Consider the following 576,716-nt stretch of genomic DNA (forward strand, 5'->3'; position numbering starts at 1 on the left):
ATCTCTAGGACTGCACCCATTTCTTCCACATTATCTAAATTGCTGGCATAGAGTTCCTCATAATATGTTCTTATAATTGTTTGTATTTCTTTGGTGTTGGTTGTGATCTCTCCTCTTTCATTCATGATTTTGTTGATTTGGGTCATTTCTCTTTTCTTTTTGATGAGTCTGGCCAGGGGTTTGTCAATCTTGTTAATTCTTTCAAAGAACCAGCTCCTAGTCTCGTTGAGTAGCTTCTACTGTTCTTTTGGTTTCTAGTTCATTGATTTCTGCTCTGATCCTTATTATTTCTCTTCTCCTGCTGGGTTTAGGCTTTTTTTGCTGTTCTTTCTCCAGCTCCTTTAGGTGTAGGGTTAAGTTGTGTATTTGAGACCTTTCTTGTTTCTTGAGAAAGGCTTGTATTACTCTATACTTTCATCTTAGGACTGTCTTTGCTCTATCCCAAAGATTTTGAACAGTTGTGTTTTCATTTTCATTGGTTTCCATGAATTTTTTTAATTCTTCTCTAATTTCCTGGTTGACCCATTCATTCTTTAGTAGGATGCTCTCTAACCTCCATGTATTTGAGTTCTTTCTGACTTTCCTCTTGTGATTGAGTTCTAGTTTCAAAGCACTGTGGTCTGAAAGTATGCAGGGAATAATCCCAATCCTTTGGTACTGGTTGAGACCTGATTTGTGACCTAGGATGTGATCAATTCTGGAGAATGTTCCATGGGCACTAGAGAAGAATGTGTATTGTGTTGCTTTGGGATGGAATGTTCTGAATATGTCTGTGAAGTCCATTTGGTCCAGTGTGTCATTTAAAGTCTTTATTTCCTTGTTGAGCTTTTGCTTAGATAATCTGTCCATTTCAGTTAGGGGGGTGTTAAAGTCCCCCACTATTATTGTATTGTTATCAATGTGTTTCTTTGTTTTTGTTATTAATTGCCTTATATAATTAGCTGCTCCCACGTTAGGGGCATAGATATTTACAATTGTTAGATCTTCTTGTTGGATAGACCCTTTAAGTAGGATATAGTATCCTTCCTCATCTCTTATTACAGTCTTTGTTTCAAAATCTAATTTGTCTGATATAAGGATTGCCACTCCAGCTTTCTTTTGGTGTCCATTAGCATGGGAAATGGTTTTCCACCACCTCACTTTCAATCTTGGGGTGTCTTTGGGTCTAAAATGAGTCTCTTGCAGACAGCATAGTGATGGGTCTTGTTTTTTAATCCAATCTGATAGCCTGTGTCTTTTGATTGGGGCATTGAGCCCCTTTACATTCAGGGTAACTATTGAAAGGTATGAATTTAGTGCCATTGTATTGACTGTAAGGTGACTGTTACTGTATATCGTCTGTGTTCATTTCTGATCTATGCTGCTTTTAGGCTCTCTTTTTGCTTAGAGGACCCCTTTCAATATTTCTTGTAGGGCTGGTTTCGTGTTTGCAAATTCCTTTCGTTTTTCTTTGTCCTTGAAGATTTTTATCTTTCCTTCTATTTTCAATGAGAGCTTAGCTGGATATAGTATTCTTGGCTGCATATTTTTCTCATTTAATGCACTGAAGACATCATGCCAGTCCTTTCTGGCCTGCCAGGTCTCTGTGGATAGGTCTGTTGCCAATCTAATGTTTCTACCATTGTAGGTTACATATCTCTTCTCCCGAGCTGCTTTCAGGATTTTCTCTTTGTCTCTGAGACTCGTAAGTTTTACTATTCGATGTTGGGGTGTTGACCTATTTTTATTGACTTTGAGAGGGGTTCTCAGTGCCTCCTGGATTTTGATGCCTGTTTCCTTCCCCACATTAGGGAAGTTCTCTGCTATAATTTGCTCCAATATATCTTCTGCCCCTCTCTCTCTTTCTTCTTCTTCTGGGATCCCAATTATTCTAATGTTGTTTCATCTTATCATATCGCTTATCTCTCGAATTCTGCCCTCGTGATCCTGTAGTTGTTTCTCTCTCTTTTTCTCAGCCTCTTTATTTTCCATCATTTGGTCTTCTATATTGCTGTTTCTTTCTTCTGCCTCATTTATCCTAGCAGTTAGTGCCCCCATTTTTGATTGCACCTCATCAATAGCCTTTTTGATTTCGACTTGGTTAGATTTTAGTTCTTTTATTTCTCCAGAAAGGGTTTCTCTAATAACTTCCACACTTTTTTCAAGCCCAGCTAGTATCTTTAAAGTCATGATTCTGAACTCTAGGTCCGACATTGTATTAATGTCCGTATTGAGTAGGTCCCTGGCTGACGGTACTATGTCTTGTTCTTTTTGCTGAGGTGATTTTTTTTGTCTTGTCATTTTGTCCAGAGGAGAACAGATGAATGAGAGAACAGAATGCTAACAGGTTAACAACGTCTCCAGCAAATATAGTCTATACACATCAGAAAAGACCTGAAACCAGGGGACAAGAAAGGGAAAGGAAAAAGAGAGGAAAAAAAAGAAAAAGAAAAAGATAAAAACAAACAAAAACAGAACAAAACAAAAAAAACCAGAATATGATCAAATATGATCAGGCTAGTGCATAGATCAGTGCCACACACTAGCTTTTGGGCATATTTTGGTCTTTTAGAAGAAAGTGCCTGCTAAAATTTTAAAGGAAGAAAGACTCATATATGTACAAAATAAGGGTTGATACAATGAAGGGATGGCAGATGACTGTAAAGATGAAAATTATGAAAGATTTTATAAAAGGAATTGATAAGATAATAAGTTGTTTTTAAAAAGAAAGAAGAAGATTTAAAAAGAAAAAGAAAAAAGAAAAGCGAGAGAATGTGATCAGGCAGGGGAATAGAACAAAGCCATACACTAGTGATTTAGGGTATATTTTGATCTGTTAGAAGAAATTGTATCTCAAAATTTTAAAGAGAGCACAACTTATATATATATGCCAAAAATAAGGGTAACTACTATGAAAGGATAAAAATATGATTCTAAAAATGAAAAATAAAAAATGTTTTTTCTAAAAAAGGGATTGATAAGATGTTGTTTGAAAAAGGGAAAAAGAAAAATTAAAAAAAATAGTTAAAAAAATTAACTTTGAAAAACTAATGAATTATGGTAAAAAAGCCATGAGTTCTATGTGCAGTATTCCCCTAGCGCTGGAGTTCTCCAGTTCTCCTTGATCGGTAAACTTGGTCTTGGCTTGGTGGCTGTTCGTGATCTAGGGGAGGGGCCTGTTGCCATGGTTCCCAAATATCTTTGCCAGAGGCGGAATTGCCCCGCCCTTGTGAGTCCGGGTTAAACAAGCTGCTCGGGTTTGCTTTCAGGAGTTTTGTTCCCTTCAAGCTCTCAGTTCAGCTTTGGAGGACCAGGGTGAAAATGGTGGCCTCCCAATCTCAGCCCGGAGGAGCTGAGAACTCAGCGCCCCGCTCCTCAGTGTGCCCCCAGAGAAAAGCAGTCACTCCCATCTCCCCGGTCTCCGGCCGCACTCCGTGCTCACCCGGCCTGTGACCGAGCATTTCTGTCTCTGGCACCTGACCCAGTGTGGAGTCTCCAAACCCAGCAGATCCCTGCGGTGCGCTTCCGCGCCACTCCTCCCGGGGGAGGAAGGGGAGTCTCCCCGGCTCTGCAGCTTGTTGGGTCCCTGCTGGAGGAGCAGTGGCCCGACTGGGCCGCGGATCACAGTTTATGGCAACCCTGAGCTGAGAGCCCACGCCTCGGCTCCGTCTCTGCAGCCGGCTTCCCCGCTCTGATACCTGGGAGCTCTGCTGCACTCAGGCACCCCCGGTGTTTCTGTGACCCCGAGGGTTCTGAGACCACACTGTCCCACGAGGGTTCCACCCCCCGCTTAGCCACTGGAGCGACGTCCCTCAGCGGAGCCGGCTTCTAAAAGTTCTGATTTTGTGCTCCGCGGCTCTATCACTTGCCAGAAGAGGACGACAGAGGCCCCCTCCCCCGCCGTCTATCCTCCTGAATATCGCCTCGGATTCACTTCTCCGCACGTCCTACCTTCCAGAAAGTGGTCGCTTTTCTGTTCAGAGTGTTGTTACTCTTCTTATCTTCGATCCCCTGTTGAGTTCGTAGGTGTTCAGAATGGTTTGATCCCTATTCAGCTGAATTCCTGAGACCAGGCAAAATCCAGGTCTCCTACTCCTCCTCCATTTTGCTCCGCCCCCCATGAACTCTCTTATACATATATATGTATATATCTGCTTGTTTCTTTTTTTAAGATTTTATTTATTTATTTGAAAGAAAGAGACACAGCGAGAGAGGGAACACAAGCAGGGGGAGTGGAAGAGGGAGAAGCAGGCTTCCTATGGAGCAGGGAGCCCGATGCGGGGCTTGATCCCAGGACCCTGGGATCATGACCTGAGCCGAAGGCAGATGCTTAACAACTGAGCCACCCAGGTTCCCCTCTACTTATTTTTCTAAAATATATATCCAGGAACAGAAGTACGGAGTCATAAGATATATATACCTACAACTGTACTTGATAATGCCAAATGGTTTTACAATGGTTATATTAATTTACACCCCCATGAAATATTGTATGATAGTGCTGATTGGACCACATCATTTTCAATACTGTTTATTGTCAAACTTTTTAATTTAAGCCAAACCATTAAGTGGTAATTATATCTCATAGTGGCATTAATTGTATTCCCCTATTACTAATAAAAATGAGCACCACATGTTCACTAGCCATTTGGATGCCTTCTTTTTTGAAATTTCCGTTTTTGAAGTTTCTACTTCCAATTTTATTTGTTTTTCGTTTTCTTACTAATTAGTAGGAGTAATATTTTTTCAAATTTTTATTTAAATTCTAATTAGTTAACATACAGGGTAATATTGATTTCAGGAGTAGAATTTAATGATTCATCACTTACATATAACACTCAATGCTCAATACAACAAGTGCCCTCCTTAATACCCATCACCCATTTAGCCCATCCCCCCCCATGACCTCCCCTCCACCAACCCTCAGGTTGTTCTCTATAGAGAAATATATAACTCATATGAATCGTTTGTTGGAAAGATGTGTTAGAAATATCTTCTCCTGTTCAGTGGCTTATCTCTTCAGTCAATTTGTAATATCTTTTGATGAATACAAGTCATAATTTTAATGTAGGCAATTTTAAAAAATATTTCCCCTTATAATTAATAAGGTTTGTGTCCTCTTAAATGAAATTTTTATGTACTCCATGATCATTAAGATATTCATCTGTATCATCCACTAGAAGATATTCTTGTTTTGTCTGTCATTAAAGATCTTATTCCACCTAAAGTAAAATTTTTGTTTAAGAATACAACTTTATTGGGGCACCTGGGTCGCTCAGTCATTAAGTGTCTGCCTTCGGCTCAGGTTATGATCCCAGAGTCCTGGGATTGAGCTTCACATCAGGCTCCCTGCTCAGCGGGAAGCCTGCTTCTCCCTCTCACACTTGCCCTGTTTGTGTTCCCTCTCTCACTGTGTCTCTCTCTGTCAAATAAATAAAATCTTTAAAAAAAAAAGAATACAGCTTTATTTTTTTCATATGGATACTTAATTGTTACAGCAACCTTTACTGAAAAGATTGTCCTTTACCTACTGTTTTGCAATGAGTCCATTGTCATATATCAAGTGACAATAAGTGTTTAAGGTTTTTACTCAATTCCATTCGTTGATTTGTCTTTTCTATACTAATGGCACACTGACTTAATTACTACAGCTCTTCAATAATTCTTAGGATCTCCTAGAGCAAGTTTGTCACCTTATTTTTTAAAGAGTGTTTTGGTTACTCATGGCTCTTTTCTTAACATATAAATATTAAAATCAACTTACCAAATTCCTCAGAAAATAGTTTTTGGGATTTTGATTTGAATTGCATTCAATGGATACATCTATTTGCAGATAACTGACCTTTTAAAATTACTTAAATCCTTGGGGGTGGAGCAAGATGGCAGAGGAGTAGGAGACCTGGATTTCGTCTGGTCTCAGGAATTCAGCTGGATAGGGATCAAACCATTCTGAACACCTACGAACTCAACAGGAGATCGAAGAAAAGAATAGCAACAACTCTCTGAACAGAAAAGCGACCACTTTCTGGAAGGTAGGACGTGCGGAGAAGTGAATCCGAGGTGATATTCGGGAGGATAGACGGCGGGGGAGGGGGCCTCCGTCCGCCGCTTCTGGCAAGTGATAGAGCCACGGAGCACAAAATCGGAACTTTTAGAAGTTGGCTTTGCTGAGGGACATCACTCCAGTGGCTAAGCGGGGGGGTGGAACCCTCGCTGGGACAGTGTAGTCTCAGGAGCCTGGGGGTCACAGAAAGACCAGGAGTCTCTGAGTGTGGCAGAGCTCCCAGGTATCAGAGCGGGGAAGCCGGCTGCAGAGACAGAGACGAGGCGTGGGCTCTCAGCTTGGGATTGCCATAAACTGTGATCGGTGACAGTTGGGCCACTGCTCCTCCAGCAGGGACCCAACAAGCTGCAGATCCGGGGAGACTCCCCTTCCTCCCCAGGCAGCAGCGGCATCAGAGCGCACTGAAGGGATCTGCTGGGTTTGGAGATCATTAATCTGATCCCCACACGGGGTCGGGTGCCAGAGATAGAAGTGCTCTGTCACAGGCCGGGTGAGCACGGAGTGTGGCCGGAGACCAGGGAGATGGGAATGACAGACTGCTTTTCTCTGGGGGCGCACTGAGGAGTGGGGCCCCAAGTTCTCGGCTCCTCCCAGGTGGAGATTGGGAGGCCACCATTTTCACTCTCGTCCTCCAATGCTGTACGGAAAGCTTGCAAGGAACAAAAGCTCCCGAGAGCAAACCCGAGCAGATTGCTTAGCCCAGACCGGGCAAGGGCAGGGCAATTCCGCCTCTGACAAAGACATTTGGGAACCCCGGCAACAGGCCCCTCCCCTAGAAGATCAGCACAAACAGCCAGCCAAAACCACGTTTACCAATCAATGAGAACAGGAGAACTCCAGCTCTAGGGGAATAGTGCACATAGAATTCATGGCTTTTTTACCATGATTCATTAGTCTTTCAAAGTTAATTTTTTTAACTGTTTTTTTTTTAATTTTTCTTTTTCCCCTTTTCAACCAACATCTTATCAATCCGTTTTTTTAAAAAAAAATTTTGTTTTTTATTTTTAGAGTCATATTCTATCCCTTCATAGTAGATACCCTTATTTTTGGCATATATATGTAAGTTGTTTTCTCTTTAAAATTTTGAGATACAGTTTCTTCTAACATATCAAAATATACCCTAAATCTCTAGTGTATGGCTTTGTTCTAGTCTCCTGCCTAATCACATTCTCTCCCCTTTTTTTACTTTCTTTCCTTTTTTTTAATCCTCTTCTTTCTTTTTTGAAACAACTTCTTATCAATTCCTTTCTTAAAATTTTTTATAATTTTCATCTTTACAATCATACTCCATCCCTTCATCATATCAACCCTTATTTTGTATACATACAAGTCTTTCTTTCTTTAAAATTTTACGAGGCACTTTCCTCTAAGAGACCAAAATACACCCAAAATCTAGTGTGTGGCACTGATCTATGCACCAGCCTGATCATATTTGATCATATTCTGTTTTTTTGGTTCTGTTTTTGTTTTTACCTTTTCCTTGGTTTTTTCTCTTTCTTTTTTTCCCTTTCTTTTCCCCTGGTTTCAGGTCTTTTCTGATTTGTTCTTAGTATATTTTCTAGGGATGTTGTTAACCTGTTAGCATTTTGTTCTCTCATTCATCTATTCTCCTCTGGACAAAATGACAAGATGAAAAAAATCACCTCAACAAAAAGAACAAGAGGTAGTACCGTCTGCAGGGACCTACTCAATACAGACATTAGTGTGATGTCAGACCTAGAGTTCAGATTCATGATTTTAAAGATACTAGCTGGGCTTGAAAAAAGCATGGAAGTTATTAGAGAAACTCTTTCTGGAAAAATAAAAGAACTAAAATCTAACCAAGTCGAAATCAAAAAGGCTATTAATGAGGTGCAATCAAAAATGGGGGCACTAACTGCTAGGATAAATGAGGCAGAAGAAAGAATCAGCGATATAGAGGGGCACCTGGGTGGCTCAGTTGGTTAAGTGACTGTCTTCGGCTCAGGTCATGATCCTGGAGTCCCGGGATCGAGTCCCACATCGGGCTCCCTGCTCAGCGGGGAGTCTGCTCCTCCCTCTGACCCTACCCCCTCTCATGTGCTCTCTCTCTCTCTCTCATTTCACTCTTTCAAATAAATAAACAAATAAACAAATAAAATCTTAAAAAATACTATTTATAAAGAATAAGTGATATAGAAGACCAAATGATGGAAAATAAAGAAGCTGAGAAAAAGAGAGAGAAACAACTACTGGATCGCAAGGGCAGAATTCGAGAGATAAGCGATATGATAAGATGAAACAACATTAGAATAATTGGGATCCCAGAGAAGAAAAAAGAGAGAGGGGGCAGAAGGTATATTGGAGCAAATTATAGCAGAGAACTTCCCTAACGTGGGGAAGGAAACAGGCATCAAAATCCAGGAGGCACTGAGAACCCCTCTCAAAGTCAATAAAAATAGGTCAACACCCCGACATCGAATAGTAAAACTTACGAGTCTCAGAGACAAAGAGAAAATCCTGAAAGCAGCTCGGGAGAAGAGATATGTAACCTACAATGGTAGAAACATTAGATTGGCAACAGACCTATCCACAGAGACCTGGCAGGCCAGAAAGGACTGGCATGATGTCTTCAGTGCATTAAATGAGAAAAATATGCAGCCAAGAATACTATATCCAGCTAAGCTCTCATTGAAAATAGAAGGAGAGATAAAAATCTTCAAGGACAAAGAAAGATGAAAGGAATTTACAAACACGAAACCAGCCCTACAAGAAATATTGAAAGGGGTCCTCTAAGCAAAAAGAGAGCCTAAAAGCAGCATAGATCAGAAATGAACACAGACAATATACAGTAACAGTCACCTTACAGTCAATACAATGGCACTAAATTCATACCTTTCAATAGTTACCCTGAATGTAAAGGGGCTCAATGCCCCAATCAAAAGACACAGGCTATCAGATTGGTTTAAAAAACAAGATCCATTGATAAGCTGTCTGCAAGAGACTCATTTTAGACCCAAAGACACCACCAGATTGAAAGTGAGGTGGTGGAAAACGATTTCCCATGCTAATGGACACCAAAAGAAAGCTGGGGTGGCAATCCTTATATCAGACAAATTAGATTTTGAAACAAAGACTGTAATAAGAGATGAGGAAGGACACTATATCCTACTTAAAGGGTCTATCCAACAAGAAGATCTAACAATTGTAAATATCTATGCCCCTAACGTGGGAGCAGCTAATTATATAAGGCAATTAATAACAAAACAAAGAAACACATTGATAACAATACAATAATAGTGGGGGACTTTAACACCACTCCCACTGAAATGGACAGATTATCTAAGCAAAAGCTCAACAAGGAAATAAAGACTTTAAATGACACACTGGACCAAATGGACTTCCCAGACATATTCAGAACATTCCATCCCAAAGCAACGGAAGACACATACTTCTCTAGTGCCCATGGAAGATTCTCCAGAATTGATCACATCCTAGGTCACAAATCAGGTCTCAACTGGACCAAAAGATTGGGATTATTCCCTGCATACTTTCAGACCACAATGCTTTGAAACTAGAAGTCAATCACAAGAGGAAAGTCAGAAAGAACTCAAATACATGGAGGTTAGAGAGCATCCTACTAAAGAATGAATGGGTCAACCAGGAAATTAGAGAAGAATTAAAAAAATTCATGGAAACCAATGAAAATGAAAACACAACTGTTCAAAATCTTTGGGATGCAGCAAAGGCAGTCCTAGGAGTAAAGTATATAGCAATACAAGCCTTTCTCAAGAAACAAGAAAGGTCTCAAATGCACAACCTAACCCTACACCTAAAGGAGCTAGAGAAAAAAATAACAATAAAGCCTAAACCCAGCAGGAGAGGAGAAATCATAAAGATCAGAGCAGAAATCAATGAACTAGAAACCAAAAGAACAGTAGAACAGATTAATGAAACTAGGAGCTGGTTCTTTGAAAGAATTAACAAGATTGATAAACCCCTGGCCAGACTTATCAAAAAGAAAAGAGAAAGGACCCAAATCAACAAAATCATGAATGAAAGAGGAGAGATCACAACCAACACCAAAGAAATACAAACACTTATAAGAACATATTATGAGCAACTCTATGCCAGCAAATTAGATAACCTGGAAGAAATAGAGGCATTCCTAGAGATGTATCAACTACCAAAAATGAACCAGGAAGAAATAGAAAACCCGACAGACCTATAACCACTAAGGAAATTGATGCAGTCATCAATAATCTCCAAACAAACAAAAGCCCAGGGCCAGATGGCTTCCCGGGGAAATCTACCAAACATTTAAAGAAGAATTAATACCTATTCTCCTGAAACTGTTCCAAAAAATAGAAATGGAAAGAGAACTTCCAAACTCATTTCATGAGGCGAGCATTACCTTGATCCCAAAACCAGACAGAGACCCCATCAAAAAGGAAAATTACAGACCAATATCCTTGATGAACATGGGTGCAAAAATTCTCACCAAAATACTAGCCAATAGGATCCAACAGTACATTAAAAGGATTATTCACCATGACCAAGTGGGAGTTATCCCTGGGCTGCAAGCTTCGTTCAACATCCACAAATCAATCAACGTGATACAATATATTAACAAAAGAAAGAACAAGAATCATAGGATCCTCTCAATAGATGCAGAAAAAGCATTTGACAAAGTACAGCATCCTTTCTTGATCAAAACTCTTCAGAGTATAGGGATAGAGGGTACATACCTCAATATCATAAAAGCCATCTATGAAAAACCTACAGCGAATATCATTCTCAATGGGGAAAAGCTGAGAGCTTTCCCCCTAAGTCAGGAACGTGGCAGGGATGTCCACTCTCACCACTGCTATTCAATATAGTATCAGAAGCCTAGCCACAGCAATCAGACAACAAAAAGAAATCAAAGGCATCCAAATTGGCAAAGAAGAAGTTAAACTCTCACTCTTTGCAGATGATATGATACTGTAGGTGGAAAACCCAAAAGACTCCACCCCAAAACTGCTAGAACTCATACAGGAATTCAGGAAAGTGGCAGGTTATAAAATCAATGCACAGAAATCAGTGGCATTCCTATACACCAACACCAAGACAGAAGAGAGACAAATCAAGCAGTCGATCCCATTTACGATTGCACCCAAAACCATAAGATACCTAGGAATAAATCTAACCAAAGAGGCAAAGAATCTGTACTCAGAAAACTATAAAATACTCGTGAAAGAAATTGAGGAAGACACAAAGAAATGGACAAACGTTCCATGCTCATGGATTGGAAGAACAAACTTTGTGAAGATGTCAATGCTACCTAGAGCAATCTACACATTCAATGCAATCCCCATCAAAATACCATCCACTTTTTTCAAAGAAATGGAACAAATAATCCTAAAATTTGTATAGAACAAGAAGAGACCCCAAATAGCCAGAGGAATGTTGAAAAAGAAAAGCAAAGCTGGCGGCATCACAATTCCCGGACTTCAAGCTCTATTACAAAGCTGTCGTCATCAAGACAGTATGGTACTGGCACAAAAACAGACACATAGATCAATGGAACAGAATAGAGAACCCAGAAATGGGCCCTCAACTCTATGGTCAACTCATCTTTGACAAAGCAGGAATGAATGTCCAATGGAAAAAAGACAGTCTCTTCAACAAATGGTGTTGGGAAAATTGGGCAGCCACATGCAGAAGAACGAAACTTGACCATTTCCTTGCTCCACACACAGAAATAGACTCAAAATGGTTTAAAGACTAAATGTGAGACAGGAGTCCATCAAAATCCTGAAGGAAAACAAGGCAGCAACCTCTTCAACCTCAGCTGCAGCAACTTCTTCCTAGAAACATCGCCAAAGGCAAGGGAAGCCAGGGCAAAAATGAACTATTGGGATTTCATCAAGATAAAAAGCTTTTGCACAGCCAAAGAAACAGTCCACCAAACCAAAAGACAACCTACAGAATGGGAGAAAATATTTGCAAATGACATATCAGATAAAGGGCTAGTATCCAAAATCTATAAAAAACTTATCAAACTCAACACCCAAAGAACAAATAATCCAATCAAGAAATGGGCAGACAACATGAACAGACATTTTTCCAAAGAAGACATCCGAATGGCCAACAGACACATGAAAAAGTGCTCAACATCGCTCGGCATCAGGGAAATCCAAATCAAAACCTCAATGAGATACCACCTCACACCCATCAGAATGGCTAAAATTAACAAGTCAGGAAACGACAGATGTTGGCGGGGATGCGGAGAAAGGGGAACCCTCCTACACTGTTGGTGGGAATGCAAGGTGGTGCAACCACTCTGGAAAACAGTATGGAGGTTCCTCAAACAGTTGAAAGTAGAGCTACCATACATTCCAGCAATTGCACTACTGGGTATTTACCACAAAGATACAAATGTAGGGATCTGAAGGGGTACGTGCACCCCAGTGTTTATAGCAGCAATGTCCACAATAGCCAAACTGTGGAAAGAGCCAAGATATCCATCGACAGATGAATGGATAAAGAAGAGGTGGTATATATATACAATGGAATATTATGCAGCCTTCAAAAGGAATGAGATCTTGCCATTTGCAACGACCTGGATGGAACTGGAGGGTGTTATGCTGAGTGAAATAAGTCAATCAGAGAAAGACATGTATCATATGACCTCACTGATATGAGGAATTCTTAATGTCAGGAAACAAACTGAGGGTTGCTGGAGTGGTGGGGGTTGGGAGGGATGGGGTGGCTGGGTGATAGACATTGGGGAGGTTATGTGCTAGGGTGAGTGCTGTGAATTGTGCAAGACTTTTGAATCACAGATCTGTACCTCCGAAACAAATAATGCAATATATGTTAAAAAAAATAGAAGAAGATAGCAGGAGGGGAAGAAAGAAGGGGAGTAAATCGGAGGGGGAGATGATCCATGAGAGACAATGGACTCTGAAAAACAAACTGAGGGTTCTAGAGGGGAGGGGGGTGGGGGGATGGGTTAGCCTGGTGATGGGTATAAAAGAGGGCACGTTCTGCGTGGAGCACTGGGTGTTATACGCAAACAATGAATCATGGAACACTACATCAAAAACTAATGATGTAATGTATGGTGATTAACATAACAATAAAAAATAAGCAAGAAAAATTAGAAAGAAAGAAAAGAAAAGAAAAAATGAATAGGGGCGCCTGGATGGCTCAGTCATCAAGCGTCTGCCTTCGGCTCAGGTCATTATCCTGGGACCGAGCCCCGCATCAGGCTCCCTGTTCAGTGGGAAGCCTGCTTCTCCCTCTCCCACTCCCCACTGCTTTTGTTCCCTCTCTCCTGTCTCGCTCTGTCAAATAAATAAATAAAATCTTAAAAAAAAAAAACTAAGAATATAAGCAATCAAATTTTTTAAATAGGCAAGGTATTTGAATAGACATATACAAATGGTAAATAAGCACATAAATAATGCTTAACATCATTAGTCATTAGTGAAATATAAATTAACATAACAATAAAATACTCCTACATACCTTTCGAATGGCTAAAAATAAAAGGCCTAACTATATCAAGAGTTGACAAAAATATGAAACAACATTGCTGGTGGAACGTAAAATGATACAACCACACTGGAAAATAGTTACACAGTTTCTTAAAAAGTTAAGCATTCACCTTCCGTATGATCTAGCCATTTTAGTCATAGGTATTTCCCCAAAGAAATTAAAGCATATATCCATAAAAAGACTTACATGCAAATGTTTATAGCAGCTTTAGTTGCTATAGCTAAAAGCTGGAGATGACCCAAATATCCATCACAGATGAGTGGATAAACAATTATGGCATGTCATAAGATGGAGTACTATTCAGCAATATACACAGGGAAATAGAGCTGAATCTCAAAATAATTATGCTAAGTAAAAGAGGCCAGACAAAAAAATAATAGTAGGTACTCTATGATTCCATTTATATATAATTCTAGAAAATTCTTATGGATCTAAAGTGACAGGAGTTGATCAGTAATTGCCTGGGGATGGGGACAACAAAGAAACACAAGAAAACTTTGGGGGAGTGATAGATATATTCATTATCTTGATTATGGTCATGGTTTCATTGCTGTATACAAAATTATTTTCATATAACTACACATAATTTATCAAATTATATGTTTTAAATATGTGAAGATTATTGTACATCAATTATACTCAAAACAATAAAAACAACCAGCTTATTTTTTTGACAAGTCTTTGGACTGATAAGTGAGCAGTGGTCTAGTTGATCTAGGATGGGCTTACATGAGACAACTCAGATCAGTTCCATGTGCTCCTTCATTCTCTAGCAGTCTAGGTCAAGCTTATTTTCATGTCAGTCAGAAGGGTCCAAGAGGAAGAGGAAAAGAATGCAATGACTCTTAAGGTCTAGGCTTGCAATCACTCTATTACATTGGTTAAGATAAATCAAAAGACCATCAAAGATTCAAGATGTGAAAAGTGGACTCTATGCCCTGATGGAGGAACATGAAAGTCCTATTTTCAAAGGGTGTGGATACAGGAAAGAGTGTAGAATCACAGCCGTTTTTGCAATTAATCTACCACACCTACTATGCAGCTGGCATTGCTAGAGATGAGGCATTACAAATATTACTTCTTTTGATCATCCTTAGAACTCAAATAGGTAGAATCCTAATTTTGAAGATGAAGAAAGTGAGTCCTAGAGAAGAAGTTAAGCAACATGACCAAAGTCCCACAGCTAATCAGCTGCAGAGGTGGGATCCAAGCTTTACTGACTCCAGAGCATCTGCCCTTAGAAGTTATGATTCATCACTTGTCTTTACTGCTACAATTTTCATTCCAAAAGCCATAACCCATCTGCCTAGGATGGCCCCCATCTCCATACCACTTCAGAAAAGGCACCAGAAACTGTTTCACAGATGGCAAAGATAAGATGGGAGTAGGGAGGGCTTTCTCTATCCTTAATTTCTATGAACGAAGCTTTACCCTGGGTTGATTTTAATTTTAGAATGAAACCTCTGAAGCAGTATAAATTTCAATCCCAATCAAGAAAAATTATGTTGTGTATGCAGAGATTGCATACTAAACCCCAAATGTGATTTCACAGGGCATGAGAAAGATTGTCCTATTTGAAAAATGTATTAAGACTATTTGATCTACTGAAGATCAATCATTAACATTACCTACCTGTTTGTACCTGTTTGTACCTGTTTATAAAGGCAATTTGTTAATAAATTGTGTTCCTAAAGTTTATACATAAGGCAAGGATTTAGAAATCAGATTGCATTATTTTCATGGAATAATAAAATAAATGCTTCCAGGACAGTCTATTAAAGGCCATTTAACACATAATGGCTGAAATATAATACAAAGAATGAAAGAATACTTCCCTGAAGTGCTTAAAAAATAAAATGTTTCTGAAAAAGAATGTCTGACAAGTTCCAACTCAGTATTCCATGAGTAGAGTTATCTTCCTATATGCCTTCTGAAAATGGAAGAGCAATATAAACATTTATTTCCCAACAGATATGAACTATGCCACTTGCTTTAGAAGACAAAATCAATTATAGTCACATTTGGGGTTTTTTGTTTTTTGTGTTTTTTAATTTAAATTCAATTAATTAACACATAATGTATTATTAGTTTCAGGGGTACAGGTCTGTGATTCACCAGTCTTATATAATACCCAGTGCTCATTACAACATATACCTTCCCCAATGTCCATCACCCAGTTACCTCATCCCTTCACCCCCCTCCCCTCCAACAACCCTCAGTTTGTTTCCTATGATTAAGAGTCTCACATTTGTTTTGGGTTTTGTTTTTTTTTTAAGATTTATTTATTTATTTTCGAGAGAGAGGGGCAGAGGGAGAGGGAGAAGCAGACTCTCTGATGAGCAGGGAGCCTGACACCGGGCTTGGTCCCAGGACACCAGGATCAAAACTTGAGCTGAAGGCAGCCACTTAACCAACTAAACCACCCAGGCGCCCCCATCTTTGTTTTTTTTTTTTTTAAGATTTTATTTATTTATTTGTCAGAGAGAGAGAGTACACAAGCAGGGGGAGCAGCAGGCAGAGGGAGAAGCAGACTCTCCGCTGAGCAAGGAGCCTGATGAGGGACTCGATCCCAGGTCCCTGAGATCATGACCTGAGCCGAAGGCAGATGCTTAACCAACTGAGCCACCCAGGTGTCCCTACCACATTTGTTTTCATCTTACTATATATATAATGGACATTCATGCAGTGTGTGCATTAACAAAAAAAAAAAAAACACAGGACTATTTTCAAATGCAAAATATAGTTCAGATACTAAAATTGAAAATAAGACTTATATCTGAATTTAAGTCCTCTGATCAAAATCCTCCAATGGCCACCCCATCTCACTCACAGTAGAAACCAAAGTCATTAAATACCATATAAGGCCCCACATGGTCTGCCCCAGTCTCCTTATTTCTATTGCTTTGTTATCTTTTTCTTCCCCCCTGCTCTCTGACTCTGTTCCAACTCTGACCACCTTACTTTTCCCCAAATAGGATAAGCACACTGCTGTCTCAGGGCCTTTGCCCTTGTTTCCTGTAACCAGAACACTCCTCCCCCAGATATCTATATGGCTCTCTCAACCACTTCACATCTTTGCCCAAATGTCATTTTTCAACCAGGTCTTCACTGACCATCACTTGTGATATAGCAACTATTATTCTTCCTTCTCCCCCTTCCTTACTCTCATCATCCTTCCTTACTTGATTTTACTCCATATATAGCTTTCCACTTTAAATATTATGCAGGGGTGCCTGGGTGGCTCAGTCAGTTAACTGTCTGACTCTTGATTTCAGCTCAGATCGTGATCTCAGTGTTGTGAGATCAAGCACCCTGTCAGGCCATTGTGGGCATGGAGTCTGCTTAAGATTCTCTTTCTTCCTCTCCCTCTGCCCCTCACCCCTCTAAAAATAAATAAATATATTATTCAATTCACTTATCTTTTTTGTTTAGCATTCTACTACCACCATCACTAACATGTCAACTCCATGACAGTGGTGATTTTATATCTTCTGGTCTTTTCTGTGGGACCCAACACTTCCATGTTCCAGAATGCTGCATAAACAACTTCTCTTATTTCATAATCTATTTATACACACATTTCTTTCATGTGTATATTTTTTATTTCACTGTCTCTTTTGAGTATTCTGCATAAAGGGAATAGGTCTTCTTTTTGGCAAAAGATTTATCTGGAAATAACTAATGAGTCATCAAAATTGCCAATAGAAAATTCATTTTTGGAATGGTTGGTGCAACAGCCTTTCAAATAATTCTTGGTCTTCAAATCATTGAAAAATTTGTGTTTTCTATATTCCTATAGAGTGGCATAAATTTGGTTGAAGCTGTTCTCTAATCAATACTCATTTGGATTGTACAATTGTGTAATGTTTTAGCACCCTGTAGAATTATATCTGCTGTCAATAAAGTATCCATTCATGAATAGCATGTACTGTATTATTTAAAAAACCTAAATTACATCGATTATGAAAAAGATCGAGTTCAATGATTTTTGCCATTTGATTTCATTGAATTAAAATTTTACTACTTCTTTAAATCTGTTTTTATCAATTAATCTAGATAAAAACCAACCCCCATCATTGTTATGACTATACACCATCGGTTCCAAGTACTATTTAGTATAGCAACTCTGTCATTTGTTGGTGTGATTTCTGTAATACAGCTCTCCTCATATGTTGCTATCTTCATACTCATTCACTCTGATTCCTAATTCACTGGATCCAGTTGGGCAAACACTGTGGCCTCCAATCAGTCTGCTAATGGTGCCAAATTTAAGAAATGGTTTTGCAAGCCTTATAAAATTAGAGATGACTTATGAATTCAAATTTTTTAACTTTGCTTAGGAGCTGAAGAAAATATATTGTATCTGTCTATATTCTCATACCAATACATTCACACTTTATGGGTTTGGTATTTAACCTCGGTCCTCTCCACACCTTTCAAGTGTGCAGAATACAACTATGAGATGAACACATTCTGAAGCATTCTCTTTTGCAGGGATCTGATGAATTCTGAAAACTGGAACACATGTGTCATTTAAAATTATTTCCAAATTAAATAAATGTGTATTGTAACTCACAGTCTGTCTTTGGTAATTATTTAGGGCACATTTTAAAAACATATTGAAATGGTACTTTAATAGCAATACAAAAGTTTATGGAAATAGAAATCACATTGAGTGAATGCCTACCATGTACTCAGCTTCAGATGTAATAAAAATAGAACAAGACACAGACCCTACCTAAAGACAATAATAAGCTATACATATATACAAAGAGTATCTAACAAGATAAAATATGGTAAATACCATTAAAATAACATCTTGTTGTTAACAAATTTTGAACAAATAACAGATATTATAAACTTTCCTTTGAGCATCACAACTTCCTTCCAAAAGATTCAACTTTTATCAACTATGTCCCCCCATTCAGTTTGTGAAAATTTGAAATATATGTTCAACTATATGAAAGTAATTTACTCATCCTTATAAATAGCTAAGAATAAAACATTTTCAGTTCATCATCTCAAGATATGGAACTCCTCCCTCCAGTTTTCTTGCAATTATTTTCACTGTTACTCTTTGGTAACTTCAAGAACTCATAGAATAACAGTAAATTACAGTAGCACTAAATATATATGGATATATATGACTTATATATAAGTTATATATATTATATTGTTGTTTCTCTTTATGAGAAAAGTTAATCCTTTCTTTTCTTTCTAAAATGAGTCTTAGTTATTAAATTAAAAAGCTGCATAGTAAGAGATTATGAATATGCTTGATAAATATTTCAGCATGACTTATGGTCATCATAATTTCAAAAAGGATTTCTTTAATCTCAACATTAAAACATAAAAGATTGAGGAAGAGCCTCAAGAATTTTTAACTCAGATAATAAAACAGACAAAAAATGAGAAATTTCAGAAAGAAGAAATCAATAAAAATATCTAGAATATAGTATATAACTATTTTTAACTGAATATTTTCTATTAAAATGGATAAAATTCACAATTCTTAGTGCAAAATTACAATGAAGTTAGAAATATATAAATAATATTCCTCTAAATGTTTGTCAGTTTTTAAATTATTTTAAAGTATCAGAATAATATATTTGAAATCTACCTTTCAAAAACCTCACATTTCTCTGGAGCTGCAGGTGTCTTCTAAACATTTGCTTATTGTTTGAAAGTTCTTTGTCTATGAGCATGAGACATTTAACTAGTTATAAATTAAACTTTATATTCTGAGAATCTGCACACATCAGTGATTTCACAAATAATCACTAATGTGATTTCAGACTGATTTCAAACATCACTGTGGCTGTTTATGCTGTGATGGATAGACTGGTGAATTTTGAGAAAAGTCAAAGTCTTGGTATTTGCTTGATCAACACCAGGATTCTATCATTTATTTTTGAATCTTGATGTATTTGATTCCCCTTTTAAATTTCATTAGCATCTTTTTTTCAAGTGTACAACATATTTATTCAACAATTCTATACATTACTCAGTGCTCACCATTATAAGTGTAGTTACCATCTGTCAGCATAAAACATTATTATGTTATTTACTATTTTCCTTACGTGATATTTTTCACCTCTTAGACTTATTTTTCACCTCCTTTATAACTGGAAGTTTGTATCTCTTTTTTTTTAACATTTTTTAAAAAGATTTATTTATTTATTTGAGAGAGAGAATGAGCAGGGAGAGGGAGAGAGAGAATCCTCAAGCAGACTCCCTGCTGAGCATGGAGTCCAATGTGAACCCTGAGATCATGACCTGAGCTGAAATCAAGAATCAGCCACTTAACCAACTGAGCCACCCAGGCACCCCAGTTTGTACCTTTTAATTCCCTTTATTTTGCCCATTCTCCCCTGTGGCAATTACCAGTCTGTTCTCTGTAGTCTGTTCAGGTTTTGGAGCGGGGGGTGGGGGGGCTTTTGTTCATTTGTTTTTATAAGTGAAATCATAGGGTATTGGTATTTGTCTTTCTCCACCTGACATATTTCACATAGCATAACGTGCAATGGACCCTCTAGGACAATCCATATTGTTGCAAATGGCAACATATCATTCTCTTTTATACCTGAGTAATATTTCATTGCATATATATACCACATCTTCTTTATCCATTCACCTATCAGTGGACACTTGGGTTCCTTCCAATCTTGACTATTGTAAATAATGTTTCAATAAACATAGGGGCACATATATCTTTTTTAATACTTTTTTTTAATTACAGTATAGTTAACATACAATGTTGTATCAGTTACATCATTAGCATTTCTTTTAGATATTCTCAAAACAGAAGTATTCTATCTACCCCTCAGTGTTACAAATTAAAGGTAAGATTTCATTTAAGCCAAAAAATAGAGATCATTTATATCTGTCTTCAAATAACCTGCAAAGTTACTATGGGGAAAATGGGTTAGTCTCAACCTGTGGTTGCATAGAGCTATGCTAGGACTAGAAGAAGGATCAGGCAGGCAGACTGCAGTCAAAATAAGCAAAGGCTTGAATTAGAACCAACTGGAAATGGAGTATTCTACCTTGTGAGGTAGGCGTTTCTGGTCACTTGATGTGCCTTACCATATCATGGGGATGTTGTAAAAGAATTTAAGCTCAAATTTTAGAAACAAGTTATTTGGCACCACTTTCTCCCTCTTAGGGCCTCTTCTATTTCATGAAACCCTGGTCTATGGCCAGCTCTATTGACCATTCACCCAAACTTGTATTTTACATTTGTTCAACATGAACTGCTATATTTACATACATGCCACCACAGTATAAAAAGCAGCCTCTTGGTGACACCTAATTTCCAACCAGTTTCCATGTGTAAATAATCCCCCTGAGGGTGATATCTTTGATGAATCAGAAACTGTTGGCAGCAGTTACAGAGGCCTATGTAGGGCAGCAATAAGATACAAGGCCAAAGGCAGGTGAATAAATATACAGATATACCATTATTCTGGTAACAAGTTCCAAACACTTTCCTTTTCCCTTATTTCTTTTAGTAGATTTATAAAGTGATCTTTAACAGTACGAACATTCTCTCCCCCAATAATATTCAAGGTGAAGTGTTACTGAGGTCACTGATGGCAAAAGAAAGACATTTTTGGGGGCGCCTGGGTGGCTCAGTCATTAAGCGTCTGCCTTCGGCTCAGGTCATGATCCCAGGGTCCTGGGATCGAGCCCCGCATCGGGCTCCCTGCTCCGCGGGAAGCCTGCTTCTCCCTCTCCCACTCCCCCTGCTTGTGTTCCCTCTCTCGCTGTGTCTCTCCCTGTCAAATAAATAAAATCTTTAAAAATAAAAAAAAGAAAGACATTTTTGTATAACTGAATGCCAAGATATTTTGACACAGCTGTTCCAATGTGCCATATTGAGTGATATGGGTCAGAATGTAAAAACATTCAAAATTTTAAAAAATTATTTTGATAATAATATATTATATTGAGAGAGATTCACTTCACCCTCCACCCTAACTTGCCCCTAATCCCCACTCCATCCCTGAGTATCCAGCACCTCACTTGGAGATGGAGTAAAACATGGCTCAGGGTCAGATGGAGAACAGAGATTGAAGCTCAAGGGCAGAATTCAGGGATACAGTGTGGGTTGTGCAGTGGGTGATGCGAGGAATAAGATAAGACAACAGAAGGGAGCGAAGACATCTAATGAACATGTTACTTTATAATCTGTAAACTCTTACTGTAAGTTTAAAGGCCCCCTTTTCAACGTATGTCTAAATCGATTGCTAACCCACCATCTTAGGGAAGCAGGGAAGCTTCCATAGGCAGAGCTTTTTGAGGATTCCTCTGTGAACCCTATGGTCCCTTCCAAAATGTGCACTACCAGGAGGGTGGCTGAGACATGATACAATGGGCCAGCGGGGAGTGGCAAAACTAGAAGAGAAGCAGTCATCCATTCTCCTCCCTGAAATAAATGGATCTCAACCACGGTGCTCTTGGTTAGATTTGCCACTTAAACTGTCAATGCTCATGAGTTCCAGGCTTTTGGGAATCCTAATACCATATTGTTACTTATTTCATTAAACAAAATCCCCTTTACTCCTTTCAGAAGAACTCCATTCTGTACAATATTAAAAGGAATGGAAACTAAATGGGATTTGAGAGTCTTGAGAATTTTGCAACATCTTTTGAGATATGCAGAGAGATTCCAAGTGGCTGGCTTGGGAATGCAGTTAGTGACAATACATGAATCTGTAAGACCACAAGTATTATTCTTTGTCTTATTCACTGCCTAATTAATATATGCTGGGGGGGGAGATGAATGAGCAGAAAACATAAAGGAATGTGAGAGCTAATACAGCTGATCCAGTTGTTGGGTTAGTCCAAGTCTGGAGCAGTTGAAGTCCAATGAACAGCATCCAAAGAAATCTGGTCAATGTGAACCTACTTCCTGCAGATCTCATCTCCCAAGGAGGTCTAATTTTGTGAGAGAGCTTAGATGAAGTGATGGAAAAGGACATGATACACAAATTTTAACTGACTTCCATGAGTTTCATAATTATAAAGCATTCATATATTGAAATCAAAGAGCTGATGAAATTTATGGAAATTCAGCTGACCTAACAGAATATTCATTATTCTTACAGATCCTAGTAATTATTAATAAAATGTGAATATATTTGTGTTACATATTCATAAAATTTATTGTCAGGATAATTAAATACCTTAATTTATTTAGAAACAGTATCTGAGTCCAAAAACCAAACTTTTGAATTGTTCAAAGTCATGGGTTCTAAAGGTAAAAATAAACAAAGTCAACAGTCTATCTCTAGTAATTGTGAATGGTACTGTGCCATTCTGCATGACATTGAAACAGCTAAAGCTATGACAAACTATGTTCTTCTGAATATGAAGGTATATTGGTAACCAGGTAAGTGTAATATACAACAATGCTCTAAGTTTATTTCAGGGGTCATATATTTAATATATAATAATAATGTATATACTAAAATATAAATCATAATATGTTATATGTATATATGTAATATAATAAACATTATGTTATATAATATATAATAAAATCACATTTAACACAAATTTACTGGAATATACTCTTCTACATAATTACAACTTAAAATCATTGATACGTGTTTTTCCATTTCTTTAGTCCTATGGAGTGTTTCATCTTCTCATTCTCAGACATTTTTGTTTCTTTGTAAATGTTTTTCTTTTTTTTAATTTTATTGAACTTTTGGGTTTTTTTTATTTTATTATGTTATGTTAATCACCATACATTACATCATTACTTTTTGATGTAGTGTTCCATGATTCATGTTTGCATATAACACCCAATGCTCCATTCAGTACGTGCCTTCTTTAATACCCATCACCAGCCTAACCCATTCTCCCACGCCCACCCCTCTAGAACCCTCAGTTTCTTTCTCAGGGTCCATAGTCTCTCATGGTTTGTCACCCCTCCGATTCCCCCCCTTCATTTTTCCCTTCCAGCTATCATTTTTTTAACATATAATTTATTATTTGTTACAGAGGTACAAGTCTGTTATTCTACATTCTTACACAATCCACAGCACTCACAATAGCACATACCCTCTCCAATGTCTATCACCCAGCCACCCAATCCCTCCCACCCCCCACCACTCCAGAAACCCTCAGTTTGTTTCCTGAGATTAAGAACCTCATATCAGTGAGGTTATATGATACATGTCTTTCTCTGATTGACTTATTTCGCTTAGCATTATACACTGCAGTTCCATCCATATTGTTGCATATGGCAAGATATCATTCCTTTTGATGGCTGCATAATATTCCATTGTGTGTGTGTGTCTGTGTGTGTCTGTGTATGTGTGTGTGTGTCTGTGTGTGTGTGTGAGTGTCTGTGTGTATATATGTATATATATATATATATATATATATATATATATATATATATATATATACCACTTCTTCTTTATCCATTCATCTGTTGATGGACATCTTGGATCTTTACACAGTTTGGATATTGTGGACATTGCTGCTATAAACATCGGGGGGCACGTACCCTTTCGGATCCCTACATTTGTATCTTTGGGGTAAATACCCAGTAGTGCAATTGCTGGGTCGTATGGTAGCTCTATTTTCAACTTTTTAAGGAACCTCCATACTGTTTTCCAGAATGGCTGCACCAGCTTGCCTTCCCACCAACAGTGTAGGAGGGTTCCCCTTTCTCCACATCCCCGCCAATATCTGTTGTTTCCTGACTTGTTAATTGTAGCCATTCTGACTGGTGTGAGGTGGTATCTCACTGAGGTTTTGATTTGGATTTCCCTGATGCTTAGGAATGTTGAGCACTTTTTCATGTGTCTGTTGGCCATTTGGATGTCTTCTTTGGAAAAATGTCTGTTAATGTCTTCTGCCCATTTCTTGATTGGATTATTTGTTCTTTGGGTGTTGAGATTGATAAGTTTTTTATAGATTTTGGTTACTAGCCCTTTATCTGATATGGCATTTGTAAATATCTTCTCCCATTATGTCGGCTTTCTTTTGGTTTTGTTGACTGTTTCTTTTCTGTGCAAAAGCTTTTTATCTTGATGAAATCCCAATAGTTCATTTTTGCCCTGGCTTCCCTTGCCTTTAACGATGTTTCCAGGAAGAAGTTGATGCAGCTGAGGTCGAAGAGAGTGCTGCCTATGTTCTCCTTTAGGATTTTGATGGACTCCTGTCTCACGTTTAGGTCTTTCAACCATTTGGAGTCTATTTTTTTTATTTTTTTTATTGTTATCTTAATCACCATACATTACATCATTAGTTTTTGATGTAGTGTTCCATGAATCATTGTTTGTGCATAACACCCAGTGCTCCACGCAGAACGTGCCCTCTTTAATACCCATCACCAGGCTAACCCATCCCCCCACCCCCCTCCCCTCTAGAACCCTCAGTTTGTTTTTCAGAGTCCATCGTCTCTCATGGTTCGTCTCCCCCTCTGATTTACTCCCCTTATTTCTTCCCCTCCTGCTATCTTCTTCTTCTTTTTTTTTTCTTAACATATATTGCATTATTTGTTTCAGAAGTACAGATCTGTGATTCAAAAGTCTTACACAATTCACAGCGCTTACCATAGCGCATACACTCCCCAGTATCTATCACCCAGCCACCCCATCCCTCCCACACCCCCACCACTCCAGCAACCCTCAGTTTGTTCCCTCACATTAAAAATTCCTCATATCAGTGAGGGCATATGATACATGTCTTTCTCTGATTGACTTATTTCACTCAGCATAACACCCTCCAGTTCCATCCAGGTCGTTGCAAATGGCAAGATCTCATTCCTTTTGATGGTTGCATAATATTCCATTCTGTATATATACCACATCGTCTTTATCCATTCATCTGTCGATGAACATCTTGGCTCTTTCCACAGTTTGGATATTGTGGACATTGCTGCTATAAACATGAGGGTGCACGTAACACTTCGGATCCCTACATTTGTATCTTTGTGGTAAATACCCAGTAGTGCAATTGCTGGATCGTATGGTAGCTCTATTTTCAACTGTTTGAGGAACCTCCATACTGTTTTCCAGAGTGGTTGCACCAGCTTGCATTCCCACGAACAGTGTAGGAGGGTTCCCCTTTCTCCACAACCCCGCCAACATCTGTCGTTTCCTGACTTGTTAATTTTAACCATTCTGGCTGGTGTGAGGTGGTATCTCATTGAGGTTTTGATTTGGATTTCACTGATGCTGAGCGATGTTGACCACTTTTTCATGTGTCTGTTGGCCATTTGGATGTCTTCTTTGGAAAAATGTCTGTTCATGTCTTCTGCCCATTTCTTGATTGGATTATTTGTTCTTTGAGTGTTGAGTTTGATAAGTTCTTTATAGATTTTGGATACTAGCCCTTTATCTCATATGTCATTTGCAAATATTTTCTCCCATTCTGTCGGTTGTCTTTTGGTTTTGTGGACTGTTTCTTTTGCTGTGCAAAAGCTTTTTATCTTGATGAAATCCCAATAGTTCATTTTTGCCCTTGCTTCCCTTGCCTTTCGCGATGTTTCTAGGAAGAAGTTGTTGCGGCTGAGGTCAAAGAGGTTGCTGCCTGTGTTCTCCTTTAGGATGTTGATGGACTCTTGTCTCACGTTTAGGTCTTTCAACCATTTGGAGTCTATTTTTGTGTGTGGTGTAAGGAAATGGTCCAGTTTCATTCTTCTGCATGTGGCTGTCCAATTTTCCCAACACTATTTGTTGAAGAGACTGTCTTTTTTCCAATGGACATTCTTTCCTGCTTTGTCAAAGATGAGTTGACCATAGAGTTGAGGGTCCATTTCTGGGCTCTCTATTCTGTTCCATTGATCTATGTGTCTGTTTTTGTGCCAGTGTCATACTGTCTTGACGATGACAGCTTTGTAATAGAGCTTGAAGTCCGGAAATGTGATGCCGCCAGCTTTGCTTTTCTTTTACAATATTCCTCTGGCTATTCAGGGTCTTTTCTGGATCCATACAAATTTTAGTATTATTTGTTCCATTTCTTTGAAAAAAAGCGGATGGTATTTTGATAAGGATTGCATTGAATGTGTAGATTGCTCTAGGTAGCATTGACTTCTTCACAATATTTTTCCTTCCAATCCATGAGCATGGAACGTTTTTCCCTTTCTTTGTGTCTTCCTCAATTTCTTTCATGAGTATTTTATAGTTTTCTGAGAACAGATTCTTTGCCTCTTTGGTTAGCTTTATTCCTTAATATCTTATGGTTTTGGGTGCAATTTAAATGGGATCATCTCCTTAATTTCTCTTTCTTGTCTTGTTGTTCATATATAGGAATGCCACTGATTTCTGTGCATTGGTTTTATATCCTGCCACTTTACTGAATTCCTGTATGAGTGCTAGCAGGTTTGGGGTGGAATCTTTTGGGTTTTCCACATAAAGTATCATATTATCTGCAGAGTGGGAGTTTGACTTCTTCTTTGCCAATTCGGATGCCTTTTATTTCTTTTTGTTGTCTGATTGCTGTAGCTAGGACTTCTAGTACTATGTTGAGTAGCACTGGTGATAGTGGACTTCTCTGCTGTGTTCCTGACCTTAGGGGGAAAGCTCTCAGTTTTTCCCCATTGAAAATGATATTCGCTGTGGGTTTTTCTTAGATGGCTTTTATGATATTGAGGTATGTACCCTCTATCCCTATACTCTGAAGAGTTTTGATCAAGAAAGGATGCTGTACTTTCTCAAATGCTTTTTCTGCATCTATTGAGAGGATCATATGGTTCTTGTTCTTTCTTTTATTAATGTATTGTATCACATTGATTGATTTGCAGATGTTGAATCAACCTTGCAGCCTAGGGATAAATCCCATTTGGTCGTGGTGAATAATCCTTTTAATGTATTGTTGGATCCTACTGGCTAGTATTTGGTGAGAATTTTGCACCCATGTTCATCAGGGATATTGTTCTGTAATTCTCCTTTTTGATGAGGTCTTTGTATGGTTTTGGGATCAAGGTAATGGTGGCCTCATAAAATGAGTTTGGAAGTTTTCCCTCCATTTCTATTTTTTGGAACAGTTTCAGAAGAATAGATATTAATTCTTTTTTAAATTTTGGTAGAATTCCCCTGGGAAGCCATCTGGCCCGGTGCTTTTGTTTGTTGGGAGATTTTTGATCACTGCTTCAATTTCCTTAGTGTTTACAGGTCTGTTCAGGTTTTCTATTTCTTCCTGGTTCAATTTTGGGAGTTGATACATCTCTAGGAATGCACCCATTTCTTCCAGATTATCTAATTTGCTGGCATAGAGTTGCTCATAATATGTTCTTATAATTGTTTGAATTTCTTTGGTGTTGGTTGTGATCTCTCCTCTTTCATTCATGATTTTATTTATTTGGGTCCTTTCTCTTTTCTTTTTGATAAGTCTGGCCAGGGGTTTATCAATCTTGTTAATTCTTTCAAAGAACCAGCTCCTAGTTTCGTTGATCTCTTCTACTGTTCTTTCGGTTTCTATTTCATTGATTTCTGCTCTGATCTTTATGATTTCTCCTCTCCTGCTGGGTTTAGGCTTTATTTGCTGTTCTCTCTCCAGCTCCTTTAGGAGTAGGGTTAGGTTGTGCATTTGAGACCTTTCTCGTTTCTTGAGAAAGGCTTGTATTGTTATATACTTTCCTCCTAGGACTGCCTTTGCTGTATCCCAAAGATTTTGAACAGTTGTGTTTTCATTTTCATTGGTTTCCACGAATTTTTTTAATTCTTCTTTAATTTCCTGGTGACCCGTTCATTCTTTAGTAGGATGCTCCTTAGCCTCCATGTATTTGAGTTCTTTCCAACTTTCTTCTTGTCATTGAGTTCTAGTTTCAAAGCACTGTGGTCTGAAAATATGCAGGGAATAATCCCAATCTTTTCGTACTGGTTGAGACCTGATTTGTGACCTAGGATGTGATCTATTTTGGAGAATGTTCCATGGGCATTACAGAAGAATGTGTATTTTGTTGCTTTGGGATGGAATGTTCTAAATATATCTGTGAAGTCCATTTGGTCCAGTGTGTCATTTAAAGTCTTTATTTCCTTGTTGATCTTTTGCTTAGATGATCTGTCCATTTCAGTCAGGGGGGTGTTAAAGTCCCCCACTATTACTGTATTGTTGTCGATGTATTTCTTTGTTTTGTTGTTAATTGGCTTATATAATTGGCTGCTCCCATGTTAGCGGCATTGATATTTACAAATGTTAGATCTTCTTGTTGGATAGACCCTTTAAGTAGGATATAGTGTCCTTCCTCATCTCTTATTACAGTCTTTGGTTTAAAATCTAATTTGTCTGATATAAGGAATGCTACCCCAGCCTTCTTTTGGTGTCCATTAGCATGGTAAATGGTTTTTCACTGCCTCACTTTCAATCTAGAGGTGGTTTTGGGTCTAAAATGAGTCTCTTGCAGACAGCATATCGATGGGTCTTGTTTTTTAATCAATCTGATACCCTGTGTTTTTTGATTGGGGCATTTAGCCCATTTACATTCAGGTTAACTATTGAAAGATATGAATTTAGTGCCATTGTATTGCCTGTAAGGTGGCTGTTACTGTATATTGTCTGTGTTCCTTTCTGGTCTATGCTGCTTTTAGGCTCTCTCTTTGCTTAGAGGACCCCTTTCAATATTTCTTGTAGGGCTGGTTTCGTGTTTGCAAATTCCTTTCGTTTTTGCTTATCCTGGAAGCTTTTTCTCTCTTCTTCTATTTTCAAAGAGAGCCTAGCTGGATATAGTATTCTTGGCTGCATATTTTTCTCATTTAGTGCTCTGAATTTATCATGCCGGTCCTTTCTGGCCTGCCAGGTCTCTGTGGATAGGTCTGTTGCTAATCTAATGTTTCTACCATTGTTGGTTGCAGACCTCTTGTCCCGAGCTGCTTTCAGGATTTTCTCTTTGTCTCTGAGACTCGTAAGTTTTACTATTCGATGTCGGGGTGTTGACCTATTTTTATTGATTTTGAGAGGGGTTCTCTGTGCCTCCTGGATTTTGATGCCTGTTTCCTTCCCCACATTAGGGAAGTTCTCTCTTATAATTTTCTCCAATATACCTTCTGCCCCCCTCTCTCTTTCTTTTTCTTCTGGGCATCCAATTATTCTAATATTGTTTCATCTTATGATATCACTTATCTCTCGAATTCTGCCCTCAGGATCCAGTAGTTGTTTATCTCTCTTTTTCTCAGCTTCTTTATTTTCCATCATTTGGTCTTCTATATCACTAATTCTCTCTTCTACCTCATTTATCCTAGGAGTTAGAGCCTGCATTTTTTATTGCACCCCATTATCCACTTTTTTGATTTCGACTTGGTTAGATTTTAAGTCTTTTATTTCTCCAGAAAGGGTGTCTCTAATAACTTCTATGATTTTTTCAAGCCCAGCTAGTATCATTGCAATCCTCATTCTGCACTCTAGTTCCGACATCTTACTAATGTCCATATTTATTAGGTCCCTGGCAGTCGATACTGCCTCTTGTTCTTTTTTTGAGGTGAGTTTTTCTGTCTTGTCACTTTGTCTAGAGGAGAAGAGATGAATGAGAGAACAAAATGCTAACAGGGTAACAACAACCCCAGAAAAATATACACGAAACAAATCAAAGAGCCTTGAAATTGGGGGAAAAGAAAGGAAAAAGAAAAAGAAAATAATATGATCAAATATGAACAGATTAGTGAATAGATCAGTGCCACACACTAGATTTTGGGTGTATTTTGGTCTGTTAGAAGAAACTCCTTCCCAAAATTTTAAAGAAAGATAAACTTATATATGTACAAAAGTAAGGGCAAATACGATGAAGGGATGGAGTATGACTGTAAAGATGAAAATTATAAAAGATTTTATAAAAAGAATATTTAAGATAAGAAGTTGGTTGAAAAAAGAAAGAAGAGAAATTTTTTAAAAAAAGGGAGAGAATATGATCAAGCAGGAGACTAGAACAAAGCCATACACTAGAGATTTAGGGTACATTTTGGTCTGTTAGAAGAAACTGTATTCCAAAATTTTAAAGACAGAACAACTTATATATAAACCAAAAATAAGGTTAACTACAATGAAGGGATAGAATATGCCTCTAAAAATGAAAAATAAAAAAGATTTTTTAAAAAAGGTATTGATAAGATGTTGGTTGAAAAAGGGAAAAAGAAAAATTAAAATAAATAGAAAAAGAAAAAAGAAAATTAAAAAAAATTAACTTTGAAAGACTAAAGAAATCAGGGGGAAAAACCCATGAATTGTATGTGCTGTATTCTCCTAGTGCTGGAGTTCTGCCATTCTCATTGATCCGTAAACTTGGTCTTGGCTGGAGGTTCTTGCTTATCTGGGGGAGGGGACTGTTGCCATGGTTCCCAAATGTCTTTGCCAGAGGCGGAATTGCCCCTCCCTTGCCGGTCTGGGTTAAGTAAGCTGCTCGGGTTTGCTCTCGGCAGCTTTTGTTCCCTGCAAGCTTTCCATACAGCTTTGGAGGAGGAGAGTGAAAATGGCAGCCTCCCAATCTCTGCCCAGAGGAGTCGAGAACTCGGGGCCCCACTCCTCAGTGCGCCCCCAGAGAAAAGCAGTCATTCCCACCTCCCTGGTCTCTGGCCGCACTGCGTGCTCACCTGGCCTATGACCGAGCCTTTCTATCTCTGGCACACGACCCCATTTGGAGTCTCCAAGCCCAGCGGATACCTGTGGTGCACTCCCGCACCACTCCTCCTAGGGGAGGATGGGGAGTCTTCCTGATCTGCCGCTTGTTGGGTCCCTGCTGGAAGAGCAGTGGCCCGACTGTGCTGCAGATCATGGTTTATGGCAACCCCAAGCTGAGAGCCCACTCCTCGGCTCCATCTTTGCAGCTGGCTTCCCCGATCCAATACCTAGGAGCTCTGCCGCACTCAGGCACCCCCGCTCTTTCTGTGACCCTGAGAGTCCTGAGACCACACTGTCCCAGCGAGGGTTCCACCCCCTGCTTAGCCACTGGAGCAATGCCCCTTTGCGGAGTGGACTTCTAAAAGTTTTGATTTTGTGCTCTGGGCTCTATCACTTGCTGGTAGCGGCTGATGGAGGCTCCCTCCCCCCGCCGTCTATCTTCATGAATATCGCCTGGGATTCATTTCTCTGCACGTCCTACCTTCCAGAAAGTGGTCACTTTTCTGTTCAGAGAGTTGCTGCTATTCTTTTCTTCAATCTCATGTTGAGTCTGTAAGTGTTCAGAATGGTTTGATACCTATCTACTGAATTCCTGGGACCAGACGAAATTTAGGTCTCCTACTCCTCTGCCCTCTTGCTCCTCTGTAAATGTTTTTCTTCAGTATGATGGACTTTCGTATTTGAGTCTTAATGTATTTGAAGTTACATTAGCATTTCTTTTACATATTCTCAGACGTTCTTAGGGTTAAGCATTATACAGTTCTTAAAACTTAAATCTTTGATGACATAAGTAAATATTGAAAATACCTAAAATTCTTTTAGTAAAAAATCTTCATAAACACACTTAATTCTTATAAACATGCCAAGATATTATATTAACTTCAAAATCTAAGATATTTGTTAAATTTTAACCTTCTTACCCTGATTCTTAAAGCAGTCACTATCTACTTCTCACCCTTTGATGTCAACACTTCCAAGTTATTAGATATGACTTTCATAAATTACTAAATATAAAAGCCATAGAGTTACAAACCAAAGACTATCATAGTTAAATCTTAGGTTTAGGGTTTTTGTTATTGTTGTTTGTCTTTTGTTTTAATTAAAATACATCCAACTCCAGGAATAGGAGCCTCAATGGGGAAGCAGAGTATGAAGCAGGGCAGCTAATGATGAAAGTGTCAGGTTGTGTGAGCTTGATCAACCCTTTGAGCTCCTTCTAGACACAACAACAAACAATTCTGGGGCAGTACAACTAAATTGACACCATTGACTGGTATGGTTAAAGTGTAGAATATTTCTCCTACCTTCATCAGAACTGGCTCAGAATCTGAGATTATATCAGACTATATCAGGTATCAGAAACTATAGCAGACAAGGACTGGGGAAAGTAAAATTTGATAGAAAGCAAACTAACAATGCCTAGAGAAAGATTTGGCAATAACCAATGCTAAAAACTTGCCTCTAAGAAATGAAGCACTGACCCACTCATCCATGAGATCCTTGCAAAATGTGATCACAACACTTCCCTGACTCCACCCTCCTTCCCTCCACTGCATTCCCTTTATCACCTTCTCTGCCCCAGAATTCTATAGAAAGGATTCAGGCTTTGGGCTAATATTGCCTTAGTACTTTTAATCCTAATGTTTTATAAGGATAGAGCATCCCACTGGTCTGCAATAAGATTTGTTTTCTGCATTAGTTCATTTCATGGGTGTGTTCATTTTATAAAATCATGAATCAAACCCCTTGAAATATGTAAAACTCTATGTGTAAAACTCTGTGTATTCATGGTGGTTATATATATAAGGGACTGTCAGATCCCAACCCCAATTATGTGTACTTACTGAAAACACGTTCACAAATGAGTAGAACTCAAGATCATAAGTTCTATTAATTTTAATGCTCCCAAGATGAGTCAGAATTTTTAAAGAAAATGGCTCATTTGCTTGGATCCTTAGCTCTGGAAGTTGTTTTAAATTAGTGAAATTGGTTGTCCTGAAATGTTTAAGTTGATGTAGAGTTTTTCTTTCCACTTCTGAGGATTCTTTTCAATGATTAAAGAGGTTTTATATTTTAATATTAAATAAAATTTTGCCCCAATAACTTTTAATATTTTAATAGAATATGCATGCTTTGCCTAACATTAGTCAGTTCCAAATGTATAAACTATTATAGATTGAATTTCATTATTGTTCTAATTTCTCTATGAGCTACTGTATTATTTCCCCACTGCTCAAATCTAAAATATTATGTGACAATAAATATTTCAGAGGATGAATTCCACAGCAATTTTAGTTAATAGAATTCACCATAACTAAGAAAATTATTATAATAAATATTATATAATAAATAAGTATTAAGATGTATTTCACCAAATCCCAGAATATTAAACATTTACAAATGCCCTTAAAAATTAAATAAAATATTCTTAAAGAATGCAAACTTGTAAAATTTGTCATCCAGAGAAATAGTGCAAGCAAAAATGTGAGTTGGTTTAGAGACACGTAGAGAAGGTTCATAATCACTAAAACTTAACTTTCTACTCACAGTTCAGATAAATGTGACTCTGAAAATATATATCTATTTTGATGTTAAGAAAATTGTAATATGGCTTGGCATGACATTTTGCTGGTCTTCTTTTACTCATATAACTATTCATTCAATAAGCAAATATACATATGTATATATAATAATATATATTCAGTAATAATTTCAGAATTATTCAGAATGATATATATTCAGTAATTATTCTGATATTGACATGTTGAAATATTTTGGATGTACTGAGTTAAATAAAATATATATTAAAGTTAATTTCATGTGTTTTTTTTTACCTTTTAATATGGATCCTAGAACATTTTAAATTATATATGTGGCTCTCGTTATATTTCTACTGGATAGTGCTGGTCTAAGGGAAACCAACAATAAACATATAGATAAAAAATAAATGCAAAACTTAATTTATGTAAAAAAAGCATTCTGAATCTGATAATCAGAAAGTCATGATAGAGAATATAGTAGGATAAATAATGACCACACAAAGATATCAAATCCTAATGCCTGGAACTTGTAAATGTTATCTTATTTGGAAAAAGGACATTTACAGACATGATGAAAGAATTCTGAGTTGAGGAGATTACTCTGGATTACCCAAGTGGGCCCTAACTGTCTCACAAGTTATCTTTATAGGAGAAAGGCAAAAGAGATAACACAGAAGATAAGAGGCAATGTGACTATGGAGGCAGAGTTTGGAGTGATGTGGCCACAAGCCAAGGAATGCCAACAGCAACCAACAATTGGAAGACAAAATGAGTCCCTAGAGCCTCCCAAAAAAGTAAAGCCCCATTGACACCTTGATTTTGGACTTCTGGCCTCTGGAACTATGTAAAAATACATTTCTGTTTTAAGCTGCCCAGTGTGTGGTAATTTATTTTAATAGCCACAGAAACTAATACAGAGATAATGGTGTGAAGAGGTTATTTGGAGTGGCATTTAAAGTAAATAGGGAGAGGAAGCTCCTTGAATGGAATGATCAGGTAAATTTTATCTGAGAAGCTTTCATTTAACATTTAAGTAAGATTTAAAGAAAAAGAAGGTACTATTTGAAGAGATTGGGGAGAGCATTCTGATCACAGGGAACAAGATATGGGCAGGCTCTAAGATGGAAAAAAGATTCATGCCTTCTAGGAACAGAAAAGAAGCCAAAATTTCTGAAATATATTGAGCAAAGGAGAGCATGACTAAAGAAGAAAATGGAGAGGTAAGCAGAGGGCATTCAGGACCACGTCTGCCCTGATGAGAAGTATGGATTTTATTTTAATTATAAAAAACTGTATTAAGTGGGGGAGTATCATGGTTAGATTTATGTTTAGAGAAAGAGTCCTGTCTTTGATTTGTAGAGAATGTACTGGAGGGTAGCTAGGATAAAGCAGGAGAATCAGTTAGGAGGCTGAAGTAGTAAGCCAAGGAATAGATGCCAATAATCCCGACCAAGCTTTTGGTAGTAGAGATGGTAAAAATCAGAACAATTTAAGATACATTTTGAAGACTGAATGTGGGGAAATTGTACAAATTGGGTATAGTGAGTGAAAGTACACAGAATAAAATATAACTCCTAGGTTTCTGACTTGAATAACTAAACTGATTATTGAAGATGGGTAAGACTAGAAGACAAGGAATTTCACAAAAATTTATGTGCTTAATTGCAGTGATATTAATTTTGAAGTGCATGTGAGATACCAACTATATACCAAGCGGAAATATATATAAGTTTATGTATGAGTTTTGAGGTCCAAGTTGAACCCTAGGTTCAAAATACAAATTTGGAAGTCATTAGTCAGTAGTGGTATATAAATCCATGGGCATGGGTAAGATGACCTAAAGAAAGAGCATAAAGAGATAAGAGAGAGAGGCTTAGGATTGAGCGCTGAGGAACTCCAAACTTTAAAAATTAGATAGAAGAGGAAATGCCAAGGAAGGAGACAGGGCAGAAAAGGCCATGGAGGAAGAACAAAGACAAAAGAGTGCAATATAACAGAAGCCAAGAGGGAAGACAGACTTCTTTGAGGAAAAGAAACATTTACTACAATAAATAGTGCTGAGAAGCTGAGTAGGAATAATGAGAGGAAAATGGCCACTGGATTTGACAAAAAGGGGGTCACTGGAGATTACATCAAGATCACTTTTCATAAAATGGTCAGAACAGAAGTCAGATTGATAAGAATTGAAAAGTGAAGAGACTGATTTTGGTGTATGATGTGAGGTAAAGATCAGATTTTACTGTTCTCGGTAGGGATAAACAATTAAGTTCAAAAACAGGTAAACCTGAGGAATACATTTTATAGTGATACATAGTTATGTGGAAAATTATTTGAAAAGTAAAGGAATTATAAAAATAAAATGTAGGCAGGTAGTTAACTCTCAAGGAGGAAACAAAAGGATAGAATTCAGGCCACTCAAGTATCCTCAAAGGAACTGATAATGTTCTGGTCACTAAGTTAATCATAGCTTTGTAAGAGTTTATTTCATAATTATGTTCATAATCTACATCATAGCCTTATATTTTTTATATGAAATATAAGCAAAGGATTCTGGGAAACTGATGGAGTAGGAAGCACTAAGAACCTGCTTTCCCACCTAGGCAACAATTGTGCTGACAGAATCTCTGATATAGCTGTTTTCGAACTCTAGAGTCTATTGGGCTTTCAACTTTCAGGGGAAGGCTTGGACAGTAAATTAGTTAATTTTAGTATATTTCAGCTCTTAGCTCAGCAGCAGCTACCCATTCTCCAGTCACCAGCTCTGTGGCAGGCAGCCCTGCACATGATCCTGGAGCAGCTTGCAAATAGCCTATGGGTGTGAGGTGGACAATAAGGACCCTGTCCTTCAGATAACAGGGATCTGTGTTCTGAACACTGTTATCTGCTTCTGATCACAGAAGTACATGCACAAATGCAGGCAGCCATTATTGAACCGCCTCCTCATGGTTGCAAGCTTTTTTCCCTCAGGCCAACATAACTTCCAAGGGTAAGATTTAAAGAGCCAGTGCCTTTTCTCCCCCTTCATTTTACCTTTTCTGGGAGTCAGACATTCAAGACCAGGACATTAAAAAAAAAACTGCATAGGGCCACCTGGGTGGCTCAGTCGTTAAGCGTCTGCCTTTGGCTCAGTTCATGATCCCAAGCTCCTGGGATCGAGCCCCACATCAGGCTCCCTGCTCCGCGGGGAAGCCTGCCTCTCCCTCTCCTACTCCCCCTGCTTGTGTTCCCTCTCGCAATGTGTCTCTCTCTGTCAAATAAATAAATAAAATCTTTAAAAAAAAAACTGCATATACCAGGTAAATTAGAAAATCATCATGCAAGTTCAAGGAAACTGGCAAGCTCAGAAAAGACCAGAGAAGACTAACTTTACACCTCAGGATGATCTTTGGCACAGAGACAGCCTCTAACAATTAAAACAAAATAAAACAAAACAAAAATAACAAACTCTGAGGAAGGGGAAGAATCTGGTTATCATCATTACCACACAATTAAATTCAAATGTCCAGTTTTCAACAACAACACCACAAGGCATACAAAGAAACAGGGAAGTGTGGACCTTCAAAGGAAAAAGCAAACCAATAAAAAGAAAACCAACTCTCTCTGAGAGATACTAGATTCTGAACAACTTTCTTAAAGATCATCAAAGTACTAAAAGCAGAATGTGAAGAAAGTCAATAAAATGATCTAGAAACAAAATGAAAATATTAATAAAGAGATAGAAAAACCTAGAAAGAAATCAAAAAGAAATTCTAGAGCTGAAAAATACAATTATTCAAATTAAAAATTTACTAAAATGATTCAAAGGCAGATATAAGCAAGCAGGAGAAAGAATCAATAAACTTGAATGTAGGACAATGGAAATTATCAAGCCTGAGAAACAGAAAGAAAAAAGATGGAATAAAAATGAAGAGAGCTTATGAGACTTAGGAGACACCATTCAGCAGACCAACATGCACACTGTAGGTATCCCAGAAGAAAAAGACAAGAGAAAGGGCAGAGAGATTAATGGCCCAAAACTTCTAAACACAAAGACCATCTTAAGAGCAGCAAGAAAGAAGAAACTTGCCATATATAACAGATCTTCAATAAGATTTTCAGAGACTTTTCATCAGAAATTTTGGAGGCCAGAATGCAATGGGTTGAAATATTCAAGGCACTATAAGAAAAAAATTGATAACCAAGAATCCTATATCTGGTAAAACTGGCCTTCAACAGTGAAGGAGAAATTAAGACATTCCCAGATAAACAAAAGCTGATGAAATGTGTTACCATTAAACCCGCCTTGCAAGAAATGCTAAAGGGAGTCCTGTAGGTTGAAAAAAAGAGTACTAGACAGTAACTCAAGACTTTATAAAGAAATAAAGATCTCAATAAAGGTAAATATATGGTCAATTATAAAAGCTAGTATTATTGTAACAACAGATTGTAACTCGTCTTTTGTTTTCTACATGATTAAAAAGACATTTAAAATATTATTCTAAAAACTATTATTGTAACTTTGGTTTATAACTCCACATTTGTTTGGGGTTTTTGCATAATTTAAAAACTAATGTATTTTTAAAAAACAATTATTGTTTATATTTTTGGACACATAATGTATAAAGGTGTAATTCTGTGACATCAATAACTAAAAGGGGTAGAGAAGGGGCTGTAAAGGAGCAAAACTCTTGTATACTATTGAAATTAAGTTGGCAGAAATTCATATTGTAGTGTTAAAATTTTAGGATTTTATATGTAATCCCCATGGTAACTACTAAGAAAACAGTTAAAGAATATACATGAAAGGGTATGACAAGAGAATTTAAATATTTCACTACAAAAAAACAACTAAACACAAAAGAAGACGTAATTCAGAAAATGAGGACAAAAGTACTACAAGGCATACAGAAAACAAATAGCAAAATAGCACAAGTCCCTCTGTATTAGTAGTTACTTTAAATATAAATGACTCTCTAATTAAAAGACAGAGATTGGTAGAATGAGGGGAAATGAACAAAAACTATGATCCAACTAGATGCTGTACAAGAGAATCACCATAGATCCAAAGATACAAATAGGTTGAAAGTGAAAAGATGGAAAAAGATATTCCATGCAAATAATAATCAAAAGAGAGCAGATTAGCTATACTAATATCAGACAAAATGGACTTCAAATCAAAAAATAGTTTATAAGGTACAAAGAAGGACATCACATATTAATAAAAGGTTCAATAAAGCAAGAAGATACAACTATAAACATTTGTGTACCTATTAACAGACTATCAAAATGAATGAAATAAAAAGTGACAGAATTGAAGGGAGAAATAGACAGTTCTACAACAAAGGTTGGAGACTTCAATATTCCACTCTCAAAAAGGGATAAAACAATGAGACAAGAAGGTAAATAAGGAAATTGAAGACTTGAACATAATAAACAAACTAGATCTGACATATACAGAGCACTCTACCCAATAAAACAGATTATACGTTCTTCTCAAGTGCATATGGGATATTTCCCAGCATCGACCATATGTTAGGCCAAAAATTAAGACTCAATAGGTTAAAAGACATAGAGATTATGCAAAGTATCTTCTCTGAGCACAACAGGATAGAGTTAGAAATCAATAACAGAAGAAAAATAGGAAAATTCATAAATTTATGGAAATTAACACACTCTTAATGAATCAAATGAATCAATGAAGCAATGAATCAAATGAACCAATGAGTCAAAGAGCTCGAAAAGGAAATTAGAAGATCCTTAGAAATGATGAAAACCAAACCACCATATACCAAAACAGAGAGGATGCAGCAAAAGCAATGCTAAGAGGGAAATTTATAGCTATAAATCTTACAGTAAAAAAATAAGAAAGGTCTCAAATCAACAGCCTAATTTTACAATATAAGAAACTAGGAAAAAAAAAAGAAGATAAATCCAAGCCAGCAGAAGGAAGTAAATAATAAAGATTGAATCAGAGATAAAATAGAGAACAGAAAAACCATGGTGAAAACAAGTTTGTTCTTTGAAAAGATCAACAAATTTAACAAGCCCTTAGCTAAACTGACTAAGAATAAAGAGAAAAGACTCAAATTGCTAAAAACAGATATGGAAGTGGGAACATTACTACTTATTCTACAGAAATAAAAAAGGATTTTAGGGGTGCCTGGGTGGCTCAGTCATTAAGCATCTGCCTTCAGCTCAGGTCATGATCCCAGGACCGTGGGATCGAGCCCCGCATGGGGCTCCCTGCTCAGCGGGAAGCCTGCTTCTCCCTCTCCCACTCCCCCTGCTTGTGTTCCCTCTCTTGTTGTGTCTCTCTCTGTCAAAAAAATAAATAAAATCTTTTTTAAAAAAAGGATTTTAAGAGAGTACTATGAAAAATTGTACACCAACAAATTGGATAATGTAGATGAAATGGACAAATTCTTAGAAACACAAAATGTACAAAAACTGAATCACAAAGAAATAGGAACCCAAATACATCTATAATTAGTAATGGGAATGAATCAGTAATAAAAAAAAAAAAAATCTCCCAGCAAAAAAAAGTCCTGGAGTTGATGGGTTCACTGGTGAATTCTATAAACATTTAAAGAACTAACACTAATTCTTCTCAAACTTTTCTAAAAAATTGAAGAGGAAAGAATACTTCCTTACTCATTCTATGAAATTAACATTGTCCTGATACCAAAGCCAGACACTACTAGAAAACCACAGATGAATATTCCTTATGAATATTGATGCAAAAATCCTCAACAGAATACTAGCAAATCTAAGTCAACAGCATATTAAAAGGATTATACACCATGACCAAGTGGGATCTATTCCTGGAAGTGTTCAACATATGAAAATTGATCAATGTAATATACCATATTAGCAGAATGAAGGAAAAAAAATATGATCACCTCAATTGATGCAGAAAAGGAATTTGACAAAATTCAACAGTTTCATGATTAAAAATACCCAGAAAGGGACTACCTCAATCTAATAAAAAGCCATATGTGAAAAACCTGCAGCAAACGTCATACTTGGTGTAAAAAAAAAAAAAAAAATGAAAGCTTTTCCTCTAAGATCAGGATCAAGGCAAAGATTCCCACTGAGGATTGCTGAAGATGCAAAGAAACATAAGGAACCTAAATTCCGGAAGTGATAAATCCATCCAGGAGAAAAGAGATCCATAGTTTCTTTACTCCCTGGCAAAATATCAAGAAGATAAATCTGCCAAAGATAGAATGAAGAAGAAACTAGCTAAACTGTGAAAAAACTTAACACCTGCTTGAAGGTTAATGTAATGAATCTGATCTTGAGGAGCCCTAAGCAAGTTTTCCCCAACTTGTCAATTCTTTCCCATAGGATTTAATTGAGCGTCAAAGGCTGGGCATAGGTCAGAATAGACAACAGAATCTTTACCAAATACAACTACAGCAGTGACCCACTGAAGCCTGAAGGTAAAATAGGAGAAGCAAGAGAAGTCATTCGCAATCTTTACCAAGTGAAGGTAGTGGATGCTGAAAGCTGAGGGCAGGGCAAAATACCAAAGGAAACCTCCAAAACATGCTAAGTGAATGAAACCAGACACACAAGATCACATATTACAACTGATCGTTGAATAACATGGGTTTGAACTGCGCAGATCCACTTATATGTGTATTTTTTCAATAAAAGAGAACTATAACTGTATTTTGTCTTCCTTATGAGTTTCTTAATAACATTTTCTTTTCTCTACAAATCAAAACCTCAATGAGATACCACCTCACACCAGTCAGAATGGCTAAAATTAACAAGTCAGGAAACGACAGATGTTGGCGAGGATGCGGAGAAAGGGGAACCCTCCTACACTGTTGGTGGGAATGCAAGCTGGTGCAGGCACTCTGGAAAACAGTATGGAGGGTCCTCAAAAAGTTGAAAAGAGAGCTACCCTATGACCCAGCAATTGCACTATTGGATATTTACCCCAAAGATACAAAAGTAGTGATCTGAAGGGGTACATGCACCCCGATGTTTATAGCAGCAATGTCCACAAATAGCCAAACTATGGAAAGAGCCTAGATGTCCATCAACAGATGAATGGATAAAGAAGATGTGGTAGACACACACACACACGATGGAATATTATGCAGCCATCAAAAAACGAAATCTTGCCATTTGCAACGACATGGATGGAACTACAGGGTATTATGCTAAGTGAAATAAGTCAATCAGAGAAAGACAAATATCATATGATCTCAGTGATATGAGGAATTTGAGAAACAAGACAGAGGATCATAGGGGAAGGGAGGGAAAAATTAAAACAAGATGAAACCAAAGAGGGAGACAAACCATAAGAGATTCTTAATCTCAGGAAACAAGCAGAAGGTTGCTGGAGGGGAGGGGGCTGGGAGGGATGGGGTGGCTGGGTGATGGACACTGGGGAGGGTATGTACTATGGTGAGTGCTGTGAATTGTGTAAGATTGATGAATCCCAGACCTGTACCCCTGAAACAATACATTATATGTTAAATAAATCCTTAAAAGAAAAAAAATAATATTTTTTTTCTCTAGTTTGCTTTAAGAATACAGTATATAATACATATAGCATACAAAATATGTGTTAACTTTTTATGTTATCAGTAAGGCTTCTGGTCAACAGTAGGCTATTAGCAGTTAAGTTTTGGGGAAGACAAAAGTAATACATGGATTTTTTCTGTGCAGGGAGTCAGCACCCCTAAACCCCATGTTGTTCAAGGATCAATTGTATAGGATTGCAATGATGTGAATTATCCAGAATCAGTAAATCCGAAGAAACAGAATATATATTGGTGGTTGCCAGAGGTCAGGCAGAGGTACTAATAGAAACTGCTTAATGGATAAGAGGTTTTATTTTGGGGCAATGGAAATATTTTAGAACTAGGTAGAAGTGGTGTTTGCATAATGTTGTGAATGTACTAAATGTCACTGAATTGTTCACTTTAAAATATTTAATTTAGGGGCGCCTGGGTGACTTTGTCGTTAAGCGTCTGCCTTCGGCTTGGTTCATGATCCCAGGGTGCTGAGATCGAGCCCCACATCAGGCTCCCTGCTCGGCAGGAGGCCTGCTTCTCCCTCTCCCACTCCCCCTGCTTGTGTTCCCTCTGTCACTGTGTCTCTCTCTGTCAAATAAATAAATAAAAATCTTTAAAAAAATAAAAACAGTTAATTTACAGATTGTGAATTTCATCTCAATAGATTTTTAAATAAATAAATAAATGCCTAAAAGCGTTTTTTTTTAAATCCCAAAGAAATCCCTCCAAGCTACTCTGGGGCCTTAACAGTGAGTACTTCAGCAGTCCTCCAGAGGGGACTGGGCAGCAAGGTGAAAGGGGTACAAAAAGCTGGGGGGCAGGACTAGAGAGCAAAGAGGGCTCCCAGTGACAAAGTTGGCAGCTGGGATCTCTAGAGTCTCATGAAACCCTGCTGAAGAACATGTCTTGAACCCACCATCAAAACATCTGAAGCCAGTGACGACTGATATAAATAAATATGGGACAAAGCCCTGATCCAGCTCCACTATAAATCAGATTGATTTAGTCCCTCATACTAACAGCCTGACAGAAGAGGCAACATCACTTTTATGGTGGTAAACATTATTTATAATGTCCTTTTACATACAACGCCTAGCATAAAATTAAAAAATCATAAGATATGTGAAGAAGCAGGAAATATGTGACCCATGACCAAGAAAGAGAAAAAAGTAATAGAAGCAAATCTGGAGAAAGCTTATATATTTGTATTTATCAGATAGAGATATTAAAATAATTATGATCAATACATTAAAGAAACCAGTATAAAAGTTGGGCAACATGTGTGAACAGATAAAGAATTTTGGCAGAGACAGAAACTATAGTCAAGAACCAAGTGGAAGAGCTGGTGGGGTGAGAAATAAATTGTACTGATGTAAGATCTTACATTGCTCATGCCCTTTAAATATAAAGGGTTTATCTTTAAATTATACTATCTATATAGCAACCCCTAAAAATATGCAGAGATATAGATAAAAAGTCAATAGAGGAAATAAATACTAAATATAGTGATTCACCCACAAGGAGCAGGAAAGGAGGCACAGAGAAATAAGGAACAGATAGGAAAAATAAAATCAAATACCAAGATGATAGATTAAAATCCAACCATATGAGTAATTACACTAACTTAAAGTGAACTAAGCACTCCATGTGAGAAGACTGTCAGACAGGCTTTTGCTGTTTGGAAGAAACATACTTTAAATATAAAAACCCAGGTAAGTTCAAAGTTAAGTTTATTATATATTCCCCATTATAAAAGTTTTGAATTCAAATAAAAACACACAAATATGTAAAAAAAAAACCTCAAAAATATTTCATTTAAAATCCATAGATAATAGCTTCATACACGGTAACTCAGAAAAAGCTAAGAACATCCTGAGTTCTGCCCATTCTGAGACATAAAACTGAGAAAATAAAGACCATATTCTCTCCCCAAAAATTCCCCTAAAGCCCTTGCCATGAAAACAGAATACGGAACTGAAAGACCCATTCTCACTGACACTCAGTAAAACATTTTGAATTTTCATGATTTTACATATAAATGTAATATATGTATATGTACATATTTACACACATTTATACATTCATACAAACACATGTGTGTATGTATAACCCCCTCCAAAAAATATTAAGTGATTAAACAGTATCAACCCAAGCTAATGTTGACTCACAGGAAGAGCTCAGGCTTGAGTGAGTAACAGATGACTTTTAAGACAAGACCCCAAGTTGGAAAAGACTCTTCCCACAAAAGCAGTGTTCAAGCTCTCCAATGGCCACACAGTAAAGGGGACATAACCATACAAGCATGCTGATCCTTCAGAGAGAGTGCAGTACCAAAAAAATAACAATACAAACTTGGTGCTCAGGGAAGGACAAAGAGCTTTAGTGATCCATAGGGCAGTCTGCAGAGCACACCTGAGAGAAGCAATGCTTTACATAGACATTAATTGATAAAATCTCAGGACATAATGGCCATACTTTGAATAAGTGCACAAACACACAACAGTATTCAGCTATAAGGGTCTGGAGGCAAGAAATGGGCACTGTAACATAGACCAGGCCAATCGGAAAAATGAAGATAAATAGAATACCTATACTGTAACACAGCATTCATTTAGCCATAGTTGTTAGAATTATCACCAGTTACCTTAGTAAAGAAGAAATCATCAACAATATCAGAACCCGCTTGTATACTCAATTGTATATATTTATCAGAGTGGGGATTCAAATACATTCAACAAAAACAGTTATCATTAAAGAGAAGTGTCTGAATTGCATGGGCCCTAATTACTTCTCCCTGGGTATGTGACATATTATATACTATAAATATTTGGCCATAGACATGGCAGGGGGGGAAAGAACTAAGTTATAAGAGCATAAACAACCATGTCCAAAAATATTTAAAGTCTTGTGACATAACTGATTTCATAACTGATAGATATAAAATGTGTAAAATATCAACAAAACGTGAAAACAAATTATATCATAATCCCTAAGATGTTAAAGTACTTACCTAAGCCATATTTTATCCCTTTATATGTCAGGATTATACCTCTCAACTCTGAATTACATAAATTAGTACCATCCCTTCATATCTCTATAGCAGTGCTTTCAAATGGTTAAGACTCACCCAGAGAATAGGGAACAAAAATGCCATTGTTGAAGGACTTTGGATTTAAAAGTCCACAGAGATGCATAAAGATGACACAGAGACCCATTTAATGGACAGTGTAAAATAGTAGGTGGTCCCTCACCCCTGAAATGCTTCACGGAACAGATCATTTTGAAAGAAGAGAAAAAGGCTTTCATATAAACTAATCGCAGGTATGAGAAAAAAGAAAATACCTTTAGAAAAGATGTGAGAAGATTAAAAAGCAAGAAACCAACCTTCCCAAGACAGAAGTCTGAATCAAAGTTGAGCTGCTTTTCCCCAAACTGAGTTGAATGTATTAATGTCTTGAATCTGAACACTGGCACTGGAAATTTCAGAATTCATCAATTTTTAGCACTTATGCTTAAGGCCAGAATGGAACAAGAACAGAAACAGAGCAGGTATGCTTCTTATATATTTTTCCACCAATTAAAAATGAACCCAAAGTGAAGAACTACTTTTCTGAACCCGGAATCACTTCCCATGATGGGACCATTGTCTTCCATTTACATTTCTCAAGACATTTACAGATTCACCTTAGTGAGCTGGGAAGAAGTGTACACACAATCCAAAAAGAACCTGTTCTAAATTTTGAAACTGCATTGATATTAAGGAAAGTTGGAGCCACTTAAGTTCATGCTAGTCCTTAATACATTTTTGAAATGTTATCAGAATAATCCTGCACTTAAAATCAGACAAAATGTACCCGGGAGGTTTTAACTTAAAAATCACTTTGTTTACTTTTTCATTTAAACATTATTTTTATTTTTAGTTGCTATTCTTTATGAAAGTTATGCCTGAGATATAGTTTAAGGAGTCAACCTTACAAGGTTTTATTTATGAAAAATAACAGTTCCCTGACCTGCTCTCTCCTGATTCTTCCCCTTCTAAAGGCAACCCTTGCTCCTCTTTCAGGTAATTAATTGTTTTAGAATTTGCCTCCATCTCTCTAAATAATATGTTCACATTATTTTTATTCTTCTATTTTTGACTTACCATTACAGAAGATGTGGATTTAGCACCTTTCCTTCTCCTGCTCCTACCACACAACACCCTTGTCCACTTCCTCACCATTAATACAGGTATACGGGGAAGATCAAAGATCATGGTTTTTGATATTATGATTATGTAAATATCATCCAAAGATGTGCTATGAAATGAACTATATTGCTTTTCTGCACATCTTCTTGTTTTCTCTGGAGCTAATAATTATGTTACTATTTAATCATTTACTTAATGTTCTATATATGTATCACTAATTCAAGCCCTAACTTGGTGTCAGTTTTATAAATCTCCTCTCAAGACGGACACATCAGGTTTCTATCAGTTTCCTCCCCCGATCTCTTGGAATCTTGTGACCTGCTCCAATCATACTGTGGTTCAGCTCTGTCTGATAATACCACACTCATTCTAGGATGTCCCCTCACCATTATCCTGGGGACTTTTTTTTCCCCCTCTCAGCTCTAGTGCATCTTCTGTTTCTGGTATCCTTTTTTTTCCTCTTTCTTGGTTCCCCACCCCCCCGCCCCGATTCCTTGAAGTACTATAGCTTCCTAAGAAAGGATAGAGTACAGTAGCTTCCAAAGAAACAGTGCATGAGGTAAACAATTTGGAATTTTGTATGCTTAAAACCACCTTTATTCTGCCACCATACCTGATCAATATTTTCTCTACTATAAAATTTCTAAATTGGAAACATTCTCTTTCATATTTTCAGAGGTGTTGCCTCAGTGCCTTCTAATTACCAGGGCTAGTTATTGTCCTAATTTGGGATCCTTTGTATTTGACTTGTTTTTTCTGGACATCCATAGGATCTTTCCTTTGCACAGTGGTCAAATGAATATGGTATTTTCACAGGAACAAATAGATCAGTAGAAGGGAACTGATAATTAAGAAATAGCATCCCACTATAAATAAGAATAAAACATATGGCAAAGTACTATTTTTAACTTAATAAGTAGCAATGGTTTATTTAGGGAAAAATATTTGGCACAAATAGCTATTCATATGGAAGGAAATAATGCATCTATATCACATTACTAAAAAGTAAATTCCAGATAAAGATTTAAATGTAAAATATAAAGAAATGAAAATCTTGGAAGAAAATTCAGGAGACTACACATGATATACAGGAGTAGGGGCACCTGGGTGGTTCATTCAGTTCAGTATCTGACTTTTGATTTCATCTCACATTCATGAGGTCAAGCCCCATGACAGGCTATGTGCTCAGTGTGGAGTCTGCTTGGGATTCTGTCTCCCTCTTCCTCTGCCCCTCCCCCCTGCTCGCTCTCTCATTCTCTCTCTCTCTCTCGAAATAAATAAATAAAATCTTAAAAAAAAAGAAATACAGGAGTACTCTGAGACCTTCTTAACAAAGGGAGGAAACCTAACTAATCGGAAAGTTAGACATATTTAACTGTATAAAAATTTTTAATATTTGGATGGCAAAAGATATTATAAAGAAGATAGACAAATGATAGGCCTAAAGTAAACACACAAAAGATTCTTTAAATAAAGTAAATAGACAAATGATCTTTTGTAAGATTTTATTTATTTATTTTAGAGAGAGAGAAAGAGAGAGAGCATGAGTAGGGGGAGGGGCAGAGGGAAAGGGAGAAAGAGAATCTCAAGCAGACTCTGTACTGGGTGCAGAGCCTGATGTGGGGCTCCATCTCACAACCCTGAGATCATGACCTGAGCCAAAACCAAAAGTTGGACACTTAACTGACTGAGCCACCCAGGCACCCCAATAGACAAATGATCTTATAAGCTGACAAGAGAAAAACAACCAAACAGAAAATGTACAAAAGAAATGAAAGAACAGTCAGATGCCAAGAATCCCTCTTCTACCCTGGCAAAACATACATAATTGATTGTTATCTTCTGGAGAGAGTAAAACTGGTAAATAAGGGAACACCAGGCATAGTTGAAAATGGGATGCTGTATCATAGTGAAAAGGAAACAATTCACTGAATGTATACCGACTATACATTAAGACCTCAAACCTTTCCCCCATTTAATTCCCAGAAAACTGGCCACTAGGACTTCACTTTCCAGGCAGGAGATTGAAAGGGCCTCCTCTGAAGAATTTGAGCAGGTCAAGAGGAAAAACCTAAGGATACTGCCATTATAATTTCCCACAACTGAATGGTCCAACTTGATCATCCTGCAGTGCAGCTTGCAGAAATCAGCTGTCAGGAAAAGGAAAATTAAAGTAACAATGTGCATGGAAGTAGGCTTTCCAGAGCGCAGGCAACTGGAGGCAAAAATCCTATTTAGAGACACCTGGTCCATGACTATGTCCTTGCTACAGATGAGAATGTGGCCTGTTAACGCTACTTGATTCAAGATGAAGGACAGCATAATGCTTATCAACATTCCCTTAAATGCAAGTACAAGTCTTCTGAAAAAGTGGTGTTAGCTTTGAGCAAAAGATACATATCATAGAGCAAAAATGTGCCCCAGTCTGCAAGGTCCCAACTAGGCACAGACTGTGAGTTAGGGGTCATGAACAAGCATTGCCAAGATGTCTGTGGCCATTCCACTTCCTACATTCTCTATTTATATCAGGAACCCATGAGGGTGTGTGTGTGTGTGTGTTCCTGCCAATCTGTAACTGGAATATTGCATATTGGGTCAAGAGTGGGACTAGGATCCATGTCACCACCGTCAGATTTCCCAAGCGGTGCCTGGAATCTGAAGGAGGGAATGTAAGCTGAGTGTGTTCTGGATGTAAACTGACTAGTCTAAAGCAGGAGACCACTGGCTCACTGAGGAAAAGTGTGACATCAGTGGATTTTTGAACAATGACTTCTATCAAGAACTACTCAGGCTTGTTGGATAAGAAATTTTTATTGGTCCGAGCAAGGCCCTTCTCTTGTTTATTAATTTATTCCTTTTTATGCCCACCCCCCATTCTCATAAGCAAACATTTCTGATATATTTAAAATGCACTTATATTCTTATAAAAATGTATATTGTTACTTTTTAAGTATGTATTTTAAATTCACATAAATCTCATTCTGTTTCTAATCTTCTTACTCAGGACTATATTTTTAAGATAATTCATGTAAGCTATGTGTATGACTGCCCCTTAGGTGCGCATAATAAGTGTCTACACTACTTTACCTATTTATTTTATATATTTTATTTGTATATTTAAATATATATTAATATGTAAACTCGTATATTCCTAAGGTAAAGAAGAGTGGATAGTCATTCAAAGGGCATAAGGAAATTGGAGTTCAACATTTATGGCCCAAAGAGACAAGGTAATGAGAACAGGGCTCAGAAAAATAATGGGGTAAATAAAAGTAAATATGCAATATGCTGTACTTTTCATCTCCATGACTTACTTATTTTATAACTGGAAGTCTGTAACTCTTAATCCCCCTCATCTATTTTGCCCATCCCCAGCCCACCTCCCATGGCAACCACCACTTTGTTCTCTGTATTTAAGAATTTGTTTTTTGTTTGTTTTGTTTTTTAGATTCCACATATAAGGTGAGCACTGAGTAATGCATAGAATTGTTGGCGCCTGGGTGGCTCAGTTGGTTAAGCAACTGCCTTTGGCTCGGGTCATGATCCTGGAGTCCCGGGATCGAGTCCCGCATCCGGCTCCCTGCTGAGCAGGGAGTCTGCTTCTCCCTCCGACCCTCCCCCCTCTCATGTGCTCTTTCTTTCTCATTCTCTCTCACAAATAAAATAAATAAAATCTTTAAAAAAAAAAGAATTGTTGAATCACTACATGATACACATGAAACTAATATAACATTGTATTTGTATTGTATAATAACATTGTATTGTATCATTATACTTCAATAACAAATAAAAATAAAAATAAAATTTTTAAAAGATAAATATAGATAAAAACCCCAAAGGATTGTATTGGTCGTAAATCCCCTCATTATTGCTATTAGCTACTAATAGTTTGGGAGTTTATCTAAGTGTCTCCTGTCTTTGAAATACTAAGGGCCCAGAAGTTTTTTCTTAGTTAATAAACATTGGTTTTTAGCTTTAGGTTTATACAAAATTTGTACAGAGTTCTCACTATAGCCTTTCTCCACAAATCTCCCTCTCCACACAGTTTCCCCTCTTGCTAACAATCTTGCATTAGTGTAGTACATTTCTATAATTGATGAGCCAGTATTGATATATTATTAACTAAAAGTCATAGTTTACCTCAGGGTTCATTCTTTGTTGTACACTCTATGGGTTTTGATAAATGTATAATGACATGTATCCTCCATTACAGTATCATACAGAACAGTTTCATGGCCCTAAAACACTCTATTCCGTGTATTCGTCCCTTTCTTACTCCCTCCTCCTGAACCACTGATCTTTTTACTGTCTCTATAGTTTTGCCTTTTGGCCCATAACTTTATTTCTTTAGTATTCCCCTTGAAAAGAAGTGGCCTTATTTTCCTTTTTAGGCAGTTTGTGCTCTGGTAATGCATGACGTAGGGGACAACTGAGACCTGCACACTAAATTCCTGAATGTTAGAGCCAAGAGACAGAAAGAAAGAAAATGAAACTATAAATTTGGGAGTAACACAGAAATTTAAAAACACAGTTTGGTAAGACAATATATATCATGAAAAATCAAAGCTAATGAATAAAGAAAAAACTGTAGCTAGAAATGATAGAAAAAGTTTACATTAACTATCTATTAATGAACTATAATTTTAAGTGATATTTAATAAATAGTAAATTGGACATAGCAACATAAATTCATTAATATTGGAAAAAAAGTAAATGTTCTATCACTAAAGCCCTATAGGCCTTTGTCACCATTCTTTAGCCCCTTAATCGTATGAAACAGTATAATATGTAGTCCTAGTGCCCAAGTTTAATTTCTAGAAGCTGAAATTAAAGGTGGGGATGGCACATCTGGATGAAAGCTAGCAAGAATACTTTTAAAACTTCCTGGTGATGTTGACAAGAAGCTAGCTTGAAAGGGCTCTCATTGGCCAAAATGTGAGGAGTGTGAACATGAATCAAAAAGAAACCGTTTATAACTATTGAATGAAATTATTTGAGTCTGTGAAAGGCCATAATATAGGATGGTGTTCAAAAAGAATAAATATTAGAAACTATGGTGGTGGGATAAATTTACCAGCCACCACTTATAAACTTGTAAACCCACATTGTGCGTCAAGAATTGGTATGTCTAGACATTTGCCTGAGTGGGTAAGTTATTTTGGAATGGTGTTGTAGGCTGTATAAGGACAGCTGGAACAGAGAAAAGAATTTCCATTTCTTTCTTCAGATGAGGCAGGACTCTACTATGTATGGACATCATTACTGGTACCTGTGCAACCCACTAAGGTTCTTGGGGCCAGGAAAAAATCATGCCAAGATACACTATACTGATCCTGCCCATTGTGGCCATCAACTTACCAATAACATTCTGGATTCTTGAGTAACTACATGGAGAACTAATAATGTACATGAGTGTGTATGAGAACGATCGTTTCCTGCCAATCCTTAATTCCCCTGAAATGCTGCATGATAGGATATCACTTTACACACAAAACAGTTTAGGAGGATAGACACCTAAATGTTAACAGTGATTTTTATCTAGACAGCTGGATTTAACATGAGTTTCACTCTCTTATTTATAAAAATGATATTAGAAAAAAAAGAGGTTTTATTTTGAAAATGTAAAAGATTAAACTTACCATAAGTTTCTTTGAATGCAACAATAATAGCATTTGTTGTTTAAGAGCTGCAGAATTCTGTCCTGACATTTCTAAACAGAAGTGCTAACCTACTGAAGTTATATAAACAAGTACCATTAGTGCAAAAGGGAGGACTCTGTATCCTAGCTACAACAATGTGTGAACTTGGGACAAGTTTTAGCTCTCTTGAACTTCAGTTTCTTCATATGTAAAATGGAGAAAACACTACCTACTTTATGACTGTTTTGAGAATTGAAGATACATTGATGACATGTCACAATAACATGTCTCATAAGCACAAATATTATAATAGTCCCATTCATAAAATATTTCACAGCAGTAAGAAAGGAGGAATATGAATATAGAGCTGCATTTGCTTGAATTTGCATAAGGAGACTCTAGAAGGACAAATATGCAAGAAATAAGTATAGTTTTTTGGCCTGGGGACAAGAAGGCAAATAGGATGGGCAGGAGATGGTAGAAGTGAGACTTTCCATCATACCTCTTTACATTGTTTTGATGGTTTTAAAATAAAAATTAAATCAGCTTCACAATAAGTTTAAAAATTTCTCCTCCAAACTCAATACACTAGGGCTAAACATTTTGCATGATACTTAGTCATCTCTCATGTTTCTGACAATAAATTACTCAAAGATTCATTCCACATCCCTGCCTTCAGGAACAGGAATCAGTGATCCTTTATGATTGCCAATTAGCACTGCAAAACAAAGTACACTTCAGCCTGTTTGCATCAGATTTCCAACTTCCCAGTAAAAGCCTGCTCTGTGTTCTTGTGCAACAACCACACCCATCAGAAAATTATAGATAGGCTGATTTTAGGTAACCACATAATTTGTTACTGTTTCAGATTCTTCCTTTTTTTTTTTTTAATTCTAAGGAAAATATATTCGGCCAACTGGATTTCTTTGGGAATACCAAATATCCTAACCCAGAGATCAGCCAAAATAAATAATAATTGACTATAGCATCTAATATTATTTTTAATCTCTGCTAATGCCAATGATTCTACTGCCTTGCTAAGAAAATCTAATGTTTAGAATAAAAAGTTTGGAGTAGGAAATGAGATTATAATGCTTTGATGCTTTACAGTAGGAAGGCTATTAATTTTTTTTCACAGATGATTTGTTTCTCCTGGGTGCACAGAGGATAGAATACAGGTGAGGGTGCTTTTAGTTTATATTCAGTCTTGGTGCTAAAACTTTCTCTCTGCTCAAGAAATCTAGAGAGATAATTACTACTTGTAATACATTCTTTATATTCAAAATTTGACATATTACAAGGTTTGCTAATGACAATGTTCATGCAAACCCCAAATCCTTCTGATATCTTTTCTCTCTTGGGGGAAAAGTTTCTTTAAAAAGATTTGAGAATCTGGTTGAACTGCATAACTCTGCTTATTTTTCAGCTCAGATAATTCAGGAAATGAAAATGTAAGCTATTCATGCCTAAAATGAAGATGTACTATAATTGGAGATCCAGAAAAAGCATTAACCTAGTTTAAAACACATGTCCTTTATTAGGGGAGGAGCAGGAATTTTAACAAAATGGTTTAAAGTTATGTTTTCAATATTTCTGGCTTCATTTTCAGAAATGCTGGTACCAAATTTTGATGATCTTATGCCAATGCAGAGAAGGAAACAGAGACTGAACAATCTCAGGAATTTTTCTATAGGACCTTTAATTCTAGGCATAGTGTCCTGCTTGGTAGTGGGACAAAATGCAGCCTGACTGAAGTGACAGGCCTAAGCTCTGAAGAATCAATCCAAAATTTAAGCCTTTCATTTCCAGTTGAACTTAATTAAAATGAAAGAGATATTTGGCATAGAAATTGTATTCACATCTGTAAGCACACCAGTCTTCCCCTATAGGAAAAGACAACCTCTTTCTTCCAGTGCACTTGTAAAATCTCCCTTAGGTTAGAAAAATAGAATCCCAATTGATGTTTCAGCTGGAATGTTGAACAAGAATTCATTAACCTTGAGTATGTGGTACCTTAAAGAAGATACTATCCAAATGTATTTTCTCATTTCCTAGCTTTCCACCTGGATGCAAATGGCTTCCAAATGTATACTTCTCACTCATATTTTTGCCTTTGGTGAGAGTCATTTGTACACTCATCTGAACCCCAAGCCCACTATCTTGTCCCACTTCAGAGCATTGTACAGTTTTTTCCATCTGCTTGGAACACTCTTTCCTAAATCAGCACATGTCAGCTTCCATATCATTCAGATTTCAATTCAAAGACAGGCCCCTCCATACCATCTTACCCTAAATTATCTTTAGATGGCACTTTCAGTGTCTGAAATTCTTATTTATGTATTTATTTATATGTTGATTTCTGTGTCTCTCCAGCTAGAATCTTAGTTCATCAAGGCTAGAACATCTGTCTTGTTTACCTCAATCTACCTGGTCCATTACAAACAAATAAATGATTGTAAAGCACTTAACAACAGAAATATAGTCCTCTATTCTCAGAAATACTATGGATATAGTAGGTAACCAAAATTTATTCATTCTCAATGAATCCTACCACTTTCCTCAAATATGATCAAACAAAACTAATCACTTATATCCAGTTTAAAACCAAAAGAAATACTTACTAAACACCAGTCCCTTAGGTCCAGATTCAAAGTGTTTAAGAAAGTGAAAGACTCAAATAATTTTTTCAAACTATGTGACCTTATTTTGCTAACTGAATACCATAAAATCTGAATTTATGTGCATAATAAATTGTGCAGGTAAGCCATAAGTCGTATTATCAAAGTTTGACTGCATACTTGAGTAAGGTTATGGGGAGGGAGATATTTTAACTCCCTTGGAGTACTAATATGTACATTCATAATGTAACTATTATTGGGGTACATGGCTGGTTCAGTTGGTAGAGCATGCGTCTCATGATCTCGGGGTCATGAGTTCGAGCTCCACATTGGATGTAGAGATTGCTTAAATAAATAAGCAAATCTTTAAAAAAAATAATAGTGTAACTATTATTACTCACTTTAAAATTAACTAATTTAAAATTTTTTAGAAAACATTAAAGTATCTTTAAGAAGTTTCTTATACTGGGGCTCCTGGTTGGCTCAGTTGGTTAAGTGTCCAACCCTTGGTTTCGGCTGAAGTCATGAGCTCAGGGTTGTAAGATCAAGCCCCAGGTTAGGCTCCATGCTCAGTGTGGAGTCTGCTTGAGATTCTCTCTCTCCCTCCACCCTTCCCCCTATGCTTGCACTCTCTCTTTCTCTCAAATAAATAAAATTTTAAAAAAAGAAGACTCTTGTACCAAAAATGTGTCTTCAAGATAAGAAACATGAGGGGGCACTGGGTGGCTCAGTCAGTTAAGAGAGCAACTCTTGGTTGCAGCTCAGGGCATGGTATCAGGGGTCGTGAGAGCCAGCCCTGCATCAGGTTCCGGCTCAGTGGGGAGTCTGCTTGAGATTCTCTCCCTCTCCCTCTGCCCCTCTCCCCAATTTCTCTCTCTCTCTTATATAAATTAATAAAATCTTTTTTAAAAAGATAAGAAACATGAGCTTGTTATATTATCAGGAAAAATGACAAAGAAGAAAATAACTAATAGAAACACTTATAGAACAACCTAATTAAAGAGGTTAAATTTACCTTTAGCTATTTAGTTATATTAGGTATGTAAGTCTACTAGGTGTTAAGTATAGCAGGTATAAAACAGATGTTTGGTAGGTAAAAAGCAGTTGAAAATCAACAGTCATATGTGGTTAAACTTAGACATACTGAAGATTTCCTAAATGCCAAACACTGTAATGGCAATTGGCGCATCCTATCATTTAAAGTTCCCAAGGAGTCTCTGAGCATTATCCCTATCTTACAATTAAAGAAACACAGGCTTAGAGAAACTAACTTCTCCAAGGTCAAAGAGTTAAGCAGTACTACAGCAAGAATTAAAACCTGAATCTTCCTATCTCCACAGCCCAATCTGTTTCTATTTCAACCTACACTCTATATAAACATGTGCTTTTTTATTAATTAACAACGTCTTTGCCTAAAAGTCCCCACTTTCATTGTTGGCTGGATCTCCATGGTTGGATGCTTAAAACTTGACATTATAATTAATCCTTTTTATGTTACCATTAACAAATAAAATAGGAAAAGGGAAGTGCCTCTTGAGATAGAACAGTAACCAAGCCATTTCTTAGACCAATATTTATGTTCCCATGAGGCCAAGGGCAAGCTCTGTTTTCATCTTGAAAAGTTTTTTTCTGCTATTAATTTGGAGGATGCACGGAAAGCAAGTGTACAGGCTAAGTTAAATTGTGAAAAGCAAGATACAATGAGAAATAATGTACTTGGATTCAGATGAATCATTCAAGCTTTGGGACTAATGTACAGCAAATTGAGCTCAATCCAGAGAAAATGTAGATAAAATGAGTTTAGGAGCAAATAATGGGATGTGGAAATACATTTTAAATGGAACAATGCTTCAGTTTAATAGTTAAGAAACTATTTTAAGAACCAAGGCAGAAAATTTCTCATAAAATTTACTAGTCTATACAACAGGCATAGCAGAACAAACTGATATGATAGATAAGGTGATGGTTATGTTGCTAGAGGCTTAGAAGTCAAATAAAAAAGTGATATTGACAATTTTTTGATATGGTGAAGGGGATTTCAAATGTCATTCAGTAGGGATTTTCCTACCTTCCCACAAACATTTTCAAACATTATCAGAAGATTAAGTGTTCTCTAAGGCATGAGTGAGTAAGACAAGCCAAGTCTGAATCTTGACTCTACCTTTATTAGCTTTATCATGGAGGGAAGACATCAACTTCTCTAAGCTTTCTGATCAACTAAAATATAGTTAATAGTAACTAGCTCACAGAGTATTTAGGAACAAATAAGATGGTGTATGTAAGAGGAGTTTGTGATCTGTAAAGCATTATAAAAATTAAAATTAAAAATGTTGCTACTAATAATAGAAACTAAAATAAAATGAAAGATGATATCCTACAGGAAGTGTTATGATCTTATAGAAAATTAAAATACCTGTGTTTATAAATGCATAAAGAAGTGAGAAAGATATTAGAACCATAACTAGTGACTTGCAAGGCTGTCCATGATATTAAGTGAAAAAAGCAAATTGCGTACAGCATGATTTTATTTCAATAACAAGCAATAAATGAGCTTATATGCTTGGATATATTTGTATGAAGAAGGAGAAAATCATGGAATGGGTCATTTTAGGCTGTCAGGGAAGTGAGGGAATTGTTCAACTCATATAATGCACATACACACACACATGCACACACATATAACTGTATCATTTGCTTTCTTAACCACAAGTTCATATTGTATTTGTATTGGAGAAACAAAGGGGATTTTTAAAAATAATGCTAGTAATATGAACCCTTGAAAGCAATATTAATAACACCAAAAGAAAACACCAAAGTGTGCAGCAGCATCCAAACTTATAGAATCATATATTTCATTAGCAGTTGTTCTAGCTAATTATTCAACATGTTTCAAGTCACCTTTGAACTGCCAATCCAAACCACAAAGTGGGGCAGCTTTGCTGTTCACTGAAATCATCCCTATAACTCAAAGTAAAGGGTACACCGTGGGATCTAAACCTAGCCTGAGGCTCCAGGGGCTTTGGGGCATCTGAAATACTGATGGAGTGGGTAAAAGGGGTGGGAAACAGAGTGCTTGTTAAGGACGTCAATGCATACCATGAAGTTCTTTAAATTTGGGAGTCTGTAGGCTACCTAAGAGCTCCATCTACCTAGATGACATAGAGGAGCCATTATATGTATTAATTTGCTTAGTTTCAAGCCATTTCAGGTATATTTTCTACCTACAGTTAGTAGGCGGAAAGTAGTGGCCATGTTTTCTATTTCTTTTTAATTCATTTAGAAAAGGCTCTGAAAGCATAGAAACTCTATAAAGGAATGTTGACTGGATATACAAAATAAGTACTTTATGTTTAAGGGCCCCAAGTCAGAGAAATCCTAATGAGAACAAGAAATGAATTTTAAAGAAATGCATGGCACTCTGCTTCTCTTTTACAATCCTTTGTTTTTTTATTTTTATGAAAGTCTGGTTCTGTGAAGAGAAATTATGATGTTTGCCAAAGCAGATGTTTATGTGACAAATCAGAGAAGGCGTTGGAGATGTTTAGGAGGGGAAGTGAAAATCTTTGTGAGCAAGGCAGTATTTATTATTCCTTGGTGACTTCTCCAAAGTGTTCATAAGTTTTCCCCAAGTGTTTGGAGCAATTCACTAGGCCTTACCCCTGCTCAGAGAAAGATACCTCCCACAGAAGGAACGTTTACTCAATTTCTTTAAGTAAAGACTAAAATGTTGTCATTTCATTAAAAATGCTTTCATTTCTTCCAGAAACACTTCTTTAAATGTAGGGACTTCTTTGTTCTCACCAAGGAATCCTAAGGTACTTTATTGGCAATTTGAGGATGGAATCTAGCTTGGGCCCTTGGTTTTTCCAGCTGACCCTGTCACATCTTCAAACAGCATTCCAAACTACAGAGGTACAGCTTTGAAAGAAGCCAAAGGCTTTGAAACTGATATTCTTCTATCTAAATTGGGAGATGAGCTGGTACAGAGAGGAGTGCTCTTCTAATCTATTTAAACAAATGATACAGAAGGGAATCAGTGTTAAGCAAATGAGGGCTTTTCCTTGTGAAGCGGAAGGCTCCAGCTGTGCAACAGGACAGGCTCCACATGAAAACCTCTGGCCCCTCCATAAAAGGACATGAACCTAGCAATGGTCCTTTGAACATGAAATGTTGTCTCTAGGCTGTGCAGAATAGATTGGACTCTGTTCTAACAATATTTACTGGGACTAGCAGGCCTCGGTTCCTTAGAATGAAGAAGACCCAGATTGGGAACACTTGAACAAACACATTTAAAGCCAGTCTTTCCTTCACCTTCAATGTACAAGAATAGCACCAGTAATTCACAGTATTGTATTCAGAAAACCTAAATGTTGCATGAAAGGAAAGTTTGAAGGGAAGAAATTCTCCTAAGGTGGGCAAAGAAAAGACAAGGAAAAAAGGTGGGGGAGGAGTTGCAGATTCACTGAATTGAACAGTTCTGAAACTAACTAGATTTCTCAGTGTAGCCAGTACTGGAAATGCTGGCTCCCCAGGTTCTTCTGCTCTTTGTTTCTGATGAGATATTAAGGAAGATTAGCATCTCCTCACAGACTTAGGGGCAGAGAAAAAAAGAAGTTCTAACAGAGAGAAAGTTGGAAGGAAACAAAAATTTCAATAAAAATTAAAATATGGACCGGTATTCTATTTAAACTGTGGTCATCCTTTTATTGGTTTGTTTTATAAAAATCTGCAAAGAAAATTAGATATAAAGAAGCTTCCTGAATCTCAAAGAATGAGCTTTTATAGAAAATCCAAGGAGCTTTAGAAACCTGAAGATTTGTCAAAAGATGATGAAATGCAACTAGATGAGTTTGGAGAGGTGACAAGTTCAAACATTGAAGCAGTAATGAGCTTGAGAGCACGCCAAGAGATGAAAGAGATTTTTTGGCACTTTGGGGGAAAAAAACTATTTTTCTTGATACATAATTTGTAGCAACTTTTTATATAGTTTACAAAAGAAAGACTTCTTCAGTTCTTAAAGTAAAGCTTGATATAAAGCCTAGTTGGCTGTCTCTTTGAAAAGCAACAATTATATTAAGAGAAATGGGTACAAATTCTTAGCCAGGAAATAACTTTAGAATGCCATTTCCAGAAAAAATCTAGAAAATTAGACTTTCATGGAGACATATATGGACAATTTAGACAAGCAATTTTTATTTTGCAAAAGTTAGTTTGAATGCAGCAAGATGTGAAGGTTCAAACAGTGTCACTGACACATTTTTCGGTGATGGATCAAACTTGGAAAAATTGAAGCTTGAATCCAGCTCAGTGTCTGGTTTGTCTCTTATATGAGAATGAGTTATTCAAAACTCCACTCCAGAGGTGGATAGAGTGGGAAAACTTAAGTTATAGTTACTTTTGCTGTCAAGTTAACAATGCTATTATCAGGGCAACTACAATTTTAAGTGGGCCTTTCAGACTAACAAACAGCAACTTCTAAGAATGAATGTTTTCTTCCCATCTATTGAGCAAAACTATGTGTCATTGTTGGATTAATTTCTTTTAAATACATTACAAAAAAAACTTAGACAAGTGCCCAAGCCATTTTTCCTTTTCTTCTTCTTCTTTTTTTAATATTTTACTTATTTAAAGAGAGACAGAGGGGAGGAGCAAGACAGTGGAGGAACAGGAGACCTGGATTTCGTCTGGTCCCAGGAACTCAGCTAGATAGGGATCAAACCATTCTAAACACCTACGAACTCAACAGGAGATCAAACAAAAGAATAGCAACAACTCTCTGAACAGAAAAGGGACCACTTTCTGGAAGGTAGGGCATGCGGAGAAGTGAATCTGAGGCGATATTCCAGAGGATAGACAGCGGGGGAGGGGGCCTCCGTCGGCTCCTTCTGGCAAGTGATAGAGCCGCGGAGCACAAAATCGGAACTTGCAGAAGTCGGCTCTGCTGAGGGACGTCGCTCTAGTGGCTAAGCAGGGAGTGGAACCCTCCCTGGGACAGTGTGGTCTCAGGACCCTCGGGATCACAGAAAGACCGGGGGTGCCTGAGTGCGGCAGAGCTCCCAGGTATTGGAGCGGGGAAGCCAGCTGCAAAGACAGAGCTGAGGCGTGGGCTCTCAGCTCGGGATTGCCATAAAACATGATCTGTGGCACAGTCGGGCCACTGCTCCTCCAGCAGGGACCCAACAAGCAGCGAATCAGGGAGACTCCCTTTCCTCCCCCGGGAGGAGTGGCATGGGAGCGCACCGCAGGGATCTGCTGCGTTTGGAGACTCCACACGGGGTCGGGTGCCAGAGATAGAAACACTCGGTCACAGGCTGGGTGAGAACGGAGTGCGGCTGGAGACCAGGGAGATGGGAGTGATTGACTGCTTTTCTCTGGGGGCACACTGAGGAGTGGGGCCCCGAGTTCTTGGCTCCTCTGGGGCAGAGATTGGGAGGCTGCCATCTTCACTCTTGTCCTCCAAAGCTGCACGGAAACCTTGCAGGGAACAAAAGCTTCCGAGAGTTTGAGCAGATTACTTAGTCCAGAACCAGGCAAGGGCAGGGCAATTCCGCCTTCAGCAAAGACATTTCCCTTCCCCTAGAAGATCAGCATGAACAGCCAGCCAAGACCAAATTTACCGATCAATGAGAACGGGAGAACTCCAGCACTAGGGGAATACCACACATAGAATTCATGGCTTTTTTACCATGATTCATTAGTCTTTCAAAGGTAATTTTTTAACTGTATTTTTTCTGAATTTTTCTTCTTCCCTTTTTCAACCAACATCTTATCAATCCCTTTTTAAAAAAATCTTTTTTATTTTTCATTTTTAGAGTCATATTCTATCCCTTCATAGTAGTTAACCTTATTTTTGGTATATATATATAAGTTGTTCTCTCTTTAAAATTTTGGGATACAGTTTCTTCTAACAGATCAAAATATACCCTAAATATCTAGTGTATGGCTTTGTTCTAGTATCCTGCCTGATCACATTCTCTCCCCTTTTTTTTTTAAATCCTCTTCTTTTTTCAACCAACTTCTAATCTTATCAATTCCTTTTATTAAATCTTTTATAATTTTCATCTTTACACTCATCTTCCATCCCTTCATCATATTAACCCTTATTTTTGTACATATATAAGTTTTTCTTTCTTTAAAATTTTGGGAGGCACTGTCTTCTAACAGACCAAAATACACCCAAAATCTAGTGTGTGGCACTGATCTATGCACCAGCCTGATCATATTTGATCATATTCGGGGTTTTGTTTTGTTTTGTTTTTGTTTGTTTTTATTTTTTTCTTTTTCTTTTTTCTTACTTTCCTTTTCTTGTCCCCAGTTCCAGGTCTCTTCTGATTTGTTTAGTGCATATTTGCTGGGGACGTTGTTACCCTGTTAGCATTTTGTTCTCTCATTCATCCGTTCTCCTCTGGACAAAATGACAAGACAAAAAAAAATCACCTCAACAAAAAGAACAAGAGGCACTACTGACTGCTAGGGACCTAATCAATACAGACATTAGTATGATGTCAGAACTAGAGTTCAGAATCATGATTTTAAAGATACTAGCTGGGCTTGAAAAAAGCATGGAAGTTATTAGAGAAACCCTTTCTGGAGAAATAAAAGAACTAAAATCTAACCAAGTCAAAATCAAAAAGGCTATTAATGAGGTGCAATCAAAAATGGAGGCTCTAACTGCTAGGATAAATGAGGCAGAAGAGAAAATTAGTGATATAGAAGACCAAATGATGGAAAATAAAAAAGCTGAGAAAAAGAGAGATAAACAACTACTGGATCACAAGGGCAGAATTCGAGAGATAAGTGATATCATAAGACAAAACAAATTTAGAATAATTGGTATCCCAGAAGAAGAAGAAAGAGAAAGAGGGAACGAAGGTATATTGGAGCAAATTATAGCAGAGAACTTCCCTAATGTGGGGAAGGAAACAGGCATCAAAATCCAAGAGGCATACAGAACCCCTCTCAAAATCAATAAAAATAGGTCAACACCCCGACATCTAATAGTAAAACTTATGAGTCTCAGAGACAAAGAGAAAATCCTGAAAGCAGCTCGGGACAAGAGGTCTGCAACCTACAATGGTAGAAATATTAGATTAGCAACAGACCTATCCACAGAGACCTGGTAGGCCAGAAAGGACTGGCATGATATATTCAGAATACTAAATGAGAAAAACATGAAGCCAAGAATACTATATCCAGCTAGGCTGTCATTGAAAATAGAAGGAGAGATAAAAACCTTCCAGGACAAACAAAAACTAAAGGAATTTGCAAACACAAAACCAGCCCTACAAGAAATATTGAAAGGGGTCCTCTAAGCAAAGAGAGAGCCTAAAAGTAACATAGACCAGAAAGGAACAGAGACAATATATAGTAACAGTCATCTTACAGGCAATACAATGGCACTAAATTCATATCTTTCAAGAGTTACCCTGAATGTAAATGGGCTAAATGCCCCAATCAAAAGACACAGGCTATCAGATTGGATTAAAAAACAAGACCCATCGATATGCTGTCTGCAAGACACTCATTTTAGACCCAAAGACACCTCCAGGTTGAAAGTGAGGGGGTGGAAAACCATTTACCATGCTAATGGACACCAAAAGAAAGCTGGGGTGGCAGTCCTTATATCAGACAAACTAGATTTTAAACCAAAGACTGTAATAAGAGATGAGGAAGGACACTATATCCTACTTAAAGGGTCTATCCAACAAGAAGATCTAACAATTTTAAATATCTATGCCTCTAACATGGGAGCAGCCAATTATATAAGCCAATTATTAACAAAAGCAAAGAAACACATTGACAACAATACAATAATAGTGGGGGACTTTAACACCGCCTTCAATGAAATGGACAGATCATCTAAGCAAAAGATCAACAAGGATATAAGGACTTCAAATGACACACTGGACCAAATGGAGTTCACAGATATATTCAGAACATTCCATCCCAAAGCAACAGAATAAACATATTCTTCTCTAGTGCCCATGGAACATTCTCTAGAATAGATCACATCCTAGGTCACAAAGCAGGTCTCGACCAGTACCAGAAGATAGGGATCATTCTGCATACTTTCAGACCACAATGCTTTGAAACTAGAACTCAGTCACAAGAGGAAAGTCGGAAAGAACTCAAATACATGGAGGCTAAAGAGCATCCTACTAAAGAATGAAGGGAGGGAAATCGGAGGGGGAGATGAACCATGAGAGACGATGGACTCTGAAAAACAAACTGAGGGTTCTAAAGGGGAGGGAGGTGGAGGGTGGGTGAGCCTGGTGATGGGCATTAAAGAGGGCATGTTCTGCATAGAGCACTGGGTGTTATATGCAAACAATGAATCATGGAACACTACATCAAAAACTAATGATGTATGGTGATTAACATAACATAATAAAATAAAGAATAATAAAATTTATTTTTATAACTAAAAAAAAAGAATGGGTCAACCAGGAAATTAAAGAAGAATTTAAAAAATTCATGGAAACCAAAAAAAATGAAAACACAACTGTTCAAAATCTTTGGGATGAAGCAAAGGCAGTCCTAAGAGGAAAGTATATAGCGATACAAGCCTTTCTCAGGAAACAAAAAAGGTCTCAAATACACAGTCTAAACCTACTCCTAAAGGAGCTGGAGAAAGAACAGCAAATAAAGCCTAAAGCCAGCAGCAGAAGAGAAATCATAAAGATCAGAGCAGAAAACAATGAAATAGAAACCAAAAGAACAGTAGAACAGATCAACGAAACTAGGAGCTGGTTCTTTGAAAGAATTAACAAGATTGATAAACCCCTGGCCAGACTTATCAAAAAGAAAAGAGAAATGACCCAAATCAATAAAATCATGAATGAAAGAGGAGAGACCACAACCAACACCAAAGAAATACAAACAATTATAAGAACATATTATTAGCAACTCTATGCCAGCAAATTAGATAATCTGGAAGAAATGGGTGCATTCCTAGAGATGTATCAACTACCAAAACTGAACCAGGAAGAAATAGAAAACCTGAACAGACTTATAACCACTAAGGAAATTGAAGCAGTCATCAAAAATCTCCCAAAAAACAAAAGCCCAGGGCGAGACGGCTTCCCAGGGGAATTCTACCAAACATTTAAAGAAGAATTAATACCTATTCTCCTGAAACTGTTCCAAAAAATAGAAATGGGAGGAAAACTTCCAAACTCGTTTTATGAGGCAACCATTACCTTGATCCCAAAACCAGAGAAAGACCCCATCAAAAAGGAGAATTACAGACCAATATCCTTGATGAACATGGGTGCAAAAATTCTCACCAAAATAATAGCCAATAGGATCCAACAGTACATTAAAAGGATTATTCACCATGACCAAGTGGGATTTATCCCTGGGCTGCAAGCTTGGTTCAACATCCGCAAATCAATCAACGTGATACAATATATTAACAAAAGAAAGAACGAGAATCATATGATCCTCTCAATAGATGCAGAAAAAGCATTTGACAAAGTACAACATCCTTTCTTGATCAAAACTCTTTGGAGTATAGGGATAGAGGGTACATACCTCAATATCATAAAAGCCATCTATGAAAAACTTACAGCGAATATCATTCTCAATGGGGAAAAGCTGAGAACTTCCCCCTAAGGTCAGGAACGCGGCAGGGATGTCCACTCTCACCACTGCTATTCAATATAGTATTAGAAGCCTAGCCACAGCAATCAGACAACAAAAAGTCATCCAAATCGGCAAAGAAGTCAAACTCTCACTCTTTGCAGATGATATGATACTTTAGGTGGAAAACCCAAAAGACTGCACCCCAAAACTGCTAGAACTCATACAGGAATTCAGTAAAGTGGCAGGATATAAAATCAATGCACAGAAATCAGTGGCATTCCTATACACCAACAACAAGACAGAAGAGAGACAAATTAAGGAGTCGATCCCATTTACAATTGCACCCAAAACCATAAGATACCCAGGAATAAATCTAACCAAAGAGGCAAAGAATCTGTACTCAGAAAACTATAAAATACTCATGAAAGAAATTGAGGAAGACACAAAGAAATGGAAAAACGTTCCATGCTCATGGATTGGAAGAACAAATATTGTGAAGATGTCAATGCTACCTAGAGCCATCTACATATTCAATGCAACCCCTATGAAAATACCATCCACTTTTTTCAAAGAAATGGAACAAATAATCCTAAAATTTGTATGGAATCAGAAAAGACTCCGAATAGCCAGAGGAATGATGAAAAAGAAAAGCAAAGCTGGCGGCATCACAATTCCGGACTTCCAGCTCTATTACAAAGCTGTCATCTCAAGCCAGTATGGTACTAGCACAAAAACAGACACATAGATCAATGGAACAGAATAGAGAACCCAGAAATGGGCCCTCAACTCTATGGTCAACTAATCTTCGACAAAGCAGGAAAGAATGTCCAATAGAAAAAAGACAGTCTCTTCAACAAATGGTGATGGGAAAATTGGACAGCCACATGCAGAAGAATGAAACTGGACCATTTCCTTACACCACACACAAAAATAGACTCCAAATGGTTGAAAGACCTCAATGTGAGACAGGAATCCATCAAAATCCTAAAGGAGAACACAGGTAGCAACCTCTTCGACCTCAGCCGCAGCAACTTCTTCCTAGAAACATTGCCAAAGGCAAGGGAAGCAAGGGCAAAAATGAACTATTGGGACTTCATCAAGATAAAAAGCTTTTGCACAGCAAAGGAAACAGTCAACAAAACCAAAAGGCAACCGACAGAATGGGAGAAAATATTTGCAAATGACATATGAGATAAAGGGCTAGTATCCAAAATCTAGAAAGAACTTAGTAAACTCAACACCCAAAGAACAAATGATCCAATCAAGAAATGGGCAGAAGACATGAACAGGCATTTCTGCAAAGAAGACATCCGAATGGCCAACAGACACATGAAAAAGTGCTCAACATCGCTCGGCATCAGGGAAATCCAAATCAAAACCTCAGTGAGAGGGGCGCCTGGGTGGCTCAGTCGGTTGGGCGACTGCCTTCGGCTCAGGTCATGATCCTGGAGTCCCAGGATCGAGTCCCGCATAGGGCTCCGTGCTCGGCGGGGAGTCTGCTTCTCCCTCTGACCCTCCCCCCCTCATGTGCTCTCTCTCCATCTCTCATTGTCGCTCTCTCAAATAAATAAATAAATAAATAATCTTAAAAAAAAAAAAAAAAAACCTCAGTGAGATACCACCTCACACCAGTCAGAATGGCTAAAATTAACAAGTCAGGAAACGACAGATGTTGGCGGGGATGCGGAGAAAGGGGAACCCTCCTACACTGTTGGTGAGAATGCAAGCTGGTGCAGCCACTCTGGAAAACAGAATGGAGGTTCCTCAAAAAGTTGAAAATAGAGCTACCATATGATCCAGCAATTGCACTACTGGGTATTTACCCCAAAGATACAAACGTAGGGATCTGAAGGGGTACGTGCACCCCAGATGTTTATAGCAGCAATGTCCACAATAGCCAAACTGTGGAAAGAGCCAAGATGTCCATCGACAGATGAATGGATAAAGAAGATGTGATATATACACACACACACACACACACACACACACACACACACACACACACACACACACACAATGGAATATTATGCAGCCATCAAAAGGAATGAAATCTTGCCATTTGCAATGATGGAATGGAATTGTAGGGTGTTATGCTGAGCGCAATAAGTCAGTCAGAGAAAGACATGTATCATATGACCTCACTGATATAAGGAATTCTTAATCTCAGGAAACAAACTGAGGGTTCTAGAGGGGAAGAGGGTGGGGGGATGGGTTAGCCGGGTGATGGGTATTAAAGAGGGCACATTCTGCATGGAGCACTGGGTGTTATATGCAAACAATGAATCATGGAACACTGTATCAAAAAGTAATGACGTAACGTATGGTGATTAATGTAACGTAATAAAATAAATTTAAAAAATAAAGAGAGGCAGAGGGAGAAGGAGAGAGAGAATCCCAAGCAGACTCCGCCTTCAGCGTGGAGCCCTACGCGGGGCTTGATCCCACGACACTGAGATCATAACCTGAGCTAAAACCAAGAGTCAGAAACTTAACCAACTGAGCCACCCTGGCGCCCCAACCAAGCCATTTTTTCTGAATGTACAGATAACTTGATTGTCTTTGTCTCACTAAATTTCTTTGCTGGGTTGGAACTGTGATTACCTTGTGTGAACCTAGGGAGCCTTTTTTAGTGAAGATACGCTTCTGTTGAAGTGGCTGTGAGAGGTTTACCATGGAATAAATTGACTTCAAAGAACTCTGGCAGATCATCTGTGACAGACTCGGGTTCTCTGTCCCCTGCCCCCTTTCCTTCCTTCTCAGCCTCCCTCTTGGTGGAGGGAGGGGTTTTTTTGACACGGTTACATCAAAGCTGTGCTATTAAAACCAGAGAGGCTGGTTTTATATAACAGATTTCATTCTAAGGAATCTGAAAAGTTTAAGCCAAATCCCATGGAGGTGGCACCAACTCTGATTACTCATCACCTTCTAGATTCGATCCAAGAACAGTGGGTTCCCCAGCTTTGACCAGTGGAGAGAGTAGAGGGGTAAAGGGGAGATACTAGGGGGAAAGGGGCCTACAGTTGACTCAGGCTAAAAGATTATAATGAGAACAGTAAACAAAAAAAATGTTTTGCATCATACTCTGGATTCTGAGAATGCTTGCAGTCAGCTACTAGTAAGGTTATATTTTTTCTGGTAATGGACTGTACATGCATGCTTCCTCAGACATTACAGAGTGTAATAGAGGATTACATGCACATTGTGAAATAAACTCCTAAGTGTTCAGGAAATAACATCTATTTTATACATGGCAGTATTCTTGCTTTATTGCAATGTGAACGTCTGAGGATTATTTAAATTAACAGTAACAGCAAGATGACTTCAGCCCCTTCTTACCTCTAAAGGAGACTGCCCCCCCAACTGTCCATTTATTAAGAATCAGCTTAAATGGATAAGACAAAATGTAGTAATCAAAGTTAGAAAGCCAAATGAAGTCAGCTATCAGACACTGATTTTCATTGTCCCTGTGTACTGTAGCAGACCTTGTGTAGAGATAGGGACTTTAATGAAGCATTTATGTGACTTGAGATTGCTTTTATGCAGACTGCATTATGACTGTATTGTGCATTATGCTGTGTTAGCTTCTCTTCCAGCATGATTCATAAAATCAGGAGAGAGTGGGCTCCTCCGAATTCTAATTATTGTAACTATTTCAATCATATGGAAAGAACAGGGGAAATAACATACCGTGATTCTCTTATTATTTGATCCTCAAACAAGCACAGGTATTCACTATATCCCACTAAGTGGTCAGGCATGTGAGGAACTTGAGCAATATCATCCTTTCACCCATCTGACCTGGCACATACCAAGATAAAAGCAACTTCCTGACCCACAGGATGTTATGGCTCAGCTGAACAGCTGTTCCTGTGGGCTGGAGTCATGGCATTTTACACTGTGCTCCTGCCAGATGTATGACATCCTAGATACCTTGTGGGGATCTTTTCCTTCAGGTTTTAGGTAAAATGCCACTTCCTCAAAAAGGCACTCCTGATCTGGGGAAGGCTTCCAAACACTCATCCCTCCCTCATTATTATTGTCTCGTACTGTACCCCATTTTTATCACACTTTTAACATAGTGTAATTAGATATTTATTTTTCCAGTTACATAGCAGCAAGCACAATAGATATCTGTTGAGAGAGAAAATGTCATCAGTGGTGGCTCCATGAGGCTCTCCTCGTGTTGCTCCTCAGGGCCTGCATGAGAGCTCCAAAGAGCCCCCTCCCTCTCACCTTCCCACCTCTGAGCCTGACCAGAAGAACTTCACATGAAGCTGTGCTAAAATCCTAAATGTCATCATTCTGTCTAGAACTTAGGAACTGGATAATTCAACAAGCAGCTCACTGGACAAAGTATATGAACATACAGCTCACACTAATACTAATAAATGAACATGAAAATGTATACAACATCAAGAAACATCAAATAAATGCTAATATAAGCATACTTGATCCTCTATTCACACACACACCCTACACACACATGAAATGTGTTTTTAAAAAAGTATTATGATGAGCACATTAGCTATACAAAACTAATGAATCTTTGAACACAACACCAAAAACTAATGATGTATTATATGTTGGCTAACTGAACATAATAAAAAAAAATAACAACTAATGTTAATGAATTCTACTTTAAGATGAAACTCATCTCTACTCTCTCTACTAACTACTCTACTAAACTCATCTCTACTCTCATCCACTGAAACCTGTCCTTACCGTTCTGGAAAAGACAACACAGAGGGAGAATAGTGATGATTTTAGTACCTTTGACCCAATCCTTCGAATTCATACTAAAGCAATAATTCAAAAGAAATGTAAAAGTTAATACACACTAAACGTTACTTCAGTATTTTGTATCATTACAAACATTTGGGAAACATCTAAATGTCCAATACTTGAAGAATGGTTATAGCATTAAAAAGGTGATAGAAAGCAGACACCAAAGATTCTGCAAACAAAACAAATACTAAGCGAAGGAATCTGTTTATTAACAAGCAGAATACAAAATAATATGTGTATCATACATTCATTCATTCATTCAAAGTTACTTATTAAACACATGTTATTTACCAGGCTCTGTTCTAAGACCTGAGAATATATCCACAAACAAAATAATCTCCCCTCGAGATTCTATTCTAATTGGTAGAGACAGACAACAAACCAGTAAAAAATAAAATTGATGATGGTTTTCCACCTATGACAATAGCTCATCACAGTCAACCTCCAAATATATGTCTATAAGCAAGCAAAGTAAAATAATTTTATTTCTTAAATAGAATCTTTTAAAATTTCAATGTTTATTCTCCAAATTAAGCATGTCTAGGTTACTAATGATGCTAAGTGTGTCTGTTGCAAGCAGGCACAAACTCAAGGAAATTTTATTTCTCAAAAAAAAAAAAAGATGACAAGGATAACATTAATTCTAGAAGCAAGCACACTTGACTTCATCTATGGGGTCTAATCTACTTCTGCCCTTTATATCCTGGTTGTAATTTTATCTGGTTTAAATAAAACTGCATATTTTTACACAGCTGAAATTCCCAGAAACTATTTATAAAGTAGCTCAATAATTTCACTTATTTGGCATGTTTATCTGCTTCGGGTCTCTCTCTCTCTCTCTCTCTCTCTTGCTGGAAGGTAAGCCGCGTAGTAGCCAAGGCCTAGAATGTGTCATTGGCCACTATATCCTCAGCACCTAGTACAGTACCTGGAAAAAACGATAGTGTCATTCTGGACTCCCTTCCTCTTACATCCTACAACTATCTGGGCTCTAACTAAAAAATATCCCCAGAATGTAGCCACTTCATACTGCGTCCTTGTTCGGAGACAATTCTCCAGGGGTTTTTTTCGTCTGTCTGTTTGTGTTTTTACATTTCTGCTTATCTTACAAAGGAAGGCACTGATAGCTCTTGTTCTAGACTATCTTTTCAAAGAGTTTTGGATAGCAAAAAGCCAGGGGACGTAGCAATTGTGTTTCCTCTGGAACAGAGACCACGTTTGTTTGCTGTCCAATATAAAAAAGAGAGTGGAAGTTAGGCAAGGTTGCTTGTAGTCCATTATTAAAGATTGGGGGTTCCTAAACTTAGGGTCCCTTGGCTGTGACACAAATCCACTGTACACACAGGGTCCACTAAAGCCACGGTGCATCACCCATGAGACCTGGGGGACAAACAGGATGAAACAAACACGAAGCGCGGGGTGATTGCTATGTCATGAGAAATAAAGTCCTTCGTCTCTGATCCATAAATCTCATATTTTCTGCCAGCACACAAGAAACTAGGTAACTTGATAGCTTGCAAGTAAAGGATAAAATCTCAGGCCCTCACAGTTCTTGACAGTCCTCCACTCCTATCCTGGCACAAATGACCATCCTCTCTCACTGCAGTAGCCTCCTAAGGGTCTCCTGCCTCCACCCTGGTTCCCCTACAGACTTTTCTGCACATGGCAGCCAGAATGATCCTTTGAAAACTAAGTCAGATAAAGCAATTCCTCTGTTTAAAACCGTCCTGTGGTTTCCTGTCTTGACAATGTCCCACAAAGCTCAAAGTCTCTAGCTCTCTCCTGTCCTCCTTTATCTTACTTTGTTCCACTCCACTCACTGTTCCATAGCTCTAGCCATGCTGGTGCCCTTGCTGTTCCTCTAGACGCACTTTCATCTCAAGCCCTTTATACTTACTGTCTCCTCTGCCTAAAATGCTCTCCTGCAGAGTTGGGACCCTTCCCTCAACTCTTTCAGGTCTCTGCTTAAACATTGTTTTCTCAGCTAGGCCTTCCCTGATCATCCTGTTCAAAATCGCAACCCCTCTCCCTACTCAGCCTCCTTTCTCTGCCTTATTTCTCTCTAAAGCACTTTTCAGCTTCTAATATATCACCTACAACTCATTTTTGTTTATGTCTCCTCATACTAGAATGTAAGCTCCATGAGGTCTTTGCTTTGTTCATTTCGGTATCCCTAATCTAAAATAATTTCTGGTACATAGTTGGTGCTTAATAAATTCTTATTAAATTACTGAGAATGGGCTTCTAATTAGGCCAAGCTCAATCTCTTATTATTAACTATATCACTTTGGACAAGTTGCATAGTTTCTCTGAGACACAGCTTCCTATCTGTAAAAAGAGAATCATCTTCATAAGATTGTTGAATTGATTAGACAAAGTACACATGAAAAGCACCTACTAGGTACTTCATTAATGACATTTCTACTTAATAAGATCTCAATGAAGTTTATATTAATTATATACATTTTAGAATCACCAAGGAAAGCTTGATATATCTTTTATATCATTAAGCACATCTTTTCATCTTTATATCCTCAGCACACAGCCCAGTTTCTAGAAAACACTAGTAATTCGATAAGGGTGAACTTGTTTGTTTGCTTTCTCTCATTATAAAAATAATATCACATTAAAAAAATTGGAAAAGATAGAAAAAAAATCACCCATATTCCTACATAGTAACATGATTGTCATTACTATTTTATTGTATTTTCTTCTAGAATTTTCTCTGATGACTATTTTTAGTTGAAATTATAATGTGCATTTTTTTGGTTCACCTATTTTTTTATACAAACATTTTCCCATGTTATCTTTCCAACCATTAGTTTTTCAGAGTTGCTATGTTGTCTTTCCAACCATTAGTTTTTCAGAGTTGCATCATTTGTCAGGTAGATGTATTATAGTTTACTTGAGCATTTTCTCGTTATTGGATATTTAAATAAATTCCTACTGTTCACTTCAATAAATTTTAAGGGATTATAAAGAAAAAGGATCTACTTCTCTCTCTCTCTCTCTTCTAAACTAAAGCACGTCTGACCCTTTTGGGGAAAAAGGGACTGAATTTCTCTACTCTGCATTTGCAAAAGAACACTTCTGAATAATTCATGGGTACATAAAGATGGAAAAGATATACATCATCTAGCTGATTATTAACATAATACAGCCAAATGAAACATTATCCTAAAAAGTCATTTAATTGCAGCTGTGGAAATGAGACTTTGAACATTTTAGAAAGAAGTCATATTTGAGATGTAAATAAATACATTTCAAAATTATTTTAAGGCATTGCCTAGTGCAAATTCTTTGCTGTAAATGGTGGTTATTGGGTTTTTTTCCATAAAAATGGAAAAATCAGCCCTTCCAATTTACCAAGTTAGTGAACAATCTGGAGAATAATGTAGTAAACTTCTAAAATATCTATAAATAAAAGGTAACATTAAAATCACCTAGATTTTTGTATATGCATGTTAGTAGTTTTTTTTACTGTTTAGTTAAGGTTACATGACTCAAATGATGATATGAAAACTATGCTAATTACTTCAGTCACTGATAATATGTGATTATATTATTCCTAAAAGAAAGGTATACTTCTTATGCCTTTCTCAAAAATGGAAACTATAAACAGAGATGAAAAAGATAATTATAAAGACATTTATTTCACACAGGGCCAAGCTAAGCGAAAGGAAAATGGAAGTATGCAGCACTTCTAGCACACTCCTTACAGGTTATTGAATGCACCTATGATTCAAAACCTCAGAAGACCTGAGTTCAAATGTTTTCCTTCCGTCCCCTTTCCCTCAGCCTGTTTCTGTCTATGCCAGCAGCACTCTAAGCTTAATTGTGTAGTTGCATGCTGAACTTCCTTTCTTGGTTTATTTCTTAGTTTATTATTGGTTTTGGTTAAAGTGTATCCTCCAGTTGCTTCCTAAGAAGATAAATTTTTACAGTACTTGTATATCTGAAAAATATCTTCATTCTACCATTTATCCTACTTGATTAATCTCTTAATAGATTAAGAGGCTGGGCACATACTCTTACAATTTTGAAGGCATTGCTACCGTACTTTTTAGCATTAATTTTTGGGGGCCTGAGGGAAGACATCTGGCTGTCAGATTTCTGAGATCAGAGTGGGGAGAAGGGGAGGTGCTGAGAGTTCCATTGTTCAGAAAATTGAACACATAATCCCTGTTGCAGTCCTTACCTTGGTACTTCACTCACTCTGCTTAATGTCACTGGTCAAGTCTCCTCCAGTTCAAATCCTCTAGAGAATGAGCCTGTTGCTCTTTAAAGGCAGGAGGCCAGGGGCCAACAACCTACATTTCCCTCTCTGTCCCTATACATATCACTCCCCTACCTTCTGCAGTACTTGGTGCTTCCCAGACCTGAGACTCCAGAGGTTGTCCAGGGGCCACTGGCATACCTCTAGTCTAATCACTCCAACCTCTTTATCTACTTACTGATTCTGAAAATATTTCATCTACTCCTATTTCCTCTTTGTGCTCTCTATCTTTGTGAAATAAAAACTGTGTTTTGTTCCTTTATTGCTTTTTTTCTAAAATGTGTGGGAAGGGAGAAAGCCTCTTTATTCTTCAACTGATGCACAATCCTTCTTTTTTGAGGCCTCCTTGACTCCAGACTCCTCTGGTCCACTGTTCCATTCCTCCCTCTAAGTTCTCAGAGTGCTGGGAACCGATCTCTAGTAGCTACTTTCTGGTCTTTGTTGACCTCTTCTTCTACAAATACCACACCTATACTCTATATGTACATTTGAGTACTTGAACACAACAACCTTGATTTGCCTGTATTTCATGTATCAGTAGGCATCTCATTGCAGGGACAAAGACTAACATTTCTTAGGCAGCCCCACAATGCCTGAAATAAGGGTTTCAGACTCTAGCATGCCTAAAGATCACTTAGAGAACTTGTTTAAAATGAAGATTCCCAGACTTCACCTCAGAGAAACTGAATATGACTTCAGCATGGTCCTGAGATCTGGATATCCAATAGGCACACCCACATAATTCTGAGGCAGGTAGTTTGGGATATATTGCCTATGACATAAATTTCCTAAGGACATGCCGGAGCACTTGTTCAGTAAATAAATAAACTGATTAGATTGGTTGACTTGTTGTTCTTCCCTATTTTATCCTTCTAAAGTTTAGAATTCTGATTTCCTTTAATATGTCAACATGAATCTGACATTCATGAATTTGTCTTTTCTTTAGACTTTTTAGTTTTTTCCCTTTAACAGCTTAGTATTACAAATTTCATAAGTTTATAGTTAGCCATATAAAGTATAGTTCTATGTTATTCTGTTGCCCTTGATTTATTTCTTACAAGACTCAGATATTCTAGTTGTAGAATTCCTGGATTTGGTAAATGTTTCAGTCAGCTCAGGCTGTCATAACAAAACACCATAGATTAGGTGACTTAAACAACAGAACTTTATTTTCCCACAGTTCTGGTGGCTGGAAGTTCAAGATCAGGGTGCCAGCATGGTTGATCATGATGAAAACCTTCTTCCAAGCTTACAGACTTTCTGGCTTGCTGCCTTCTCACTATGCACTCACATGACCTTTCCTCAATATGTGCAAGAAGAGAAAGGGAGAGAGAGATGGAGAGAGAACTCTTCCTCTTTCTGTAAGGCCACCAATCCTATCAGATTAGGACCCTATCCTGTGGCCTCATTTAACCTTAATTACCTCCTAAAAGCCCTACCTCAAAATATAGTCACATCAGAGGCTAGGGCTTCAACATAGGAATCTTGGGGGGTGGGGACACAATTCAGGCCATAGCAACAAACTAACACAATATTTAGGTACAACTACAGCTAAAGATAAACATGTGCATCCAGGACTTGGCACAATCCATTGAATGTTCCAGCTGCTCAGTAAGCATTTGTTTGATGAGTGAAATAACAAAACATCTAGAAAACAAAACTACAAAAATAGCTAAGAAGAATATCTGATATGCTCTGCTTTACACAGTCAATATATGAAAATGTGGAAATTCACATACTGATATATTTGACATACAAAAGAATTCCCTAAGACTTCCTTTGGGCATATGAATCATTTAAAAATTCCATTTATATATTTTTTTCTGAAAAAAATGTTACCAAGCAAATTGAGGTATATATAATATATATATAATAAATATAAATAATATATAATAAATAATAAACTTAGAAGTTAACAAAAGGAACAAGTAACCAGACTGACAATTTGGGTGGTTTATCTACAAAGGTTTCATGAAGACATTATTTTCAGTAGCGTGGAAAAGAAAGAAGTGGAGATTCGAGCACTGGAAGTTAAATACCTCCACTACACTTCACTGGCCAAACACAAGTCCCTCGGAATTCTCCCCTGCATAGGGAAAAGTGCACTGGTCAATGCATAGTGATGAATGCTGCCACAGTGACTACAGGTGCTTTTTCAGTGCAAAACCATCTGTATTCTCAAGGTATCCATTGAAACATTTTACTTTTACTGATTTGAGTGTTAGCAACAATTCCTGACCACTGCACAGAAAATGAAAGCAAGAGGTGGCTTAGAAGCCTACAGCTGCTGGTAGATGGGCAGCAATTTCTTTTCCACACCTCTCTTTGGCATCTGAGTGGATCTGAAGAGACAATTTTGGTCTTTGAGGCTTCAGAAGTGATTGAAAGTGACATAATTAGGGTCTCTTGCTTGGCCTGAAAAAGCCAGAACCTGAAAGATGCCCCCAGGGGAAGAGTAGCAGTTAAGCGCTATGTGCTCTACAGGCGAGAAATGCTGGCTCTTACAAATCTGCTGAAAGCCTCCCTCAACAGTTTCTCATCCTTGCCTCCTCAGAGAGCCGAGCAGTGAATTCAATGAACAGAGACAGAAATCTAATGCAGCTGTCTAGCATGCCACTTACAAGAAAGAGACACTCATCTTCCTTATGAAGGCATTCTTAGGGCTCACAAAGCAGGAGAACTTTCTCCTCTCTGAAGGAATGGTGAAGTAGGAAAATCAACATTCCCTTCATAGCAAGCCTCACCTCTTAGAGAAGTTAGAGAACTTCAGGGTGGGACCTGTAACTATCCATAGTGCCTTAGAGTCAAAACTGCATTGGGATGGCCTCACAACCAACCAACAAGTACCTCTAACTAACAAGTCTAAGAGTCATGGTTCCGTATGACACTCCTAGCTAACACTGAATAACATAATTTCCAAATGAAGAGCTTCACAGGATTGGAGGTGAGGGTGGGTTATAGGATAAAAGGAAAGAAAATTGACCCAAATGTGCCCATTTGGGACTATCAGAAAATCTGAAGCCATTTTATTTAGCTTGACTGGGGGAAAGGCCTTGACAGTAATCTAGACAGAAGAGATTATTCATAAACCAATCTCACCAGAGGATGATTGGACAGAACTTAACTATGCATGAATAATATTGAATCCTGTTTGCAGCTCAGGCCTGGTGAGTATCTCACTACAGTGCACCCTCTCTAACCAATCTCCACTCAAGCTAACTACCAGATTAACCAGCTATCTACAGCACCACTGTGAAATATCCCAGCTGATACTACAATACATGATAACCTTATAACTGGTAGGCTATTCTTTAGTACATCCATGTACTTTTTCAGTTCCTACCAACTTGAGTTGTGTATTTACCAAGAGTTAAGTGTATTTGTCCCCTTGCTAATATCAGTTGTATTCGTTTTAATTGTAACATTTAATTACATGTCACGTAAACTAATGAAATGTAAATGTAAGAAGAAAGAGTTGCTTCTTCTATAAAAAAAAACAGTCTAAATGCCTTGGAAAGATTCAAATAAAAGTGTATTATAGAAAAGATAAATGTAAAATACTAGAGAAAAAAATAAAATAAATCTAGAAGAATTTTGTCTCACTTCTTTGCAACTGAATTTACTTAGTTTTACAGTAACTGAAAATGGACATCCTTATAATTATGGTGTAATGTACGCAAGATAGATTCGGAACTCCAATTAGCTATGCCTTACTTAAAAAGAAGTAATTGGCCTTATATTAAAAGATTTTTAAATATTCATGTTAATAAGCTTTAAGTAAATACATAATTCTTAAGATAATAAGTAATATTTTTGTTTTTAATTTTTTTCAATTTTTTACTAGAAAAAATGTTCAAATAGATATAAAAAAGACAAATCTACACTGCTATAAACACCTGTACACCTTCACAAAGTTTCACCAATCTTAATATTTTGCCACATTTTTTATCTCCTTCAATACATATATACACACATATGTGTATGTTTTAGGAACCATTTGAAAGTAAGTTGCAGATATTGCAACACTTCACCCCTAAATACTCTAGCCAGAATCTCCTAAGAGTTCAGATATTTTCCTACATAACCACAATACCATTATCATACTCAGATAATTAAGAGTAATTCAATAACATCATCTAATATGCTGTCCTCATTTAAGTAATCTCGGAAGCCTCCAAAATGTCTTCTATATCACCTTTTCCCACATGCAGAATCCAAATCAAGTTTCAGACATGGCATTTGCTCATTTTGTCTCTTTAGCCTCTTTTAATTTAGAACAGTTTTTTTATTGTCTGTTTTTCATGACATTGATTTTTTTAAGAGTCCAGGCCATCATATTATGAAATTGTCTTATCTTCTCACTATTAGATTTAGTCATAACTTTTTTTCCTAAAAACACTAGATAAGTAATATGTACTTCTTATTGCATCATTATCAGTTTCCAATATTATTGTCATTGGTAGCAGTACTTCTACAGGTAAGAATAAATTTGATCACTTGCTGAAAGTATACTTTTCCTTCTTGTAATTATAACTTGATCTCTGAGAAGGTATTTCACAATGGCATGAATATTCCATTCCACAACCACCTTTGATCCAATAGTTAGAGCCTCTATTGATGATCATTGCCTAATTCAAGTATTATATAGATAGATGCAAAATAGGGATTTCCTAATTCTACAATGCCTTCTACTTTGATTAGCTGATATTTTTGTGTGTTCCTGCATGCAAAAAATAAAAAAAGTTTTCCCTCAAAATTATTTTTCTCTTGTAAGTACCTCACCAACTCAGAAATTTCTTTTATTCCATGTGTAATAAACCATCTTCATGGTGTAATTCAACATGTTCCTCTGCTTTTAGTATCTCTTATAGATTGGTTGTTAGATCTAGCAACTTTTAGATTTCACCTGGCAAAGATAGTTTAAGTGATGTCATGTACTTCCATTAGGAGGTTGATTTCTGATTGATTTTTTATATAGGATATCAGCAACTAATGATGGTTATTGCTGAAATCCATTAATTTATTAAGACTGCAAAATAGTGATACTGTAATTCTTCCTTCTTTATTTAATAGCTGGGATACTCATAAATACACAAATTCCCCTCATCAAATATTCAATTACTCAGGGATACAATTTGAATGGGAAAATAAGAATAAATATTTGATACTTTCTCTTAATTAGCTATTTTTTCAGAATAATGAGTTGATTACCTAGAATTCTCCAAAAGTGGCCAATAATTTCTTTTTATCATTATAAACTTATGAATGTAAACCCATTTGCTATGCTTCAATCACTGCAATTATTTTCCTGTTGTGTTCCATACTTTGTCCAAAAAGATCCTATTCAAGATAGCTCCCACATCCCCCATATCCCTCTGTCATAACACGAGTGGTCTTTGGCATTCATCTTACTTTTTGATATGATAAGATGTTTCAGGCTTATCTTGTAAATTCTCTGCCCAAGATTCTGGAATCTGCCACTTCTTCATCAAGTTCTGGTTTCTTTTAGTGGGAATTGAGATGTAGAGACCACAATAAGGACTCTAAAGGTATTCATTGCTATGGGTCCATTATTGTTTTTCAGGTTATTTTAGTGGAAAGGGCTAGAAAATGCTTTTTTTAAAAAAATAATGGAATAAAGCATGTGTTTATATTGATAATTCCAATTCAAATTCAGGACCACAAGACTTTTATTAATCTCATAAATTGTATTATCTGTATCTCCTTTCTCCTCTACAAAATATCCCAGCTCTCAACATCCTATTATTATATTATATTCCACAATACCCACTCCCCAGTCTCAGAAAAGTGCTTACATTACCACCAACAATTTTTACCAAAAAGATTATTTTGTCTTTTCTGTTTTTTCTTTTGCATATAATCCACTAGGGATATACAGTCAACTTTAATTCAATCACCCACAACATATACATATAACTGAAATAACTCTCCTTTTGTGGTTTTGCCACCAACTCTATACATTTAGACATTTGTTTTATTTTGCTTCTGATTTTTAGGATCATTTTTAATTCCATTTTGTTTATAATTATATAAAATATTTACATTGATACAAACTCAAATCTGTAAATCAGAGTATGATCAGAGAAGTCTAGTTTCTATTTCTGTCTCCTTCACATTGTTTACTCTTTCTCCCAAAGAAAAATCAATATTTTTATTTATCCTTCTATTAACTATATATATATAATATATATACACACAAACATACACAAATATATATGTATTCCTATACCCTCCCCTTAAAAAATGGTAACATACAATGCGCACTTTTCTGCACCTTATTTTTCTCATTTATACAACACATACTGGAGATCCTCTATAGAAGATATTACTCATGGGACGCCTGGGTGGTTCAGTCGGTTGGGTGTGTGGCTTCAGCTTGGGTCATGATCTCAGGGTCCTGGGATCGAGCCCTGCATCGGGCTCCCCGCTCAGTGGGAGCCTGCTTCTCCCTCTCCCTCTGTCCCTTCCCCAGCTGTGCTCTCTCTCTCTCTCTCTCTCACAAATAAATAAATAAAATCTTAAAAAAAAAAGATATTACTCATTATCTTTTATGGCTGCCTGATAATTCATTGTGCAGTGCTCACAAGTGCCCTACTGATGAATATTTGGAAATTTCTTTTGCTATCATGAATAATGCTGAAGGGAAGAGCTTTTTGCTTATGCTCTATGTATTTTTGCTACTATACTGCTTTTGCTACTGTATCTTCTAGAGCTCTAGAAGTTAGATTGCTGGATCAAGGTATAAATGTATATGTAATTTTTCTAGATGTTGACAAATTCCCCTTCAAATTATTTTATTATTTTCATTCCTATCAGCAATATAGAACAACATTAATTTCTCCATAGCTTCACCAATAGTGTAAGTTGTCAAACTTTTGAACTTTTGCCAATATGATAGATGAGAACTTTGTTTTAGGGCGTTTTAATTTGCATTTCTCTTGCTGTTAATGAGAAATGAGGTTAAGTTTCATTTTCATAGTTAAGGACCATTTGCAATAATTTTCATGAATTGACTATTCAAATTACTAACCCATTTTTCTATAGAGTTGCTGGTCCTTTTTCTTTCCCATTTCAGATGCTATTTACATATTAGTATTTGGTCTGTGATAAAAGTTGCAATTTTTAAAGATTTGTCCTTTGGGACGCCTGGCTGGCTCAGCCAGTTAAGCGTCTGCCTTCAGCTCAGGTCATGATTTCAGGGTCCTGGGATCGAGTCCTGCATCAGGCTCCTTGCTCAGAGGGGAGCCTGCTTCTCCCTCTGCCTGCCGCTCTCCCTGCTTGTGCTCTCCACTCTCTCTCTCTCTGACAAATAAATAAATAAAATCTTAAAAAAAAAAAGATTTGTCCTTTGTCTTTCTACATATGGTAAAAATATTTCCTTTTCTTGTTTTTGCAAAAGTCTTTCTTTTTATCAGATTAACAATCTTCTCCCTTTTGGATTTCATGAGGATTTCACTCATGTCTCCTACCGCTCATATGATTTATTTTATTTTAACATTTAAATCTCTAATCTATTTGAAATTTAACATTATGTTCAGTATTAGGAATATATTTGATTTCATATATTTCCCCATGGCTATCCAGTTTATCACAATACCACTTATTAAAAGTTCATCATTTCCCACTAATTTGGGATGTGCCTTTATAGTGTACATGACAACCTATAGTGTTGTGGGTTTTCTATTCTGTTCTATTATTCTGTCTATTCAGGCACCATGATCTCACTGTTTTAATTATGTTTTTTCTTCTTTTTTTGTTATTAACATATAATGTATTATTTGTTTCAGGGGTACAGGTCTGTGATTCATCAGCCTTACACAATATATAAGGTAGGTCTATTCTACCCCCATTGCTCTCCATTCCCAGTGACTTCCTACATATATTTGACTATTCATTTAAGTGAACTTTATATTTCACTTAGCATAATCTCCTCCAGTCCCATCCATGTTGATGTAAAAGTTGGGTATTCATCCATTCTGATGGCTGAGTAATATTCCATTGTATATATGGCCCACATCTTCTTTATCCATTCATCTGTTGAAGGGCATCTCAGCTCTTTCTACAGTTTGGCTATTGTGGACATTGCTGCTATGAACATTGGGGTGCATATGGTCCTTCTTTTCACTACCTCTGTGTCTTTGGGGTAAATACCCAGTAGTGCAATTGCTGGGTCATAGGGTAGCTCTATTTTTAAATTTTTGAGGAAACTCCAGACTGTTTTCCAAAGTGGCTGTACCAACTTGCATTCCCACCAACAGTGTAAGAGGGTTCCCCTTTCTCCACAGCCTCTCCAACATTTGTTGTTTCTTTCCCTGTCCATTTTTGCCATTCTAACTGGTGTAAGGTGGTATCCCAATGTGGTTTTGATTTTAATTTCCCTGATGGCTAATGACGATGAACATCTTTTCATGTTTCTCTTAGCCATTTGTATGTCTTCTTCAGAGAGGTGTAGAAAAATGCTAAGTGAAATAAGTCAAGCAGAGAAAGTCAATTATCATATGGTTTCACTTATTTGTGGAACATAAGGAATAGCAGGGAGGACATTAGGAGAAGGAAGGGAAAAATGAGGGGGTTGGAATTGGAGGGAGAGATGAACCATGAGAGACTATGGACTCTGAGAAACAAACAGGGTTTTAGAGGGGAGGTGGAAGGGGGGATTGGTTAACCTGGTGATGGGTATTAAGGAGGGCATGTACTGCATGGAGCACTGTGTGTTAATCGAAAACAATGGATCGTGGATCACCACATCAAAAACTAATGATGTATGGTACGGTGACTAACATAACATAATAAAATTAAAAAATAAATAAATAAATGAACTGTATAATCAACTTCTCTATCCCCAAGGGAAAAAACTTGATAGCAGTTTATTGGAATTCTGTTAAATTTATAAATTAACTTAGAAAAAACTGACATCTTTATGATGCTTCCTCTTTCTATTCAAGTATATGGTAAAGCTTTTTTACATGTTCAAGTTAATTTTTGTGTCTTTCAGGACTACTTTTATAGTTTTTTTCATTACATGTTTTAGATACTTCTTAATTTTATGCCTAGATATTTTATTTTGTTTATAATAATTGGTATCTTCTCTTCTATTACAACTTCTAAATGGTTTATCTCTCTACATAATAAGGCTATTGTTTTGAATATTAACTTTATAACCTACTTTACTAAATTCTCTTATTAACTTGTATTAGTTTTCCCAGTGATGTTTTAGGCTTTCCAGATTAAAATAATATCATTTGAAATAGAGATCATTTTTCTTTTTTCAAATTTGCATACTTTTAATTATTTTCTCTTGTCTGGGTAGAAAAGAAGAAAGATCTCAAATTAATAGTAATAGTTTCCACATTAGGAAACAAGAAAGAGAAGAGCAAATTAAATCCAAAGTAAGCACAAGAAAAGAAATAATAATTATATCAGAAATCAATGGAATTAAAAACAAGAAATCAATAGAGAAAATCAATGAAGCTAAAAGCTGGTTCTTTGAAAAAATCAATAAAATCAATAAACCTTTACAAAGACCAAGAAAGAAAGAGAGAATACAAATTACTAATGTCAGAAATGAAAAAGGAGACATAACTATAGATCCTATGGACATTAAAAGAATAAGAAAGGAATACTATGAACATGCTATGCACACAAATTTAATAACCCAAATGAAATGGACTAATTCTTTGAAAGACACAACTTGCCAAAACTCAAACAAGAAGAAATAGACAATCTGAATAGGCCTGTATCTATTAAAGATATTGAATTAATTATTAATAACCTCCTAAAACAAAAAACACTACCCAGATGGGCTCACTGGTGATATCTACCAAGCATTTAAGGAAGAAATTATACTAATTCTCTATAATTTTTTTCAGAGGATAAAAGCAGAGAGGAAATGGAGTAACAGGAATTCTCATTCATTGCTGGTGGGAATGCAAAATCGTACAGCCATTTTGGAAGATAATTTGGCAATTTCTCACAAAATTAAATATACTCTTACCATACTAGTGCTCACACCCTTTGGTATTTACCCAAAGGAGTTGAAAATTTATGTCCACACAAAAACCTGTACACAGATGTTTATAGCAGCTTTATTCATAATTGTCAAAACCTAGAAGCTACTAATATGTCCTTCAGTAAAAAATGGATAAATAAGCTGTGGAACATTCAGAAAATGGAATATTATTCAGTGTTAAAAAGAAATGCGCTATGAAGCCATGAGAAGATATGGAGAAACCATAAATGCATATTACTAAGTGAAAGAAGTCAATCTAAAAGGCTACACACTATAAAATTATATGACATTCCAGAACTATAGGGATAGTAGGAAGATCAGTGGTTGCCAGGAGTTGGGGATTAGGGGGAGAAATGAATAGGTGGAGCACAGATTTTTAGAACAGTGAAAATACTCTGTGTGATACTAGAATGAGGGATACATGTCATTATACATTTGTCCAAATACATGGAATGTACATCCCCAAGAGTGAAGCCTAAGGTAAACTATGGACTCTGGATGATTATGATGTAGCAATACAAGTTCATCAATTATAACAAATCTACCACTCTGGTGAGGGATGTTGATAATGAGAAAGGCTTAGCATATGTGGGGGCAGGAAGAATACGGGAAATCTCTGTATCTTCATCTCAATACTGTTGTGAACCTAAAACTGCTCTAAAAAAACAAAGTCTTAAAAAAAAGTCTTCAAAAATTTCTATGGAAATCCAAGGACCTTAAATAATGAAAAATATTTTAAAAAATCAAATTTGGAGGCTTTATACTATCTGATTTCAAGATTTATTATAAAGCTACAGTAATCAAGACAGTGTAATATAGCATAAAGATAGATATATAGATTAACGGCACAAAATTATCCAGAAACTGACCCATACATATCTGATCTACAGATTGTTGACAAAAGCACTAACATAATTCAATGGCGAAATTATAATTCTTTCAATACATGGAGTATAGAAAAAAAAAGGTGAGCCTCAACCCCCACTTCTCACCATATACAATATAAGCTCAAAATGAGCATATCATAATAAATGGGTCTACCAACAAGAAGATCTAAAAATTTATGCCCCTAACTTGGGAGTAGCCATCTAAATAAACCAATTAATGACAAAATTAAAGAAACACATCGATAAGGATACAATAATAGTAGGGGACTTTAACACCCCACTGACAGCAATGGACAGATCATCAGAGCAGAAGGTAAACAAGGAAACAAGGGCTTTAGATGACACACTGGACCATATGGACTTCACAGATATATTTAGAGCATTTCATCCTAAAGCAACCAAATGCACATTCTTCTTGAGTGCACATGGAACATTCTCCAGAATAGATCCCCATACTGGGTCACAAAGAAGGTCTCAACTGGTACAAAAAAGATTGAGATTATACCATACATATTTTCAGACCACAATGCCTTAAAACTTGAACTCAATCACAAGAGGAAATTTGGAAGGAGCACAAAAACATGGAGGTTAAAGAGCATCCTACTAAAGAATGAATGGGTCAACCAGGAAATTAAAGAAGAATTAAAAAGTACATGGAAACAAATGAAAATGTAAACAAGACAGTTCAAAACTTTGGGATGCAGCAAAGGTGGTCCTAAGAGGGAAGTATATAGCAATACAGGCCTTTCTCAAGAAACAAGAAATATCTCAAATACACAACCTAAACTTACACCTAAAGGAGTTATAAAAAAAAAAAGCAAATAAAGCCTAAATCCAGCAGGAGAAGAGAAATAATAAAGATTAGAGCAGAAATCAATGATAAAGAAATTTTAAAAAAGTAGAAACAGATCAAAAAAACTAGGAGCTAGTTCTTTGAAAGAACTAATAAGATTGATAAACCCCTAGCCAGACTTATCAATAAGAAAAGAGAAAGGATCCAAACAAACAAAATCATGAATGAAAGAGGAGAGATCACAACCAACACCAAAGAAATACAAACAATTATAAGAGAATAATATGAGTAATTATATGACAACAAATTAAGCAATCTGTAAGAAATGGATGCATTCCTAGAGACATATTAACTAGCTAATAGGATCCAACAGTACATTAAAAGGATTATTCACCACGACCAAGTGGGATTTGTTCCTGGGTTGCAAGGGTGGTTTAACATCCACAAATCAATAAATGTGATATAACACATTAATAAAAGAAAGGACAAGAACCATATGATACTCTCAGTAGATGCAGAAAAAGCATTTGACAAAGTAGATCATCCTTTCTTGATAAAAACTCTCTGCAGTGTAGGGATAGAAGGAATATACCTCAATATCATAAAAGCCATATATGTAACACCCCCAGAGAATATCATCCTCAATGGGGAAATACTGAGAGCTTTTCCCTAAGGTCAGAAACACGACAGGGGTGTCCACTCTCACCACTCTTGTTCAGCATAGTGCTGAAAGTCCTACTCAGCAACCAGACAACAAAAAATAAATAAATAAAAGGCATCCAAATTGGCAAAGAAGAAGTCAAACTCTCACTCTTTGCAGATGATATGATACTCTATGTGGAAAACCAGAAAGACTCTACACCAAAATGGATAGAATTCATACAGGAATTCAGCAAAGTGGCAGGATATAAAATCAATGCACAGAAGTCAGTTGCATTTCTATACACTAACAGTGAAGCAGCAGAAAGAGAAATCAAGGAACTGATCCCATATATAAACACACCAAAAGCCATAAGATACCTAGGAGTAAACTTACAAAGAGCCAAAGGATCTGTACTCTGAAAACTACAGAAGAGTTTTGAAAGAAATTGAGGAAGACACAAAGAAATGGGAAAACATTCCATACTCATGGGTTGGAAGAACAAATATTGTTAAAATGTCTATGCTATCCAAAACAATCTACACAATCAGTGGAATCCCTATCAAAATTCCATCAGCATTTTTCATAGAGCTGGAACAAACAATCCTAAAATTTGTAGGGAACCAGAAACAACCATTAATAGCCAAATTAATGTTGAAAAAGAAAACCAAAGCTGGAGGCATCACAGTTCCAGACTTCAAGCCATATTACGAAACTGTAATAATCAAGACAGTATGGTACTGGCACAAAAACAGACACATAGGTCAATGGAAAAGAGTAGAGAACCCAGAAATAGACCCTCAGCTCCATGGTCAACTAATCTTCAACAAAGCAGGAAAGAAGATCCAATGGAAAAAACACAGTCTCTTCAACACATGGTGTTAGAAAAATCGGACAGCCACATCCAGAAGAATGAAACTGGACCACTTTCTTACCACACACAAAAATAAACTCAAAATGGATGAAAGATCTAAATGTGAGACAGGAACCCATCAAAATCCTAGAGAAGAACACAAGCAGCAACCTCTTCAGCTGTGGCCATAGTAACTCCTTGCTAGACATGTCTTAGAGGCAAGGGAAACAAAGGCAAAAACGAACTATAACATAGTTATAGCTATGTTTGCATAATCAACAAAACTAAAAGACAACCTATGGAATGGGAGAAGATATTTGCAAATGACATTATTAGATAAAGGGCTAGTATCCAAAATCTACAAAGAACTTATCAAACTCAACACCCAAAAAAACAAAAAATCCAGTCAAGAAATTGGCAGAAAAGATGAATAGACATTTCTTCAAAGACATAGAAATGTCTAACAGACACATGTACGAATGCTCAACATCACTCAGCCTCAGGGAAATACAAATCAAAACCACAATGAACTATTACCTCATACCAGTCAGAATGGCTGTTTTGTTTCTTAAATTCCACATATGAGTGAAATCATATGGTATTTGTCTTTCTCTGAGTGACTTATTTCACTTAGCATAATACCCTCTAGTTCTATCCACATCATTGTTAATGGCAAGATTTCATTCCTTTTGATGGTTGAGTAATATTCCATCATATATATATGATAGAGGAGAAAATAATAATAAATGATAATAGACTTAAGGAACATAGGGACACCATCAAGCATAACATTCACATTATAGGAATCCCAGAAGGAGTAGAGAGAGAAAAGGGGGTAGAAAATTTATTTGAAGAAATAAAATCTGAGGGACACCTGGTGGTTCAGTCGGTTAAGTGGCTGCCTTCAGCTCAGGTCATGATCCCAGGGTCCTGTGATCGAGTACTGCATTGGGATCCTTGCTCAGTGGGAAGCCTGCTTCTCTGTCTGCTTGCTCTGCCTGCCGCTCCCCCTGCTTCTGCTCTCTCTCTCTCTCTCTCTGACAAATAAATAAATACAATCTTGAAAGAAAGAAAGAAAGAAAGAAAGAAAGAAAGAAAGAAAGAAAGAAAGAAAGAAAAGCTGAAAACTTCCTGAATCTGGAGAAGGAAATAGAAATCCAAATCCAACAGACACAGAGAGCCCCCAACAAAATCAACCCAAGGAGGTCTACACCAAGATATAGGTAATTAAAATGATAAAAAGTTGTGATAAAAGGAGAATTTTAAAAGCACCAAGAAAAAAGAAAATAGTTACATACAAAGGAAACCTCATAAGGTTGTCAGTGGGTTTTTCAGCAGAAACTTTGTAGGCCAAAAGAGAGGGGCATGATATATTCAAACTGCTACACAGAAAAAACACTGGGCAAAGAATGCTCTATCCAGCAAGGATACCATTCAGAATAGAAGGAGAGATAAACAGGTTCCAAGACAAACAAAAGCTAAAATAATTCAGAATACACATTCTTTTCAAGTGCATATGGAACATTCTCCAGAACAGACCACACATTAGGCCACAAAACAAGTTTCATCAAATTCAAAAAGATCAAAGGCATACCATATATCTTTTCCAACCACTACGCTATGAAACTAGAAATCAACCATAAGAAAAAATCTGGGAAGAATACAAATACAAGGAGGTTAAAAAACATGCTACTAAACAATAAATGGGTCAACCAAGAAATCAAAGAGGAAATCAAAAAATATGTGGAGACAAATGAAAATGAAAACAAAATGGTCCAAAATCTTCGGAATGAAGCAAAAGTGGTCCTAAGAGGGACGTTATTAGCATTACAGGCCTACTTCAAGAAGCAAGAAAAATCTCAAATAACCTAAAGGAGATAGAAAAAGAAGAACAAACAAAACCCAAAGCCAGTAGAAGGAAGGAAATAATAAAGATTAAAGCATAAATAAACAAAATAGAAACTAAAAAAATAATAAAACAAACACATCAATGAAACCAGGAGTGGTCTTTGCAAAGATCAACAAAATTGATCAACTTTTAGCCAGATCCATCGAGAGAGAGAGAGAGAGAGAGAAAAGACTCAAACAAAATCAGAAATGAACAAGGAGAAATAACGACCAGCACCACAGAAATACAAAGGACTATAAGAGAATATTATGAAAAACTATATGCCAACAAATTGGACAACCTAGAAGAAATGGATATATGTCCTAGAAACATATAACCTCCCAAAACTGAATCAGGAAGAAATAGAAAATTTGATCAGACCAATTACCAGCAAAGAAATTTAATCAGTAATCCAAAAGCTTCCAACAAACAAAAGTCTAGGACCAGGCAGTTTCACAGGTGACTTCTACCAAACATACAAAGAAGAACTAATACCTGTTTTTCTCAAACTGTTCCAAAAAATAGAAGAGGGAAAAAAGCTTCCAAATTAATTTTATGAGGCCAGCATTACCCTGATACCAAAACCAACCAGATAAAGACATTACCAAAAAAGAGAAATACAGGCTAATATCTCTGATGAATATAGATGCAAAAATCCTCAACAAAATATTAGCAAACCGAATCCAACAATACACTAAAGAAAATCATTCACCATGGAGTGCCTGGGTGGCTCAGTGGGTTAAGCGTCTAACTTGTGATTTCAGCCCAGGTCATGATCTCAGGGTCCTGAGATCAAGCCCTATGTCAGGCTCCTGAGATCAAGCCCTATGTCAGGCTCCATGCTCAGCAGGGAGTCTGCTTGAGATTCTCTCCTCTCCCTCTCCCCCCTCCCTCTCTCTCTCTCTCTCAAATAAATAAATAAGTCTTTAAAAATAAATCATTCACCATGATTGAGTGAGATTTATTCTTGGGATGGAAGAAGGGCTCAATATTCACAAATCATTCAGCATGACATATCACATCAATAAGAGAAAGGGTAAGAACCATATGATCATTTCAATAGATGCAGAAAAAGCATTTGACAAAGTACAACATTAATTCATGAGAAAAACCCTCCACAAATCTAGATTTAGAAGGCATCCAAACTGGTAAGGAAGAAGTAAAACTTTCACTATTTGCAGATGACATGATACTATATATAGAAAACCCTAAAGACTCCACCCAAAAACTACTAGAATTGATAAATGTATTCAGTAAGGTCACAGGATACAAAATTAATATACAGAAATCCATTGTATTTCTCTATAGTTATGAGTCTGTTTCTTGGTTTTCGTCTCTCTTTTTTTCCCCAATGGTCATTTGTGTTGTTTCTTAAATTTCATATATGAGTGAAATTGTATGGTATTTGTCTTTCTCTGACTGACTTATTTGCTTAGCATAATACTCTCTAGCTCCATCTACATTGTTAACTATAGAGAACAAACAGATGGTTACCAGAGGGGAGGGGGAGGGGAGGATGGGTGCAATAGGGGAAGGGGATTAAGACTGCATTTATCATGATGAGCACTGAGTAATATATAGAATTGTTAAATCACTATAATGTATATCTGAAATTTATGTAACACTGTATGTTAACTATGTTGGAATTAAAATTAAAAAAAAGATTTTGGAGGCAAAAAAAGTGAGACTGCTAGCCACAGACTAAGATAAAATACTCAAAATAAAAAATAAGATCCAATATATGACAAAACTTTCATATCAAGAATATACAAGGAACATTTACAACTGAATAATAAGACTAACAACCAATAAAAATAAAGATACCTATTATATTGATTCCAAAATGATCCCACGACCAGCTATTAGCTTAGCAGGACTTCTGACTTGATATTGCCTAAAGGGCAATATATCCAATTTCAGGAGTATTGTTGGATTTATTTCATTCAACCTTTCATACACAGTGTGAAACAAGTTAAGAAACAGAGAGCAGGGACTTCTGCAAGTTTACAGATCAGGTTGTAAGAACTGTTTTGAGTCTGCTCCACTAGTAATACCTGTCCACTTAATGTCTACATATATGACAGTAAAGCAAGAACAGGGAAAGAAATAAAAGTATACTACATGAATCCACTTCCAAAAAAGTTGTAGAAATGTAAACACCAAATATTATTTTAACCAGTTTTGATAGAACTATTTTGAGAGTGATAAATTGAAAAGCAGCTCTTCTGGAAGCTAGGATGTTAGAAATTAAGAATTAAGTCAGAAATTATATCTTGTAAAAGTATACTGATTCACAGAACTGTACCAAGCCAAATTATGATATTCATTATAGACTCTCACAATTAACACCAGTTTATTCAGACTCCTATATATAAGACCACAAATAAACTGATGCAAAGGTAATTCCACATAGCCTCATGTATTCTAAAAAATAAAACCACTGATGTTCCATCAGCTCCTTAATTTACAAATTCTGACCAATCCCTGCTAAGACCACCCAAATTTTATAACCCCCCTTCATTAGCCCATTTTGAAACTCACCTTTGTTTTGCATCACGTAGGGTCTCCTTTGTTGCAGCAAATAGTAAACTTAACTTGATTTCAGGTGTGATCCTAATGGTCTCTGGCAGATATCGAAAGCAGAATGGGAAGACAAAACACAGTGTGTGGTGCTAGATCGTCATCCCCCATTGCTGGAAATGAATAGACAATGAATAAAATTTATAAATCAAGCAGCAACAATAAAAACATGTTATTTAGACATAACGAGATAGGTATCTAAAATAATCAGCTAAGGAAATTGAAAGTGGTTGCCTCAGGGAATGAGTTAGAACATGGTTATTTTGTTTAAAATACTGAAGAACTATTTAAATCTTTAAGCCATATGCATATATTCCTTTGATAATAATGAAATTAAATTGAAAATAATAACTTAGACAAATATTTTAGGACAAAATGAGAAACAAAGCTATTTCTATTTCTTGCTTTCCTGAATTTATTTTCACTCAACAGATATTTCTTGATTGCACCACTATGTACCAGACACAATTCTGGGTACTGGGGATATAGTAGAGAAAAAAACAAAAAGTCCCTGCTCTGAAAAAGCTCAGACAGAAGAGGAAACTGGGTCCCACCTATCCCTCAAAAGGTGAAACAGTTCTAGATCACATAGCTGGCAAATGGCTAAGCCAGGATTTGAAATAAGGCAATCTGATTCTAGACCCTACTGATTCTAATTTTAATTATAGGCAGATTGAGACAGGGACAGGAAATTTCTAAAATGAATCTTGAGCATCTTATAGTGCCAGAAAGTAAGAAAGTACTCAAAAAAAAAAAAAAAAAAAAGAACTCCAATAAGGAGTATATGTCAAAAGGACATGGTAGCCAACTACAAGAGATCACAATGGCCAAGCTGTAACAATTTGAGCAACAAAAAATAAGGAAGTATTGGATTATAGCCCTTATAAACTAAATATCCATGAGTCCATACTTACATAGGTAAATGGTAAATACATTCATATGAACATGCATACATACATATATACATACATATGCGAGAATAGACAAATCTCTCATGGAGCATTCCATATAATTTATACAGCTACTCTACTCTCCAGGTGGGCGTGCATAATTCTCCCCTCCTTAAGTATGGGCTGTGCACAGTGACTTCTTTCCAAAGAGCACAGTATGGAAAGGGGGATAAAAAGAGTAAAGATAAGGGCGCCTGGGTGGCTTAGTCGGTTAAGCGACTGCCTTCGGCTCAGGTCATGATCCTGGAGTCCCGGGATTGAGTCCCACATCGGGCTTCCTGCTCGGCAGGGAGTCTGCTTCTCCCTCTGACCCTCCTCCCTCTCGTGCTCTCTATCTCTTATTCTCTCTCTCTCAAATAAATAAATAAAATCTTTAAAAAAAAAAAGAGTAAAGATACAATGAAGAAACTGGACAAACACTACTTCAGCCAGGTGTCAAGATCAACATCAACAGTGATGTCATATTGATAGTATCTTTCTTTGATAGAATGTGATGAGATGGTACTTTATTTTTGTTATCTTCCTACCAAAAACTCCAGGCTAATCATGAGAAAAACATCAAAATATCCCAACTGAACAGCATTCTACAAAATATATAAGCAGTACTCATTAAAACTCTCAAGGTCATTAAAAACAAGGAAAATCTAAGAAACTTTCACAGTTAAGAGGAGCTTAAGGAGACACCACAACTAAATGTAATGTAGTGTTCTAGATGAGATTCTAAAACTGAGAAAGGGCATTAGGTAAAAACTAAGAAAATCTGAATAAAGTCTGAGCTTTAGTTATTAATAATATATCAATATTAGTTAATTAACTGTAACACACATACTATACAAATGCAAGATGTTAATAATAGGGGAAACTGGGTGGAGGGTACATGGGAACTCTCTGTACTATCTTTGCCATTTTTCTGAAAATCTAAAACTGTTTCATAAAATAAGGTTTATTTTTAAAATATTTGAACAAGTGAAAAATATGTGGACAGTTTGGCAATTTGGCAATTAGGGTCTGTTTTGTTCTTCAAAAATAACAACATAGACCCTAGCTGGCTAAGTCTCCTTATCATGTGCTTTATGAAACAAACTTTAAAAGCCAAGGTTATGAATTCCAAGTTGAATATTCTAGAAAAGTGTATTAAAATAACATATACCTAAATATCAAAAGTAGTTCTCTCTAGGGTGAGATCACAGGTGACCTTTTTGTTGTTTTCTGTGTTTTACAAATTATCTGCAATGAGCATGTATTACACATATAATTTCAGAAAGGAACATAATAATACTAAAAGAAAAGAAAGGTGCTTTTAGTAAAATTTGCAATTAAATAACTGCAGAGGGCACCTAAGAGGAAGGAAAAAGAACATTATTCTACAAATACTAGATACCTCACTGGGCTGGGCACTTAACATATATTATTTCATTTAGGTGTGTAAAATAAAGATGTCCTTGAATTGAATCACATTTGGAGAGTAATTTATGTTTATGAAGCCATTATAACTTTACAAAAAAATGCAAAGGTATGCTTTTTAGAATTCCGGTCACGTGTTTTTTTGCTCCTACACTGAAAGCACGATTAGTTACCCACCACCTAACATGTCATCTACATTTTTTCTTGTCACATATTTTTAATTGATCCACTTCTGAAGAAAAGCCAATATACCATGTCATGCCTATATACGAATCTCTTAAATTAATTTTATGCTTCATTGTGAAATAATTGATTTGCAATTCACAGGACATTAATTAACTCATAAGCCTTTAATAGTAAGTAAATAATGAAGTTTAGAAAATGATGGCATGTAATTGAGTCTAAAGGGACTCTTTTCCACACTTTTTGTTTTGCTTTTTACATTATATCAAATAAAAATGGACAAAATTGTAATCACATTGATCACACATGTTAAGATCACAAATTTTATATATATATATATGTCAATATTTTTACATAGGGCCCATTTTCTGGGAAAGCCTATCTCAAAAATCAAAACTGTAATCAATAATTAACATATACTGTTCTTGCAAGCGATTGCTGAAAGCGGATGCTCAGTAAATTTGTAAATTTGTAGATTTATAGATTTTTACATTGTTTTCTCTAAAGATTTCCAACTAACATAGAAAAACCTGTTTTTCCCCCCAACACATTTTTCTGGAGGTGACTGCTAAATTCCAGAGAGTGACAACACCGTAATTATTGAAAGCTGGCTTAGCATTTTATCTTATAGTCTGATTTAATCCCTACAATAACTTGTGGTATAGGTACTATTATCCCTAATTTACAGAAATCTGCATGAAGTCACACAGCAGTAAGTAGAAGAGCTATGTTTCAAACCTGTGTTATGTCTGATTCCAAAGCCTAGATCCTTAACCACTCTGCTGTACTGTTTCTTAGCATTGGTGCCTCTATTTGAGACTGTTAGCTTCGGCTCCCCAACTTACTCAGCTCCCTCTGGGAAGTTGATCTTACCCTAGTTCTATGCCATCTTGCCCAAACCACCTTCATCCTTCACCTAGACTACTGCAGGAGCCTCCTCTGTATGGACCTATGGTTTTCCTCATCCTTTCTTTGCGTCTCTTTCCTCCATCCCCACCCAGCCTCAATCCATTCTCCACACTGTAACCACAATGATTTTTCTCAAAGCATGAGGCCTACAAGCCATTATATGTTTGCTGTGTGAATTTCCACCTTTACCTTGCACAATCCTGTCCCTCACTCTCAGTGCTCCTGCCACTCTAGTCTTCTTTACATATGAATATGTACCATAGTCCCTCCTGCAACAGGAACATTGTATATGCTGTTCCCTCTCCCTGGATCACTCTTTGCCTACTTAACTCACCTCTCACATAACAACTCACAATAATACCATCAGGAAGCCTTCCTTGACTCTATACCAGGACATAATCCCTCCTATTATACACTCCAGCAACATGAATCTCTGTTCCGTTACGTGCTATCATTACAATGTTATGTTTTTGTGATTACTTGATTAATGTCTGATCTAAGCCTCTATGCCTTACTATGCACCAGATTGTAAGCTCAGTGAAGACAAAGACTCTGTTTGCTTTTGCTCCCTATGTTATGATTTTGCACATAGTAAGCTTCCAACAAATGCCTATAGATGAATTACTATTCCCATTCTCTTCCACCAACATCATCTAGATAGGGACTGCTATCCTTCTCCAATATGAAGAATGTTCTCTGCTCCTCCACAAAGTCAAAGGCAAGAGTAAAACTAGAGCAAAGAGGGGAGAGAAATGTAAATGGTAGTGGCTGCAGAATAAACCTACTGTGATCCATGGACAAGAATTTCAACAGCTACTTTAAATTCTAGGTATTCATTTCAAATGTATATTTCCAGCCTTCAATTATCCCGTGAACTACAAATTTATATATATATATATTTTTTTTTTAACATCTCCACTGGAATTTCTAAGAGGCATTTCAAATTTCACGTGCCCCAAACTGAATTATTTTGATTTTTCCTCTAAATTCATTCCTCCCTAGTTTTCCCCACCTCAGTAAATGGCATCACCTTATATCTAATGCTCAGGCCAGAAACCTAAGAATCATGCCTGATTTTCCTCTTTCTCACACCTTACATCTAAATTCAAATTTGTCCCCAGTTCAAAACTCTCCAATGGCTCCTATCGTACTTGGAATAAAATCCAAAATCTTTATTTGACCTTAAGACTTCATAATGTTGCCCCTCCTCACCTCTTTGATCTCATTTTCTCCATTGTTTCCTTCCTCATAGTAGTTCAGCATCACTGGCTTCTTTGCCAATGCTCCTGGAAGATGCACATGACCACCTCAGAGTCTTTGTACTTGCTTCCCTGTGCCTAAGAGAGTCTTACCTCAGATATTTGCTCAGCTCACACTCCCTCACTGCCTTCAGGGCACTGTTCACATGTTTCCTTATGGAGAGGTCTTCCCTCATCACCATAGCTACATAACCCTCAGAGCTTAGGGCTCTGTATCTCTTTCCCTTTTTCAAATAGTACTTATCACTACTGTATTAAATCATACATTTATTTATGTATTTATTCATTTATGCCTCCACTGCTATATTTTAAACCTCTCAAGTGTTATCTATCTTATTAAGCATCTAGGAGCTTAATAATTATCCCGTGAATGAATGAACATTATTGTCAATCCCAACTCTTTTGAATTATTTAACAGTTTGAATTTTTCATATCAGTCAGACTTGGAATAGGAAATAAATGAACTATTTAATAACTAATGTTAAAAAGCAATAAAAAAGATAGCCATGCAAAATGTAATCTTTTAATGATTAGCTAAGAATGATTACAAATCTGTCCAGTTGTAAAAAATTAAATTAATTAAAGCTTTATTGTTGCAGTTTCTTAATTGGTTTAAGAAACTTTAGAATCAGATGAATTATTTCCTTTATTGTTTCCCCTTAGCCTTCCTCTGCGAAGTGTGTCATTAATAGCTACTCATAACAACATTATAGTAATAATACTGTGTGTCAATGCAAAGATCATATAGTTTATAAGAAAAAAGACAATAATGTTAAAAGCAATAAAATTGTTAAGTGATTCACCCTGTGATTATTACTCAGTAAGTAAAAGCATAAGAGATATGGACAGAAGCCCACTGTTAATTTTTTTCTTTATGTTATACTAACATTAGCACCAAAGAATTACAAATTTCTGATTCAAGCAAAAAAGAAAGATGATAGGCAAATTAACACTATATTTCCTATTTTAGATGATGGATACTTCACCCTAATATTTCCAGCATGCCAGAGGAAAGATAAGAGAGCTCAAAAGGACCCACATCTACTTACTTAAGCAGGTCAAAAAAGCTGGGAGTCAGCCTGGACACTACTCTTCCCCGTGCTTGGCGCCCACCTCCCCCACTATTCAGTGCATCGAGTCCTATTTACTAGTATGTCTCAAAGTCATCAGTTTAAGGCCTTAGGTGGCTACTGCCCTAATCCTCTTACTCAGATTATAAAATAATTTCCTGAATGGTCTCTCCACATTCTCCTGTTTTCCTTCAGATCCATTCTCCAGTTTATAGCAGGAGATATTGTATTATGCAAATCCAAGAATTTGTCCCTCTATTCCTTAAAAACATACAGTGTTTTTTTTGTTTTTTTTTTTTGTTTTTTTTTTTGTTTTTTTTTTAAACATACAGTGTTTTTAAGACTGTAAAAGGAGAAGGATTCTAGTCCTAAAGGTCACATGTATTCTGGCCTCTGCCTATTATGAACCACTTTCACCTTTGCTCTTTCCACTTGAGCTATACCATTCTCCTGTTAGATCCTTCAAAGTGCCAAATGCCTTTTTGCCTCAGAGCCCCCTCATAGTGGTATCATTTTGATTTCAGATCAAAGGTCACTCCCTCAGGGGTAATCTCCCAGTCTCTCTAAGACCAGGAGAGGTTCTCCAGCAATAAATCTTCATAGGTGCTCTCTGCACTTTTCCATCCCAACACATGTCATAATTACAATTTAATTTACTTATTTACTTTTTCTCTTCTACCTTATACCTTGTAAGCACCCTGAAAACAAGAACCACAGTAATGCTGTTTGCTATTATATCCCAACACCTAACATATAACCTAGTATACATTAGAAGTTCAGTAAATATTCATTGAATGATAATAGCATGAGATGAGAAGAAACAGTCAAATGTTGGCATTAGGAATCTGTGCTACATTTAAGAGCACTTTCCCAGCATCAGTGAACATTCTGAATGGGCTCCCCTAAAACCGCTGAAGAATCATCCCCTATGGAGACTCTTAAAAACAATATATATTTATATCTGTCCAGAGCTGCACTATCCAATATGGTAAACACTAGCCAAATGTGGCTATTGAGTTCTTGAAATGTGAGAAATGTCCTAAATTTTTATATTGACTACATGTTGAAATAATATTTTGAATATTTTGGGTTACATAAAATATATTGCTAAGCTTGATTTCACCTTTCTTTTTACCTTTTTTAATGTGACTACTAGGAAATTTAAAATATATGCATCTCACATTATATTTCTATTAGACCATGGTAGTATATAGTATTTCAGGATGATACTGCTTAAAGATAGGCATGACATAGTGAGACAAGCTCAAGATGTTGACATGGATCTGAATACTATAAAAAGTCCTGAAGACTCTTCTTGTGCTATCAATGTGTTTCTGTCTCCCAATATCATCCTGTCCCACTTGGCTGTGCCTATGGTATTTCACCACACACCCAAATATTTGTTCAACATATGGTCCCACTTGGTCAAACAATCTTTACAAACTGAATTTCAAAGCTCTTCCTTGTGCTTTTATTTAATCAGTATCTTAAAGTCTAACATTAAGCTTGCAGAGTTCAGCTTTCTCACTTCACTGAATTCCAAATCGTCAGTTTGTTGATAGAGGGCTCGGGACAAAGTGTCATTTCTACCCAAGGTAACTAGGAACCAAACATTGCAAGCAGCAGCTCTGTTTAGAATTGTAGATGCAGGGTTTTATGGATTCTCTACATACCTCAGAAATCTTCGCTCCTCAGAATTTTCTTTGTATTCCTATGGCAGTTTGCCCATGAACTTTTCACATGCTGTCTTCCTCTTAAGATTCTGAGGCAAGTAAATGTATGGTTTTATCTTGGTATCCCTAGCATCTAGCCTACCACAGTGCCTGACACAAAGTAAGCACTCAATAAATCTTTTCTAGAATGTGTTGAGTGGATATACTTTTCCTTACTTTGATTACTCCTTGACTCTAACCCGAGCACTGACTATAGATTCAATGTATAGGCTTGTACTTAATGAACCATTGCCCAGGGATTATTTTAGGACCATTTCATGAGTATGTGTTTCAAATGGTTAAATCAAAGATAGAGTATCGAACCTCCTTAAAATGCTTAGGGCTACACTTTAAGCATTTCACAGATTCAATATACACTAACTGACTAACAAATTGTAATAGTTAGATCAAATACTATTCCCACATACAGGTAAAGGACCAGACTATGATTGCTCTTAGCATACTCCATTTTCTGGTCAAAGGCTATGCTTAGGTATACAGTTAGTATTCACACAACTCTGTGAGTGTACCTCTAACATGTAAGCTACAGTTTAGGATAAGCTGCAACCACTGAAATATGGAGTCCAAATAATTCCATTTGAACATAAAATCTTTACAACATAAAGATGATTGAAAAACTATATAAAGAATGTATAAAATAATTTGTCTTAGGCGATTAGGTCTAGGTGAGTAGAGCCACAAATAATTTGTCTTAGGCGATTAGGTCTAGGTGAGTAGAGTAGTCATGGGTACATGATAGGCTAATATATACAACCTTTATGTTTGACCAGCAACCAAGACCTTGCTTCTTCACAAGGACATTGAGAGGCACAGCAGCATGCCTGCTGACTGCCAGGAATCAGCATGAGGGGACAGATAACCATGGTACCTGGCAGCCTGAGAGATTCGCTGTTTCAGCAAAAGCATCAGGCAGTCTAACCAGGTGAAAGACATGCAGCAAATATCCATAGTTCCAGAAATTTTTATTAATGGGAGGGAAGTCTAAGTGTAGTCTTGGGCTGAGTCCAACATCTGAATGAAATCTGAACACTAACCAGTAGGGTATAAGTAAATTGGAAATTCAGTTTTGGAGATTTCAATCAGATGATTCTCATCAAGAAGTCACATTCTCAAAACAGAAGAGATTTTGTTTTACAGCAGGTTTTTCTTCTACCCTGGTAGCCCACAGAGCAATACTATATCACAGGATGGTTTTTAATGGTTAAAGGTGTGTGTGTGTGTGTGTGTGTACGTACTCCTCCAAGTTTTGTAAACCTTAACAACCAACATTTATACATATAAATGGCTGACCTAGTCTACATCCAGGTCATTACTACTTTTATCCTTGGTCACCATAGACTGCCTTAGCAATGGTCTAGAGAAATGTGTATGGAGAAATTGCAATCCCAGGGCACCTGGGTGGCTCAGATGGTTGGGCATCTGCCTTCGGCTCAGGTCATGGTCCCAGGGTCCTGGGATCGAGTCCTGCATCGGGCTCCCTGTTCCTTGGGAGCCTGCTTCTCTCTCTCTCTCTCTCTCCCTCTCTCTCTCCCTCTGTCTCTCATGAATAAATAAATAAAATCTTTTAAAAAAAAGAAATTGCAATCCCATTTCAGTAGATAGATATTAGTAGATAGTTGATAATGGGTTCTAGGCATTGTGGCAGTCAACCTCTAGCTATTCCATTTTTCCATAAACAAAGGAATAATCTATTGATGTGGATTCAACTAGAGGCATTAACATTATCTTTGCCAACACATTCTCTTCTTGCTACAAACTGCAACTTGCCATTTTGCAAACAATCAATGTTGCAAAGAGATCTCATACAAACTCATAAAAGGCTATTTAACCCATTATGTAAATGAGATGATATGGAAGGAAAAAATGACAGGTAAATGGGAAAGGAAAGGAAAGGAAAAGGAAGGAAAATATGGGATTCCCCAGAGCAATGATAACACCTAGGAAAATTCCAAGGGGAATTATAAATTCATTTCAGCTATATTATGAATTAGGATATTGGATTATCTGAGAACCCAACTACATTTGTAATGATATTTCCACAGGGAATGTCTCTAAAATGATTTTCTGAAATTAAATCTGCTTTATATCACTTTTTGCCTAGAAAAAGATTTAAATGAGGAGTAGTAAAAGGTAGTTATGGTCAATAAAAAAAATAAAAGGAATTCATTTATTCTCTCCTACTTATTGAAGATTCAGGAAAGCATGTGGTAAGCTAACTGCTTTAACAGGATGTAGGGTGCCATGAAATACAAAGGAAGGGCATGGAGGTAGAAAGGTGGTCAAGGAAGGCATGGTGGGGGATGATTTGAGAGACTTGAAAGAATGTAAAGGGCAGGTAAGAGTATTCTTGGCAAAAAAAATAAAAAAACAAAAACACTTCTGAAGGCAAGAGAAATAATAGAATCAAGGAAGATTCCCAGGTTTCCAGAGAAATAGTGGTACCATTTACCAAGGGAGGGAACAAAGAGAGGTCCAGCATAAAAAGAAAAATGTAGAGTTTAGTTTTGGATGTGAATCCAAAGTACCTAACGAACATATAAGTGGTGGTACCTAAGAGTCAGGTAGATATCTGGAGCTCAGGCTCATGAGACTTCTGGGCTAGAGACATAGATTTTTTAAGCCATAGGAATAGTAATTGGGGGCTTTGGGGAGAACAAATACCCTTCCCCAAGAGTGTACTGATGTGAGAAGGGTAACCCCAAAGATTAGGTAACAAAAGAGGAATGGCCAGAATGGTTGGAAGAAAAATAAAAGATGCCATGGAAGCAAAATGAAAAGGAGGATTTCAAGAAGGAATGAGTGACCAACAAGGATGATCAACTAATATGAGGACTGATAAGTACCTGCTGGATTGAGTTACATGGGGGCCATTGGCAACTTTGGTAACAGCAGTACAATGGAATGGTGCAGGAGGACAGTAGCTGAATTGTGGTGGACTAAGAAGTTGAGTCAGGTAAGTAGATAATTCTCAAAAAGTGTGCCTGTCAAGAGGCAAATAAAAATATGGATGTACTGGGAGGGCAACATGGGCTTGAGGGAGGGAGGGCTTTTATTTCATTTTGCTTTGTATACATAGTCAAGTAAAGGAGCCAATAAGAGAAAGGAAGAATTTGAAGATATGAGAGAGACAAAATCAAGAAACTGAGAGACTTATAAAGGAGGAAAAGAATGGGACTCAGAGACCACGTGGAAGGAATTAGCCTTAAATTGGAAGAGATCTATATTCTTCATGGGAAGAACAAGAGAAAAGGAGAAAAATATAAAAATAGGATAGGTAAGATAATAATTTTATTGCCTGGAGTTGGAGGTGTTTATTCTAATGATTTCTATTGTCTCCATGCAGCAAGAAATGTGCTCATCAGCTAAGAAGAGGTGAGAGTAAAAAGGTAAAGAGGAAAAGCTTTCCACAGAGTGGGGAGTGGGAGAGAGAGCTGATTCAACACACATGGAAGGCTTGCAGAACTCTACCAAAAGCATAACAAGGTTCTGAGGCTTTTACCAGCAACTGGTTGAAGTGCTGGCTCATAGGCTGTGAACTCTACAATTTATGGACTGGGAAAAAAAGGAGAAATGAAGAGACCTCAGGCTTCTATGAGAAGAAAGAATAATTGTTGGGGGAAGAGACAGAAAGACCTAGAAAATTAGATTTTTAAGAGTTAATATTGCAAAAGTAGAGCAATTCAGGTAATAGCAAGAATCAGGGCGTGCTCACTGCTGTAGGTGGCTGAAGTTGAGTGGAGATAAGGATTATGAGAGTTGATAAGGACACAGAAATGAGATGCTACAGCTGTTAGATAAGTTGTTCACATGGGCATGGAAGTCACTCAGAACAATGGTAAAAATTGCAACAAAAAAATAATGAACAGATTGTCTTTAATTAATGAATAGAAAAGCTGTGATTAATGCCAAAATTGAAGTGCTCAAAAAAATAGAAATCAATTAAGAAAGATACAGGAGAGACACAAAAAACAACCTAAAAAATTTCCAGAGGCCAAAGCTTTTTGAGCAACGAAACAATAGGTTTGGATTATAGCACAAAAGTAAAATAAGCATCCATAAGTTTATATTGATATAAATAAGTGATTAAATAAATAGGGGAGAAGTGACAAATTTTCCATACAGAATAATTCTAAATAATAAATGTAGAAGAAATGAGGAAAATAGAAAATTGCCACAGGAATATTTGCTTTAGGCAAGATCCACAGATGAATGCTAAAAGTGGCCACCAAAACATTACAGAGGAACAGGATATTTACATAGCCTCAAACTATCCTCCCCAATATATTTATTAATTACTGTGATGATTTTAACATATGTCTAAACATTTTTCAGTATTTCTCCCTCTAGGAAGTGGAGTTTAATTCTCCTCCTCTTAAGTGTAGGCTAGACTTAGTGACTCATTTCTACCTGAGAGTCTGAAAAGGGGGAAAAAATAGTAACTTTACAGTGGAGAATCCTGGCAGACACTACCTTAACTGAGTGATCAAGGTTTATATCACCAGTCCTAAGACACACACAGTCCTAAGTTATATTGACGCCATGTGCCCCCTGACATGATGTGATGGGAAGGGTACTTTACTTCTGTGGTAGTCTTCCTCCAAATCCATAACCCCAGTCTAATCATGAGAAAACATCTCATGATGAGGGACAAATTGAGGGACATTCTACAAAACTTCCAATCAGTAATCTTCAAAAGTGTCAAAGTCACGGGAAACAAGGAAATGCTATGAAACAAGGAAAGACAGCTTGGAGGAGTCTAAAGGGACATGAAAACTAAGTGCAACGTGTACTGGACTGGATCTGGGAATAGAGGACATGTGTGCAAAAACTGGTGAAATCCAACCACTAAGGGCCACTAAAGCCTGTCATTTAGTTGACAAAGTTGGACTAATTTTCTTGTTTTGGTAAGAGGTTAACATTAAGGGAAGATGGCCGAAGAGTATATGGGAATTCTGTATACTTCTTTAGAACTCTTTAATAAATATGAATTCATTCCAAATAAAAAATGTAAGAGAAAAGCTTTAATGAAGAAGAATGGGTAGCTAGGAGACCACTATATTATCCAGTAAAAGATAGGGGATATAATGAGTGTGGAAGATGAATGGCATGAGGATCAATGGAGCAGGAGGTTTTACAGAAAGATGAAGAAGGAATGTTTTGAAATATTATTAACGGAGTGAGGAATATAGGCCAGCTTATCAGCTCTGCATTAGAGCCCAACATTTATTTGACTAGATGCCATTGCTATGTCTGGAGGTCAAATAAGAATTGAAAAGTGTTCACTGCATTTGGTAATTATCTGATCCAAGTATTATGTGGACCACTGGTCCTGATGAGAAAGGCCATCATCCTCGAAATCTATCAATATCAATCAGCTCACTTCCATTTTCCATGGCAAATATATTCTGTTTCCTGCTTCAAAGTTTGCAGCCCCCATGGGCAAACTTTTATAAGTGATCTGGGGAATGCCACAAGTCCTAAGTTGTTTTGCATAGTAGAGATGATTGGCATATTTGGAACCTAGTGAATGATCAAGTTCCCTGCTCATATTTCCAGCTTTCCTCACCTTTGACTCCTCCTACCAAGGGGGAAGCTTTTCTACAAAGTGCTCTAAACATTGGGTCAAAGTAGCAAAAAATTTAACTAAGGACAGGAATTTTAAAAAACCAAAACTACAGTTTGTTGAGTGCCTGTCAAGAGTTCAAGCTAGTAATTGATACTTTTACATAAATGATCTCAATTAGGAATAATTCAGAAAATGTGAATAAAAACATGTAAAATGAAACACTGGTGAATACTATTCACTATACTAATTGGAAAAATTAAAAATGTATACTACTCTAAATTTAAGATTTAGGAAAAACATAGGTCACAAGAATGGGAAGGAAAAGTTTTAAGGTACATACATGTGGACTCTTCCCCAGTAGCTTTAGGTATTTTTTAATCCAACCTATGGTTTATTTATCATGGTTAAGTGCCAACCCCAACCATGGCAAAGTCACAGCTGCAAACAGAGCTATGCAACAAAGGAGACTCGCCAAGGCACACAGAGTAAATGCCGTCCATCACAACCAGCAAAACAACTCAACTCTGCATTTAATATTCATCCCAAAGTTCCAGAAAGAAAAAAAAATAAGAACTCCCAACTTTTTAAAAGGGTTTCATTTGATTTATCAGTTTAACAAATACAACTAGAATTAAAATATTAATGATAGATAAATGAAAGATAGATGGTAGATTAAGTAGACAGATACAGACAGATGAAACAATAATAGATGTGTTCTAAGAACCAGATCTGAAACTTCAGTTAATAATGTCCATTAGGTTAAGAAATGAAAAAAGACCTTTTCTAAGACTAGCAATATTTGAGTGCTTAAATAAACAATAGAGAAACAACTGCAATAAAACATTATAGTTTTTTCAGTGCTTCAGTTCTGAGAAGCTTAAAGTGCTTTATATGTAATGTCAGTCCCACTCCCAGAGAATTAAGTTGGAATCGGCATCATGAATAAATAAACTGTTCTGCTCAAAAGCACATAGCAAAAATGACTGGGCCAAATCAAATCCTAGAAGTGTGTTTTATACACACAGAAGAGTTACAGTGGAAACCTGGAAAGACACACTGAGACTGTCCTAAAAGACATTCAAAAAATTTTTTCAGTAGTAAAAAATCACAAGTTATAAACAAGAGAAAATGAAGAATTTGAACAGATGGGGGACTTGTAGTCTTTATTTTAGACGGTTCCTAACTAATAACAGATACTTTGTAACTATCACATTCAGATTCCCCTAGTAATTTACTCTGAGTGAAATAAAAGCAGTATTCTCACACAACTCAGTTTATGCCAAATTTAATACATACACTGGGCCATATAATTCATTGGGATAGGGCACATATAGTATCTACATTTTAAATTATTTAATCAACATGAAGATTCAGAAAATTTACTGTTTTAACACTGTAACTACCAAGATTTTAAAAACCTTTTTACTGAAATATACATATAGAGAACACATATCTTTTTTATTTATTTTTTAACAGACTTTATTTTTAGAACAGTTTTATTTTCACAGAAATACTTAGTAAAAGGTACAAGGATTTCCCATATTCTCCCTGCCCCACACATGCATAGTCTCTCCTTGTTCTTAACATCCCCCACAAGAGTGGTACATTTGTTACAACTGGTGAACCTAAACTGACATGTTATTATCACCCAAAGCCCATAGTTTACATTAGGGTTCACTCTTCATAAGTGAATATTCCATGGACTTGGGCAAATGCACAAGAACATGTATCCATCATTATTGTATCCTATAGAGTATTTTCATTGCCCTAGAAATACTCTGTACTCCCCCCTTCCTCTCCCTAACCCATGCAACCAATGATCTTTTTATTATCTCCATAGTTTTACCTTTTCTAAAATGTCATATAGTTGGACTCATATAGTATGTAGCCTCCTCAGATTGGCTTCTTTCACTTAGTAATATGCATTTAAGCTTCCTCCATATCTTTCATGGCTTCCTAGCTCATTTCTTTTTAGCGCTGAATAATATTCCATTATCTGGATGTACCAAGTTTATCGCCCATTCAGCTACTGAAGGACATCTTGATTACTTCTAAGTTTTGACAATTATGAATAAAGTTGTTATAAACATCTGTGTGCAGGTTTTTACATGGATGTAAGTTTCCAACCCCTTTGGATAAAGAACAAGGAGTGTGAGCACTGGATTGTATGTCTTCCAAAGTAGCTGTACCATTTTGCATTTCCATCAGCAATGAATGGGAGTTTCTGTTGCTCCATATCATTTCCAGTATTTGGCATTGTTAGTGTTCTGGATTTTGACCATTCTGATAGGTGGTGTATAGTGTCTCATTGTTGTTTTCATTTGCATTTTCCTGAGGGCGCATCATGTGGAGCATGTTTTCATATGCTTATTTGCCATTTGTAGATCTTCTTTGATGATCTGGTGTCTGTCAAGATGATTTGGTGTCTGTCAAAGTCTTTGGCTCATTTGTTAATCAGGTTGTTTTCTTATTGTTGAGTTTTAAGAATTCTTTTTATATTTTGGATAATGGTCCTTTATCAGTTGTATCTTTTGCATATATTTTCTCCCAGTCTGCCATTTTCTCATTCCCTTGACAGTGTCTTTTGCAGTGCAGAATTTTAAAATTTTAATGGAGTTCAACTTATCAAATCTAAAAAGTACAAGGCCATCCACGTTTTCTTCTATGTTGTCTTCTAGGAGTTTTATAGTTTTGCATTTTATATTCAGGACTGTGATGCATTTTGAGTTAATTTTTGTGAAGGGTATATGGTCTTTATCTAGATTTATCTTTTTGCATGTGAATATCCAGTTGTTCCAGCACTACTTGTTAAAAAGACTATCTTTGCTCCATTGTATTGTGTTTGCTTCTTTGTCAAGATAAATTGACTACATTTATGTGGTCACATGTCTTAAGTATAAAGAGTGGAAATTTTCACACACTGAATAAACCCAAATAACCATGCTTTAAATGTTATAAGTACATCCAACTAAAGAAATACTCTTCAGTCTTCCATATACATGTTCAAATATTACCAAAAAGCACTTGCTGGCATTTTTAACCCTCAGAAATATGTAACCATTTTTATCTCCTGAATTTCTTCTTTCACTGATCAATTTTAAGAAGTCAGACCCAATGTAAGAAAATAAAATTATCTCATCACCTGCAAATTTGACACTGAACATATTCCTCACCCTACTTCTTTAGGTCACTCAATTCCAGGTTGAGACTTGCTAATATACAAATGAGGTGAGACAGTTTTATTCCAGGTTTCATGTCCTTTTTAAAGTCACCTCAGACACTAATGATGATTCCAACAATATGGACTCTGATTTCTGTTTATAAGGAGGAACTATAAAGGAATGATGATCCTGAGGCTTCTTCCACATTCCTTGGAGCTGCAAGAGAGATAGGGTTGGCCAAGCTTGGGACTAGGATAGAGTGGAATGAGGATTAGCTCAAGAGTACCTGCTAAACCTTTCAAAGTCTTCTTTTTTTATTATTATTATTATGTTCAGTTACCAGCATATAGTACATCATAAGTTTTTGTTGTAGTGTTCAATGATTCATTAGTTGCATATAAGTCTTCTTAAAGAGGTAGAGTCTTGAGATCTAGGGAAACTGGGAGGGATTCCAAACTATCTCAATGATGCCCCGGTGTCAGCAAATATGACCTCAAATCATGTACTTCCTCACACCCACAACCCTGAACAGTTGTTCATTCTAACCGAGACTAGATGAAGCAAAATGAGAATTGCTTATATAACTGAAAAATCCAAGGGTATATCTGACTTTACAGGCTTGGCTGGACTCAGGGGCTCAAAGCCATCCAAATCTAGCTCCTGTCCCACAGTGGTCTCAAGTGACTTCCTAGAAGTCTTAAAGATACATCTTTCCTCATTCATGTCCAGTAGAAAATAGTGAGAGTTCTTGCCCCAGCATTCCCACCTAACCAAGGATTCATTGTGTCTCATTGTTTCCTATCTGATCACATGACCTTCTCTGAACAACTCAGCAGTAACTCCAACAAGCAGTAAGAGTTGGAGAACCTGGAGAACCTGGTTAATTTGTAATGACTTCCACACAAAACAACCAGCCCCATGTCAGTATCATCCTCTTCTCGCTGAAGTGGGGAGTCTTTCTCAACACTGTCTAAAAAACATCTTTAAGTAAAAGGAAGAAAGGAAGTTTGAATTGTTTGCAATGTTTTCACTGGATAGATTAATTAATCTGTGAAGTAAAAGCTGGACATGATTAATACATAAAGCACAAAGTCCTAGGATTTCAAAAAGGGCACCCATGGAAATCAGAGCCATGCTCTTAAAAAAAAATTGGTTGCTTACTGAAAAGCTCTGATATGCTTTCATTGTGGGCATAAATAAAAATAAAAAGAGAACTCATATAGAGGGAAAGACTCAAGAAAAGTAATATAACACAGCACATTCAGTAACGTTGTTTATATTAAAATAAACCTGCTGGCTAATGCTGCCTGAGGTGGGTGTGGAGGCCTAATGAGCTGGGGCAGCCACCCAAAAAGACCCATCCTGAGAATTTAACAATTGATAGAGTAGCAAACACTCAGCCAGGGTTTTCTTTAAAGGGTAAATAGAAAACAGTGGGGCCGGGGGCTAATCATATAGTTGTATAAAAATGCTAGCTTTTTCTTAGCGCATATTCAGAAAGCACTATAACAGTGCACACTAAATGTACAGTGATATAAATTAATGGGTAATCACAATAATGTGCATGTAATCACACAGTGATAGCATGTAATAGCAATGGGTTAAATTTTCTTCACTATCTGTAAAGGTCTCTCCAAAATCCCTTAACTATTAGATCAGCAGTGGCATTATTCTTTATTACATGTATTAAATATTCAAATAGATGGATGCATGCATGAATGAAGTGAATTAACTAGTGATTGAACTTAAGTTTTCACACAGGGTTAATTTTCTTTTAGGGACTTGTGTGTGCAAGAGTTGGAGTGTTCATTCTTGCAAAACAGATTTTACTCTATAAGCTAATTTCAGATTGTGTTACCATGCCATTTTTTCAGTATGGCTATAATGCCTATATCAGAGCGATTCTAGTCTATACAGTGTCTTCAGACAAGTTAGAGGTATCCCTTAAGGAAAGATGCAGCTGCTTGGACATGTGACTTGGTGAAAAGGGCGAGGCCTTGTATAAAAACAAAAGGTACCCCATTCTCTGGAAGACTTGGGGAAGTGGCGAGGGACTGGGCTGGATTTCTAAACCCACTACCTCATCTTTGTTGAAAGCATAAGTGGTAAAACCTTAGCTGTCTAGTGCAGAATAATCATAAAGGAGTAAAAATCATAACTTCTTTGCTTTTCCATTTTGTGGAGTCATTTCCCTCAGGCCAGATTCTATTAATAAATGACATAATCAATAGTTGTAAAAAGTACCTAATAGAATGTATTTAAATGTTAAAAATTTCAAATTTCCCTCAAATTGTTTTTCAACCTCTTCTTTCTTACCAAATATGATTTTTCCTGAAGGCCAGGTGAAATAAAATCATTAAAAAAGTCATACACATACAATAGGTATTGTACATAGACATATATATACATATACATATATATATGGTCACAAAGACTTTCTAGTCTAATCTTATGGAAATTTTTCAAAGTAAAATGTTATTGCTAACAACTGGTTATTTGTTTTACTTCTTCTTTCGTATCCGTGAAGGTTATTTTTCTTTTTTTCCCCTATGACTTTCCAATGGCTATTGTGATCAACTAAAGTCCCCCATTCTAATTCTAAGATATGGGATATGCTCAGAGCAAGGAAAACGGGGAAACAGTGATGAGAATGGTAATGGAATCTATTTTATCCTGAAGTAATAAGAAAATGAATTCAATTTGCACAAAAGGATTCTGATTTGCAGCTAAAGAAGTAAAAAGGTCCTTCTGTTTACTTTTCATTAGGGAAGTATACATGCCACATTCTTTCCTGGCTGTCTTATAGCCATGAAATTAGTTTGCTCCCCCAGCTGTTAAGCTCTGCAAGCTGAGGCTAGTTCTGCATGTTTTTAAATTTTATTTTAATTCCAGTAGAGTTAGCATACAGTGTTATCTTAGTTTCAGGTGTACAATATAGTGATTCAACAATTCCATACATCACCCAGTGCTCCTTAATTCCCATCCCCTATTTCACCTATCCCCCCACCATCTCCCCCTTGAGAACATTTTGTTCTCAAGAGTTAAAAGTCTGTTTCTTGGCTTGTCTCTCTCTCTCTCTCTCTCTCTCTCTCTTCTCTTTGCTCATTTGTTTTGTTTCTTACATTCCACATTTGAGTGGAATCATATGTATTTGTCTTTGTCTGACTGACTTATTACACTTAGCATTATACTCTAGCTCCATTCATGTTGTTGCAAATGACAAGATATCATTCTTTTTTATGGCTGAGTAATATTCCATTGTATATGTAGCACATCTTCTTTATCCATTCATCTATGAATGGACACTTGGGCTGTTTCCATAAGTTGGCTATTGTAAATGATGCTGCAATAAACATAGGGGTGCATGCATCCCTTTGAACTAGTGTTTTTGTGTTTTTTGAATAAATACCCAGTAGTGTAATTACTGGATCATAGGGTAGTTCTATTTTTGACTTTTTGAGGAACCTCCATACCCTTGTTCACATGGTTGCACCAGTTTGCATTCCCACCAACAATGAAAGAATGTTCCTTTTTCTCCACATCCTTTCAACACTTGTTTCTTATTAGTTCTGCATGTTGAATTGGAAAGAAGTGGACTGTGAACTAGCAGATCCAGTTTTGAATCTGTTTTTTAACAACTGACCTTATTCTTGGCAAACAACTGAGTCTCCATTTCCTTAGCTATGAGATGGGGGAGGGCTAAATAAGTGGTTATACTAATGATAGCAGCTGCCATTTATTGAGAGCCTACTATGTACCTAGCACTGTGGTAAGCATTTGCAGTATCACCTCATCTAACTATTGAAGTCCAATAAATTGAGTGATTTTACAGGAAAGAAGCTAATGCTTGGATGGATTAAATAACTTATTGGGGTGCTAGAGCCATAGGTATCAGAGCCAGGATAGGATCAGAGGTCTCACTTAAAAGTCAGTCTGGCATATTTACAGACTAAATGAAAAAGCAATCTATGATGTGAATCTCAGGCAAGAGCTATCTGCAGGTTTTCTCTTTTCCACATACCTAAGTGAATTGACTCTAGAACCATACAATGAGCTTCCAAACATGTTAGTGAAAAAGAAACAAGACTGCTCTCTTAATGAGCATGCTAAAATCCACTGCCGTGTCATATCATCATGCATTTGCATGTCTAATAGTGCAGATACAGATTTCATTTTACACAATTCATATTCTTCTTAAGAATTGATATGATGCAAAAAAGATGCCACAGGCTGTGAAGCCAATTCCCAAAGATTTCACTCATATGTAGAATTTAAGAAACAAAAGAATTCTAAAAACATTTTGAAAATGGTACCATCATGAAACAACTCAGTAGTTTCTGAAGTGGCTACTCTACCTGGAAGATAGTCTTTAAATGGGTAGGTGCAGGCACGTTTGTTAAAATCTATCACATGACTTCAGAGACACACAAGTATAGAGTGAGTGTTTATTTATTCATTCATTAATTCACCAGAATGTGTGGAGTGCTTATTGTTCTGGGCACAAAGACACAATGCAATCAAGATGGAAATTGTCCCTGTCCTCATGAAACATAGATGAAGAGACAGAAAATGAACAAGCAAATAAATATAAAAATAACTACGGATTGGAATAAGTGTTATGAAGGAAACAGGATGTTCTCCTAGAGAAAAATAATTGGAGGAGGCAGTCCATCTTAGCCGGGGTAGTCAGGAAAGGCTTTTTGGAAATTTGAAGGATGAGAAGAAGTCAAACATGAAAAAAAGCAGGATGGCAAAGGCCCTGAGGCAGGAAAGTTTGGCAAGTCTAAAAACTATGTGTGGTTGATGCGTAAGAAACTATGGATAAAAATCCACAACTAACATCACACTTATTGATAAAACACTGAAAAACTTTCCCTGTATAATCAAGAGGAAGACAAGAATGTCAGTTCTCACCATTTTTATCCAACATATGTTCTTGTGCAAGAAAAAGAATAAAAGGCATCCAGATTGAAAAGAAATAAAAACATCTCTGAAGATGACATGATGTGTACGTGGAAAATCCTCAGGTCCACAAAAAACTATTAGAGCTAATAAATAGATACAGAAAAGTTGCAAGATACAAAATCAATATAAAAAAATCAATTGTATTTCTACACGTTTGCAATGAATAATTTGAAAATGAAATTAAGAAAACATTCATTGACAAAACATCAAAAGAAAATATTTAGGGGGGCGCCTGGGTGGCTCAGATGGTTAAGCGTCTGCCTTTGGCTCAGGTCATGATCCCAGGGTCCTGGGATCGAGTTCTGCATCGGGGTCCCTGCTAGGCGGGGAGCCTGCTTCTCTCTCTGCCTCTGCCTCTGCCTCTCTCTCTCTCTGACTCTCATGAATAAATAAATAAAACATTTAAAAAAAAAAAGAAAATATTGAGGAATAAATTTACCAAACAAGTCTAAAACTTTGTACAATAAAATCTACAAAACATCACCAACACAAAATAAAGAAGATGTAAAAAAATAAAAATTAAATTAAAAAAACCATGAGAGACGATGGACTCTGAAAAACAAACTGAGGGTTCTAGAGGGGAGGGGGGGAGGATGGGTTAGCCTGGTGATGGGTATTGGGGCGGGCACTTTCTGCATGGAGCACTGGGTGTTATGCACAAACAATGAATCATGGAACACTACATCAAAAACTAATGATGTAATGTATGGTGATTAACATAACAATAAAATATTTTTAAAAAAACAAAAAAAAGAAATTAAAGAAGATCTAAATAAATGAAAAGACATCCCAGTATGTGGTCTATTCTGGAGAAAGTTCCATGTGCGCTCAAGAAGAATGAATATTCTGTTGTTTTAGGGTGGAATGTTCTGTATATATCTATGAAGTCCATCTGGTCCAGTGTGTCATTCAAAGCTCTGGTTTCTTTGTTGATTTTCTGCTTAGATGATCTATTGCTGAGAGTGGAGTATCGAGGTCTCCTACAATTAACATATTATTATCAATATGACTCTTTATTTTGGTTAACAGTTGACTTATGTAGTTGGCTGCTCCCATGTTGGGGGCGTAGATATTTACAATTGTTAGATCTTCTTGTTGGATAGATCCTTTAAGAATGATATAGTGTCCTTCTGTGTCTCTAACTACAGTCTTTAGCTTAAAATCTAATTTGTGATATAAGAATTGCTACCCCAGCTTTCTTTTGAGGTCCGTTGGCATGGAAGATGGATCTCCATCCTTTCACTTTCAGTCTGGATGTACTTTAGGTTCAAAGTGAGTCTCTTGTAGACGGCATATGGATGGGTCCTATCTTTTTATCCAATCTGCAACCCTGTGCTGTTTTATGGGAGCATTTAGGCTGTTCACATTGAGAGTGATTATCGAAAGATATGAATTTATTGTCATCATGTGGCCTGTGAAGTCCTTGTTTCTATAGACTGTCTCGGTAAATTTGTGTTCTATATCACTCTTGGGGTCTTTCTCCTTTTATAGAACCCCCCTTAATATTTCTTGCAGGGCTGGCTTAATGGTCACATATTCTTTCAGTTTCTGCTGGTCTTGGAAGCTCTGTATCTCTCCATCCATTCTAAATGACAGTCTTTCCAGATAAAGTATTCTTGGCTGCATGTAATTCTCATTTAGTACCCTGAATATGTCTTACCAGCCCTCTCTGGCTTGCCAGGTCTCTGTGGATAGGTGTGACATTATTCTGATATTCCTCCCTCTGTACATAAGGAATCTCTTCCCCCTAACTGCCCTTAAGATGGTTTCCTTAGTTCTAAGATTTGCAAATTTTACTATTACATGCCTAGGCATTGGTGCCTTTTTTGCAGAAATTGACAAGTTGATCTTATAATTTATTTGGAAATGCAAAAAGAACAGAATAGCCAAAACAGTCTTGAAAAAGAAGAAAAAAGTAGGAAGATTCACACTTTCCCAATTTCGAAACTTACTACAAAACCACAATAATCCAGATAGTGTGGTATTGACATAAGGACAGACTTATAGATTAATGGAATAGATTTGAGAGTCCAACAATAAACCCACATCTGATTTGTAACAATAGTGCCAAGACCACTGAATAGGGTAAGAACAGTCTTTTCAACAAATGGTGCTGGGACAACTGGATTACCACATGCAAAAGAGTGAAGTTGGATCCCTTCCTCACGCTATATACAAATACTAACTCAAAATGGATCAAAGACCTAACTGTAAGAGCTTAAAAATTAAACTCTTAGAAGAAAACATAGGTTTAAATCTTTGTGATCTTGGATTGAGCAGTAGTTTCCTAGATATGACACAAAAGCACAAGCCACAAAAGAAAAAATAAATTGGTCTTCATCAAAATTATAAATATTTGTTATTCAAAGGACACTATCAAGAAAGGAAAAGATAATCCACACAATGGGAAAAAATCTGTGCAGATCATTTTTCTGATGAGAAACTTCTAACTAGAATATATAATCAACTCTTACAATGCATTAAGAAAAGACAATCCAATTTTTTAAATGGGCAAAAGTTCTGGATTGACATTTCTCCTAAGAAGATATAAAAATGAACAATAAGCAGATAAAATAGATGTTCAACATCACTAGCATCTGAGAAATGTGAATTAAACCCATAATAAGATACCATTTCCCACAAGGATGGCAATACTAAAAAAGACAAATAGCTATAAGTATTGGCAAGAATGTGGAGAAATTGGAGCCCTCATCCACAGGTGGTAGGAATATAAAATGGCACAGTTGCTTTGGAAAACAATTTGGCAGCTCCTCAAATTGCAGTAGTCCCCAACTTGTCCACAGTTTTCCTTTCCACAGTTTCACTTATCTGTGGTCAACCGCAGTCCAGAAGCAGATGATCCTCCCTCTGACATATCATCAGAAGGTCAACAGTAGCCTAATGCTTCATCACAGTACTTATGTCATCATTCACCTCACTTCATCTTACTACACAGGCATTTTATCATCTCACATCATCACAAGAAGAAAGGTGAGAATAGTGCAAGATATTCTGAGAGAGAGAGCAACCAGTTACATAACTTTTATTACAGTATGTTGTTATAACTGTTCTATTTTATTATTAGTTATTATTATTAATCTCTTACTGTGCCTAATTTATAAATTAAGCTTTATATATAAAAGGTTCTGTACTATCTGTAGTTTCAGGCATCCACTAGAAGTCTTGGAACATATCCACCATGGATAAGGGAGGATCACTGCAAACATAGAGTTACCATATGATCCAGCGACTCTACTTCTAGGTATATATCAAAGGAAAATAAATATATGTCCACTTAGAAACTTGTACGTGAATGTTCATTGCAGCACTATTCATAATAGCCAAAAAATGGAGACAACTCAAATATCCATCAACTGGTGAATGGATACATAACATGTGATACATTGACACAATGGAGTATTCTGTGACAAAAATATATAGTCCAGATACACACTACAACATGGATGAACCTTGAAAACATTATCTAAGTAAAAAAAGCCAATCACAAAAATCATACCTTGTTTGATTCCATTTAAGTAAAATATCCAGAATAGGCAAATCTATAGCGATAGAAAGTTGATTAGTGGTTGCCTAGGGCTAAGAGTGTCAGGGTAAATTAAGGATGACTGTTAAAGGGTACAGGGTTTCTGTTCAGAGTGATAAAAATGTTCTAAATATGATTGTGGTGAAGGATGCACAGTTTTCTGGCTATATACAAATCCATTGAATTTACACTTTAGATGGTTTAATTGTATGGCATGTAAATTACAGTTCTATATTCCTGTAACCGGAAAAAGTGCTGAGAGAAAAAAAGAGACTAGGGAGAGAGATGAAGTTGGAGATGTAGGCACATGTGAGAGCTTGGAGGGCTTTCTTGGCCATTTTATGGAACTAAGATTATATACCACGGGCAGAGGGAAGCCACAGAAGGATTTTAAGGAGAGGAATGATATATGATTGACAGTTTTAAAAGTTCATTCTGGCTGCTTGGAGGGAGGCAAAAGTGGAAGCAGGGAGAGCAGCAAAAGGCTGCAATAGCAGCCCAGGTACAACGTGATAATTATTTGAATTAGGAAATGTAACAAAGGAGCTGAAGAAGAAACAAATGGATCTGAGAGATGTTTTGGAGATAGAACATTTATATACATATATATATGTATATGTATGTATGTAAGTACATATACATATGTATGTGTATGTATAACATATATACTATATATAACATATAGTTATATACATATTTACTATAAATAATGTGTACTATACATTATATATAGTAGATATGTGTATATGATATATATCCTATCTATATATAGATAGAACATTTATATATATTATATATATACTATAAAACAGTGTATATATGTAAATTATACATAAAATAATTTAAATAAAACCAAAAAATTGAAAGTATTTGTTGAAAATACTGTTTCTGTTTAAAATTACAATGTTTTAGGGCGCCTGGGTGGCTCAGTTGGTTAAGCAACTGCCTTCGGCTCAGGTCATGATCCTGGAGTCCCGGGATCGAGTCCTGCATCGGGCTCCCTGATCAGCAGGGAGTCTGCTTCTCCCTCTGACCCAACCCCCTCTCATGCTCTCTCTCTCTCTCTCATTCTCTCTCTCAAATAAATAAATAAAATCTTTAAAAAAAAATTACAATGTTTTATATTTAACTAGGAATTTGTAATGGACTAGATAATTTTCTGGAGTCTCAATTCATTTAATTCTATTATTTTAATAAAGGTAATTTATATAAAGAATAACTATATAGTTTTATCCAGATTTTAAAATTTGAGATGGAATTAAAATCACACAAATATAAAAAGTATTTGTTAAACTATGAGTCCTAAATTTGACCCTAACTGTATATCATAGATGCTCATAGAATTTCAAGATTTGAAAGAATCTAAAGGTCACTTATTTAGTCTAGTGATCTTATCATGCAATGACTAACTTTTTTTCTACAACATTCTTGATAAGCAATCAGCCAGATTTGACATCCTATCAATGTTGAATATTTATTAACAAAGAGATAATGGAATTTTGACATCTCTGAAGATTCACTTTGGACATAAACATTTTTAGTGGATGCTTTAAAACATAAATATTTTGAAGCTATACCTATAGGACAATACTATAAAGAAATTACTATTTAGAGGTGCCTGGGTGGCTCAGTCGGTTAAGTATCTGCCTTCAGCTCAGGTCACGATCTTGGGACCCTGGGATCGAGTCCCATATGGGGCTCCACACTCAGTGGGGAGTCTGCTTCTCCTCCTCCCTCTGCCCCTTCTCCTTACTCATGCTCACTTGCTCACTCTCTCAAACAAATAAAATCTTTAAAAAAATTGTAGTTTTACTGATAACAGCATTAACTTGACAGCAAAAGTAACTACAACTTAAGCTCAGTACAGAGTGTGCTTGGGATTCTCTCCCTCTCCCTCTGCCCCTCCCCCATGCATGCGTGGTCTCTCTTTCTCTCAAATGAATAAATAATATCTTTTAAAAAAAGAAATTGCTATTTAAATAAGTTATAGTTACTTTTACAAATAATTTTGGTTTACAAATGTTTCTTAATTCATTTTTATCTTTACATGTAAAGAAAGTAAATTGTCTAAATGAAGTCAGAATCCATTTTTTCTCCATTAGATAAACTGACCATCCGTGAAAAGTTTATATATGGCTATTAGCAAAATTTTACTAGTGAATTTATACCGACATGAATGAACTGGGTATCTAGCAACTACAGCAACAGCAGATTTATCTGTCAATGTTGAGAAATGAAATATGCCATGCAAACGAATTTTACAAATAAACTCCTGTTGTAATCAATTCATGGAGACTTTTTATCTTAAACCATTTCTCACTGAAATCTCTCTAAATCTGCCTAAGGTGTTATAAATTTCACTATCATAGCAAATAGGTGAATATAATTTAAAACTTGCTGATGAATTAGGATCATAATTTTTTTTAATTTCATATAATGATGTTACTGAAGTGATAAAAGTTAGCTTGCCCACCCACTAAATGTTTCCATTGATAGCAGGGCTGATGGACTTTATTGACACATTAGCTACATACACAGCAGAGGTGGTCTCATTTCCTTTTAAAAAGGCTTAGGGAAAAAGCTTTTGTGCCCCAGTTATTTCAAAACTCTTCATCCTGATTTATTCCTTAGGTATACTCCCCTCAGGTTCATTGTAAAAATACTCTATCTATAAAAGGGCATCTCCCTTGTACTGGTGGGTTCTCCCTTGAATCACTCAGGGGTTTTAGTTGCAAGCAACAGAGACTAACTTTAGCTAATTAAAGAGAAGAAGCAGTTCATTAAAAAGATTTTGGGAAGCTCCCAGAATTGTTAGGAGGACTAGCGACTAGGACCAAGAGGAATAGACTTACAACTAAGATTCTAGGATAAAGGACTAAAACCACTCTGCAAAACTGACAGAATGAAAGATCACCAGTACCACTGCTGCCCTACCAATGTCATTCACATACTCAGATATTCCCATACTTTCCTGCCAGAGCAGGGCTTTTATATTTTGATATCACAGCATCAAGCACACAGTTAAGTATTCAATACATGCTTATTCCTTCAACAATTCTGTGGGGTGAACACCTACTATGCTTCTTCAATTGAACTAAAAACCCTTTAATATCTTTAAGTATATGAGGCAATTCTACATATTTTCTCAAAATATACTTCATGTTTAAGCACAAAGTACTGCATTGACACTAAAGAATTGGATTTAACAAGTAACCCAGCCTGAAATCAATGTACATCTGGTTTGCATGCCTTAGCTATAGCTTAAAATTAATTGCCTGAGGGAGTAGGGAAAAAACTACAATGTGGACTACTATAAGGCCCACTTTAATAAGATAATCATTGTAAGTACCCTATACCTGGTGTGCATGAGTAGTTGCAATCAGATTAGAAGAGGTTGGTGCATAGCTACACTTTATGCTTGGTTAATGCTAAACTCAGTTAACTGTTTCGGATAAAAATGAATCTACAAGTGTTGATAGAGACACATTCATTTCTTTTCACTTTGAACTTGAGCTATTTATTTTAGTGGTATTATTTTTACAAACAATGAAGGTTTACAATTTTTGTACATATAAATGACTCAGATCCTAGTCAGAAATCCTAAACAGACTCAGGTATGAGCCACCGGGAGGCCTAGAAAATGAATGCTTAAGTGAGAAACCTGGGAACAGGAGCTCAGATCAAATTAGCTGCTGTTACAGTGGGGGTAAAAAAGTCAAATCATTATCTTGTCTCCATTAATGCTCTTGTTCTTGGCCTAGGGGTTTCTGTCCAAATTTCTGATCTTGCTATACAATGTGCGGGAACACATTTTTCCTTTTGCCTTGGGTTCTAATATGGCTCAGCACAGCAATGCCTGGTGCGTCATACTCTCAGCCTCGAGTGAAACAAAACTATTAGGTTGAATAACATGAAATTAATGTTTTTGTAGATCCAAAATGGCCAATTATCAGTAATTTCATATGGTTCAATCTAACATTTACACTTCAGATCCATAGGACTTGATCACTGCTGGTATTTCAAAAAATTCTAATTATCATGCTTGACACTGGGTCATAGAAGTATACTTACAATAATGTGAAAAATGAAGGCCAGGAAAGTTATAGTGCCTGGTTAGGTTAAAATAAGACAAGAATTCAAGTCTTTGACAGCCTGTCCATGAGCTTTTCATGATACCAGGATGCTTTATGGTAGAATTCCTAATGCTTTGTTTGACCAACATTATGTTATTTAAATCTTTAATAACTTGTCAACATTTTTTGAAGAATAATTGACATAAAATATTGTATTAGCTTCAGGTACACAACATAGTGATTTGATATTTATATACATTATGAAATGATCATCACAAGTCCAGTGACCATCTGTCACCAAAGTTGTTACAATACCATTGACTATATTCCCTATGCTGTGTATTACATCCCCACATCTTATTTATACTACAGCTGGAAAATTTTACCTCTTAATCCCCTTCACCTATTTTGTCCATTCCCCCGATCCCATCCCCTGTGGCAACCATAAGTTTGTCCTCTGTATGTATAAGTCTGTTTCTATTTTGTTTGTTCATTTGTTTTGTTTTTTAGATTCCACTTATAAGTGAAGTAATAAGGTATTCGTCTTCCTGTCTGACTAATATCACTTAGCATAGTACCTTCTAGGTCCAACCATGTTGCCCTAAATGGCAAGATTTCATCCTTTTTTATGGCTGAGTAATGTTCCTGTGTGTGTGTGTGTGTGTGTGTGTGTGTGTGTGTGATATACACATATGTGTGTGTGTGATATACACATATGTGTGTGTGTGATATACACCACACCTTCTTTATCCATTCATCTGTTGATGGACATTTAAGTTGTTTCCATATCATGGCCATTGTAAATAATGCTGCAAAGAACATAGGGATGTATATATCTCTTTGGATTGGCATTTTCTTTGGATAAATACCTACAAGTAGAATCGCTGGGTCATATGTTACTTTTATTTTTAGTTTTTTTGAGGAAACTCCATACTGTTTTACATAGTGGTTGCACCAACTTATATTCCCACCTACAGTATGCAAGGGTTCCCTTTTCTTTACATCCTCACCAACACTTATTTCTTCTCTTTTTCAAAATAGCCATTCTGACAACTATGAAGTGATAGCTCATGGTGGTTTTAATTTGCATTTCCCTGATGGCTAAGGATTATGTTGAGCACCTTATCATATGCCTGTTGGCCATCTCTGTCTTCTTTGAAAAAATGCCTATACAAGTCATATGCCCATTTTTATTTTATTTATTTTTATTTATTAGAAAGATAGAGAAAGTGGGAGGGAGAAGGAGAGAGAATCTGAAGCAGATTCCACGCTGAGAGCAGAGCCCAATGCGGAGCTCAATCCCACAACTGCGAGATCATGACCTGAGCTGAAACTAAGAGTTGGATGCTTAACCAACTGAGCCACCCAGGCGCCCCACAAGTCATCTGCCATTTTTAAATCAGATTATTTTATACTGATTCTTATGAGTTCTTTATATATTTTGGATGTTAACCCCTATGAGCTATATCATTTTGAATAGCTTCTCCCATTCAATAGGTTGCCTTTTCATTTTGTTAATGGTTTCCTTTGATAAGCAAAGGCATTTTTAGTTTGATGTAGTCCCATTTGTTTATTTTTGCTTTTGTTGTTCCTGGATACAGATCCAAAAACATATCACTAAGACTCATGTCAAAGAGCTTATTGTCTATGTTTTCTTGTAGTTTTATGATTCCAGGCCTTATACTTAAGTCTTTAATCCATTTTGAGTTTATTTTTGTACATGGTAAAAGAAAATGGTCCAGTTTCATTCTTTCACATGTAGCTTCCCAGTTTGCCCAACACCACTGAAAACTCTTCATCTCCCCTTCAATTCTGAATGATAACCTTGCTGGGTAGACTATCCTTGATTGTAAGTTTTTTTCCTTTCAGCACTTTGAATATATTATGCCACTATCTTTTGACCTGCACAATTTCTGCTGAAAAATCAGCTGATAGTCTCATGGTGGTCCCCCCTACATGTAACTAACTGCTTTTCTCTTGCTGCTTTTGACATTTGCAATGTGTCTTGGTATGGATCTCTAGGGGTTCTTCTTGTGTGGGACTCTGTTCCTCCTGAACCTGGATGTCTGTTTCCAAGTTAGGGAAGTTTTTGGCAATTATCTCTTCAAATATTCTTCCTGTCCCTTTTTCTCTCTCTTTTCCTTCCAAGACCTCTACAATGTGAATATTAATATGACTGATGCTATCCCAGAGGTTCCCTAAGCTAGCCTCATGGTTAAAAAAGCTTTTTCTTTTTGTGGTTCAGTTTGGGTGATTTCCACTATGTGTTTTCTAGATCACTGATGTGTTCTTCTATATCATCGAATCTGCTATTTATTCCCTCTACTGTAGATTTCATTTCTGTTATTTTATTCTTCAGTTCTGATTAATACTTTCTTATATTTTCTCTCTTTGTTAAAGTTCTCACTGTGTTTATCCATTCTTCTCCTGAGTTTGGTAAGCATGTTTATAACCATTACTATTTTTTTAAGGTTTTATTTATTTATTTGACAGGGAGAGACACAGCGAGTGAAGGAACACAAGCAGCAGGGGTGGGAGAGGGAGAAGCAGACTTCCTGCCCAGCAGGGAGCCCGATGTGGGGCTCGATCCCAGGACACTGGGATCATGACCTGAGTCGAAGGCAGGTGCTTAATGACTGAGCCACCCAGGTGCCCCTATGACCATTACTTTTGATGTTATTAGGTAGAATCCTCTTTTTTCATTTAGTTCTTTTTCTGAGGTTTTGTCTTGTTCTTTCATATGGAACATATTCCTCTGTTTTATTTTGCTACTCTCTGTGTTTCTTTGTTTTAGGTACTTCTCCCTGTCTTTTATTTATTTTAGTTTGCCCAGTCTTGAAGGAGTGGCCTTATGTAGGAGGTGTCCTGTGGGGCCCAGAAGCACAATTACTACTGGCTACCAGAGCCAGGTGCTCCAGGGATGTTCCCTGTGTAGGCTATATTCACCCTTCTGTTGTGGCAGAGCTGTGACTATTGGGCGCATGCTGAAGAGTGGGGCTGGACCTCAGCTAGGGGTGCTGTGAGTCTTGGCCATGACTGCTATGGATGAACTGGTGGGCGGGGTTACTGTTCTGCCAGCTAAAAGGCCTGGCAAGACATAGGGTTGGGCAGGATCTCAATGGGGCACACCCCCTGACATAGAAGTCTAGAGGGAAGATTCCAAACTGGTGCTCAATGACACTGAGATCAGCAAGGCAGAATGAGCTGGCAAATGTAGTTGTCCCCATTTCTCAGTCCCCAGGGAGAGGCTCAGCTGCTTCCTGCCATCCTGCTGGCATGCCAAGATTAGTAAATGGGTTTCCGTTACCTGTGATCTTTGGGCTTTTTGATCTGATGTCTTTGCACTGGTTTCTAGACTGAGTGGATCTGTATACTGCATCTTTTCTTTTCCTATTTATTTTTTTTGATGTAGTGTTCCATGATTCATTGTTTCCGTATAACACCCAGTGTTCCATTCAATAGATAACCTCTTTAATACCCTTCACCAGGCTGACCCATCCCCCCACCCCCTCCCATCTAGAACCCTCAGTTTGTTTCTCAGAGTCCATAGTCTCTCATGGTTCGTCTCCCCCTCCGATTCCTCCCCCTTCATTTTTCCCTTGCTACTATCTTCATCTTTTTGTTTTGTTTTGTTTTTTTACATATAATATATTAGTTGTTTCAGAGGTACAGGTCTCTGGTTCATCAGTCTTACACAATTCAAAGCACTCACCATAGCACATACCCTCCCCAATGTCTATCACCCAGCCACCCCATGCCTCCCACCCACCTCCACTCCAGCAACCCTCAGTTTGTTTCCTGAGATTGAGAATTCCTCATATCAGTGAGATCATATGATACATGTCTTTCTCTGGTTGACTTATTTCGCTTAGCATAATACCCTCCAGTTCCAGCCACGTCATTGCAAATGGCAAGATTTCGTTCCTTTTGATGGCTGCATAATATTCCATTGTATATATATACCACTTCTTCTTTATCCACTCATCTGTTGATGGACATCTTGGTTCTTTCCATAGTTTGGCTATTGTGGACATTGCTGCTATAAACATTGGGGTGCACATACCCCTTTGGATCACTACATTTGTATCTTTGTGGTAAATACCCAGTAGTGCAATTGCTGTGTCATATGGTAGCTCTATTTTCAACTTTTTGAGGAACCTCCATACTGTTTTCCAGAGTGGCTGCACCAGCTTGCATTCCCACCAACAGTGTAGGAGGGTTCCCCTTTCTCCACATCCTCGCCAACATCGCCAAGCGATGTTGAGCACTTTTTCATGTGTCTGTTGGCCATTTGGATGTCTTCTTTGGAAAAATGTCTGTTCATGTCTTCTGCCCATTTCTTGATTGGATTAGTTGTTCTTTGGGTGTTGAGTTTGATAAGTTCTTTAAAGATTTTGGATACTAGCCCTTTATCTGATATGTCATTTCAAATATCTTCTCCCATTCTGTTGGTTGTCTTTTGGTTTTGTTGACTGTTTCCTTTGCTGTGCAAAAGCTTTTTTATCTTGATGAACTCCCAATAGTTCATTTTTTGCCCTTGCTTCCCTTGCCTTTAGCAATGTTTCTAGGAAGAAGTTGCTGCGGTTGAGGTCGAAGAAGTTCCTGCCTGTGTTCTCTAGGATTTTGATGGACCCCTGTCTCACGTTTAGGTCTTTCAACCATTTGGAGTCTATTTTTGTGTGTGGTGTAAGGAAATGGTCCAGTTTTATTCTTCTACAAGTGGCTGTCCAATTTTCCCAACACCATTTGTTGAAGAGACTGTCTTTTTTCCACTGGATGTTCTTTCTTGCTTTGTCAAAGATTAGTTGACCATAGAGTTGAGGGTCCATTTCTGGGTTCTCTATTCTGTTCCATTGATCTATGTGTCTGTGTTTCTGCCAGTGCCATACTGTCTTGATGATGACAGCTTTGTAATAGAGCTTGAAGTCCGGAATTGTGATGCCACCGGCTTTGCTATTCTTTTTCAACATTCCTCTAGCTATTCAGGGTGTTTTCTGGTTCCATACAAATTTTAGGATTATTTGTTCCATTTCTTTGAAAAAAGTGGATGGTATTTTGATAGGGATTGCACTGAATGTGTAGATGGCTCTAGGTAGCACTGACATCTTCACAATTGTTCTTCCAATCCATGAGCATGGAACGTTTTTCCATTTCTTTGTGTCTTCTTCAGTTTCTTTCATGAGTGTTTTAGAGTTTTCTGAGTACAGAGCCTTTGCCTCTTTGCTTAAATTTATTCCTAGATATCTTATGGTTTTGGGTGCAATTGTAAATGGGATTGACTCCTTGATTTGTCTCTCTTCTGTCTTTTGGTTGATGTATAGGAATGCCACTGATTTCTGTGCCTTGATTTTATATGCTGCTACTTGACTGAATTCCTGTATGAGTTCTAGCAGTTTTGGGGTGGAGTCTTTTGGGTTTTCCACATACAGTACCATATCATCCACAAAGAGTGAGAGTTTGACTTCCTCTTTGCCGATTTGGATGCCTTGGATTTCTTTTTGTTGTCTGATTGCTGTGGCTAGGACTTCTAATACTATGTTGAATAGCAGTGGTGAGAGTGGACATCCCTGCCGCCTTCCTGACCTTAGGGGAAAAGCTCTCAGCTTTTCCCCATTGAGAATGATATTCGCTGTAGGTTTTTCATAGATGGCTTTTATGATATTGAAGTATGTACCCTCTATCCCTATACTCTGAAGAGTTTTGATCAAGAAAGGATGCTGTACTTTGTCAAATGCTTTTTCTGCATCTATTGAGAGGATCCTATGATTCTTGTTCTTTCTTTTGTTCATGTATTGTATCACATTGATTGATTTGCGGATGTTGAACCAAGCTTGCAGCCCAAGGATAAATCCCACTTGGTCATGGTGAATAATCCTTTTAATGTACTGTTGGATCCTATTGGCTAGTATTTTGGTGAGAATTTTTGCATCCATGTTCATCAAGGATATTGATCTGTAATTCTCCTTTTTGATGGGGTCTTTGTCTGGTTTTGGGATCAAGGTAATGGTGGCCTCATAAAATGAGTTTGGAAGTTTTCCTTCCATTTTTATTTTTTGGAACAGTTTCAGGAGAATAGGTATTAATTCCTCTTTAAATGTCTGAGAGAATTCCCCTGGGAAGGCATCTGGCCCTGGGCTTTTGTTTGTTGGGAGATTTTTGATGACTGCTTCAATTTCCTTAGTGGTTATAGGTCTGTTCAGGATTTCTATTTCTTCCTGGTTCAATTTTGGTAGTTGATACATCTCTAGGAATGCACCTATTTCTTCCAGGTTATCTAATTTGCTGGCATGGAGTTGCTCATAATACGTTCTTATAAGTGTTTGTATTTCTTTGGTGTTGGTTGTGATCTCTCCTCTTTCATTCATGAAATTGTTGATTTGGGTCATTTCTCTTTTCTTTTAGATAAGTCTGGCCAGGGGTTTATCAATCTTGTTAATTCTTTCAAAGAACCAGCTCCTAGGTTCATTGATCTGTTCTACTGTTTTTTGGTTTCTATTTCATTGATTTCTGCTCTGATCTTTATGATTTCTCTTCTCCTGCTGGGTTTAGGCTTTATTTGCTGTTCTTTCTCCAGCTCCTTTAGGTGTAGGGTTAGGTTGTGTATTTGAGACCTTTCTTGTTTCTTGAGAAAGGCTTGTATTGCTATATACTTTCCTCTCAGGACTGCCTTTGCTGTATCCCAAAGATTTTGAACAGTGGTGTTTTAATTTTCATTGGTTTCCATGAATTTTTTTAATTCTTCTTTAATTTCCTGGTTGACCCATTCATTCTTTAGTAGGATGCTCTTTAGCCTCCATGTATTTGAGTTCTTTCCGACTTTCCTCTTGGGATTGAGTTCTAGTTTCAAAGCATTGTGGTCTGAAAATATGCAGGGAATAATCGCAATCTTTTGGTACCGGTTGAGAGCTGATTTGTGACCTCGGATGTGATCAGTTCTGGAGAATGTTCCATGGGCACTAGAGAAGAATGTGTATTCCGCTGCTTTGGGATGGAATGTTCTGAATATGTCTGCGAAGTCCATTTGGTCTAGTGTTTCATTTAAAGTCTTTATTTCCTTGTTGAGCTTTTGCTTAGATGATCTGTCCATTTCATTCAGGGGGTGTTAAAGTCCCCCAGTATTATTGTATTGTCAATGTGTTTCTTCGCTTTTGTTATTAATTGCCTTATATAAAAAGCTGCTCCCACGTTAGGGGCATAGATATTTACAATTGTTAGATCTTCTTGTTGGATAGACCCTTTAAGTAGGATATATTGTCCTTCCTCGTCTCTTATTACAATCTCTGTTTTAAAATCTAATTTGTCTGATATAAGGATTGCCACCCCAACTTTCTTTTGGTGTCCATTAGCATGGTAAATGGTTTTCCACCCCCTCACTTTCAATCTGGGGGTGTCTTTGGGCCTAAAATGAGTCTCTTGCAGACAGCATATCAATGGGTCTTGTTTTTTAATCCAATCTGATAGCCTGTGTCTTTTGATTGGTGCATTTAGCCCATTTACATTCAGGGTAACTATTGAAAGGTATGAATTTAGTGCTATTGTATTGCCTGTGAGGTGACTGTTACTGTATCTTGTCTGTGTTCCTTTCTGATCTATGCTGCTTTTAGGCTCTCTCTTTGCTTAGAGGACCTCTTTCAATATTTCTTGGAGGGCTGGTTTCATATTTGCAAACTCCTTTAGTTTTTGTTTGTCCTGGAAGTTTTTTATCTCTCCTTCTATTTTCAATGACAGCCTAGCTGGATATAGTATTCTTGGCTGCATATTTTTCTCATTTAGTGCTCTAAAGATATCATGCCAGTCCTTTCTGGCCTGCCAGGTCTCTGTGGATAGGTCTGTTGCCAATCTAATGTTTCTACCATTGTAGGTTACATATCTCTTCTCCCGAGCTGCTTTCAGGATTTTCTCTTTGTCTCTGAGACTCGTAAGTTTTACTATTAGATGTCAGGGTGTTGACCTATTTTTATTGATTTTGAGAGGGGTTCTCTGTGCCTCCTGGATTTTGATGCCTGTTTCCTTCCCCACATTAGGGAAGTTCTCTGCCATAATTTGCTCCAATATATCTTCTGCCCCCCTCTCTCTTTCTTCTTCTTCTGGGATCCCAATTATTCTAATGTTATTTCATCTTATCATATCACTTATCTCTCAAATTCTGCCCTCGTGATCCTGTAGTTGTTTCTCTCTCTTTTTCTCAGCTTCTTTATTTTCCATCATTTGGTCTTCTATATCGCTGATTCTCTCTTCTACCTCATTTATCCTAACAGTTAGTGCCCCTATTTTTGATTGCACCTCATTAATAGCCTTTTTGATTTTGACTTGGTTAGATTTTAGTTCTTCTATTTCTCCAGGAAGGGTGTCTCTAATAACTTCCATGCTTTTTTCAAGCCCAGCTGGTATCTTTAAGGTCATGATTCTGAACTCTAGGTCTGACATTGTACTAATGTCTGTATTGAGTAAGTCCCTGGCAGACGGTACTACCTCTTGTTCTTTTTGCTGAGGTGACTTTTTCGTCTTGTCATTTTGTCCAGAGGAGAATAGATGAATGAGAGAACAAAATGCTAACAGGTTAACAACGTCCCCAGCAAATATACTCTATACAAATCAGAAAAGATCTGAAACCAGCAGAAAAGAAAGGGAAAGAAAGAAAAAAGAAAGAGAAAAAAGAAAAAAAAAGAAAAAGATAAAAACAAACAAAAACAGAACAAAAGAAACAGAATATGATCAAATATGATTAGGCTAGTGCATAGATCAGTGCCCCACACTAGATTTTGGGCGTATTTTGGTCTGTTAGAAGAAAGTGCCTCCGAAAATTTTAAAGGAAGAAAGATATATGTGTATAAAATAAGGGTAGATACAATGAAGGGATGGAAGATGACTGTAAAGATGAAAATTATAAAAGTTTTTATAAAAGGAATTGATAAGATAAGAAGTTGTTTGAAAAAAGAAAGAAGAAGATTTAAAAAAAAGAAAGAAAAGAAAAAAATAGGGAAAAATGTGATCAGGCAGGAGAGTAGAGCAAAGCCATACACTAGTGATTTACGGTATATTTTGATCTGTTAGAAGAAACTGTATCTCAAAATTTTAAGAGAGAACAACTTATATATATATATATATATATATGTCAAAAATAAGGGTAACTACTATGAAGGGATAAAATATGACTCTAAAAATGAAAAATAAAAAATGTTTTTTTAAAAAAGGGATTGATAAGATGTTGGTTGAAAAAGGGAAAAAGAAAAATTAAAAAAAAAAACAGTTAAAAAATTAACTTTGAAAAACTAATGAATCATGGTAAAAAAAGCCATGAATTCTATGTGCAGTATTCCCCTAGCGCTGGAGTTCTCCCATTCTCCTTGATCGGTGAACTTGGTCTTGGCTGGCTGTTCGTGCTGATCTTCTGGGGGAGGGGACTGTTGCTGTGGTTCCCAAACGTCTTTGCTGGAGGTGGAATTGCCCCGCCTTGTCGGTCCGGGCTAAGCAAGCTGCTCAGGTTTGCTCTCAGGAGCTTTTGTTTCCTGCAAGCTCTGGTACAGCTTTGGAGGACCAGGGTGAAAATGGTGGCCTCCCAATCTCTGCCCAGAGGAGCTGAGAACTCGGGGCCCCGCTCCTCAGTGCGCCCCCAGAGAAAAGCAATCACTCCCGTCTCCCTGGTCTCCGGCCGCACAGCGTGCTCACCCGGCCTGTGACCGAGCGTTTCTATCTCTGGCACTCGACCCCGTGTGGAGTCTCCAAACCCAGCAGATCCGTGCAGTGTGCTTCTGCGCCGCTCCTCCCGGTGGAGGGAGGGGAGTCTCCCCGGCTCTGCTACTTGTTGGGTCCCTGCTGGAGGAGCAGTGGCCCAGCTGGGCCACGGATCACAGTTTATGGCAACCCCGAGCTGATAGCCCGCGCCTCAGCTCTGTCTTTGCAGCCAGCTTCCCCGCTCCGATACCTGGGAGCTCTGTCGCACTCAGGCACCCCCAGTCTTTCTGTGACCCCGAGGGTCCTGAGACCACACTGTCCCGCGAGGGTTCCACCCCCCACTTAGCCACTGGAGCGATGTCCCTCAGCGGAGCCGACTTCTAAAAGTTCCGATTTTGTGCTCGGCGGCTCTATCAATCACTTGCCAGAAGCCCTCGACGGAGGCCCCCTCCCCCGCCATCTATCCTCCCGAATATCGCCTCAGATTCACTTCTCCGCACGTCTTACCTTCTAGTAAGTGGTCGCTTCTCTGTTCAGAGAGTTGTTGCTAGTCTCTTCTTCAATCTCCTATTGAGTTCGTAGTTGTTCAGAATGGTTTGATCCCTATTCAGCTGAAATCCTGAGACCAGACGAAATCCAGGTCTCCTACTCCTCCGCCATCTTGCTCCCTCTTACCTAATTCCAGAATACTTTCATCACCCCGAAAAGAAACACTGTGCCCATTAGCAGTCATTCCTCATTTCCCCTTATCCCCAGCCTCTGGCAATCACTTATCTTTGTCTCTACAGATTTGTCTATCCTAGGTATTTCATATAAATGGAATCATACAATATGTGGCCTTTTGTGTCTGGTTTCTTTTACTTAACATAATGTTCTCAAAGTTCATTCATGTTGTACTGTATATCACGGTTATGTGGTTTGAGTATTATAAGTAATACTTTTTTGAGTATTATAAGTAATACTACTATGAACATTCATGTACAAGTTTTCATGTGGCTATGTGCTCTCATTTCTCTTGGGAATATACCCATGAGTGGAAAAACTAGGTCAAATGGTAACTCTACATTTAATCTCTAGAGGAACTGCCAAACTGTTTTTCAAAAGCTGCACCATTTTACATTCCCATCATCTGTGTATGAGGGTTGCAATTTCTCCACATCCTCACCAACATTTGTCTTTTTAAAATTATAGCCATTTCAGTGGGTGTGAAGTGGTATATCATCATGGGTTTGATTTTTCTCCAGTGGCTAAGGTTGTTGAACATCTTTTCATATGCATATTGGACATTTGTATATTTTATTTGAAGAAATGTTATTCGAGTCTTTTGCTCACTTTTAAATTGGGTTATGTATCTTTTTATTGTTGATTAGTAATAGTGCTTTAAACATGTTGAATACAAGTCTTTTATCAGATAAATAATTATGTCCTTTGAAGCAGAATATTTTTTCCACTTTGATGGTCTAATTATCTATTTTTTTCTTTTGTGGCTTGTATTTTTGGTGATGTATCTAACCAAACATTGCTTAGTCCAAGGTCATGGTGATTTATACATATGATTTCTTCTAAAAATTTTGTATTTTAGCCATTACATTTAAGTCTTTGATCCAATGTGAATTAATTTTTGAATATGGGGTGAAATAGGGATACAACTTTATTCTTTAGCATGTGGATATCTGGTGGTCACAGAACCATTTGTTCAAAAGATTATTCTTTCCCTATTGAATGATCTTTGTACCATCATAATATGATAAGTCTTAAATAATAAAACATCAAGTTATGATGTTATAATGGTAATAGTATATCCATTTGCTTCTGATAGCTAAAAGTCTTTAAGTTACCTTTTCATATTAAAATAATACTTGAAAAGAATTGCAGAAGCAGTTTCCATTTTAGAGTATCTTAATAATCAGTTTGATGCAGTTATAGTCCAGCTTGAGAAAAATTTTTGTCAGAGTTCTATTTATTTCAGAAGAATATGATAACAGATTTTTATAAATCAGAATGTTTTCTGTTACATGTAAGAGAAACCTCAATCACACTGGCTTAAATAAAAATATATGTCCTTATCTCATATAAAAGAAAGTCCAGAAATAGGGCAGCCCCCTGAGTTAGTTGATTCAGTAGCACACTGAGGAATGTAGATAGCCTCTAGGGAAGGCATATTCTCCAGTGCCCTCTTCAGATGTATCCAGGAAGGATGATGAAAAGGAAGGTAAGCAGACAGCCATGGGGGAAAAATGTACTGAGAAGCTACTCCCAGAAAGCAGAAACAGTGACCAATGAAAGGCTATTCCTCACCCCTAGGGTAAGAGACTCTTGTGAAGGCTGTAGGATTTCAGACTATAGTGACAAACTAATGACCATTATGTCTCCCATTATTCCCCTTTCAGGAATGGGAATACTTATTGCAGTACCCAACCATGTTCCATCTCTGTTTGTATTTAAGGAGAGTATAAAAGTTGCCTTTTTTAGGTTCACAAGTCCCCAAAGTAAGAGGAGTCACATCCATGCTTTATAGGGAAACTATCATACCTTGAATTTTGAGCCCTATACTATGATTGGATGGGACTATTGAGTTGTCTACCTTGGGTATAGAATGAGTATATTTTATATGCAAAAGGGAAGGAAATGAATATTTGTGACCAAAAGAGTAAAGTATGGTAAATTATTTTGTATTACTGTTCAAAATATTTGGTACTTCTTCATGACATCAGGCTTTGCCATATGATTTCCTTTGGCCGATAAAATATGAGAAGCTAGATATGCCACTTCCAAGTAGAAACTTTAAGAGCCATTGTGTGATTCTACTACATTCTTCATTTTCTTTCACCATGTGACTAGCAATGTTCCAGGTAGAGGTTGTTCCCTTAGCATGGGTTCCAGAATGAACACAACATCAAACTGAGCTATAGCTGACCAATGGGAGATGTGTTAAAAGACCAGAAAATAAACCTTTGTTGTTTCAAGCTTCAGAGATTTGAGGATTGTTTTGTTATGGCAGCATAGCCTCAGCTGATGAAAACAAAGACTATTTTACAATTATTTCAGAACTTTTAACTCCATTATATACCTCTAAGGAGGCCATAATATACAAAGGAAAACTGTTTTCTTAGACTTAATTCCAAATTCTAAAAAATTAGAAAAAATACTTCTCTTAAGACAAGACCTGGCACTTATCTGCCAATCTAAATCTACATAAATTTCTATCAACTTTCCTACTTAATTGTCTGTAAGGTTCTAACATCTGAATATATGATGCTATTGTCCCAATATTCAACTAGAAAACTTGCAGTTTCCAATATACTCAAACATTTAAAATTTGTATTATAATATACGACTTGTATACTATACTTATTCATATTTATATAAATTAAATTAAAATGATCCGTTACAGAAAAAGAGCCAAAATGCATCTATGCAGTTTCTTACATGGAAATGACTCTTAATATCATACATTGAATACTTTTTACACACCAAAGAATCTTCTAAATTAGAGCCATTCAGTTCTCAGCATGTTGCAGCTAAGTTCCAACTATTTGAAGTAAAAAGAGGAAACAACTTACCTATAACAATCTACATTTTGGTTGAAGATGTCAACACAAGGAAGTGGTTTGTTAGAGCAGTAATAGCATATTTATTAGTATATTTCAACCTGAAATAAAAATTAAAATGGGTAAATTTTGTATTTTATTAAGTTAACCTTATTTATGACAATACCTACATGTTCTTACATATTAAAAAGTTCACCTAAGATTATATGTTACAGTTTTAAAGAAAATCATAATTCCAACACTGGTTCTACTATTTATAAACAGGATTGCTTTCCAGCAAACTAAAGAACAATTTCCAAAACAAGAAAATAAACAGAAAACAAAGCTGATAAAGTCCCTTTGCAGACTTATATTTTTCTATTTAGTGTTTACATTTTAGCTTACAGCCATTAAAAGGAATATTACTGTGAAAAATACAAGGATTGGAAAAAGCCCAAACAAGCCAACCAAGGAGATAAACAAATGGGACAAAGAAGTGGGGAGAGAAAACTTAAAAAGTTTACAATTCAGTAAGTATTAAGTAACTTAATTCTAATCCTATTATCAGGAGAGTACCAGGTTCCCTAAGCAATATAACATAGAGATTAAATTTCTGTTCCACAGAAATGAGTCCTATTTTCAATAGAACTATTTTATTATCTAAATATAGCTATAATTAATTTTAATTTAGCTAAGTGCATTATCCATGATTATCCATCTGAAAGATTATCTTTAGCAACCTGTCAGACCAACAAAGAAAGTATAGGATTGGGAAGAGACCAAAGATAGCGGTGCAGGGCAGTATCAATGCTTGTGCATTTCCTATCATGCACCCCAGCAAATACAGCATGGCATCACTCGAACTTCTTTGAATCTGAATGATAGAATATCTTTTAAACAATCCTACTTTGTAATTTTAGATATACAAAATAAAGCTAGTGGATGACAGCAGTAGACAGAAAGAGATTATGATTTTATTTTGAGTAAATATATTTTGATATTCTGCATATTAAATGTAAATGGTACATCTTTTATTCTAGTTTCATCCCCATGCTCATATCCACATTTACAAATTTCATCCACTCTACAAGAGATGTTATATACTCCAAGAAAAACTAACTTATACCTCTTTTATGGTATTTTTCAGAAAAGCAGTAGAGGTAGCTTAGCATGGACTTACCCTTTACTATAGAGCAAGTTGTTTATCCTCTCTGCCCTACTCTGTTTATTTGTAAAATATAGATTAAATTAAAACTACTTCTTAGGGGTGCCTGGGTGGCTTAGTCGGTTAAGTGTCTGCCTTCAGCTCAGGTCATGATCCCAGGGTCCTGGGATCAAGCCCCACACTGGATTCCTTGCTCAGCAGACAGCCTGCTTCTCAACCTCTCTTTCTGCCTGCCACTACACCGCTTGCGCTCTCTCTAGGTCAAATAAATAAATAAAAATCTTAAAAAAAAAAAACTACCTCTTAGGATGGTTGTGAGGATTACAAGAAAGAATACACATAAAGTACTTAGAATAGGACCTGACACACATTAAGTTCTCAGTTAATTTTAGCTCTTTTGATTATAGAGAAAGCCGAGGATAAACAGCATTGTTGACGGTTATATTCCATATCTAACACAGTGCCTGGCAACTAGTAGTTCTCAACTATCTACTTTTGAATGAATAAAAAACTTGGCTTTGAGAAGTACTTCTCATTAGAGAAAAGGAAGAGCCAGCAAAGGCGTTTTAAAGATGGAGGTGAGCAATAAGTTTGTTTTGTTTTTTTTTTTAAGAAATTTTATTTATTTATTTGACAGAGAGAGAGAGAGCACAAGCAGATGGAGTAGCAGGGAGAGGGAGAGGCAGAAGCAAAAACCCAGGACCCTGGGATCATGACCTGAGCCAAAGGCAGTCGCTTAACCAACTAAGCCACCCAGGCACCCCAAGCAATAAGGTTTTAAAACTGAAGGACATTCAAACAATGTGGGGATTGGGGGGGAAAGGCACAGGTCCTATGGTCAGTGCCTTAAAGTAATTTGCTTTCCCTGGGGATTATACTAGGGATTTTATTAAGAAAATGTGTTATAGTAATAAAATATAACCAGACCCTAAATCTCTGGTTAAATTTGGCTAATTTTTATATTAAGGAAGAGTAGCAAATTTACACAAACATAAAGTGTTGTTTGATAATAAATATGGTTAGTATATACTTTAGATATACCTGAACACCATTTTAAAAATACTTTCACAAAATTTTGTAAAACTTCCTGGTCTTTTCAAAAAAGTTTGTCTTGACCAAATTATCAATAAAGAAACATTTATCCTGTATGTTTGCTTTGAACTTTTCTCTGTTTTTTTCAAAGGCTTTTCCATTGATTAAGGTGTATTTAAAGACTATCATTATGTAAAAAAAGACTTATTATGTAGACATGTGTACATATGCATTATGCATGCACTATAACCACATACGTAGAAGTCTGTGAACAGTAAAAAACATATTTTCTATTAACTTATCACAAATATACAAAGACATTAGCTATCAGAAGCCATGCAAGATGAGCATCTTAGAGTCCTTTCTATTGCCTTTCACTCTCTTACTATCTTTGTTGTGGCCTTTCCTACCCCTCTGAATTCCCTGAAGCTCCATTCTAGAAGAGTAGCTAAAGTAGAATGAGTAGCTCAGAATGAGTAGCTCATTTTAAATTCTACACATGCCTCCATCCTGGTAGTCATGGCAGGTCCTTTCCCTGTGTTAAAAGAAGGGAGGTGGAAGTCCTTTAGATTGGACTTTCTAGGAGACAAACCTTTCTCTTCATATTATCAACTATATACCCATTGCTTAATTTCAATGAATATGCTAAAAAACATATCTGACTCCTATGGGATGAGAAACGGTAATAAGGAGAAGAAAATCCCATTCTGCAGCACATAGTTTTGTTAGTGAAATAAAGCTAGTAAGAAGATACCTGAGTAGAATAGGAGCCCAGATGCTTTTGGTCAGTGGAGTTAGATGACATCCCTCTCCACACAAGTCAATTTGGATTAGGATTAGATGTTTGTGGATACTGGAGCAGAATAAATTACCTTATGCATGTATCCATTTGCATCCTGTGATTTGCACTGGGGCCAAAGCCTTCCAGGAAAAAAATATTTAAATTCTATCCACTATTGAGACTGAGATATACCTGACAGAGAATTGGGGGCCCTAATGAAAGTTAGATTTTAGGAGGGGACACACCATAAAGGAAGAACATACAATGACTTAGACCAGTAACAGCAGCCAAAATGGTAGCAGGATATTGGTTATAGATACGACAAATAACCAAACTGTCCCAACCCAATCATCCCAGTGGAATTTGTCTTTGCGGGAGGGGGGGGATATTTGTGTGAATTTTTAAAATTAGAGCACCTTGACACTCAGTCAACTTCATGTGGAGCCCTTCTGACCTCCAACACCTTTTCTTACCTTGAAAAAACATCTTTGCCTGGGTTAATAGAGAAAGAACTATACCAGAAAACTAACCATCAATAGTAATGGTGACAAGCAGTGTAAGTGGTACTCAGGACAAGAGAGTACAGGTGACTACTGAAATAGTTCTACTTGAAGTCTTGGCTTCACAGTTAGGGCTTGACTAGCTTTAGCATTTGAGTAAAAAATCATCATTGCTAACTACTGAATACTCGGGCCCAAGCAACTTTCCAGAAGACTCACCTACCTTCAATCCTAGCAACTGAAAGAAATTTACTACAAGCTTTCTGTCTGCTTCCCAAGAATGAAAACACAGAGTTCTAGATTTACTGGTGCTAATGCCCAATAGCTAAAGAACATCAGGAACATACCAGTAATTGAAGAAGTTGGGTTCATTGCTTTTATTGCAAAAAGGGAGAAAACACCATTGGAGAACCATGGGCATCTCAACAAGAAGATGTTAAAATTTATTTTAGAATTTGGGCTTATGTTAGCTGATGTGGGGGAAAGTTTAGGGAAGCAGGGATTTACTTGGGACTGGATCCTGTCAGGAAGCAGGGTTAATTCAGCAGTTGGGAATATTAAGAAATCTTATCTATACAACAGGAGGAATCAAGTAAAGCTTAGCTGTAAGTGGCAAAAAAAGAGCAGTAACTCATATTAGCCAGGATAAGGAAATGTTTGGTCATCTCCATGATTTGGACAATGTTCATGTTTTTGTCTGTGTTCAGACATGGTTGTGGAGTGGTCTTGTTTTTGTATTGATCCATCACAGTCACAGAGTAGCCTTGTCTGATGTTGGTATTCTGTGAAATTATTCATGCATAATGACCCACCAAAGCCTAGCTATGAGTGGGGGGCCAGCTCCCAGATGTCTCTTTCTTACTGGTGACAACATTAACTAAAGTAGTTACAGTCTAATTTCAACAGCTTCAAACATCACAGATATTTAGTGGCAATAGTGGCAACCAAGTGGAATCCTTCATAAAAATATTGGGTCTAAGGAACAGTGCAGCCAAGTAATCACTCCCAAACTGATTCCTAGATACCTAATATCCCCCTAAAGATCCTGGAAAATACATGATCATCTAATAACATATTGGATTTCCTGTGCCTTTGCAGGAAGCGTCTTAGAGAATCTAAGAGTTAATGTGAAACCTGGAATAATTAAATGGGTAGTGATACCTATGATATTTGGATTAAACATATGTACATTGAATCATTTAAAGAATATTAGAGAAACTTTTATATTAATTTCTTCATTATACTTTGAATAAAAAATATTTGTCTGTAATCTCTACAAAGTCACCACATATATGACAACACTACAGTGGACATCTGCTTTTGGCTACCCAACATCTATCCTCCCCCTTTCTTATAAGAGGACCCAGAGTTTCCTTTGGAAACAATCCTTCCACATTCCCAAGCTGAGTTTGGGGGGACTCCATTCCGAGTCAATCAATATATCTCATTTCCTTAGTTTCAGTGATTGGCTTAAAGACACAATCCAGTGTTAAGCCAATTAGGATGCACAATTATCTGACCACTGTGTTGGTAGAGATAGGCATATGATCCCAGTTGATGCAAATGAAGGTGAACTTAAGGACTTTGGCTCAAAATGCTCTACTTTGATATAAGGCTATACGATTGAGAAAGCTGCAACCATTTTGTGAGCCCAAGGAGAGCCAGCCTAGGGACTGAACTAATCTAGAAGAAAGAATGTAGAGAAAAAAATCTGGCAATGCATTTTGAGCTCTGGATACAGCTGGATCTACTCTGGGTAGCTAAGTTACATAAACCAATAATCAATTACTTATTGTTTGAGCCAGTTTCCATTTAGTGTTCAATCACTTTAAACAAAAAGAGTGCTGATAGAACAAATGTGCAACTTAGTAACTTCTGATTTGGGAAATGTACTCAAATAAAACAAAATTCCCATTATACAAAAGAGTAATACCAAAATAATAACATGATCACCAAATCAGTTCAAACACCTTCAAGATCCAAAACTTTGGATACCATAATGTGGTTTTTGGTGTGTGTGTGTTGTTTTTTTTTAACATTATTATCTGGTTCATAAGTAAAACCACCATCATGAAAGGGTACCAATGCAATTTTCCTCTCCAATACTAACAGTGACTAAATTTTTTTTTAAAGATTTTATTTATTTATTTGACGGAGAGAGAGAGAGCGTATGTACAAGCTGGGGGAATAGCAGAGGGAGAGGAAGAAGTAGGCTCTCTGCTGAGCAGGGAGCCCGATGCGGAGCTCAATCCCAGGACCCTGGGATCACAACCTGAGCTGAAGACAGACGCTTAACCGACTGAGCCACCCAGGCACCCCAAACAGTGACTAAATTCTTATAAAAGTAAACCATAATCTGTTTTATAAAACCGTAAAATAGGCCATTTTAAACTGTGAATGTTTAAGGTTTTTTGACAAAGTATGAAAAAGGTGAGTTTCCTGAGAGAATTTATAATAACAAATAAATTTTATCCTCTGTCCTTTGATTTTCAGATTAATTTGCTGCATAATTTTGACCCTTTGTGAGTTTTTGCACTAAGCTTTTCCTTTTTGCCTTCAATTGTAAATTTCTCTATAGTTTCATAGAACTGTGTCAGAAGAACATTTCTTTTAAAGATCACCACATAAACATTTCTATTCATAATATTTGAACAAAAAAAGCCATTAGTAGTCTATATAACAGGTCTTTAATACTCAACTAAACCACATTAACGTAAGGTTCTCATACACACAAAAAAATATTTTGCTTTTGTTACTACTGGTGGAAAGATATATTATAATTGTAACCTTCAAAAGAGTCTTTATACTAAAATTTTATTCAGGAATATAAAATTAAATTTCAAATAATCCAGGAAAATGTAATAAGAGTCTACATGCTAGCTTCTCTATGAATTTTACATTCTCTTTCATTAAAATGGACCATACAGGGGTGCCTAGGTGGCTCAGTTAAGTGTCCAACTCCTGATTTCAGCTCAGGTCATGATCTCAGGGTCATGAGATGGAGCCTGATACTAGGCTCTGCACTCAGCAGGGAGTCTGTTTGAGATTGTCTCTCTCCCTCTCCCTCTGTCCCTCCCCACCCTGCACACTCGCAAATGCACTGTTTCCCTCTCTCTTTCTCTCTCTCTCCACAAAATAAATCTTAAAATAAAATAAAATAAAATGAATCATACACTTCTCTTCCTGTCTAAGCATAATACTTCCATCTGTGTGCTAAGTCTCATTTACTTCTTCCTTTTCAGGAAGAATTTCTCCCTGAAATTATCTCTCTCCTCTGTGTCTTCAAAATCCAAGTCTCTCCCATTGGGAACAAATAATAAAAACTCTGTAAACTGCCTAACACTAGCTATTAAAGTTTCTTTACTCCATTTCACTATCAAATTTCTTGCTGTCACCACTTTTCTTGCTAATTAGTCCTCAGTCTAGTTGAATCTGGCTTCTATCTGAATGGCTCCAACAAAGTAATCTTGTAGAGGTCACTGTTGATCTCCATGTTATTTTTCAAGCCTTATCTTATTTGACATTAGAAGCACAGGCATTTCTTCTTAATCTCAGGAAACAAACTGAGGGTTCCTGGAGTGGTGGGGGGGTGGGAGGGATGGGTTGGCTGGGTGATAGACATTGGGGAGGGTATGTGCTATGGTGAGGGCTGTGAATTGTGTAAGATTGTTGAACCACAGACCTGTACCTCTGAAACAAATAATACATTATATGTTAAAAAAATAAAAAAAGATAGCAGGAGGGGAAGAATGAAGGGGGCAAAATTGGAGGGGGAGACGAACCATGAGAGACGATGGACTCTGAAAAACAAACTGAGGGTTCTAGAGGGGAGGGGGAGTGGGGGATAGGTTAGCCTGGTGATGGGTATTAAGGAGGGCACGTTCTGCATGGAGCACTGGGTGTTATACTCAAACAATGAATCATGGAACACTCCATCAAAAACTAATGATGTAATGTATGGTGATTAACATAATAATAATAATAAAAAAAGAAGTACAGACATTTGTTGACCTATCCCTTTCTTGAAAGACCTTTACACCATTGGCACAAGAGTCACCAGATGTATGTGGTCTTTCCCTACTTTTTTGACTTCTCGCTTTTGATCCTTTACCTATTTCTTACATGTCATTTCTGCCCAAGCTTTCTTTTCTTCTTACTCTAGAGTCTCTGGTTTCTCTACTCCACTATTTCAGGGTCTTTAATTACCATTTGTATTTTGATAACTCCTGATTCTATATGTCTAGCCCAAATCTCCATCTTGGGCTTTAGAACCATATACCCAACTTCCTATTTAATAGCTCAAATTGTATGTCCCACAGGTACCTCAAATTGAGTCCATCTGAATTTAATTCACCCAGTTATCTGAACAATAAACTGATAGGATGCTTAAATCCTCCCTTTTCCTTATCTTTCACATCCACTCGACCACCAAGTGGGGCTTTATAAGCCATGCCTTTGTCCTAACTGCAATAAGAAATCACTAAAGAGCATTTAAGCAGTGAAGGGAAAGACCATATTTGTACAGTAGAATGATTACTCTACCATATAATGGACAATGGAGTGGAGTTAATCAAAGATCAGAAATTATTTTGACCTGAACTGTGGTAGAAAACATGAGGGAAATGATATTTTAATGAATGTTAGGTGCCAAATACAAAAACAAACACAATGAGGAAGAGTGTTTTTTCTTTAAGCCAAGTGTTAAACTAGACATATTAAAAGTAACAAATATTTCTTCCTGCTACATCATCCCTTCAGAAAATCTGCTCCGTTAACAGCATTATTTTCCTTGTCCTCAGCTGATTGGATCACCTGTGGATATGTGACTTCAGAAAAACCTTACCACAGCGGTGCTGGGTGGTTCAGTTGGTTAAGCAGCCCAACTCTTTGTTTCAGCTCAGGTCATGATCTCATGGATTGTGGGATCAAGCCCTTCGGAGCAGCCGGCTCCTCTCTCATCAGGAAGTCTGCTTGAAAGATTCTCTCCCTCTGCCCCTCCTCCCCCCACCCTCACCCCAGCTGGCCCAGCTCCTGCTCTCTCTCTCTCTAAAAATAAACCTTAAAAAACAAACAAACAAACAAACAAAAACACCTTACCATAGACTGGGTTAAGCCAATTAAGACCTTCTCTACTAGGTACATGGAATGAGGATAGATAATCTCTACCAGGTTCTTACACTAATTTGTTTATTCTTTTTTTTTTTTGAAAGATTTTATTTATTTGACAGAGAGAGACACAGCGAGAGAGAGAGAACACAAGCAGGGGGAGTGGGAGAGGGAGAAGCAGGCCTCCCGCCGAGCGGGGAGCCTAACGTGGGGCTCGATCCCAGGACCCTGGGATCATGACCTGAGCCGAAGGCAGACGCTTAACAACTGAGCCACCCAGGCACCCCTAATTTGTTTATTCTGTTGAAACAACAGTGTTTACATTTGATGAGAAATTTTTGAGTACTATATACCTAAATAAAAATCTCAGAGAGAGTATATCAGGAAATGTGAAACAATCTAAAAAGTTACTACCTTTTAATCAAACAATTGACTTTTTAGAAATACTACAGAAATAATTTTAAAAAATTAGGACAAAGATTTGAAGAGCAACAATGATGTTCACTACTGGGTTATTTACAAAAGCAAACATTTTAAATAGCAAAAAGTTGGAATAACTATATGTGGAACACTAGAAGATTGCTTAAGGATATACATAAAACATTAACAATGTTTATTTCTGTGTAGTGAAATTTGTGATTTTCCTTTTGCATTTTTCAAGTTTTCTGAACTAAATATATATGCCTTTTCTAATCAGAAACAAATAAAAAATAACAATAGAAAAACTACTCACCACTTTAATTAACCAAATAATCAATCTCGACATCACAAAAATGGGACAAGCATATTATTTATCTCCAAAAGGGATGAATTATATAACTTATGTAGTAATTTTTGCCCTAAATGCTTAATTTAGTCATAAGAAAACAATTAGACAAACCCATATTGAGGGACATTCTACAAAACAACTGGTGTGAACTATCCAAAATGCTACTATCTTGAAAATACTCCAACTGTTCTAAATTAAAGGAGACTATAGTTACATTACAACTAAATTCACAGTAGGATCTTTGATTGATCCTGTGTAGAAAAAAACAATTATTAGAACTGGAGAAATCTGAATATAGACTATATCAAAATATATTATTGTTCGATACTAAACTTCTTGAATGTGATAATGATATTGAGGTATAGTATACATGTAGTGTTATGGTATAAAATGGTATGTAGGAGATTATCCTTGTTCTTAAGAGATACATGCTATCATGCTATGTATTTAGGAATAAAGTCTTATGATGCCTGCACTTTAACTTTAAATAATTCAGCTTAAATAGAAATGCCTGGGCATGCATACAGACACATGTGTGCACACATGTACAATTATTAATAACAGCATTTCTCAAGCTGTTTCTAAGGACCCTTTTTTTAGACATTTTTTCTTATTACCTCCTCTCCCCCCATAAAACTTTTTAATTATGATAAAAAATAATATAAAATTCGCCATCTTAAACATTTTTAAGTGTGCAGTTCAGTATTATTAAGTATATTCATACTGTTGTGTAATCAATCTCCAGAACTTTATCTTGCAAAACTGAAACTCTATACTCATTAAGCAACAACTTCCCAATTCTCCCTAGTCCACACATTCCCTGGCAACCATCATTCTACTTTCTGATTCTATGATTTTTGACTGCTGTATATACTTTATAGGTGGAATCATATAGTATTTGTGTGTGTGCGTGGTGTGTGTGTGTGTGTGTGTGTGTGTGTGTGTGTGTGTGTGATTTCCTTATTTCACTTAGCATAATATCCTTAAGATTCATCCATGTTGTGGCATGTGTCAGAATTTCCTTCTTTTTTAAGGATGAATAATAGTCCATTGATTGTATATATCACATTTTGTTTATCCATTCATCTATACATGAACACAGATTGCTTCCACTTTGAATTTTGAGAATAATGTTAAGAACATGTGTGTACAAATATCCATTCCATTGGTTGCTTTTTAACTCCGTTGATCATGTCCTTTGATGCACATAAGTTTTAAATTTTGATGTTGTCTAATTTATCTTTTTTTTTTAACTTTGTTGCCTGTGCTTTTCGTGTCACATCCAAGAAATCACTGTCAAATCCAGTGACAGGAAGCTCTTCCTCTATGTTTTCTCCCAAAACATAGTTTTATAATTTTAAGTTTTATGTTTAGGCCTTTGACCCACTTTGAGTTCTTTTTTTCTTTTATGTAGCATAATGTAAGGGTCCAACTTCATATTTTTTTTTTTTTTGCATGTGGGTATCCAGTTTTCTTTTTTTTTTAATTTTTTTATTGTTATGTTAATCACCATACATTACATCATTAGTTCTTGATGTACTGTTCCATGATTCATTGTTTGTGCATAACACCCAGTGCTCCACGCAAAATGTGCCCTCTTTAATACCCATCAGCAGGCTAACCCATCCTCCCACCCTCCTCCCCTCTAGAACTCTAGTTTGTTTTTCAGAGTCCATCATCTCTCATGGTTCGTCTCTCCCTCCGACTTACATCCCTTCATTCTTCCCCTCCTGCTATCTTCTTTTTCTTTTTTCTTAACATATGTTGCATTATTTCTTTCAGAAGTACATATCTGTGATTCAACAGTCTTGCACAATTCACAGTGCTCACCATAGCACATACCCTCCCCAATGTCTATCACCCAGCCACCCAATCCCTCCCACCCCCCACCACACCACCTACACTCAGTTTGTTTCCTGAGATTAAGAATTCCTCATATCAGTGAGGTCATATGATACATGTCTTTCTCTGATTGACTTATTTCACTCAGCATAACACCCTCCAGTTCCATCCACGTTGTTGCAAATGGCAAGATCTCATTCCATTTGATGGCTGCATAATATTCCATTGTGTATATATACCACCTCTTCTTTTATCCATTCATCTGTCTATGGACATCTTGGCTCTTTCCACAGTTTGGCTATGGTGGACATTGCTGCTATAAACAACTGGGGTGCACGTAACCCTTCGGATCCCTACATTTGTATATTTTGGGTAAATACCCAGTAGTGCAATTGTGGGATTGTATGATAGCTCTATTTTCAACTGTTTGAGGAACCTCCATACTGTTTTCCAGAGTGGTTGCACCAGCTTGCACTCCCACCAACAGTGTAGGAGGGTTCCCTTTCCTCCACATCCCCGCCAACATCTGTCGTTTCCTGACTTGTTAATTTTACCCATTCTGACTGCTGTGAGGTGGTAGCTCATTGAGGTTTGGATTTGGATTTCCCTGATGCCGAGCGATGTTGAGCACTTTTTCATGTGTCTCTTGGCCATTTGGATGTCTTCTTTGGAAAAATATCTGTTCATGTCTTCTGCCCATTTCTTGATTGGATTCTTTTTTCTTCGGGTGTTGAGTTTGATAAGTTCTCTATAGATTTTGGATACTAGCCCTTTATCTGATATGTCATTTGCAAATATTTTCTCCCATTCTGTCGGTTGTCTTTTGGTTTTGTGGACTGTTTCTTTGGCTGTGCAAAAGCTTTTTATCTTGATGAAATCCCAATAGTTCATTTTTGCCCTTGCTTCCCTTGCCTTTGGCGATGTTTCTAGGAAGAAGTTGCTGCGGTTGAGGTTGAAGAGGTTACTACCTGTGATCTCCATTAGGATTTTGATGGACTCCTGTCTCACATTTAGGTCTTTCAACCATTTGGAGTCTATTTTCGTGTGTGGTGTAAGGAAATGGTCCAGTTTCATTCTTCTGCATGTGGCTGTCCAATTTTCCCAACACCATTTGTTGAAGAGACTGTCTTTTTTCCATTGAACATTCTTTCCTGCTTTGTGAAAGATTAGTTGACCATAGAGTTGAGGGTCCATTTCTGGGCTCTCTCTTCTGTTCCATTGATCTATGTGTCTGTTTTTGTGCCAGTACCATACTGTCTTGATGATGACAGCTTTGTAATAGAGCTGGAAGTCCGGAATAGTGATGCCGCCAGCTTTGCTTTTCTTTTTCAACATTCCTCTGGCTATTCGGGGTCTCTTCTGGTTCCATGCAAATTTTAGGATTATTTGTTCCTTTTCTTTGAAAAAAGTGGATGGTATTTTGATGGGGATTGCATTGAATGTGTAGATTGCTTTAGGTAGCACTGACATCTTCACAATGTTTGTTCTTCCAATCCATGAGCATGGAACGTTTTTCCATTTCTTTGTGTCTTCTTCAATTTCTTTCATGAGTGTTTTATAGTTTTCTGAGTACAGAGCCTTTGCCTCTTTGCTTAAATTTATTCCTAGGTATCTTATGGTTTTGGGTGCAATTGTAAATGGGATTGACTCCTTGATTTGTCTCTCTTCTGTCTTTTGGTTGATGTATAGGAATGCCACTGATTTCTGTGCCTTGATTTTATATGCTGCTACTTGACTGAATTCCTGTATGAGTTCTAGCAGTTTTGGGGTGGAGTCTTTTGGGTTTTCCACATACAGTACCATATCATCCACAAAGAGTGAGAGTTTGACTTCCTCTTTGCCGATTTGGATGCCTTGGATTTCTTTTTGTTGTCTGATTGCTGTGGCTAGGACTTCTAATACTATGTTGAATAGCAGTGGTGAGAGTGGACATCCCTGCCGCCTTCCTGACCTTAGGGGAAAAGCTCTCAGCTTTTCCCCATTGAGAATGATATTCGCTGTAGGTTTTTCATAGATGGCTTTTATGATATTGAAGTATGTACCCTCTATCCCTATACTCTGAAGAGTTTTGATCAAGAAAGGATGCTGTAGTTTGTCAAATGCTTTTTCTGCATCTATTGAGAGGATCATATGATTCCTGTTCTTTCTTTTGTTCATGTATTGTATCACGTTGATTGATTTGTGGATGTTGAACCAAGCTTGCAGCCCAAGGATAAATCCCACTTGGTCATGGTGAATAATCCTTTTAATGTACTGTTGGATCCTATTGGCTAGTATTTTGGTGAGAATTTTTGCACCCATGTTCATCAAGGATATTGGTCTGTAATTCTCCTTTTTGATGGGGTCCTTGTCTGGTTTTGGGATCAAGGTAATACTGGCCTCATAAAATGAGTTTGGAAGTTTCCCTTCCATTTCTATTTTTTGGAACAGTTTCAGGAGAATAGGTATTAATTCTTCTTTAAATGTCTGAGAGAATTCCCCTGGGAAGCCATCTGGCCCTGGGCTTTGTTTCTTGGGAGATTTTTGATCACTGCTTCAATTTCCTTAGTGGTTACAGGTCTGTTCAGGTTTTCTGTTTCCTCCTGGTTCAGTTTTGGTAGTTGATACATCTGTAGGAATGCACCCATTTCTTCCAGGTTATCTAATTTGCTGGCATGGAGTTGCTCATAATATGTTCTTATAAGTGTTTGTATTTCTTTGGTGTTGGTTGTGATCTCTCTTCTTTCATTCATGATTTTGTTGATTTGGGTCATTTCTCTTTTCTTTTTGATAAGTCTGGCCAGGGGTTTATCAATCTTGTTAATTCTTTCAAAGAACAAGCTCCTAGGTTCGTTGATCTGTTCTACTGTTCTTTTGGTTTCTATTTCATTGATTTCTGCTCTGATCCTTATTATTTCTCTTCTCCTGCTGGGTTTAGGCTTTTTTTGCTGTTCTTTCTCCAGCTCCTTTAGGTGTAGGGTTAGGTTGTGTATTTGAGACCTTTCTTGTTTCTTGAGAAAGGCTTGTATTGCCATATACTTTCCTCTCAGGACTGCCTTTGCTGTATCCCGAAGATTTTGAACAGTTGTGTTTTCATTTTCATTGGTTTCCATGAATTTTTTTAATTCTTCTTTAATTTCCTGGTTGACCCATTCATTCTCTTGTAGGATGCTCTTCAGCCTCCATGTATTTGAGTTCTTTCCGACTTTCCTCTTGGGATTGAGTTCTAGTTTCAAAGCATTGTGGTATGAAAACATGGAGGGAATAATTCCAATCTTTCAGTACTGGTTAAGTCCTGATTTGTGTCATAGGATGTGATCAATTCTGGAATGTTCCATGGGCACTAGAGAAGAATGTGTATTCCGTTGCTTTGGGATGGAATGTTCTGAATATGTCTATGAAGTCCATTCGGTCCAGCGTGTCATTTAAAGTCTTTTTTCCTTGTTGAGCTTTTGCTTAGATGATCTGTCCATTTCAGTCAGGGGGGTGTTAAAGTCCCCCACTATTATTGTATCATTGTCAATGTGTTTCTTCGCTTTTGTTATTAATTGCCTTATATAATTGGCTGCTCCCATGTTTGGGGCATAGATATTTACAATTGTTAGATCTTCTTGTTGGATAGACCCTTTAAGTAGGATATAGTATCCTTCCTCATCTCTTATTACAGTCTTTGTTTCAAAATCTAATTTGTCTGATATAAGGATTGCCACCCCAGCTTTCTTTGGGTGTCCATTAGCATGGGAAATGGTTTTCCACCCCCTCACTTTCAATCTGGGGGTATCTTTGCATCTAAAATGAGTCTCTTGCAACAGCATATCGATGGGTCTTGTTTTTTAATCCTATCTGATAGCCTGTGTCTTTTGATTGGGGCATTGAGCCCATTTACATTCAGAGTAACTATTGAAATGTATGAATTTAGTGCCATTGTATTGCCTGTAAGGTAACTGTTACTGTATATTGTCTGTGTTCTTTTTTGATCTATGCTGCTTTTAGGCTCTCTGTTTGCTTAGAGGACCCCTTCAATATTTCTTGGAAGGCTGGTTTTGTGTTTGGAAATTCTTTTAGTTTTTGTTTGTCCTGGAAGCTTTTTATCTCTCCTTCAATTTTCAATGAGAGCCTAGCTGGATATAGTATTCCTGGCTGCATATTTTTCTCATTTAGTGCTCTAAAGATATCATTCCAGTCCTTTCTGTCCTGCCAGGTCTCTGTGGATAGGTCTGTTGCCAATCTAATATTTCTACCATTGTAGGTTACATATCTCTTCTCCCGAGCTGCTTTCAGGATTTTCTCTTTGTCTCTGAGACTTGTAAGTTTTACTATTAGATGTCGGGGTGTTGACCTCTTTTTATTGATTTTGAGAGGGGTTCTCTGTGCCTCCTGAATTTTGATGCCTATTTCCTTCCCCACATTAGGGAAGTTCTCTGCTATTATTTGCTCCAATATACCTTCTGCCCCTCTCTCTCTTTCTTCTTCTTCTGGGATCCCAATTATTCTAATGTTGTTTCATCTTATTGTATCGCTTATCTCTCGAATTCTGCCCTCGTGATCCTGCAGCTGTTTCTCTCTTTTTCTCAGTCTCTTTATTTTCCATCACTTGGTCTTCTATATCATTGATTCTCTCTTCTGCCTCATTTAGCCTAGCAGTTAGTGCCCCCATTTTTGATTGCACCTCATTAATAGCCTTTTTGATTTTGACTTGGTTAGATTTTACTTCTTTTATTTCTCCAGGAAGGGTGTCTCTAATAACTTCCATGCTTTTTTCAAGCCCAGCTAGTGTCTTTAAAGTCATGATTCTGAACTCTAGGTCTGACATTGTACTAATGTCCGTATTGAGTAGGTCCCTGGCAGACGGTACTATCTCTTGTTCTTTTTGCTGAGGTGATTTTTTCGTCTTGTCATTTTGTCCAGAGGAGAATAGATGAATGAGAGAACAAAATGCTAACAGGTTAACAACGTCCCCAGCAAATATACTCTATACAAATCAGAAAAGACCTGAAACCAGGGTAAAAAAAGGGAAAGAAAGAAAAAAGAAAGAGAAAAGAAAGAAAAAAAAACAAAAAGATAAAAACAAAAACAGAAGAATACAAAATAGAATATGATCAAATATGATCAGGCTCGTGCATAGATTGTGCCGCACACTAGATCTTGGGCGTATTTTGGTCTGTTGGAAAAAAGTGCCTCCTAAAATTTTAAAGGAAGAAAGACTTATATATGTACAAAATAAGGGTTGATACAATGAAGGGATGGAAGATGACTGTAAAGATGAAAATTATAAAAGTTTTTATAAAAGGAATTGATAAGAAGTTGTTTGAAAAAAGAAAGAAGATTTAAAAAAAAAGAAAAAAAAAGGGAGAGAATGTGATTAGGCAGCAGACTAGAACAAAGCCATACACTAGTGATTTAGGGTATATTTTGATCTGTTAGAAGAAACTGTATATCAAAATTTTAAAGAGAGAACAACATATATATATATATATATATATGCCAAAAATAAGGGTAACTACTATGAAGGGATAAAATATGACTCTAAAAATGAAAAATAAAAAATGTTTTCTTAGAAAAATGGATTGATAGATGTTGGTGAAAAAGAGAAAAAGAAAAATTAAAAAAACAGTTAAAAAATTAACTTTGAAAAACTAATGAATCATGGTAAATAAAGCTATGAATTCTATGTGCAGTATTCCCCTAGCGCTGGAGTTCTCCCGTTCTCCTTGATGGGTAAACTTGGTCTTGGCTTGCTGGCTGTTCGTGCTGATCTTCTGGGGAGGGGCCTGTTGCCGTGGTTCCCAAATGTCTTTGCTGGAGGCGGAATTGCCCCACCCTTGTCGGTCCTGGCTAAGCAAGGTGCTCGGGTTGCTCTCAGCTTTTGTTCCCTGCAAGCTCTGGTACAGCTTTGGAGGACCAGGGTGAAAATGGTGGCCTCCCAATCTCCACTCAGAGGAGCTGAGAACTCGGGGCCCCGCTCCTCAGTGTGCCCCCAGAGAAAAACAGTCACTCCCGTCTCCCCGGTCTCCGGCCGCACTCCGTGCTCACCTGGCCTGTGACCAAGCGTTTCTATCTCTGGCACCCGACCCAGTGTGGAGTCTCCAAACCCAGCAGATCCCTGCGGTGCATTCCCGCGCCGCTCCTCCCGGGGGAGGAAGGGGAGTCTCCCCGGATCTGCCGCTTGTTGGGTCCCTGCTGGAGGAGCAGTGGCCCGACTGGGCCGCGGATCACAGTTTATGGCCACCCCGAGCTGAGAGCCCGCGCCTCGGCTCCGTCTCTGCAGCCGGCTTCCCCGCTCCGATACCTGGGAGCTTTGCCGCACTCAGGCACCCCCGATCTTTCTGTGACCCCGAGGGTCCTGAGACCACACTGTCCCGCGAGGTTTCCACCTCCCGCTTAGCCACTGGAGCGACGTCCCTCAGCGGAGCTGACTTCTAAAAGTTCCGATTTTGTGCTCCGCGGCTCTAGCACTTGCCAGAAGCGGCCGACGGAGGCCCCCTCCCCCGCCGTCTATCCTCCCGAATATCGCCTCGGATTCACTTCTCCACACATCCTGCCTTCCAGTAAGTGGTTGCTTCTCTGTTCAGAGAGTTGTTGCTACTCTCTTCTTCGGTCTCCTGTTGAGTTCGTAGGTGTTCAGAATGGTTTGATCCCTATTCAGCTGAATTCCTGAGACCAGACGAAATCCAGGTCTCCTACTCCTCCGCCATTTTGCTCCGACCCCAGTATCCAGTTTTCTGTAGCCTTGTTACCATGTGTCAACACTAACTGGTTTTAGGTTAGGGATGGTTATGTAAGAAAAACTTGTTACTGAGATCTAACTTAACTTTTTCTGACAAAAGAAGAGCATTTGTATATTTAAAAACAAACTGGTATTAAATATCAGCTCACTTCATTTAATCTTTTCAAAGATGTATTTTACAAATATTTCATTTCTCTAAATCTAAGTGCTTGCTCCACAAAACTGTTTCAGTTAGAGAAGCGTTCATACCTAAATATTCACTTACTAGAATTATTTGTTTGTTTGTATTTCCCCTGAGAAAACTGTCCGGTAGTAGCTAGTTTTTGAAATTTCAATTTATATATGAATTTTGAAGTATTTGGTCATCTAAAGGTACAGGCAGGAAAGCATCACTTTAGAACCTCAGAGACCAGAGAGGGGGGAAAATATCTACCATCAGTAAAATCCTCAAAATCTTTCCCCATACCACATTTGCTTGAAAAAAGAAGACATCACTACTCTCAAATCAAAAGTCAAACGGATGACTCAGGTGTCACTAATTTTTCTCAATTCATTGAAACTGTAAAATAGTCACAGTTTCTAAATTATTCTATCAACTTGGCATTATTGCCATTCATAAAGTTAATCCATAATGTGGAAAAAAATAAAATAACCCTCTGAGTATTAAACAGTTCTAGATTATTGTGCAGCAAAGCAAATTCTGATCATCAAACCAGTAACTTTTTTCCTTCTCATTATGCTAAATAATTTGATTATGAACTGCAACCAAAATATAAACTACAACTATACATTATATAGTAGTAAATATACAGTAGTAAATACCGTATATTCTTAGTTCAAAAAAATACTATTGCTTGTCAAATTGATAATCATAGCACCTAACTTCAATGACTACATTGACATACAAAGATTCCACCACCCTCAAAAACTGTAGTCTATTCCATTTTAAGTATCATCCAATATCCTTTAATAACATTAATACACCACCAAATTACTTTCTTTGTGGAACAAAGACAAGCACTTTTAAAGCTTGTAAAGTGGCTAATTCTTAATGTTGTCAAATTAAGTTAAGCAATTTAACGCAATTACTAAATGTACTGACTTCAAAAATTGTAGCAATTAGAGAAAATGTTTCACTGTCTTTTATAACATACATAAATAACTTGGCTTAAGCAAAGTTGTTTGGAGCTTTTTTTGTTTGTTCATTTATTTATTTGGTGACAGGGCTGAATTTTGGTAGCCATTCTTTTTTTTTTTTTTAAGGTTTATTCATTTGAGAGAGAGAGAGAGAGTGCTCAGGCACATGCACCACAAGCGGGTAGAGGGGCAGAGGGAGAGGGAGAGAGAGAATCTCAAGCAGACTCTACGCTGGGCACAGGGCCCAATGCAGGGCTCAATCTCACAACCCTGAGATCATGACCTGAGCAAGAATCAGATGCCATAGTCAAATCCAAGATTTTAGTCATGGCTTGCATTCATCCAAATCAAACAACACCATTTGATATTATAAAATTGGATCCCTTCCCATCTCTGGTTTTGAGTTCATATTGTTAAAGTAGGGTACATTCTATTTTTGCTTTACAGCCACCACTGCCAGGGTAAGGGTAGATTTCACCATAGACAAAACAACTTCGATCTGAGACAGGCAGCCTTTGGAACTGCCAATTGCCTGGACAGGCCCTATCCCACATTTGCTAATCAAAGTCCATTTATAAGTCTCCTAAACTTGTGGAGTTAGGAACGTTAGGAAATGACCCAACAACCCAATTCTTGGATAACTGAGCATCGACAATTACTTTCTCTCAAGGAGACAGGGAGATTGAAATAAACGATACTGGTTCCTTCTAGCCTTAAATTGAATAAACAGATGATAGAAAACAAAAACACCTGATTAATGAGACTTACTGATACACTATGATTAATTATTTCAACTCCATAACTAGTTTTTCCATCAATAAATTGAGATGATTAATTCACCCATTTACCTTAATGTATTTCAATTGCTTTCTTCTTGTTTTCTCAACACCAAAGCCTATGGCTGTCTTTTAAGAATATATTCATCCTTCATCTCCACCCTTCCTCATTCACTCATTCATTCAAAGGGGGATTACTATTTGTTATACTAGGTACAAGGTTGAACTAGTATACCAGGCACTAGGGACTCAAGGGTGAACAAAACAGGCATGGTCCCTACTGTCCTGAAATCGACAGTCCAACAGAGATGGCCAGTATTATAAACACAAAATTTCAATTATTTCAGTAATGCTAAGTGCTAAGATGTTATAAGAACCTATAAATAGGGGGATCTGATCAAGTCAGGGAAATCAGAGAAGGTGTCCCTGAGAAGGGGACCCTTGATCTAAACTCTATGTTTACAGAAGTTGGCATTAACCAAAGAAAAAAAGGTAGCAAAAGTAATTTATTCAAGAGAACAGCACAAAAGCCCTACAGTGGAAGCACATATGTTGAACATGAAGAACTAAAAGAAAACTCAATGTGACTGAAATAAAGGGGGCTGCATATTGTATACTGAACTTAGAGAGGAAGACAGGTTCTATAGTCACAAAAGGGTTAGAAGCAAGAGACTGATATGACTGAATTTGTCTGTTATAAAGACGACTCTGACTGCAAAGTACAGATGGATTTGAAGGGAGGTCAACATGGTGTATTAGGGGGCTATCATAGTAGTTCAGAGAAGAGTAAATCACAGGTAAATCAGCGTACAGACTACAGCATACAGAAGGAAGGTAAGTAGATTTTAGAGGTATTTAGATAAAACAATTAGGTTCGGGTGATGGATTGGGTATGGGGAGTGTATCTATTGCTATATAAAAAATCACCCTAAAACTTAGCATTTTACAATAAATATCTCATAATTTCTGTGGATCAAGAATCAGGATACGACTTAGCTGGGTGCCTCTGACTCTGGCTTAGTCATAAGGCTGCAATCAAAGCATTGACCAGGGATGCATTTACCTCAAGGCTTGACCAGGGAAAGATTCACTTCGAAGCCTACTCATGTGACTGTTGACAGGTCTCAAGTTCTCATTGACTATTGGCCAGAGACATCAGTTCCCTGCAACATAGACCTTTTCAGGGGGTACTCACAATAGAGCAACTTGCTTCCTTCATGTAAGGACAGAGTTAGGAAAGAAGAACCACAGCAAGGGAATGAAAAGCCAAGCAAGAAGGAAATCAGTCTTTTTGTAACCTAATGTTAGAAATGACATCTCAGCATCATATTGTATTCATTAGAAGTGAGTCTCTAGGTCCAGGACACTTACAGAGGAGATTACACAAAGGGCAAATATACCAGAAGATGGGGAATCACTGGAGGTCATTTTGGAGGCTGCTATACCACAGGGAGTGAGGATGCAAGAGGCATTGTGGTATTAGTGAGATTGGGGATGATGAACACAGAAAAAACCCTTGCCCTCATCAAACTTACCTTCTGATAGCTAAAGACAGATGATAAACATATAAACAAACAAATTCAGATAATGATGAATATAGAAAGAAAATAAATAGGACAAAGTTGTGAGTTTCTCTTCAGCTTTGGTGTTAAAACTTGCTTTTCATACACCCAAGTAGATTGCTAAAAGCCGTAGGATGTCACCTAGATTCCTCCTGTACTCCCACTGACTTTTTGCTTCTCTTACAGCATTTATCTAAAACTGCTTTGTATTATGGTACAAGCCACCCTTTTTGTTGGGCCAAAAAATGTGACCTCCCCCACCTCCAAGATGCCTACATCTACCCTTTGGAACATGTGAATGTTTCCTTATTTGGAAAAAGGGTCTTGCAGGTGTTACTAGGTTAAGGATCTTGCAATAGAGTGATAACCCTGATTTATCCAAGTGGGCCCTAAATGCCATCACAATAGTCCTTATAAGAGACACTGAGAGAAGACACACACAGGAAGAGTCAGGGTGACCATGGAGACAGACATTGGAGAGATGCAGTCACGAGTCAAGGAATGCCAAAAGCCACAAGAAGCTGGAAGAGGCAAAGAGTAGATTTTCCTCCAAAGCTTCCCAAAGGAGTGTCACCCTGTTGACACCTTGATTTTGGACTTCTGGCCTCTAGAACTGTAAGAGAATAGATTTCTGTGGTGTTAAGCCACCTAGTTTCTGGTAACTTGTTACAACAGCCACGGGAAACTAATAGACCCTTCCAATGTTATTCCCTATCACCAGATTCGTGGGATTTACCACAAGTTCTAATTATTTATTCATTTGTTTATTGTGTCCCACCCCTATTAATGTGTAAGCTCCATGAAGACGGGGCCTTCCTTCTACACATAAATCTTGGCATAGTATCTAGAATATATTACATCCCTAGGAATTATCTGTTAAATGAATGAATGCATAAATGTCCCCCAGTAGATAACAAGTCTTGCAAGACAAGAGACCATGTCTATTGGCCATAATTCCCGAAGCCTCCAGCAAAGAGTCTTACCAAAACTGTTGTTGAACTAGGTTTGAGCTCTAGAAATCAGGGATTCTGGATTCTGGATATTGTACTGCAATTTACAGTTATATGACAACCTCACCTCTGCCTTTGTACACATCTGGTATTAGACTTAGTGTGTTCTAGTAAGTTTGTTCCTTATCAGCTTTTCTTTTCTTAACCCTGATAAGGAGCAGGTCCAGAAAGCATTCATTTTCTCATGCTGTACATGATCCACAGTGGTTGGCATATTGTAGGGAACACAAATATTTAAGACTTTTGGATGAATTCTAATATCAGGCTCAGTCATAACTAAAAAGTAACATCATCTCCTGAAGTAAATTCCTAATCACTTCTAGAAATGAAATATTCTCAACTGAAAGGAGACTTATCCTTAACCTCACATGGCTGTGAACCTGTGCACCACTTGGCCTGTACTAGGGGCTCCATAAGTGGTGGTACCTGGTTACTCATAATGCTTACCACTGACCTAACTCAGCCTTGAGGACAGCATTAGGCAAGAGCTCCAAATCAGCTCCATCACTTATTGGCCATGTGATCTTGGGCAAGCTATCTTACCTTTCTGAGCCGAAAAGTGATAATAACACCTACCTTATAAGAGTGGTTCTGACATAGAAACTCAATGAAGTAACTGAATAGTTAAACTTAGGAAAAGGGCCTGGCTCAATAATGTATGTAATTATTTTAAGCAAGAAATCTTGGCTTTTGAACATATGCAGTAATTTTGAGTAAATACTCTTACTTCCTTAAGCCTTCTGAAACAATGAACGGGACTAACTGACCCTATTCCTGCCTCAACGAAACCTAGTTTGGAAACCATGGAACCAAAGGCCATGTGAGGGTTCCATGTTTCCACGACTCTTCCCTTCAGCAGTTATCACAGTGTTTACAAAGAAGAGAGACGAAACCGACTTGACAGGTTCTCTAGAAGAGTCCAGCACCTGCGGTAGCTCTTTAAACCAGGCTCATCTTTAAACCAGGCTCATTTTAGGCTTTTTGGCAGACAGAGGTCACGACCTTAGAAAGCGCGGGTCACAGGTTGGGCGGTCCACCACATCCACGAGAGTCCCTGAGTTGCCTGGGCAACGCCTACGTCACCGCGTAGTCTCATTTATCCGTCGGTGAAGAGCACACAGAGCTCAACACGCAGGCGCCTCGTGGAAGCCAATGGGCGCGGTCCGAACGCAGGCGCCGCTGGGCCCCGCCCCTTTCCGATCGAATTCGGGGGCGGGGCGACAGCGGGAGCGCGCCCGTCTTTCCCCGGCGAGCGGGCGGTTGTCCGTGGCTCTGTGGCTGGGCGCCCCGTTACGTAGGTTACGCATACAATCACTTCGCCAGGGCCGCCCGGAGCCCGCCCCGATAGCTGTGTCGTCCCACACCCGGGCACCCCGGAGGCGGGGGCCGCGATGATGCGGGGCGGGGGCTCGACGTGGAGCTGACCGGGGGCTGAGAAGAGTCGGGGCGACGCGCGAAGCCCTTCCCTGCTTGTCGGGCTCTGGGGCTCCCGCCCTCCGAGTTCCAGCCGTCAGGGTCACGCCACTCGCTGGACGCCCTGAACTCCGTGTCCCCCAAGCCCCGGGCCCCCTGCGGGAATGTTCAAAAATGAGTACCAGGTAACCCGAAACGGCGCTCCATCCTGTCTACAGCTTTCTCCTCTAGGGTGATGTAGTTCGTGTTCAGGGTGAGGACAAAGCTCCCTCCCCACTCCCCCTTAACACGGTTTTTTTCTGGGTGAGAAAGAAGTTCTGGATGAGTAGTCGTGACCCCGGAAGAAAAAAGGAGTAAGCAGCTACGGTTTGGGCGTATGATTTGGCTTTTGTTCAATCTCCAGCTCAGTTCTTTTCAAGGTGTATGGATTGCCTGAGACTCTGATTAAAATGCAGATCTTAAACCCCCATCGGACCTCTGGATCAGAATCTTAGGGCAGGGCCCATAAATCTTGAGTTTTAACAAGTTCCTTGGGTACTCACTACTGATGCACAATGATGTCTTAGAAGCTGTTTAGAATAGAGTGAGTGAGTGAATGCATGAGTGGGTTAAACCAAGAAAGAAAATAAGCATTTGGCTACGTGCTATTTTCTTTTTCCCTAAAACTGGGGTCAGTGATTCTCTAACCTGGGGTAGGTTAGGATCTCTTGGGGTACTTGTGAAAATGCAGATCTCCTGACCCTCACCCCCCATCTAGTGAATGAGAACATCTGTAAAAATTAAACTTGCCCCAGTTGATTCTGATGTACATGGTCCAAAGATCACAGTGGAGAAACTGCTTCTGGGTCTTCCTCTGTCACCTTAAGTATCTTAGTGTCTTCAAAACATGGCTTGCTCTTCTCACCTCACTGGACCCCTGAATCCACTGGACCCACTGCTTTTTTGACCCTAGTCTCCTGACCTTCCCTCCTACTTCTACCTGAGGTTACATTCTCTGTTTACAATTGTGCTGGACCAGCCCTCCATTGATTACCTCTTTGTTGCTTCTACATTTTCACCAAATGCTACTTGCCTTCCTATTAGTGTCCTTCAAGTAGTCTGCTGTTCTCTTTCTTCTACTCCCATTTGATATCATTAAATGTGTTAGAACAATTTAAGAGAGTTTTCCTCTCAATTTAGGTAAAATATGTTGTTATAAAAAAGCATATGCCCACAATGGAAAACAGGAGAAAGCAGAAGGAAGAGGGGGTGGGTATTGCACCAGGTACAAGGATTTTTCTCTTTAAAAAAACAAACAAAACAAAACTGACTCAAATTTAAAATTTTTATTGATATGTGACCTAACCCCAGAAGCTATAGTAATTTATAGTAATTCTTAACCACACACAGCTTGCACATAATACTGCCTAAGGAAGAGGAAATTTAGTGTCATAAGTTAAAGTGATGGTTTTAAAACTCAGAAGCAAAAATACCTTTATATTATTGAGAAAACTTAAAAGCTGGAAATTCTTTACAAAAATCAGACAGATTTGCTCATGTGCTGCTTATAATTATAACAGACCATGAAAGAAAACCATATTTAGTCTTCATTTCAGATTCTCAATTTCTTGCAATTACCTCTTCCTCAGAGATAATCATCTTAATTCCTTTCTTTGATAATTAAAGCTTATGGGTATTCAGTAGTGTGTTTAGTACTTTTATATAAGCATGGCCTTGCATGTTCTCAGGTTTACAATAGGGAACACGGAGCATGTCTATACAAATGGTTCTCTATTTTTCTTATACAAATTTTATAGATTTCCATATCAATTTATATTAGATATATAAAAAGATGGGAATGCTCAGAATAAGAATCAAACCCCAATGCCCACTCATTCCCAAGCTTTTTTATTAACCATTACCAAAATATTCAGTTTGTCCTTTTTTTGAATAATCATTGCTGGCACTATTGAGCCCTTGCTACATACAAGGTATTGTGTTTGCTGGTTTATGTTTACTATCCTGTGTAATCCAACAACCCATTTTACAGATGGAGAATCAAGAGGTTATATAACTCTCAAGGTCAGATAGTTAATAAATGTTAAAGCTGGTATCAGAGCTTGGGTCAGTATGACTGGAAAGCTTATAGCCACAGATAACTTACCAGAATTTGTTAGCCTGGCTCTAAAGTTGAGTTTAAACCCTTTAGTCAGGGATGAATAGAATGTTTTGTAAGCATGGTTTATACATGGCAAGTAAATGAACCCCACATCGAGAGACTGTAGAGTTTGTATGGCACAATTTAATGTTTATCATTCTTTAAAAAAAAAAAATTTCCCTAAACCATTTATCCAGGATGACCCAAATCAGAGTGGTTGTGGCTTAAGTACAATCAAGGTATACTGTAGGATTTAATAACAGGAGTAATGTTTCCTCCCAGATCTATTTAACAGACAGTTGCCTGGAACAGTGGTTATAGGCTGTGTGGTGGATAGTATTTCCTGTTTAGCATTGTCTTTCACTTTAATTTAAACACGTTGTTTTTATTTTCCAGGGAGGTGCATTTGTTGAAATCTTTAGTGCTCAGGGCAAAAATCCTGGAGCAAAATGGAAGATCCTTGGCAGTCCATCCGTGATTTGGAAAGTAAGTGTTTGAAGTTAGGGCCACCTAAATCCTGGAAAGAAAGGAGAATGAAGGTCATAAGAAAAAGGGTTTGATAAGGTTTCAGAACTGTTTTTACTGTTCATTCAAAAACCCTTTCATGACCCTGTTGGCTGCAGCTCTCCCAGAAACCACTCCTCAGGCCTTTCAAGACTTTGGCACTCAGCTCATAACCCTTCTCTGTAGGCCGAGTCCTGCTTTTGTTTTAGGTGACTTCAGTGTTTGTGAGGAAACTCTCCAAACCCTGAGCTGCTCATTTCTTGATTTCTTCATCACTAATAACCCCTTCCACTCTGTCAGTCCCCGTTCCCACTGTCACACCCTGTACCTTATCACGGTAAACTGCAGGGCCCCTGAAATGACTGAGACACACCTTGAGACATCTCTCTCCGACCCCAAGCTTCGGTTCTTAAGGCTACTTGCTCACTTAGTCTCACTGTATTTGTTCTTCAACCTAATTGAGACCTTGAGGCCATTGGCCTTTCTACTTCCCCTGTGCTTAGTTTTATTTAGGCATATATTTTCTCTGTCTTCGCTTCCTCTCCTCTCCAGCCCAGAATCCAGAGTCTGTGACTTCAGTCACTTCCCAGGCAAAACCTTGAATGCCCTTGCTTTTTGTCCTTTCATCATGCTGGCCTTGCAGAGGCCAACTATGTCTGAATCCCCAGTCATCTCTCTTTTCTGAGCAGAGTTCTGGGCCCCTCAGTAACTTTGGAAAAAAAAAATCAATAGCCTCTCAGATTAATAATACTATAAATTCAACCTGAATAACCTGGAAAGTTCTCCTTGTATGTTCTCTTAGTCTCTCAAATGATTATTTCTCCATTATCTTCAAGTTTTCAACCCCCAACTCTCTACCCTTCCTCCCCAATCCACAAGTACAGGCCCTCTTTACCGACTCACTGGAAGACCTCATGCCCCATTTCACAGGGAAAATTGATGCCATCAGATAGAAACTACCTCAGCCTGCTGCCAACAGACCTAAAAACCTATATCCATCCCTATCCCTTTCTCTTTCACTCTTCTCCTATTCAACTGGGAGGAAAACGTCTTTCTGTGGATGTTGTGGGTAACTTTTTAAAGCTACTGTTAACTGAGTGCTTACTGTTTGCCAAGCCCAGCTTTAGCACATTACATATATTTATACAGTAGCCTTGTGTGATAGGTACTTTATGCCAATTTTCTGGATGCTAAAACTGAGGTCATGGAGAGAGTAAACAACTTGCTTAAAATTATACAGCTCTTCCTGTGAATGAGAGATCAATGATGTGGAGGGTATAGAGCAGGGAGCGTAATTAAGGCTTCCCCAAGGAAATGACATTGGATCTCTAAGAGCTAACTATGCACTGTGTGGGCCTGGTGGAGACAAGAGTGCTTCAGGCAAAGGGAAAAAGCACATACAAATTCCTTGTGCAGGAGAGAACTTAGAATTTTTAAGAAATTGCAAGAAGGCTACTAAGGTCAGAATACAGAGAAAAGAAAGAGTGCAAGGTAGGAGATTGAAGTTTGCAAAACCAGGCAGCAACTAGACTAGGTGGAGGTTTATGGACCATGTTGATGATTTGGGTAAGCTGTTGAAAGGTTTTAAGTATATGCCCAACTTGTGTATAGATAGAATGATATAGTCAGTCTATGTGTGTTCATTTCAAATACATGAGAGATGCTGTTGTGATGGATATAATACAGATTTATTTAAATGGTATTTAATGCTCAGCAGCCTTAGTTACAATGCATTTCTTAACATATACAGAGAGGGAGATTGGGAGGATCTGTGAAATATTATAATGGGTCTTTATACTCAGGTTGGGAATTTGCTTCAAAATGAAAAAATAACCATTTACATTACCACTTTGAGTCATGGAAATCGGACTGTCACGTTTAAGGAGGTTTTTTATTTTCAGGTTTGGTTTTGTTCTGTTCACGTTTCTCCGACCATAGTTTTTTGTTTTTTGTTTTTTTTAAGATTTTATTTATTTATTTGACAGGGAGAGAGAGAGCACAAGCAGGGGGAGCAGCAGAGGGAGAGGGAGAAGCAGGCTGCCCGCTCAGCAGGGAGCCCAATGCGGGGCTTGATCCCAGGACCCTGGGGTGTTGACCTGAGCTCAAGGCAGATGCTTAACTGACTTGAGCCACCCAGGCGTCCCTCTCCTACCATAGTTTTTTAAAAAGGTCACCTTAATTGTAACACTTTAATTAGTACTGATTTTCAGTAGATGACATATAGAACTTCAGGTTAGAGCACTAGTAAAATAAGGCAATGATTAATTTCGTATGAGCCATGGCCAGACACCCAGGAACTTGCGGACTGGATACAACATAGGTTAGGTAATTTTGTATATGGTAACATGGAGTGATGTTCAGCCTGTGCTGTTAGACAGGAATATGTTGATTAAAGGAAGGAAGGGTAACTAAATTCTGGAAACTCTAAATTAGTAACTTGGGAATCCCTGAAACTAGGGAATTTCTTATCATTTGGAGGAAGAGTTTCTTGATATGATAGAGGATTTATCAAGTGATATAGTGGGGCTTCTGTATCCAGTTCCCAGCAGTTTTCAGGGTGAGAGTATCATCAAGGCCTGACTTTTAAGTCATTTGAATCTGGGACTTTTCCCCCTATGGGTTTGCAGCTCCAATTTTATGATAGAAGCCAAATAAAATATGCTCCAATTACCACTGTTTTTATTTTTGTTCTATAGGAGTTTGATAAAGAAGTTAAAAGTTTTGTGTTTGTCCTGGAAGGCAGCAGCCAAACAAACAAAATTCAATTACCGAAGGAGAATAAGCAAATCCGTAAGTAAGATTTTTGATACTAAAGCTTAACATTTGATTTTTAAAGTTACACTTTTAAGTCTAGCACACAGGCATTAGTTTGGCTTTTACTGGCATCTGTTAACTTAAAGTGATAGGTCTGTTTTTAATTTAGAAATCAACCTTATGCCAGGCTTCATGTATATATAAATATTATATAAATATATATTAAGTTATATATATATGTATTTTGCTTCACTGTTGATTCGTAATCTAGAAGTATTTTTTTTTTTAGATTTTATTTATTTATTTATTTAGAGAGAGAATGAGAGCGCACAAGCAAGCAGGGGCAAAGGGAGAGGGAGAGAGAGAATCCCAAGCAGACTCTGCACTGAGAGTGCAGAGTCCCATGTGGGACTCGATCCCACAACCCTGGGACCATGACCCGAGTCGAAATCAAGAGTTGGACGCTTAACTGACTAAGCCACCCAGGCACGGCTAGAAGTATTTTTAAGAAGATTTAGAAAATTATTTGGTAGCCATTGATTATCATAGTAACAGTATTTATTAATTACTGTGTGCCCATGACTTCCCTAGCATTTCACATTTATTAACTCTTTTAATTCTGATAGTAGTTTTTTTACAATAAACACACTGAGATTGGTTTCTCATCAAGAAATCAGATAATTAAGGGTAAGCTTTGAAATAAACTCAGGACTTCCTAAATTATAGAAAAAATCTGTGAGAAAAAAGTTGTGTGAAATACCATAGAAGGCATTACTTAGTGACACATCAACTTGTATACCTTCAAGAATATTAATATCTAATATGTATAAATATAAATACAAATATGTGTTTCAACAAAAACCCAAAGAGTAGATTTTCATTTCTTTCTTACTTTGGAAATTAGGAACATCATTTTAAAGCAGAAGGAACCTTGAAAAATCACCTGAATTTACAATCAGAAACCCAGTTATTGGGAGAACTGAGGTTAAGATTCAAGGCTCTGCCACCAAATTAGGCTTTGAGTAAATTGATGGCAATTTAAGATATATAATTTTTCAAAATAATTCATCTGATTTTCATCAACTTTATCCTATGTATTAACTGTAGATTTCAGGTGATTTATTAAATGTAAGCAACCAGTTATTTTTTATGTTGATCATTTCCTTATTTCTTCCTTTATTAATTAAGAACATTTATTGAACACCTACTGTGTACCAGGTCCTATGAAAAAACCTGTTATTGGTAATTGATTTTCTCGTTTTAATTCGGTTTTCTCAACTTTCACAGGCTCTGCTTTATCTACCACTTCACACTACTGCATGCATATTTAGATTTCTAAGATGTAAAATGAGCCATAGAAATTATAGATGGAAGATGATTAATTTTAAAATAGTTTGCCAGTGTTTCTTTCTAAAATAAAACAGAACCTCAAAGAGAAGGAGTAATCTTTGTTGAAATCATTTTTATTAATTTACTACCACTTTAAAAGTCATGATTTCCTCATAGTTCCTTTTAAACAGTAGAGTTTTTTTTTTCATTTCCACAAAAATTTATATACTTATAAATGAGGTAAACTAAGATGAGCCAGAAAAATATGTCTGAAATTGTAGGTTATTCTTGTTGCAGGAGACATGGTCCATCTGTTTTTAAGGATATTGACTTTGTGAGATGGATACATCTGATTTGCGGGAATGTGCCTTTGTTCTAAACCAGTGTTCTCTGGTTGGCCTATCCTTCTGTGCAATGCCCTTAGCATCTATGCACATAATCATGTTACTGATAAAATCAAATCAGTTCTGGTAACCTCTCTCAGTTGGATCTGAGAAAGATTTCCCCTCTATCAAAGGCTAAGTGACTAAAGACAAGCACCCTTTTCCTACATTTATCTAAGATTTTTTTTTAGAAATAAAACAAGCTTAATGTGTTGTAATTGCTTTGTAAAAGGAAAAATGATAGTTTTAATTGGAAGAAACAGAAGAATCTTCTAATGTATTTCTTGTACAATGCCCTATAATTAAAAATTAATCTGGCTCTTCGGTAGCATGTGTGGTGCTGTAACAAATGAAACAGTTTATAGAGTCTGCCCTGTACTAACCTTTAAGATTAATTATTTGTAATTTTTGATAACAGAACTTTATAGCTGTTTTCACTTGTGTAAAACAACCTTCTGTGTGACGTTGTTGTTAAATTGAATGTCATGTCTTGAGTAGAGAATTGGTTTTCCGTTAACATTTCTAAATTTAGTTCAGTTACCATTAGGTATTCCTATTTTAAGAGTAAACATCCACTTTATTTATGCAAACCTGACATTAGGTACCCCATATGTATTTCCCACTATGTTAGGTAGTTAGGAAAAAAGCTAAATGATGAAAGTAAGTATGTTTAACTTTTCGTTTTAAATGGTGATATTTCTGAATTATATTTGAGCATCTCTAAATGTCAGAGTTTTGTTTGTTTTTTACATAACATCTTATCAAACAGAGGAAAGCGTGATATTGATGATCAGATCATGCACTTCTCCAGCGCAGGAATCTTGCACCATCCACTCTGTTCCCCTAACTTGGTATATCGTATGTAGTTGGTGTTTAATAAGTTTGTTACCTTTGCCACATTAAGAAACTATCACAATTTGGGTTATAATTTCTAGTTGTAACCAGTTCGCCCTCATAAGCAGATTAAGTAAATGATTAGCCAACTAAACAAATAAATCCATGCTGCTCTTCATCCTGGATCATGCTGTGGAGCTGCCCATATGAGATGCAGCAGTGTCACACACAAAAATCTGTCGTTTGGATGGTCTGCCCCAGGGCTTAATCTTTTTGAGGCTCTTATTTGAATCCATTGTTTTCTCTGCCAGGGGCATCTGAATCTTAAGGTGTGTCTCTTGGGATCAGCATCCCTGAAGCCTTGTGTTTATCTAAGTTTCAGCTGCTCTGGAGGATGAAGATGAGGTCATCTTTATGAGGCCCACCCCCCCAACCTACTCCCACTCCCACTCCCACTTTGGTATTCTTAAAATAAATGTCATTATGACCTGCTTTGTTTAAAACCCTTCAACGATCTTGACCTCACCACTCTATTGGTAGTGCTCTTGTCAAGGTCCCTAGTCATCTCTGTATTCCTGAATCCAGTGGCTCATTCGCAGCCCTCATCGTGCTTGACGTATCAGCAACATTTAACAAGTTGACACCATCCTCCTTGGATGCCCATCGTCCTTCCACCTCACTGGTCTTCCTTCTTAATTTCCTTTCATGGTTCTTTCTCTCCCCAGCCCAGCTTCATATTGCAATGCCTACAGACCTGACCCTTGATACTCTCTACCTGTATTTACTCCTTTGAATATCGGTGCTTGTCTCATAGATGTAAATACCATCTCTTCTTACTCCAGCTTAAATGTATTTCCAAATCAGACTTCTCTCTCAAACTCCAGACTTGTAATTTCAGTTGCTTAGATGACATTTCTATCTGGACAGCTTTACCCTACAAACCACTCCTGCTGCTACAGATAGCCATATCTCCGTTGTTAGCAACCTGTCTTTTCCAGTAGCTCTGACAAAAAACTTCAATCAGGCTGATTTTTTTTCTCTTCTTTCAGTCCATCAGGAAGATTTTGTTGGTTCTATCTTCAGGTTAGACTTCGAGTCTGACTACGACTTTTTGTCGCCGCCAGTGCCACCACATCTCATGCTTGGAATATCTCATGCATTCGTCTTCTCATTGGCCCACCTGTTTTTTTTTTTACTTGCTTCCCTACAGTTTGTTGTCAGTTTCACAGCTAGAGCAATACTTGCAAATGTAAGGCTCTCCACTACTGAAAATGTCTCATCTCTGAGTGAAAACCAAAGATCTGTGGGACCCTATGGTATCTAGTACCCTCTTAATTCTCTGACCTTATCTCCTGTTACTCTTGCTGTTGTTCACTCTCTTGCAGCCATACAGGTCTCCTTGCTGTTTTCAAACGTAGCCTGGTGCCCTTTCACCTTCACACCTGTGCACAAGCTGGTAACCCTCTGCCTAGAGCTGTTTTTTCCCAAATAGCTGCGTGGCTCACCATCTCTTCTGTGGGCCTCTACTACAATGTCTTCTCAATGACAGCCCACCCTGCCCTGTAATTTATAGACCTTACACACTCTTGATCCCTTTTACCTTTCTCTACTTTTTCCCATGTACTTATCTCCATTTTACGTGCTATTTGTTCCTTAGAGGGTTTTTTTATTGTTTTTCTCACAGTTTCCAGAGGTAAGCACCCCCAGCACAGAAATTTAGTCTATTTTGTTCACCTAGTATAGTGCCTGACACATAGTAGACATTCAGTAAATCTTTGTGGAATAAATTAATGAATATATGAGTGGATTCCCATTGATCTTAGGATGACCTATATCCTTCACATGGCCTTCCTAGCCCTGAATGATTGAGATCCTAGCTATTTGCCAGAATCACCTCCTGCTGCTTTTCCCTTTCTGTGTTGCTACCAGTCCTTTATGTCTTTAGATTCATGCACTCCACCATGGCTTTTTTCATCACATGGTGGAGTATTCCCTCTCCCTATGATATTTGTTCCTTCATCTCCCTCGCCCACTCAACCCCTGCTCTTTCTTCCCGGCTGAATTCCAGTGTTATTTCTGCCAGAAAACCCTCACTCATCTTCCCTCCAGTGACCAAGGATTATACACTTTCATTGCACCCTGACCTTCTCCTTCCTGAAACTAGAATATCGGTTCCAAGAGAGCACAGACAGTGTCTGTCTTACTCACTACAAAAACATCTGCATCGAGTCTGGCATGTAGTAGATGCTCAATAAGTCTTTTTTTGAATGATCTAATTTAATTCATACAAATAATCCTATGAGGCATATACCCAATTTGCCCAGCCCAGTTTTACACATGAAAGGAAAAGAGCCCAGAGAGATCTTCTGATTTGCCCGAGGAATATGGAATGATCCAGAATAGAGGCATACCTATTTCCTGTCTTCTGGGTTGAAGTGGGAGAGGTGCACTTCAATGTGCTGTTCGTGCCGGGACTGCGCTAGGAAGCAGGAAGTAGCTTCAGTCACTGCACTTCAGACTTGGCAGGGCACCTGTAAAGGATGACTGTGTTGTGCCCTCATCCCAAACTCGTGGACAATGAAACAATTGTGAGATGTACATGTGGTGTATGTTGGTGTACAACTGTCACTGGCTGTAATGAAGCAAGTATAAAACTACTCTTTAAAAACCTGATGGTATTTTACCAGTTAAATGCGCTTTAAAAGATTCAAAGGAAAAAAGGACTTGACCCCTTAAAAATAGAGGTAGTTTATCTCAGCAGAGAACAGATTATGAAACTGCAGAAACCTGCATATTTCAGTAAAAAGACTAAATTTTTATGAATTTTATATACTTGATGGGCATTTTTTGACTAATAGTAGTTCACATTCAGCATTACTTAGTGATTTTCAATATAATGTAGACAAGAGTCAGTTTAAATTTACTAGGCCACTGGAAAAAATATTACTATAGAGTTTATTTAGCATTTCTGACACACAGGATCAGTGTATGTCAAATGTTATTAAAGTACTTTTTTCTTTGTCAGATCATCACCATATGGTATTGTCATACTTCTTTTAATCTTAGAAGTGAAGCCTTTTGGAAACTAGGGCTTCTGTATGTGAGAAAGTTGAATTACAAATTACTTTCTTTTTTGAGGGCAAGTGTCTTTCATATCTAAAAATGTTCATAGGAAAACGCCCTGTATGTGTAGCGTAGCTCATTGTTTTCGAAGAAAATTGTGCTGATTCAGTGAGATTGGTGACACAACTTAGGGACCTTTGTAAAGACTGATTTCATTTATCCAGGTGCTGTCTCAGCTCTATATACAGAGGCCATTGTGCAATGGAAAAACGCCATAGGGTCAATCAATGGAAGATGCAGGGGAGAAATTAATGATGATTTACTGAAGTTGGCCTCATTTTGGTATCTCACTTTAGTTTTGTAGTCCAGAACTCAGGGTTGCCTCATTGGCTTTTCCCATAAATATGGTAAAATCCAGTTCCTAGAGAATTTTTTTCTTTTTTTTTTTAAAGATTTTTATTTATTGAGAGCGAGAGAGAATGGTAGAGAGAGCGCATGAGAGGGAGGAAGGTCAGAGGGAGAAGCAGACTCCCTGCTGAGCAGGGAGCCCGATGCAGGACCCGACCCCGGGACTCCAGGATCATGACCTGAGCTGAAGGCAGTCGCCCAACCAACTGAGCCACCCAGGCACCCCCTAGAGAATTTTCAAAGGTCAGAGCCTGTTATCCCCTATTTCCATTATATTACTACTCTATGGATGGCTCTCTGGACAGTTTGTAAGCTTAGCATTATAAGTAAAAGTTATCATTGTATGTTTGACTTAAAAGATATTAAGCAGACTTGTCCAAATATGTTTATTTTGTAGAAACTAAATTTTGGGTAAAATGTAGGAACTATTTAAGTTGTTCAGGAATGTTGCAAAACAGTTTACCAAAGGAATTATAAACCAGAACATACATGTAGATTACCCAAACATGTGTTGTTAAAACACACACACACACAACAAGCAAACAAACATACACATATTGTTACTTTGAAATACTTAAATTTGTTAAGTCTACTGAGTTGGAATAAATAGAAAATAATATGCATTTTAGACCAGTAACCTTCTTTTATCCTCTCCTGTTGCCCTGTACTGTAAGATTTGTAGGAGAGGTTCACAGATAAGTCAGAACATTTCCATTTCCTACAGAAGTCCCACATGAGGAAATAAGTTCCTAAAAGGCATGTTTTAGGAGGAAGTGATTCTAAAACATCCATTAGGAGCATCATAATTGAGAGATCCAGCAAAAGTTCAAAACCTAAGAGAAAAGGAATTAAGTGAATGGGTCTGAAGAGATAATATAAAATCAATTGATTTTCGAAACAGTTGTAGACTTCAGCTATCAAAAGTGCCGTAGGGGTTGGTTTTTCTTCAGATATTTTTAATTCAGATGAAGCTGGTGATGGGAAATGAAAGCAGTTTGCAGTTTGTGAGCACTGAATTAATTAAAAGTATGTTAAATTAACAAAAGGCATTATAAATGAAAATATATTCCTCCATCCATCTCACTGTGGACACATTTAAAATCATGAACTAGATATGGCTCATCAAACCTTCAGCTGTAGTTGTCATAATCAGAATTGTTTTTCTTGATCTATTGTTTTTTATTAAGTTGTTTAGTTCAGTTAAAACTGTCAGTGGATAAAAATAATTGCCACATGCTTTTATGGCTGCCTTGATGGGAATCTGTAGTTCAATTTTATAGGTTTCTATTGAATGCTGTCCTATGTGTACATTCTCTTGCAACCTAATAAAAATAGTAAGTAAAAAATTATTTTTTAAATTTTCATAAAAATTTCACCAAGCCCACAGATGGGACTTTAAAAGGCAACATTTGTTGTTAGAGTTTGATTTGATTTTCATCAACTTTTTTGCTTTTATAATGAAGTTGTAACTTATGGGCAGTGCTATTACAGTTGTACTATATTACTGAAACGCTAAAAGCTTCAGGTTGTTGATGGTATGTGATTGTGTTGGTTTATATGCATATATAAATGGTTTGAACATATGAATGTATATTTTCCCCCTCTCATTCTAGTTGGACTGATCCAGAGGTTTCTTGTACTTCAGATTTACATACCCCTGGGACAAGACTTCTCCACTGAATTGCTGTAAGATATACAGAACTTCTTTCAATGTTTTATGTGTTTTAGACATTTAATCGATTGAAACAGTATGGACAGTCATTAATTACAAGTGGCAGGTTTTGCATTAAAGAGCAGTGACTTATCAAGTTGACATGAAGTAATTAAACTAATTTAATTGTATTTCTCAAATATCATTATAGTCTGGCATTTCCCTAAGGGAAGAAGGCAAATTTCATCTGTTTAAGAAAATATCAAAGGATTGTGGATTTCACAATAAATAGGCTATAACATGCAGAAACAAATAATCCCAAAGTGTGAGATTTTCATTCAAATGAGGGGTAATTTTGTACTCTCTGCTATTGAAAACCATATTTGGATTAAAATTGATCGAAATACCTCATTTTAAAGTTATTTGCTTTAGTTTAGAAATATCGGTTGACGTATGAATGGCTTGGAATATATTTGTTTTAAATAGCCTTGCTATGAACAGATTGTTTAGCAAAAATGAGAATATACAACTTTAACTCAGTTGGGCTGTCTGTTATCTGAGATGATTGTGAGAAAATAACATTTGATTTATGCGTTCAGATAAAATGGAATATTGCCTAAGATTTCATTAATACGTTTGCACTTTTAATAAAACATTAGATTTAAGGTATGCTATTTTCTCATTTTTCTTTGTAATTAATAGCTGTCCAGGGCCTAATCTTAGTCTTTTATTTTCCAGCTGGAATAAATGACTTTTCTATTAATAAAGGTAATTTTGTACTAGTTACATTGGTAACTGAGAGGAAGGAAGAGCTTTCTTAATAAAGTGAGAAGAACATAAATTTGAGGTTATTCATTTGTCTTCGTTTTGTGCATTATTAGTGATTTGTGTGTATGCTGGAAAAATACAAATTTTAGATGATAATATACAATCTTGTTTTCTTGAGTGAGAAAGGACAGATGGAACAATATATACCTTCATTTTATTCAACTTTAAACCTCAGTAAACTTCCAAGATTTTCTGTTATCATCTGCCATGGTTACCATAATTCTTTAAACCAGTTCTTACAGTAACAGCACCAAAACACTATTTGATGCTTTTATGTATCTTTCCCTGGTTCTGCAGAAAAAGCATTTTCAAGACCCTGAAGGCATTCTGAAGGTACAGAGAATACCACATAAAGACTTATTTCCAATGTAGGAGAAAGTTGTTTCCTACCAAATGGAAGGAGGCAAACTGTATTTTATTTTTAAACTTATTAAGTTCCTTATATAGAAATCCAGTGCAGTGCCTTTTCTTCTGATCTCTACCACCTGTGCTGTGAGAGTCTTTAGAAGCTGCGGCAGGGGCACTGGTAGTTGGCCTTCTGATCAAAGCTGTGCCGGACGCTCGGCTTAACCTTGGAGCAGACTCTTGATGTTGAGCATTCTGTGCCTATGCAAAATTAAGCTTTATTTGTGCCCACAGATACTTGAGCTTATCACCCTAGCCTAGGTGAGATACTGTTTTAACTAAGTTAATAATAACTAAAGCTTTTAATTATTGAGAAATTGACAGGTATGTTAGGTTTAACTTCGTCTCAGCAAAAGAGCATCTGATGTAAGTAAGCCCGACTACACCTTCATTACCCTATTATTAATGAACATCTTGGCCAACTTAAGGATGGGAAAACATTTTCAGGAGTGATGGGATTATTTATTAGATTTTGAATTCATTCGACTATAGTCATAGATTCTCTTGTTGTCATAACCACGTGGACAAGCATTTTCAAATGGCTTTAGTTTTATAATTTTAGCAAAATAAATGTCTTATGGACAAAAGGTCAAAATTTTTAAATAACATGGGGGAAACATTCACTGTCCTGACTTTGTGAATTTAGCAGATTCTTTTTTATTTTTTTTTTAAGATCTTGTTTATTTATTTGACAGAGACACAGCGAGAGAGGGAACACAAGCAGGGGGAGTGGGAGAGGGAGAAGCAGGCTTCCCGCAGAGTGGGGAGCCCGATGCAGGGCTCCATCCAAAGACCCTGGGATCGTGACCTGAGCTGAAGGCAGATGCTTAACTGACTGAGCCACTCAGGCACCCAATTTAGCAGATTCTAAGGAAAAATATTGACTCTGAATTTGAATTTGTTGCTAATAGATAATCAGAATATTTTGCCATTTTAGGAAGTAATGACAGAGACCATATTTTTATAAGAAAGAACATAGAATAATGAGTATAGACTGTCTAACTACAGCTTTTTTTTTTTTTTTTTTTTTAATGAGAGGACTTTCTTTCAGCACCCTTAGTGTTTTACTGTGTTTCTAGCAGCATAGCTCCAGGCTGTTTTAAATAATACATTTCTCTAACAAGCTTGGAAAGTCATATAGCAGAAAGATATCTGGCTTCTTAAATTTTCCATTGTCAGAATGGGAGAGGCGTTTTGTTTCACAAAGATACATTTACAAGAGGTTTTCACAAGTGGAGTCTTGTCAGCTGGATTATCAATGTAAACATCATTTCTTCAATATCTTCCTGTGTCTCTCACTTCCACTAGATGGTGATACTGCTCACGGGGAGGTCATGTGTCTGTGGGTTAGTGGATGCCTTAGAACCAGCAGCCGCCCTGCCTGAGAAATCACTCAGTCAGTCAGTCAGTCCACAAATTACTGAATCCCCATTCTTGTCAGGCAGCATGTTAGGGGTGGAGGTCAATACACGTTGGACCTGTACACTTTTTCCTACCCCACTTCTTCCCTTCTGGTCCCAGACTGCCATCACAAGGCCCCTCATCTGCTGTGGAGCATCTCAGTGGATTTCCCAGATTCTTCTCCTGTCTTTTTTCAATTTAGTCTCCACGTTGCAGCGAGCATGACCTTTCTAAAAACCAAGTGGAGTTCCCATCGTACCAAGGATAAACTCTCTCCAGTTCTTGATAGTCCTGTGTGTTCTGGTCTGTCATCTCTCTCTTCTCATCATATCTCATCTCTGCCCTGAGCTCACCATTTGTCAGCTAGACCGGTACCTTTCTGGCCTTAGTAGCTTTCCCTTCCTCACACATCAGATGAAGAAGTCTTGTCTTAGGGTCCTATGACAAGTGGTTTGTATCCCCATTTCTTTGCCTTGCTAGCTCTTCCTAAGTCTTCTCATCAGTTTATGTGTTCCTTCAGAAAGGCCTTTTTGCATTTTGCCCCACTAAATGAGTTTCATCTTTTAAGATCTTTTCTAACACCCTGTTCTATTTCCTTCTTTATAACTATACCAGTTTATAATTCTATGTGCTTAGATTATCAGTCTTTGGGGGTAGACTTTGAGTTCCACCAGCACAGGGACCTGTGGGTTCTACTCAGTGTGATATGCCAGGACCTAACAATGCCTGGCACAAAAGCTCTGAAATGTGGGTTAGTGGGCAGTGGGGACTAATGGACTGAAATGAATGAACAGGACCCAGTCTCTGTCCTCACAAGAGTTTATTCTAAGGGTGAAAATATCAGTTAAAAGGCAATTTAAATGCATCTTGATAAATGTTATGATGATATAAGAGCAGGACCTGTAGGTAACATGGGAAGTATTAGGTAGAAGTATGAGCATAATCTTGGACCTGGACAGATCCATTGTCAAGTCCTGTTTTACCTCTGTGTGACTTTGGGCAAATTACTTAACTCTCCTCACCCGTGGGTTGAGAGTAATATCTACTTCACAGGTGTGTCATAAGAATTAAATGAGAAAATTAACATAAAGTAATAAAGGCTCACATTTATTAAGCACTTACTATATACTGGACATTGTCCCAAACACTTTGTTTTAGCGGAATTAACCCTCAGAACGAACCTATACAGTAGTCATAATTATTGCCTCTGTTTTACCATTAAGGAAACTTCAGTCCGGAAAGGTTAAGGAATTTGCCACAGGTTATAGACCTACTAACTCTTAGAGCTAGAATTCAGGGACGCCTGGATGGCTCGGTCGGTTAAGGGTCTGCCTTCGGCTCACGTCATGATCTCAGGGTCCCAGGATCGAGTCCCACATCGGGCTCCCTGCTCAGCGGGGAGCTGGCTTCTCCACTTGCCTGCCACTCCTCCTGCTTGTGCTTGTTTCTTCTCTCCCTCTCTCTCTCTCTCTCTCTCTGACAAATAAATAATAAAAAATAAAATCTTAAAAAAAATAGAGCTAGAATTCAGACTTACAGTTTAAATGTGGAACCTGTGCTCTGCACCACCATGCCAAGCTGTCATACTTGAAAATATTATTTTTCTTTTTTTTTTGAAAATATTATTTTTCTATATATACATACATATGTGGTAGGGATATTTTATTTGAATCCTGTATAAGACAAAAGTGCTAAGCCTTCTATGTCTTTTGTAGGGGCTTCCTGTAATAAATACGGTGCTATCATTAAAGCTCTGGGAAGGAAAGGTCTTTCATTCTGAGATGTTCCTCTTTCTTCAGAGCTTCATAACCCGACCAGCAGTTATCCAAACACATTACATTCTAGGTGTAGAAAAGGGAATGTTTACTGTACTAATGCATAATATATTAGCAGTAAAGTAACACAGTTCTCTCATTTCTCTTTTGGTGTCCACCCACAAAATAAAATCCCCTCTCTTACTTTTTAAAAAATAAACTCACTTTTACTTATTTCTTAGCATTGGTTGTAGTTTTCATTTCCAAAGTATTTTAGTGTACCTATGTACGTCTCACTATTTGACCTGCAGTTAAATGATTTAATACACAGCAGATTTTGGGAATTCTTTCCTTTTGTGATCTCTTCTGTACAAGGCCATGGGTACAAGGCAGTGGGAAGCCAGTGGCTCCCCTATGTAGGCTGTTAGGTGTTTCAAAGCCTGGGGGCAGACATCGGGTGCACGGGAGGAACACCATGAACCTGAGCTCTTGGAAAAGAACCAACTGCATCTTGAAATAGAAATCCATTTTGCTATATTTGATGCTGCCAATCACACTAAATGATTTTGGAATATTACATTTTTTGACAGGAATTGCATTCACTTTACTGAATATTGTTGAGCTGCATTAATTCCTTTCTCTATCCTGATTTTGTCATTATTTCAATGAATTCTGAGAGACATTTTGTACTGTTAATGCCTCTAGTGAATTGACATTATTTTTCTCATTTTCACTCATCTCAACCAGTGCTTTTTCAGGATATGGGATGAAAGCACTATGAAGCTGGTGTTGGGCATCATGTGCTATTTGTAGAGGTTGAGAATGCTTAGCCTGCAGGTCCTGGGAAATATTATTGCCAGAATTTTGAGACTTTAGCTGTTTGGAGTACTACTTCCATTTGGAATCTCATAAGGTAAATTCTTAAAAAAAAGAGGGAGACCCCTGAAAGGGTCCCTAGTCCTTTCAAATTTTAACTGATCCTTTGTAATGTCCTCATTCCAATATTCTGAATTTGAATTTATATCTGAGTAGAATTTAATGATTTTAACCTAGAATTCCATCTAAGATTTATGACGCACGCTCATTCCAGAATTTTTCTTTTATCCTTTTGCTGTATTCCCCTAGTTATATGCCTTAGGGCCAGGCACTTAACTTCTGTCTCAGTTTCCTCTTCGGTAAATGGTAATATGAGCTTGTTTTATTTTGTTTTAATTGTCAGAGTTAATCGATGTTGGGTTTTTTCCTAAGAAATTTTAGGAGGTTTAGGTCCATGTGGATCTTAAAGCTTAATCTTACATTTCTGTAAAATGGAAAATTGAAACATACCCACCCCACAAAACAAAGCTTTAGCCTCAAGGTAATTTAATAAAAGTCTTCCATGTATCACCTTTTCTGTATTGTTGCTAGTGAACTAGACAAAGAGGTCAGAAGAGAAGTTTAATAGAAGTTTCAGGTCCTTCTACCCTATTGAATTTTGCTCTTGTCTCTTCTTGAGTAATGTTGGGGACAGTAGACCTCTTTGAAACTTTATACCAAGTGAAGGGAATATGGCCTCACAGCTGCAGACCTGTCTTTTCACATGCCAGCTGTCATCTTCAGCCACTTTAAAGCCACCAGAGTTGAGAGAATACCTAAATTTGATATCTTTACATCAGAATGACATTGTCAAGAGCTTTTGAGATTGTGTCCATTTAACCAAGCACAACTCTTCCTGTGGAAAATTTATGTTATCTTTTTTGGTCATTTTGATGCCTTTCTTTGAAGAAAATAGTGGTTGCTATGTATCTCTTAAGTGATGTGTAAAAAAGATATTATCCAAGAGCCAAGTATTCTATTATCCAATAAAATATTTTATGTCACATCTCTATGTGTTTAGAACCTGGCAAAAATGGCCAGGTGTTGCTCTTTTTTAAACTAGTAGGAGTATCGAGTACTAAAGTAGTCATGACATTGCAAGTTTCATTAACATTTTGAATGTGTCTCATGGCTAATTCCAACTTCTATTTTTTCTTTTTAAAATCATCAGTATTTAAATCTCATTATTTTAATTATATCCAATTAAATATACTTGCATAATCAGTATATTTTGTTACATGCACTAGTAAGGAGAGCACTTTAAGATGCTTTGCATAGTGTCTTTCATAATATATTAAATTTGCATGCCTTAAAATAGGTTTTGTGTAGAAGATTTAGATAACACATGTGGTAGGTATATAAATCAGATGCCATATTCTTTATCTATTAAATAAATGTTTTTTGAGAAATCTTTTCTTTCTGGTTGTTTGGTTCATTTTACTTTTCTAAAGTATCTTGACAGTACTCTTTAGATAACCTAGGTACATTCTGAAAGCTAAAACACAATACTAGCAAAAGAAAAATTGCACATATGCAAATATTTGGAAGTGTTCTTACTCTGTAAAATCATAATTAAAGGTCATACATTTGTTAGAGTGCTGTGCAGTTAAATTATTGCCCTAAACACCATCAGGACATAAGTCAGAGTCCTGTGATGGGTCGGCTTGCAGCCTTGGATTTCCTGGCTTTGCCATGTCTTAGCTTGAAGACCCTGGGCGAGATGCTGAGCCCTCTGTGTGTCACAACCTCATTTGTACAATGGGGGTGATATTTATACCTATTTATTGAGTAATTACAAGGATTAAATTCATAATGCCAACGGTAACTGCATAGTCAGTTTATAATTTTTATATCTCTAAATAAGAGTGCTGGGATATTTAATTTTCAGATTGTTCTTCTAAAACATTTTTTAAAAGATTTTATTTATTTGAGAGAGGGAAAAAAAATGAGCAGGTGGGGGGCAGAGGGAGAGGGAGAAGTGTGTTCCACGTGTGCCTCGGTCCCAAGACCCTGGGATCATGACCTGAGCTGAAGGCAGACACTTAACCGACTGAGCCACCTAGGTACCCCTGTTCTTCTAAAACATTTTGTGACAAGTTGGGCATGTCTCTTTTCCCTGTGAAGTTTCATGGTACTAGTCCCTGAAGAGAGATGGGAAAGCTTTTTTTGACTACTGACTCATGCAGGTTCTCTGTCTGGAAGAAAGTGATCAGCATAAACATGAAAAGAATGTTGGTTATGGATGCTAGCGACTTATTTAAAAGACAACTGTAGGGCGCCTGGGTGGCTCAGTTGGTTAAGTGACTGCCTTCAGCTCAGGTCATGATTCTGGAGTCCCAGGATCAAGTCCCACATCGGGCTCCCTGCTCAGCGGGGAGTCTGCTTCTCCCTCTGACCCTCTTCCCTCTCGTGCTCTCTATCTCTCATTCTCTCTCTCTCAAATAAATAAATAAAATCTAAAAAAAAAAAAAAGACAACTGTAGGAACTCCTGGCTTCAGAGCTTTTGTTTGAAGGGACTCACAGGTGACCAGGCCAAGTGTAGAACTACAGATGGACAGGAAGGTTCATCTGTGAATAAACAGGCCTTGGGAAAAATAGATAAAGCATGTAGATTTCCAGTGCTTAAGGTATAAGATGTAGGTCTTTGCTGTTTACTGCTGCCCATGTTCTCCTTCACTACCAGGGATGATTAAAGATGACTCGTAGCAAATCACGTATCTTCCAAATGCCCTTACTTCTTTGATATGGCAGAGGTGGTTTCTTCAATGTCATTGATACATAGCTCACTTTTTATTGTCAGGAGAAGTGTTTCATCTGGTTTGGTTCTCTTTTCTTCTCACTGTATTTTTTTTTAAAGATTTATTTATTTGAGAGAGAGAGAGAGTACAAGCAGGGGGAAGGGCAGAGGGAGAGGAAAAGGGAGAGAATCTCAAGCAGACTCTGCACTGAGCTCCATGGAGCCCTATGCATGGCTCCATCTCACAACCTGAGATCACGACCCGAGCCGAAATCAAGAGTTGGACCCTTACCCGACTGAGCCACACAGGCGCCCCCTCTCACTGTCTTTTATTTTTATTCTGGCACTTAGTTATTTCAGTTACTCAGAATAAAATAATTTTAAACATCTACAAAGTACAATGCAATATGTACGTTATGGGACTTACATAGTCCCCATTATAAAATTTGTAATAATTTAGGAATGTTTATTAATGGAGCATTCTAGAACTTTTTAATATGGAAGAATTCCTTGTTAGCAATTAAAATATGTCATGAAAATTTATGACATCATTTGGCTTTGATTAAGTCATCCAGTAATAATTACAAGGAGCAGCCCCCAGTGGGGAAGGCTGGTATCTCTAGCATTCCTGATTTTTGTAATTTTTTTTCCCTTAAATTGTAGAGTTTCTTACTTAGATGGACAAGTACTTTAGAATCTTTATTTGGACTCACAGAAATAACTTCGGTGGAATGAAATATATGTAGTAAATCACAAACGTATCTTAGAACAGCACTTACACAGAAGTCTGTTTGGCATTTATCATGTAATGGCCCTATTATTTATGTATCGCTACAACAAACTGTGTACCCCAACTAGACCATGAGATCTTCAGGGGCTAATGCATTTGGGTCCCAATGGAGCTATCATTGAACTTTGAATTTCTAAGTCCCATGTGAAAAGACATTGCCCAGCTATTGCCAGTAGGCAGGCACAGACTTCATTGGACCTTGTTCACAGAGATCTAACATAGTACGTGGCACGTAGCACACATGTAGTAAAAGTTCATTTCCTTCTGTCAGCAATTTCTGATTCCTTGCATTGTTAAACTCCTTTAAGCTGGTCTCAGTTTGTGGTGTGGTGTATTTCTTTGGGGGGAAGAAGTGAAGGAAAATATGGGTGCTTTAAAATTGGTAAGATGGTGATACTTCTATTTAGAATTTCCATTCATTGAAATGAAGTTTGGGAGGTAACTGGAAAGAACATTTAAAAGTGTCTGATGGGCTGATTTTTATACAGTTGTCAGTCTCTTCTGTTACTTCAAACAGAACGGTCTGTTCTCCCTTTTTTTTCAGTTTTACATATATTTTGGGATGCCAGTGTTTATATGTTTTATATGAACAGAGGATGCTGTTTCTCCCTCAAAAGGCTGAAGTCCACTGAGATGGTTCGAGCTTCTTTTTAAAACTGAGTAGTAATACATAGCCAAATAAAGCTGACGTTGCAAATTTCAACTACATTTAAATATTCTGTTGCCGGGACCTCTTAACATTTGTTGTTATTTTTAAATGATCAATATTTGAACTTTAAGTTTTCGCTTTCGATCTTAGACATCCTGTATCCATGAAGCCATCAGATTTGCCACCACCCAAGCCCTACAGAGTTGGTGGTCACTGGGCACCCTTGGCCTTTCTGGATCCGACCTTAGACACCTCTCCCTCCATGACTCCTTCCACTCCTTCCCTTTGCCATAGACACTCTGGTTGCTGAACAACACCCCACATGCTCTTAACGTTTGCTGTCACCCAACCTGATCCTGTCTCCTTACCTTTTGAAACCCTAATCACTCTTTAAAGTCAAACCCAAATATGTATCCTCCATGCACCCTCCCCTACTCTTCCGGCTGCAGTTGGTCTCTCCATTCAGCGTTCCCGTACTGGTGTATGTGATTCCTTTGAGGGTAAGGACAACTTACTCATCACTGTGATCACCACAGCCCTTAGAAGAATTCTGTGTGCATGGCGGGTCTTCAGTAACCCTTGTTATATCATATTATATACTGAAATGTGTTGATATACTGTCAGGGTGGTTCCTGGATTAGGAAAAGGTAGGAAAAGAAATGAGAATTAGAGTAAGAAGCAGGTGAACAGTATCCGGCTTTCCTCTTCTCAACACTTAGTTCCTGGAAAACTACTGATCGAGACTTAATTTAACTTTTTATTTGCCCTGCTCAATATAAACTGCATTTCTCTTAGCTACACCTCTACAGGCAGGATAGTAACTATTTCAAAGAATGAGGAAAGGCAGAAGAACTTAGGTAAGGAGAAATACATTCTCTTGAGTTTTCTCAAAATGGCTCTGTGGGTAGGAGTCTATGCAAATACCTGTTCCCAAGGCTGGATTATTAAAGCTAAGGAGCATCACACTTGGCTTATCAATGAAAACTCTGATTATAAGCCCCTAACAAAACTCCCAGAGAACTTTAATTAAAACCAAGTAGTCTGCCCTTTCTTATTGGAACACATTAGTGATCTTACGTTTTGTATCTCTTTCATATTTAAAAAGCAATTATAATAAACTGAAACAATGACAGTCATACGAAATCCTCAGTATAGTTGGAGGTTGGTTACATTTGTTAGCAGTAAATAGAAACAGCTGTTCTGTTTCCTATACATAGGTACTACCATCCCCTTTCTTCTAAGGCTTAAGTGCCACTGATTTATAACTTGGAAAATAAATTATTTAAAACCATATGTGATTATTGCTCTACCATAAACATAGTGATTTACAATAAAATGTACAAATTCACTATATTTTAGAAATTGATGTGTTAGCATAAACTTTTAAAACATTTTAGAAGTTCAATTCTCTATTATTGTAGGGAATCTACAAATCTTACCCAACCCCTTTTTTTATAGAAAAAAACCTTGAGACTCAGAAAGGGGATGTGACCTTTTTCAAGACACTAATTTTCTTGGAGGAAAGCCAACACCAAATCCAGAACTCCTGACTCTCTAGCATCTTTGCTGCCTTTTAGTGCTTGCGTTGGAAAAAAGTAAAGATGTTGTATGATTTTATAATCATGGTTTCTGACACTCTGAAAGCGAAGTTATTTCTGCAAGTACTTTGGACTCTCCATTGTAGAAAGTTAATTCTGTTACTGTAATCCAGGTTTCTATTCCTCCCCAACCCCTGTCCTCTACAAACCACCAGAAATCAGTTTAATTCTGTGTTCCGTGTTCAAGATAAGGTTAAAAAAAAAAACAACTACTACTTTTAAGGATCATTTGGTTGTTAGGGACATTACTCCATTTAAATTATGTCAAGTAAAAGGAGAAGTATTAGAAGAATGTGGAGAGATCTTATGGAACCCACTGTACAAGTTGATATAGTTCTCTTTGGAGGCAAAAGTTGTCACTGATTTCTCTCTCTGGCAGCTCCTCTCTCATCTCTTGTCCTGTAAGTCTGCTCTGTTCTGTTTCATCCTGTAGACCAGTTTTCTCTGATTGCTTGTCATTATGCGCATGGGCAAATATGGCTGCCAGTAGCTCCCTCAATGCCCCCACAACTCCCATACCCATCACTGTCAGACCACGTTCAGTCGGTGTATCTTCCAGTGCAGAGATCTGAAGAATAATCAGGATTATAACCAGGCCAATCATTGGCTTTCAGCCAGCTGCTTCATCTTCGGTTTCAGCTTCAGAGGCTCTAAGCTGGAGCAGATTCCCTGAGAAGAGGGTGTGGTCAGGTCAGGCAAATGGGCTGGTAGACCCACTGCACTCTCCTTTGAGTCTGGGCATTTTTCAGTCATCTCAGAACCTCTTCCTTTCTCAGCCACCTACCAGTGACCTCTGTAGATACTCCTGAGCCCCTCCAGTGGGTGGTATTTAGGGGTAGGTGGTAGCCAGAATTTTTTGTTACAGTGAGAGCTACTTTGTTGGCACTCCTGTCCTATGTCATGTCCTTCATTTACCTGGAATCCTGAGGTTATGTCAATGGTGCTGTATAAACTACCTTAGTCAGGGTAGGCTCTGCTTTGTGCAGTCACTCAAAGACAAAGCAACAGTTTTTTAGTACTGCTTTAGCTAAATAATAGCACTGATTAGAATGGTTAGGTTTCTTGAGCATCTACAGAATGTTAGGCTCATTTCATACTGTATTTGCCAGGTTTGCTAAGGTGGCTTACAACAGTTTTATGTATTTCTGTCACACATTACCTGAGAGCTGCAGATGAGGGTCAACTATGTATCTGTTCTGTGTCTTCTCATTCTAGAACCCGTACTCAACAAACAGCCCCTATCTGGGACATGCTCCTCATGAGGCAGGGGCAGAAGAGCAAGAGTCTGAGCAGAACCACACAACTAAGTTTAAAGCTTCTTCTCAGATATGTGTGGCACATGTTATTTCTGCTTACATCCCATTGGCCAACTCAGGTCTTGCAGCCAAACATGAAGTCAGTAGGGTGGAGACGTATAAACATCTTACATGAGAGTGATAGTGAATAATTGTGAACAATGATAATATGCACAAACACATACACGTATTGTCTCATTCAAATATCACAGCACTCTTAAATGTGGATATGCTCACCATTGTACAGCATATTAATTTAACAATTATGTATCTAGCACCTACCATGTCCTAGACACTATGCTTTTCAGTTACTAGGGGTCAGCTGAGGGTCCTCCCTCTCCCATCTCTTGTATTTTAACAATATGAGTTTATTTTATTTAGAATGATGTGACTCTTAGATATACTCATACTTGTTGTGAAACAGTGGTTCTTAAACTTTTTGGTCTCAGGACCCCTTTACACACTTAAAAATTATTGAAAACCCCAAAGAGTTTTTGTTTATGTGAGTTATATTTGTCAGTATTTACCATATTAGAAATTAAAAGTAAATTTAAAAGATCATTATTTAGAAATAGTAACCCCATTACATGTTAGCATAAGTAACTCTGAATAACCAACATAAAATACCTATATTTTCTAAAACAAAAAAATAAATAAATAACAAAGAGTGACATTGTTTTACATTTTGGTAAATCTCTTTAATGTTTGGCTAACTAGAACAGGTGTATTCTCATATCTTCTTCTGTATTCAGTTTCTTTTGGTATAATACATCTTATTACAGAAATACTATAATACAAAATCCACTGTGTACTTGCAAGAGAATGAGTGAAAAGGACAAAGAACATCTTAGTATTGTTCTGAAAATAGTTTTGACATCACAGAGCCCCTGAAAATGTCTTGGAGACTTTCAAGGGTCCCCACACTGCCCTTTGAGAACCAAGAGTCCCTTAACCACACTTTGAGAACTGCTATTCTAAAAGCAAACACATGAATCCTCAGTGCATTTTCCTAAAGTGCCCCCTTTGTATTAATCTGTTTTATAAATCAGGTAACTTTATTAGTCAGGTAGGCTGTTATAACAGATAATCTAATCTCAGTAGCTTAACACTGTAAAGGTTGTTTTCTGTTCTTGCCACAATTCAGACCAGTGGTAGGGGCCCTGACCACCCACAGTCATTTAGAGACCTACACCCCTCCATCTTCCATCTAGGACCTTAGAGTCCTCTACTGGATCTTCTGTATCTGGACAGCAGGTACAGAAGAGAGAGACTAGAGAGTCTATCTCTCATGGGAGGATATTTGAGGTCACATTCCTCTGGCCAGAATTCAGATACCCCCCATAACAGCATTGGAGGCTGGGAAATAGAGTCTCGCTGTGGCCCAGAAGAAAAGGAAACAACAGGCTTTGGCCAAGATACACCATCCTTTACCAGCTGAGTTCTAATAAATAAGTTAAAACTATGATTTATAGTCTGCCCTTTTGCCCTTATGAAACTTAAGTCATACACAGTGCAAAACAGTTAATTCCTCATGCTCTGAGAAAAAATGTAGGGACCTATAGTCAAATAATTTTTAAATATTTTAAAATTTTATTTTGAAAAAATTTTGAACTTAAAGCATTTAGTTGCAAAAATAGTACAAAGAACTACCATATACCTTTTACCCAGATTCACCAGTTATTAATATTTTGCCACATTTGCTTTTACCTTCAGTATGTTTGTGTGTGTGTGTGTATGTGTGTGTGTACAAACACATTTTTCCCCGAACTGTTTGGGAGAGAACTGCAGACTTCATACTCCTTCGCTAAACACTTTAATGTGTGCCTACTAAGGACAAAGACATTGACTGACATAACCACAGTACAGTTTTCAAAATCAGGGTGTTCAGCATTGACACAATATTATTATCCATGGTATAGACCTACTGTCCTTTATAGCAGTTGTGTTTTTAGTCTAGCATTACACATTGCATTTAGTTTGCATTTGTCTTCAGTCTCCATTAATTTGGAACAGTTCCTCAGCCTTTCTGTGTCTTTCACATCAGTGACATTTTTGAAAAGTACAGCCTAGTTATTTTGTAGAATGCCTTTTCATTGAGTTTGTCTGATGTTTTCCTTATTAGATTCAGGTTATATATTTTTGGCTTTAGAAATACTATGAAAGAGCTACTGTATCCTTCTCAGTAAATTTTATCAAGAGGCATATGATGTCAGTTTGTTCCATCATAGGTGGTGTTCACTTTGATCACTTAGTTAAAGTGATGTGTGCCAGGTTTCTTCATGGTAGAGTTACTGCTTTTCTCTTTAAATGAGTAAGTCATTTTGGGGATATACCTTCATAGTTTGTAAATACCTTGGTCCTCATCAAGCTTTCCTTTACTAGTTTAGCATGATGATTCTTACCTGAACCAATTATTACTTATAGTGGTTGCAAAATAAAGTGCATTTTTAAAATAAATTTATTGTATTTTATTTTCTAAGATTTTATTTATTTATTTATTTGACGGCGGGGAGAGAGAGAGCGCGCAAGTAGGGGGAGCGGCAGGCAGGGGGAGAGGGAGAAGCAGGCTCCCCACTGAGCAAGAAGCCCGATGTGGGACTCAATCCCAGGTCCCCAGGATCATGACCTGAGCTGAAGGCAGACACTTAACTGACTGAGCCAACCAAGTGCCCCAATAAAGTGCATTTTTTAAAGTTATTTTCCAATTACACATACGAGAAACAAGTGTTGTAGACATTTGTTGGCTGTCTGCCTAGCATACTTTGCCACATTTTTCTCTTCCTAAAATTTTCTGAGTTTTGTTTGGGTATATCCTCCTTCCTAATGGCAGCCTATCTACTTCCAGTAAAACTGATGACAACATAGCCACTAGTGTGGGTTTTGATCGATAGGTCAGTTAGCACGTTCTATCCACTTAGCCACATTTATTCTTTGAGGAGTGGGACTCTGACCTACTCCAGCCCAATCAGAGTGAATTTTAGGGCTCTTGTTTCGGTTGCTGGACTAGTAGTACCATTCACATCTGGCACCTGTCCTGTGACCATGAGGATAAAGCTGACCCAGGTGGCAGAAGGGGAGAAACTGAAAGAATTGCATCACTGATGACCGTTTTGGGCTGTTAAATCAGTCAACCCTGAAGCCTACTCCTGTGTGAGCTAATAAATTTCATTTATTAAGTGAGCTAGCTTGAATTGGGTGTTCTGTTAACTTCTGACATAGAGTCCTAACTGATAGTCCTAGTAACAAATAAATAGTCACAGCTGTTTTACCTGATATTTAAAAAAATGGCAAAAAGGATGCATGCGTAAAACTTTTCCAACACCCAACAAAAAGAAATGGGCATAAAGGTTGGTTTGTTTCCTCCCCAGGTTGGTGACAGCACCCTGGAATAGGCTACTAAGGGGGGTTAAAATATCAAGATCAGCAAGATCTGTCCACAGTGTCAAAGGGTCCGTGAGTTCATTTGTAGTAGTGAAGTTGTTACAGTTGTGAAGAGGGGCTAGATTCATTTGACTCATTTCAGTTAACCAAGCCAGCTTGAGTGAATTAAAACACAGTAGGGGCATCAAACACAGGTATGTTGGAGTGTCACATGAAGCCCAAGGACAGCGATGCAGCTGGGTGTGGAAGCCAGCATTAGAAAGCCTTTAAGTACTCTCTCTCACTCCTCCATCTCAGCTATTCTGTGTTTCTTCTTCATTTCCAGTCCTACCAGGCAATTTCAAAATACCTAGAGAGAGAATATAATTGTGTTAGTTTGGTTCAGGCATTCACTCCTGTTCAGTTCAGTTGCACTCACTGGTATAAAAATGATTTCAGAAGACCTAACCCTGAGGGTACGGAGATTTCAAGGAGTGAGTCAGACTCCAGAGTTGGCCACTAGAGAAACGTTTATGAATGCCACAGCCAGCCGAGGGCATAATTGTAAGCAGGAAAAATTGATTCGTGATGCCTTTCTTCCCATCTCAAGACTCCTGCCCTTCATTATTAGCCTGTATTTCTCTCATTTGAATTCTTGCTAAGATGCTCACTAATAAGGTCTTAGGTGTGGGTCCTAATCATTTCCAGGATATGTTTTATTTTACGAAGTCAGTGTTTCACACCAGCAGCCTGGGAATTTGAACTGCAAATTCTCGGGCCCCACTCCTGAAGTACTGAGAGAGAAACCAACAGTCTGTGTTTGAACAAGTCCTCCAGGTGATGCTGATGCATTTGACCTTTGAAAACCACTGCCCTGGGGAATTCCTGGGACTTGTCTTCTTCCTGGCCTCTGTTCCTTATCGGCCAGGTTTTCCTCACCCATTGCCTCAAAAGAGCTAAGCTCCAGGCTCTAAAGAGGAAAAGACACCTGAGTGGTAGAAAGGTTGCTGTGTTCAGCTCTAGAGCCTCCGTCTCTTCAGTTTGGACCCAAGGGCCCACCGTGCATCTAGCATTTCTGGACATTCTTCTGCGCCTCTGCAGAAGCCTGGAAGTCCCTTCTCCACCTCCCTGCTCTTCCTACGACTCCCTCCCTTCTCCTCCTCTTGCTTCTTTTCTCCTTTTCCCTCCATCTTGTTTCTTCATTCTCTTCTCTCCTTCTTCATCCTTCCTCCTCTTTCTCTTCTTTTTCTTCTCTTTGCCTTCTCTTTAGTGTCCACCTTTTTTTTTTTATTCTTGCCCTGTGCCCTCTACTTCTTTTTTCTTTTTTGTGGTCTCTTATTTTTTTTTCCTCCTTCCTTCTCCTCATTTCTTGTAATTCTCTGCTTGTTCTTCCTCCTCTCACTTCTACTCCTAGGAGGGGTAAACTTGCTCAAGAAGAGAAGCTGAATGCCTGAGGGCCACAGAAAGTGGCAGATGCCATTGCTGTTGTACAGGTTGCTACCCCCAGACATCCTTAGAACGCAGGGCACCTTCAGGATTATCCAGGGTCTGAGCCTGTCCACTCCTGCACCTGTTCAGCAAGACCTCATCCTATGCTCTTCAGCTCTGGGTCCCCTCAGCTTCCCAGCCCCCTCCCAACCCTGACCCTAGGAGCAGCTCACACTGCCATGTGCTGGTACCTGTTTACCAGTGAACTCAGCAACCACACAGGTTACAGGAGGAGGTGGGACTAGGGAGGAGCCCGGATGTTTAACATTTGCTAGTTTCTGTCATGTTAACGTTCCCACTATGGCTGCTTTCAAGCTACTAACCTGACATCACCGAGTGAGGAGCTGGGAAGACATGCTCACAACAACTCGCACAAACCAGTCAAACCCACAAACACACAAGGAGGGCCTCACTAGCCCTGGCCTACAGGTAGTACTACTGCCTTCCCCCATTAAAGCAGATGTTTGATGTTTTGGAGTTAACCATTAATGAATGGATTACTGTAATTTGAAACGTCAGATGTTTGTTCACTCATTATTTAACAGATGCTCATTTTTTGGAACGGTCCTTGGAATAACTAAAAATGGCAGTATATAATAATTGCCACAACACCACCTTTTAGTTCAACTAAATAAAATTTAGCTGCAAATACTGCTCCCAAAATTGCAGCCTTTTCAATGATTTGTAAACCCTTTTACTTATGAGTCTGGGCTCGATCAAAATATCACTATAAATTGACAGCATTTTTGGGTTATATATATAATAAAGTCTCGGTTAATATTCAGTTAAAACATAGAATATCATTCTGTCACCCTGTCTTTTTTATTAGTATTCTATAGAATCTCTGGTGGGTTTTTATTATTTTTAAGTAGCTTCACATTATGTTTTATGATACATTTCTTCCTGCAACAGTTTTGCATACAGATGGAAATGTTGGGAATCTGGCTTAAGGCTGATCTTATTTTTTTATTCTGTTATGTGATTGATCTGGTCAGTGAACAAGAAATTCTTCGAGGCCATCCATCACTCCAGGCAGCAGCTGAGCTAAACCTTCTAACTCACTGCTTCCAGTCAGTCATGCAAGTTTCGGGTTATAAATATTGAATGTGCAAACAACTGTTTAAATTAGCTGTCCTATCTATTTTATGCAATCTCAGTAGAAAAGCAAGCTGATATATTGTTTAGTGGCAAGAAGTAGAAGACAGTGAATTCAGTATTATCCTTCCATACGTCATTGAATTCATCCTGTTGGCAAATATTTAAAATAGATCAAATTAATTCCTGTTCCCTTAAGTTAAATTAGAAATAAGGCAACTGAGCATGTAATTTATGTAGCTTTTTTAGTTTTTATATTCAAACAGTAGCAAGACTGTTAATCATTGTAAATGTAGCCATCTGTCATAAATATAGTAGCCAATTGTTAAGAGCATAGTTCTGTGAATTTTGTTACCTCTTTGCAATAACAAAAATAGCTTAATATTTGGAAAATATTTGGGCAGCAAGGAAAGTAGCAGCTGTCTTGTCCCACCATTCCTGGTAAGCATCTAGAATATTGAACATGTGCAGGTGTTTGTGCTTCTGCTACTTGGACTTGTAACAAGTGGGCATACTTTCACTAGTTTTGATATACAGAGTAGATAAAATTGCCAACCATTTGTAGTGACTTCTAGGACCCTTATGTATGTGATGAATTTAGGTAAACTTCCAAAATTGCTATCTGTGTTTTAAGTTCATCCTTCAAATTATATTATTCTGGGAACATCCTTTCAAATAGCCCACATTAATAGCATACATGAACTGCCTACAAATGAGAAAGTATCTCTCTCCCTCATAGGCATGCAGGGTGTTCAGCATGTGTCTCTTAGCAGTTGGGTTGCAACCTAACAGAAAAGCTGGGCAAGATTTTATGTTATTTCTGTGGCAAACACTGCTCATTACCCTCCCAGATCCATGGTTCTCTCCTTCCTTTAGCAGAATTTTGGTCAGGATGGCAGTGAACCCAGCTAAACAGATGCACATTCCTGTACTCCCCTATAGCTAGAGACAGCCATATGACCTAGTTCTGGCCAATGAAATGCAAGTGGAATTCACTTGGCAATACTCCCAGGAAAGCTTTTTAAAATGGACACACTCAGCTAACTTGTTCCTTTAGCCCTATGCCCTTTGGCACTTTGCTCTTGCCTTGTTTTCTGCTCCAAATGTGAATACAAGGCATGGAAGCACAGCAGCCTTCTTGAGAGTATGACTGCAAAACTGTATGTGAGGATGGCATGGGGGAAAATGGAGAAAAAAGCTGGGTTCCTGATGGCGTTTCTGAGCCACTAACCTGTCCCGAACTGCCAGTCCTTAGACTTGAGTGAGTAAATAAGCCTCATTTTTGTTTAAACCACTATTTTTCAGCAATACTTATAGTCTAACACATCCCTAACTGATACACTTCTCTTTCTGAGTTATCTAAGTCTTCGTGAAATGATGCATTGTGTTTTTTAAAACATCATCTACTTTGGAATTACAAAAGTCAACTTTGACATATGTCCATATGTGAACATAAGTTGAACCAAGATTGCTGTATTAATAAACTGCATGGCTGATAAATGTAAAAATGGTATTGTGTAATAATTTTAGTCGTAAAGACCACAATTTCAGGATAAAGCTCGGGATTTTCTTAATGTCATCTCTCAAATCTTACTTCCTTTTGTCTTTGATCAATTCCTGTCATCTTTTCTCACCCTTCAAATGCTCATAGTCAGGTAGAGGCTAATTTATAAACAGTAATAATGTAGTGTTACAGGTCCTAGAAATATTTGTCACAAATGTAAATCTGATTTCATTATTTCCCTGCTTAAAAGCTTTCTGTAGTCTTTGATGTGGTATTAAAGGCTTTTTCATTCTGGCTCCCATCTGTCTTGTCCAATCACATCTTCTTCCTTCCTCCCTCCCTTTTTCCCAACATATTCCCTCAGCCCTGTGCTGCTTAAAACCACTGGACTTCGGGTAGGATCCTGAAACTATACCATCCGTCCATTCTTTCATGTCCTCCCTTATCCAGTCTCTTCTCCATCTGTGAACACATCCCACTTATTCCAAAGAACTTGAGTTCAGATGTCTCTCTCTTTGAAGCGTTCCCTGACTCATCTAACTTCATCTTCCATGTTTTCTGTAACATTCTTTTTATGCTTCTATTATAGCACTTATTAGGTTGGTTTATATTTACTTATCAGTATGTCTTTCCCAGGAGACTAAGTTCCATGAAAAGATGAGCTAGCTATACTTTGTTTTGCAGCTTCAGTATCTAAGTCAGGATCTGGAATGGAGTAAATACTAAGAATTTTTTACGTTTTTAGAACAAGAAAATTTAAAAATTTTTTCTGCCCCCTCCTTGAGTGCTAAAATTATTTACGTGTTTATTAATGTATCCCTGTGAAGGAAATGCTGCCAGCAATAGAATATTCATCAGTTATACAACAAATAATCATCCATCTGAGTCATCCCTGCATCTGCTTTTTTTGAATCATGACTGACTTTCTTGTGTCTTTAATTTTTTGATTACATACCACACATTGCATGTAAAGAACAGTAAAGCCTTAAGTAAATAACATTCACCTCCACAAAGAACATACCCCTTCTTTTAGACTAGTGGAGGAAGCCGGGACAGAGTCAGTTCATGGTTGGGCTGGGGCAGGGCTCTGAAGCTTGAAGCTTCCCTGTGATTCACTTTGTTACTAATCCTTCGAGGGCAAGCTCAGATCCTTCCCTTCAACAGGGCTTGAGCTCTGACCACTGGCAAGATTTAGCAGATTCATAGACACATGGCTTTCCAAACTGTAAGAGATCTCTCTCTCCTTTATAGTCTAGATGCCAAGCCTTTGGGCCCCTAGGGAGTTCTCTTTGTTCTCAGTCCTGCCCCTGGCTTTCTGTGCCTTGGGAGATCTGTTTTTCCCCTGCTGCCTGACCCAAGCCTACTGAGGAAAGCTGCCTTACACTCTGTGAAGGCCGAGAATTCCTTGCAGAGTTCCCTCTCAGCTGTCCTGGTCACCCCTAGCCTCCAGAAGCTGAAATCCCAGAGCGCCTTAGATGAATTTCCCTCCACTTTCTAGTTCCACCCTGTACATTCAGTAAACTGCCCCCAGCCCTTGGTGGAGATCCATGGGAAAAGGTTGTCAGACAGGCATAGACTTGCTTTGTAGGGGGACCTATCAGCATACTGATCCATCACTCAGCCTACAGGCCCCTATGACAAGCAAGGCTGATTGCTCATCTCCATCTATAGCCGATTCTTTGTCTTCCTTCTGACATGCTCCAAATAAGAACAGCCACTGGCCATTGGCTTCTCCTTTCCTATGAAGGGTTCATGCACTTCTGGAATTTAGTTCAGGTAGGTCTCTTTGCATCCCCAGCTCTCTGATGGGTTTCTAAAAACTATGACTTCATAATTTATCAGGCTTGTTTTGGTTGTTGGGGTGAGAATAACAGTCTTTAGCCTCTTTCTAAGAGGCTCCTTCTCTCCCCTTCCATCCTTCCATTCGTCCATGCTTGTGTGTGTATACATACTACAAATATATATTAAATACTTTCCCTCGATGAGTAACACTGTCTCTTATATATCATTTCCCTTCCTCTACATCCTCAAATTATCAAAAGGTACATCCTTATTGCATTCATTACATGTAGAAGGAAATAATTTCAGCTTTCTTAAGGAAACAAAAGGTTCTTTTCACTGAAACTCACCTTTTTTTTTTTTTACCTATTTCAGTGTGTCTAGGATATTTTGCAAAGAACAGTTTACTAGTTCATATTGTCTTTTAGGCTTCATCAAATATAGAAATGAGAATAATCAATTAAATTTGATGAGTTCACAAATAATATAGTCACTATTAACCACAAGAAAAGACTCAAATGATGAAAACATGCAGTTATATTAATATATTGAAACTTTGATGGCAGTAAGAGCTAATGATAGCTCTGCAGTACTTATCGCCTGCCTAGAAAATAGAGTGGTGGCATAATAAACATGATGTTATCAGTATTTCATATCAGTTGAGTTTGTCTAAATTGGGTAAAGTGATATAAAATGACTGAATACGAACATGAAGTTTATATAAAAATTACATAAGAGCAAAATTTGAAAACTATGAGAGCAAAATTCATATATGATATACTTTGAGCATGTTATAGTCTCTCAGTAGAGTGGTATTGACCACAAAACACAGAGACATATAAGAGGACTTCACATCAAGTTAGCTTTTTTTGCATAACAAACCACTCCAAGATTCAGTGGCTTAGAAGTATTATCATGTATGATTTCTCATGCATCTAAGGGGTGGGTGGGAATTGGCTGATGTTGGCTGGGCTTGTCTGGGTAGCTGTGCTGGAGGTGACAGGGGGCAGTTGGCCTGTACATACCCCTCCTGTGCTGCAGTACAAGGACCCCATCGTTCTGCTGAAGGAGACAGATAGAGTTAGGGGAGCTGGCCAGGTGCCATATGACACAGATGGTCAAGCAAAACAAAGACGAGCACACACTGAGTCTGAAACAGGGAAAGGTATTCCCACACAAGGTGACAAGTCCAGCACAGACTGAGGACTTCCTTTAGTTCTTGATAAGGAAGTGTTCCAGGCCCAAGGCCCATTCTTAGACAACTGACAAGGGGTCAAAGGATTACACATGTGAGTCGGCCTTTTCCAACAGTATTTTCACAAAGAATGTCAGTTAATCCCGTTCTGTTAAGAGAACTTCCTTTGTATTTAGTTTAAGCAAAAAACAATTTGGAAAAAAGCCTTTAGTAATTGAGGGCAATGCAAGGGAAGTTAGAAAATCTTCATTCTATTGTTTGTTTTAATTGCAGGCTACTCTGCTTTCTTCCTGCATGTTAGTTTCACACCTCTCCTGAAATGCTCTACAGAGGCGAAATTAGGATTGACCCGTTTTTACCATCATCAGGCATAGTCTGTCATTTCGATACATTGACTGCTCCATTTTCATATCATGTCTGGAAAATAGAAACAGATGTTTTCAGGCTTGCCCCACTAACATGAGATTTCATCCATCTGTGTCTAGACATACTGCCATTGCCAACACTGTGTCTTGGATCTTTTATGGGGATTTGTATGGGTTGCTTTGGCATATATGTGACTGTAGGTTTAAAAAGGTATAGAATAGTACCATAAATATAGTCCAACTATGAAAGTAGCCTGTAGCTTGCCTATTGTGAAATGGGTCCAGCTCTCCAAATATTAACTCTGTGTCTGAATCTCTTGAATAGATGAGGTTATATAACACCTGTAAGTTTCACGTAAACACCAACAAGTTTCTGGCTAAAAGATCTGTGTAGCAAATCTTCATTTCCTTCTCTCCTATTCAGAACTTCTGTTAGAACTATGACACCTGCTTGCCCTGCATCCACCTGATCTATCTGTTGTCTTGGGGGAAAAAAAGGAGAAATAAGAAACTAGGTTGTCATAATGCATAAAATCAATATCTTGTTTCAGATGACTGAGAATCTTATATACAGCATTTCATAATTCTTAAAACCTTTCCATTTTTTTCCCCTCCCTTCTGTGCTGCATTTTTAGTATGGCTAATCAGTACATTTCCCACCCCCTCCAAACCCTGGTAGCTCTTAAAATACTACAAAATCGATTTTTTGATTCATCATATAACCACAGGAAAAGAACATAGGATTTTTCCATCACAAATCCTGGATGTCTTACAGCTTTGTCGTTAAACCAAGACCTTGGGCAAGTGATTTCATTTTTTTAGGAGCCCCAGTTTTTTTATATGTAAAAGGAGAAAACACCTACTTAATGTGAGGATTAAGTTTGATGATAAAAAGAAAGTGCTTTTCAAGCTGTACAAATGTTAGTTCTTGTTAAAAGAAGGTCACAAGCACTCTCCTTTTCGTATAAACTTTCAGTATCAGCCCCTTGGGTAAGGGAGAAAGATGAAGAAAAATAAAACCAATCCCAGTTAATAAGCCCAAGAACATTGATTTGCCATCCCTCACTACACCTGGAGACCACACCAAGTTGATCAGATTTGTGGCTAAGAGTAGGAATAATAGAATGTAAAATTCAGAAGTGCTCTCTATGTTAATTTGTCAGTAACTTGCATTGTTTTTTTTTTCCCCCCTCAAGGTGTCCAGGAGGCACTTCAGTATTTCTTATAATCAAAATTGTAGATTCATCAATGATAGTTCTTAAAGCATAAATTACTAGGTAGATTTTTTTTTAGAATTTGAATTTTGAGTGAGACTTTAATTAGTATTATGTAGTGCCTAGCACATCATAGTCGCTCAGTAAAATGTAATGAGTGAGTGAGTGAATGACTTCCCATTTAAAAATACTTCTGCCAGCTCTTCTCACATAACACCATTTTAGTTATGCTGGATATAAAGTCCATTGTTAAGAGACATTCATTTTTCCCATTTCTCCCCTTTGTTCAGAAATTGGAGATGCGACCCCCTGAGCTGGGACCAGGTAGCCCTTAGGAAGGGAATTCATGTTTATTCAGCACATGTGTGTGACAGATGTTCCTGTCAGCATCATGTCAACCACTCTGGAGTAAGAGGTATTTGAGTTCCCTTTTGTAGATGAGGAAACTGAGATTCTAAGAGTATCTTTCCCAAGGCTTCTCAGCAGGTTAAAAAGTGGGATCCCAATCAGTTATGTCAAGCTCTCATGGTCCATATACTTTTAATGGCATTGTTCTATCTCCTAGGCAATGGTTAAGATGGTGGCCAAGCACGTGGCATTTCAGTACACTATAAGTATTTGAAAATACCAAAAGTCCTAGCCTTGTTTAGTAGTTAACCTTTTCTATTTAGAATGTTCTCGGTTTTGGAATCCTGTCTTTACCACAAGTCACCTTTGTGTCCTTCCCCTCAAGCCACACTACTCGGCAGAGGGCCTGGGGAGTCCCTGACTCCTAGGAGACCAGAGAGTAACATCAGGAGCTTCCCTTTCCTCCCAGAGGCCACCCCTCATCGGAAGTGCTGCCTGGCTGGTTCTCTGCTTTTGAGAGATTAGAGGAAGACTTCTTCTTCAAAGGCCAAACCGCCAGTCGTCAGGGTTACTACCCCCTGTCTTTTCTTGTCGATCCTCTATAGTACATTGTACTATAGAGGCCGTGTACAGGGCCCTGCCTTCACTGTGATATCAGAGTCTTCATGCAATAAGTGTCGAGATGAAGTATGTAAATTATAACTTACTGTGCTGTGTTAATTATTTTAACACCGATTTAGACTTTCTGGGTCCTCTCTTCCCTTCTGTTTCCATTCAGCAGGCTTTAGCCCTTTGAATTGACTCTTTCTTTCTCTTATTTCTTTGATTCCAATATGCAACCTAGTTTTAGTAACATTTAATTTTTTAAGCCTCTTGGGATTAATAGGGGAATTCTTCCTTTTCATTCTCTAATTTAAACCCAGATTTCTCTGTTGTTCCCCATCACGTTCACATCAGCCAGTTTACCTGTCTCCATGGGTGATATCCTTTCATGGCTGAGTTTCTAGTCAGTGCCCTAAGTTCTACTTCAAAGCGGTGGTATTTCTCCATAAATTATTCACCTAAGCCCCATCCCAGCTGGTGCCCCTTGAACTCTGGTCCAGGAGCTCCCCAAATGGGCCTTCCTTTTTGGAGGGACACAGTACTCTGCTCTGCTCTCTGGAAACAGAACCTCTAATACGGTTCTTCACATTCCGCCCACCCTCCAGTTTGCCTCCCGTTCTGTCTCTATTTCTGTCAGTCTGACTCCCCCCACCATCTCTCACATCCCTCCTGGATTCTTCCTGAGTCCGGCTCTCTCGTAAACTGACAGGCCCTGATACTGAATATGTTTCCAGTTTCCTCCATCAGTGTTCCCAAATCTCCTAGCAGGCACCACAGCCCCTCCCTGCCCACCTTGGTAATGGTTTATTTCCAGATCTTATCATCAGGTCATCGTTTCTTCTCCTGAAAAAATTAGCACAAGCGTCAGTGTCGTTACCGTTATCACAGCTCTTTCTCTCTGACCCCAGCCTAATTAGACTGCTAAAAATCTTGACTGGCATTTTGAAGCTGAAACATTTCTTCTTCACCCTGTACCTCTACCTTAAGCTTTATCTACACCCCATCCTGGTCATCACAAGGAACTCATGCAAATGGAGAACAGTGAAGCAATAAGTAGCATATGGTACAAAAGGGCAAAGAAGGAAAATTCAGCTGTGGTAGTTCTCTGTTAAATTACAGAGTTGAAACTGGATTTTCTGGTGTTTCAAATAACAAGTACCATCAAAACCTAGAGCCCTGATAAGACCAGTGAAAACCTTTTCTGAGTTAGCTCTAGTGACTGGCCACAGTGCGGTCCTTTCCTGGGAACAATCCAGTGAGAAAAATCAGAAGGCCAAGGGTCCATATAAATATGCATCATTGCAGTTCCCCCAGGCTGGGTACTTTACAATCTGTTTGTCTTTCCCTCCCTCTTTCTAAGAAGTGTGAGTGGATATGGGACTCTTGTACAATCCAAATAGTCACTAACCATCTCCTGTCTTGTCCCCTCTGTTGATACTGCTGATGCTCCCACCCTAACCTAGGTCCCTGTCTCAAGCCTGGAGTGTAGCCTCCTTACTCAATCTCTCGTTCATGTTTTTTAAGACTGTTCGGCTGCCTATTATCTTATAGCATTTTCTCTGGTCCCCCAAACTACAGTGGATTCTAATATACCACCACATAAAGCCTAGATTCTACTGACCTTGTTCACCTCTGCCATAATCTGTCTTCACACTCACATCCGCCCTTGCCATACACACAGATCTTGCTTCTCTTCATCAGACATGCTCCTGTTCTGCTTTCTTCTCTGCCTCTGGCCATCATTAAGTCTCTCTCCTAGGCCTGGTTGCTAATAAACCTCCCCTCGTGTCCAAGTCCTCATCAGTGATGGTGATGATGTAACAAGCTCAGAGGCAGTGAGCAGTGGCTTAGAACTGGACTACCCACCTGCTGTGTGATTTTCTATGAATTAACCACTTTGTGGCTCAATTTTCTCTACTGCAAATGAGGATATTAAAAGTACTAAATGATCTCCAACTCTGTGTGGCTGTGACAACACACACTGATCTCTTGCTCAGGGTACATGGAGGCTACAAGTATGCTGCATTTCCACTCTACCGGTTTTTTCATTTCAGGATGTGGGTTGACATGCCATCATCAGGGTCAGCATTGTGATGGAGCCTCTGGGTGCCTCTTAGACTCCTGCAGGATGGGTCACATCTGCCCAGTTCCACTGGCAGAGGCTATCCCCTAGCTGACCTTAGAGTCATTGAGGTAGGGGGATGTATTCTCCCACAGGGAAAGGAGTAGGGGATATATGTCCATAATAATGCAGTCCACCATGCTGCTTCATAGACTTATTGCAGGGCCTAAATATGTTCATATGTGTGAGAGCTTAGAAGGGTGCCTGGCAAACAATAAGGACCTAGTAAATATCAGTTGTTATTTTTATCGTTAAGTCTTGTGCCAGATTTCTATGCTAAGCATCTTACATGTATCTTATCGTTTACTTCTCAAAATTGATATTAATCCTCCAATTTTGCAAATGAATAAACCGAAGTTGACAGAGGATAGGTACATTGTTTACAGTCACACTGTTTGCAAGGGACAGAATGGGCATTTAAACCAGGCCTGCCAGACTTCCTTTGCTCCTAACCTTCTACTATTCCTGTAAACATGTATTGGGAAGAGTCTTCCTAATTTTATGAGCCTGTTTCACTGCTGTTAACTGCAGTCTCCACCACCCCATACCCTGCTCTGACCTTGAAGGCCTTGCCCATGCAAAGACACACAGCTGCCAAAGTTTTCAGACTGATTCTAATGACCTTCAGATTTGAGTTCGTGTCATTGGTTCCCTTATTCAAACAATATCGAGGTTGATTCCGTGGAAGACTGGGTGTGGTTGGTACCTGGATTCTCTCAATCACATATTTGGAGAGCTGAGTTTATATACCACCCGACTTTGCTTTCTGTGGGATTGTACTTGTCTAATTCCTTGCTCGGTCTCCCAAGCCTTTTCCCCAAGGCAGAAGCCACACCCCACAGGGAGTCCATCTAGACATTTTTATTCAGAAAGTTACCTATTTGTCCCTCTTCTGGTATCTCGTGGGTGAGCAAAATATCAAATAAATCACACGGGCATTTACAATTCTGTGAGGTTAGACCTGTCTGTCCACCTTCAAGACTTAAGAGTTTGGATGGGGCACCTTTGTGGCTCAGTTGGTTAAGACGCTGCCTTCAGTTCAGGTCATGATCCCAGGGTCCTGGGATCAAGCCCTGCATCAGGCTCCATGCTCAGCAGGAGGCCTGCTTCTCCCTCTCCCACTCCCCCTACTTGTGTTCCCTCTCTCTCTGTCAAATAAATAAAATCTTAAAAAAAAAAATAAAAGACTCAGAGTTTGGAGCATTTCCTTAAAAGAACTCGTTGGTCATCATGTTCACTCTTCTGAGCCGAGGGCAGGGAAGCCCTTCCCCCTCATATTTGGTTCACTTATTGGAAGTATTTCCTCCATGAGGATATGAGCTTCACGAACGTTAGAGACCATGTTTCATGACCCTCCTGCTTTTCCCCACAATGCCTACAAGCTCGCGGGCATCATTGGAGGCTGCCTGAGAGAACACAGAGAGATGAATTAGGTACAGCCCCTCTTGGAGCAGCACACAGTGGAGGAGCATTCTCTTGGCTCTAAGATGGAGACAGTTAATGTCGTCATAACTGAATTGAAGTTCACATTTGAGAAGAGACAGTCTAGTGAAGTGGTAGGAGTGTGCTCTAGAGCCCAGACCGCCTTGTTTATATCTCAGCTCACTATTTACTATCTGGAAACTTCAGGCATCAATTTTTGCATCCGTAGGATGGGAATAATAATAGTACTTATTTTACAAAGTTACTGTGAGGATTAAATGTTAGCGCAAGTGCTGGACACATGATAAGAATTCAAGAAATCTTAGCTATTTTATGTAACAAAATAACACATACGAAAGTACATAGAATTGCCTAGAACAATGCTACTCAAAGTGACCATCCACAGTGAGATGAGGAACTTATGCCATGATGTAAATCAACACTCTTCTTCCTTCTTTGAAAAACTCTTGTTAGGGAAAAAGTGCGTGCTTTGAAAAACTCTTGTTAGGGAAAAAGTGCAAGCAGACTTGCATTCTGGATGTTTGTCTTCTTTGTGCGTAGTCCTGAAGGGTTCACAGACCATGCCTCTTGCCCCTGACCTACAACGTGCTAGGCAGTCGGTATAACTTTGTTTAATTATTTACTCTAGCCTGAAAAAACGATTTAAGAGGTCTTACTAAGGTAAACAAATACAGTGAATTTTGTAGATTTGAAGTTCCCTTACACTTATTCATAGTCTTTCTGTATCTTCAAAGTCACAAATAGGATACACAGCCATTTTTTTCGGTAAAAGTTGTGAACATTTTTCTAGTAGGAAGAGGATAAATGTAGCCTTGTGGGTCATTGTGGGAAGTCAAAATGGACTTTTTCAGATAGCAGGAAGACATAAAGGAGACACCCTCATTTTCTTTCATCAGCACTGTTAGCATTTGTTTACAGACTCAAATGTAAAAAGACAAAGCACAGTTTTTATAAGGGAGATTTATTTATATAAATAAGTTTAGAAACTAATGCCTGTTTACCAAAAAAAAAAACAAGTATGGTGGTGTTACCTAGATAGAAATTAATATTTTATGTCGACACTTTTTTTGCCTCATTTATACCAAAACCAAAGCAACCTAACATGAAAGTTATAATTGTATTAGTCTAGGTTCTCCAGAGAATCAAAACGTATATATTTATATTTAATATGTTACACATTGTATATATGTTATGTATATGGAAAAGATTTATTATAAGGAATTGGTTCATACAGTTATGGAGGCTGAGAAGTTCCATGATCTCCATTTGTCATGCTGGAGATCCAGGAGAGCCCATGGTATAGTTCCAGTCTGAGTCCAAAGACCTGAAAACCAGGACATGGAGTAAGCTCCAGTTCTGGTCTGAGTTCAAGTCCAAGTCCAAAGGCAGAAGAAAAGGAGTGTCCAGCTCAAAGTTAGTCACACAGAGAGAATGAATTCTTCCCTCTGCCTTTTCTTCAGCATAGGCCTCCAACAAATTGCATGAGACCACCCACATTGGGGAAGGCAATCTGCTTTATTCTATCTACCAATTTAAATGTTAGTCTCGTCCAGACACACCCTCACAGACACATCCAGAATAATGTTTAACCAGATATCTTGGCATCCTGTGTCCCTGTCAGGTTGACACATAAAATTAACCATTACTGTAATATTAGACACAGTGCCCCAAAAAGGTAGACTTTTTTGATTCCTATATACTTCCTTTTTTTTTAAGATTTTATTAATTTGAGAGAGAGAGATTGAGAGAACAAGTGGGAGGGGAGGTAGAAGAAGCAGACTCCCCGCAGAACAGGGAGCCCAATGCGGGACTCGACCCCAGGACCCTGGGATCATGACCTGAGCCAAAGGCAGACGCTTAACCGACTGAGCCACCCAGGCATCCCCTATATACTTTCTAATGAATTTATATCCTACTTAAAATATATTATTTAGCTTAGTTTTGGATTTTAATTCCTTATTTTTGAATAAAATTTGTTCTCTTTTTAATTTCGACAAGTAGCATATTTTTATGAGGGGTTCTTTACATCCATATCTGTTGCATTATAAGTGAACATTTAAAAAACATATGCCAGTGGTGGTTCTGGCAAATTTGCAGTTGCAGTTGCAGGAGAATCCTGTTTCTGAGCTAAAAAATAGTTTTGGGAGATTATAGAGGAAACCTTTTGAGTGATGGAGCAGAGGAAGACAGGCTGCTTTGTGCAACTGTATCTCCTCATATCCTCCCGAAAATGGCATCATAAGGATGTACGGTGAAGGTGGTAACCCTCTGTCATTCCAGAAAAGAAAGGGATATAGGTAGTGCAGCCTGAAGGTTCTCAGGGCATGGAGGAAAAACGTTTCAAAAACAGAAAAGTACTATTTGAAAATGCAAAAGAAAATGGCTATCCTAGGAAGGAATTGGATTATTTTTCATGGATAGCCTTCCTGTAACCCTAACAAATAGTACCATAGCTCCACCTACTGCATAAAGAGGCAAAGAGGCAAAACACTCCATCAAAAAGAACCTTCTTCCCCCACCCCGAGATTTTTTTTTTTTAATCTTTTGGTTCTTTATCCAAGCAAAGTCATTGAAACTGTTATTTTTTGCTTCCAATCATCCTTTTTCTCCTCTTCCTACTAATTTCACGTTTGAAAGATTTATGGGTATCATTTCAAAAGCTGACATTTCAAAGAAAACATAATAGGAAATTATAATTTGATGATTTGGTTGAGGTGTCTGGTAGTGCGTATACATAAAGTACAATTTAGATACATATCGCACTTGAATAAAATATGTGTGAGAAAGATTGGAGGAGAGGAAAGGCAGTATTGTTATCTGATGAGAAGAGCAGGGGTTTTAAAGACCTGAATTCTCCGGCACTAATTTGCTTGGTGCCTTGGGCAAGTTACTTAACTTTTCTTTGTGTGCTGCAGTTTCTCCGTTTAAAAAAAAAAAAAAAAAGAAGATAATGGCATATGCCTTTTCTCTGCCTCATAGAATTCTTATCAGAATGATAGAAGATCAGGTAATACCCCACTTCTCCAGCCATCATGCTTCCAGCCACAGCCCATCTGTAAGGATCTCAGAAGCAGGCAGAAAAAGGCCTGTGAGCCAGGAGAGCACTGCATGCTTTGAGAAAAGCCAAATTCCATTGACTTGGAATTGTGTGTGTTTGTGTGTGCGTTGTTTCTCCACTGTAGTTCTTTCCTCTCTATAGCTACCTAGGAAAACAGATTGTAAAAATGAAAAGGTAGGAAAGGATGGTGGAGGCAAGTGCACGTATCTCCTGAGAAATTCACCCAGGAAGGTACCTGGACAGGAGATCCCGGGAGCCCAGCAGCATTTTAAGGCCAGAATTGGGAGTAAACAGTTTACTGAATCTCAGTTAGTTACACTGTATTGGGTCTCTGTTTCAGAGATTACAGGCCTTAGCAAAAGTTGTCTGATTCATGTCTAGAATGTGCTTTTGCAAAGAAGTTTGTGCCGCATTTTAGGGAGAGTTCCATTAAAAGGAGAAAGGTGTTTTAAGGTATATGCATATTGATGTTGATAATCGTTATATATCAATATATCATTTTTTCGTCCATGGTGGTAGATATATTCAATATCGTGGTATTATTTTAGACATATTTTTATTTTCCTCAATCAAATGGAAAATTACTGCCCCAAGTTTCCTACCTTATGACTTCTGATCTAATTTAAATCCCTTTCCAAAGTATTTAAAATCCGGGAAAATGAGTTAGATTCTGGAAAACTGATTTTGCAGGGTAAGGGGGTGGATGTATCACAAAATAAAAGTGTAAATTAAATATTTTTCATTGTCTGAACACCTAGGTGGCTCGGTCAGTTAAGCGCCTGCCTTCGGCTCAGGTCATGATCCCAGGGTCCTGGAATCGAGTCCCACATCAGGCACCTTGCTCAGCGGGGAGACTGCTTCTCCCTCTGCCTGCTGCTCCCCCTGCTTGTGTGCTCTCTCTAAATAAATAAAATCTTAAAAATAAATAAATAAATGAATAAATAAAAATATTTTTAAAAAATAAATATTTTTCATTGTATTTACATTTTATAAAGGCTTTCAGTAGGACTGAAAGCTTAAAGTTCTGGATGGATATTTATGTCGGTATTTTCTTTTATACTTTAAATTACTAAGCATTATATTTTCATGCAGTAAGGGCCACAAATTATTCATGTATTTCATATTGAAATGCTTTTATATAACATCTTCGTTAAAATACATACTAAATTTATAAATGCAAACTTGAATGAATCCCAGAAATCTTTCTACATTTGTTGTCTGACAGAGGCAGGCAAAAAATGATACCCAGTATTCTTTCCCATCTGAGATGGGATAATCTGAGAATTCAAATAAGGTCAGCATAGATCAGGGCTTCTCAAACTATTTAAAGTACCAGGTGTTTTGTTGTTGTTGTTGTTTAATTTCCTGTTTGTCTAAGACCAATATATTGTTTGACTAAGTATACATAGTACCAGTACATAGTTAGGGCCATATGTTATTCATGTGCCTTTGACAGCTCCAAGCCTGGTCTATACCGTGTCCAACCAGATGAGTCCAGTGATCACATACTTGGATGTCATAACAATGTCAGAATACTATATAAGTTTCTGAATACTTACTCTCAATTTTGGTACTTGACTGGTCACGGGCTGGTAACAGTATGCTTGCAGGCAACCACCTTGGAATAGCACTGGATAGATCAGTAATTAACAGCACACATCTAGAACCAGACTGCCTGGGTTTGAATCCCAGCTTTGCTATTTGCTGGGCGTGAGACCCCGGGCATGTCCTTTAACCTCTCTGTGCCTTAGGTTCTTTATTGGTGAAATAGGGATAGCAATGCTAACCCATTTCATAGGATTGCAAGCAAGCATTATATGACTTCCCTTAAAACCTGATCACTTAGTTTCCTTTTACGTATTTAGCAGCACTGATGTTCCTAAGTCAACCAAGCTGAATTTTGAACCTAATTGAAATTTCTATATTTTTAAAAAATTTTTATTTAAATTCAATTTAATTAACATATAGTGTATTATTAGTTTCAGAGATAGATTTTGTTGATTCATCAGTTGCATGTAACACCCAGTGCTCATTAACATCAAGTGCTCACCCAGTTACCCTATCCCCCCCCACCTCCCTCCAGCAACCCTGTTTGTTTCCTATGATTAAGAGTCTCCTATGGTTTGCCTCCCTCTCTATTTTCATCTTATTTTATTTTTCCTTCCCTTCCCCTATGTTCATCTGTTTTGTTTCTTAAAGCCCACATATGAGTGAAATTGTACGGTATTTGTCTTTCTCTGACTGACTTATTTTGCTTAGCATATACCCTCTAGTTCTGTCTACCTCATTGCAAATGGCAAGATTTCATTCTTTTTGATGGCTGAGTAATATTCCATTGTGTGTGTGTGTGTGTGTGTGTGTGTGTGTGTGTGTGTGTGTGTGTGTGTGTGTGTGTACGTACACATCTTCTTTATCCATTCATCTATCAACGGACATTTGGGCCATTTCCATAATTTGGCTATTGTGGACATTGCTGCTATAAACTTTGGGGTACAGGTGCCCCTTTGAATCACTATGTTTGTATCCTTTGGATAAATACCTAGTACTGCAATTGCTGGCTCTATTTTTAACTTTTTGGGGAACCTCCATACTGTTTTCCAGAGTGGCTACACCAGCTTGCATTCCCACCAACAATGTAAGAGGGTTCACCTTTCTCCGCATCCTCACCAACATCTGTCATTTCCTGACTTGTTAATTTTAGCCATTCTGACTGGTGTGAGGTGGTATCTCATTGTGGTTTTGATTTTTATTTCCCTGATGCCAAGTGATGTGGAGCATTTTTTCATGTATCTGTTGGCCATTTGTATGTCTTCTTTGGAGAAATGTCTGTTCATGTCTTCTGCCTATTTCTTGCCTGGATATTTTGTTTTTTGGGTGTTGAGTTTGATAAGTTTTTTATAGATTTTGGATTTTTGATATCTGTTAAGACATTTGCAAATATCTTCTCCCATTCCATAGGTTGCCTTTTGGTTTTGTCAACTGTTTCCTTTGCTGTGTAAGAGCTTTTTATCTTGATGAAGTCCCAATAGTTTATTTTTGCTTTTGTTTCCCTTGCTTTGGAAACGTGTCTCGCAAGAAGTTGCTGTGGCCAAGGTCAAAGAAGTTGCTGCCTGTGTTCTTTTCTAGGATTTTGATGGATTCCTATCTCACATTTAGGGCTTTCACCCATTTTGTGTTTATATTTGTGTATGGTGTAAGAAAATGGTCCAGTTTCATTCTTCTGCCTGTGGCTATCCAATTTTCCCAACATCATTTGTTGAAGAGACTGTCTTTTTTCCATTGGATATTCTTTCCTGCTTTGTTGAAGGTTAGTTGACCAGAGAGTTGAGCGTCCATTTCTGGGCTCTCTATTCTGTTCCATTGATCTATGTGTCTGTTTTTGTGCCAGTACCATACTGTCTTGATGATTACAGCTTTGGAATAGAGCTTGAAGTCTGGATTGTGATGCTACCAGCTTTGGTTTTCTTTTTCAACATTCCTTTGGCTATTTGGGGCCTTTTCTAGTTCCGTACAAATGTTAGGATTATTTGTTCCATTTCTGTGAAAAAAGCAGATGGTATTTTGATAGGGATTGCATTGAATGTGTAGATTGCTTTGGGTAGCATAGACATTTTAACAATATTTGTTCTTTAATCCATGAGCATGGAATGTTTTTCTGTTTCTTTGTGTCTTCCTCAGTGTCTTTCATAAGTGTTCTATAGTGAAATTTCTGTATTTTGCCAATGTGTCTAGGATAATTGTGTCAAAACCTAATTTACTTTTAAGGTGTATATTTTAAGCAAACATAGATCATGAAAGTAATCTAAGTCAAGGATATTATTCTGGGGGAGTGTGATTTATTCATTTAATATGAATGAATGAATCAAATATTAAAGTATATTTAATATTCAGTGAATAATTATTGAACATGCCTTTTCATATTCAGCTTTTAGAGGACATCATGAGGTTCCTAGGAAGTAAGCAGTTTGTCAGTGAGCCTCTGTCAGAGGTCACAGTTAAAGAAGTCTGGCTGGAGATGGGTATATCTGTTTTCTTAGTCACAAAGATGTCGTTGTCACTTCCTTAGCTTGAACTGTTTTACTCAGCCTCCGCATTTAAGTTGGCATGCTTAGAATAGCAGATGCTAGTCCTTTTGAGTTATCTGTAATGAAATATCAGTAATGTTTCTGCATTAGTAATATGCTGCCGCCAATGGTGCATTCTCAGCTTTCATAAGTAACTGTTGATATTTCTTCTGGGAGAATTGATGAGTATTTGTTTCTTAGGGAAATGACTTAGCGTGTGGGATACAATCAGACTACACAGTATAGGCCAAAAGGTATAGAAAATATTATAAATGCCTTCCTTTGAAAAGGAAGGCATTCATTCGTGATTGTGTACCCAGAAAATGTATTTTTTAGTGTTTTTGCTCATTCACTCACTTAATATTTATTTGTGCCCACTATGTGCCAAGAGTGGTTCTAGGTGCTGAGAATATTTTCAGTGATCAGGGCAGATAAAATCCCTGTCCTCCTGAAGTTTGCATTCCAGTAGGGAGGCAGGAAAGAAAACCATGTTTAAAAGAATTAAATTAAAAAGTAGATGTTTATGGGGTAAATATGGAGTAGTAAGAAGGCACACAAAGGTCTGTTTTAGGAGAAGTGGTCAGAATAAGCATCTGTAAGGAAGAAAAATTTGAATAGAGACCCAAAGGAAAAGAGCAGGCAAGCCCTGTGGAGGGCTCAGAAGAGCATTCTGGCAGGTAGGAAGCTACCTGTGCAGTACCTAGGACCACTACTCATCAATAGTGGTAGGTGCTGTGCCTTTTCTCGAACTGTTTATAACCTGTAGTGGAAGAATACAGAAATGACTGCTCCCCAAAACCATCATTTCTACTTTAATTTACTGTGCCAGTCTTTCTGCCTTTTTGGAGTTGCTAATTTCTTCATCAACCACTACATCCTCCCAGGACCTCTCTGAGGGCTGATGAGGGCTGCAGTTCAGAGTTACCAAGGCATTGTCAGAGCACAAAATGCATTCCATTTGCTCCTGACTTTATTACATGCTATCCATCAGCTCACTGCAGGCACCTCTCAGGCATTTAATTCTACCGAGAGTTTTTCTCGATACAAATTACTTTCATTTACTGTAATTTTTTATACATTATCCACATGATTAGCTAGTTTTGAAACTCTTGACTAACACCTTTCTCAGAGGTCATAATTCTTTCCATTTCTGCTATATCTCATGCCTTGCCTTGTGCTTTGCTAATAATGAATCAATAAATTGCTCATTTCTTATCCTCACCCCACTGAAGCCATATATGGTAAGCATTAATTAAAATTTTTTTCTTGGCCCAAAAACCCTACTGCTACTTGAAAATTTTATGTAAACTATGGAAATTAATTTACTTCCAATGTTGAAAAGGGATCATCTTTTTGTGAAGTGAAAATTAAGTTCTGGTTAATTTTATTAAACGTAGTATGCAAGTTAAACAGTTTTTTTTTTTTGTTTTGAAGTTAATATTTATAGATTTATTATGGAACATAGATTTATATTAGAAAACTTTATCTTCCTTGAGTAGAGTGAGAAATGCCTAGAAAAATTCATTAGTGCATCTTGAAAACTTTGGTCATGAACTACTTACACTGTCCTCTCTCCATACTTCAGTGATACTGAATACCTCTTAAAGACAGGATATGAGTAATGCTGTATCTAGTGAAACTCTAGGAAGAATTTAAAATGTAATCATCATTAGCAAAAATTCTAAAAACAGCATGTTCTTACTCAGTACTTTGGCTTCCTTGCTATCTTAATTCTATATGCTTGCTTTCTTTACATAAGATGTGCTACTCTTAGTATTACTGATCTAGAGCCAATTATGGTCGAATGACCTGGATTCTGTGTGTCTTACATATCATCAGCTAGATTTTTTTAACTAGTCTCAATTTTAGTAACAGTAAATCTATAAAGGGATAAAATAAACATGATATGTTTCCATTTTTTATTGACTTGAGTGATGAAAGACTTAAAATGTTCACTGACCTTTCATCTGTAATTCTCCTTTACTTGCGCAGTTTATCGTTAATTTTATATTTAGTCTTGTTAAAATGTAGCATACTAATTTCATCTCCTGTTATCTAAGTTGGGAAAAATGGTTTTTTAGAAACACAGAATGTAAATATTTTAGGAATGATTCCTGTTTGAAAAGTTTACTACAGCTTCTGGCAGATGTCAAAATAACATTTGGAACCATGGGTATTGATGTTCTTGGCAAATTATTATTTTTTCTTCAGGCTTCCACTTGCAAAATAATAAAATAAATGTCTTACAAAAATGAGAAGTATTTTTTAAATGACAAATAATGATTTAGAAAAAGAAAAGGAAGAAAATTGAGAAGTAATGATGGCTAAATATTGTACCATTGTATTTTCCTTTTAGGAACAACTGAAAGTACAGAAATACAATAGTTAATAATTGAGTGCAGTAGTTCTCTAACTCTAGTATATGTAATAATCATCTACCAAGCTTTTAATTTGTGTGTGTGTTGGGGGGGTGTATGTGACAGTCTCAGATTCTCCAACATCAACTGGGTGCCCAGCAGTCAAATTCAGTTCTGACACAAGCTCACAGAGTTAATGTTAGACACTACAGGTTAAGAGCTCAATCCTACAAGACCTCCCACACTTTGGACACCCCTTGCAATAAAGTGCCCAGGCTACCCATAATCCCAACCAACAGCTATGAACTGGGGGTTTCTTTGACCCCCCAGGTCTCCGTGACCCTCAAGTTCAGTAATTGCTAAAATGACTCAGAACTCAGGACAGAAAGCATTTGACTTACTGCTACTGGTTTATCATAAAGGATACAACTCAGGAACAGCCAATGGAGGAGACGCAAAGATGAAGGTATGAGATAATAGGGAGCCAAGCTTCCTTGCCCTCTCAGAGTACACAACCTCTCAGCACTTTGATGTGTTCACCAAACCAGAAACTCTTAACCCCAAAAATTGTTTAAGGGTTATATGAAGGTTCCTAATTAAGTAGGCACACTTGATCAAATCATTGGCTACTGGTGGTTGAAAGTGCCAACCCATTATTTTTTTATTTTTATTTTTTAGATAACTAATTTTTTTCCATTTTTTAAATTTAAATTCAGTTAATTAACATATAATGTGTTATTGGTTTCAGAGGTAGAGGTCAGTGATTCATCAGTCTTATATAATACCCAGTGTTCATTACATCATGTGCCCTCCTTAATGCCCATCCCCCATCCCCCCACCTCCCTCCCCTCCAGCAACCCTCAGTTTGTTTCCTAATGATTAAGAGTCTCATGGTTTGTCTCCCTCTCTGGTTTCATCTTGTTTTATTTTTTCCTCTCTTCCCCTATGATCCTCTGTTCTTTTTCTTAAATTCCACATATCAGTGAGATCATATGATAATTGCCTTTCTCTGATTGACTTAACTTCACTTAGCATAATACCAATACCCTCTAGTTCTATTCACATCATTGCAAATGGCAAGATTTTTTTTTTTTTGACGGCTGAGTAGTATTTCAAGTTCCAACCCTTTAATCACATGATTGGTTTCTCTGGCAACCAGTCCTTAGTCTGAAGTATCTAGGGGCCCACCAAGAGCCACCTTATTAGGATAAACTCAGGTAAGGTTGAAAGTGTGTTATGAATTTAAAAAAAAAAAATGCTTCCGTCACTTTTATCTGGAAGTTCCGAGGGTTTTAGGAGCTCTGTGTCAGGAATCAAGGACAAGGACTAAATATATATTTCTTACTATAACCCAGATAGTCACTGGGATTGTTTCCAAATATTACAGTTTTCCTTCCAGACATATGGTAGAATTTCACTTTCCCACCCCTTTTATTAGGTTGGACATATGACTTGTTTTAGTCAGTAAGACGAACAGAAGTGACATGGTCCCTTTAGGAGGAAGCTTTGGAAATTAGTGTACCAGTCACCATATTCCCATCTCAGTGCCCTGGTGGTTAGGAAAGAATGTACCATCCTGGGTACCTGAGTTACTAGACTAATCAGAGCCTCTTGTTCCCTCCATGGGACTTGCAGTGTGAACAAAATATAATCTTCTGCTGTTATATTAAGCTTCTGAGATTTAGGGTTAATTATTATAGCCTAGCCCACTCTGACTAATACAAGGTTTAAAAATATAAATCACAGATTAAAGTGCTTAATTTTCCTAGTTTGCTAAGGCTTGTTATCAATAATGAGTGCTAAATTTTATTGAATGCTTTTTTTCCTCCATCTGTTGAATTGATCATATTTTTCACCTTAATCTGATAGTCATGGATTACATCACAGATATTCTCATATAGAAACATCTTTGCATTCTTGAGTTAACCCCTGTTGATCATCTTATATGGTATTTTGATACATTGCTAGATTCAGTTCTCTATTTTTTAAGAACTTTTAAATATATTTTCATTAATTAGATTGTAATTTTTTTCTTTCCATCCTTATATAAGGTTTTAGTAACAAATGTCAAATTTGATAAATTAAGTTGGGGAGCTTTTTCTCTTTTTTCTCATCTCAGTCTGGATTGAGTTTCTTAGTAGTTTGGTAGAATTTGTCTTTAGAACATCTGGACTTGGAGCTTTTTGGTGGATGGATTTGTGACCTTTAATACCAATTGTTTAATGGTTATAGGCATTTTTAGCCTTCCTATTTTTTCTCGAGTCTATTTTAATATTTATATTATTCTAGAAAAGTGTCACTTTGTTTTAAATTTAATATCAGAGGGTTATATTAAGTTTTGTATAGAGACATTATGTAGAGAAGTATATATGTAGTTTTTTATTCTCTACCATATCTATACAAAGTTAATATTATATTTTTATTTCTAATATTGTATAATTCTCTTAACCAACCTTTCCAGAAGTTTTCTATTAGTCTCTTCAAACAATGAGGTTTTTGCTTTAGTTGATACTCTGAAGTTTCTATTTTAGTTATTCTCTTAATTTTTACCTTCTTTCCACTTTGTCAGTATATTATTTTCCTAACTTCTTGAGGTTTAATGTTTAACTCAAGAAGCTTAATCTTACTTTTTTAATAAGTAATTTAAGGCTATACACTTAGATCCAAATCAAGTTTTTATATGTAGTACATGTTGTTTAACCTTGGCTAGTTTGGAAGTTATATATTCCATTTTTATTCTTTTGGGGGTTACCTTTACATTTATAAATTTGTAATCTTCATGTTTACCTTAACAAAGTTGAAAATCACTAGCTCATCCCCTTACAAAGCAAGCACCTTACATATCTTTAACTCCAGTTCACCCCACCCATCTCATTGCTTCTTCTTTTATCCATTTTGGGTAATTACCTCAGATCCCTAATTCTTTAGCTGTATCTAACACGTTGTTTTGCCTGTCCTTTTTTTATTAATGAAATAAACTTTTTAAAAGTTTTGGAATCCAGTTGGTTCTTTTTCAAATCTGTTTTTTATGGAATTCCAGTATTTTATGGTGGTTTTAAACATAATTTTATTTATTTTTTTAAAGATTTTTATTTATTTGACAGAGAGAGACACAGTGAGAGAGGGAACTCAAGCAGGGGGAGTGGGAGAGGGAGAAGCAGGCTTCCCGCTGAACAGGGAGCCCGATGTGGGGCTCGATCCCAGGACCCTGGGATCATGACCTGAGCTGAAGGCAGACACTTAACGACTGAGCCACCCAGGTGCCCCTTAAACATAATTTTATAGTAGTTTTCAGATTGCTCTATTATCTCAATTTCTAAAGAAGCTATTCTTTCCGTTTGTTACATATGCTGACTCTCCCTCATGGTGTATCACTTCCTCACATTAGTGAGTAACTGGGATATGTGTTTGTATTCACTGAAGGGTGTTTTACCTGTGGGGGTACCTATAGCACCGATTGCTAAAGGGTCCCTCTGGAAAAGCTTTGCATTTTCTTCTGGCTACCTCAAGGTTTTTGGCTTCTGGCTCTTTTACTGATACAGGACCAGTTTTTAAATGCCTTTTTTAGCTTGGAATTCCTTGCCATAAAGGTAGTTTAAAGTCTGACTAAATTCACATACATGGGGTTTTGATTTCTCACAATAGACTTTTCCTCAGCCCCGAGCCTGGCTAGAGACAAACTTTTTTGTTGCCTGGATCAGTGAGCAGAGTGTCTCACCTGTCTCACAGAGGGGGACAGTCCTTTCAGGGTCTGGCTTTATACAGGAGTCTCAGTTCTAGCTTGTCATCTTATGTAAATGCAAGGCCACACCTACTGTCCCCCCATAGGCCTTACAGTCCTGGGACCTCTGCCCATAATTTTATATGCACACACACACACACATATTGGGGTCTGATCCTTGTATTTATTTAGGCCAGATCTCCTGCCCCCTCCCCCACCGAACACACTTTGGCATCAATTCATAGCTGAGCAGCCCTGACTTTTATTTCCTTTTCATTTGACACCTCACCAACATATTCTTTCATCATGTAAACTTCACTTTTTTCAGACTGTGTGTAGCAGGCAAAGAATATTCATTAGCTCAATCCACCACCTTAATAGAATCCTTTACTTTCTAATAAAGGAAGAATAATGGTTACCCAAAATATGGAAATATAGTAATGGCTAATGGCTGATAAGCCAAATCAGGGATGAGAGTGAACTAATTGGGGAAAGCTGCCTAGACGTTCTTTCATTTAATATCTATTCAACAAGTACTATGTAAGATTCCAGACACTGCTCTAGACCCGGGAGGTACAAAGATAAGTAAGATACGGTGTCTTTCCTTCGGGAGTTCACAGTCTATAGAAAAGAAGGATATAGAACAAATGTAACCCAGTGAGAGAAATGCTAACAAAAGCATGTGTAATTTCTGTGGAACCTGTAAGTAAAATCCAGTTCTCTCTCATCTTTGCCTTTTAGCGTTGTAGATGCTTGATAGAGTAGATGATGTTTCTAAAAGTTGGTATAGAACAAGTGAGAACCCCTAAAATGTAGGGAAGACATTTTAGGATGAGAGCAGACCATTGTAAAGGCCATCCCACCAGTGGCACTTTGGTTTGGCTGGAGAATTAGGAGTAAGTAAAGAACTGGTGGCAGAAGAAGCCAGAGAAATAGGCATAGGTTTTCAGACTTGATTCTGTGTAGCAAGGGATTCATCATGTTTACCAGTCAGGAAGGTAGTGCTGGTGGTTGTCTTTCTACAGGTATGTTAAGATGCTGAGAAGAAAGCTAGAAAGCGTGAGCCAAGTTCGGAGGCTGTCGCAGTCAGGCCAGTGACGATGGATTTTGGGAAGCATGAGAAGAGGTGAAGAGGAAGGAGGAGTGGATTTCAGAAATGGAGACTCTAGGAGAAGATTTCAGAGTTAGTGGAAACAGAGAACAGAAGGGTGATAAGTAAACCAAAATTTATTGAGCAGTGACATATGCCAGGCATTTTACCAAATTCCCTTAGCTCGCACAACTCCCTAAGACAAGTGATAATTTATAGATGAGAAAACAAACTCTGAGAAGTTCATGAATAGCCCAGCATCACACCTGTGGGGCTGTAACCCGTGGCTGCCTGGCTCCCAAGCTTGATTCTTTCCACTCCTTTTATTGCCTCTCTGTAGGGAATTTTTTTTTATTATTCTAATCATTTTTTCCATGGAAGTCTGCCTCATATTGTAGTTTTATAAAGTGAAATGATGAGCAATTCAGGAGTCTCTAATTTGAAGCTTCAAATTACTTCTCAACTGTAAGCTAATTAAATCTTACAAGGCCGGCCCCTCTAAAGTTGAAAACAATTTGGCATCTCTTTCCATGTCATTAGGCTACAACTATCTTCACAGTGTGACGATTCTGCACCCTGCATTTTCTGTTGGTCGACATGTGGTTTGTGGGGCAGTGGGGCAAAGGGTAATAATTATTCCCATCCCCTCTGGTGAAATTTATCAGAAACTAATTCAGAAGCTGTGCTCTCATCACTAAGCTAGTTCACAGTTCAAAAAAACAGTGATCGCTCAGAGATGTCTGACAAATACGGTGTCACCATAAATTGAAGAAATAGGAAACCGGTAGCAACTACTGATGGTTTATTGCAAGAGAAGTTCTTTGGGGCTTTTCAGAAGGAAGGTTTTATATAAGTAAGTAGAAAAGATCTGATTATAATAAGCAAGATGGAATCCTATCACCAGCTTTTCCTGCCGAGTGGATTCTTCTTTTCCTACCAACCAAATACCCAAGATTCTTTTCTTCTTTTTCCCTTAAACACTAATCATGGGGACTAAAGGAACACTGAGAGGCAACCATGAAGTTCAGAAATAGCCCAAGTTCACCCCTCCTATCATGCCTTACACAGGGGTTAAATTGGATTTCTGGGCCAAAGGGGAGGACATTGTACATCCTAATGGTTTAGAGGACAGGCGCTAGAGCCAGACTGCTTAGAGTTGAATCCTGGTTCTGACACTCACTAGCCATGTGATCCTAGGCAAGTTGCTTACTGTCCCTGTGCCTCAGTCTCTTCATCAATAAGGTGGGAATTAAAAGACACATCCCATGGGGTTGTTTGAAGATGACAATACAACGTAAAGAACTTAGAACAGTGGCTGGCATAGCATAAGCCCTATGTAAGAGTTTATTATTACCACTATCATTCTTGACATTTATAAGCAATAACTTCTATTTCAATGTGTTATGGTGATTGTTATTAAGCTTAGATAATAAAATATTTGATTTCTTTTTTCCAGTAAGCAAATTTTTGAGTAAAATAAGAACAGACTGTCTCTTTTATGCTTCCCCATTATGGTGCTTTGCTCTAGTTTTGTTTTGTAAATCTTTCAAATAGAAAAGATTTAAAACTGAACCATAAGTTCCAGAACTGGTTATCTAAATTGAATATGGCTTTTTTGCTTTTAAAAAGTGTATTTTCTTTGTTCAATTGGAAACAATTTAGTGCACCCACATTCCTTCTGGTTTAAGCAATCTATAGAAAATTAAAATGACTACAAAGATGGGATTAACCAGATTTATGATTGGCAAAGCAAAGTTGCAAACAGCTTCCATGTAACAGGTGTAGCTATTTTAACGGTTGTTCCAGACTGGTCCATAAACCCACCCAGTTGCTGCACTATTCCACAGATGGCCACTTAAACAATTTAATGTCACTAAAATGGTTCTGGTAAAGAATTCTTTAAAACAAACTGCAATGATTTATCATTTTGAGCTGCCTGAAATACCATCATTACCCTAATGGCCCATGGTCAGAACATTTTTCTTCAAATTTTTTTTTCTCCCACTGGCTCTCCTTCTGTTCCAACCCTCTTTTTTCATCTGTGTATTTTTGTTTGTTTGTTTCAAGTTTGTATTTACATCCTAGTTAGTTAACATATAGTTAATATTAGTTTCAGGAGAATGTGGTGATTCATCACTTACATACGATACCCAGTGCTCATCACAAGTGCCCTCCTTAAGGCCCATCACCCATTTAACTCATCCCCCACCCAGCTCCCCTCCAGCAACCTTCAGTTTGTTCTCTTTAGTGAAGAGTCTCTTATGGTTTATTAATACCACTAATGAGCTTAACTTTCATTCACAGTGTCTAGCCCCCACTAGATTTCCTTGCTCTGCTCTGTTGGCCTTGATTCGAGAAGCATCCTGTCTTCAAATCTTATCCTTTGTGAGTGAGTTTTGGTAACTTTTAGGTAATCTTTTCTTCAAGTTCTGAGGGTGAGTAGGGCAGCTTGACAGACCAATCGACAGTACAGAGGCTCAGTGATGAGAGGCCTGTGGCACTGAACTTCAGGAGGGATGTAAACAGTGAGCAAGTCCTTATATAAGGTGCAGCATGCTGTCCAATGATCCACGCCCTCAGCTATGGCAATGCGAGTGTGGCTAAATACATCACAAAGGCACCACACTTCCTGGCTGATGTCCACAGCAGAGAGTACTAATCGATTGTGGCAACCTTGCCGTCCTTCTTAATGGAGCACTCCAGTCACTACCACTCATTTGACTTTGGCACTTAAAATGAAACCTGTTTGCCATCTAGGATAGGATTTTTGCAAGACAAAGTTTTCTTCAAATGGATTTTTCTTATATTGATTCTCCGTAAGAAAAGAAAGAAAAAAAAAACCCGAGGACAAAACATTAAATCTCAACTTTGTGAAGGCATTTCTTTGGGGGGGGATATACTATGGTTCAGAATATCAGACATCTCAAGCAAGCCTTTGGCAAGTGCTAGATTCAGTCACTTCATAGCTGAGTTTTTTTGACAAGTGCCTGAAGTGCTGAAACTCAGTGCTGGTGCTTAAGGTGAGATCAATATACTGTACATACCAGACTGAGTTGAATTCTGTTACAGAAGTTCAGAACCCAAATTTCATTCTTGTCATACTGAGAGCCATTCTCTTCTTGTGCAAAGGTGGATTAACAGGAGTGGCTCATTTCTCAGGAGCTTTGAGTATGCTCAAGCACTTGGATAAATGCTTTGCTATAACCTCAGAGTTCTGGAATATGAATAAAACTTAGTCAATTAACAGCTTACACATAAAGCACAGAAATGCCTTATTTAGACTATGCTAAGCATTTTCCATTCATTATCACATTTGATCCCCAAAGCAATTCTACATGGTAGAGCCTACTTTTATTCCTAGGTTAAAGATAAGGAAATTGAGAAGAGGGAGCCCTAAGTTGCCCAAATATTACAGCTAATAAGTAGGAGACCTATGATTTGTGTTCAGATAGTCTGACCGAAAAGTCTGTTCTCTTAACTTCCACACTGCCTTTCCTTTGCTTGAATTGCACGTTTTATAATTCTCTTTGTCTGAACGTTCATATCAGCCAGTCCTGCCTCTTACTCCAAAGAAGCAAGCCCTTTGGGACCTTATTGGGTAGTAACTTCTAGAGCTTGAGCCCTGGGGGGAAGATACCTGGTAAATCATAGCCTCATCCACCATCACCAGGATAATGAAGAATCCCAGTTAAGGTTAGGCTTAAAGAATATACCAAGAATGCATTAGAACCCAGGATTAGAGTGGATATTTCAGAGGTAGCCAAGAAGAGGTAGGGATTGATAAGAATTGAAAGCCTGAGGAGTGCTTTTCCAGTGAATCCAGCCATGTTTCTCAAAATATGGTCATTGGAACCCCTGCATTAGAAGTGGTCAGAAGTCCCAAGTCCAGAAATATCTCCCCCATATTGCTTTGTTTTAATTTTACAAAATAAGATTTTTCTTAACACTCATACATCTGGTGAGCTGTCAACTATGAGGCCATTAGATTGCTTTCAGTTGAGATTTGCATCCCGACAAAACAGCAACAGGGAAAAGCTTTTGCCTTCTGAAGCGTAGAAAGAAGATGGGAGCGTGAAGATCAGGGATGGGAGAATATTAGAATGCAAGGAAGTGGGGAAGGCAGAAGGTGGTGTAAAGACCTTGAGAACCTGAAGGGTCGGAAGGTGGCTGTAAGGGTCCTGACGGATCTGCCTGTGTTCCTCTTTGTTTGGGGCATTTTTTTTTTTTTTTTGGTCTCTCCCAATTCCACCCCAGAACAAAGAGTCGTGCCAACCCTGACGATCTCTCACCTATTTCCAGACCCTTTCCTCTTGGGCTCCATTAATTCTAGGAAGGAACCCCCCATGCCTTTCCCCATGAGGTCCCGGAGAGGAGGGGCTGGGGTCTCTGCAGGCAAAACTGCTCTTCAGTGACAGGCCCCTCTCCTCTCCTTGCACCCACCTCCCCCCACCTTATGCAGTTATCCAGCTGGCTGTGGCAGCAGGGTGAAGTGAAGAGAGAGGCAAAAAGGGGAAGCATGAAGCAGTTCGTCCTTGCCAAGGGGAGCTAGTGTGATACTGTCTCCACTGGTTTTCAAATCTGCCTCCTGTCATCCCACTTCCCTTTCTTGTCTTTATCACCCCAAATATCTGACAAGAAGCTGTAGAACTTCTACCAGGGAATAAACAATGCCCAGAATTTTGCCATCCCCAAAGTCTTGTCACATGGTCATTGTTGGTGACACACAGGATACCCCCAAGGCCAATGTGTCACTTACGAGCACAGTGTAGTTTCCTGGCCACAGTCAGGGCTGACCCCAGTGCTTGCCAGGAGGGCTGGTGTCATCTTTTAGAAGTTATTCTGTCTTCAGTGATTACTGTTGCTTATGAAAAGCATTTGCTTCAGCGGTTTCGCCTCTTTTAATTCTGATTGCAGGTCTTCATACATGCGCAGGGGAGTTTCTAGCTGAGAAAGACTAATTCAGGTATTTGGGTCCAATTTAAGTATCAGACAAAGGAGGGACAGCAGGGGGTGGGCATAGCAACAAATGACATGAAAGAGGCTAACCTCCTGTTTTCACAAGAACCTTGCAATTTAGGTATTAGCCCCATTTTACAGATGAAGCAACTAATGCTTTGACAACTTATTACTTGCTCAAGTTTCACAGATAGTAAGCAGTAGAACCAGGATTTAAAGCTAACTCGGCCTGCCCCCATGGCCTGTGCTCACTCCGGTTGCTCTTTTGGGATGCCACGGGGTGACAGTAATGGCCCCTGTGACAGGGACAGCTCTCCTCTGATGCTGCCGCTGCTCTTCCTCCTGCAGGAAGGATGGCGCTGTCATCAGCCCTGCTAGCAGCAACCAAGGTGTGGGCAACTTTCTTTCTCAACCACCATTAGCCTTCCGTTTTCCCTTGATCCTCCTCTGTTTCCTAGTGTACTTTTACTTTCACTGTTACCTCCTTCCAGAATTAGGGATTTCCTGGCTTCATTCTCCTGCCAACACTCACGGTTACTTTTAATCTGTTAACTGTTTAGATGTTGAAGTGCACCTTGTTGAATGAATCTTAAGTGCAGATTGCCCATTTAAATGTAGTTGCCTTGAAAAATAACGTGGTGTATAAGTGAAGCCAAAGGTTGCTTTTTATAGACGTTCTGCAAAAACAAATAGGCCCTTGTCATTCATAATGAAGGTTAAAATGCCCTGAAATTTAAGATCAGCTGATGCTCCTCTTTCAGAGGAGGTAAGAGAAGCACATGGATGTTTAAATATACAATCATGTGAAAGTGTTGTCACCACTGTAGACTTTGCTTTGCAGGTGCCATCTTATTACATCTGAACTACATTAGCTACAGCCAAGTGTTGCTACATTCGTAGCTACTCCTTGTTGCTTTGTTCCCTTTCTTCAGTTAAGAGAAAAAAGAAGAAAAGGTGTTGAAATGACTAATATTCTAGTACCAAGAGTGTCATAGACCAAAACACGTGGTTTTATGCTTTTGCTATAGAAACAGCAGTAAAAAAATAAAAAAATGAGCATAAGCCTTGCTTTTAAATGATTCAGTTATTTTCTTTTAGACCATTGGTGCCATAATAGACATTCTCCTTTTAAGTAAACAAGGAATAGAGCATCTATTATATGCAGATTTTTACTTGACATAGTTTTTTTTTTAAAGCTAAATCCAAACCTATTAGAAAAATAAAGATTAAGTGGGTTTTCCTAAATGCTGCCTCAGTTTAGAATTCTTGCAGATGTTTCTGGAAGTCCACTGTCTCTAGACACAGTTGTATGATTTTGCTGTATAATTTGGCCAACGTTAATTCAGTTAATATTTACTGAGCACCTACTATATGGCAGGCTAAACACATTGCCACCTCCCTCATATCCTGGAGGAGAAGGCAGAGAAAAGCAAGTACATAAAATACTTACATATTTTGTTAAGTATTCTGAAGGAAACAGGCAAAGGATTAACCAAGGAGGTATCTGCTCTTAGATAGGGCATAAGGATATTTAAATGTTAAGACCTGAGGGAGGATGAATAACTAGCCACGTGAAGAGCAAAAGGAAAAGGGTACCCAGAGAAAGAAAAAGCCTGCACCAATTCCTGTTACAAGAACATACCAAGCGTGAAGCTGGAGAGTAAGAAAGAGGGACAGTGGCGTAAATGAGGTGGGCATTTCCACCCCTCCGGATCCATGCACTCTCTCATGTGCTCTGTGTCCTGAGATGTGGATCCCTTCTGTTCCTCCACATCATGTCGTGTGAATCACCCAGATGCCCTTCATCTCCAGACTTTTCAGTCAGTGGGAAGTACCAGCAAGAGCTCAGAGAGAAGCAAGAGAGAATTCAGGGTATATCTTCCCTTTCCTTCTGCAGGACCCCTCCTATGAAGATCCAGTTTCTCTGGCTCCAGGAATGGTAATGGCTGCCCACTGTTGTTATCTTTCAGTGTCTAACCATCCCTTGTTTGTTCCTTCAACCCTGCCCATACCTCTGTAAAGAGTTGTTTAATGAGTCTCTCCATTTAACCCACGTAGACTGAATTTTGTTTCCTTTGAAATCCCGGACTATAGAGAATGAGACCTGGTGAGTGAGGCAGGATAAATTTAAGGCCTTGTGAGCTAGGAATTTAGATTTTGTTCTCAGAGCAGCACGAAGTTACTGAAATAAGACTGAAATAAGATCAGTACTGAAATATTGATCCCCATTCGAGATGCTCACTCTGGCTGCTCTCAAGGGTCTTGACTGGGGGATAGAGGAGAAGAATGGAATCAGGGAGACCAGCTGGAAGGCTGTGCAGGCAAGACACATGGTGCTTGGACCAGAGGGCAGTATAGGAGTTAGAGAAATGAGTGGATCCAACATAGAACTGATAGGCTTGCAGAGAGGAAATATGGGTCAGAACTCTTAGGTTTCTGGTTTGAGCCCCTGCTGGGTAGTGGTGAGGATGGGGAATTAGGGTCTTTCTTTCTTTCTTTTTTTCTTTTTCTTTCTTTCTTTCTTTCTTTCTTTCTTTCTTTCTTTCTTTCTTTCTTTCTTTCTTTCTTTCTTTCTTTCTTTCTTTTTCTTTCTTTCTTTCTTTTTTTCTTTCTTTCTCTTTCTTCTTTTTCTTTCTTTCTTCTTTCTTTTTCTTTCTTTCTTTCTTTCTTCTTTCTTTCTTTCTTTCCTTTTAGTTTTTATTTAAATTCCATTTAGTTAACATACAGTGTAATATTAATTTCAGGTGTACAGTACAGTGATTCAACAATTTCATATATCACCTGGTGCTCATCACAACAAGTGCACTCCTTAATCCCCATCACCTAGGTGACCTCCCCTCTGCTAACAACCAGTTTGTTCTCTAGTTAAGAGTCTGTTTCTTGGTTTGCCTCTTGATGGGTTTCATTTGCAATGTCTGTGAAATATCCAGGAAAAGTTTCAAGTAAGCAGTTTGGAGTTCAAGGAATGAGTGAGGGCTGGAGATGTAGATTGAATTGCCAACACAGAGATAACATTTAAAATCAGAGTAGGGAGTGGAAAGTCATCCCCATGGAAAAGAATGTTTAACAGAGAGAGAGAGAAAAGAACCCAGAAGCTCCCAGATATGTCTATAGGAGCTATTTGAATGCACATTTTAATTCTTCCCCAAATATTAAATAATATATAAATCTAGCTTTAGGGAAAGTAAAAATGGAAATAGTGAATGCTACAGAAATCAAATGTGAAAATGCTAGGTATTATCTTCTCCCCATAAAATAATCTTGATATCTAATTGGATATATTTTTTTAAATTTTTTATTGTTATGTTAATCACCATACATTACATCATTAGTTCTTGATGTAGTGTTCCATGATTCATTGTTTGTGCATAACACCCAGTGCTCCACGCAGAATGTGCCCTCTTTAAACCCATCAGCAGGCTAACCCATTCCCCCACCCTCCTCCCCTCTAGAACCCTCAGTTTGTTTTTCAGAGTCCATCGTCTTTCACGGTTCATCTCCCCTTCCGATTTACATCCCTTCATTCTTCCCCTCCTGCTATCTTCTTCTTTTTTCTTAACATATGTTGCATTATTTCTTTCAGAAGTACATATCTGTGATTCAACAGTCTTGCACAATTCACAGCGCTCACCATACCATATACCCTCCCCAATGTCTATCACCCAACCACCCCATCCCTCCCACCCCCCACCACTCCACCTACACTCAGTTTGTTTCCTCAGATTAAGAATTACTCATATCAGTGAGGTCATATGATACATGTCTTTCTCTGATTGACTTATTTCACTCAGCATAACACCCTCCAGTTCCACCCACGTCATTGCAAATGGCAAGATCTCCTTCCTTTTGATGGCTGCATAATATTCCATTGTGTATATATACCACTTCTTCTTTATCCATTCATCTGTCGATCGACATCTTGGCTATTGTGGACATTGCTGCTATAAACATTGGGATGCACGTACCCCTTCGGATCCCTACATTTGTATCTTTGGGGTAAATACCCAGTAGTGCAATTGCTGGATCATATGGTAGCTCTATTTTCAACTGTTTGAGGAACCTCCATACTGTTTTCCAAAGTGGTTGCACCAGCTTGCATTCCCACCAACAGTGTAGGAGGTTTCCCCTTTCTCCGCATCCCCGCCAACATCTGTCGTTTCCTGACTTCTTAATTTTAGCCATTCTGACTGGTGTGAGGTGGTATCTCATTGAGGTTTTGATTTGGATTTCCCTGATGCCGAGCGATGTTGAGCACTTTTTCATGTGTCTGTTGGCCATTCGGATGTCTTCTTTGGAAAAATGTCTGTTCGTGTCTTCTGCCCATTTCTTGATTGGATTATTTGTTCTTTGGGTGTTGAGTTTGATAAGTTCTTTATAGATTTTGGATACTAGCCCTTTATCTGATATGTCATTTGCAAATATTTTCTCCCATTCTGTCAGTTGTCTTTTGGTTTTGTGGACTGTTTCTTTTGCTGTGCAAAAGCTTTTTATCTTGATGAAATCCCAATAGTTCATTTTTGCCCTAGCTTCCCTTGCCTTTGGCGGTGTTTCTAGGAAGAAGTTGCTGCAGCTGAGGTCGAAGAGGTTGCTACCTGTGTTCTCCTGTAGGACTTTGATGGACTCCTGTCTCACGTTTAGGTCTTTCAACCATTTGGAGTCTATTTTTGTGTGTGGTGTAAGGAAATGGTCCGGTTTCATTCTTCTGCATGTGGCTGTCCAATTTTCCCAACACCATTTGTTAAAGAGACTGTCTTTTTTCCATTGGACATTCTTTCCTACTTTGTCGAAGATTAGTTGACCATAGAGTTGAGGGTCCATTTCTGGGCTCTCGATTCTGTTCCATTGATCTATGTGTCTGTTTTTGTGCCAGTACCATACTGTCTTGATGATGACAGGTTTGTAATAGAGCTGGAAGTCCGGAATTGTGATGCCGCCAGCTTTGCTTTTCTTTTTCAACATTCTGGCTATTCGGGATCTCTTCTGCTTCCATGCAAATTTTAGGATTCTTTGTTTCATTTCTTTGAGAAAAGTGGATGGTATTTTGATGGGGATTGCATTGAATGTGTAGATTGCTCTAGGTAGCATTGACATCTTCACAATGTTTGTTCTTCCAATCCATGAGCATGGAACGTTTTTCCATTTCTTGGTGTCTTCTTCAATTTCTTTCATGAGTATTTTATAGTTTTCTGAGTACAGATCTTTTGCCTCTTTGGTTAGATTTATTCCTAGGTATCTTATGGTTTTGGGTGCAATCGTAAATGGGATCGACTCCTTGATTTGTCTCTCTTCTGCCTTGTTGTTGGTGTATAGGAATGCCACTGATTTCTGTGCATTGATTTTATATCCTGCTACTTGACTGAATTCCTGTATGAGTTCTAGCAGTTTTGGGGTGGAGTCTTTTGGGTTTTCCACATACAGTACCATATCATCCACAAAGAGTGAGAGTTTGACTTCCTCTTTGCCAATTTGGATGCCTTTGATTTCTTTTTGTTGTCTGATTGCTGTGGCTAGAACTTCTAATACTACGTTGAATAGCAGTGGTGAGAGTGGACATCCCTGTCACGTTCCTGACATTAGGGGAAAAGTTCTCAGCTTTTCCCCATTGAGAATGATATTCGCTGTAGGTTTTTCATAGATGGCTTTTATGATATTGAGGTATGTATCCTCTATCCCTATACTCTGAAGAGTTTTGATCAAGAAAGGATGCTGTAGTTTGTCAAATGCTTTTTCTGCATCTATTGAGAGGATCATATGATTCTTGTTCTTTCTTTTGTTCATGTATTGTATCACGTTGATTGATTTGCGGATGTTGAACCAGCCTTGCAGCCCAAGGATAAATCCCACTTGGTCATGGTGAATAATCCTTTTAATTTACTGTTGGATCCTATTGGCTAGTATTTTGGTGAGAATTTTTGCACCCATGTTCATCAAGGATATTGGTCTGTAATTCTCCTTTTTGATGGGGTCTTTGTCTGGTTTTGGGATCAAGGTAATGGTGGCCTCATAAAATGAGTTTGGAAGTTTTCCTTCCATTTCTATTTTTTGGAACAGTTTCAGGAGAATAGGTATTAATTCTTCTTTAAATGTTTGGTGGAATTCCCCTGGGAAGCCATCTGGCCCTGGGCTTTTGTTTCTTGGGAGATTTTCGATGACTGCTTCAATTTCCTTAGTGGTTATAGGTCTGTTCAGGTTTTCTATTTCTTCCTGGTTCAATTTTGGTAGTTGATACATCTCTAGGAATGCACCCATTTCTTCCAGGTTATCTAATTTGCTGGCATGGAGTTGCTCATCATATGTTCTTATAATTGTTTGTATTTCTTTGATGTTGGTTGTGATCTCTCCTCTTTCATTCATGATTTTGTTGATTTAGCTCATTTCTCTTTTCTTTTTGATAAGTCTGGCCAGGGGTTTATCAATCTTGTTAATTCTTTCAAAGAACCAGCTCCTAGTTTCGTTGATCTGTTCTCTTTTGGTTTCTATTTCATTGATTTCTGCTCTGATCCTTATTATTTCTCTTCTCCTGCTGGGTTTAGGCTTTATTTGCTGTTCTTTCTCCAGCTCCTTTAGGTGTAGGGTTAGGTTGTGTATTTGAGACCTTTCTTGTTTCTTGAGAAAGGCTTGTATTGCTATATACTTTCCTCTCAGGACTGCCTTTGCTGCCTCCCAAAGATTTTGAACAGTGGTGTGTTCATTTTCATTGGTTTCCATGAATTTTTTTAATTCTTCTTTAATTTCCTGGTTGACCCATTCATTCCTTAGTAGGATGCTCTTCAGCCTCCATGTACTTGAGTTCTTTCTGACTTTCCTCTTGGGATTGAGTTCTAGTTTCAAAGCATTGTGGTCTGAAAATATGCCGGGAATAATCCCAATCTTTTGGTACCGGTTGAGACCTGATTTGTGCCCTAGGATGTGATCAATTCTGCTGAATGTTCCATGGGCACTAGAGAAGAATGTGTATTCCGTTGCTTTGGGATGGAATGTTCTGAATATGTCTATGAAGTCCATTGGTCCAGTGTGTCATTTAAACTCTTTATTTCCCTGTTGAGCTTTTGCTTAGATGATCTGTCCATTTCAGTCAGGGAGGTGTTAAAGTCCCCCAGTATTATTGTATTGTTGTCAATGTGTTTCTTTGATTTTGTTATTAATTGCCTTATATAATTGGCTGCTCCCATGTTAGGGGCATAGATATTTACAATTGTTAGATCTTCTTGTTGGATAGACCCTTTAAGTAGGATATAGTATCCTTCCTCATCTCTTATTACAGTCTTTGTTTTAAAATCTAATTCGTCTGATATAAGGATTGCCACCCCAGTTTTCTTTTGGTGTCCATTAGCATGGTAAATGGTTTTCCACCCCCTCACTTTCAATCTGGGGGTGTCTTTGGGTCTAAAATGAGTCTCTTGCAGACAGCTTATCAATGGGTCTTGTTTTTTGATCCAATCTGATAGCCTGTGTCTTTTGATTGGCGCATTTAGCCCATTTACATTCAGGGTAACTATTGAAAGGTATGAATTTAGTGCCATTGTATTGCCTGTAGGGTAACTGTTACTGTATATTGTCTCTGTTCCTTCTGATCTATGCTGCTTTTAGGCTCTCTCTTTGCTTAGAGGACCCCTTTCAATATTTCTTGGATGGCTGGTTTTGTGTTTGCAAATTCTTTTAGTTTTTGTTTGTCCTGGAAGCTTTTTATCTCTCCATCAATTTTCAGTGAGAGCCTAGCTGGATATAGTATTCTTGTCTGCATATTTTTCTCATTTAGTGCTCTGAAGATCTCATGCCAGTCCTTTCTGGCCTGCCAGGTCTCTGTGGATAGGTGTGTTTCCAATCTAATATTTCTACCATTGTAGGTTACATATCTCTTCTCCTGAGCTGCTTTCAGGATTTTCTCTTTGTCTCTGAGACTCGTAAGTTTTACTATTAGATGTCGGGGTGTTGACCTATTTTTATTGATTTTGAGAGGGGTTCTCTGTGCCTCCTGGATTTTGATGCCTGTTTCCTTCCTCACATTAGGGAAGTTCTCTGCTATTATTTGCTCCAATATACCTTCTGCCCCTCTCTCTCTTTCTTCTTCTTCTGGGATCCCAATTATTCTAATGTTGTTTCATCTTATCGTATCGCTTCTCTCTCAAATTCTGCCCTTGTGATCCTGTAGCTGTTTCTCTCTCTTTTTCTCAGCCTCTGTATTTTCCATGATTTGGTCTTCTATATCACTGATTCTCTCTTCTGCCTCATTTATCCTAGCAGTTAGTGCCCCCATTTTTGATTGCACCTCATTAATAGCCTTTTTGATTTACCTTGGTTAGATTTTACTTCTTTTATTTCTCCAGGAAGGGTGTCTCTAATAACTTCCACGCTTTTTTCAAGCCCAGCTAGTATCTTTAAAGTCATGATTCTGAACTCTAGGTCCGACATCGTACTAATGTCCATATTGAGTAGGTCCCTGGCAGACGGTACTACCTCTTGTTCTTTTTGGTGAGGTGATTTCTTTCATCTTGTCATTTTGTCCAGAGGAGAATAGATGAATGAGAGAACAAAATGCTAACAGGTTAACAACGTCCCCAGCAAATATACTCTATACAAATCAGAAAAGACCTGAAACCAGGGGAAAAGAAAGGGAAAGAAAGAGAAAAGAAAGGAAAAAAAAGCAACAAAAAAAAATAAAAACAAAAACAGAACAATACAAAAAAAACCCAGAATATGATCAAATATGATCAGGCTAGTGCATAGATTAGTGCCACACACTAGATTTTGGGCGTATTTTGGTCTGTTAGAAAAAAGTGCCTCCTAAAATTTTAAAGGAAGAAAGACTTATATATATACAAAATAAGGGTAGATACAATGAAGGGATGGAAGATGACTGTAAAGATGAAAATTATAAAAGATTTTATAAAAGGAATTGATAAGATAAGAAGTTGTTTGAAAAAAGAAAGAAGAAGATTTAAAAAAATAAAGAAAAGGGAGAGAATGTGATCAGGCAGGAGACTAGAACAAAGCCATACACTAGTGATTTAGGGTATATTGTGATGTGTTAGGAGAAACTGTATATCAAAATTTTAAAGAGAGAACAACTTATATATATATGCCAAAAATAAGGGTGACTACTATGAAGGGATAAAATATGACTCTAAAAATGAAAAATAAAAAATATTTTTTTAAAAAAGGGATTGATAAGATGTTGGTTGAAAAAGGGAAAAAGAAAAATTAAAAAAACGGTTAAAAATTAACTTTGAAAAACTAATGAATCATGGTAAAAAAAAAAGCCTTGAATTCTATGTGCAGTATTCCCTTAGCGCTGGAGTTCTCCCATTCTCCTTGATCAGTAAACTTGGTCTTGGCTTGCTGGCTGTTCGTGCTGATCTTCTGGGGGAGGGGCCTGTTGCTGTGGTTCCCAAATGTCTTTGCTGGAGGTGGAATTGCCCCACCCTTGTCGGTCCAGGCTAAGCAAGCTGCTCGGGTTTGCTCTCAGGAGCTTTTGTTCCCTGCAAGCTCTGGTACAGCTTTGGAGGACCAGGGTGAAAATGGTGGCCTCCCAATCTCCACTTGGAGGAGCTGAGAATTCGGGGCCCCGCTCCTCAGTGCGCCCCCAGAGAAAAGCAGTCACTCCCGTCTCCCTGGTCTCCGGCCGCACAGCGTGCTCACCCGGCCTGTGACCGAGCATTTCTATCTCTGGCACTCGACCCCATGTGGAGTCTCCAAACCCAGCAGATCCGTGCAGTGTGCTTCTGCGCCGCTCCTCCCGGTGGAGGGAGGGGAGTCTCCCCAGTTCTGCCGCTTGTTGGGTCCCTGCTGGAGGAGCAGTGGCCCAACTGGGCCACAGATCACAGTTTATGGCAACCCTGAGCTGAGAGCCCGCACCTCGGCTCCGTCTCTGCAACTGGCTTCCCCGCTCCAATACGTGGGAGCTCTGCTGCACTCAGGCACCCCCGGTCTTTCTGTGACCCCGAGGGTCCTGAGACCACACTCTCCCACGAGGGTTCCACCCCCCGCTTAGCCACTGGAGCGATGTCCCTCAGCGGAGCTGACTTCTAAAAGTTCCGATTTTGTGCTCTGGGGTCTATCACTTGCCAGAAGCAGCCAACGGAGGCCCCCTTCCCCGCCGTCTATCCTCCTGAATATCGCCTCGGATTCACTTCTCCGCACGTCCTACCTTCCAGTAAGTGGTCGCTTCTCTGTTCAGAGAGTTGTTGCTACTCTCTTTTTCGATCTCCTGTTGAGTTCGTACGTGTTCAGAATGGTTTAATCCCCATTTAGCTGAATTCCTGAGACCAGACGAAATCCAGGTCTCCTACTCCTCCGCCATCTTGCTCCGCCCCCCTATCTAATTGGATATATTTTTTAAAAGAGCAATATTTTTGTGCCTTCTGGGAATATTGCCTTACTTTCTGCTTTGAAAATTGACACAAATGTAGCTCATGTGACCACTTTCGTCTTGTGCTGGAAACTTGTGAAATGACTATAGAACTGAATGAGTTAATTTGCTGCTCGTTTCTAACCAACAGGATTCAGGTGATGAATTCTATGTGTTGTCTAACTTAATTGGGAAATGTGTTTACATTGATAAGCTTCCAGCCTAATTCAATTTAAGGAAAGCTTTCTAATTTCACCTTTCATTTCTTAAAATTTTTTAAGATAGAAAAATGTATAAAAATGGCACCAATGTGTCAATCCATAATAACCAAATCTGTTTGCTTTTTACTTCAAAACAATCATTAGGCCCTACAATAAGACATTTCTTGGTGGTTTTCTTTAGTTCTTCTACAAATGATCATCCTCTGACTCCAGGGACCTATAGATTTTAGTATATGGCCTTCCAGCTTGTATATTATAGTGCTGAACTGTCATCCATAGCATCCATTAGAATGTTATTGACAAAATGTCCACTCGCATTGAACTAAGCACTCGATAAACTACTATAAGTAAATTGTTGTGCTCTTACCTCGAAGGATGGTCTATTGATTCCCCACACAAGTATGGGCCTAGCAACACAACCCTAGCTACAGTTCCCTTGTGGTACCTCTAAAATGTTGCATAATGTCTTTTTTGAGATCCCCAGAAGTAAAGAATTCTTTTAAACATTTCTTTTTTATATATTGTTGTCTGTGCAGATTATTTTTTTTATTTCACATAGTAAACTGCTAATCATTGCTTTGTCCTTATGGGCTAAAACTCTTCTATTTATAAATTATATTACATAATAAAAGCAGTCCATGCCCATAATAAGAAACTTTGGAATCATTCTCCAAATGTAACTGCATCTAATAATTTTTTTGTGATACTTTCAGAGATTAACTGGGTATATGTGTGTGTGTGTGATATTATCTTTTTTTCCTCAAAAATAATCATACCATTTATGTTTTTTGGAAATTGGTTTGGTGGGGTGACAGTGGAGCTTTGTACTTCTATCTGTCTTGGGAATCTTTCCATGTTGCTACATATTAATTTGTCTCATTCTTCTTAATAGCTGCCATATGTATCATTGCATGCGTTTAGCATAACATATTTATCCAAAATTTCCGTGTTTGTTTTTCTCTCTGTGTTATAATGAGCTTCCATATAAGTGTATCTTTACATACTTGTAAAATCTCCATTTAAAGACATGTGAGATTTTATGGGGCGTCTGGGTGGCTCAGTTGGTTAAGCGACTGCCTTCGGCTCAGGTCATGATCCTGGAGTCCTGGGATCGAGTCCCACATCGGCTCCCTGCTCAGCGGAGGGTCTGCTTCTCCCTCGGACCCTCTTCCCTGTCCCCTCTCGTGCTCTCTGTCTCTCATTCTCTCTCTCAAATAAATAAATAAAATCTTTAAAAATAAAGACATGTGAGATTTTCATGTGAATAAGAGAATATATACGTTATCTAAGGGGTCACAATCTCCTACAGCTATAGTGATACATTCAGGAAAGCAGAGGTGAAGAGGGAGACAAAATCCGGAGGTGTTCAAGGACATTTGACAAATTTCCCCCCTTGTTGGATACTGTTAAATTTCCACTGCAGGTAACTTACAGCAAAATATTTAAACAACAACAACAACAAAAAAAAGTTTTTTCAAAACTGTAAATAATCAGAAATCCCCAATAATGAGAGTTTGTGTAGAATTTTATATTGATAATTGAGCATCTAACTGATTTGCAATTTGTGAAAGATGTACTTTAGTGCCAAATATCTTCTTTATACTGGTCTTCGAAAAGTGATCATTTATGATGATACCATTCAGTTCAACAGAATAGTCAATTATGGAACAATACCCTAACCTTATGTATAAACAAAAGGCTACAGTGCATTGGTGTTGTATATCCTAAAATACAAGTGAGTTCATTGACAATTTATGGCAAGGTATTTTTGGGGGGGTTAGGAGAATGGGTGGTATGAGTTCCATAATTTGACCTCTCACTTTAAGTTAGAGAACTCTAGTACCCAGGCTGTAGCTTTTCTAAGGAAGGTGAATGTTGCTTGAAAACAGATGATCTTGAAGAAAAGAGAAAACCCAATAAATTAGAGCTGACAAATCAATTAAAAGCATACACCTGGAGGAGTAATAGCCTATATTTATAAAGTACTTCACAGTTTCTGAAGTGTTTTCATGGTCATTTTCTCAGTACAGTGAATGGACAGATGTTATTATCCCCAATGAGGAAGGAATTGAGACTCCAAGAGGTTGACTCTACTCACTGGAACCCTTTGTCTTTAGTAATAAAGGTGTAAATATTTAGTGTAGTAGTTTCCTAGGGCTGCCATAACACATCACCACAAACTGGATGGATTAAAACAACATAAATGTATTGTCTCACAGTTCTGGAAGTTAAAAGTCCCAAATCAAGTTACCAGCAGTTATTTCCTTCCGAAAGCACTGAATGAGAATCTGTACTATGCCCTTCTCTGCTACCTTTTCTGAGAGTTGCCAGCAATCTTTGGCATTTCTTAGCTTATAGATGCATCATTCCAATTTCTGCCTTTGTTGTCACATGGCACCCTCTCTCTTAGTCCAAATTTCCCTCTTCTTATAAGGATGCCAATCATTGGATTACAGCTCACTCTAACGTAGCATGACTTTATTTTAATTTGATTATATCTGCAAAGACCCCATTTCCAAATAAGGTTGCGTTCACAGGTACCCGGGATTAAGGCGTGAACATATCCTTCTGGGAGACACAGTTTAACTCACAACAATGACTGTGGGGCATTGAATGAATGTTTTCCGGGAGCACAAGAGCATCACCAAGAAAGATGATGCTTACTCTTTTCTATACTTTTGCTAAATTTCCACTTCCCCAAAGCCCCATTACCAGTTAGTGATTGAAGTACTAACAGCTTTTTTTTGTGGAGATATAATTCACATACCATAAAATTCTCCCTTTAGAGTGTATTATTCAGCGGTTTTTAGTATATTTCACAAAGTTGTGCAACCATCAACACTGTGTAATTTTAGAATGCTTCATCACTCCCAAAGTACCTGTATTCATTAGCAGTTACTCCCTGCTACCCCTAGCCCTTTCTTTCCATCTCTAGGGATTTGCTTATTTTGAACATTTCATATAAATGGAATAGTCTTTTGCATTTAGCTTCTTTCACTTACCATAATGTTTCCAACATTTGTCTATGTTGTAGCATCTCTTTGGTCCTTTTTATGCCTGAATAATAATCCATTGTATGGATCTACTGTATTTTGTTCATTCACTTGTCAGTTGATGGACATTTGAGTTGTTTACTTTTTGGCTATTATTAATAATGCTAATGTGACCCTTCATGTACAAATTTTTGTGTGGACATATGTTTTCAATCCTCGTGGTTCTTTATGTGGCAGTGAAATTTCTGGGTCATATGGAACTCTACGTTTAACTTTTAAGGAACTGCCAAACTGTTTTCAAAGTGGCTGTACTACTTTATACCCCCACCAGCAATGTATGTGGGCTCCAATTTCTCCACATCCTCAGAAACACTTATTATTTGTCTTTTTTATTGTACCCATCCTATGGGTATGAAATGGTATCTCATGGTTTTAGTTTTCATTTCCCTATTGGCTAATAATGCTGAGCATATTTTCATCTACTTATTGGCCATTTATATATCTTCTTTGGAGAAATATCTATTCAAATTTTTTGCTAATTTTTAAATGGAATTATTTCTTTTTATTGTTGAATTGTACGGATTCTTTATACATTTTGGACACTAGACTCTTACTAGATATATGATTTGTAAAAATTTTCCCCCATTCTATCGCTCTTCTTACTTTCTTGATAGTGTCCTTTAAAGGACAAAAGTTTCTAATTTTTAAAAATGTAGTTTATTTTTTCTTTTGCTTGTGCTTTAAACATCATATCTAATAAACCATTAGTTGATTGAAGGGCATGAAGATTTTCACCTGTGTTTTCTTCTAAGAGATCTATGGGTTTAGCTTTTATATCTAAGTCTTTGATCCATTTTGAGTTAATAAAAAAAGAAAAACTCACCACAAACTAAGAAGGGAATTTCTTCAGTCTGATAAAGGACATCTATGAAAATATATAGTTTATCATACTTAATGGTGATAGACTGAATGCTTTCCCCCTAGGGATCAGAAACAAGGCAAAGCTGTCTTCTCTCACCATTTCTATTCATCACTGTATTGGAGATTCTAGTCAATGCAATAAGGCAAGAAAAAGAAATAAATAGTATAAGGCATCCATATTGAAAAGGAAAAAGCAAAACTGCTTATTTGCAAACAGCATAAATGTCTGTGGAAAAGAAATTGAGTACCGCAAGTTTGAAGAATATTAAAATCAATACACAAAAATCAGTTGCATCTCTATATACTAGATAGAGTAATCTGAAAATGGAATTAAGGAAATTGTTCCACTCACAGTATCATCAAAAAGAATGAAATGCTTAGGAATAACTTCAACAAAATTAGTGTAAGATTTGTATACTGAAAATTTTAAAATACTGCTGACAGAAATTAAAGGTATAAATAAATAGCCATTCTATTGGGAGATTAAATATTGTTATGTTGACAGTTCTCCCCAAATTTATCTAAGGTTCACCAGCAGGTGATTGTTTTTTTATTTTGGAGTGGTTTTTTTTGTGGGCTTTTTTGTAGAAATTGATGAACTGATCCTAAAATGTATATGGAAATTCAAAGGTGAATAGTAGAACAGTTTTGTGAAAGAACAAAGGTGGAGGACTTAAACTTACTGATTTCAAAATTTACTATAAGGCTAGTGATCAAGGCAGTATGGTACTGGCATGAAGAAGACAAATCAGTGAAGCAGCATACAGAAATAAAACCTTACATTTATGGTCAGTTGATTTGTTTACAAAATTGCTAAGGCACTTCAGTTGGGTAAAAGAATAATCTTTTCAGCAAATGATGCTGGGACATTTGGATATCCACATGCAAAAAAATTAATTTAGACCCTTACCTCACACCATATACAAAAATTAGCTCAAAATGGATTGTAGACCTAAATGTAAGAGTTAAAAGTATAAAACTTCTAGAAGAAAACAATAGGAAATCTTCACAATCCTGGGTTAGGCAAAGCATTTGTAGATATGACACCAGAACACAAATAATAAAAGAAAAAAATAATAAATTGGACTTCATAAAAATTTAAGAGTTTTGCATTCAAAAGGCACCATTAAGCAAATGAAGACAAGCCTCAGGCTGGTGAAAGTATTTTCAAATTGTATATATGGTAAAGTTCTTGTATCCAGAATATTAAAAGAACTCTCACTGTTTGTTAATAAAAGAAACATCTCACCCAATTTAAAACTTGGTGAAAGATTTGAATAGGCATTTCATAAAAGCAGATAGATAAATGGCTAAAAAGCACATGATAATACTCTCATTAAGGAAATGTAAATTAAAACTGTAATGACTGTTTCCATAATTTGGATATTATAGGTAATGCTGCTGTAAACATCAGGGTGCATGTATCCCTTTGAGTTAGTATTTTTGTATTCTTTGGGTAAATACCTGGTGGTGCAATTGCTGGATCGTAGGGTAGTTCTATTTTTAACTTTTTCTTAACTGTAGAGAACTGATGGTTACCAGGGGGAAGGTACATTGGGGGATGAGTTAATAGGTGATAAGGATTAAGGAGTACACTTGTTGTGATGAGCACCAAGTGTTCTATGGAAGTGTTGAATCACTGTATTGTACACCTGAAACTAATATTACATTATATGTAAACTAACTGGAATTTAACAACTTAAGAAAAAAATTTTAAAAAAATAAAACCAAAATAAGATACTACCTCATACCCACCACAATGGCTGTCTTCCTGGGTATATGCCTAAGAAACATGAAAATATGACGACACACAGAGCTCAACATGAATGTTCTTAGTACCATTATTTAGATTGGCCAAACCTGGAGACAAACTACAATTCCATCAACTCCATTGGTGAATGGATAAGCAAAATGTGGTATATCCATATATTACAATACTGTTCTGCAATTAAAAAGTAATGATACAGGCTACAATATGGATGAATGTCAAAAACATTGTGCTCAATGAAAAACGTCACATGCAAAAAATTTTATATTTTATACTCCATTTATATGAAAGATCTGGAGAAGGCAAATGTTTCCAGACCCAAACCAGATTCATGGTAGCCTGGGGATGGGGATAAGAGTGGGGATTGACTGCAGACAGGTATGTGGGATCTATTTGGATGATAGGAATGTTTGACAACCAAATTCTGGTGATGGTTGCATAACTCTTTAAATATACTAAAAATGTACACTAGGTGAATTTTATGGCACATAAATTGTATCTCAACAAAGCTGTTTTTAAAAAGGGGATCAACAGCTTTGTGCAGTGGCAGTATCGTAGTCAGTGAGGTTTATCCGAGGCGTGATTATTGCTAATTAAAAAGGGGATCAAATGACATTCAGAGAAAGATTCAAAGAGCACCAGTTATTGATGTAAAGCAATACATGTGAAATGTGCATTGTAATGAATGCTAATTATAAAAAGAGGTCTACCTTGTGTTTTAATAAGTATATGAAAGCATCTTAAGTTCAGAATTCTGAATTTTTCTATAAAGGGCAAAAGAGTCCTCAATGAATTTAAATTTCAGCCGAAGGGACCCAGGAAAAATTGATGGAATAAAATTCCCCATGGTGATCATGAAGCATATGAGTGAATGCATAAGGGAGGCCTTCTGCATGGCGCCATCTTCTGTATGACTTTAAATTTCAGTGCACAGCCATATTAACTATATACCCAAACATCCCTGCACACATTTAAATATACTATTTTGCAAACTCACTCTTTTCTTGTAATTTATACTTGGAGTTATTTGGTAGCATCACTGAAGGTGTGCATTCAAATTTGGTCATTTTTAGGTCATGATAAGAAAAATGAATACCATTATGGCTTTAAGAACAAATAATTCTAATAAATGATTCTAATCATCAGAAGCCTGACATCAGTTTTGCAAGTTCATTCTAACCTGAAGTGAACATTCCATGGTTGTAAATGATTGTACATGTGGAAGAAAAGTGAATAGGTAATCTAAATAGACAAGTTTATCTACACTATTGGATGGTTGCTACCATTTACTCAAGTACTCGCTGAGGTTGCTATTGTTAAAAAAAAAATTGTCAATCAAAGATGAAGATATAAAAGCAAATTGGAAATTGAATTGGCAAGTAATTTTACTTTCAAATGGTTTGCAAATGTAGATGTTAAGTTTGGAATGAATGTCGTTAATGACCATAGCTGAGAGAGTTTTACACCTGCTGATCACTAGAATATTATAATAAATGAGGTTGATTTTCGTGTTGACTACCCCATTTTTTCTCAACATGGTCTCATTACTTTTTCTATCACATTACTGACCCTTAGCTATGAATGCTCACTTACAGATATAAAAATATATTAACTCATATATGGTTTTTTTAATAAAGTATCTAAGTTTAAGAGAAGCAATGCCAGTGTTGCTTGTCTTTTTCTGCTTTGTTAGGTCACAGGAGGTTTTAGATGGTGAAAATCAAGCCTGTATTACAACTGAAGAGCTGTTTTACAAGCAGCCTTCCTTACAGCAACTAAATTGTCCCCAAAAAAGCACATGAGCACATGAGCATAATGAAGCTTTTAAGTAGGCACACATATGCATTTATATTCTCTATCTCTCATGAATGACTAATTTTAATTTTTTTTAAGTAGCAATTCAGCTTGTTTTCAGAACCATTTAAGCTTAACACATGATTTTGTTTTCCCTCCAAAACCAACTATTCTTGATTATGAGATAGGGAAGGTTTGCATATTTATTTTTGCAAAGACAGTAGAATAAATTCTCATCACCATATGAGTGGCTTAGTCTTAATACCTCTGTCCTAAACTGGGCACATGAGCATTTAGAAATTCTTCCAGAGATCAGAGCCATGATAGTTAGATTTAACTGAGAACTCTCTTGTGTAGACCAAAACCTGACCTCCACAAGGGCAAAGTCAGGCCATGTACCCATTGTGTGGTTCTTATCAGGCCTTACACCCCCCGGGGGCAGGGCACTACCTTTCTTAATAAATATTTTAGTAGAAAATTAAAGACTAAAAATACATAGCCACCCAAGATGATGGTTAGTACTTAGGTAGTTTTCTGTATGCCTGGCATTGTTCTAAGCATTTTTCTTATATTCACTTATGTATGCAGTCCTCACAACAATCCTATGAGTACTATTATTTTCTACATTTTATTAATAAAGAAACTGAGGTACAAAAGGTTAAGATGCCCAGTGTCACATAACTAAGAAATGGTGAAGCCAGAATTTGAACACAGAAAATATGGCTTTAAAATTATTGCTCTTAACCATTACAGCTTATTTCCACACTTGTTGATAATGATTAGTCTAAAATAACAATTTGGGGCACCTGGGTGGCTCAGTCAGTTAAGCGTCCCACTCTTGATTTCGGCTCAGGACATGATCTTGGGGTCATGAGATTGAGCCCTGTGTCAGGCTCTGCACTCAGTGTGGAGTCTGCTTGAGATTCTCTCTCTCCCTCTGCCTCTGCTCATTCTCTCTCTCTCTTTCTCTAAAATAAATAAAAATCTTTAAAATAGTAACAATCACAGGACACCTGAGTGGCTCAGTCGGTTAAGCGTCTGCCTTCGGCTCAGGTCATGATCCCAGGGTCCTGGGATTGAGTCCCACATCAGGCTCCCTGCTCCCTCTGATTCTCCCTCTGCGTGCCGCTCCCCCTGCTTGTGCTCTCACTCTCTCTCTCTCTCTCTCTCTCTCTGGCAAATAAATAAATAAAATCTTTAAAAATATATAAAATAGTAACAATCTCTAAAAAAAAAAAGCAGTACTCAAAAACTACAGTCAACTCAAGACAACAGTGATGACGAATTTGTAATAAATTGTCCTTCCCCCAAACTGCAGAAATCCATCTCTTGTGTTTGTGCATGTACATACTGGGAACCTCTACAAATTACCAAACATTTCAGGGCAGTTAGATTTCTTTGTGGAATTTAGAATGAGAGACTTCTTGAAACTCTAAAATGGGCTTTGGAACACCAAATTCTAGTAACGTTTTTAAACTCAATTAGAATGTTACTAGCAAGTGGTAAAGCTGAAGTATATAGGACCACATGTTATTCACCCATGAAAACAAAGGAAAAGATTTGCGTATTTGCATCAGATTATGGCCCATAAAGTGGGCTATAGTTACTGACCTAGAACACCAAAGGGGAATGAAAGAAATTCAGTAATAGAGGTTGAAAAATATGCTGTGGTAAGTCAAAAAAAAAGATGTAATTATTTTTAATTTGGAGATCTGAGATGTTTTCCAGGAGGAGGTGGCATTTCAACCCAAACTGTGATGAATGAATATAATTTCAGTTTGCAGAATGAGAGAAGGGACATTCCAAGGGAAATGCATAAGCAAAGGCATGGAAATACAAAAGGATGGAGTATGTTTAAGTAGCAAACATGCTGGTATTGTCATTGTGGCAGCCCACCCCAGTGTTCCATGTCACATCCTCTGGGTCCACCTCTAATACCAGCTGCGACTGCAGTGGGTGGTTTGGAGCAAGCTTGCTTGGATAGCATCCCATATCAAGTGCCATCCAGGACCTTCTTTGATGCTGTGGGAGCCTACTACTCTACCCACAGACAGGCATAGCTTGGAAATACTGGGGTGGTAAGGCCCCCTGAGGGAACCCTTAACCATTGGGGGTCAGAAGTTAGCGGATAGAGGCTCCCACCTCCTACTCCTCAAGTGGACAGTTCTGGGAGGCATTCTGTACATGTCTCCATGGATGTTCTGGTGGAGTGGAGCCCCTGTAGTCTACAGCAGTGTTGTTGACAGTGCATTCTTATCTTGGCTTTTCCTCTTTTGTTGTCTTACTCTCCCTCTTCTTCATTCCTGCATCATGGAATCTCTTGTCCAATAAAACACTTGTACCTGTGTCCGTTTCTCAGCCTCCGCTTTTGAAGATGTGCTTCCTAAAGAAGCTGCACAACACAACCAGGCATATGAGATTGTGCAAAGGCTTTGATTGTCAAACAGACTCACAAGAATCAGAGATCTTAGCCAGTACTAATGCACATGTGAAGCAGAAAGAGATCTGGAACAACAATTGCAGCTCTCCAGTTCTTTCTAAATGCACTTTGGCCCAGATTTAACAGATGACTTCTCTAAGCAATATTTGAGAGAACAACACCTGAGAATATTGCTCACCCAAAGGGAGCTCTTCAACTTTTAGCTTATGTGACATTTTCCGAGGAACCATGCCCCGTAAGTGCATGGATTCCAAGTTTGTTAACCATAAGCAATCTTAGAGAATTGGGTGCATCCTGCAAAAACAAAACAAAACAAAAAACCCATTTATTAAGGACTTTCCCTCTAATAAACACCACTGATGTATTTGTCAGAGGTCAGTCATGTTTATAAGGAGCTTTGGCTGGTTACCTTTCTCCTGGAATGAATGCCCTTTAGTAAAGGGGTTGAATGGATTCTAGGCCAGTTACTCACTTCTTCCTTCCTAGTAAGCATGAAACCCTTCAAACACACTAAGCCATACACTGCCATCCTTTGGAATTGTCAGATAGACTTGTAAATATTGTACCTTTATTCCTCTTGCTTTATCTTTTTAGATAGATTACTGGCTCTGCCACATACTAGCTCTGAGACCATGAACAAATGGCTTAATGTCTCTGAGCCTCTCACTACATTGGTAAGATGTGATTATTAATTTCTATTTCAAAAAAATTGTTGGGAGGAATAAATGAGATAGCATTGGTGAAATTGAGTGGAGGTTCTGGCATATGGTAGGGATTTAGATGTTGCTCTTCCATTTTTCATCCTTTTCTCTTTATTAAGTATAGCCTTGATACCTGCCCCATCGAGCTCTTCTTGATATCTCATGTTAACCTGGCCTTATTCTGCAATTTCACTCCTTGCTGATGTTCTCACCCGGTGTCTCTGCAACCCCCTGGTTTCAGTCTTGCACTCCTTATTATATGAAGTCTGACAAAAGCAGAGGGTACATTGAGGAATGTGGAGAAAAGTGATAATGGAGTAGTGACCAAGAGTCAGATTTTGGAGGTCCTTGAATAACAAGATAAGGAACCTTGGGCGTTATTCCTTAGGCTATAGAATGCCAAAGAAATTGGAGCCAAGGGAAGATATTCAGTCCCCATGGCTGGTCTACATGAAGAATGGACTGAGAGTCCATGTGTGGAGGCAGAGTTCAAGTGTGGAGGCAGAGAGACTAATGTATTCAAAGCAACAGATGACTAAGCATTGTGGCTATAGAAAACCAAAGAAGAAACAGACATGAAACTACTAGAAGGGTGACTGTGACAGGATCTGACAGCTAATTGGAATAGTGAAGCCCAAATGTTCAAAACGGGACAATCAGTGATTCACAGAGGTCCTCACTAATAACTGAGAGGATTATGAGGCCTATGGTGGAATAGTGAAGTGATCTTTTATAACTGAGAGGATTGTAAGTATATGAGGCCTATGGTGGGACAGTAAAGTGACCTTCAAGAACATAGAAATAAAGAAAGCAAGATTAGCCTATGAGCTTTTAATTGTAAGATAATAGTTCCTGGATCAGAGAGGGTTTTTTTGTTTGTTTTTTACAAATTTTTAAAGGAAGATTTTGCCAATTGAAACACATGAAGGCAAACATGGGCTCTGTCCATCCAAACACAGTGAAAGATAGGAGTCTTAGCTACCAGATATTAAATATTTTGTTCCCAGGAGCAAAGATTATTCTACTATGGATGTGTTTAGGCACTATCTGCCCAAAAGAAAGTCAGCATGTGGTTAAGAATGTAGGTACTAGAATCATTTAGATCTGAGTTTAAATCTGGATTCTGCTAGATGTGTAACTTTGGGAACTAAAGCTTCAGTTTCCTCATCTGTTAAGTAGAGATAATAATCGTAGGCATCTTGTAAGATTTATGGGAGCATTAAGTGAGGTAATGCATATAGAATACTTAATACAGTGTTGGCATATAGAAAATGTTCAATAAGTAATTAATATTTAATAATAATATTATTGCCTTTCCTTTGGGGAATGCATACATCAAGTACTGAAGCAGCTTTATTCACTTGTTCTGATTATATGACAAACAAAAAAACCTTCTGATGCTTGATAGATCTTTTTTCTTTAGATAAATTGCCACATTCTAGCAGAGTACACTCATCTTGCTAGCTTTGGATCATCCTTTCAGGAGGCTTTATATGGGTCATGGTTGTAAGACACATGTTTGTGACCTATTGGGTAATTGGATCCAGACTGGAATCCAGAATTGAGTGGGAAATGGTTTTAAAAGAGTGAGAAGGGGAGGAGAGAAAGGGTACATGATTTTCATCAGATAAACAAGTATTGTATTGAAAGTGTTTAGCTGTGGTTCTGTGAGGATGGACACCAAGGCACTCTTGTCACTGCTAGCACAGCATGTGGCATATAGTGGCCATTTGGCATAAACGAATTAAAGAACTTCAGCCTGTTATGGTAGTGACCATACAGTCATATCACTGAAATGGCAGTGGATTTTAAAGAGACAAGATTTAACACTCTGCTACTTACTAGCTGTACTTCCATAGACTAGTAGCTTCCTTAGTTTCTGGAGTCTAGTTTCCCCATCTACAAAATAGAGAATGAATATACTGCCTTCAATGAAGGATTTTTGTGAAACTTAATAAGATAATGTCTATGAAATGTGCTGAAAACAGCTACTTAAGACTGGTTATTTTTTCCTCCCACACTGAAGTATGATTTCTACATCTCAGCTACTTCCATAATTCTAGTACCTTGTGTTGTGCCACTAAGGCATTGAATGCTAGTTCAATGAATGAATGATATCAGGAAGAAAATTTGAAGATGAGACCTTGAAGTTGGAATAGATGTGTTGGTTATTATCGTGGAATAGGTTTAGTTTTAATTTAATTTCGCTCTCTGGGTAGATAAAGTTACCCAGAATGGTAGCAGAAGAAAATTCTGATCTAGGTGCCAGAACTGCCCAGAAATATGAAAGAATGCCCTAAAGATAAATAGATGATAGGTCAGTATGGAGTAGACTTGGGGAAAGTAGTTTTTAATTTTTTTAAGTTTTAAAATAATAAAATGCAAGTGCATGTAGACCATTCACCAGTCATATGCTGAATCATACAATGTCTTTTTAGAAAGGAAACTTTATAAAGTATGTTCTCTGACCACAATGGAATGAAATTAAAAATCAATAGCAATGCAATATATAGAAAAGACTGTACTGTTTGGAAATTAAATAGCACACATCTAAGTAGCCCAAGATTCAAAGAAGAAATCATATGGGAAATTGGAAAAATATTTCAAACTGAATGAAAATTATAATACAACATTCCAGAATTTGTGGGAGGCAGCTAACATAATGCTTAGAGGAAAGCTTATAAGTTTTAAATATTTGTATGAGAAAAAAGAAAAGTTTAAAATTAAGTATCTAACTTTCCATCCTAAGAAGCTGGGGGGTGGGGGGCGAAGAACAAATGAAACCCAAAGTAACTAGAAGGAAAGAAATAAAAACAGAACCAGTAATCAATAAAATTGAAAACAAAGAATAGAGAAAATTTACAAAGCCAAGAGTTGTTTCTTTAAAAAGATAAAACTTAATAAACCAAAGCAGATTGATTAATATAAAGAGAAAAATCACAAGTTACCAATGTCAGGAATGAGAGAAGGAATAGGACTACAGATCCTACCGATGTTAAATTGATAATAAAGGGAATAATATGAACAACTTTGTGGCAGTAAAGTCACAATTGTTTATCAAAACTAAAACAACAAAAATTAGAAATCTGAATAGCCTACTAATCTATTAAACTGAATGTATAACCAAAATCTTCCCACAAAGAAAACTTCAGACTTAGATTAATTCTATTAACATTTAAACTAGCACCATTTTAAACAAATTTTCAGACAAAAGAGGAGGAAACACTTCCCAAATCACTTTGTGGGATTAGCTTAACTCTGTTATCAAAACCTGACATAGATATTATGAGAAAATTACAAACCAATGTCCCTCATGAACATGGATGTAAAAATCTTCAACAAAATGCAAGCATAATTGAAATTTATACCAAGAGTACAAGGTTGATTTCACATTTGAAAATCAGTATAATTCAAAGTATGAACAGAATAAAGAAGAACAATAGAATCTGAATCAATGCAGAAAAAAGGCATTGAAAAAATTCCACACCCTTTCATACCTTAAAAAAAAAGAAAAAGAAAAAAAAACTTTAAAAAAACTAGAAATAGAAGAGAACATATTAAATCTGATAAAGGAAACCTATATCTAACATCACATTTAATAGAAACATAGTGAATATTTTTCCCCTGTGATCAGGAACAAGGCAGGGTTTTGTGTGCTTATCACTTCAATTTACTATATGCTGGAGGTGCTAGCCAGTGCAGTAATGCAAGAAAAAGAAATAAAAGGTATAAAGATTGCAAAAAGCAGAAGTAAAAGTCTTTATTCACTGAAGACACGATTTTATATATAAAATCTTCAAGAATCTACAAAACAACTACAAAAACTAATGTGTGAATTAACAAGGTCACAGAAAGAATTATATACAAAAATCAGTGGAATTTCTATATACTAGTAGCATTTGGCTGGTGAATTTTTAGAATTCGTTTTCAATCATGTCAAAAAACAAAATACTTAGGAATAAATTTAACAAAAGATGTGCAAGATTTCTAAAATGAAAACTAAAACATTGTGAAAGAAATTAAACAAGGTCTAAATAAATGCAGAAGATATATCATGTAAGTGGATAGGGTGACTCAGTATTTTGCTCCCCAAATTGATCTGTAGATTCAACACGATCCAAAAACTCCCAACAACATTTTTATAGAAAATGATAAGTGGATCCTAAAATCTATGGAAAATAAGGGCCAAACAAACCTGAACAAAATCAAGTTGAAGAGTTTGTCTAGTTTCAAGACCTACTACAAATCCACAATGACTGAGGCAGTTGACATTGGTGGAAGAATGGATAAATGGAACAGATGGATCAATGGAAAGCCCAGAAATAGATCCACACACTCATACATATATATTAAATTGATTTTCAACAAAGTATCATGGCATTTCAGTTTGGAAAGGAGAATCTCTAACAAATATGCTGGGACAACTGAATAAACATACAGAAAGTACCATACCTATTACCTCACACAATACACTGAAATTAATATTGGATGGACTAAAACTATGAAGATCTAGAAGAAAATGTTGGAAAGTACCTTCTTTGCAGCTTTCGGCTAGGCAGGGATTTTTTAGGACGTAGAAAGTACTAATATAAATGTTGATAAACTGGACTTCATGAAATTAAAAACTTCTGTTAATTAAAAGGTATCATTAAGCTAATTTAGACAAGGTATATATGAGTTTCTGTGCACTATTCTTGATACTTTTCTGTGAGAAATTATTTCCAAATAAAAGGTTAACAAAAGATATCATTGTGCTAATAGGGAAGAAAATAATCACAATGCATATGTCTGACAAAGGATGTATATCCAAAATATATAACGAACTCTCAGAATTATCAGAAAACAACCCAAAGAAACTGAACAAATGACTTAACAGCCATTTCACAAGACATGCCAGTAAACACATGCAAAAGTGGTCAATGTCATTATTCATAAGACAAATGGAAATAAAATCGCAATGATATCCATTCATACCAACTAGAATTGGCTAACATTAAAATCTGAGAGTACCAGGGAGCCTGGGTGACTCAGTCATTTAAGCATCAGACTCAGTTTCGGCTCAGGTCATGATCTCAGGGTCATGAGATCAAGCCCTGCATAGGGCTACAAACTCAGCACAGATTCTGCTTGGGATTCTCTCTCTTCCTCTCCCTCTGCCCCTTCCCCCCTCCCCACCCTTGCTCCTCTCTCTTTCTCTCTCTCTCTCTTTCTCCAAAACAAAAAACAAAACAAAACAAAAAAACTTAAAGCCTGATACTACCAAAAGTTGGTGAGAATATGGAACCATTGCAACCATTTTGGAGAATTATTTCTATAAAGTTATACCTATATATTCCCCAATTACCCAGTAATCCCATTCCTAGTTATCAAGAGAATGAAAATACTTGTCCACAAGAAGACTCTATGAGCATATTCAGACAGGTTTTATTTATAAGAAACCAATACTGGAAACAAATGCCCATCAACAACAGAGTGGATAGATAAATTGTAGAGCCATGCAAGACTCAGTTAAAGAAAGGAACTATTGGTGCATGCCACAATATGGATGAATCTCAAGAATGTCCTGTTAAGTGAAAGAAGCCAGTCACAAGAGTATATGCTACACCATTTCATTTATAAGAATTTCAGGAACAGGAGGTGGAGCAAGATGGCGGAGGAGTAGGAGACCTGGATTTCGTCCGCTCTCAAGAATTCAGCTGAATGGGGATCAAACCATTCTGAACACCTACGAACTCAACAGGAGATCAAAGAAGAGAATAGCAACAACTCTCTGAACAGAGAAGCCACCACTTACTGGAAGGTAGGACGTGCGGAGAAGTGAATCCGAGGCGATATTCGGGAGGATAGACGGCGGAGGAGGGGGCCTCCGTCAGCCGCTTCTGGCAAGTGATAGAGCCGCCGAGCACAAAATCGAAACTTTACAAGTCGGCTCCGCTGAGGGATGTCACTCCAGTGGCTAAGCGGGAGGTGGAACCCTCACGGAACAGTATGGTCTCAGGACCCTCGGGGTCACAGAAAGACGGGGGTGCCTGAGTGCGGCAGAGCTCCCAGGTATCAGAGTGGGGAAGATGGCTGCAGAGACGGAGCCGAGGCGCGGTCTCTCAGCTCGGGGTGGCCATAAACTGTGATCTGCGGCCCAGTCGGGCCACTGTTCCTCCAGCAGGGACCCAACAAGTAGCAGAGCCAGGGAGACTCCCCTTCCTCCCCCGGGAGGAGCAGCGTGGGAGGGCACCGCAGGGATCTGCTGGGTTTGGAGACTCCACACGGTGTCGGGTGCCAGAGACAGAAACGCTAGGTCACAGGCCAGGTAAGCATGGAGTGCGGCCAGAGACCGAGGAGATGGGAGTGATTGACTGCTTTTCTCTGGGGCCGCACTGAGGAGCGGGGCCCCGAGTTCTCGGCTCCTCCGGGCGGAGATTGGAAGGCCACCATTTTCACTCTCATCCTCCAAAGCTGTACCAAGAGATTGCAGGGAACAAAAGTTCCTGAGAGAAAACCCGAACAGCTTGCTTAGCCTGGACTCAAAAGGGCGGGGCAATCCTGCCTCCAGCAAAGACATTTGGGAACCACCGCAACAGGCCCCTCCCCCAGAAGATCAGCACGAACAGCCAGCCAAGACCAAGTTTACCGATCAAGGAGAATGGGAGAACTCCAGCACTAGCGGAATACTGACCATAGAATTCATAGTTTTTTACCATGATTCATAAGTTTTTCAATGTTAATTTTTTAAATTTTTGTGAATTTTTCTTTTTCCCTTTTTCAACCAACATCTTATCAATCCCTTTAAAAAAAACTTTTATTTATTTTTAGAGTCATATTCTATCCCTTCATAGAAGTTACCCTTATTTTTGCATATATATATAAGTTGTTCTCTCTTTAAAATTTTGATATGCAGTTTCTTCTAACAGATCAAAATATACCCTAAATCTCTAGAGTATGGCTTTGTTCTAGTCTCCTGCCTGATGACATTCTCTCCCTTTTTTTTTTTAATCTTCTTCTTTCTTTTTTCAAACAACTTCTTATCATCCTTTTATAAAATCTTTTATAACTTTCATCTTTACAGTCATCTTCCATCCCTTCATTGTATCAACCCTTATTTTGTACAAATATGTCTTTCTTTCTTTACAATTTTAGAAGGCACTATCCTCTAACAGACCAAAATGCACCCAAAATCTAGTGTGTGACACTGATCTATGCACCAGCCTGAACATATTTGATCATATTCTGTTTTTTTGTTTTGTTTTGTTCTGTTTTTGTTTGTTTTTATCTTTTTCTTTATTTTTTTCACTTTCTTTTTTCTTTCTTTCCCTTTCTTTTCCTCTGGTTTCAGGTCTTTTCTGATTTGTTTAGAGCATATTTTCTGGGGACGTTGTTAACCTGTTAGCATTTTGTTCTCTCATTCATCTATTCTCCTCTGGACAAAATGACAAGATGAAAGAAATCACCTCAGCAAAAAGAACAAGAGGTAGTACCGTCTGCCAGGGACCTACTCAATACGGACATTAGTACGATGTCAGAACTAGAGCTCAGAATCATGATTTTGAAGATACTAGCTGGACTTGAAAAAAGCGTGGAAGTTATTAGAGACACCCTTCCTGGAGAAATAAAAGAACTAAAATCTAACCAAATCGAAATCAAAAAGGCTATTAATGAGGTGCAATCAAAAATGGGGGCACTAACTGCTAGGCTAAATGAGGCAGAAGAGAGAATCAGCGATATAGAAGACCAAATGATGGAAAATAAAGAAGCTGAGAAAAAGAGAGATAAACAACTACTGGATCAGGAGGGCAGAATTCGAGAGATAAGTGATACAGTAAGACGAAACAACATTAGAATAATTAGGATCCCAGAAGAAAGAGAAAGAGAGAGAGGGGCAGAAGGTATATTGAAGCAAATTATAGCAGAGAACTTCCCTAATGTGGGGAAGGAAACAGGCATCAAAATTCAGGAGGCACAGAGAAGCCCTCTCAAAATCAATAAAAATAGGTCAACACCCCGACATCTAATAGTAAAACTTACGAGTCTCAGAGACAAAGAGAAAATCTTAAAAGCAGCTCGGGAGAAGATATATGTAACCTATAAAGGCAGAAACATTAGATTGGCAACAGACCTATTCACAGAGACCTGACAAGCCAGAAAGTACTGGCATGATATCTTCAGAGTACTAAACGAGAAAAATATGCAGCCAAGAATACTATATCCAGCTAGGCTCTCACTGAAAATTGAAGGAGAGATAAAAAGCTTCCAGGACAAACAAAAACTAAAGGAATTTGCAAACATGAAACCAGCCCTACAAGAAATATTGAAAGGGGTCCTCTAAGCAAAGAGAGAGCCTAAAGCACCATAGACCAGAAAGGCATACAAACAAAAACAGTAACAGTCACCTTACAGGCAATACAATGGCACTAAATTCATTTCTTTCAATAGTTACTCTGAATGTAAATGGGCTAAGTGCCCCAATCAAAAGACACAGGCTATCAGATTGGATTAAAAAACAAGACCCATCGATATGCTGTCTGCAAGAGACTCATTTTAGACCCAAAGACACCCCACATTGAAAGTGAGGGGGTGGAAAACCATTTACCATGCTAATGGACACCAAAAGAAAGCTGGGGTGGCAATCCTTATATCAGACAAATTAGATTTTAAACCAAACTGTAATAAGAGATGAGGAAGGACACTATATCCTACTTAAAGGATCTATCCACCAAGAAGATCTAACGATTGTAAATATCTATGCCCCTAACATGGGAGCAGCCAATTATATAGGGCAATTAATAACAAAAGCGAAGAAACACATTGACAACAATACAATAATACTGGGGGACTTTAACACCTCCCTGACTGAAATGGACAGATCATCTAACCAAAAGATCCGCAAGGAAATAAAGACTTTAAATGCAACACTGGACCAAATGGACTTCACAAATATATTCAGAACATTCCATCCCAAAGCAACGGAATACACATTCTTCTCTAGTGCCCATGGATCATTCTCCAGAATAGATCACATCCTAGGTCACAAATCAGCTCTCAACAGGTACCAAAAGATTGGGATTATTCCCTGCATATTTTCAGACCACAATGCTTTGAAACTAGAACTCAATCCCAAGAGGAAATTCGGAAAGAACTCAAATACATGGAGGCTAAAAAGCATCCTACTAAAGAATGAATGGGTCAACCAGGAAATTAAAGAAGAATTTAAAAAATTCATGGAAACCAATGAAAATGGAAACGCAACTGTTCAAAATCTTTGGGATACAGCAAAGGCAGTTCTAAGAGGAAAGTATAGAGCAATACAAGCCTTTCTGAAGAAACAAGAAAGGTCTCAAATACACAACCTAACCCTACACCTAAAGGAGCTAGAGAAAAGCAGCAAATAAAGCCTAAACCCAGTAGGAGAAGAGATATAATAAAGATCAGAGCAGAGATCAATGAAATAGAAACCAAAAGAACAGTAGAACAGATCAACGAACCTAGGAGCTGATTCTTTGAAAGAATTAACAAGATTGATAAACCCCTGGCCAGACTTATCAAAAAGAAAAGAGAAATGACCCAAATCCACAAAATCATGAATGAAAGAGGAGAGAGCACAACCAACACCAAAGAAATACAAACAATTATAAGAACATATGATGAGCAACTCTATGCCAGCGAATTAGATAACCCGGAAGAAATGGGTGCATTTCTAGAGATGTATCAACTACCAAAATGAATGAGGAAGAAAGAGAAAACCTGAACAGACCTATAACCACTAAGGAAATTGAAGCAGTCATCAAAAATCTCCCAACAAACAAAAGCCCGAGGCCAGATGGCTTCCCAGGGGAATTCCACCAAACATTTAAAGAAGAATTAATACCTATTCTCCTGAAACTGTTCCAAAAATAGAAATGGAAGGAAAACTTCCAAACTCATTTTATGAGGCCAGCATTACCTTGATCCCAAAACCGGACAAAGACCCCATCAAAAAGGAGCAGTACAGACCAATATCCTTGATGAACATGGATGCAAAAATTCTCACCAAAATACTAGCCAATAGGATCCAACAGTACATTAAAAGGATTATTCACCATGACCAAGTGGGATTTATCCCTGAGCTGCAAGCTTGGTTCAACATCCGCAAATCAATCAACGTGATACAATACATTACCAAAAGAAAGAACAAGAATCATATGATCCTCTCAATAGATGCAGAAAAAACATTTGACAAACTATAGCATCCTTTCTTGATCAAAACTCTTCAGCGTATAGGGACAGAGAGTACATATCTCAATATTATAAAAGCCATCTATTAAAAACCTACAGCAAATATCATTCTCAATGGGGAAAAGCTGAGAGCTTTCCCCCTAAGGCAGGAGCGTGGCAGGGATGTCCACTATCACCAGTGCTATTCAACATAGTATTAGAAGTCCTAGCCACAGCAATCAGACAACAAAAAGAAATCAAAGGCATCCAAATCGGCAAAGAGGAAGTCAAATTCTCAATCTTTGCAGATGATATGATACTTTATGTGGAAAACGCAAAAGATTCCCCCCCAAAACTGCTAGAACTCATACAGGAATTCAGTAAAGTGGCAGGATATAAAATCAATGCAGAGAAATCAGTGGCATTACTATACACCAACAACAAGACAGAAGAGAGACAAATTAAGGAGTCGATCCCATTTACAACTGCACCCAAAACCATAAGATACCTAGGAATAAATCTAACCAAAGAGGCAAAGAATCTGTACTCAGAAAACTATAAAATACTCATGAAAGAAATTGAGGAAGACACAAAGAAATGAAAAAACGTTCCATTCTCATGGATTGGAAGAATAAACATTGTGAAGATGTCAATGCTACCTAGAGCAATCTACACATTCAATGCAATCCCCATCAAAATACCATCCACTTTTCTCAAAGAAATGGAACAAATAATCCTAAAATTTGTATGGATCCAGAAGAGACCCCAAATAGCCAGAGGAATGTTGAAAAAGAAAAGTAAAGCTGGCGGCATCACAATTCCGGACTTCCAGCTCTATTACAAAGCTGTCATCATCAAGACAGTATGGTACTGGCACAAAAACAGACACATAGATCAATGGAACAAAATCGAGAGCCCAGAAATGGACCCTCAACTCTATGGTCAACTAATCTTCGACAAAGCAGGAAAGAATGTCCAATGGCAAAATGACAGTCTCTTCAACAAATGGTGTTCGGAAAATTGGACAGCCACATGCAGAAGAATGAAACCGGACCATTTCCTTACACCACACACAAAAATAGACTCCAAATGGTTGAAAGACCTAAACGTGAGACAGGAGTCCATCAAAATCCTAACGGAGAACACAGGCAGCAACCTCTTCAACCTCAGCTGCAGCAACTTCTTCCTAGAAACATCGCCAAAGGCAAGGGAAGCTAGGGCAAAAATGAACTATTGGGAGTTCATCAAGATAAAAAGCTTTTGCACAGCAAAAGAAACAGTCCACAAAACCAAAAGACAACCGACAGAATGGGAGAAAATATTTGCAAATGACATATCAGATAAAGGGCTAGTATCCCAAATCTATAAAGAACTTATCAAACTCAACACCCAAAGAACAAATAATCCAATCAAGAAATGGGCAGAAGACGTGAACAGACATTTTTCCAAAGAAGACATCCAAATGGCCAACAGACACATGAAAAAGTGCTCACCATCTCTCGGCATCAGGGAAATCCAAATCAAAACCTCAATGAGATACCACCTCACACCAGTCAGAATGGCTAAAATTAACAAGTCAGGAAACGACAGATGTTGGCGGGGATGTGGAGAAAGGGGAACCCTCCTACACTGTTGGTGGGAATGCAAGCTGGTGCAACCACTCTGGAAAACGGTATGGAAGTTCCTCAAACAGTTGAAAATAGAGCTACCATACGATCCAGCAATTGCACTACTGGGTATTTACCACAAAGATACAAATGTAATGATCCGAATGGGTACGTTCACCCCAATGTTTATAGCAGCAATGTCCACAATAGCTAAACTGTAGAAAGAGCCAAGATGTCCATCAACAGATGAATGGATTAAGAAGAAGTGGTATATATACACAATGGAATATTATGCAGCCATCAAAAGGAATGAGATTTTGCCATTTGCAAGGACGTGGATGGAAGTGGAGGGTGTTATGCTGAGTGAAATAAGTCAATCAGAGAAAGACTTGTATTATATGACCTCACTGATATGAGGAATTCTTAATCTCAGGAAACAAACTGAGGGTTGCTGGGGTGGTGGGGGGGTGTGAGGGTTGGGGTGGCTGGGTGACAGACATTGGGGAGGGTATGTGCTATGGTGAGCGCTGTGAATTGTGCAAGACTGTTGAATCACAGATTTGTACCTCTGAAACAAATAATGCAATATATGTTAAGAAAAAAAAAGAAGAAGAATATAGCGGGAGGGGAAGAATGAAGGGGATTGAATCAGAGGGGGAGATGAACCATGAGAGACGATGGACTCTGAAAAACACACTGAGGATTCTAGAGGGGAAGGGGTGGGAGGATGAGTTACCCTGGTGATGGGTATTAAAGAGGGCACGTTCTGCGTGGAGCACGGGTTTTATGCACAAACAATGAATCATGGAACACTACATGAAAAACTAATGATATAATGTATGGTGATTAACATAACAATCAAAAATTAAATAAATAAAACGAATTTCAGGAACAGACAAAACTTACCCATGATAATAGAAATCAGGAGTGAGGATTAGAAGGGGCCAGAAAAGAACTTTCTAGGGTGAGGGAAATGTTCTATATTTTGTTTGGAGTGGTGATTACATCAGTGTATACATTTATCAAAGAACATGAGATTGTACTCTAAAATCCACCTTTCAGTTATACATATTTTACCCGTAAAGAAATAAAGGAGGGGCGCCTGGGTGGCTCAGTCGTTAAGCATCTACCTTCGGCTCAGGTCATGATACTGGGGTCCTGGGTTCAAGCTCCGCATCAGGCTCCCTGCTCAGCGGGAAGCCTGCTTCTCCCTTTCCCACTCCTCCTGCTTGTGTTCCCTCTCTCACTGTGTCTCTTTCTGTCAAATAAATAAAATCTTTAAAAAAAAAGAAATAAACGAGACTATTTGTTTTTAAAAGATATCCATTCATATGCAAGGTAGAATGTTGACTCTCTAATAGATTCCTTTTGTGAACAATAAATTTATAAACCTTTGCTAAAAACCCTGCATGATTTGGCTCTTGCTTACCCTTTCTACTTCATGTCCCTTTTTTACCTACCAGGTCCTACGTAACCCTGCTGTCTTTACTGTCCAAAGTAGGTCATTTCTTGATATTTTCTAATTCAGTCTTTTCTTTGTCATCTTCATTGATTTAAGATAATTTGCATTTATTTTGTCTCTTTCTCCATTTTTACCTTGTTTTTTTCACCATCATGTTCCCCAGTGTATTCCCAGGATATTTCCTGGCTCAGTGAGTATTTGTTGAATATGTGAATGAATGAATGAATGAATGAATGAATGTTCCCGTCATTTTATACGTTGATAAAGTGGTAGTTTATTCAAACATTCCTCTGTTTGGAGTTACCAATTTGAATAAAAATGACACAGTATTATCTCTGTAAGCAAAACAAACCTTTAATAAAACAGTGTCTCAAATAAGTTTTTGGTTGATGCAACCAATCTTTTTGTAAAATGCAAGGAAAGTTTTTCATCCTTTTCCCTTTCCAAAATCCCTACATAGTCTTTCCTTTATTCCCTAATTAGAGTGTCTTACACAAGAGACCTAATAACATAACAATGCTTTCTTTGATCCTGTACCCTCTTGGTAAAATGTTTGAGCACACTAACCACATAGGTACATTCATTTATTTCAAAAACAGTAATATGTTGCTGTACTGCTATATAATGAAACATGCACAAAAAGTAACATTTTAAAAGGACAGGATGAAAGATAGTTCTAACATTTTCCTCTGTACAAAGCGATGATTATGTACCACCCCACCTCCACTTGTGCTCATCCCACTTTGAAGATACTGCCTTGGGGCAAAAATTATACTACATTTACTTATACATCTAAATATAAAACTATGGTGGACTTAATCATTTTGCATCTTAACCTTATCTCTGACTCTGGATTAAAAGGATTTATTGCTTTTTAAATGAAGTTATGGTGGGGCACTTGGGTGGCTCAGTCGTTAAGCGTCTGCCTTCAGCTCAGGTCATGATCCCACGGTCCTAGGATTGAGCCCCACATCGGGCTCCCTGCTCAGCGGGAAGCCTGCTTCTCCCCTCTCCCACTCCCCCTGCTTGTGTTTCCTCTCTCGCTGTCCCTCTCTCTCTCTCTCTCTGTCAGATAAATAAATAAATATCTTTTAAATACATACATACATACATACATACATACATTACGTTATGGCATTTTTTAGTGCAGGTAGAGTAGAATTTTTACGTCTGCGACATACTCTGAAATCATCTCATCTAATTTTACTGTACTTAATTTTAACATTGTTCAGTAATAGTTTTTCTACAGAATATGTATTTTAGAAGGAAGAAATAATGAGAATAGAAAAGTAGGAAGGGGAGATAAGAAAGAAGTATGGAAAAAGCTATGTTGACTTTTAAAATAGTTAATTACTCTATAAATATTGGTAACAGTTCATTTGAATGAAATGTTGTCACCTTGGGGGGTTACCAACTGTAGAAAATTAGCAGTTTGTACATCTAGATAAAGTGCTAAAAATGGGGGAAACATCACTATTCTCTGATAAAAAGACAGTCTTTAATAAGCATCAACTCTACCATATAGCAGCCTGAGACAGGTTTGGAGATTTTAAGCCTGCTGTGTTACCTGTGAGACCTAAAGGAAGCAGAACATAAAAATGAGCCTCTATCAATTTGAAGGAAACCTAATCTTTGTGATCATGGCTGTGGTCTAAATCTATTAAAGATGTTCAAATTCAGTGTCCTTGGTATCACTGTGACTTGACCTGAATAGTGAGCAATAAACTTGTGTATTATAATTCTGGTTTGACGATATGTGCTTAGGAAGTGAAACCGACAGTCAGTGTTTTGTGTCTGTCTCTAAGCAGACTAAGAGCCTATATAAAATGACAGGTGCATTTTTAGGGAAAGAAACCCATAATGTTTTCCTATTTAGTAGGTGACAGTATGTCCCAAGATAACACAAGCTTAAGGGGCTGGAACAAGCATGGTTATTAAAGGCTAGCAGTTTCTCAGTTCATACAAATTGAATTTTTTTGTAGGCTAGAAGACTGTAAAAATCTAGTGTAGAGTACTGAAATAAATTAGCATATTAAGTGAATTTATACATTCAGGCTTGTGAGCACTTTGAATTTAAGGAAGAAATTTTATTACTTCTTGAGAGGAAAAAGGCAATTTTTAAATTCTGTGTTTGATCTCCCTATTGCAAAGGGCCTATATGATAAATTATATCATTTTGATGATTATCCGAAGTAGCAGATATTATATTGATGGGAATCTTTCTCTCTTCTTTCTTTTTTCAGAATTACTGATTTAGGGAACATTAAAAGAAGATTATATTTATCAACGGTCCATAAGGAACTGTCCTCAACTCCTCTTCATGCAAAAATCCCACTCTTCATGATCAAGCGCAAAATTGTAAGTGTCACATGAATGTTGCTTAAAATATTAAATTCAATTCAGCAAATATTAATTATGGGCCTACTCTGTATATAAAGCACTTTGTTAAGTACCATGGTCATATAAAAATGAATAAAATTCATACTCTTCCTTTCTCTCCCATGAAAGAGCTTAAAATCTACTAGGTAGGAGAATATAATTATTTGAACATCTAGAATATCACTAAAACTGTGGTGGGAAGCACAGTAGAGAGACGAGGTCTACTGGTACTAGGAAAGGGAAAGAAATCCATCTGACTACAGGATGAGGAAAGGCTCTTGAAAAAGATTACATTTAGTTCGGCCTTTGAAGGACTGTAAGATTTCAACAGGTAGAGATAGGAAGCCAAGCATTCCAAGCAGAAGTAACAGCATGAACAGAAGCATGAAGGCTGGAAATTGGTACATATTTGGAGAAAAAAGAATGATTAATCATTGTTCCCAGATTTTTTTTCAATAGCCTTAAGGAAACATCAGTCCTACAATACAACAGTCAGGTATAGGTTGGGAGATTTTAGGCCTATTGTGTAACCTCTAAGACCTAAAGCAGCAATAAGGTATGAGTAGATAAGCAATAAGCTATAGGCCAAGAACTTTGGGCCTGATAGGACTGACTAATCTTTCTCAAATTTTAGTTACTTCAGTACTACTCTCATGACTTTACCATGTTTTTGTACTACTTGTTCTAATATGTACTTAATACTTTCCTTTAAATCAGCTCACCTCTTTGGGGGCTTAAATACATTTATTTTAAAAGAAGTCTTTAACCACTTCCTCAAATACACAGACACCAATGTAAGGAAGGATCATGAAAAGTCAGGTAAATATGACACCACCAAAGGAAACTAATAAAGCTTTAATAACTGATCCTAAGGAGATGGAGATCTGTGACCTGTGAGACAAAGAATTCAGAATAGTCTTCTTAAATAAGTTTAGTGACCTCTTTTCGGAGCAAGATGGCAGAGGAGTAGGAGACCTGCATTTCGTCTAGTCTCAGGAATTCAGCTGAATAGGGATCAAACCTTTCTCAACACCTACGAACTCAACAGGAGAGAGAAGAGAGTAGCAACAACTCTCTGAACAGAGAAGCCACCACTTACTGGAAGGTAGAACGTGCGGAGAAGTGAATCCGAGGCGATATTCAGGAGGATAGACGGCGGGGGAGGGGCCTCCGTCGGCCGCTTCTGGCAAGTGCTAGAGCCGCGGAGCACAAAATCAGAACTTTTAGAAGCCGGCTCCGCTGAGGGACGTCGCTCCAGTGGCTAAGTGGGGGGGTGAAACCCTCACGGGACAGTGTGGTCTCAGGACCCTCGGGGTCAAGAAAGACCGGGGGTCCCTGAGTGCAGCAGAGCACCCAGGTATCGGAGCGGGGAAGCCGGCTGCAGAGACGGAGCCGAGGGGCGGGCTCTCAGCTCGGGGTTGCCATAAACTGTGATCTGCGGCCCAGTCGGGCCACTGCTCCTCCAGCAGGGACCCAACAAGTGGCAGATCCGGGGAGACTCCCCTTCCTCCCCCGGGAGGAGCAGCGCGGGAGTGCACCGCAGGGATCGGCTGGGTTTGGAGACTCCACATGGGGTCGAGAGCCAGAGATAGAAACGCTCGGTCACAGCCCGGGTGAGCACGGAGTGCGGCCGGAGACCAGGGAGACGGGAGTGACTGCTTTTCTCTGGGGGCGCACTGAGGAGCAGGGCCCTGAGTTCTCAGCTCCTCCGGGCAGAGATTGGGAGGCCACCATTTTCACTCTCATCCTCGAAAGCTGTAAGGAGAGCTTGCAGGGAACAAAAGCTCCAGAGAGCAAACCCGAGCAGCTTGCTTAGCCCGGACCAACAAGGGTGGGGCAATTCTGCCTCCAGCAAAGACATTTGGGAACCACGGTAACAGGTCCCTCCCCCAGAAGATCAGCAGGAACAGCCAGCAAGCCAAGACCAAGTTTACCGATCAAGGAGAATGGGAGAACTCCAGCGCTAGGGGAATACTGCACATAGAATTCATGCCTTTTTTACCATGATTCATAAGTTTTTCAGTTAATTTTTTAACTGTTTTTTTTTATTTTTTCTTTTTCCCTTTTTCAACCAACATCTTATCAATTCCTTTTTAAAAAAAAAACATTTTTTATTTTTCTTTTTTAGAGTCATATTTTATCCCTTCATAGAAGTTACCCTTATTTTTGGCATATATATATGTTGTTCTCTCTTTAAAATTTTGATATACAATTTCTTCTAACAGATCAAAATATACCCTAAATCACTGGTGTATGGCTTTGTTCTAGTCTCCTGCCTGATCACATTCTCTCCCTTTTTTTCTTAAATCTTCTTTCTTTTTTCAAACAACTTCTTATCTTATCAATTCCTTTTATAAAATCTTTTATAATTTTCATCTTTACACTCATCTTCAATCCCTTCATTGTATCAACCCTTATTTTGTACATTTATAAGTCTTTCTTCCTTTAAAATTTTAGGAGGCACTTTCTTCTAACAGACCAAAATACACCCAAAATCCAGTGTGTGGCACTGATCTATGCACTAGCCTGAACATATTTGATCATATTCTGTTTTTTTTTTGTTTTGTTCTGTTTATGTTTGTTTTTATCTTTTTCTTTTTCTTTTTTTTTTTTCTCCTCTTTCTTTTCTCTTTCTTTCCCTTTCTTTTCCCCTGGTTTCAGGTCTTTTCTGATTTGTATAGAGTATATTTGCTGGGGACGTTGTTAACCTGTTAGCATTTTGTTCTCTCATTCATCTATTCTCCTCTGGACAAAATGACAAGACGAAAGAAATCACCTCAGCAAAAAGAACAAGAGGTGGTACCGTCTGCCAGGGACCTACTCAATACGGATATTACTACAATGTCGGACCTAGAGTTCAGAATCATGACTTTAAAGATACTACCTGGGCTTGAAAAAAGCGTGGAAGTTATTAGAGAGACCCTTTCTGGAGAAATAAAAGAAGTAAAATCTAAACAAGTCGAAATCAAAAAAGCTATTAATGAGGTGCAATCAAAAATGGGGGCACTAACTGCTAGGCTAAATGAGGCAGAAGAGAGAATCAGCGATATAGAAGACCAAATGATGGAAAATAAAGAGGCTGAGAAAAAGAGGGAGAAACAACTACAGGATCACGAGGGCAGAATTCGAGAGATAAGCGATACAATAAGACGAAACAACATTAGAATAATTGGGATCCCAGAAGAAAAAGAAAGAGAGAGGGGGGCAGAGGGTATATTGGAGCAAATTATAGCAGAGAAGTTCCCTAATGTGAGGAAGGAAACAGGCATCAAAATTCAGGAGGCACAGAGAAGCCCTCTCAAAATCAATAAAAATAGGTCAACAGCCCGACATCTAATAGTAAAACTTACGAGTCTCAGAGACAAAGAGAAAATCCTGAAAGCAGCTCGGGACAAGAGATATGTAACCTACAATGGTAGAAATATTAGATTGACAACAGACCTATCCACAGAGACCTGGCAGGCCAGAAAGACCTGGCATGATATCTTCAGAGCACTAAACGAGAAAAATATGCAGCCAAGAATACTATATCCAGCTAGGCTCTCATTGAAAATAGAAGGAGAGATAAAAAGCTTCCAGGACAAACAAAAACGAAAGGAATTTGCAAACATGAAACCAGCCCTACAAGAAATATCGAAAGGGGTCCTCTAAGCAAAGAGAGAGCCTAAAAGCAGCATAGATCAGAAAGGAACACAGACAATATACAGTCACAGTCACCTCACAGGCAATACAATGGCACTAAATTCATATCTTTCAATAGTTACTCTGAATGTAAATGGGCTAAATGCCCCAATCAAAAGACACAGGCTATCAGATTGGATTAAAAAACAAGACCCATCGATATGCTGTCTGCAAGAGACTCATTTTAGACCCAAAGACACCCCCAGATTGAAAGTGAGGGGGTGGAAAACCATTTACCATGCTAATAGACACCAAAAGAAAGCTGGGGTGGCAATCCTTATATCAGACAAATTAGATTTTAAAACAAAGACTGTAATAAGAGATGAGGAAGGACACTATATCCTACTTAAAGGGTTTATCCAACAAGAGGATCTAACAATTGTACATATCTATGCCCCTAACATGGGAGCAACCAAATTTATAAGGCAATTAATAACAAAATCAAAGAAACACATTGATAACAATACAATAATAGTGGAGGATTTTAACACCCCCCTGACTGAAATGGACAGATCATCTAAGCAAAAGATCAACAAGGAAATAAAGACTTTAAATGAAACACTGGACCAAATGGACTTCACAGACATACTCAGAACATTCCATCCCAAAGCAGCGGAATACACGTTCTTCTCTAGTGCCCACGGAACATTCTCCAGAATTGATCACATCCTAGGTCACAAATCAGCTCTCAACCAGTACCAAAAGATTGGGATTATTCCCTGCATATTTTCATACCACAATGCTTTGAAACTAGAACTCAATCCCAAGAGGAAAGTCGGAAAGAACTCAAATACATGGAGGCTAAAGAGAATCCTACTAAGGAATGAATGGGTCAATCCGGAAATTAAAGAAGAATTAAAAAAATTCATGGAAACCAATGAAAATGAAAACACCACTGTTCAAAATCTTTGGGAGGCAGCAAAGGCAGTCCTGAGAGGAAAGTATATAGCAATACAAGCCTTTTGCAAGAAACAAGTAAGGTCTCAAATAAATTTGTGTGGAACCAGAAGAGACCCCGAATAGCCTGAGGAATATTGAAAAAGAAAAGCAAAGCCGATGGCACCACAATTCCAGACTTCCAGCTCTATTACAAAGCTGTCATCATCAAGACAGTATGGTACTGGCACAAAAACAGACACATAGATCAATGGAACAGAATTGAGAGCCCAGAAATGGACCCTCAACTCTATGGTCAACTCATCTTTGACAAAGCAGGAAAGAATGTCCAATGGCAAAAAGACAGTCTCTTCAACAAATGGTGTTGGGAAAATTGGACAGCCACATGCAGAAGAATGAAACTGGACCATTTCCTTACACCACACACAAAAACAGACTCCAAATCGTTGAAAGACCTAAACGTGAGACAGGAGTCCATCAAAATCCTAACGGAGAACACAGGCAGCAACCTCTTCAACCTCAGCTGCAGCAACTTCTTCCTAGAAACATCGCCAAAGGCAAGGGAAGCCAGGGCAAAAATGAACTATTGGGATTTCATCAAGAGAAAAAGCTTTTGCACAGCAAAAGAAACAGTCCACAAAACCAAAAGACAACCAACAGAATGGGAGAAAATATTTGCAAATGACATATCAGATAAAGGGCTAGTATCCCAAATCTATAAAGAACTTATCAAACTCAACACCCAAAGAACAAACAATCCAATCAAGAAATGGGCAGAAGACATGAACAGACATTTTTCCAAAGAAGACATCCAAATGGCCAACAGACACATGAAAAAGTGCTTAACATCTCTCGGCATCAGGGAAATCCAAATCAAAACCTCAATGAGATACCACCTCACACCCGTCAGAATGGCTAAAATTAACAAGTCAGGAAACGACAGATGTTGGCGGGGATGCGGAGAAAGGGGAACCCTCCTACACTGTTGGTGGGAATGCAAGCTGGTGCAACCACTCTGGAAAACAGTATGGAGGTTCCTCAAACAGTTGAAAATAGAGCTACCAAACGATCCAGGAATTGCACTCCTGGGTATTTACCACAAAGATACAAATGTTGGGATCCGAAGGGGTACGTGCACCCCAATGTTTATAGCAGCAATGTCCACAATAGCCAAACTGTGGAAAGAGTCAAGATGTCCATCGACAGATGAATGGGTAAAGAAGAGATGGTATATATTCAGAATGGAATATTATGCAGCCATCAAAAGGAATGAGATTTTTGTCATTTGCAATGACGTGGATGGAACTGGAGGGTGTTATGCTGAGTGAAATAAGTCAATCAGAGAAAGGCATGTATCATATGACCTCATTGATATGAGGAATTCTTAATCTCAGGGAACAAACTACGCGTTGCTGGAGTGGTGGGGGGTGGGGGGGTGGCTGGGTGATAGACATTGGGGAGGGTATGTGCTATGGTGAGCACTGTGAATTGTGCAAGACTGTTGAATCACAGATTTGTACCTCTGAAACAAATAATGCAATATATGTTAAAAAAAAGGAAGAAAAAGATAGCAGGAGGGGAAGAATGAAGGGGAGTAAGTCGGAGGGGGAGACGAACCATGAGAGATGATGGACTCTGAAAAACAAACTGAGGGTTCTGGGGGTGGGATGGGTTAGCCTGGTGATCGGTTTAAAGAGGGCACATTCTGCGTGGAGCACTGGGTGTTATGCACAAGCAATGAATCATGGAACACTACATCAAAAGCTAATGATGTAATGTATGGTGATTAACATAACAATAAAAAAATTTAAAAAATAAAAGTTTAATGACCTACAAGAACTTACAGAGAGACAACTAAATAAACTTAGGAAAACAAGCCATGAACAGCACAAGATGTTTGACAAAGGAATGGAACCCATCAAAAATAAACAGAAAAATACATTAACTGAACTGAAGAATTTAGTGGAGAGCTTCAAAAGCAGATTGAACCATGCGAAAAAAAGAATCAGTGACCTAGAAGACAAGACAATTGAAATTATCCTGGCGGGAGTAAAAAAGGAAAAGGAATGGCAAAGAGTGAAGAAAGCCTATGGAAATTATGAGACACAAGGAAAATAAACAATATTCACATTATGAGAATTCCAGAAGAGAAAGAGAAAGGGACAGAAAGTATATTTAAAGCAATAATGGCTAAAAACTCCCCAAACCTGGGGAGAGAAATAGATATTCAGGTCCAAGAGGCCCAAGGTACACCAAATAGGACTACACAAACATATTATGATTAAATTGTCAGAAGTCAAAGAAAGAATTTTAAAAGCAACAAGAGAAAAGAGAGGTTAAAAGTTACAAGGGAACTCCCATAAAGCTATGGGCAGATTTCTCAATAGAAACTTTTCAGGCCAGAAGAGATTGTGATGACATATTCCAAATGTTGGAAAAAAATTAAAAACCAACAAAGAATACTATACCTGGCAAAGCTATCTTTCAGAAATAAAGGAGGGATAAGGACTTTCCCAAACAAACAAAAGCTGAGGGAATTCATTACCACTATATCTGCCTTATAAAAATGCTAGAGAGAGTTCTTTGAGTAGAAATAAAAGGACTCTAACAACATAAAAACATAAGAAGGCAGTGTAAAACTCACTACAATGGTAAATGTATAGTCAGAGTAGGAGTCTGTAGTAGTGGTACATAATTCATTTACGATAATATTAAATTGCATTCACCCTTCTATGTTTAAGTATTGATTTCCTTATTTATCTAGCATTTTTTGGAGTTCAAAAAATGTGGTTTTGAAGAGTTAAATCATATACGAGACCAATACGCCATTCTGTGTGTGGTTAATAAATAAAATCTCTCATTACCTTGCTTTTGTGAATTCAGTCACCTTTGTCAGTTAACTAATTGAAGTTCTAGATATTTTGTTAAAATCTGAACTGATCATTCTGTACCTGGATATCATCCACAGACACAGAGTAGTATGCCTTTCATCTAGTGGCATTTGTAGGAATACAGTATTTGAAAATAAAATATTATCTTTCTTTACAAGTAAACCTTGATGAGACAGAAAGTGAACTTGACTGAGCCATATTTCCTATTTAATAAATGAGTCAGATGAATATGTGCCAGTGACACCAGATATCTAATAACATAAGAAATGTACTACTTAAACTAAAAAATAAAAATAAAAAAAAGTGTAATAGGTCCTGTGGGGCAGTGTTCTGTAACTCATCTACCTCAACTTCCCACCTTCTAGTCAGATAACTCAATGGAGAATAGTTACATGTAGTTTTAAAAAAATCCTGGTGTAAAGAAAGCAAACCAGTCATTATTTTAGGTAACTTGAGCTCATGCTAAATTTTAAAGGCAAAACAGTCATAACATAGCTAGAACTTTTTTTCTGAGTGTGGTTGAGTCTAGAAAGAATTGCTCACATACATTTGAGACAGTCCTAAGAAAGAAGCAAAGGAAAGGTATTTTTTTCTGTAGTGTTCCCCATCCCAGTAAAATCACCAAGTCATACCTACTTGTAATATGTTCTAATCTATATTTTGTTAAATATAAACATGTAAATAATATGTAGGGGTTAAGAGCGTGGTATCTGAATTCTTACTAGTTATGTGACCCTGTGCCAGTTCCTGTGTTCATTTTCCTCATCCAAAAAATGCAGATAAGATGAGATATACTTCCTATTAAGGTTGTTATGAAGATTTGTGCAAGTAAATAAACATAAGACTTTTAGAACAATGCCTGGCACAGTCTAAGCCCCAGATAAGGATTATAGCTCCAACTTGCTATTTAGTTGCTACTTCTTCCAGAAAGCCCTCCGTGATTTCCCTTCTGTGGAATAGCTCTTTGGGGCATAGTTCACCATTGCCATTCACAATTTCATAATCCTTTTAACACTTCTTCACCCTGTGCTTGAATCATGTTTGCTTGTCTGTCTCCCCGCCTTTAGACTACAAGCATGTTTTATGTTAGTTTTATCCCTAGTCCCATTAAGAACATGGCACATGGAAAGTGCTCAATAAATATTTGTTGAACAAATAGGCAAGTCTTACTGTGCCTCCTGATGTGGGAAATAAAATAAATGAGTTTGTCATGGACCTTTCTAAATGCGCTTGATGATTCTAGAAATATTCTGTACTATTCAAGCAAATATTAAGAAATTCATTTCTAAAACTTGTACTCATTTCTCCTCAGTTTCCTCCCAGTCGAAGAGATGCTACAGCAGCAGAGGGTCTTTCATTTCCACTGTTAATATAGTCTATTCCCATTGAGCCCTTATCAAGTTAAAGCTGAGCCATGTTTTAGGGGAACCTTGAGAAGGTGAGAGAGAACACTCCATCCATTAAAAATGCCATCCCTGGGCCCTCCTTGGTGTTGGTGTGGTGTTGCTCTAGTTCTCTACTTTTTGCCACAACTTTCTTCACTTCTACTTTTTAGGAACTGTAGATATTTTGGTGATAAACCTTGAAACAATGTTTTTAAAACTCTTCAGCTAACATTTATAAATCAAAAGCTTTCAATATTGTCTGTTGTGCAGTGAGCAGTTAGCTGGAGCAGAGTGGCAATTGCACACTTTTAGGAGAGCTTTAAGCTCTGCTGTAGAGTTTAGTCCTTTTCACTCATAAGGAATGCAGGTGTACTCAGACCATTCCTGCTTCATTCATTTAAGTTATCTGCCTAGGCCCTCTAGGCATAGAGTTTGCAACCCCGATTTAGAGGATAATTGCCAAATGGTCCACTTTGCCTTGGTTCTTTAGCTAAAACTTTTACATAGCCAAGGCAACAAATAAATATTCTTAGAGCCACACCAATATGAATATTTATGTATAGGCAACTTACTATTCCAGTTACCATTAAATGTTCAACCTTTCAAATAAAAAATTTTATTTTTTGTTATCCTTAATTTTGAAGAATTCACTTTAATATTTAAATTACAACAATTTATACTTTTAACTTAGATTTTCAATGGCAAGAACAGTTTGAAAAATTAACAACCATCAGATTAAACAATGGAGGTAGCTACTTAGTCAAGACTCATTGACATCAATCTTCAATATAATTTTAATTAGTTGGTGATAGTATCAGATGAACATCAATGTCTTGCTACCAAAGTATATATTAATGTACAGTAAATTTAATTGTATTTGAATAGGAAGTTCACGTATGAAATACCATTGAGAATGAATCATTCATTGGAGGTATAATGAAGTGGTATGATAAATTACAATGCCAAAATCTTTTAGTAACCTTTACCATTCAAATACCCATTGTTTGTCATTTAAATGGATAAAATTACTCTTTAGGAGTTGTACTTTCTTGACCACGACTCTGATGGAATATGTTATAGCTTTTATTACAAACTGAAAGTGTGGTATAATGTTTTTAAAATTTCCCCTCAAAGATCATTTTCCCCATAAAGTCAGTGATTTAGAAATTTTTGATTTTTAACAGTAATTTCTTGAGCATCACTGAATGAGAAGGGAGTGGAGGAAGCAGGTTTATTTAGACCAAGACCATTTAGATATATATTTAAGATGCTAGAGAATGTCCTTTAATGAAACCATTCTAACCTAGAATCCACTATAATGCTTATGGTACTTATTTGAAGGTTTGTAAATGTTTTCATCTTCTCCATGAGAAGATGAAAGCCCCACATCGGGCTCCCTGTTCCGCGGGAAGCCTGCTTCTCCCTTTCCCACTCCCCATGCTTGTGTTCCCTCTCTCGCTGTGTCTCTCTCTGTCAAATAAATAAATAAAATCTTTAAAAAAATAATAATAAAAATAAATAAAAGGAGTTGCCAGTAGGGTTTAACTGGGAAGAATTTCCAGACTGGTTAAAGAATAGAATATTATAATTAAATAATAGAAAATAATTTCTTTTTTTAATTTTTAAAAAAATTTTTATTTGTTTATTTGACAGAGAGAGGCACAGTGAGAGAGGGAACACAAGCAGGGGGAGTGGGAGAGGAAGAAGCAGGCTTTCTCGCAGAGCAGGGAGCCCAATGCAGGGCTCGATCCCAGGACTCTGGGATCATGACCTGAGCTGAAGGCAGACGCTTAATGACTGAGCCACCCAGGCGCCCCTAGAAAATAATTTCTAATTCCAAATTTTAAAAGGCAAGTGTTTCAGAGAAAGGAAGTTAAATGTCAGGATGTGGCCATGTGAGTGGATTACTGAGCAAAGAGGAGAAGAAGGCTTTTGAAGGAAAGGAGGTTAAGGGACTCAGGGTATTGGACAGTGTGTTAGAAGGTTAAGGTGAATCTGGTCCCAGCGTTTTTCAGGAATGTGTAGATAGGCTGGCAAGGGTGTGTCTGCAGAAGTACCAGGAAGTGATGTGAAGATCAGTGAAGCTAAAAGACTGGAAGAGCCTGTCAATGCAATTCCTCCAGCTTCAAAGATAGGGTTCCCAATCAGAAGTGCAAGCCTGCTCCCAATGCCACCTAGCCCGTGGCCTCAAAATTGGAGGCTATAGAAGCACATATGAGCTCCCTTAGTGAGCTTCAACTCCAGAGTTGAAAGGGATGGAATATCTCAGAGGAAAGCCAGGTTTCAGTTAAAGTAAGGTATGTAGGACTCTTAGAAAAATACAGAGGAAGTAAGTACTTTTCAGTAGTAAGGATTTCAGAGGGCACAGTGAAAGGTGACTTGAGAATTAGCAAGAGAAAGATGGGCTGCTATTTCAGGAAGAGACTGCTTGCTTATGCGGGTAGGAATGGGAGGTGGGGGTCCGTTGCTAAATAGGTATCATGAGGATACGATATAAGGAACTTGCCTTTCTGTGGTTCAGCCACAAGCTACAGCACTGGCAGCCCCAGCCTCTCCTCAACTCCCCTCCCTCCGTGTAAGGACTTGTCATGATTTACTTTTCCTGAGGAAATTGTTTTTTTAATACAGTAGTAATAGGTAATTGCTTCTCCTGACCATGGGGATATAAAATTACTATTTTGATCTCCACGTACACCATTTAATAAACAATATGATGGTGATTGAGATGGAATAAAGTCATTGTAAGCAGATTTCCTCTTGAGATATTTAAGCTAACGTGAAAAATTATAAAAGGCACAAGAATAAACATCTTAAAACCCCATTCTTTGTTATCATTTTAGGAGCACAGAAACAGAATGAGGTTCTAAAATTGTGAGAAGAGATGTACTTTAGGATTGCTGGGTTATGAAATTGTGGTTTCTTGTTTGTAATTTCCTTTTAGAAAGGCAACACTGGCTAGAGCTATGCACTGTCAGTGACTCAGGCTCTTTCTATACTGGAAAAATGAATCCAATTATCTTCACATCTTTCCAGTAATGGCAAGGAAAATCAAAAAATGCTGGACAACCAAGAACTTGTTATTGCATGCATTTGAGTGGTGTGTGTGTGTGTGTGTGTGTGTGTGTGCATTCACACAGTGTACTTACCTTTCACCAGTATAATAAAGCCATAAGGGGTTACCTGGGTGGCTCAGTTGGTTAAGCATCTGCCTTCGGCTCAGGTCATGATCTAAGGGTCCTGGGATCAAGCCCCGTGTCAGGCTCCCTGCTCAGTGGGAAGTCTGTTTCTCCCTGTCCCTCTACCCCTCCCCCCCCGCCATGCACATGCACGCAAGTGCTCTCTCTCTCTCCCCCTCTCTCACTCTCAAATATCTTTTTAAAAACTTAAAATTAAAAATAAAGCCATATGGCCAAAACATTAGTCAGTAAAAACTAGAAATTCATGCTTTGAATCATTCTTTTACCCTTTGCCAGCCAGTTCCTTTTTTTTTTTTTTTAAAGATTTTATTTATTTATTCATGAGAGACAGAGGGAGAGAGAGGGAGAGAAGCAGAGGGAGAAGCAGACTCCCAAGGAGCAGGGAGCCCGATGCGGGACTCGATCCCAGGACCCTGGGGCCATGACCCGAGCTGAAGGCAGACGCTTAACCATCTGAGCCACCCAGGTGCCTGCCAGCCAGTTCCTTTATGCAGAATTTCATGCTGGAACTAAATAGTATAAACTCTCTTATTAATCCAAGCAACAAACTAAGCAAAACTGTCTTTTCTCTGTCAGATTGCTATCTTCCTGGTACATAATTCTTAAGCCCATAATTAGGAATATTTTAAATCAAGAGTTCTTCCCTGCTAGACCAGTTACATGTAGGAATAAAGTGATTAGAGATCAAGAAAAGCCAAAAAAGGGATTTGAAGAATGGTTGATCACCAAGAATAATGAAAATAATATTTTAGAAAGATCAACTGTAATTCAGGTAATTCACATGTTGAGAGTAGAGAGTTCATACTCTTTTCCGAAACTTCAGAAAGTATGTCACAGCATTTATATGAATAATGAGTTATTTGTTGAAGCTTGTGAAAAATGGAACCTTTATAAATACCAGCTAAACCAAAAAATAATTTCCATTTCCTCTAGCCAAGGGAAATCTGTGAAAGTTATTCCCATCTTTCTCAGGAACTACTCCCATCTGTACTTGTAAGAGATGAATTCACTGAAGTTATCATTTCCCACACATTTATGGGGCCAGTTGAGTGATTATAAAATGAAAGATTGAGGATTTTGCTTGAGGGGGAGCTTGGGAAGATGGCAGGAGGACTCTGAGCTCACCCCATCCCACATTTTTGGGGCTTTTTTCCCTAAAGATTCTATTTATTCATTTGAGACAGAAAGATACAGAGAGAGAGCGAGCACACAAGTAGGGGAAGAGGCAGAGGGAGAGGGAGAAGCAGACTCCCCACCAAGCCGAGAGCCCAACAAGGGGCTTGGTCCTAGGACCCGGAGATCACAACTTGAGCCGAAGGCAGACACCTAACCATCTGAGCCACCCAGGCGCCCCCCCAGCCCATGTTTTCAACTAGATATTATCCACATGCAAGTCAACAAACCAGAAAGCAATCTGAAGAATGGAAGAACAAACTCCACAACTAAATACAGAGACGAAGTTGCAGCTGAATGTTTAGGAAGGTCAGAAAGGCAGAGGGAGGCTGCCTGCAGGAGGGAGGAAACTACATGTGCAGAAGGCAAGGCAGAGAAATGGGCCCTCACCCTAGTGAGCTCACAGGAGGAAGACTAATCCCCATAACGTTTGGCTTTAAAAATCAGAAGGGCTGGCTCAGTTGGTATAGAGCATACAACTCTTGATCTCAGGGTTCTGAGTTCAAGCCCTACATCAGGTGTAGACTTTAAAAAAAAAAAAAAAAAAGAGGGATTAAGTTCCGTGAGTTTATAAAACCAGTGGTACTTGGAACCTAGAGCTTTAAAAGCCAACTGACCCAGCACTATGCAAGCTGGGAGGATGAGTGATAGCTGGGTTGCCGCCCTTAAAGAGACAGCAGTCTGCATGGAGAGCCAAAAAACAGCAGTTTGCACAACCACAGGGACAAACAGGAGATAGATCTCTTCATCCTGATTTCAGAGCATGCTAGCAGACTTCTCCAAGAGCAAGGGAGCTGGCAGGTGCCATTTTCCTCTCCCACCCCCCAGCATAAACACAGAGTCACCTTCAAGAGGTGGTGCTGCACAGATACTTGCTGCTTGACCCACTGGCAAGTGTGCTAGACCTTAGGAGAGTCCTTAGCACACTTGCCAGTCCTCTCCTAAGGACTAGCACACTCTGAGTCTGCTGGCTTCGGCCCTGAGCTCAGGAAAAATTTTGTTAAAGCCTCACATGTGCCCTGACCAGCTTCTGGGTGCATGGCTGCCATGGTGTGCTGCACACATCTGCTGGGCTGCACCCTGCTGGGCACCCCCAGACACCATAATGCACCCCACCCACCACCAGGTGCACAACTGCCACTGTGCACCATGCCTAGTCATCCCACCAGGCCTAGCCACTGCAATGCACCAACCACATGCCCCCAGCATCCTCATGTGCTGGGTCTAACGTCCAGTCATGTTTGCTCACCATGACCAGCCTCATGCAGCCCCCAGCCATCACAGAATTTTGGAGTGGCCCAGGGCAAATTTTGCTGATACTGTCACCTGGCTCCCAAGTTTTGTGGCAGGCACACCCCCTCAGAGCTGGCCTGCCTGGGTCCCACTAACACCACAGAGATCAAGCACAGCCCACAACAAGCAGAGTCAGTGCAGACAACTGCACTGAAAGGAAAAGTGACTCAGACATAACAGCAGGGTGTAAGCAACACACACGAGATGCTTTCCTGAAGTGCCAGGTTTTGGTGAACAGGGGACACTGCACTGCAGGGTACCCCAGGACTTCTTCATAAAGTCACTACTTTGAAGAGCAGAAAATATAAAAAACTTTCTTAATACATAGAAACAGACATAGAGAGGAGACCAAGAAATGTATCACAAATGAAAGAACAGAACAAGGCCAAAACCATCAGGGAAATCCAAATCAAAACCTCCATGAGATACCACCTCACACCCGTTAGAATGGCTAAAATTAACAAGTCAGGAAATGACAGATGTTGGTGAGGATGTGGAGAAAGGGGAACCCTCCTACACTGTTGGTGGGAATGCAAGCTGGTGCAACCACTCTGGAAAACAGTATGGAGGTTCCTCAAACAGTTGAAAATAGAGCTACCATATGATCCAGCAATTGCACTACTGGGTATTTACCACAAAGATACAAATGTAGGGATCCGAAGGGGTACATGCACCCCAATGTTTATAGCAGCAATGTCCACAATAGCCAAACTGTGGAAAGAGCCAAGATGTCCATGGACAGATGAATGGATAAAGAAGCTGTGGTATATATACACAATGGAATATTATGCAGCCATCAAAAGGAATGAGATCTTGCCATTTGCAATGACGTGGATGGAACTGGAGGATGTTATGCTGAGTGAAATGTCAATCAGAGAAAGACATGTATCATATGACCTCACTGATATGAGGAATTCTTAATCTCAGAAAACAAACTGAGGGTTGCTGGAGTGGTGGGGGGTGGGAGGGATTGGGTGGCTGGGTGATAGACATTGGGGAGGGTATGTGCTATGGTGAGCACTGTGAATTGTACAAGACTGATTAATCACGGATCTATACTTCTGAAACAAATAATGCAATATATGTTAAGAAAAAAAAAAGAAGAAGAATATAGCAGGAGGGGAAGAATGAAGGGGAGTAAGTCGGAGGGGGAGACAAACCATTAGAGACGATGGACTCTGAAAAACAAACTGAGGGTTCTAGGGGGGGTGGGGGGATGGGTTAGCCTGGTGATGGATATTAAAGAGGGCACATTCTGCGTGGAGCACTGGGTGTTATGAATCATGGAACACTACATCAAAAACTAATGATGTAATGTATGGTGATTAACATAACAATAAAAAATTATTAAAAAAAAAGAACAAGGCCAAAACCAGAGATCTAAGCAAAACAGATAAATAACATGCCAGATAGAGAATTTTAAACCATGATCATAAGAATACTCACTGGACTTGAGAAAAGAGTGGAAGACATGAAAAAGACCCTTAAGACAGAGATAAGGAATAATATAGCAGAGATAAAGGATTCAGTAAGTGAAATGACTTAATAGAATGAATGAATAGTAGGATGGAAGAAGCAGAGGAAGAAATGACTTAATAGAATAGAATGAATAGTAGGATGGAAGAAGCAGAGGAATGAATCAGTGATGACATAGAAGACAGAGTAATGGAAAGTAATCAAGCTGAACAAGAGAGAGAAAAAATAATTACACAAAACTAGAACAGACTTATGGAACTCAGTGACTCCATCAGATATAATAAGATTTGTATTATAGGATTCCCAGAAGAAGGAAAGAGAGAAAGGGGGGCAGAAAATTTATTTGAAGAAATAATATCTGAAAACTTTCCTAATCTGGGGAAGGAAACAGATATCCAGATCCAGGAACCACAGAGAATTCCCATCAAAATCAACAAAAGCAGCCCCACGCCATGACATATTATAATTAAACTTGCAAAATATAATGATAAAGAAAAGAATCTTAAAAGCAGCAAGACAAAAGAAGTCATTAACTTACCAGGGAAAACCCGCAAGGCCAGCAGGAAATTTTTCTATAGAAACTTCACAAGCCAGAAGGAAGTGTCATGATGTATTCAAAGTGCTGAGTGGGAAAAATCTGCAACCAAGAATACTCTATCCAGCAAGGCTATCATTCAGAATAGAAAGAGAGATAAAGAGTTTCCCAGACAAACAAAAACTAAAGGAGTTTGTGACCACTAAACCAGCCCTGTGAGAAATATTAAAGGGAACTCTGACTAGAAAGGAGATACCAAAAGTTGACAGTATAAAGGTAGGAAACACAAAAGCAGTAAAAATTAATTATTTCTATAAAAAAATCAGCCAAGGAACTCAAAAAAAGGATATAAAATATAACATATACCTAAAATGTGAGAAAAAAAGAATGGGTCCATACTTAAATGACCATCATTAATATAGACTGCTGTATGCAGAAAAGGTTATATACAAACCTAATGGTAACCATGTATCAAAAACCACTAATAAACATGCAAAGAATAAAGAGAAAGAAATCCAAATATATCACTGAAGAAAATCAGCAAAACACGAAAGAGAGAAAGTAAAGAAAGGATCAGAGAAAATCTCCAGGAACAACCACGAAACAAGTAATAAAATTATGTAAACACATATCAATCAATAATTACTTTGAATGTAAATGGACTAAATGCTCCAATCAAAAGACATACAGGGACAGAATGGATTAAAACACACACACACCTACAAGAGACTTATTTTAGACCTAAAGACACCTGCACATTGAAAGGGAGAATAGAGAAACATTTATCATTTAAATGGATATCAAAAGAAAGCTGGAGTAGTAATACTTCTAGCAGACAAACTAGACTTTAAAACAAAGACTGTAATAAGAGACAAAAAAGGGCACTATGTCATAAGAAGGACAGTCCAAGAAGATCTAACAATTATAAATATTTATGCACCTGACATGGGAGCACCCAAATATATAAAACAATTAAAAACAAACATAAAGGAACTAATTGATAATACAGTAATAGTAGGGGACTTTAACAACCTACTTACATCAATGGGAAGATCACCTAAACAGAAAATCAACAAGGAGACAATGGCTTTGAATGACACACTGGACCAGATGGACTTAACAGATCTATTCAGAACATTCCATCCAAAAACAGCAGAATACACATTCTTTTCAAGTGCACATGAAACATTTCCTGAAATAGATCACATATTAGGCCACAAAATAGACCTCAACAAATACAAGAAGATTGAAGTCAGATCATGCTCCTTTTCTAACCACAACACTATGAAGCTAGAAGTCAACCACAAGAAAAAATCTGGAAAGCCCACAAATACATGGAAGTTAAATAATATGCTACTAAACAATGAATGGGTCAACCAGGTAATAAAAGAGGAAATAAAAGAGTACCTGGAAACAAATGAAAATGAAAACAGAAGAGTCCAAAACCTTTGGGATGCAGCAAAATTGGTCCTAAGAGGGAAATATATAGCAACATAAGCCTACCTCAAGAAGCAGTAAAAATCTCAAATAAAACAACCTAACCTTACACCCAAAGGAGCTAGAAAAAGAGCAACAAACAAAACCTAAAGCCAGCAGAAGTAAGGAAATAATAAAGATAAGAGCAGAGATAAAGGATATAGAAATAAGAACAACAACAACAAAACAATAGAACAGATCAATGAAACCAGGAGCTGGTTCTTTGGAAAAAAATACCAATAAAATTGATAAGCCTCTAGCCAGACTTATAAAAAGAAAAGAGAAAGGACCCAAATAAATAAAATCACAAATGAGAGAGGAGAAATAACAACCAAAATCACGGAAATCCTACAGAATATTATCACAAACAATCACAAACAATCATAACAGAATATTATGAAAAACTATATGCCAACAAATTGGACAACCCAGAAGAAATGGATAAATTCCTAGAAACATATAAATTACCAAAACTAGAACAGGAATAAATAGAAAAGTTGAACAGACCAATAACCAGCAAAGAAATTGAATCAATAATCAAAAAACTCCCAACAAACAAAAGTCCAGGACCAGATGGCTTCACAGGTGAATTCTACCAAACATTTAAGAAGAGTTAATACCTATTCTTCTAAAACCATTCCAAAAAATCAAAAATAAAGGAAAACTTCCAAATTCATTGTATGATGCCAGCATTACTCTGATATCAAAGCTAGATAAAAACACAAGAAAAGAGAACTGCAGGCCATTATCTCTGATGAACATAGATTCAAAAAATCCTCAATAAAATACTAGCAAACTGAATCCAACAATATATTTAAAAAATCATTCACCACGATCAAGTGGGATTTATTCCTGGGTTGCAAGAGTAGTTTAATATTTGCAAGTCAATCAATGTGATATATCACATTAATAAAAGAAAGCATAAGACTTTAAAATAAAGACTGTAACAAGAGACAAAGAAGGGCACTATATCATAATAAAAGGGACAATCCAACAAGAAGATTTAACAATTATAAATATGATCATTTCAATAGATGCAGAAAAAGCATTTAGTAAAGTACAACATCCATTCATTATAAAAACCCTCAACAGAGGTTTAGAGGGAACATATCTCAACTTAATAAAGGCCAAATATGAAAAACCCATAGCCAATATCATCCTAAATGGGGAAAAGCTGAGAGCTTTTCCTCTCCGGTCAGGAACAAGGCAGGAACATCCACTCTCACTGCTTTTATTCAACGTAGTACTAGAATTCCTAGCCACAGGAATCAGACAACAAAAAGAAATAAAAAGCATCCAGATCAGCAAGGAAGAAGTAAAACTTTCACTATTTGCAGATGCCATGATACTGTATAGAGAAAACCCAAAAGACCTCACCAAAAAACTAATTCAATAAAGGTAAACGAATTCAGTAAAGTCACAGGATACAAATTCAACATACAGAAATCATTTCTACATACCAATAATGGAGCAGCAGAAAAAAAAATAAAGAATCAATCTCACTGTACAAAAAAACAATAAGATACCTAGGAATAAACCCAAGCAAAGAGGTGAAAGACCTGTACTCTGAAAACTACAAAATACTGATGAAAAAATTGAAGATGACACAAAGAAATGGAAAGACATTTCATGCCCATGGATTGAAAGAACAAATATTGTTAAAATGTCTATACTACCCCAGGCAATCTACACATTTAATGCAATCCCTATCAAAATACAAACAGCATTTTTCACACAACTAGAACAAAGAATATTAAAATTTATGTGGAACCACAAAAGATCCCAATAGCCAAAGCGTCTTGAAAAAGAAAAGAAAAGCTGGAGCCATCACAATTCAGGACTTCAAGTTATATTGCAAAGCTGTAGTAATTAAAATAGTATGGTACTGGCACAAAAATAGACAAATAGATCAAGAGAACAGAATAGAAAACCCAGAAATGAATCCACAATTATATGGTCAATTAATCTTTGACAAAGCAAGAAAGAATATTTAATGGGAAAAAGACTGTCTTCAACAAATGGTGTTGGGAAAACTGGACAGCAACTTATAAAAGAATAAAATTGGACCACTTTCTTACACCATACATGAAAATAAATTCAAAAATAGATTAAAGGCCTAAATATGAAGGCTGAAACCATCAAAATCCTAGAAGAGAACACAGGCAGTAACTTCTTTGACATCGGCCATAGCAGCTTCTTTCTAGGTATATCTCCTGAGGTAAGGGAAATAAAAGCAAAAATAAACTAGTGAGACTACATCAAAATAAAAACCTTCTTCACAACGAAGAAAACCATCAACAAAACTAAAAGCCAACCTACAGAATGAGAGAAGGTATTTGGAAATGACATACCAATAAAGACTTAGTACCCAAAATATATAAAGTAATTATACAACTCAACACCCCAAAAAACAAATAATCCAATTAAAGAATGGGCAAAAGACATGAATAGACATTTTTCCAAAGAAGACATACAGATGTCCAACAGACACATGAAAAAATGCTCAACATCACTTATTATCAGGGAAGTGCGAATCAAAACTACAGTGAGATATCACTTCACACCTGTCAGAATGGCTGAAATCAACAACACAAGAAACAATAGGTTTTGGTGAGGTTGTGGAGAAAAGGGAACCCTCTTACACTGTTGGTGGGAATGCAAACAGGTGCAGCCACTCTGGAAAATAGTATGGAGATTCCTCAAATTTTTAAAAAACTACCCTACAATCCAGCAATTGCAGTACTAGGTATTTACCCAAAGAATACAAAAATACTTCAAAATAATTCAAAGGGATACATACACCCCAATGTTTATAGCAGCATTGTCTACAATAGTCAAATTATGGAAACAGCCCAAGTTTCCATTGACTGATGAATGGATAAATAATAATGGATAAATATACAATGGAATATTACTGAGCCATAAAACAATAATGAAATCTTGCCATTTGCAACGACCTGGATGAAGCTAGAGAGTATAATGATAACCAAAATTAAGTTAGTCAGAGAAAGACAAATACCATATGATTTCACTCATCTGTGGAATTTAAGAAACAAAACAATCAAAGGTAAAAAAAAAAAAAGAGAGAGAGAGAGAGGGGCAAACCAAGAAACAAACTCCTAACTTTAGAGAACAAACTGATGGTTACTAAAGGGGAGGTGGTTGGGGGGATGGGTTAAATAGGCGATGGGGATCAAGGAGTGCACTTGTCCTGATGAGCACCGGGTGATGTATGGAAGTGTTGAATCACTATATTGTACATCTGAAACTAATATAATACTGTACATTAACTGGAATCAAAATTAAAACTTAAAAAAAGTAAAATGAAAGATTGAAAGTATGTGTATTGGCATGTATGTGTATGTATGTCTTCAGATATCACACACACACACGTAGATCATTATTTGTTGAGCACTTTCCATGATGCATGAGTCCAGGCAGGGGAATAACAGCAGCTTGACTGTGATGAATAAGAGGAGTGTGTAGTAGGTAATGCCTGGTTTCCCGGGACTCAGAGTTTTTGAAGGAAGAGGACACCAATTCCCAAGCCAGCTGATGGAGTCTGATGAGGTATACAGGTGCAGCCCACTGGAGGGTTCATCTAAGTAGGGAATAAAGGTCAGGGCCCTGAGAAGAAATGCCCAGCATGTTCCCACGCCTCCCTGGATTTGGAAAGTATTATTCCTTGTTTAAAACCGAGCTCATGGGGTGCCTGGGTGGCTCAGCTGGTTGAGTGTCTGCCTTCAGCTCGGGTCATGATCCAGGGTCCTGAGATCGAGCCCTGCATTGGGCTCCGTGCTTAGCGGGGATTCTCTTTCTCCCTCTCCCCCTGCCCCTCCTCCTCCCATCACTTGTTCTCTCTCTGTCTCAAATAAATAAATAAAATATTTTAAATAAATAAATAAATAACATAAAACCAAGCTCATGTCACCTCTAAGCCTTTCCTAGATATAGGAAAACTTGGATTCAAATACAATAACGCAGATAATTTTAAAAACAATCTTTAACTCTAGAAATATAAAGAAGTTGTATAACGAAAGGTAATCATAGAGCATCACTTGGTTCAGTTGTGTACAATATTCACATAGTCACAGTAAGGAAAACACAGAATATGGATTTTGAGGAAAAAGATAAAAGAACGAATGGGAGACAATTATCTAGGGAGGCTGAAGCGGAGAAAGGAGGGTAAGTGAACTACAAGTCTTATCTACCATTAGGAAGACAGTAGATGATGTATAAAATTGATAAATCAAAAGGTATTCTTTAAAAATACAGAGAGAAGAAAAGTTAAGAGTTGACAGTATGATTAGAGGAGTGGAGAAGTGACAAGAACTATATTTTGTATAAAATTTGGCATGTTTGGGCCTATATTTGCATATAATATCATGGCATTTTGAAAATTTTTTTAAAGAAGCCTTTCTTGAACTTCCCCATCCTCCCACGTTGAGCCCCGTCTGCACTAACAGTATAAAACAGACACTACATGTCTGCCTCCAACCTCCCTTCTCAGACTGGAAGAACTCTCTTATTCCTTGCTGTAATGTCAGAGTCATGCCCAGCGTTTAACACCTGAGAGAAGTGCTTAGCACCTATGGGGAAGAATGGATGAATACAGTTAACTTTTGGGACAAACCAGCTGAATAATTGCACATGAGACATAGTCAAGTCTTTTAGGAATAGGAACCACAGAACGATAGTGATGATGTCATTTCTCCACTCCTCTAATCATACTGTCAACTCTTTAACTTTTCTTCTCTCTGTATTTTTAAAGAATACCTTTTGATTTGTCAATTTTAGATAGTGATGCTAATATAATAATATTAATAATTATTATTGGATTGCTAGAAACCCCAATACCTCCATCCCCTGTAACCTGGATTTTACCAAGCCCTGATGTTTCATTCACCCTAGGGCATGCCTCCTGGATTTGTCCCTTACATCCCACCTCCTATACTAGCCCTCTACCAGACCCTCCTCACTTCATGCTTAAATGACTGACTGACTGGTCTTTCTGTGCCTCAGTCTATCTCTACTCTACCTCATCCTTCCTCCCACCCCCAAATATTCCTGCATTATGGTTAGTTCAGACTTCCCAGCACTCTACTCTTGTCATATTCTCCTTCAAGAATCAAAGTGATACCTTACCCTCTGGAGTCCAAGGTTCTCCTCCTAATCATTCAATGCCTCCAGAACCTGGCCTTACTGGCCCATCCCACAATTACCTCTCATACCTCTCCAGAGCTCGCCACCCTGCAGGGCAAGCCAGTCTCATTATTGGATCACACACAGTCCTCCTTCCCACCTTTTATTACACCGGACTTTTTTTCACCCCAAAGACCAGAGCATCCCCATGGCCTAAGAATATAATTTTCTGTTGAGATACCTACAAATAGTCTTCATGTATTTAATTAAGAACTTACTGCAATCTCTTTTACTTTTCTACAGTGGAAACCATCTCAGGTTTTCCTTCATAATAAAATCAACATTCCTAAATAGAATTTGCCTTTAAGAATAACATCCTTATTTCCTTTATCAATAAATACAACTTTCAATTTTGACAGATTAATAAAATGAACCTTATGTAAATTGTTCTTCTAATCAAATAATGCAAGAGCCTGATATTTTAAAAGAAGTACAGACAACCTTAAATACTACTTTTCTTTTAACTTTAAAAATTCTTTTCCCTGTTGTCCTGCAATCTTGAATGTGTCTTAATTTCTTACTAAATGATTATTTTCTCCATTTAGAGAATTCATTTGATGAAGTATTGAGGAGTCTAATTGTTTAATGGGCAGAAATTAGTCCCTGCAAGAGTACTTTAAAAACTGGCAAATTCTAGGCATAATTACAAATTCTTTGAAAGAATCTATTTCTGTACAATAGGTTAATTGGTTTTAAGTAGACAGCACTGGCCACAATTTAAACCCAGCTTCCAATTTCATCCATGTTTTTTTTTAACAAATATAAGTGGCTAATTATGATCAAATTAGTCCCCTTGAAGGAACAATTGGCTACTTATCCCTGATTTTCAAGATTTAAGTGGTCTAATGCACCTGCAATTAGCTTCCCACTAGCATACTGCCTACAGATCCAGAGTTATTCCCCAAAGTTGTCAGAATCTTGCCTCATGAGAACTCTACAGCCAGATGACCAATGTCTAGTTTAGATTATGATGACTTCTTTGGAAAAATCAAGGCAATTTTTAAGAAAACTGAAGCCAAAATAGAGATTTGCCTAAGGGAGGAGTTGGGGCTGGTTGATCCAGACAATTGCCTCAATTCTCTGGCCTACCCACATATAGATGATTTGTTCATCTCTGTGATTATAGAAGTACTTACTCTTCTTTTCTTTATTTTAGTGGTGCAATCTATGCATAGACTTGGTGGCATTTACGAGTGAAATATTCAAGGGAGCAGTTTTCCAGTCACTGGATGGAATTATTGTCTCAGCTAACTGTAAGCTGCGGAAGATCTTCACTTTAAAATGCAAGCCTAAAGACACTGCTGATAAAGATGGTATGTTCAAGTTGCTACTGTCAAGATTTTTAAATTCTGCAATGTGCTTAAAATTAGACATACCTTTGGATAGCATGAGTACATGGTAATGGTTTTTCTAAATTTATCTTATTTTATTGTGGAAAAACACTTAACATGAGATCTATCCTCAACAAATTTTTAGGTGTAGTATATGTTTTTAGTGACTGTAGGTGCAGTGCTGTAAGCAGATCTCTAGAGCTTATTCATTTTGATCAAAACCCATTGATTAGTAACTCCCCATTTCCCCTTCTCCTCAACCACTGGCAGCCACCATTCCATTCTGATTCCTTGAATCTAACTATTTTAGATACCTTATGTAAGTAAAAGCATATAGTATTTGTCTCTCTATAGTTGGCTTATTTCACTTAGCATAAGTCCTTGTGGTTCATTCATGTTGTAGCATATGTCATTGTTACTCTGAATCACATGTTTATTTTTACTGTAGCTGAATGTCAAAGATATCTTTTTTATTTTTGTGATTATTTTTCTTTTTTTTTATGATAGCACTTACCATGTGAATTAGTCAGGGTTTCTAGTTGCAAGCAATGGAATCCTCTCTGGGTAGTTGAAACAGAAAAAAGAATTTATATAAGGAAATTAGCCAGTTCATAGAATCTCAAGGATACCCAGAAAGTCAGGCTTAGAGGCTACAGGCAAGAACAAACACAACCCCACCACAAGACTGCTCCAAGGAAGACCCCCGGTAGCTACTGAAACTGGACAAAGACTCCCTAAGTCACAGCATAATGCTGGGCTCTAGGTTCCAGAATTTCTATTATTGCTGCCCCGGAAAACTAAATGTCTTCTTCCTCACCACCTTCACCAGAAGTAGACTTTTCATGTTTCTCTCTACTGAACAAAGGCAGACATGGCTGTGTCTGATTTGTAGAGCCTAGATCACATGCTGCAAGGGTGGCTAGCAAAGTGAATATCTGATTCCTGACGAAGGAGATGGGACTCATTGTGTAGCAATGTCACCAAATTAACAGCGGTGTTCAAGAGATGTCAATATTCATAGTGCCTGGGTGGCTCAGTGGGTTGAGCATCTGCCTTTGGCTCAGGTTGTGATCCTGGGGTCCTGGGATCGAGCCCCGAGTTGGGCTCCCTGCTCAGCGGGGAGCCTGCTTCTCCCTCTCTCTCTGCCCCTTCCTCCGCACTCTCTCTCTCTCTCTGTCTCATGAATAAATAAAATCTTTAAAAAAAAAAGATGTCAACATTTAAAAGGCTCTGCCATTGTCCAGTATATACTATCTCATTACTCTGTGTACGTTTCATGAAGTCATTTGAGAGAAATTACATTTATATATTAATTTTCTAATGATCATGTTAAAATAGAAAAATTAGTTATTCCTAGAAAGATAGGAAATATACACATTATTCATTATATGATTAATAAATACACTCTGCAGATAACTGAACCATCTAGAATTTATAAGATGGCACAAATTCTCCTGCTAAGATAGTCTTAAACAACTGAAAGTATTGAGAGAATACTGATGCTTCCTTTTGATTTTTATTTTTAACAAAATCAATTTTTCTAGAAGCCCAGGAAACAGAGCAACACGTAAGATGGCAAAGGTGATTTCTTAGAAGTTTGTATAAAGTAAACTTCAGACTTATGCTCTGTCTGGATGAGTGTCTGAGAAATCCTTGTGTGGTTCACTCTTTGGAATAGGACACTGTGCCTATAAATTTCATTTGATAATAAAACACAGCAGTGCATTAACAGCTCCCCAGAGAGATCACAAGCCAGGAAGTGCAGTCACTCATCTTATGTACCATTTAAAGGCTATACAAGAAAGTGAAAGCCTTCATTTAAAAAAAAATATCACCCAGCTAATAAGAAACCTCAAAATTTATAGAAGTATATGTGCATTCTGTATCAGATCATAGGGGGTGAATCATAACCTGATTAGTATTTTTAAATAAATGTAAGGAAAAAAGTGTATCAAAATATGGCATATTAAATGCAAGTTTTTATCTCTGATCCTTCCTCAAGCCCCACTAAAATTACAGGAATAAAAATGGTAATAAACCCACCAGGATGAAGAGGATGGGAGAGTAGAAAACAATAGGCAAAGTGTGTTCATAAATTTTGTAAGATTGAGGAGTGACAACTAACTTAGAAGACCAGAGAAAGCTGAAACTATTGGGTTTACAGAAAGGTTTGCCAATGAGATTCATAACATAGAACCTCAGAGGGACTCAAGAATTGGCAGCTCTAGGTACTGTCAAAGGCAGGAGAAGAGGTGTGGCTAAAAACAAGGAGATCAGTTAAAATTCTATACGGGTTGCTATAGGATCCCAGATCCCCCTTCCAACTACAAATAAGCAGACAACAGGATATTTATTTTCCGGAGGAACTGAACCAGAGAACTTCTCAGCTCAGATACATTGGGTACATGGTAGATAGACACCAAAACTAACAGCAAGAAAGAAATAGATAAAGGAATACATATATGTTTTTCTCAGTTAAGAAAACATACTGCATCTATAAAATAGGAATAATTTGTTCTTGGCTGTATTTCAATAAGCATTTTGTTAAAGTTTATTACATTATAAGTTTTTTATGTAATTCAGAAACATTTACAAATCATAGGTGTACAGCTTTAGGAATTAACACAAAGTGAAAACATTTCTGTAACCACCACCCAGATCAAGAAATAGAACATTACAAATATCTCAAAAACCCTACTTAAATCTCCTCCCAATTATGACCCTCTCTCTTCTTAGAGAGGTAACTCTCTCCTGACTTCTAACACTACAAATTAATTTTACCTATTTTTGACGTTTATTTAAATAAAATCATATGGTACATATTCTTTCATATATACATTCTTTAACAAAACACTGTGTTTGTGAGATTCTTCTATATTGTTTATTTAATTACTGTACAGTATGCCATGTGTGAATGCCCCACAGTTTGTCTATTTTAGGCAATTTTGAATATTACTGCTGGAATCATTCTACATTTCTCTTGGAGCATCTAGGTAGGCTTTCTTTGGATATTTATCAAGGAGCTGAATGAACACATTTTCAGCATTCTTAATTTCAGTTATTATATTTTTGATTCTAGAATTTCTGTTAGATTCTTTTTTATAGTTTCCATTCCTCAGCTGAAATTCTCTATCTCGTTATCTAATTTCTCAAATATATTAATCAAAGTTATTTTAAAAGCCTTGGCTCACAATTCCAATATCTGTCTCTCCTGTGGCTCTGTTTTTATTGTCTGTTTTTCTCTTGTCCTTGTATCCTGACCTGTCTAATAAGTTTTGAGTGAATAAGTTTCATATCACTGGACATTTCAACTCAGAAACTATACAGCTATTTTGAGACTCTGTATTGTATTGTCTTTCCCCAGAGACTTAGAATCAAAAGAAAAAAAAATGTTTAAAAGAAACCCAAAAGACTGAAAATAGGATCAAAATGTTAAGAATATTAGAAGTTAGTTCAAGAGGACCACCAGCAGAGTAATAGGATTCTAAGATGAGAGGCTAGAGAAAGCAGGAAGGATGATATATAGGAAGATTTCCCAAGGGGCGCCTGGGTGGCTCAGTCGTTAAGCATCTGCCTTCGGCTCAGGTCATGATCCCAGGGTCCTGTGATCGAGCACCACATTGGGCTCCCTGCTCAGCAAGAGGCCTGCTTCTCCCTCTCTCACTCCCCTTGCTTGTGTTCCTTCTCTTGCTGTGTCTCGCTCTGTCAAATAAATAAATAAAATCTTTAAAAAAAAAAAGGAATATTTCCCAAAATTAAAGGCCAGGTATTTTCACATTGATGTAGCTCATCAAAAACAGAAAATGAAAAAGAAAACGAAAAGAAAAAAAGAACCACCGTTGTATAATTTAAGAATAGAAGGGAGAAAGAGAAAAGATTACTTAAGCTTCCAGAATTTTTTTAAAATTCAAGTTGCATACAAAGGAGAAGGAATGAAAATAATGATGTCTGACTTCACACAACAACATTAGATCGTAGAAGACCTTCAAACTATGACTTCAAAAGTCTAAGGAAAAATGATTTTCAACTTAGAATTCTATACCCATCCAGTCAATTATTTTTGTCTTCCAAATATTTATTTAAATTTTAGTTAGTTAACATATAGTATAATATTGGTCTCATGAGTAGAATTTAGTGACTCACCCCTTACGTATAACACTCAGTGCTCATCATACAAGTGCATTCCTTAATACCCAATACCCATTTAATCCATCCCCCACCCACCTCTTTCCATCAACCCTCAGTTTGTTCTCTATCGTTAGGAGTCTCTTATGGTTTGCCTCCCCCTCTCTCCTCTTTCTTTTCTTTTTCCACATGTTCATCTGTTTTGTTTCCTAAGTTCCACAAATGAGTGAAATCATATGGTATTTGTCTTTCTCTGACTTATTTCACTTAGCATGATACACTCTAGCTTCATCCACATCACTGCAGATGGCAAAATTTCATTCCCTTTTATGGCTCTTGATGACTACAGTAATATAGTCATAGTTTGGTTATTGTTAATAATGTCGTTTTAAACATTGGGGTGAATGCACCCCTTCAAATCTGTATTTTTGTGTCCTTTGGGTAAATACCTAGTAGTGCAATTCCTGAATTGTAGGGTAGTTCTATTTTTAACCTTTTGAGGAACCTCCAGACTGTTTTCCAGAGCGGCTGCACCTGTTTGCATTCCCACCAACAGTGTTAAGAGGGTTCCCCTTTCTCCACATCCTCACCAACATCTGTTGTTTCCTGTGTTGTTAATTTTATCCATTCTGACAGGTGTGAGGTGGTATCTCATCATGGTTTCGATTTGTATTTCCCTGATAATGAGTGATGTTAAGCATTGTTTCATGTTTCCGTTAGCCATCTGGATGTCTTCTTTGGAAAAATGTTTATTCATGTCTTCTGCCCTTTCTTAATGGGATTATTTGGTTTTGGGGTGTTGAGTTTGATAAGTTCTTTACAGACTTTGGATACTAACGCTTTATCAGATATGTCATTTGCAAATATCTTCTCCCATTCTGTAGGCATGCCTTTTCGTTTGTTGATTGTTTCCTTCACTCTGCAGATGCTTTTTATCTTGATGAAGTCCCAATAGTTCATTTTTGCTTTTGTTTTCCTTGCCTCTGGCAACGTGTCTAGTAAGAAGTTGCTATGGCTAAGGTCACAGAGGTTGCTGCCAGTGTTCTTGTCTAGGATTTTGATGGATTCCTGTCTCACATTTAGGCCTTTCATCCATTTGGAGACTATTTTTGGGAATGGTGTAAGAAAGTGGTCCAGTTTCATTCTTCCGCATATTGCTGTCCAGTTTTCCCAACACCATTTGTTGAAGAGACTGTCTTTTTTCCATTGGATATTCTTTTCTGCTCTGTTGAAGAATAGTTGACCATATAGTTGTGGGTCCATTTCTGGGTTCTCTATTCTGTTCCGCTGATCTATGTGTCTGTTTTTGTGTCAGTGCCATAGTGTCTTGATGACTACAGTAATATAGCTTGAAGTCCAGAATTGTGATGCTCCTGCTTTGCTTTTCTTTTTTAGGATTGCTTGGGCTACTCAGGTCTCCTGTGGTTCCGTATTTTTCCAAAATAGGAAGTCAGAGATATTATCTAAAGCAAAAGTGCAGAAATGTCAATATAAGGCTATTATTTATAAACAGAGAAGTACCAGAAGATTTAGAAGCTATTGCTGAAAGGCTTGAGAATAGTTGCTTCTGCATTGCAGGACTAGGGGATGTGTGAGGTGGGGGGCAACAGTTAGGGAATGATGACTTTTTCTCATAATTATAGTACCATTTGTATTTTTGAACAATATACATATATTTTGTTTTATAATTAATTTTTTTAAGTGAATAGATAATCTATAAAATTCCGAGAACAAACATTGGCACGATTTCTTTTAGAAGGCCTGAAAAAAAGGCTTATGAATGTGGCATCTCAGATTGCCTAAAATGTTCTGAGTAGACTTGGGGAAGCATGGTGTGGTTCAGGTGCTGTGGAATTTAACCCCACATTCCTCATTTAGCTTCCAGGACTTAACGTTGCACAAGTGCTCACCCTGTCTCTATGCTTCAATTTCTGCATCAGTAAAATGAGTTAAAGTAAAATACTATTACATTCCCACTGAAAGCATGAAGTGTATAAAGCGAGTACATCTTGGAGAAGTTAAATTGATATTGTAGAGACTAAAAACACAGATTAATGGTCCCACAGTTTATTGCTGTGATCACGTACCAACTTTGTGCTTTGTGTGAGTTCTGAACATCTCTGAGCATTATTTCCTCATTAGTTATTATAAGGTTGTTTTGAAGATCCAATAAACTATAAATATATATGTGAAAAGACATAACCTATAATTCATTGTGTAGATGCTACCATTTATCTGCCTCCTATAATCAGGCACTGGGATGACACAGCCTATGCTTCGAGGAACTTGGGATCTCTCAGGGAAATTTACATGTACATATTGATTGTTATACCTGGAGGAAACTTCCCTAATGGGCTTAACAAGCACTGGGAGGAGAGTTGGAGCACTTAACTCTCACTTGATAGAGCCACTTGGAGAGGCACTTGGATGTCACAGACCTACCTAGTTACAAAAAACTTGACTAACATAAGGTTGCCAATTTTTAAATTCACCAAATCAGGGCATTAAAACCGACAAACACACAAGAAAAACTACAATTATTCTAATCATTTAATTAATTGGAAAGACATTTAAACACACACACACATTAGGAAGGTGTTAATTTCAGAATAAAGGCTGACATTTTCACCACAGACCAGTGAAAATGATTTCATGGGTCAGTATCTGTCCATGGAGCAGATACTCCATAGAGCAGTCTGTACTCACCTAAAGAAATAAATTTTCCAAACTATATCCTGAAGGAAAAATAACAATTTCTCAACTAATGAAATAATTTTTCAGGTAATGGAAGTAGACAACAAGAAAGGAAGGCATTTCAGGAAAAGGGAAGATTGTGTATGTATAAAGGCATGGCATCATGAATAGATCTGATGCATTCAAGGAACAGGGAGTTCAGTATGGTACATGGCAGAGGTGGGAGGTGTAATTTAATATAATAATATTTTATTACTAGGCTGCATACTTTGACATAAAGAGGTGGAGCAAGTTTCCTGTCCTCAGAGTTCTCTGTGTAATTTTAGACAGCAGAAAAGTAAACACTGCAAGAGTTCATTTTCAAGACAATTTGATAAAAGAGGACAAAGGGGACAACACAGTATGGGGCAAATTGAGTGTCCCCGGACAAGGAGGTTGGCAACAGAAGTGATAACAATGATGATGGTGCTAATAGAAGCAGTAGGTGTTCTAAACACTTTATATATATGAACTTAATTTAATGCTCATACAAACTTTATAAAGTGTTTGTTATTATCATTCCCATTTTACAGATAAGGAAACTTAGGCACAGAGAAGTCAAATAGTGTGTCCAGTGTCACACAATTGTTAAGTAGTAGAGGCAGGTTTTGAACCCTGGTAGTAGGACTCAAGTTTATACTCCTAATTACTACAGTGTTCTGCCTTTCTTGGGAGGATGGAAGGGAGGGGAAATTTAAAGAAAGAGAGAGACAGAAGACAACATCATGGAATAAGAATGCCAGGATTTGGTGACTGGCTGTGTTAAGGGTGTCTGTATTCAATAAGTAATGGATGTCCCTTCATCTTTCATACTGAAGGTAGAGGGAGGGGACATTTTCTTCTGCAAAGACAGTTCTGTTAGTCATAAGGTTGAGACTTTTATCATAGGAAACTCTTTTACCTGTTTCTTACATTTCGTTCTGAGATTCAATTTAAACATACTGTATTAAATGCTTGCTTAAGCTCAGTACCCCGTTGCCCTTAGTTTATTTAAGCCGCTACATTTCACTCTAGAACCTCTTAAACTCACCCAAGCTAGAAAATGTTGCCTAATTCCATTGCTGTTCTCTGTTCACACAGTGGGATATAACAGAAAGTGAATTATTGGGACCCTAGAACAAGAAATTAACCAGTTTTTCACTTGCCCAGAGGAATGGCTGATGCTGGACAAGTAGCAAAGCATGCTGATTCAATTGAATTTATGACATAATTTTATGGTTCCTGAGGAAACGTGGATGGGCATTTTTAGGCATTTGCATGACTGAATTATTGATTAACTTAAATCATTACTACATTTAAAAAAAATCATAACTTGGGGTGCCTGGGTGGCTCAGTCGTTAAGTGTCTGCCTTCGGCTCAGGTCATGATCCCAGGGTTCTGGGATCAAGCCCCGCATCGGGCTCCCTGCTCAGCAGGAAGCCTGCTTCTCCCTCTCCCACTCCCCCTGCTTGTGTTCCCTCTCTTGCTGTGTCTCTCTCTGTCAAATAAATAAATTAAATATTTTTTAAAAATCATAACTTAAATCATTCTGTATTTAAAAAAAATATATGTACAGATAGTTAGATACGAGAAAAACAAGAGAACCAAGAGAAGAGAGGAAAGAACACATGATTATCCACTAAGTAGGGACTTATGCTCTGCCAGTGATGATTTTACAGGTCTCCTGACACCCCAGTTCAGTGCTTTCTAAAATATCAGCACTTGGGCATATGTGTTCTGTGTTCAGAAATGCAAGAAGAGAATAATTAAAAGAATGATTTCAGACTGAGAGTCCCTTGAAGGCATAGGTTAAGTCTCCATATTTTTACCTCTAGCACATGACCTGGCACCGGTAATCTGTCATACACGTTTGATGAATTAATGAAGTAAGAGTGGGCTAATTGTTTGTTCAATTATTTATTCAGTCATTCTCTCTCTTCGTAAGCCTTTATTGAATGTCAAGCAATGTGAAGAAAATTATCCCTTCAAAGGCCACAGAAAAAAAACTAGAAATACTGATGATATATTGCCTTAATAGACTCATGGAGTGGGGAAGAGACTTAGAGACCATGTAATCCAATGTCCTAATTATACAGAGAGGAAACAAGATCCATGGAAATAAGGCATCTTGTGCTGAGGTCCCAGAAGGTGGAACTCTAGGCCAAGCCTCTGGCTGTTTCTTCCTCAACAGTATACATATTTACCTTCCTCAATAACTGGAATGCTTTAGTGTTTTTAATAATCAGCACTGTTGAGTGTTTTCCTGCCTCTCTATCTCCAGGTCAGATGATGCACATCATATTCAGATCTTTTCAGTTTAAGGCTGCATTTCTACTCCTTCCTGCAGCGGAGTTGAACTCAGATTGCCCTTGCCTAGTAAACCACCCCAGGGCAAGAAAAAAGGGCTAAGATTTCAGCATAGCAGAGGTGCCCAGCAAATAGTAGATCCCACAAAAGTGGGTTATGAGTATCTATATATCAAGACACAGACTTATTCTGATTAAAATATCAATTGTATTTTATAAGTAGGTATTGTAAATATTATTTTTATTAGAACTTCATATCCTAAAAATTCTAAGGATAATAATTCCACTTATAATGTCATCCCAAATAAATAAATACCTAGGAATAAACTTAATCAAGAAGATGAAAAACTTGTTCACTGAAAACTATACAACATTGCTAAAGGAAGTTAGAGAAGACCTAAGTGAATGGAAATAAATACATGTGATGTGTATGGATTGAAAGACTTGATGTTGTTAAGATGTTGGTATGACCCAAAGAGATCTAGAGATTCAGTGCAGTCTCTCAGTATTTCAATGGCCTTTTTTGCAGAAATGAAAAAGCTAATCCTCAAGTTCATATGGAATTACAAGGGGACCAAAAGAGCCAAAAACAATCTTGAAAAAGAAGAACAAATTTGGAGGATTCACACTTCCCAATTTCAAAACTTAATTCAAGAGTTGCAGTAATCAAAACAGTTTGGTATAGTTAGAATGGACATATACACCAATGGAATAGAATTGAGTCCAGAAATGAATCCATACATCTAATTTTGACAGGGGTGCCAAGAACATTCAATGAGGAGAGAGGAGACTCTTTAACAAATGGTTCTGGACAATTGGATATCCACACACAAAAGAATGAGTGTGGACCCCTACCTCATGCCATATATAAAAACTAACTCAAATGGATCAGTGACCTAAATATAAGAGCTAAATAAAACTCTTAGGAAAAAAGTAGAGCTTAATCTTCATGACCTTAGATTTGGCAATGGATTCCTAGATATGACCCCAAAGCACAACAGCAAAATTTTAAAAATAGATAAATTGGACATTAAGATTTCAAACTTCTCTGTATCAAAGAACACTATTAAGAAATTGAAAAGACAACCTACAGAATGGGAGAAAATATTTGCAAATCATATATCTGATAGGATAAATATTCTGATTCTACATATAGAGAGTATATATATGGAATATTCTGATATCTTCCAGTATCTGAAATATGTAAAGGACCCTTACAACTTGACAACAGAAAGACACACAACCCAATTAAAAAATGGTTGAAGGACTTAACTACTGTAGGTATTTGTCCAAAGAAGATATACAAATCGTTGGCAAACATATGAAAAATTGCTCAGTGGCATTAGTCATTAGGGAAATGCAAATCAAAACCAAAAGGAGATACCACTGCACTCACTAGGATGGCTATAATTTTTTTTAATAGAAAACAAGTGTTGGGGGCACCCGGGTGGCTCAGTCGTTAGGTGTCTGCCTTCGGCTCAGGTCATGATCTCAGGGTCCTGGGATCAAGCCTCACGTTGAGCTCCCTGCTCTGTGGGAAGCCTGCTTCTCCTCCCACTCCCCCTACTTGTGTTCCCTCTCTCGCTGTGTCTCTCTCTGTCAAATAAATAAATAAAATCTTAAAAAAAAGAAAAGAAAACAAGTGTTGGCAAGGGTGTGGAGAAATTGGAATCCTTGTACATTGTTAATGGGAATGCAAAATGGTTCACCCACTATGGAAGATAGTCTGGCAGTTCCTGAAATGTAAAACACAGAATTACCATATGAACCTGCAGTGCCACTCCTTGGTATATACCCAAAAGAATGGAAAACAGATACATGTACATGCATGTTCATTGCAGTGTTATTCACAATAACCAAAATGTGGAAACAGCCCAAATGTTCATCGGCAGATAAATGGATAAACAAAACATGGTATGTATTATACACACAGACAAAAAGTCACATATTGCATGATTCCAATTTATATGAAATGTCCATAAATCCATAAAGAAAGAATGCAGATTTGTGGTTGCCAGGGACTGGGAGTTGGAGGAAACGGACAGAAACTGGCTAACGGATAAAGGATTTTGCTTTGGAATGATGGAAATGTTTTGGAACTATATAGAGGTGGTGGTTGCACAACACCGTGAGTGTACTATGTGCCAATGAATTGTTCACTTTAAAATGCTTAATTTTTACTGATATATTAATGTGAATTTCTCCTCAATAAAATATTAAAAAAACCAAAGGCATGATTCATTTCAGGATAGCCAAGTGTTTGGTGTAGTTCAGGCTTATTTACCCCTTTAAATATCAAGACCTTTTATTATAAAAAACACATACTAAGACATGGTGGTTTTGTTTCCGTTATAATGAAATAATTGACATAGGTATTTGTCTATTAATGTCTAATTAGTGTCTAATAATAAACACTTACATAGTACTTTCTATGTACCAGGCACTGTTCTTAGGCCCTTACAAACATTAACTTATTTAATCATCACAATAACCCTATAAGGTATTATTTTTTTAATCCATGATTTACAGATAAGATGACCAAGGGCACAGAGAGGTAAATCATCATGCCAAAGTCACACAGCTAATAAGTGATGTTTTTTATTTATTTATTTTTATTATGTTCAATATATTATATTCAATATAAGTGATGTTTTAATGCATAAAGTGCTTTATGTGTGTATTAAAATTGGTGACTTAATTTTTTTTTAAGATTTATCTATTTGAGAGAGTGAGCATGTGCATGCAAGCAGGGGGAGGGGCAGAGGGAGAGAGAGAGAATGTCCTGCGAAGTCCCTGCTGACTACAGAGCCCAAAGCGGGACTTGATCTCATAACCCTCAGATCATGACCTGAGCCAAAATCGAGTTGGACACTTACTTACCCAACCGAGCCACCCAGGCACCCCAATGACTTAATTTTTAAAGCTAGTTAAGATCTTCATCAGAGATATCCAACACCTACAAGAATGGTTCACTTTATGGTGGCATTATAGCCAAAGAAAGCCAAACAGGGTTACAAAGTCACTCAAACATTCGAATATACTAACTCATACTGGGAGCAAAGACAGCAAAAAACCCACCATCTGGTTGTGTTTCAATGCTACATGAGCAAATCTGTCAGTTTTCTCATAGCCTTCTCCATGTATCATTTTGCCATTCTGAGCTGACCATTCCAGCCAACACTGCATTCTTTCACATTTGTTAGCAAAAGCACCTTAAATTCAACTGTGTCATTTTCCAGTGTTAATCAAGCAACCTTCATGTTTCCATACACATTCTCTTACAGAACATAGAACTTGTCTGGAAGAACAATACAGGTAGGCCTTGGTCCCTTAGTATCTGATTACCAGTTTGATTTGTTATTTGCCATCTGGAGAGAAAGATATGATATCCAAATAAAATGTGTGTGGAGTACTTCTCAGGAGATAACTGAGCAAAGAACAACCAAAGAAGAAAAGTGGAAGACTTAGCAGCTGCTTTTAATCTAGGTCAGCTGTTATTAAGGGGCCTTCAGCCATGACCATTTATTGAGCATCCCCTTTGAACCAGATGCTGTACTAAATATATCGTTGGGATTCTCTCCCACACTGGCAGCGCTTTGGCAGAATTGTCTTCTTTCACTTCCTAGAATGCACCAGAGTCGTCCTGCCTTCAGAGGCTTCAAATACTCTGTTCCCTCCACTTGAATGATCCCTCCCATCCATTTTACCAGGACAACTTCTGCTTATCTTTTATGAGTCAGCTTAAATGTCTCTTTACCAGGGGCGCCTGGGTGGCTCAGTTGGTTAAGAGACTGCCTTCGGCTCAGGTCATGATCCTGGAGTCCCGGGATCTGCTTCTCCCTCTGACCCTCCCTCCCTCTCATGCTCTCTCTCTCTCAAATGAATAAATAAAATCTTTTAAAAAATAAAAAATAAGTAAATGTCTCTTTGTCAGAAAAGACTTTCCCTGATACCCTTTACCTCTTTCATTACACCTTGAACTTCTCCTTCGGAGCGCTTAATAAAATTATAATTGAATAGTTATTTATAATATAATCTGTTTCATATTCTCTATTAGATGTAAGCTTCAAGAAGGCCAGGACAGAGTCACTCTAGCTCACCACGAGATTCCCTGGCACACAGTAGAGGCTCAATAAGTATTTGCTGAATGATAAAATGAGTAAATGAATGAATGAAGGTAGACTGTGCCCTCTATGTACTCACAGTTTAGCACTATTTATTTTTTATGTAGGATCCATGCTGTATTCAGAATTCTTTTTTTTTAAGATTTTATTTATTTATTTGAGAGAGAGTAAATGAGAGACAGAGAGAGCTGGAGCAGGGGTGGAGGGACAGAGGGAGAGGGAGAAGCAGACTCCCTGCTGAGCAGGGAGCTCAACACAGGGCTGTATCCCAGGACCCCAGGATCATGACCTGAGCTGAAGACAGACGCTTGACCGACTTAGCACCCAGGTGCTCTAGAAATTCTTATTTTTTGATTAAGCCATGAATGCTAAAAAATAAAATAAAGTGGCCCAGTAATTGGATATGGAGAAAGGAGTATTTATTGGTGAGGTGGGTGGTGGGGAGCTGAGTTAACTTCCACTTCGGTTTATCAAAACATCCACCTACCAGGTCATAAAGCTCTTTCATAGTTTGGTTTCACAAAAATGAGACTAAAGATCCTCTCTATATATTCCTCCACAAAGTTTGAGAGTGAGTAGTTGCTAAGTGGGCTTAATAATTCATCTTTATTTTAAAAATAATAAACTGATCTTTTTTTCTTTGATTCCTCCTTTTATTGCAGGTTTTATACTGCTCACAGTCTCCCTTGATGAATAATCCAATGAGTAGTGAGACAGTTGTGGGTGCAAAGGAAGGGTATATGTATAGAAAGGAAAAGCGGCACAGAAGGGATTTATCCTTTTACTGTGAAATCTGATCTGCATGTCAACCATGATCCTGTTTGATTGGAGTTTTGTCATAGTCTCTGCCTTGGATTTGGGGTTACCAGGGATTTTCGGCTATTTCTTTTTAGATGGAAACTCAGGTTTTGTTTTGTATACATTTCAAACTTTATATGGCACTGTACCCTGTACACTGTACCACACAATCCCTATAAGCTAAAGTTTCCATGACTTGTTTTTATGTGATTGAGAATATAGCATTTTCTTCCAGGGTCTTATAGCCTACAGAATTCTTTGCCTCTTTTATTATAAAATCTTAGTTTATCAATATTGGCATTGAAGTGGAAATTATCTTTTTCTACCTCAGAAGAGTTTGAAATGATATGTCAAGTATATATCTGGAGTTAGTTTACTTATTTTTCCAAATGTTTTCTATTTTGAGAGTTTATCTACTCAACTACTTTATGTTGATTTTCTAAATGTCGATGACAAATAAGAAATGAATGAACAAAGAACACCTGAAAACTAAGATTTGTAAATCTACTGCATTTTTAATGTCTGGAGCATTAGGACACTTAGAAACCATTACATTGCTAATGAGTATTTAAGTTTTTAGTTAAATGATTCATTTCCTTTTCAAGATTAGGACATTAGGATCCAATTAGGAAACTGCCATGACTTGGGTGCATATAAACCTAATATCATTTGCCTTTATAAATGTGGTTAGAGTTAGAGTTTGCCTTTATAAATGTGGTTACAGTAGGATGTTTTTTGAGGGATGATTGGTTGAATTTTTGTTACTACTCATATTCACATATACACACACACACATTTTTTCCACTAGATTCTAAAATTAGAAATTTTACCTGGGTGGCTCAGTCATTAGACGTCTGCCTTTGGCTCAGGTCATGATCCCAGGGTCCTGGGATCGAGCCCCGCATCGTGCTCCCTGCTCTGCAGGAGGCCTGCTTCTCCCTCTCCCACTCCCACTCCCCCTGCTTGTGTTCCCTCTCTCACTGTGTCTCTCTCTGCCAAATAAATAAATAAAATCTTTAAAAAAAATTTACTTATAAAAATTAAAAACACATTTTTATGTAGAAAAAAATAAAGCCTACACTTAAGCTAACCATCAAAAGTTATTGTGCACTTCGATATATTTCATTTTAGTGTTTTTGCCGTGCACACATTTTATTTATTGATTTTCTACAGTAGAGTTAGAGTTTTGTATATATTACTTTCACTTAACTTCCTATCATGAGTCTTTCCCACATCATTAAGCCATCTTCATAAATAGAATTTCTTGTAGCTCTTTACTGGTAATTCAAGGTGATTATTTTTCAAAAATTATAAACACCTATTTACATAGATCTTTCATCTGTTTCTGATTTTTTTTTCTTTTAGAAAAGACTCAGGGACACCTGGGTGGTGCAGTCAGTTAAGCAGCCAACTCTTGGTTTCAGCTCAGGTCATGATCTCTGGGTCATCAGATCAAGCCTCGAGTCCCATTTGGGGCTCCACACTCAGCAGAGTCTGCTTAAGACTATCCCTGTTCCTCCACCCCTCCCCACCCGGCAAGCATGTGCGCGCATGCTCTCTCTCTCTCCCATAAAAAAAGAGAGAGAGAAAAGATTCGTAAAGTGAAATTATGGAGTAAAACGGCATGTACATTTTTAAGGCTTTTGATACATATAGGAGAATTGCTTTTTGGAATGCTAATACCGATTTAATTCCTGCTTACTACATATGACAAGGCTTAATATGTTTGCCATAAGAGAGATCATACAAATAAATAAGAACATAATGTTCTAATACCAAAATGGGTTAAGAACATGAACACAAAATTTACTAAACTGGAAATTTGTATATCCGTGTAAATATATATGAATGATATCAAATTTCATTAGGAATACAAATTACAATAATAAAAATACTATTTTAATTATAATAAACTGTTCTTTCTTTGGAAGTATTCAAAGGTAAGATGTTAACATTAGGGGAAGCCGAGTAAAAGGTATTAAGAACTCTACTATTTTTATAACTTTTCTGTAGATCTAAAATTATTTCAAAATAAAAAGTTAAAAATTTACTCATATAGTGGCTCTAGGTGCTTATTCAACTATGTCTTTGTGTCATTGATCTCTCACAAATGAGCCACTGTACTCCCAGAAATCTGCATCAGAGCACACCTAACTAGCTCTTTTCTTGAGTCACCTGCTAGTATTGAAAAATAAGTATAAAATCTATCCAATGAATGCTCTCATTTATTGCACAAGTCTCTGAACCTGCTCTATATGTTATACACTTTATCTCATTTAATCTTTCCTACAGTCCTACAAAGTAAGCAGTAAAATTACAATGCTCATTTTACAGATGAGAAAGCTGAGGCCATAAGTTTGAGTAACTCTTTCAAAGTCATATTCTAAAATGCTTTACTTTAATCGGTTTCATTTATAAGATATGTCCATTTGGCAAAAATGACTTACATTTGGGGAATGAATGTTTGTCTTTATTTTCAGCTGGATATGGTGTTCCCTTTCCAACAGCTGAACCTACAGACATTATTCCACGAAGCTGCCAACTAACGACAGATGTTCCACAAGTCACACAGCTGCTAAACATGACTAAACTCCGCCAAACTGAAATGAAATTTGGAGGTCATCCTCTAGGTTCAGCAGATTCAGGTATGCACCAGGCACCTAAATTATAAGCATATTTATTTGAAAGACCAAAAAAAGGGTTAAAAAAAAACCCGCACCACAATGATGCTTTATAGCTTGAAGTTAAATATTAAGTCACTCTAACATCAACTCGTGTCTGTGATAAATCATTTTAAATTTCTCTTCAGCAGCTAAAATATTTTCTGGGTTTTTACATACCAAATCAAAACATCCTTGATTAGTCCTCTCCTTTTCCTGTACTCTTCCAGGCCCAGCCAGTTATACTTCTAAAACATCTCTCGAATCTGTCTGCTCCTCTATCCTGTTGTTGCTTTCATTGATCGGGTGCCCACCATCGCTCACCTTAGCCTCCCAGTTAATCTACCAGTTGCTGTCAGAATTATCTTTCTGATAATAGAAATAGAAATGTGATCATGTCTCTCTTCAGTTAAAGACCTTTAATGCCTTTCCCACTATCTTAGAAGACAAAATTAAAAAACCCTTGGGAATTCACACAAAACCAACCTTCCCTATCCCAACCTACTCGAGTTTCATCTCTCATTCCCCATGTGCGATTTTCTGACCATGCTGTGGGCTTTCACACGTTCGTATTTGGGGATTGCTGTTTCTTGGCCTAAAACAGCTTCCTTGCCTTTCTGCCTATAAACACTCCCAATTCACTTTTCTAGATCCAACTCAAATGCTACTACCTCTTCTGTGCAGTCTTTCCTAATTCTAACAAGCACTGTTCCCTTCTTTCCCTTTTTTTTCTTTCTTTTCTTTTTTTTACAATACTTTTTAATATGTCTGCATTTCCCAATAAAGTGTGACTTCTTCCAAAAAGAACACTGTACCTCATTCTTCTGTATCCCTAGCATCTAACACAGTGTTTACCACAGTGTTTGCAGGCCAGGGGCTGCAAATTCAAATTATTATGGAGGCCAGTCAGATAATATAAATGAATAAAGTGGGCTGGATGCCTGGATATTTGACACATAGAAACATTTTTTACTCAACAGTGAGCCTTATTGGGAGTGGAGGGGGTCATTAGGGGAAAGGAATCAGGGAGGGCTTCAAAGAATTGTTCTCTACTGTTAAAGCAGTAACATTAACAACTATGCAAATGATAGAATAAATGGTAGTTAGTACTCAGTCCCTGTGAGGGAGCAATAGGGAGTGATGAGGACTGTAGCAAACTAGAAGCTCATTCTCCATTTGGAAGGGATACTGCAATTCCATTCTAGCCAAGTGTTGCCTTGTAAGAATTCATGCACAGTCTCACCAGATCTTCCTTTTTTTTTTTTCAAGAGGAGCTAGGTAGTTCAATGTTTATGATAAATCTTCCAATTCTAAAATATTGTCTAAAGTCTAAAATTTTTTGAAAATATTCTATAAGCCTAACAAACCATGTCAGGGCTGCCAGTTTTGTACCTCTGTAGTAGATACTCATAACTCTTGACCAAATGAATGAATAGTATGTACAAATTAAGAAACCTAATATTATTTAGATGAGTGAGTCTCAACTTCCTGTTTGTTAGAATCACCTGGGACATTTTATAAATAATTTATGTAAAAAATTTTTTTTCCTAATGCCTATGCTTCATCTTGAGATGCTAATTTAATTGGCCTTGGATGGATATTTTTTAAATGCCTTCAGTGATTCTAATGTGCAGCAGGGTTGAGAACCACTGGGTCACTTATCCAAACAAAAGTCCTGTGGCTTAGATGACACTCAAAAACACAGAAGTAATCCCAAGGAAGGTAAAATGGTGGTCGTAATAAGGCACTTGTGGAGGAAGAAGTAGGTCTTGAAAGTATTCAGTAAATACTTGTGTATGTTTTTATTACAAATAAATATAAGATTTATGGAAGTGTAAGGTGGTGCAGAAGACCGAGCAAAGACAAGGAGACAGCAAAATGCATGGATGAGTTTCCTGAGGGATTAGTAAGAGGAATGGCCTAGTGGGCAGAATGGCTGGGTCAGAAGAATACAAGAAGAGTGCCTCCTGCTCCTGAAGTAGAGACACAACAAAGCCTTTCTTAGGAAGATAAATTTGACATCACGAGTCAAGATGAATTTTTAAATCAAGTGAGACCAGAGATTAAGAATTACAACTCAGATGTCTTTGCAGCCATCTGGGCATAAAATATCAGTGGCTCCTTGATAAGTGATGAGCCTGAAAGATGCTGCAGGGGAAACACAAGCAGGACTTGTTGATTCTCAGATAACAGATGGGGAAGAGAGTGGGGTCAAAGTTTGAGAGAGGTCAAAGGAGAAGCTGGGGAGAAGAGAGAGCTATGAGAAAATGAGTGAGTTATAGAAATGAACTGTTTTACTCTATTTATGCTGTATTTATTCTTGGTGTATTTTTTATGATATTTATTTATTTGAGAGAAAGAGAGCACACGTGAGTGAGCAGGGGGAGGGGCAGAGGGAGAGAATCTTAAGCAGACTCCCTACTGAGCTTGGAGTCTGAGGCAGGGCTCAATCTCAAGACCCTGAGATCACAACATGAGCCGAAACCAAGAGTCAGAAGCTTAACCCACGGAGCCACCTAGGCACCCTTCTTGGTGTATTTTTTTATGTTAATCCTCATCAGCATTACATGTCCTAAATTGTATATTCCTGGAGAATTGGGACCTATTTTGTAACTTCTTCAATATAAACCCTGGCAGGGGACTATGTGTAAGTAGACACTATAATTCTAAACTCTCGGTTATGAAATTTCTAAACTTCCAGAAAAGTAGAGAGAAGACATAAAAACCCCCATGTCCCCATCACCTATTTCCACAATTGCCAAATTTAGGCAGGACATTTTGGTTGCACAGGGCATAGGTAGCAAGAATTTGTATATTTATTATATACACTCTCCTTAGGGAGAGAGACTATATATAACCCGTGTTCATTAAAGAACCTTTAGAAAATATATAGAAGGATGAAAAAGATCTTATTCCCCAGACAGCCCCACCGTAAACACCTCAGGTCACAAATCAATCTCAATGGAAGATTCACCACAGAATGAAAGGAGCAAGGGTATTTTTGATAACCAAACACTCAATCTGTATCTAATAGTCTGTGAATGCTTTCAGTAACAGAAATGACTAAGCTGTAAAGCCTATCAGATAACTCAGAGCAATTGTGAATGCTCTTTTCTTCTTTTATCTCTCTAGCTTAATGTTTTAAGAATTAATTATGTTTTTAAATGAAAATGCAAGTCTATATCCAGATATTTTAAGTGTCTTTTTTTAATTTAAAGTTCAAGGACATGTATGATGCTTGAGATTAAAGAGGAATTTGAATAAATATTAATTGCATCATTAACTCAGTATTATAATGAAACAGAAACTGTTCATAGGCCATATTTGATCTCAACTTTTAGAAGAGGATATTAGTATGTATTTTGCAAATTCCATAAATGAGATCTCAATAATACATAATGATAGTCAACTTGAGTCACATATACAGAAAATTAATAATCGGGGGTGCCTGGGTGGTTCAGTCAGTTAAGCATCTGACTCTTGATTTCAGCTCAGGTCTTGATTTCAGGTTCATGAGTTCAAGCCCTGTGTTCGGCTCCACACTGGGCATGGAGCCCGCTATGTAAGAAAGAGAGAAAGGGAGGAAGGGAGGAAGGGAGGAAGAAGGGAGGGAGGGAAGGAAGGGAGGAAGGAAGGAAAGGAAGGAAGGAAGGAAGGCAGGAAGGAAGGAAGGGAGGAAGGAGAGGGAGGAAGGAGAGAGAAAGAAAGAAGGAAGGAAAGAAGGAACAAAGAAGGAAATTAATAATCATCACCTAATAGCATATTGCTTCTGCCCTGTGAATCCCAATTATATTTCTATTCCTTTATAACCATAAGGTTTTTCTTAAAGAAAAGCTCATTGGACATGCATGGCAGCTAAGATTACATGAACATACAGCAGTCCTCCCTTACCTGAGGTTTCAGTTACCTGCGGTCAAGTGTGGTTCAGAAGCAGATGATCCTCCTTCTGATGTAGCATCAGAAAGCCAACAGTAGCCTAACACTAGGTCACACACCGACATCATCCACCTCACGTCATCTTGTCACGTAGAAATTTTATCATCTCGCATCATCACAAGAACAGTGAGTATGGCCCAATAAGATAGTTTAGAGAACACATTCACATAACTTTTATTACAGTATATTGTTATAATTGTTCTATTTTATTATTAGTTGTTGTGATTCTCTTACTGTGCCTAATGTATAAATTAAACTTTATCAGAGGTATGTATGTATAGGAAAAAATGGAATATGTATGGTTTGGTACTGTCCAGTTTCAGGCATCCATTGGGGGTCTGGGAACATATCTCCCAGGGATGGGAGGGGGCTGCTGTACATTGAACTCTGTGGTTCTCCTTCTACAAATATGTTTCCATTGCTATTTTTGTCATTTGTGGGCTTTGAAACTTACTATAAATATATATAATAATAATAATTGAGATATTTTATTTGAAAGGTGTAGCTAATGAATAATGCCCAAGGGCAGACTTTCTAATCTTGGAAAAGCCAGGAGATATTTCTTCATGTCAACTATTTGTTTTTGTGTCTGTCTGAAAAATGGACTCCCCATGATGAGATTTTTGAACTGCATGAGAAAATGACTGTGCTCTTATAACTAACTGTACGGTATCCATGTACATTGTGGTGCTTTATTATAAATGCACACACTGAGATCCCAGTGAAGTTGCCACAGAAATAAATCGTGGCTTCCAATGGATGCTTTCTAGTATGTTCACTCGAGCAAAAAAAGGAGACCTTAAAACTTCCATTTTAGAGTGCATTTTGTTGAATGGCATGTAACTTGATCAAGAGCATTTAATGATATTAATAAGATAATTGTGTTTCCGAAAAGCCAGTGTTACCACACTTCTACACCGTTCACCTTGTCAGTTCCCAGTGCACGTTAGCTAATGACTGTTAGTCTGCAGATAACTGGGGGGTCTCTAATGATCTTATTTTCATTAATGGAACCCCAGTTTAATTGAACCAGAGATTCAGGTCTGGTCAATTGAAGTTGAGAATTCGGCTACTAATGGCAAGATGCAATGGTCCACTAAGCACAAATCAAAACTAGTGATTGGCCTAAAAATTAGGAGGCAGTTTTCCCAAGTGCACTCTTCCACAGCAGCAGTCTTATTGGCCTTCTACTCCTATCTAAATAAGAAAAGACTGGCATCCCTATTTCCTAGCACAACTGAAAATAGGTAAGTTAATGCATTTAGCAAAACCATGAAATAATCATCCAACTACAGTTGGCACTGGTGAGATCTTATTAGAATTTCTTTGGGTTTCACATTATGAAAGCAAAATTCAGATCAAGTAACAAAATGCACTGTAAAGGAGAACCTAAAAGAAAAAGGATTTAGATTATGACTTCAGGAAAAAACAAAACATTTTTCTCCCTTTTTTTTAGAGAGAGAGTGTGTGCAAGCCGGGTGGTGGGGGCGCAGAGGGAGAGAATCTTAAGCAGGCTCCTTGCTCAGCTCAGAGCCGGATGTGGGGCTCGATCTCACAACCCTGAGATCATGACCTGAGCCAAAATTAAAAGTTGGACACTTAACTGACAAGCTGCCAAGGCGCCTCAACAAAACACTTTTCTAAATTCACACTTTCAGCTAAGCCTTGTCTTAAGATTGTTGGTTTAAAGAGATGCCACAATTTCTGGGTCCAGTGTCTGAAATAAGTCAGAGTGAACTCAACTGTCTCTTACGTTTGAATTATATAACCTCTTTCCCCATCTTTAGTAAAACTAAGGCATACCATGTCACATTCCTTTATTTAAAATTTTTTTTTAATGTGAAAGGAATTTAGTGTGGATATTGATCAGTATCTGTGAAATTTGTTACAGCAAAGATGTCACAAATCATATATAGAATGAATTTCAATTTTTCTGTGATATTTCCACCAAATATTGAAGAAACTTTGATATATAAATATTAATATAATAGTAAATGTGAAAACCACATCTAATCTGTTGCGTAGTTGTGCTGCTTTTACAGGACTGACTCATTCCAACCTTTACATTTCTCCTTTAGATGTCTGTTACAGTATGGCTTATAATGACAAAACTGGAGACGAATTACTTGTGCATAGTAGGGAGTTGATTAAATACCCACAAATGGGGTCCCTGGGTGGCTCAGTCATTAAGCGTCTGCCTTCGGCTCAGGTCATGATCCTGGGCTCCTGGGATCGAGCCCCGCATTGGGCTCCCTGCTCAGCGGGGAGTCAGCTTCTCCCTCTGCCTCTGCCTGTCGCTCTACCTACTTGAGCTCTCTCTCTCTCTGTCAAATAAATAAATAAAATCTTTTAAAAAAAATACCCACAAATAAGATATTATGGATGCAGCTACAACAGACATGATCTGCTTGTCATGGTCTGGAAAGGTCTCAGAGCTGTATGTGTCCATCAGTGACACATGGAAAGCTAGGATGTTGTCTCTGTATGAGCCCACTGATGTAGTAAATAAACAAGATAGTTACCTAGGGACGCTGGTATAGGAGTACATTTTTTTATATTTATGTATTTTATTTGTATTTTATAATATATGTTTATTTTTTTATTTTTTATTTTTTTATTTTTTAAAATAATTTTATTGTTATGTTAATCACCATACATTACATCATTAGTTTTTGATGTAGTGTTCCATGATTCATTGTTTGTGCGTAACACCCAGTGCTCCACGCAGAATCTGCCCTCTTTAATACCCATCACCAGGCTAACCCATCCCCCCACCCCCTCCCCTCTAGAACCCTCAGTTTGTTTTTCTGAGTCTATCGTCTCTAATGGTATGTTTATATATTTATAATATACATTTGTATTTTTTGGTTTTATTTTATTATGTTATGTTAATCACCATACATGACATCATTAGTTTTTGATGTAGTGTTCCATGATTCATTGTTTGCATATAACACCCAGTGCCCCATTCAATACATGCCCTCTTTAATACCCACCACCAGGCTAACACACACCCCCACGCCCCTCACCTCTAGAACCCTCAGTTTGTTTCTCAGAGTCCATAGTCTCTCATGGTTCATCTCCCCCTCCGATTCCCCCCCTTCATTTTTCCCTTCCTACTATCTTCTTTTTTTTTTAACATATAATGCATTATTTCTTTCAGAGGTACAGGCCTGTGATTCAACAGTCTTACACAATTCACAGCACTCACCATAGCACATACCCTCCCCAGTGTCTGTCACCCAGCCACCCCATCCCTCCCATCCCCCACCACTCTAGCAACCCTCAGTTTGTTTCCTGAGATTAAGAATTCCTCATATCAATGAGATCATATAATACATGTCTTTCTCTGATTGACTTATTTCGCTTAGCATAATACCCTCTAGTTCCATCCACGTCGTTGCAAATGGCAAGATTTCTTTTTTTGATGGCTGCATAATATTCCATTGTGTATATATATATATATATATATATATATATATATATATATATATATATATACATACCACATCTTCTTTATCCATGCATCTATCGATGGACATCTTGGCTCTTTCTGTAGTTTGGCTATTATGGACATTGCTGCTATAAACACTGGGGTGCACGTACCGCTTCGGATCACTACATTTGTATCTTTGGGGTACATTTTTTTTAAGGAAACACACGAAAATTAATAACCTTTAGGAACATGGACTAGTAGAGGTAGGGGCAGGAAAATAAGACTTACTTCTCATATCTTCCTCTGTTAGAGAATTGTAACTTTCTAAATATGTTCATGATTTGTGATGTCAGTAGATATATATTATGTTAGAGCAACTATGAGAAATGTTTAGTTTCTTCTGTATACCTTTCTGTCTTTTGAAAAGCCCAGAGAATTGCTATAAAATTAAAATATATTTCTTTACTTAATGTCAGTATTCTCATTTAAAATATATAATGGGAAGGAAATCCAAAATTAATGACGAAAATCTTTTAAGTATATAGTTGCATATTAAACTTGTTTATTTATGATATAATAGGGGAATATCTATGACAATCTATACTGTATCAATTATGCTCACATACATTTTTACAAATAATTCACATAGTGATGAACACGAGGCTATAATCATCCAATAACCCCCAAGACACCCTCTCTGTAACATCACCCTGCTTTTATTTCCATCACAGCACTTATCCTTACCTGATATGTTCTTTTTACTTAATTGTTTGCTTATTGCTGTCTCCCCAAGGGGAATGTGAGCTTCAAAACTGCAGGGGTCCTATTTATTGTTGTATCCTTAGCACCTAGCTCAACACTTACCAGGAACTCAATAGATATTTGTTAATTAAGTGATCAAGTGAGTGAATGAAATGCTAGCCATATAATTTGAGCAGGTGAGTATATTAAGCAGCAAATAATCATCATCATCGCCATTAATGTTTAGTGACTTTTTGCTGTATCCTTTACACAGTGTCAAGTTTCTCCAGAGAAACAGAACACACACATATATACAACTTACATATAATATAGGCCTTGATAGATAATTTCCATCATTTGGTTTTAGAATATATAGAGAGAGAGAGAGGGAGAGAGAGAGAGAGAGACCTATCATAAGGAATTGGGTCATGCAGTTATGGAAACTGAGCAGTCCCAGGATCTGCAGTGGTCAAGCTGGAGACCCAGAAGAGCCAATGGTGCAGTTCCTGTCCAAATCCAGGAGAGCCAATAGTGAAAGCACCAGTCTGAGGATGGCTAAATACCAATGTCCTACCTTAAGGGGTCAGGCAGAGGGATCAAAGTCTCCCTTCCTCCACCTTTTTGTTCTATTCAGGTCCTCCTTGGATTGGGTGATGAGATCCACCTAACTTGGGGTGGAATTTACCAATTAAAATGTTCATTTCATCCAGAAATGTCCTCACAGTCATACTCAGAGCAATGTTTAATTTGGGAACCTTGTGAGCCCAGTCAAGTTGTTATATAAATTTAGCCATCACACATCATTTATCCCATTTAATCCTCTCATATGCCTTTTTGTGTAGAAACCATCATAATCACCATTTTGTAGATAAGGATACTGAGGCTCACAGAGAAAAAGTAATTAGTGAGTGGTAGACCTAGGATGTGACCAGGCAGTCTGGTTTCAGAGATGAATTCTTAACTGCTTTCTCCCATTGAGCAATTTCTCACTACTTGTTTTAAGGATTTTCTTCTGGGGAGCCTTCTTGTGTTATACGAAACTGTGCTATTTCCAAAACCAAATAATGGAAATTATCTACCAAAGTCTATTTAAGCTCCACTCTATTCAAAATCTTTTTGAATCTCTTTCTTGAGATAATAAAATTGTTTCCCTGAAAAGGTTTCTTTACTCATTAATACTAAAGACCAAGAACTAGGCTACTGAGACCTTTTTTTTTTTTAATTTTTTTTAACATATCATGTATTATTTGTTTCAGGGGTACAGGTTTGTGATTCATCAGTCTTACACAATTCACAGCACTCAACCATAGCACATACCCTCCCCAGTGTCCATCACCCAGCCACCCCATCCCTCCCACCCCACTCCACTCCAGCAACCCTCAGTTTGTTTCCCGAGATTAAGAGTCTCTTACGGTTTGTGTCCCTCTCTGGTTTTGTCTTGTTTCATTTTTCCCTCCTTTCCCCTATGATCCCCTATGCCTTGTTTGTCAAATTCCACATATCAGTGAGATCATATAATACTTGTCTTTCTCTGATTGACTTATTTCACTTAGCATAATACCCCCTAGTTCCATCCACATCGTTGCAAATGGCAAGATTTCATTTTTTGATGGCTGCATAATATTCCATCATACCACATCTTTATCCATTCATCTGTTGATGGACATCTAGGCTTTTTCCATAGTTAGCTATTGGGGAGACATTGCTTCTATAAACATTGGGGTGCACGTGCCCCTTGGGATCACTACATTTGTATCTTTGGGGTAAATACCCAGTAGTGCAATTGCTGGGTCATAGGATAGCTCTATTTTCAACTTTTTGAGGAACCTCCATACTGTTTTCCAGAGTAGCTGCACGAGCTTGCATTCCCACCAACAGTGTAGGAGGGTTCCCCTTTCTCCGCATCCCCGCCAACATCTGTGATTTCCTGACTTGTTAATTTTAGCCATTCTGACTGGTGTGAGGCGGTACCTCATCGAGGTTTTGATTTGTGTTTCCCTGCTGCAGAGTGATGTTGAGCACTTTTTCATGTGTCTGTTGGCCATTTGGATGTCTTCTTTGCAGAAATGTCTGTTCATGTCTTCTGCCCATTTCTTGATTGGATTAGTTGTTCTTTGGGTGTTGAGTTTGATAAGTTCTTTAAAGATTTTGGATACTAGCCCTATATCTGATATGTCATTCACAAATATTTTCTCCCATTCTGTCGGTTGCCTTTTGGTTTTGTGGACTGTTTCCTTTGCTGTGCAAAAGCTTTTTATCTTGATGAAGTCCCAATAGTTCATTTTTGCCCTTGCTTCCCTTGCCTTTGGCAATGTTTCTAGGAAGAAGTTGCTGCGGCTGAGGTTGAAGAGGTTGCTGCCTATGTTCTCCTCTAGGATTTTGATGGACTCTTGTCTCACATTTAGGTCTTTCGTCCATTTTGAGTCTGTTTTTGTGTGTGGTGTAAGGAAATGGCCCAGTTTCATTCTTCTCCATGTGGCTATCCAATTTTCCCAACACCATATGTTGAAGAGACTGTCTTTTTGGATTGGACATTCTTCCCTGCTTTGTCAAACATTAGTTGACCATAGAGTTGAAGGTCCATTTCTGGGCTCTCTCTTCTGTTTCATTGACCTATGTGTCTGTTTTTGTGCCAGTACCATACTGTCTTGATGATGACAGCTTTGTAATAGAGCTTGAAGTCCGGAATTGTGATGCCACTGGCTTTGCTTTTCTTTTTCAACATTCCTCTGGCTATTCAGGGTCTTTCTTGTTCCATACAAATTTTAGGATTATTTTTTCCATTTCTTCAAAAAAAGTTTACGGTATTTTGACACGGATTGCATTAAATGTGTAGATTGCTCTGGGTGGCATAGACATCTTCACAATATTTGTTCTTCCAATCCATGAGCATGGAACGTTTTTTCATTTCTTTCTGTCTTCCTCAATCTCTTTCATGAGTATTCTGTAGTTTTCTGAGTATAGATCCTTTGCCTCTTTGGCCAGATTTATTCCTAGGTATCTTATGGTTTGGTGTGCAATTGTAAATGGGATCGACTCCTTAAAATTTCTTTCTTCTGGCTTGTTGTTGGTGTATAGAAATGCAACTGATTTCTGTGCATTGATTTTATATCCTGCCACATTACTGAATTCCTGTATGAGTTCTAGCAGTTTTGGGGTGGAGTCTTTTGGGTTTTCTACATAAAGTATCATATCATCTGCAAAAAGTGAGAGTTTCACTTCTTTGCTGATTTGGTTGTCTTTTATTTCTTTTTGTTGTCTGAGTGCTTTGGTTAGGACTTCTAGTACTATGTTGAACAGCACTGGTGATAGTGGACATCCCTGCCGTGTTCCTGACCTCAGGGGGAAAGCTCTCAGTTTTTCCCAATTGAGTATGATACTCACTGTGGGTTTTTCAGAGATGGCTTTTATGATACATATTATGATATGTACCCTCTATCCCTACACTGTGAAGAGTTTTAATCAAGAAAGGATGCTGTACTTTGTCAAATGCTTTTTCTGCATCTATTGAGAGGATCGTATGGTTCTTGTTCTTTCTTTTATTAATGTGTTGTATCACATTGGTTGATTTGCAGAATTTGAACCAACCTTGCAGTCCAGAAATAAATCCCACTTGGTCATGGTGAATAATCCTTTTAATGTACTGTTGGATCCTACTGGCTAGTATTTTGATGAGAATTTTTGCATCCATGTTCATCAGGGATTTTGGACTGTAATTCTCCTTTTTGATGGGGTCTTGGTCTGGTTTTGGGATCAAGGTAATGCTGGCCTCATAAAATGAGTTTGGAAGTTTTCCTTCCATTTCTCTTTTTTGAAACAGCTTCAGAAGAATAGGTATTTATTCTTCTTTAAATGGGAAGCCATCTGGCCCTGGGCCCTTGTTTGTTGGGAGTTTTTTGATTACCACTTCAATTTCCTTACTCCTTATGGGTGTGTTCAGGTTTTCTATTTCTTCCTCGTTCAGTTTTGGTAGTTTATAGTCTCTAGGAATGGATCCATTTCTTCCAGATTAACTAATTTGCTAGCGTATAGTTGCTCATAATATGATCTTATAATTGTTTCTATTTCTTTGGTGTTTGTTATGATCTCACCTCTTTCATTCATGATTTTATTTATTTGGGTCCTTTCACTTTTCTTTTTGATAACTCTGGCCAGGGCTTTATCAATCTTATTAATTCTTTCAAAGAACCAGCTCCTAGTTTCGTTGATCTGTTCTACTGTTCTTTTGGTTTCTATTTCATTGATTTCTGCTCTGATCTTTATTATTTCTCTTCTCCTGCTGGGTTCAGGCTTTAGTTGCTGTTCTTTCTCCAGCTCCTTTAGGAGTAGGGTTAGTTTGTGTATTTGAGACCTTTCTTGTTTCTTGCGAAAGGCTTGTATTGCTATATACTTGCCTCTTAGGACCGCCTTTGCTTCATCCCAAAGATTTTGAATAGTTGTGTTTTCATTTTCATTTGTTTCCATGAATTTTTTAAATTCTTCTTTAATTTCCTAGTGACCCATTCATTTGTTAGTAGGATGCTTTTTAGCCACCATGTATTTGAGTTCTTTCCAACTTTCCTCTTGTGATTGAGTTCTAGTTTCAAAGCATTGTGGTCCAAAAATATGCAGGGAATGATCCAATCTTTTGGTACTGGTTGAGACCTGATTTGTGACTCAGGATGTGATGTATTCTGGAGAATGTTCCATGTGTAGTCAAGAAGAATATGTATTCTGTTGCTTTGGGATGGAATGTTCTGAATATATCTGTGAAGTCCATCTGGTCCAGTGTGTCATTTAAAGCCTTTATTTCCTTGTTGATCTTTTGCTTAGATGATCTGTACATTTGAATGAGAGGTGTGTTCAAATCCCCTACAATTATTGTATTGTCGTCAATGTGTTTCTTTCATTTTGTTTTTACCTGGCTTATATGATTGGTTGCTCCCATGTTAGGGGCATAGATATTTAAAATTGTTAGATCTTCTTGTTGGATAGACCCTTTAAGTATGATGTAGTGTCCTTTCTCATCTCTTATTATAGTCTTTGGTTTAAAATCTAATTTGTCTGATATAAGGATTGCCACCCCAGCTTTCTTTTGATGTCCATTAGCATGGTAAATAATTTTCCACCCCCTCACTTTAAATCTGGAGGTGTCTTTGCATCTAAAATGAGTCTCTTTCAGACAGCATATCAATGGGTCTTGTTTTTTTTTATCCAATCTGATCCCCTGTGTCTTTTGATTGGGGCATTTAGCCCATTTACATTCAGGTAACTATTGAAAGATATGAATTTAGTGCCACTGTATTGCCTGTAAGGTGACTGTTACTGTATATTGTCTGTGTTCCTTTTGGTCTATGTTGCTTTTAGGCTCTCTCTTTGCTTAGAGGACCCCTTTCAATATTTCTTGGAGAGCTGGTTTGGTTTTCACAAATTCTTTTAGTTTTTGTTTGTCCTGGAAGCTTTTTATCTCTCCTGCTATTTTCAATGACAGCCTAACTGGATATAGTATTCTTGGCTGCATATTTTTCTTGTTTAATGCTTTGAATATATCATGCCAGTCCTTTCTGGCCTGCCAGGTCTGTGGATAGGTCTGCTGCCAGTCTAATGTTTGTACCCTTGTAGGTTACGGGCCTCTTGTCCTGAGCTGCTTTCAGGATTTTCTCTTTGTCTCTGAGACTTGTAAGTTTTTCTATTAGATGTCAGGTTGTTGACCTATTTTTATTGATTTTGAGGGGGTTCTCTGTGCCTCCTGATTTTGATGCCTGTTTCCTTCCCCTAATTAGGGAAGTTCTCTGCTATAATTTGCTCCAATATACCTTCTGCCTCTCTCTCTCTTTCTTCTTCTTCTGGGATCCCAATTATTCTATCTTGTTTCACTTTATGGTATCACTTATCTCTCAAATTCTGCCCTCATAATCCAGTAGTTGTTTATCTCTCTTTTTCTCAGCTTCTTTATTCTCCGTCATTTGGTCTTCTATATTACTAATTCTCTCTTCTACTTCATTTATCCTAACAGTTAGAGCCTCCATTTTTTATTGGACCTCATTAATAGCCTTTTTGATTTCGACTTGGTTAGATTTTAGTTCTTTTATTTCTCCAGAAAGGGATTCTCTAGTATCTTCTATTCTTTTTTCAAGCCCAGCTAGTATCTTTATAATTGTCATTCTGAATTCTAGTTCTGACATCTTACTAATGTCTGTATTGATTAGGTCCCTGGCAGTCGGTACTGCCTCTTGTTCTTTTTTTTTTTTTGAGGTGAGTTTTTCTGTCTTGTCATTTTGTCCAGAGGAGAATAGATGAATGAGAGAACAAAATGCTAAAAAAAAAAATGCTAAAAGGGTAACGACCCCAGAAAAATATACACTAAACAAATCAGAAAAGACCTGAAACTGGGGGTGGGGGAAGAAAGGGAAAAAAAAAAAAATATGATCAGGCTAGTGAATATAACAGAGCCACACACTAGATTTTGGGTGTATTTTGGCCTGTTAGAAGAAATTGCCTCCCAAAATTTTAAAGAAAGAAAAGCTTATATATATACAAACATAAGGGTAAATATGATGAAGCAATGGAATATGACTATAAAGATGAAAATTAAAAGATTTTTAAAAAGGAATTGATAAGAAGTTGTTTGAAAAAAGAATGAAAAAAAATTTTTTTTAAATGAGAGAGAGAATGTGATCAGGCAGGAGACTAGAACAACATCATACACTAGATTTAGGGTATATTTTGGTCTGTTAGAAGAAACTGTATCCCAAAATTTTAAAGAAAGAAAAGCTTATATATATACCAAAAAAAAAAGGTTAAATACAATGAAGAGATATGACTGTAAAAATGAAAAATTTTAAAAGATTTTTAAAAAGGAATTGATAAAATGTTGGTTGAAAAAGGAAAGAAGAAAAATTCAACTAAAAAAATAGAAAAAGAGAAAAATAAGTAAATTTTGAAAATTAACTTTGAAAGACTAAAGAATCATGGGAAAAAAGCCATGAATTCTATGTGCTGTGTTCCCCTAGTGCTGGAGTTCTGCCATTCTCATTGATCAGTAAACTTGGTCTTGGCTGGATGTTCTTGAGGATCTTCTGGGGGAGTGGCCTGTTGTAGTGATTGTCAAGTGTGTTTGCTGGAGGTGGAACTGCCCTGCCCTTGCCAGGGGCCAGGCTAGCTAATCTGCTCGGGTTTGCTCTCGCTAGCTTTTGTTCCCTGCAAGGTTTCTGTACAGCTTTGGAGGTCAAGAGTGAAAATGGCTGGTCCCAGAGGAGCCGAGAGGTCGGAGCCCCACTCCTCAGCACGCCCCCAGAGAAAAGCATTCAATCACTCCTGTCTCCCTGGTCTCCCGCCGCAATCCATGCTCACTGGCCTGTGACCGAGCATTTCTATCTCTGGCACAAGACCCCGTTTGGAGTCTCCAAACTCAGCAGATCCCTGCGGTGCACTCACACACCACTCCTCCCAGGGGAGGAAGGGGAGTCTCCCTGGATCTGCCGCTTGTTGGGTCCCTGCTGGAGGAGCAGTGGCCCGACTGTGCTGTGGATCACGGTTTATGGCAACCCCAAGCTGAGAGCCCTCTCCTCAGCTCCGTCTCTGCAGCCAGCTTCCCCGCTCTGATAACCTGTGAGCTCTGCTGCACAGCGGCACCCCCAGTCTTTATGTGACCCCGAGGGTCCTGAGACCACACTGCCCCAGCGAGGGCTCCACCCCCACTTAGCCACTGGAGCGACGTCCCTCAGCAGAGCGGACTTCTAAAAGTTCTGATTTTCTGCTCCGCTGCTCTGTTACTTGCCAGTAGCTGGCTGAGGAGGCTCCTTCCCTCCGTGGTCTATCTTCCTGAATATCGCCTCAGATTCACTTTTCCACACGTTCTACCTTCCAGAAAGTGGTCACTTTTTTGTTCAGAGAGTTGTTGCTATTCTTTTCTTTGATCTCCTGTTGAGTTTGTAGGTGTTCTGAATGGTTTGATAACTATCTAGCTGAATTCCTGGGACCAGACGGAATTTAAGTCCCCTACTCCTCCGCCATCTTGCTCCTCCCCCCAGTTATTGATAGCTTTTTAATAAATTAAGAGTTTGTGAATAAAAGTAACATCTTGTGCTCTATTACTTTTTATCTTGTTGCCATATCCTAACTTTACTCACAGATGACATTGTCTAAGGTCATACTCAAGTTTAGAGGAGAAAGAGATATTCTAATTTTAGTTTGTAGTATGTTTTATTGCCTTTCAAAAATGTCTTAAACTTTTATTAATGAGATACAACTGCTCAGACCAGGTGCCCAGTCACTACTGAAAGGATGGATGCATGAAGAAATAAGTGATTATGAATGGACTCTGTAAAGTGTTAAATGCTATTCAAGATAGAAGATATTAATAGCATATTTACTAAGCTTTAGTCCCTACTAAGCACAGTATTTGGCGTGTTACATGCATTGTTTCATGCAATCTAACAAAAATACCATGACTTAAGTACTATTATTATCCTAATCTTATGAGAGGAAGTGAGGCTTAAAAGGTTAAGTACCTTGTCTAAAATAATATTGCTTTACTAGATCAGCCTTTTTTGCATTTTTGACATTCTTTATAATAGTGCACATATAATAAAATAAAAATTAATCCAATTCAAGATTGGATTCTGGTGGCAAGTCTAATTCTGATTTGACTGCCAGATTATAGATATAATGAGCATGAGCATGACCTTTCAATGATTAGATTTGAAAATTCAGCAGGTTTTTCTGGTTAAGCTTTGAAAACCCTGTAAACTCAAATGACTATAATAATTAGAACATTGTATCTTGAGACAAAAATGAATGTTTATTTTTCTAAAAGACAATTAGAGAGTAGACCCTCAGGTTTTATATTCTAACTACAAAGGCATGTACCCCTCATAAAATAGCAAAATAATTAATGGTAACATCTCTGACCTACACCAAGTTCATTTTCCGCAAACTCAAGAAAATGAAACGCCTAGAGCATGACTTTAATCTAATCTTGATTTCTAACTTTATATTGTGCATATTGATATCAGCCCTTAAAAGAGCTCCCTTTAGAATTCAAAAGGCATGCGTTTCTGCTTGTAGTTTTCTTTTATTAAGGTTTTTCTCATTATAGAAACTTTGTCCCTTTTATTTTTTATTTTAGAACCCAAAAGTCTAAATTACTTTTCCTTGTAGGTTTTAATTAGGATTGTCTCATAGTAGATAAATAGCATGATACATGTTTATAGAGATAATTGTGACAATTAATGACTATAAACAGAATTACTAAAATGAAACCGCCTTTAAGAATGTGTATGTGTTAATTGTACCAAGAAGTTTAAAGAAGTCTTTTAATTAAAGAGATACTTAATGGTTGAGTATTGGTATACTTTGGTTTGTGAAAAAAGTGTACTAGCATTTGTGAATTTTAAAAAATAGACTTAACTTTAAATACAGAGTGGTAGATTACTCTTTAAAGAAATCCTATAGTAGATCCTGTTATAAAATACAGAATCATATCTAATTTTCTGTGATTTAGAAGACTATATTATATGAGATTTATGTGTATCTTGAATGGTCACTGGACATCCACTGCTAAGTAAGAGATTCCTCTAAAAAATTCAAGGTATTTAGGAATTTTAATTTTTTAAATAGCTACGAACTAGTTAATCTGTACATTTTGTTGGAATTATAGCTAGAGCTATGTCAGTATGATTTTTTGAAATATTCTCTCCCCTAAAAAATCTTCCTTTTAATCTTAAATACTATTTAACAATTGTGGTGAACTTTATCCATTGTCTGCCATGTACTTTGCTGGGCTCCACAGATGGAGGTACATACACTACCAAATAAATGGTCTTTCTACTTAAAGGAGCTTAAATTAGTTGGGGGAAACTATAAAGAATATGAAAAAGCATTGAGGAAATTGCCCCATAAGATGTTTGAACAGAAAGATATGCAAAAAAATATGCCCATAGCCTAATGGTTCCCATGACTGGAAGTAAAAAAAAAAGTTCCTATTCTGTACTAAAATTCTGTACTAAAAATTCCCATGTAGGCCCAAGCCATATCCCATACCCTTCAGGACCTTCAGTGGCTCTTTCTTTCTGGGAAAATCCACATTTGAGAACAAAATCAATAGTCTAGGATTTGTTCTACTTGGTCACAAATGGTACAAATGATGACAGATTCTATATAAATTTTTCCAATTGGCCTGGGATTTGAGTGTCATTTCTTTCTGTTATTGATCCTGAGAGACTAACAGTGTTTGGTTAACTCCAAATGGATATTTATAATGACTAAAAAAAATACAAATGCACACACAGCCAAGTCTATGTGCTAACACTAGAACATTTCACATGTAACCTGAGTAGGTATCTGATTGGGGTGCCATAGCACTACTTATGTTGAAAGCCACACCACTCATGTAATTATCAATGTCTTGGTCATTGTTGACCCTTCTTTCTCATCCCCCATATCCTGGCAGTTGTCCGGTCCTGCCCAGTCTTCCTCAATTCACACATAAAACCTGCAGTTGGAATTTTCTTAAAATGAAAAATGAAATTCTAGCCATAGTTAGAAATATTTAGTCATTTAATCGAACATCCCATTTGACTCATTACATTTAATGATTCATTCATTTCGCTCAGCAAGGATCTATAATTCCATGTCAGGCACCAGGCTAGCAATTCAGGGGTGACAAACTAGGCTACTGAGTTTATATCTACTGAAGCACACATTATCAGCAAATCTCACAAACACACGTAAAAGTACAATTTTTAAAGAATGAAATCTTGCCATTTGCAATGAGGTGGATGGAACTAGAGGGTATTATGCTAAGGGAAATAAGTCAGTCAAAGACAAATACCATATGATTTCACTCATATGTGGAATTTAAGAGACAAAACAGATGAACATAGGGGAAGGGAAGGAAAAATAAGATAAAAACAGAGAGGGAGGCAGACCAGAAAAGACTCTTAACTCTAGGAAATAAACTGAGGGTTGCTGGAGGGGGTTTGGGAGGGGATGGGGTAACTGGGTGTTGGGCATTAAGGAGGGCACTTGATGTAATGAGCACTGGGTGTTATGTTATGTTATATATATTATATATACTGATGAATCACTAAATTCTATCCCTGAAACCAATAATACACTATGTTAACTAAACTGAATTTTTAAAAAAAATTTTAAGTGCAATTTGACAAGTTATGGGAAGGAAAGGTTATGGGAGTACCTACACTGGAAGAGCGTTCTAGGCATGGGGAAGAGCACACACAGATGCTCTGGTAGGCAGGAAGAACTGAGGAGGCCAGTCTGTGGAGAGAGCAGAAAATGAGGGGTGAAAGGTATGAACTGAAGTCAGAACATGTAGGTTTTTGCAGCCACTGTTAAGGTCTTTCTTCCTAATCCTAACTGCAGCAGGGAAGACATTGAAAAGTTTTAAGTGAGGAAAAGAAATGACTTGATCAGGTATATGCTTGCGTAAGACTGCTCTGGCTACAATTTGGAGAGGGCATGGGACAGGGAGCCAGTGTGGACATGGGAGATCCCTTGAGAGGCTCTATGATTATCCAGGAGAAGGATGACGGTCACTGGACTGCAGTGCTGACCGAGGAGGTAGAGAGAAGTAGACTTGGGTTGGCTGTGGAGAAGGTGGAGAGAGGAGTCAGGGATGACAACCAGATCCTAACTCTTCAAACTCTGTGGATTGTGGTGCCATTCGCTGGACTACATTCTCCATTTGAAGTGTCTTTAAGACATGGAAGAGGAACTGAGCAAGAAAGCCACTGGATGCAAGGCGTGGAACTCAGAAGAGAGGACTAGGCCAGAAATAGAAAGCAGGGAGACCTCTGGTATCTGAATCTGCTTTATAAGAGCCAGAATGACAGAAAATTCTCCACCACAGTGACCAGACATACTTAAAGAAAGATGTTCCTCATGTTGGACTAAAACCTTGAAGTCAGTTCTTCTCAGTTCTGATTCTGCCCTTTGGACAAATGGAAACTCTCTTCTACCTAACAGGGCTTCAAGAATTTGAAGAAAACTGGAATGGTGTATCTCTTCACCACTTTGCCAGCCAACCACCTTAGATTTTCTGTCCAGCAAACATTCTTTCAGGACATGTCAACAGTCTGGCCCTTGCCCATCTCTTCAGCTTCATCTACTGCAAACATAAAACCAGACCCAGAAAACACCCATTTACCCACACATATTCTACTCAGATCTAAACAAGTAGAACTTTCTAAGCATGGCGTGTTTTCACAAACTTTGGTGCCTTTTTTCATGCCATTGCAGAAGAGTGGTTTTTAACTCCACATGTAAAGTTACAGCTCTGCAGCAGAGGCTAAAGAAACCACCTACCTAACTATAAGAATTTTTTCTGGAGAATAGGTCAGACAGGAAGTAGCCAGTAGCTCATATATATCCATGACTGTAGGACAAATGTGGACTTACTTGGAGCCAACATCATAATATTCAGGTTGGTCCTGTCTTGCAAGTGGGCATAGCAGAAGGTTTTCTAGGTTGCAGGCAGTTTTTTGAGTTAAGGTCCATCACCCTCACCTGCAGTCAGAAAGAGCCCCACAGCCTCGTCCGATCAGGAGTTCCTTGGGCAGCCTTCCATGAGGTCATTCAGAGACCCAGACTCCTTTCACCTAGTGGTTCTTCTCCAGGCCTTAAAGCTCTCCCCTGGATCTTCTGCGTCTTGTCAAGATGAGGGAGGAGAGAGTATGGGGGAATTATGCAGGAGGTTTTAGGGGCCAAGAAGTAGTTTACACGTCTCACATTTCACTTCTCACGTCTCATTAACCAGAAGTCAGTCACATGACCCATATAACTACAGGGAAGGCTTAGAAATGTAATATCGCTGTGTGCCCAGAAGGGAAAGGCAGCAAGGTTTGGTCAGCACACCTGCCTTATCCTGGAGGTCCTATCAGTTTGTTCTCCTTCTCCCCCAAAATTTTCAATGATACCCTATCACCTACCAAATTTAGAATAGGCTCTTAGCAATTTAAGGCTCTTTTCAGTGTGACCCAAACCCATCCTTCTACCTAAACTGGTAATTTCATTGCTTCCCAAGCATACCCTACCAGTTCACTCTTCTTTGTCTTTATTCACTTTCTTCTCTCTAGGGCACCCTACATCTTTTATTCTTGAAATCTTATCAGTCATTCAAACTCCATTCAAGGGGTCACTTACTCTTTTTTTCCCATCATAATACGTGTACTCCCCATCCCCTATTTCACCCTTACCCCCCATCTACCTCCCCTCTGCTAACCATCAGTTTGTTCTCTAGAGTTAAGAGTCTGTTTCATGGTTGTCCCTCTCTCTCTTTTTTTTTCCCCTTTGCTCATTTGTCTTGCTTCTTAAATTCTACATATGAGTTAGATCATACAGTATTTGTCTTTCTCTGACTGACTTGTTTCGCTTCACATTATACTCTCTCGCTCCATCCATTTCTTTGCAAATGGCAAGACTTCATTCTTTTTATGGCTAAATAATATTCCATTGTATATATGTACCACATCTTCTTTATCTGTTCATCTATCACTGAACACTTGGGCTGCTTCCATAGTTTGGCTATTGTAAATAATACTGCAATAAACATAGAGGTACAAGAATGCCTTCAAATTAGTGTTTTTGTATTTGGGGGGTAAATACCCAATACTGTGATTACTGCATTGTAGGGTAATTCTATTTTCAATTTTTTGAGGAGCAAGAGGTCACTTTTCTTCATTTCCACTGAGTTGCTTTATGTTATGGTTACCTGTTTACTTGTACTCTCACCTCCCTTGAGGGCTAGTGATATATCTTAGTTATTTTGTATCACTGACAACTTCTAGGAAAAGCTCAAGAGTGCTCAATCAAATATTTGTTCAATTGAGTTAAACAGATTTATTTAAATTATTTCCTTAAAGAGAAAATAAGATGTATTTTTTAGTAGCTTTCTTTCTTTTCTTTTCTCTCTCTCTCTCTCTTTCTTTGAGGAAGAATATCTATGGCAGTGGTTCTCAAATGACAGTGAGCATAAGAACCATTTGGGGGAACTCGTTAAAATTATAGATTTCTGCTGCTCCTCCCCAAGATTCGAATTCTATAGATCTGGTAGATCTGATGTTGGGCTCCAGTATCTGCATTTTTTATAAGCGACCTGTAGTGGGGAAGGGGGATTCAGATCATATGACACCTGGATTGTACTTTCAGAAGCACTGCAACATGGTGTTTGTCATTATGCCCATTAATGGACTATTATTACCTTCTTTGAACAAAACAGATCAGTTCATTAACAGGGGAACAGGTAGTGTGCGGAACAGTAAAAATCAAGATGTTTGTCATATCGCTTTCGGATCCAGAGTTCTGGGACCACCTCCACTCTCTGGCAGAAGGAATAACATGAGGATATCCAGTGAGGTAGGAGCAAGGTCTGAAGAGTTTGTCTAAGCATGAGGGGCATGGGAAGAGAAGGGATCTTTCCCAGTGCATGGGTGGTGGCGGGGGAAAGAGGGAGGGAGACTACATGCCAAAAGCATAAGGCTTGAATAAATTTGAAACAGAAATTCTGGATTTTAAAAGACCTCAAAACTGTTTTATTTTTGTCATGTCAACACAATTACCATTTCTGAGTATTCTTTTGATTAAATATGTTCACAAAACTTAAAGGCAAATATATATGAACACATTTTGCAGTCTCCTTCAAAAAGGAGTTGGACCTTCACCAGATACCTTATGACGAACAGATTCTCAAATGTTATATTTTTATTTTTAATTTCCTCTGAATTTCTGACACACGCAGCGATTTTCAGTTCAACTCCTACCTACTAAAGATGGAGTATAAGCACATTTTAATTTATGTGTCTAGAAGACTTGTTTGTCTTCTATTTTGTCTCACATTATATTTCTCCTTCCATTTCTTTCTAATTTTCTGCTATAATTCCCCTCTCCACCAACTTTCTAAACTTCTCATTTCCTCGTTTCTTTTCTCACTTTTTATTTGTCCAAATATTATTAGTCTCTGTAAATTCTACAAGAAATAAATGCAATTCCCATATTGTAAAATGTGAAGATTAATTCCTGTCCCTTACAGACAGTAAGATCCGTTGGGTCCAGAAATAACCGATCACGCCAACAGTCTGTGGCTGAGGACTGTGTTAGCAGTGCAGAGATGTCAGCCTCGCTGATGCCGGAGTCTGAGGAGCAAGCAGATAAAGAAAATATTCGCCAAATAAAGCAGACTATACCTGTTCGTGGTAAGAATCATGCATAAGTGCCAATAGCTAGGGGAGAATAGAAATGCTCTTGTGAAGATAAATTTGAAGTTAAATTCTTGATTAGATCTTAACATCCAGAGAATTATCATTTAAAAATGAAAAAGGTGGTGGATATTGAAATCTGTTTCAAATTCTTATACATATATTCTCTTCTGGAACCTATCATTCTCTCTCTCTTTTTTAATACTTTATTTATTTATTTATTTATTTATTTAAAGTAGGTTACAAGGGGCTTGAACTCGTGACCCTGCGATCAAGACCTGAGCTAAGATCAAGAGTCGAATGCTTAACCGACCGAGCCACCCAGGCGCCCCACCTATCATTCTCTTTATATTCTCTTTATTCCATTATTTCGAATTGCCATAGTACCCTGTTTTTATTTTATGATGACTGGTGAGGAAATAACATAGCATTCTATAATAACTATATTTTGGGAACTCCATGTGCATTTTAAGTTTTCTTATTTTTATCTTTTAATCTCTTCCATTTGTAAAGTGCTTTTATTTTCTCCTGTTGATGCACAGAGAACCCTGTTGGTGAAGAGACTTTTGTCCCATTTTGTAGATTGAGGGTTCATGGCTAACAGAGAGGTAAAATGATTTGCAGTTTGTAATCATTGGAAAGAATTGAGACCAGTACCAAAGGCTCTTCACTCACTATAGTTTTTCCATTCTTGCATGTCTGACTTTTGTGAGAGTTTAAAGGAAGGCATTTGGGTTCATTTTATTTGATTTAGAGATTAATGATCACTATTACAGACTATATTTCTCATACAGTACAAAACTGAGAGAAGGACGTAAAGACCATAGATATTCAGTCCTGGCTCTACCACCATCTGTAAGACCTTGATCAAAATTCCTAAACCCTGTGGGCCTCAGTTTCCTCATCTGTAAAATGGGGATAAAATTGCTACTGGCCTAGTAGTAGTAATGAAGAGTGACTGCCTCAAAGGGTCATTGTGAGGATTCAATAAGAAAAACCAGTCAAGCACATCATATTGTGCCAAGAAATTAAGCGTTCAGTAAATATTAGATGCTACTATGAATGCTGTTAATTATTATGATGATGATTACACAATTAAATTACACTTAAGAGTTCTTTTTCAGGTTTGATCGCAGTTCTCCAGGGTTCTTTAGGAAACTACCTTCCAAGCTGTTAATGAATCATACTTATTGACTTCCTCTTGCAAAGGAAGCAATTATTTTTCTATATTAGCAATCCGTTTCATTTTTTATATTTTTAATATAGCATGTTGTATGTATAATTAACCAAATTACCTGTAACTCTCTATAAGGTTATATTACATGAATAAAATGTCTCAGTAATTTTGAAAGCCTGATACGATCCCAATAATGGACTATGAACAAGTGCCTATTTTCCAAGAAGGAATAAGTTGTGGTTTTGATACAGCTTTTTATGATGTCACAATGATATGAACATTCTCATTATAGCTACAATTATATTTACTGAGTTATTTCAAACCATATAGTACTTTCTGTTCTGGCTTTTTGTTCTTTGATATGAAAATGTACCAGCCAATCTGCAAGTTATGCATCCACATCCCCCTCAAGAACCATCAGCAGTTAAGAATAATAGCAGGAGAAGATTATGGTTAAAAAGCACCAGCAGAGAAAGGACAGAGGCACACAGCGGTACGGCACTAATTCAATACTATCTTTTATCTGTGTATTATGCAGAGCAATGGAATCTCTCTCTGCAGGTTGTAAATTTCAAAGGATTATGGACCAATTCATTTAAAATATAAATGTCTTTTCTACAGGGATTATGGAAATCAAATTTTCTGCAAAAAAATTGCTCTAGAGCTCTAACAGAGATTTGCTGGATTAAATAGACAGTACCACAGAAGTAAAGGACTTCCCTACTTCTACTGTCAAAGGCGGAATAAGCTTAAATTATTGTTTTTTAGAAAGAGCCCAAATTTGATAGAAGAAGTTCCTGCCTGCAGACTTTACTAAAATTGAACTTAACTCATAATTTTTCATGTTTCATTTATATCTCCTCTTTTTAAACTGGGCCCTTTTCGTATATGTGTGTGTGTGTGTGTGTGTGTTTACATTTGCTGTCTCTCCCTTTGGACTCCATGCCATCTAATAGAATGTAGGTTAAAATTTCAACTCTTTGCAACCAATAAAGCCTTAGATAAATATAGGTGGCTATTTTAGTTATCCCTTTGAATATTGGATTTGAGGCATTTAAGTATAGATTTGTCTGCACATGCATTCATATATCCTGAGTCAAGCCCAGAGTATATCATGTACACATCTGTTAGCATAATTTCTCAAAAATGAGGAGTTCTTAGGTAGGCTGAAATTCAGCTTGTTAGGATTCATGTTATTTTTATAAAATAGTAGATAGAAAGGTTAATTCTGTGTCCATTTTCTTAAGATGCTGAAGGAAAGTGCTTGGTTTAAAATTTTAAGTCAGTTGTGTAAGAATTGTAATTTAAAGAAAACACACTCCCATTTTATGTGCAACCAAAGGGAAAAATATAGGACCCTTTAAATATAATATGGGTTTTGGAATTCCTTTTATTGCATATTGTAAAACTTAAATCTAAAATGTCCCCATGCAAATATCAAGGAATTTAAAGATGAACCTCTACAAAAATGCAGCTGAGTTCATCTTTGAAAAATTCTAGTGGAAAAGAACTGCAGATAATCTGTATCGTCACCTCTACTGTGCTTTTCAATAATCATGTAGAAAAGCACACTGCATTAATAGCATTCTTCAAAATGAACTTTTATAAAAATCAAAAGAAATAACATTGTGGAAAATATTTATTCCAATAAAGGCAGTTCTTCAGGAAATAACAGGAATGAAGATAAAGCAAGAGTTGCCCTCAACAGTGGGTCCCAACAAAGCACAGAGATGAACCCCAGCTCTCCAGCACTGCAGTCTCCTGATCAAGCAGGTTGGCATCTTTAGTCCACTGTAATTGTTAATAATTGATGAAATATCAGTATGTTTAACCCAGTCATTTTGAGAAGTTGTGATGCTGTCATTTGCTAAAATCTGTCATTTTTTGATAAGTCTCCTCTTAACCCCAATTGCATGTCAGACTTTAATGGATGAAAAGACATTTTTATTTCCAAGTTTCAATGCACCAGTTATCCTGTTCAGAAGGAAAGTTTGAAACTTTGAAGTTTTCACAGGGCATTGTCACTGTCCCCAAAGATTACCTATTGTTGCAAGTCTCCAGTCCTCTTTATAATGGAGATGGTTGGAGTGTAGAGCATTGAGCCCATCAACATATCTTTCCTAGCAGGTGTGTGGTACTTTTACAAAGGCGAATTGTTTTTGAGCAAGGGAAAAAGGAAAATAAATGAAAATTGTTTGTAGTTTGTCAGTCTTATTTATGCAATGTTGAAACCTTCATTAAAATGTTAGGCGCAATTAGTGTCTCTAGCATAAATCTGACTGTGTAGAAAAACTAATTAGATGTTTAGGTGATCATTCTTGCATTTATCTTGTTTGCTGCAATATTGTGATTACACAGTAATTTACATATTTTCCTAAGAAAACACACCAAATTATTCATTACAATTGATATGGAAATACTTGAGGTAAAACTACGAATTCCAAAAAAGCATGTGGTGGTGAGATAATTAGAGTTCGTTTGGTGTAGAAACACTCCTTTTACTTTGACTTTTTGACAGTTAATAATATGTTTGGCAATAGGTCATGCAAGTTTTTGAATTGCATAATGAAGATTCCCAGTATCTTTTCCTCCAGTTTTCTTTACTATCAATGTACTTAATGCAGCCCATTGGTTTTTATGATCTTTTTCAACATTTATTTTTTAATAAAGCATCTACTGTGTTTACAAAATATCTGCTATGTGCTTAACACCATGCAAAAGGATTTGCTGTCCAAGAGGACAGCCCAGTGAATCTGTTTATTTCACCCGCTCACGGTACACTGACTCCAGACCCTCCACATCCCCTTATAAATGTGGTCCAATGAAGTAGATTCAGCCTGCTGTGGGCCACTTACTTACAGAAAATGTGCAAGTTACAGATTTTCTCTAGGAAATGTATATTTGTTACCCTTTTCACAAGCAAGTTATATTATATAATGATAGTCTTAAGAAATGAATACATTATGATGAATATGATTTTATTTGTGCCATTAATGTTATTTTTATTAAAGGTCTTTTTGTTTGTTGCTTTTGTACTGTATAGGCTTTAGAGTTTCAAGTCAGCAAATCTTAGATATCTCTGGATTACTTTTCTTGTGAGGATAGATATAGCAGGATTCAAGAGTCGGGGTAAAATTACCATGTCCACATTTTGGTTCTGCTGAACACAGATTTTTGTTAAGATTTTCACCATTGACATAATGCAGCAAAAAAAGTAAATTTTAAGGAAAATAGACTAAGTTGAGAAAAATGCAGCTTCTTCCTGCTGTCATTCTAAAGAAGAAAGCATGCTTTTAATGACATTCATTATAAATATTTGTCTGTGTCAGTTTGCCTGGATCATAGTTACAAAAATCTATCTCAATGTTACATAAAAGATTAAAATCTTTTCACTATGTTGTACAACTGAAACTAACATAACATTGTGTGTCAACTAAATTTCAAAAAAATTTTTAAGTTATTTTAAAGTTCAAAATTTTTTAAAGTTTTGATTAAAATGTATCCTAGTGGTAGTATACAGTATTTTTAAAACAAATAATGTTGTGCAGAATGTATCAAAATGTATCAAAACATTCTCTCCTATAATTAAAGATCTTTTTCACCAATCACATTAACAAGTGTTTCTGTGGATTTACTGTTACTGGAAAAGTCTACTCAGTTTAGTCTATGAATTGTCCTGTTTCAGTCAGTAGAATGGAAAGGAAAAGCCTGTTAACCTTTTCATGGTTTCCTCTCCTCCATGATTTGTAATCCAAACAATACCCAGTTATTTTATTTAAAGAAACATTAAATATTCTGTCCTGCAGTTAAAAGAAGATATTAGTAACTCAAACCCTTTTAAATTTGGAAGATTTCTTCCCTCCTGGAATGTCAAATTAATGAGGTTGTGCTATGAAGAACTTGCTGCAAGACAGGTGATAATTATTTCAGACTTATAAATTTCCTGGCCAGTGTTTCAAATCAGATGGAGAGGAAGTGCAAATGAGTTGCCTGTAACTATAGGCACTGATCTATGGGCTAAATGTTTAGCAGGTTACAAGATGGTGGATAAATTGCATTCCTTGGCTTCTGCATTATTTGATAAATCTCTGTTTCAACCCAAGAAATTTTAACATAACTACCTGCCTTAATATAACACTGATGGAACACTCCTCTAATTTTTGTCATCTTTCCCAAATGTCAGATGAGTGGATATTTCCTGAAAATGTTGATCGCATTTCCCATTTGGCATCCAGCAGACAGTCTCTCCTTCTGGATGATGATTCCTGCCACGCTTCACATCTGTGGCTGGAAGCCAGCAAGGAGAGTGAACATGGCCAACTGGCAGAGGAAACCCAGGTTGTTCCAAAGGACATTTTCACTTTTTCATCAAGACCACGATCAGCACCTCATGGAAAAACTCAGAACATGTCCCCAGAGGGGTGCCCATTTATTTTGGATCTAAAAGAGGATGCCAGTGTGACAAGGAGAGACACCGAATCAGAGGATGATTTTTACGGCAGTGACAGCAGCGAAGAGGTACACTGCTTGATGAGTGAAGTCGTTCTAAAGCACAGTTGTTCCATTAGCTCCGTTGAGCACTAAAACCGGCTGAAATGAAAGAGGGGGAATCAACTGCTATTTATAAAAAGGTGGCAGATTGCAGTGTCAGTCAACAGTTGCCTCGGGTTGTTATGGTAACTCTAAATTGCTGCCTTTTTTATTAACAGTCAGCCAGTTTCATTTTTAATTATGGAAACCAGTTTTGGGGTTGTTTTTGTTTTCTCATTTTAACTTTTGTCTCACAGAATGAGAGAAATAACATGCAGTTTAGTTATATGATGGAGAAACCAGTAAAACATTGAGAACACATTGTTCTAGCTCTCTGGGGAGATTGTGCTGCAGTGGCTAAGCATTCTGAATTGACGGTTTTCTGGCTTCCTCACTCCCCTACCATCCCTCCACCTTAGACCTATTAGGACTCATTATTTTCCATATGGTCCCAGAGTTTCAAGAGTTGTGCCAATTAAAGTTTAGATAATGAATCATGGATTAGTGCTGGGACTTGCCTTAACCAAGGTTTTCTGTTTGCAATTATTTAGAATACAAATATATCTTATAAATTAGTAAATTCACATAAAGTTTAAAAAAAAACTTGTCATAAACCAAACGGAAAGTAGTTCTGAAACATTTGTTTAAAACTTAATACATTATGATGACTCTTTTCCCTCATATGAAATGAATTTGTGAAATTCCTTCAGCTTTGTTCTCTAATGATAGGCATCCCTATTTTCTGTGAAAAATAATTATCTTAAAAGCAGATTACAGTCAAGTTATGGTTTCATAAAATGATACAAATCATTTCTATGTCAATAATATATAATAACTGTATATTAAATTATAGGTAATAAATATAAATATAGCAAATTATATATTAAGTTATATGTAATATAATTATTATATAATCATTAGAAAAACTTTTTGTATATGCTTGCAAAAAATTTTTTTTTAAGATTTTATTTATTTATTTGAGAGAGAGAGAGAGAATGAGAGATAGAGAGCATGAGAGGGAAGAGGGTCAGAGGGAGAAGCAGACTCCCTGCCGAGCAGGGAGTCCGATGTGGGACTCGATCCCGGGACTCCAGGATCATGACCTGAGCTGAAGGCAGTCGCCTAACCAACTGAGCCACCCAGGTGCCCGCAAAAAATTTTTTTTAATAATTATAACTGATCAAGGATTTCCCTTGGACAGTAGGATGTAGATTAGGTTCATTGCTCCTACCTTCAGAGCCAGTTGAGAATATGATGAAATTGTTCAGGCAGTAATTATGGTTTTTTGGAACTTTTAATGAGTTTCCATAGCAAGGTGCATGGGGAAATCCTTTTTTTTTAATAATATCTTTGCTTCTGAGCATGATGAAACTATTAGTAATACCAAACATAAATCTACCACAAATCACTTTATGCATAAATAGTACATTTCATACCAACATTTTAAATGTTGCTCTGGACATCTTTGTCCCTTTCACCCTGAATAACATTAAGATATAAAAACTAAAATAGACATTTGCCTTCAGCGTCTAGCACTGCCCCCATCCCAGCTGTCAATTCCTCTACAGTATTAATTGGCTAATCTGATAAATTAATTCATATCATTTCATTAATGGGATATATCGCCCATCCCCCATATGCACAGCACCAGCTTTCTTACCTAAACCAAAAGAATTCCTTTAATGGTGGAAATTTCAGGGCAGGTGGGAAATGTTAGTCCCTTCCCTGGAAAACTTTGAGAAAAGTTTTATGAGGGAAACTGCCCTTTAAACATCATGACATGAGGAACTTAGTGTTTTTGTCTATATGAGAGATAAGCCTTGACAAGAAGCAATAGAGCTTCATGGGAAAATGAGGAATACTAGTTCTGAATATTTTAGTTTGTTATCACTTGGTGTGCTTTCTTTTGCTACTAGCTACTCTACTTCTGACATCCTTCATCATTTATTATTCAAACATATACTAATTACCAACTACATGAAATTGAAAATAAACGTATCACGCATTACGCAAGCTCTGAGTGGCATAGCTATCTGGTCACCCGTGTGCCGTGATGGTCAAAATGACTAGTAGCATAGGGCTAGAGCCTATACTGGGACCATCTCATTGGTAACACCTATGCTGGCCCACCTTTAGTTGGAGCCTACTAAGAGTGGCAGCCAGAGAGAAGGGCAGAAGCCTTGCCATATTATGCAAGCTTAGGGGTTTATTGTTAGAGGCAGTAACAATATACAAACTATGAAATAGAAAACATGACCAACAAAAATGATGGGTTATGTTTCAAAAAGTTCGAGAATTTATGGTGATCAAATTCATTTGTTTGGGGCTTTTTTGGTAATTTCTTTTCCTTAGGATCACTTCTCCCATTTATTAAGTGTGTAAGTCAATGGGAAATCGGCTTACATATTTAAAATGCTTATTTACATATAGTCTTTGAAGAAAAATCAGTTTAGTTAATTTAGGCATCCTTACTATTAGTTGTGTTATTTTAGAATTTTATATCTTTAGAGTAGCATAATTATACTTAAGGAAACCAACGTCATGTCATAAATAATGGTGGACGAATGAGGATAATTACATTACTTACTGTGCTTGAAGTTTGTAATTTGTAGTTAAAATACTTTTTTTGATGGTCAACCATTGAGTATTTTTAAAGGGAAATTAGATATATTCAGTAGTCTGTAATCTAAGAAAAAATCAAATCATGTTATCATGATAGCTAGAGGAAAAGTACACAAACAGTAGCAAAAGCTAATTAAAATAAGTTTTCAGTGATACATTGATTTTGTAATTTAAGTTCCTAATCATTAATTCACATCTGAGATCTTCATTAGTGTGAGAGCCTCGAAAGTATGAGTTCTCTTTTTTTTTGCATATGCTCTTGTCTTAGTCTTTGCTTTACTATACGTTTTATTCCCTAGGCAGCCATGTATACTAATATTCCTGATACTCTATTAATTTTCAGTTTCTACTTCTTATTTGAAAGTACACTATGGAAATATATAACTATAAAATCAAGACTACCATGTAAAATGAATTATTCTAGGAAAGTTATTAAAACAGAGTGCCTTTTCCACTATTACAGCATCTGAAAGAAAAAAAAGCCTCCTTTTATTATCATCTCTATTTTGTATTTTATGCCGTTATTCCCAATGTGGCTTTGAGTATATGCCTGGTTTACAACTTGAAATAGTTAGCTTTATATTAATATTTTATTACTCCCCTAATTTAATTTTTCATCTAGAAATACTGTCATTTTTTTTCCAAAACTCTGGCTGTGTATCACATACTAAAGTAGATATTTGCAAGGCCAGGTCATTTGTCCTGTATTACAATCCAAATTGGAACATTAAACCAAAAAATTATCCATAGTTGGACATGAATTATGTGGACTGACTACTTAGAGCATTCAAATTAGCTAGGAAGCTTCCAGATCTTCTCCCCATCTAACTCCGTGGAGGGCTACAGAGGACAAATTTACCAACAATGGAGTAAAAAGACCCTTTTAGTCCTCCTCAGTTTTCCTCATATTGTTGCTTTGAAGGTTTGTTTTTTGTTTGTTTGTTTGTTTATTTGGCACTCAGCAGTTAAGCTGTTTCATTGCATTTTTTTTCCCTCATAGTTTATATTTCTGGGTTACTCTATAAACCACTCACCCCATATACTAGTGAATTTGAATTACTTTCTCACACACATGTACATACACACAATAGAAGAATATTTACTCCTCTTGAGGCTACTTATATTTCTCTGTAGCCTTTAAAAAATTTTAAATATCAATGTCTGTGTTGGGAAAAAAATGGAAGGACTCTTATTTTGAATATATTGCCTTGCATTTTTGTTCCTGTATATTATGAATTACAACATAACATACTCTAAACATACTCTAAATGACAAATTTAATATTTATTCTGTGTGAGAAGTTTTTTAAGGCTGTTCAAAGTTCTATGTCTTTATTACTATCTTGTGAAGCTCTGTTCCTCTCTGCAAAAGTCAGAGGCCCCTTGGTTCTTGTGACTTGGCTCTTCATTGTGATAGGCAGGTAAAGAAGATTTTTAAAACTCTTATCTGCTTAGAATATCATTCTACCACTTCTGCTAGTAGATAAACATCTTGTGGATAAATATTTGGTTGTGGATAGGAGTTTCCACAAGAAATTTTTACAGTGTTATCAGCTAAAAGAGCATGAAGTTTTAATTTAAAGAAAAATATGTTTCTCTCTTAAACAATTAAAAGAGTCTCCATCATTTTCCCCAATAGTTTGCACACACCATAGAGTCCTTCTAACTTCTTCTATTTGTCTGTGAAGCGTCACTGGCTACAGGTAAAGATATTTACAAAAGATAGGAGAAAAGATGGTGGAGGAATAGTGGAACTATTCCACCTGGTCCCCGGAATTGAGCTAGATATTTACCAGACCACTCTGAACACCCATGAAATCAGCCTGAGATGTAAGAAGAAAGATCTGGATCTCTACAAACAGAAAATCACAGGCGGTTGATTCCGAGGTATGAAACAGGGAGCCGTGATTCTGCAGGCACGTATCTGAAGATAAACAGAAGGGGAAGAGAGCTACCATAAGTGCTGGCGCCAGGAAGGTGAAATAACATAGGAGCGTAAAACCCTCCCACGTTGGGGACACAGGGCACAGACTCGCAGACCAGTAGCAGTGGGGAAAAGACTTTAGGGCAGCCCCCCCGGACTGAAACCTGGAGTGGCGGGGTCACATGTGTGAACTGGGGGTGGCTGGTGGTTATAAAAGCACAAAGGACAAAGACGTGCCCTGACCTGGAGGCGAGGACTGGGAGCCTTGCTGAGGGGTGCACAACCCAGGATGCTGCAGTTTATAGCAGCACAGACAGAAACAGAGATACTGTGGCCTGGAGAACTCACTGAAGAACAGACTGTGATCTCTCTGCTCTGAGGCAGAGGGTTGGAAACAATCTCTTCTGCTCTGACTCTCGGAAGAGACACGGAAAGCCTCCAGGGAAAGCCGCCAGAAAACAAAAGCCCCAAAAAACCGCTTTTCACTGAGCCCATCTCCCCCCACAGGGGACAGGGCAACTCTGCCCAAACAGGGTTGCCTGAGTAACAGAGCAGCAAGCCCCTCCCCCAGAAGACAGGCTGGGAGAACAAAAGGCCAACAACTCTAAGGTCCCTAGAAAACAGGTGCATCTTGCTTGGGTTGTGGTCAATAATTTGGACTCTGTACATTCCCTTAACCACCCCTCAACAGAATGACTAGGAGGAGGAACCCCCAAAACAGGAAAAACTCAGAGACTGTGATGTCTGCCACAGATTTACAAATGGATACAGATATAACAAAGATGTCAGAAATGGAATTCAGGGTAGCAATTGTTAAGACAATAGCTAGAATGGAGAAATCGATTAATGGCAACATAGAGCCTCTAAGGGCAGAAATGAAAGCTGTACTGGCAGAACTTAAAAATGCTATCAATGAGATCCAATCTAATCTAATCTAACAGCTAGGGTAAGTGAGGCAGAAGAATGAATTAGTGATCTAGAAGACCAATTGATAGAAAAGAAGGAAAAAGAGGAGGCCAGGGAAAAACAAATCAAAATCCATGAAAATAGAATCAGAGAAATAAGTGACACCATAAAACGTTCCAATGTCAGAGTTATTGGGATCCCTGAAGGGGTGGAGAGAGGGAGAGGACTAGAAGATATATTTGAGCAAATTGTAGCTGAGAACCTCTCTAATCTGGGGAATGAAACAAACATTTGTGTCCTAGAGGCAGAGAGGACCCCTCCCAAGATCAAGGAAAACAGGCCAATGCCCCAGCATGTAATAGTAAAACTTGCAAATCTTAGAACCAAGGAAACCATCTTAAGGGCAGTTAGAGGGAAGAGATTCCTTACGTACAGAGGGAGGAACATCAGAATAACATCAGACCTATCCACAGAGACCTGGCAAGCCAGAAAGGGCTGGCAAGACATATTCAGGGTACTAAACGAGAAGAACATGCAGCCAAGAATACTTTATCCAACAAGGCTGTCATTTAGAATGGATGGAGTGATGCATATCTTCCAAGAGCAGCAGAAACTGAAAGAATATGTGCCCACTAAGCCGGCCCTGCAAGAAATACTAAGGGGGGTTCTATAAAAGGAGAAAGACCCCAAGAGTGTTATAGAACAGAAATTTACAGAGACAATCTATAGAAACAAGGACTTCACAGGCAACACGATGAGAATAAATTCATATCTTTCAATAATCACTCTCAATGTGAACGGCCTAAATGCTCCCATAAAACAGCACAGGGTTGCAGATTGGATAAAAAGACAGGACCCATCCATATGCTTTCTACAAGAGACTCATTTTGAACCTAAAGATACATCCAAACTGAAAGTGAAGGGACGGAGATCCATCTTCCATGCCAACGGACCTCAAAAGAAAGCTGGGGTAGCAATTCTTATATCAGACAAATTAGATGTTCAGCTGAAGACTGTAGTTAGAGACACAGAAGGACACTATATCATTCTTAAAGGGTCCATCCAACAAGATCTAACAATTGTAAATATCTATGCCCCCATCATGGGAGCAGCCATCTACATAAGACAACTGTTAACCAAAATAAAGAGTCATATTGATAACAATATGTTAATTGTAGGAAACCTCAATACTCCACTCTCAGCAATAGACAGATCATCTAAGCAGAAAATCAACAAAGAAACAAGAGCTTTGAATGACACACTGGACCAGATGGACCTCATAGATATATACAGAACATTCCACCCTAAAACAACTGAATGCTCATTCTTCTTGAGCGCACATGGAACTTTCTCCAGAATAGACCAAATCCTGGGTCACAAATCAGATCTCAACTAATAGCAAAAGATTGAGATTATTCCCTGCATATTCACAGACCATAATGCTTTTAAAACTCAATCACAGGAAAATATTTGGAAGAAATTCAAACACTTGGAAGCTAAAGACCACGCTGCTCAGTAATGTTTGGGTCAACCAAGAAATCAAAGAAGAACTTAAACAATTCATGGAAACCAGTGAGAACAAAAACACATCAGTCCAAAACCTATGGGACACTGCAAAGGCAGTCCTAAGGGGGAAATACATAGCCATCCAAGCCTCACTCAAAAAAATAGAAAAATCCCGAATTCATCAACTAACTTGAAACCTTAAAGAACTAGAGAAAAAGCAACAAATGATGCCTAAGCCACACATTAGAAGAGAAATAATTAAGATTAGAGCAGAGATCAATGAATTAGAAACCAGAAACACAGTAGATCAGATCAACAAATCTAGAAGCTGGTTCTATGAAAGAATTAATAAGATCGATAAACCACTGGCCAGACTTATCCAAAAGAAAAGAGAAAGGACACAAATTAATAAAATTATGAATGAAAGGAGAGAGATCACAACTAACACCAAGGAAATAGAAACAATTATTAGAAATTATTAACAACTATATGCCAATAAATTAAGCAATCTGGAAGAAATAGATGCCTTCCTGGAAACCTATAAGCTGCCAATACTGAAACAGGAAGAAATTGACAACCTAACTAGTAACGAGACTAAAGCAGTGATCAAAAACCTCGCAAAAGACAGGAGTCCAGGGCCTGATGGATTCCCTGGGGAATTCTACCAAACATTCAAAGAAGAAATAATACCTATTTATTTCAAAAAATAGAAACAGAAGGAAAGCTTCCAGACTCATTCTGTGAGGCCAGCATTACCTTAATCCCCAAACCAGACAAAGACCCCATCAAAAAAGGAGAATTTCAGACCGATAACCCTGATGAATATGGATTCCAAAATTCTCAACAAAGTCCTAGCTAATAGGATCCAACAATACATTAAAAGGATCATCCACCATGACCAAGTGGGATTTATCCCTGAGATACAAGGGTGGTTCAACATTCGCAAATCAATCAACATGATAGAACACATTAATAAGAGAGAGAAGAACCATATGGTCCTCTTAACTGATGCAAAAAAAGCATTTGACAAAATACAGCATCCTTTCCTGATTAAAGCTCTTCAGAGTATAGGGATAGAGGGAACATTCCTCAAGTTCATAAAATCCATCTATGAAAAACCCACAGCGAACATCTCCTCAATGGGGAAAAGATGAGAGCCTTTCCCTTAAGATCAGGAACAAGTCAAGGATGCCCACTCTCGCCACAATTGTTCAACATTGTACTAGAAGTCCTGGCAACAGCAGTCAGACAACAAAAAGAAATAAAAGGTATTCAAATTGGCAAAGAAGAAGTCAAACACTCTCTCTTCACAGATGACATGATACTTTATATGGAAAATCCAAAAGACTCCACCCCCAAATTACTAGAACTCATACAGCAATTCAGTAATGTGGAGGATACAAAATCAATGGACAGAAATCAGTTGCTTTCCTATACACTAGCAATGCAACTGTAGAGAGAGAAATTAGAGAAACGATTCCATTTACAATAGCACCAAAAACCATAAGATACCTCGGAATAAACCTAACCAAAGAGATAAAGGATCTATACTCTAGGAACTACAGAACACTCGTGAAAGAAATTGAAGAAGACACAAAAAAGATGGAAAAACATTCCATGCTCATGGATCGGAAGAATAAACATTGTTAAAATGTCTATGCTGCCCAGAGCAATCTATACCTTCAACACCATCCCAATCAAAGTTCCAATGACATTTTTCAAAGTGCTGGAACAAACAACCCTAAAATTTGTATTGAATCAGAAGAGACCCCGAATAGCCAAGGAAATGTTAAAAAAGAAAAACAAAGCTGGGGGCATCACGTTATATTACAAAGCAGTGATCACCAAGACAGCATGGTACTGGCACAAAAACAGACATATAGACCAATGGAACAGAATAGAGAGCCTAGATATGGACCCTCAACTCTATGGTCAAATAATCTTCGACAAAGCAGGAAAAAAATATGCAATGGAGAAAAGAGAGTCTCTTCAATAAATGGTGCTGGGAAAATTGGACAACTATACACAGAAGAATGAAACTCGACCATTCTCTAACACCACACACAAAGATAAACTCAAAATGGATGAAAGACCTCGATATGAGACAGGAATCCATCAAAATCCTAGAGGAGAACATAGGCAGTAACCCCTTCAACATCGGCCACAGCAACTTCTTTCAAGATACATCTCCAGAGGCTAGTGAAACAAAAGCAAAAATGAACTTTTGGGACTTCATCAAGATAAAAAGCTTCTACACAGCAAAGGAAACAGTCAACAAAACAAAGAGGCAACCCACAGAATGGGAGAAGATATTTGCAAATCACACTACAGACAAAGTGCTGATTTCCAAGCTCTATAAAGAACTCAAACTCAACACGCAAGAAACAAATAATCAAGTCAATAAGTGGGCAGAAGACATGAACAGACACTTCTCAAAAGAAGACATACAAATGGCTAACAGACACATGAAAAAGTGTTCATCATCATTAGCCATCAGGAAAATTCAAATCAAAACCACATTGAGATACCACCTTATACCAGTTAGAATGGCAAAAATTGACAAGGCAAGAAACGAATGTTGGAGAGGTTGTGGAGAAAGGGGAACCCTCTTACACTGTTGGTGGGAATGCAAGTTGGTACAGCCACTTTGGAAAACAGTGTGGAGGTGCCTCAAAAAATTAAAAATAGAGCTACCCTATGACCAGCAATTGCACTCCTGGGTATTTACCCCAAAGACACAGATGTAGTGAAAAGAAGGGCCATATGCACCCCAATGTTCATAGCAGCAATGGCCAAACTGTGGGAAGAGCCGAGATGCCCTTCAACAGATGAATGGATAAAGAAGATGTGGTCCATATATACAATGAAATATTACTCAGCCATCAGAAAGGATGAATACCCAGCTTTTACATCAACATGGATGGGACTGGAGGAGATTATGCTAAGTGAAATAAGTCAAGCAGGGAAAGTCAATTATCATATGGTTTCACTTATTTGTGTAACATAAGGAATAGCATGGAGGACATTAGGAGAAGAAAGGGAAAAATGAAGGGGGGCGGGGAATCGGAGGGGGAGATGAACCATGAGAGACTCTGGACTCCGAGAAACAAACTGAGGGTTTTAGAGGGGAGGAGGGTGGGGGGATGGGTTAGCCCAGTGATGGGTATTAAGGAGGGCACATACTGCATGGAGCACTGGGTATTATACGAAAACAATGAGTCGTGAATCACTACATCAGAAACTAATGATGTATTATACAGTGATTAACATAACATAATAAAATAAAATTTTTAAAAAATATATATTTACAATAATAATTTGTCCAACCCCTTTTAATATTAAGCCTGCTGCATGTTAGTCCCTTGTTAGAAGCAGTTACATATTCCTTTCATTTTACTTCTTTATAAACTAGTAAAATGCATTATTAGATACCATTATCAATTATCTTTGCCACCCAGAGAGAACTGTATTACTTTAATAGTCTCCTATTAAATTCAAGAGGTAGAAATAGAAATACTTCTTGGGGATGGTTGTTAGGGAAGCCATTTAAGATACCTTTGAGTGGCCAATCTTGTTGTCCTCAAAGAAGAAATTATTTTTTTCATTCTGTTATGACCAATGTCTTTATCTACATTTATGCACATAATTGTGATTTTTAGTTGACAGTGGAAGTATATACCTCTATCATCTGTATTGTCTGCCAGTGCCCATGTCCAGCTAAAGGATGCTGTCAGTGCATGGATTTAGGCACTAAAACATTGGACAAAAGTAAAGACTCCTGCCAACTCAATCTCAATTACAGATTCAAAACTGCCATCAAAAGTGTGTTTAGAATATTGCAGACATGTTTTCGGGTTTTTTTTTATAGAACTTTTAAGACTGTTCTACAAGACTTCTTTTCACAGTGGACTGAATTAAAAAATCAATTGAAATATAAATAAATATGATCATCCACTTTTACAAAGGCTAAAACAGAGCTCTAGCCTGACTCGCTCAACATTAAAGTTGCAATACAAAGAGTCTGGGTCCCATCTGCTCCAAGTAGGTGGCCCTCAAGAGTCATTAAAATTATCTTTTTAGAATTATAGCTCAGCAAGAGCAATCCGTTTTGTGCATCCAGAAATTATAGTCCAAATGCCCATCTGCATGTCCTTTTAAGAAACATAGTTCAACAGAGGAAGTGCTGGTTCCTTGGGGAAATCATTCTCATCTTCAGCGTACATATGCTATGCTACAGTTAATCAGGCAAACTCTATTGATGTTCCCGGCACTGGGGCGTGATTGAATATTTAAAAAACAAATGCCTCTGAGCCCAGAAGACAAATGGTTCAGAGATTTGGGACTTTTAAAAAAATATATTAAGTTAAATCAAAAGCATTTTGTATTTGTTCTTCTGAGAAACAGATGAACAGACGATCGGAACATGAAAATGGCATGACAATTTCTTTACCCACTCTGACAAATTATATTCAATTTCTGTACAGGTTTTCAGTAGCTAAATAATAAACCAAAGGGGAAAACGTGGTTGTTTTTCAATCAGGTCATAGTAAGTCAAGTTTTAATGCATATAACAAATGCATATGTTATATAAGAAAAGATTAAGCTAAGAGCACGTCGATCCCAAAGGTGTTACATATGTGAAATCAATCAACATCATCTATACGTATGTCATCTATTTTAGTAAGTCAAAAGTGTTGCTAAAGAAAGGAATAGAGTTTTGCCAGTGTACCACCACTCCTATAAAATACAATACTAGGTTTTAGTCTCTATTTATTTCCTCTCAAAAAGAGAAGCCGATCCAACTGAAGTCAAAATATTGGTCTCGTGTATCTCTTGCCTTTCTCATTTATCCTAATTCCACTTTCAGAATCTGTGATAAACTAGAATTAGTTCTGGGGCAGCCAAAGTAAGCAAGCCTTTTATACTCTGTCCAGATTCTCCAGTTATTTATCTTTTCCATATATTTAAAGTAGCATAGCAAACATATTATCGTAGAAATGCGATACAACCAAGAGAATGCTCACCAGGAAACAGCTCAATCTGTCCTCCTCGGCCCATCTCCAAACCAGGGTAAATCTTAGGAAAAATGTGAGATGAATATCCATATACATCTCATGAATATTTCTGTGTGTATAATCACTGTTCATGCCAAGCAAAAAGAAATAATTTTACACCTAAGTAAACTAGAAGGAAGAAAAGGCTATACTCTGACCCACCCAGAGGTGCAAAAAATAGACTTCTTATAAAATAATGTGATTTTTAAGGTGTTTATAAAGTGATGTAGCCAACATCTGGCTTTATAGGCATCCCTCTAATAGTACATCTGAAACTTTTGAAATGATATTTGCTACCTTCTCCCTTATGAAATTGTTACTTTTGTAGGTATCTATCTCTCTGCTTTATGCCTTTTTTGCCTTTAAGACTTTGTGCCTCTCCAGGGCAATGCCCATGTTCTTCTTATCTGTGTACCTTCTGTAGTGCCTAGATAATGTCTTACACCTAGCAGGAGCTTAGTAAATATTTACTGAACTCATTTTTATTGCAAAAGCTCCCAATTTCTGCCTATGTCATATACAAAATGGAATCCCAGAGAGATCCAAAGATTCTGGCCCAAATATGCATAATTATACCTTTTCTGCTTAACCAATCTATTTTTAGGGCATATCTATTTTAAATACATAGCACATGTTTATTTTTTATTATGAAAATATGATGGAAATGAATGAATAGAGGGTCTTTTGGTCACAGAAAACCCACTGCCCATTGTATATAACCAGTATAGAAAATTAGAGTTTTTTTTGAAAGCTGGAGAAGAGATAACACTATCTAGCAACCAGACTGAATTAACAAGAAATCTATCCTATTTCCACCAGTACTTTCTCAGAACTGGGGTTTGGGGGATGTTTGCTATATTTCCTGTTTACTTTCTCTTGACAAGTCTACACTTTCATTCTCGTTTCGTCTCTGTGAAACAAAAATTGCAAGAGCCACCACTCCATTCCTTAGTAATTTAGGACAGTAGGCCTTTTTCAGGTCTCTGTTCTTCTTTCCAGTTTTCTGCCTGAAGACAGGGTTCTTCAACCATGTGAAAAGCCTACGGGTTCTCAGAATGGCGGTGAAGGATGAGCTCATTTAGTAAGTGGTGTATGGCAGAGAGAGTTGCCCAGTGCCTGCAGTTGAGGCCAATGCAGTACTGTTTCAAGGGCGGAAATATCCCAACCCTCTTATTTTTTCACTTGAGACATAAAGTAAGACACGGCTCAACATCCAATCACCATCTTTTCTTTATCTGGGGTTCTGAAAAATAGATTTCCCCATCATTTATAAAGAAATATATGTATGAGAAGATCAAGCCAGCATAGACAAAACAAGTTTAGGCCCAGGATGAATAACAAGGAGAAGATGCTTAGACACTCTGCAGTTCTCATCCGCTATTACAGATAGGCAAGCTGTTTCTTCGGAGACGTTCTAAGACCGGGGAGTTCTAAGACCTTTCTTGAGAATACAGTTACCCGCTAATCCCAGCTACTTTCCACAAGAAGGGAAAATTGTTTTATGATAGGATTAGGGATTGCAGACTCCATTTTAGAGATTTCCAGAGTCACTAAGTATAGCATACCCTGCCTTCTACAGAGCTCTCATATCAGCCCAGGCTCTCCATCACCACTACCATTGCCTCAACACAGCCATGCCAGCACCTCTAATCCTGATCGTTCAACAGTCTCCTAATTGGCCTCCCTCTCTATTATCTCCACAGACGCTGCAGACACCACACAAACTCACACCCATGCCTTCTATCATGTGCCATCACGGATTCCCCTGAATCACATCATGCAAGGACCCCCTCAAAGACCCTGAATGGCAGAGATTAAGTTCTGGGCTACCATTATATCCCCAGCATCTACAGTGCCTATGGCAATAGCCCTAGATATGATAAGGAAGAAAGGAAGAGAGGCAGAACTATGACAGACACACAGACAGATAGATCCCTTCTCATTAAAAGGCATGATAAACCCTCTTCTGGGGATGCCTGGGTGGCTCAGTACGTTAAGTGTCTGCCTTTGGCTCAGGTCAGGATCTTAGGGTCTTGGGATCAAGCCTGGAGTCACATCAGACTCCCTGCAGCAAGGAGTCTGCTGCTGCCTCTGCCCTGCCCCCCAGCTTGTGCTCTCTCTCACGTGCGCTCTCTCTCAAATAAATAAATAAAATCTTAAAAAAAAAAAAAAAAGAAAAATCCTCTTCTGACCTGTGCGCAACCTAGAGCAGGCTTTCTCACCTTTACACATGCTTCACTTCTACTGAAGGGGAAATCTCACCTCAGATAGTAATCTCTATGTTGGCCGTGATGATGACCAAACACTCAGGAAGAAACTCAACAGTTCAATCAGCCACTCAAATATTTTGTTTAAAAATACCAAATTTTGAGGGGATGCCTGAGTGACTCAGTTTGTTAGGTGTCCGACTCTTGATTTCAGCTCAGGTCATGACATTGAGGTCTTGAAATTGAGCCCCCTGTCAGGCTCCATGCTGAGCGTGGAGCCTGCTTCTGTCTTTTCCTCTCCCTCTCTGCCCCCTCTCAATTGTTCTAAAAAAAAATTTTAAAAATAAAAAACCAAATTTGGAGAATAACTAGATATTTAGTTCTGTGTGGCTACAAATGGAAGGGTAGGGAATAGCTTACTGAAACTGAATGTAAGATATACATTCTCAGACAGCAAATAATGTCTTAAAAATATAATCTGCTTTTTGGAGTGCCTGGGTGACTCAGTTGGTTAAGCAACTGACTCTTGATTTTGGCTCAGGTCATGATCTTAGGGTCATGAGATCGAGCTCTGCATTGGGCTCCACGCTCAGTGGGGAGTCTTCTTGTCCCTCTCCCTCCCCCACTGTCCCTCCCCTGGCTTGCATATGTGCTCTCTCTCTCTCTGTCTCTCTCATTCTTGCTCTCAAATAAATAAATAAAATCTTTAAATTTATATATAGATATATATACTCTGCTTCATTGATTTTTTCTGTCCTAAATTTATCATTTTAATATCCACTTATTTATTACATATTTAAGTAAATAAGACAAATCGGAAAAATCTACTATGGCAAGTATAAGCAATGATCACATTAGTTCTTTAAATTTCTTATTTTATAGCAGAAAAATCCACTAACTGAAAAAGCACTGTATTTCTCATTTTCATTATTTACTTTCACAGCCATTGATTTTATGTTTGTAGTTCCTCCTTTCTCAGATTTAAAAATTAAAATTTTTCTTTCCTAGGGATAATCTCAGAAATATGTACTTATTAAATTCATGTAGCTTTCTAAATAATTCTATTTCATGATGCTCATGTCTTATGGAAAAAAATACTTTCTATAATTGAAATTTTCATGTAAGAAAAATATTTCACAAAACAGGTCTATTATCTATTGCTCTTGAACAATAAAACTTCCCTACAATAATTTAAGACAAATATACTTTGATAGGCCAACTTATTTTTAGAATAGCATTTCCCTGCTTAAATAAGCTAAATATCATAAGTTCTAGCTATTTCTCTTCTCATGGAGTTAGCTCATTAGGAAGTCAAAGTGTACAATTCTTACATAACTTCCGGTGGATCCTCTTCTTTCACATGCTTTTTTGAAATGACTATATTTTTAGTGACTACTTCCTGAATGGCTCTCTTGTAACTCGGTGGTAAAAAAAAAAATATGCCTTACCAAGACCAGATACCACATAGCAAGGCATCTTTGCAAGCAATTTATACCTATTGCACTGCTGTTTTTAGTTACTCATATTTTTATTGCAGAATAAAATAGTATATATATATATATATTTTTTTGCTTTTATTCAGAGAATAAATGAACTTTTTAAGAACTGTTCTCAGTAGCTTATTCACAGATTTTGGCTCAACGTGGTTTCACTTTGTTCCCCTGTGTAGGGTAACGACAGTATCCAGGGTTCCCCGAGCCCAACAACTAGTCCTTCAGGGTTAACTCAGCTAACATTAGAGAACACGTTGGGGAAGGCTGCAAGGCGGACAGATAAAGGACCTCTAAAAAGTGCCTACGCAGAAGCAGGAGCATCAGAAAGCCAGAATTCCTTGGCAAAACAGATAGATAGAAAAGACTTTCAAATGACTGTGGTGCCTACACCATGCCTTTCTCCCCCGGGAAGAAGTGAAGCCTCTCAGAAAACTCCAGATCCCGTTATCAAAGCAAAAGACCAACCAGCCCATCAAGTACCAGCTTCAATAAACAAAACCTCCCTAAAGGAGATCTCGGCGGAAAAGTTGAGACCGATTCCTGAAGTGTCTGTAAGTGGCTTCACTCTGGTTTGCATAGACGGGCGGCACGTCCTGCTGTGTTCTGTTCTGTCCCACTTCGTACACGTTTTCAGCAGGACCTATTTTTCATCATCTGGGTGATCAGCAATGTATTTGCCTTCCTATTCAGATGTGTTTCAGCTCAGTAGCAGCAGCTGTTAAAGAGTATATTGCACATCCCAGTGATAATAGAATGCCTCACGTTTTTAATGAGAAAGATAATTATAATAGTTTTTTTTATTTCCCAGTTACTTCTCATAATTTTAGTTATCACTGCCTGCAAATTATAAATGAAGATCTTACTTTTGAGCCAAAGGCTTGCCAGTGAAATTGACAGATTTTCAATAGCAATATACATTAGGGGCCATAAAAACATCATTATTCTATTCACTTTCTGGTCTCTTTGCAGCAGTTTCCCAAATAATAAATGGTATGCGTGAAGGTTAACAGTAAAGTAGTGTCATTGAATAAATCCCTAGGCTAGTTTGGTGGCTATATTCATGTCCATCAGATTGATTTTCCTCCTTCCTGTGTTAATACTTCTCTTCCTTCAGTTCCTCCATAGCTGCACTTAGAAACCAGAGAACAAATGAACTTATATTCCATTTTTTTAACACATTGAAGGTTTTCTGTATTTGTCATGTCCTAAGTATTCTGTATGTGTTACACTGTAAAGCTTTGGTTCAATTAGATTGGAAGGATTGTTCCCTCACACAAGTCACAGACATATACATCATCATTAACAGAATAGCTAATATATCTTAAACCCTTGCCATGTGCCGGTCACTCTGCCAAGCCTTTTTTCCATGAAGAATTTCATTTAATCCTCATAGTGACCCTGAGAGGTAGAGCCCTTCATCCTCATTTTTTTAGATGAGGAGACTGAGGTTCAGCGTGGTAATGCAGGGAGTTCAAGGATGACAGCTGGTTAGTTGAAGAGTTAGAACTTGAAGCTAGAGTGTCTGAGTCCAGAACTGCTGCCTGGGTCCACCGCACTGGGCTGCATAAACATGTACTGACTCTCATGTAAATGGTGGCCCCTCCTCAAGAAAGACCCAGATAAAACTGGAATGTGCGTTCTTATTTCTCATGTTTGTATGCATGTGTGTATGCGTGCCCACAGGAACTTAGTGAATCACCTAACAATGAAAATGGATTTGTTTTATGGTGATTTAGGATGAAAGTGGTCAGTAATATTTTTGCATGTTTTTCTTTTTTTCTTAACCATTTCTAAAACAAAAGTTCTACCTAACTGTATTTTTTTTTCCTTTGGTGTGCTCACAAGTAGAATGCAGCTAATAAACTAACCTTCCAGATTTATTTTATGACGCTGCTTCCCTTAACTGCAGCCAAAACTGGGCTGCCAAAAATGGAGCCATAGCAAGTCTCTAAGAAGCCTTCCACTCCATTCTCCCCTAATTTTTTTGCCACCACCCTTCTATTAGGTAAAATCTCTCATCCTAATACATCCAAAAGATTGCTTATTTTTAATCTTTCCATCTTTCTGTAGAAATAAAACCAGAGCATGAAAATCAGCTTGGAAACTTGAGGCACAAATGGACTTTGAGTACCTGGCCACTTGGCCAAGTACACTGCCTGAAAAGTAGGGGAAAATGAAAGGTGGGAGAGAGAGCAGGGGACTTTCCCTTACCCGTCCTCTTCATTTGAGAGGCTCTGGGGATAAGCCAGTTCACAGAGACTATTTGGGTTGCTCCAGGAGACCCTTCTCACAGCTGCTCGCTGCCCATTACAAAGTCCTCACCCGACTCCTGTGCCTTTGCCAGGCGCCCCCTGTGTGGCATCTGCCATTTTTACTATTCTATTTTACAGCTAAAGAGACTGACAGAGCAATCCCCTCAGAAGGATGGAAGAAGGAAGGAGCTTTATCTGTGTTGAGGGGATAAAGGCACAAAGGCACTGTTTACCATTTGTGTAGAGAGGTTTGACTTCAGTGTCAAAATTCAGGCTAAGAAAATGTGATCTCTAACAACCCACATGATCGCTTCAATCTGAATGTGATAACCTCAATTTAATAGGACGTAAAATTATGGACGGCATCGGCACTCTGCCCCATACCCTGGTGAATTTACAGTGGGAATGGAGGGTTCTTCCAGAAACACCATTTACAAAAGAAATTCATGGTCATAGTGAAAGGGTGCTAATACTTGACATTCTCTCCATTTAATAACTACAGCTAAGAATCTGAAACAAGTTTCCTCAAAAGAGTGCTGTGTGCTTGCTAACTCCACAAAGGGATTTTTTCCCCCAGATCCCAGAAACCCATGGCGGTGACTTTTAATAATTTACTAATATTTAATTCACACAATATAGAATTCAGCCTTTTTTAGTACACCCATGGAGGTGTGTAACTATCACTACTCATCTTAGATCATTTTTATCACCCCAAAAGAAATTCTATCCCCATTAATGGTCATTCCTCATTCATTGCTTCCCCCAAACTCCCAGAAGCCACTAATCTGCTTTCTGTCTCTATGGATTTGCCTATCCTAGACAGTTGATATAAATGAAATCAGACAGTATGTGGCCTTTTGTGTCTCATTTCTTTCAGTTAGCATAACGTTTTCAAGTTCCATCCATGTTGTAGCATTTCATTTCTTTTTATGCCTGAATAGTCATCCATTATATGGATATGCCATATTTGTTTATTCATCTATCAGTTGATAGTTGGTTGTTTCCACTTTTGGGCTATTATGAAAGATGGTGCTATGAACATTCCTATGCACGTTTTTGTGTGGACATATGTTTTCATGCCTCTTGTGTATATATACCTAGGAGTGGAATTGTTGGGTCATATGGAACTTGATATTTAACTTTTGAGGAACTGCCAAACTGTTTTCCAAAGCAGCTGCACCATATTACATTCCCACGGGCAAGGCAAGTTGAGGGGGTTTCTCCACATCTTAGTCAACACTTGTTATTGTCTGTCTTTTTCGTTTAAACCATCCTAGTGCGTGTGAAGTGGCATCTCATTGTAGTTTCGGTTTGCATTTCCCTAATGACTAAAGATGTTGAGCATCTTTTCATATCCTTATTAGCCCATCTGCCTATCTCCTTCGGAGAACTGCCTATTCAAATCTTTGGCCTATTATTTTCATTGGATTATTTGTCTTTTTATTGTCTGGTTGTAAGTGTTTGGATACAAGTTCCTTGTCAGATACATGATATGCAAATATATTCTCCCATTCTGTAAATTGTCTTTTCATTTCTTGGGGCTATCTTTTGAAGCATGGAAGTTTTTCATTTTGTGAAGTCCAATCTATCTATGTTTTTCTTCTGTTGCTTATGCTTTCGGTGTCATAGCTAAGAGCCATTGCCTAATCCAAGGTCACAAAGATTTATTCCTGTTTTCTTCTAAGAATTTTATAGTTTAACTCTTAAATTTTGTCCTATAATCCATTTCTAGCTAATTTCTGTCTCTAGTGGGAAGTAGGGGTTCAACTGCATTTTGTTTGCATGTGGGTATTCACTTGTGCCGGCACTATTGGTTGAAAGACGATTTTTTCCCAATGAGTTATCTTGTCACCTTCTTTGGAAATCAGTTGACCATATATGTAAAAGTTTATTTCTGACTTCCCAGTTCTGTTCTATCTATATGTCTATCCTTATGCAGTATCACACTATCTTGATTACTATAGTTTTGTAGTAGGCTTTGAAATCAGGTAGTGTGACTCCTTCAACTTTGTTCATCCTTTTCTGGATTGTTTTTGCATATCCATAGGAATTTGAGGACCAACTTGTCAGTTTCTGCAAAAAGGGCAACTGAGATTGCATTACATCTATAAAACAATTTGGGGGATATATCTTAACATCTTAACAATATTAAGCCTTCCAATCCATGGATATCTTTCCATTTATTTGTGTCTTTAATTTCTTTTGGCAGTGTTTTATGATTTTCAGCATACAAGTCTTGCACTTCTTTTGTTAAAGTTATTCCTAAGTATATTTTTTGATGCTATTGTGAATAGAATTGTTCTTAATTTTATATTTTATTTGTTCATTTCTAGTGTTCATAGAAATGCAATTTATTTTTATATTGATTTTATATCTTGCAACCTTGTTAAATATTAATTAGCTCTAATAGTGTTTTTGTGAATTCCTTAGGATTTTCTATATACAAAATCATGTCATTTCAAATAGAGATAGTTCTACTTCCTTTCCAATCTGGGTGTCTTTATTTCTTTTTCTTGCCTAATTGCCCCCGCAAATGGATTTCATTTGAATGAAAAAGTTTTCTTTCTTTCAAGATATTTAAGATTTAATACTTCAACGGCTGTGGCCCAGTAGTGAATTCTAACACAGACATGATGAGCTCAGTTAGGCGTGGAAGGATTCTATTGATGTGATGCATGGGAAATGTACTAGATGCAAGAGGAAAATTTGACAATTATCCTAGGATTGGAAGTCCATCTAATATTATATGAACACAAGTATGAAATTACCTCTGCTGGCTAACATTATGGTCCACATATGTAGAGCAATGACATGTATGGGGGTTTCTACCACCTAAGCTGGATTTCTAAAGTAAAGGACTTCTAGGGGCGCCTGCATGGCTCAGTCAGTTAAGCATCTGACTCAATTTTGGCCCAGGTTGTGATCTCAGAGTTGTGAGATGGAGCCCTGTGTTGGGCTCCATGCTAGGCGTGGAGCCTGCTTAACATTCTCTCCCTGTCTCTCTCTGCTTGTCCCCCCACTTTCCCTCTCTAAAAAAATTTAATTAATTAATTAAAATAAAATAAAAAAGGACTTCTAGGTGATGAGTTATGGCTGTTCTGGTTCTACTTCTGGATTATGACAGCATCTTCTCTTGTGCTGAGCACCTGTCAGGCCAGATGTTCCCCCGGGTGCTAGAGATACATCAACCAAAACAGATGAGGCCTGTTAGGGGCTTATATCTGTTAGGAAATACAGACAATAAAGATGTACAAGCAAACACTATAAAGTAATGATAAGGGTGTGGGAAGACAAACACACGGAGATGTAAGAGAGAACAGTGTTGGCCAGAATGGTGGGTACTTTAGATGTTCTCTGACTGAGTAGGTAACATTTGAGCTGAGATCTAAAATTTAAGATGGAGCCTGCCATGCAAAGAATCTGGGAACACTGTTTCAGGTGTCAGGAACAGGAGGTACAAAGCTTCTGAAATGGGCGTCTTTGGGGAATAGACAAGGCCCATGTAGCTGGGGCATACGGGCAAGGGGAAAGTAGTGAAGGATGAGGTCAGAGCAGTACACAGGGCCCAGATCACGTAAGATCGGGATGGCCACAGTGAGGAAGTTGGCCTTTATTCCACATGCAATGGCAAGTCTTTGTAGGGTTTGAAGCAAGGCAATTAACATTTACATTCAAAAACTTCCCTCCTGCTCTGTCAAGGATGGGTGCAACAGGGCAGGAATAGAAACGAAGAAAGCAGCTGAGGCATCACTCTGATAGATCAGAGTGGAGGTGAAGAAAAGTGGCAGATTCCCAGAATAACTAAGAGCTAGAACTGACAGGATATAGGGAAAAGGAAACAGGCAGAATCAAGGATGACTCTCAGGCTTGGGACCTGAGCAATAGGGAGGATGGTCATGTAATACGCTGGGCTCTGGGAGACTGAGCAGACCTGAGCCACCAACTCAGCCATCAAGGTAGTGCAATCAGGAATTGAATTTTAAGTGGACAACCCATTGAAAATCTACTCTCACATGGGGCACCTGGTGGCTCAGTCGGTGAAGTGTCTGACTCTTGATTTTGGCTCAGGTCACAATCACAGGGTTGTGAGATGGAGCCCCGAAGCAGACTCTCTCTCTCCCTCTCCCTTTGACCCTCCACCCCCTCCCATGATCACGCGTGCTCTCTCTCTCTTTCTCTCTCTCTCATACACACACATAAATCTTAAAAAGGAAATCTGCTCTCACAAAGTGCCAACATGAAGCGACTTTATGACAAGTCACAATTAAAGTCTCTTAAAAGGAGATGCAGGAGAACTGTTCTCTTAATCCCCTGATATGCCAGAGTACTAGTAATTCTAAGGAACACTTACTGAAATTGATTTGCTGACTACTGGGTAAACTTCTTCCTTGCAATGTTTTATTCATTTTTAAATAGAGTTCCTATTATTAAGTTCAAATATTTTTAATTGAGAAAAAAGTACAGTCCTCTGGGTAATATCATAACCATGTAGATGTCTTGTAATTAAACTTTTCCACATGTATAACTGCATTCAAACAGTTCTGAATGAATCATTTTAAACCTGTAAATGTTATTATGTACATCTTTAAACAAACAAAAAAGACATATATAACAGGCTTTGTGGTTCCAGAAAAAGTTTGAGCTTATTGAAGAATGGTTATTTTCATAAGAAAGACAAAATACACTACCAATTACAGATTCAGATATTCTAGGAAAAACAAGACATAAGTTTTTATAAGAAAAAAATTATAAAATGAATCCCATATAACTTTTGAGTTTAATTTTCACATTTTCATTTTTGAAAACTCAAAACTGAATTATGGAAGGACACTTTTAAAAGTGTGTTAAGCCATGGTGTAATTTTTTTAATTGTCAAGCCTTTTCCTTTGGATAATGAAAAAGGATTAGTTTGACTGCCTCTCTGATGAACTTGAGCTCATAGTTTTTTGAAATAGAGGTTTACTAGTCTATGCAATTTGTTCTCTACAAACTTAGAGGAAAATGAATTTGTAAATTATTTTAGAGTTTTAAAGGCATTGTTCCATTACATAAAGTTCTGCATTTTCTAGAGTATATAATACTCTGTGTTCAAAGGGAAGCCATCTGTCTCTCTTTGAATTTGCCACTCAAGTATGCTATTGGCAGCTGTCTTTCCAACAATACCCCGTTGTTTAAAGACTTCATAAATGTCTGTCTGACCCCTGACTTCCTTCAGTTACAACAATATTCCATTGTTGCAAAACACCTGTTTGGGTGTCAGGTTACCCTGTGTGCTGCACGTATGTCGATCATCCTGGCCCCACTGGCCTCATGCTTTCCTGGGCCACCTGATACACGTACAGCCTTCACCTTTGCCACCCTCAGGACCTTCCCCAAAGAGAGCCCTATGTTATGTCTATCTACATTTTCATTCTTCCGAGCAGTCAAGAGCAGTGGACACCATGGCTCAGAGCACCAGCTCAAATCAGGCAGACCTGGATTTTCATTCTGGCTTTGCTTCTTTTTACTTATGTGACCTTAGACACATTTCTTAACTTCCTTGAACCTCAGTTACCTCATCTATCAACTCGAAGAAAATAATAATACTTATTCCATAGGGTCTTAATGAATATTAAATGAGATAGTACATGTAGAGCACTTAGCCCATAATTCAACCAGATATTTTCTTCTACCCATGTGTGAGTAGTTAGAAATGTAAACCAGTGTGCCTAGCATTCTAAAGCAAACTTTTTCAAATTCAATAAAATTCCAGAAACTAATTATTGGTACTGCTCAATAAGGGATAGCTATGTGCGTTTCTTATCCTCTGTTAAGAGTTGAATCAAGTGCTAACATAAGAGTGAATTAATGGGTCACTTCTGCCAGGTAATGTGCTGGTATTTTCTCAATGTTCACTGAAGAGAGAATAATATTTAGAAGCAGGACCTGGTATGTCTCCAGTCATTCCCCCAGAGAGCACCCTCTGTGTGCCTGCCTTCTTCCCAGAGCTAAATTATAGATCCGCAGCTTCATGGCTAACGGGGTGAATTAAACGTGGACAGGACTAGTAGCCATTTATAAACCATAGTGTTAACCATGGTGAGAATGTGTCACTTATTACATTGGACAGTCCTACCAATTAGTGGTCTTTGAAGAAGAGTTTGTAATTTCATGTTTTGTCAAAACTATACTCTTTCCTTGCCTCTGAAAAAAAACAACAGAGTCATTATCTCAGTTTTATCTGTCAATGCCCTGCTGGGGATATCGCTGAAGCTACAGAATTTGGTGATTAAATAACATTGGTGCTACCAGTAAAAGGATTTGCATTAAGCATAGAAATTTTCCAGGTGGAATTGGCTCCTAGCCCTCTTACTTTTGAATGTTTTTTTTTCAGTCCAAATTTTTGCTGATGCTGCAGAGTAGTTTCCTTTGAGTAAAAAAATTCTTTGCATATAGTGTCTAATTTAGTTGTTGACCAAGGCAAAATAGTCCAGAGTAGAAATATCTTAAAATAATTAAAAATGGAATTATGCTTCAAATTTTGGGTGATGATACGGAACTGCAAAAGTCATTAGGACATTTACATATCTCCAAACAATGTGCCAGTTACTCTAATAAAAAGGAGCAGTTTCAGATTCTCAGAAGTTTCCGAAATTGTAGATAAAAAGACTTGACAAAAACTAAGAGACTATCAGAAGTATGAATCAATGAAAACACATTAGTTCTTTAGCTAACACACTATAACTTTTTACTGTCAGTTCTCCAATATTGTAATGCTAAGGTTAGCATCCTACTAGTCAAATGTTTATTGAAGAAATCCATTTTCTTTGATGTCTTGGCTTTCCTAATTTTAAAGGAGCAAGTCATGCTTGCCATTTTCCTATTTTATGGAAGAGGCCCTAGGCTGACAGAATTTCCTGACCCTTTGAGATCAAGGTCTTTGATTCAAGAAACTTGTTTGTGAATTTAAGGATTTAGGGCACTTGCCCTATGCCAAGCCCTCTACAAGGTGCCCCACTCTTTCTGTCCAGTCTCCATCTCCAGCCCTCACAAGAGACCTTATTTCTGTTTGACAGACCAGGAAGCAGAGAGACTTTAGCTAGTTCACATCTAGTAAGTGACAAAGCAGAGTGTCAAACCCAAGAGTTTTGGCCAGAAAAGCTGGTTCACCTTCTACTACCCTGGACCACCATCCCCAATTAAAGGTCACTGAAAAAGTTCTGTGATTGGGACACCTGGGTGGCTCAGTCAGTTAGGCATCCGACTCTTGACTGCAACTCAGGTCATGATCTCTGCGTCGTGAGATCAAGCCTCAGTGTGGAGCCTGCTTGGGATTCTCTCTCTTTCCTTCTCCCTTTGCCCCTCCCATCCCTCATCCCTCCACCCCCAACCCACACTCGCGCGCTCGTGCTCTCTCTCAAAAAAAAATTCTGCGATCATGTGGCAATATAACTTCCATTGCCACTTTAAGCTTCACAGTATTTTTTTTTTATTTATTTGAGAGAGAGAGAGAGCACGCTCTCTGGGGGAGGGGGTGGAGCAGAAGGAGAGGGAGAAGCAGACTCCCCGCTGAGCAGGGAGCCCAATGCGGGGCTCAATCCCAGGACCGAGGGATCATGACCTGAGCCAAAGGCAGACGCTTAACTGAGCCACCCAGGTGCCACACTACACAGTATTTTAATATGCAAAAACAAGCACAGTTGTTGGTGTATCTGTCATTACTGTATTACAACCAAAGTGTTTTACATTTTAAAACAATCTGAACTTAAAGTTATCATCTTCCCACTCCAGAAACATCAGTTGACTTACCTCTGATATTTCCATTTCTGTAGGCAGGCACAGTAATTGTTTTCCTCCTGGTTCTTTAAATAATATTTTAAACTACCATATATTGAATGACTACTGTGCTTACCCCATGTACAAGGCTACAGTCGTCTTATAGATGGCATATCTTGAATATAATATAAAACCTGTTCCATTTGGTGTTACTAGATTCCTTCTAGTCTATAGTTGATTGTTAAACTCAAGAAGTACCCACCACTAGATAGGTGCTGGGAAATTACAAATTGTTTATCAACTCACTTTAAAGTTAATTAAGAGTTCAGCTGTGGGTGTCGGAAAATTCTTTCTGAAAATTAGCGGGCTGACTGCCGAGACAAAATGTACAGAAGTATATTGTGTGGAAGTCATGGATGAAAACGGTGTTCTATACAAATATAGCACATCGATATTAGGACCTTTTTAAAAAAATACTTTAGTGCTCCTCCCCTCCAAAAAAGAGAGCACCACGTCTATGAGATAGAAAGCTACCCCTTTGCAAAGACTTTTGCCACTATCAGGTTTAAACTAGAATTTTCTACCTGAGACATTCTTAAGGGGTTAGTATGCGGAGATGATGAAGTGTGAATTGAGTCAGGGGTTGTGAAGTGTCTCCAGGTTACAAGCCAAAATGTTTGTGACAGACATCTCAGAGGTAGCATTGGGTCTGGTTAAGTCTTGGTCAACATGAACACCATTGATGTAAAACACAATCTACATTCTGACCAGTTCTGTCTTTCTAACAGCCTGCCTCCTGATTTCTGCTGTGTTAAGTTGACATAGCATCCCTTCAGTGCAGCAAAGTTTTTCAAGTTGTACTGTGGCTTGGTCTTTAAATTTCGATTTACCTCTTTGCATGGTGAAGAGGTATGCTGAAAGCTACCATACGTTGGGAATGACTTACTTGTTCAAGCATGTGTCACTTGAGGCTCATGCCTGAGATTTCTGTCTTCTCTTCATTCTTCTCTTCCGTGGGCCTGCATCCCCAGTGAATCAGGGACAACTCTTGTGTGGGATACGTGCTCAGGAATTTGAAACAAGTCTTCAAGGGGTGCTAGTTGGTGAAGAGATGCCCTGGAACGCTAATTTACCATCAGCTCGTATTTAAAAGGTCAGTGTAGCAATACTTTTGCTGTCTGCAAACAGCAATAGAGAGGAGATTAATCTTCATATTAAAATGCCAGTTGAGGTTTAAAATTAGCTTTGGAAAATGGACTTCTACTTTTCTTGCTATGATGTTGAAGTTCAGAAAAACTTCCAAAACTTTCTAATTACAGCTTCAAAATTCTTAATAATACAAATTTGAAACTAGCAGTGCTACTGACTCCCCAGCATTTACAAAATGCCTTTTTTGCCCCTACTAAGACAGTCTGGAATAAGGTGTCAGTGATTAACAACTATTACTTCCTAGGAAATCTTTTTTGAGTCTTAGACTTCTTTGCCACTTTTGGTCATGGAGAAGTACACATCTCATAAACATACACTTTGATGAATTTTCACCAACTGAACAAATCCATGTGACCATTATTCAGATCAAGAAAAAGAACAATGCCAGTGCCCCAGGAGCCCCATTGTGCTCCTTGCCTGTCAGTATCCCTTCCTGCCACTGTCCCTTCACAACTTCCGCCGAAACCCCCAAGACTAGTTTTACCCATATATACCCTCTTGTGCCTGGTTTCTCTCACTTAGCATTTCTTTTATGAGATTCAATATATCACTTATTTCACTGCTGTAAAGTGTGCTACCATGTGACTGTCACACCACTTATTTATCCACTCTGCTGATGGGAGTTACTAAGAATATGTCTTTTTTTATTTCTTTTTTTTAAATGCATTATTGAAGTATGGTTGGCATACAGTGTATTAGTTTTAGGTGTATAACAGAGATTTGGCAATTCTGTACATTACTCAATGTTCACCATGGTAAACATAGTCACCATCTGTCATCATACAATAGTATTATTATTGACGAAATTTACAATGCTGTACTTTTCATCTCCATGACTTACTTATTTTATGACTGGTAGTTCATACCTCTTAATCCCCTTCACCTATTTCACCCATCCCCCCATCAACCTTCCTTCTGGCAACCACCAGTTTATTCTCCCTATTTAAGAGTCTGCTTGTTTGTTTGTTTGTTTTCTTTCAGATTCCACATGTAAGTGAAATCATATGGTATTTGTCTTTCTCCGACATATCTCACTTAGCATAATACCCTCTAGATCCATTCATGTTGTTGCAAATGGCAAGATTTCATTCTTTTTTATGGCTAATATTCCTCTGTGTGTGTGTGTGTGTGTGTGTGTGTGTGTGTGTGTGTGTGTACCACATTTTTATCCATTTATCTGTCGACGGACACTTAGGTTGCTTCCATATTTTTGCTATTGTAAATAATACTGCAGTAAACATAGGAGTGCATATGTCTTTTCAAATTAATGTTTTTGTTTTCTTTGGGTAGAAAACAGTATGGAGATTCCTCAAAAAATAAAAAATAGAGATATCATATGATCCAATAAGTATATATCTTTTGATAGAATCATAGACTTTTAATAAGACTTGGCCAGGGAAGTGGAAGCCATTTGGGCTTAAAAGGTTTAGATTGCTTTCTAGGTATTCCCAGGGCACCTGGGTGGCTCAGTCGGTTAAGCTTCTGCCTTCAGCTCAGGGCATGATCTCAGGGTCCTGGGAATCGAGCCCCACATCAGGCTCTCTGCCAGCAGGGAGTCTGCTTCTCCCTCTCACTCTCCCTCTGTGTTCTCTCTCTCTCTCAAATAAATAAATAAATTCTAAATTCTAAGTATTTCCATCCTTGTTATTTTGGAAATCTATTGCTGATTTCATTTCTGAAACAGTATGTATAAGTATTTCTAGTCTACTTAATGCTTTCTATGAATGTAAGCTCCGTACTTCCAGCTTGTCCCATGTTGTTCTGCCTGATGGTTAGAATATGCTGCCATATCACCCTTCTTATCCTTCGAGGTCCAGCGTAGAGACCCATCTCCTCCATGAAGCTTGACTGATCCTACAAGAGGTGACCTCTCTCTTTTCTGAAATGCCAGACTATTTGGTCTATCTCCCTTTCCTTACATGCCTTTTACATTTTGTTCTGTTCTAACAGCCACCATCCCCTTTGTAGTAGTAGTTTCTGTGTCTTGGTGTAACTTAAAAGAACACAAAGAGTCAGGGATAGTTCGGTAGACCTTTATTTAGAGTTTTTTTTACATGGTGTCCCCTATGCTCTGGTGTCAGGCCCTGTCACAATGCAGAGCTGATTCAGAAAGAGAGTCTCAGAGATTTTATAGGTTCCAGAGTGAGAATAACAGCCCAGTTTCTCCCAATTTTATTACTCTCCCATCCATATAGAAGGGAATGAGTTTCTTCACCTGATCTTATTAACCCATGGCCATGTCTCATTTTGGCTCTACACCACCATTGTGAACTTAGCCTTAGAACTTAGAACAGTTCAGTAAAACCAGATCTTATCTGAGACTCACAACATTCTATAGGCACATGTTTGATGGATTAAGCTATTCTGCCTTAACATCTTGAGAGATTAGGCAAAGAGCATCAAGTTGTAAGGTTACTTTTGTTTGTTGTGTTTTATCAACTTGCTGGAATTACCCATTTTCCTTTTAATCATGATCAAGACTCTGTGTGATGAACTAGTACTATACCCAGTTATAGGCTCCTTTTTTTTTTTTTAAGTAGGTTTCATGCCCAGTGTGGAGCCCAACACAGGGCTTGAACTCACAACCCTGAGATCAAGAGTCAGACACATAACCAACTGAGCCACCCAGGTACCCCTTATGCTGCCTTATTTTATGCTCGTTTCTTTTTTTTTTTTAAGATTTTATTTAGTTATTTGACGGAGAGAGACAAAGTGAGAGAGGGAACACAAGCAAGGGGAGTGGGAGAGGGAGAAGCAGGCTTCCTGTGGAGCAAGGAGCCTGATGCAGGACTCGATCCCAGGCGGGACTCGATCCCAGGACCCTGGGATCATGACCTGAGCCGAAGGCAGACGCTTAACGACTGAGCCACCCAGGCGCCCCTGCTCATTTCTTTCTAGCTCTTGATTGCCCTACTAGATTGTAAGGCCTGTGAAAGCAGGGGCCACATCTCACTTGTCTCTGTGACTTCTAAAAATGTTTGAAGATCAAAGAAGATGAGTGGTTCACCTGGTTTCATGAGGGAAGAACTTGCCTGGGAATCTGAGCACAGCTGAATTGTATAGCCTAGAGCCCATTTCCTCCTTCCTAAAACAAATCCAACTGATAATGTCTCCCTTCTTTCCTACAAGGATATTTTGAGACAAAATTGGGTTATACATAACATTTGAGGCTTTTGGAGATAGAATTAGATAGGACACTTGCCTCTCACAAGTTGTATAATTTAGTTAGATGCCATCTTGTGCTGGAGTCCCCTTTAATGTGAAGACTTTCTTGCAAGCCTTCTTTTGAAAAATATATAATTTAAATGATTTAGCCTTTCCGGTGATTTTGAAATGGCTTAAGAGATTACGAATCAAGACTGTATCGGGGGACTAAGTTAATTACCTGTCTCTGCCACCAGTTGCTCTATCCATGACCCTGGAAAAAGTCACTTCTTTATCTCTGCTCATTTTCGCCTGCTCTTCCAATGTGTTGTCAGAATACATTTTACTGTTGTAGGAAATAAATTCATGGAAATTCAGAGCTCTGAGCAGACTGAGCATCAACAGTTCCTGGCCCATAATAGGGTCTCAGTAAGTATTTGTAGATACTTACTAATGAATGAACTGATGGGTGCATTTCCAACACTGCAGATGACTGCAGTATTCCCAGCAGGCGCCATTTCCCCAGCCTCTGCTTCAGTACTTCCAGTGGTGGAGAGACTTCACTCCCTCTGAAGGCCACTCATTCCCTTTGTCAACAAATTTAATTACCATCAATGCCACCTTGGACTCCTGCGAGGCGTCTTCCAAATCTGCGGGGTAGTTAATCACTGCCAAGCTGCGTTCTTCAAGCATCTTAGACATATCTGTGTTGTAGTGTTGATCTGGGTACATATAACACTCTGACTTATAATGCCTGTTATGTCTCCCTTTCTTGACTGTGAGCTCCATGAGGACAGGGGGTGTCTTATTTTCTCTATACTCCCAGCTCCTGACATAGTACAGAATAGATGAGAGACTGGGGGAGGGGAGAACAGAGAAAATGAGAAGAAAGAACAATAATAACAGGGAGCACATGTATTGATGGCCACCTCAGCGGTCCTCCTAAGAAGGATGTACTCACCCAAGGAGGTGTGCACCAAAAACCATCCATTGGGCTTGAGGAAGAAACTATTCCCATTTTTTTAAACTCAACCATTTTAATTTCTATTTTTCTGTTTGTTTTATACTATGTATACTAGTTTAATATAGCTATACATGTGTTTTGTTTATTTTTATTTATTTTTAAAGATTTTATTTATTTATTTGACAGAAAGCGAGAAAGCACAGGCAGGGGGAACAATAGTGGGAGGGGGAGAAGCAGGCTCAATCCCAGGATGCTGGGATCATGTCCTGAGCCGAAGGCAGACACTTAACCAGCTGAGCCACCCAGGCGCCCATGTGTTTCATTTATAAACAAACATATATTAGAAGGTACATACACACACATTTTTTCATACAGGTGCACATCATAAGTTTGGAGACCCTTCGTATAGCTGTTTGTCAGGTACTATGCTAAGTATTTTACATGCATTATTTCATTTAGCCCATTGAAAATCACGTGAAGTATATACTATAGTTCCATTTTACAGATGAAGAAACTGAGGCACGGAGAGGTTAATTTGCCCAGTCACATCCAGCTGGTAACCGGTGGCACAAGGGCCCAGACCCAGATCTGTCTGGCTTAACCACTTCCCATTCTCTCTTGTTTTCTGTCCTAACACCTAGGGTTGTACCTGAGGCACAGTACAGGTTTGTAGATTAAATACATGAAATGAATGGATGAATTAATCATACTGAGTACATCTTAAGGCTTTCTCAAGAAAAATTGTTAAAATGAAAATAAAATTTCCTTTCTCACTGTAAAGGTGTGTTGGCAACAACAAGCCAAATGACATGCCCAGGTGACACAATGGAACATTTCATTCCATTTCTTGGCAGAAAAACTGAAGCGAAGCCCAGCAAGTTACTGTTTACCGCTGAGCCTGAAGTCAGGCTGCTAGTCTTGTTTTCACATGTGATGACTGAACTACCTTGTTTTTATGGAGCTATAACTCATATGCCATAGAAATCAGCTTTTTAAAGAGTACAGTTCAGTTTTCAGTATATTCACGAAATTCTGCAGCAACTTAATTTCAGAACGTATGCATCACCTCCCAAAGAAACTACACACCCACTGGCTACACACGCATTCCTGCTCTCTCTGTCCTAGGCAACCACCAATCTGCTTTCTGTCTCTATGGATTTGCTCATCCTGGACATTTCATATAAGTGGGATCATACAATCTGTGACCTTTTGTCTCTGACTTCTTTCACTTAGCATAATATTTTCAAAGTTCATCCATGTTGTAGCATGTGTATCAGTATTTTGTGACTCTTCATGGGCAAATTACATTACATTGTGTGGATAAACAAGAATCTATCCATCAGTTGATGGACATTTGGTTGTTTCCACCTTCTGGCTGTTATGAATGGTGCTGCTGTGAACATTTGTGTTCAAGTTTTTGTATGAACATATGTTTTCAATTATCTTGGATATATACCTAGGAGCAAGTTGCTGGGCCACATGGCAGATGTTTAACATTTTGAGGAACCACCAAACTGTTTTCCAAAGTGGTGGCACCATTTTACATTTCCACCAGCAGTGTGTGAGGATTCCAGTTTCTTTACATCCTTACCAACCCTTGGTGCTATCAAACTTTTGTATAACAGTCCTAGTGGTTATGAGTGGGATTTCACTGCGGTGCTGATTTTTATTTCTCTAATGACAGTGATGTCAAGCATCTTTTCTTACGTTCATTACTCCCCCAACTATTTCTTCTGAATTCAAATTATTGCTATTTTTCTTTTTTTTTTTTTAGTGTCTTTCATTGGAATATAAATTTTGTTCTTCTTATGCTATCTGTTTTGTCCCAGGAACTCTCAAAACATATTAAATACTCATGAAATCTCCTATTAGGGATTGCATAGCCTCTCAGGGTGCCAGGCGGCTGGAGCCATGGGTTGTAAAAATTTAAATGAGTTTCCACCAGCAACTTTCCAGAAACTCTCTATGTTACATTGTTAGATCACAAGCTTTGATAATCCCAAAATTATGATAATGATAGTGCTTTATTCAAAACATCATAGAAACTTATGAAACCCAAGACTTTTTTTAAATTATATTTTCTTAACTTTTTATATCCCTGTGAGGCAGAAAAGAAGAGAAGGCAGTAGCTGTCTCAAAGGGTCCTCCGAGAAAGTAAGTGTAGAGGTTTGAATATCTAAAAAATTCTAGTGTGTCATGAAACAAACCTTTTATCTTTTTAGAGACAGAGGTGGAGGGCGGGGAGGGAGAGAGAGAATCCCAAGCAGGTTCCATGCCCAGCATGGAGCCCGATGCAGGGCTTAACCAACTGAGCCACCCAGGCACCCCATGAAATAAACCTTTTTGAGCACAACCAATGTTTGCAGATGGATAAGAAAATTTCAAGATTGTTTTTAAGTTATATGGCAGTCCTGGATATAAATCAGTACTCAAATGTGATGCTAACATTTCAGCAATGTTGAAATTAACCTTTGCTATCTAACTTGGTTTAGATCACAGAGAAAGGAAAGGTTTTGAAAATTCCGTATGACAATTTATTCCCTGTACAGTGAAAGAATATTTACATTAGCCTCTAAAGATTTGTAGTAGTATTCATGGGAGGAAAAAAACGCCTGACAGATTACATGTATAGTAAAGTCCATATCAGTGTAAGTGTTTATTATAGCTGTGAGGTCTTTCTGGCGCTCAGAACTTACATGTTCCCATTTTAAGATCAAATTTTATTCGATGGCTTTTATCAGCATTAGTCATTCTCAACCTTACTGTAAGTTGAATGTATTTGGTCATAATGTTCACAGTGATGAAATTCATCAGTATTCTTGAAACTGGACTTTTATATGGAAAGTGATTTTTCTTTTTAAAAAAACTTTTTGAATATTTGTTTAGTCAAATACTGGTCAAGCACCAGACATGGGAAATACAGTGAGTGTAAGGCAGTGTTTGCTTTTGTAGAGCTTGTAGACCACCCGCAAATGCCAAAAAACCATTAGGTAATTGCAATTTTGATGAATGCTAGAAATGAACACCTTCTGATTCCAGGAGAACACTTAGTGGAGGGGCCGCCCCAGTTTGTGCTTGTCAGAAAAGGCTTCCCTGGGAGATGACACAATGTGGGACCTAAAGGGCGCGTAGGAGTTAGCCAGCACATGGGCCTCACAGGCTAGCACTAAGGCAGACACGAGCTTGATGCTCTCGAGGACTTTAATGAGTGTGGCTGATATGCCAGGAGCAAAAAGACAAGGTGAGGCGGAGCGGGGGGCAGGCGTTGTATAAGGGCACGTTAAGGATCTGGGCCTTGGTCATTGGAGAGCCACCGAAGGGGTTAAGGCTGTAGAGTAGCATGTGTTGGTGATCTGTAAATTAAGAACGGGCAGTGACCCTTTGCTCCATCCCTTTCTTCTCTCTTGATCAGGAATATGATTGGAGAAACTATCAGCCCAGCCAGATGAGTGAATCCGAGTTGCAAATGCTGGCAAGCCTGCGGCGGCAACAGAATGAAGAACTGGAGGACCCGGGGGCTCCCCACGGCCTGAGCGCATCCCAGGTTGACAACTGTAACGTCAGCATTAGTACCAGCAGCGACGACACGACTACCTGGAACTCCTGCCTGCCACCAGTGAGTCCGGGACTCTGGGTCTTTGTGTACTGCCTTAATGAGGAGCAAACTTCTTTCCAACAAAGCCCAGCCTTTGCCTGGGAAACCTAGGGCCAACATGAGAACCCTGCCTATGAGAAATATTCAGAGCCCATTCAGGAGCACCTGGCTGGCTCAGTCAGTAGAGCAGGCAACGCTTGATCTTGGGGTTGTGAGTTCAAGCCCCGCATTGGGTGTGTAGATTACTTACAAATAAAATAAAAGAAAGAAATATTCAGACCCCATTCTGAATTAGTGTTTTAGGTCTGAGGGCATTGCCTTTTCTTAAGCTGTCTTACTTACCTTCAGATAATGTATGTTCATTGTGTGGTGATATATACGAACATACACTGAAAGCAAAAAGGAATCATTTTACTGTCAATTCTAGGTCTCTCACTGTATCCGCAGCTCCTAGCACAGGCCTGGCACATAGAGAGGGTTGAGTATTTGTTAAATGAATGAACAAAAAAGATGTTTGCTGCTCCCAGTGTCTGAGGGCCATGATAGGTGTTGCAGACAATTCAACAGCTTATCTTTTCCTGTATGTTTATACAGTTAAAGCACTTTTAAATATGGCCCATCATCCTCACAATGGACCAGCAGAAGAGTTGGATCAGGTCAAAGTCTTACTGTCTTTCTGGTGAAGAAACTAAACTCTCCTGGGCCCAAGCTTCCACACCTGGTCAGTGGTGGAGCCCAGAGCAGAGCCTGGTATTTTGACTCAGTCTATTTTCCCCACTTCTGGCCTTGAAGATCTTATGGCTGAATTGGAAAGACAAAGTGGAAACGCTGATAGAACAGTCCTATACAGCTTTAAAAATCATAAGGCAGAATAGTAAAATCAGTATTTTAATAGTAGTATTTAAAGCTACTGTTTCTTTAAACACCTAGAAACATTTTAAGACCTCCATGAACCCAAGGAAATTTACTTATAATTTACTTATATTTACCTATAAGGCCACATTCAACATCAAATCAAACATATTAAAATACACTTTCATCCACCAGTAAATATTACTTTTTTACTATACAATTTTTGAAGGGAAATATAAAATTTATTTATATTAATATACAATTAGGTAAAGGCTGAGTTCAAGTGTAGTTGACAGTGGATAACATACATTTTACGTATCTAATTAAATATTTATTAATTTTACAATTTTCTTTCTGAGAAATTTTTTTTTTCAAAGTCTCCAGCATCTTTGTAGATGTTAGAAATCTGGGAGGTTCTGGCACTAGGCTTTCTATGTGTTACCTAATTCAGTCCTTACTGCTATCTTGTGTGGTAAGCACTGTTGAGTTCCCAATTCCAGATGAGAACACTGAGACTCTTGAGTGTAGTGATTCAGACTTAGCTTGGCATGACTTCTGAGTCTGAGCTCCTAACCACCATGATAGGGTGACTTCTCAGTGTGTGACTTAATTTGCCAAATGGGCACCATGGATATCCAGCGGATGGTGACACTTCTGCTCTGGAGAGTACATACACGTCTTAATGGAGGAGGAATTCAGATTGACTCTAAGGAGATCTAGGGAAAGAAGGATGTTTTCGTGAGTGTTTTTTATCTCTACTTTGCCCACCCTCTAGGCTTCCCTTGCCTTAGTTATGTTTTCATTAAACTAAATGATCAAACATGCATAAGGCTTCCAGCAGCCTTGGTGCCAAAGAGTATCTACCCATCCAACAAAAACACCCCTGTGTGCTGGTTACTCAGAGTATCCTTGTAGCAGATCTAAGAACATTAAGAGTAAGTTGCAGATTTTTGCCAATGCAATTTACAATGGAACTGAAATATTGCCTTTCTTATAAAATATTCCTCAGCAGTCAGTTAAATGGAAAGAAAGAGAACAGTGGCCTCCTGAACAAGCTCATTCTGTCATGAAGTAGCTTGGAGACCAACATTACAAAGGGCAAACCGAGGAATGATTATTTATGGACTGAAAAGGCTGAGCTCTTGGTTGCCCTGGATACCGTGTTCTCATCACTGTCCTGTGCTGGTAAGGACTAGAGTCCTCATGCACAACTACTCTGCTCTAAAAGTATACAGCCAAAAAATAACACCATTGGTAATGAACCTAATAACCCCTCCATTTGACCAAATGAGAAATTGAAAACAGTCTATTTTTTAGACAGAGAAAATAATTGAAAAGCCCAATTTGGGTATTCATAAGATATGTTTATTACTACATCAAATTCAGTCTATTTCAATATTAGAACTATCACCAAATGGAAAATTGCATTTCTTAATGAACTCTGCATCTTGTTGCTCATATAGAGTTTAAATAGAGCAATTTACAAGAACTACTGTGGTCTTTCTGAGAGCTCATGCCTTTCTCTTTAGAAGTTGTACAGGGAGAGTGAAAAAGAAGAAATGAATGAACTCATAACTTTATTTAACACAATGGTACCCTGCTTTTCATGTATCCCAATGGCGCCACCGCCATCCACAGTGACACTCCACCAGAAATTTGGAGTACATCTCTACTTCTCCCACTGCTTCATTTCCAAATCCTAAGAATCCTCGGGATTTTACCCCTCCCTACCTAACACCATAACCTTGGCACTTTACTTTTCATCCACGTTCCCTCAATAGGCTCCTGGTAGCTCTGTACCTCCCGTCCAAGCATCTGATGGTGAGGAACATCTGTTCTGAGGTCAAATGGCCAAGGTTCAAGTCCAAGCCATGACCTTTTAAAACACTTGGCACTATATCTGAGACATAATAAGTAATTAATTTAGTAAATTAAGGTTATTTGTCATTATTATTGTCATTATTATTCACACTAGTGATCTTCCTAAAGCCCAGATCTAATCTTACCTCTTCCCTGCATAAAGCCTTTCCTAGTTCCCATTGGCGCTTTGGTTTGGCATACAGGACCCCCCATGGTGTGAGACCTGCTTCCCTCCCCCAGCTCATCTCTCATGTTCCTCACCTTTTACTCCATGCTTCGGTCCAAGTTATTACTTCCTGAATGCACTCTGCACACATGCTTGTACCTTGTACCTGATGATCTCTCCAGACATAGCTTCAAAGCCTGCTGTAGTCCTTCTCCAGGCCTCATTGTGAGAGACAGACCTTCCTTTCTGCCACTAGAGCTAGGAATATCTCAATGACACTCTTGTTCCTGAACCCAAGTTCAGCTGCCTGTCACCTGAAAGATTGTTACTCAACAGATGAGTTTGGATTGGAAAGGAGTTTGAGCTTTATTCAGGAGGCCAGCCACCTGGGGAGAAGCCAGACTCTTGTCCAAAGGCCAACTCGGAGGGTTCTGCCTGGCCCAGGGGTTTTTAAAGGAGTTTAAGGCAGTTAATCAGCAAGGGGAGTACAGTGGCCTGTGACATATCTTGGTTCCATGCAGACCCAATGGTGCCAAGGATAGACATTAACTCAGTGCTAGGGGCTTGTGCAAGGGGGTCCGGCTCTTGTTTCCCGATGTGCAGGAGGACTGTGTTCTTCCTGCAAAGGAGGGCAAGTTCTGCAGATACAGAAAGGGAGGTGAGTAAATTCATTTGTGTGACCTGAAAAAGAACAGCACCTTGCTACAAAATTACTGGGCTCATCTGAAAGCCGAGGTGGCTTCCAACAGACTTGCTGGCCTCTGTAGCCTGGGAAAGTTCTGGTCCTTCACTCCTCAAGGCTGGTGGTCTGCAAATCTCAAAGAAAGTTAAGTTAGTTCTGTTACAGATCAAGGGCCTTAGGTCAGCAAGTAAGGAGTGTGTTAACTTGAAGCAACCGTTAAGACCAGCTGTTGGGGTACTGTTAAACTCTCACCTCAACCTAGCTTATCTGTCTCACATTAATTCATTCCACATACTTGTTTTTTTTTTTTTTGCTTTCATTTTTAAGTGGTACAATAGGCTGTGAACTATGCTGGGGATAAAAATAAAGCTTGACCTGGCCTTGAGATGTTCACCATATTGGAGAGAAGCAGAGAGTCAACATCTCACTGTAAGTCAGGGCACTGAGTGATGACAGAATGAAGTTTCATAATAGCTCTTAGAAGAGAGGCCCCCGTCAGAGAAAGCAGTTGATTCTACTCTTGGTTTAAAGGATACTTTCACAGAGAAGGCTACAATTAAGTCAGAGTTCAAGAATGAGTGCAAGCTCATCAGTGGAAAGAGGGGGAAAGGAATTCCAAGTTCTGAAAAGGAACAGAAGAAATCTATGGAGGTGAGGGTGGAGTCTCTCCTTGAACAGGATAATCTCCTCTTAGTGTCCTTGTTTCTCCATCACCTTGAACAGAACTTGGAATGACTCTTTGTCTCACCATCACTCCCCACCCCTAACCAGCATACACCCAGAAGGCCCCCATGCCCTAGTTGCACCATGCAGCATGCCCATCACTGCCATGCCCTGTGTCCAGATCATGTCAGTCATGTCATTGCTCATCGTGCTCTTCCCTCTGCCTGGGGAGACCCTCCATCCCTCTTCTCTACCCAGAACACTCCCTTATTTTCCAAGGCCCAACCCAAACATCACTGCTTCGTGAAACCCTCTCCGACACTCCACCACCCTGCACAGAATTATTTCCTCCTTCTGTGGGTTTCCATTATCTTCAGTCTCAATGTTAGCATTTACCACATCAGGGAACCATTGTTAGTGATGTGGCCGAGGCCTGGTCGTGAGCTCCTTGAAGGCAGTACCACACTGAGCACAGTGCCTGGCATGAGGTCACACAGAGTCACTGGTTATTAGTCATCGACTGAATAAATCAATCAGAAACATTAAAAAGAATCCCTTTTTACTCTACAATAAGGTAGTTTTCATCAAAATTCCAAAATAAACATCAGCTTTGCTTTGCTTAAATAAACCCTGAACGATGCAGATAATATTTTACATTCAAGATTTGATAAATGGATATTAAATATACAGACAAAGGAAAAAGCTCTCTCCGGACAGGGCTTGATGACCCTGGTATAAAACAGAGATTTAAGCAGGTCACATTCAATTTAGCATCTTTACGTAACGACTTCACACACGCTGTAGTCTGAAACCAGAAAGCCCATGCGGAGTAAAGTGATGAGTCTTTAGCGAAATCTATTGTGTTTACTACAAGTTCTGATTCCTCAGCTTTCCTCGGCATCTGTACAGTTCAGAGTCATGTGTACTGTTTAAAAGGTGTTTAGATATAATAAATTAGTCATTTAAAAGTGTAATTAAATGTAACCATATTTCTCATAGCAAATTGGCTTTTGTAGGCATCTCTTGCCAAATAAATCAAGCCTACTGAGAAATCCATTGGCCTTTGACAGACAAATTTTTCAAAGTTTCTAACTTAGAACCAAATTCAATTAAAACAATACTTTACAACTTCTGTGGAAACCAGGCTACAAGTAATCAATTTTGGAGGGGTTCTGTTAGGAGTAGCCCTCATGAGATTTATTCAAAAACTCGGCTGTAGGCAGCCTTAGGAAGGGAGCTAGGAGTTGCTTATAATGAATTCTTAAGTGAATTTTATTTTGATGAGGGCTTTTGATGGACAATAACATAAAACCATGTGTGTGTGTGTGTGTGTGTGTGTGTGTGTGTGTGTGTGTGTGTGGTTTCTTTTTAAGGAAAAAGAGTAGCTATTAATGGAAATAGCTTTTTGCGATGCCCAAAGGGAATCTAGACTCTGCTTCAGCCAACCTGAGCTCAAATCCCAGGTCTGCCATTTACTGGCACGATGGCCCACAAAATGGGAATCATAAAAGGCCTTCCTCGTATTGGCATGGTGAGAATTGAATGAGTGCAGGGGATGCACGTGCCCAGTGCCTAATAGAGTAAGCTCGTTGTTACCTGCTGCTCCCCTGAAGTTACTCTCCTCAAAGGGCCACTTGAGTGATCAGAAAAGATTTCTAGGATATTTCCCCTTTTTGTGACTACTGAGGGCTATAAGGAGAGGTAGAGGTTCTGTTGTGCTTGTTTTGATGTGAGCTTAACCACTAAAATCCAGACTTATCCCCTCAAAGCTTTACAAATAAGCCCTTTCGTTATTTTATTATTTCAATATTTCATTATTTCTCTGTCCTGCCTCTACCTGAGATTCAAGAAAAGCATGCCTCATGTGCACACTATCTTGTAAGCTGAAGACCTAAAACCATCATTCCTTCAAGTTAAGAATTCCCATAATCTAATATCAAGCATGTAAGTCTCCTCAGCTTGTTTAAAAAAAAAAAATGTTCATTGCATGCATCCATCAACATGGCACATTGCACAGCATAATATCTGGAGAAAAACAAGGCAAAATGCACTTAATAAAATTACAAGCATATGGTGAGGTTCTCAGACAAGTTATTTATGGTCTTGATTAACCTTGCAACATTTTTGCCATTTTCATAGGTTTTACATAACACCATGAAAATATTGTCTTTACCTTTTAACATGGCAGGATTATCTTATCTCCTGTTCTTTTATTTAGCCTTCACTTCTCTCCCTCACCCCCAAATTTCTAGCAGCTGGATCATGGAAAAGCAAAGCTTCTTGTGCTCAGTGGCAAATTTTAGGAGTTCCGTTTTCCTGACACTAGCGCATAGCAACAGCGCCACCAAAAGGACAAGGTCCTCAGTTTCTAGGATCTGTTCCATTTCTTTGCTCATCAGCATATCAGCGTTTTACGTGATGATTGTTGGCTGCTACGTGTCCAGTATATAATATATGGGCATTTCAGGCTCTTTACAGTTAATAGGTCTTAATTTGCTCTGATCTACAGATTCATTAGCTTCTCAGCTCTTTTTGGGTGTAATGAGTTTTCTTTTAATTCTCCTGAACTAAAAAGGTAAGTAGTTGATTGTGCAAAGCAGCAGATAAATCAGATGAGCAGATGTTCTTATACCACTATAGAAATGATATATGAAAACTGATATTAGAGTCAATGTAATACTGAAATGTGTGAGTTGTTCTGTGTTTAGTGACTATGAAAGTCACCCCATGAAATAAACTTTCCTCATTCTCAAAGTATTATCTTTTTTTAAAAGATTTTATTTATTTATTTTATTTATTTATTTGGCAGAGAGAGAGCAGGAGAACACAAGCAGTGGGAGCGGCAGAGGGAGAGGGAGAAACAGGCCGCCTTGTTGAGCAGGGAGCCCGATGCGGGGCTCGATCCGACGACCCTGATTGGACCGTCATGACCTGAACCAAAGGCAGACGCTTAACCAACTGAGCCACCCAGGCGCCCCTCGAAGTATTATCTAGTATACCTTATGTTTGTCCCACATTTAGCAATGTGGCAAAACTTGTCTTCTTTAATTTTAAATATATAGTGATATGTCATAAGATTGAAATCAAATGAATTTAATTTATGGTGAGGAGGTCATCTTATAGATCTCAAATAAATATTTCAGACCACTTTTTTTTTTTTTTTTTGCTGCCATAACCTGACCTGAGTTTTATCATATGTGTTTTCAAAGACTTTGGTATTCACCACTGTAGGTGAACCTCTGAGCTGGATTAAGCACTACAACCTAATGGCTAAGAGGGTAAACTGTGGTGAACTGGGTTCAAACTCTGGCTCCACTATTTCCTGGCTGGCGTGACCTTGGGTTAGCACCCAGTGTCTGAATTTCCTCTTCTGTTAGATGCAGTTGTTAATCCTGTCTGTTTCACAGAATTACTGTGAGGGACAAATGAGATATCTACCAAGGATTTAACACAGAGTATTTGCTGATTAAATGTCAGCCAGTGCCATGATTATTGTCATAGTTGTCTGTAGGTATTGGTTGTTCTTCTTTTGCTGCTTCCTATGGTATTCCCTGAATATGACTGAATTCCAAAGTCAAAAAACAATTTTTTTTTAACCTGGTGCTTTCGTCGGATATTACCTACCTAGGATTAGTAGAAATAGGTTTACTGCTGCATATGTATCAAAACAGATCTGGTTCTGTTTGTGGATGGGACATCTGGCCTCAGACATCGTATCATGTTCCTCCCAAGTCCACCATGTTCAGAGAGCTTTTAGAAACCATTCGGCACTCTGTATCAGGTAGTCCAATAGAAATATACCTGTTTTGTTCTTAAAAAAAAAAAAGAAAGAAAGAAACCATTAGGCACATTCTCGTTTGTTCTGGTTTGGACCTAGGAAAATAAAAAGACCTCATCCAAGTGAAAGCTCTGCCCTTTCAGAGCATCAAAGCAAAGTTATGGGAACTGAAATACCTTGAAGGAGCTTTTTAGCTGCATCATTGCTGTAATCCCCTCCTGTCCCTGGTCTGATTATGAAATTAGGAGACATGTACAAAGAAAGGGAATTGGGGCCACCAGTTTTGTATGGTACCCACTCCAAAACAAGACTTGCATCCTTCCCCAACTGAGTCCCTAGCAGTCGGGGCATGTAAGTCCATGGACAACAGCTACGTGTGGCAGCCAGAAGGCTCTGCCCTGATACGCCATCTTTAAATGGAAGTGGGTTGTTGAATAAAATATTTGGGGGCAACAACTTGGTAACTAGTTTTCAGCACTAAAAATGACATTAAAGAGTGCTCGCTTCGGCAGCACGTATACTAAAAATGAAGTTAAAGAATCGGGTGTTCAGACTGGGGTCCATTACCCTACAACTATTTTAACGGGATCTTTTTTCCTTTACTTTTCTGTTCCCTCACGTTAGCACTCGTTACTATTTCAAAACATTTCCACTGGTTATTTTGTTGTTGTTGTTTTCTAACACTTAGAAACCACTACAAATGTGACTTTTGTTGACTGTGTTCTTTTTTGCTATTTGCATCACTGGATCGGTTTTATATAGACATGAGCAAATGCAGAAAGGGTCAGTCTGTGTAGTCTGAGAGCTGACTCACAAACAAGACAGGATTCTGTAGCCATTTCTATTCTCCAGAGGATGGAGTAAGTCATTTGGAATAAGGGGGTTAGAGACAGGTGTAAATAGAATTAATAGTATAAAATTAAGAAAATGGAAATTTGCTGAATACAAGAACTGTGATGCATAGAGAGTTATGGAAATGCCTCTGGAAGCAAATCGGCAGAGGCCCATTCACTGAAGGTCCCAGTACAGCTGAACTACTGGGCGAATACCAATGAACATATTATCGGGAGTATTTCTGCACCAGTGTGAGATTCTCTAGAGAACCCGTTAGGCCCTTTGCTTACTAATTCCTTTTTTGCTGTGAAATAATAAAGCCTAAATCATAAAACTAAATTTCACTTGCAAATTACTGGAAGTCTTATTTCTCCAGTGAGATCAAATATGTCTTATGACATGTTTTTCCTTCCACTGTTCTCCCAGCTGTTGTTTCTTATTACTGAAATGGTGATGCATTGATACCGGTTCAATTACCAAAGTATCTGAGAACATTTAAATTCATGGTGCATCACAAAGAGTCAGGCTAAGTGACTGTGATTATCAGACAGGGTGTTTGATTTAAATTAAAGGAACACTTCCAAGAGATTATTTATAGAGGAAGACAGTTTACTCTAAAGAATCCCCATGACCCACATCTTTAATATTTTAGGACCCATTGAAATAAGGAGTATGTGGAAAATAAGGAACATGTGCTCTATATGTATAGGCGCCATTGCCACGCCGTTTCCCTCCGGGCTCTATATGTGTGGGCGCCATTGCCACGCCGTTTCCCTCCGGGCTCTATATGTACGGGTGCCATTGCCATACCCACATTATGGGTGAGAAAAGCTTAACACGAACCCTGTTGGGTTAGGAGGTAATGGAAATCCTTTAGATGCAATTCAAAAATGTATACCAAATTCCAACTTGTAATAAAATGAGAATGTTAAAAATGATTTTCATATTAGAATTACATGGCTGTTAACCACATAAGAAAAATCCTGCTTGCTGATGCTCAAAAAGAGAATGTGTATCAGATATAACGGAATTTTCTCCCTTTGTAGAACAAAGGAAAAACATCAAATTCCACTGTAGGCAAGAGTTTAAAGCTTATTTGGGGATGTAGTTGTTTAGTGGTGTTTTTTTTTTTATTATGTTATGTTAATCACCATATATTACATCATTAGTTTTTGATGTAGTGTTCCATGATTCATTGTTTGCGTTTAACACCCAGTGCTCCACGCAGAACGTGCCCTCTTTAATACCCATCACCAGGCTAACCCATCCCCTCACCCCCCTCCCCTCTAGAACCCTCAGTTTGTTTCTCAGAGTCCATCGTCTCTCATGGTTCGTCTCCCCCTCCGATTCCCCCCGTTCATTCTTCCCCTCCTGCTATCTTCTTCTTCTTCTTCTTTTCTAACATATAATGTATTATTTGTTTCAGAGGTACAGACCTGTGATTCAACGGTCTTGCACAATTCACAGCACTCACCATAGCACATACCCTCCCCAATGTCTATCACCCAGCCACCCCATCCCTCCCACCCCCCACCATTCCAGCAACCCTCAGTTTGTTACCTGAGATTAAGAATTCCTCATATCAGTGAGGTCATATGATACATGTCTTTCTCTGATTGACTTATTTCACTCAGCATAATACCCTCCACTTCCATCCACGTCATTGCAAATGGCAAGATTTCATTCCTTTTGATGGCTGCATAATATTCCATTGTATATATATATATACCACATCTTCTTTATCCATTCATCTGTCGATGGACATCTTGGCTCTTTCCACAGTTTGGCTATTGTGGACATTTGTTTAGCAGTGTTTTGAAATAGTAATGTAAAAGTTCCTCGCAGTAGGAAAAGTTGAGATTTCACATTTTTGTTAGGGACTGGCACCATTTTTTTCAATTCACTGATTAATGCTTGAGGTTTTATTATACACTTGGGGAAATGACCACTTTCACCTGAGATTTACATGTGTAATTCCATTAGCGAAAGTGCAAGTTATCCTTGCAAACTTCCTGACGTGGAGTTATAAATATATAATCCTTGTCTCTGGGTCTCTGAGTTACTGCTGATACCTGCTGTGCAGCACTAGCTCCATGAGATACCTTTTATTTTACTGTAGCTGGAAAGATCAATGAATGTTAATGGTGTAAAAACTCCACAAGGAGGAAGGGTCCACACATGAACTTTAATTGCACCATAGATGCTATCTTGTGCAGTGACTGGCCATTAAAATAACCTGTTTTTTCTCATGTGTACCACCTTGTTAAGCTGGATCTCCCAAACAGCCCGTAGGTCCTCAATGAAATAAACAGCCCCTTCTTGCAGATTGTTCCTCAGGAAAAAATGACAGCAATGATAGTGCATGCGAAAGTGTATGTAAAGAGCATTACCCTGGTTAGCACCTCACGAATGGTTTGTCTTTTTTTACAGCCTGTCAACCAGGGTCGTCACTATCAGAAAGAAATGAATCCACCTTCTCCTTCTAACCCCCGGTAAGAATCATTAATAAGCTAAGTATCTTATTTCTTAATTATTTAAAAGATTGTGCATTTTTCTTAGTGTCACAAAAAAGAGCTTCCAAAGTTCTTTTCTTTAGAAGGCTTAGTTCAGTCTACTTTTCTTATTTAGATCACTGTGGTATGGTGGTTAACAGTCTACCTAGGTTTAAATGGCACCTCTGCCTTTTACTAGCTGTAGGACTTTGAGCAAGCCATTTAATTCAGGGTCATCCGGGCATAATAATTACCCCCTGCTCTTTTGGGATAATCATATGAATGAACACATGAAAAATTCATAGCACAGTTTCTGGCACTCAGCAAGCTCTCTTCAAGTGTTAATTTATTCCATATTATTCTATTTGCATAGATATTTCATTTTAATCAGTGTGTGATGTTTAGTACATTTTAGGCATGAATTTTTTGGTATTATCTGGTCCCTTTAAATTTATCAAGATAGCTTATATCAGTTCAAAGGCCATTCTCTTTTTTCAAAATTTCTAAAGTTAATCCTAAAATTATTTCATTATTTCAAAAATGTCATTGGCATTATGAGTCATTCATCAATATAGAAAAATCTCATTATCTTAGGCTCACTAAAGACAAGCAAATTGGAATTTGTGTTTTGAAATATGTGTAGTATTATATGGTTTTCTAAAAAAATAAATTCATTTATCAGTACAAATCAGTATCATTTTATTACAGTTTATTAAATACTAGGAATTTATTAAAAATCAGTCTAACTTTAGCTCCATCTGCAGGATTAGTTGTTGTAAATGCATCTCATTGTCCAGCTCTCTCACCTGCACTGTGGGTTGTCCCATAAAACAGACCAAAACACCAGTGAGAGTAGTGTAGCTCTGGCTCTAGAGTGTGATATTTATTTTTTTTTAAGATTTTATTTATTTATTTCAGAGAGAGACAGAGAGAGCACGAGCAGGGGGAGGGACAGAGAGAAGCAGGCTCCCCACTGAGCAGGGAGCCCCACACGGGGCTCAACCCCAGGACCCCAGGATCGTGAACTGAGCCAAAGTCAGACGTTGAACTAACTGAGCCACCAGGCACCCTTAGAGTGTGATATTTATTACAGTGTCTGAATTATAGTTGAACATATCAAAAACAACTTAACTAGTCTTAAAAGAGAGACAGAGAGAGACAGGAAGTATTTGTTAAATAAGAATACAGGGCTCATCAGAAAGGATGAATACTTAACCATTTACATCGACGTGGATGGAACTGGAGTACGGTATTATGCTGAGCTAAATAAGTCAATCAGAGAAAGACAATTATCATACGGTTTCACTCCTATGTGGAATATAAGAAACAGGGCAGAGGACCATAGGAGAAGGGAGGGAAAACAGAATGGGAAGTCATCGGAGAGGGAGAAAAAAACCATGAGAGACTCTCAACCATAGGAAACAAACTGAGGGTTGCTGGGAGGGGAGGTGGGTGTAGGGATGGGGTAAATGGGTGATGGACAGTAAGGAGGGCACGTGGTGTGATGAGCACTGTTACACGCAACTGATGAATTATTGAACTCTACATCTGAAACTAATGTACTTACTATATCTTGGTTACCTAATTTAAATAAAAATAAAAAATTAAAAAGAATACAGGGCTGTCCCCTGGAACGCAAGGGCAGCCAGGCCTCAGGAAGGGAACAGACCAGAATGCTGAGAGGCAGCCAGGCAGTATCCTCACTCCATCTCTGCTTGCTTCTTCCTGTCTGTTCCATTCTTCTCTCTAAGCACCAGCTTTCTGTTTCCAGTCAACATATGGCTGTCTGACAGCTCTTGAGTTTATGTATTACAGTTCATAATACATGCCGAGCCTGACAGGCTATGCCTGAATCCCAATTCCTACTTTCCAGGAGAGAGAATGTGATTGGCCTAGCTTGGGCCAAGTATCCACTTTTGGTCCAGTCAGCAATGAACAGCCAACCCAGCCATGTAAAACTAACATGGCTGCCAGGAGACCACCTACATGTTTTACGGGACTTTTAATGGTGCCCAGAATATTAACAGAGGTAGAGTAAATGGTCTTTATTAGTAATCCCTTCTAAGTGTTCCTGGTCTGTATACATGATCTGGTCATTTTTTCATGTTATGTAGTAGGGAGAATTGCGACTATCATAAATAGATAAAATAAGGAGTTCAAAATTGAGTTTGTAATTTCAGAGTATATAAAAAGGTGTTTTAACATTCTTAAAATCCATTGTCTCTTGACATGTAAATATGTCTCTTACAATCTTTCAGCTCATAAGCTCTTTTTATCTGTGTATGAGTAAACTTTTAAGGTAACTGGAAATGCAGCTTTGGTCCAAATTATAACAAAGTCAGGGTTTGTAATCTGAACAAATGAATGTGATAGTTCAGATATGTTAGAGAGTAGAGCCTTTTGTTTTGGTAAAAGGAGAAAGAGGACCCAATTCCCGTCCTAATTCTGCTACTAACCCAGTATCTGATCTCTGACAAGCCTCTCAACCTGTCCAGACCTCACCAATAATATGAACACCCTCATGTGTAAAGGAAAGGATTTGAGTTTCATGTTCTCTCAGGTCACTTCCAGCTTCGTGATTCTGCGACTTTCATTGAGACTCATTATGGATTTTACATATGAAACCTAGTTCCACCATCAGAGGGAACACTGCCCTACATAGAAAATATACTTCATAATGTTGGATTAGCTAATATTTCTATGTAATACCATGTAACTTTAAATATCTCTTTTAATATTTGATTCCCAAAGATAGAATATAAGAAAATTCACCAACCAGACAGCATATTTTATTTAGCCAATCAAATGTTCATTCATTTAGGGAAAATTAATTTACATTTTTACACAGTAAAGTAAAAAGCCAAATTCCAAAGCAAAAAATAAAATGCTGTCAATCCCATTTGCCAGCAGGTTATCCACCCAGTTTCCTAGAAAATTATTATTTAGCTGTTTCAGAAAACTTGCAGATTATGTGGTTTGGCTCTTGGCTCCATAAATCCAGCAGCTTGAAAGAATTGGCACAAAGACATCATTGGACCATAAATAAAGACAATGATAAAGTTATGAGGTCAACATAGATCATCATATAAAAATGGGATAAATTGAATCATGTAATACATGTAAGTTAACTTAAAACTGAAAACTATGATTCTTTTAAGATACGTATTTATTATATTTCTTACAAATAGTATCCCACACCTGGATCCTAAAACACAGAACTCTAAAATTTAAGTTTAAATTTAAAAGATGCTGATAATGAATATGAAAAAAAATATAAGAAATGAAAAGATAAGTCTCTAAGTCTACCCCTTGGATAAACAAGCATCTAACCTGAATTCTGGATTGAAAGTTCTGCCTGCGGAGGCTCTGAACACGTAAGAGGCAGGTAGTCTCTTGATTTCCTGAATTAAGTGTTATTGTGATCAGAGCAACGCAGACATGATGGGAATGAAGGCGTGTGCGTGCAGGTCTATCAGGAGAGCACACTGGTGCCCTGTGGGAGCGGAAGTGGCCACATTAGCTTCATTGAAGTATCTACAACTACTCCAGAGAACTAAGATTTGTACCCACACCCATACTTGTACCCGTACTCATGTCCACACACATACATATATTTAAGAGTGTCAGTTTCCAGTTAGCTTAATTAATGTCACAGAACAACCAATATCCCCAAAGTCTTTCATTTACATTTTGCTCTGGGAAGATTTTTCTTTCTGCAACATAATTACCTTCTTAGTTTTATGTGTTTATGATTAAAGTTAAAGATAGCATGCAATTCACAAAGCAGGGAAATTTGGGTTTTGAAGAGTTGACGCTAAGATGCCAATAGCTAAAACACGGCATATATTCATAGATTGTTTTCCTCAGAGTCAAAGAATCCACTTGTGCTCACAGGGTGATGCTTGACTTTGGATGGAGGTGGGAAACAATGGTAATCACTTCCCGAGAAGTTTACAGTCTAGGAATTGAAATCCACATGGTTTACCTCATCATATCACCCGGTGTGCAGATTTGCAACAAAGCCATTTCCCTTCGCATTGTTAGGCCTGGGTCTAATCATTCTTATTATTTTTGCATAACATGCTGACTGATACTGCGGCAGCGTCTCAGATTCCAGGGCCCTTGCCTCCAGTGTCCACCCACACTGCCTCGTGGGGCACTGACAGCCTCTATGACAAGGTGCAGAAATGGCTAACATAATCTAATACAATTTAGAGGCATGTTGGGTAGGAGGAAACAATTTCACAGTTCATTCCTGTTGAGAAATGTCTCCTAGCATGTAAACCTACATGCTGCCAAATGGAGCAAAATGGATGCTGTTTGCAGCCCTAAGTCGTTTCTTTGAAAATGCCATCTATTGGTTTGTGGGGTTTAGAGCACATCCATTTATGTGTCTATGTAGATTCTTCAGAACAGCTCGAGATATTTTTGTTCAGAAATGGGTTTTATAAAATAAGCTGTGATTACATTCTGGTTGTCTGTTCATATGGATGGAGTCGATAACCAGTCTTTCATTTCAAATGGTGATTATACTTGCTATTTTTACAACTCTTTGGAAAATTAGGAGGAGGAGGGAAGGTGATCAGAGGCTCCGTAAGGTTCTAAATGTTTATGGAAATAAACAGGAGAGAAAATAATCCCCGAATGCCCAAACAGTAATGAATGGCATGGTTTTCTGAAGTGTTTGCTTTATGATTTATCGCTTATCTGTAGATTTTTCAAATGTCACCACGATTGTGTGAAGGCTTGCATCCTTTGCCACTTGGCTACATGTTTGTGTGATATAAACATACTTATAACTATAATTAGATGATAAAGCCCTGCAGACTTTGACAAGTGATTAATAACCACTGACCCCGGTTCATGCTGGCTCAGCCAGCCTGACTGAGGCAACTGGCCTGTCATTGTAACCTACAAGTACTACTCTGGACTGATCATCGTGGCTTCATTTTTCTTTTCTCTCCAGTTGTCAGGACTCAGCCTGATGGGCTTCTCTATTGCTTAAGCTTTTTTTTTTCCTACCAACACAAAAGAGAGAAAATGTATAAATAAATAAAATTAAATACAGAACTTGCATGTCGTGTTTCTCCCCAAATGATTAAGTTTGGAAAATTTTAAAACGAGTCGGATTTTTAACAAATACTCCTCCTTCAGCCCAAAGCACAACAGAGGATTTCCTGATTAGCTGTGCAAACCGTTTCTCTGAACGTTGTGTTATTGTTGTTTTCGAGTATCTCTATTTTTGCATTACATCTTAATGATCTGTTTATAAAACCAAAGGCACCAGTTTTTACTTTCATCATTTCTCTCGTTAGCTTAAGAAAAGCTGTCCATATTGCTGCGTCTCGTTTCATACTCCCATTCCGAGCAATTCACACCTGCTCATCTGCGGGCTGTGATTCTCCATACTCAGAGCCCCAGTCTGGTTCACGCTCCTTGAACGCCATTGCTGTTTGAGCTCTGGGTTCCCCAGAGGGCAGGGTGCATGTTCTCTTTCCTCCCGGTGCTGTTCAGCTGGCCTGGCTTGGGTAGGAGCTGAGGGAGGGAGAGTAGAAGTATGCCCAGATAACACTGAGAAATGAAAGTCTTCATCCTGAAAGTTAACCAGTTAAATGTCAATTTTTTCCCTACATCTTTGCAAGAATTACCCTTTCCTTTCCTGAAAATAGAATTACAATGGTATTGCTCTAATCATAAGCAGGACAACAATGTGTTTTTATGAGAGGCTCTTGTTTGGATAGAGTTTAAATCTAATTTCCATGCATGTTCCACTCCCTGCCAAACAGAGATCCCTAGACACTGGTAACCATTAGAATGGCCCCAATTTTTAATATATAATATAATATGTATTTATACAAGCTATTTAATAATAGCTTCCAATACCATCTATATTCTAATGACTCTGAAAGTTTATGTCCAGGCCTGACCCTCCCTGGAATTCCAGGCTCATCTCTCCAAGCTGCCAACTTGACAGATACCCACTTGAATCTCAAATCCAAGCATTCACAACAACCTGGTTTTCTCTCCCTCTACACATCTGTTTACTGTTCAGTCTTCTCCATCTCAGAAAATGCCACCATCATCCCGCTTTTACTCAAGGCAGAAACCAAGAGTGCTCCCTGCTTCCTCACCCTGACCCATTCCATGTCCAACCTCAGCAAGTTGTGCTGGTGCTCCCTCCAACCAAAGCATATGCCAGATCCAGCCACTCTCCACTGCTGCAATCCCAGCTCACATTGCCATCACCCCTTACCTGGACACATGCCATAGCTTCCCACCTGCTTTCTCTGCTCCTTTGGCCCCTACAGTCTGCTCTCCACTCAGCAACCAGAGTAGTGGTGTTACACCTAAACTGGAACCAAGCATGGCCCCATGGCAAACCTCCCAAAGGTTGCCCACTGCTCTTGGGGATCAAAGAGTGGTCCTTACTCTGAATGCCCACCACCCAGACTGTGTTTCATACCACTGTGCTCCCTGCTCACTGTGTATCAAACACCATGGTCATGTCCCTTTTTCCTGGACACCCCAGGCTTGGTTCCACTAGAAGAGCTTTGCATGAGAGGGCCCCTCTGCTTGGAGTTCCCTCACCCTAGAAAAGACCCTAGATAGCAGCTTCCTCCTGTCACTCAGGGCTCCATCTACATGTCGTCACCTCAGAGAGGCCCTTCCTTAGCATCCGACCTAAAATAGCCCCTCTCAGCCTCATTACATTATCTTTTTTGTTTTTACTACAGTATTCCTCACAACCTGATATCTTCTTGCTTGTTTGCTTACTGTCTACACACACACACACACACACACACACACACACACACACACACACACACACACACACACACACACACACCCTTCCAGAATACACTGGAAATGTAAACTGCCTGAGCCTAGGGACTTTATCTCTCTTGCTCACCATATCCGTAGCTCCTCAAACAGCGCCAAACACAAAGGAGACACTCAAGAAATATGTGTTGAACTCGTTGAACCTCACTCACAGAAATGAATTTCCCCTGTCTCCCTACACCAGCTACCTCGCCATGGATTTAACTGCTAGTGGGAACCCAGAAGCACCTGCATACTTTTCTCCTTTGAGGGTATCTGGAACCTGGCCCTGTTACTACGTGTAGTAAATGAAATCTCTCGAGTGATGTTGTTTTAAATGATCCCTTAGATGATAGCCACAATCTAAAGTCTCCAGTAAAGTATCGTTTTAAACCTTTCAACAGAGACAAGTTTTCCGAAATTGAACGCCTATGTTTTTTCTTATTGGAAATTGCTTATCTGTATTTGCCTATGCATGCCCATTTTGTGGCATCAGGTTCCACTTGCTAGAAATCTGCTTGGGTTGCCGCTGCGGCAGAGGTGTACCTGACCCTCACCAGGCCAACAGAATCTGGACAGGTAAATGGAAAAGAAGCACAAAGGCAGAGAGAGAGAGAGAGAGAGAGAGAGAGGATCTGAGCTTATGATGCTGGTGCCCTTTAAATTCAAGCGACTCCCTGTCCTGTTCCCGAAGAGGTCCTTAGTGCACTGATCGAAACTTTACAACAGACTTTACGAACACTTGATACAAAGAGACCCAGCTGGGCCCCTTCCCTCCTAGATCTACAAGCAAAGGCCAGGCTTGGACTGGCTTCTCTAGCCCTGCGGTGGAGAGAACTCAAGCTGAAGGCACTGGTAGCAAGCCAGATCCCTCAATAGTCATCCTGCTTCTTTCCGCTGACCTCTCAGAACCTAGGACCACGCCTTGGCCCACCTTCGAGGGTACCCTTCCCATTGGGTTCCAGCAGTTCACCAACAGAACTGGGAAGCTGGTGATCCGCTGTCCCACCGCTCTCCTTCCTTCTCTGCTCTGGGCACTTGGCTGCACAGCCCACTTTGGGTCCTGGTTCTGACCAAGTATTCTCCCAGAGCCCGTTAGCTCAGTTTGCACACCTGCTTCAGTCACCCTGGCCCAGGCCTTAACCGGCCGGCACCCCTGCACACCTGAACGGTATTTCTTTTTCTTCACATGTTCTGCTTGTTCATTCTGGCCCTGCCGGCATGGGCACTGGCTGACCCCACTCTTTAGTTTCTCATTTGAGATATCTGCCTGCTCTCTGACCGGATCTCTCTTGGGCCCCTGGGCCTCAGCATTTCAACCTGAGTCTCCTACTTTTTCAGCTGTACTCCATGAGAGGATCTGAAGCCATTAGGGTTGGGGAAATACGCATCAATATTTTAGTTATTGTCATATTTTCCAAAATTTCAGACTCAAGAAACCTATATCTGTACAAGTTATAGAACAACAGATTGCACTCTCTCCCCCTTCCTCCCCAAAGCTGCTGTATCTGGAAATGATGGATCCCTGAAGACTCTTAGCATTTTTAACTAGCAGAATGAAGAATTCCCACGATTACCCGGGCCTCCCTAGCCACTGTTATCCATCCACATGATGAACTCAGATTACCTTTGGCCCAGGGTCCAATGTAAAGAAGGTAATTACCAAAGCAATTATTTACCGTTCTAACATTTTACCATTTCAGCTTTTAATTAAAAGATTCAGCTTTTCCTTCTAGAGTAATGAGCACCTTTAAAAAGTCGAAGTACTAATTCCAGTTTATAACATTCACCTCTATTCTGTCTGAGCGGGAAGTGGGGGGATTGCAGGCTGAGGTCCAGGATAATGACGTGAACCTAAGAAATGGAAGACCGTAATTATGGTTCAGTGGCCAGAGCCAGACACCTCCGTAGACTCACTGCCTCATCATTCATTTTGTAACCCGATGCAGAAGAGCTTCCCTTGTTATTTCAACAAGGAACCGCTACAGCATAAAATGATTGAGACTATGTGTGGTTCAGACCTTCAGCAACACTCCTTGAATATTTCTGAAGCACCTACTACGTGCACAGTGCCTTGAAGAGGTGACTTTCACATGCCCTCTGAGCTTGTGGCCTACTAGCTTGGCCTGGCCTCCCGAGGCAGGGTGTGAACGTTTCCGGGAAGGTGTCCAGGTGTGTGGGAGGGGGTCCCTAGCCTGTCATGGAGAAATCGCAGCCCTCCCAAACCTGCGCTTACTTGCAAACTCTGTTTTTGTTGGCAGTTGGTTCTGTTTCTTCCCAGTAATTATTTTGTTTCACTTGTTAATGAAAAACATTACATTTGGAAACTGATTAATGTTAAAACACATACTTCTTCACTCTAACAATATATTATGTTTACCTGAGTTTACAGCTTCATATTTTGCTGTTCATTACCACATAAAAACTCACTCAGTATGATAAATACCACACGAGTCAAATGTCCGGCCCATTTAAAATGACTTAAAGGAGAAAAGGCAAACAACTTTTAGCTGATTTGATTGAATTAACACTAACATTATTGTTCTATTGACTCTTTCTTATCCATTGATTTTTAAAAGGCTTTAGCTCCCTTGCCATCCATTAAGACAAATCAGATGCAATTTGGTGCTCAGGACAAGAAAATGGTATTGGGTGTACGCATGAAAAAAAATTGTCTATGTGCTGAAACAGGACTGATTAGAAAGCCGGGGCTCATAACTTCCCTGCTTTTGACTTTCAAGGTTAACAATAATGACCTTTGTTTTAGTATGTGAACACCTGGATCAGTAACAAGTGAAGCCAAATCGTGATTTGTAGAGGATGTAGTTTATCTCTTATTTAAGGTGAAAGGAAACTAGCTAGAATTTCTGTGTTCACCTGTCTTTCAGTACTTCATTTTCTTTATTTGCAGAATTTATAGACTAATAAGCAACTGAACTAAAGCAAGAAACAAGGGGAGCAGTGAATATATTCTGTTGAATTAACAGCAAACAAATTTTAAACCACAGAACCATTTGTATTATCAAAATAGCAATGAGCAAGAAACCTGAGATCTGGCCTGGCCTGCTGTCAGTCAACATCATGATTAAAAGTGAAGGTCTCAGCTTAAATAAAATCAATGTGGCTTTCAGTTAAACAGGGGTGTTTATGCTAATGAAGCCCTGTCTTTTGCAGGGAGCAATTCATCCCTAAACAACTGGATTGATATCTTTTTCTTTCTTTTTTTTAAATGATATTTTTTTTTCTTTACACCTAGGGGTGGGGGTGAAGGGTGAGAATCTATTTGTTGTCCACCAGCACTGGAAGAAAATTCTACTATGGTCAGTGTTTTGATGCGGTGAAGGGTGCGCTTACTTTGTGTTTACCATTTGCCCTCTTCCGACCTCTTTAAAAACACTTTTGTTGAAACCTGAAACTGCCTTCATTTTGGAAACGCTATTAACTCACATTAAGAGTCCAGAAAAGTTGTAGTTTCAACTGCTGGAATAATGGAAGAAATGGGAAACAAACAAGAACCACTACCCATGTGACATTCTCTAAATTTGCTTGTGATTTTCTAAATTTCAGTGCTAGCAAAAAAGCAAGTTGCAGCAAGGCATACAGTAAATGAAGATATTATGTATTAGAGAAGGAATGAATCTGTCACTTTGACGGATTGTGAGGCGAAGAGCAGATTAACAGATTACTCATAGTCAGAAGGCAGCTCAGTGTGAAAAATGTGCAGGAAATGATAAGTGCGGGTTTGTGCTGATTTAATGATATTTTTAAACTACAATAACATTCTGGTAGTATAATATAATAAAGCACTTTGTTTGCATTTTTAAATCATCAACATATTTCCAGTTTGACCTTAAAAACATTTTGGACCATTCTCTATTAAAATGTGTAGCCTTCAAATTATAAAACGGTACCATCTGAAATATCAAAGCAATGACCTTACAGGAAATTGCCTTTTGAAGCCAGTTCTTTCCTAAACTAGAATTTGTAATACAAATTTTAATTATGTTTTAAGTATACAAACACCACACATACTTTCTCTTTGGGCATTTAAATCACTTACAACAAGAAATTGTTATCTCCTTAAGAACCATTTCCAGTGAAATGTTTCATTGATGCCACTGATTTGTCTTCATATTTTCTTTGCAGGTTTTTAGTTTTGGAGTTGAGATCAGGGAGGGCTTATGTATTTTTCCACAGATGGTGGATAAAAGCCGTTCAAATTTTAATTGAGTACTCTGAGTCACAGCAAAAAATAAGATGAATTACTTGTCTTATTTTATATTATTACAAATATTTACCAGAAAGCAAAACTTTTTTAAGAGGTTTTCATTTATATATAAATAAAACTGGGATTTGAGGAGCACACTTTTAGTTAATTTGACAGTGATGGACTGGCATTGCCAAGAATTTTCAGAATAAAATTTCTGTAATGCATTTAAATAATTTTTTTACTAACATCTTAATATTCAAAACCTAATGTAAAGCTTGAGTTGTTTCATATCCCCCCTCAGTTCACCAGTGATGGCTTGACATAGTTCGGTACAATGAAACTTGTAAGATAGTAAAATATTACATTTTCTGTCTAAACACTTGTATCTAACCCAAGTAAAATAAATGTACTAACATGGCATGCCAAGGGCTTGAATCCCCGACATGATTATGATTCAAACTATGTTTTACAAATACAGCAAAGACTTCTACCAGAATTCAGCATGTTTTGTACATTTCCCCTCTTCTAATATAATAATACTCTCAACTTAGGGTAGGTAATCAAGCTGGTGTAGAGATAGTCAGTATTCTTCTTGGTAGAAACTCTGAAATAAATGCAACAAAAGCAGTTTGCATGTTTCCTGGCTTCCTTGCATATTTACTGTCTGCGACAGTTACTAACATGCTTTGCCAGCTTTTCCCAGATCTCCCAATGCCAAGCACATTGCTGGATTGCATTTCTAAGTCCACTTGGTTTTGGATGGAGCCAAGTAGCCCAACCAGTTCTAACCAATGCATTGTGGGCACAAGAGCCTCTGTTGTTGCTTTGCTGAAATATTTGATTGCAGGTGTAAGACCCTACAGAGTTCTTTTTCCCCCAACACCTACCAGCAACATTCGAGATAGTGGTTGTTTATGTCAGCCTGGTTGCTGAATGACTTTGATAAACAGCTCCCCTGCTCATCTGTTATGGATGTTTAGCATGAGGAGGAAATAAACCTTTGTTGTTTTTAAGCCACTGAGATTTGGGGGTTTTGTTTGTTAGCAAGCATAACAACCTTATTCTACCTGACTGACACAGTTACTAGCTAGCTATGACATTGAATATATTTTATCATAGGAAATACAGTGTTTAATAAACTTTCATATTTGAAGATTTAGAAACAGGTTAAAATCGTTGAGCTCAGTATGGGATTCATTGGCATATAGTAGAATAAGTGGTTTTAGGAAGTGATACAGTGTACTGGTTAAAAGCCCCATCTCTGGAATCAAAATGCTAGGTTTGTATTCTTGTGAAGTTACTTCTCTAAGCCTCAATTAAATTATCTAAAAAATGGAGATGGTATTTTACTACCTCCCTTGTAATGTTATTATAAGGATTAAATGAAATATATGTTAAAGTGTTTTGCACAGGGCCTGGCATATGTATTTCCGTTAAATGGTAGAAAAGGGGGTGCCTGGGTGGCTCAGTCAGTTAAGCATCTTCCTTCGGCTCAGGTCATGATCTCCAGGTCCTGGAATAGAGCCCCCCATAGGGCTCCTTGCTCAGCTGGAGCTCTCTGCCTGCCACTCCCCTGGCTTGTTCTCTCTCTTTCTCGCTATCTCTCTCTCTCTCTGTCAAATAAAATCTTAATTAATTAATTAATTAATTAAAATAAATGGTAGAAAGGGATGGTAGTGGTGGTAGGGGTATTAATAGGAATATTAAGAATATAAAGTTTTCAAAAAAGAAAAAAGATCACATTGTTAGAGAATCAGAGAATCCTGGAGAGTTTGAAGAGATTACAAAGATGATTCAACCCAGCATCTCTCCAAAAATCTCTTCCGCATGTCTTTGCCAGGGAGGCAGGCTCAGTGCAGCATAAAGCAGCTCCTCCATTATTGAGCATCCCTTAGACTGAGCTGACATCAGTTTCCCGACAGCTTGATAGCTTCTCCCTATGGGTCCTAGTTCTCTTTCAAGAACAATAATTTGAGTCATCACTCTTTCACATAATACCCTTTGAATTTTGAATATTGCTTTTTGGGTGTTCCATTTTCTCCTCCAATGTCTCATTTCTCCACCGTCAAGTCTACTTTGCCATTCCTGTTCCCGGTATAATTTTGGACACCTTTGGGTTTATCAGATTGGGATTCTCTAAATTGAACAGGCTAATGTAACAGTTCAGATGACAGTTAGACCATTGACCAGGACACTGTATATATTAGTGTAGCTCAAATCACATTATTTTTTTTTTTTTTTTTTTTTTTAGTACCCATGTCCCACTAATGGTTTATCTCTGGCTTTTGGTCACCTAAAACTATCACCGTCTTTCTTTTGGACCATTGCTGTAACCCCCTAAGTTATCTCTCTGCATTTACATGTGCCTTTTCACCACAACCCATACCCAATCCCTACAGAGCAGCCAGAGCATCCTTTTCTAAACACACATCTGACTGTGACACCCCGATATTAAAACCTTCAATGGCTTCTCATTGTTCATAGGATAAAGACCAAAATCTTTCAATGGCCTGAAAGGCTTAAGTGGCTTGGTGCATGCCTACTGGGCCAACCTTATTTTGCATCATTTCCCCTCTAGAGATTTGTGCTTTAGCCACACTGGCTGCCTTTCCTTCTCAAACCTGCCTACTTTGGGGCCTTTGCCCATTTCTTCTCTTTCCTAGATTGTTTTCCCCTACCTTGCCTTCCACCTTGACTGGTTAATACCTATTCATCCATTAGATTTCCTTTCAAGTATCACTTCCCCTAGAGAACCCCCAAGCCCCTGTTTATGTGTTCTCACAGCACCATTTAACTTTACAACGTTTATTCATTTTTGTGTGATTATCTGATTGATGTTGGTCTCACCCTCCATACTATACTGTAAGCTCTAAAGGTCAGGAACTCCATTTTTGTATTCTGTGCTAGAGTCTGACACAAAACTGGATCTTGGTAGATACTTGTGGAATAAATATTGGTGTCTGAACCAATTTTCTTGACTATCAAGATCCTTCTGACTCTCCCATTTTTCACCCAGCCTATTCTCATTCTCTCTCTCTCTCTCTCTCTCTGCCTAATGTTTCCCATAAATGTGCAAAGCATGTTCACTGTTTCTGCAGGACATTTATTATAACCTTAAGTAGGTCATTGCTGAATATAAATCCCTTTGGTCCTCCATTAAAGATCTTCCATCATGTTGATATTGATCAAGAGCCATTTTGAAATAATGTGATTATAGAGGAGGAAAAAATATTATTTTTTTCTTTACTCTCCTGGGTTCTGCAGCTGAGCCCTGAAAATTACACTAACAAGATTAACAAGAGAAAAAGCATACAAATTTTATTTATTGTGCAACCCACATACACATGGGAGAAACTCAGTGATGGGTAACTCACAGGAATGGTTAGAACTTAAAGCTTATATAGCATCTTAGCACAGGACAGTGTATTTGTAGAGAAGTGACATGACAAAGGAAAAGGGGTTTTTGCCCTTAGAATGGCAAACTGTGGGACAGTGAATATATAGGGGAAACTAATGGGAGATAAGGGTTGTATTAATAAGGTGTCTGTCAGTGGTATCCCTGGTGATTGAATTATACCATGTACCAGAAAGGACACCTTGCTCCTGGGAAATTTTATGCCCTGCTTTTAGGTAGAAAGGGGAACATAAGGGAGCCCTTCCTGAATCTACTGTTTCTCAAATGTCTTCAGCTCAATCAATATGCCAAAGCAGTATTTTTGGGGTGGCATGTGCAGAAACTTTACATGATAAATCTAAATTATTTTAATTTACAAAGAGTTCAGTAGTATACTTGTGATGTGTGATAATTCAATCATTTCATATGATTTCTGGGGTGTTATGATTCACACTCATGTGCAGCTATACCCCATCCTTTGTCCATTGCAGACTTTGCCAGTGGACTGTAATCTTCTTGCCCACTGAGCCCCACTGCAAACTTAAAATCCTTCTCAATAATGTACTCCAGGCAGTACTACCAATCAGAATTAGCATGTGATTTATAATCCATTTGACTTCTTTGATCTAGAATTTCTATTAGCCATTTATTCAGCTAGGTTATCAAATAGAATCAATTCCTAGCCCTATATGACACTCCCTGACTCTGGAACTATCACCTTGCTATCTAATCTCCTACTCTAAAAGTCATCCCAACTCTTCTGTAAAACCTTCCCTGACTAAAGTGAAATTAGGACTGCCCCTTCTCCAGAACCCTGACTCTTCTCCACATCATCCATGATTAAAATCCTACAACATTAATGACAGGCATGATTATTTTTTAATTAATATAAGTTCTGCCTCTGGCAATGGCAGACTTGGTTGTTTCACACTGAACTTCTCTCTGAGAACAAGCAGAAGCACCAAACAAAATATGAAAATCATCTGATTTAAGTCATTGGAGAGCTTCCAGCGCAGTGAGAATTTATGGGGCTTTGCTCCAGAAGAGAAGGGAAGCAGAGAAGGGAGGGAGCCTGCATGCTGTACCATTCTCTCAGGAAAAATTCCATTCCACAGAGCAGCAGCTGAGAGGCTGAGGAGCTGAGCCTAAACCCTCCAACAGCCTCATGGGCTTGGGGGACAAACACTGGAGTTTCTGGGTCTATGAAGAGAAGGGACCATAGGAAACCCCAGAGTGCTATACCTTAGGTAAACAAGTTAACCAGAAATAGACCAGCTTTCTGGAGAATTCAAGACACATTTATTTTGAATTGTCCTAATTGGTGACAGCCCTCTGACCCTACCCTAATTGCCTGCCAGAAGCAAAAGAACCACATCTAGAGGAATAAAACAGCATCCAGAGCTGCTGTCCAGTTGAAATAGAATGTGAGCCACATATTTAAGTTTTCTAGTAACATTTAAAAATTAACCAGTAAAATTAATTTTGTTAAATTATTTAGCACAGTTTATCTGAAATACTATCATTTCAGTTATAATTTGGGGGAGGAAAGCTTTTTCTCTACCAACTTAGGTTTGAGTGATTGGTGGGAGATGGGAACTATGAATTTGTTGACAGTGTATGAATAGGAGAAAAGTTTTATACGCATGCATGTGAGGAGAGGCCCCCCAAACAGCCAGGGGTAAAGATTTATATATCAGCTTAATAAATGGGGGTAGAGAGGAGGGGTTAGGACTTCAGTGGGAAAGGATGTAAGGTTCTGATAAGGCTTGTTTACACAATTTCTTGGAATGTCCAGTCACTAAAGGTCAATCACATCCCTGACTGAAGACTTTTCCAGAGTGGGGGATTTGCAGCAGCTGACTCTTGAAAAGCTCTGCTCTAGTCAGATAAGGGAAGTTCACATAAGATTTCTTTTAACGTTTGCTATTTGCCCAAATGTTTTCAGCTTAAAGTAGTCTTTATGTCATTCCAGTTGGTTGTTGGTCCCTTCATAATCAGCATAAAATATTGTATTAATGAGGTACTTTACATTCTTTTTGTCATCATAAGTCCTTGACATCCAGTGTGTTTTATATTTACTGCCCATCTCAATTCAGATTAGATCCATTTCAAGTGCTCAGTCGCCACTTGTGTCTGATGACTACCATATTGAACAATAAAATTTTTGAAAACAACTTTAAAGAATAGCTTCTCAAATTTCAGTAACCATAAAAAAAATTGGTAACTGACCATATTAAAATTAGGAACTTATTAAAGAACACCACTTAACAAGGTAAAAAGGCATGCCACAGAGTGGAAGAAGGTATTTGCAACACAGGAAGGGCTCCAAAATATATATAAGTCCAGAATATATAAAGAACCTCATATCAGTGAGAAGAAAAGAAGCACTCCAAAAGAAAATAAGAATGACTGAGATACTTGAACAGGCATTTCCAAAAGAAAGTATCCAAATGACCAATAAACACAAAAATGTACAGTCATTAAAAAAAATCAGAAAAAATGCAAATTAAAAGAACAATGATTCCACTACACCTCATCACAATGGCTAAAATACAAAATATCAATAATTTTGGTGAGGATTTGGAGGAATTAGAACTCTCACACACTGCTGGTGGGAGTATAAATTGATACAACTACTTGGGAAAACTGTTTTGGAAGCAACTACATAAGCTAAACACAACCATACTCTTTTACCCAACAGTTACCCTCCTAGAGATATGGCCAGTAGAATGCATACATATGTGCATCCAAAAACATATAAACTGTGGGGACCCAGTCAGACTCCCAGAGTTGATATAAGGATTATTTTACAGTGAAAACATTTGAGCTACAGAGGTTGCAGAAAGAAATCATATCTGAACTCCCCTTCTCTCACTAAATAGAGCCTCCTGAAAATACAGCTGCCATGAAGACAGACTGCCCGTTCCTACTGGCATAAAAAATCTAATAGAACCTTCCATATTTGCCCCTTGAAGACCTAAACCCACCCCCTTCATTAACTTGGCATATAAACTTTTATCTCTGACTATCCAGTGAGTTACTTATAAGCAACTCCCATGTGCACATGGAAATAAACTTTGTCTTTTTTCCTGTTCATCTGGCTATTGTCAGTTCATTTGCAGGCCCCCAACCACTGGACCCAAGTTGGAAGAGGAAAGTTTTTTCTCCCAACATAAACACATTCATGATAGCCCCAAATTGCAAACAACCCAACCCCCTTCAATAGCAGAAGGCCTAAGTAATTTGGGTTATATTTACACAATGGAATACTATTTACACAATGGAATACTATTTACACTCAAAAACATGGATGAATTATTTTTTTAATTTTATTTTATTATGTTATGTTAGTTACCATGGATGAATTTTATAAATGTAATATTCAGGGAAAGAATCTAGATAGCTGAAGAATACATGTTGTTTGATTGCATTCACATAAAATTTAAACACAGGCCAACTAGTGGGTACTGTTAAAAGTTACCATCTGGGGATCAGGGAGTGTAATGATCAGGAGGAGGAGTGAGGGAAGCTTCTGTTCTTGGTCCAGGTGGTGGTTATGGCCACTTTGGGATCATTCATTGAGTTGTACATTTATTATCTGTGCACTTTTCTACGTGTATGTTACACTTTCTGAATAAAAGAATTTGTTGATAAGAACCATTAGTGTGACTTTTAGTCTAATATAGTCAGTTTGCTCTTTCTGGTGTTTTGATGTTTCTGTATATTCCTGCCTTTTTTACTTTACCATGTAAGCTTTCTTTAGAACAAGGACCATACTTAGGTTAAATAACAGCTGAAGTAACACCATGAATAATCATGATGATGATGGTAGCTTCGTGATGTGAAAGAATTATTGTCCTTTATGGCAAGCCCAGTTTACTCACTAGAATGGTCCAAGCAACAAAAGAATTCTGATTATTTCCTCCTGATGTTTTAAAAATAGCATTTTACCATCGTATCTGTTCAAGAGTCCGTTTATCACCCATATCAGCATTCGATCACAGTATTTTTCATTAGCCAAAATGTTACAATTAACACACCCTGCAACTGCTGGGGAATAAATCTAGTCAACTAAAGATCCTGTCAACTTTCCCCAGTTCTTTATTTTCTTGTGCAACCAGCCAACACCAGGGAAAAATTATATTGTCATTCACCTCACAGAGCCTTCTTTTTAGCATATCATTGTTTTATTTGACTACTGAACATAAAAGAATAACCAAACTTTGAAAGGAAAATGGAAATCAGCACATAAATATGGCGTCTGATAATCTGACACACTTAATGATGAAAATGATACCCTGTAGGTATTCTTTACAAAAGCCCAGAGAGCTAGACTAGCGCATTAAATTAAACCCCACCTACTCTTCTGCAACATTAAGTCCCATCATCCCGTAGAAAGGCTTAGATGGTTTTATTTTGTATTCTAATTTTAAGGTAATTATTCTCTAGTTAAAGTTAGAGAAAGCTGCAAAGTTTTGCTAATGATTTAGTTATAATGCATTTAACACATAGTTGTCCTATAACTCCAGAAAAGGTGTAATATAAAGTTGCTTGACAGTGAATATTTTTCTGTAATTTCAGATAATAGTAACTACTAACACTATTACTACATCTGTCACTTACTGGCTCCTGTAGCCAGTAGCAGGCCCTGAGTGCTGAGAGTTTCCATAGGCTGTATTACTTCATTTAATCCCTGCCACAACCTGGTTGTGGTGAGTCTTGTTATTCCCATATTCCAGGTGAAAAGGTAGAGTTTAACCCAAAGGTAGCAAGGAAATTTAAACTCAAATCAAAAACTGTGCAACTTAAATTATATGGTATGCTGGTACCCCAAATATGTGTTTAATGTCCAGCTCCACACTGGATTATCGAGGTGTTTTTGGTTGTGGTGGGGATAGTTGTTGCAATTGTTACAGTCTCCCTCTACCCACTGCCCCCCCCCCAGCCACTTGTTCATCCAGATATGCAGCATAAGAATATGTTAGCATTCCATTTTGTAAACAGCCAAGCCTTGCTGGGTTTTAGGAAATCCATCCTAGAAGTTGAGGTGGTCAATCTAAAGTCATGAACTGGGGCACCTGGGTGGCTCAGTTGGTTAAGCATCTGCCTTTGGCTCAGGTCATGATCCCAGGATTCTGGAATCAAGTCTCACATTGGGCCCCCTGCTCAGTGGGGAGTCTGCTTCTCCCTCTGCCCCTCCCCCCACTTGTGCGCACGCGCGCGCGCGCTCTCTCTCTCTCTCTCTCTCAAATAAATAAAATCTTTTAAAAAAAATAAAGTCATGAACTTCTCTCCAATTCTCCATTGCCTCCCCATTCCTCCTTGTAATTACAATGTAAGAGCTTGAAAATATCTATGGATTCTCAGTGATAGGACTTCCTTGGTAAACGTGGTTTAAATGTGAATTTATTTTGTTCATCTTAGAGGCTCATTATATTAGAAGCATCCATCTCTGAGAGATGACCCCAAAGCAGCCATTCTATGGTTCCCATTCTCCCTGTGCATTAGGATCGGTCTATATGCAACAGGTTGGAGTTTTTATGAGAACCTATCACCTTTACTTTGTGCGAGAGCTGTTAATGTGATATACTCAAGAAATCTAATTTTATTTTAGATTTTTAGAGCACTTTTAGCTATCTGAAATAATATTCCTTTTGTTGGAGAGGAAAAACTTATTCCCTCCACCCCCACCACGCTCTCTTGAAAATTAGAGTGGCAAAAGACAAATAACAAGAAAAACAGAGATGTATTAACACCTGCATTGTGCAGAATCACAGAAATACTCGGTGATGAGTGACTCAAAGGAGTGGTTAGAACTGGGGCTCATAAAGGATCTTAAAACAACAACAACAACAATAAATTTTGTAGAAGTGACAAGACAAAGGAAAGGGACTTTGAGTTTCTTTCCAGAGTTGGCAGATTATAGGAGGGGAGATATATATATATAGGGCAATTATTATTAATGGAAAATAAGAGCAAGTTAGTAAGTTTTGTTGTGTAGATTGCTCTGGTGTCATCTCTGGTAAGAGTCTAGAGTTGGCTCCAGTGATTAAAAATCATCCAACCCTTCCTGGTAGAGAAAGGGAGGGCAAAGACTTTTTCTTGCGTCTACTTCTTCTCATTGCCTTCAGCTCAAAATAATCCATATGTCAAAGTGGCACATTTTGGAGTGGCATGAACCCCTTCACTTATTTGTATATTTATTTATTATCTGTCTCCATCTCTAGACTGTAAACTCCTTACAAGCAGGGACCGTGGCTTGGTCACCACTCTATTATCAATACTTAGAACAAAAGTATAAGGTGGCAAAAGCAGGCATTCAGATATTTTTTGAATGTTCCTTCAAAGATATGAAGATAAAACCTGTTATTTCAGGAGACAGATGTTTGCCCTGCATCTTCAAAGATGTCATGTTTATTTTGAATGAGAAATGCTCATTCTATGAGCATCCTTCTGCTGGGTAAAACAGTATTTGTCTCCCAAATAAATATAAGATTCCTGAAGGACCTCTTTAAAAATATCACAGCTTCATACAGTTTTTCTCAACCTTTCATTTTCTGTTGGGAAAGTGTACTCAATAAATGTAATTCGCACATGCACATTTTCATGAACATGAGTCAAGGCCCTATTCATAAATCCAGCAAAAGTCCAAGAGTAGACTTTGGTCTACCTTAGGTCTCATGTCTGCCCCCATACTGAGAGTGAAGGAAGGCTTAGCACCCCCCTCAAACCACATGAAGTGGGTTGCCCATAAAAAAGAATAACTACAGAGGCACCTGGGTGGCACAGTCAGTTAGACATCTGACTCTTGGTTTCGGCTCAGGTCGTGGCCTCAGGGTCTTGAGATCAAGCCCTGCATCGGGCTCCATGCTCAGCACAGAGTGTGCTTGGGACTCTCTCTCCCTCTCCCTCTGCCCTACCCCCCTCTCCAAAATAAATAAATCTTAAAAAAGAAGAAGAAGAAGAGCTTCATTCTCAGAAGAGGGAGAAGAAAATTGACCAACCAAAATCACAGGTACTATGATATATTACTAGTAGGCAGGCTTGAACTCTTACGAAGTGATTTCTATGTGCCATGTATACTCTTTCCTTTCCACCCCTCTTCAAGAAAACATACATGAATGGGAATGATACTGAGATTACCTTGAATGTTTTTCAGTTTATTTTTTAGGTAAATTATTTACATATTTCCATAATTAAACTATTTTGATAACATTACATGCAACAAATATAGTATCTGATTACAACACATTAGTTAGCAAGTATTTATTTGTGCTCTTACTAAATTCCAAGCACAAAAAAAGAGAATTTTTTTATCCCCAAAAGATTGAGAATTGCCATTTTCACAGACAGAATTCCAGACTATATTGCAAAGATCAACTACACGAAATATAATCATCACTTTATAGTTACAACTGTGATTTTTAAGAGCAAGAAACAAACCATTAATAAACCAATCTTGCGTTAGACATCTTGACATTTAAATTGACTTCATGCAAATAAAATAAGCAAATTGAATTTTCCAATTTATTCATCAGACACTATATGGATGCATTTCACATCCACACCTTAAAAATGTAATAAGAAAAATTTTCTCTCTTTATGTCTGGCATGTCTGTTCCTGATGAATTCCATAACCAACTTGGGTGACACTAAACTGAGAGAAATCTCACATCACTTTTTTTGTCCTCATTTTATTATTGTGTGATCTTTTCTAGTTGATTTTGTGTGTGTCTTTCTTGAAGCGTTCTGAAGTTACTACCCATTTCTACTCCTCAGATGAAACTTGTTCTTCCCGCATGGAAATATCAAGGGGAAGAATTGCAATGTTCACGCCCATGGTCTTCATCATAAGAGAGTTTTTACTTTATCCTGACCTGACTTTGAACATTTAGGGAAAATGCTCAATTTGTAGCCTTAGCTAATGGCACTACAATATCACACTTCTCTGTTTAACATTCAGCTTTGTTAATCAAGGAAACCAGATCGGCTCGCTGCATGTTGATTAAATTGATTACAGCTGTAGGCCTTGATAGCATTTTTTCAAGTGTCCCTAATTAATCAGACAATGCTTGATTAGTTTTTTCTGTTTTGAGGAGATAAACTGACTTCCTTGAGAATTTTCAGCCCAAAATGATTTCCCTCCAGTGAAAGGTAAAAGAGAGGTGAGTCACTGCTTAGTTTTCCAAGGCACTGAGACCTTTTATCTTCTAGCAACTTAAAAAAAAAGAAAGAAATCCTTTGAAAAGCAGGTTAAAATATAGTATTAAGCTGCTTCTTCCATATTCTCCTAAATACATTTTGTAGAATGAAGAAGTCTGTGTGTTCCCTCTGAGCTTTTAAACTGGCCTCTTGCAGAGCATCTTCCAACTTTCTCATTGTAACCACTCTTTATCAAGTTATGTCATTGAGTTGTCAGACCTGACAGTTCAGATTTCAGCCCAGCCCATTTTGTTTTAATAATCAGGCTCGTGGATGATGTGTTAAAAAAAATAATAAAAAGCCACCACCTATGTTTTTTAGTCATATCTATAGCATTAGATAAAGCAGCTGTTGTTTATGCAAATGAGAACTTGACAATTTCCAGGAACATTACCAACATTTGTAAAGACCCAAAATGTTCTGCTTTCATCATTGAAGTTGGTATTTCCAACGGGGAAGGCTGCTAGGATCAGCTCAGATGGTACATGTTGGCATGAGGAAGGCACTGTTTTCCTCTCTCCTCCCCTATTGGTCGAGGGACCAATCTAGACTCCTGTTTCCAGTAATCATTCATCAATTAAAACACTTTTTAAAAGATACTTTGACACTGTGTTTCAGAGAAGTTTTCTTATAGATGTCATCAAGTTGAAAGCTCCTGAAGAGAGAGAATCTGCCTTTAAAAAGGAAAGTAGAAAAAAATTCAACCAGAGCAGAAAGATAGAAAGTGAGAAACAGATCTTACTCCTCCCACCCCCAAACCCACATTTCTGCTCCCAGGTATGCTGATGGCCAACAGTTTCTTGGGCATCCTTCTGAAATTTTCTGTGCATATTATAAGGAAATACATATTTTATTTATATATTTTTTCAACATAAATGGAATAAGACTTTCTACTATTCTATACTCGCTTTTTCTGTTTCTACTGAATAGAGTTTGGACATCTTTCTGAATTTGCACATATAGATGAACACATTCTTCATTAACTGCCAGACGTTATTTCATTGCTTGAATGTACCGTAATTTATTTAGCCAGTTCTCTGCTAATGGACATTTAGGTGGTTTTTCTAGCTTTTTGTTAGGGTAAACAGTGCTGTAATAAATATCCTCATGCACATATCTCTGTGAGCTTGGGCAAGTATATGTTTACAATAAATTCCTAGCAGTAATATTATTTGGTCGAAAGGTAACTTTGATAGATATTACCAAATTGTCCACCAGTTTACATTCCTACCAGCTCACACTGAGTTTCATGAAACTTCAGAACATTTTATTTTGCATTTCTACAATTGCATTTTAATTTGGTATCTCATTTTAATTTGCATTTCTACAATTATATACATGGTCAACATCTTTCCATATTGAGGGGTGGGTATATTTATAATGTCTTTTCTTCTTACCTGCCCATTCATATCTTTGCCTACTTTTCTAGGACCATGTCTTATTTTTATACAGTATCCTTATATACCCAGCACAGCATTGGACACATGGACCTTCAATAACTATTTGAATTTTACTTAGATAATATATGGGACACACAGAAAGAATCTAAAATAGTCCTAATTAGAGTGTAAGATACTTGAGGAAAACTGCCATCTCTAGAGCCTTCACTCTCATAGAATGACAAAAACAAGATGTCTTCTTAGGAGACTTCTGTACAGTAGGACCTTATTTTGGAAATAAGGGAAATGGAAATGGGAAATCAGTTTTGTCAAAGGGAAGGCTCTATGTTCCTCACAGAGTGTATTTTCATACCCACATATACTAAATTTCCAAAATAATACCTTTAGTTCTTGCCTAAATTATACAGCAACGAAATCCTAACTCATCTTTCTAGCCCCCTTTTTATTCCCCATCAGTCCATTCTCCACACAACTGCTACTGCGACTTTCTAAAAGGCAAATCCAAGATTCTTCTAACTTAATATCCTTCAAAAGATCCTCAGGGCCTTCAGAATGAAGTAAAAACTTTTTAGTTCGCCACCTAAAACCCCTGCCTTCTTTAGCAATTGACAACACTCCCATCATCTAACACATACATATGCCCAGTGCCCATCATTTCACACTGCAAGGGGTGCTCCTGCCTCTCCAGGCCTTTCTGCTGTAGTGCATGCTGTTTTTTCTAGAATATCCTTCTATCTTTTCTCTGTCTTGCTCCTTCGTTCTCATCCTCCAGGAACAACCCTTTCATCACTTTTGCTGAAACCCCTGTCTGAAAACTTCCCCTAACTGTAAATGGTTCCCTGGGCTTAACTTTATCTAAAAATACTTATTCCACCTTCTTCTAGATGTTGGTCTAACAAACAGTCTGTCTCCAGGAGACTGAATTCCTCAAGGGCAGAATCATGTCTTATTCCTCAGTGCCCGGCATGAAGTCTGACCGTGCGGTGGCTCAATAAACATCTATTCAATGTGAAATCATAAAGCAGCAATGCTGGTAACAGTGCAGAGAAGACAAGGAAGGGGCCAGCCTCTCTCCATGCTGTCTTAAGGAAATGGGCTATTACAGTTCACATGTTGTAGTTGAATTTGATGGCTGATGCTTGGATTTGTGTCCCCTGAGTTGAATTATCTGCCATATCTAATGAGTCAGTGTCTGTAAAATGGCCCCAAGATGCTATGTCATTAATATTCTTTTTTAGCCTGAGGGAAAACACTGCCAAACAGGAAAGATATTCAGCTCTACAGAGAACATACAAAGTATATTTGGTAGAGTAAGAGGAATTAATGATTTCTGTGATTTGTTGGACCATTGAGCACTTGGAGGGAGCTGGGTCCTCTCCATTTTATGGATTTTCTGACAAAGGTATGGGCAGGAGAGATGATTTTGTAGAGGCCAGAAGAAGAAAGAGTATGATTTCCCTTTTGTGTGAGTGTTTGTTGCATGTCTCCAAATAACATAGATTGATGTGAAACGAAAATACAGTGTTTCTTTATGCAGTGTGTTTCCCAGCTTTTGCTATGGAAGAAATGCAATCCTATTCCATATCCCACCATAATGTAAACATCCCCTGAGCACTTTTAGGAGGGGAGGAGAAGAAATATCTGGGAATAATAATTCCCATATTGTTCTGAACTAGCTGCCTTTCCTGGCCTCTGCTGTTGCTCCCACTACTCTCAGAGCATGTTCTCCTGACCTTCTCTCTACCAGATCTTTCTCAAGAATTCATCCATTTCTCAATCTTTTCACTCTCACCTCTAGGTATTTCTCTTATAGCCCTGGCCTGCCTTCCTACAAGTATTTATTCATTCATTCATTCAACATTTTTTAAAATTTTAATTCCAGTGTAATCATTCAACAAACATTTGTTGAGCATCTACTATGCATCAGGCCCAAGGTGAAGAAAACAGACATGATTGCCTGCCTGATGGAGTTTATAATCTGGTCACAGTTTGTCTTCCTGGTTCATAGACAGCCGTATTCTCACTCTGTCCTCGGGTGATAGAAAGGCCAAGGGAGTTCTCTGGGTTCACTTTTATAAGGGCACTAATCTCATTTATGAGGGCTCTGCCCTCATGACGTAAGCACTTCCCAAAGCCTCGCTTCCAAACACCATCACAGTGGGGATTAGTTACCAAGCCAAGAAAGGGTAGAAACAGGGGAGGAGAATGTACTCTACACAAGGGGGCACAGCCTGGGCAAAGGCCCCATAATAGTTGGAAGCATGGCATATTCCAGAAATTGAGAGAAGACCAGCATGTCTGGAACTTAGTGAGAGGGAGAATAATGCAAGACAAGGTTGGAAAAATACACAGAGATTAGTTTATGCAAATCCTCAAAGGCCTGCATAAAGATTCTGGTTTTACTCTCAAGTACAGTATCTTCCCAATGATAGTGAAGGGTTTTAAACAAGAGGTTGACATAATCAGATTGGAATTTTGGCTACAGTGTGGACAGCAGAGAAGTGAAGCCAGAATGAATGGTGATGAGGGGATCCATTAAGAGTTTTTGCTACAGATAACATGAGGCAAGATAATCGTTGGGCTTTGGTGGTAGAAGTAGAGTTGGTGAGAAAGGTGGATTCAAAACACATTTAGGAGGAAAATTGACAGGAATTTTCATAAAAGCCCTCAGAATGTTTCACTTCACAATTCCTTCCTCTAAGATGGAGGTCGTTCAGCTACAGCCTGTGGGCCAAATCCTGTTCATTGCGAGAATTTTTGGTAAGATTTTATTGGAATACAGCCATGCTCATACGTTTACCTATTGTTTATGTGTGCTTTCACACTACAACAGCAGAGTTGAATGGTTGCAATAGAGACCTCATGGCTTGTAAAGTCCAGTGTATTTTCTGTCTGGCTCTTTACGAAAAACCTTTGCCAACCATGGAATTTACACTGCTTAAAACAGCACCTCCACGGTATTCCAAGGTGTACCTGTACCTAATTTGGGAGTCCAAAAGTCCATGAGTGCGCTTCGGGTGATCTCAGACCTCCTGAACTTGGAAGTAAAACTTAGTATTTATGTATGTTTCTCTGGGAAAACAGTATTCATCAGCTTTTAAGACGAATCCATGAAATCCCCTCAGAGTAAGATGTTTCCCAGACCTCTCCCTATTCTGTCTCTGGTTATACAAGACTTGTAAAACCCACATTTCTCTCAGTGAATAAGAAATGCACACCAGCACCAAATGCTAAGTATCATTAAGTATTGGATAGAAATTGCTGCGTATTGCTAAATTCCGAATATAAGATCTCATATATCCAGATTTGACTGGCTGGCTCATCTAACCTGGAGCTTTAGGATAGCAGGTAGCTCAGGGCTATAAATGAGAACTAGATGAGTAATTTCTTTAGATTTCTTAGATCTTTTTTTGATTTCTCAAATAATTATCCCCCCCAAATAAATACTTCAGTATATACAAGATTGTAGATAATTTCATTACAAGGGAGGTCTCTGAAGGGAACAAGCAGGTGATCTGATCGACCCACAGCAGCCTTTGTGTACAAACCATGTTTTAATTCATTTTCTGCTGCCTAGAATGCTGCTTCCATCAGACTGTGAGCTCTCTGATTCCCCAGGACCTGACACACAGGAGTTCAGTAAATGGTTACTGAATATGTAGAGAGATGATTAAGCTAACTGTTGGCCTCATGTCATGTATTTGTGTATAGGTTTATATGTATGTACACACATAATGTACTGAGAGGAAACACATTAATTAAATAAATGTGTGTAAAATTCTTCTTGTAAACAAAATTGTGCTTTTAAATGAAGGAGCTGAAACCATAGTCTATCTTCACTGAGGACATCCTCCTCGGTTGTAAAAATATCTGATTCAGTTAATGCTCAGTGCCTCGCTTCAAAAAACCTAGCATGCAAGTGGGAGGAAAACAAGACGTATCCTTATTTTGGCCAAGATTTTAATATTAGATAGATCTGGCCATTGTGAAAATTCACAAGATGGTATTTATTCTTCATTTGCTCTATATTTTTATATGTGTTATTTAATGTGAATTCATTGCCTTGACTCTTAAATAAAACACATCTTCTGGTGACAGTACTCAGCATGCATAGGTGTGCCTGGAGGTCCTTTCTCTAGTTTCAAGAGGAGAGGCAGGGATGGGAGGCCTGCCTGAGTCCACAAGAGGAAAGGAGAGGACACAACAGTACCTGAACGTACTCAGAGAGCAGGCCTGACTGAAAAGGGTGTTGTTCATCCACCAAAGGAGTTAGAGGCTTTCATAACAGGTAGATAGAGTCAGTCCTCGGGAGAAAAGGGTTATAATCAGAGCTGAGGAAAGCAACCAGAGTGCCAAGTGCAAAAGATAAGACAAGTATGAAAATGGTTGAACAAAGAGCAAGAACAGATTCCAGAGCATAGCAGCTGAGGTAAGAGCAGACCAGGGAGACGTTCAGAACTCTAGCCGGGGCTCACATGCTGTGAGTGTGCCTCAGCTAAACTCCCACTTCCTTAGATGTTTACTGCTTCCTGAGTTAGGAAGGCATGGAGTTTAAAGAAGTTGATCAAGGGTCAAGTCAATTAGTATTAAATATCACATATGAAAATGTAAGCATATAAGATACAGGTGCTAGACTATGCACCTGTGCTTATCAACAAGTCACCAAAAAATGCTCTGGAGAAAATGAAATTGTTAAACATATACAAAGTAAAATAAAAATAAATCAAACAAAAACAATGCCACCAGGATGGGAAAGTAGTATAACCTGAAGCAGCATTTCTCAAGGTGTGGTCTATGGACTTATGATCCCCAAAAATGTGACAGTTCTAGATGCATGCATGGGGGCTGTCCTCCTCTTGGGAGATTCACAGTGTGCTAAAAGTCTCAAAAGTCCTGCAAGAAAAAGTCCTGGTTGACTGTGTTTAGCCCAATATTTTCCATATTTTATAGTTAACCAAGAACCCTTTTTTTTTCAAAATACACTTTATAAATGCATACTTAGTAAAAGCCAAACAAACACATTGCTTTGATCAAAATTTCTTAATTGTATAAAATCTTCTGAGTCTTAAGTTAAAATAATATCACTTGTCAAGAGAACTGTGTAGTCATTTTTAAAAGATAAAATTAGATTCACCTTACACCAGAATAAACTCACACCATGTACTATAACTCAAGTACAGAGGCAATAAAAGAAAAGAGTAATATGTTTGATTACAGAAAACATTTTTTTAAACTTTTGCATGGCAAAAAAAAAAAAAACAGTGTAAGCAAAGACACATGACAAGGGGAAGGGAAAAGACAAAAAACCTGATAGAAGAAGGGGCAAAGACATGAATACACACAAAAAATAGAGATATAAAATGCATATATGCATATATCTACATATTACATAATGGCCTTATGCACATGAAAAGACAGTCGACTCCATTCATAATGCTCATGTTGAGAACAAATGCAAATCAGAACTACTTTAAGATACCAGCTTTTATCTCTCAGATTGGAAAGCATTAAAAACTTGACAACATACTCTTATGACATGGCTGTAGAGAAACCAGCACTGACCCGCATGGCTGGTGGGAATGCAGATGGCACCGCCCTTGAGGGAATTTGTCAGTATCTAAAACCAAGTGTCTATTTACCTTTTGTCCCAGAAATTCCACTTCTAGGAATTTACCTTAAAGATATATCTCCAAGTATACAAAAATCAGTAGCTCAAAGTTATTCACTGCAGCATTAATTGCAGTAATTGCAAAATATTGAAAACACGCTCAAACATGAGAGAGTGGGGAAATACATGATAGCATAGCCACACATGGAGTACTATGTAGCCATGAAAAAGAATGAAATGCTCTCAAAAAAAAAAAAAAAAAGGAATGAAATGCTCTCTATGAACTGGGGGGGTGAATGGTTTCCAGGTTATATTTTAAGTTGAAAGATGAAAGTGCAAGAGTCATTATAATATGCTACCTTTTGCATTAGACACGTATCTGCTTACTTTTTGTGAAAAGAAACATAGGAGATACCAGAATGAAATTGATTTCCTACAGAGGGGCTGGTAGGGATGGCATGGAAGTGATAAGGGGCTGGAAACAGACTGGGAGACATGAGGGAAATGTGACTCTTACCTGAATATGACTCTTTGTGTTTTTTGACTTTTGAACTGTTAACATTTTACATACTCAACAACAAAAATAATAAAAATCAATAGTTAATGGAGAAAAAAACAGAAGTGGATGACTCCAACTACATTTTAAACAAATAATACAACCACACTGAAGAGGAAGGAGAGGAACTAACCCGAGTAAATTTAGACCATACTATTTTACTGTTTTATACTCTTTTAACAAAGGAATAAAAAGAATCATGAACAGAACTCTAGAGAGTAGGTTTGGGGTTTTCTATTGGTTGTTTGGTTTGGTTTTGTTTGCTTAACAGTTCTGAAACTACTTTTGACACGTTCTATAGTTCAGAAAATAAGTAAATTTATTAAGGATAATGGGAGCCAGGTTCCTTACTGTCAAAAGGAGTTACAAATATGGAAAGAGGAGAGATGAGAATGAATCTATGGTATTGTATTAGTATTGAAGAAATGAGCCCACAGTTTTAAACCAGGGATCATCAAACATTTTTCTGTAAAGGGCCAAATAACAAATACTGAATTCTGTCATTGTAGCACAAAAACAGCCATAGACAATACATAACGAGTGAAAATGACTTTATTCCATAAAATTTATTTACAGACACTGACATTTGAATTTTATATAATTATCATATGTCATGAAACATTATTATTTTAATTTTTTCACCCACCTTTAAAAATGTAAAAATCATTCTCGATTTGCAGGCTGTGCAAACACAGGCATTGAGCCAGACTTTGCCCACAGGCCATAGTTTGCCAATCCCATTTAGAGAAATGATGATAGCTAGATAGATGATAGATAGATAGATAGATGATAGATAGCAAATGTGATAAAGTGTTTAAGTTGGGGAGTCTGGATGAAGGATATGTAGGAGTTCTTTGTACTCTTCTTGCAAAGAAGAAGTACTCTTTGTACTTTTCTTACAGAAAAGCTATAAATCTGAAATTATTTTAAACAACCAAAAAAATCACAAAAGGAAGAACTCTGCACTTTTCATAGCTACTACAGAGAAGGAAAAACATTAATCAATCAAGTCATTGGCCTAAGAAGTGAATATCTTACCTTTTATGACAGTCACACAACCCCCATGTCCATGGACCGTGAGTAGGAGCTCCTCCTGCCGGTGTTTAGAGTTTCTGATTTGTCACAGAGGATGTCATCATATGATAACATTATTATTTCTGTTGCTGGTGTTCCTCATTGCTCTTCAGCACTCTTGCAGAGTAATGAGGTCGCCAGGGCTGGTAATTTGTATGTGACCTTGTAATTTTCTATAATGTGGGGATTTGGGTCTACAGTAATGAAATGGACTAAATGAAAGGTGCTTATCAGAAAATGCCCCATTAGGGGCGCCTGGGTGGCTCAGTTGGTTAAGCGACTGCCTTCGGCTCAGGTCATGATCCTGGAGTCCCGGGATCGAGTCCCGCATCGGGCTCCCTGCTCAGCAGGGAGTCTGCTTCTCCCTCTGACCCTCTTCCCTCTCGTGCTCTCTCTCTCTCTCATTCTCTCTCTCTCAAATAAATAAATAAAATCTTTAAAAAAAAAAAAAAAGAAAATGCCCCATTAGCTTGGAAGTCTGCGACAATTCCTTTCTGATGTCCTTAATGTGTTGTTATGAAATTCAATTATACAGCACATTCACCTTGCTTATTTCACTAGCCATAGTGATAGCTAAGGTGAGGAGTAACTGAAAGTGTCTTAAAATATCACAAATAAGAATTAGGTAATTTTTACATTGAGATACTTTTTTTTTTGCAGGAAGAGTGAACAACTTTCATGGAAAACCTCTGCTATAGAGACTTGTAACCATTCTTCCCTCCTTGACTGGTTTAATTCCAACAAAATCCAATTCCTGTGGTCTTGGTTTATCACTGTAGGGAAAGAGACACTATGATTTTCACCAATAATGAAGACGATGGTAGTCATAGCTGAAATCTATTGAATGCTACTCTGTACCCAGATCCATGCCAAATGTTTTTCACCCTTTGTGTGTGTGTGTGTGTGTGTGTGTGTGTGTGTGTGTGTGTCATTTAGTCCCAACAACAAAACTCTGAGGTACTGTCATTATCTCCTCTTTATTGAAGAGGCTTATGATGTAAGCAGTGTGGCCAAGCTTTTGCATGGGGAAACATGGCGCCAGGACTGACAGGGCAAACCAGTGCTCTTACTTCCTGCTGGGACTGGCTCCCACTGTAGATAAAGACAGAAATACAGAAATTTAGAAAGAAGTTGTTTAGTCATGAGAACGTGCCCCTGTTGAGAATAATAAGGTAAACGAACAGATGCTAATATCAATGCAAGAAAGAGAGTTCACGTTAGAAGAGCCTTCACTCTCCCTTCCTGCTCCCTTCCCCTGAAGAAGCTCACAAGTTGAGAGACAAGAAAGGCTTGAAGTAGCACATACAGTGACTCATGCCCTCTGGATGTCACCCTCTTGCATCACATCCATGCAGGCACCTCCTAGAGGGACTGGGAAGACCAGAAAAGAATGGAGGAGGAAGAGAGTAAAGAACTTGGAAAATGAGCTTGGCAGTTGGAGGCAGAGAACAGGGAACGTAGGAGTAGTTTTGCCCCCGTTCTTAATAGGAGAACTGAAGGAATGGGTCACTCAGGGGCCCTGCTCCCCTCACTCTACCTTCTTTTGCCCTCCGATGCTCTAAAGATCTGAGTGAGTGCCTGCTGACCCTGCCATTGTGGCTGGTCCCTGACCACTCCAAGACCAGCTTCTGTTTTGGATCATATCTGTAATGTTGTCATGGAGGTGACATGCAACTTTGCTATGCTTCCTTACCCAAAGATCATAAGAAGCTTTGTCTCTGCTGCACTTCTTCTGAGTTACTGAAATAATTTTCTTATAGGAGAGGTGCTGTGTACACTTTAAGAGCCACAATAAGAAACTTTCAAGAGGAATAGTCATCTTTAATCTAGTTGATGTATTAGTTCAGTGATTGACATTATATTAATCCATTTATAGAACTGAATATTAACTTCTGCACATTCTGTCCTTCTGAAATATGAAGGAGGGGGAAAAAATGTTTCTTTGTGGAAGCCCCAGGAAATGAAAAATGCAAGGGAAAGGTAAAATTTATATATGAAATTGCAGACCTGTTGTTTATTTACTTTCTTCTTGTCTTTTTAGGGACTGGTTAAATATGTTGAGCCCACCGATTGTTCCTCCCAGTCAACAGCCAACAGACCAGCATCTGGATTCTTCTGGAAGCTTGAGTGCTCAAGGTGGGACTATGGAAAATGTTATGCATAAAAAAATAAAAATCATTAACTACAAATAGAGAAAATCAGTCACTTTGAGATGCCACTGTTTTTATTAAATGCTAATCATTTAGGCTCACACCCCCAAAATGAGATACCCTGTGCCTCATTTTATAGGATGATAAGTCCTTTGGTATCAAACTGATCTTCATCTGGATTCCGGCTCTACCAATTCCTGCTGTGTGGCCTTTAGGACTTTTGGTTACCGCATTTGTAAAGTAAGACTGATAATAGATAGTGTCCACCTGAAAGTTTTTCATGAAGATTCAATAAGGTATACTGTGCACAAAGCACTTACTAGCTGTTCATATTATTATAAAGCAGACCTGATGCTCCTAGATCACTGGATACATGTTTTCATTCATACAAGGATACTTGTCTTTAAAGATAAGGCTGGTACAGAGTTACAGCAAGTAGTGTTAGTGATGGAGGAATGGGAAGGAAGCGGGAATGAAAATCTGCCTGCCTCCCTTTGTTGGCGAGAGTCATAGAAATGAACCATCAGGTTTTGGTTATGAGCAGGGAACGTGACTGTCAGGAGTGCATAGAGGAGGAAGGGAAAAGAAGCCTTTGGTAGAAACGGAGGGATTGGGATGGGAAGGCAGAGGAGAGTCTAAAGTGCATAACTGGAGTGACAAATAACCTCAGAGTGAGACTCCCTGAGACGGCTTTTTGAGTTGGGATTCTGAAGAAGGAAGCATGCTATCTGAAGGTAAAAAATAATAATAATATAGGAACTGAAGCCAATATAAATTGCTCCAACAAAGGTGCCAGGTTCCCCCCCCCCAACTGCCCCAGAGAGAAAGTGGAGCATCCCATTTTTCTTCAGGTATGGAAAATTCAGAGTGAAAGCTCATACATCTGAGTTGTACATTTTTGCTGCCCAAGGGATGGAGATGTCTCCGTGATTTACTGTCTGAAATAGATTATGCCCCTCAAATTGGGAATCTTTTTAGAGGTGTACATTTATAATTACTTAGGACAGAAAAATAGAATCTTGGCTGTCAGGAGGAGACCTTGCTGTGAGAGAACAAATAATATGTTATGTTAAGTGTCTTAAATAAACCACAGGAATAGAGAGCGTGGTCCTTGAGCAAAGGCACCCAAGATATATATTAGTGAGAATTAGCTGAAAAAGGATGGCTTCAAGTCACCATTGCCAAGTGAGGTTTTGACAGCAGGAGCTCAGTTATGTTGAAGGTAAACAGAACTTCCATCGAGGGCAAATTAACAAATTAAATTCAGAAGATTGTAGAAATGTTCTGGCCGATATTAACCAGATCTGGCGCCCTTCCTGCCTGTCAGCCTCGGTTTCTATCAGCCGTCCCTTTCCCCTTTTCTGATCTGCTCGAGTGGTTTGTAGCTAATTAATATTATCAAAAATTAGTGTTTCCTATTTGGTGACTCTTTACATGTCATTGGCTTAGTTTTAGATAACATATCAATATGCCAAGGTAGTGTTCTTATAAATTGTTGGTCAAGGAAAAATGATGGGTTCAAGTATCCAGTTTATATCACCAAAAGCAAGAGGGAGACGTGGTTGCGGGCAGTCTGGGCCTCTTCCTGGGCTTCTGTCCCACAATACCAGGAATTTAGGGAGATATGCTGGACACCGTGCTAAGTTCTAACATTAGCTGTCACGGCAACACCACAAGGAAGGTACTGTTTGTGTTCGTGTGTAATTGTTGTTCTTTACAGCTGAGAAAACTGAGGTACGAAGTTCTTGAATGCCTTGCCCAGGGTCACACCACCAGTCCTCAGCAGAGCTGGGATGGGAATCCAAACAGCCCGGCCCCAGAGCCCAACCACTGTTGTTATACTTTTTTGATTTTGAACCAAGTACCTAAATTACCTACTCCAAAAATAATATATATAAAATCAGGATTTGAAATTTTATTTTTCTCTTGAGAGTTCCTGATCTACAGAAAAAAAAAAAAAAACGAATTGAAACATCTCAAGGGCTAAGTACTTAAGTTCTTTAAGCGGGGGGGGGAAGAGCAGACCTCTCGTCCCCTGTTTCAGCACTGGACCTGCCTCCCCTGCCCACCCATGCTTGTCAGGAATGACAAGTGGCAGCATTTTCTCCATGGGAGTGAGGGGCTTGGGGGCAAAGTTGCTGTGCTGACCAAATCTGAGGGAGCGAGGGCCTGACTGAGAGACAGGATTCCTGGATTGCTGAGCTGCCAGGCCTGGGTATTTGCTTGTCACCTACCTTCTCAAAGGCCTTTCTAGACAAGCTTATCTAAGTAGGTCCATCTCCCTTCGCCTTGTACATTTTTTTCGTGCCCTTTTCACAGTTTGTCATTCGTGATTTGTTGTTTAATGTCTTCTTTCCTACGTAGCCTGTGAGTTTTTAAAAGCAGAAACTTTATCAGTGTGCTCACTCCTGGATCCCAAGTACCCCATGCAATTTCTAAAGATTATTAGCTACTCTCTAAATTTTTGTTAGAGGGAAGACAGGAAGGGAGAAAGGGGAAAAAGGGGGAGAGAAATGTTCTTCAAAAGGCCATTTTTTTATACCATCTTTGAAAAAAAATGAGTAATTCATTGAAGTCTTACTTTCAGTTTTCCCCCGTTCCAGTATTTTAGTATATTAGGTATATTTCTAAAACTTGACAATGAGAGTATTGAACCTAGACCCTCGCATTTTAGCAACTAAAACAGTGATCAGTCACCTTGGGCAGTGGCTCTTAAACTATATTTATAAGCAGTGAAAACTTTTCTTTCAAATGAATTTCATATGAAATTCCAACATATAAAAGAGATAAAAGCAGAACTGCTCTGGCTAAAGGGGAAGTTAGGGTCTCAGAACCCTGCCTTGGGGCTCTGATGAACCAGCTAAGAACAGTGATGCAGTCCAACACCCTCAACTTGACCTTGCTTAACGTCAAATGCCCAATCAGAGCCCCAGCTGGCAGTAGGACCCAGGCTTCCTCCCTATCAGTGCCTTTCTGCAGAACCTGTGAAGGTGGTTTTGAAGGCTGGTTCACAGGGAAGGAGGGCCTCCCATCTTTAGACTTCTAGGATAAAAATGATCATAGCTAATATTTATTTCACCTTCCTGTGACCCACACCTGCAAGTACCCTTTACTTCTCATGATAGCCTCCTGAGGTATAGACACTGCTGTTCCCCACCTTTCCCACATGGACACCACCTTTCCCACATTAGAGCCGGGAAGTAACGTGCTGAACCCCCACAGCTCCAGCTGAGGTGGAGAGGCCGAGATGCATCTGCAGATTTAGAGGCATAACTGCAGTTGCACAGCAGGGAAAGATGGCCTGACCAATGCCTAGTTCTAGAAAACTTGCCCCAGGCCATACGAAAGTAAGTGCATGTGTTAACCTCTATAACAAAAGAGTGGGTTATTTTATCAGCAAAATGATTTTATTGAGGAATAGCAGAGGAATGGCAATTTGGGACATGCAAGCTGCAGCAAAGCATAGGCAAGCCTGGAGAACAAAGGAGAGGAGCGTTACTTTGTAGAGAAAAAGGAGGGCGTTGGGAAAAGCTGCTTTGAAGGAAAGTCTATTAGAGTCTAAAAGTCTAAAGCAAGAGTTCCAGGTGGCAATGTTTCTCATTGGCTAGGCAATTGCTTGTCAGGGAGAAAATCTTCCTTCCTTCTGCGGGAGCAGTAAAGTGAACTTCTTCCTGCCCAGGAGCATGGCGTAGGCTGCCACAGAAAGCTTGAAGTCCCTTCGGGGCTTCCCAACTCCATTTCAAATGAGGGTCTCCCTCTATTCATTTTCACACATGCCTTAGACTTGGCCTTTGAGTCTCTGCCTTATTCAGTACGAGTTTGTGCCACAGCCACAGTTTCTGCTCAGACAGAATGCCGCAAGGGCATGAATGCCCCCTTAAAGTAAACAGCCTGTCTTCCTGCAGAGCCGGGCAGCTGGCAGGAACAGCACTGCACTCTGGGCTCCTTGGCTAGAGGGAGAGATGGGCAGCTGTGTGCAGTTCCTCCCGGGCCACAGCGCACTCGCTGAATGTCAGTTACCAGGGGCATGGGAGCCCTTAACACTTAGCAAAAATGTGTTTTCCTGTAGTGCATGTGAAATGGGAAAATGGGAAGTTATGATTTCAGAACTTACTCAAGAGAACTACCAAGCTGACCTTTGAAAATAAAGCAGACTTTGCTTGAAGAATAGTTGTCAATTTGTTTTTGACATTTGTTCCTTTATAGATATGACCCTTCAATTATTCATGCTTCCCAGCTCCAAAATGGAGCTCTCAGGACTGCAAAACCTCTCCTGAAGTTTACATAGATTTTGAGTAAGAAAGACATTCAGAAGTGCTTTTAGAGTTGCCAGAACCTCATAAAAATAACATTCTTGTACCTTTTTTATGGCAAAGCCACAAAGGATATTCCTTTATGAACACTGGTTAATCTCCCACGAGACACAAATAGGCAACAGATGCTGATTTTAAAGGTGTAATATCCAAATTACTAGTCAAGAATTTAGAAGAACCTCATGGTTCCTTGAAGCTAACCAGAGAAAGGGGAATCTGGCCGTCTGCTCGGGGTCCAACAGAGGAGTCCTTCCAGAGTTATTCGACATTCACCTGATACTCTGAGTCTAAAAGCAATCTTCTAAAATCTGTTTTATTAGTTAGCTTACAGACATTATGCTTCACTGAAAAACCATGGTATCCCCAAGTGCTTGACTTGGCACCTAGGACACAGTACACGCTTCATAAATATTTAATGAGTAATTGCGTGAATCATCTGCTCATGGAAAACAGAAGGATGATTTGGTCTACTCTTTGGATCTTCTTTGGATCTTCAAGATTTATTTAAGGTGCCAAGAGACCTTCTCCCAGAAAGAAACAATACTGGCAATGTAAAAGTAATAATAGAAGCTAGCATGGGGGGGGGGCGGAGCAAGATGGCGGAGGAGTAGGAAACCTAGATTTTGTCTGGTCTCAGGAATTCAGCTGAATAGGGATCAAACCATTCTGAACACCTACGAACTCAACAGGAGATCAAAGAGGAGAGTAGCAACAACTCTCTGAACAGAGAAGCGACCACTTACTGGAAGGTAGGACGTGCGGAGAAGTGAATCCGAGGCGATATTCGGGAGGATAGACGGCGGGGGAGGGGGCCTCTGTCGGCCGCTTCTGGCAAGTGCTAGAGCCGCGGAGCACAAAATCGGACCTTTTAGAAGTCGGCTCTGCTGAGGGACGTCGCTCCAGTGGCTAAGCGGGGGTGGAACCCTCGTGGGACAGTGGGGTCTCAGGACCCTTGGGGTCACAGAAAGACCAGGGGAGCCTGAGTGCGCCAGAGCTCCCAGGTATCAGAGTGGGGAAGCCGGCTGCAGAGACGGAGCCAAGGCGCGGGCTCTCAGCTCGGGGTGGCCATAAACTGTGATCCGCGGCCCAGTCAGGCCACTGCTCCTCCAGCAGGGACCCAAAAAGCGGCAGAGCCGGGGAGACTCCCCTTCCTTCCCGGGGAGGAGCGGCGCAGGAGCGCACCACAGGGATCTGCTGGGTTTGGAGACTCCACACGGGGTCGGGTGCCAGAGATACAAATGCTCGGTCACAGGCCGGGTGAGCACGGAGTGCGGCCGGAGACCGGGGACAAGGGAGTGACTGCTTTTCTCTGGGGGCGCACTGAGGAGCGGGGCCCCGAGTTCTCAGCTCCTCCGGGTGGAGATTGGGAGGCCACCATTTTTGCCCTGGTCCTCCAAGGCTGTACGGAGAGCTTGCAAGGAACAAAAGCTCCTGAGATCAAACCCGAGCAGCTTGCTTAGCCCGGACCAACAAGGGCGGGGCAATTCAGCCTCCGGCAAAGACATTTGGAAACCACAGCAACAGGCCCCTCCCCCAGAAGATCAGCACGAACAGCCAGCAAGCCAAGACCAAGTTTACCGATCAAGGAGAACGGGAGAACTCCAGCGCTAGGAGAATACTGCACATAGAATTCATGGCTTTTTTTTACCATGATTCATTAGTTCATCAAAGTTAATTTTTGTTAACTGTTTTTTTTCTTTTTCTTTTTCCCTTTTTCAACCAACATCTTATCAATCTCTTCTTAAAAAAAAAACAAACATTTTTTATTTTTCATTTTTAGAGTCATATTTTATCCCTTCATAGTAGTTACCCTTATTTTTGGCATATATATATAAGTTGTTCTCTCTTTAAAATTTTGAGATACAGTTTCTTCTAACAGATAAAAATATACCCTAAATCACTAGTGTATGGTTCTGTTCTAGTCTCCTGCCTGATCACATTCTCTCCCTTTTTTCTTTTTTTTTTTTAAATCTTCTTTCTTTTTTCAAACAACTTCTTATCTTATCAAGTCCTTTTATAAAATCTTTTATAATTTTCATCTTTACAGTCATCTTCTATCCCTTCATTGTATCAACCCTTATTTTGTACATATATGTCTTTCTTCCTTTAAATTTTAGGAGGCACTTTTTTCTAACAGACCAAAATGCGCCCAAAATCTAGTGTGTGGCACTGATCTATGCACTAGCCTGATCATATTTGATCACATTCTGCATTTTTTGTGTTGTTCTGTTTTTGTTTTTATCTTTTTTTTTTCTCTTTCTTTTTTCTTTCTTTCCCTTTCTTTTCCCCTGGTTTCAGGTCTTTTCTGATTTGCATAGAGTATATTTGCTGGGGACGTTGTAAACCTGTTAGCATTTTGTTCTCTCATTCATCTATTCTCCTCTGGACAAAATGACAAGACGAAAAAAATCACCTCAGCAAAAAGAACAAGAGGTAGTACCGTCAGCCAGGGACCTACTCAATACGGACATTAGTACGATGTCAGACCTAGAGTTCAGAATCATGACTTTAAAGATACTAGCTGGGCTTGAAAAAAGCGTGGAAGTTATTAGAGAAACCCTTTCTGGAGAAATAAAAGAACTAAAATCTAACCAAGTCGAAATCAAAAAGGCTATTGATGAGGTGCAATCAAAAATGGGGGCACTAACTGCTAGGATAAATGAGGCAGAAGAGAGAATCAGTGATATAGAAGACCAAATGATGGAAAGTAAAGAGGCTGAGAAAAAGAGGGAGAAACAACTACAGGATAACGAGAGCAGAATTCGAGAGATAAGTGATTCGATAAGACGAAACAACATTAGAATAATTGGGATCCCAGAAGAAGAAGAAAGAGAGAGAGGGGCAGAAGGTATATTGGAGCAAATAATAGCAGAGAACTTCCCTAATGTGAGGAAGGAAACAGGCATCAAAATCCAGGAGGCACAGAGAACCCCTCTCAAAATCAATAAAAATAGGTCAACACCCCGACATCTAATAGTAAAACTTACGAGTCTCAGAGACAAAGAGAAAATCCTGAAAGCAGCTCGGGAGAAGAGATATGTAACCTACAATGGTAAAAATATTAGATTGGCAACAGACCTATCCACAGAGACCTGGCAGGCCAGAAAGGACTGGCAAGATATCTTCAGAGCACTAAACGAGAAAAATATGCAGACAAGAATACTATATCCAGCTAGGCTGTCATTGAAAATAGAAGGAGAGATAAAAAGCTTCCAGGACAAACAAAAACTAAAGGAATTTACAAACATGAAACCAGCCCTCCAAGAAATATTGAAAGGGGTCCTCTAAGCAAAGAGAGAGCCTAAAAGCAGCATAGATCAGAAAGGAACACAGACAACATACAGTAACAGTCACCTTACAGGCAATACAATGGCACTAAATTCATACCTTTCAATAGTTACCCTGAATGTAAATGGGCTCAATGCCCCAATCAAAAGACACAGGCTATCAGATTGGATTAAAAAACAAGACCCATCCATATGCTGTCTGCAAGAAACTCATTTTAGACCCAAAGACACCCCCAGATTGAAAGTGAGGGGGTGGAAAACCATTTACCATGCTAATGGACACCAAAAGAAAGCTGGGGTGGCAATCCTTATATCAGACAAACTAGATTTTAAAACAAAGACTGTAATAAGAGATGAGGAAGGACACTATATCCTACTTAAAGGGTCTATCCAACAAGAAGATCTAACAATTGTAAATATCTATGCCCCGAACATGGGAGCAGCCAATTATATAAGGCAATTAATAACAAAAGCAAAGAAACACATTGACAACAATACAATAATAGTGGGGGACTTTAACACCCCCCTGACTGAAATGGACAGATCATCTAAGCAAAAGATCAACAAGGAAATAAAGACTTTAAATGACACACTGGACCAAATGGACTTCACAGACATATTCAGAACATTCCATCCCAAAGCAACGGAATACACATTCTTCTCTAGTGCCCATGGAACATTCTCCAGAATTGATCACATTCTAGGTCACAAATCAGGTCTCAATCGGTACCAAAAGATTGGGATCATTCCCTGCATATTTTCAGACCACAGTGCTTTGAAACTAGAACTCAATCACAAGAGGAAAGTCAGAAAGAACTCAAATCCATGGATGCTAAAGAGCATCCTACTAAAGAATGAATGGGTCAACCAGGAAATTAAAGAAGAATTAAAAAAATTCATGGAAACCAATGAAAATGAAAACACAACTGTCCAAAATCTTTGGGATACAGCAAAGGCAGTCCTGAGAGGAAAGTATATAGCAATACAAGCCTTTCTCAAGAAACAAGAAAGGTCTCAAATACACAATCTAACCCTACACCTAAAGAAGCTGGAGAAAGAACAGCAAATAAAGCCTAAACCCAGCAGGAGAAGAGAAATAATAAGGATCAGAGCAGAAATCAATGAAATAGAAACCAAAAGAACAGTAGAACAGATCAACGAAACTAGGAGCTGGTTCTTTGAAAGAATTAACAAGATTGATAAACCCCTGGCCAGACTGATCAAAAAGAAAAGAGAAATGACCCAAATCAACAAAATCATGAATGAAAGAGGAGAGATCACAACCAACACCAAAGAAATACAAACAATTATAAGAACATATTATGAGCAACTCTATGCCAGCAAATTAGATAACCTGGAAGAAATGGGTGCATTCCTAGAGATGTATCAACTACCAAAACTGAACCAGGAAGAAATAGAAAACCTGAACAGACCTATAACCACTAAGGAAATTGAAGCAGTCATCAAAAATCTCCCAAGAAACAAAAGCCCAGGGCCAGATGGCTTCCCAGGGGAATTCTATCAGACATTTAAAGAAGAATTAATACCTATTCTCCTGAAACTGTTCCAAAAAATAGAAATGGAAGGAAAACTTCCAAATTCATTTTATGAGGCCACCATTACCTTGATCCCAAAACCAGACAAAGATCCCATCAAAAAGGAGAATTACAGACCAATATCCTTGATGAACATGGATGCAAAAATTCTCACCAAAATACTAGCCAATAGGATCCAACAGTACATTAAAAGGATTATTCGCCATGACCAAGTGGGATTTATCCCTGGGCTGCAAGGCTGGTTCAACATCCGCAAATCAATCAACGTGATACAATACATTAACGAAAGAACAAGAATCATATGATCCTCTCAATAGATGCAGAAAAAGCATTTGACAAAGTACAGCATCCTTTCTTGATCAAAACTCTTCAGAGTATAGGGATAGAGGGTACATACCTCAATATCATAAAAGCCATCTACGAAAAACCTACAGCGAATATCATTCTCAATGGGGAAAAGCTGAGAGCTTTTCCCCTAAGGTCAAGAACGCGGCAGGGATGTCCACTCTCACCGCTGCTATTCAACATAGTATTAGAAGTCCTAGCCACAGCAATCAGACAACAAAAAGAAATCAAAGGCATCCAGATCGGCAAAGAGGAAGTCAAACTCTCACTCTTTGCAGATGATATGATACTTTATGTGGAAAACCCAAAAGACTCCACCCCAAAACTGCTAGAACTCATACAGGAATTCAGTCAAGTAGCAGGCTATAAAATCAAGGCACAGAAATCAGTGGCATTCCTATACACCAACAACAAGACAGAAGAGAGACAAATCAAGGAGTCAATCCCATTCACAATTGCACCCAAAAGCATAAGATACCTAGGAATAAATTTAACCAAAGAGGCAAAGGATCTGTACTCAGAAAACTATAAAATACTCAGGAAAGAAATTGAAGAAGACACAAAGAAATGGAAAAACGTTCCATGCTCATGGATTGGAAGAACCAACATTGTGAAGATGTCAATGCTACCTAGAGCAATCTACACATTCAATGCAATCCCCATCAAAATACCATCCACTTTTTTCAAAGAAATGGAACAAATAATCCTAAAATTTGTATGGAACCAGAAGAGACCCCAAATAGCCAGAGGAATATTGAAAAAGAAAAGCAAAGCTGGCGGCATCACAATTCCGGACTTCCAGCTCTATTACAAAGCTGTCATCATCAAGACAGTATGGTACGGGCACAAAAACAGACACATAGATCAATGGAACAGAATCGAGAGCCCAGAAATGGACCCTCAACTCTATGGTCAACTTATCTTTGACAAAGCAGGAAAGAATGTCCAGTGGAAAAAAGACAGTCTCTTCAACAAATGGTGTTGGGAAAATTGGACAGCCACATGCAGAAGAATGAAACTGGACCATTTCCTTACACCACACACAAAAATAGACTCCAAATGGTTGAAAGACCTAAACGTGAGACAGGAGTCCATCCAAATCCTAAAGGAGAACACAGGTAGCAACCTCTTCGACCTCAGCCGCAGCAACTTCTTCCTAGAAACATCACCAAAGGCACAGGAAGCCAGGGCAAAAATGAACTATTGGGATTTCATCAAGATAAAAAGCTTTTGCACAGCAAAAGAAACAGTCCACAAAACCAAAAGACAACCGACAGAATGGGAGAAAATATTTGCAAATGACATATCAGATAAAGGGCTAGTATCCAAAATCTATAAAGAACTTATCAAACTCAACACCCAAAGAACAAAGAATCCAATCAAGAAATGGGCAGAAGACATGAACAGACATTTTTCCAAAGAAGACATCCAAATGGCCAACAGGCATATGAAAAAGTGCTCAACATTGCTCGGCATCAGGGAAATCCAAATGAAAACCTCAATGAGATACCACCTCACACCCGTCAGAATGGCTAAAATTAACAAGTCAGGGAACGACAGATGTTGGCGGGGATGTGGAGAAAGGGGAACTCTCCTACACTGTTGGTGGGAATGCAAGCTGGTGCAACCCCTCTGGAAAACAGTATGGAGGTTTCTCAAACAGTTGAAATTAGAGCTACCATTTGATCCAGCAATTGCACTACTGGGTATTTACCCCAAAGATACAAATGTAGGGACCCGAGGGGGTACGTGCACCCCAATGTTTATAGCAGCAATGTCCACAATAGCCAAACTGTGGAAAGAGCCAAGATGTCCATCGACAGATGAATGGATAAGGAAGAAGTGGTATATATACACGATGGAATATTATGCAGCCATCAAAAGGAATGAGATCTTGCCATTTGCAACGACGTGGATGGAACTGGAGGGTGTTATGCTGAGTGAAATAAGTCAATCAGAGAAAGACATGTATCATATGACCTCACTGATATGAGGAATTCTTAATCTCAGGAACAAACTGAGGGTTGCTGGAGTGGTCGGGGGTGGGAGGGATGGGGTGGCTGTGTGATGGACATTGGGGAAGATATGTGCTACGGTGAGCGCTGTGAATTGTGTAAGACTGTTGAATCACAGATCTGTACTTCTGAAACAAATAACGCAACATATGTTAAGAAAAAAGAAAAAGAAGAAGATAGCAGGAGAGGAAGAATGAAGGGGAGTAAGTCAGAGGGGGAGACGAACCAGGAGAGATGATGGACTCTGAAAAACAAACTGAGGTTTCTGGAGGGGAGGAGGGTGGGGGGATGGGTCAGCCTGGTGATGGGTATTGAGGAGGGCACGTTCTGCATGGAGCACTGGGTGTTATGAACAAACAATGAATCATGGAACAGTACACCAAAACAAATTATGTAATATATGGTGATTAACATAACAATAAAAAAATTAAAAAAAAAAAAAGAAGCTAGCATCGGCCATGTGCCCCCCACAATGTCAAATTTTGCTGTGTGACCTCACGATGACTTCTCCGGATACTCCCAGGTGCGAGGCTGTGTTATGGTCCCCCCCACACACAGGTGGAATTAAGGTCACCGCCTGCATCACAGACCCATTGAGCGTGGAGCAGGACTCTGACCCTGGCCTGTCGGACCTAGCGATCTACGCCCTTAACCCCCATGCTTCTATAGGACCACAGAATTCCCATTGAGGTTAATAAGAACCATACGACTGAAGCGTCCACTGCAATTTTTTAAATTTAGGAAGTTCTCTTTCTTGAAGCTTTCTGGATAAAATACTACTCCCTTTAGTACTCTCCTTCAACCCATAGCATCCCCACCTCCATGCTCAGCTCATATGATTCTTTAGTACTCATGACATTCTTGAATCCAGAGTCCCCACCCCTTCCCCTGTTAGGCACGTAGTTGCCTTTTGCTCTCAGATTAACCTTGGGGAAGGGAGAGATTTTCTCTTATGCAGCTATCAGAGTCTGAGGGGTGTCTTCTCCGCACAAAAGTGGTTGGGAGGTGGGGGGCTGGTGATAACGCTTTCACTAAAGAGATGCCCTCCTACTAGGAGTACTAGAAGTGAGCCCGGAAGTAGAGAAGTAAACACGTTGCCAGTGCCTGAGGCTCTCTCTCTGACTCCAGAACCATTCCTGCCTACTTATTCCCCAGATGCACCCCAGCAAGGTTCTTAGTTCAGGGTGTGATTTCAACGTCCCTTGCTGGAATTGGGATGCATTTTCCCCTAGCTACGATGTTGCCACCTTGCCTGAAATCAGGCCATTGAGACACTACGGGGTTTCAGAGCTCAGTAGTCTGGTTAAGGACTTGCCTGGGTGTGTAACAAAATGCATTCAGAGTCATAAACTGCACATTTCCAAGTGCACAATTGTTTCGTAGGTTTGTTTCCCAGTTTTACTGAGATAAAATTAAAATGTAACATTGTGTAAGTTTAAGATGTAACACTGTGTAAGTGTAACTGATGATTTGATATACACGCACACATTTGAATCACTGCACATTTGTAAGTAGAGACCACCTGGAAAGAATGAAATTGCACTAATTCCCAGTTAATCTTCCAAATCCTTCAACATGTTGTCTTCAGTGGCATTTTCCAAGTAAAATATAGCCACTGGTTTTTGCAAAAGGGTTGATGTACTTATTTCCCAAATGAAACCTGAACTATAATCATGGCATGTCATTTGCCTTCCGAGAAACAATGCGGTTTTCTAATAGAAGAAAGTATCTTTTTCATCCTTTTTATCCCGTGCTTGGTCATTTATCTTTCTTCCATCCCAGGACACATACTTGCTGAAAACCAAAATTCAGCAGTTCACAGTAGACTTCCTCAGGTTTTAGTGCAAGTTAATTTTGCCCTACTGTGAGAGGCCTTGGTGGAAGTTTGCAAGTGCCTGGTGCTCAGCGGAATCTTATCTAAAATGTCATCTTTATTGATCCTGAGGCTGACTGTTTGGAATGGTGATCCCTCACCATTGAATTGTTTAAACAATAGTGTATTAGTATGCACATAAAAATACAGTCAATCAGTTCTCAAGATCTATAAAAGAGAAAACGCATTAACTTTTTAAAAAAAATTCTGCATGGCAGCGTCAGAAAATCGAAAATCAAGTGCAGCGTCTTGATTCAGAGATTTTACATCTGATAAAGTGGTGCCACATTATTTGTTTTCAAGCTTGAGGACTTAGCCTCCGCATATAGGTTTTCTATTATCTATGGTTAAAATGCAATAAATATAGATAATTAAGCATTTATATTAATGGACTTTCAAAAGGTGAACTGAAGGAATTGTTTGCCTGAACTGATCTAACAGAGGGAAGGGCAGCTAATATTGCTGCATTCAGTCCGGCTCTGTTGGTTTTTCTTCTATTATTGCTGTTAACCAATTTCAGAGTGGATGAAGCTGGAAGTTTGTAAATAGATTATTATCTGAAAGGCAATTTTATTTCACTGGAAATGACTTTATTATGTGGAGAAGAGTAAAAATGTAATTTGGACCCCTGTCCAGATGCTCTTAGTCTGGTAGCAGAGAATGGTTTTATTTGTTAATTTGTCCTTTTAGAGTTTCTGTAGCCAGTCTTTAAATAGAGCAATTTAGCATTTTGGGGAAAAACTAACTCTGTACCATCCAAGAATATAATTGAAAATTACCCCATACCCTTGCACAATAATTACCTTTCAAAACATTTCCCATTGCTTGACATCATAGTGGTAATTGCTTAATGATATTATAATTTCATTATGTAGGGATTACAATGGCTTAAAATGATGTAAATTGGAGGCTTTGAAAATTAACTTATAATGAAAACAAAACCTTTTATGCAAGTTTAAAGCACTTATTTCAACGTAAAATTATACATAATGTCACCCAATTTTTATACGAGTGTCACTGTTGGTTGAGTTTTAAAATTCATCCATTTAAAGCTTTAGTACTAAAAACCACAAAACCTGCTTTAGTCCCGTGGTTATAATGCATGAGGTTCCAGTCTTATAGTGATATGTATTGGAACGAATGCATTTATATAGCAGTTACTGCTTCAGTTTGTATGCATTATGTAGCAAAACCCCTACTAATGAATTGGCTCCACCTCGATCCCTTTGCAGTTGGGTGATAAAGACCCATGGCCCATTACAACTGTTATTTTCATCTAGAAAGTTTCCTGACTGGTTGTAAATGTACTGAGTTTCCTAACTTAATAGCACCGGCTTAAATTTTTATCTTTTTGGAAAGTACCAGCACCAAGTGCGCTAAGCAGTTATACGGCATGTAACTTACATGCCAGAGGTCAGAATTTCCCCCACTGTGTGGCTGGAGTAAAAATGAAGCATCGGACAGCAGACCCCCGAGATAGGTTGACTTGTAATCATTTACCTCGGTGATACATGATTTTAACATTACACCTGATGGAAAAATTCATTTTGCTTCTTGAAAAATATGTGATTTTTGGTTTAAGAACTCTTTCTACTTAAAGATGAATTCATGATAATGTCCTTTATGAAACTAGTTGGGGGCTTTGTATTTCATTCAAATCCACTATTTTTTTTTTCTCTTGGTAGTGAAAAATCAAACAGGTATAGTTTTGGGATGGGGAATAAGGTATAAGTGGACATAGCCCTTTTGTGTCTAACTCGGGTATCTTCCATTTTTCATGATGACAATTATATCAACAACATTTATTGAGTATTCACTGTGTGTGTGGAGTCTTACTAAGTATCTTACTTAGTTCTCATAGGTACTATCACAGGTAGTATTACTATCCTCCCATGAGAAGACTAAGGCTCAGAGTGCTGAATTTTCCCAATGTCCCACAGCTATACAAAGTGGTAGAATGGGATTTGGACCCAGGTCTCTCTGACTCCACTGCCTCAGTGTCATGCTGCCCATCTCTATGAAGCCTTATCTTAGGACTCTAAGCTTTATCAGTGTTTCTGTTCTGAGTGACTAAGCAATTTAGAGCCTGTAGTTCATGATTTATTTCAAGATTGTCATTATCCTTAATAGTAACAGTAACGATCATTTGTTGACCACTGCTATGTGCACTGTGCTATGCATATTATCCAGGGTCCAGTTTCATCTTCCACAAAACCCTATGAAACAGGCATTGTTATTCTCATTTGGTAAATAAGGAAATGAGGGTCCAGTGAGGCAAAATAACCCATAACTGCCTGAAGGTCGTTTGGGTAGGCAGCGGCCAAGCTCCCCTCTGTCCCGTCTGCCAGATCCTAGGGCCCAGGGCTCTCTTGGCCACTCTGCAGTTGCCTCTCCCATCCCCCCTCATTAATCTTTACTAGCTGCTTTTGTTTTGTGTGTGAATGTCACATCCACACCTAGACATGGTACAGATTTAATAGACATCTTCACACAGCAGGTACACATAAGTTACTTATTGGTTCTGTTCTCTGAAGAAGCCTAAATAAGAAAGGGATGATGGATTGAATATGTGAAGGTAAAGGACATGCACACCCTCCCTTTGAGGTGCAAAAGTGCCCTAAAAGGGGGTCATCTTCCATGAGAAACAGTCACTTGAAAAGCATTCCCAACCTCTCCTACTTAAAGGAAGAAGGTGGGGGCAGGACCCTGGGGACCACTCTTGAGGTAACAATAGAAAGTAAAGGAAAGGCAGCCTGCTTTCTCTGATTTCCTGTTCTTAATTAGAAACTGTGCAGGGTGCTCAGGTCAGCTACCACCATTAACGTGGCCATTAGCAAAGCCCTGTCATACTTCAAGGACATAAGCCACTGCAGCCAAGAGTCACAGAAACTCATCAAAGGCACCGCAGGGATCATTGGATCTGGTCCTGCCCTGTGCACAATAAAATCTCACACAAGTGATTGCCCCAGTCCCTGCTTCACCCTCCCCAGGGTCCACCTCCCATTTCCTGGTCCGCTCTACTGTTTAGAAAATTCTTCCTGGTGCTGAGCCAAAATCTGGCTCCTCATAACTTTCCTTCGTTGATCCTCTTGATTCCTCCTGGAACCCCACAGAATCTTCTTGACTTCTCTCTCATTTATCACCTTTGATGTACTTAAGGCCAGAAGGGCTGCTATAACCTCAAGCTTTGTCTTTTCTGGAGCTAATAAGCCTGGATTTTGCCTCTGCCCTCCCACATGGACTCTCTCATCTTTGTGATTTTTGAAGTATGAGAAATGAAATTTCTTTTGTTTCCAAACCTGAGTTTTTCAAATGTAGGACACCTGTAAAGTGTACATTTTTTATCCTCTTCCATGTTTAAATTCGCATAATATAATAGCTCCCAACTGAACGTGTTCCACCACCTTCTTAAACGAAAGCAGGGCGCCAATACAGTAGAAAGAACGCAGAACTGAGAGTCTGGAAACCCAGGTTCCTCCCTGACTGTGCCTCTGACTCAGCAGAGTGACCTCAGGTGAGCCAGTTAACAGACCCTGCTTCCCTCGTCTGTCAAATGGGCACCCATAATCCCTGTTGATTTCACAGGAGGGTCAAGCGAGCTACTGCACGCGAAGTGCTTTCTAAACCACCCAGGGCTCCGCCAGTTGAGATGTTAGCCAGCAAGGCAGAGGCACCTAGTCCTCCAGTTAGTTCCACTTTTTAAGGACTGCTAGTGCTGTGTGCTGCCTGTAAGAGAGTCAGCTGCTCTTGTGTTTTGCCCAAGTCACTGCACACTCCTTGAGAACAGCGCCTGTTTTGTCGACCATCTCATCCCCAGCACCCCACTCAGTGCCTGGTGCAGGGGCGATCATGTTATGTGTCTTTGGATGGTCAGAGGCATGGCTGTGGTAGCATCTCAGCCCCCGACTTTACCATCTTGGCCCCGCCCCCTGGGACTTAACTCGGGCTTGTCACTGTCCTGTGACAAGGACAGCTCGGTCTGGTTTTGGCTGGAAAAATGGAGTCCCACCACCTTCCCGTACTCTAGGCAGTGACACTTATAACCATAGACTTTGCTTTCACAGTCATGTATTCACCCTTTCCAGAAACATTCAGTATTGACTGAGCCTCTGTTACGTGTCAGCCCTGCCCCAAGCCCACACCTAAGCCTTTCTCAAAGCAACCCTGGTGAGCTCACAGCCCCAGACACTGGGTTTTCTCTGGTTCTTAGTAGCCTGTGCTAAGGAAGAGAGAGGAGTGTTCTCCCAATCACCCCTCCTCCCTGAGCCTGCTCTGATCCTCTCCAGCTCAGGGAGGTCTTACCCTCCTAGCTTCTGGACTCCCTATCACATGGTTTTCGGAAGTACTCACAAGTATTCACAAGTCACTCACTTGCTGGTGACGGCATCAAGTGCACAAGTACTTAGCATAGCACTGGGCACGTATAAGGTGCTCAGGAAAGATCTTACGAAAACAGGTTTTTTTTTTTCAGTCCATGCCATGGGTTGGAAACCAACCAAACCTGCTAATAACTTAGGCAGCAGAAGTTCCTCCAAACCATCTGAACAGTTGTCACAAGAGACAAACATGAAGCCACATCCATGTTACTAGCAAATGGAAACAGACCTTCCTACCACTAATAAAATTACCCATCACCTGACAGTTTTTTGTATGTGTTCTATGCTTTGTGTGTCTTGTGTTCCTAAACAGCATTACCATTTTAATTCGGGTTTACTTGGTAGCACTTTTAGGGTGCATTCATACAGCTCTGGCCCACAGCCAAGTCTGGAACTGTCGCCCCCAAGTCTTGAATCCCTCTTGTATCCTTGATCCCGTGAGTCCATTGGCCCTGTCCCTTTCTTCTCTCCCTCCCTGCCTGGCCTCCACACTCAGCTTTTCTCGTCCTTCAGAGTGAAGCCGGCCCTGTCTTATGCTGTGTGCACAGAGTCTGCACGTCTGCCGTGCTCCTCCATTCTGGCCTTGACATTCCGCCCGCACAAGGAGCATCTCCCAGGAGGGTTAGAGGTGCCTGTCTCCTTGCCCTTCTGCCCTGGCGGTCAGCAGTTCTGGGCCAGCAGGCGGCTAACGTGTCTGTGGTTCTCCTCCCGGCAGGTGAAGAAGACCCGAGTGTGGAAGAGGGCGAGGAGGTGCTGACTCTGCTGTATGACCCGTGTCTGAACTGCTACTTTGATCCCCAGACGGGGAAATACTACGAGCTGGTGTGAGGCCTCCCTCCGGCGCCTAGAATGGCCGCACCCAGGGGGAGCAGGCGAGCCGAGCTGACCGTGGTGTTGGCCCCACAGTGCGTGTATCAGGCAGGCCCGCAGTATCCAGAGTAAACGAGAGAAATGGAGTTGTTTTGTAAATAACGTTTGATGTTAAGGATACCTACCTTCTCTTTGTAGATGCATGTGATTTTTTTGGCAGTGAAGGAATTAATACAGAGACAAGATTTTAGGACTTTGAATTGGTTTCTTCTTGTAGTTCTCATCCTACATATCATTTTTTATTGCCTATAATCTTACAGAAGCAAATTAAGAGTTATTAATTCAAATGTTTTGCAGTGTTAATCTGTAAATGATGGCTTGATACACAGAAAATGTATTCTTGTTTCAAAGATACCTGGGTACTTTTTATTTTATTACCTATTTGTATTAGAAATAAAGTATGATGGTCAAAAGAATACCTTTTAAACTGCCTCCTTTTATTTGCCTTGCTTGCATTCCTTACCAGAATATTCCAAGATAATATTTACCCTTCCTTAGACTCTTAGAAAAGGAAACACTGTGAACTGGTCAGACTTTACGATCCCCTTTTTTTTAGCATTTGCCCCACTGTTCCATTTCATAAAGGTTCATCCAGAGTTTGCCAAAGATCAAAACATTGTAAATCACTTACACTGCTTAGCACTGTGCTGTGCTTTTTTGGTTTTGGGTTTTGCTTTTTTTTTTTTTTTACCAATTATCTCTGAATTCTAATAATATGATCCAAATCTAGCTCCATGGATCCAGATTTAAGAAGTCACCCATTTGAACACCCCACATACCTCACCATTTCTGTGACTAGGCCTGGAGAAACAGAGGAGGCTCACTATAATTCTGCTTGTTGAATCACAAGGAAAAAATCATGCACTTCCTGAGTTTGAGGAGACAGCCTTGAATTGTGTGCCAAGTATATTAATATTGAGCTCAAGGAAGTACTTATATTAGCTGGAATATTTTGTTATTTAATAAAGATTTTTTAATAAAGAAGAGTACCATTGGAAATGAAAAATTACTGGTGTACAATTGGATTTAATGGCAGTACTATAATTTCATTTAATGTTGCTTGATAGAGGAAATAAGAGCTCTTTTTCAGGAAGAGATTTGGGCTCCTGTTCAAAGGATCATACATTATTTAGAACCATGTTTCTGTTTGATAAGCTTTTAATCCTATTGTTCATGAAGTATACCTTTGTTAGGAATTTTTCCCCAAGATGTTCATACTTACAAAATGCAAATAAATAACTGAGGTTTTCAGAAAGCATACAGAATGATAAAATAGTTGGGCTATCCTGGCTATGACCTTGAAGATTGGAGTAGGACCTGGAGAGCCTTGAACTTGCTTTAGTCAGTCTCGGGGCCATCCACATAAATAGGAGAGTCAACTAAAGGTCTCTTCTAGTTAAGATGTGGTTATAAATATCAAAAACACCATAAGCTAAAAATACTTAAGGATACAAGAGTGCCTCATGAGCCCCAAAACAGAATGCTACAAACCTCCATGTGAATTTGAGCTAGGACCTAGAACACTGTGCTGGGATTCTTAAATCGCAAGCAGCAGACACCCTTGATCTCAGAACTGAAAGACTTGTTGAACAATTTGACCCCGGGAGGCACAGGAATACAGACAGCTCCACGGTTCCTATAGCAGAAACTAACAGTTTCTCCCAACAATGGTCACCAAAATGATGGTGCCCCCTTTTTCTGCCTTGAGTCTCTGCTCAAGGAGCAAAGGCTGATAGGCTTGATTTGTCAGTTATCCCCAGGACCACATGGAATGGGAGCGAGATAGTCCCTGAAGAATAAGGCACTGTTAACAAAATGGGGAGGGATGCCAACCAAGCAAAAACAACGGATGTCTACTTTTGGAATCTTAGAAGCATTGTCTCTGCCACTCAACTCTGATTTGTTTGCAAAACGAATTGTCTCTCCCCATAATTCTCAGCTACTTGGTCCACCTGCCAGAACATTCAGCCATTCCACAGCCCATACATCCAACCACAAAGAAATATAAATTCTGAATTTCAATTCAAAAATCCCAGATGTATATTCTGGTTGGCCACTTTGGTCCAGTGACCACCAGAACCCTCTGGTGTGGTTGGGAAAGGAAGACAATTAAGGAGTTTCTCATGAACCAAGTAGACACCAAAAGGCATCTACCACAAGCTCTTACCCACTTTTTACATTTTATTTGTCTTTTTTTTTTTTTAAGGAGTAGCTTCATTTCTGTTGAGACTATTTCCTTTTTTTTTTTTTAAGATTTATTTATTTGAGAGAGAGAGAGTACGTGCATGAGCAGGGAGGGGCAGAGGGAGAGGGAAAGGAAGAGAATCTCAAGCAGACTCCCTGCTGCGCATGGAGCCTGATGTGGGGCTCGATCCCACAGCCCTGAGATCATGACCTGAGCCAAAATCAAGAGTCAGGTGCTTAACCTACTGAGCACCCAGGTGCCCCTATGTTGAGGCAATTTCTACAGAAGTGTTGAAAAATAAAAACAGATGTGTTTCACACTGCTAATTTTAAACCAAAATTGTATAGCAGGTTAACTTGGAAATTCATTGGGCGATACTGCTTCACTGGTCATCAAATTTTGCTGCATATTAGAATCTCCTGAGAAGTTTATAAACATATTGGTGCCTGGGTTGCACCCCCAAAGAGTCTGATTTGATTAGTCTCAAATGCAATCTGGGCACTGGAAATTTTTAAAACCTCCCCTGGCAGTTCTAATGTGCCATAATGCTTGAGAACCACTGCTAGGGATCAGAATCCAACATGATGAGAGGGCAGAAGATTTGCCTGATGGCAGATGTATCAGAGGGGAAGAGTGGATTAGTTTCCACTTTCAAGAACTTGATTTCTACCTTTCTAATCAAATGTGTACTGAATATCATATCTGAAACTGATTATTACAGATGGATCCTGAAAAAATAGTTTGATTCACTATGAAAATACATCTTAAGATAATCTGGTATCAGTTTTGGGAGTCACTCATTTTGTTTCATATAATTTGGGATGCAACTTGCAAGTGACTTTAAGTCTTCAGTCTCTAAATTATTATTTAGTTATAGAACCCAGGTATTGAGAATTATGGAAAAACAACAGTCAGCTAATACGTGGCATTAGATCAATGATTTAGCTTCCCTGGCGATTATAACTTCTCTCTCCAATTAATTTAATTTAATTTTATATTAAAGGAAAATACTGGCATATGCAAAAAACATAGGCACTTTTGCATAATAATTTGCCCAATTGTGTTTCTCCATATTTTTAGATTAGCTTCATTTAAATCAGTCATTTCAACCACATCTTGATTTTTTTTGAAATGCAAACTGTGTTTAATAACCAAGAATAGTGCAATCACAGATTGTACAACCTGAAGGACAATTAATTAAAAGAACTAATTTTAAAGTTGCCCTTTGGCTTTAATTAAAGATCTAGTGGATGAAAGTTTCTGGACTGTTTGGGGGGAGAAAAAGACTTGAATGACAGCAAGTACAGTACTAAAACCAGCTTTCATCCAGGTTGCCCCCATGACTCTCAATCTTCAAACACAATGGCCAGAATAATGACTAGAAATCACCTATCCACATAAGGTTGTATTACAGGATTTCTGTTTCATTCATCATTCCTTTTGCACTCCAGAAAAGTTGGTCATGAAGAGAATTCAAGCAAATCCTATCTTTTCTTTTTCTCCCATTATAATAGTTGAGGTAGAATCATCTAATTGGGCCTAGAAAGGCCAATCAAGATTTTTTTTTTAAGATTTTATTGATTTATTCATGAAAGACACACACACACACACACACAGAGAGGCAGAGGGAGAAGCAGGCTCCCAAGGAGCAGGGAGCCCGACGCGGGACTCGATCCCAGGACCCTGGGATCATGACCTGAGCCGAAGGCAGACGCTTAACCATCTGAGCCACCCAGGCACCCAAGATTATTTTTTTAAACTCAGATTTTATAATGGAGAAAAGTGAGATTCAGATTAGGAAGTTAATTGTCCAAAGGCACTCAGCTGCAGAAGGGAGAATGGAATCCATGACTCCTCACTTCCAACCCAGCTCTGTTCCCACCTGAGGGAATTAAGGTGAGGATTCAAATGACAGAGTCAGGTGGACATCACAGACACTATATAGTGGTCGCCTGAGGACACTAGGGCCCCGCCAGAAGGTTGCGCTCTCTGGCTCCTTCTCTTTTGCTCTGTGCAGATTCTTTCTTCCCTCCATTGTCAGCCTTTATGCCTCAAAGATCAGCATTCCCAAAGTGTGTTTCAAAAAACAAATGCCATTCAAGGTTAATAAACTTTATGAGGTTGGGGAAGAAGTCCATGGTCAAACCGTGTTGCATTAATACTGGAGAAGCAGAAATGGTCATTTGTCTTAACTGGAAAAGTTCTCAATGGCTTTAATAAATTAACATGCAGAGGGAATGTCTAAGAAGAAGCGGAATATATAGCATTTCTCAAATTTCTTTGTCCTCAGAACCCTTTTGCAATAGAACATCTCAAGGGGTTTATCCACTCACAGAACCTCCTTTGAGAAATGCTGCAGAAGATCACCTTCCACCTCTCCAGATCTGCAAGCCCTGACCTCCACCACAACTCCCAGAAATGTGTCTTCCCAAATTGGGGGGTTGGTTGGGAGAGTGTGTATGTGTTGTTTGGTGATGGCTGTGGGTGTTTTGCTTTTTGTTTTGTTTTGCCCAGATATTTCATAGATCCCTGACCACACTATAGGATTTTCATCTAAAACAAGATATGCTGATGCCTAAACTTTCCTTAAGCCAGAAACTTTGGTCACCTAAGATGAAGAAATTTTTCTTTCTCATGTTTTAAATTATACAAACTTATAACCGCAGGTAATACAGTTAACTTATGACAAAGGATAAATCTAAGCTAAAGTCCATTCATCATGAATACTGGAGCTTTGTATCTTAATGAATATTTTGGTTCTGGTTTGGGTGGTTTTAATATAATTTAAAATCACATTAAGTCAAAATAATTTAACTTAAAAGAATTAACCAATAAACATGGGCCACAGATAACACTAATTTTTACTGATGACATATTCTTCTGTAGTTAATCACCTGTAACCCTGGGAAGCATTACAGAAGTGAAGTGTGGGAAATGGTATTGATCAGTTTTCATCAGCCCAACTTATCATTGTCAATGTTGGTGCTGAACCTGGCAAGATGTAAGCATATAAACTCGCTCCTAGTAGTACTAAGTATTGCCAATATTTCAACCTGTAGATCAGGGGAAATTATCTCTAATTTGCTGTAAAGGATATTTCCAAAGGCATGGTGGTGGGAGGGAGGGTGTCCCTAGGACCTTAATAATTGAGATAAGCCCAATCATCTAGGCGTATTTGGCTTAGGATCCAGGAGGGGAAATCACTCTTTGTTTATTTCTGATAATATGCCATTCTGAAATATAATTTTTATTAATGATGGAGTTTTAATAATCCATAAATAAATCATGAGATGGGATTAAAATCATTTCCAGTTTTGCTTTGCAGCTTCCTAAACGCAAGGTTATCTTAATTAAAGAAAATCAATCAAAATTCCACTCTCTGTTTTCCTACAACATGCAAAAGTGCTTCATTCATTTCAACCCCTGGAAACTTATAAACCTTTTAGCCAAGTCAATTGAAAAGAGCTCTCCTTTTCCTTTAAAACCTTTTAGCTGGTCAAAGAAATTGATAGCCTCTTATTGTGGGCTGATTCTAGTAAGCAAAATATCTTTTAACCCTTAATTCTTGTCTTCTCTTTGACTTTTGATATCTAAATATTTCTAAAATTCATCTAGGTGCTTAGGTCTACACAATATACCTAAAATACCTTTCAATTCACTTATTTCAAAAGGTTTTAATTCTTTTAGTTCAGGTACTTTTCAAGAACATCTGTTATTATCAAAAGAAATTTGATTTAAGAAAAAAAAGCATGGCTTCTTTTGTTAGCTAAACATAAGGATCTATGGATGCTTCAAAGTCCAGATAAACAGAAAAAGAATTCATTCCAGAGATTCCTGTTATAATAGGCTCTGATCAGTAAATGCATTTCCCAGTCAATGTCCATAGCCTTAACGCAAAAAGGATAGCACTGTTAGCATTTGTCTTATAATTTCTGAAATTCCTTTCTGTGGACTGCCAATTGTCACTTTCAGTGTAATCTGAAAACTCAACTGTCTGCATATTGCATCATCTTGGAAGTGTAAACACTGCTGCTACCAGGGTCCAGCCCCAGGGATTCCTATCTTCTGGCCTCAGTTGTGCCCTGGGCATGGCAGTGTTTCAGAGAAGCCAAGGCTGAGACCCTCTGGCCTAACCCATTTTCATTGCTTGCTTCTAACTTCTCCTCTTTCCTTCCTGTGGTGCCAGATTGAACAGTTTGAAGATTCCAAAGGGCATATGGTGTCAGTGACATTCAATGGTTCCAATCAACAAACTAACCATCATTTGATGGATTTCATCTGCAGGCAATCCAATACTGTTCTAACAACTTGCTTTAGCCTCATGTGGTTGATGACCACTAGAATGGAAAATATGGCTTGTTTTGTTTGGTTTTGCTCTCTTCACTCTGTCTAGTGTACATTTCAAGTTAAACCACTCATTCTCTTTCCTGGCTTGGATTATATTTTATGTTCATGAACATATCTGTGTTCCAGCTTCCAAACCAACAAAGGAAGAACATCAGGTAACTGTGTGGAAGGGATTGGAGCCCCTGTCTTAGGCTATTGAAATCAGTACGTGTGTTCATGTGCCTGAGTGTGTATTTTTTAACTACAATCCATCAGTTCACAAAACCATTCGTGAATTGGTATCATTAAGTTAAATACTGTTAAGAAGTTTTGGAGTCTTTCCATTTATAGTAGCTCTTAGTGAGTCAGATGTATTTTTCTTTCATATAAAAATAGCATTTTTCCCCAATCTGAGCAGAGATGTTGAGCAAGGGCTTTCAATTTTCCTGTGTATATGGCATACTTCTAAATATGAGACTACAGGAGAGGCCCTGGGAATTTAAAAACGTGCTTAAATCACTCCCTCAAGAGTCGTAAGTCTTTTGTAAAGTCTATTTTGCACGCAGTCTTGAATGGGAGGTATTTTGTGCTATGAAGGAATTAAGGCGATTGCGGAATAGCGGAATAATAAGTGCAGGGCAGAGAGGGAGAGAAGGGGGAAGGACAGTAGGAGCGGAGGTCAAGAAACCAGAAAGCCTTCCTCCAGAGTCAGAGGGCACTTGGAGGACCACAGGCCCCTTACCCAAGGGTCTTTGCAGAACGTAAATGGGGTGAAACTGTAGGTTAGTTTTTTGGGATTGTTTGTTTGTTTTAATCTGGGGACAATTCAACCCCCACATTCGGGCAAACATAGAGACATACAAGATACAGATAAATGAGGTACCTATGAAAGAGCACTTAGTACAAAGTGAGCACTCAGTAAACGTTTGCCGTTGTGATTATTATGCATGCCTGGGCCTAGTGAACAATGGGCTGTCAGATTTGGACCTCTGGTGATATACATGGCTGTGGCATTATGCCTAACAGTATGAATGGTACATATTTACTTTTATGTATGTAAGCTAGAATTTCTGTATGTTGCTAGAAGACTAGGCTAAAAAATGTTTTGTCAGGGCCCCTGGGTGGCTCAGTCAATTAAGCGTCTGGCCTTCGGCTCAGGTCATGATCTCAGAGTTCTGGGATCCTGCTCAGTGGGAGTCTGTTTCTCCCTCTCCCTCTCTGCCTCTCCCCCTGCTCACGTTCTCTCTCTCACTCTCAAATAAATAAATAAAATCTTTTTAAAAAATTTTTGTCAGGACTCTGAAAGAAAAGGACCATCAGCCTCATGCAATAAGCCATAAAGAAAACTAACTAAGAATTGGGGGAAAGTGATTAGAGATTCAACACCTGGAACTCTGTACCTGTAGTTGAAAAATGGACACTCCAGAAATTCTTCAAAGCTGTACTTATTCAATAGCTGTGACAACTTGGGTCTGACCCATATAGAAATAATTGATTCCACTATGAATTTTCAGAGTCATCCTCCTTCCTTCCTTCCAAATCAACAGCTCCTTTTCAAACAAAGACTTCAGGAATGATCGATTCCAAGCCAAGCAGGTCATGTATGTTAAAGGTTTTTCCTTCTATTCTTCATGGTGTGGTGTAGATTATTCCAAGCAGTCTTTCTGGCTCATCTCATTTTACCTGTTAACACACATTTTATCTTAGGGCATATGAAAAGTATTTGAAATAATTAAACTATATTTGTTTAAACAGAGTCTGTAATCTACATTTTGTATCATTTCAGTCTGGCTTTCTTCTCCATAGGATAAATTAATGAGGTTTTTCTAATATTTGGGTAAATTCTGTGAAGAAGTTACAGAAATCATTGGTTCCAGCTTTGCATTCCATTGCTTTTCAGAAGGTCAGCTATCATCTACAAATGTCTCTCCTCACATTTCTGTCTAGAACTTCAACACAAGCTATAGACCCAGAACAGCCTACCAAAAAGATATCAATGTCTTCAATACCCAGTTTCCCAACCTTTTTGGCGGCGTTTGCTGCCTTCCCTGATGGAGGAGAGAGAGAGAAGTTCACAAGCCCTCCCCCCACCGTGGTTGCTTTCCCTACGGCTTTCATGCCACGTCGGGTGTTAGAAACCTGTTAGGGAGAGAAGCTGTTTTTCTCCTGTCTTTACTCTCCTGCTAATTCCAGCACCATCAGGTTTTATTTCCATTTCCAACACCGAGTGTAAGAGCGAAAGAAAGAAAGAAAGAAAGAAAGAAAGAAAGAAAGAAAGAAAGAAGAAAGAAAGAAAGAAAGAAAGAAAGAAAGAAAGAAAGAAAGAAAGAAAGAAAGAAAGAAAAAGAAAGGAAAAAAGAGGAAAGAAAGAAAGAAAGAAGAAAGAAAAGAAAGAAAGAAAGAAAGAAAGAAAGAAAGAAAGAAAGAAAGAAAGAAAGAAAGAAGAAAGAAAGAAAGAAAGAAAGAAAGAAAATAGGTACCCATCAGCCTTTAAAACAGTGTGTACAGTAAATTTCTCTTAATGCTTTCTGGAAGTTATAATTTCATCCACCTGAAGTGATAAAGGGCATTTAAAGCTTCCCTTGATTCATCCTAGACCACCTGAGGCTCTGGTGTCACTTGCGTGTGTGTGACCTTGTGGTCACATTCCAGAACGATCTACATCTTTATCATAACAAGTACCACTTCAGGTTTATATGCAAAACTCAATGGTTTTTAAAATGCATTCTTACAGTATTTTTATAGCATTTCTCCCAACCTGAATTTGACAAATACCATCAGATTACACATCAAAGGGAAAATTATCCATTGTTTTCATTTAACCTAAGGTTTCATTAGGGTAGGCTTTGGACTATGACCCCGTTCAGTCTTTATTCTAGCCCAGAAATTCCATTATCACAATGACTTCCTTGGCAACTGCCCTCATCATCTATATTGTCATCACTACAATGATTTACTGAGCTCTCACTGTGTTCCCAAGCATTTCATTTAATACTCATAACAATACTCTTTGAAATAGACATTAGCCCACTTTACAAATTAGGAAACTGAGGCACAGACAGGTTCAGGTGCTCTCCAGAGTGAGTCTGCGGGATCTCTCAGGCTGACTGAGGTCGCATGTCATGACGCAGCTGCAGGCAGCACTGTTGACCAGCGGTCAGTCTTGAGGTGGCTGGAATCTCTATTGCTCATGAAAAGAGGGAAGTTGCTCATCTTGACCCCTTGCTTCCTGCTTAGGTGCTATCTCCATGGTTGCAGCTTGAGAAATATTTTTCCTATTTATCTGTTGCATTTTATACTTTAAAAATTAGAGTCTATGTTAAAAAAATTTTTTTTCTAAGTCTGTGAAAAATTTGCTATATATACACCTAAATACATTTGAACATTATTGATAGTTTTGTAGAGTAGGAGCATTCCTCCCTATTATCTACCCGTTTTGTAAAGGAAAATGTTAGACAAGGCATGCAGTGGCACTTCAAAAATCTGCTTCTCCACAAGGCATTCTTCTAATTCTTCTCATCCCCCTGGTGTTTCTATAGTAACCTGGCACCCTCAGCTACCACCTTTCTGTTGGCACTAAAAGATCATTTATAGTCAGTCCTCCACTTTTTCTGAAATGTGCCCTTCAATTCATAACACAACAGATAGTGTGTAAGTTTAACAGGACCTGAAGCATTTCTTATCTTGAGTTAAACTCACATGTTCAGAGGAGTGAAAATATCAGGAAATGTGGTGTTGTAGGATTCAGCTTTCAGCTTCGCAACTAATAAAAAGAACCAAGCTGGGAACTGGGGAGTCAACCTAGGGCCCTTCATGCCTGTTATCTTCTCCTACTTCCTTCATGATGAAAACTATAACTGACCAGGGATACAGTAGCATTCAAGAAAGGAAAGTTTCAGAAACTTATCTTTTCTAAAGTCAGTGTTTGGGGTTTGTTTGTTTGTTTGTTTGTTTCCTAGAAAGCTTCTAGCTCTTCCTTCTCCAGAACCGGATTGACAAACCTTTTCTGACACATCAATAATCAAATCAAGTCTATATTCAGGGCCTGTCATGGCAGAAACAGAAGAGCCCCACCGAGCCGGGCTTCATGATCACAAAGGCATTTGCATCATCTCCAAGTGGCGTTAGACGCACATTCTCAGGGACACTCCACAGCTTCCAGCAAAGAAAGGGGTCATCCCTCATCTTCAAAAATGAACTCACATTACTGAACCACCTCAGTTGTAGTGTATGATGAATTACTTTTTAAAAAATAAACTTTATTTTATGAAAATCTCAACTCCATTGCATTTGTATTGGGGAAGGTTGAAAGAGTTAATATATCAAATGTAAACACTCAAACTTCACCAAACCTGCTCCATTCATAATCTTTCTCCAGCCATAGTCTCCTCTGGCTCAACCAATGACGACTCCATCCTTCCGGTTGCTGAGACCAGAAGACCTGGAAGCAACCTTGCTTCCCCCCTTTCTCTCACACTCCGCTTTCAGACCATCAGGAATCCCACAGGCTTTATCCCCAATGTATCCAGAATCCAACTACTTCTCACCATGCTCGCCACTATCACCCCGGACCAATACCATTGTCCTCTCTCACTGGTCTGCCTGCTTTAACCATTGCACCAGAACCCCACCACCAATTTATTTTCAACATGGCAGCCAGAGTGAACCCTTAAAAATATGACCTATCAGGTCACTCATCGGCTCGAAACCTTCCAGGGAATTTTATTTCTAATAATGGTGAACAAGTTTGGTATAGACCAATCTTCCCAATGGGAACCACTGAAGAACCTCATAAAAAAAATTTTTTTTATCTTATTCAGTTCGGGCTGCCATCCCATAATACCATAGAATGGGTGATTAGAACAACAAGTAGCACTTACTTCTCAAAGCTCTAGATGCTAGGGAGGCTAAGATCAGGACACCAGGAGATGCAGTGTCTGTTGGGAGCTCTCTTCCTGGTTTGCAGGCAACCATCTTTCTGTACCCTCACACGGCAGAGAAAGACCACTGACCTCTCCAGCCCCTTACAAGTGTACCAATCTCATCATAAGGGCTTTAATCCCATGACCTCATCCCCTCTAAATGCCCCACCTCCAATATCATCCCACTGGGGATTAAGGCTTCAACACGTGGATTTGGGGAAGCCACAAACATTTAGCCCATAGCAACAAACAAAATAAAATCAGTGATATATAAACAGGAATAAACCCAACATCATGATGAAGTCAGATTTACTCTAAGAATGTGAGTTTGGCGGGCGCCTGGGTGGCTCAGTTGGTTAAGCGACTGCCTCCGGCTCAGGTCATGATCCTGGAGTCCTGGGATCGAGTCCCGCATCGGGCTCCCTGCTCGGCAGGGAGTCTGCTTCTCCCTCTGACCCTCTGCCCTCTCGTGCTCTCTGTCTCTCTCATTCTCTCTCTCTCAAATAAATAAATAAATAAATCTTAAAAAAAAAAAAGAATGTGAGTTTGGCTTAACATTAAAAAACTGATCAATTTAATTCAGTATATTAACAAGAAAAAAGTATATAATCACGGTGATGCAAAAAATGCATTTGATAAAATTCAACATTCATTCATGATAAAATCTCTTAGAAACTAGGAATAGAAGAGAATTTCCACAATCTGATAGATGGTATCTACAAAACAAACAAAAAAGAGCAAAAGTGTTAGTGTTGAAACATAGATTTCCCCTTGATACTGCGACTGTTACAAGAATGCCCACTATTACCACTTCTATGCAACATTGTCCTGGCAGTCTGAACCAGTGCAATCGGCAAGAAAAAGAAATAAAAGCCATGTCAATTGGAAAGGAAGACACAACACTGTCATTATGCAGATGACACTGTTCTTTTCATAGAAAACCCAAGGAATCTACAGATAAATTACTAAAATTAACAAATTTATCTACAGTGCCTTATTTTATCTACAGATAAATTATTAAAAATTGAGAGAATTAATTACTACTCTTGTTGGATATAAAATCAATACATAAAAATCAATTGTTTTCCTATGTAATGGACACAAAAAAAGTGGAAAACTAAATATAAAATATACTACTATTTATAGGACACCAAAAAATATCAAATACCTAAGAATAAATCTAATAGAAAATGTGAAAGTTCTCTACACCAAAAATGATAAATATTTATTGGTGTTAATTTAAAAACTACATTAGTTATCTCTTAATGCATAACAAATTTCCCTAAAACTTGGTTGCTTAAAACAAGATTAGGGACGCCTGGGTGGCTCAGATGGTTAAGTATCTGCCTCCCACTCAGGTCGTGATCCCAGGGTCCTGGGATCAAACCCTGCTTTGGGTTCCTGGCTCAGCAGGGAGCCTGTGCCTCTGTCTCCCTCTGCCTCTCCCCCTGCTCATGCCCTCTCTCTCTCTCTCTCTCTCTGTATCTCTGTGTCTCAAATGAATAAATTTTTAAAAATCTTAAAAAAAAAAGATGTAACATTATCTCCCACAATTTCTATCGGTCAGAAATTCAGGAGTGGCTTAGCCCTAAACAGTTCAGGCTGGGGTGCTCTCATGAAATTGCAGTCAAGATTTCATCTCAGGCTGGCGCCCTGGGTGGTGCAATTGTTGAGCATCCCACCCTTGGTTTCTGCCCAGGTTGTGATCTCAGGGTCATGAAGTCTAGCCCTATCTCGGGCTCCATGCTCAGTAGGGAGTCTGCTTGGGATTCTCTCTCTCCTTCTCTCTCTGCCCCTCACCCCTGCTCATGTGCATGGGCACACTCTCTCCCTCCCTCCCTCTCTCTCTTTTTCTCTCTCTCAAATAAATAAATCTTAAAAAAAAAAAAAGATTTCATCTCAGGCTGCAGTCGTCTGAAGGCTGATGAGCCTCTCTACATGGCTGCTTAGGTGACCTTGGAACAGTGAAGTTGGCTCACCCCAGAGAAATGATACAAAAAGCCAAGGTAGACCCACTATGCCTTTTATGACCTAGCCTCAGATGTCCCACACCATCATTCTGCCATACTCTATTGGTCACACAAACCAACTCTGAGTCAGTGTGGGTGGAGACTACACAAGGGTGTAAATTTCAGGAAGCGGGGAGTCATCTTTGAGGCTGGATACAACAAAGACCTAAATAATTGAAAGGATGTTCCATGTTCATGGATTGGAAAATTCATGTGTAAAGTCAACACATTTATCGAAACTCTGGCATACAATTTTCTCTGCCATCAGAAGTCTAAAATCAATGGAATGTTGCCACTCATTCATTTTTTTTTTAATTACTGATTAGGCTCTGTGTTAATTCAGCAATAATTAAGAGTCTGTTCCCTTTTTTTCATTTCGTCCCAAGGTCATATCTAATTTCTTCATTAACCCAAATAATATCTGAGAGGGCACCTTCTCCCTCAATCCATGTAAAGAAGTTTTCAATAATCCACCTAGAAGTTCTGAATAACACAAAGAAATGCCACAATTTTTAGTGATTGACATAAATTCCATGGAACAACCAATTTTCAAGAATCCTTCCTTCTAACCTGTTGTTTCTCTAGCATGAGGACTTGAACCCTCTTTCAACTACGTTCCCAATGGAACAGTCACGGGTATTTTCCCATGCAAAACCTTTAAGACAGGTATGTTTCATAAACATGCTGCTTTGTATGGTTCAGAAACATGCTACTTTGGACTTGGCCTACTTAAACAGAATAATCAATGACTTTTACCGTGAATCTCACTTCCTACCTTCTGGTTGTGCAGCTACATGCTCATCAGAGTGCAAAAACGTGTGGTCACTTGGGCTGCTCACAAACATTCCAGCTCTGTCTGCACTCAGACTGCATTCTGCCATTCTGCCGCCTATACTCTGCTGCCCACTTAAAGTGAAGAATGGCTTCACAACTTGCTTTGGCCAATAACATGTGAGCAGAAGTGATATGCGCCCACTTCCAGGTAGGAGATGAAGGACTGGCACACTTTGCCACTTGCTTTTTCCCCTCTGCCTGGTACCTGCCCTCTTCCAAGTGCTGGCTTCCCCATCAGCCTGGCTGCTAGAATGAGGAGGTCAAAATGGCTCTGGGAAAGAGACTGAGAACATGGCTTTCCTGTCAAACCCAAGAGGTTCCAGTCAAGAGAGAGGCATGTCTTGAAAAAAATCTATGAGTATAACTATGGGCACACGAAGCTGATCAGAATCAAATAAATAAGAATCCAATTAAGTTTCTGACAGAGTTGTATAGTCAGAGAAACTAGGAGTCTGGACTAAAAACATTTACGACTGTTCAAGATTTAAAACCACCTTTGGACCTCCAATCTTCCTCAGGCAGGAAACAGGCTGAGAAAGCTGTTTGGCCCTCAAGGAGGCATGTTCTCCAATGCTTCCTTCGGAAGTGGTCAAGGAGATTAGAGGTAAAGGAAAACCGCCCAGAAGATGGAGCCAGAGGGGCTGGGAAACCACAGAACACGACCCTAATCAAGGAGTAGTCCCCAGACCCAGGGCGGGGTTATCTGCCAGCAAAATTCAGAATTGCCATGGACCAGAGGCCACCCCATCATCATCACAATTATTCTTTTCTCCACCACTGCCTTCTGGGTGTTGTGTGTAACTTGTCCTTTTAATTCATGATCTCTGAATTAACATAAATCATATCTAGACCTGATGTAGAGACTTTGGTCCATTATCCCAAGATCCTGCTCTTTAAGCTGGACACCATGACAGGGTGGGACTTGGGGACTGTCTCTCCTGGGAAGAGGGTGAGGGTATTTTGCCTGCAGGATGGGGTAGAGACCAAACACCTGGTGAGCAGGAGAGGGTGGACTGTGGCTGTCACGAAAGCTGCTCACCAAATTTCCAGCTCTTTGCCTCCCAGAACATGGTAGGTTTCTACTTCCAGCCTCCCTGGGGTCCGGTGAAGCCAAGTGATCTCTTCCGACTGATGAGTCGTGAGTGCCAAGTGCTGTGTCACTGACCTGCTGAGCACTTTTCTCACTTTCCAATGAAAGGCCCTCCAGACCTCTCTTTTTCTTCTGGCAAGGAGGCCTGCGTCATTCTGCCAGGCTGCGTCCCTGAGACCCTGTGATAAGCAGGGACCCCTGCCACCTGCAAGAACACGCAGTGTGGGCGGGAAATAAACCGTTATTGTTTTGAGCTTGGAGTTGAGGGTCCTGTGTTTCTGCAGCATGACCTTGTTCTCGAGGATACACTGTTGGAGCCAAGAATCTCATCTCTGGAAAAACCCCAAGGATTCACCCTATACAGTTATTGCTCTGAAGACGCCATGTGTCTTAGTGAATCCAGGGGCTAAAACGGTGTTGAAATCATCAGACCCCACATGAACCCCGAGGCAGTGGTGCCCTGCCCAGCTCTCAAGAACAGCTAAGGCACTTTTTTCCTCTGCCCTGCTTACAAATAAAAGAAGTTGAGGACATTTTAGAAAGAAAAGTCTCCCCTTGTGTCTATGATAAAACTATAGATGGCTTGGTTTTAATCTGAAAGCGATGACTAAAGCAATTATTTGGACCTCTAAGAGTGCTGGTACCTCTCAAGCTACAACTGGCGTTAATTGTCATCGATGTTAACATAACCCAAAATGCTTAATGGTTCGGGAGCTCCCTCTGGGATAATAATGGCAAAACCTCTGTGCCTCCCACCCCCATCAAAATGTGGCCTAGCTCTTTCTGGGGCTCCCCCAGCAGAGCGGACAGGCTCCACACCTCAGCTCAGCTGGCGGCTTGCTGGGGCCGACCCCCGGTCCTGACCACAGCTGCTCCCAAGCGCCTAGTTACCCAGCACCCCTCCCGATCCCCTTCACTCTCACTGCCTTCAGGACAACAAGGAGCCTCCTTTCAAGGGAGCTAACCACAGCATCCCACACCGAAGGGCTTGTAGCTGTGTTGCCTTCCCTGCACCCAGCCTGCAAATGTCTGCCCTACAACTGTGTTGGACACCCCAGAACCACAACAGAAAAGTGTACCTGAGCAGCCTGTCTCTCCCGGTAAGAGTTACTAGGATATTTTTAAATGAGGTTGTCCTTCCTCAGAACAAAGATTTTTACTCAACTCTACATCTCTCAGCCACCTCCATCGTCATGAAAGCAAACCTGCGTTGAGCGAGACCACGGGCCAGGCACCACCTGCAATATTGAAGCCTCACACTCGCTAGCCCTGAGGGACCATGTGAACTTACAGCCCAAGGGGCAAATGCAAATGCTGGGGATCAGAGAGTAAATGGGATCTGCCCAAGGTCACCCAGCTAAGTAGGGCCAGAGACGTGCCTGTGGCCGCAGCCTGCTCCTGACCATCCCTCACACTGCCTCCTATCAACTAGAAGCAAATGGGACTGTAGCATGAATGCTTACTTAGCGATGGCCACCCCCCGCCTTAGTTGCCAATTAAGGTACAAGAATGCTCCCTAAATTCAAAGTCAAAAACTCTCTCATGCAGAAAGAAAATGCTCCTGCAAAGAAAGAACATAAATACCAGCTTATGTGTTCTTTCACATTATAACTGTTGCTAAACTAGTAAAATTGTTGAAAGTGGAATGCTATTTACATTACATGAGTTGAGTTTTTCCATTAAAAAGTACAATATTGGATGATTGTGCATTTTGTTTGTGTGGAAGGGGGGGAAGCCTTTACCCCTCCGAAACTGCAAATGTCGGAACAAAGTGTTGCATATTTATTAGCCCATCTGCCACTGCAGCATTAAAGGGGGGGAAAATCTTACTATAAGCAATTTATTCACAGTTACAGTTTTACCACCTGATGTGCAAAATCACAACACTCAGTAAGCATTAATTATTGTGCTGAGTAATTTCGATTTTCAATCTAATTCATTACATTTTTTAAAGACCACAGAAGTGAACATTTGCTCAGCCTTGGGTTTTGCTTCCCCATTTGGGGTGAAAAGAATAATCACTAGTTTGGGGTGATCAAGATAAGTCACTCACCAGCACACTCTTCAGGGACTGCGACTGTCTGAGGTTTGAGCGACCCGATTAGGTAATTACGAACGAACGTAGCGACTGCACATCCCCGAAATGGACACGGTAAAGATTTGAAAGGTGAATTTGAATCAGGCCACCCAGGTATTTCCAGGACAGAAGGCTCCGCCGGGAGGCAGCTGCTGTATTTTGCTCACACTGAATCCAATCGCAGTACAAGCTGAGACTGTTTATCTCTCTTGGCAAAACACCAGCAGTGTGTATCAACGGGGGGAATCTTTCAAAAACAACTGATCCCAAAATAACAATTAAATAAGGACTCGGGCAGATAATCGCAGGTGGTGTGTGACGTTCGCACCTGGAAGAAAGGTTAAAAAAAGAACTCCGAGAGAGTGGTCTGTCCACTTGGTTCCTTCTCCTGCCTTGGCCCTGCCAGAGAGGGGAGAGATGAGCTGTTGAGTTGAAGACGCATGTCTCAGGTCTTCTACCCAGTCACCCGCAGAATGAGGTTCTGGAAGCAGAACCTCGGAGTTCCTGTCTGACCTTCGGTGTCCAGATGATTGGAGCTGCTACCTGCTGCCCTTGGCAACGTTGCCTTTCCTGTCTCCTTTGACATGTGTTCTCCTTACCTGCTGCTACATAACAAACCACCCAAGCCCACATGGTGCCAAAGCACCAGCATGATGGCATGCTCATGATTTGTGTGGGTCAGAAATTCAGAGAGGGATCAGCCAGATGGCTCACCTCAGCTTCACAACATCTCGGGCCTCAGCTGGAAAGGCCAAAATGGGCAGAAGTGATTGGACATCTGATGACTGGAATCATCTGGAAGCTTCATGCGTGGGTCTGGTGCCTGGGGTGTCTGGGGTGATGTGAAGGCTGAGCTTTAACTGGACTATTGACAGGAGTGTCTACATGTGGCCTCTCCACAGGGCTTGGGTCCTCCCAAGAGGGAACATCCAGACAGCAAATATTCCACAAGAACCAGCATCAAAGTCCTGGGTGATGTAGCCCCCCCCACCCCCTCCAGACTCATCTGGACCACTGACCCCTCTCTCTCCAGCCACACTGACCTGCTTTAGGTTTCTCTTGCTTATTCCTGAGTTCCTCTGCCCCAGGGCCTTTGCTGTTGCTTATTGCCTCCCCTCTTCAGCTTGTTAATGCCCACCCATCCTTCAGATCTCAACTTAAACACTGCTTCTTTGTGAAAAACTTTCCTGAGCTCCCTGACTAGGTCAGACTCCCAAAACAGACACTCATAGCAGCAAATACCTTATCACAGTTGTAATTGTTTAATATTTAATATCTGTCTTCTCATCTTGACTGTAAACTCCAGAAAGTCAGCAACTCTGTTTTTGATGACCATTGTAACCCTCTCCCCAACCCACATACACAGAATTACAAAATCCTTGGCCCAGAGAAGGTACTGAGTAAACATCTGTTGAGATAGATTTTTACAGTTACTGAGCACCTTGTATCCACCAGACACGGTGTTAGGGGTGGGAATACGGTAGTCACTGAGACAACCATGCTTCCGCCATCTTGGAACTCATATTTGTAGCAGGAGACAGACGATAAACTGAGAAACCTATGGGATGCATGTGTTGAAGGAAGAAGGGTTCTGGAAAACTAGGAGACCTAACCCAGCCTTGGAGCTGAGGAAAGCTTTCTTGAGGAAATAGATTTCCACCAAGCTTTCCTCCCCACCCAGACCCCCTGAGTTCTCCATCCCAGTCAAGCATGTGGCCATTCACATCTCAATTTCCTTCTTTCTTTTAAGAGCAAATAATTACTCCTTTGTAATTTACATTTATGGTGTGCTGCAGGATAAATCAGTATAAGCCAAGGAAAAAGAAGTATAAATATATTTCTCAGTGTGAATGGGCTGTTTAATATTACCATGTGCACTAATTAAGTTGCACGTAACACAGAGAGCACTTTGACACTATTAAACTTAATGACCCTCTGCTTAAAGAGGAAATACACATTTACAGTGAAATTATAGTCTGAGCTGTAATGCCTAGCTGGAAGAATGCCTTCAAGGAGATTGTTCCCAAATGCCTCAGAGCACCAGCTTTGAAATAACAATAATGTGCAAGGGGCCATACTGTCCTTTAAGCAATTTCATTGTTTGCAAGGATATTTCTTCTACTTGTCCACACAGCAGAATTAAAAGTCAGAGCAGTTCATAAGGTCTGGAGTTACCCTACCGATCCTCGGAGCCCAGGATATATTCGGTAGCCAAGGAAGCCTTCAAATTCACTGTCTTGTATTGAGTTCCTACGAAGGTCATCACTTCCACACATGATCTCGATTAATCTTCCTGACAACCTCTAAGCTATTTTTATAGCCATTGGATAGACGAGGAAACTTAAGCAACCTGATTCATTCCTCCATTCATTGCAACAAATCGGTTTCAAACGTCTGCTTTGTATCACGCCCTGTTCTGAGCACTGAGGGGGTCAGCAGGGAGCAAGATAGTCAAAGCCCCTGTCCTCATAACACTGACACTCTTCTGGGGGATCCACATAAACACAAAGACAACAGCCCAGGCTGGAATGTACTGGAAGAGAATAAAGCAGGGCACCGGTTACAAGGGAACTCACAGGGAAGGAGGCCTTTCTTGAGAGGGCATTGGCAAGAAAGCCCTTCCACGAAGACATTTGACCAGAGCTCTGAATGCTGAAGATTGGGCCGCTCTGGGAAGCGTTTCCGGGTAGAAGGTACAGCTGGTGCAAAGGTCTGGAGGCAGGGCTGTACTTGGCATGCTCGAGGGCAGGGAGGCCAGAGTGGAGGGGGAGCATTCCGGGCGGTCTCTCTACTGGGATACAGACATCAGGCAGCTCTGCCTGCTTCTAGAGCCCACGTCCTGACCTCTGTGGTTCACGTCCTCTTATCCAGAAGATACAACACAGGGGAACCTGAGCTGATTCCAGCTCTTCTGGGAAGACATGAGCTTCCCAGGAATGTCATGGAGGAAAGAGGACTGGGTGGAAACAGGTTCTTCAGGCCCCAACCAGGTAAGATTTCATTTTATCAGAAGCTACTGCACACAGGGATGCCTGAAGGAGCACAGTGAAAAATCTGGGCAGAGCACAAGATCTTTCATGCCTGTGGGGTGAACTGTGTGCTAACGAGACTCATCCGTTCATTTAAATGATATTATAAGGCATCTATTGTGCACCAGTTTGCTGAAGCTGGCCCACAAGCTAGACGCCGCCCCCATCTTCACAGAGCTGACAGCCTCCCAAGGCCCAGATGTAATAGAACTCTATTCACCGGGAACCTACTTTTGTCTCCCTAACGCGGGATACATAGGCCGGTGGCAAAATAATTTTGAATCCAGGAAGGAATCAAAAAAGCAGCTTTCCGAAGCCACGCTGGGAGCAGCAGCCCTGAGGCATTTCCAGCTTCGTCTGTCCCCCTACAGGACGGTGACTGCAGAGTCCCCACTAGCAACTGCCTACAGAGGAAGAGGGCAAGGGAGAGCACTCAAACATTTTCTAAGGCGTTTGCGTTACAATTCTGGAACAAAGCAGGAATTCAAGTTAATCCTTGGTTAGCCAGACAATTAATCAAAACATTGTCCTGCCTCCTTGTTTATAGATTGATTGAATTTTTATTAGAAGTAATTGTGCCGTGTCCAGCACACCCATAAAAAGTTTCAGTTTCTAAACACTAATTCTTTGAGTAATAGGGATGGTAGATGGCAAATAGCAAAGGAATGTCTTTTAATCCCCATCCCCACCTCTTCCTGCCAGTGCGCGCACACACACACACACACACATGCACACGCACACACACACACACACACACACACACGTCTAAATCCCGCTCCCTAGATCCTGGGTTTCGGTATCTTCGTCTCACTGAGAATGCAAAAACTGATCCGAGCCTGCAGGTGAGGCTCTGCAGATAGAAGAGGCCGATATTTCTAATAAGATCTTCTTTACCAGACAAAAAGCAGGCAGGTGGATGGGACCAGCGTATTCCCACATTGCTAACTTAGGGAGAAATGGGATGCAGGAGAAAAGCAGTGAGGCAGGCGACTGAGGAGTGGCAGAGGGAATGGATGGAGAGACTGGGATGGGACTTCGCCCTCTGAGCCGAGGCCCCAGAACAAGGAGGTGCCTGAGGCAGGTGATGGCAGGAGGTTTGGCCACGTCACATTCACCACTCTGGGCGGGATCGGCTCCCAGGCTCACCTGCCCCAATCCACAGCCCCTAGATGCAGCGGACTGCATGCCTAGTGCACACTGGAAGGCTGGGCAGGGCAGGAGTCTGGCTTCTCAAGCCTTCCACCATTTGGGGGGACATACGGCAGGTCCCTGCTGTTTCCACATGCTCTGGGGTGGGTCCAACAGGGGATCTTGGCAGAGGCAGGTGAACTTCGAACAAACTGGATATTCAAACTGAAAAGAGACAGTTGAAACCCTAAGAACCTGAGATATTATTAATTGACTCCTTTAAACTCGGTCCCTTGCCAGCAGGGGGAGGTTATGAGGGAGATCGGATGGGTTATGGGAAATAAAGAAGCTGCATTTCTTCACCATCTGGGTGTGGCATTCGTGGATTTGTAATCCCAATACATTTTCTATCATCTCTCTCCAAGAGAGCTCTAGATCATGGCTCTTTTTTTCAACATAGTTGATTCAGTGCCTAACCCAAACCTTCAATAAGCAGTGACTGAATGTATGAATGAATAAATGAATGAATGAGGCCAACCTTAATCCCTCCATAGCTAATCCAAATGGCAATGCTGGAAATCAGAAGCTTACGAGGAGAGAACTTGTCAAGAAGTCAGACAACAGTCATAGCCAATGTTGGTTGAGCTACCCGATTTCCCCTCCCCTTTGTCTTGCTAATACGACCCTAGTCTGGGCAGCAGTGTAGCCTGTTAGAAGACCCCCTCCCCAGATTCCCATGTAGCTGGAGATAGCCAAGTCACCAGTTCTGTCAAGTGAAGTAAAGAATGGGGCTTCCAGGAAAAATTATTGTTTTTCTGATAACAATGGACAAACTCAGCTGGCACATCCCTTTTTCCTCTTCCTCTTCCCTCTTCTTCCTAACTGAAATGCAGAAGCGATGCCTGGAGGTGCCACAGCCATTTTGTAACCATGAGGACAAAAGTCACATGCTAAGGATATCAGAACAAGGAACCAGAAGTCTGAACCCTTGATTCTTCCTTGAGCAGCTGCGCCAGCCCTGGACTACAACCTCCAGAACATATTCCCCATGAGAAGAATAAGCCTTTTTTTCTAGATCTACAGATCGCATATCATACTGAGAAAGAATTCAGGGTTTCATAAACTTGCAGGGGAAAAGGTTACATCTTTTTACCAAAGCTCTAACATTTTGCATTCCCTCCCATAATGAATGTAAGCAACAGACCAGAATAGTATCAGTAATGCCTGTGACTTTGTCAATAAAAATCACAGCCATTTTCATTTAACATTACAATTGTTGCCTTTATTTTTATTTATCACTTATACTTACCCCTGTTTTGAGATTCTGGTGGTTTATTTAAGTTATTTAATGCATCCATAGGGTCACCCGGATGGCTCAGTTGGTTGAATGTCCAACTCATGGTTTTGGCTCAGGTTGTGATCTCACAGGTCATGAGATGGAGCCCTGAGTAGGGCTCCCCACTCATTGGGGAGTCTGCTTGAAGATTCTCTCCCTCTGACCCTCCCCCATCTCTCACACACACACACTCTCTCTCTCTCAAATAAATAAATAAATCTTTAGAAATAAATCAATAAATGGTACACCTGGTGGCTCAGTGGGTTAAGCGTCTGCCTTCAGCTCAGGTCATGATCTCAGGTCCTGGGATCAAACCCGGTGTCAGGCTCCCTGTTCAGCAGGGAGTCTGCTTGTCCTCTCCCTCTGCCCCTCCCCCTGCTCGTGCACTCTCTCTCTCTCAAATAAATAAATAAAATCTTAAAAATAAATAAATAAACAAATAAATAAAAGCACATATATCACTATATCCCAAATTTGGATTTTGAAAATTATTTTGATAACTGTTTCAATATAATTGGCTTTCTTCATAGTCTTACTTTTACTTTACTTTATTTTATTTTATTTCATTTCATTTCATTTTATGTATGTAAAAAAACATTCTTCCACAGGACTCCCCTGACTGCCAAAGAAGGTCATGGCTCAAAAAAAGGTTCAGAACCTCAATTCCATAAGCACTGTGAGCAGGTTTCTTTGCATGGGGCACAACAGAATTCCTAAACAATCCTTCCATTTCTCCTAGCTGATGCATGGGCAAGTCTGAGGGACTGTAATTTCTAGAACCAAGAGTAGAGACACATGAATAGAGAACAACTTTTGCAGCTCATTCCCTTCCATCTTAATTTTTTTCCTACCCCAAGAGTTCCCTGTTGAAATGCAGCTACCCTGGAAGATACAGGAGGAAGGTACCCAATGTCTCCGCCTCCTTTAATAGTCTCCCTGCAGCTGGGCCTTCTTACTACTCACAGGATGACATCCAGCCGATGAGGTGGAAAATGACTTCCTTCCTATCCGTGCGTGATCCCCCAGGGCCAAAAAGTTTTAAAAATTAGTGGAGGCTTTAGCCTACCTGTGCTATCGTCCTTGAGCAAGTCTTCCCCTTTCTAGCCCACCTCCACCCTGTGCGAGCCTGACTGGTAGCTTCCATGCTTTACGGTGGTTGACGTTGTGTCTTTCTGCTGTCATGATTTGTACTCTGATGGTTATCTAGCTTGGCACGCCCAACAACTGAATGACCTGCCCTTCTTCACAGCCACCAGTTTGCCAGAGCCATTTGTCCAGACTACAGCCCTTGGCTCCTTGTGACCTGACTCCCATGGACTGACTGGGAGGCCAAAAAAAATAATGTCTTATCTATGAGTTGAGCAAAGGTCGCCCCTTGTCTGTGGCAACAGAACATCTGTCCCAGAGAGATGAATTGATGACCACTTCCTCATTCATAATGATGAGAGCCAATCAACTTTCTTTTCCTATTGTGTTTGGCCATTAAAAAGAGCCAGAGCCCAAAATTAACAAGTCAGGAAACGACAGATGTTGGTGGGGATGTGGAGAAAGGGGAACCCTCCTACACTGTTGCTGGGAATGCAAGCTGGTGCAACCCCTCTGGAAAACAGTATGGAGGTTCCTCAAACAGTTGAAAATAGAGCTACCATACAATCCAGCAATTGCACTACTGGGTATTTACCACAAAGATACAAATGTAGGGATCCGAAGGGGTACATGCACCCCAATGTTTATAGCAGCAATGTCCACAATAGCCAAACTGTGGAAAGAGCCAAGATGTCCATCAACAGATGAATGGATAAAGAAGAAGTGGTGTATATATACACAATGGAATATTATGCAGCCATCAAAAGGAATGAGATCTTGCCATTTGCAACGAAGTGGATGGAACTGGAGGGTGTTATGCTGAGTGAAATAAGTCAATCAGAGAAAGACAAGTATCATATGACCTCACTGATATGAGGAATTCTTAATCTCAGGAAACAAACTGAGGGTTGCTGGAGTGGTGGGGGGTGGGAGGGATGGGGTGGCTGGGTGATAGACATTGGGGAGGGTATGTGCTATGGTGAGCGCTGTGAATTGTGCAAGACTGTTGAATCACAGATCTATACTTCTGAAACAAATAATGCAAGATATGTTAAGAAAAAAGAAAAAGAAGAAGATAGCAGGAGGGGAAGAATGAAGGGGAGTAAGTCGGAGGGGGAGAGGAACCATGAGAGACGATGGACTCTGAAAAACAAACTGAGGGTTCTAGAGGGGAGGGGGGTCGGGGGATGGGTTAGCCTGGTGATGGGTATTAAAGAGGGCACTTTCTGCATGGAGCACTGGGTGTTACGCACAAACAATGAATCATGGAACACTACATCAAGAACTAATGATGTAATGTATGGTGATTAACATAACAATAAAAAATTAAAAAATAAATAAATAAAAATAAAAATAGCTCAGATAACACTTAAAAAAAAAAAAAAGAAGAAGAGCCAGAGCCCAAGATGGAAAAGCCAGTAGGTTTCAGACACCAGGAGAGGCCTAGCGTTGGCAGTGGCTGGGTGGCATCGGACGCCTGTGGAGTTAAGGTCACGTACAGCCCCCTGCCTAGGATCCCACAGCAGACACTGCCTTCATGCTTCTTAAGGACACTGAGTCTGCTGAGAGTCCCTCTCAGAGGCTTCCTGGGCTTTTGTGTAGTATCTTGCACCTGGAGTTAGACTGTGAGTGTACTCATTATCTATTCCCGTGTAACAAATTACGCCAAAACTTGGTAGCTTAAGAACATAAGCATTCTTGTGGTTGGGAATCCAGGTATGGCTTAGCTAAGGGCCCTTGCCTCAAGGTCCACCACAAAGCTGTGACCACGATGTCAGCTGGAATTCCTCAATTATGGCTGGACTGAGGGAGGACCTGGTTCCAAGTTTGTTCACATGATTGTTGCCAGGATTTAGTTCCTCATGAGCCATCGGATGAGGGCCTCAGTTCTTCACAGAATGTTAGCCAGTTCTTGGCCACATGGGTGTCTCCATAGGGCAGCTCACAGCACAGCAGCCAGTGTCCATTAGAGAGAACAAGTGAGAGAGGGTGAGCAAGAGGGAAGACACAGTCTTTTTATAACCTGATCTCCAAAGTGACATCTCTTCACTCTTGTCAAATTCTGCACATCAGAAGCAAGCCATTGGGTCCAGATGGTGCTCAAGCAGAGGAGACTATGTAAGAGCATGAGTACCAGGAAGCAAGGATCATTGGGGGCCAGCCAAAAACTGCCTACCACAATGGGGAGTTTTGTGAAACTGTCCATACTTTAAGCATGCATTATATTTCTGAACCCAGTTTCCTGTGCTTCTATCTCCAAATTGCAAGTGTATTGTTGCCCAACCCCAGGGATTTTTAACCTAAAATCCATGGGCATTGGGGGAAGGTTCTAGGATCTCCTGAAATCGTAGGCCAAATGTTGTATATATATAGATTTTTCTGGGAAGAGGATCTATAGTTTTACATTAGATTAGACTCCCAAGTGGAATCAAGCATCCAGAAAGATAAAAGAGACACTGCCTATTATGTTTGTGATCTGTGTTTGCAAAATGCTCAGACTTGATCAGAAGTCCAGTAGAAGAAGTGGTAAGCCAAATAGCAGGTCAGAGTTGGCAGGACTGAGCTGGCCTCCCCAGAGGCTATCTTACCCAACAGGTAGAGAAAAGGAGCCCTGGGGAAGTGAGAGAGACAGGTAAAGACAGTGGGCCAGGGTCACAGATGACCTGTCAGGGTTGGAGGTCAGAGTTTGTTCTCTTTTCCCTACACTATTGTTTTTGCTACATGATCCAACCAAGGAGTGGCACCATGCACTTCGATGGCCGCCCAGCAAACATGGATCTTTGCTAGCAAACCCATATAACGTTGCCACAACTCAGTGTGCTGGCCTATAAAATCCATTCTCAACTCTTTGCTTAGACCTTCATTCTTTTTCCTTCAACTTGTTTGAAAACCCTTGCTTTTTACTTATAATAACCATTCACTCTCCACAGGACAGGAAATGAAGAGGAGACACTTGGAAACTCATACTGTTTAATGATGGGAGGTAGAAGGGCTGGAGGTGACAACGGGAACCCTGATGAAGCCATTTTTGCAAAGACAGCCCCTCTAATCAAACCCAGGGTGTGATTGAAATGCCCCGGTCAAGAGTGTGTCTGGCTTTGACTACCTCCTCTTCACACTTAAGATATGTGCCCATGGCTAAGTCACTTAACCTCTCTGGGCCTCAGTTTCCCTGTCTGCAAAATGAAAATAATGATAGGACCCACCCCATAGGGGAGCAAGGAGTATTCAATTAGGGAGCAGATATAAAGCCCTGAGCCCAGCGTCTAGCCCAGAGGAGCCCTGATAAAAAAAAAAAAAAAAAAAAAAAAAAAAAAAAAAAAAAAAACGGCAATGTCCTTTTCCTTTCTGGATTTCTAAAGGCTCAGGAGATTCTAACTGGTGAGGAGTAGAGGCTGCATGGTGCTTTCACTCCAAAGTCTGAACTTTTAACCACTGAGAGACACAAGAACACCAGTGGAAAGCCCTGGAACCCCGGGACACTGGTGTGAGTCTCTTCTCCCTACCACACCAGGTTATGACTTTGAGCAACTGCCTGTTCTCTCAAAGCCTCACATGAGCAAGACAGGCTTGCTCAGAGGGGCTCAGAGCCACACACCTGCTGCCCTCCGCCCCCAGCCCCTCCACACACACCTGCGGCAGACACCGCTAGTCCGTCATGGCACCTGGAAGGACACGTGAGCAAAGCCTGCAGTCCATTCTTCCCTCTTCAAGTGATGCCTTGGGAAACAAGGAAAGTGACCCAGTCAAATCCGCTCATAAACGTGGTGACTGACCTCCTGGAAAACACAGATGATGTGTTTACTGGGAGAGAGTCCTCCCCCATGGAGTGCTTTCAGCGGGATGCACCTGAGGTGTCTGGGTTGCTTACGACAAACAAATCTGAAATCCCTGGATTTATGGGGTGTACCTCCCCAGAAGATGTCACTTAACCTGAGTATTCACCGGAGTGTAAAGTAGAAATGCTTCGTGATCAAAATAGCTCTCAGGTAAGTGTTGCCCCCACAGGCATTGCTCAGAGACTTCATTTGTGAAATCTGGAGGAGGGAGCATTCTCATGTAGCAGGAGAGGGTCTGGGGACTCCACTGGGGGTCCGGCCTCTCCCTGTTTCGCCTGTGCCTGACAATAACTTGTGTCCTTAAATTGTCAGTTAAGCTGGATACTAGGTAAGAGCCCTGACTCTCCTCAAGTCTGACTTGGCATTCTAGTCTTTGCGTTATCTCAGCCCTCGGGGCCTAAAGAGAGTTTGCTCTGTAGAGACTCTGGGAGAGGACTGACGGTGACGTGCTTGGGGTCAGGACCCCAAGCTGCATCTCTGGGTGGTGCACTGGACCTGATCATCAATGTTCATGGGATGAATGCTGGTTGTTTCATACCAAGAATTGACTTTTGGGCCCCTGGCTGTTCAATAGAAGCAGTCAGTGATTACACCTGAGAGAGCAGGAGGAGGGATCGGATAAGGGGAGGAAGTCATGTGGAAAGCTGTGTATTTCCTCAAACGCATTTTGAAAACTTTAAGCCGCCAACCCGAAACCCCTGCCAAAGTGACACAGAGGCTTGGTGCTAAACGCCCTTCCAAAGCAGCCCCACCAGCCCAACGCATTTATTCTTTGCCACTACAATAAATAAAGGATGACTTTAAAAGGATTACATTGGTGACCGAAGCCATCATAATCCACCAGGTCAAACTTGGGAATTTTGTGGAAACAGCCAATATTTGATGCATGTGAGCCCCACAGAAATAAGCGCCCACAAAGCTCACCAAACTTCTTCTGTTAAGATACTTAATACCGTTCCTTTTCCCCAAGGCAAACTAGTCATTAACGCGGGATATTAAAAAAAAAAAAGAGTCAGAAATGATAAAGAAAACACAGTAGGTTTTGTCAGCCCCATTTTTCTGGGCTTTGCACATCTTTAATGCAGAAGAAGAAAACACTGAACATGTGGCAAAGAGAGAGAGTCTCAAGGAAAAGAAAGAAATTTAACACTTATTGGGAAATAATTTTCCACAGCATTATAATAATCCATTAACCCCAGAACAAACCCAGAGTTAATGGTTATTATCATTATGCAGTGACATCTCGCATCTTCCAAGGCAAACAAAACCATCTAAAAACAATGGTGTCTCCCTCAAAGCTCTTTGAATGCTCATTTTTGGTGAAATAAAATCCATTACCCAGAAAAGGAAATGCCCAGTGCCAACCACAATATTGTGCTTGGGTCCAGGGTCTGGGTGGCGTCACGCACCTATTTTAATAGGAGAAAAGCCCTGAAATTGAATTACTGCCTGGAGGTTTTGTGCAGAATAGGGAAAGGACCTTGTCAGATCATATTTTGTATGTTTTATAAGGCATCTCATAGTATACATTTAAATCTCACAGATTTTATGCTGGGGCACCAGAGGCCCCGGGCTGTAAGCACGGAGGTGTTAGAGGACAGAGACACAGTGAAACAAAATGCCCGCTCTTCAGTCTCTGTCATAATTCTCTCCACTTATAAAGTGACATTAGAAAAAAAAAGGCTGTGTGGGGGCACCTGGGTGGCTCAGTCATTTGAGCATCCAACTCTTGGTTTCGGCTTAGGTCATGATCTCAGGGTCGTGAGATCGAGCCCTGTGTCTGGCTCCGGTGCTCAGTGGGGAGTCTGCAGGAGATTCTATCCCACTCCCCCTGCTCATGCTCTCTCCCTCTCTCTCTCTCTCTCTCTCTCTCTCTCTCTCAAATAAATAAATCTTAAAAAGAAAAAAAAACTGTATGAGAGACAGAGACAGAGAGGCAGAGACAGAGACAGAAACAGGAGAGTAAATGTCTCCTGTGAGGTAGGGTTGAAAGGCAAGCCTGGTTTTACTTGTTAATTATCTAGATCAGAATTTCTCAATCTTGACACTACTGATAACTCTTCGTTGGAGGTGGCTGTGGGGCTGTCCTGTGCACTATGGGATGTTTAGCCACATGCCTGACCTCCACCCACTAGATACCAGTAAGGGAGCAAAAGATTTTACTTGCTGATAAAAACAAAAACAAAAAAAACCTCATGAAAGAAACACTCCAGTTTTCTACCAAATACACATTTCTGTGTGTGAATGTTGATCCTTCATCTTATGAACCAGCTGAAGACCAGGTAAATGCAATGAGGATGGCAGAGCAGAAAGGAGAGAAGAACCGGGTTCTTTAAAGATGTCTTTGAGCCCCTGGGAACCACCCTTCTTGGACTTCTTGTTCCTTGAGGGATGAAATTCCTTATTTTTAAGCTAGGTGAGCCTGTGGCTTTTGTTACTCATAGCTAATATCACTTCATCTACAATAAGGCAGAAAATAGAGTTCTCCAACCTAAGAAAGTGAGTAGTCTGAGAAATCCTGTGATGATAGTGATGACAATTGTGATGATGGCCATGATGCTGTTGATGATTGTGGCAATGGCGATGGTAATGATGGTGATGGCCATGGTAATGGTGGCGATGGCGATGGTAATGATGGTGATGGTGATAATAGTCATGGCAATGTTGATGGTGATGATGGTGATGGTGATGGGTAGTGATGGTGATGGTGATGGTAGTGATGGTGATGGCGATGGCGATGGTGGTAAGGCGGACAAAGACAAGGGACTGGAGATAGTGAGGTCAGCAGCTACCATTTGTTGACCTTTGTACCAGATCTACTTCTGACTGGGTCTCTCAATTTCTTGGGTTGTTATAAAGAGGAAAAGAGATAGTAGATGCAAAAGCTTCTAAAAGGATTAAACCAATCATTGCATTCATAATCCATTTGTTAAATACTTACTTAACCCTACACTGTGCTCAGTGCTTTAAGCAGCTATTTTCTCACAACAACCCCGTAAAAGAGAGTCTGACTCCATTTTTTACGTCTGTCCACTGACAGCTCTCAGGCCCCCATCATAACAACTTCTCTTTGCTCCACACCGGGGTAAGCCAGTAAAAGCTCAGGCACTCCTTCCCTTGATCCGGTGGGGAAATTCAAGCCATGCAAACTCCTCCCCATTTATGGAAACTCTTACCCCAGCCCCATCCACTGACCACAGGGAGAGCCAGAAGAGGCACTGCCCCTTCCAGCCATTTTTAGACCAATTTAGGAGCTTGTCCTGCCCTCCCCCCAGAATGTCTCATGATGCAATAAATATTTTTATACCCTTTTGATGCATCTGTGACATCATCAGTCTCAACATCTGAACCAATTTTGGGTTGTGGAAGGTTGGTCTTGCCCTCTGCACAAGGAAACAACAAAATAAACCTAATGAGGTAGAGAACGTGATTATTCCTATTTTGTTGATGAAGAAACAGAGGATCAGAGAGGTAAGTTTACTTGTCTTGCATCACATAACTAGTATATAGCAAAGAAAGGGATCTGTCTGACTCTAGGACCTGAGCTTCTAATCAACCAAGCTATATTTTCTCCATTTCTGGGGCTGTTTTAAAACATGGAACAGGATACTCACTGTGGAGGATCCTTGAAAAACAGAAAGCATTTGTTCACTTTCTCATTCTTTCAGTCATTCTATAAGTAGTGGTGCCCCTGCTACATGCCTTGCTGTGGCTAGGTTTTAGGGACAAATACTTGGACAATTAGAGGCACTTTGAGCCAACTAGAACCAAATGCTTTTCTAAATGAGGTTATAGGATCCTGAGGCAAAGTAGAGGTCAACTAGGCTAACCACCTGTGCAAGATGCTCAGAAAAAAGTTGGCCAAAATGGGCAAATAGACCAAGAACAAAGGACCAGGGAGGACCATAAGAAGGTAACCACAGACCCAGGCAAGCATGAGGCTCCTTGCTGGAGCAGGACACAAAACCTGGACCAGGAAAGAAATTCATTTGAATGAATCATTGCCTAAAATTGCTGATGAGAAAGTCACAATAATCCTCAGCACCATAGCTTGGGTCGGGAGATTGCCTCACTACTCTAATTAATGAAATGAAGAATTAATTTATAAATCAAATATTCATATTAAAAATTCAGAGGGCAGCAATCAATATTTTTCTGCTTATGCTACATTCATCTAATTTTCTGTAATAAATGACATTAGGAGACGATTATTGGTAAATTAACAGAATATCCAATTGACACACTTCGCGAGAGTGTTTGCCAATTTGGAGGGCTCATTTATGGAAAATACAAGGCTTGGGTGGATCCTAAGGACTGTGGAGTAATTGACTCCTCATTGAGCAACGGAGAGCTTCAGTTGGAATGGCAGGGTGACAAATCAACCAGAGCCATTTAGAGAATTAGGGAATGTGTAGAAATATATACTTTTTTTTCTTTTTATAAAATGGATCAACTCTTGTTTCTCCCCATCCTTGGAGCCTGGGGCCAGGGTTGCCTTTGGCCACGCCAAATGAATGCTATTTCCCAGGGTTTTGAGCCTTCAGCGTGTGAAGCAAGGGCAGAAGGAGCAAACGGAGGTGCATTATCACATCAGCCACACTGGCACACTGACCACATTGCCCCTGCCCTTTGGTTCTCATTCATTTCCTAAGCTTGGTTTTTAAGCCACCCATCAATTCTGAGAACTCAAATGTCCTAATAAATTCCTTTATGCTGAAGGTGGCCAGAGTCCGTTTCTTGCTGGCAACCAAGAATTTTGACGGAGACATAAATAACCTGAGGGAAGAGATAAAGTGTGCATTAATCAAGTTTCCTGTTCAGGTTAGGCTCTCTGAGTAAGGTAAGAGGAGCTTGCTTTTAAAAATATGGGAGAAGGCAGCAGAAAGCTATTTAGCTTTGATAAATGTGGGGAGTGTGGTTTGGAGGGCACCTGTCTCCAACTGAAATGGGAACAGAAAGAATTATGACGAGAGAGAGAGAGAGGAGGGAGAAGAGAGTCAATCCGTTTAAGCAGAGCACGTGGAATGAAGTCATTATCCAACAAACAAACAAAGGGTAGAAGTGCTATTCAGGCTGGTGCAATTCTTTGAGGCCCCTGCTTAAAAGAATGATTAGGATGAATGGCAAAGATATAGGTCGGGTCATGAATCAATGCAGTACTTCTGCCTGAGCTTGAACATCTGACAAGTGCTGCCTTTGCTCATGGGATATGCTTCTCTAGCAGGGCTCCCTTTGCAAAGGTCCCAAGCAAACTGATGACACACAGTAGGTGTTCAATAAATATCTATTGAAAGAATGGGCAAATTGTGATCCCAGAATTATGCCTCTTCTTTGGAAAGGATGAGAGGTACAGCCTCTAGAAAATGGTCATGCCCCATTCAAGAACACTTACCATCCATTTAAGGATATTCATTCAATAATTTCTTTCTTTTATAGGTTTTTACAGCCAACCTTCAAGATGGCCCCTAACGATTCCTTCATGCTGGACTTCAAGCCATGTCTAGTTCCCTCCCACACTGAATAGAGCTGAATAGGGCTGATGTGTATAATCGATCGGACATTGCAGAAATGATGGCGTGTGACATCCAAGACTACATCATAAAAGACACTGCAGCTTCCACCTTGCTCTCTCTTGGGTCACTTGTTCTGGAAGAAGCCAGCAGCCATGACGTAAGAATACTCAAGCAGCCTTATGAGAGGTCCTCATGGTGAGGAACTGAGATTTCTTGCCAACACCCAGCCCGCTATATTAGTGAGCCATCTTGGAATCAGATTCTCCAGCCCCAAACAAAACTTCAGAAGACTATAGCATCATGAGGGACCATGACCCAGAATGACTTAGGTCACTCCTAAATTTTTTACCAATAGACACTGTGTGAGGTAATAAATCTTATTACTGCTTTGTTTGGCCAATTTTTTAAAATTTATTATTGAAGTATCATTGACATACAATGTTATATTAGCTTCAGGTGTACAAGAGAGTGATTCAACAATTCCATACGTTACTCAATTTTCACAATGATAAATGTAGTCATTTTATTGCTGTTTTAACTGTTAAGTTTGAGGGTAATATGTTATGCTGTAAGAGATAACTAATGTACTAGATATGTTACAATCCGTATAAAAGGAGTGCACAGAAAAGAAGAGATATGGCATGACTTTTTTGGTCTACTCAAAGTGTCTCCTCCATCCCCAAGTTTCATTCCTCATGAGCAGGTGTCTTGAGAAACTTAGGGTTTTACCATATGGCCAACTCTGTAATCACCAGAAAATGCCCCTCCTGGGGGCGCTTGGGTGGTTCAGTCGGTAAGGCATCTGCCTTTCTCTCAGGTCATGATCCCAGGGTCCTGGGATCGAGCCCCGTGTCAGGCTTCCTGCTCAGCAGGGAGTCTGCTTCTCCCTCTCCCTCTCCCTCTGCCACTCCCCCTGCTTGTGCTCTCTCTCTCTCTCGCTTGCTCACGCTCTGTCAAATAAATAGATGAAGTCTAGAAAAAAAAAGGAAGGAAGGAAGGAAGAGAAAGAAAGAAAAAAAAAAAAGATCCTTCCCCTCCTAGATCTGCTTCCTTATGTCCTCTATCCCACTTTCCTAAAGGTGCATGTCCTCATGTTTGGCTTCCTGGGTGAATTGTTAGCCATTCTTTATCCATCTAGTTCCACTGTCAGATGGGGAATGGGGCCTCCAACCCTAAAAGTGAAGAAGAGGAGGAAGCATTTTCCCCAAAGTCTCTACTCCAAGTGGAGAATCAAAAACTAAAACTCAGACCTTTCACACAATGAAGATTGACCCTCTTTCTTTCCAACATGTCTCCTCTAGGTTACTATACTATGTGGCAAAAGGCTTGAGAGTGTCCCGTGCCTGAAGCCAAACACCTGGTTCCACAGTGAAAATGATGCCATACTCCTTGCTTTCCTCTTCTCTGATGAATTCTTTAGCTCAGTATTTCTCAAGCACGTGGATCCCTAGGCTCTTGGGATTCCCAGGGGGAAATTATATATATAACTTCTGCAGACAAAAAGTTAGAGAACTGCTGTATTCTGTGGCCCCCTCGTGGAGATCCACAAGATATGTTCCTGCCCTCCAAAGCAGCGTTTCATGAAGAAACCTCGTTAACCCAGGAATTCCCAAATGTGCCTGGACACAGAATATTTCTTCTTGCGTAACATGAGAGGTTGTGGAATTAGCGTTCAACAGAACCTTTTGGGAAAAGACTGTTTTAGCCAAAATGTTGGCTTATTCTCCTTTTTCAGTTCAGATTTCATGGCAAAGGCAAATAATGAAACATTGGATGAGGAGCATCACTTGCCAGGTAGATGGATTTCAGGCGTGCAGTGAGAAGACTCGGGGTGTTTTATTTTAGAGTTTTATTTATTTGCTTACTTTTTTTGGAAAAAAAAACTTCATATTCGCAAGAAATTGCAAAAATAGTACAGAGCTCCCATGTATACCTTACATAACTTAATGATAATATCTAACATAGCCACGTCATCAAAAAACTGACATTGGTGCATTATTAACGAAGCTATTACTCAGAATCCACTCATTTTTACATACACTTTTTTTGGCATATAGATTTATGATATTTTATCACACATATAGATTCGTGCAACCACCCCCACAATCAGGATTCAGAACCACAAAGAAGCTCCCTCATGCGCTCCTTCTATAGTCACACCCTGTACCATTCCTAGCCCCTGGCAACTGTCACTAAAATTTTGTCATATAAGTGATGACAGAAGTGTGACAAAAGAGTCTATGGCAAAATTATGACAAAAGAGTGTTAAATAAAGTAAATATATATAACTCTTGTGGTTGGTTTTTTTTTTTCACTCAGCATAATATCCTTGAGACCCATCCAAGTTGTTGCCTGGATCAACAGTTCATTTCTTTTCATTGCTGAATACTATTCTGTTGTATGGATTTAGAACCATTTGCATAATCATTCACCTGTTAAAGGATATGTAGGTGACTTCCACTTATTGGATATTACCAATAAAGCTGCTATGAACATTTGTGTATAGGTTTTTGTGTGAATATATGTTTTCATTTTCCTGGGATAAATAGCCAACACTGCAATTGCTGGGTTAGATGGTAAATATACACTTAACTTTATAAGGAACAGCCAAATTGTTTTCCAGAGCGGCTGTCTCATTTTTCATTTCCAATCAGGAATGTGTGTGTGATTCACTTTCTCTGTAACCCTTCTCATCCCGGCATACTGTCAATGTTTTTTACTTTAGCCATTCTCTTAAGTGTGTCATATCTCATTACGGTTTTAATTTGCATTTGACTGATGGAAAATTAGGTTGAACACATATTCATGTATCTGTTTGATATTTGTATCCCCATTTGGTGAAATGTTTGTTCAAGTCCTTTGTCTATATATAATGGGATGATTTGCAAAAGTAAGGACTTTTGCGTTTAGAGAGTTCTCTATACATTTCAGATACAAGTCCTCTAGCAGATATGTGACTTGCAAATATTTCTTCTCCTTGTCTTGTCTTTTCATCTCTTACCAGGGACTTTCACAAAGCAAAGCCTTTCATTTTGACGAAATCCAATTTTTCAAATTCTTTTTTCTTTACTGGATTTTGCTTTTGGTGTCATGTCTAAGATCTCTTTGCCTTAGCCTACGTCACAAAGATTTTCTTCTTAAAAGTTTTATGATTTTTACATTTAAATCCAGGATCCATTCTGAATTTTTATACAAAGCATGAGATTTAGGTCAAGATTTTTTTTTTCCCCAAAGAATGTCCAAATGTACTGACACCATTTATAGAAAAGACTATCCTGCCGTTTTGCACCTTGGTCAAAAATCAATTGGCCATACTTGTGTGAGTCTATTTCTGGAATCTATTATGCTCAATCAGTTTATGTGTCTGTTCCTCCTTCCATACCACAGTGCCCGAGGACTGTATTTATATAATAAATTTTAACATGCACACAGCCCACTTTTAGTCCCAACTCCCTCTCTTACCATGATGATAGACAGAATAATACCTTCCAAAAGATGTCCACATCCTGATCCCCACAAGCTGTGAGCATGTTACTTTGTACAGCAAATGGGACTTGAAAATGTGATTAAGGTGAGGAACTTTAAGATTGGAGATTATCTCTGATTATCTGGATGGGCCCAAATCTAGTCACATGAGTCCTTAAATAGAGAACCTTTCCCAGCTGTGGTCAGAGAAACACATGAGAACCCAGAAAGGGGTCAGCCAGATGCCACATTTCTGGCTTTGAAGATGGAGGAAGGAGACCATGAACCAAGGTGGCCTCCAGATGCTGGGAAAGCAAGGAAGCAGATTCTCCCCTAGAGCCTCCAGGAAGCGGTGCAGCCCTGCCAACACCTTCACTTTAGACCTGTGTTGTACCTCTGAGCTACATAACTGTAAGATCATAAATTTATGTTGTTTTAAGCCACCACGTTTGTGGTAATTTTTTATCGTAGCAATTAGGAAACTCATACACTTAACCAAATATGGGACCTCGGCCATGTCACAGAATATCTCTTTCTGTTTCTTCACCAGCAAATGGAGATAATATGGCCCAAATTTAGTACTGATGTGAGAATTGGAAATGTAACGTCCAAAGTACCAGGCACACTGTAGGCACTTACATATGACAGGTCTCTTCCTTCCCCTATTTCAGGAAGAAAGAAAGAAGGAAAGAAGGAAAGAAACCATACAAAAGAAGAGATCGTTCTGACAATAAGAGCTAAATTAAAATGGAAATGTGTTTTTGAGTTTAAGTGTCCATTTACATTTTCTGAACATCAGTCTCCTCATCTATCAAATGAGGATAATAATACACTAAAAAACCGGTCACTGACCTACCTTGCCCAGCCCACCCAATTAACTCACACCCTTAGGCTCACAGTGATGGCTGCCCATGGCATTCCGAACATTCTCAGCAGCATTTAGGGTGCTGTCTGACCCCTCCAGCCAATTCCCCACTTGAACTGATGTTCTGATTAACCTCCAACTACAGGTCTCAATTATACTGGGTGAGAGGCCGCCTACTCTAGCATGCGCCATCCCGGGGCATTATAAACCCCATTCAATGGTCATTAATTAATGAACTGTTCTTAGTCACCTCAGGACCGGCATTCCAGCTGTGAGCACTTACAGCTGCTGCACGCGCTGGAGGCTCAGGGCAGGTGGAAGCCAGTACTTGAGCCTCTCCAGGCTCACCTGAAGCGTCCTAAGTGGGGCTTCTTTCCACAGAAGATGAGGGACAGGTGCTTCTTCACTGAGACATGAAGGGCCTTTCTTAACGCTCCTACCCCCCGGCCCTTTTATCTTCCTCTTTCCCACTGACTGTGACCCTGGCCTTGCCAAGGTCAAGCAGGAGAGAAAATATATTTAAGTGAGTACATGCCAACAGTGCTTTGAAAGAAACGATGCCCATCCCTCATGCCAAAAGATCCCATTCAAGGTGTGCATCAGCCCTCAGGTGCACGTACGCACCAGAATGTGGCTGAGCACTGTGCTTGTTAATATTCTCAACTTGGCCTGTTTTTTGGTGTGTGTGTGTGTGTGTGTGTGTGTGTGTGTGTGTGTGTGTGTGTGATAACTGCCCGGATGAGGAGAAACAGTTTGGGTGTGTTTACAGTTTTTTTTTTCTTTCTGGAGGGCAGGGCCAAGTAGCTTTTAATTCTCTGTTTACATTCCCACTTTCTGCAATAAGTATGTCTTGCTTTATGAAGAGAAAAAAGGAGATAAAAAATAGTTTTCTTTAGAAATAGTTCAGGAAAAAAATAAATAAAAATAGTTCAGGATGGGGGCGCCTGGGTGGCTCAGTCGGTTAAGCGTCCAACTTTTGGTTTCAGCTTGAGCTGAAATCAAAATCATGATCTCAGGTTGTGGAATCGAGCCGGGTGTGGGGCTTCACACTGGGCGTGGAGTCTGCTTAAGATTCTCTCTCTCCCTCTGCCCCTCCCCACCTCCCTCTCTAAAAAAATAAATAAATAAATAGTTCAGGATTGAGGGAAGTATCTTCCAGAAGCCCATTCATACAGTGTAAAACATATGGGGCACGTGAAGAGCCCCTGGGTTTGAGCTAGGTTTTGTAAAGATGGAAGCCTGATTTGCAGGTACCACCGTGTGTAGGGTTGAAGGAGCGCTTGCCCAGCCTTTTCCTAACCAGTGGCAAACATACCTGGAAGTTTCCCAAACTGCTTTCAGCCAGAACACCTGGCTTTTAAGGCTTCTCATCCCCCAAGAAGAGTCCAGCCTGTTAAAAAAAAAAAAAAAAAAGCTACATGACAGCGCCTGGGTGGCTCAGTTGTTAAGCATCTGCCTTCGGCTCAGGTCATGATCTCGGAGTCCCAGGATCGAGCCCCGCGTCAGGGCTCCTTGCTCCACAGGGGAGTCTGCTTCTTCCTCTCCTTGCTCATGCTCTCTCTCTCTCTTTCTCTCTCAAATAAATGGATAAGTCTTAAAAAAAAAAAAGCTACATGAAAACCTCCCCTTGTCCAAACATCACTGGTTTCCTCCTGCCTCGTTCTGCTTCAGTTCTGTGAACAGAAGAGCACGTTGGCAGCCGGGGCGGAAAGCTAAGCCCTTGTGAACACCTGGATAGCCGTTAAATCTGATAAGGTGGGGGGGGGGCTGTGTGTGAAGAAAATAAACCCAGCAATAAAACATGTGTTTGACAGAAGGAAATTGTGACAGAAACGGATTTGGTAATAATTACTCCCGAACACCTGAAACCATCCAAAGTGAGCAAGCATCCTCTCAAATATTTGTTCTTAATGTTTGCACTTTGTAAGTGTGGGCAGAGATAGAAGGAGCAGAACAGGAAGCAAGAGAACTCGCTTCCATTCGTGGCATAAGGGACGGGATCCCCACTAAGCACTGGCTGGCCTTGGTCAGCTGACAGATGGGGATAAACCAAACCACCGGCCAGGGGCTGGGAAAGGCAAAATCTATGCACCACCTCATGCATTTCATCCCACTGGGGAACGTGGAAAGATAACCCCCCAAAGCATGGGCGAGCCTTGACCTCATCCCTTGAGCAGGATTTCAAGCATCAGGATACACTGGTGCCCGTCTCCAGGGAGGAATGTCAGGTAGCCTCATGGGGAGGAAAGAACCCCGAACTGGGAGTGTGTGACTTCAGGCAAGTCCTTTAATTTTTCTCTCTCACCTGTAAAACAGAAACAATGAGCTAGGAAGTTCCTGAATGTTGAGCATCAACCATGCACCAGGCAGCAGGTTAATATCTAATCCCCCAAGCCCTAAAGGCTGGTTAGGAGGTTAAAGAGCTTGCTCTGGATCCCACTGCCAGCCAATAGTCAAGCTGGGATTTGGTCTCAGGTCTCTCCGACCCCAAAATCTCTGCTCCTGACTACCAGGTGACAATGCCTCCTGCCTCACGGGGGTCAAGTTGAGTTAATGCCAGTGAACTGCTGTGCCAACCATAAAGTGATAATCAGGTATCAGGGCTGCCTGTTGTTATTGTTATTATTAATGGCCAACAGAAATACAGAGGCTAAGGCCATTGCTTCTAGCAAATGACAGTCCAAAGCAGACCAGTGTTGGATACACCTGTTTGTAATATCAACCAAAATATTGACAGGTGAGGGAAAACTTCAGAGACACGGAAAGGGACAGTGGAGCCCAAAGAGACTGCTGACACACCCACTCATTTAGGCCCTGTCGGCCCATCTGCTGAGATCTCTGTGCTTTGTCTGGTCCCTAAGAGATTAAGACTTACGAGTGAGCGTTGGCCAATTATATACATGGAAGCCTTCTAACGGGGACAAAACCTGTCAATATTCTCTCTGAACAACCATTTCTCATCAAGATACTGGAACTTAGTTAAACTATTATCCTTCATCGATTAGGGAGCAAGATGGCGGAGGAGTAGGAGACGTAGATTTCGTCTGGTCTCAGGAATTCAGCTGAATAGGGATCAAACCATTCTGAACACCTACGAACTCAACAGGAGATCAAAGAAGAGAGTAGCAACAACTCTCTGAACAGAGAAGCGACCACTTACTGGAAGGTAGGACGTGCGGAGAAGTGAATCCGAGGCGATATTCGGGAGGATAGATGGCGGGGGAGGGGGCCTCCGCCGGCCGCTTCTGGCAAGTGATAGAGCCGCGGAGCACAAAATAGGACCTTTTAGAAGCCGGCTCCGCTGAGGGACGTCGCTCCAGTGGCTAAGCGGGGGTGGAACCCTCGCGGGACAGTGGGGTCTCAGGACCCTCAGGGTCACAGAAAGACCGGGGGAGCCTGAGTGCGCCAGAGCTCCCAGGTATCGGAGCGGGGAAGCCAGCTGCAGAGATGGAGCTGAGGCGCGGGCTCTCATCTTGGGGTTGCCATAAACTGTGATCCGCGGCCCAGTCGGGCTACTGCTCCTGCAGCAGGGACCCAACAGGTGGCAGATCCGGGGAGACTCCCCTTCCTTCCCCGGGCGGAGCGGCGCGGGAACGCACTGCAGGGATCTGCTGGGTTTGGAGACTCTACACGGGGTCGGGTGCCAGAGATACAAACGCTCGGTCACAGGCTGGGTGAGCACAGAGAGCGGCCGGAGACCAGGGACAAGGGAGTGACTGCTTTTCTCTGGGGGCGCACTGAGGAGCGGGGCCCCGATTTCTCAGCTCCTCCGGGTGGAGATTGGGAGGCCACCATTTTTGCCTTGGTCCTCCAAGGCTGTACGGAGAGCTTGCAGGCAACAAAAACTCCTGAGATCAAACCCGAGCAGCTTGCTTAGCCCGGACCGACAAGGGCGGGGCAATTCAGCCTCCGGCAAAGACATTTGGAAACCACAGCAACAGGCCCCTCCCCCAGAAGATCAGCACGAACAGCCAGCAAGCCAAGACCAAGTTCACCGATCAAGGAGAACGGGAGAACTCCAGCGCTAGGGGAATACTGCACATAGAATTCATGGCTTTTTTTTTACCATGATTCATTAGTTCATCAAAGTTAATTTTTGTTAACTGTTTTTGTTTTCTTTTTCTTTTTCCCTTTTTCAACCAACATCTTATCAATCTCTTTTTTTAAAAAAAAAAACAAAAACATTTTTTATTTTTCATTTTTAGAGTCATATTTTATCCCTTCATAGTAGTTACCCTTATTTTTGGCATATATATATAAGTTGTTCTCTCTTTAAAATTTTGAGATACAGTTTTTTCTAACATAAAAATATACCCTAAATCGCTAGTGTATGGTTCTGTTCTAGTCCCCTGCCTGATCACATTATCTCCCTTTTTTTTTCTTTTTTAAATCTTCTTTCTTTTTTCAAACAACTTCTTATCTTATCAAATCCTTTTATAAAATCTTTTATAGTTTTCATCTTTACAGTCATCTTCTATCCCTTCATTGTATCAACCCTTATTTTGTACATATATGTCTTTCTTCCTTTAAAATTTTAGGAGGTACTTTTTTCTAACAGACCAAAATACGCCCAAAATCTAGTGTGTGGCACTGATCTATGCATTAGCCTGATCATATTTGATCACATTCTGCTTTTTTTGTATTGTTCTGTTTTTGTTTTTATCTTTTTTCTTTTTTCTTTTTTTTTTTTTCCTCTTTCTTTTTTCTTTCTTTCCCTTTCTTTTCCCCTGGTTTCAGGTCTTTTCTGACTTGTATACAGTATATTTGCTGGGGACGTTGTAGCATTTTGTTCTCTCATTCATCTATTCTCCTCTGGACAAAATGACAAGACAAAAAAAATCACCTCAGCAAAAAGAACAAGAGGTAGTACCGTCAGCCAGGGACCTACTCAATACGGACATTAGTACGATGTCAGACCTAGAGTTCAGAATCATGACTTTAAAGATACTAGCTGGGCTTGAAAAAAGCATGGAAGTTATTAGAGAAACCCTTTCTGGAGAAATAAAAGAACTAAAATCTAACCAAGTCGAAATCAAAAAGGCTATTGATGAGGTGCAATCAAAAATGGGGGCACTAACTGCTAGGATAAATGAGGCAGAAGAGAGAATCAGTGATATAGAAGACCAAATGATGGAAAGTAAAGAAGCTGAGAAAAAGAGGGAGAAACAACTACAGGATCACGAGGGCAGAATTCGAGAGATAAGTGATTCGATAAGACGAAACAACATTAGAATAATTGGGATCCCAGAAGAAGAAGAAAGAGAGAGAGGGGCAGAGGGTATATTGGAGCAAATAATAGCAGAGAACTTCCCTAATGTGGGGAAGGAAACAGGCATCAAAATCCAGGAGGCACAGAGAACCCCTCTCAAAATCAATAAAAATAGGTCAACACCCCGACATCTAATAGTAAAACTTACGAGTCTCAGAGACAAAGAGAAAATCCTGAAAGCAGCTCGGGAGAAGAGATATGTAACCTACAATGGTAAAAATATTAGATTGGCAACAGACCTATCCACAGAGACCTGGCAGGCCAGAAAGGACTGGCAAGATATCTTCAGAGCACTAAACGAGAAAAATATGCAGCCAAGAATACTATATCCAGCTAGGCTGTCATTGAAAATAGAAGGAGAGATAAAAAGCTTCCAGGACAAACAAAAACTAAAGGAATTTGCAAACACGAAACCAGCCCTCCAAGAAATATTGAAAGGGGTCCTCTAAGCAAAGAGAGAGCCTAAAAGCAGCAAAGATCAGAAAGGAACACAGACAACACACAGTAACAGTCACCTTACAGGCAATACAATGGCACTAAATTCATACCTTTCAATAGTTACCCTGAATGTAAATGGGCTCAATGCCCCAATCAAAAGACACAGGCTATCAGATTGGATTAAAAAACAAGACCCATCCATATGCTGTTTGCAGGAGACTCATTTTAGACCCAAAGACACCCCCAGATTGAAAGTGAGGGGGTGGAAAACCATTTACCATGCTAATGGACACCAAAAGAAAGCTGGGGTGGCAATCCTTATATCAGACAAACTAGATTTTAAAACAAAGACTGTAATAAGAGATGAGGAAGGACACTATATCCTACTTAAAGGGTCTATCCAACAAGAAGATCTAACAATTGTAAATATCTATGCCCCGAACATGGGAGCAGCCAATTATATAAGGCAATTAATAACAAAAGCAAAGAAACACATTGACAACAATACAATAATAGTGGGGGACTTTAACACCCCCCCTGACTGAAATGGACAGATCACCTAAGCAAAAGATCAACAAGGAAATAAAGACTTTAAATGACACACTGGACCAAATGGACTTCACAGACATATTCAGAACATTCCATCCCAAAGCAATGGAATACACATTCTTCTCTAGTTCCCATGGAACATTCTCCAGAATTGATCACATCCTAGGTCACAAATCAGGTCTCAACCGGTACCAAAAGATTGGGATCATTCCCTGCATATTTTCAGACCGCAATGCCTTGAAACTAGAACTCAATCACAAGAGGAAAGTCGGAAGGAACTCAAATACATGGAGGCTAAAGAGCATCCTACTGAAGAATGAATGGGTCAACCAGGAAATTAAAGAAGAATTAAAAAAATTCATGGAAACCAATGAAAATGAAAACACAACTGTCCAAAATCTTTGGGATACAGCAAAGGCAGTCCTGAGAGGAAAGTATATAGCAATACAAGCCTTTCTCAAGAAACAAGAAAGGTCTCAAATACACAATCTAACCCTACACCTAAAGGAGCTGGAGAAAGAACAGCAAATAAAGCCTAAACCCAGCAGGAGAAGAGAAATAATAAAGATCAGAGCAGAAATCAATGAAATAGAAACCAAAAGAACAGTAGAACAGATCAACGAAACTAGGAGCTGGTTCTTTGAAAGAATTAACAAGATTGATAAACCCCTGGCCAGACTGATCAAAAAGAAAAGAGAAATGACCCAAATCAACAAAATCATGAATGAAAGAGGAGAGATCACAACCAACACCAAAGAAATACAAACAATTATAAGAACATATTACGAGCAACTCTATGCCAGCAAATTAGATAACCTGGAAGAAATGGGTGCATTTCTAGAGAAGTATCAACTACCAAAACTGAACCAGGAAGAAATAGAAAACCTGAACAGACCTATAACCACTAAGGAAATTGAAGCAGTCATCAAAAATCTCCCAACAAACAAAAGCCCAGGGCCAGATGGCTTCCCAGGGGAATTCTATCAGACATTTAAAGAAGAATTAATACCTATTCTCCTGAAACTGTTCCAAAAAATAGAAATGGAAGGAAAACTTCCAAACTCATTTTATGAGGCCACCATTACCTTGATCCCAAAACCAGACAAAGATCCCATCAAAAAGGAGAATTACAGACCAATATCCTTGATGAACATGGATGCAAAAATTCTCACCAAAATACTAGCCAATAGGATCCAACAGTACATTAAAAGGATTATTCACCACGACCAAGTGGGATTTATCCCTGGGCTGCAAGGCTGGTTCAACATCCGCAAATCAATCAACGTGATACAATACATTAACAAAAGAAAGAAGAAGAATCATATGATCCTCTCAATAGATGCACAAAAAGCATTTGACAAAGTACAGCATCCTTTCTTGATCAAAACTCTTCAGAGTATAGGGATAGAGGGTACATACCTCAATATCATAAAAGCCATCTACGAAAAACCTACAGCGAATATCATTCTCAATGGGGAAAAGCTGAGAGCTTTTCCCCTAAGGTCAGGAACGCGGCAGGGATGTCCACTCTCACCACTGCTATTCAACATAGTATTAGAAGTCCTAGCCACAGCAATCAGACAACAAAAAGAAATCAAAGGCATCCAAATCGGCAAAGAGGAAGTCAAACTCTCACTCTTTGCAGATGATATGATACTTTATGTGGAAAACCCAAAAGACTCCACCCCAAAACTGCTAGAACTCATACAGGAATTCAGTAAAGTAGCAGGCTATAAAATCAACGCACAGAAATCAGTGGCATTCCTATACACCAACAACAAGACAGAAGAGAGACAAATCAAGGAGTCGATCCCATTCACAATTGCACCCAAAACCATAAGATACCTAGGAATAAATTTAACCAAAGAGGCAAAGGATCTGTACTCAGAAAACTATAAAATACTCAGGAAAGAAATTGAAGAAGACACAAAGAAATGGAAAATCCATGCTCATGGATTGGGAGAACCAACATTGTGAAGATGTCAATGCTACCTAGAGCAATCTACACATTCAATGCAATCCCCATCAAAATACCATCCACTTTTTTCAAAGAAATGGAACAAATAATCCTAAAATTTGTATGGAACCAGAAGAGACCCCGAATAGCCAGAGGAATCTTGAAAAAGAAAAGCAAAGCTGACGGCATCACAATTCCGGACTTCCAGCTCTATTACAAAGCTGTCATCATCAAGACAGTATGGTATGGGCACAAAAACAGACACATAGATCAATGGAACAGAATCGAGAGCCCAGAAATGGACCCTCAACTCTATGGTCAACTTATCTTTGACAAAGCAGGAAAGAATGTCCAGTGGAAAAAAGACAGTCTCTTCAACAAATGGTGTTGGGAAAATTGGACAGCCACATGCAGAAGAATGAAACTGGACCATTTCCTTACACCACACACAAAAATAGACTCCAAATGGTTGAAAGACCTAAACGTGAGACAGGAGTCCATCCAAATCCTAAAGGAGTACACAGGTAGCAACCTCTTCGACCTCAGCCGCAGCAACTTCTTCCTAGAAACATCACCAAAGGCACAGGAAGCCAGGGCAAAAATGAACTATTGGGATTTCATCAAGATAAAAAGCTTTTGCACAGCCAAAGAAACAGTCCACAAAACCAAAAGACAACCGACAGAATGGGAGAAAATATTTGCAAATGACATATCAGATAAAGGGCTAGTATCCAAAATCTATAAAGAACTTATCCAACTCAACACCCAAAGAACAAAGAATCCAATCAAGAAATGGGCAGAAGACATGAACAGACATTTCTCCAAAGAAGACATCCGAATGGCCAACAGACACATGAAAAAGTGCTCAACATCGCTCGGCATCAGGGAAATCCAAATCAAAACCTCCATGAGATACCACCTCACACCCGTCAGAATGGCTAAAATTAACAAGTCAGGGAACGACAGATGTTGGCGGGGATGTGGAGAAAGGGGAACCCTCCTACACTGTTGGTGGGAATGCAAGCTGGTGCAACCCCTCTGGAAAACAGTATGGAGGTTCCTCAAACAGTTGAAATTAGAGCTACCATTCGATCCAGCAATTGCACTACTGGGTATTTACCCCAAAGATACAAATGTAGGGCCCCGAAGGGGTACGTGCACCCCAATGTTTATAGCAGCAATGTCCACGATAGCCAAACTGTGGAAAGAGCCAAGATGTCCATCAACAGATGAATGGATAAAGAAGATGTGGTATATATACACAATGGCATATTATGCAGCCATCAAAAGGAATGAGATCTTGCCATTTGCAACGACGTGGATGGAACTGGAGGGTGTTATGCTGAGTGAAATAAGTCAATCAGAGAAAGACATGTATCATATGACCTCACTGATATGAGGAATTCTTAATCTCAGGAACAAACTGAGAGTTGCTGGAGTGGTCGGGGGTGGGAGGGAGGAGGTGGCTGGGTGATAGACATTGGGGAAGATATGTGCTACGGTGAGCGCTGTGAATTGTGTAAGACTGTTGAATCACAGATCTGAAACAAATAACACAACATATTTTAAGAAAAAAGAAAAAGAAGAAGATAGCAGGAGAGGAAGAATGAAGGGGAGTAAGTCAGAGGGGGAGACGAACCAGGAGACATGATGGACTCTGAAAAACAAACTGAGGGTTCTAGAGGGGAGGAGGGTAGGGGGATGGGTTAGCCTGGTGATGGGTATTAAAGAGGGCACATTCTGCATGGAGCACTGGGTGTTATGAACAAACAATGAATCATGGAACACTACACCAAAACAAATTATGTAATATATGGTGATTAACATAACAATAAAAAATAAAAAAAAAAAACTATTATCCTTCAACAGAGACTCTAAATAGGACCCAAGGTGAAGAGTTTACTTAGCTCTTTATAGATTTAGGTCAAGGTTGGCGTGAGCAGTAGATTTCAAGCATTGTGCTGGTGGCCAAGGGCTTGCAGAGAAGCAGCCGAGAGTGAAGACAGGGCTGGGACAAAGACCAGAAATGGAGCCAGAGCAATGGGTCGACTGCAGTGAGCTTTCCGTTCTGGGAACATTTATTCACTCTGTCGGTGAGAGGGACCCTCCTGAAGGCAACTGGACTTTGGTGTCAGAACCTGAGCAGAGCCCAGTCTCTTCCTAAGAGAGAGAAGAGAGGTGCAGAGTGCTTTCTCCCAGAAATTCTGCTCCCTGACTCTAAGTGCTAGAAATGTACTACCCAGCCCAGCTGGGGGAATTTGGGAGAATTTCAGCAAAATGGAATTCTGAAATTTTAGAATCTTGGAATCATAGCCTCTTAGAATGAATGAATTCCAAAAATTCCTCCAGGGCAGGGATCAGTTCTTATTTTTGCTCCCTGGGCACCTAGCGCAGACTCGGGCACAGTAGAGCTAATGAAATTTTTTTGTAACCTTCATATATTCAGGGGCCTCCCCGGCCAGTCTGCAGAGTCATATTCAAATAAGCATGGTCCAGCTTTTAAATGAAAAATTATAAAGAACTCTTCTTATTCGTGTTTCTCAGGAAATCTGAGAGGGGCACCAGTCAGTCACCCCCAAGTACTCGTGCCCCTTCTCCCCAGTTTCTCACACCCAACAACCTCTCCAGACATTATCTCCCCAACTGCTCCACGCCCAAGCCTCGAGGACATTTTTTCCTCTCTCCCTCCTTTACCCTCACCCCCAGCCCTTTATACCATGTTTCAACTCAGCATCTCCCCTAAATCCTTCTCCCCTTCTTCTCTGGCAATCTCTCCCTACTTTTTCTTGAGATTATATAAGCTCGGAGAGCTAGGATGGCAAGCCCTGAACCCATCTTGGACAGGCAAGGGGAAGGTTTCAAAAGTAAAGGAGGCAAATCAGGGTGGCCAGAGGTAAATGTAGCAAGAAAGACAAGGCAGAAAACACTCATCTCCACCATAGTTTGATGAAACACCACCCTGCAGGTTGATAAGTGGATAACTAGAACGTCAGAGTCTGGAAGGACGCAGACCTCACCTCGTTTCCTCACCCTCTACCAGCATCAGGAATCTTCTCTGTATTATCCAGAGTTTATCCAGCTTCCGTGGGAACACCCCTGGGAATCAGAAACACCCAGAGAGCTGTGGAACCTAGTACAGGTGCATTCCCTCGAGAGCCCTCGCATGATGGAGCTCTCAGAGACCCAGTCTGGGGAGGGAAGCCTCAGGCAAAGCCAAACCCACGAAGTGCTCCAAACGGGCCTGACCTTCTCCTCTGCGGAAGAGTCCTGAAGAAAGGGCGAAGGAAGACCAAGAAGCACGTAAGGGAAAGGAAGGAGGAAGAGGAGAAGGGTGGGGCAGTGTTGCCTCCGCCTGCGCCCGGAGCCTCGGCCCGTGAGGCGCAATGCCGCAGCCTGTTTGGGCAACAGATCACCCAGGGTTCGTGACCGAGTCCTGAGCCTGTGGCCTTCAGCGCCTTCACCACCCTGCTGCCACCATGAAAGGCAAGAGTACTTGTGGATGCTCGTTCTCTTTATTTCCCTCCTTTCCCAAGACCTCGCCTGTGTGCACCAGAGCCGCGGGCCTGCAAGCGGGCTTCACTTGAGGTGTGCGGGAGTCCCCGCAAGACTCGCCCCGGAAGGCCATTTTTTAATAAGGGCGCCAACACCTCTCTATTGTCACCTGCTCCCCGAGGAGAGAATCAGGCATCATCTCTCAGTTCCGTAAGCACCTTCTTGCTGCTCACGGGCAAAGATTGGTTTTCTGTGCCCACAAGAGCCTGTCAAGAGGTCACTTTTTTTTTTTTTTTTTTTTTAAGCCCCGCCAGCAGCTCTAGGGGCTGGAGCAATCTGGCTTTCAGAGGCGGCCACAGGCATGTGCTGGGGAGGGGAGTGAGTGGTACCGCTTAAGCGTCTGGGGGGACTGGAAGTGTGCTCTTCTTTTACTGGGCTCTTGGGCAGCGGTCCAGTAGCACCAGCTGCTGCTGGGAAGACGCTGCCGTAGCGGGGAGAGGTAATGTGGTTGCGCTGGGTACCGGTGGGGGCGATTCAAACGGGATCAACGGGAACACTTGATCCGACGGCTTTGGGAAGGGCAAAGGCTGCAAATTAAAAAAAAAAAAAAAAAAAATAGAATGTTTCTCTTTTGGGGCAAAGGTTAGAGGAATTCATAGTTTTTGATACAAGGAGAACGGAGGTCTTTCCTTGTTAAGTGTACTAAGGTGCGGATTCGAGATGACCCCCGCGGCTCCCTATCAAGTAATATGGTTCGAGTACCTGCTGTGTCGTGGTCCCTGTACTATGTGCCATGGACCGTGGACCACCCAGAGATGCATCAGGCATATATGAGAAGCTGCTTAGTGGTGTCTCCCATCAGACAGGGCCCTGTTAAGCATGCTCCGCCATTCACTGGCTGTGTGTCTTTTTGTACATTACCAAACCTCTCTGTGCTTCAATTATCTCATCTTAGACATAATGCCTCTCATACTTTCTGGGGATTCAGTAAGGAAGTACATTGTATAGAGCATAGCTCAAAAAGTCAGTGCTTAAAAAATAGGCGTGTCTAATTTTAGTAAGTTAATTTTTAATGAAGTCCAAGGCAGGCTCTAGTTAGTACTACACTGTGAGAAACATGAAAGGAAGAGAAACAATTGCATGTGAGAGAGGCAGGGAGGCCTCCCGGATGGGGAGACGCCTCAGCTGCAAAATTTACCATGCCTGTTCCACTGGAAGGTCCTGATAAGAAGGTATGCACTCCAATTTTCACACTCATTTTAATCAAAAGCATCGGAAGGGTGAGAGAAATGGCCACAGATTTACAAAAAAAAAAAAAAAAAGATTACCAGAGGTGGAGATCATTTTAAGAGGCAAAAATAATTGTTAATAAAGATCAATTATTAACTCTCATCTATCATGGGATCTAAGATACACCATATTTCACAGAATCTAAGACACACCACCAAGAAAGAGCAGAAGCTGGGAACTGAATAATAACACAGTGTTTTCATAACAGCAATTGTTAAGATGCGTCTGATTTCAGATATGTTTTGAAAGGTTAAAAAAAGGCATCTGAGAATCAGAGAAGTATCATATTTGCCATACTCTATGCTAATGAGGATGCATTTTAAAAGCATTTTTTCATGGAATCCCCGAAAAATAGGTATCATGAAGTCCATTTGACAGATGAGGACCCTGAGGTACAGAACAGTGAAGTAATTTGTCTAGGGTCTCATAACCAGTAAATACTAGAGCTGACAATCAGGTTCAGAGCTGCCTGACAGAAAGCCCAAGGGCTTATGCACTATACTATGCATGAAAGACCTAAAACGCAGAGCAGCTGGGTGAGAGGGACAGAGAGAAGTACATGGACCAGGTCAGAACTGAGAGAACCCTGAATGCTGGGGTTAGACTGGCCATCCCCTCCAGGATCATGCACTGAGCCTTGCTGTATGGCAGGCACTACGTTGAGCACTGCGGGGGAGGCAGCCCCAAGTAAGGAACAGACCAGATCTCTGCCTTGCAGAGCTCACGGCCGAGCAAGGGATCGGCATCTGACTGGCCCATTCAGGGCGACCGGTGCCAAGATCAAGGTGTACGTGGGGCACACATAGGAGGAAATTTTGACCCAGTGCAGGGGGATCAGGGAGGGCTTCCCAGAGTAAGTGACACGATGATCTGAATAATGGGTCAGAAAAGGAGAAGGGTGTGGCACCAAGCATGCTATGTGTTCGTCTACATTTCCCAGCCTCCCTTGCAGTTAGGTTGGAGCCATCTGACCTATTGTGGACCAAAGAGGGGAAGAGAAGATGACCTGTGGCACTTCCAGGCTGGGTTAGTTAAAAGACAGGTGCCTCCTCCAACTTCTTTTCCTTTGTGCCAGTGACTTGGGGGCCACCTCTCCAAAGGGAAAAGGACCACCCAATCCATACTGCACCTCGCAGGAGTGAGACATGAACGTTAAAGTGTTAAGTGACTGAAATGTAGGGGTTAATTCATTATCATTGCATAACCTAACTGATCCTGATTAATCCAATAGGAGAGAGGGTTCCATGCAGGGAAAAGAGAATGTGCAAAGGCCAGAACGTGGGGACTTGGAGGAATTGAATACTTCCTCCAGCTGCAGCACTCGCGCCAGGGGCCGGTGGCAGATGAAGCTAGAGAGGAAAGACTGCCTGCCTCCCAGGGCCCTGCAGGCCACATAGGAAGTCTGGGCAGCTGTGGTTCAGAGAATGGGTTAAAAGTGGATCGAGACCAGGCAGCAGAAGCTGCAGAGCACGACTCTAAAGAAACAGACATGAGAAATACAACTTGGAATCCATGCAGGGGGCAAGAGAGAGAGCTGGGTCAAAGTTACCTCCAAGCTCTTGAGCTTGAGACACCAGGATGATAGTGATGTGCTCAAAAGAACGGGGAAGTCCAAAGACAAACTGAGCTGTGGAGGATGCTGACGGGTCAGACCTGGAACGTGTTAAGGTGTTAAAGGATCATCATCCAAGGGAATTCAAGGAGCAGGGCTTTTGGGGGGCAGAATCAGATTCGTGAGCTACCCTCGGCTAGCTCACTCCTGGGCTGCGATTCCTTCCTGCTTTTCTCCATTCACAACAGGTTCAGCTAGACTTACTCTCTACATGAAGGCTTCTTAGGACAGCCTGGGTTTTCCTAAATGCTCTGTAAAGACCAATTAATTGCACTAATTTATCTATCAGGTTTTTCTGGAATAAGCATCTAAGACATAATTAGACAATTGTCGTTAAACCTATGGAACCGCTCCCTGAGAGCAGTCAGCAAGGAGATGGTGTGTTTTCCTTTGCGGTTACCACCTCAGATGGCTTTGGGAAAATATAAAGAAACAGGTACAGAGGTGTCGGAGAAGGGGAGGAGCGCTTGTGGGCCTCAAAGCTACCACCTGGTGAATTGTTCCCTAGAGAAGAATGTGCTGTGACCTGGGGGTGGTTTGGTGTGCTGGAGCAGGCTCCTACCAGCTCTAAAATTAAATATTCAGGATTCCTGCAAACTGGCTGGTAGCTCAAAGTTGGCCACGGTGAGAGTACTTACAGCACATAAATCAGCAGATGCCACAAGTCAGGGCTCTTCATGGAAGGAGCGGGGAGCCTGTTAACAGCATGCCACTGGTTTATCCCAAAGAAAGTTTGCAGGAATGTGAGGATTGGAAAGCTATCTCAGTATCTGACTCCCCTCACTTCTTATGGGAATATCCATGAGCCATTCTCCAGTTCCAATCCATCAGATGCTCTCAGTCCTGTCTCCCAAATATATCTTCATTATCTGGCACCTGCCCCCTCACCTAGCACTCCTCTCCTTCTCACTCACTATGCTCAGAACATTTCCAGTCTGGAACTTTGCATACTCTGGTCTGCCCTCCTAGAATGTTCTTCCCCCCATTAGGAGTGACTGAGGTCTTCTCATCTTCAGATCTCAACTGTAAAGTCACTTCTCCGCAAGACCTCCCCAGACCACACCTTCTAGAACAGCACTCCCTATGTTATTTTTCTTTTTTTCACTTTGTCTCTTTCAAAGCACCTGTCACACTTTATCTTGTTGTATAATTCTTTCATTGACTTCTTACCAGACCGCACACTCCAGGAGGGCAAGCTTGTTTTCTACCCTATTACTCATGCCTCCCATGGAGCCTGGCACAGAATTGGGGACCAAAAAGTATTTACTGCAGAAACACTGGATAAAGATGCACACACCTCAAATTTTGTAGTTGTAATACCAACACCCCCTTTTTCAAGATCTGGTCCTCCTTAAGTTGGAGGGTGTTGCTGTTAAAAATTCAAACCAATGGGGGGGCGCCTGGGTGGCTCAGTCGTTAAGCGTCTGCCTTCGGCTCAGGTCATGGTCCCAGGGTCCTGGGATCGAGCCCCGCATCGGCCTCCTGCTCAGCGGGAAGGCTGCTTCTCCCTCTCCCACTCCCCCTGCTTGCGTTCCCTCTCTCGCTGTCTCTCTCTGTCAAAAAAAAAAAAAAAAAATCTTAAAAAAAAAAATTCAAACCAATGGAACTTACAAGATGGATGATTTCACTGACACCATAAGCCCTCTCTAGTGGCCAGATGGAAGTAAGGCGGTGATGTTTCCTCCACACCCCTCCCGTATTGGAGGGCATTTCAGTGGAGTTACTGAGCCCACCTCTTGCATGGCATTATTTCACAATTTTCTCTCTTCTCCATGACAGCCCAAGGTAAGATCAAGGGGAAGAGTTTTCCTGCCACTGTGAACTTCACTCCTAAACCTGAGGGGTTTGTTTTGACAATCTCTTCTTTCCCTGAGGCCTCCTGACATCATAGAACACTCGGGACCTGCCTCAGAGGTACAGAAGGATTTGGGTTTCCTAGACTTGGCACCAAGGAAACCACTTGGCTCCTCCCATGTGTCCCACATGAGCACAGATAAATACCAAAATTACATACATCAACCACCTCAACAAGGGAAATGTTTTAAGGCAAGAGAATGCAGGAATTACTGGCTGACTCTTCTCAAGAGCTAAAGCCATACCTCACGGTGGGGTTGGGGACAGGGATATGAAGCAGTGTGGCAGTTAGAGCCTATGGTGACCTCCAATGACCTCCACCTCCTGGTATTCATGTCTTATATAATCCCATCCCCTGAGTGTGGATGGAAACTGTGACTTGCTTCTAGCCAAAAGAATATGGCAGATATGAAGGAATTATGCTGACTTAAGGTCCTAAATCAGTTTGAGTTCATCAAAAGATAGATTATCCTCAGTGGGTCTAAGTTAACTGGGCAAATGGCCTTAAAACAGAGATTTCGCCCTCCTTGAGGCAAGAGATTCTCCTTGCTGGCTTGATGAAGTACTATGGTAAGGAAGCCCATGTAGCAAGGAACAGTGGGCATTCCCTAGGACCTGAGGACAGCCTCCAGTCCACAGCCAACGAAGCCCTGGGGCCTTTTGTCACACAACCTCAAGGAAATATGTGACAACCTTAGTCACATCACAACACGAATGAGCTTGGAAGTGGATTCTTCCCCAGCAGAGCATCCAGATGAGAATGCAACCCACATAACACCTTGATTACAGTCTTGTAAGACACTGAGCAGAAGATGCAGTTAAAATGTGCCCACACTCCTAACACACAGAAACTTTGAGATAGTAACTATTTGTTGTTTTAAGCCATTAAATAGGTGGCAATTTGTTATGCAGCAATAGATAACTAACACAGGCAGTGAAATGAGATTCATTAATACCCACCCTCTGTAATGCCCTGCTTGTTAACCCGGCTGTGGGTCATTTCTGCCCCCAGATGAAACATTTCAGGTGCTCCCTAGGGTGTAAACTTGGACATTCATCTGAGCACCCATGATGTACCAGGCACTGTGTTGGGGACTGAGGATTCGAAGCGACTATAATATTGTCTTTCTTTCAAGGAGCTCACAGACTAGGTGGACAGATAATGCAAGTCACTCCTCCATCAGCACATGCTTACAGAGGGCTGACAGTGTGTCAGGGACTGTGCTAAATGCTGTGGCCAGAGAAGGATAAGGATCTGCTCAGCTTGAAGTGTCAGTCAGATTGTGGAGAGCTGGAGGCAGCTTATATTGGCTCACAAGAGCCAATTTAAATTTTCAGTAATCTTGTGACCCCATTGTTAAACACAGCCATTATGAGAAGTGAAATTATTTAAACTTACAAACTAAATAAATTATATTTTAAAAAGGTAATAAATACTCAAAACTCATCAGTTCCTAATTATTTTTCTACATTTCACTTCTATGTGTGATCTTGCGGTTGTAGGCCAATATTGCCTATGTAGGGTTGAAATGCTCTATAGTCGCGTGGTACTGTGCATGTCCTCCCAACTCCACACTTAGTGATTTTGCAATGGCAACTTCAAATTGGCCATAGTGTTTGTTTATACCACAGAAACTGGCACGCATTGCAAATTTGAGCTTGATTTACTGCTTTGTTGATAGTCTAGACCCTAGACCTTAAGGAAGTGATGGAGAAATGTTCACAATGCAGCAAACATTAAGTGTGCCATATGCTGTAGCTATTGCATTTAAATTGAACCAAAAAATCAAGGAAATATTGATTCCAGTATTCAAAAACTGTTATGTAATTCAGCAAAGGGGTCACTTGTGTCATTGACAATCAAGTGAAGTTTTGACATACATCTTCAAAGTCACTATTTTACCTTACTTATTAATGTAAATGTAAATATCAACCAAAGTTCATGACAGAACTACACTTAGTTATCCAAGGACATGAAAGATCTCTTTGCTGAATCAGAAAGTGATCAAATATATATTCATAATCTAATGGTGTCAAATCATGGTTGAATTGCAACCAAAAATTGGCTAAAACAAGAGTCGGCAAAAATGAATGAAAGCTTTCTGTGAGAATCAATAACCACCTGAAATTTATAAGAAAGAGTATTGTGGGGGCACCTGGGTGGCTCAGTCATTAAGAGTCTGCCTTCAGCTCAGGTCATGATCCCAGGGTCCTGGGATCGAGCCCTGCATCAGGGGCTCCCTGCTCAGGGGGAAGCCTGCTTCTCCCTCTCCCACTCCCCCTGCTTATGTTCGCTCTCTCGCTGTGTCTTTCTCTGTCAAATAAATAAATAAAATCTTTAAAAAAAAAAGAGTATTGTGTGTTATTTTTATGTAATAATAAGTGTGTGTTTGATACACATCATTTATACCAGTGCAATATAAAAAACCTAGTTATGTATAGGTTTGCCTACGTTTTTTTCCGAAGAGCTAGTTGTGAAATGTCATTCAGCACATCGGCTGGCAGAGACAAACACAGATGACTATCAGTGAGTTGAAAGCAATCGTAAAAGTACGAATGAAGATGTGATGCAGTAGCAGGGAGTGATTTCTCTCTCTAACTGAAAGGGTATGAGGAGTGATTTTTTGACCCAAGTCACTATTCTCAACTACGTTGGGGAGGGTGTGGTTCAAAGATTAAGGTGAGACACCAACTCCCCCACGTTACCCTCTCCGCAGCCTGAGCACAGGCTGGCCCAACACTGTGTCTCCTTCTGGCTCAATAAGGAAAAAGAAAGTTGTCAACCAAGCAGTTCCCTTTGCTGCTTCCCGAGTCCCAATTCCAGACCTCTTCGTGACCTGGGAGATGGAGTCATGAAGCAAGTCTTCAGCATCCATCAGAACCTCCTGCAAAGAAGAAGGACAAAGGAGTCAAGGGTTACAAAGAAAGACATCAGTTGACAGGGAAGAAGCATCCTGCTTTGAGCCAGGCTCCATGTGAGTTTTACCTGCATCATCTCGTTGAATCCTCATGACAACCCAGTGAGGACATGAATCTTATCAACTTCATTTTACAGAGGAGGAGACGGGCTTAGAGAGAGGAAGTGACTTGTCCAAGCACGCTAACACTGCCAGTCAGCGCTGGAGCCAGGATTTGAACCCAGGTAAATGGACCACGTGCAGCTTACAGTGACGGGGGAGGCTGGATCTTTCCCAGCCATCTTAGTGAAGACAGTATGTGAGCAGGATGGGAAAGCATGGAGAACATAAGACCTCATCCATATCCATGATGATGATGATGATGTTGATGAAACATCTGTAAGAACCGGGGGCAGGGTGGGGGGGAATTTTTCCATTTCATTTTACTTTCAGATTTTTTTTTTTTTTTGCGATTAGATTGTTTCCGCTAACAAGAAACAAATTTTTCATTGTTTTCACGAATTTTTATTGAGTTCCTACTATATTCTAGGGGTGAGAATTACAGCGAAGGACAAGAAAGACAGTGAGGAACAAATGGCAGAGCCCCTCTACCCACCCCAGACTGTGTCAGGAAGCAGATCTATTTTTGCTTTTCATTGTACTCAGGGGTCCCAGCCTGGTGTCCAGCCCAGAGAAGGTACTCATTGAGTATTTATGGGTGAACAGCTGAATGGATGAATGCCACAGGGGGAATCAAACCACCTTCCCTTCCCCATTCCAAAGGTGCCTGGAGACAATCAGAATGAAGAAACTCCCAAATGTGCTCAGCGTCTGCTTTCCTGCAGGCTGGCCCTGAGAGAAGACCCACCAGCCCGCATCCTGACTGGCCCACCTACTCAGAGCGCACTCCCTGGGAGGGGAGCTCCAGGTCACCCCCCACCCTTGCCATGGCTCCCTGGACTTCTGCAACCTCCACCTCCCCCACAGTCACTGGTGAAGACAGACCCCATAGCAGAAGGGCAGGTTGGAGCCAGCATGGCTGCCTGGAAGCTGGGAAGGGTGAGCCCTCCCCTCTGGAGTGAAAGGACAATAGCTGTGAGCCCCAATAAAAAAGTGATGAGGTGGCCATAAAGGGCCAGCGGCTTCCTCTCCAGACCATCAGGCTCCTTGCTCCACCTGAGCCCTCCCCCACTGCGTAAAAAAGCAGGGCAGCCTCCTGTTTTTTAAACCTGTGCCCCCACCCAAGGAGGTTCCACCCAAGGAAGACACCATCCAAGGAGAACTCCACCCAGGGAGAACTCCACCCAAGGAGGAACCACCCAAGGAGGATTCCACCATCTTGGGGAATGGGGCACTCAGCTGAAAGGAAAGGCCAGTGGAGAGGGACACAGAGTATTGATAATGAACTTTACTGTGATGACTATAAAGTGATATCTACCAGGTGTAGAAAATGTAGGGGGAAAGAGAATTGTGTCAAGAAGAAAATTAAAATTGCCGTAATCCCACTTGTGAGAGACAACATTGTTGGTACTTTGCTGCATTTCTTGCAACCTTTCATCTCTATGTGTCCATGTCTTCACAGTGTTTAACTGAGATCCTTCAAAGAATACTGTTTAGAAATCCGTGAGCATGTGGGAAGAAAAGGAGATGCCAGGTCCTGTTTCTCAACATCACTAAGCCCCGCCCCACCTCCAATTTTGGCAACCAGGAAAGATGAAGGGAGCTCCAGAATTATGGCTGGCACTGAAGTTGAATTATGGTTAATGCTGAAGTTCTCCTCTACCCTGACAAGTGGTTTAGAGTGAGATTTAACTTGATTTAAAAAAATAAAGAAATTGACATTTCTTACACCTGTGGTGTGGAATAAAATTCATACCAGCTGAATGGATGAGTGGATTGACAGATGGCTGCCTGTATAGCAGGCAAAAAAGAGAAGTAATAGAGAAATGGAAAGAAAAAGAGAGAACAAAGGAGATACACACATATATATGCTTGTATGTGCATAGAATATTCTAGGATACTTAGAAATTGTGAACAGTAGATCCATCTTGGAGAGTAGGTAAAAGTGGGCCTTTAAATGGTTCTTTTATCACCTCTGCACTCCTTTGAATATTTTGCCATGAGTAAGCATGACTTTTCTAATTCCTAAAACATTTGAAGTGATTTTCCCACCTCAGATATTATGAATACGTCAGGTTACATGGCAAAGAGGATTGCAGATGGTATTAAGGTTGCTCACCAGCTGACCTTAAAATACGGAAATGATCCTGGATTATCCAGGCGGGCCCAGTGTAATCACAAGGGTCCTTAAAAGTGGGAGAGGGGGGAGCAGAGGAGTCAGGGAAAAATATGTGAAGATGGAGGAAGGGGTCACAAGCCAAGAAAGTAGCCTCTAGAAACGAGAAGAGAAAAAAGCAAATTCTGCCCCCCCACAGGAGCCTCCAGATGGGGATGCAGCTCTGTGACACCCTGATTTTAGCTCCACGGGAGCCGTGCCAGACGTCTAACCTGATCCCGCTGCCCTCCCCCTCCCCCACGCAGAGAGACCCATGCGGTGCACAGTGTGGCCGGGCTGCCCGTGGACCAGGCCTCCGAGCCCAGGAGCTTCTGCGCCAGCTGCCCACACGGGCCCTGGCATGGACAGAAAGACTTCCATCGCCACGGCTCGTTGCTATACCTGGTCAAAGGAATGGCGGCCACACTAAAAGAAACGAACGGAGGCATGAATTATTAATGTTTGCCAACAGAATCTCCAGCGCTATTAGCATTCTGTCCTTCCCTGGGCCTCTCATGCCAAGGCGCCGATTTTATTACATAGCAGATCAAGGCACAAGGCGCACGTGGCCACACTGGATTTGGTCAATTAACAAGGGCGAGGAAAACTGTAAACTATTCGTTGTTTCCCGTGGCAGCACTTGGCATAGTAATGTTTGTGCCTTTCCCCCTTGGCTTCGACCCACACCTGGCTTCCTTTTGTTACCAAGGCCCGTGGTTGTTGTGAAAAATGCTGGCGTGATCTGACGCTGAAGGGAGTACACAGAAATCCCTGCCTAGGTCCTGATCCAGTTTCTTCTCAAAGATTAGAACTAGAAAGATCGTAAAGCACCTCTTTTGTCTTTGGGCACCCAGCAGGTTAAATACAGCCCACACAAACACACACACCTGTGTATCCCTGGGCTCACAGGCACACATGCTGATGGGTACCCAAGAAACAGACACAGTCACATGCTTTCAGGCACCCACACTTGGATACACACACAGTGAGGCAGCTCTGCCGTTTTATCTCAGACATGTGGGGGGGTGTTGGGGGCAGGTTCTGTTCCTCTGGGCTTTTCTCTCTTAGCGAATCATTATAAATCAGAAACTACCCCAGCTCTGGGGAAATAATCTTCAGATTAGTTTCTCTGCCTGCCAGGAACAGAGGGCCAGGCTCGATTTTTATAAAAAGTACCTTATTTCAGGAAGTGCTGGGGGGCCCTGGGTGTTCTGGAGCCCCTAAGAAGGTCCCAGCTGGTGACCCCGCAGCTCTCAGAGGTTCAGGTGGGTGGGTGGTGTGTGTCCCTTCCAATTTCTCACTGAGCTGTGACCTGTGTCATCAGGGGCAAATTACTTAAACTCTCTATGCCTCAGTTTCCTCAATTTTAAGTTGTAGGTAAAAACAGTACTTCCCTTGGTTGGAGGGTTGTGTTAGGATGAATTCTGGTTATGCATGTACCTTGTTTAACGGAGTGCCATGCAGATAGTAAATGGTCCATAAATGCTGATTCTGTGGCTGTTATCCCTAGAGCCACACTCATCTAATCCCCCTACATTTTTTTTTAAGATTACATTTATTTATTTGCGAGAGACAGAGAGCATGAACGGGGGAGAGAGAGAAGCAGACTCCCCACCGAGAAGGGGAGTCTAACATGGGGCTTGATCCCAGGACCCTGAAACCATGACCTGAGCCGAAGGCAGACACTTAACCGACTGAGCCACCCAGGATCCCCTAATGCCCCTAGTTTTTAGGAACACACACATACACACACACATACCCCTTAAAGAGGGAGTGCTTGAAGAGGCAGTGCTCATAACTTGGCCTTCTAAAAAAAAAAAAATAAATAAATAACTTGGCCTTCTATTTGAACAGCTCTTTTCCCCATGGTTTTGAAAGCCCCTTGATATTCGTGTTCTCCTGTTCGCTCCATGAAACTTCGTGGGGTAGAAAGGCTGGAATTATTGGTTCTATTATTTAAAAAATGGAAGAAATAAAGGTGTACAAAGGTCACAAGATATACCTGTAAAATTTCATTGCAATGTATTTATAACCGCACCCACACACCCACACACAATCATCAGACACCCGGCAGTTGCAGAGGGTAAATAAAGGTGGTGCTTTGTAACATGCAATAGTGTACAATCATGAAGAAGTCAACCTCCAAGTTTCCAACGACGTGGGAAACGCCTCGGCTCCAATGCCGAGTGAAAGAGAAGGGTCCAAACCCGGATGCACAGGAAGAGTTCCATTCAACAATCGGGAGGAGGAAATAGGCCAAAATATTAACATCATTCCCACGAGAGGTAATACTTGCTTGATATTTTTTCCTTGATACTGTTCGGTGTTTTCCAAAATTTCCATGACAGGACTGTATTATTTTTCTAATTAAATTAAAAAAATAAGCTATGGAGTTCCAGTTGCTACCCTGGGGACGTGCGGCTGGCTGGCGGCTGAGCCAGTGCCCTGAACCTGTCAGCAATGGGCGGGATGGTGACCATTCCTTCCTGGTCACTGGGTCAGCCTTCAGCACCAACACTCCCCAAGGAAATGAATCAACCGTCACGCACCAATAATTGCACTTCTAAGACCTATTACCGAACCCTGAATCCAGACTTGACACTGACCCCCACTCCTGCAGTGTCATCATCTGAGAGACAGAGAAGGCTTCCCCGCCCTTTCAGCAGGAAAAGTCAAACTCCCAGATGATATTACACTAATAATCCTGTGGTGCACACAGGAACCAGCCCCAGTGCTGAGGCCCTGCTGGGCCCTCTCTGAGTGAACGCTGGGGAGTGTCCCCTGGGAGGCCTGCCCAGGCTGAGCCTTCAGTGAGGGCTTTGCCGTTGGAAGGAAAATGAAGCAATGATTTCATGATGGTTATTGACTTCTCCAAGACCTGAAGTCCTTGGGGAGACTGTCCCGGGCCTTCTCTTCCACCCAGGACTATTACAAGGTTGCCTGAGACCCAGAGTGGGGGAGGGAAGGCTCGGGGTTTCACAACTGCTCTGAGAAGAGTAGGGGTCACAGCTTCTGGGCCCTGGACCGGGGCTATCCCTACTGACACCAATGCAGAAATGAGCCGGCATTGTTCTAGTGAGCAGAACCAACAAGGCCCCTGCCCTCATGGGACTCACTTTCCGGTAAAGCAAGACCGGTGACAAGTGAACAAATATTCAAACAATAGCCTTTCAGGCTGTCATAAGTGCTACAAAGAAACTGAAAGAGGGCGCCTGGGTGGCTCAGATGGTTAAGCGTCTGCCTTCGGCTCAGGTCATGATCTGGGGTCCCGGGATTGAGCCCCGCATTGGGGTCCTTGCTCAGTGGGGGGAGCCTGCTTCTCCCTCTGCCTCTGCCTCTGTCTCTCATGAATAAACAAATAAAATCTTAAAAAAAAAAAAAAAGAAACTGGAAGAAGATTGCCCCTGATGTTAGCAGAATAGCGGCCTTGGAAGATGCCCCCGTCCTCAAACCCAGAGCCCCGCCAACATGTGCCATTAGTTACACAGCAAAGGGAATTAAAAGTTGCAGATGGAATTAGGGTTGCTAACCAGGAGACCTGGAGACAGGGAGAGTATCCTGGAGGATCTGGGGGGGCCCAGTGTCTTCCCGGATCCTTAAGAGTAGAAGAGGGACAGAAGACAGAGAAGGAGGTAGGACCCAATAAGGATCATGGATCGGACACTGCTGGCTTTGAAGATGGAGGAAGGGCAGGGGCGGGGGGCAGGGGGGTGTCCGGGTGGCTCAGTGGGTGACGTGTCTGCCTTCGGCTCAGGTCATGGTCTCAGGGCCTGGGATCGAGCCCCACGTGGAGCCCCTCGCCTGAGCGGGGAGTCTGCTTCTCCCCCGGCCTGCCGCTTCCCCTGCTTGTTCACGTGAGCTCTCTCTCTCTGTGAAGTAAATAAATACAATCTTTATATATATATATATATATATATATATATATATATATATATATATGAAGGAAGTGGTCATGAGCCAGGGAAAGCAGGCAGCCTCCAGAACCTGGAAAAGAATTCTTCCTGGAGCCACCAAAAAGAGCGCAGTCCTACCTACACTTGGACCTTAACCCAGGGAGACCAGTCAGACTTGTGGCCTCCAGAACTGTAAGACGGTAAACGTGTATTGTATGAAGCCCCTCGGTTTCTGGTTGTTTGTTAAGATGGCACCTCACAGCTGCCTCCTCAGAGAGGCCTCGCCGGATCACCTGCTGCAGGGCGTCCTCCTGCTCTCTGCTACACGCTGCTGCAGGTTCCTTCACAGAACTCAGAGCAGCTTGCATCAGTGACTCGCTTGTTTACTTGGGGAAGCAAGGCCAAGGACCTTGACATGGAGGTCAGGCCTGAAAGATGAACACACACCAGCTACGGGCAGAGCTGTGCAGGCCGGGGAGAGGGGTAGAAAGAAGGCAGCAGTGGATTGGGTTTAAGCAGCCAGGCCTAAACCCAGTCAGGATGCAGGGTAGGGGACCCCACTTCACTTCCTGGGAACCCACCGGGCACCAGAGCTGCAGGCCTGGGGGCTCCCCACTGGGCAGCAGCCGCTGCTCTCCCCTCACGCCGGCTCCTGGGCACCCGTCTTGGTCTCCTGACCGGCTGTCTGACCGCAGGTGCTTGGAGAGTCATTGCAAGGGGGCGACACGCCCTTTCTGGAAGCAGTCAGGGTGGAAATCACCAACTCCAGCAGCACCCTCCGCCAACGAAGAGGAAGACTCCAACCCCCCCTCCCCCCGCCACAGGAGCCTACATGGAACGCGGTGCCTGCTGGGAAAGAACTCACCCTAAGGGGCAGAGTTTTCAGGAATGAGAACCGTGAGTAGTAACAAAGCTTGTGGCTGCTGGGTGGGGAGCGGGGGACACCGAGTCCTAGGGTGAGAGAGAGGCAATCAACACTATATTTGCTGTTGTGCTAATATTCTCCCACCTACTGGCCCTTCTCTCCTCCCCTCCCGCCCTCCCTCCTTCTCTCTCCAGCTTCAACCTCTAACTCGTGCCCCAAACCAAAACCAGATTCTTTGACTCAGATCACTTCCTGTGCCGCGTCAAGGGGGCCCCTTGTCCATCGTCCAGCCTCCCTGTCTTTAGGTGCCTTGACCTCCCCCACCCACAGTGTGCGTCTCCTCCCCAGGCTCACCTCCGGCCTGCTTCCTCCAGCAGGAGCCACCCCGGCCTAGAACCTCGGAGCAGGTGACGGGCACTTCACCAACTCACGCCGATTGTCCCCTCTTCACCCCCAGGGCCGGGAAAGGGTGTCAGCAGGGGTTGGTTTGTTTGAGGGGGGGTGTCATCTTGCGTTCTGTTTTCCTTTCTCAGGCAAGCAATTGTGGCATTTCATTCCTGGTTAAAATGTTCGAACCCCCACCCGAATTTCCTCTGCGAAGGCTGAGAGCTCCGTGGGGAAGAGACTCTCACAGCCCAGGCCTAAGCCAGGGCTCCAGTGGCTCTTCAGCCGGACAAGACTGTGAACCCATTTCCTCCTTTGGATGAATTTCCTCCTTCCGGGGGAGATTGTTTAACAGGGCAGGGAGGGTTTATAGCAGGCTTCTCTGCAGGTGGGGCAGAGCCAGGGCGGAACCAGGAAGAGCCAGCCCACACGAGGTGCCCACGAGCCACTTGGTGCCTGCCTCTGGGCCTACTGCAGCTGGAGAACCAGACTGCGAGGCCCCAGCCCCTCCGAGATCCAGCAGGCTGGCCTCGCTCAGCAGCTGGTCCAGGGGGGTGGCTGCCTAGGTCAGGGACCCAAAGCACCAGCGGGAACATCTGGCCTTCTCCACCGAAGCAGGGAAGTGGGAGCCCTGAGCCCTCAGGTACGTTTCCACCAGCACGGAAAGAGCTATATATCTGGGTCTGCATTATCTAGAGAAAGGAAAATAGAAGCGGGGTGGGTAGAAGATGAAGGAGCGAAGGAGCTGGACAGGCAAGCCAGGAATCAATCCCTTGTATTGCAGGCTTTTTTCCTCCACCGCAGGGGCCCTTTGGCATTCATTCATTCATTCATTCATTCATTCATTCATTCATCTCTTCATTCAAAAAACACGGTTGAGCATCAATCAGGAGCCACACCGGTATTTCTTTTTTTAAGATTTTATTTATTTGGCAGAGAGAGACCCAGCAAGAGAGGGAACACCAGCAGGGGGAGCGGGAGAGGGAGAAGCAGGCTTCCCGCTGAGCAGGGAGCCCGACGCGGGGCTCGATCCCAGGACCCTGAGATCATGACCCGAGCCGAAGGCAGTCGCTTAACCGACTGAGCCACCCAGGCGCCCCAGGAGCCACACTGATATTTAAAGAATGAACGAAAAAGGCCCCAAATCTCTTTCTTCTCTGAACATAATGATCTGAAAAGTCACAACAAAGGTGCATGGTCTCAAGAGATTTTCTAGCTGTGTGATTTCAGGCAAGTCCCTACCCTTCACTAAACCTCAGTTTTCTGACCTGTAAGATGGGAGTGCAAGTCTGGCTGTCCCCCATTGATCCCTGTAGTTCTCCATCTAGGCTAGCAATCACAAAAACACATAAAATAGCCCCTATTATGTGCCAGGCTCTGGGCTAAGGGATCTCTATATAATAACACATTTAATCTTCACATCACCTCTATGAGGTAGGCACCGTTATCACTCCCAGTTTGCAGATGCGGCACTAAGGCACAGAGAGATTACATAACTTGCCTGAGCAACGTGGCTGCAAAATTTATGCCCCCGACACTAAGCAGCACTGCCTCCCTAGTGCAGTTGATTCAAAGTCCGTGGCTGGAAGAGAGCTTGTGGAAGACTACCCTTCCAGATGATTCATTCAGTAAGCATTAACTGAGCAATTCCTGCATGTCAATTAAACAAGGATACAATGATAAACCAGACAGGATTTTTAAAAAAACAGGTATGGGGGCTCCTGGGTGGCTCAGCTGGTTTCGGTTCAGGCCTGAGAACCTCAGCAAGGAGTCTGCTTGTCCCTCTCCCTCTGCTCCTCCCCCCACCCCCTACCCCTGCTCTGTCTCTGTCTCTCTTTCTCTCATAAATAAAATCTTAAAAACAAAACAGGTATGGCTTTAGCCATCAAGTGAAAAACAATTTGCACAGTCATTTCAGAACACTTTGGACATGTACCCTAAAGGAGGTAGGAGTCAGGACAGACTCCTCGGAGATTAAATTTGCGGAGAAATGCTAGCGGGAGGAGGAGGGCTGGGGAGGTAAGCATTCGGCACACTGCAGACTCTAAGAGAAGGGGGAGAAGGAGGAGGGGGGGCAGTCCTGCAGGGAGAGGGCAGGAGCCGGCAGTGGGAGGTGAGGGCAGCAAGGTGCTCACGCCCACCCAGGCCAAGCAAGTTGTGGAGTTTGGCTCTACCCAGTGTTTGCTCTAGTTTCTCTGTCTGTCTGCTCCAGGGCATCTGCCAGCTCCCGGTTCAGGCTGGCCACAGCCTACCTGATGCCACGCCAGACCCACCAATATTAGACGGGAGGGTCTCCTGTGAGGAGGGGCAGCTGCCCTGGGGCTCTGTCTTATGGTCATCGTTTACACCCCTCTCTCTGAGCTCTCCTCCACGTTCACACATGTCGCCCACCACTGCATTCCAATAGGAATTTGGAAGGCTGTGGAGCCAAGGGTTATTTCCTGGGGTGCAGGATGCCACAAGCCACGGTTTGCCAACGTGTGCTTGGGCTGGGTAGTCCTCCTCGGGTGAGACCAGCCTGCCTACTGCTGGGCAGGCCTCGCACAGCTCCAGGCCAGCCTGGAGTCCCACAGCATAGGCCCTGTGGAGAGGCAGACTCTTCTTATGGTTGGTACCAATCTCTTGCTCTGGGAGGGCCCGGGAAACAGAGGTGGGAAGGCCAAGGTCTGCTCCCCAAGGGCATTGCCTGGGGAGACAAAGATGTAGGAGTCATGGAAAGAGCACCACCTTTGGAGTTTGAATCCTAGCTCTGCCTTTTTCTTGCTGTGTTACCTTGGGCAAGTTACCTCACCTGTCTGTGGATGTAACTGTGGTTGAAAATGAGAAAATCCTGTGTATCAGGTGGTACTCTTCTGGGTGCAAGTGACCAAAAAAAAAAAAAAAAAAAAATTCAAACCAGCCCAACAAATAAAGGACCTATATTGGCTCACATAATGGAAAAGTCCAGTGATCCACTGGCAGGCAAGGCTGGATCTAGGGGCTCGATGACATCCCCAGGACACTGACTCCATCTCTGGAATCCTTTCCTCCATGTTGCTTTATTCTCAGGCAAGCTCTCTCCACACAGTGGCAGATACCCATCAACATCTGCAGTTCTAAGTAATCGCAAGCCAGCAACCCCAGCAGAGAGGCAGATCCTCTTCCCTGGCAAGTCCATCAAGAGCCCTGGGAGGGCTGTGATCTTCTCAGCATGGGTTGCCTGCCCATCTCTGTGACCAAGAAATGGAGTTAGGCCTGGGTCACATGGCCACACTTGGAACCAGGAATGGGACCATCCCTAGCCAATTGCACGGCAGGGAGCAGAGGAAGGGAGTTTGGTACCTGCAGGAAAATCAGGGTGAGCCCCAGAAAAAGAGGGAATGGGTGCTGGAAAGATGACCCAAGCAGCAGGTATCCACCACAGTCTGGCTCCAAGCATCCCTACTTCATTTAATCACAGCTACTAAAGTAATGGATGGCATATTGCGTCAGCCAATTCACTTGTGTGACCTTGGGCAAATCACTTAATCTCTTTAAGCCCCTCGCCAGTAACATGAAGTCAATAAAAGAATCTGCCTCACAGTACTGTTGGGAAGATTAAGTGGAAGGGCATGGGGCTCAAAACTGGCCAACTAACAGTATTAAGACTTACTAGAATCATTGCTATGATTATGATTAAGATTATTCCTCCTTCATGAGATCTTGCCATTTGCAACGACGTGGATGGAACTGGAGGGTGTTATGCTGAGTGAAATAAGTCAGAGAAAGACATGTATCATATGACCTCACTGATATGAGGAATTCTTAATCTCAGGAAACAAACTGAGGGTTGCTGGAGTGGTGGGGGGTGGGAGGGATGGGGTGGGTGGTTGGTGATAGACATTGGGGAGGGTATGTGCTATGGTGAGCACTGTGAATTGTACAAGACTGATGAATCATGGATCTATACTTCTGAAAGAAATAGTGCAATATATGTTAAGAAAAAAAAAAAGAAGAAGAAGATAGCAGGAGGGGAAGAATGAAGGGGAGTAAGGCGGAGGGGGAGAGGAACCATGAGAGACGATGGACTCTGAAAAACAAACTGAGGGTTCTAGAGGGGAGGGGGGTGGGGGGATGTGTTAGCCTGGTGATGGCTATTAAAGAGGGCACATTCTGCATGGAGCACTGGGTGTTATGCACAAACAATGAATCATGGAACACTACATCAAAAACTAATGATGTAATGTATGGTGATTAACATAACAATAAAAAATTATTAAAAAAAAAGATTATTCCTCCTTCAGAGATGTCTGGATCCCACATGTCCCTGGGGAAGATTTATCTCCTAAAGCCTATTCAAAACCCCATTGACGTCACTGTGGAGGCTGCCATCTTGTTAAGAGGCCAAGACCCAGCTCTCTCTGATGGAAAGGAATAGAATCGCCCACTGGGTCTGAGGGGAATTTCATCATGCTTGACCTGCTGAAGTGATTCAGATAGGCCAACAGCAGGCCATGGCTCAGGGGCTGAACCCATCCGCTCCAGGCGTCCTGTCGTGATACAGAAGCCCTCTCTGGTGACGCACAGCCAGACTCTGAGCAAAGAGAAATTCTCATGGCACAAACTGTCCTCTCAGGCTAATGTACCCAAAGCTGCCTAGCAGCCTGAGATTACCCCATCCCGCTGGGGAGGGAAAGGGCTGCATGTTTGGCCAGACACCTCCTCCTTACTCTCGCTGCTCTGTCAGGGCCTGGAGGAAACCATTCCCGATCCAGAGCATACTTTTCTCTCATTCTGGAGGGATTTCTGCCTCCTTGGGAGGTAGGGTGGAGGGCACAGGGGCATCCCCAAGCAGAGTACAAGGTGGCCTACTTGCTTAACAACTGTCGCTTACAGAGCATTTCCTCCATAGCAGGTATTGTGTGTGCAGTGTATTCTCCAATTTAATGTTTACTAAAGTAGGGATTGTGATGGCCACATACAGATAAGGAAACCAAGCTGAGAGGATTGTATCCACAGCTCCATGACAGGACCCAGATGGGGCTCCAAAGCCCGCCCCCCCTCCCCCCACTTAACCGCCATATTAGACTCGAAATCCCCAGGCCAGATGAGGCCTCTGCAAAGCTGAAGGTGCAAATATGGCTAGAGCTGCCATTGGCTGGGAGCCTCCTAAGTGCCGGGCACTGAGCAAGGCACCTTCAGATGATAATCCAGTCAGGTGAATTTGGAGCAAAGTCCAAGGACAGGCAGCTGAGCCCTGCTGAGCAAGCAAGGGGCTGGTAGATCTGCCCCTGAGGAGCGCGTTGGCTACTGGGTGGGAAGGAGGGACAGAATGATAGGAACGCCCTCTGATCCTACAGAAGCCTCCCTTCCCCACCACCAACAGTTGAGCCAAACCCAGGCAGGCTGAAGCTCAGGAAAGGGAGCACCGGAGCTCATGGCCACCTTGGGCCGAGAGGAGCAATACCCAAATCAGGGTTGGACAAACTAAGGCCTAGGGCCAAATTCAGAGCCACCTGTTTGTATAAATAACGTTTTATTAGAACGTAGCCACATTCATTCATTTACATACTGTTACTCCTGCCTTTCCACCACAATGGCCGAGTTGAATAGCTGTGACTGAGAACATAAGGCCCAGAAAACCCAAAATATTTTCTCTGGTCCTTTGCAGAAAACTGCCCGGCCCCAGGCTAAAGGAGTCAGACACCGTGGTTAAGAATGTGGGCTCCTCGAAATAAGTCAATCAGAGAAAGACATGTATCATATGACCTCACTGATATGAGGAATTCTTGATCTCAGGAAACAAACTGAGGGTTACTGGAGTGGTGGGGGGTGGGAGGGATGGGGTGGCTGGGTGATAGACATCGGAGAGGGTATGTGCTACGGTGAGCGCTGTGAATTGTGCAAGACTGTTGAATCACAGATCTGTACTTCTGAAACAAATAGTGCAATATATGTTAAGAAAAAAAAAAGAAGAAGATAGCAGGAGGGAAAGAATGAAGGGGGGGGAAATCGGAAAGGGAGACGAACCATGAGAGACGATGGACTCTGAAAAACAAACTGAGGGTTCTAGAGGGGAGGGGGGTGGGGGGATGGGTTAGCCTGGTGATGGGTATTAAGGAGGGCACGTTCTGCATGGAGCACTGGGTGTTATGCACAAACAATGAATCATGGAACCCTACATCAAAAACTAATGATGTGATGTATGGTGATTAACGTAACAATAAAAAATTTTTAAAAAAAGAACGTGGGCTCCTGGGCTCCTCCCTGGGATCCTTTTCTTCCTCTGCCTCTAACCAGCTGTGACCTGACACTCTCTGCCTCAGTTTCCCCAAATTCCTCATTAAGCTGCTGAGGATTAAAGTACTTAAAATAAGGAAGTCTTGGAGCAGCAGCTGGTACATGTGTTTTTTTGTCTTATTCTGGGAAACATCCCAGGAACATAGAGAGTAAGAAACCTCAGAATCTGGGCCTCCCACCCCTTCTTGCGTCTCCTGCTGTGCGGCCTCACGTGGCCCAGTAATTCTACCACTGGCCCGAGCTGGAGAAAACCACTAAAACCATAAATAAAATTAAAACAGGGCATAATGGAAATAATGGGCTTATTTCCTTCTGAAATAAATGTCACTGGCACAAATTGTTCAAGCCACTGTCCTTATTGTTTACAGATTTATTTGCAGTTTCTGTCTGTCTGTATTGGTGACATGATCAATAATTGCCTATAAATACCAGGGGTTTACAAGAAGGACCATTTAGAGAATGAAAGGCAGCCTCTGGTTCCGCTGATTGCGGCACACGGTCAGGATTCAGGGCGGCCTTCGGAGACGAATGGAAACTCAGGGCAAGTGGCAACCAGGTCTGGGCAGGACCACACATGTCCCCTGGTCCCAGGTGGGACTCTTAGCAGCACCTGACTCCCGTGTGCAGATGCACATGCATACACATACGCGTGACCTCGTGCTAGTGCATGTGTGTGTCTGTCAATGTGTCTGCCACTCTCAGTCTTTCAGGGTCTCTGCTTCTTTTTCGTTCTGTGCTGTCCCTCTCCCTCAGTCTCCTTTATGTGCTGAGTGTCTCCCTCAGGTCCTGTGACCCCCCTCTGTAGCCTCTACCTCCCACCCTGGTACATGCAGAATTCGTCCCTTGCAAGGAATCCTGCCTGGGGCCGGGGGTGGGGGGGACGGCGGAGGAGAGAAAGAAGCCCATGGAGGAGCAGATAGTGCCCCATGGCCTTTGGAGACAATATTTAGTCCACAGAATTTCCAGGAATGATGAGGAAAATGGCCTGAGCTTGCATTTAGCCAGAAGAGGCTACTTAGATTCTAAAGTCTGAGCTTGTCCTCTGGACAGAGTTCATTTTGGAGAACACTGTGGGGCGTGGGGTAAAGGGAGAAACCACTTAGATGGAGGGAGCATCCGTGGTGTGTTTGGGGCCTTTTCTCCCTTAGTTTCTTTCCCAAACAGAAAGCCACTCGCTTCCCTCTAAGGACACGTACTGCACACCTATGTGCCTTGGTGCTAGCATCAGGGACGTGCATGAGGAGGGCCCTCAGAAGCCACTGCCTCGAGAGGAAGCTGGCCCCCAATTAGGCTGACCATGAAGCATGACCATGAAGCATGAAGGAGGGATTCCTTTTTTTTTTTTAAGATTTTATTTATTTATTTGACAGAGAGAGACACAGCGAGAGCAGGAACACAAGCAGGGGGAGTGGGAGAGGGAGAAGCAGGCTTCCCGCGGAGCAGGGAGCCCGATGTGGCGATCGATCCCAGGACCCTGGGATCATGACCTGAGCCGAAGGCAGACGCTTAACGACTGAGCCACCCAGGCACCCGAAGGAGGGATTCCTTAATGGAGGAGCCAGGGGTCAGGGAAAGCTTCTTGGAGGAGGTACTACCTTCTCCACACTAAGCTGAGGTTTTATCACTGGCCTGGTTTAATTCTTCCTGTGACTCCCTCATCACCCTCAGAACAAAGCCCAAGGTCATACATTAGCCCAGCCCTTAAGGGCTAATGTATAATTAGCCTAATGTATAATTAGTCTAATGAACAGTCCCCTTCCCCCTTCACTTTGGTCTCTACCATCAGAGATTCGGGTTCTGCCTCTCCTCTGAGCCTCTGCACATGCTGTTCCCTCTGCCTGGAACACTTTCCAGGAGAACTCCATCTGCCAAAATTCTTCCTCCTGGAAGTCTTCCCTGACAGCCCCCTGGCCAGGAGGTTCCCTGAAGGAGCCCCTACCTGAGCACCCATTCCCCTGCACCATCCATATTCCTGTCCCTCCCACCTTACTCTGTGTGTTTCCAGAAGGTGAGAACCTTATCGGTTCTCTGCTCTGTCCCAGGCCCTCAGCATTATGATGGCACAGAGGAGCGTCTCAGGAAATGTAGGGTGAATGATTGAGTTGTATTTTTTTTTAAAAGATGTCACAGAGATCCCCCAATAACTCCTGACCAAACAGACTCAGAGGCCTCAGACCTACTCAGCTCATGACCTTGTACTGTCTCAGACTTGTCTATGAGGAGAGAGAGGCTTCCTCTGGTTCCAGAAGGCCAATGCTGTGCAGAGGACCCTGCTCCTAGTCCACCTTGCCCGACACTGAGAAGTCCCCACTCTTAGGACGACACAGCTCACGTACCAGCCCTAGACTCTGGTGAGAAAGAGTCCGAGCCCTACCTCTGCTCTTCACCAGAAAAGGCACTGTGCTGGCTTCATTAGGTCTGCTGTGGATGGGGGTCACGGAGTAGCTGCCCAAATGCTCCTCTGGGTCGTCCCTGCCCCAAAGGTTCCATTGCTCAAATGAAATGTGAGCCCTCATGGCCTGGGATAGGACCTTTCCTTGAGGCAGAATTACCCTTTGAGTTCCAGTTAAAGTACCGACTTTTTCAAGAGTCAAACCTTACCCCTAGGCACACGGAGCTCCCTTGGACCCAGTGCCCTTCCTTGTTGGAATCTGGCGAGCGTGGGTCAGCCTCAGGCCTGTCAGATGCTAGTGTGGCCCCCCCATCTGCTGACCGCAGCTGAGGGTGTGACTCTCAGCTCTGCCCCCACAGCTGAGACCACTCACTCACCCCCTCCAGGCCTTGGCTTCCTCCTCGGAGAAGAGGAGACAGTAGGATCCAACTCACGGGGTTGCCGCGGGGATTTGGCAAGGTATGTATGTAAAATTCTTAGCCTAACTCCAGCCGCACGGTAAGCACTCAATACATGGTAGCTAGTTTTATTATTTTCTTGATAATTTGTTATTTTGATTATTAGCTAAAAAGTGAATTTGGGTGTCTTTCTGCTCTGGAACTCAGGCAGTCATTTGAGGTATGGGTCCGGGCAGAGAGTGGGAAACCTGATTGCCCCCAGGGGCTGGGAGGGCTGAAGGGCCAAAGCTAAGAGGGCAGCCGGCGAGCTACAGCTGTTGCTAATTGCAACCTGGTTTCTCCAAGCTCCAGATCAGCCCTCCAGCTCCTGCCTCCTTAGAAACAACCTGCTACACGGAGAACACAGTTGAACCTGTGGTTAATGCCCATGTCAGGGGAAATGCAGAGCATGTTCACGGAGCTCTTTCCATTTTGCCTGTGGCTTAGGGCTGATTCAGAAGTGACTGTTGGCTGAGCCTGGATCCTTATGATGAGCTAGGAAACAGCTTCCGAATTCTGTCTTTCCAACGACAAAGGGCTGCTTGGGTGAGGACCTGAGGCCAAGGAGGAGTTGCCCGAGTGGATGAGTCAGGGAAGGGCAGTCCACAGAGAGAACAGCATGTGTGAAGTTGGTGAGGGAGAGAGCCTCATGCAGGGCAGCTCTGGGCATCTAGAGTAGAAAGTAAAGTGGGGACAGCAGATGATGAGGTGGGCAAGGTTAATCTTGTGCCAGGGTTTAAATCATGCAAGGCCTTATAAGCCACGTGAAATACATTGGCCTTTATCCTAAGGGCCTTAGGCACCAGAGACCAGACTTAAGCAGGAGAAATACCCATTTATTTCTCCATCAAGGTGCTTTTCTCAACCCTCCTAGCCTGGACAGAGAGTAATCCTCTCTCCATTCATCTTGGCTCTGGGACAGGTCATGGCTGAGCTCAAAGGCACCTGAGTATAGGGGACTCCAGGAAACAGGAAGAAACTGATGTCCCAGCTCTTATAGGACCATTAAGAAATGTCACGAACAAGCAGGCTGTGATGGCATTTTGGTTCCATAGGACGAGCAAACATCCGGATAGGAATCCTGCCAAGGAGCTGTGCTAGCAGGAAGCGGCAGGGTGAATGGGGCCTGCCAACAGGGAGGAGGGATGGGAGGGATGTCATCGGGCCAGCAAAGCCCTCATAGACAGGGGGCGTCCCTGCCTGACACCCCTTTCAAGACAGGTAGATGGCAGCACCCTCACTTTACACGGGAGGAAGTCAGGGCCCAGAGAGGTGTGCCCCAAAACACACAAGTACCGAGTGACAAACGCAGGTCTGTCTGATGGACCCAAAATCCATCCTGTTTCCTGATGTCACATGCTTCTTCCTCCCTGGTCCTCTCAAGACCAAGGCTACAAGCACTGCCCCATGCTCAGCCTAGAATTTGCATCTTCTGGCAAGACTTTAGAGTAGCTGAGAAAGAGGCTCTAGCAGCCTCAGACGCACAGACGTCCAGCTTAGAGTCATCAGGGAAAAAATAGCTTCTCTCTCCCCAATTTCCAAGATCTGTCCCAGGAAAAACTCTGATTGGCCTTCCTTGGGTCACATGCCCCCTTATGACCCAACCCCAGAGAAATCACAGTGCACTGACTGACCAGCTCCTCTTGACAGGATGGGGGGCTGTGATGGGTGTCCCCTCATCCAGGACCACAGGTAGGTGTTTAACCTTGATTTGTGGGGAAGGGGTCAGGAAAGTCTTCCCAGAGGAAGTGACTTCTCCACTGAGACCTGAAGTCTAAGTAGGAATGTTCCAGGCAAAGAGACAGACAGGGACTAGCAGTACAAAGGCTCAGGGATGCTTCCGAGCATGTCTTGCTCATAGCCATACCCCCTGCCTAATGCACAGCCTGCCTTCCCGTGACTGCTCAGAGACTGCTTCAGAAATGAAATCCATAAGTGGCTGTGTGGCCTTAGACAAGTCACTTGCCTTCTCTGAACTTCAGCTTCCTTCTCTACACAGTGGTTTCATTGTCCTAATGTTTCAGGACTATGCAAGAATCCTGTTCATTCAGGCCCCAAATATTCATGGAGCACTTCCTCTGTGCTCAGCATTGTACGGGGCCTGCAGGAGACCAGGCCTGCCCTAGAAAAGGAAAGCCTGCTTGCAGCTTATGCACACGGCCAGACCTGCCACCAGAAGTCCAGTGGGGTCCAAGGGGAGGGGCAGGACAAAGGGAGAGGTTCAGGGCAATGAGGTTGGACCGTGGTTCTGCCTTCCCCCTCCCCACCCCTCCACCTCCATCCCCACCTTTCCACCCTCCACCCTCCCACCCCACCAGCCCTGTGACCACATACCAGCCTGGGGCCACGATATGTGTTCAAGGGCAGTCAGACCTTTCTCTCCGTGCCTTTGCCCCACAGCTCTGCAACCTGAATAACAAGTTGCGACAGACATACTCGCAGGAACCAGTAAGAAAGAAACTTTTAGGTTTGAGTGGCTACGCAGGGAATTCTTGCCACACCCTGCGTACCAGTCCCCAGCGCCTTTCTCCCTCCCTCCCCGCCCCCAGCAGACCAGGTCCTGGAAGCCAGGACTCTGGAGCTGAAGCCTCCAGAGCACCTACAGGCTGACAGGGTGAGCCGGTTGGGGACTCAGGAGACTGGAGAGCCCTGCAGGTGCTGAGGGGACAGTCGGGGACTCAGCCAGGAGGGACACTGAGCTGGAAGAGTCCTCACCGCCCCTGCCCCCTGCCCTGAAACCAGAGTCCCTGCTTGGCATGGGCAGGACAGCACGAAGCTAGCCCCTTACCCAGGTATGTATCCCAGCCTCTATCTCTGTCCTCTCTCTCGTCTCTCTCTGAATGGCACTGTCTGTTTCTCCCTCTGAATCTAGGTGAATGCATGTCCTGAGTATTTGCGCTTTGCCTCTGCCCCTTTATCTGTTTTCCTCCTCTGTCCCTGCCTTGTTCTTTCTCTGTGTGTCCCTCTCTGTATCTCTGCCAGCCCCGCTTCCCCTTGCCCTTTGTCTCTCCAAGTTCTGTCTCCGGCATGCTCTCTGTCAATATCGACGTCTGTCTAGTCATCTGTGCACCCTCATGCACCTGACCCTGTTCCCATCCTTCCATCCCCTCTGGCCCCCAGCTCCACGGGACATCCTTCCAACGTCATCTGTGGGCCTGCGCTCCCAGACTCTAGGTCAGATCCCATGAACATTCAAAAGCATAATATACTCTTTGTATCTGAACAAAAGGCGGGGGGTGATCATTTGAATTTCAGGAAGTTAAAGTTCGAAAAAATCTCTGTGGGTAGGGTCAGGCACCAGCTCACCTTTCTTACCTGGAAGGACCTAGACAGCAGGCCAGAGTGGGTGGGAACATTTTCATACTTATCAAAAGGAAATGTAGATTTGCTCTTGCTTTTGTTTAAATATCAAGGACCGACTCAGCACAACTGCCTCAATGGCAGGCAGTAAGCCTCCTGTCTCTTCTCTGGGTCCTTGGTGGTTGGGCTTTGGGGGCCATGTCTGTTGAGATGGATTCTCAGGATAAAGAAGATTCTTGAGTGGGGAGTGGAAGAGTCGTGGGAGCAAGTCCTTGCAGTCAGAGCCCCTCCAGCTGGCTAGAGACTTGAAACAGTTACCACCAGCCTTACCGTCCCCTCCCCTAGGTTTCTAGAGACCTACTGGGGGTCTTCACAGCTGCTGAATCGCTGGTAACTGCCCAGGACCTCGGGGGTGGCACAGGTGAAAGTTGGGACCTAGGGCTCAAGAAGGGATGAAACTCCAGTTTCAACTCTCCTCTGAGACAAAAGGCCCTGGCAGTGGGACCCTGTGGGGATTGGGCAGTGGAGACCTGCATCCAAATTCTGGCTGTGACCCTTACAAGCTGAATAACCCTGGGCTTAACCGTGGTGAGTCCTGGTTTACCTACCCCTAAAATGGGGAAGTGCGAGGATTAAAGGAGGTAATTGCATATATAGCCCCCGGAGCAAACTCACCTATAATGTGAGCGTTCTCATTACTCTTCATGTTGGCACTTCAGCAGAAATCACTTGAGCTTCTGTTTCCTGGGTGGTTTTACTGGAGCTAGCTAGCTCAGTGTCTCTCAGCTGGCTGGAGGGACGGTGGGATGGATGAATGGAAGAGTGGAAGGGTAGAAGGGTAGACAGATGGAAAGGTGGAAGGGTGGATGAATAAATCAATCCTCCAAGAGACAGTGGCTGGCAGACTACACCTTCCTCTACCTGCCAATCTCAGCACCCAAGAAAGACATGTTGAATTGAATATAAGAACTTCTCAAACTCAACACCCAGAAAGCAAATAATCAAGTCAAAAAATGGGCAGAAGATATGAAAAGACACTTCTCTGAAGAAGACATACAAATGGCTAACAGACAGATGAAAAAATGTTTATCATCTTTAGCCATCAGGGAAATTCAAATCAAAACCACATTGAGATACCACCTTACACCAGTTAGAATGGCAAAAATGGACAGGGAAAGAAACAACAAATGTTGGAGAGGTTGTGGAGAAAGGGGAACCCTCTTCCACTGTTGGTGGGAATGCAAGTTGGTACAGCCACTTTGGAAAACAGTGTGGCGGTTCCTCAAAAATTTAAAAATAGAGCTACCCTATGACCCAGCAATTGCACTCCTGGGTATTTACCCCAAAGACACAGAGGTAGTGAAAAGAAAGGCCATACGCACCCCAATGTTCATAGCAGCAATGTCTGCAATAGCCAAACTGGAAAGAGCCGAGATGCCCTTCAACAGATGAATGGATAAAGAAGATGTGGTCCATATATACAATGGAATATTAATCAGCCATCAGAAAGGATGAATACCCAACTTTTACATCAACATGGATGGGACTGGAGGAGATTATGTTAAGGGAAATAAGTCAAGCAGAGAAAGTCAATTATCATATGGTTTCACTTATTTGTGGAACATAAGAAATACCATCGAGGACATTAGGAGAAGGAAGGGGAAAATGAAGGGGGGGTGGACATTGGAGGGAGAAATGAACCATGAGAGACTATGGACTCTGAGAAACAGGGTTTGGTGGGGGGGGGATTGGTTAGCCCGGTGATGGGTATTAAGGAGGGCACGTACTGCATGGAGCACTGGGTGTTATACGAAAACAATGGATCGTGGATCACCACATCAAAAACTAATGATGTAATGTATGGTGACTAACATAACATAATAAAATTTAAAAAAAAGAGATTCTAGGGGCAAAAGTGAAGGAGAGGTGGAGGCAGAGAGCAAACAGATGGCAGATGTTGAGGAACCAAACTGAAAGGTCTGTGATCTCCTCAGTCAAGGTACCTGTGCCTAATGATCCGTCTTATTCATTTTCAGACCCCAGATGCCAGTTTCCAATTTGATTTCCTTCTCTCCACAGGCTAACGCTGACCCCAAGCCGCTCCTCACCAGGACAAGATGAGAGTATCAGGTAGGGGCCATGTTCCGAGGATTCAAAGTCTCAACGTTGAGGTCTGATACGGGTTTAGGAATCATTTTTTCCATCAGGAATGCAGTCAGTCCCTAGACTCAGAGGTTGTTTGACTGTCTATGCTCTCAAATGTTTAGACCAGACTAATTCCAGGAGGAAACCCATCCAGGGGGAGCCTGGAAGAGGGGGAAAAGGCAACTTGCTGCCCCTAGGCTGAAGGGCTGGAGAAGCTTTGGCATCATGGCCCCACCTGGCTGGGACCACAGGGACTGACGTGGTTCACAGCACAAGTTTCAGAGTCAGCACACGTTCCTGGGTTCAAATGCCGCCTCGGTCACTTACCAGCCAAGTGACCGCCCCCCTGAGCCTGTTTCCTTATCTGCAAAATGGGAATGATCAGTAGTATCTGACAGAGATTTGCCGTGAGGATGAACTGAGATAATGTATGTGAAAGCTGTTTGCCCGCGGCCTCAAACAAAATGGCTGTATAATGTGAACTGATACCCAGGGAGAATTCTGGGTGCCTCCCACCACACTGTCCCCCAGAAGATGAGGGACCTCCCCAAAGACCTGAGCCCTGCCCCCACAGGATCCAGGGGGCCTTCTCCCCCACCCCAAGTAGCCAGAGGCCAGCACAAGACCCCAGAGCTGAATTCAGGGCCATGTGGAGGTCAGGGGAGGAGCTAGAGAACGTGGCTTGAAGGCATTGGGGCCACCAAAGGCCCTGAGCTGGTAGGCGTAGTGGAGACTGCTTCTGGCCCTCATGGGAAAGTGGGGGAAGGGAGTGAGACCGGGAGCTTTGGGAGCTCTGGAGACCAAGAGTCTGTCCTGTGTGTGGGGTTGCTCCCCACTGATGCAGAAGCAGTCAGGCTGTGAGGCCAGGGAAGCCACATCAGCAAGGCCAGTGTGTGTTCCTATAAATAGCATTGTGTGGTTATTTGTGGCCCCTTTCAGGCGGAGCAGTGGAAAATGTGAGGGACAAGCCCCTGCCCCAAGCCACCATGGAGGCTGCCTACTAGTGACAACTATCACCTCCCTCCCAACAAGCTGTGGGTTCAGAAGCGAGGCTGTTGAACCATGTCCACTCTGTGACTGAGGCACTCCTGCCCAGAGAGGCTGAACTTCTGCCCGAGGTCACACAGTGGCACTGGCTGCCTGGAGGCCTGGATGCAGCCTTCCCGACTTCTGTGGTGGGGCTCACCCCTCGGGCTGTCTGCAGCAGAACCTGCCTCCTGCTTTGTTGCCACACACTCAGGTCTCACCACAGGGTATTGGATAAAAGTGCAGATTCCCAGGCCTCACCCCTAAGGAGTCTGTCTGTGGGTGGCTAAGTGGAGCCCAGAAAGGAACATTTCTAATCTTTTCCCCCAGGGGACCCACTTTGGGAAATGTGGCCACGTAATCTTGCAGCGTGATCTCACCATTTGGTCATTGCATGGATTCACACATGGTCTCACCCCGTGGTCTCCTGACCTGGTCTAAGGTGTGGGCCTTGGTCTGGGGCTACAACATGGGGTCTCCTGGTGGGCTCTCATGACATGGTCTCACTGTGGGGGTTTGGTAAGGACTCACAAGTAACCTTGCTATGTGGCCTTGTGATGTGGCTTCAGGGCAGTATCTCCTTGCGCTACAGGTATGCTTCACCTCCTGGCCTTTATCTTTGCCCTGGTCGCCACATGGATCTTTATTAGCAGCTACATCAGCTTCAACATGAAAACTCTCCGTCTGCCCCGCTGGCTAGGTGAGTGGGGCTCACTGCTGGGCACAGGGACTGTGGACCAGGACGGGGCCAAGGATATTCCTCCCTCCATCTGTGGGTGACCCAGGAGACAGCCAGACATGGCAGGGTGTGCGCTGCCTTTGGGACTCCAGCCTTGGTGGGGGTGGAGGCTTCCAGGAAGCCTGGAGCCCATGAGGAGCACAGAAGTGTTCCAAGGCCCTGGCTATAACCTGTGCCTGCATCAAGGGCCGTTTTGGAAATGTGATTCCAAGAAAAAAGAATGACACAGGGAGGAAGAAAAGAAGGAAGGAAGGGGGGAGGAGAAGAAGGGAGTCAAGAGAGAAAAAACTGAGCATTGAGTGGCATCCAACTGCAGCTGCTATCACCTCTTCCTGAAACACTCTTCACACAGATGTCCCTGTAGCCAGCTCTTCTCCAACTTCAGGTCTCTGCTCAAATGTGACCTCCTCAGAGAGGCCTTCCCCAACAACCCCAGCTGCAGTCATGCCCCCTCCCTCTACTTTAGCCCCTACATTGGCCTATTTCCTTCAGAGCTTCACCATCAGCCATCATTAGGGTGTTTATTTATTTGTCTATATAATTGTTGTCGATCACTATTCCCTAGAATGTAAGCTTCTTGAAGGCAAGGATTTTCTCTTGTGTACCTCCATTTCTCTAGCACTCAGTGCAGGGCAGATGCTCAGTAAACATTTGATGAATGAAAGAAAAATGAATGGATGGATGATGGATGGGTGGATTGATGGAGGGTGGATGGAAGGTGGATGAATGGATGGATGGGTGGATAGATGATGGGAGGATGGATGGATGGATGATGGATGGATGGATGGGTGGATGGATGGATGGGAGGATGGATGGATGGATGATGGATGGATGGATGGATGGGTGGATGGATGGTGAATGGACGGGTGGGTAGGTAATGGATGGGTAGATGGGTAGATAATGGATGAATGATGGATGGACGGGTAGATGGATGGTTGGGTGATGGATAGATGAGTAGATGATGGATGGGTGAATGAATGATGCATGGGTGGATGATGGATGAGTAATGGATACCAGTTACTTACTTGCATAATCTCATATAATCTGCACAAATGGCCCCATGAAGTGATCCATGGTGTGGTTGTGGAGTGGGTTCATACATGACCTCATGGTGTGGTTTTATGTGTAGTCTAAGAAAAGAGAGGCTCAGGGAGCTTCAGGGAGATGAAGAAAGTTCCCCAAATTTCCCTTATAGATGTCAGCAGGAATGGAAACCCAAGCCTCTCAGGTCCAAATCCTTTCAAAGGAAGGAAAGGGAAGGGATATATGTCTCTGCAATTGTCCTCCTTGGGTTTAGAGAACGACCTCCACTGACATAGTCAAACCTAATAACCTCTGGTGGCCCAGGCTAGCTCACAGCTTCACAGCAGTGAGAAGCCAGTCACCCCATAGAGGAGTCTCCGAGACCCCGCACCTCATCCACTTCTTGTCAAGCATGGCTCACATCAGGATGAACTATACAGACCCATGGTGGCCACCCTGTCCCCAGCCCCAGGGCACTGCTCTTACAGAGATGGACTTAGCTGTGCTAACAGCCTGGGAAGAGATGGGCCCAGGTCAGTGTAGGAGGCTCAGAGCCGAAGTGGAGCTCAGGCGCATCCTCTAGAGGAGAGAGCCCCAGCCTGAAGTGAGAGAGAGCACAGTGTTTGAAAGTACACCCCAGAACTCAGCTACCTGAAGTCTGATGAATCAGTACCTCCAGCCAGCAGTCATGGAGTAACTATTCTGTATTAGGTCCCAGGGACCCCAAAATGAGAAACATGTGGCTCATGTTCATGGTCTGAGTCGGGCACACAAACAGACTTAATTACAGGATATACAAAAACAAAAGAGATGATCCAGAGTCTTGAGAAATGCTTACAGTGACAGGACAGGTAACCAATGGGAAAAGTGGCCATGGAAAACCATGAATGTTCAGCCACGGAAAGGGGTAATACTCATTTTCTTCAGAGGTTCCTAGCCTGGCTGCACAGACCCCCCCACACACCTTATTATTTAATGCATTAATATAGAAGCACATATATTACTGTAGCACAAATTTATGTTTTAATATTTTATTATTATATTGATATATAGTTGGTGTCCGTTCTAATCTATTTTATTTTATGCATTTAATAACATGCTCTGTTAGAGTGGGTAGTGCTGTGTGCGCGCACGTGGGCGCAAAGGGGGGTGGCAGCAGTAAGTGAGGGAGGACTCCCTGACAGGGTGGGACTTCTAGAGCTCAATTCAACATCCTCCACGGGAGGAGAACGCTTGGCCCAGTCAATGCCGCTCCCTAGCCTCCAGCAGGGGGCGCCCAAAGCACTTCCTCGCTAACCAGATTGTGTCCTCTCTTCAGCAGATTTGGACTCCCAGGCGATCCGTGAGTATGACCCCAACCCTGCCTTTGCCTTAGGGTGAGACTTCCCAGGGCTGCTCCTCCTGGCCCTGCAGGCCCCAGAGAAATCCTGGTGTCCAGAATCTGCCCAGCTCTCTCCTCCCATGGCCCCATGGTACCTTCTGCAGCCCCCAAGCCCTGTAGCAGTAGAGGCCTCCTCTCAGCCATTCAGACTGATGGAGATGATTCAACTCTCCCTTCCCCAGCAGCCCCCACCCTGCCCTGCAGGCTGGATTGCCTCCCTAGTCACAGAACCTGGCCCTGCACAGCCACCTCCCCACTCTGACCCCCACTGAGCCCGAGCCCTGAAGATGGGCTCTGTGATTATCATCATGCGGACCCCAGGCTTGGTTCACAGTTCCTGTTCCAGAGTACCAAGGGCCATGTGGGGCATCCAGGCACTCCCAGAGGCATACAGAAAGGGGTGCTGATTGTCTGTTGGGGTAGAAGTACCCAATGTGCCAGGAGAGATGGGCAAAGTGTTCTGGGCTCCAGGAGGGCTACCCCCTTCCAATGGAATGAGGTCACAGAGGCATCAGGGAGGGACTGGCAAAGGCCTAGAGGCAGGAATGTGTGGGGCTGCAGGGGAGACGGTGGCTGGAGAGTCAGGCACTGGGAAGTGGGAATGCTGATGCCTTCAGTGCTGGATACTGCAGCCATCTGAGCAGGGCTTCAGCAAAGACCCCAGCTCTCAAAATGTGGAGAAGGTGGAAAGGAGGGACAGTTATGATGATGATAATAGTACAATGATGGAGGGCCTACTATGTGCCAGACACCATATTCAGAGCTTTACAGGCATCTCATGCAATCCTCACCACCACCTTGGATAGGTGCTCGGACTATCCCCATTTTATAGGTGGGCAAACTGAAGCTCAGAGAAGTAGAAATCTCTTGGCCAAGGCAACACAGCGGTACATAGTGGAGCAGGAGTTCACCTCCAGGCTAGCCCAGAGCCTACCCTCTCCACACCTCCCTTCAAGAGGCAACATGCGTCACAGCATCTCAGTGCAAACACTCAGGCATCATCTGCTAGGGGCATGGCAAATCCAGGCACACGTGCTGCCTCCCACCCTGCCCGCTCTCCTGGTCGACACTGCCAGTCGGTCCCAGCCCTTGCCCTCCAGGCCCACAGGTAGCCTCTACAGCTCTATCATTAAGCCTCTAATAGCAGATCCACTGACAGTTCAGAGAAGAGCTATCTGACAGCCTTTATCTAAACCAACTGCCTCGTTCTACAGCTGGCAAACGTAAAGGGAGAGATTCCTGGTGAGTCACGCCACAGATAACTGAAGAGCAGCCCACATTTCCTGACTGCTCCCCATCCAGTGCTCAGCTTCACGTCCTCAGCAACATCACTAGGGGTTCCCAGAGGGCTTGGGTCTCAGGGTTTGAGGCAGCTGGTGGGGGCAGCCCCCCAGCTCAAACCCAGAGAGCAAATCCCATTTCCCAGTGGCTGAGCCCCCTAGACATCATCCCCTTCATCCAGTAGCTGGACCGTGAAGGCTGGATGGTCAGAAAATCAATTCTGGAAAAGCCTGCTTAAGCCAGCCTGTTGACATCAGGTTTATCAGACTTAGCTGCAGTTGATTAGGCTCTGGGCAAACTCTAGGATGGTGTCCAGGGCCTGGAATGATCCCTCCGGCATAGGTGAGAACGTCTGGTCTCGAGTAAACTGGCCTCTCCGTGAGGGGGCAGGGGACCAGAGGTTAGGGCCGAAGACTCAGAGGGGAGGAGAACCTCTCCGCAGCCTCATCCTCACCTTCGGGCAGGTGCTGGGCCTCCTGAGAAGGGTCCCCTCCAGAAGGTGGGGAAGGGGAGTCAGGTCCCCACGTCTCCAGCCCTCTCTGTCCTGAGCCACAGGCCTAGACACCCACTCTCCCCTTAACAGCCTGTTGTGGTTGTCTCTGCTCCTGGCCCTCACTCTAGTGACAGTGTCCTGGTTTGAGTTCTGGTTATACCTGAAACTTAGGGGGGAGGGGGGCCGCAGGGCAGAGAGCCTAGGATAGGCATTCCACTCAGGCCTCCCAGGCTACCCACTTGGTGAGGGTACCCTGGCCGGAGCGGCATTCACTCCTAGGAAGGAGCACCTTTACCACGTCTTGCACCAGTGGATTGTGTCCCCCTGGAAGGGGCTCTTTTCCCTGGTGCACATAAAGGCTCCCTAGAGGCTGGCAAGATCCTCATCACCCTGACCACATTGTTTCTCCCAGCCTGGAGCCCGGCCCTGCCCAATGCTCTATGCGTTCATTCCGTGAATATTTATTGAGTGCCTACTATGTGCCAGGCACAGGAGTTCCCGGCACGATTTAACAAGATAATAAATGTAAAGTGCTTGCCACGGTGCTTAGCACACAGCAAGCCCTCGGCATCCGCCAGCTTCTGTCAGGAAGCCCGTGGGTTTGCTCCAACCCGGGGCTGCCATAGCCCAGCCCGATGCGTGGCCCGGGGCTGGAGGAGAGACGCTGCCCGATCATGGCTTTCCCTTTGCAGGTGAACTTTCTCTAATTCCATGTTTACCCAGTCCTCCCTAATGGTACTTTCCAAACTGTCAGGTAGTGGTAAAACACACACACAACACGCATTAATATAAATTAGAACCTGCGGGCTGTAAGTGCAGGTGACAGATATCCCAGCTTACAAGGAGTCCATGGAGGGCCAAGCATCGGCAGCTGTGGTTGGGGGTCTTTCATATATCCCCCACCTTTCTCGGGCCTCTGGGTCTGCCCTGTGAGGGCCACGTGGAGAGGACGTGGGTCTTAGTTAGAACCAGGCTCTGCGCCCCAGCTAGAGCTGTAGCGGAAACCCTGAAAAACTCGAGGGTGGTCAGACACACAGCCGGTGTCCTGCGTCTTCGACGGGGATGGCTGGAGGGACCATGCGCAGAAAGGGGCAAATCCTCCCCCACCACCACCCCCCCCACCCACCCCGCGACTCAGTAGGTCTGCAAAGGCGCCTTGGAGAGGAGGCCTCTGCGCTGGGTCCGGAGCCTGCCCCCCACCCTACCGGCCCCTCGCCTGCTGAGCCTGCTCCCCGGCTGGCCGCTCCCCTGACTCCTCCCGAGCCCCTTCCCCAGCTGCCGCCACCGAGGTTGGTCTGTTCCCTCCACAGCGGTCGTGAGGACCAAGTGTGGTCTCAGCAAGCCCTGCCCGGACAACTTCTTTGCCTTTAAAATCAGCAGCGGAGCCGCTAACATCGTGGGCCCCACCATGTGCTTCGAAAACCTTGTGTAAGTTTCTTGAGTTTCCCTTCTTTTCATTGGTTCATTCGGAAATTCGGAGGCTGCAAGGGCAGGCCCTGTGACCGGCCCACACCTTCCACTCACGTCCTTTTCCTCTGGGTGGATGAGTCACAAGTAACAATAACCCGAACAGCTTCCCCATCCGCCAGCACCTCGCTAAATGCTTCCCGGCTTCCTCTCATTCAATCCCCCAACCCTCCCAGAGGTGGGGCTACGATTAACCCCTTTGCAAAGATGAGGAAATGGAGGCTCAGACGGCATTACCCAGCTGAATGGTGGCAGAGTCAGGATTTTGAACGCAGGTCTGCCTGACAGCCAAGCTCCTGGGCTTCCTATAAAGGGGAATGCCTCTGGGGAGAGTTCAAAATCAAGATCCAGGCATCAAAGTTCAGAGGCAGCAGATGCCAGGGCTTCCATCCAGGTGCAAGACAAAGACTATGTACCCATTATCCAAACCAGATGGTAAAGGCCCTGGGGCAGTAAGTTTATCCTACAAAAGGAGCCAGAGACTGATGTTTTATTTATTTATTTTTATTTCTTTATTTAAATTCAGTTTAATTAACATATACTGTATTATTAGTTTCAGAGGTAGAATTTAGTGATTCATCAGTAGCACACAACACCCAGTGCTCATCACATCATGTGCCCTCAATGCCCATCACCCAATTACCCCATCCCCCCCACCCACCTCCCCTCCAGCAACCCTCAGTTTGTTTCCTATGATTAAGACTCTCTCATGGTTTGCCTCCTCTCTATTTTCATCTTATTTTATTTTTCCTTCCCTTCCCCTATGTTATCTGTTTTGTTTCTTAAATTCCACATGTGAGTAAAATCATATGGTATTTGTATTTGACTGACATTTCACTTAGCATAACACTCTCTAGTTCCATCCACCTCCTTGCACATGGCAAGATTTCATTCTTTTTCATGGCTGAGTAAAACTCCATTGTAGACATATACCACATCTTCTTTATCTATTCATTGTCAACGGATATCTGGGCTCTTTCCATAGTTTGGCTTTTGTGGACATTGCTGCTATAAACATTGGGGTGCAGGTGCCCCTTCAGATCACTATGTTTGTATCCTTTGGATAAATACCTAGTAATGCAATTGTTGGGTCGTAGGGTAGCTCTATTTTTAACTTCTTGAGGAACTTCCATGCTGTTTTCCAGAGTGGCTGCACCAGCTTGCATTCCCATCATCAGTGTGGGAAGGTTCCCCTTTCTCTGCATCCTCTCCAACACCTGTTGTTTCTGGAGTTGTTAATTTTAGCCATTATGACTGGTGTGAGGTGATATCTCATTGTGGTATTGATTTGTATTTCCCTGATGCCGAGCGATGTTGAGCACTTTTTCATGTGTCTTGGCCAGTTGTATGTTGTCTTTGGAGAAATGGCGGTTCATGTCTTCTGCCCATTTCTTGATTGGATTATGTGTTCTTTGGGTGTTGAGTTTGGTAAGTTCTTTATAGATTTTGGAAACCAGCCCTTTACCTGATACGTCATTTGCAAATATCTTCTTCCATCCTGTAGGTTGTCTTCTGGTTTGTCATCTGTTTCCTTTGCTGTGCAAAAGCTTTTTATCTTGATGAGGTCCCAATAGTTCATTTTTGCTTTTGTTTCCCTTGCCTCTGGAGATGTGTCTAGCAAAAAGTTGCTGCAGCTGAGGTCACAGAGGTGGCTGCCTGTGTTCTCTAGGATTTTGATGGATTCCTGTCTGACATTTAGGTCTTCAATCCATTTTTAGTTTATTTTTGTGTGTGGTGTAAGGAAATGGTCCAGTTTCATTCTTCTGCAGGTGGCCGTCCAGTTTTCCCAACACCATTTGTTAAAGAGACTATCTTTTTTCCATTGGATATGCTTTCCTGCTTTGTCAAAGATGAGTTGACCATAGAGTTGAGGGTCCATTTCTGGGTTCTCAATTGTGTTCCATTGATCTTTGTGTCTGTTCTTGTGCCAGTACCATACTGTCTTGATTACAGCTTTGTAATAGAGCTTGAAGTCTGGAATTGTGATGCCACCAGCTTTGCTTTTCTTTTTCAACATTCCCCCGGCAATTTAGGGTCTTTTCTAGCTCCATACAGATTTTAGGATTATTTGTTCCACTCTGTGGAAAAAAAACTGATGTTATTTTGATAGGGATTGCATTGAATATATAGATTGCTGTAGGTAGCATAGACATTTTAACAATATTTGTTCTTCTAGTCCATGAGCATGGAAAGTTTTTCCATTTCTTTCTGTCTTAATTTCTTTCATGAGTGTTCTATAGTTTCCAGAGTACAGATCCTTTGCTCTTTGATTAGGTTTATTCCTAGGTATCTTATGGTTTTGGTGCAATTGTAAATGGGATCAATTCCTTAATTTCTTTCTTCTGTCTCATTTTTAGTGTAGAGAAATGCAACTGATTTCTGTACATTGATTTTATATCTTGCCACTTTGCTGAATTCCTGTATTAGTTCTGGTGATTTTGGGGTGGAGTCTTTTGGGTTTTCCACATAGAGTATCGTGTCATCTGCAAAGAGTGAGAGTTTGACTACTTCTTTGCCGATTTGGATGCCTTTTATTTCTTATTGTTGTCTGATTGCTGAGGCTAGGACTTCTAGTACTCTGTTGAACAACAGTGGTGATAGTGGACATCCCTGTCCTGTTCCTGAATTTAGGGTAAAAGCTCTGTTTTTCCCCCACGGAGAATGATATTCATTGTGGGCTTTTCATACATGGCTTTTATGATATTGAGGTATGTTCCCTCTGTCCCTACATTGTGAAGAGTTTAAATCAAGAAAGGATGCTGTACTTTGTCAAATGCTTTTTCTGCATCTATTGAGAGGATCATATGGATCTTGTTTTTTCTTTTATTCATGTGGTGTATCACATTGATTGACTTATGGGTGTTGAACCACCCTTGCAGCCCAGGGATAAATCCCACTTGGTCATGGTAAATAATCCTTTTAATGTATTATTGTTGCGTCCTGTTGGCTAGTATCGTGGTGAGAATTTTTGCATCCATGTTCATCAGGGATATTGGTCTATAATTCTTTTTGGTGGGGTCTTCGGTTTTGGGATCAAGGTAATGCTGGCCTCATAAAATGAGTTTGGAAATTTTCCTTCCATTTCTATTTTTTGAAACAGCTTCAGAAGAACAGGTATTAATTCTTCTTTAAATGTTTGGTAGAATTCTCGTGGGAAGCCATCCGGCCCTGGACTCTTGTTGGTTGGGAGACTTTTGATTACTGCTTCAATTTCCTTGCTGGTTATGGATCTGTTCAGGTTTTCTAGTTCTTCCTGTTTCAGTTTTGGTAGTTTATAAGTGTCCAGGAATGCATCCATTTCTTCCAGATTGCCTAATTTGTTGGCATATAGTTGCTCATAGTATGTTCTTAACCATTTTTTGTATTTGGTGTTGGTTGTGATCTCTACTCCTTCATTCATGATTTTATTTGCTTGGGTCCTTTCTCCTTTTTGATAAGTCTGGCTAGGGGTTTATGGATCTTATTAATTCTTTCAAAGAACCATCTCCTAATTTTGTTGATCTGTTCCACTATTCTTTTGGTTTCTATTTCATTGATTTCTGCACTAATCTTTTAATTTTATTATGTTAATGTTAGTCACCAAACATTACATCATTAGTTTTTGATGTAGTGTTCCATGATGCATTGTGTTCCATTCAATACGTGCCCTCCTTAATCTGCTCTAATCTCTTTTAATTCTCTTCTGCTGCTGGGTTTAGGGTTTATTTTCTATTCTTTCTCTAGCTCTTTTAGGTATAAGGTTAGGCTGTGTACTTGAGACTTCTCTTGTTTCTTGAGAAAAGCCTGTGTTGCCATATACTTCCTTCTTAGGACCACCTTTGCTGCATCACAAAAGTTTACAACAGTTGTGTTTTCATTTTCATTTCTTTCCATGAATTTTTTAAATTCTTTAATTTCCTGGTTCACCCATTCATTCTTTAGTAGGATGCTCTTTTAACCTCCATGTATTTCTGTTCCTTCCAAATTTCCTCTTGTGATTGAGTTCAAGTTTTAAAGTATTGTGGTCTGAAAATATGCAGGGAATAATCCTAGTCTTTTGGTACTGGTTGAGACCTAATTTATGACTCAGTATGTGATCTATTCTGGAGAACGTTCCATGTGCACTTGAGAAGAATGTATATTGTTGCTTTAGGATGGAATGCTCTGAATGTATCTGTGAAGTCAATCTGGTCCAGTGTGTCATTCAAAGCCCTTGTGTCCTTGTTGATCTTCTGCTTAGACAATCTGTCCATTGCTGTGAGTGGAGTGTTAAAGTCCCCTACTATTAGTATATTATTGGTGTGTTTCTTTAATTTTGTTATTAATTGGTTTATATAATTGGCTGCTCCCATGTTAGGGGCATAAATATTTACAACTGTTAGATCTTCTTGTTGGATAGACCCTTTAATTATGATATGGTGTCCTTCCTCATCTCTTATTACTGTCTTTGCTTTAAAATCTAATTTGTCTGATATAAGGATTGCCAACCCAGCTTTCTTTTGAGGTCCATTAGCATGATCAGTGGTTCTCCACCCCCTCACTTTCAACCTGGAGGTGTCTTTGGATCTAAAATGAGTCTCTGGTAGACAGCATATCAATGGGTCTTGCTTTTTTATCCAATCTGATAGCCTGTGTCTTTTGATTGGAGCATTTAGCCCATTTACATTCAGAGTAGCTATTGAAAGATATGAATTTAGTGCCATAGTATTATGACCTGTAAAGTCACTGTTTCTGTATATTGTCTCTGTTCCTTTCTGATCTATGTTACTTTGGGGCCCTCTCTTTGCTTAAAGGATCCCTTTTAATATTTCCTGTAGGGCTGGTTTAGTGATCACAGATTTAGTATCTTTTTGTCCTGAAAGCTCTTTATCTCTCCTTCTAGTCTGAATGACAGCCTTGCTGGATAAGGTATTCTTGGCTGCATATTTTTCTCATTTAGCACCCTGAATAAATCATGCCAGTCCTTTCTGGCCTGCCAGGTCTCTGTGGACAGGTCTGCGGCCAGCCTTATTGTCTACCCTTGTAGGATAAGGACCTCTTGTCCCAAGCTGCTTTTAGGATTTTCTCTTGAAACAGGTGTTTTAATAGGGATTCTGGGGCGCCTGGGTGGCTCAGTCAGTTAGACGTCTGCCTTCAGCTCAGGTCATGATCCCAGGGTCCTGGGATCAGGCCCCACATTGGGCTACCTGCTCTGCAGGGAGTCTGCTTCTCCCTCTGTGCCTCCTCCCACTCATTCTTTCTCTCTCTCTCAAATAAATAAATGAAATCTTTTTTAAAAAAGTAGGGATTTTGAACCTAACTCCAACTCACTTGAGCAAAAGAAGGAACTTAGTGATTCCCATATACAAAATGCACAGATAGCAGGCTTCAGGACCAGCTGGATCCAGGCATTTAAATCATGTCATCAGGGGTCCCTCTCACACCATCTTTAGCTCTGTTCTCTTTTGTTAGATTCAGTTGTCTCAACATGAAAATGGATTGCTTCCTGTGAAGGAGGGAGGCCACTAGCTGGCTGACATATCAGCTGAAGCTGGCACCCCACTGGAAAGAGAACTTTCCCATCCAAATTATCCCTATAAAAGTCCCAAGACTGAGTTTCATTGGCTGGCCTGGGTCACAGGACCATACCTGGCTCAGTCACCGTGAGCAGGGACACAGGATGCTCTACTTGTCCGGGCCTGGAAGACCGAGGTCAGTCCTGAGAACTACCTAGTCTGAGAGTAGAGAAGGACAGTTTTCCCAAGAAACACCAGAATACCGGGCTGTGGATGCTAGGCAGGCAGCAACACAGCCGGGCCCCACACAGCAATCCCGGCCTCTGCAGGATGGCACCAACGCTCTGGGTTCTGCCTTCTTCCCAGCAGCTGGGCCTCACTGCTTGGGGGAGGTGGGCCGGTCCCACCTCCAACACCTCAGAGCCCCCAGCAGGGACCTTCCCTCTTTTCCAAGCAGACTGTTCTCGTCCAAACATGCCATGAGCATACCTCAGAGAATCCAGCCCACCACTCATTTCCAAGAGAAAACAGATGGCCCAAATTATTCTGTGTTTCCTAATGCTTCTGCATAGCGCCATGTGGGCCCCCTCAGAGTTCCAGAGTCACAAAAGCAGAGTGTTCGCTCCACACTTGGGACCAACTGTTGTATTTTGTTTTTCTTCTTCTTCTTCAGGATCATGAGTCCTGTGAAAAACAATGTGGGCAGAGGCCTGAACATTGCCCTGGTGAATGGTGAGCTGCTGATCCACCCCCCAGATAGCCCCCACCATGCTCTTAGAACTGCAGGCAGGGGGTAGGGGGAGGTAGTTAACATTCATTCAGCCAACACTGACTTATCTCCTACTACATGCCTGGGGCATCCTCTAGTGCATGGGAGGGGACAAAGGATCCAAAAGACCTGGTGCTGCTTTCCAGAGTCTTGACCAGGCCTCTGCTGTGTACAGCTATCCCAGGAGGATATGTTTCTCCTGTGAAGCATGACCCCATCCTCAAGGCCATGCAGCCTAAACCAACACACGAAACCATGGGGGGGGGGGCAACCACCAACAATGTGAGGTGATGAGGTGATTGCACTTTCATTCTCTCATTCAACAAATACCGACAGCAGCTACCCTGTGGTGCCCATGAAGTTGACTTCCAATCCAATGGGGTGAGCATCTGTGAAGGAGAAGGAAGCACAGCCCCGAGAACTCGGACACAAAGCTGGGGATGGGGGTCATCAGGAGAGGCTTCCAGAGAGAGGTGTTGGTCAGCTGAGGCCTGAAGGATAATAGGAGTTGGCCAGAAAAGTAGGGGAGGCTCCTTTGAGGCTGGGGCAACACTGTGCAGGGAGCAGAGAAGGAAGGAGTGGGGAGAGGGATTGGGGGCCACACAGGGTCTTTGTGGATGCACCAGAGAAGGAGGGATGACAGGACAGCAGGGAAGGGGGGCAGGCAGGATGGCAGGGTGAGGGGCTAAGCGTCCTGCTAAGAAGTATGGGCTTGAAGCTAAGGACAATAGCGAGCCTCAAAAAGGCTATGAGCAGGGTGTGAGGGCCTAGCCCTGCATTACAGAAACTTCCTTCCAGCTTGGAGTAGGGAGGCTGGAGGCAGGGAGATGTTGGGGGGAGGCCCACAGCCTCACTACGCTACATCTCTTGCAGGGAGCAACTGCAGGCCAAGCCTGAAATAGGGACACATTTCAGGAGGGGGTGGGTTTACAGGGACAGAGTCAGGACCAGGTGTTCTGCCCTGGCCAAGACCCTCCTCTCTGCCTTCGGGGAGGCATGGATGAGATGGAGAGCAAAGGCCAATTCCCTGAATCTAAGAGCCACTTCCTGGGACAAAAGTCAGGGCAAGTGGACAAAGGGCACAGCAGACAGGAAGGAAAAGGCCAAGCGTGTGTATGCGGCATGACCACGTGAACACACTTAGGAAGTGACAGGGATTGGATTGGCGGCTCCTAGGGGAGCCATCTCCCTTCGGCCAAGAAATCCTGCTGAGTCAGGGGAAAGGTCAAAGCCTGGGGCAAAAATGGAGCCTTACCCAGAACAGGAGGTCAGAACGCAGCCCTGGTCAACTTCCGGGAAGCCCGAGAAAGGTGGGGCCTGGGAGGGGCAGGAGGCTGAGCAGGGCATGCCGCCTCCAAAGTCTTGAGAAGGAGAGCAAGGCCTGATTCACTCCATTGGCAGGTCCTTCCTCCCGGGAGGGCACAGCAGCTGTTCTACCTAATCCCCGCTCACCCCCCATCCCCGAACCCTCCCCACTGCGCAGGAGCTTGCCCTGGCCACAGCCCATCTGGCTGAAACCTGCTGGTTCTCTCCTCCCTGAAATGGGCCACTGCAGAAGAAGACCTCTTTGAATAGTCTCCCGGGAGACAGGCTTAGACTAGGGCCTCCTCCTCTTCCCCTCATAAAGCGCAAAGACAAAAACAAGCATCAGTAACACCAAGAGCTAACGTTTATTGAGCCTTTGCTGTGTGCTAGCTATTTCATTCAACCTCCTCCACATGCCAGAGTGGAGTTGTGCACAGTCTCCCCATGTTCCAGGTAAGAAAGTGGAGGCTCGGAGAGGTTAGGCCTCGTGCCCAAGGTTACCCAGCCGATAGAATCATCTAGATTTGAACCTGGATCTGACTGACTCCAGGTTGTAATCACTCAGCTGAACTAACTTCCCTAGACTAAGAACCTCTCGAAGCATCTACTGCATGCTAGCTGTGGAGAAGTCCAAGGAATCATTCTCCGGGCCTCGGGGTCTCATCTGTATATTAAGCCAGCAAGGATTGCTAAAGATTGGTGGTTTTCAGTCTTTTAGGGGGCAGAGATTCCTTTAAGAAACTGTTCAAACTATACCTCCTCCCCCTAATTCCAGAAAAATACACAAATGAACATGATCAGTTTCATGTGTGCATAGACCCCCACCCTCCCCCCACCCCTTTCCAAGGAGCCTACACTGGTGTCTGAGAATCCAGGAAGGGCTGCAGTGTAAACCCCCCCACCCACCCAGCAGGAGAGCCTCCACTATCTAGACCCCTGTCCCTACCCTCTTCGGGGATCCACAAACTGGCTTCGGGGGGAGGGACCCGGGGAGAAAATATAGAGCTGCCATCCCCTCTGCAACACCCCCATCTAGTGGCAGAGAGTGAGAACTGCGACTTCCCCCAGATACCTGGTTCCCTGTAGTACTTGGACCCTTTGCAAAATACACAAACACGATTCAGATGACTGGACTCAGAGCTTTGAGTACATTCAGCCCACTGCAAATCCCTTTGCCTTCAAGAATTGGAGGATTCAGATGTCCTATTTAGGAAGGAATAATGATAATGATTGCAGTTATTTTTATTACTGTTTTCCAGCTAAAATTTGTCTTGTATGTTTACTACCTAGTTTAAATACATCTCCCTTAGTTCCCATAGCCCATTGTTCAGATGCAACAATTGAGGTCAAAATACTAAGCGGTGTGTTAGGAAGTGGCAAGGCAGAACACAGACCCAGATTGGTTCGATACCATTCAATTCCAGAGATCCTTCACCATTTTGTCCTTGTACCTCTCGGATCAGCCCAGAAGTTACTGGGCCCCTACTCAGTCCTGCATGCTTTCTATAGGAGCTGACTTGACTCCATTATTATTCCATTTTTAGATCTTAGACTAAAGAGTAGCCATTTTCTGCAAAACAATAGGCAGGATGACCTGTTTCAGGAAATCACAGTTTTGCTCTCTCATGTGCAGGAACCACAGGAATAGTGCTGACGCAGAAATGTTTCGACATGTACTCTGGAGGTAGGCACCTCTGTTGGCACTGAGGGCACAGGGTGGGCTGAGCTTCTATGGCAAGAGAGCCGTCGGGGTGCTGGGATGCTCAGCTCTCATCTCCAGAGAAGACCAGAAAGAAGCATGGTAGGGGTGGAGGACCATCCTGCTGTCTTTGAAGCTCCTTTCTGCTGTCTTATTTAGTTGGACTCTCCTGGGTGCAGATCCTGAGACCAGGAGTCAGGTGCAACAGTTTATTTGGGAAGAGGTGATCTCAGGAAATGCCAGCAGGAAGCGAGACGGAGAGGGACACAGCCAGAACAGTGTGTTACCAGGCTGAATGCTGCAGGCAATTGGAACTCGGAGCCAGTGTCAAGTACATGCCTCAGATCTCAGAGGGGCAAGGGAGCTGGGGCACTCCCACCCCTAGTTCCTTGGCACTTCCCACCTGCCTGGCTTGCCCCAGGGCACAGAGGAGGATCTGGAGGTCAGAGAGGACCTTAAGGCAAAGAAACACTGGTGCTGGCTTTTGGAGGCCAAGCAGTTGCACACTCTCAAGTGCTAAGGACAAGGACACATGGCCCAGTTAGCTCTGCTAGGTAAAAGGTATTTTATTTTAAGGCCACAGGGGTCTCTCTTGGGCCCAAGGACAGGACAGGCCTCCCAAGGCCCGGAAGGGATCGCTCTGAGGCTCCAAGCTCTCTGTGTCTTTCTGCAGATGTCTTTTCTTCCCTCTCTGTACGCTCTGGGCATGTGACCACCCCACTGTCCTCCCCGCTCTTAGCACAGCCTGGGGACAGGACCCTGCCCTACCTGGGCTGGACATTCCCAGCAGCAGCTTCTTCAGCCCCAGGCTGCCTGGCCAAGCCGTGCTGGGGGCAGAAGTCTCACCCAACAATCCTGACATCTTCTAAAACACGGTGGAATCCGTCCCAAACTCAGTATGCCACCCACTGCCTAGCTGGCAACCTGCCTCCCTCCCTCTGACCCAGAAGCCTCACCCAGGAGTGAAGAAGCGGCAGGGCAGCCCTTGCAGGCAGCAGACATCTGGGTCCTGCAAGGACGGGTTTCCATCGAGATGGATGAACTGAGCTCAGCCCCCTTCTCAGAGTTCAGCTCAGCTCCAGTTTCCCTCCCCTGTGCCAGTGATCTCAAGGCCGGCTCTGGGCTCGGGCATCCCTACCTTCCTGTGCCCACCTAAACACATGAGCCCCAGAGGGGACAAAGGCAGCAAGACAGGGAGAAGCCCTCTTGGCTTTGCAAACAAAGGAGGGGGAGCTGAAAGGCAGGCAGTGGGAATCGGGTGCCCAGCAGTCACAGCTGGGAACGTTGGGAAGGTGATGTGCAGCACCAGGCTTGGAGACAGCAGCTGGTACCCTGTCCTGGGCCCAGGGCTTAAGGGGGTCCCCTGGGTTCCCTGATAGCCATCCTCCAGCGAGCCCCACCTCACAGGTAGGGTCTGCAGGGCCCAATAATGTGCCAACCAGCAGCCTGCATCAAGGCCCACGCAGACCGAGGGCTGGCCAGGGCTTGGCAGTGGCTGGGGTGGTCGGGGGAGGACGGAGCTTGGACAGGCAGGCACGCGAGGCCCCTCCTGGTGCAGGACAGAGCTGGAGACGGGTGAGGAGGTGGTGGGGCAGGCTGTGGGCCGAGGGCCAGAGGCCATCGTGTGTCCTCTGTCCAGGACCATGCATGTGTTCGGGGTGGCCCGGGGCCAGGTTTATGGAAAAGGTCCAGTCTCTGGAATCAAAGACTTCAGGCTGAGGCAGGTGTCATCTTGTGAACTTCAGTTTTGTCATCTGTAAAATAGCGGTAAACCACAGTGTCCGCTTCAGGAGACGGATCTAGGGGATTGGGTAGGAACTGGCACCAATCAGTGGGAGGCGCCCAGGGTGCCCTTCCCTCCTCCCTCCCTCCATCCACATGACTCATGAAGCAAGGAGGTCATTGTCAGAATAAAAAGGGTTAAAATTTTTATTTTTATTTAAATTCAACTAACATATAGTGTATTGTTAGTTTCAAAGGTAGAGTTCAGTGATTCATCAGTCTTCTATAACACCCAGTGCTCATTACATCACCCAGTTACCCCATCCACCTACCCCACCCCACCCCACCCCCCGCCCAGCAACCCTCAGTTTGTTTCCTGGAGTTAAGCCTCTCTTATGGTATGTCTCCCTCTCTGATTTCATCTTGTTTTATTTTTTCTTCCCTTCTCTGTTTTGTTTCTTAAATTCCATATGAGTGAGATCATATGATAATTGTCTTTCTCTGATTCACTTATTTTGCTTAGCGTAATACCCTCTAGTTCTATCCACATCATTGCAAATGCAAGATTTCATTTTTTTTGATGGCTGAGTAGTATTCCCTTGTATGTATATATACCATATCTTTATTTATTCATCTGTTGATGGATATCTAGGCTCTTTCCATAGTTTGGCTATTGTGGACATCGCTGCTATAAACATTGGGGTGCATGTGCCCCTTCAGGTCACTACATTTGTATCTTTGTGATAAATACCTAGTAGTGCAATTGTTGGGTCCTAGGGTAGCTCTATTTTCAACTTTTTGAGGAACCTCCTTACTGTTTTCCAGAGTGGCTGCACCAGCTTGCATTCCCACCAACAGTGTAGGAGGTTCCCCTTTCTCTGCATCCTCGCCAACACCTGTTGCTGGAGTTGTTAATTTTAGCCATTCTGACTGGTGTGAGGTGGTATCTCATTGTGGTATTGATTTGTATTTCCCTGATGCCGAGTGATGTGGAGCATTTTTTCATGTATTTGTTGGCCATTTGGATGTCTTCTTTGGAGAAATGGCTGTTCATGTCTTCTGCCCATTTCTTGATTGGATTATTTGTTCTTTGGGTGTCAGGTTTAAGTTCTTTAAAGATTTTGGATACTAGCCCTTTATCTGATATGTCATTTGCAAATATCTTCTCCCATTTTGTAGGTTGTCAAAAAGGGTAAAAAATAATTTAAACTAAATTTTGTATTGCTCTATTATGAACATGGATGTAACGATGGCTGATGGGGACCCAGAAACAGAAGCATTTGAGGACAAGTTGCCCCTTCCCACAAGAGATAAAAGAAGGCAATGACTTCTTAAAGTGAGAGGATAATTAATAGAAGGCACACTTCATTTTTTTCCAAACATTACTGTCCATCCCAGACAAGAACAGATCTTGATATCTGGAGCTAACGGCTCCAACTGATTTTCAGAGTTCCTTCTTTTATCTCAGGAGTTCAAGGGCCGTTTCCCTAACAGAGCCTCTGTGGTCACTGACTGCAGGCCTCTGTGTTACTGAGCTGGTTGGCAGCTGGCCTTGCTTTCAGGATTTGATTCTTCCCCTAGGTCCAAGGGATCACTGGGGAATACTAAGAACTGGCTTATCTTCATGGGTGTGGGCCTGTGGGCAGGGCAGCCATACAGCCCTGCACCGAGAGCAAACTCAGGTTTAGTCTGATGCTCTGCCTTCACCTGTCTTGAAATTCTTAATTTTTTAACAAAAGGCTCCACATTTTCATTTTTCACTGGGCTCTGAAAATTATGTCACTGATCCTGCTAATAATTACAATTCCATTATAGTGCACTTTCTGTATGCCCAGAGTCATCGTCACATTTGCTGTTTACAAAAATGCTATGGGCAGGGCTATGAATCATCCTCGTGGGACAGATGTGGCCCCCTACTTATCCCACTAGGCCAATCTTGCCCATACTTCCTCAACCATTCAAGAGCCCCCTGCACAAGTTACACCATATTCAGAGTACCATCTGAATTATTAGTATTTTCCTTTGAATAAACTCACTTTTTTTTAACCTAAATAAATCTATCTTAAAAGGAAATTATATCACTGCCCTAAGTTATCAGTTTTTATGCAGGAAAGGTGACCATAAAAATAAGCACAATGGAAACAAACCCATATCCTTGAAGCGAGCTGGGTGCTGATGCCTCCACCAGGCGCTGCACCTAGGCCTGCTCTCTGGTAAGTGCAGAGATTTCACAAGTGCAAGGAGGTGTTAAAGATGCAAAGGGAGGTTTGCTCCTTGGCATAAGCTGGAGAACTGTAGGACACTGATGTTCTCGCTCAGTGACCTGCGTTTCCTGTGGTGCGGTGGATCTCCTCTAAAGTCAGCACAGACAGGTTCTTAACCAGCGTAGAAGGAGGTGGCAGGGGGTGTGCAAAGAGCCGAGAGTTCCTGAGAGATGACTGTGCTCCATTCCTCAGGTACAGGTCCTCAAGGGCCCTTAGAACAATGTCTCTCACTCCTGGCTGCACATCAGAATCTCCTGTGGAACTTTTAAATTCCAGTGTCCACCCCTGACCACCTGCATGAGGCCACCTTTGCTCCATGCACTTTTCTCTCCCCTGGAGAGGGCTGCAGGGAGCTTCACCCAAGGTGTCGCCTCCTGCTGGCCCCTGAGCTTCAGGTGGACCTCCGTGTCAGCCTGCCCCTGGCCACTCCTGGATCTTCAGGGCAGTAGCAGAGAATGAGAATGACCAGTGGTCATTTCCCATAAATGACCCTGGAGAGGGCTGCCCGGAGCTTCACCCAAGGTGTCGCCTCCTGCTGACCCCTGAGCTTCAGGTGGACCTCCATGTCAGCCTGCCCCCGGCCACTCCTGGATCTTCAGGGCAGTAGCACAGAATGAGAATGACCAGTGGTCATTTCCCATAAATGACCAGCACCCCGCTTTTCTTCCTCCCCCAGATGTTAAGCTCCTGGTAAAATTCCTTAAAGACATCCCAGAGGGCACTCTGGTGCTAATGGCCTCCTATGATGACCCAGGAACCAAGTAAGTGGGAACGTCCACCTGCCCGGCCATGGGTTGAAGGGAATCAAATTCTTCCAAGTCCTAAGTGCCTTTTCTCTGCTCTCCCGCTGGCTCTGTCTTCTGGCAGCTTCTCCTGGGGAAATAACCAGACCAGGGCATGACGACATGTTCATGGAGGCTCACCACAGCCTCAGTTACAACATTGGAAAGCTGGACACACTGTCCCTGTCCAGTGAAGACCAACTAGTTACAGAAATTATGACACATGTTGATATGTGACATTATATGTACATAGAAGAGGATCTACATCAAAAATGATATAGAAAATAATTTAAGGATATGGAAGAATGCTCACCCCTTAGTATTAAGTGAAAACAAAACGTTATAAAAGCATTGGTATGATCCCCCAGTGTGTGGGGAACAAAGATATTAAGGAAATACATTAAAATGTTACAGTGATAATGTCAAGACTGTAATTTTTAGTTCCTCTGTGATCTATATTTTCCAAATAAACATGTATATTTGTAAACAGAAGCAAACCCGTACTAGTGGCCACTCGGCCCTGTTCCTTCTGAGCACAACCCTGCACAGCATAGCTGCTGCACCCGACGGACAGTGGGGCAGAGGGTAGGCCAAGTGCTTGAGAACCTTGCCCCTCTCCACCCCCCCCTCCACCTCACTGTCCTCTCTGGTCCTCTGCAGAATGAATGATGAGACCAGGAAGCTCCTCTCCAGCTTGGGCAGTTCCTATGCAAACCAGCTGGGCTTCAGAGATAGCTGGGTCTTCTTAGGGGCCAAAGACCTCAAAGATAAAAGCCCTTTTGAGCAGGTGAGTTCCTGGCGGCCTCCACATCCTGGTGAGGCAGGTGGGGGTAAGGTGCCAGGGATGGATGGTCAAGGACTAGGGTGGCTTGGGCGGGACAGTGTGGGGACCTCAGAGGTCAGGGTGGCCCAACCGACTAATCCCCCAGCGGGAAGTAGCCTTGACCATTTTGCAAGGATCTGGGTCATATATAAATGGATAAGTACCAGAAAGGAGAAGGAAGAGAAGAAGGCGGAGGGAAGTGAGGAACGGGAAAAAGAGAAAGGAACGCAGAGATGAAGGCTGCATGATGGGTAGAGCAGGGGGCGGGATGTCTGGCTTCTAGTCCCAAAGGAAACCTAGGCCAAGCCTCTCTCTCTCTCCACTCCCCTGCCCCGGGCCTCAGGCTCCCCACCAGAGGGGAGAGGTTTAGACCTCTCCCCTGTGGAGAGGATAAATTTGCATCAAGAGGAGGACACAGGGGATGCCTGGGGGGCACCTGGCGTCTGCCTTCGGTTCAGGTCATGACCCCAGGGTCTGGGATGGAGTCCCACATGGGGTTCCCCGCTCAGCAGGAGGCCTGCTCCTTTTCCCACTTCCCCTGCTTCCCCTGCTTGTGTTCCCTCTCTCTCTGTCTCTCTGTCAAATAAATAGATAAAAATCTTAAAAAAAAAAAAAAAAAAGGCGAGCCCACCTGAGAACATGGAAGGGGTCAGGAGTGGTCCATGACATGTGGTTCCACAGCCACTATCCAGGTCCCAAGCAGAGTCCGGAGTCTCAGAAGTGCTCAGGGGAGGAAAGGGGAGTCGATGATGGGGTGGAGCCTTCAGAGAAATGCTGAACCTTCTCTCCCTGTCCCGCATCTGCATCCCCAGCTCAGAGCAATTCCCAAATGTGGGAGAACTAGCCAGATCTTCCCTGGCCTGATGTAGTCCATTGTCTGGTGGTGAGAATATTCAGCTCTGCCCAGATTCCAAGGCAGGCAAAGAGTTGATGATTCGGACATACAAGACTACGGAGGAGAGTGAACTCTATCCTGAAGGCAGTGGGGAGCCATGGAAGGCTTAAGCGGAAAAGCGACAAGAGCAGATAGATACATAAGAAACACTAGCATTCAGCAAGCACTCGCTCTGTGCAGGCTCGGCTGAGCAAGTTACCTGCAGCGCCGCCTTTAATTCCCGCAATGAAGTAGGTACAATTCTGCTCCCACCCCACAGTCGAGGATCTGGAGCCGAGGAGAGGTTTTATTTTTTTTTTTTTTTAAGATTTTATTTATTTATCTGACAGAAACACAGCAAGAGAGGGAACACAAGCAGGGGGAGTGGGAGAGGGAGAAGCAGCCTTCCCTCAGAGCAGGGAGCCCGATGCGGGGCTCGATCCCAGGACCCTGGGGTCATGACCTGAGCCCAAGGCAGACACTTAAGGACTGAGCCACCCAGGCGCCCCCCAAGGAGAGGTTTTAGCCAGCTTGTTTGGATCTGATGCAGATGTAGCTCTCATCCAGGTGTGGCGGCCTCCACACAGATTCCCGTCCTGATGCTTTTAGCACAGCCTCCCTGACTGAGCACAGGGAGGAGGCCCAGGCGGTAATCAGACCCAAGGCACAGCAGCCTGCAGGGGAGGGGCTGTGGGAGGCAGGGGAGCAACCACCTCTAGACACTAGACTCCAGGTGCGGGGACCACAATGGGCTGCAAGGGTTTTTGCCTTGTCTGGAAAACGCTGGCCTGGTTTGTATGTGTGAGTTTCTAAGAGAATGAATTCAGGTTGTTAGAAATTACTTTTTTGAAATGGTGGTACAAAGTAGCTTGTGCTGGAGGAGACAAGGAGGTAGCCCTCTATAGCCTCCTGGTGAAGAACAACAGCAGCAGAGTGGGGCTCCAGAGCATACCTGTGCAAGGGGGAATGGGCAGACCCATCACCCAGAATGAACTGGAGACCATGATTGAGCGGAACCATTAGGTCCTTTGTTCCCACACATGTGGTTCTGGGTTTTAGAGTCGTAGCATCTAGGATAACTTTTATCCCTGAGGGTGGGCCACAATTATTCCACGGGTAGATTTTGCTATTTACATTTTTTTCCTCCATAAACTAAGCCTAGGCACTTTAAACACCATCTTAACTGATTTTATTCTCTCTATATTTATTATTATTACACAGCGGTTCTGCCCCAGGGCTACTTTGGCCCTCTGTGCCTCAGGTTCCCCATCTGCAGAATGGGATGGTAATAGTATGCCCTTCTTAGGGCTATTGTAAGGAATAAATACATAAGGCACTTTGCACCTGGCATAGAGCAAGTGTTCACGAATTGTGAGGATGCCTCTTTTCATTGTTGTGCTGGTTGTTTGGGGGTGTCCTAGAAAGGCTGATGGAGAATTTGGCAGAGGAGCTAACGTTCTGCAAGCCTGCCCCCCAGTGCTTGGTACCCCACCCCCCCAGGGCAGGACAGGCGAGGACTGAGCTCTGATCTCCTCTGTAAAACCTTGGGCACGTGGCCGTCCCTCTGCACCTCAGTTTCCCCACCTGTGAAATGGGCTGGTCCTATCCCCCACCACAGCTGCCTCCGCATGGGGCTGAAGCCAGGGCAGAGTGAATGAAGGCAGGAGGTCTTAAAGCACAGTGAAAACTCAGGTCTGACTCCTGAATAGCCTCCCCCATGGTCTGTGTTACTCTCTCTTTCTCTCTCTCCCCTCTCTCTCTCTCTAGTTCTTAAAGAACAACCCAGACTCGAACAAATATGAGGGCTGGCCGGAGCTGCTGGAGCTGGAGGGCTGTGTTCCCCAGAAGGTATTTTAGGGCGGCTGCAGGACTCAAGGAGCCCCTAGCTGTCCTAGCGTTAGGTGCAGCGGGAAGAAGGAAGCCAGGTGGCCTATGGAAAGTTCCTCAGGGGGGAGGGGGGGCCCGCGCCCTCTGCGAACCTCCCTTCTCTGGAAGCAGCGCCCTCCCAGCCGAGGTGGCCAGCCATCAGGGGTCCTTCCGGAGCCCATCTGCTTTCCCTTGAGGCCAGTGGTTGCGCCCAAGGAAGGACGGACTGCCCGCACCTGCAGCGCACCATTAAATTTTATTTTTGCTGATTTTGAATGAATTCTTGACCTTCCAATGTGCCGCGTTTCTCCCTGGGATCGAACTGGCCCAGGCCAGGTTGGCTTGGGGCGCAAACTGGGACGAGTTGGTGACAGCTTCAGGCACCAGGTTAGGCTGCTGGAAGACAGGTTGATATCCTAGGGATTTCGCCCAAGGGTGAATGAATGAATCGTTGGCTCCCAGCATGAGATGTAAGACCTCTGGGAGCAGAGAGCGCCAGAGGACAGGACACGGAGCACGTTGTCTTCCTCTGCTGCTTGCATGAGAGCTGGAGGCTCCAGAGCCGGTGGGGGTGGGGGCTGAAACCGTGTGAGGAAGGCTGGGAGGAAGAGGCAGGCTGCTGGGCAGGCTTCAGGGAGGACATCCTGGCCGTCTTCGTCTTCGAGTGGCTCCCCAGGAGCAACCCCTGAGGTTTATTGGGGAGGTGATTCTGGAAAACAGTGGGGGTGGGGAAGGGAAGGCAGCCAGGAAAGGCTGTGTTGTCGACTCTCCTAGGGCTGTGGGTGAGTGGAGCTTAGTTCCTGGAGGACCCCCAGGAATCAGTGTAGAATACACACATCAGAGATCTCTGAGCCAGGGTGAGGGAGCTGAGCTGCTTGTGCACCCATCATTTCTGGGGGGCTGCTAGTGTTGGGGCTGATGGGAATTCCTGAGCGCTTCTTGTCTGCCCTGCAGAGGAAAGCGTGGCCGTCCGTGGCTGCACAGTGAGTCCTTAGCCGAGAGACGTTGATACCAGCCACTGGAGCCCACGGAGGTGGTAAGGCCCACATACCCTGCCCGGGGTCTCTGAAGAGGGCTATGGGTGGGGTGCCTAGACCAAATCCTGGGAGGGGGACATGGGAGCAGACAGGACTGGTACCTGGGCTCCTGGAGTGTGGGCCAAGAAGACTGCAAAGCTCCCACAGAAGTGCAAATGACCTGAGCCGTGGGCCAGCAGACAGGTCCTGTGCACACCAGTGAGGTGGGGCCCTGGGCACGGGCGGGGCTTCCAGTGCGCCAAGAGGGTCTGGGGTAGAGAGGAAGACGAGAGTGTGGGACCCTGCGGCCAGAGGACACGGTGGGCTGGGACTTGGGCTACAGTTACAGTGGGGTTGAGATCAGTGTTCAAAGCCCGGTAGGACAACTTGGAGCAGGTTGGGCTGAGGAAGTAATTCCATTACCCCATTTTCCCCTGGTGCAGATCACTCTCAGGGATTAAAGGGGGAGTTTGCTGGCAACCCCCACTGACTGCTACCCAGACACTCCATTTGTGTGGTGTAGGATGCCTGGCGGCTACATAAGCAAATGCATATGCTTCATCCCTCCCCTTTTGTTCCCAGTGGCAGGGTCCTCTGTTCACACCTGGCCATCAGTGCCAAACAGGGCCACCGCTGAACCCGGTCACCCTCCCTTTCCAGTCCCTGGGACCGAATGGTGGTTTTCTGCAGGCCCTGGACCCTGATGGTGCCACTCCTTTTCTCTCGGCTGACTCACTTCTTGTTCTCTGTTGCAGGCAGTGTGGTAGACAGAAGGCAGAGCCTGGGTCTGAGTACTGGCTCTCCACTGGCTAGCTGGGTGAGCAGATGCCACCTCTCTGAGCCAGGAGCTCCCCGGTGAGAAATGGGGGATTCGATCTGTCTCTCAGGGGTGCATGGGCAGGAAATATAAAATATCCACAACGCCAAAAGCTGTCAAAGAAGAGAAAAAAAAAATATATATATATTTATATATTTGTGTATATATGTATGTATGGGAAAACAGCTGGCCAGATACCCACCCTGGGAATGAAGAAGGGGGACAGGAAATTTCCATTACTACCATAAACACCTTTGTATGTTTGGGATCTTTCTTTACAACCAGCAAGAATACCTTATAAAATTAAAAGAACCAGTAAGGACTTCTAAAGTGAGTTCAGGGCCAGAAGTAGGGCTAGGCAGAGCTCTGGGCAGTGGCTGCTATTTTAAAACGACATGGGGTGGCCTGCTGGTTGTAAGAGAAGACTCGTGGTACTTTTCCAGAAGCTGACTTGCATAGCACTTCAAAGAAGATTGAGAAAATGTCAACAGGATGAATCAGAGAATTGGGGAAAGGGTCTCCCGGAGTGGGGGAGCACAGCGGAATGGCTGGTGCCCACCCAGGCCCCCTCACCCAGTTTTTGCCTCTAGGAGTCCATCTACAAGCCTCTTTGGAGAACCGCCCTCGGTCTACTTGTTCTTAGCTCCCAGAGGCAGAAAAAAGAGGCCAGGAGGTGCCAGAGTTGACATCACGGCAGGATGGTTCCTAGCTGCTGACCGCCCAGCTGGAGTGTACAAGCCCCACTCCCTGTCCCGGGGCTGGACAGCCAGGAGCTACAATCTACACTCCACGGCTCCCCCAGGATCAAGCTGGGAGCTGACCTGAAAGTGTCCCTTTGCTTGGGTGTGTCCCCTTCCCTATCCTGCTCCCCTACCGCTCCCCTACCTGTGTCCTTAATCACCTGCATGAGAACACTCCCCCCCAAGTTGGCTTCTTGGGGAATCCATCCTAAGAGAGGCAGCGACCATGGCCAGCCAGGTGGAACTGAGCCTGGGCGAGGAGACAAGACCACCTGATAGGAATTGTCATAAAGAGAGTTCCCGGTGAGGAAAGGCTCAGTGAGGAAGCTGCACTTGCAGCTGCCACACGGGACCTGTAGGAGAAGCCACCTGCTGGTGCATGCTGGAGAACACGAAGTGGGCCATGCCCCTCCCGCCTCCCCTCCTCAACCAGGGGCAGGCCTCAGTTGGCACATCCTCCACATGATGGCAGGGAGCCCAAATGACCATCAGTGGTACAACCGAAACCTACCAAGGAGATGACATTCTAGAGCCAGCCCCTTCTAGCCCCACCCACCCACCCCCGCCCTGCAGGGTGGGCATCACAAAGTAGCAAATACCCATCAGATGCTCAACACCATTTTCAGGGCACTGTGGCTACTATGGAGAGCCCCCCCCAACCCCCCGCCAGCTCAGAATTAGGCAAGACAGTCTAAGAAAATGGCTGTAGAGAGTTGGGTCTACAGCCCCCTTATGAGACTGTTTGCTAGTCCGTCATTACTTACCTGCTACACAAGAACTGGGTAGGCACTGGGGACACCATGGTGAAGAAAACCAGATGCAGTCCCTGCTCATAGGCCAGGGGGACCCAGCTCAAGAGGCAGTAGGACTTGATATCAAGGCTATGTTTGTTGGGGGTGGGGGGCAGGAACTGCAGGATCAAGGGAGGCATCCCGGAGGAAGCAGCGTCTACACTGAGCCTGCGGGAGACACAGGAGTTCACCGGGCAAAGAAGGGAGGGAGGCCAGGCCAGGGAGCAGCATGGACCAGGCCTGCAAGCTGGAGAGGCCTGGAAGAGGCAGAGGGGGGGTAACGAGGGCTGAGTGGGCAGGGGTGACAGGCTTAAGGGTCCTGTGGGCTGGGTGCAGGGGCTCGGACTTTGTCCAGGAGCTGTGGGGACACGTGGAGAGACTGAAGTTGGGGAATGACCCGATCAGGTTTGTAGTTTTTGAAAATTCCTCCCAGCTGCTGTATGGAGAAGGGAGTGGAGAAAGGGAGGCCAGTGGAGTAGGCTGCTGCCTCAGCCAGAGCGCTGGCCTTGGACCAGGAGGTGCCCTGGGGATGGAAAAAAGAGGACCAGTCCCAAGGATCTTCAGGAAGTAACCCGGACAAGACTGGAGGACGGATTTTTCTCACCATCGGGGTGGACAAGCCTTCAGGAGTCTCTGCAATCTACTCATGGGCCTCAGAATTTGGGACTCCTATTTCCCTATCCTCTCCCCATCAGCACACCACTCCTCTCTAACGGGACTGAGGCTGGGGAGGCCAAGGAGGGGGCGGTGCCAATGTTCGCGCAGCCCCTGCGGGGGCTTTCCAGCAGCTGTAATTCTGGTCCTCACCAGTAGGTGGCAGCCCAAGATAGAAAGGGAAAGGTAGCAAGGTTACCCCTGCCCACCCAGTTTGGGGAAGGGTGCTGCGCTTAATGGACAGGAGGCCTGGGACTTACGAATGGGCGATGGATTTACTATCACATTAACAGCATCACAACATCAGCACCTGACTTCTAGGGGGAATTGTGGTTGTATGCTCTGTGCAGGGGTTTATATGAATTTCATCCTCATAGCCCCATGTAGTGGCCCATTGTTGTCTCCTTTACAAGGGAGGAGAATGAGGCTCAGAGAGGCCAAGAGACTTGTCCAAAGTCACACAGCTAAGAAGCCTCAGATTAAGGGTCGGAATCCCAGCCTATCTACATCACTCCAGGAAACACCCTTCAGAAATACTTGCCCTGAAACCACTCCGGGGTGAACAATGTTTTCTCCCTCCCCCTCCCCTTCCTCTCCCACACCCACTCCTTCTCCTCTTCCTCCTCCTCCTCAATGCCTCTGGAGACATTTGAAAATTGCTCAGAGCCTCTGAGTCAACGTTCTCAAAACCTTCCCCCATTTTGTAAGCCTTGCTTCCCTCTCCAAGATTGCAGGTCAAGAAGGAGCAGGTGTTTATGTCCATTTCACAGATGGAGAAAGGCTGCAAGCTGTGCCCAGGCCACACAGTGAGACAAGGCAAAGCTGGATCTTGACCCCACACAACCAACTGTCTTTTCATAAATCATCTGTGTCTGCATCCCAAGCCCCTCCTTGGTGCCAGGCCTGTGCTAGGCTCTGGAGCCACCACCCCCATTCCTGCCTATGGCATGGGGTCCAATTCTTGCATTGCAGACCCACATCCTGCCAGGAGCTGGGCTTCAGACCTTCAGCCAATCGAGGGCTCCAGTCAACTAGGCTTTTAGTGAAGCTCATAAGTCATATTTCAGCAGGACTCCCAGCAGATGGGGAAAAATTAATAAATGGGTAAAATTCCTTTTCTCTCCTCCCATCCCACCAAGAGCCAAGCTGGTGGATAATTGTGGGATGGCTGCCAAAGGAGTTTGATCTTCAGGGTTGACGTATGGCATTTTTACTGCTCTGGCTGACAGTCAACTTAGTCACTGCCCTTTACAATTTTGTGGATGCTCTCCTTACTGCAGGAAATCAGAAGTGTACCCCAGCCATGACTGAAACAGGGAGAAAGGGAATGGGGGGGGCCGCTGAGGCAGGGCCTGGACCTGGAGAAGGAGCAAAGGAAGAAGCCACATTTTTGCTTGCCCGGAGGGGAGAGAACTAATACTTGCCATGCAGGGAGCTCTTGCAACGAGCTAGGGCTGTGTTAGACACTCTACATACTTAGACTATTTCATTTCATCCCCCATCATGTACTCACCCACTCCACCTTTGTTGTGTGACTGCGATGTGCCAAGTTCTATTTTACACCCAGGGGGTACACTGATGAACAAGACAGACCAGGTCCCAGCCTTTGTGGAGCTGCCATTCAGGTGCAGGAGCTGAACAATAAAGACAGACATAACATCATTCCAGTTGCTGATAAATGCTATGGAAAAAATAATAAACAGCCCAGGAGGCCGGTTTGCATAAAGTGAGGGCAGGCTTCTCTGAGGAGGTGATAATGGAGCCCTCGGATAAAAAGGAAAGAATCACGCAAGATTTAAAAATTGAGTTGAGGGAGAGAGACGGGAAACATTCCAGGCAGAGAGAACAGCAAGTGCAAAGGCCCTGGGGTGAGGAGGAAGGGGATATGATCCTGGAATTGTCAGGGAGAGAAGGGAATGGGAAGAGAGGTCTGAGAGGCAAGCAAGACTTGATGGAACAGAACTTTGGACCATGGGGAATTTCATGCTACGGGCAAAGCTGGATCTAGAATACCTCATCCTGACCCTTCACTACCAACTGCCATTTCATAAATCGTCTGTGTCATAAATCATCACCACCTCCTAGCCAGGCAGTGTGCTAGAGGAAAGGGAGGGCTGCAAGTTTCCCCCTGCCCAGCCATCTCTTAAGAAAGGGTGTTCTGCTTAGACCAGTTGCCGGGGACTTGCCAGTGGGCAGTGGTTTCATCCTGAGTAGAATTGACCGCATTTTAACTACAGCCCCTAACTTCTCTGGAGAATTGCTGTTGTCCAAATCCTCTGCCCAGAGCTTTACTCAAGTCACCTCATTTCACCCTCAGGCCCCCATGGGGTCGGGGGCCATTCTTTGGCCGAGTGGGGGAGTATAAAATGGAATGACATCATCTGATTTATGCTTTAACAGAACAATGGCCCCAGCAGTACACACCTACCTCTTTCAGCCGCCAGAGCAACCCTGTGCCATGTGATTATAGCAACACACACACACAGATGAAGAAACTGAGGCTCCCAGAGGTCAGATCATGCCCCACCCCCGGGTCACACAACCGTGAGGAAAGAACTGGGATTCAAGCCCAAGCTGGTTTCGGCCTTAACCTCGTCCCATGCTGGCGATAAAAAGAAGGAAGGAGGGGTAGCAAGTGAGGAGGAGGGTAACTGCTGGGGGAACTTTGAGAACTTGGCTCTGAGCCTGGAATCCGGCCTCCAGATATTTTCCTGGCCCGAGCCCAGCCCAGCCCTCCCCGCCGGGACTACCGTCCTGGTGAATGAAGTACTTGGCTCTCAGAGTCTCTGCTCTGGGAGAGCCCTTGTCCCCAAGTGTCTTCAAAGATCTATTATTAATGGGGGCTGTCCAGCCCGAGTTTCACAACCCCACACAAGCCTGCCCCGGGCCCCACGCCCCGGCTGTCCCACGCAGCCTCCCCTGTCTGGGACCTGTCTGCAGATCAGTGCCCAGCCTGGCAAGAAGGCCAAGTCCTGCCTGCTGGGCCAGCCAGAGGTCACCCGCTGTACCCGAGCTGCCGGCCGCATGGTGAGAGGACCGCTTTGCTTCTCTCCCCCCTCCAACCCTGGGTGCCTCAGTTTCCCCTCCTGAGAGAGGCAGGGGTATAAGAAGTGAGGAGCTACAGGGACCACAGGACGTGTGAGCCATCTGGAGACACCGTGCCCCTCTGACAGGATCAATCACCCTAAGCCTGTCTGAGGAGCTCTGGGCTTAGGAGCAGCTGTGAAAGCCTCCTTTGTGCCTGAGGAGAATGAGCCGCGAGAGCACAGGGGGCCCTGGCCCGGGGAACCCCCTGGGCCCCAGCTCCTGAGAACAGCATCAGCAGGGAGGACCCTCAGCCTGGCCCCCAAGGTCCACGCAGGCCTGGTGCCCACTCCATGCCATGGGAGCGGTCCATGGGAAGAAGGTAAGAGCCCCTGAGAGTCCTGCCGGGTCCGTGAACGTAGGGAGGGAGGCTTCATCTGGCAAGTGGGAGCCCTCCCCCACCCACCTGCAGGCTGCATGGGGCCTCAGTCAGGCACTGCCCACCTGCCTCCCTCCTTGAGCTCACAGCCAAGATTTGCATCGAGAAACCTGGCTGGGCTTAGGACAAAGCATTCTGATCTCTCCATCCCAACAGACCTGGGGACTGCCCACTCTCACAGGCTGGTCTGACACACACACACACACACACACACACACACACACACACACCTCTCTACTTCTGCACATACAGGCTCCATGGCCGCCCCTTCCCCGTGTGCCACGGGAGTGTCCTTGGGCAAGTTACTGAAGCTTTCTGTGACTCCTTTCCCCATCTGTAAAATGGGGGCAAGAGTCACTACCTCAGAGGCTTTTGGTGAGAGTTAAATGATTTAAAATGCATGTAAAGTGTTTTGAACAGTGCCCGGCACATAGTGGGCTATATATAAGCTATGGTCTGTTATTATTAGAATTCTCTTCCTCTCCCTCTGCATCACCTTCTTCATCTGGGCTCTCAGTTGGGGATTTGTATGCATAGCCTATGCGGTGTTTCTGAAAATGTGGTCTATAGACCCCCTGTGTCTGCCTTAGAGAGGGGGCATAGGAAGGGGCTTGCTCAACAGTCTCCTTCTTGGGGACCCCCCAGACCTCTGGGATCAGGGGGAAGGGGAGGCAGGGCTCCCCAGGGATTCTTTTTTTTTTTTTTTTTTTTAGAATTTTTATTTATTTGACAGAGAGAGACACAGTGAGAGAGGGAACACAAGCAGGGGGAGTGGGAGATGGAGAAGCGGGCTTCCCGCCGAGCAGGGAGCCCAATGCGGGGCTCGATCCCAGGACCCTGGGATCATGACCCGAGCCGAAAGCAGATCGCCCGGGACTGTGTTCCCAGCGGTGTGGTCAGGCTGCCCGGGGCCCTGCTCCTGCACCTCCCTACTGTGCCAAGGAGCTGCACCCCTCTGGATCTCAGGTCCTCCCCTGTAGAGTAGGGCTGGTCCCCACCTCCCGGGAGGTGCCATGACATGATGCTGATGACGTACGTAAAACGCTGCCTGACACCCAGGGGGCCTCAATAAACAGGCGCTCTAATCCGCAGACAGCTCGTGGTTCTGCTCGACTCTGCATTTTCTGCCAACCCTGCCCATCCCACAGTTTTCAGATTTTAAGTAAGACGCATCATGGACCCCATGGAGGAAGCTTTCTGGACCTCAGTTTCCCCATATGGAAAATGAGTGTTGGGTGAGATAACCCCTGGGGTCTCCTTGTGCTGGCTTCTGCTTCCCACCGCCTCTGTTTCAGATACAATCAGGCCTGGAATCTCCTGCCTGCCCTCAGCACCCCCAGCAGCATTATCCTAAAAGGTCGATGTCCTGGGGCTGTCCCTTCTCCCTCCCGCAGTGGCCAGCGCAGGTCACCTGCAGTTAGGGCAGGTAGATGATCTTTGAGCCCTGGCCCCACCCAACCCCTTGCAGGAACTCTCCTCCAGCTCCTCTGCTCTCCCAACGGAGAGTGAGCTCAGCCTCTAGATCCTGCCTGAAACGTAAACATGCAGAGAGTCACCTTGGAGAACAGCTTCCCAGGCCTAGAAAAGACCCTGACAAGGTCTGGCCTAGGAAACGCAAAGACAGCTCATGGACTGCCTCTCTCTCTTCTCTCAGCCACAACAAGCATCACAAATCAATCCCTGCACCCTCTCCTACTAGGGCCAGAAGGCATCAGAATCCTCCTCAGCACAGCAGCCCAGGAGGCTCCCCTCCAGTCAGAACGAGCCCCAAGACTGGCAGCCAGGCCTATCCTGGGCCCAGCCCCTCCTCCTGCCCTTCAGCAGGGGGAAGATCCCAGAGCAGAGCGAATGGGAACATGGGCTCTGGGGTCAGACAGACCAGAGTCAGTTCCTCCACACATACCCTGTGACCTTGGACAAGACAAGGCACCTTTCTGAGCCTCAGGTTCTGCCTCGATTAACTAAAGATAATAATCCTTCTCACACTGTTGTAAACGCTAAATGATATCATGCCTGGGGCCAAATAGATGCTCAGTGAACGTTGTCTCCGTGTGGGTTTGATCCTTTCATACCTGCGTCCTCTTTGAGCCACCCAGGGCACTGCTATCACACCCACGGCAGATGAAAACCCTGAGTCGGGAGCAAACACGATTTCCCCCAGCTGCTTAGGGGTGGAGCCAGCCCGGAGATAGTTTGTGAGCATGTCCAGGCCAGGCCCTTTGTGGGGCTCCCTATCTGCGGATCACCCCCCACCCAACTCCCCACATGCCTACTGCTCCATTTCTGGAGGCAACAGCCCAGCTGGTCTCTGTGGGATGTCCGTGACACCCACTGGCCTGTCCTATAAAGGTCACAGTGCTGTCCTGGGGGCTTCTCAGACCCCCTCCCACACTTAGGGCTTAATCATAGTTCTAATAAAAAGGTCTGGAAACCCCCTGGTGACGTGGTCCAATCCCCTCCCTATGGTACAGCTGGGAAGACTGAGGCCCAGAGAGCAGAAGGACTTGCCAGGGCCACGCAGCCAGGGTCAGGCCATTTCCGCAAGGCCCGGCAACTCCAGGCCCAACTCTGGAAGCACACAGGAGGGCAGTGGGTCTCCTTCCCCGGCACCAAGAAGGGTGGGACCAAGCTGCCCTCAGAGAGGACCCCTGCCCACTGAGCGCACAAACGTCCGCCCTTCATTTGCTCAAGCCCACATTTGTCCGCAAGACCTCATTTGCTCTCACCCCAGGCTCCCATTAACAAACATTAACTGGGTACCTGCGCTGGGAGCTGGGCCAAGGAGGGAAAGGCATCCCTGCCCTCACAGCAACTCTCACAGACCTCAGACCCCAGCTGACGATCCACGGAGACCAGGGGTCAGGGCCCTCTGTCCTCAGTCCCCCGTCAGCAGCCGGTGTCCCTCCCTCAGGAAGGGGACAGGCCCACAAGCTGTTCCAGGCGATGCCTATGCAAGTCCAGCGCCCCAGATGTGATCCCAAGTCTACCCATAAGGCTGCCAACACTAAAAGCAGATACTAAATGATATCCCGGTATCAGAAAACGTTACTCGTAACAGCACACAATGCACCACAAGCTTCGGCAAAGATTCTCTCAGGCAGTATTCCCACAGCTCCCTGGGGTGGGTACTTGCATTACCCAAACAACCAGAGGCACAGAGAGAGTAAATGAGAATAAACAAGAGCTCAAGGCCACCCGGCTAGTAAGCAGTGGAGTCGAGATTTGAGCCAGGCCGTCTAAAGAGCCTGGACCCCTCAGCCAATGAACCGCTCTGCTGGCGTGTGTGAAGGTGGGCCCTGGAGCAGGAAGCACAGTGTTCAGTCCCACCCGGGTCCCCTGTCAGGTCCGCCGGCTTATCCTCTCAGAGCCTCAGTCTCCTCGTCTGCTACGTGGGATCGTGATTTCGCCTCGCACACTGGGATGAGCTGAGGTGCCTGGCACAGAGTCCGTGTCAGGGAATGATGGGTCATGCTCTTAACCCTGCTCCGGAAGCTGAAGGGGGAGCTCCAGCAGAGAGGGGGCTGGCTGTGCCCCCCAGATCCCCACTGGAACCCCTTGAATGTTGGACACCTAGCATCGCTCTGCATTCGTCTCCATTAGAAGAAAGTCTCCTTGACGGAAACAAACGGAAAAAAAGACGAGCGATCCAGCTAAATTTGATAAATGGTCTGAAAGGGAGTGTTCGTTCTTTCCTAGTCCAAAAGGCGCCCATCTGGCTGGGCCCCACTGGCTCCCTGAACAATTATCCCCGCCGATGATGGATGGCTCCCACTCAGCCCTAGCACCTCGTTAGGAGGCTCCTGCTGCCCCTGCCATGCCACGGCCCCCACTCTGCCCACGGCCTCCGACTGCTTCTCTGAGGACAGCTGGGGCCCAGCGCCCCCACTGCTCCCCTCATCCATGAGTGCGGGGCACACCCCTGGGGGTTCTGGGAGGAGAGACGAGCACACATGCTGTAATCGTGAGCACAGACTTTGTCATTCAGGTCCAGGCTCCCCCTTTTGACTCCATCTGTTCACCCTGCATGATCTCCTCCCCGGCCTAAGCAAACTGCTAAACACACTGCCCGCCCCTTCACCGTGAGCCAGCCTCTCCACCTCCTTCCCCACCCTCACAATAGCCTGGCCTGGAACCCTGCAAAAAGTTGGAGCTGAAATTTCTTCCCTGGGAAAGCCCAGGGACAGAGGGTGAGGTCTGGGAGCTGTGGAGCTAGGTTCTGGCAGCAACTGAAAGGGGCATTTGAAAGCAGGCAGAGAGACCTTGGGAAACAGGGAAAGGGCACTTTTCCTGTTCCCTAAGGCCTCCTGGTGGGGCTTTCCTTCTCCTCTGCCCTTGGCTTCCCCAAGCTGGGTTCAGAAGCTGAATGCCCTGGGCTGCCCCAAATGGATGCACAGGCTGGGCACTGCACAAAGGCAATGGATTAGCAGGGGTGGAATCCGGTCCACTCTCGACCAGTGGAGCCTGGTACCCAGGTGTTAGCTAGATCTGCCCAGAGGAATGAATGCTGCTTTTTGATTTCACAGTGCCATCACTCTCAGCACTGCAATCGCCTCTTCTAGGACTAAAACTTCTCCTGTCCATCCTTATGGCTAGAAGCCCAGCTTAGGAGGGAAAGAAATCGAAGGAGAAGGAAAGGAAGAAAAGTGCCAGCTCCGCTGACACTTCTTCTAGGAAGTCTTGCCTGAGTGGATCGCAAATGTCTACTCAGGCCAAGAGGCTGAGGTGGGGGTGAGGGAGAGCAAGCTTGTCTCAGGGCTGTATTTGCGTGAATAGGCTACAGGTTTTCCTAACCCTGGAAGATCACCAGGGATAGCTGGGAAGGGGCAGAGAGATTAGAAGGGGGTAAAGCTCCTTCAGACACCCCATGGCACCACCACTGCCCCTCCGAGTTCCCCAGACTAGGGCAAATCCCATTATGCGCTCGGCACTCCCCCCACCACACTGATCATGGCTGTAATTTCATCTTTAGTTCTGTGATTTATCCAAGAAGGAAGGGAGACAGTGTTTGACCTGTGGCTCACCACCATGTCCCCAGCACCTAGCATATCATCAGTACCCAGTAAATTAAGGAGGGAAGGGAGAGAGAGAGAGAGAGACAGCGGCTGGGTCTCTGGGGGGGTAACTCAAGGGTGGGATGAAGGCCAAGCTCACGGAAGGATCCACACAGAACTCAGGCTGCAAAGAAGGATGTAGGCTGGACCCCTCAATTTCTCCCACACATCCCCTCCTCTCCTTCCAACAGCTTTAAGACTCTGACCCAAATTCCCACATTCTCTACCTCACCTCCAGCTGCCCCCCACCCCACACACACACATTTTCCACCTGCACGACTCCCTGGCCAATGCAAAACCTCATGGATTGATTGTTCATCATTCATTCAACAAGCATTGGCTGGGCACTATGGGTACCAGGATCCCAAGCACAGGAGACAGACTCAGGCCCTATGCTTGGGGTGCAGAGCCCAGCAAGAGAAAATTAAGTCACTGGGGATGACAGGGCAGGAGCTGGGTGCTCTGAGGAGGGAAACACAGAGGAGCCGGGACACAGGCGGTCCACAAAGCAAGAAGAGCAGTCAGGAAGCTCCCAGACGCCCAAGCTGTGATCTGAGGAACGAAGGGTTAACGAGGTCAGGGGACTGGGAGAGGCTTCCAGGGGACGCAACAGGACCTGCCAAGGCCGGGAGGTATGAGGGGCATGGCACGTCCCGGGAACTGAAAGAATCTCTTGGTCTGCAGCAAGTCTTCCCGGCCTGCTAGGGCCTCCCGATTCCTGGTTCTGGGCTTGGGGTCTGCTGTAGGGCTGGTTCAAGGGCGGCCCTAACTCCCCACTCCTCCCCCACCCACCCCTCCATTCACCTTGCCACAACACTCTCCCCCCAGAAAACCAACGATGTATCTGCTTTAGACTTTTCGGTCAAGGAGAACATTCTCTTTTTTTTCTCGCTTTCGCTCAAGCATTCAAAAAGCTGAGAACCAAGCAAGAGAGAGATGGAGAGGGAGAAAGAGACAGAGACACAAGACACAGAAGCCACCAACAAAGTCCCCTGGGAGCAGAATGAGGAGACCCCACGCCTATCTTCCTGACCTCCGCCCCTCTGGGTGCCCCTCTGGGTGCCCCTCTGGGCCTCTTTTCCACTCCCATGGGTTTTAATGCCTCCAGACAGGAACAGGGGAGAAGGGTCCAAGATGGTGGGCTTCACCTCATGCTCAGGCCATGAAGGGCAAACCTTTCCTGGGCAATATGATGGAGGACATTATCTTCATTCTTTCCTCATGTCACCCACACCTTTAGTCCAAATGTACCCCTCCACTAACAAGAAAACGTCATTACCTCCGAGGCCTTGAGTGACCCTGGGCAAGATGGTCTCCCTCTCTGGGCTCGTTTCCTCCCCTGTCAATACAGGGTTAGTAGCTGTGCTTATACCCATGGGTTTAGGGGCAAAATGAGGCAGGGAGAAGAGGGGAGGCAGGAGGATGCCGCGCCAGGCCCCCACGCACACGCGGGCAGTAGCCCCTCTCTGCCGCCTGGCCTGGGCTGTCTCCCCCATTTCACTGAGTTGAGGCAAGGTGGCCTTCAGATTCCTCCCGCACATGCCAGAAGCCATGTTCTTGGCTTGGTCTCTTGCAGTGACCTTGTTGCACAACACAGCCCTACCCTGGCCTACACCCAGAAGCTGGACTGAACCCACCCCACACAGTTCTGCAGCCTAAGGGGTCACAGGCCTCCCAGGCCTCCTTCCTTCTCATCTGTGAAATGAATACTTCTTAAAGGTAAAAATATGAATGCTTTCCAACCATTGAACTCCTCTCCACAGGCCTAGCCACATACACATCCATGTTCGCACTTCACCAAGGCAGAAACCCAGACTCAGAGAGGTTGAGTTCACCGCTCAAGATCACACAGCAAGCCACTGCCAGAACCAGGACTTGAACCCAGATACATCTGGCTCCCCAGCTCATGGACTTATTTTTCAAGTGTCTGGATGAAACCGTGCCTCTCAAGCCAGAAGAAACCTTCACCTTGCTGGGTAGAGTTACTAGCAGGTGGTGGCTCCCGTACCATGGGGAGCCGTGCTGAGGAGGGACCTTAAAGTTCAAGAGAATTTAATTTCCTTCATGAAAGGGCTTGGAGGTGGAGGAGGACGGGCCAAATCAAAAGCTGGCTTTGGAGAAGGCAAGAATCCAAAAACTCAGCTCCCTCCCCGGGCCCCAGGGATCTGCTTTCAGAACACTGTGTCTCCTGAGCTGACGTGAACAAGGGGCTTTGTTTAAGTGAGAGATCAGATCTCAGGGCCTGGGGTGCAGGGAAAGGGCGAGGAGCTGGAACTTTCCTTTCGTCTTCTAAAATCTAAGCGGAGGCCAATGAAAACAGCAAGACGGCCAAGGAAGCTGGGAGAGCCAGGCTTGGTCTTGGTGACACCTTGCTCCCATAGAAACTCAGGATAGGGCATGGGGTGTCCCACAAGGCATGTTATACCCAGAACCTGCAGAACTCAGCTAGAAACTGGGCAGTGGTGTTTTGGGGGACCGCCCAGGAGTTTTTCCTTATGTGCTGGACTTTGAGGAATACTTTGGGGTCATTTGGGGGTTTATGATGTGGCAGATGTCTGTGGAGAGTCCTGCAGACCCCAAAGCAGCCAGTTTGTGAAGGGCCCATGGTGACTCTGTTCACAGCTGGGCAGCGTGGAGGGACGTACTGGTTTCCCAGGGCTGCCTAACCAGCCACCACAAAGCAGGTGGCCAAAAACAACAGAAATCTATTCTCTTACAGCTCCAGAGGGTAGAAGCCCGAAATCAAGGTGTTGACAGGGCTGTGCTCCTGCGAAGCCTCGAGGGGAGAATCTTTCTCTGCCTCTCCTTTAGCCTCTGGTGTTGCCAGCCACCCTTGTTCCAAGGCTTGCAAATGTAACCCTCCAGTCTCTGCCACAGCCACTGGGTTTCGTGGCATTCTCCTGTGTCTCGTCTCCTCTACAGATAAGGACACCGGTCGTACTAGCTTAGCGCCCGCCCTAATGACCTCGTTTTAACTTGATTACAACTTCAAAGACCCTGCATCTAAGTAAGGTGACATTCACAGGTATGGGGGGCTAGGATTTCAACATATCTTTTGGGGGACACAATTTAACCCATAACTGTGACCCTCACCCCACTAGACCTCTACTCTTCTTGTTAAGATTTATTTACTTATTTGAGAGAGAGAGCAGGGGGAGGGCAGAGGGAGAGAGAGAATCTCAAGCAGACTCCCCGCTGAGCACGGAGCCTGATCTCACAACCCTGAGATCATGACCTGAGCTGAAACCAAGAGTTGGAGCTTAACTGACTGAGCCACCCAGGTGTCCCATGGACCTCTACTCTTCCCAGGCACCTACAGGTATAACTCAGCCATCCTCTACCGGCCGCTCTCCGGGGACCTGGAGTTCACTTTAGCTCCTGTCTGCTGTGGTGACTTCCCACACGGCAGAGCCAGAGCAAGCTATTTGGATTCAGAATCTAACCCTCTATTCTCCTGGGGAAAACCCTTGGAGAGAAGATACATGGAAGTCCACAACCACCAGGCCCTCCGTGATCCCTCATCCGGCCTGGCCTCCTAGGAGGCTGGCTCTCACTCTGCTTCTCCACTGGGCCAAGCTCTTCCCCACCTCGGAGCCTTTGCCTCTGCTGTTCCCCCTGCCTGGTGCTCTCTTCCCTGGCTCTTCCCAGGGCTGACCCACGCAGGGCTCAGCTCAGAGAGGCCTTCCCCGCCAACCCACCCCCCCGCCGCAACGTGGCTAAAGGATCCCCATCTTGGTCCCCAGTCTTGCAGTTGCTCACAGAACTTCTCACCATCCAAAATTACCTTCTTTGGTTATTTAACTGTTTCCTATCTGGCTTTCCCAGCCAGCATGCCAGCTCTCCAAGGGCAGGGACCTTACCTGTCGCTCACAGTGGATGCTCCGTGCCTAGCGCACCTTGACATACAACAGGTACGAGTGGATGCATGAATCCACGGCCAGCATTGAGGGAGCTCACTCCTTTGTTCCATAAACATTCCCTGAGGACCTGCTCCAAGCCAGAGGCTGTGTCAGGCCTGAGGCAGTCATCGTCTGCTCAGGGAGACAGACAGCATGGGCCACAGCGACTGAGAGGAATTAGGAAACGCCACCCTTCCTCACAGGGCTTCCCCATCAGCTCCCAGAAAATCAGAAATTCAAATTCTGTTATCTACGAATGACTCTGCTGAGATGGCAGCGTGGAGATGTCCCCAAGGACCAGCGGCTCCCTTCTTGATGTCCCAACACCACCCCCCTCAGAAGCCCTATACCCCCCCGCCCCCCGCACACAGCCCTGGAGCAGAGGGGGAAAAAAACAAGATCGCCAAACGATAGGGATATAGTTTCTGCCAACCAACAGGTTCAGAAGTGGATGGCTAAGTCCGAGGGCACATGCGGGCTCACCCGCAGGGGAGGCAGATTTTCTCTCTACTCTCTTTGGGTCTCCGGGGCTGAGCCTGAGAATTCAGTCAACCTGAGAGCGATTACTAGGAGAAAAGCTTATGGAATTTTACAGGTACCTGAGAGTCCCCACAGGAAAACAAAGCCCCCAAAAGCAGGTCGGCCCAACTGCTTACATCCCAGGCTGAACAAAGAATAGCAATGGCGGGAAAAACACGTGAAACACATGGAGAGATTAACGGAAGACAAGGGTTATTCTAACGAGATCTGTTCATGTAGATTTCTCTCGGCTCAAATCCCCATCTCTGGTGCTAAGAATGTTTCTCTCCTCCTGGGAGAGTGAGGGCATCTTTCATATGGGAGTTTTATCTCCTGCTTTTGGGGAGACAAGGGGAGGTCAGAGCACCTTTTCTGTACCTGCCGTTTTTCAAGTGTCTTTAGCTCAAAATCATCCTTATGCCAAAGCGGCATATGTTGGGGTGGCCTACGCTGCCACCCTCCACACCTTTACTGGATAAAGCCAGACTGGTTACAGCAACTTACATGCCCACGGGCAGTGCGTAAGTGTTCGATGCCCCACAGCCTCACTGACACTTTCTACTTTTCAAGCTTTTTAATTTATGTGAAACTGACAGGTATATACTGGTGGTTTTCACTTAAAAAAAAAAAAAACCAGCAGACTTGATTTAAAAGGTATCTTTAGATACCTATGAAATGTTTTCAAGCACTCACGGAGTATTTACAAATGTTAACCACATTGTAGGTTACAAAACAAATCCAGATACCCTACACATCATGGCGTAGGTCTACCACATAACTAAAGGACAGTAACAAACAAATAAAAAAGAAACTAAAATATATTCGGAAGACAGGGAACACTTCTAAATTGATCAAAGGTATCAGGAAATCCTCAGACCCGAATGGGGGTGAAGATACTGCTAACCCAGCATCTAAAGAGAAGTTTGCAGCCTTAAAAGCAGATAGAAAAGAAGGCTGAGATATAATGAGCCAAATGTGAAAGTTAAGAAGTTGGTAAAAGAGGGGCACCTGGGTGGCTTAGCTGGATAGGTGTCTGCCTTCGGCTCAGGTCATGATCCCGGGGTCCTGGGATCGAGCCCCGCATCGGGCTCCCTGCTCCACGGGAGGCCTGCTTCTCCCTCTCCCGCTCCCCCTGCCTGTGTTCCCTCTCTCGCTGTCTCCCTCTCTCTGTCAATTAAATAAATAAATAAAATCTTTAAAAAAAGAGAGAGAGAGAGAGAGAGGTTGGTAAAAGAATAGCAGAACCAGCTGAAAAAAAAATGTAGAAGTAACGAGAAAAAAATAAGAGCAGAAACAAAAGAAAGGGTTACAAAGGGCCTTTGTATCTATGTGATACAAAGATCAATATGGCTTAGAGTTGGTTCTTTAAAAAAGACAGCAGATATGGCTATGATATGGCTGACGTGGCCATGATGTGGCCTGTAAGATTTTTAACTCTCTAGAAACATCTAGAAAATACTGTTGAACAACCGGCTCGAGAAATAAGCAACCTGAATAGTTAGTAACACTTAAAGAAATTGAGACCATGAGACCATCAGTTTTATAGGTGAGTTCTATCCATGAGTTCAATCCACTCATGAATATTGATGCAAAAAAATCCTAAGCAGGACTCCCAGACCCCCCACAGCCAGGCCCTGGTGGCACCGGGATTATTTTTAGCCCGCGGACTACACACATCTCCTCTCCGTGAGTCTAGTCTGACTCACAGCCAGCCAGCTAAGAACCTCAGGCCTGAAATGGCCATGGGCTCCCTCGTCTCTGAATCCTGCTATTCCAGAGCCAGGCCAGAGTAAGTGGAAAGTTCCAGTGGCAGTTTTTCCAGAGATGTCTCATCCAGGCTCAGCCAGGTTAACACTGGAGAGAGGGAGAGACGTCCCAGGGTGACAGCACTGGTCCAGTGCTGCCCCCTTGCACTGTGGTCTGGGGGCACCCCTCTGCCCCTGGCTGGCTCTGCCTGCAGCCAGGAGCCTCCGGGCAGCGGACCCCTGGCCCGCCTCACTGGGAGCTGAGCCAGAGGCTGTCTGCAGCAGATGTGACATATACACCTCAGACGGGCCATAAGGGCTAAAGTTTCCTGCCTTTGCCTCCTGCCTGGCAAAGGCTCCACCATCCCAGAGCTCCTTGGCAGGGCTGGGTAGAAAGAGTCTCCTTCAGAGAGCAGGACCTCCTCCAAGCTCACCCCTCACAGGGAGGTTAGTGGCTCTTGGGTACCCAACCCTAGGGAGGGGGGCATGCTTTCCCATCAGTCCCTTCTTCGTGGGCACATAGTATTCCCCTGATATAGACACGCTACGATTTGCTTGAACAATCCTTGATTGGAGTGTTTTTTTATTCTTCCATAACCTGGTAGATATATTTGGGTGCACATCCTTTGTCCTTTCCTTGAGATAAATTCCACTTTAAGGCTCATGGGTGGGTTTCTATGAAGTTGGGTGCAAAGTGCGGTGCATACCTGAGGATGGACAGACTTTCCAACAAGAGGGAACCCAGCCATCAGAACCTTAAGGGAACTTGTTTCCAGAGTCAAGAACCTCTGCTGCAGAAAACTCAACCTGCACAGTGTGACTTATCTCCCCACTGCCTTCATCCTCATCCAGAGCAGTTTGACAACTTGGACCACAGGGCTTCCAACACCTTCATTTCAAGGAAATGATAATTTCCCATTTAATCATGATCACGTGACAGACACCACCCGAGTACTTTACATGCACCATCCCACAACAACTCCACGAGGTTGGTACTGCTGTTATCCCCATTTTACAGAGGGGAAACTGAGCTCAGAGAGGTTAGGTACCTTGTCTAAGGTCACACAGCAGGTCAATGGTGAACCCAGGAATCAAACCAAGGTGGCTGTCTCAGAGCGCACTCTCTGAGCCACGTACTTGCCCAAGCATCACTGCCCAGGGCTTGGGGGGACGGCATGGTGGGGCAGGGGTGCTTCCCAGAGCCCAGCCCTGAAGCAGCAGTCCCCTTGCTCCTCGCAGTCAGGCTGTCAAGGCGCTCTGGGCTGAGTTTCTGTCAGAGTCCTGCCTATAGACAGGTGCTGCAAAAAATCAAGAGTATCTGCCCGATGGAAGGAGTCATCCAGGGTGGGCGAACCTCAAGTGGCTGGCGGGTCCTGCTGGAGCTCTGCCTGCTCAGGATAGCCCCGTTGCTAGGAGGACAAGCATGGCTGTCAGAATTCTGCTGCTCTCAGACTGGGAGGAGGAAGTAGAGTGGAGGGAGGGGATGTTGGGGGCCTTTGGGCAGGACCCCCTCTTTCTGGCCACCTCCTTTCACACTGGGGCGCATGTCTGCAGCAGCCCAAACCAAAGACAGCACTATCCGACAGGAAGGAACCAACCCCAAGTGCTCGGGGAAGGCCGAGGTTTCCTTGAACGAAACCAGCCGCAGCCCTGCCCACCACCCAGGTGGAAGGGAAGGTGGACTTTGGAGATTCAGTAAGTCGTCTGGGAATCACATCAGTGATAAAGTTATTAACAGCCGTGTTTATTGAGCACTTACTCTGCCCCCACACCTATGCTGAGAGCTTCATGTTGTCCAATTCCATCCGCTCGCCACCACTTTGATTATCCCCATTTTCGAGAGGGGAAACTGAGGCTGGGAGAAGCTAGGCAGGTGACAGAGCTAGGAGGTGTCAGAGTAGGAGTCTACACCAAGGCAGTCCAACCCCAGAACCTGCAGCCTTCTCCCTCGACCCCTCAGCAAACCCGGGGAACTTGGAGGAAAGTTCTAAATTTGGGCATCTGCCACCAGAAGGTGAGCTCCCCAGGGGCAGGGATCAGGCCTTCCTCCCTGGGACAGGCTGAACCTCAGGGATGAGGGATCCTGCACAGGACAGACCTGGGATCAAGTCCCTGTCGGCCACATGCCAGCTGTCTGGCCTTGGGAGAACCACGTGAAATCCCTGAGCCTCAGCCTCTTCACCTGTGAGTGACCACTAACAACATGCATTACTTTGGTGGCTGTAAGCAGCGAAAAGGATGATCTGGTGCAGGGCTGCCCTGATAAATGGACGTATACGTGGTCATCATTAATGCCGTTATTTCCATCCTGCAAGTGACTCAGCTCTCTCCTCAGGTTCATTACCAATCAGAGTCTCTGAGAGGGAATGGCCTCAGGCTGCCTAGCCCCCACCAGGAATACTAACAATGTCACAGTCCTATCAGCAGCTAAGATGTATCGACTGGACGCGGGGTGCCAGGCACAGGTTCTAATCTCTTTACCTGGGAACTGGGCAACACGCAGCCCTGGGGGAGGGCAGCAGGGAGGAGAGGCAGAGGTGGACAAGCCATGCCCAGGCCAGCCCATCCGTGCGCAGGCCTGCTGCGCGGGAAGGTCACACATGTCCCCACCAGCAGATTCCAGGCCCCAGTTTTGGCCCCACATCCGTGTCTGAGACCCGCAAAATGACTTCTCCTCCTCACCAACCCCTCAGGCGGTTCTGAGTGAGGACCCAGTGTTGGGGTTGCTGCCAGAGGGCTGGAAAAACTGAAAGAGGATGCGGGGCGGGGGGGTATTGGGGGAAAGCTGCCCCCAAGCCACCCAGGCCTAGAGCAGGGCTCAATGTTTGTTGACTGATTAATATTTGCTGACTACAACGTAAGTGAGGGTTCCCTCTTCAGCGCACAGTGGCTCAGGGATTAGGCTCTACCAGCCATTTTTTATGCATACATGGAAAGAAAGACTGGAAGGATATATACCAAAGGTTACTGCTGATTATATTAATTGGTGAGGAACAACGGGGGGATATAATGGTCATTTTTCTGTAGGTTGGTTGTTGTTGTTGTTGTTGTTGTTGTTGTTGTTTGCACTTGCTTCATTTTCTATAATGAGCAAGTATTAATTTTATGCTCAGAAGAAAATAAACATTTCTGTGAGCTTAGGACTCATTCAATTTTACAGAAGAAGAAATGGAGGCCCAGAGGGGTTAAGCCATTTGCCCAAGGTCACACAGCAAGACGGGGACGGCTGGGGCAGACGCATGTCTGCTGTCTCAACCCCTATACCCTCTGGGAACTCAAGCCTTAGGACTGGGCCATCTTCAGCTCCTGCGTGGTGAGGCCTCATTGCTCTTTTTTTCACCACCGTACCCCACCCCAATCCTAGCAACTCCTGAGAAAGTCCCCTGAGAGAACCAGAGGTCTCTGCAGATCTCAGGAAAGTGATCAACGAAAAGAAATACATATAAGCCCCCATTCCAGCTTCACGGACTTGCCACTTATTCATAAATAAAAGAATGCCCAGGCTATTTTGGGCACCTGTAATTTTCTACTTGAATAACCAGGGAAGTGGCCGCCTGCCCGCCTCTCTGCCCTGCTCATGGCGCCGGAACAGAGGAAATGTGATCTCCGCTGGCGTAATGGGATCTGGGGCCAGGTCTCACTGCTTGCCTTTGCCCCGTTCCAGAAAGCCCAGGTATGCCCCATACCACAGCCACAAGAGTCTGGGGAGGGAGACTCCAGGCCAGATTTGGATGCTATGGACTCGGTGGTTCCTTCCAGGTGCAGGAGGCAAATCTCAGCTCTGCCATCGGCCAGATGTGGGACTGTGGGCAAGTGACTCAACTTCCCTGAGCCCCAGTTTCTTCATCTGTAAAATGGGGATACTTACATCACTTTGCAGGTTAGGTACAGGTGAGGTGCCTGGCTCTTAGTGTAATTGTTACTTAACGTATGAGGAAGGAGCTGTTCTGGAAAGAGCCCCACAGAGGATTCTCAGGCTGTTGTTTACTCTTTTGGATGCAGCTAAGGGGGAAGGAAAGATAATTTATCAGTTCTTGTAGCTGAAAGTCTAGGAGTAATGGCTTCAGGCAAGGCTGGATCCAGGGTCTTAAATGAAGTCTTCAAGACCTGGTCCCCCTCTTCTTCATGGCTCCACTTTTCTCTGGTCAACATCATTCCTGGGCCAGTCCCCCCTCATGGAAACTCCCAACAGGTGCAGGCTTATATCATTCTTACAGCTAGAAGGGTTTGAAGGCTGGAAGGTGAAACAGGTATGGGGGGAAGGGTGACTTGTGACAAGTCATGGGAAATGAAATTGAAAGAGTAGGTTGAGATGTAGGACTGGAATGCAGACAGAAAACACTAGCCTGAAAAGAAAAGAAAAGAAAAATACAAGACAAGACAAGACTAGCCTTTACTCTGTGGTCCAACGTTCTCCAGTATGTTCTATAAGATTTTAATAGGCATTAGATGAGCCAAGGGTTTCAGGACCAAAGACTGGGTGAAGCCCAATTAAACAGGTTTCTTTCCTACAGAGCCTCTGCATGGTCACACTTCCAGCTGTGAATCTCCCAGAAGAGATCTGTGGGCTATCGCATTCCCTAAGTTCTTAATTCTACCCTTTGGGAAGGGCCACTCTGGGTCACAGGGAGCCCCCGAAGTCAGTGGAGCAAGAGAATAAGGCAGCAAAAGTGTTCTGGGAAGAATACAATGGAGGCTCCGTAGGTGACAACTATAATCCTCCACACAAAGGGTGACAACTGCCAGGAAGAGCGGGTCAATGGCAGAAACAGGAATAAGGTAGACAGAGAGGGATGGGATGTAGGAAGATATGGGAGCTGGCTCAGAAAATGCTGCCATTTTGGTGACGGTAACAGTGAAATTTAGTTTTGATTTTAGCTTTTCCAATGACAGCAGGACAGGGACAAAACATGGGCTCTGGAGTCCAGCAAACTCTCCAGCAACTTGCCCCATTTTGCTAGTAGGGCAACTTACTGTACCCCTCTGAACCTGTTTCCTTGCTTATTCAATGGGGATAGTGAGCCCTTTTTCCCAGGGTCCTTGTAAACTTTCCAAGACAAATGGAGGGAAAGAGACAGACAGACAGACAGACACAGAGACAGAGAGACCCCAGCTAGGAGTTAGACTTCCCCTTCCGGCCATAACGAAGGACTTGGTACCAGCCCAGCCCTCCCACCAAAAATAACGTAACACTTGACAAAATCAGAGATCAGTCAGCAGACAATCCGCCCTGTGATTCTGAGGGAAAACTCACGAGGTGAGCCCCTCATCACCTGGGCTCTCGTCCTAGGAACAATTTCCTGAGCATGGCACAGGGATTGGAGCTTAAGCAGAGTGCCTCAGTCCCTCCGGGCTCAGGAGGCAGGGACCAGAGTTTGGGCAACCAGGACAACGGAAGCAGAAGGAATCTGCAGGACAAGACACTGGAGAGGAGAGAGCTGCCTAGCCAGGGGGCCCCAGAAGTCTGTGGGGGGACCCCCAAGTCCTTGCCCAAAGGCTGGGCTCTGCATGCCCAGGGTGAAACTATCCAAGGTTTACCAGAGAGCAGCTGTTTTGAGGGTGGAGAGCAAAGAGATCCTGCGGGGCAAGCAGGTTGGGAGACGTTGGAGAGACCTTCATCACAGGCTTCAAACTGAGACGCCAGAAAGGCTGAGCCCTAGGAGTGAGGACTGTGCTCTGGGGTAGGTGCTGCTCGAGACCAGCCCCAACAAAGCCCGAAGCCAAATCCTTCTATATCCTCAGAGGACAGAGTGTAAAGGCGAGTCCTGCCAGGTTCGGGAGCCTTGGGAGATAGCTCCAGCTTTGCATGAATTCTCCCTAACAAAGTGTAAAACGAGGCACATGGGATTTCAAAAGGATCAGCCAGTAATTGCGCTGTCTGCTAAAATAAAATTTAACACTCTTCAGAAGAAAACAGAACCCAGATTCTATAACGCATCACACACACACAACATCCAGTACACGATCAAGATTTTCTAGATGTGCAAAGAGACAGGAAAATGTGATCTTTAGTCAAGAAAAAAACAACCAGTAGAAATGGACCCCAAGATGGTCCAGAGGTCAGATTTAGCAGACGAAGACCCTAAAACACCTACTCCAGTTTGGGCACCTGGCAGATGCCCAATTAATACCAGCTGTTCATCTCCACTTGAGCGAAGTAATTCGTCCCCCAAAAGGCTTTGAAACCCAAGGATTCATAAAGGAAAATGCACAGTCCTCATATACTGAGTTCTTGCTGTTTTACCCACACAGGATTCAGAGAATGGGGGGGGGGGCAGGGGCTCCCGCGTTCATTAATGACACACAAGCCATGACCCTGCCACCAGCTCACTGTGTGAGTTCGTCAACTCTCTGTGCCTCAGTTACCCTGTCTACCTAATGGTAATTAGATAATGATTACCTAAATGTTCTGAGTTTATCTGGCCCAGGAGCTGTTTTCAGCTGGGATATGCTCTGAGCTGGGGGCCTGGAAGAACCAGTAGGAGAAGGAATTGGATCCACATCTAATACCTTGGGGGAAACACAGGCTGGGATGTCTCTCTCCCAGGTATAATGATGTGAGGCTATGGGCAGAGCCTGAGCTCATTTTCCAAAGGAACCTTTCTTGAGAAATGTCTCCTAGCAACCAGCTCCACCAATATACAATCTTCAGGGCCCTCTGCAGAAACACAAAGGCCTTTTGTGGCTCCCTTCTTCAATAGCCCAGGTTGGAAGTGCTTCTCAACCTGAGGTGCTAATGTGAAGCACAGAGAGCAGGTGGAGGGGGCACATGGTGGGGGTAGGGGATGTTGGGAGGGCATCCACCCACAGGCTCAGTCTCCTTCCTCTCTGTGAAATTGCCAGCAGTCTGGCTTTAGGGCTCAATGCAAGAGCTTCAGACCTAAGTTCAAAACCAGGCTCCGACTCGTACCAGCTGAGTAGCCTTGGGCAAGTCACTTAACCTCTCCGAGCCACAGTTTTCCCATCTGTAAAATGGGGATAATAACATGGAGGAGGTTAGTGCTCCACCCAGATCCCCTGTACTTGTCCAGCACACCCAGCTGCCAGGTGCTGTGAGCGTTGGCAGCTAACAGATACACTCTTCTTAGAACAATTAGCTGATGGGAGGTGACTCACCCAGAGGTACTTGGGAGGTTGACCCGATGATCTGCCTGGTTATCCCTTCCCATGTCCTACAGCCAATGACCAACTAATGTAGAGGGATAAAAGACCAGTCTTCTTGCCTCAAAGCAGGACAATGCGGTACCATGGAGAGTCCAGACCTCCCCATGGGGTCAGGCTGAGACCAGACTTCAGCTGAACCCCCCGCCACCCTTTGCTGAATTTCTCCTTCCCCAACCTGCTTCCCTCCCTTACTCCTTCACAGACTTCCTATGAATGCCCTCCCCCAATAAATCACTTGCATGGAGTCCCCATTTCGGGCCCTCCTAGGAAATCCAAAGACACGAGAGTATCTACGTCTCAGGCCACTATGAGGACCTGATGAAAGAATGTGCGTCAAGTACCAGCCTATGCCTGGCTTGCAGTGTGTGCTTAATACATTGACATCATTATCCTCCTCCTCCTCCTCATTATTGTAATTACAGACAGTCCTGGGATCAGAGGGGGCTTCTAAAGTGGACAAGAGTTCGGGACAGTCTTCGTGTGCGGGGACAGTTGCACTTAGACTGGCTAACATAGTTGAGACAGAGTTATCAGCTTTCTTTGCTTCCTAAATAAATATTAATAATTTTCCTATTATAAAAACAGTACAAGCTCATTGCCAAAAAAATGAATAAATAAACCCCTCAGCAATGCAAAAAATGACGAAAATGAATGAATGAATGAATAAAATTCCCCACCACTTGAGTATAATCACTGGAGACATTTTCCTTCTACCCTTCCAAACATTTCCCACAAAAATTCACATAATATACATATGTAGACACATATACACATACATATACATGCAGACATGTAACTGATATATGTAACATATGTATATGTGTATATATGTGTCCTATCTATAGAACACTGTATATGTAATAATATACATATAGCTAATTTTGTTACTGATCAAAATGGAATCACAAATACTATTTTGTAACCTGTTTTTTTTTTCCACTTGATTTTCATATACAGATAGTGGGCATCTTCCATGTTAGTAAACATGAGTCTACAATATCAGTTTTAGCCAAAGATTGTTACCTTTTATGGAGATAGCACAGTTTATTTTAATCAATTCTCTACCTCTGGATATTTACCTAGTTTCAATCTTTTTACTATCATGAACAATGCTGGTTAATGCAAATCCTCGAGCCTGTATCCTTATACATATGTTTGGCTGTTTCCTGAAAACAAATTCCTAGAAACGGAAAAGTATAGATATCGGAGCACACACGTTTCCCTGCAGGATGACTGTCCTCTCAACACTCCCTCCAAGAGGACTGGAGTGTCCGTTTCCCTGCACTAGGTATCCAACTGTCTCCAATACTAGGTACCATTTTTGTTTTAATTTTTGCCAGTCTGACAGGTGACAAATAATACTGCATTGTTCCTTCAGTGTTCATTTCTTCGGTTTCTGGGGAGGCCAACCATCTTTTCTTACACTTATGGGCTGTTTGGATTTCGCCTGCTGAGAATCGCCATTGTCCAGTCCTTGGCAAGGCCCTTCTAGATATCTCCTCTCCTCCCCCTTCCCCACCCAGATCCACAGGCGCAGTGGCTCCCCCGGGGAGTGTTTCCTACAGGATTTTTCCCCCAGGAAGGCAGAATTTTTGCCCTCAGACTCCAGCAGCCAGCCAGAGCTGGGATTAGTAGGGATTCAGGTCCCTGACTCCTGGGTGCCCTCTTGCCAAGTCCCCTCTCCTGCCCCCCCTCCCCGTCCATGTCCCTACACCAAGGAGAACTTAGAAACCAGACCTGCTTAAAGAGAAACTTTCTCCAAAATTCCAAACCCACCCAGCAAATACATTCCAGAGGTGATTATTAGCAATGGTTTGAGGAATCTTGTCAGAAGAACCTACTAGAACATTCCTTTAAAGTCCAGTGATCCTGAGAGGCTTAAAAGGAGATTTTACATATGCCAAGATCTTTCACAGCTTTTACCCCAGCCATTACCCCAGCAATACCACTGGTAAGATTTTCCCTTCTGGCGGGTGAACTTACCCATATACAGAAAGACGTAAGTGCCCATGGAAGCATTGCTGACCCTTGAGACAGCCTTGAGTTATCATAAAGTGACAAACGCAAGTTACGGAATAGTGCATTTAGTGTGATCCCTTTCGGACTTTTCGAAAGGATAGATCAGAACGGTCTGAGATGTTTAATGAAAGTGGAACCAATTCCTGTGTGGGCACATAAGAAACTTCCCACAATAGTGTCACTGGGAGGAGGATTGGGGTTTAAAGTATTCGGAGATTTTTTGGTCCCACTTTATACCCATCTGCATTATTTAAATTTTAGCATGAATATCTTTTATCATTATATAATGAAAAACCTTATAAGTTTAAAAGTGAGCCTACAACGGATCATTGTGATAACAGTCTGACTGTCGACTAGCTTACTGAATGTCAAATATGTGGCACCACTGTACATTCTCTCATTTAGTCTTTTTTTTAAAGATTTTATTTATTTAGTTGAAAGAGAGAGAGAATGGGGGGAGGGGCAGAAGGAGAGGGAGAAGCAGGCTCCCTGCTGAGCGGGGAGCTTGACACAGGGCTAGATCCCAGGACCCTGGGATCATGACCTGAGCCGAAGGCAGATGCTTAACCAACTGAGCCACCCAGGCACCCCTTCTCTCAGTTAGTCTTAAAATAAGTCATATTTTGGGGTGCCTGGGTAGCTCCATTGGTTAAGCACTTGCCTTTGACTCAGGTCATGATCCTGGGGTCCTGGGATCCTGGGATTGAGCCCCATGTCAGGCTCCCTGCTTGGCGGGGGGTCTGCTTGTTCCTCTCCCTCAGCCCCTCCCCCTACTCAGGCTTTCTCTCTCTCTCTCTCAAATAGATAAATAAAATCTTTAAAAAAAAAAAAAGCCCTATTCTGATACCTGTTTTAATGCATGAGGAAACTGAGTCTTAGGTTAAAAGGTTTGTTAAGACCACATCTGATTATAATAGTTGTGGTTCTTGCTGCAGAGCTTGGTTCTGGTGCCCGAAAAGAGAGCCGGCTGTGTGTGGGCTGTGTGAGAACTGCTGGGAGCGGGTCCCTCCTGGTGAGCTGGCTGGTTTCCCACTGGGACAGCCACTCTGTCACCTGTGCCCATAACCCTGCAGTTTCTCTCCTTGTGACCTGTTTAAAGTCGCACTGTCTAATACAGGCCACCTAAATTAATTAAAATTAAATAAGACTAAAATTTCGGTTCCACAGAAGGACTAGCCACATTTCAAGTGTTGAACAGCCGCATGTGGCCAGGGGCTACCATACTGTCAGCACAGATACCAAACATTTCCATCACTGCAGAACATTCTGTTGGATAGAACTGCCTTATCACAGCATTAAAGCCAGGCTGACCTGGGCTCACCCTGCTCTTCCACTTACCAATGTGGTGCTCTGCGCAAGTTATTTGACCTTTCTGAGCTCCAGTGTTCTCATCTGTAAAACAGGATGACCATACAGTTACCTCACTGGGCTGTTGCGGGGGTTACTTGCAATCATGCCTGTTGCATGGTTGGCCCAATGCCTGCCACATGAGCAGCTCAAAGGGTAACAGGGAGGGTAGGACTCTGCAGTCAGATAATTTTGTCACCTTGGGCATGTCACCTCACTGCTCTGAGCCCCAGCCTTGTGGGGTGAATGGCACCTACCCTGAAAGAGTGCTGTGAGCATGAGAGCATGATTGGTGCTCAGGGAGGGTCAAGTACCTTTTCCCCTTTCTGAAAGGGGGTTTCCTCTGTCAGACAAACTGTTTTCCTAAGACCCAGAAGTAAAATACTCCAGAAGAAGGAACCCAGAAAGCCAAAGTACCAACATAAGAAGGCTCAACCAGGGCACCTGGCTGGCTCAGTCAGTTAAGCTTCTACCTTTGGCTCAGGTCATGATCCCGGGGTCCTGAGATCGAGACCCGTATCGGGCTCCCTGCTCAGTGCGGAGTCTGCTTGTCCCTCTGCCCCTTCCCCTACTTGTGTGGGCGTGCACGCTCTCTCTCTCTCTCTCTCTAGCTCACCTCTTTCTCAAATAACTAAATAAAATCTTTAAAAAAAAAAGACCTCCTAAATAAAATGATCATGGGATATTGTTTGTCACCCACCAGATTGGGGGAGGAAGGAAATTGTTTGAACATTTTATTGAAGAATAACATACATACAGAAAAGTGCACCTACCATAAGCATGCCACTCAATGAATTCTGAGAAACTGAAAATATTTGTGTGGCTACTACTGAGATCAAAAAACAGATCATCAATAGCATCCCAAAAGCCCCCTCGTGCCCCTTCCCATCCACTATCACCCCCCACTATCCTGACTCGTAATACCATAGACTCATTTTCAGTAGACAAACCTAAAGATTCATAACAACCAGAGTTAGTGAGAGTGTAGACAGTCCAGTAATCTCAGACACTGAGGGTGGGCGTGTGAAATGGTACAGCCATTCTGGACGGTAATTTGGTAGCATCTGCTAAAATTTAGCATTGGCCCGGCATTTCCACTTCTTAGTGTCTGCCCTAAAGAATCACCTACATCCACGCACAGACAGGCAAGCACATGGATGTTTGGACCAGAATTATTTGTAATAGTGACAAATTGGAAAAAAACCTACATGTCCAGCTGAAAGGGATTGGTTGGGGGGAAAAAAAAACAACTATGGGCATCACACTATATTTTACACAGCAGTAGATCAAAGTAGTGAGGAGGATCCACATGTATTGCATGGAAATATCTAGAAGACATATTATAGAGTTTAGAAAGCAAGCTGCAGACAAATGACCAAAACATACACACACAAAGCATCAACAACAGCGGTAAGTCTGGGGAAGGGGCGCGATGGGGTTGAGAGGGGGCAGTAAGGAGAAATGTTACCCTTCAATTTATATGTGCTTAGGTTGTTCCAAATGTTTATTTTCTTTTTTTAAAATATTTTTTATTTATTTGAGAGAGAGGATGAGATAGAGAGAGCATGAGAGTGGGGAGGGTCAGAAGGAGAAGCAGACTCCCTACTCAGCAGGGAGCCCGATGCGGGACTCGATCCTGGGACTCCAGGATCATGACCCAAGCTGAAGGCAGTCGCTTAACCAACTGAGCCACCCAGGCACCCAAGTTGTTCCAAATGTTTAAAGCAGCAGGTTTACATTTATATATCTAGTACTTGTATGAAATACTTTAAGAGCTTTCAAGGATAATGAAACAGCCACAAAGTCCAGGCCAGGAGAGGAAGGTTGCCCCTCTGGCTCCTGGCGGTGGGGGGGGTGGGGTGTGCTCCTGGCCCCATGCCCCAGCTTGTGTTGCGGGGAGGGCAGAGTTCCGGGTCTCTGAGGCCTGAGGGGCTGAAATGAATGGAGCCGTCAGAAGACCCTGGAGACCGGAACCACGGAGTCTTCCTTTGATGGAAGACGGTGCCCTGGTTACCGCACTCAGCTGAGAACCCAACACCAGTGTGACTAAGTGGACCCCTGGGAAGGAGCAAGTCCCGGGGTCTGGCCTCTCCAAACAGTGCCCAGCACTTTAAAGGAAGGATTGCTGGGTTTGATTCTCTCCACCCCTGAGCGATGGAGGACAGGGAGGCGGCTTTGTGAGTGTGAAGTGCTAAGGCAGAGGCTCAGGAAACACCCCGTGACACCCGGTGGCCATACGCTCAGGAGTGGGGAGCAGGATTTGGGGAGCAGCAACCAAGGGTCCATATTAAAAATATTCCACCTTTAAGAATTAGCTTTGCAGGGGCACCTGGGTGGATCAGTCGGTTCAGTTCAGGTGGTGATCCTGGGGTCCTGGGATGGAGAGTCCCACCCACACCCTGTCACATGGGGCTCCCTGCCCTTCCCCCTGCTCCTGCAGGCACTCTCTCTCTCTCTCAAATAAATAAAATCTTTAAAATAAAAAAAAGAATTAGCTTTGCAGGGAGGCTGGCCCAGCTGACTCCATAGAGAAGGGTTCCTTAATGTCTCTAAGCCTCAGCTTCCTCCTCTGTAAAATGGGGTGCAGTCTCTTGCCACCACACACACACACACACACACACACACACACACACACACTCAATTCGTGAATGTGGCAAAAACCGCAGACTCCTGAGTCAGACTGCCTCCAGTCTCACTGCAGAGCTGCTACTTGCAAGCTGTGTATCCTAACCTGCTCGGGGCCCGCAGCTTCCTTCCTCATCCATACAGCAGGAGCCCCCCTCTCCCTGAGTTCAAAGGACTATCGTGCAGCTTAAGTGCAACCACACTGGTAAAGTCTTCTCACAGAGTTCGGCTCTAGGATGTGCTCAGTAAATATGTGCAACAATTTTAAACTGGTTTTTCTGTACTAAGCACCTATCTATGTGCCAGGAACCGTGCTAGACATTGAAGACTGAATAAGTCACAGCACCTGTGCTCGTGGTGTTTCCAGTTTAATGTTGGGGGGGGGGAGTAAATGAGGACACCCAGAGACACACTTCCCTCTGACATGCTCTAGGTTACGAGGACAAATACTCTGAGGTCCTACCCTCATCTCTTCCAAGGTCAGAACTCAGGCCCCTCTCTGTTCATCTAAGATGCAATTTTGCTAATACCTCTTTCCCCTCCCCCACCAGTCCAAAGGATTGGGCACAGAAGTGACCTCAATGTGTTTAAAACAAATTGATGTTGTGAAGATGTCAAAAGCACAACACACAAACTGATACAATCACTGTTGACAGTATCTACTAGTGGTAAATAGTCACCTATCTTATGACCTGCAATTCCACTGCTGGGTATTTCCCCAACAGAAACCAGCACTGTGTGTACCCAAAAAGTCATAGAAAGTTGTTCATAGCAGCTTTATTAGTCATAGTCTAAACTGGAAACCACGCAAATGTCCAACCACAGGGGAACCGCTGATACAGATGACAACATCAATGAATCTCAAACATACTCTCGAATAAAAGAAGTCAGACCCCAGTGAGTAAATGTTCCATTCATATAAAGTTCTAGAACAAGAGAAACAAATCTATGGTGGTATCATTTAGAATTAGTGCTTACGCTGGGAAACGGTGGCCATTGACTGAGAAGGGGAACAAGGGAGCCTTCTGGGGTGCGGGGGGCATTTTATATCTCGATCTTGGAGGTGGTTGTGTGGGCGAATACATATGTAAAACTCTGTTGAGCTGCACACTTAAAATCAGTGCATTTTATGTATATGTGTTATACTTCAATTTTTAAAATGTTTTCAGACAAACAAAGCAAGGTCCCTTAAGTGTAACTTGGTGAATGCATCCTGTGGGGAAGACTAAGAAGGATGTGTGATGGGTCCATAGTCTCCTTGACACTTCTAAAATATGCACATCAGTCTCCAGGGGAAGCAGCAGAGCAAAGTGGGGAACACAAAACTTTGTGGGATAGGCTCACTGAAGGTCACCAAGGACCAACCCCGAAAAACTTTCTCAACAATCAGGGCATGAAAAAGAAGCAGGTGGTAGCCACAGTAAGGTCAGGAGAAATGCAAATGCAAACACACAGAGTTGTGTTCAGCCATAGTTGGGTATGTTGTACCCTACACAATAGTATTTCCTCTGGAAAGTATGTGTGTTAACTTTCACTAACCAAAATTATAACTAAGTAGCATCTTCCAACCCCAAAATTGTGTGAGCAAATGAGAATTGGTTTACTTATGAGCAAAGTCCTTGAAAAAGACTATCAATGACCAGTAATGTGTCAGCAAATTCAATTCAGCTTTGCCTTTGCAAGGGGTTGCATGCAAGTGGGGTGTTTTTTCACTCACCAAACTCCAGTCATTGAAGGGAGAGAGGAATCTGTCTCACTCACTGACGTGTTACTGGACACGGGATGGCCTGATTTTCCAACAAGTCTTTCATGCAAGGGGGGTTGGCAAGCGTGCAAAGGACAATTCTTTGAACTCCAGATCTGGGAGCTGCTCCTTACGAAATTCTGGCTTTGTAATGCTAATCTTGCCCTTGGGCCCCAGCCCCACTTCCCAGGTCTGTAGGGAGATGTGAGAAGAAGCTCAGATCCCCTTCAAGCCCTCCGGAGCTGGTTCTTTTTCTGTGTGCTGGAGTTTTCTTCCAGAGATGAAGTTACTTGTCTTCTTAATCCCTTTGTCAAAAACCACAAAAGAGGCTTGGCCAAATCCCAAACACCCTCCCTTTCTATGCCCCCCTGGGTGGCAGAGTTCAAGATGGGAACACCCTGGGGAAATGTCAGCACCCTAGGCCCTTCTGTGCACCTGAATAATCCCTGGGCAGACAGCAGGGGTCCTCCCTGGATTCTGACCCTGGCTTGCTCTCTGTGGAATTGCCCGCTTCCCCCATACAGTCCAGAGCTCCCTGTGTGGGTGCACACACTCATTCACTCATTCACTGCATTCCTTCTTTCAACAAATCCTTATCAGACATCCAGGCCAAGCCCAGTTCTGGAGTGGGCCCTGTGGAGACAGCTGTGAACCCGGTCCCCCCCACTCAAGACTTGTACAGTCTGATGGGGGAAATGGGGCTCAAACAATAATAACTCAGTGGTGAAGAGTCATATAAGGGAAATTTGGGGTGCTGGAGCACATGATTGAGGGGGACCTCCTTGGGGAAGTGGCATTTCAGCTGAGACTTAACGGATAAGCAGGAGGAGCCGGGCAGAGCTGGGGAATGCGCACGGGTCGAGGGACCAGCTAGGGCAAAAGTAGGAGGTGAGAAACAGCACGGCTTTGGGGAACCCAACAGAACTCTTAGTGGCTGGAGTGTGAGGTGTGAAGGAAGGTGGCCCCTGTTTTCTGCTGACTTTCCCTCATGTGACTGCCCCTGCGTCCCTTCCACTCCAGCCACCTGGCAGCCTTGCTCTTCCCTGAGCCTTCTGGCACACTCCAGCCTCAGGATCTTTGCTCTAGCTGTTCCCTATGTCTGCAACACTCTTGCCCAAAATATCTGTCTGGCTAACTCTCACACTTCCTGCAAGTTTGTGTTCACATCCCACCTTCTCAATGAGACCCTCCCAGCAGCCAGTTATTACTACATACTGCCCCCACTTACCACTAACCTTCTCCCCCCCTCCTCTAATTTCCCTCTTTTCCATAGTACCTGTCACCTTCTAACATACTATCTACATTATTTATTCATTCATTATGCTTATTGTCTAGCTCCCTCACTAGAATGCCAGGTCCAAAAGGCCAAGGACCTTTGTCTGTTTTCTTCACTAAGGCATCCCAAATCCTTGAACATATGAAGGAACAGACAGGTAGTATTTGAGAGGGTGGCAGGTAGGGTCTGGGTTGTGAGGCCTTAAAAGCCAGGGGAAGTCATGTGAGTTTGATCCCAAGTGCAAAGGGAAGGCACCAAAGTGTTTTCAGTAGGGCAGGAGTGGAGTCTGAGTCACATTTTAAAAGCTTGCTCTGGAGTCTGTGTAAAGAAAAACTTGAAAGAGGGCAAGCTACTGCCGGCGTCCAGGCACAGTGGTGCCTGGGCTAGGGTTGGGGCATTGGAAGAAATGGATGGATGGAAAAGATGGCAGGAAGTGGACTCATCATGCCTTGGTGATCTAAGCACTGTGGGCTTGCGACAGAGCAAAGAAGAGCCCCAGGCTCCTGTCTGAGCCATAGGGCCAGAGTGGAGTCACTTGACAAAATGGGGGGGACAGGGGAGGAACAGGTTGGGGGGCTGGAGTGGTCAATAGTTCTGTATGGGCCATGGTGAGTAGGGCCTATTAGACTTTCAAGTGGACATGTCAGCAGCCTTTTGGCCAAAGTTTAAGCTCAGAGTGAAAGTCTGGATTGGAACTATGCATTTGGGGGTCATTGGCTTAGAGTTGTTTTTAAAGTCATGACAGTATAGAGAGAGAAGAGGTCTAAGAACTGATCTTGAGGACCAAACCTGGAAGCCTTCTGAGTTGGCCCTTGAAGGATGAAGAGTTTGCCAGGAAGGTAAGGAGAAGGTAGTTCAGGTAAAAGCAACAGCAAGGATAGGAACTCAACATAAAAGAATATGGATCTCAGTGCTCTTTGAAACTGTCAAGGTCATCAAAAACAAAGAAGGTCTGAAAAACTATTACAGCCAAGAGGAGCTCAAGGAGACCTGACAACTAATGTAACCTGGTATCTTGGATAGGATTCTGGAACAGAAAAAGGACATTAGGTAAAAACTAAGGAAACCTGAATAAGGTATGGACTTTAGTTAATAATAACATGTCAATATTAGCTCATTAATTGTAACAAATGTGCCATACTACATAATGTGCATCTACATACATATAAGATGCTCACAGAAAAACTGGATGCAGAGTATAAGGAACTCTCTGTACTATCTTCTCAATTTTTCTCTAAATCTAAAACTGTTCTTAAAAATCGATTTTTTTAAAAGAGCATGTCTCATAAATAGCCACAACATGCATGTGTGCACTTATACATATACACACACACTCTAAGGGTGATAGTAATTTTTTTCCCTGGAGAGGACTTTGACCCTGATCAGTCCCTCCTGTGGGAACTCAGGGACATTATGACTATCTCTTCAGTCCTCCCCTGCCAAGGAACAGAGGGTCCTCACCTCCACCTACTTTCCTTCTGTTCACAGAAAGAATACTCTCCTCAGGCCATATTCCATAATGAAAATAAGAAGCAGAAACTAAATGGCTCAGGTAAGTCAGACCCACCTAGAATTCCTCAGGAGTGCAGCCAGAGTTAATCCTTTTCAAATGTTCTGTAAAAGCACATTACTTAGTCACAATTTTCCTGAACACCCCACCTTGTTCAACAGCTAGCTTTGTTTCCCCCCTGCAGCAAAAGCTTTGGCACCATCTGGGTTCCAATTTCAGCTCCATTACTAACTAGTTATGTGACTGTGGGCAAGTCACTTGAACCCTATTTTCCTTCTCTCTAAAAGGGGCATAATCATGCTTGATCAAAGTGTGGATTAAATGAGATTAATAATAAATTATATATAATTCCATCCTCTAAAGAATGGATATGAAATAGTCAATGCCAAATGTCTATGATTGTGCCTGGCACTCATGATGGTTGGTTGTTGATGAGACACATAATCAGTCTGACCAATCAGGGATGTCCCCAAAGATCAAAGTGTGTCACTTGGGTCCTTGGGACCGGGGGTGGTGACTGAAGAGCAGAGAAGTACAGAGATCTCTGAGCCACAGCAGAAGCTGGGCCTGGAAAGTGGCAAAGGACCAACTAGAGAGGACTTGGCTGACAGCTGGCCTAGGGGGCACCAAGGCTGGAGAGGACACAGAGGCGCAGGGAGACAGTACTGTTTTGCCAAAGCTCCAACAGCCAGCTCAAGATTCCCTGACACACATAGGCACAGCCTTGAACAGAGGCCATCCAGTACCCTGGACAGCTCCAGGGGGTCTATAGATTTCAGGAGCACTAGTTTTGTGAGTGGAGAACTGGATTAAGTCTTGGATCTTCCAACCAGCTATGTAAGCATGGGTAAGCCACCTGACCTCCCTGAGTCTCAATGACTTCATCTCTCAACTGGAGATAATACCTACCCTTCAGCACTTTCCTGCAGCGTACATGAGATAACAGAGGGACAGCAGAGCAGAGTGACCCAAGTCTGAGGATGGACTACTAGAGTGTGTCCCAGATCCATACTGTGTGATCCCAGATAAATTGCTGACCTTCTCTGAGCCTCAGTTTCTTCATCTGCAAAATTGGAAGGCTAAAAGACACTAATTCATAGGGTTGTGAAGTTAAAATGAAATAGGACACAGAGTACACAATGAACGTTAGTTTTTATATTAGAAGAAACTTAGCACAGCACCAGACAGAGTAGATAATCAAAATCGTCAGTTTCTTATACCTTCCAAATCTGCCTGGTTGACTTTGCTCCTCCACCTTTAGACTCTTTTGGTTGGTCCTCCCATCTCTGGCTATTAAAGGGATTGTACAAACTGGGAGAAATCAGTCTAGTGGAGTCCCACCACATCTAGCCTCCTACAGTAAAGCTCCCTGCTTCTCAGTGCCACTTCACCCCAAGACACTTTTTTAAAAACCAGTATATAGTGTTTGTTCTGCCCTAGCCACTGTTCTAAGATTATATATAATACATACACTGACTATATATAATATAGTCGACTATATATATATATATATATATATATATATATATATATATATATAGTCAGTATATAGAATACATATACTACATATACATACATATTACCCTCATAACCCTGTGGAAATAATAAGTACTGTGGTTATCCCCATTTTACAGATGAGAAAACTGTGGCTCTGAGAGGTTAGGTAATTAAATCGTGGGGTCACACAGTTATTAACTGGTGGCGCTGGGACGTGATCCCAGGGATACCACTTCAGAATCCCACACCTGCTTGTAGCATTCAACGAGGCCAGAGGCCAGGGAAATGAAATGGAGAAGAGGAGGTGGGAGACCAAGGCCAGAAATCAGGACATCGGGTTCTCCCCTGGCCCTGGCACCCCGGGGTCAGGAGTCTTCACACCGGACCCCGCTGCGCGAGCAGGCTACCTGCCCTTGACCCTGCCCTCTATCCCTCCCCCGCGGCGCCTCCTCGCCGGGTGCTCCCGCCTCTGTGGTAACTCGAGCTGCAGCAGGGTTTGGGCCTCGGTTTGCGCGTCACCGCTGCGGAGGCACGCGGGCTCCCGAGTACTATCCTCCGGTGCACTCCCGGTCCGCAGTGCCGGCTCCACAGTCGGGCGCACGGGCGCATGGCGCAGAGGCTGGGCGAGCGGCCACGGGACCCCGCCGAGGCCACGGGTCTCTACCGGGCCGTGCTGCTCAGGTCCGGTAAGTGAGGGCAAGGCCTCCCCGCCCCTACGTCGTGGAAAGCGCGAGAGGGCAGGGCGGGCACCCGCGCTTAGGCTGGCCAGCCCGCCGCTGCCGGGCACCTTGGTCCCCCATTCGTTGCTCTGCTTTCCTCCCTTCTTTCATTCTTTTAAATTACTTTTCCATGTTCTCCTTTCATTCCTTCTTTCCCTCCTACATTCTTCCTTTTGGGGACCTACCATTAGATATATCGCTTTATTCCAGCGTGCGAGCGCGCCCCCCCCGCCACACACACACACACACACACACACACACACACACACACACACACACACATACACAGTCACTCCGTTTCGTAACTATTGAAAAGTGCGGCAAGGTTCCATCTCCTGGCTGGTCTGCCATGCGCGCGAAGGCGTTAGTGAGCGTGGGAGAGTGGCAAATGGGTAAGACCCGGGTTGCTCGCAGTGGGGCACGGAGAAGAACAGACGCATAGCCGCTGGTGATGTCCAGCGAGGTATTACATTAGCGGCGGAAGTGCAAGAGAGCAAATTAGAGGAAGGGGAGAAACCATTTTTCTACATATTATGCGTGTGAAGAGAAAAAGATTCAGAAGGAAACACACGGTGGTTATTTTCAAGGATGAGAGTTAGATGACAAGGTGTTTCTTTTTTTCTCTATTTGCCTTTTTGTTTACTTATTTGCAGTAAGCACATATTACTTTTCTACTTAGGACAATAAGAGATGTCTTATTTAGGAAAATGAAACAAACATGGTATATAGTCAGTGCAAAAATAATTGGGAAAACCGAAGATGTAGAAAGAAGAAAAGGAAGGTCCGCAGTAAGCGTTTGGGGCGGTTTCCTCTGGACCTTGTGCTTGGAAAGAGAGGTTTGGGGAAGGTGAAAATCCTTCTCGAGCGAGGTCCGTGCCAGTTGGGGGTACGTGATTAGAAAGTGTCAGGGACTTGGGCTCATGGGGCAGCTACGATCTGCCGATCTGCCGCAGGCAAGGAGCCCGCCCCACCGAGTGGTCCTGCGGGCGGCCCCCTGGAGCCAAAGGCGCGAGGGGAGCCATTGGCAGCACATCTGCTCCGGCCCCGACCCACCAACCCCCCTGACCCTCCCCCACTACGCCCCCCCCCCCCCCGCCGCCACGTCCGTTCTGGGACCGACTGCTTCTCTTACTTAGACTGGCTCCGCCCTGCGGAGATCCCCACGCGGAGCTACTGCTTGGGAACATTGAAACAACGGTTTTCTTGAGTCCAAAAGCAAGAACTGGCCAAGACTTCAGGACTCCCGGCGCCTTCCTGGGGGAGGATCTTAAATCCGGCTGAGCTGGGGCAGGCAGAAAGGGAGGAGCTCTACAATTCCATGAATCCGATTTCAAAGCCCAGCTCCAGCGATTTTCCCGCAGAACGGTCCTCCTAAGTGTTCCCACCCAGTTCCTATCTTCTCACAAAGATGAGGAGGGGCTATCAAATCTGAAGACGCTCTGCTCCCCCTAGCCTGGAGCTGCAGCGATGAGCCTCATTCAAAAGGCAACATTTTTCACTAGCAACCTATTCAGAATAGCAGACATAGCAGAGTCGTCCCAGGGGCCCTATTTGCCTGCCCGGTATCTGTACCACTAGCAGCTACAAGCCAGGGAGGGGGCAAGACCTTTGACTTTGTGCTAGGCACTGCTGGCTCATTCAGTCTTAAGAATCCTACAAGGTCACTGCTAATTGTCATCCCCATTTAACAGATGAGGAGACGGCTTTAAAGAGCTTAGCTACTTGCCCATGGTCCTGCTAAGAGAACGCTTCTATCCCACTACGGGGTAGAAAACACTTAGTGACAACTTAGGCCCATCCAGGCCAACTTCTGCACACCTCCTGAGACTAGTAATAAGAATGGCCAATAATGCTAATCACGTGTTATTGCCACTCGCTTTGCCAAATGCTGTACATCTGTCAACTCATCAATGTAACTCAGTTATTCCTTCCACCAATATATATTGGCCACCAGTATGCACTACCCCCATACGAGGCACATAGATATATTCATAAATATAACAGATATGTCCCTCCTTTCAGGGAGGTAAGAAGTACTAACCCCCCTTTTTTTATGTTATGTTAGTCACCATACAGTACTTCGTTAGTTTTTTTAATTGTTTTATTGTTATGTTAAAGTACTTCATTAGTTTCTGATGTGGTGTTCCATGATTCATTGTTTGTGTATAACACCCAGTGCTCCACGCAGAATGTGCCCTCTTTAATACCCATCACCAGGCTAACCCATCCCCCCTCACCCCTCCCCTCTAAAACCCTCTGTTTGTTTCTCAGAGTCCATAGTCTCTCATGGTTCATCTCTCTCTCCGATTCCCCCCCCCATTTTTCCCTTCCTTCTCCTAATGTCCTCCATGGTATTCCTTATGTTCCACAGATAAGTGAAACCATATGATAATTGACTTTCTCTGCTTGACTTATTTCACTTAGCATAATCTCCTCCAGTTCCATCCATGTCAGTGCAAATGTTGGGTATTCATCCTTTCTGATGGCTAATATTCCAGTGTATATATGGACCACATCTTCTTTACCCATTCATCTGTTGAAGGGCATCTTGGCTCCTTCCACAATTTGGCTATTGCGGACATTGCTGCTATGAACATTGGGGTGCCTGTGTCTAACCCCTATTTTAATCATGAGGAAATTCAGGCTCAGAAGATAACATGATTTGTCTAAAGCCGCACAGCACATCAGGGGTGGAGTTGAGATTCAAACCCAGGGCCACGTGCCTCTAGAAACACTACTTGGTTGTCTCACACATGGAAAAGCAAGAAGTAAGGGTCAGGGTGAGGATCCAACTGGGCCATTTATGAAGAGGCAAGAGCGCCCCTCCTTTAGAAGCTCCCAAGGTTGAGGTTATGGAGTCAAAACCAAGATGGTAGCCATCCATTTTCATTTACAGTAGTCTCAAGTCAGGCACCAAGTAATAGAACACTTCTAGAAAATTTTCACCACAAATTATTTTTAAATATTTTTTTTAATATTAAAGTATTACATGTTCACCATGAGTGTTTTGGGAAATTGAGAATAAAGAAGGGGAATCCTTACCCACAATCCCACTAACCGTAAGCAGCTACTGGTAACATTTGGGGGTATCTCCTCAAAGTCTTTGCTATGCATAGCTTGTGTGTATGGTTGTGTTTGTTTTACATTGCTTCACATTGCTGAGGTCCTATCAACTCTGGTCTTTAATCCCACTTTTTTCACGTGGATGAAAATTTTTATTGCTTTTAAATGGGTTATCAAAATAACAGCAACCACTTTGGAGCCCAGACTCTGCAACAGGCAATGTGAAGACATCCCATGGGGTATCTCCTTTATTCCTCAAAAGAATGTCTGCCCCATATCAGAGATGAAGAAATGAGGAGTTGAAGGTCACCTAGCTGTCCAGCAGTGGGCCGAGGAGTGGCATCTGCACTGATACCACAGTCCATGCTCTTATCCACGGAGCTAGAAGGTCACATTTGGGAATAACTCATGCTCGGCCGTCCCTGGGAAGCACTGCATAGTAAAGGTCCCCCTGAGGTTCATTACCTACATCCTACCTGGAGCTCAGGCTGGGTTCCCGGCAGGGAGGGAGGCATCTCTCTGCAGTGTGGACAGAGGAACTGCACTCCAGGTGTCCGTGGATGTCAGCGATGGGGGGAGGGGGGTGGCGGGGGGCAGCCATAGCCTTCATCCCTGCCTGCCAGTTAGGGTTGCCAGATAAAATGCAGGACACCCAGTTAAATTTGAACCTCGGATACACAACAAATAATAGTTTAGTGTACATATGATCCAACTATTGTATGACTATGCTTATACTAAAAACATATTCGTTGCTTATCTGAAACTTAGATTTAAATGGAGCGTGCTGCATTTTTATTTGCCACATCTGGGAACCCCACTGTCAGCAATCACAGAAGTTTGCTTGGCTTGACAAGCTATGGTCTGCCCAGGTTCCCCCTCTCTCTCACTCTCTCTCTACACACACACACTCTCTCTCTCTCTCCCCCCATCCCTAGCTGTCCATCTTTGGCCTGGCTATGAGTTAAAATGTGCTGGGGCTAGGGGGTACCCCAGGGCCCCTCTGCAGCTAAGAGACCAGATTTGCCAGGCCTCCCCGCAGCTGGGTGGAGAGCCAGCTTTCTGAAACAAAACTTAATTCTTCCCCACTCCCGGATACTTTCCCGTTTGCACACTTGAAATCCCTCCACCGGATAAATTCTTCCTGGTTCAAATCTGTTGTAAAGGCAACTCTCATTCCTTTTATAATCTCTCCACGGATCCCATGACAAGTTTTTCTGCCAATACAGTTTCTCCCCCACTCTGTGTCCTTTCAACTGAGCGTGCTGGGGCTGGGGAGGGGTTTGGATCCTAAGGCTGTTTTGTGGGTGGCTTCTCAGAAACCTCATTGAGGCCTTGAAAAGGGACCCTGGAGATTTAGACTGAATACAGTGCTGAGGAGGAAGTTTTGAGTTGCCATGGGAACTTCTTGTCTGATGTTTGTGCACCCAGATAAGCTGCTCCAGGAGCCTGTGAGCTTGGATAAAGGGGAGCAAAAATGAAAGGAAAGATGTTTTTTGAGGTTTGTTTTGTTTTTGTTTTTGTTTTGTTTTGTTTTTTACTGCAAGCTGCAGCCCCAGCCCACAATGGAAGCAGGAAAATTCGCCAGCTCCCACTCCTGACTGCCTCTCCTGGTCTTCACTACTCTTCACTACCCCCTCTTCCTTTTGGCGCCTCTAAGTTCCCAAGAAAACAAACTTCAAAGGGACAAGAAGGGAGTGTGGGAGGGGTGTGCTCAACCTCTGGGATTCCCCTTCAGCTCTCATGGGACTGAGCAAGAGTTCTGATCTCCAGGCCCCTGGTATTCCGAGTCCTTCCTTTAGAGAGAATGGGAAGGCCTCCAGGGAAATCTCCACCCACCAAGGCAGGAGGCAGCAACTGGAACTGAATTTGGCGGTAACCTGGAGTAAACTCCTAAAAGGTTCATTTGCCTGGAAGGCCTCTATTCTCCAGTATGCAAAATGGACATGACTGAACCAGAAGTGAATCATAACGATAGGTGGTCGGAAAAGGTTGCTCTTTCTCATATTTTTAATCTTTATTTTTCCTGGAGAGCAAAAGCAATGTATGCTTGGTTTTCTGTTTAAACCACAAACATGACAGAACTATTGTGACTAAGGAGAAGGGCCTGTAATTTTATGCCATAGAATAGTGGTTCTCAAACTCCCGGAGATAAACAAATCCCCAGGGGGATGTATTAAAAATCCAAATTTGTGGGCCCCTCCCTTGTAAATTCTAATACAGCAATCCAGGAGCATGGCCCATTTTAATTCCATTTTAACACTCATCTCACAAATGATGGCTAGTCATGACATTTGAGATACATTGATCTAGAACATTGATCTTCATGGCCTTGCAGCCAACCAAGACCCTTCACCAAAGGGGCTGGTGCCCGGAGACGCAGCTGAGAAGTAAGACCATTTCTCTTCTGTTTCCCTTGCTGTGGAGCTAGGGGCAGTGTGGGAGGAGGTGCAAGGCACGGAGGGCCGTGGAGCCCCGGGGCAGGGGAGCTGAGCTGTTGGAGTTGGGGGACCCAGGCTCTGTCCCCCACCCAAGTCCACTTTAGCAGTTCAGTACAGATGCCTCCAGACTGGTCCTCTAGGTACTGTACGTACTAACGTTTGTATCTTGAAAAAAAAATAAATAAATAGGAGTGTCAATGTCTTCGGTGTGCATAAGTCAACAATAGTTATTGAGCACCTTGGTACTGGGACAGGAATACTAAGAAGGATAAGGTAAAGTCCCAGCCCGGCAGTCTGGTGGGTGAGGCTGACGGGTTTGTACACAGGTTGGACTGTGATAAGAGCTTTAATGGAAGAGACATAGTGAGTCCCAGCTGCCTGGGGAAAATGGTGCCCAACCTTGGGGGATGCCTGCCCAACCCTCCTTGGCTCTCCATTGCTTTGGGGCTGCCATCAGAGTCTTCCAATAAAAAGAATACAAAGTAGAGATGAAGGTCATTGCTGGCATGGGGACTCTCAGAGTCTGCTCCCCTGGAGTAAGCTGGAGTAGGGGGCTCTGTCTTCTCCAGGTGGGGAACAGAAGCTGTCAGTTCCCCAGGACCCCTCCTATTCCCCCCGCTGTTGGAGGGCACCCAGGTTGGTTCAGATCAGCCGCTGTGGGCCTTGGGAAATGCCCAGAAGAGCCCTTTGCAGAGCGAGACAACATGTGGCAACAAAGAGTGGCTTGACAAGAATTTAATGGCAGCCTTTCACCGCCAGAATTTAGTAAATTAAGCCACAGTAGGACAGGAAGCCTGGGGAGGATACCATTCAAAGTCCTTCAAGAGAAGCAGAATTGAGGAAGAAGGAACAAAAAGGAACACGTGTTGTTTCTAGAAAATTGTTTTATACCCAAGATTTCATGACCCTCTAGGTTTATTTAAGCGGTTCCAGAATGGCCAGCTTGGTCAAGCCTCCCAGGCCGTGAGCTACCTGCCCGCTGCTTCCCTGGTCCAGCCCCAAGCCCCAGCCCCCCCTCATGCCAGCACTCCGGCCCTACTGGCCTCCTTCCGCCATATCAAACTCACTCCCACCCCGGGGCCTTCCCACCGGCTCTGCCCACTCCCTGGAATGCTCTCGTGTGGGAACGGACATCACACTGCTGACTCCTTCTCACCACCCGGGCCTCCCTAAAAGGTCAGCACCTCAGTGTGCACCCTTCCCGAGCTCAGCCCCTCCCCTCCACCTCAGCCAGCCTTACTTTCAGCCCGACGTTCATCACAGGTCAAAGTGTCTGGTTTGTCTCCTTTTTAGTCTGACTCCCCCTACCCATGAATACAGGCTCCCTGAGCCCACGGCTGTCATTCACACTGTCACTCCAGCATTGGGAACAGGGCCAGGAACACAGTAGGTGCTCCACAAATGTCAGTCAAATTAATGACATAGGCCAAAGAGGGCACACGTTGTCTTTTTAATGCCCCCATTCGTGGTTGATATACATCCTGGGCTTCATGTCTTGCAGCCAACCAAGACCCTTCGCCAAAGGGGCTGGTGCCTGAGCCCTGCTGGGCGGACGCCAGGGCCTACTCTGGCCCAGATCCCACCAGCTTCTACCTTCCTCACACTCTCAACTGTGCAAACTCCTGTTGCTCCTCTCTGAAGTTCAGATGAAGTTCAGAGTGTGGAGTAAATAAGATGTATGGAGATCCTGACGCAGGGGATGACCAACAACTGAACCCATGTCTGTTTGCCCTCCCTTCCCACCTCAGAGCCCAGTTTCCTCCCGAAGCCTTGGGCACTGCGGGGAGGAGAGGGGGGCGGATGCTCAGCTCCCCCCCCACCAGGGAGGCTCTGGAATGCACTCTCACTGACCCTCCCATTGGAAATAAGGGAAATGCCTCTATGCGAGCCGCCTAGCTCAGACAAAGGTTGGCAAGGTTCTCAGTCATCCACAAGCTGACCAAATAGGTATTTACTTGTGCCTCTCGAGCGTGTGGCTTGGACGCGGTGTTCCGCATTTTGGAAGTGGCCGCACACCAAGTGAAATATTCGTTACTATAGTAACAGTTCCTTTTTATTGATACCAGAATAAACAGGAATGCAGAGCTGCCTCACTCACTGGCACACTGCAGCCGCCCGCCATCCCCAGGGGTGTAAGAACCGCCCTTCAGAGGCGGCCCTCCTTGCTCGCCTGGGACTTCCCAGCAGAGTGAGGGACCCAGCCGCGGCTCCTGAGTTCCCTGCCCAGAGACGCAGCTGAGAAGTAAGACCATTTCTCTTCTGTTTCCCTTGCTGTGGAGCTAGGGGCAGTGTGGGAGGAGGTGCAAGGGATGGAGGGCCATGGAGCCCCGGGGTAGGGGAGCTGAGCTGTTGGAGCTGGGGTACCCGGGCTCTGTCCCCCACCCAAGTCCTTTATCACACAGAGTAGTGGGTTTAATCATCATTACTAGACAGACAACAGGCCAGGGTGCCGCAGGGCCGAAGTCAGAGAACCCAGGTCTTGGCATGAGACAGAGCTCCCTGCTTCGATTTGAGCTCCTTCCTTCACTGGCTGTGTGATCTGGGGAAGTTAGATGACCCCTCAGAGCCTCACTTCCTTCATCTGTGGAAAGGGGTGGCCAACAGTAGCCACCTCCCCAGTCTGTGGGGCCAACTCCCCCAGCTCTGGCTGCGAGGGGCTTTGCACACTAGGCGGCCCACATGTGTGTTAACGTGGTAACCACCTGGTGAATGTGGCTCTAGCCCCTTGCAGGAGAGGCAAGCCTGGGACTGAGCTGGAAATCAGGGGTTCGGTGTGTCACTTTTGGGAACTGCTGCCAAACCTGCCTGGTTCCCCCAGCTGTGAGCAGCCCCAAGAGCTCCGTCCCCAGGGGCTGGGATCCTGAGTGGCGCTTAACTCCGTTGGTGGTAAGTACCTGCCAGAATCGATCCCCTGGAGGCATATTCCCGAGTGGCTGGCATCATGCCACTGGTGGGCCGGCAGGAAAACCTGGCCTGCTGACACTTGCCCTCCACTCTGCACCAGCCTGGCTAAGGGCCTTCCGTGTCCAGCTCCGGACTCCGCTATGGAATTGATTCAAACCCCTGAATGCCCACCCAGACTTTCTCCTCACAAGCTGGGAGGTCATGGTGGACCCAAGGCAAAATGGTTAGGACTTTTGAACCATTTTCCCACGGGGTGGGTGGGGGGGCAGCCTCCAAATGAACAAGGAGCTCTGATTCCAGGCAGGGGCCACCAAGAACATTGTTCTTCGGTCTCCGGTCAGCGAAACACAAAAGGGCACGTTTCCTACTGGGAGGAAAAAAAACAAGAAGGGGCTGGGAAATCCGGTGGCCGTGGCCATGCTTGTCATTTGCATTGAACGGTCTCTCTCTCCCTCCTTTGCCAGTGGTTATTTAAAAAGCCTCTCTCCTCTACCCTTCCCGCCTCTTGAAGTGTTGAGGCAAGAAGGTCCCAGGTGTGTTCTGAACCCGCAGCTTGAATGGTAATAAGGAACAAGGGTGCAGGGAGGGAGAACAGGGAAGACTCTGACCAGCACCTGGGGAGGGAAGGTCACCAGCTAGCCCCGAACTAAACAAAGGCCGGCCCCTGGGCAGACAGGCCTGTGGATTCTGGCTCAAGCCCAAGGCAGCGAGGGCTGGGCTGGGGCCCCCCAGTGAGTCTGGATTTCCCTTGAGCTAGGAGTTCTTCAGCTGCCAGGCCTCCGGCATGGCTTTCTCATCTACAAAACGGGCATAATAAAACAGTACCACTGACAGCCTCCCAGGGCAACTGTGAGATCCAGAAGCAGGTGAGTGAGCCTTCACCAAACGCTGAATGCTCACCACAGGTCCCCTCAGGAAAGGAGGGAAGTTTGCCTTCTGTGAGCATCACTGTGCCAGGCACTGGACTAACCACAACATGCACATTTTATCATTTCACCCTCTAAACAGCCCCATGAGTAGGTATGGCCATTATCCCCATTGAACAGAGGCTCAGAGAGGTGAAGCTGTTAGCCCAAGGTGGCACAGCAAGTAAGGAGTAACCCACCATGTTCCAAACCCAGTCCATCTCCTCCAAAACATTTGCCTTAACCTTGCAGCTTGAATGGCTCGTGTGTCATGTGTTATGACTGATGCCATCAAGGACAGAACCAGAGCCACCAGGGCAGAGAGGCAGATGAAGGGGACATGAAGGCCTTAGACAGCGCAGGATCCACTGGGACCTGGGTCTCCACCACTGCCACTTCCCTTCAGTCTCTCCTCATTGCTCTCCTGCGGCCAGGGTGGTTGCTCAGTTTCAAAGCCACCACCCTAACATCAGTCACACACGCCCCAGCGGCAGGTGGGCTCACCCTGGGAGCACTTACTGGTTACTGATCCCAGCTGAGCCTTGCCTGGCATGGGGCTGGTGTCTGCAGGGCCCCTGGGGAGGAGCTGTGGGACCTCTTGGGTTATCAGCAGAAGCAGGGAAGAACCAAGGGAGAAGCTGCCAATCTCTCCCCTGACCTTTTACTACCCACCCCACCTTGCCCCCAAAGATGCCATCCCACCGTCTGCAGAGTAGGCGAGATCTGCCCATCCAGCAGTCATGCCAGATGTTCAATTTAGCCGTCACCTACTGGCTGTGCCTGCCCCTCTCAGCTCATCCCATCTTCACAGCATCAT

At 40.8% G+C, this 576,716-nt stretch overlaps 3 protein-coding genes and 1 pseudogene across 9 annotated transcripts in view; all 4 read left to right on the forward strand.

The window, feature by feature from the left end:
* The first annotated feature begins 157,689 nt into the window (after positions 1–157,689).
* CFAP20DC (CFAP20 domain containing) lies at positions 157,690–423,952 on the forward strand. 4 transcript variants are annotated; one of them, XM_088021957.1, is made up of 18 exons: positions 157,690–157,941; positions 160,290–160,379; positions 163,094–163,187; positions 170,782–170,854; positions 255,578–255,692; positions 280,076–280,232; positions 296,796–296,960; positions 319,307–319,443; positions 320,117–320,279; positions 321,836–321,952; positions 323,113–323,232; positions 325,643–325,977; positions 341,877–342,251; positions 359,134–359,178; positions 360,437–360,640; positions 371,885–371,946; positions 405,251–405,345; positions 423,840–423,952. In XM_088021957.1, exons 1-18 carry the CDS (start codon positions 157,921–157,923, stop codon positions 423,950–423,952), a joined length of 2,481 nt encoding a protein of 826 aa, XP_087878083.1. In that variant the 5' UTR covers positions 157,690–157,920. The 4 variants fall into 4 exon arrangements, with proteins under 4 accessions (XP_087878083.1, XP_087878087.1, XP_027966219.1 ...); XM_088021961.1 differs by lacking the exon at positions 359,134–359,178 and having other exon boundaries at positions 325,637–325,977; XM_028110418.1 differs by lacking the exon at positions 359,134–359,178.
* On the forward strand, positions 235,678–235,746 carry LOC114214695 (U4 spliceosomal RNA; annotated as a pseudogene).
* Positions 423,953–502,977: 79,025 nt separating the features above from the next.
* FAM3D (FAM3 metabolism regulating signaling molecule D) lies at positions 502,978–527,984 on the forward strand. Of its 3 annotated transcripts, XM_028110467.1 has the most exons (9): positions 502,978–502,990; positions 504,624–504,731; positions 505,135–505,161; positions 510,259–510,376; positions 516,563–516,621; positions 519,597–519,647; positions 524,325–524,409; positions 525,091–525,217; positions 527,895–527,984. In XM_028110467.1, exons 1-9 carry the CDS (start codon positions 502,978–502,980, stop codon positions 527,982–527,984), a joined length of 678 nt encoding a protein of 225 aa, XP_027966268.1. The 3 variants fall into 3 exon arrangements, with proteins under 3 accessions (XP_027966268.1, XP_087878089.1, XP_087878092.1); XM_088021963.1 differs by lacking the exon at positions 505,135–505,161 and having other exon boundaries at positions 504,624–504,735; positions 510,224–510,376; XM_088021966.1 differs by lacking the exon at positions 505,135–505,161 and having other exon boundaries at positions 510,238–510,376.
* Positions 527,985–564,357: 36,373 nt separating this feature from the next.
* Positions 564,358–576,716, forward strand: part of FAM107A (family with sequence similarity 107 member A) — a 19,483-nt gene continuing 7,124 nt past the window's right edge. Inside the window, exon 1 of one of the 2 annotated variants that reach the window (XM_088021972.1) lies at positions 564,358–564,415. Coding sequence is in view for 1 of the 2 variants with exons in the window: in XM_028110461.2 (XP_027966262.1) it covers positions 566,478–566,556 (79 nt within the window). In the remaining variant the exon portion in view is untranslated. Of the gene's footprint in view, positions 564,416–566,477; positions 566,557–576,716 lie in introns of those variants that run through there. The other variant, XM_028110461.2, reaches the window with a different exon arrangement.

Source organism: Eumetopias jubatus, unplaced genomic scaffold (genome assembly GCF_037043125.1).
Source record: "Eumetopias jubatus isolate StellerSeaLion01/CBP00866 unplaced genomic scaffold, mEumJub1_p1.0 scaffold_1, whole genome shotgun sequence".
In the NCBI taxonomy this organism is placed as follows: domain Eukaryota; kingdom Metazoa; phylum Chordata; class Mammalia; order Carnivora; family Otariidae; genus Eumetopias; species Eumetopias jubatus.

Coding starts and splice junctions, on each gene's coding strand:
- CFAP20DC (XM_088021957.1), top strand. CDS start 157,921: ATGTTCAAAAATGAGTACCAG. Junction 321,953..323,112: donor AAGGACAGAGGCACACAGCG/GTACGGCACTAA, acceptor ATTCCAATAAAG/GCAGTTCTTCAGGAAATAAC. Junction 405,346..423,839: donor TGGAAGCTTGAGTGCTCAAG/GTGGGACTATGG, acceptor TCCTCCCGGCAG/GTGAAGAAGACCCGAGTGTG.
- FAM3D (XM_088021963.1), top strand. Junction 504,736..510,223: donor CTGCCCCGCTGGCTAGGTGA/GTGGGGCTCACT, acceptor CCCCTTCCCCAG/CTGCCGCCACCGAGGTTGGT. Junction 519,648..524,324: donor TTTCGACATGTACTCTGGAG/GTAGGCACCTCT, acceptor TTCCTCCCCCAG/ATGTTAAGCTCCTGGTAAAA.